At 38.4% G+C, this 576,716-nt stretch overlaps 5 protein-coding genes across 8 annotated transcripts; 1 reads left to right on the top strand and 4 right to left on the bottom strand.

Annotated features, from left to right (window-relative positions):
* Nucleotides 1-41,362: 41,362 nt before the first annotated feature.
* Nucleotides 41,363-59,866, bottom strand: RAB38 (RAB38, member RAS oncogene family). Its single transcript, XM_058018482.1, has 3 exons — nucleotides 59,647-59,866; nucleotides 51,763-52,043; nucleotides 41,363-41,515 (listed from the first exon to the last, which is right to left on the bottom strand). Exons 1-3 carry the CDS (start codon nucleotides 59,849-59,851, stop codon nucleotides 41,363-41,365), a joined length of 639 nt encoding a protein of 212 aa, XP_057874465.1. The 5' UTR covers nucleotides 59,852-59,866.
* Nucleotides 59,867-74,823: 14,957 nt separating this feature from the next.
* On the bottom strand, nucleotides 74,824-91,317 carry CTSC (cathepsin C). Its single transcript, XM_058045249.1, has 7 exons — nucleotides 91,152-91,317; nucleotides 90,038-90,183; nucleotides 81,803-81,969; nucleotides 81,243-81,398; nucleotides 79,116-79,231; nucleotides 76,533-76,664; nucleotides 74,824-75,945 (listed from the first exon to the last, which is right to left on the bottom strand). The coding sequence occupies exons 1-7, from the start codon at nucleotides 91,315-91,317 to the stop codon at nucleotides 75,443-75,445; spliced, it is 1,386 nt and encodes a 461-aa protein (XP_057901232.1). The 3' UTR covers nucleotides 74,824-75,442.
* Nucleotides 91,318-134,184: 42,867 nt separating this feature from the next.
* GRM5 (glutamate metabotropic receptor 5) lies at nucleotides 134,185-378,258 on the bottom strand. Of its 3 annotated transcripts, XM_058018391.1 has the most exons (11): nucleotides 378,124-378,258; nucleotides 376,558-376,719; nucleotides 368,126-369,002; nucleotides 269,198-269,447; nucleotides 196,535-196,770; nucleotides 184,199-184,445; nucleotides 178,340-178,508; nucleotides 175,099-175,225; nucleotides 163,759-164,698; nucleotides 150,693-150,791; nucleotides 134,185-141,552 (listed from the first exon to the last, which is right to left on the bottom strand). In XM_058018391.1, the coding sequence occupies exons 3-11, from the start codon at nucleotides 368,802-368,804 to the stop codon at nucleotides 140,730-140,732; spliced, it is 3,570 nt and encodes a 1,189-aa protein (XP_057874374.1). In that variant the 5' UTR covers nucleotides 368,805-369,002; nucleotides 376,558-376,719; nucleotides 378,124-378,258; the 3' UTR covers nucleotides 134,185-140,729. The 3 variants fall into 3 exon arrangements, with proteins under 3 accessions (XP_057874374.1, XP_057874373.1, XP_057874375.1); XM_058018390.1 differs by lacking the exon at nucleotides 378,124-378,258 and having other exon boundaries at nucleotides 376,558-377,227; XM_058018392.1 differs by lacking the exons at nucleotides 150,693-150,791; nucleotides 378,124-378,258 and having other exon boundaries at nucleotides 376,558-377,227.
* A 27,103-nt stretch (nucleotides 378,259-405,361) lies between these two features.
* On the top strand, nucleotides 405,362-446,777 carry TYR (tyrosinase). Its single transcript, XM_058018561.1, has 5 exons — nucleotides 405,362-406,204; nucleotides 415,654-415,870; nucleotides 424,976-425,123; nucleotides 442,553-442,734; nucleotides 446,554-446,777. The coding sequence occupies exons 1-5, from the start codon at nucleotides 405,362-405,364 to the stop codon at nucleotides 446,775-446,777; spliced, it is 1,614 nt and encodes a 537-aa protein (XP_057874544.1).
* An 18,882-nt stretch (nucleotides 446,778-465,659) lies between these two features.
* On the bottom strand, nucleotides 465,660-565,659 carry NOX4 (NADPH oxidase 4). 2 transcript variants are annotated; one of them, XM_058018413.1, is made up of 18 exons: nucleotides 565,603-565,659; nucleotides 564,748-564,843; nucleotides 555,584-555,694; nucleotides 554,606-554,690; nucleotides 553,853-553,950; nucleotides 551,965-551,992; nucleotides 549,676-549,748; nucleotides 545,090-545,170; nucleotides 541,007-541,235; nucleotides 538,839-539,003; nucleotides 538,646-538,708; nucleotides 523,382-523,442; nucleotides 501,447-501,528; nucleotides 476,997-477,116; nucleotides 473,485-473,593; nucleotides 472,855-472,923; nucleotides 470,678-470,778; nucleotides 465,660-465,780 (listed from the first exon to the last, which is right to left on the bottom strand). In XM_058018413.1, exons 1-18 carry the CDS (start codon nucleotides 565,657-565,659, stop codon nucleotides 465,660-465,662), a joined length of 1,749 nt encoding a protein of 582 aa, XP_057874396.1. The 2 variants fall into 2 exon arrangements, with proteins under 2 accessions (XP_057874396.1, XP_057874397.1); XM_058018414.1 differs by lacking the exon at nucleotides 476,997-477,116.
* Nucleotides 565,660-576,716: the final 11,057 nt, after the last annotated feature.

The following is a 576,716-nucleotide window of genomic DNA, read 5'->3' as shown; positions in this document are numbered from 1 at the left end:
CCTATGCAAACATAATGACTACCATCTTTGTCATTACACAGAAAGCGAACCCATGATCTGCAGGGTTAGAACATCCATTTTCAGGGTCAAGGTATTCTACTGAAAAAAATCTAACAGATCTATTTTCTTGTTTTTATTTTTCCTTCCACTGGTTTACTTCCTAAAAACATAACTTTTTATAATGCAGGATTATTTTATTTGCCTCAAGAACTTAGTAAAAATAGAGAAATATTTTTAAAGTATGCTTTATAAATGAAATAAGCAATTTCTGTTCAGGGATGGCTGGTTTTCACAAGTTCCCTTCTGGACTACTGTATTTATGAAGGGACCAACAGCCTGGTTGAGGGATTTTTATATTATTGAGGGAATAAAGAAGGAAATAGTTCCCAGTGTCTTATTTTCCATCATTCAGAAATTGATACAATATATGATATTTTAGACTGATTTTAAAAAAACCTGTCTCTGCAGTCAAAGCAGTGTGCACAGAACACTGAACCTTTTGAAACCTGTTTGCTTGAGACTTCAGTAATCTACTCTTGTGTGGGACGATGATTTTAATCGTTTTTTGTTGATTTATTCTGTACCTTTATATTTGAAAGGCTACTTAAAGAGAACTTGTTCTGAAACTGCATATCAGTAATTTTCTACCAAAGAGTTCTGCTAGAGAAATTTTTTGTGCTACAGTGAAAACAATCAGGTGATATATTTAACAAAATATGTGTACATGCCTTTGGCATTTTTCATTAGTGCTGCAAAAATTCTTGTTGCTATTTGCACATCTTGTGCTTTGAGGAAAGATGATTATATGTTTTAGATCAAAGCACTTAAAAAGGTTACAAAAGTCTGAGCAGACAACAGATCCCTGATCAGTTTAACCAAGAACAAGCTATACAGCAAGGTATTTCTATTTCTCCAGCCATTTTAACACATGGAGACCAGAAATTTTATAATAATAATATAATAATTCCCACATTTTATTAACTATTTATAAAATAAAGTGTTTATATATGGTATATGAGGCCATTGGTATATTATTACAGTATTGGGCTTTTCCTGATGTTCCTTGTAGGGCTGAAGGGCTGCAGTGTTGATAAACTTTCTGAATTTTCATCATTGTTCTGCTCTCTGAATGATTGTTTTGTAACAGGTTTATATCAGAGTTTCATGTGAAATCCTGAAATTGTGCACAAAAGGGTTTATATTCAATCCTTTATTTTTCTTTTGGACAAAGACTGCATAAAGGACTAACACACTACAGTGTTAGCACCATTTTAATTTTTTTTCTGGATACTTGTGATATTACAGCAGTGTAATTTATTATGATCTCTTTGCACCCATGGTAAGATGTCCATCCAATAATTATTTTAATTTTAAAATGTTGGAGTAAGTATTCCTCTTTCCCAAAGAGTGTCTGTATATATCCACTGGGGCCAAGGACAAAGACAGGCCATGTGTGCTTCCTCACCTATTGTGTTCATCCTAATCTTGCTTTCCTGCAAGCATTTGGATGGTGAAAACTGGCTTCTGCTTAAATCTATATGATGAATTTTTCATCGCTGTCTTCTGTCCTTTGATCTTCATTATAACAGAACAGGTATAAATACTAACCAGACGGTTTCATAGGAGAGCAAATATTAATTTTAATATAATTAGTTACAATTTTAGGATCTCTGATTAGCAAATCACTATTCCAAATAGAATCGCTGATTACCAAATTGTCTAAACATATAATTTTTTTCTCTTTGCTAAACCTAATATATATTATCAGTAAAGAATTTATCTGCTTTCTCTTTCAGAATTCTTTTCCTTTTCACCTGACACAGAATATTTATAGCAGGTGGCTGCAATTAGAGAAATATTTTTTGACTTTTCAACTGAGCATTTATTTTGCTGGGCTTACAATATACACATTTTCTCTTAGATCAAACAATTTAGAAACATTTCTGCTTGTGGTCTCCTATACACAATCTGAAAGCCACAAAGTCATATCATCTGTCTTTGGAATGGTGATTTCCAGGATTTGAGAATATATCTTGCATCTATGCACACAACCTAGCGTTTTTCCTTAACTTCTTAAATCCAGAATAATCAAAAAGCCTTCTCTGATGATGGTATTTTTCCTAAAACGTATTTTATTTTTTTCAGTGAAGTGTAATTTTCCCACCAAAAAGGGTATTTTTTTTAATAGGGAGGGAGAAAAATATGTATATGGTTTTATAGTAAAATCACTAGTCAGTGATCTGCGCTGTATCACAGCTTTATACACATGCTATAAAGTTAAATGCCTTACATGCAGGTTAGTGCTCTTTTTATGTTTTCAATATGTTCAGAGTAATCTTTCCCTTCCGTTATATCTTGAGAAATCAAAGCAAGCTGTCTCGTTGATTTGTTTCTGCTGCAGAATGCCATAAAAATACTTCCAACTTCAGCCTGTCCTGTATGTGTCATTCCAGAACAGGTGGAGCAGTTTGCTCTTGGATGAATTCCAAGAGATTATCTTGATTTGTGCTGATAGATGCTCATTTCTCACATTGTTCTTAATTCTATGGGGGAAATCTTAAAATTTTGGAAAAATCTAAACCCATGGGCTTTTTGGTTAGTTTTGTTAGGTCAAACCCTAGCTGTTATCAAACAATGTGTGGGTCTGGAACCTGATTTTGCTTTGCTGAGGTATGTCATGTGCCCAGCATTGGCCATATTCCTGCCTAGGGTTAGGATTTCCACAGTTCCATGCTTCAGACATGGCATGGAGAGGGATTCTATTGGACATTCTGCACCACTACTGCATTATTAAGCTCGTGACTTCCCCTTTGGCTAACTCTCAAGGAGCACCCCTGGGAAGAATTTATGGACATCTCTCCCGTTGCTCCAGGACCTTCCTGTGCAGTCACCTTTGGCTTGTGTGATTCTTATAATCAAGAGGTAGCTCTACTTGACTCTTGAGTGATGTGGCTAATCGGGGTTTTATACTGTCCTTATGAGTGCCTGTCCCTGGAGATAGGCTGGAGATCAGCATGCAACCATTTCAGTAAGAGGTAGCAGCCTTTTCTCTAAGCTCTTTTTCTCTGTATATTGTAATTATGCTATGTACATATTTCTTGGTGTCGATGAAATCTCTGCAGATAAGAAGCAGGTGTCAAAATAAAGATCTCAGTTTGTCTGAAAATAGTACAGCTGAACATATTTTATCCTCTCATTTGATAGTCAAGTCTTTAGCTTCATAATTAAGCTGAATATCCTACTGTCCTGACGAGTGTATTTATATAAAAAGAAATATACTTTTAAAATTTTTTCTTGGTTTTGCTTGACTTATTTTGTAGAAGATAACTGCAAAACTTATGGAAAGCAGAGCAGAATATTTTTGTCTACATGTTCTTTTTCTACATTTTTCCATCAGGTTGTTAGTATTGCTGGACTATGCTAAATGACTGGAATGTCTGTGTCCATTTTTCATCCTGTTGATTGATGTGTCATTAAACCAAATATTAGCTAATTCTTGTGATGTAAAGAAGATTCCACCTATCTCACTTGTTTGTGGGCTATTTTTCAACATTTACAATGGTTTATTAATAATGCCTTAAGAGATTTCTGATTTGTTTTGCCAAAATTTGAACCTTTGCTGTGTGTAATGCAGTCAATACAGTCAAACATCTGTATTTAGAATAATTATGACTCCATAATTCATTTTGTGCAAAGTCAGCATGCATTGGAATTAAATTCTCTAAAATGTATTTTTCTCTAAAAAGAATAATTTTTCTACATCATGAAAAAGTGATGCAGTTTCCTTGTTCATATTATACAGTTATCAAAGATTATTCTTTGTTCTTAAAAAACAGGTGCAGGAGAAAATCTCCTCCAGCCTTCTGTTGCCCATCACGTTCTTGTAGTTTCATTCAAAAAACATCTGTGAAAATAATCTCAGTCAAAGCTCCTGTGGTGGTAAGGTAGAGATCTTTACATCCAAACAATAAAGCTGAATGTCTTGTAATGCCGCTGAGTGTTTCTTTCCAATTATGTTTCTATCACTGTTTTCCATTTGCTAGAGTTTGTGGTCCTGACATATTTTCTCCTTATTTCCAAACTCTTTGCTTCAGCCAAAATAACAGCACACACCATAGTTATTCTTTTCTATGGATTGAAGTATTTCTTAACTTTTCAAAAGCAGCAGTACTAGGCCAGAAGACTAGCATTGCATTTTATTCCACAATTTTGTTTGCAGAAGCTGCTATTTGTCCAAAGTCTGTATTTCAATAAAGTACTGAATCAACAAGTTGCCTATTCCTTTTTTTGTAGTCTCTTTTGAAGACCTTGAATAAGCATATTGAATAGTCTGATACCTCTTTACATGTTCAGATGTCTGCTGTCAGGAGTAGTTCATTTAGATTTACAACTTGTCACCAATTTGGCATAAATTGGCAATGTGCTTTTCAAAATTCTGTTACCTTTAAAAGCAGCATTATGTAAATCTTCCTTGACATATAAAACGGGTTTGAAGAGAAAATAATGGTCTTAAATATTTCTCATTCCAGTGACTATCTCTGTGTGCAGTCAACACAGGTTGTGAGACGTGTCTTGTTCCAGAGTTTTTTTTAGTTCTAGCACTGCAAATACATAGAAGATCTAGAGAAGCAGAAGATTTAGAAGTCCTGCACTATGATCTTATGCTGCCTGTAGCATTGGTACCTAAGATTGTCCCCCAAAGCATAAACTGAATATCTGCTTTATGTCAAACATTGCCACTATACCCCTCGAACACCATACTGTCACTGTTATGGCTGACTGTGGGGTTTTCTTTGCTCTCTTGCTTTGTCACCCCAAAGCTGTTTCAGGAATTTGTTTCAATGTTATTATTGGTCCCAATAGAAATACACCACCTTACTTCCAAGAAATTGTAACTTTTCTTCCAGTCATACAAGAGATTTGTTTCTCCAAACACCTGACCATACTAAATCAGTTGTCTCAAAGTCAGGACAATATTCTTGGAAGATTTCACTTGGAGCTTATGACAAAAGAGGTGCCATCATGAACCAGACCAAAAGGATATATTGATCCTTGTAATGCTGAAACCACATAATGGCATTTGGGAATATGGCTTAGTGCTCAATATTGTGGTGTTGGGCTAATCATACATTAGTTGGACTCAATGATATTAGATTTTTTTCACTAATTTAATGATTTAATTATTCTGGATTGAAGACTCAACACCCTTTTCTAGTTGTTTCCAAATAATTCAGCATATGCTTAATTAGTTTTAAGCAGGAACCTAGAGGCATCCAAACTTTCCATGCCTGCTTTGATTTATGATCTGTCTGGATCACAGAACTCTGAGGGATGCAGGCTGTCACCCTCTGTATTTTCTACAGAAAGCCAAACCAGTTTCACTTGCAATTGAAATGTGTCCTCTCCACTGTGCCGCTTCTCACCAACCAAAATCAGCCAAAACTGTGCCTGGTTTTGCTGACACCTTACAACAAACTGGCTCAGCCTAAGGGTGAAGGGAATCTTCTTCCTGCCTGTGTGGTCTGACAGGCAGCATCTTCATATCCAACCACAGCCCAGCGCTTAAGTAGCACAGAGATTTCCCATGAAAATGGGGATTTAAAAAAAGACAACTAATCTCCTAACACATTCCTGTTCTTTATTTTTGGTGGCTCCTGAGGCCTAAAAGGAAGTAGAGGGTCAGGAGAGATGACTATAGCAGATATCCTAAGGTCCCCTTCTGAACACACCCTATGAAATTTCCATGTAAATATATTTTTACAAGATCAGGACCCTGTTTATAGATGATACCGTACAGTTTATTCACCTAAGATGTGACTTATTAAATTCCACAGCTGGTCAGATGACTCACATATCTATGGCCTAAAAAGGAATTCAAAGGACACATGTTTGAATGCAGACATTTACACTATAGACATCACTAGACTGCTAAATTCACTCCAAATATCTTGATACCACCATAAATATTCCAATGAAGTGGTCAGATGCTGCTTTCCTGCTTGTATGCAGAAATGCCAGTGAACATTTTGTAAGGGATGTTACAAAGGAACAGTTACTGGGAACGTTATATCAGTGAGGAAATTCCACCATCATCCCCTTTGAAGGAAAGATATTTAAAAGCATTTCATTAATATTTTACAGTTTATTTCAGACCTCAAGTTTTAAATGGAAGTGTTTTGAAATGTTAAACACTTTTTAGTTTTAATAAGTGAGTATGCCTCCAGCTGTTCTGTAAATTACCAGGAAATGAAGGCCAATTGGTTCCCATTTGCAGTCTGAAGCTGGATGAGATCTGCTTGCATGCTTCGCAGTTAGATATGAGCTTGCAACATCTTCAACACATTTCCCTCTTATTTCTGATACACATACTAGCTTTTTCAGTGGTCTCATGCTTTATGGAAAGTAGAATATAACTTTTTTTCAGGTGCGCCTCATCCTTTAGCCTTATTGTCACATTGAAATACTTTTGATGTTTGGCAATTAAATTGATTAAATTATCTTTTTTTCCCCTCTTCATTTTCTGTGAGATGCTAGTTTATAATCAGAACGACTGTATCTCATTATTCTCTGACAGATACATTTTTTCATTCCATAGATATGAGAAATTCTGATACTACATTTCTTATGTACCAGAACCTGTCTTAAATTAATTACTAATCTTCACAGAAAAGACCAGTTTCTTTTGTCATAGTACAAATAAGTCTACTATATTGTTTTCTGTGAGATATTAAGTTAACAAAAATTTCTCCATATCTTTTTTTTTTCTGTTTTGAAAAATCTGGGCAGTCACAGACTTGTATGATCTTGTCATAACATCAAAAATACTCATTGGAAATACCACCACAGTACCAGAGGACTTTTGTTTTCCAAAGCCATACGCTTTTAGTCATCTATCCAGGGATTAGGAGCTCAGTCTGCATGGCTGCTACTTCCACAATTATAAGGGAATGAAATTCTGCCTTTCAAAATGAAAAAGAAACACAAAATGGTTAGGATTCGAAGAGATGTTAAAGATCATTTGGTTCTAACCTTCCTCCCACTGTCAGGGATGCCACTCTCCAGATGCCGTCTCTCAGGGCCCCATAAAATCCCATCCAACCTTGAACACTTCCAGCTGTGAAGCATCCAAAACACCTCTGGACAATTTATTCCAGTGTTTCACCACCCTCTGGGCAAAGATTTTCTTCCTTACATCTAATGTAAACCTGCGTTCTTTCAGTTTAAAACTGCTGTCCCTTGTCCTGTCACTACTGCATGTATAAAAAGACCCTCTCCCCACTTTTCACAAGCTCCCTTTAGGTACTGAAAGGCCGCAATGAGGTCCTTCTTGAACCTTTCCTTCCCCAGGCAGAACCATCCCAGATGTCACAACCTGACATCATAGGAGAGGCGTTCCAGCCCTGTGATGTTTGTGGCCTCCCTGGACCCACTCCCACAGCTGGCTTTCCAGTGCAGAGGAGCCCAGAGCTGGATGCAGTGTTCCAGGCGGGGTCTCACCAGAGCAGAGGCCCCTCTCTGGTGCCATCCTGGTGCAGACCAGGTCATGCTTGGCTTTCTGGGCTGTGAGCACACATTGTTGGTGGCACATTTGTATTCTGATGCTTATGTTTTATCTTCAATGATGCCACAAGTGCCAAGAAAGCTACTGACAATATTATTGCTCTCTCAGAAGGAGAACAGGATTATCAAAATTTCACATGCATATAGACTGCAGCTTTTGTTCCACGTAATCCAGTTTTAGCAGATATTTGTGCTTCAAGGGAAAGGAAGATCATACCAGTCTGTGACTGCCCAGATTTTTCAAAACACACACAAAAAAATATGGATATGGAGAGGTTTTTTTGTTAATTTAATTTGAAAGGCAGAATTTCATTCCCTCATATTTGTGGAAGTAGCAGCCATGCAGACTGAATTCCTAATCCCTGGATAGATGACTAAAAGCAAATGGCTTTGGAAGCAAAAGTCCTCTGGTACAGTGGTGGTATTTCCAATGAGTATTTGTGATGTTATGACAGTGTCTCTGCAATAAAACTTTTAGCAGAATAAAGCATTCTTTAGAAAGGTTTTATTCCGTCTTCAGGAAGTTTATGGAACTCCAATGTCTCCATTAGGCATCAGGAGAAAAATGACTGATTGTCATGCTTGGGCTTTCAGCATTTGTTTGGGCCATTCCACATCAAGTGTCTGATTCATTTAGTACTACATCCCTCATTTTTCTCTGGAGTAGAAAGAAGCTATAGTTTTATTATGATGTTTAACTTGCATGAGTTTGTTCAAGTGTTTTTTCAGGCATATGAATTTCTACTGTAGACTGCTTGTTAATCTCTGCAGATTCAGAGGCACTTGTTAGAACCCAGAGGTTTGGTATCATCTCTGTTTTGTCTTAGTATTTGATATTATGGGGGTGACTCAGTGTAGCCTGGAAGAAATTTTCCACCATTATACTTTAATAGTTCAGACTCCTGCCCATTGGTAAACACGATCATCTGCCCTGGATATCTGGTTTCTCACTGCTAAAATGATCTTTCTTTTGTTTTCACACCCCACATGGAAGAAAACTATGCACTGGATTTTCTCCCTCACTTTCAATAGCTACTTACCAAGAAAAGTTGTGATGCTGTCTAATTCACAATGTATAATGTTTTGCATTGTTTGAACAAACATGAAATAATAGATCAAACATTTCTGGTGCAAGCATTCAAAAGTTCTTGAATAATGTGTGAAGTCACAGTTTGGCAATGTCTGTGTTTACAATAATTTACTGTAAGGGCTGAATGTAGATTTGAAGATATTTTGTCACAGATTCAAGACCAGTTGGACTCATTTCACAAAGCCCTTTATTCTATAGAAAGGAAAATTAGAGTAGTCAAAATCATCATAATTTAAACTATCATTAGAAGTTGAACACAGGTGTCAAAGATATCTTCAGACAGCCAAGAATTTTTGTGGAAAAAACCCCAATCAATTGGTATTGCCAAATTCCCTGACATGTTTGGTACAGTTGGTATTATGTGTGTTTTCCTCTTTACCCTGTATGTTCTCATCTCTGCTTTCTCTGAGAGTCTATAGTGACTAAACTCTCTTTTTTGTCTTCAGGCTACTTTAGAAAAACCTTCAGGCTGTATGATGAGTCATCCAGCTTTTCTTTAGGTATTTTATTTGTCTTCTGTAGGAATCAGACAGCACCATTATCCATTTCATACTGCTTTCCTAAGATTGCCTGTTCACAGGGACAAAAGCTCCAGCCCTTGAGATCATTATTTTACTCATAAAATGTCTTTAATTCACATTGAAAAATGGTAATACATTTTGTTTTGGGAAGATGCCAGTCCTTATTAATTCTCTTTTGTACCCTGAAATGAGAAAAACCTGTGTACCAAGAAATGGTGCACCAGTTTTCCAAATAACCTTTACTAAGAAAAACAGTGGAGTTCTCATTTAAACCATCCAACAAGATATTGTATAAAAATGTCCCTCCTGCCCCCTTATCAACCAAGGTGAGTCACCTCATCGTGGAAGGTTATCATGTCCCCTGCTTAATGCAAAAAGCATGCACCATATTCTGCTCTCCTTACAGCAGTTCCCTTTCACCCTGAACACTGCTGATATCTGTTGTGACTGGAAATCACTGTAGTCCTGGGCAGGGCTTCAGGTGGCCCTGCCAGAGCAGTGAGATTTGAGCAGAATGACTTCCAGAGGCCCCTTCCAGCCTCAGCTATTGTGTGATTCTGTAATTCTGTGAAAGTCAGAGTATTTTAGATCTTTCACAGTGTTGCATGCACTTCTACTCATTTCTCAAAATCTTTTTTTGCCCCTGGATTGATTATTATTGTCAGATATGTTTAGGTTATTCTTTGTTTGTTACTTTTTATTTTGCCCATGTGGAAGGAAGGAGATAAGAGCTACTATTTCCCTGCAGCTTGCCCCATTTTGGATAGTGAACCTTCCTTTTTAACTATTTGTCTTCAACTGGGTTTAGGGGTAATGAAAAGAACAAAGAAATACATAGGTAAAATGCACCTTATATAGTGCATTTGGGTGCAACCTGGAATTGCAAAGCAATGAAGAGAGAAAAGTGTAAATATATATATGTGAAAAGTGTTTTCTTTTAGACTGATATATTCAGTTTCTGAATATCTTCATGTGAATATGATATAAGGATCTGTAATATCTGATCCATGTTGGAATGAGTTAAAGATGTAGTAGGAGGCCTAGAAAGGATGAAAGGTATGTGATTTCAATTAAGAATGGGATAACAGATTCCACCAGCCTCAATTTTGTCGGCTGTTCACTTCGTAACACAATTGAATGTAAATTATTTTCTGTAATAATTTTCACTATGAAATACCTCCCACTTTGTATGAATTCCTATGAACATTTTATCCTGATATACTGCACATTCTGTGCTGTTTTCTCTGTTTATACCAAATAATTCATTTCCTTATGTGAGTTCAGTAAAGATGCATTATTATCATGAACTAATTTGAAAATGGAATGTTTATTGCTTGCATTTATTTTGGAACATCAAGATAGAAGCATTTCTGATTGATTATCTCAATTTTATACACATCCAAGTTGGGTTGCATTTTGCAGTAATTTCTTCACATTATTTGTATATATGAAATGCAGTATTTTATTGTGCTGACAAGATTGAAAGGAATTTCCTATCATTTTTTCTTCCCAAGGGAACCTGCAACCCATAGAAATTTTCCAATGCCCAATTTTCATAAAAGCACTTGTCAAAAAAGTTTTTATATGATGGTCTATAATAGTAGATCGTTTTATTGCCAGAGAAACAGAAGCAGTAAAGTTATTCAAAGCTCGTAACTGCACATTCGTTCTATCTTCCTTCAAATGAGCTGAGCACAAAACATTATTTATTGCCTTTTTAAAAAAGTGAGGAACCAGTCAATACACACAGAAAGAAATAAATTATCTTTCCTTGGGTGTATAGTGCTCTAACTCATAAATAGCTTGTACTAATTCACAGAAGATATATCAGTCCTGTGTAATTATTTTCTTTGTTGTGGTACCTGCATGATGGGAGTGCTCCATTAAACTGCTTGTGTTGGGATGTTTTTTAATGCTGTACAATATACAATCATTAACTGAGCTACAAAAACAAAACAAAACAAACCTTCAGGTCAGTTTCACAAGTAGTTGTATGTATTTGTGTGAATCTGCAAATTATATATATATATTTTATTTCCATATGTGTTCAGTAGGAATGACTATACTGTGAAATTTCAATTTCAGATAGAATTCTTTCCAGAAAACCTTTCTTTGAAAAATATTACTCTTGTTTCAGATGTAAGCTCAGACATTCCTAATGAATGTGACCAGCCTTCATTTTCCTGGGGTTGAAAAACTAACAGCCAACACTCACAGAATGGTTTGTGCTGGAAGGGACCGTCCAGATCATGGAGTTCCACCCCTGCCATTGTCAGGGACCCCTTCCACTAGACCAGGTTTCTCAAGATCCCATCCAACCTGTCCTCCCTCTGTTATCTGGAATTCTGAAGAAAGTCATCTGGGAAAGAGAGTTGAGGTCTTTTTCTTGTTTGTTTGTTTGTTTGTTTGTTTGTTTGTTTGTTTGTTTGTTTGTTTGAAAAAGCTGACAGTTAAGTGTTGTGACATAAACTTGAATATCACTTGGGTTTTAAGTTATGCTTAACAGCAGCAGAATTCCATGAGACTAAGTATGAGATTAAGACACCTACCTTTAGGCTATGTTAATCTTAGCAAGTGGTTTGTAACAGCAGGAGTGGATCAGCAGTATGAAATTAGTCATATCCATCTACAAGAAGGACCCAAAAGAGGGCCCAGGAAACTACTGACCCATCCAGCCTAACTTCAATCTGGAACTACTAGAATGAGTCATCTAAAAAGTACTATGAATCAGAAGAAGCAGATAATTGGGAAAAAACAGGAGGGATTTGCCAAGTACAAATCAAGCCAGACATCTTGTATTTATATGGGAAGTGCAGTGGATGTTGTTTATCTGGTTTCAAGCAAGGGTAGAGACAGGGTCATTTGACTCTACTCAGCATTTGTCAGGCCATACCTGGAGTATCGTCTCCATTTCTGGGCCCCACAATTCAAGAGAGACACAAACAAACTGGAGAAGGTCTAAAGGAGAGCTACAAAGATAATCAAAGGTCTGAAGAACTGCCCTCTGAGGAAAGACTGAAGATATTGGACCTCTCCTCTTTGGAGAAGGATCAGGAAGGATCTCATCACAGTTTCCAGTACTTCAAGGGGATCTAAAAAGAGAATAAAAGCTCTGTTTTCCCAAGGTGGAAGACAAGGGACAATGGGTAGAAGTTGCACCAGCAGTTTTACCTTGGTGTAAGAAAGAGATTTTTTACAGTAAGAGCAGTCACTAACTGGACCAAGGGAATGACCATCACCAGGGATGTGGTAGAGTCTCCATCACTGAAAGTTTTGAGCTGCCATTGGACAGAACCTAGATCATCTCATACAGATTCTCTTTCCCATGAAAAGTTGAACCAAAGGATCTTTCAAGGTCCCTTCCAGCCTCAGCTATTCTATCATTCTACAATATGGTGATGTTACCACTGTGCCTACAGTATTTGCCACTTGACAGGATTAGAATAGACAATTTCAGTCAAGTAGCTCAGCTGCTGGTTCAAAATTTATGGTTTATTAAAATTTTCATGCTGTCATGTCATTGACATACTTAGAAAAAAGTAAATCTGTTACACATTGGTCACATCTATAAAGAATTTATTAATTTCCTGCAGAAAGTAAAAATAATGCAGTCAAAATGTTACACATCAATTAGACTACTGTACATTTGCAAAAGTAGTTGAATGAACCAATAAAATCCATGAGCATGTGTAAACCATGAGATAGCATAATCCTTCTATATCCCCACTGTTATGTATCTCCAAGAAACAGTCACACACTATCTCTGTCTTTGGTTTGTCTACACACTAAAATCACGATTACTCAGTCTACAAGACATTGAAACTTGTGTGGTCATCTGGCACCTGCTCTGCCTTTATGAGGTCATGTCTTTAATCTATTGAAGTTAATTAGCACATCTGCGGAGAAATTCTGAGAATAAACTTTCTGTCATTGTTATTTAACTTCATTGTCTTTGGCAGCCTTGTCTATGTACATTGAAGACAGTTAACTCTAGTAAATGAGTTCAAGTATATCATTTTTTGCAATGCATGAGACCAGCTGGCAAGAGATAAAATCATCGTTGATTGTGGAAAATTTCTTGATATCCTTTCAAAACAAAGTCCCAGTTATTTTGGCACAGTACCAAATTATATTTTTCAGCTGTCAGTGATGCTGCAAATGGAGAAGGAAAGTAGTTGAGACAATCATCATCATCGAATCACTGCAGTTTTGCAACTTCACCAACAATAGTTTGTTTCATAATTTCTATTACTACAAATGAAACATTTGTGAAAGAATCTTTTCCTAGCTGACTTCCTGGCTCTTCATTATCCATTTACAAAAGGAAAGGGAAAAACATTCTGAAAGCAGATTTTGTCTATAGGAGCAAAATCTTCTTTCTGAAAGATGAAAATCAGAATGTGGAAACATCCACATCTTGTAACTTTTCCCTGAAGACCTGCATATTGCCTAAGGTAACTTGTTGACCAGTAATGAGGATTACTTGGCAAATTGGCATTGCAGTTAGAGCTTTTGCCAGATGGAGACTCCATTCTCACCTTTGAGGAATAAATATTGAGAGCGCTATCTCAAATTCTTGTCATCTTTCGCAAAGTCAGATGAATCATAAACAGATGTCCTCTGTCTTTTGAACTGCCATCTGCTGTAACTTGTTGGAAGATCTCTGGCTATTTCTGTCAAAGTATTCTAACTTTTTTTCTGAAAAGACTATTTTTTAGACAACATGTTTTGAAGAGTAACCCTGGAAAGACAGCAGCTGGTTTTTCAGAGCCTAGCAAGGCTCTGATTCTGTTAATTATTTTCTTTTTTTCCTTTCCTTTTAGAATGGAAACTGGTTGAATTCTCATTCATCCTGTAAGTTTTAAAAACTGTCCAGGCTATATAATTAGGATTTCTTCACAAGCATCTTTTGCTGAATGGTTCACTACCTGAATCATTAGAATCATAATAGATGGAATCATAACACTTCCCTGAGTCATTATTAGGCTCGTCCAATGTCATAAATGAATTTTTGTATGTGTTTGATGTGTTTTTTCCAATCCAAGGGTCATAACTGTCTAATTGAAGGAGCTCCTATTCTAGCCTATAAAATGAATTTCACAAGCATTATAGTAGGTATGCACTTTTTGTGAATGATTCACATTCTATGTGAATAAGTCTGTCCACATTATTTCAAACTTTAAAACAAGACTTTTTAAGTGTTACTAACTTTCTAACTTGCAGAGAAAACAGCATAATTTTAGCATGTACCTGGAATATCTTTTAGATCTTGGAACTTTTCGTACCTCATATCATTCTGTATGAAGCTTCTTACCAATGAGAGTGCTCTTATTCCAGCCAATGTGGGAGACATCAGGATTAAGATGCATCCCTGCTACTGGATTTCCCTCTACACAGTGAAAGTGATTTTTGTAGTCTCCACTCTTCTTTCTTCCTCTGCTCAAACACCATAAATTATATGACAAGGAAAGACAAATTACAGTGGTGCTTTAATTGTCAGTAAGATCACTTGTCATAAAAATTGCCAGTCACTTAAAAAATTAGTTAGTGTTGAAAGTGATGAAAGAAATCACACCTTAACTGCTACTTATTCTCAGCTTTCAAGTAACAGATGCTATGAATACCATAGGTCCTCTGTTGTTTTAACCATTCACAAAAGTATTGCCCTGTGGTCCAATGACTTTGCAGAGCTGCCTGTTTCATTTTCTGAGCCCAAGGAATTACAGGTTATCACTTGCAAAAAGCACAGCTTCACATCATTTCCCTACATCAAGTGGGACTGCTTAGCAAAAACGTTGATTCTTTACACCAGGAGAATACTTCAAGGAGCTTGAAACTCACTTTGTTTCTAATTCCTAGCCCAGTGCCTTATTCTGCCTCACTGTACCTACTTTTCCCCATTTTAGTTTCAAGTCTGTGTATAACAGAACGTTTATGTGACATATATTAATATGCAAAATGGAAAGGTTTTTAATATGATATGTTTATGTGTATTCTGCAGTGGTCCACATACCTATGTATCTGTTAGTCTGTCCATCCATCCACGCATCCATCTATCCATGATGGAACCAAATACAAACAACTCGGAAAGAGAAAGTTGTTTCTTTCCCATACTTACATAATATTTGGGATAACTTACATAGTATTTGAGATAACAGTAAATGTAAAAGATATAAACATGTGAATCAGAGATGTGACCCAAGAGAGGAAGATGAAGAAAAGAGAAGGCAGAGATTTAAAATGAAGTAAAAAAGGTTTTGTGAAGGAATAATTAATGATGAATGGAAAGAAAATATTTTGAAATTTTGTAGTATTCTTTCCTCCTACTCACCCTCCTGTGTTAGCAAGGTGAATCACTTACTCCAGGACCAAAATCAATTTGTTTTTCAATTGACAAAGCATGATTGCAGACTTCCAGTTTAAATGACTTTGGATAATTTGTTCAAAGGAAACAACAACAAAGAAAAAAGATAAACATCTGCAAGAGATCACAATTATGTGTTTAACTTTGTACGTCCTTCAGGAACACTCCTTCACATATGACTGAGTAATGCCTAGAAATTACTGAAAAAAAAATCCACTAAAAAGAAAACTAAAATACGAACACTGAGGTCTTTCCAGCAGCTAATGAAAAGATTTGCTTCTGACTCAATAGATTTGAGAAAAGAAAAGAACAATAAGAACATGATATATGTGATGTTGACAGAACTGAATGGTGTTTGAAAGCAAACCAAGCTAGTGCAGCTAGACAGAAAATTGAAGCAGCAACCAGAAGCAACAGAAAGTAGAAATGCTGTTTTGTATCCTTAACAACCTAACCAAACCCTTTTTCTCACTGTCCTTACTTATAGGACAGAGGAGAAGTTTCTCCAAAAGCTCAGATTCTTCCTCATTTCCTGAGACCTCAGAAAAGGTAAGACAGTGTTCTGAGTCCATGAACCACAGGAAGATGTTTCTGGGCCTAAGGTATTTTTTGCAGCACCTCATCAAAGTTAGGAGAACCTAACCCCCAACCAGCTGCTTGAATTTGGATGCTCCAATAGCCTTCAGCCAACCAAATCTAATATTACTGAAGTTATTATTAGTTAATTATACACTCACCATCAGCTCATAGCATACATAAGCAGATGTGAGATCTTTTGTTTTTGTGGGAGGAAAACATGACTGTAGGGGAATAATCAGCAGAAATAAGTTTAGAATTTAGGGCTTCACAGTGAGTATATCTATCTTTCTGCTCATTTAATGTTGCTACTAAAGAAAGAGAGAAAATAAATGTTCCACCTTCAGGTCAAACAGCTCAAGACTTTTCCCAGCCTCCTGGCACTTTCTCACCTGCCTTTAATATGGCACTGTCTCTGAGGCACAAAATGTCAAGTACAGTTGTAACTCTTCAACCAGTCGAGTCTAGAGTTCATTGGTGTTGATGATCAGCACAGGTTAACAAAAACATCCTGTTTCTCCTTCTGAAATTCTTACTGGATTTCATGAGTATCTAGAGAATTGTTTAAAACAGCAGGTTTTTTATAGTTTCAACCTTATCAGAGCATCCTGACAGAATGGAGAGAAGTGGACTGGGGACAAAGCCTCACTTTAGCATCTCCTGTTGTGTCAAAGCAGTTTCTAAAGCTTCAAGAAGATTAATGTTTTTTCATAAGGATTCATTTCTTCCACTCAAATGCTGTGTTGATAAGCCTTTTAGGGTAGCAGATAATGTAAAGGACTTCAAAGGCTCATGCAGGCATTCCCACTTGGCTTCCTGAATACAGCTGGGAGTCAAACTAATTGGCAGTCTGCAGTGAGGCAATTAGCTACAGGATGAAGTAAATTGGAAGCAGAAACCTAACATTAAATATGTGTCATTACTTGAATATGTGCTTTGTTTTGCGTGAGAGGAAGTACTATCAGAGTATTGAGATAGTTTCAATACTGAAATTAATCTGTGGGGCACAGGTCTGAACCCCCTCTTTGTATCCTGTGGGAAAACTGGTCAACCAAGTAGGGTAAAACCATTATTTAAAAATTTTGAACTGTTATTTTAAAGTACTTAAAAAGCTTGTGTTCTGACTGCAGATTTTGTACTTGGTAAACCAGTAGTAAAGAAGTGACCTGACATAGGTGTTGACCTCTACCACACAGCAAAATGCAAATTAACTATTGGCTTCAATTACATTTTTCTGGTTTACTTCAGAGATTAAAATCTAATTTGGCTCAATTATAATCACATCATACAGGAAAAGTGTTTAAATTTTTCTTGGGCAGATACTGGCAGTAATATAATGAGATTGCCACCTCCCTTTTTTGTTCCTCTGCGATCATGGGGACTGCAGCAAGTGTTCAAAGATAATAATCTTTTATAAATGAAAAAATGAAGTGGTGCCATTCACTGTGACAGATTAAATGATTTGAAAATATCATAGAATCATGTAATAGAGTGCTTTGGGTTGGAAAGGACCTTAAAGACCATCTAGTTCCTACCCCCTTACCATGGAGAAGGACATTTTCCACTTGACCACTAGGTTGCTCAGAGCCCCATCCAGCCTGATTCTGAACACCTCCAAGGATGAGGAGCCACAACTTCTCTGGGCAATCAGTTCCAGTGTATCACCACCATTGTAGCAAAGAATTTCTTCCTTAGATCTGGAAATCCAGAAAAGGAAATCTGAAAATAGCTTACACCTGGGAGCAGGAGGATTGGGAATCTGCTCAGGTGAATACACACTAGATCAGGAGCAAGAACCCCTTACTGTCTCAATTCTGAGTTACCACACCAAGTGCCTTTCTCTCTTGATGTTTCCCTTGGAACCCTTCAGTGGTTCACCTTGAACAGATGTGGCATGAGCCATATTCTACCTGCTTGGCAAACAGAAATATGCAGCTGAATCTGTGTTTCTAAGCTCTGGGCGATTGTGCAGATTAAGTTCAGCGCTGCTTCTCTTCCTTTTCCTTCCTATCCTAAACCAAAATTCAGTGCTCTGTTCAACCGCTAAGGCCTCTTGATTTCTTGGTGTATCCTTTGATTCTATCTTCACCTTTCTCTTTCAAAACCCTTTTGGATCTTAATAACATACATTTTCTACAAGTCTTTTTAATTAACTCCCTAAAAGGTGGCTGTAGTAACTAGTGCTGAATAGATACATAGGGACCTTCTTTAGGTGAGGAAGAAATAGTACCATAAACACAGTGAAATGTAGGTTTATGAGATTATTTGGCATTTCATGGTAGCAAGTGATACTATGATCTTGTCATCACCAGAAACTTAGCTAGGTTGATTAGGTGTTACTTCACATCTGCTTTGGAATTGCCCTCAAGTGGCCACTGCATTCTGAAATCAAAGTGGTGCAATCCTAAAATAGATGTTCTTGTCATTAAACAGCTTTGTGAATTTCTGAATTAATTACTTTTATTTCAAAGCAGAAAGCCTACAGGGGTTACGAAGAGGGAGCCAAGTTGGTTGCATTCCACCATGTGTCATTAATATCCTCATTGCATTTTTCCACTCACTTTTCCCTCTTGAACTGAATTTCATCTGTTTTGCAGGGTTGCTAGGGAAGTTTGGGAAATCTGGTGGAGTATTGGCACAGTCTTGCTGCCAAGGACAGGCAGTCATTTCTTCAATTTTGGCTTGTCAGATGGACTAAACTTATCTAGAACAGGACAATTCAGAGGAAACACCATGTTGGAGGATCTGATGTAGATATAGTGTAATCTTAAAAAAAGAAAATTAGTTTAAAAGTGCAGAACTCTTTATGCATAAATTGCTCCAGAAACAGAAAAAGTTCCTTGCATCATTTTATGGCTTCATATTGAATTATGTCTTCCTTGGTTGCTGTTTGTACTAGGGCATGACAGGATATTTAATAGACCTATACAGAAGCCGGAAAGGAGTCCTTCATCAGGAACTGCAGTGGTAAGGAACAGGATGAATGGGTTCAAACTGAAGTAAGGGAAATTTAAGTTAGGTATAAGGAAGAAATTGTGAAGGTGGTGAGGCACTGGAACAGGTTCCCCAGAGAAGCTGTGGATGTCACAGCCCTGGAAGTGCTCAAGGCCAGATTGGATGGGACCCCAATAATCTGGTCTAGTGGAAGGTATCCCTGCCCATGGCAGGGGGCTAGAAGAAGATGCTCTTTAAGGTACCTTCCAATGTAAACCCTTCTATGATTCTATGATCATGCAGACTGAAAGCTAAAAGGCTTTGACAAAAAATCCTATTATAAAATAACAAAAAGAGCAGAGACAACATTCTAATGAAACTAAATTGTCATCATCGCTGCAATTCTGAGGCACCTGCTTTTTAAGCCCTCCAGTTTTGTCATTAATCACACAAGAAAGACATCAGCTGTGCCACCTCACTGGCTTTTCAATAGCAGCTCAAGGGCTCTGACTCTCCAAACTCAGACAGCTGGAGACTTGTAAAGGAAATAGCTTCAAAACATATCTACTTTTGCTCAAATCTTAATTGCACCAAAGGCAATTGTTGACAGGAATTTTCAACCTGATGCAGTGTTGATGAATTTTGTTGCTGGCAAAATTTTTTATTCAACAGATAATGCCTTGCTCTCCCACACAACCATGCTTTTTGTTACAGTGAATTGGACCTTTCTAGATTTATTCTTCTCCTAAACTATCAATGCAATATGTGTAACATCAGCACACATTGTTATCTAAGTCAGTCCACTGTACCAGTTAGATCCCTTCCCATTATGTCTAATTGCATGTATTAAAAAGGCAAATATGCCATTTTCTTTGTGCCTTTGAAAATATTTATTGCCCTCTGAACACAGATATGCCATATATGGAGTTGCACACATTAAAGTTTCCAGTAGCAAATTAACTTGTTCTACATTTCCCCATTTAGCTTTTTAAATATTTGCTTGGATGTTTGTTGCTGCAGTGAACAGGATTTAAAATTATATAAAAGCAATAATGAAGCAATAAAGTGCTCCCCTGTGTAGAGTTCATATTGCATTTAATTGGCACAATGGAGCAGCTTACAGCAAGTATTCTTAGGTGTGTGATAGTTTACTGTTACTATGCTGCAGATGTTTCTAGGTAACCTTTAAAAGGAATGAGAAATACAGAATTTTCAGATTGCTGCTTGAGTTTTATGAGCATCTTTTATAGAAATCTATAGAGATGAGAATGACAAAAAATAAGTGACATTATTACACGAGAATAGACCACCATTAATATGTCTCATAGGGGTCCAATAATCCCACGGTCATGGCGCAACTTAGTGTGAAAACCAAGTTTGCCTTTTCCAGGCACAGAGATCTACAGAAAATTAGCAAAAGCTTACATGAAAAGTCTTATAGCCAAGATTGAAAGAAGGAATACCAAAGCTAATTTAGTAAGAGTATGTTACCCCAAAGTATAAACCCCAAAGTATAAACCAGCTATAAGTATTTAGGTATGTACACATACATAGTGCATACACATTCTAAATACTTTCTAAATGTTGTGCCTTTGCTGGCAATACCTGACAGATTCTTAATATCAGCTCTGGAATCAAATGAATGAAGATTTTGCAACACTCTTTTTTCTTCCTGTTGTAGTGTGCTCTGAACTGTTAGTAATACCAATTTAACCTGTCTGAAGTCCCTAGGAGTCACTAAGCCTGAAGGGATTAGCAGTGGCTAATCTGCAAGTAGAATTGTCTGGGTGTTGTACAAGAACTGTAAAACTCTTCAGGTTTTGTGGGTCTTATCTCTTCACACATTTTTCTCCTATGGTGTTACATTTCCTTGCTAGCCCTCTTTGCCCTATCATTAGTGAACCTCTTTACCAACACAGAATTCAGGAAGCTCGCTGGCCCAAGGTGCAGGAAGTTGAACTTAAACTAAAAGAACTTCACTACAAAAGACTGTAGTCTTGGAGAACAGGTATGCATATGTTCTCCTAGGAAAAAAAACATAAAAGCCAACAACAAAACACAAAGCCAAATAAATGAGATCCCAAACAAAGAAACAAGGGAGAAAAATAAAAAAAACCCCACCCCAAACTCACACGTATACACACAGACCAAGTAGAAGGCATAGGAGATATCACCCATTAAAATTCCATGTGTATGTAGTAAATTAAGCACAAATACAGGCTGAGCAGAGAACAGGTCAAGATTAGTCCTGGGTAGAAAGATTTGGGAAAGTTGGTGTACCAAAAGAATAACATGATGCAGCAATGTGCTCTTGTAGCCTGTAAAGCCAGTTGTGTCCTGGGCTGCATCAAAAGAAGGGAGACCAGCAGGTCAAAGGAGTTGATTCTTCCCCTGTCCTCTGCTCTAGGGAGACCCCACCTGGAGTGTTGTATCCAGCTCTAGGCCACACAGTATAAAAGAAATGTGAGAATTTTTTGGCTTTTACTGTCCGCAGATTATAACAAGTTTAATATATGAGAGAAATAATTGCTTTACTGTGATGAATTTGCAGAGGAAAATTACCATCTTAGTTACAGACATCCTCCACTTGAGGGAGTTTTCCTGTAGAAATGAAGTCCACAAGTTTGGGTTTGGATGCATTCCCATTTGTACTTGAGAATACTGGCAATAAAAGTACATTTAACTTTAACCAATTTAACAGTTATCATCTTATGTGATGCTGCCTAAACTGAATTTTTCATTGCATTTAACAGTGACAGCCATCCCTAATTGTTTTCACTGAATGTTTGAATCAAGATGAGATATATATTTTCTGCATGACTAGAGAGACTATTGTTTTTAAAATCCTATCTCCCTGCAATGACATCTTTGTTTTTGGTCATAGTTTGCTTCTGGAAAGTTGAGTTAAATTTGCTGCCTTAACTGGTCACAAACGTGTGTTAGCATCTCTGCAGAATAATTCAGGAAATGACTCCCGGAATGTATCCTAAATGGTATTAAGGGAGGCAGTGAAAATGGCACCAGACCCTTTTCCAAGGTGCACAATCAAAGACAAGCAGAAAGAAGTACAGCTTCCAGATTTCCAACAAGGAAAATTTTTAAGTTAGGCAGTGGAATTGTTATCCTTAAAGATTTTCAAAATTTGACCAGTAAATACTGTGAGCATCCTCCTCAGTCTGAAATCAGACCTCCTTTGAGGAGACATGTGGACTAAAAGGGATACAAAGCTCACTTTCCACCTAAATTATTCCAAGTAGGGATCCAAACCTTGACACAATGAAAACACTGTCTTTTAACAGTGCTCGGCCAATTACTTTCCTGTTGTCATTGCCTTCAGAATTCCATAGACATGCACAGTCTGAGATCTCTGTTCATACTTTGAGCAATGTCATACAACTTTCATAGAGATTATTAGCAAACAACCCTGTTCTACTAATTTTTTGAAATTATCATTAAAAGAAGTAAACTGAATAATAATATTCTATTCCTTTTCTGCAATATTTTCCAAGATGAAAGACTGTAAAAGGTTTTACACACATATATATATAAACTATACACTGGTTGCAATTACAAATTTCAATATACAGCTTGATTAGAAAAGGGATTTAATATGCTTAGGTAGTAGGAATTACATTTTCCCTCAACAATGAAGTTCAGGACTGAACCTTGTCCCTGTGTTATTTTAATTCTGCAGGACCATGCACAATCCAGCTAGATCAATTCAGTGCTCAGAGAAACATTATGGCTTCATAATCCTCCTTTTGTTTACAAAAGTTGAAGGATGTTTTATTTCAATCTCTTGAACACTTGCAGTAGCTACGTCTAGAATGAACAGTGCAGAGTTGTTACACACTGCTGGCTCACTTGATTAGTGCAGCAATTAATGCTGTGTATTCTCTGGTGCCTGTTTTGGTTTTATGTTTTGTCAGAGATGAACATATCCTCCCTTGATGAAGGTTTCCTTCCCCTAAGGTCTATAGTGCTTTCACAAATTTTTTCCCCTAAGATCACCAACATTTAAATAATTTCACATACATTTCACAGAATCACAGAATCACAGAATTTTTAAGACTGGAAGGGACCTATAAGATCATCTAGTCCAGCCGATGTTCTAACTGTTCAACTAGATCATGGCAGCAAGTGCCACATCCAGTCTTTTTTTAAATTCTTCAAGGGATGATGCCTCCACCACCTCACTGGGTAAATGATTCCAGTTTCTGACCACTCTTTCTGTGAAGTATTTTCTTCTTACTTCTAACTTACATCTACCTTGACGCAACTTGAGACTGTGTCCTCTTGTTCTATCCGTTGTCGCCCGGAGAAAGAGGCCGACCCCCAGCTCACTACAGCCACCCTTCAGGAAGTTGTAGAGAGTGATGAGGTCACCCCTTAGTCTCCTTTTCTCCAGGCTGAACAACCCCAGCTCCCTCAGTCGCTCTTCATATGGCTTGTGTTCCAAGCCCTTTATTAGTTTCGTTGCTCTCCTCTGGACACGCTCAAGTAACTCGACGTCCCTCCTGAAGTGAGGGGCCCAGAACTGGATGCAATACTCTAAGTGAGGCCTCATCAGTGCCGAGTACAGGGGAAGAATGACCTCTCTGCTCCTGCTGGCCACTCCATTTCTGATACTGGCCAGGATGGCATTGGCCCTCTTGGCTACCTGGGCACACTGCTGGCTCATATTCAATCGACTGTCAACCAGCACCCCCAGGTCCCTTTCCACCTGGGCACTATCCAGCCACTCCATCCCCAGCTTGTATCGGTACAGGGGATTATTATGGCCGAAGTGCAATACTCGGCACTTGGACTTATTGAAGCTCATCCCGTTTGATTCTGTCCATATGTCCAGCCTTTCCAAGTCTCTCTGAAGAATCCTACACCCCTCTAATTGATCTACACTCATTCCCAATTTGGTATCGTCAGCGAAACTACTAATAAAAGACTCTAAGCCCTCATCCATATCATCAATAAAAATATTGAACAAAACTGGTCCCAACACAGACCCCTGAGGGACACCACTGGTGACTGGTTGCCAGCTAGATGTGACACCATTCACCAGCACTCTCTGGGCCCGGCCATCCAGCCAGTTCTGAACCCAGCAAAGGGTATTCCTATCCAGACCACGGCCAGCTAGCTTGTGTAGGATTTGTTTCCATAGGAAAAAAAATAGATATTTTTAGATAGAAATTTGTCTAGTTCTCCCTGCCCCTTCGTAAATAGGCACATACTATATTTAGTATGTTCAGTGAATTACACTCCACGTATTCTAGTTAGCACTGTCTGGCCAAGGACCGTGACTTAGAGGTAGGATACCTGGGCTGGATTGACATTAATTAGATGTGACAGTCACCCAACACTCAGGCTCAGAGCAGATCCTGAAAGTGTCAGGAGCTCAGCACATTTCAGCAGGAGCTTCTGTCCTTGACAGCAGAGAGTTGTGAGTACGAGTCTAACCTGCTTGAAAAGGGAGCTTGCAATATTCATTGCTTAAAATAGATGGGAGAAGTACCATCTCATTAAGAGTGGGATTCTTTCACTGTTCCTTGCATTTTTAATGTGATAGGTAAGGCTCTTCCCCACAGTGCAGCAAGCACTGAGTAGGGTAATGCAGGAGTGATAAATGTCTGTCTCTGAGAGTCTGTCAGATCCAGCTATGCAGCACAGGCAATGCAGATGGATGTTAAAAATGCCCCTGCAGGAGCACAGATAGGAATGCCTCAGCAGGAACTGCAAGTGCAGAATCCCTTTAAGGCCCAGTAGGCCTGACTCAATGAAGCATTGGGGCATGTGATGGCTGGGGATGTCTCTAGATTAAGTGCCTGCTCTGGGTCTTCATAAAATCACTGAGTTTTAAAGTGTGGTTTTCAAAGTAAACACATTTGAAGGCACTGAAAGCTGGGTTTGGGGGGAATGGGAGGAGAAAATGAATGTCCAAGAGTATAAATCCCAGAATCCTGATTTAGAAAAGCACTCAAATTTAAACACAAGTCCAAAACACTTTTCTGCAGAGGATGTGTGGGATGAATCCATGCATTACAAAGTATGGCATAATGCTTAGTAGAGTGTAACATTAGTAAGAGAACATGACTACTTAGCACTTGAAACAAGTGTTTAATCTTTTAATTCCAGCATTACCAATGGTCTAAAGCTTTTTAGGTTAAAATGATTTCTTGCACTCTAGCCTCTTTTGTTTTCCTGCCTAAGATAAGGAAAGCAAAAAAGTGCTACAGGGAAAAGAGCAGCAGACCGTCTTCTGTTAACATTGGTCAAAACTGTGTTAATGACCCTGTTGGTAAGAATAAGTATACACAAAAAAACATGACCAGGTGGGCAGCACACAGGGTGGAAGTCTGCTCGTGCAGAGCTACTGAGCATTTGTTTTTCCATGAAGTAATGTATGATTAGGCAAAAAGACTTGACACATCTCTTCCTGTGGGACAGGCAGTGGAAGATTTGTTTTTCTGTGTAAAAATGAAGTTGGATATAAGGCATTAGGGACGAGGTCCCTTAGCAAGCCTTGGTTGTCTCCTCTGGTAGCAATGAGTGTATCATAAGGCTTATCTGCAGATCTATATCTATCTGCTATCCTTCTTCTCAGGAAATTTGTTTCTTTCTTGAAGGTTTATCTTGCCCAAAAAATCAAATGTAATATGCTCCCAGGAAGATTCTTGGGGCAGTGAAAGACCCCAGGTCGATCTCAAGGCAATTGTTCTGTTTCCTTCCCTTCCTCTTGCAGCTCAGAGGCAATGCAGTACAGGAGAGAAGTACATTCAGTGCATTGTGAAAAGGAAAATGTTGGACTTGTTAAAAATTGTGGTGAATGTAACTGAGTTCAACACTGCTGTGCATGCTAGAAAAATGTCTCTTGGATGCCAAAATATATCTTCTCAGGAGGGAAATTTGAGAGAGATTTCTCTGAAACTTCACCCTAAACAGCCTTGCTACTCTGTCATATGAAGAGATTTCTCTTTCTGGTTGCTCTTTGTTGACCTGAGAAGGTGTGGACTCCCTGTTGCTGGAAGTGTTCTAAGACAGGTTGGATTTGGCTCTGAATAACCTGGTCTAGAGGGAGGTTTTCTGCTTATGGTAGGGTGTTTACACATAGATGATCTTTAAGGTTCCTTCCAACCCAAATTTTTCCATGATTCTATGATTCTGGGACCTGGTGGGATCCAGACATTGCAAGCTGTGTGGGTGGATCGAGCCCCACGGGCAGACAATGAGGCAGCAGCATCCTTTACAGTTTAACCAGGGCAGAAAAGAAAACCTTAACAACTTATCAATGTGATGAATGTCATGAGAATGTCTTTCAAAAAATCCCGCAATGTTTTTTGCTTGTGAGGCACAGTGGGATTAAAGTCAGCATTTTAAGGTAGTGGGGTAGATCATTTTCAGTGTCAGCATTTCTTTTTTCTGTATGCTTTGTATAGTGATATTTTTCCATCAGCATGGCTTATTGAGAAAGCCACTGTATTTTACAGCAGTAGGTTAAATTGTTCACTTGCCCAGGTGCACAAATACATCCTGAAACACATTTCATAATCTTCTGATTCACTGTGCACAACACATATGCATACAAAATATTTCATTATCAGAAAACACCCTGATCTAAATTTTTAATGCAATTTTTGTGATTCTAGTAGGTGGACTAATAAAACTCAATAATTTCAGAGAAATCCACAGAAACCACAAAAAAATTCTGCTACGAAGTCTCAAAAATATTTTAACATACTGAATTATTCCTGTTATTTCAAATGCTCCTGTAGGAGTAGCTCCATTATGAGACCTGTAATACAGAGTGAAAAATATTAAAGCCATTTATAATTGAAATAAATCTTGCAATAAAGTAGATGTGTAAACTTACTGCTATCACACTTTTGTGGCCTCATATTTGAATGCAGTCAGTAGATATACCACAAATCTGTTGAGACAAGACCTGTAACTTTTGATTAACACCTGCTAGGGCTACCTTCATTGTACAAAGATAAATAATAATAGAGATTTTATCCCACCTAAGCAAGCTGTTGGTTCACATACTGAGTAATACTCTTGTGTTTGGGCAATAGCAACCTTTGGGTCTTTGAAGGATTAGCAGATTTGTGAGCTTTGAAACTCTATTGCGATTGAATTCTTAAAATTGCCCTAAAGAAATCAGTACTTTTGCCATTTCTTTCTAATTCACTTAACATCTGACTGGTGGAGTGAGATGGGTAGTTTTCACTAGTTACAACCCAATTCTTTCTAAATCTCTTCTTAATGAGTCTATTTCTAGGACTTCCTGTCAGGCAGAACTCTGAGCACTGGAGAAGCTACAAAGAAGGGATGGACTTCAATATTCCAAGTCAGTTTCTGCACTCAGGAAAAAGAAAGAACAGTGAAGCTTTTCAAGCTTGCAAGCTGCTGTTATGCACTTACAATTCAAATAATTTGACTGTTTCTGTGTTAATTCCACTTGCCTGTACTAAAATGACTGCTCTTTGGCATGAAGTGTTCATATATAATTTGATTATAACCTGGTGGAAAAAAGATGCTAGAAATTAAGTTGCTAGAAATTAAGAGACTGATTTCTAAAGAAAAGAAATGGATTTTGGTGGCTAGGGATTTAGCAGGACTGGTGGTTCAGAGGAGCTCAACATGTGGGTATAATTTGCTAGAGGATTTCCCAGAGGGCTAATGTGGTAAAAGTAGTCAGATGTGTTACATGATTAATACAGCTGCTTTGTCATCAAAATTCAAGTGGTCATCAATTATATCAGTGTAATGGGGTCAACGACAAACTGTCAAAACTATTCACATCACAAACGAGACAACCAGTGAGACAAAGATGGGGAAAAATAGAATGAAACAAAGACAAAACTTATATCAATTTGTTGGTTGATAGAATGTGTTATTATAGATTAACTAGCTGAAACCTCATAAATGGGTTATGAAAAGATTAACATGCTTATAATCATTTAGAAATGGCAGTACATCTTCTACCAAATGACCTGGAGGGGACCATTTGTTGCAGCATTGATATTGGCTGCAATTGGGTAAGATCTCAGTTGGAAAGGAAAACATAATCTTCATTATCTGCTACTGTCTTTGATTCAAGATAAAATAGACAAAGGTAAGATAGAGCCAAGAAAAAAAAAATCTACTCCTAATAAAAAACAACCACCATAAACTGATGTCTCATTTTGTCTTGTAAAAGGCCATCAAAGAAGATGCAAGGAAGACAAACCATTTCAAATAGCAAAGGAAACTAAGAATATATGGACAAAAAAAAGAGAAATCTAAACTCATTTGCCTCAGAAAAGCTATAGTGCCTGGTGAAAACCAAGATATTTTCAAAATATAAAATATACACATAAAATCAAAATTTCCTCACAGGAGTTACTGTTAACTTAGGATTATTAGAAGAAAGACAATTTTTACATGTTATCTAATTTTCCATATTTATGGTATGCTCTTTGCCTTTTTTCACTTAAACTTTTCTAGGTTGCAGTTTTATTTGTTGTAGGCAGACTTACTAGAACACTTGATAATACATCTCATCCAAAATTTTGCTATAGGTCAGCCTGGTATTTGTGCTGGTCATGAGTGTTTCTGCCACATCCAGTGTCAAATCATATCCAAAGATGTGTTCTGGCTTCCTAAGACAGATACCTAAGCAATGTATCCTTCTCTTGGATGTTTTTCTTGTTCTCCACAGTCCAAAGACAGAAAAGGAAACAAGCTCAGAGTAGGTCTTGGCATCTTTGGAAGAGTTGAGAGTGGCAGACATGAACATGTTATGAACTGACTGCAAACCCCATTCCCTATCCCCCTGCACTACTTGAGGGGAGAAAGCAAAAAAAATTAAAGTGAAGTTGAGCTTGAGATGAAGAGAGAAGGTGGGCAGAAAGTGTTTTAAGATTTGTTCTTACTTCTCACTATCCTACTTTATATTAACTGGCAATACATTTAACTAACTTCCCCAAGTCAAATCTGTTTTGCCTGTGACAGTAACTTCTGGGTGATGCTCCTGTCTTTATCTTGACCACTGAGCTTTTCTATCATATTCTCTCCCCACCCCATGCAGTTGAGGAGAGTGACAGAGTGGCTTGGTGAGCACCTGGCAGTCAGCCAGTCAGTCCACCACAACGTTATGCATAGGAGCATTTTACATCATGCTAAGAATTACAATATAAATACTCAGATTGTCAAATTGCTCCAAAGAGTTAGTGGAGAACAATTTTCCTAACACACACTACCTCATTATCTCTGGAGGCCGAAAAGTTGTAGCCCAATTACCCTGGATTCCTATTGGTTGAAGGCTTGTTTTACCCCCAACACCAAAAGATTTCAGCTGTCTTCAATTCACTTACTGCATAGCATAAAAAGGTCCATCAGGACTCAGACTAAAGGTCCAGTGACCTATTCTCACTATCAAAAAAGGAACAGAAGGAGAGCAAGAAAAGTGCAAGTCCTTGATATTGCCTCAGCTACTAACTATTCTTATCTCAAGAACACCTAAAGCTGCTTTGGTTCCTCAGTAGATTCTACTCCCTTTAGTTTTTCCAGTCTCTGAATGCACATGAAGTCTTCTCTGGCTCTTTTACAGCCTTGCTGCCCTGAGATTCTTGCTTTGTTAAAGCTTATTTTTGTTGTCACTGTTACAAGAAAGTAAGAAGATTTCTTATTAATGACTGAAATCTTAGACAGCCTAATGACTCAATCAATGGCAATGATTTCTGTGGCTGCCAGACCACCTCAGGTTTTAGTGAAGATTTCTTTGAGGCCAGTCATTCACTGGTGCCTGTATATCACTGCAAAAAATGGGCACAAGGAAGAGTGTGAAAAAGCAATTCAGCTATTGGTTTGAAGTATGGCCTCTGGGAAATGGATATTTAAATGCCTTACTGGGTAATTCTTACAGAATTTGTTCATGTGCTGAATGATGGGTACACTTCAGTAGCTCTGCTGCTGAATCTTTCCCCTTGGTATTTCTATCTTCCTTACCTAGGAAAGAAAGATACACTTGAGACTTAATGTAAGAGGGAGGTTTTCACTGATCTTCACCCTAGAGCTTTTGTATAACAGTCACCAAGAAATAGGAAAGAATCACTCTTTCTGTAGCATGCTAAGATTGGTATTTCCCAAGAGACTACAATGAGTTGTCCTTTCTTACATTTTATGAAGATATTTTAATCAGCAAGCTATGATGTAAAACACTACCTTCCACTGAGCCATCTGCTTTCCATTTCCTGGATCTGTCCCAGTTTTCTGACTTTATAGGTCAGTCTGAAGGGACCCTCTGTGAGAAGATGCCACAAGCTGCCCCCATGTCACACACATACACACAGTTCCAGCTGGCTCCAAGGTGGACACACCACTGGCCAAAACTGGACCCCTCAATGATGTTGGTATGTCTCTGTAATAAGATATATGAAGAAAGGGATAAAATGCTGCACAGCAGCTGGGAGAGAGGAGTGAGAATATGTGAAAGGGGCAGCTCTGCAAACACAAAGGTGAGTGCAAAAGGAGGAGCAGGAGGTGCTCCAGGAACCAGAGCACAGATTCCCCTGCAGTCCCTGGTACAGACCATGGTGAGGCATCTGTGCCCCTGCAGCCCATGGAGGTGCAGGGTGAAGCCCCTGGAGGATCCCAGAGCTATGAAGGAAGCTGCAGCCTATGGAAAGCTAGGGCCAGAGCAGGTTTTCTAGCAGGAGCTTTCTCTTAGGAGTCTTAGCATCCCTACAACCACAGTTGCATACAAGTTGACTACACTTGTACTAAGCAAGCTATATAGATAATACCACAAGTGCATACTATGTGTATACAGAGTATTATTACTATAAATTTTATATATATATGTATGTATAATACTGTATGTTGTAATAAAGCCAATATTTTCAAAAATGACAGTTGAATTTGGACAGTCACTGAAAGCCACTAATTAACACAAGTTAGTGGCAATGCTTTTGCTGGGCCTCCAGTTTCTGGAATCACATGGGTCTGTGGGAATTTTCATTGCCTTTTTTAGAAAGAAGATATTCCAGATTTTGTTTGATGAGAAAAGCTGGAATAAAAAAATTGCATGAAACCTTCAGTGTTCAGAAATCAGAAGAGGGTTTATTTTTTTAAGAATCTCACAACTCTGAAACCAACAGGCTTGTATTTGGGGACATTTTTTCCTCATGACCTTTGATTACTTGAAAAGCATTGTTGTTGATTTTGTATTTTCAGTGTCTCCCTTGTACTACAGTAACATACCCACCAACAGCTCGGGGGGCCCTGCAGGGCTCTCACAGTTCCAGAATTCAGTCTATTTTTACCTCAGTACTCAGAAACAGATACACTGTGTGTATCTATCCTGTGGACAATGAGCATATACAAATCTGAGACGTGGTTTTTGAGTCTGATTTTTGGTGCCATCTGCACAAATGCATGGCACAACAATTTCCCCTCTTATAAATGTCATCTGCCTGGGATAATTTGGTACTGCTGATGCAAGTTTGCTCAAAGAGACATAAGAGGAGCTACAATCCCTTCTTGTTGTGAATTTGAAATGTTGTATTTCTTTCCCATGTAATTTTAAAAAATTTCATCATGTCATTTCCTATATTCCATGCTTTTTCTTTAATCACCTCAATGCATGGCTCCACCATGTTCTTGCTGATAGTCCCATCCATTTGACATATGTACTTGTTCTTATTTCTAATTATTTACTTAATAAGAGTATCCTTTTATGAATCTCCATTGCAAGATTATCCCTTATACCTTTATTAATACTCAACGGATATTTTGAAATTAATTTCTCTCTGTTACTATTTTTAATTTTTTGTTTTTCCCTTTAGTTTCTTTATTAGAGGGTAGATTACATCACAAATGCTTTTATTGCTTTCAGAGCAGAGGGCCAATGTGCATCCAGATGTACTCATGGTTTTTGTATCTCTTAAATCAAACTTAGCTTTACAGAAGTGCAAATTGAAGCTATTTCATTTCTATTCAAAGTTTACTTGTGATGCATAAACACACAGAGGCAATATATAAAAATGAAAAGAGACAGCACTTATAAAACCACAGAGGATATTTTATAGACTTTAGAGACCTTTTACCTCTCAACCTTAAGCTTGATTCTTAGCTGTACTTCCACAGAAATCCCCAGATCACCAGGTCATGGGATTCTTGACCTGAGGCATATGGCTCATAAAAGCTGTGATGAAGCTTTCACCCTTCATCAAGCAGTTCAGGATTTATTAGGAAGCAGGAAACCTTTGGCCATGTGCATTTGCACCATGTTGGTTATTGCAGCAGGCCAGGAATGGGAGACATAAGACCCTGTGTTTTTTCTATTTTTTATAAAGCCACACGGATGTCTTGGTTCAGCCCCAGCCAGCAACCAAACACCACAGAGCCACTTGCTCACCTCCCCTACAGCAGGAGGGGTGGGGAGAAGACAGCAGTGAGTGGAAAAGTGAGAAAAGGACCTGCGTGGGGGAGGAAAACTGAGCATTAATCGGGTACTAAACTGCTCAGTCTTGTCAGCACAGGGGCATCCATGAGCATGCCAGGAGGCAGAGTGAGGCAGCTGGGGCACTGCTGCTGCCAGGAGCTGAGGCGCTGCAGAGCTGGACACCTCAGGGCTGGCAGCTGCTCTGCGTTTTGGAGGCCACAAGGGTGGATATTCAGCTTTGTCATCCACTAAGTGATTACATCCCATTCTAGATCTGACTTTCCTTAGAGAGTTCAATCAGTAGTGAATAAGTCTGCATTTTGAGTTGTGTGGGGCTGTGCTGTCAAAGCTCTGGTGAGGCTTCACAGGAGTTGTGAACTGCTGCTTTGTGTGGCAGGTTGGGCCCATTCCCATGTGCTGGCTTTACCAGGAGATAGGATTTATGTCCTCTTCAGCTGCATACTTGGGCTAAGGCTATGTGGCTGCAGCCCTTGTCTCCACTCGCCAGGAACCCAAAGCACTGCCCGGGTCTTGTATTTCCCTTGAACAAGCAGAGATTGTGAGATCCAGCAGAGAGGATTTGCAGCAACATTGTAAGCCCCAGCTGCCCCAAGACATGGTGTTTCCAGATATACTGCCCTGCATTCCCACACCAGACTGCAGCTTAGGGCATGAAGATGGAGGGTGACCTAGGCAAACAATGCATGTGAGCTTACTGAGATGGAAGCCCTAAAATTATTGCCATTTATATGTGTACATACAGCCAGATTAATAGACACTGAAGGAAGAGGCATATCAAATGGGTAGACGGAGAAGTAGATCTAGTGAACATGATAAATATTCATCATGTTTTATTATGCTGGTCATAGAGTTTGCAATATTTCCAAATGCTATCTATATATTTTTGAGTGTTTTGATTATAAGCCTCTTTTGGGCAGAGCATTTCACTTTTTTCCATTAGTCTAATGTCTGCACTTGGATAGAGATGGAGACAGGAGGAGGAAACATAATTCTTGGCCTTGGAGACCTTAGAACATCAAAGGCATCTACTGTAATGTCAGATTCTTAATGTTAATAACTATGAGACCTGTGAAAGGGCAGACTCTTACCCCTACTTCTGCCAATTTGCTCTATTTGTGTAGTTTTCATTAATCTCAGGCAACCCCACTCATCACTTTCCCTGAAGTCTTTCTGCTGGCTGGATTTGTTACTGTCTGAACTACCTGAAATAAAGAGCTTTTATAGTCCATTTGGGGTAACTGTTTCTAGAGACTGGCTCCCTTTCCTCTCAGATCAGCTCCTTTCTCAATTTCATCAGCAAGACTGCTGGCAGAATTCCTCTTCTTTCTGTTCCACCATGACTATATGTTGAGGTTGTCTCAATTTTGTCACCTTTCCCAGGCAGTGAATCTTTTTCTGATAGACTGAAGTCGAAAAGGCAAGCTGAAACATAATAGATCACTTTTGGGTAGTTACCCAGAACCACTGGTGCAAAATAAAAAATTTCATCAGACTCTAACATTAATTCTTAGTGCGTGTACATGAAAAAATGTAACACAACAATTTCTCCATGTGGGAGCCTATACTCAACAAACAGTCTGACATTACTATTAAGCGAATGTCGCAGACATCTTTTTGTGGAAATCATTTTCTTTAGGATTTTCCCTTCTGAGAAGCTGAGACCTCAGAAACAAAATGTAAACAATGGTTATCTGCTGCTGTGGAATGCATCAGGTGGATTTTTGATTGGGCCGTCTTGAATGTTTACAATTAATGGCCAACCACAGACCAGATAGCTTGGACTCTCTGTCCGAGCCACAGATCTTTTTTATTCATTCTTTTCTATTCTATTATTAGCTAGTTTCTGAGAGGAAACCTTTCCTTCTATTCTTTTTGGTATAGTTATAATGTAATATATAGATCATAAAATAATAAATCAAGCCTTCTGAACATGGAGTCAAAATTCTCGTCTCTCCTCTCATCCAAGAACCCCTGTGAACACTGTCACAAGCAAAGGTTAAAAACCCCACAATGTTGCATTTTTTTCTTTTATTGCCCCTTATTTTCTCTGTCTTCCTAACTCATTTGCTGCCTCCAGATCAACAATAACAACAATAATTTGTAATGAAAGAAAAAATAACAGAGTGAAATAAAAGTTAAAAAAAACAAGTGGTGGAAATGAAAACAATTTCTCACCACCAACAAGCCAACGCCGAGAAAGTCATCAAGCAGTGACCCCCCACAAACTACCACTAACCTCCTCTTTAGCTGGTTGCTGAGCTAGATGTCGCATGTTATGGAATACAGAATCACATTATTATAGAATCATAGAATGCTTTGGGTTGGAAGGGACCTTCAAGTTCATCTTGTTCTAATCCCCCTACCATGTGCGGGGACGTCTTCAAAAGGATTAGGTTGCGCAGAGCCCCATCCAACCTGGTCTTGGACACTTTTAGGGATGGGGCATTCACAGCTTCTCTGAGCAACCTTTGCCAGTGCCTCAGCATCCTCACAGTAAAGCATTTCTTCCTAATAGCTAATCTAAACCTACTCTTTTTCAGTTTGAAGTCATTCCCCCTTGCATTGTCACTACACTTCCTTGTAAAAATTCCTCTCCAGCTTTCTCATAATCCCCCTTTAGGTGCTGACACACCACAAAAAGGTCACCTTAGAGCCTTCTCCAGAATAAGCAAAACCAATTCTCTTGGTCTCTGTGATCTGGATAAACCTCTGTTCTGGTTTTGCTTGGGATAGAATTAATTTTCTTCACAGTAGCTAGTATGAAGCTATGTGTCCTTTGTCTGAACATACCTGACATTTGAATAAAGTAAAAAACTTAGAAACCTGACAAAAACTAAAAATTAACAGCCTCAGTCTTAATGACTTTGATAAAAGCTCCTTGCCAAGTGTCAAGGAGACAAGATGGCACAAAAGGCCAAAGAGAGAAAAATCCTGAAATAAACTAGACATTTTTGGCAGGGTAGCCAGTAAAGAAGAAAAATTCAAGGCACACAAGGCACAAGGTAAAACCAGCAATTTGTGCCCTAGAAAATTCATATAACTCTATGTAATAAAAACTTTATGCTGTGTCAGATTTTCATAAAACTTCTTGCTGAGGAAGTTGTCAAGCATCAATGTTTCTTTAATTGGTCCTGGATTGGTCCCAGATATTTCTGTTCACCCTCACCCTGGTTGCTTGCTATTCCTTGCTTCCCCATTCATTCTGTTCACCTCCTTTGCAGGATTTTTGGGTGTGGCTGAGGCATCAGTGTTAAAGGAACATCTTGCAGTGGCCCTTTCCTCATGTGGTTTGTGAAGACTAAACACATGGATTCATGGAAACAGAAGATACATGGATAGATTTGCATGATACAGCAAATTAAACTTTAGGTGCCACTAGTTAGGCACCACTGACTTAAATCTTTAATAAAGATGCCATTTTTGAAATCAGAACTTTCAAAACTATGTAAACTCTGTAGATGCCAGGTGGAACTGTTACCAGTTGCTGTGGAATTGAGCAGCTATAGCTTAACAGCTTATTTTCTGGAAGAAATCAGGCAGATACCAAAGTAGAAGAACTTTCTGTTGTTGACCTGCAGAGAAGCCTACAGGCAAATTTTCATTTTCTCAGCTTCCACTCCTTGGAGTAGTGTGCTGTAGTTTTTCTCAGTTTAATATCTTATCTTTTATTTTATCTATTATTGCTGAATTTGAAACATAGGACACAGAGGTTCCAATCTTAATTAGGCATCTGATGCACTGCAACTATAAAGGAGATAATTTGCAGAAAATTAATATTCCCAAACTGTGCAGTCAGATATATTTCCTTGTTGAGAGATGTAGTCAGTGTAGCTGCAACTGTGCCACCAAGTACTGGGGATTTGTTGATGGTCTTGTAGTACCCTCAGCCATGGGCTGTGAGAGTGTCAGGGTGCATCATTAAGGAAGTAAATGAATCCAGAATGCAAATATTTTTGCTTTTGTAGCAGAAAAGCTGAAAACTGTAAAATAAATACTAGACTGACACTGCATGCAATCTGCTCTCTTTTTTCTTTTTTTTTTTTTTTTTGTTTTTTAATTAATAAGACAACCTAATGAAAAGTCAAGTATGTAACACTGCTGGAGGTACCATCTTGTCCTGACAGCTGAAGAAAAATGAACTTACTATATCCTAGACATGGAGGCGCCCATTTTACATATTTAGGCCATTTTTACCCAGTCAGACTTCCAAGAACTAAGCCTGTAGTTACTAATGAGCCTCCTCCAAACTGATGATGCATCTATTTGTGAGCCAAAAATTCTGCCTGTAAAATCAAACTTTGAACTGAGGTTCTTTGAAGAGCTGGAACCATAAAAGTTGCATCTGGAATTGGATATAAAATAGGGAGAAAAGGTAGAAGGTTTCTGTCTCAGATATGTAACTCTTTAACCAAAGTCAAACATTAACCTGGATGGTTTAAAAGAGAAGTTGTACAGAAAGTAAGCAGTTTAAATTAAATTATTAAAATGGACTTTCATATATGTCATAAATTCGCTATATATGAGGAAAGCTGAATTAGTTTATGGCTACTTGTATGTGCCTACTTTGGCTAATGAATTAATTTTACAAATTACTCATATTCATTGTCTTGTCAGAAATACCATCTTTTATTACAATAGAACCTGTGGTCACATGCATAAATATTGTTGCAGTGAAAGATATTTTGATTGACTGTTTCCTGGCAATTGGCACTAAATTAATTTCTCACATCTGTTTATCAGTTTCACTTTATCCAGCTAGAAAGGTGTTTCAAGAAGTAAAACAACATTACTGTTTAAAGGTGCACAATCTCCTTCCCTCTCTCCCTCCTTCTCCATTTTATAGAGTCAGGTAGGTTAAAGCAGAAAAAAAATCTGAAGATAAAATATTGATGTACAACAATTGAAGATGAATGCATAAAGTACTGTTGGAACAGCTATTCCTGAATAGAAAAATTATTGAAAATACATTCTCTAATATAAAAAGTGTGTAAGAATAACAAAGCTTGATTTTCAGATTCCCAAATGTCTTTCTATTGAAAGCTGAACCTGGTCAAATAAATTATGATCTTTCTGGAATAACTGAAGAATTTTCTTTCACTCCATCTATTTTCCTATCAGCAATATGTCTATGCTGCCCAAAGAATTTAGGGTCATGAGGTTTTTTTTTGTATGGAGCTTCAATACAGAAAATGAAAGACATTCTGTCATTACTGGTGCTGAAAAGGATGTCTGATGGTGAAGACGTTCAACCGCTGTTTTCTTTGAGTGTTTTGGGGTGATCTCTCATGTCCAGCACTTCCGTTACTCATCAACATGTGGTTTGAGGTGCTGGGACATCCACAGGGGTGTATTTGGAGAATTAGAATGAAAATGAATTTTAATTCCACTTTGCAATACCTTTGCCACTTTGCAAGGCAATAGAGACTCATGGTTCATTACTTATTGCAAACAGAAAGGGAAAATTTTTAATTTTGAAATGGACCTGTGATTACATTGCCTGGTCCCTGGTGACCAGCAAAGAGGACATAGCACAGAGTGCATCAAAAAACCTAAGGAAATCCAAGCTGTTAGGGACTGACACAGTATAATTAAACTTTACATTTCCTGAAAGGGTATTGGCACAAAGTGAGCTCATTAATTCTAAATTAAAGCTTTTATTCTGGCCTGCCTACAACAGCAACCTCCTCTAAAAAGGCTCTGTTTGCTAGATATTCAGGTTGCATTCACACATTTATTGTGTTACAGAAAAAGACTTGACAGATTTTTATCACTTTAGTACAAATAAAAATGAACATATGTAATTATGTAACCTCCTAAGGAGGCCTGATTCTTTGTGATACTCTTCTAATTCTCATGGTGTAAATATGTATGACTTTAGAACTTACATCTTGTGTAATCCTTAGTCCAGCAATTGGCCACACTCTGTTCTCCATCTACCAGAGGTGGAAAATCTGCCCAAGAAGTGACTGCAGTGGAACCTGACATCACAGAAACATTATGGAACAGATAATGAGCCCATACTTTAAAGCTGGTTTATACAATAGAGTGCGGAACAAAAATATCTCTATATGTCATTTAAGTGTTATATATATGCAGGGTTCTTTTAATTACTGTTATACCAGATCTTTAGCCATATTCTCAAAGTCTTGAGGAATCTCCCATTATGCTTAGTGTGTATTGCTAGAAGCCACCAAATAAAGGTGATATGAAGATAAGCAAAATACATTAGGAACTGCTAGGTTTGTTGCGAGTTGGGCATAAAAGCATTTTTGGATGACATGGCAATTTCCTCAACTTCACCTGAGACCAACAGATTCATAAGTGAAGTAGGGGGCTCAACTCATGAAAAATTTGCCCTTTAGAAGCTATCTGAGATATCTAGTTCCTTGTATTAATCACAGTGTTGGCTTGGGATATGAATTGCCATCCTTAATAAGGCGCTCATATGACTTGACTTAAATGATGCTTTAAATTTGAAATACCTGATGTGACGCTAGTTCTGAATTGCAGCTTTGTTGCTGAGATTATTAAACTGGTGCCATGACATCTGTGCAGCCACAGCTTCCGTTTGCAGACCATCTGCAGCCAATCTGATCAGCCCATGCAGTCACACGTTGCTTTATAACCTTGACCAGCTTAACTGAGGTGGAATAATTGAAGTTAATTTTTGTAGCACAGGCAAGCCTTTGATAGATTTAGAACACTAAGGCTTTACAGCACCATGTATTTATGCTAGAGGGCACTCATATTTCGTTCTGAGCAGTATCAGAGCTTGGCATTTGTGTATCCCCAAAGCATGGTGCCAAGAGTAACTTTCAGGCAGTGCTGTGAGGTAGGTGTGTATATAGATCCCTGTTTTACGATTGAGGAAACTGAGGCGGGAAGCTTAAGGTATTTGACACAGATCACAGCAGGAGTTAAAGAATGTTTAACACAGGTACTAAAGGATGACACAGCATCCATGACAACTTGAAAATTACTCTCAAAAAAGCCAGCTCATTATGTAAATATATATATATGCATCCATACATCTATGTCTGTGCAGATTAATTCTGGATGTGAATTTTTATTTTTAAAACTAGAGACTTTGCTTTCTTATTCCAAAATTCTGTGAGAAGAATGGAAGGCTTTAGGAAGAGCACATAAAGAGCTATGTCTCTGTCCCTGGCTCTCCAGAGAGAGAAAAATAGCTCTTGTCTGCAGTGCCTATACAGTAACAGAGAATTTAGTGAGAGGCACAAAGTCATAGCATCATTTAGGTTGGAAAAGAACCAAACATACACCTTACATTGCCAAGCAGGATGAATTTTACAGGCGCATGAAACTCTTAGGTCACACAGTATAAGGTCAGCTTGAGGAGTTTTTTCTTTTTCCTCTTTTTTTCATTTTTCCTATGCAGCAGGTATTCACTAGACTGAGAATTTCACTCCTTCATTTTCAACTAAGTGTTCAGGGAAGTACTGAAGTGGCATCTGCAAACATAAGGCAGCATGTGATTTTGTCTCCTCCCTTCTATGCTGTTACACCTCTCTAAAAAGAGGAACTCATGTCTGAAGACAGCTCCTGCAACTGAGAGTTCACAGCTCAAGAAGGAAAAGTCTGAGTAAGAACAGAATTTGCAAGCGATTTGTCTATGGCAGGATAGAGGCAAAGTTTGTCTTGAAGGGGCTTGCATCCAGATGTCGAGACTTGTCTAGACACACTTCTCTGAATGACTCCACCAACCAGCACCTTTTGCGAGATGCTGAAAATCAACAATTTTATTTCCACAGTACGGCTCAATAAATTCTTCACGTCTTCCAGAAGTGTCTCTTAAGACTGTTTCATTTTGCTTGCTTCCTGTGAGGATTCATATACATTTTAGAAGAATGTTTTCAGAAAGCAAATACTCTTCTACTCAACACAGATGGATTCCTGAAAAGTTCTGCTGGTATCTTAGAGTGTGGATAGTGAATTTTCCCATGAGAATAAACATAATGAAGGGATGCATGTTAGGACTTACAGAATACACACAGTTTAAACACACAAGGATAGCTGTGGCATGAGGGATGAGAGGGAGGGAAAAAAATCAGTGTGAGCTTTCCAGAAGAAATGCTGGCTTTATAGAATAGATAACCCTTTCTGAAAACCCTGATCTACTTCACCCAGGAGACTGTACCCCTGATTGCCTGTTTTGTCACCCTTCACCCTTGATTCGTTGTATTTTGCTTCATCTAAGATAAGGCTATCAACGGTGAGAATGTAACTCCTCAGAAAGAGGGAGCCAATTCTTCATCAGTGTCGGCAGCTCAGATCTTCTGGAGAACTGAATGATGTGAAATGCTCCTGCATCTTCAGTCCTGTCACTACCTCCAGGAGACTGAACTTGCAATGGGAACATTTAACTGTGAGCATTCTTGGTGTCTCTTTCTGAACAGCTCAATTTTCATTTTCATCATAATCTTCCTCATATGAAAAAAGATCACTCAAGTTTGAGGGGTGACAAAGAGTGCAGTGATGACATTTGCCTGGTCAAGGTATTGAGAAAACATGGAAATCAATGGACAAGTAGGGTGCTGCTGCAGTCTCATCAAAAATATGAATTTTCAGAAACCACATGACAAAGAAATGGGTTTTGGTATCACTGGTGCCACCCAAATAGGAAGACACAGCCATCACCATGAGTCTTATTTGACCAATAGCCATAGAGAGTTTTGACTAGTTGCTAGGAATGAACACCTCATAATAAACTTTAGCTGAAAAAAAGAGAAAAATTTAAATATATTTTTGAGAAAATTACAATCTGCTTAGGGACAATGTGGGCAGGCTGGTTTCGTTGAATAAAGTATAAATTGTGAATCATAGTTGTTCAGCTCTTGTAATAGTCTGGAAGTCTCTTAGGATTTAAAGCAAGCTGAACAACTGACAATCTTGGAGGAATTCAAGTGTGGTTTTATAATATCTGGTTCAACCGACTGAACTGGATCACTCTCACTAGCAATTATGTGTTTCACCAAGCATCTGGAAGCTTCATTGATGTTTATATTTTCCTGCAAATGAAAGAGAAAGAGAGGTTGATTAGTCAATAATAATAAAAACATGTTGCATATTTCCTATGCATAATTAAATTTTTCCCTCAACAACATCAAAATTTACTTACTGTAATAAACAGTTTTCAAAAATTGACTGTGTTAAATAGTGCTTACTGGAGTTTTGAAGTTGGTTAAGTTTTATATATATTATGACTCATATATGTTTTAAAATGTATACAGAGCTGATTTTAAATTACCTCAATCTCTTGGTGACTTGATTGTTTCAACAAACTAAAAAACAAATGCCAGAGAGGTGTTGAAGATCGATGACTGAAGTAAAGCTCCAAAGACCATATTTCACTGCTTGAATAATGGCTACTCATTTCCAAATAATTAATTACATACCAGTAATCACAGCCATGCACAGCACTTATTTTTTAAAGCCTTTCCCACAATTTCAAGACGATTTCTGTATGCAATGCTCACAATGAAACCTGTGATGGACCAGTTTCATTGAATAAATGATACAATCTCAAATTACTCACTAAACAGTAAAACTGTTCTGTATGGTTTGGAGTCCTCCCTGATTTCTTGTTGGGGCTGACTGCAACGCACTGCATCTCCAATGCACTGATTCAGAAGAAATATATCACCACTGGTTTCATTTGTAGGACAGAAATCCTCACTCTAGGGGTTTAAAATGAAAGCTAAAGCACACCTTTTCTTACATGTACCTGATATCAACTGCACATTTAACTTGCACCAGTTCTTACCCTGTTTGTAGAATAAGTAACCAGGAAACAGCTCGATCAGTGAGACACAGCACAACACAGCATAGAAAATAAGCAGTAGTACTGAACAAAGTTTTTTTTTTTTTTTTGTAAATAACAGCCAACAATATGTTTGGAATGAAAATTCAGTCTCTCTAGCATAAAAGGCACTCTTCTAGTGTGCCTTTTGATTACTTATTTTACAAGGCAGGAGATAGAAACTTCACTGCAGCCTCAATCTTCTAGGAAATTGTATCACACAGCCACATACATCCACATGGAAATGCATACCAATATATAGACATACATTTGTGCATATGCACACACTACTCTTGCTCAGTAAAGATAATGTTTTACTTGCAGCCTAAGATTACCCAGGTTTCCAAGTGGAATCTCTGAGTCATAGACTAGTTTTGACTGGAAGGGACATTTAAATGCCACCTAGTCCCAATTCTCAAGCATGTCCAGGTCTCTCTGGATAGCAATCTGGAGCCTGCTGCACTGAGGCCATAAACTAGCTATAAAATAAAGAAACGTGTGTGTTTCAGTAGAGAAGACACATTTATAGGAAAATCAAAAGCTAAAGGAATAGATTCTTTGTATTTTATGCTATCTCCCACTTTCCAACTAGCCACCTCATGCTGGACCATGACTTTGTCTAATTCCCTTGAAATCAATGTCAAAACTCCACAAATTCCATTGTCCATCCCTCTGAATCACAGTAAAGGACTGAAATCTGTGGATCTAACTGAAAATGTTAAATAGTGCAAGACTTCAATGACAAACATGAACTTAAATATTTTGTATGTACAGAATATCAGTAAGTTGTAAACCCCCAATACTTTAGAAAAGTACATATTAATGTACATAGTAACTGCTAGAAAGCAATCTGGGGCTGGGAATTGTCTCTCTACTGAGATGTTAAAATTCTGCTGTATCACATGGCTCTCTCAGACCGACTAGAAAATTCCTCAAGCATGCACTGAAAACCCTTTTCAGAGCACTGTGAAATTTTATTTAAAAAAAACCCAGACAATGAAAAATGTCTCTCAGCACTGCCTAGAGAACTGAAGCCAAAATAGGATTGTTAAATGCACAAAAAACAGAAATGTAAAAACCTTTTGCATTGTGTTTGTTTTTACTGATGGACTGGTGAGCATTTAATTTGCCCATGTGCTTCTTATGTGTTGAAATAGCAGCATGTGTTTATTTAATAAGGTCTTAGGGACTATCTAAGATTCTACCCAAACTGATTAATGTTCAGATGTATTAACAGCAACCATCTTTATTAGGGGCTACCATTTCACAGCACTCGGAAAGAGGGAAGGAACCAAGCCCACAATAGCATAAAATTGATATATGTGGACATCCCTCATCCCTGCTGGTGATAGATGGAAATCCATGTGGCAGACATGACCCTAAAAATAGAGAAGAAAAAGAATTCTCTGGCCAGTACTCAAACAAGAAAAAGCAAAAAAAAAAAGAAAGAGGGAAGGAATAAAAAGTCCTGTTCTGAGCCTACTGAGTCTAGAGAGTCAGTTTCTCACCTTTAACATTTATATGAACTGTTTAAGCTGTGTGGATGACAATTTCAGCTGGGGTACAAGGGGAGGAAGACGAAGGGTGACCCTGATAGACAGCACAGCTGGTTTTGAGTTTGTGTCTAGCTCCAGCCTGTTCCTGTGGTTCAGATGACAACAGGCACACAGGATGGATGAGAAGTAATATGTTAAGTTACCTGCTGCAAGGAGCCTGTGGTCATTCCACAAAAGCAACTCCTGCTGTCCCAGATCCTTGCCTTGACCATTTCCTTTCTGATGCTACTACTGCCTTTTGTTGCAACCTTAATCCTGTGGCATCCTAGACCTGCAGATCAGATGTTGCTGTATTCTGGTCTGACTAATGAAATATTGATTTCTCTACCTCTCCTCCCATGGTGTGTTTTGCAAAAGAAAAATCTGTATTCTGCTAGGCAGTGAAAAACTACAGACAGTAGAAGGTGATCTGCTATCCAAACACAGACATCCAGAGGTCTGGTGATTTTAGGGCCCATGAAGTGTTGAGAGGCAATCAAGGGGAGGAAAGGAAAGAAGAGAAAGTTAAAATCCACTCAAACGCAAAAAAACCAACAATCAGAGTGTAAGATTGGACAGAGAAGAAAAATCACAGACAAACCACTAATGGTATTCAGACATGGAAATTGCCTCAATTATACCTGAAAATAAAACTAAATATGTCCATAATTGTCACCTCCCATATGGCTTTGTCCTACAAAAGAACATCAAAGAAACTGAAGATTGCTGAAGTTCAGACTTTTTTCTCTTCTCTTCTCTTCTCTTCTCTTCTCTTCTCTTCTCTTCTCTTCTCTTCTCTTCTCTTCTCTTCTCTTCTCTTCTCTTCTCTTCTCTTCTCTTCTCTTCTCTTCTCTTCTCTTCTCTTCTCTTCTCTTCTCTTCTCTTCTCTTCTCTTCTCTTCTCTTCTCTTCTCTTCTCTTCTCTTCTCTCCTCTTCTCTCCTCTTCTCTCCTCTTCTCTCCTCTCCTCTCCTCTCCTCTCCTCTCCTCTCCTCTCCTCTCCTCTCCTCTCCTCTCCTCTCCTCTCCTCTCCTCTCCTCTCCTCTCCTCTCCTCTCCTCTCCTCTCCTCTCCTCTCCTCTCCTCTCCTCTCCTCTCCTCTCCTCTCCTCTCCTCTCCTCTCCTCTCCTCTCCTCTCCTCTCCTCTCCTCTCCTCTCCTCTCCTCTCCTCTCCTCTCCTCTCCTCTCCTCTCCTCTCCTCTCCTCTCCTCTCCTCTCCTCTCCTCTCCTCTCCTCTCCTCTCCTCTCCTCTCCTCTCCTCTCCTCTCCTCTCCTCTCCTCTCCTCTCCTCTCCTCTCCTCTCCTCTCCTCTCCTCTCCTCTCCTCTCCTCTCCTCTCCTCTCCTCTCCTCTCCTCTCCCTCTCCCTCTCCCTCTCCCTCTCCCTCTCCCTCTCCTTCTCCTTCTCCCTCTCCCCTGTAGTGCTTGTTATCCAGCCTCCTCTGAGGCCACTTTTACCTTCACAGTTCTCCAAACGCAGGAGACACTCTGTCTCCCTGTATTGCTTTCAAGGCTGGTATTACTCAGCACTGCATCTTTGACGTGTTTATCTGGACAGCAGCTTTCTGTGATAGGGAAGTGCTGCTATGGCCATTTGTCAAAAGGAGGAAATGCAGAGCCACATGAATCCTGGTCCAGCATGCAGTGGCTACTTGGAAAGTGGGAGATAGCACAGGATGAAGTCTTCACATGATAAGTTAAGAATGCAACAATTTCCTTTCTCAAGAAAAGCTCTTTCCCAAGAGAGAGCTTTTACTGCAAGGCCAAAAAGGATCTTACCCACGTTATGGTGTCTTTATCAGTCCTGTATTCCTGATTCAGCATGCCAGCCTTTATAAAAGCCTTTCCCAAGCACCTTGCCCTGCCCTGTCCCTTGAGGTGCCTAGCCCAGTTCTGTGTGGCTCAGAAAGCCCCAGCACCTGATACACTGTCCCAGTCAGTGCAAGAGCTGAGATGTGAATCCATCCCCAAGTGATTTATCCTGCATCAACCTGCCAGAATCTGCCAGAGCAAGGACCTGAACCCTGCTTCTGTGACAATGCCTGACTACTTGTGCAAGTCTTTCTTGGGGCCTCATCAAGAAGGAATGGAAATATGAAAATCAGAACATGTTACTCTTTATTCTATTACTAAACAAAAAAAGGCAAAGAAAATAACTCTGACTAATCTCTGAAATCCAGAAAGGAACACTGGAGGACACAAATTAAATTAGTGTTTGCTTGTAGATCAATCTTATTAAAATATATCCTTTCAAAGGGCACTTTTATGGAAGGGATAGCAACTGAGGGCAGGGAAAGAGAGCTGCATTATTTAAAACCCTTGAACCGATTGCTATTGGAAATAATGTCTTGTAAGCAACAATCAACTAAAGGGAAAAGAAATACATTATTGAATGTGACTCAAAGCAGTACACAAGCTCAGCAGATGTTTTTGCATTCTGGATTATCTTCCCCCTTATCTGCCATCTCTACTGCAGATGCAGAACATTAACATTTAGGGCATTCCTTTTCAATATATGAAATAAGTTCCCACAGATTAGAGTCTCTTAGCTCTTTGTAGAAGAATAAAGGCCCTGGCAAGTTTTAAGGGCCTGTCTCACTTTCAGATGAAAGAAATTTTGTTTCTTTACCATGCACATATCTTAAATTTGACTATCGGGTTGTTTTCTGATAGAATGCTGTCCTGTGACAGTTTTTTCCTCTTACTGATTCTGACGCTTCTGAGTCTTACCTTGACAACCAGGGTGAAGAACAGTGTGTATGCAGGCACAGAGCTCTTGGGGAGCTCTAAATCACTGCTGCCTAGAGACATGACCCTAGACTAGTGCTGCACTTGAAGGAAATTGACTTCCCATAAGCAAGCATTTACAAATTGTGAAATATTCAGGTATTAGATGGGAACCTAGCGAGAAGCTCATAGCTTCCACATTTTATTTCCATACTGCAGTAAAATCCAGGCGCAAGGAAATAACTTGAAAGATGCTTTAACCTGTCCTCCCCTGGAGCTAGCATGCTCCCTTAGCAGAACTCCCTGGAAACTGCTGGGAACAGAGCCTTATTAAGATGGTGTGCTCTGCTCCTGCAGTGGTGTTTCCAGGAAAATGCAGCCATACAAGTTAAAAGCCATCTAGAAGCATGAACATGAAATTCATAGACGTGAACTGCTGTGACGGCAACTCTGTCAAAAGATCTTTCCTGTGATTTAATTCTTACATCTGGTTGAATAGCCTGCAACAAAATTATTTCACTTAATGATTTTATGATTTCAACAATTTTGTATTTCTCTGAATTTCCAGATTTGGGACAGCACTAAATAATGCATTTCATAAAAGTGTTCCAGAGAGCTACAGGACAGCTCTAATACCCGTAGGATAATCTGAATGGACTCCTTTCAATTACAGGAAAAAAAATCTGCAGAGGATTCTTCACAGAGTGATTGTACATCTGAAATGAAATATCCTGCCTTAAATCTCAGCTTTATTTCTTGCTTTATGGCAGAATCGGAAGTATTTCCTCAAACTGTATTGTGAGATTGGTTAGACTTTTTTGAGTGAATTAACAAGACAATCTAGGGAGCCACACATCCCTAACTGGGTCTGGCAGTCTCAAATGAATTGCTTGGATTTAAGTTACCAGATCAGCAGATTAGTTTAGAGTGTCAGCCTAATTCAAATACATGTCCAAACCTTGTTTTTCTTTATGGAAATCAGAAGTGCATATCCAGTTCCTCTGCAAATATACTGCATAGCTTGCTTTTTTCATGTTTCATAATAATTGTCCAGTCAAAAGAACTGAAGAATCTGTGATTTAAACAAGGGCTAGTAGAGCTTGTATTATTCATAGAATGCCCTGGTAAGATAGGAAGAATTAATGTCTTTGTGTTTTGAAAGAAAGGCTGGAACAGACGAGAGAATGACTTTCTGAAGGCAACACAGCAATGGCAAAGAGGACTTTTAATTGCTAGTCCAGCATTTGTACCCTGTAAGGGGTTGAAACTAGATTATTTTTAAAGTCTCTTCCAACACAACTCATTCTGAATCTATGTTGGCACACCATGGACTGCCTGTCAAACAAAAGCTGAATAGAGGACATCTTATTACCCACATTTCTTAGAGGCAGAACTATAACACTATCCTGGTCCAAATAGGATGTATCCAAATAGCTCAGAGACTCAGACTGCTCATCAGTCTCCAGGTCATGATGCTCAGAAGACAAGGAGCTGCGTGCTTAACCTAGTTCTGTAAGGATCTGAAAAGCACAGCTACCAGCCTTTCTGGGCAATTTGGACAAAACATGAATGTCTTTTCATCTAATTCTGTATTGCTGACGGTAGAATTACAGCAGGAAAAAGAGGAACTCAGGCATAATAACAGCACAGCCATGGCCAGTTGTAAGATATTTAAGTTTTTTCTGAATTAGGTACTTTCCGGCACATTTAGTTTTGCCTGACTTGTCTGTTTTGTTGCACAAGTTCCAGTTTTATTATAAAGTGATAATAAGCTTGAAATTGCTCCTTTTCTAATCCAAGTCAAAAGCTCACTTCTTTGAACTAGGCATGGTGGTGAAAACAGTTTAAAGGCTTGGAAATGTGAGTGGAGTTCTCAGCTGCTCTGGCCACGTGCTGGATAATTTAATGTGTGACAGGAAGAAGAAATTTCCTCCCTTTAAAAGAATGGTTCTTTCACAATAGTTGTGGTCATGAAATTTATTAAAGAATTAACTATTAAGGGTTATTTGGTGATTATCTGGGGATGTGCCTCTTATACTGCAATCACTATGGGTGAAGTAAATATGCAGATATAAAAGAGACCAGGCTCACCACCGGCTATATGGCAACAACAGCGTAACTTGTGACTACACTGTGAGGTGGTGTTGCCCAATAAGGCCCTTCTCACATGGAAAACTATCCAAACAAAATCTTCTCTCTTTGTAGGGAGAAGACTGAAAGAGGTTTATTTCCTTCAGATCAATGTAAGAATCAAAACTAATATATAAGCCTGCATTAGGTGGCTCAAATATTTTATATTGGAGTGGTTAGCTCACAAAAATAGCACCAGGGAATAATACAGAGGAGTTTTTTTGGTGTGTAATCTTCCAGTGAACAGACAAAAGCTTAAAACCATTGACAGATTGAAATATGGTAGGTACATATATAGCATGCTACTTTCTGCAAGGCAACCAGAACAAAAAGATGTTCTTTTTATAAGTAATCACCTTTGTTTTTCCAAAATGCATAAATCATATTCAGTTTGTTCTCAAGGCTTTAACATTTCCAAGCGCATCTCCAGAAAACCTCTGGAGATCTAATTATTCCAGGGTACCACAAAAAGAGAGTTATTACTTATTTGAACTGCTAAAACTGATAGCTGCAATATGAGGACTCCTTTGTCCATGCTATTCTGCTTCAAAAGAGTTCCTATTCTCTGTAGAAAACAGAGTTAGTAATTGTTTTTTTTATCAGACCCAAGTTCAATTACTTATGGTGCCCTAGGCTGAAAGAACACCAGGTATGTACAATATCCAGAATTCTAAAATAGTAGTAATATTAACTTTTGTTTAGAAAAGGAAGTGCAAGGTTTAGTTTAGGACTTAGATCAAGTGGGGAAATTATTTTGATCTAACTTAGTTTAAATGTTTTGATTCTACCATCTTTACTGGAATGACTCTCTGCATAATTTTAAAGTCAGAAGCCTCCAATTCTGGGTGGAAATCAGGTGTGTGGATTGCAGAACAACAGGTCCTAGCCTCTGGTGTATAACAGCAGAGAACAGTCTGGTAGCAGCTGTGTGCCCTCGACTCTCATCATTCCCTTCAGAGTGGCTTTTGAAAGTAAGTCTTGTCATAGCTGGATTTTTTTTCTGTTCCTACATGATTGCATTGTCAATCTGGGGACTGCTTGGCTTTTGGAGTTAAATAATGTAAGAAGAATATAGATATTTACCATATCTAAAATAAGAGAAATTCTTAATTCTGTGCAGCTTAGAGAAACTTGGGAAAAATTCCTCTGTTATGACTTTAAAAAAAAAGTTATGTTCTCTATACATCTTTTATACTTCCATAGTTCTGCCCCAGACTGGCTCCATCATCATCGTAAAACCTCTCTGTGATCTTTGAAATTGTTTGCATATTTATTTTCTGTCATGATCTGCAATGAGTCTTAGCACAATAAATGCGGTTGACCTTTTTGAGTGGTGGACATGTGCCATGTTTACCATCCTCATAGTAAAATTTAGTTTATCATAAGGAGGATCACTGGATTCTCTTGGCCTCACTCAACACAAATCAGCAGACGAACCACAGACCTAAATACAAACCAGATGCTGCACATGAAGGAATAGGAAGTACCCTGTTGTGGAGCAAGAGAGTTTACACACTTACTTAGACCCAAATTTCTCTCTGTAAATGGCATCTTATGAAACAGTGGCTGGATTTGAGACTCATTCAGTAGAGAAGCAAAGGCATTAATTACAAAGACATAGAATCATAAAATCTTAGAATGGTTTGGGTTGGAAGGGATCTCTTCAAATCATTTTGTCTAATCCTCCTGCCAGGGCAGGGACATCCTCAGCTAGATTGGGTTGCTCAGAGTCAAATCCAATCTAGCCTTTCATGTTTCCAGGGATGAAGCATCCACCACATCTGGGCGACTTGTTCCAGTGTTTCACCATCCTTTGTCAGAAAAAAAGATTTCTTATCTCTAGTATAAATCTACCTTCTTTTAGTTTAAAACCACTACCCCTTGTCCTATGACAACAGGCTCTCCTGACAGGTTTGTCCCCCATCTTTGTTATAAGCCCCCTTAAGTACTCAAAAGCTGCAATCTCAGCCCAGAGTTCATGCAGTGCTTGAGGCAGTCTGGGATATGCTGCTATTCCCCCGCTGTTACTTTTGCTGATTACTAGTGAAACATCTTTTAAATATTAATGCTTAAAGAAGGTTTCAAGACCAGAAAAGTAAAATACAAATATACAGCCTAAAAGTTCTTAAGTGCCTTACATAAACTCTTTAAAAGGAATTAAACAATCAAATGCAGCATTTTGGCTTCCAGCCTACTAGAAATCTAGGTTAAACCAGAACCAATCTGTTTACATTTCAAACATCCAAAGGTTCCCCAGAGCTGTTAATGATGACACCAGCTTTCATAATAGTATACAATCAACACAATATCCACTGAATTGTTGTGTTCAAATCAATATTTCACATGCCAGCTTCCAAATCCTGCACGAACTGAAATTATCCAAGACATCTCAAATTGATCTACAGTACCAATGTACTTTTGGCCTTTGAAATTTGAAAGTCTGAGTGCCCTTTCTGATTTTTATCTTAATATTCCATGCACTCAGGAAATCTATACCAAGGCAAAGAATTGAACCTCAGAGTAGCTCATTCAGCCTTTTGACCACTGATATTTCCTTCCTCCCCAGATATGTGATTTTTTTGAAAAGACTTTTGAGAATGAGAGCTTATAACAGTGGACACTGTACAAGCACCACAATAGACTGACTTTATTTCTGGAATCTAAGGCAATGAAGCTATTGTCTCAAATCAGCATTTCTCAAGCAAAGTGGTTATATAAATATTTAGAGATAATATTCAATGTTAAGAATGATGAAAAACATCTTCATATCATTCACAAGAGGTAGCTTTTATGCCTTGCCTAAGGTCATCCTCCTCCCCGGGCTATTGAGCAGTAACCTGTTGACCGGGTACATACTTTACTGCTGGCCTATCACAGCACAGCAGCTGCATTTCAGAATCTTTCAATAAAATACCTAAAAGAAATAAAATTGCATACTATATATTTAAAAATCTATCTTAATACTACCAAGAGAGGAGCTTTTCAAGGTGCACGTTTAGAGCAAATGATCTATTTTAAAAACTGATTTCTCTGTCCTTAGAAACATTTGAAAAGAAACAGAAACATTACCTTGGCTGATGTTTCAAACCAGCCCACGAACCCATTCTCTTTGCAGAACTGATCCATCTTGATGCCGTTGTTCATAAGAACATCTATTCCCTGGTCACATTTGTTTGCTAATAGGACTGCTGGCACAGGTTTGCCATTTGGAAGAACCAACTTAGAGTCCAAATCCTCTTTCCATTTTGTCACTGCTTCAAACGTCGCAGGTCTTGTAACATCAAAGACAATAAATGCTCCCATAGCCTCTCTGTAATACACCCTGGTCATGTTTCCAAATCTTTCCTGTCCTGTAATGAAGAAAATAGAAGGGAAAAACAACACTAGGTCAGTATTTCACATAGCAGGTTTTCTAAGATAACATTACTGCAGGCAGGACTTCATTTTAAAAGTCTCTGGGAAACTACTTTTTGCCTAAATAATTTTAAATACCATGCTAGAATAATTTGTATGAAAATGCAGGAGAGTTTTGCATGAAAAAGGAATTTTCAAGCCAACACCCTAGGAAATTTAATGAAGTTCATTATAAGTGAATAATAAGTGTGATAAGTGAATAATAAGTGTATGGTGTTATTAGACTACCAGATTTCTCAGTCTGTGGACAGTGCCAAGAGTCTTTGAGTACATTATAGGACTTTCAACAAGAGACACAAAAAAATATAGGCACCAGATTGGAAACTCCTTGGTACTATGGTATTTTGTCTAAAACATCTAACACAACTGAACTGCTCAAGGATGAAGAGGATCCTGCATATTCTCATGGAAATGATAATAACCAGCAGTACCATAATATAGCTCTGGAGCCATACCAGGTATAAGTGTAATTACAAGTTTATTTTTATTGACAAACTAAAGCACAGAGGTGAGGAAGTTGAGTTTAAAGCCTTACAAACGTGGAAAGTGCTCTAAGAAATATCATATTGCAGTAGCAATATGAAGAGCTGCATTGCTCCACTGAAAAGTTCTGTGAAGAAGGATTTCATACCAGTTCTGTCCAGAAGCTTCATGGTTTTATTTGCTGAATTCAAAGTGCTTTCTGGGAAAGGACAGAGTTTTTGGGAGCTAAAGTACATTAGTGTATTCAAACATGGGCATTTGTAAATATCTTTCATTTTATATGATTAAAACTATGAACAAATTAATACATGACATCAGGATGTGGTACGTTGATCAGCTGTGGATTTGTTAATATAACTGCTGTTTTCATAGGAACTCTGGAAAAATAAATTACACAGAGCTTTTCTTGAAAATAAAATATAGATTTTCTACTAATGTCTGCAGCATAGCTGTGATCTAAAGAAGATTTATAAGCTCCTGAAACATTTCACAACAATAGGAGTTTTTAAGCAAGACAACTCTTGTACATGCTTCCATAGCTGGGAAAAGTGCTATGGAAATAGAAGCATTGAATGCAGACCTGTTTCTACCCTTATTTTCTCAATGTGAGCAATTTTGAGTAGGTTAGGAAGACAAGAAGATTGGCAGTCTGCCACTGACCCCAGGAAGGTTATTTGTGGAGAATTTGTCTGATACAAATTTTGCTGTCAAATGTAAGGGAAGGCTGAGAAGGGAAAGGTACCAATTGTTTAGCTTCTAGACCATGCACTTTCATTTAATGGAAATAGCACTGAACCCAGTTAGGGGGTCAACACCATCAGTTTGTGATGTTTGTCTTTGGTTTTAAGCACTGTGGCAGCAAGGAGACAGTCATTCACATGATTCAGAAACCAAAGAAGAAGCCTGTCTTCTCTAAATTCATGTCAAAAATTTTTTGTCTTAAAGAAACACTGTGTCCTATTGATAAAGCAAGATAGAAATAGATTATTTCTGGGAAAGAAGAGGTCATATTCAAAATTTCTTTCGTCTATATTTTTATTCAAATGTCTTATGATTCCTATCAGTGGGCTAATCAGATGAATGGCTAAGTCATGTGTTATTCAATAATCTCCTTGTTGAGAAATTCTTTTTTCATCTGCAAGAAGGTGCCTTCCACCAAAAGCCAAGGTTTAATTAGAAACATGGCAGTGAGGTAAGCAGCAACATATACAAATAGTTTTTGATGGATATTGTATTTCACTGATACTTTATACTTCTCATTCAAAGTTCTTGAGATGCTTACACTATAGGTGATATGAGAGCGGCTCAACTCAGGCCTCACACTTTGTTATTAGGACACAGATCACTGGGATAGGTGGGACATGGTGTCACAGAACAAAAGTAAATTATTCATTTGCAGAATGAAATCATCCACCATGAAGGAAGTTACTAAAGGAATAAAAGGCTCCTAAGTGGTGATCTTCTCCTTAGTAGTGGCCCGCAAATTCCTGACAAATTGAATGACACTGATTCTTCCTCTGGCTTCCAGCTGCTTTTTCAGATGCACAGGAATTTTACTGCACAGAAAAGCCAGTGTGTTTGTAAAAGCAGCATTTTGCAGGAAGACAGGGATAACCAATTTCCATCACCAACCACTTCAAAGAAAGAGAAAGAATGGAGCTGCATGATTAACTGTCTGAACTGTTTTGAAGTGGTCTTTTTCTCCATCAGTTATAATTAATGTATCAACATACTCGACAGAAAGGCATTAGGCCAGTTTGAATGGAAAAAGTGGTGCTTTATAAATCAGAGTTTTAGTTTTATGACCTTTGCATAATGATTTTATTTAATTTAAATAGTGGAAAAAGTGATCTTGAGTATTTGCATTGAGCTTGGAGAACTAAATAATATGCCTAAGGATGCAGAAGTACTCTTTTTTCTACAGATTCTCGCTTATGTGAACAAAATCCTATATTAATAGATGAGGTTCCTAAAACCTTTTAGTTTAGCAGAATTGCTCGTAATAGTAGGCACTGCTTGATGTATTAAAGATGTCAAAATCTGGCCTTAGGTTTTCAGCAACACAATGTCTTAGGCAGGAATAAGGCTAGAAAATAGATCAACCATTAGGTATTCAGTGGTATCTCTCAGGCAGCCTTGAACATTAGAATCTGCTTTACAGCAAGACCAACTAGGGAAGGAAGATTGGTTTTACTTTTTACTGGAAGGATCAGAAGCTTGGGAAATATTTGATGTGGTCCCTAGTACTTTACTGCATCATTTACAAGACCACTGGCATTTGGCATCAAACCCTGCAATTCCAATGGCCTTTGCCCAATGAGGTGGGGCTTCATGTTAGGATTATCAGCCCTAAATTAGATTAGAAAATTAACTGGGAGTACTGAAGGTTAGGATCCCTTTGTAGTCCGAGACTGGGAAAAAATGTCTAATTGTTAATTCAGATGAATCCTACTCTACTTGGAAGCAAACCCAGTGAGACCAAGGTGATAAAGATTTCTACTAAAGGGAAGCACTCCCTGTCTGAAGGGCAGCTGCCTGCACATTTATCCTAATCTCGGTGGCACCTCTGCAGCAGGGAAAGCTATCAGTTCAAAGGTTTAAAGCAACCATCAGCTGAACTTTCATAACTTATAAAAATTTACCCCAAATAAATGTGTACAGTAATCTAAAATTTTCACTAGCCACTATCATCTCTAATAAAGGTATAAAAAGTAATGATAAATGGATGAAGATAATTTCCACAATTTTGACAACAGCATCTGAAATGTGGCACAAAATTTTAAATTAAAAATTGTTTGAATTTTTAATGCTGAGTTTAATGCCCAATGCTGAGTTTTATGATGCATTCTACCTCTTGCCACTGTTCTAAGAGACAATGCTTTTGGGAACTACCTGGCTTTACAGACAGCCTTTAGCCAAGACTGAAAAGCTGGAAACTGTGGAGAAGATTTAAACATCTTTTACCTTTCCCTTCAAAATATCTTTTAGAGTATTCACACTTGAATTCAAATAATTGTCTTTATTGATTGAAGCTTAAGCAGCTCTTGAGCTGATGTTCACCACCCCAGAAGGAGAAAAAGCAGGCTGTCAGCAGGATCTGGCCCACAGATTCCCTCACCAATCTCTACTGAAATAAAGCCCTCACAGCAAGAGACTTATTTATGTTTGCAGAACAGTAATTTCAAGGTAACTTAGCCTAGAAATCACCATGACTATCTTATTTATGCATATGTTCTGCAATGCTTAGCAGCTGCCGAAAGCCTAAAATGCTGAGGACATGCTGTGCCTGGCATTAGTGAACAGGTTTCCACTTGCTCCCTCTGCAGCATAACAATCCTAAAAACTTTACAAGTGCAGAGATACTCGTCTATATCTGTGGGTAGACTGCTGCTTCTGAAGGTGAAAGTGACCTGGAAAGGAAATGGAACTGTTCTTTCCCCAAAGCATTGGTCCAACTGTTTATGAGATGAGAATCAGACTTTTAAACACAAACCAATATCTTTTTGGTAGCAATGAATAACCCAGCCCACCCAAATGCAGAAGGAGTGATAAAGAGGAAGCTGAGATGGCTGTGGAAAAGGAGCGGGGAGCAGGCTCTGATGTGCTGCTCTCTGATGTACAAAGCTCCTCCCTGCAGTAAGTCTATGGCTAAAGCTGGTCTTCAGAGAAATCTCTGGGCTGTTCAGGCACAAAACACAGACAGTAGCACAGAGAGCAGCCTTGCAGAGAAGGGAATAGCAAATACACCCGGATCTGCGGCCTGCAACAGCTGTTTTCTTCAGAAGCACTGCGCCAGACTGCATCTGCAGGGCCAACCCCATCCACTGTAACCTTGTGCAAAATATGATTCAGAGTTTCTTTAAAGCTTTCCTTCTAAGAATTTGTTAATGAATTTAAAGGACATAAACACAAAGACAGTAGAAAAGATAAAGAAATAAAGACAGAAATTGACTGAGGGGCAAGATTTAATGTTGTATGACACAGCAGTAGAGATGATGGCATACTTTAAAAGGAACACCAAAACTAATAATTTGTGAAACAAAATGGAATTGCTGTGAAGAAATTAAAGAAAGGTGAATTTTATCATGTATATCTCCTCCCACACTCAATACTAAACATTCAGTCACCTCAAACTTAGGCATTTCACTGAATCAGACATAAGTTCATAGATCTTAATGACAGCATGTTGTTACAAACACCATAACATCACATAGCATTACGGTTAATCTTACTATTCCTGCCTAACACTCACAGTTTCAGGAATACAGTATGTGTTAAAACCACTGTCTTAAAGTAGCAACGTGTAATGCAGAGCCTACATTATCCCTGAATTAATTTTTGTAATACTTAGTTATCCTTGTTTTTTGGCATTACTCTCTCATCTAAATAAATGCAGTTTCAGCATTTAGCTGTTAGATCATATTATAGTTTTGTTTACAAAAGTAAAAAACACAGAAAAATATCTTACACAAATATTAACTACTTTTAATTAGATGGCACCAGACAAACCAAATTTACTTTTTCTTCTTGTGTCTGGTAAGGGTAAACCAGGCCAAACTACTTGGTCCTACCACAGCTGGAATGTGTCACTCCTCAAATGAAGTCACAACTTACATAAACCCTACTAATAATGTAGATAAGTTTGACACTAGTTTTAATCACAATATTTTAAAGAAAATTATTTCTAGATTTTTAAACAATTTACTACCCATGAAAAGCAAGGAGGTACATATGTTTGGTACTGTGTTCACTGCCTGTATAATGGAGAGGGGAGAGGATATAAGAGCTAAAATAATACCTGATATGTATATATATAAATGTGATATAAATATGCATTCATATATCATTCCTGATATGAAATATTATCAATTTATTTGCAGAATTTGCTTCAATTCAAGGTGTTCTACATGCTAAGCCAACATCCTTCAGCTTGGTCAGGGATTGAAAGTTTATTTCCTTAACCCAAAAGAAAAGCTTGACTTGATAATAGAGTCAATCAAAGGAGAAAGGATGTTTTTAGACCAGAGATTTTATTTTTCTCCCTCTTCTCATTGCCCATTTGTATTTTGCAAATGATTTTACATGACCAGCAACAGCCAAGAGAAACCAATTCCATTCTCTCCATATTTCCAATCAGTTTTGCTTCTCTTTCATTTTTGAACCTCTTTTTCTCTCACCAGCCAGATGCCTTATGTGTGATAACTTTTATGCCTGCACCATGATCATCTAAATTGAGCATGTTGCTTACAGAACTTGCTCTCTGTGTACAGCCAGCAGCAGCTAAAGCTCCTTAAGCAGAAGTCATTAAAGCTAAGACAGCAACTCTTTTTATTACCAACCACTGTCTTGACCTTCACAATGATGCTTTGAATTGGGCAATTCATACGAAATTTAGTACTGCGCTGTAATTCTCTCTGTCATGTGTGATAACTCAGAAAGCATGCTAGTCATTCAGTACTACAACTAGGTGTAATTGCTTTTGCAGCCTGACTGAAAGCTACATCATATGATCCGCCAGCACATGATTAGTAGTGTAATAAATCTCTGAAACAAGGCATGCAAAATACATTCTTTAAGTCTTTGATACAGTCAGAATTTACTATTAAATGCTTTTTTCTCATGCAGAAAGGTTTTTCTGGCAGTGTACGTATTTGTTGTTACAATCAGCCACTGTTAACTTTAAAATAATTGTTTGCCACATTATTCTATCTTTTAATAAAGAAAACTGAGCACATATGTATTTAAAACCATAAAACCACAGGACTGAATTAGCGTGTGAAAAAGCGGAGTTTATACGTTTTACATAAAGCAGTGTTGTTGCATAAGTTTTAGTACCTCAGTGCCAAATTCAGAGCTCAGACATGAGACAGCTCAGTGCAGCAGAAAAGCACTCCCTCCACCAATAAGAATGTCAAGAATTTTTTCATTTCACCAGTTTTACCCGGTGCTGTTCCAGACTAGATCAATGAGCCTGAGTGGGCTCACAGCTCAGGCCACAGGCTGGTACAGTTGCCTAACAGCTGATATGATGCTCACCTTTATTCCCTATTTAATGAAAGTAATTTCTTAATTAAATTGAGTTTTTAAATGCCTCCCTTTATGCTGTAATCTATTGTTTCAGTTGTATTTGATTCTTGCATTCACGAAATGAAAAATTATTACTTACAGCATGGGATATATGCCATCAAGATAAACTTATTTTTTGGACCGAAACAAAAATGATTGATTTATCAGAAAGGTGCTGGCAAAAAAAGTTGCCTGCTTTATTTGAAGCCAAATCAAAAATGTCTGAAGCGCTGACAGCAACAATGTCAAATTCTGTGCGTTTTAATGATGTAACCATGTGGGGATATCTGGACTTTACTGTTTTTCTCCTTGCAGAGGGAAAATAATCTTTTGTTTTGCTTGATGTTGGAATAAGGGTATTTAAATATGAGTAATTATATTTTTAAAAACCAGAATGATTGCCAAATAGAAATATTTCTCTTTCCAAAACACGTAAGAAGTTGCTTTCATTGGACTGAAGGAGGGCAGGTATGAGAGAGAGGAAGAAGAAAGGTATTTTGATAAACTAACTCATATACATTCTCTTTATTTTTTTAACGATAAAGGTAATTTTAATCATCTTACTGAATCCCTCATCTATTCCACCAAATTAAAAAGATTTAACAGGACATTCTTGTTATTCTTCCTCCTGTCATAGAGGTCTGTTAGTTCAAGGAAGCAAAACTGAACATTGTCAGCTTCAGGTAAAACAACTGGGGCATTTGGAGAGAGGTGCCTGAGTCCCTTAATATGTCCAAGGGCTTGGGAGAAAAATCAGCTAGCACAGGTTTCACTCTGACTCTCTGGCTTCCCTAGTTTGGGAGTCTGCTGATTTTAGGGAATCTCCAAAATATCAAACTGCCCTTAAAGTTTTCTCTCCTCAATCTGCTCTCCCTAACTGCATAGGCAGTGGTAGTTCCTAGCTTTCAGATCAGTACAAATGAGTTGGGGTCAGTATTTTTTATTGTTCTTTGATAGATTATGGGGCAAAGGGTTCTCCTCTGTACTCACCCGCAATGTCCCAGAGCTGCAGCCGTACCACAGTCTCAGCATCCCAGTTCAGCACCTTCAAAGCAAAGTCCACGCCGATGGTGGCCCGGTAGTGGGGGGAGAAGTTCTGGTGGACATAGCGCTTGATGATGCTGGTTTTGCCCACTCCCAGGTCCCCGATCACCAGCAGCTTGTAGAGGTGCTCCTTCTGGCTGTGCTTCTGCATCTTTCCTCTGGCTGCGGCTGCTCCCTGCAAACTGATTGCATGCTCTGCCCCAGGAATCCTGCCAGCCTGAGGGGAAGAGAGGGGGTGAGGGACTGGGCAGGGAAGGAAGGACAGCAAGGTAGGTGGAGGCTCTCTCCCTTCCTACGGAAGCAGGATCACCAGGTCCAGCAGGCAGCCCTGCTGGGAGATGAAGTAAGGACGAACTGGGGGAAGGAAGTCTCCCAGAAAGTTTTGTGCGTATGTGTGTAAAGGTCAGCACGAGGTGTGTCTGGGATTAGTCTGGCTGCTAAAGGCTTTGCAGGAAAATTCATGCAACAGTTCTGTACTCTGTTTGGCTCCTTGCTGAAAGGACAGTGTTTCTGTTGTGCACTAGTTTTACACACAGTAAATTTTGAATCGCTGCCTTGGTGATAATATATGCTTGTTTCCGGATGTCTTTAAGATGCCAGTCACTGCAAAAAAACCCTGAAAACTCCCTTCAGAGGTTTCATTTTTGCATTAAAGTGCAAAAATTAAATCAGTGTGACTTCAGATTTGGATGAAATTTGGTTCTAATCTGTGTAAGTTAGTGTGAATGCAGTTACATCACTAGTTACAGCAATATACAGCAGCTTTACTTGCGTCCATACTAGGAGGGCTGTACAAATTAATTTACACCAGATACATATTTTAAAATTTTGTTACCATAATTGTAATTGTCTCTCTATATCTATAATCATGCTCCCATCTGAATGCAGCATGCAGCTTGTACTTTGTTTTTCTTACATCTGGACTCTAAAATGCAAAAAATCCAGATTTATCTCATGACTCTGATAATCAGAAGTTCTGAAAGCGTAACAGCATTCGAGAATATGAATGCCAGTGTCTCAACAGTCATCTGTTTTCCAAAACAAGGGATGCCAAACTTGCAAACTGAACCCATCTGAGTAAATAATTCTCCCGACATGACTCTCCCTTTATTTTGAATGAAGAGCACAGTGAATTTTACGTAGGCAGCTTAACTGGAAACCTCTACCCATTACCTAGAGGTGTTTGATCCTTTTAGCAGCTTTGATAGCAAACCCACAGAATTTTAATATTGTGTGCAACTCATCAGTGAATAATTTTTTATATTTTTTGATGTTCTTGAAAATGAAAACATATTTTTTACTTATTGCAGTATTATTTGATAGAGTTCTTATCCAAGTGTGGACCGAAACGGCATTAGAATTTTGTCATCTATCCAAAAAGCTGGATTTTAGTAGACAAAGAATCCAGAACATTCATATTATGCAATCTTTTATAATCGGTCTTTAAACTCAAATTTTAAGTTTGTGTTTGTGTGTGTATATATACATAAACACACAAAGTGGAAATAGGTAACTTGAGAGGAAAAATGTCTTATTTTCCTTGAACCTTTTTTAATAAGAGGATTTTTGTTTTTCAATAAGATAAATTGTCTTTCCAAAAACAAGCTGTCATTTGTATCCTGTTTGGAGAGAAATCTTAAAGAGCTTCACCTTGTTAGGTATGGACAACAACTTGATAGGCAAACCAGTTTTATCAGTTAGTATATTTGCATGATTCAAGCTCATTACTGTTATTACTGGCAGTGTGTGCTATGTCAATTCTTGCCTTTACAGCACCTCTGTTCTTGAGAGGATCCAATACTTGAGTACTTCTAAGCATTCACCACTACCCTCTAAAGTTGATGATTTCCCGTTTTAGAGCTTAAACAAAGAACAGGCTGAGGGGATTTAGCAATTTGGGAAATAACGCAATTGGTGTTTTGGATAAGGTTTAAATTACATCTGATGTTTCATCCTTCTTTGATGATGGCCATTGCTCAGAGAACAGTATGTGGAAGGTCCCTGAAAGCAGGTGCATGGTAACTGGAGGTCTTAGGGTAATAGTAAGTGTAGTTAGAGGCTGGCCTATACCCAGAAGCATGAGGCTATATCTCTCTTCCAAAGTTTTTGTTGGAATTAGCTGTAATACTCTGTATAATCGTGTTACTTGTTTAAATCTCCAATTCTTCTCTGAATTCTAAATTCTTGGCCCCAGCAGCACCCTGGTACAATGAGCTCCTCATAGGCTCAATCAAGGTCACCCTGGGCTGGCAGTAGGGCCACCAGTGAGATGCTCAGTGAGGTATTCAGATGTGAGGTGAGCATGGAGGAGGGATCATTGCAGTCAGAGGGATGTCTTGCTGAACTAAAGGGAAGTATGGACTGAAGCATCTTGCTGAGTGAAAGCTGAATCCAGATCTCCTAACTTCATAGTGAGCTGGCTTTTATAGGCACCCTCTGCTAAAATGCTCCTGAAATGTCCTGCCTTGCTCCACCTATTTGGAGGTATTTCTTTGGCCTCCTTGCCATCAAAGGCACTGGGGTGGGGTAGTGTGGACCTTTCATTAATTTGCAGCCCTGCTGCAGCACTGTCATGGGAGAAGACAGCTAATTTGGGCTGTTTATGGCTTAGAGGATCATTGCAAGATTTCCTTGATGAGGTCAGCTGATCCCCTCATGCACACAAACAGGTTACTGCAGCTCAGCCATCTCCTGCAGGCAGAGCTGGCCAGGGAAGTTCACTGAGCCTGGAGATGATGCAATGAGACCACACTTAAGGACAGGTGATATGAACCACATCAGCTTGCATTTGCCACCCACAGGTAGGTGGTTAGCAGGGCTCAGCTGACACCAAGTAACTTGTTAGGCTGGGTGAACCAGATGCTGCCCCTGAGCCCTTACTCTGCTGCTGTCCAGGCAACGAGAACATGAAAGCACACCAACAATTTGGGTGATATTTCTGTGTTTGTATTTCATTTGTTTGTGTTTTCTCTGGTATATGTACATTTTAAGCTTTATAAAACCATTGTAAAAAATAATTGAAATTCCATGTGATATTATGTATATCTATGCTATTTTATTTTTGTATTTTCTACCTATCCATTATACTATTTTAATACTATACTAATATTGATTAGAGTCTATTAGAGTCTATTAAAATTCTATTTTAATTGGCAGAGTTGATGATAAATCTATACATCTCAGTTGTAAATATCATTTTTGAAAATTCCATCAAATTAAGGCATTGCAGGCTGTGTTGTGCTCTACTTAAAAGTGAACCTCATTTTAGAGAATTAATTTTCAGAAATTCCTCACTATTCCTCTGTCATTAGTAGAGACCTTTTTCTCTGAGAGAAGAGAAAAAATTGAAGATATTGAAGATGCAATTACATGGACAAGAATCAAAGAAAGCATAATGCATCCTAGATTCTACCACTCCTCTTTGTGTGGCATACACCACAGTAAAGCATTTTAACCTTGAGCACCAGATTTGTTATCAACATACCTTTTCAAAAAAAGTGTTGTCTGAGATAATGAAAGCAGTAGTTTTTGTAAAACAAAGACATTCATAGAATCATAGGAGATGCTGAGTTGAAAGGGACCCACATGGATAATCGAGTCCAGCTCCTGGCCCTGCACAGGACACCCCCAAGAGTCACACCATGTGCCAGAGAGCATTGTCCAAATGCTTCTTGAACTCTGTCAGGCTTGGGGCTGTGACCACTGCCCTGGGGAGCCTCCTCCAGTGCCCAACCACCCTCTGGGGGAAGAACCTTTTCCTGATATCCAACCTAAACCTGCCCTGACACAGCTTCAGGCCAATCCCTTGGGTCCTGCCACTGGTCACCAGAGAGAGAACAGCGCCTGCTCCTCCCCTTCCCCTCATGAGGAAGTTGCAGACTGCAATGAGCTCTCCCCAGTCTCTTCTCCAGGCTGAACAGACAAAGTCACCTCAGCTGCTCCTCATAGGGCTTCCCCTCAAGGCCTTCACCGTCTTTGTTGCCCTCCTAACAGTTTTGTATATTTTCTTAAATTCTGGTGACCAAAATTCAAATTGTTAGAAATGTATATATTCAAAAGATTTCCGTCTAAAATGACGTAGGGCTTTCACACCACAGCTATTAATGTTATATCTGGTAGCTTTGAATGTCTTGAAGGGAGTGACCTTCACCATCATATTGATCTTACTTAATATGATATATCTATAAATGTTATGCTGTATAAATTACAGCATAATTCAGAGACATGCTAATACACATCTCTCTGTGTGTATGCATATATATATACACATATACATACAAATCAATATCATAGACTATAAGATAATTTAATTTCCTACTTAAAAAAAATACAAAACATTGACATTCTGCACAGAGTTTTTTTGCCAGTTTGTATTCCAATTAATTCTAGGGTATGGAATGAATACAGAGTTGTTAGTTACACAGTTAAAAGCCCATGGTGCATGAATCATTGTGTTAAAAGAGTGAGAGTTTGTGGCTCTCTCACCATTGCAACCCTGAGTCTGATAAAGGAACCGAGTTTGACTACTTATTGCATATTCCAACATAGCTTCCATGTCTATCAGCCCTGTGTGAACATAGACAATGCTCACATGCAAATACATATTTCTACTTCAAAAAACTCAAAAATTAATAATAATTTGATACAATTCCTTCTCTCAAGGATATTTGTTTATATAGATTGATACAACCTGACAAAATCCAAGTTAAATTCTATCCTTTGGAGCTTGCAGCAAAAAATCTTAGATGAACTGCAGAGCATTTTATACCAAGTGTATTTGAACAGTCACCTGGGAATACATGAACACAGTGCAACTCAAAAAGCAATAAGGCAAGGACCAGAATGTCTGTCAAGGGTAAAATCTAATAACAGGGGGGTCAGTAATACTCTGGGAAAAGTAAAATGGCTTGTCCCTGAGGCCAGACAGTAGTGAAAGCATCACACAGCACAGATACAGTCTGAAATGTGCCAGTTCCAAAGGAAATTTGTTGTACCTCAGATTCAATAAGTGAAGTGTAAGAGCACTCACTGAGGCTGCAGATGGAAGCATCCCACTCATTGCAGGAATGCTACTTTGGAGCTGGACAAAAGCCCGGACTAAAATGACAATGCAGCAGTTTTAACCCTCTCAGGTACTGAAGAGTATTTGTGTGATGAGAGTCAGTTACAGAGCTACATGTGGGCATGTCTAAGTCAAACTAGAATAGTTCTGATAATCTGCAGTATGCCCCTCCCATGAGGGTCAATTTGAAACCCCACAGGAGGAATTTAGAGAATAGAATACCCTGTCCTCCTAAAGAGACAATCTCCTTTAAGAACAGGCCTGTATCACATTGGTGAAACTTTTATCCAATTCATGTAGATTTAAGTGTGGTTCTTGAAGACTATCACTAACATCAAGCGCAGGGAAATTTGTAAGAGTAGGTCCCAAATTAATATGCATTGGTTTACATAATTTCCCTTGTAACTTTAAATTGAAACCATGGAACAAAACAACAAAAGATGCTGCCTTTACCTGATAAAAGTTCATCAGGAGTTTCTTTTATAAATTGTATTCAGTATCATTTCAAATAGCATGGAAGCACTGAGGCAGGAAAGTACTTCTGGAGATTACTGAACCTATCATCCTGCTCAGAGCAGGGCAGGTAAAGGCAGGCAGGAAGATTTCACAGTCTCTGGGCAATGTATTTCACTGTTCGACCACACAGACAATAAAAAGCATTTTTAAAAATGTTTAAGAAAGTTTTCATTTTTTCTGTATTCTTTACAGATTCTTTAAGACCTCCATGAGCCTTCTCTACTCCAGATGAACTGTCCCAGCTCTCTTCTCTCTCCTTGATGGTCCAAACTCTTAATCACCTTTGTATTCCTTTGCTGGACTCAGTTATCCTCATTTGTTTTACTGGGGAGCCCAGAATTGGACAGGGCACTCATCATCCACTGTTCTCTCTTTATCCACACCCAGTGATTTCATCATAGGAGGCTGTTTGGTAAGGCATGATATATCCTTCATAAAACTACACTGACTATTCCAAGTCACCTTCTTATCTTTTCTGTGTTTTGAACTACTCCCAGGAGGATTGGCTCCACCTTTCCTGTGATCAAATCCTGTGATGTGCTCCATCACCTTTCCTGTGATGCTTACCAGCCTGTAGTTCCATGGATTCTCCTTTCTCTTTCTGAAGATACCAGGAGAGGAACCTGGGTGCTCCCACCTGGGCTGAATGTATATTAGTCTGTAACATAGTCTGTGTTTTGTGGGACTCTATGATTGAGAAGACAAGAAGAGGAGCAATGGGATGCTGTTGGAATCTATGGAGTGGTGACATTTTTTCACTTAATCTGTCTCTCAGTCACTCTCTTTCTCTCCCTTCTTGTCTCTTTTTATACTTCTTTCTGTCTCCGCCTCACATTTACTTACATTTAGTTAAATAAAATTCATATACTTCAGCATAGGATCTCATTTGCACCTTAATTTGGGCAGAGGCATCTCTAATAACTTTAATAATCAGACCTCACCAAGGCTCAGACAGAGTGTATATATGCATCCCCAGTCACCTATCCCTTACATCTATTTTATACTTTTTTTTTTTTTTTTTTGAGTTTAGTCAGAAACTCCTTATTCATCCTTGTAGACCTCCTGCTGCCTTTGCTTGATTTGCTACATGCAGAGACAGGCCATTCTTGAACTTGGAGGAGGTAATTCTTGAAAATCATCTCCCTGACACCTCTTCAGTCCAGGGCCTTCCAAAGGATTTTCCCAAGCAGGATCAGGCTGGAGTCTGTTCTCCTGAAATCAAGGCTTGAACCTTGCCTTTTTCCTTCTTCTCAAAATCCTGAACTCCCCTCTCTCCGGGTTGCCAGCCAAAGCTGCCCCCAGGCATCACATATCTGTACAGTATTCTTTTCTTTGTAAGAATGTGGTCCAGCAGAGCATCTTCCCTCATCAGCCAACTCATCTGTACAGGAGGGTGTCACCAACACACTCCAGAAACCTCCCAAAACACAGGTAAAACACAAAAAGGTGTTTATAAGACAGTGCTGGGCTCTGGGCTTGGGTTCCTTCCACATTTACTCATTGTTATTTAGCCTGCCATCAGAGTAGCACCTCAGGGCTCAGCAAGAAAGGCTCCTGTGTGCTGAACACTGCTCCAAGCCTGCATGGTGGCCAGGCCTGCTCCTGGAAGCCTTATCTCAGCAAGAAAGACAAACAAAAAATAGAGATAAGGAGGATAAGTAACAGTGTGTGGACCTCAGTTCATCTGGTGAAGGGTTTCCAGACTGGGATTTTTGTCAGTGTTCTCAACAAGAAGAAAATTTTAAAAAAACAAAAAACCAGTCCTTTCTGTTTGTGTATATATGCATACACAGATTATAATCTGTGTGTATATATATATATATATATATATATAAGAAATGTCAGGGCATGTTACAAAGCAGCTGAAATTTTGCATTTTTCTCAAATCTTCCCATTTTGTAGTTTTTTTATGAATACATTTCAAAATAAAAAAAAAATCCCTATGTAAATCAGACATACCAAGAAGGTTTAGTTTTCTCACTTTTTTGAACACTTTTATCCTGTTTTTAGCACTCTTTTCAAACAAAGAAAGAAAAACAGCAAACAAACAAACAAACAAACAAAACCCCCAAAATAAAAAACTTTCAAAAAACCCCCCCAAAACACAAAAACCAAGAAACCCAACAACCCTAACCATTCTGGAAGTTATCTTAGCAGCAAGACAGCTGCCTTCTCAACTGGTAACCAGACTCCCAGCTATGATTTTTTTAACCTGATACATAAGAGAACAGGGCCATCACCTGTCCTGGTAGAGCCAGAATTTCTTTGCTTTGGGGAAGTTGGATTGCAGGGAAGGGTGTAAACAAATTAGAGCGTATACATGAGCTTTGACATACATGATGGTTCATGTTTTAAGACAGCACACAAATAACATTGAGGAAGGGAACTGTACTTGGAGACCTGTGGTTGAACTCTTAAGCCAGAGATTTTGTGGTAATTAACATTGCTTCTCTCTAGCAACAGTGCAGCAAAACTCAATCCAACACCTATAGAAGGGGAAAGTAATTCTATTTTAAAACATACATCAACACACTGACACCCACCTTCTTACAAGTGCCATGCTCTGTGTTAAATTATTCTACTTCCCTATACCCACATATATCACAGTGCTTTAGCCAAGTTTTCTTGCAGCAACAGGAAGGAATCCGATGCCAGCTACTCAGCCCCCACCACCTCCTCATCCCTAGGTTAGCCTTCAGGGGCTGCTTTTGGGAGTCTTGTACTGCTCCATATCTGTTCCACTTCCATGAAGCATTAGGTTTTGCTTATTAAAGCATCTTTCTTTTTACCTGGAAGCTTCTGAAGAGGGTTTGTCCTTACTATCACCTCTTATTGGCATTTGGGGGTTCCCATGTATGAAAAACTACATAACCTGGCAATGTGTGCTCACAGTGCAGAAAGCCAACCATGTCCTGGGCTGCGTGGCCAGGAGGGCAAGGGAAAGGATTCTGTCTCTATACTCTGCCATTGAGACACTCTGCCTGGATCACTGTATCCAGTTCTGGAGTCCTCAACACAAGGATGATGGAATGAAGTGAGCCCAGAGGAGGCCACAAAAATGATTGGGGCCTGGAGCACCTCCTATGAAGACAGGCTGCAACAGCTGGGGAAGAGAAGACTTTGGGGAGACTTTACTGTACTTATAAAAAAGTACTTATAAAAAAAGTACTTCCAGCCTTCTAAAAAAGAGGAAGAGGGGCTTTTACATGGGTAGATAGTGATAGGACAAGGGTTTTAAATTAAAAAAAGAGATTTAGATTGAACATTCTTTCCTGCGAGTGTGGTGAGGCACTGGCACATCTTGTCCAGGGAAGTTGTGGATGCCCCATCCCTGGATTTGTTCAAGGCCAGGTTGGATGTGCAGCCTGGGACAGAAAGTGGCATACATGCTTAAGGCAGGAGGGGAGTGAGTTGGATCTCTAAGGTCCCTACTATGCCAGTCCACTGAATAGATTTTTTTCTTTAGGTTGTCTGCTTTTTTATGATGTCCCTTGCTTTATTTAGTTTACTCTTTGTTTCCTGTTCTGGGTTTCCCAATGTACTCCACGCAGATGTGCCAAGAACTTAATTTGCTGTCAACCCAGGTGCCATGAGCACCTGCCTTTCCCATAGCTCATCTCCTGTTGTCCCTCCTGGTTCTTCCACACTCTGATGGTCCCATTAATTTTCCATTTGGAGATGTTTTAATGCTGCTATTACAACCTCTACAATCCTAAAGGATAAGATGGAGCTCAAGTTTTACAGCCTCTTTAAATAAAAAAAGAAGAAGAAAATCATCTTTCCAATGTTACAGCTTAAAAATCAGCCCCCAAAAATCAAGAAAATGCAATCACCCTACTTCTACTTTCTATATAGAAAATATATGCCTTTTTGTGAAAAGAACATTTCATTGCTTTTATTTTATCATCCCACTGCTGAGTTTTATGTATTTGATTTGGCCTTCTAGTCTATTTGTTGTAATTGAATTTTTCCCCCTCTCACAACTGGATACAGGTTAAATATCCTGCTGAAATTTAAACTTGTCCCAAGGTTAATAGAGGGTTTCAGGAAAGCAGAGAGAAATGTAACTGAGTGACGAAACTCAGCAGCTTTACTAACGTATGAGATTTAGAAGGAAATCTTCATGAAAGCAAAATATAGCACAGACTTAGTCACCCAAATGTCAAGCTTTTGGAGTATTCCTGTTTATGCCTAAACACCTACAGGGAGAAGTGAGAGAGTCCCAAAATAGGATCAGGATTTTAAGCAGGGTCCAGATTTTCCTGAACTGTGATGCAGAGATAGATTTGGGAGCAGGAAGTGGCGCAGTCAGACCAAGAGCAAAGTACAGAGTCAAGTCAGGAGACAGTAGGTTTGGGCATCACCATTCCCAGGTGAAGTAATGGCCTCCCAGAGGTCATGGACTGTGTGCTTTCAGGAAGATTTGCCTTCTAAGATATTCAGCTTCCTTCAGTCATCAGTGCTAATGAGAAGAAAAACCCTAAGGAATTCCATTATTTGGTCCAGACCAAAAATCCCATTTATTCCAGCAGAATGCTAAACATGGAGTCACCATCCATGTGTTTAAAAAAAGACTGGCTGTGGCACTTGGTGCCATGATCTAGTTGAAGTGTTAGAACATGGTCTCTTCCAACCTAGAAATTCTGTGATTCTGTGAAAATGATAGAAGGGGCCATAAATTTATATTAGTGTTACAACTGTTAAATAAGAGAGTAATAGAAAAGCTAATTAAATGAAGACTTAAAAAAATCCACATAATGTATCCTTATGTATCCTTTGCTAAATATAATTATAAGGGTTCTGTACAGTTAGTTAATGGTTTTGGGAAGTTTTTCCCATCTAACACAAAGAATGTCAAGTTTGGAACTGCTGGACATTTAAGAATATTAAATATTTTTCAAGATTCTGAAATCCTCCTAGGGCAAAGACATCCCTTTTAATGTCTTTGGTGGTTATGACAGTACTTCCAATTTATCACCTGTCATATTGCTAAAGGGAAATCAGCCCCTCTACACAGCCCTTAGAAGTACTCTTTATTTAATGAGGTAAGCTAGAGGTCCCAAGGATCACTTCAAGCATAAACATGCACAAATATCTTAAAGTGCAAATAGCAAAATGTGCTTGAAGAGCAGTGAGCTAAACTATCAGCCTAGTGAAATGTTAAGAGAGATGAAATAAGAGAGAGTTTAATTTAGCTTGTGCATCTCATGCTAAATAGCATCTGCTGGATCAATCCAGTTGATCCAAATGAAACAATTAGGAGTAATTGGCAGGAGAACGTGTCAGTGCCTTTCCTTTTACAGACATAGAAAAATTCTACACGTGCACATAGGCTATACAGAAAGGCTTCAACCTCTCCTCCTCCAGCACCACCTGTCATTCAGAGGGAACTGATAAAAACTGATGCTCTGTTAATATCCTGCACCTGACCACCTGCTAAAGTTGCAGGTTGCTAATACCATTTTACTGCCATTAAATGCTTTGTACTTTTTACAGATACACATGTTCACACTGCTTCAGCCAGCAGCCCATCCAGAAGCCACAGCAACTAGCACAGAAATTTCAGCCTGCTTGAGTTGTAGTCTCCAATACCTTCTCCTCAGCACATAAGATACTCTGGCTCTCAGTGAAACAGAGGCATTTCACTTAAAACTCACTGTTCACAAAGGGTATTCAAATATGTTGCATTATCTTATACTGCAAAGCTTTCACTATTGTTTGTTTATGACATGCTGCCCATATTGCTCAGGATATGGAAAAGACTTGTATTTGCTTTAAATATGTTCAGGCTCACCCTCAAAATTTCAAATTCAATGTCCAAATTAAAATCAACTTCTTTTAAAGTAACTTGATATATCTACATGTGTAATGAATGGACTGCAGTAAGGAAAATGTTAGCCATGAATTGGTCTGGATACAAGAATGTTCACATCCACAGGCTTTTAGACCTCACTAACACATTTTATTTTACAATACAAGTGCTGTTTTGCTGTCATGGTGCAAATGAAAGCATTAATAAGGCTGTGTTGCCAGACACCCAGTGAGGATGGACCCCCTCTGCAGAGCCTGAATCCCCCCAGCTGTCCCTGCCCTGCTCCTGCAATGCCCTGGAGCTCCCACAGTCACTAGCAGATCTGGGCAAATTCCCCCAAAATTCCCTCGTCACCTACTGCTGCACCACATACCTGAGAGGCTCCTGGCATTACAGCACACTCTGCATTACACTGTGGAGACCACACCAACCCTAAGTGAGACAGTTCCAGTGGCATCAGGCAGCTCTATCCCTGCAGGTTGTCTAGAGCAGAGTTAAATAAGTCCCACTCATTCAGGTGAGAGTAAAATCAGTCATGGCTTTGATGTTTTAACAGGATTTTTAACATGTACTAGGAATGGCTGTTCTGAAGAAATTAATAATTTTACGGGGGGAAAAATCATGCTGATATTTGGTTTTTTCCCTAAAAGCAAAGAATGAAAAACTGAAAAAGGGTAAAACATGCTCTTTTGTAGATTGAAACCACTGAGAAAATGTGTTAGTCCACCTTCCTTGTTGTCTAAAACAAGTAACACCCCTCCCTCAGCATCTGACCCTTTTAAAATGCAAAAATTGAGGAAAAAATGCTTTTCAGAATTCTGCATTTGACATCCTTGGAAATGTCACATTAACAATACCTCCAGAATTACAGCCTTGGTTTAATCACATCTTGATCAAAGTACTTTAAAAATATATCTTAGTATTTTTAGAGGCCATAGGAAGTCGGATCTTAGCAGAAATTTGAAAAGTAGTCTAATGTTCTTAACTCTGTTTTAAAAGGTAGTTTTAAACCTCCAGCAATGGACAAGAAAATAATGTATAAAGTGTAAGCAATTAAAAAAAAAGGCAAGAAGCTATCAAGCTTTAATATTGTCCCAAGCTAGCCATTTTAATAAACTTGACTGGTGCATTGGTTTTCCTGTCTTCCCAAGACCCCTGGAACAACACAACTTTAAAATTATTCAGTCCTAAATTCAGCACTTAGAACAAATCTAGAAAAAATCCCTGCTGTTGCTTTATATGAAGTTCATTTACACTGCAAACTTAGACTGACAGCTTTGGAAGTTAAATGTCACCTTGTTTTTCAAGCTCTCAGGTCACAAAGCAAGGAGTCATGATGACCCTCCCAAGTCTCCTTCATAAACCAATTGCATGAGTCTGAGCAATTCTGGTGTTATGGACAGTCCTCAAACTGTAAAATCATCCCACTCCAGCAATAGAGACTCCACCACAGCTCTTAATAATTTTTAAGGATTTCAACTTTTAAAGAGATGTAACTTTCTTGTCCTCTGTATGCATTAATTTTCAAAACACAAAACTTTTAATATCTCTGTTTGCTGGGCTGATGATAAGCTTTATTTCCCCTGAAAGTATTTATCAGTCGTGACATTATCCATTAACCTTCCATGACAAGTCAAATGTATTAGGGCTTTACATGCTCACTACAAGACCTATCTGCCAACCCTACAATTATTCTCCTGAGTGATAGCATGTTTTCCATTTCAGCTAATGCATTGTTTGTAGGAAGAAGCCACATAAACAATCTACATCCCCATACCAGCTCCGTCAGGTTGACTGACATTCTTCTGTGCAACTCTGGAGTACAGAAAACAGGGACATTCACACACTGCAGTCAGCCAGAGGCAAACATCTGATGACAGTCACTGGGGGCAGTGACAGTGACAGACCACTTTGAGAACACTCCCATCCTCCTATTAGCACTGGTGCAGCTGCCACACACAAGCAGTGGCAGACAGATGAAGGAATTGCTAAGAAAATAACACAGAATGTTATTCAAAACACATGTAGTTAACAGGATACAATGCATGGTGAATAGCAAGTGCTTTGTATTTGTAGTGCCATGAGTGTCAGCAACAGCTTGGTGATAAGGACTCAAATTCCTAATGGCTGAAAGATAGTAAAAAGAAATATCTAGCTTTCATATTCTTATTCTCAAGCTAATCTCATGTACTACAGCTATTAAAAAAATCCAAGAACTAGCTCCTCTCCCATCCCAACTCCGTAAGCTAAAACAATCCAACACACAGTATGACCTATTACAGAAGTCCTTGTTCCACTTCTGGCAAAACACAAGTTCTAAATTTCCAAACACATCTGCACAGAACCACAGAACAGGCTGAGCTGGAACGGACCCACAAGGACCATCGAGTCCAGCTCCTGGCCATGCACAGAACATCCCCAAGAGTCACACCATGGGCCTGAGAGCATTGTCCAAACACTTCTTGAACTCTGTCAGGCTGGTGCTGTGACCACTGTCCTGGGGAGCTGTTCCAGTGCCCAAGCACCCTCTGGGTGAAGAACCTTTTCCTGATATCCAACCTAAACCTCCCCTGACACAGCTTCAGGCCATTCCCTTAGGTCCTGTCACTGGTCACCAGAGAGAAGAGATCAGTGCCTGCTCCTCCCCTTCCCCTCAAAAGGATATTGCAGACTGCAATGAGGTCTCTCCTCAGTCTCCTCCAGGCTAAACAAACCAAGTGACCCCAGCCAGTCCTCATATGGCTTCTCCTCAAGGCCCCTGCCCACCTTTGTGGCCTTCCTTTAGACACTCTCTGATAGCCTAATGTGTTTTTTTTTATTTTGGCACTCAAAACTGCCCCAGCACTCGAGGTGAGGGCACCCCAGTGCAGAGCACAGCAGGACAATCCCCTCTCCTGCCCAGCTGGCCATGCTGTGCCTGATGCACCCCAGAACCCCTCCTGGCTCCAAGGGCACTGCAGATTCATGTTCAACTTGCCATGGACCAGGCTTAATATTTTTTGGGAGTGGATTGAAAAAACCATGAAGCCTTTTCCTGCCCCTCAACTCGAGCAAACTAGAATCCAGGAATTCTCGTGAAATTCTGCTCCTGAAGTAAAAAGTGAGTTTTCTCTTCTAAGTTAAATGGGATAGTTTGATTACAGAAAACTGTTCAATTTTTCTGCATTTTATGAATTTCCCTACACCTAGAAAAACCACCCATGAGACTGCATTTCACACAGAAAAACACCAAGTAACTTCGGTCACATTTTAATAGAAGGTTACTAAAGAACTTAGCTTTTCTATGTATGAAACTGGCACTCACCTTTATGCCATTTTTGTTTCCTCAGGTGAACAGCAAAGACCAGTTTGCTCTAACAAAGTACTGTGTTGCTGCTGTGAAATGGTTAATTCCAAGTGTTTCAATCCCTCCTCTCAACCCTATGTTTCTACCTTGTATATTTGAAAGAAATAGAGCAACAGATTAACAGAAAGGATTTAAACAGGATTACTGGGGAGTTAGCAAATTTACTCAATGAATTGTTCTACATCCACAGCAAGGACTACCGCACTTCTGGACAACTTGCTTGATGCTGCTGTGATAATCTCAGCTTCACATGGAAGATTTAACTAGCTCTTCTGCCCTCTCATCCTTCTTTCACACCAGCTTCTGCTGAAGTGAAAAGTTCTTGACAGGAAGCTCAAAACTCATAGACAGGTCACCAAAAGAACTAATTTCTTCCACAAATACAAATTCCTATAGGAGTGGGGTGTTCTTTATTGAACTCTGAAATGATCAATTGTGAAGCACAGCAATAAAATCCAGAACTAGAACATTTAGTAACAGCCTGAAACACAGAATTGATTTTTATTGTCATAAGGATTTGACATGCAGTTTTCACAGGACACTTAGAGCTTTAGAATTTTATTCTCATCAGCATAATTGCTCATTTCCTACACATTTATGTTCCAAATTGCACTGACTTCCTGATTTCTGAGAAATAAGGCACTACAGTGTCCCTTCAAAGCAGTTACAGACTATCATAGCAGACACTTCCCTCAGATCTGAAGGTCAAGATTGCACATGGTAAAAAATGCAACTGGTAATTGAAGATACATCCAATGATGAGTAACTAATCACCACCATTGCCAAAACAGCCCTTCTGGGTGATTTACTGTCAGACTTGAGAGGAAGCCTCCAGTGCACAGAGCAGATTTAATAGTCTTCATCTTCTCATATATGGAAACTGCTCTGTTGTTGAAAAATTCCTTAAAGCTACCTTTTCAAGCCAGGGAACAGATTTTAATCAGGATCTTCAACCATCAGTGCGTTCTCATGGCTCAGGACAAGGCACTGGATGAAGACATTTACATTATAACTTTGGAATAGGAGTTGCAGCCACTGCAATGCTTTCAATAGCACATTCATCAGTGCCACGGCGGATTCTGAAGTAGCCATCTTCTCCCCATGAGGTGCCCCAGCTGTTCTTCACAATCCAGAATTTCTCACCACTTTTTGGGTCTTTACCATAGCCCACCAGTAAAACAGCATGATTGGTCAATTCAAAAGGATTTAAATCATCCCGCAGCCCGGTGTGATGGTAGATCCCCTCTTTGTAAAGCATGAAATCATTATAAACCTCAAAGGCAACAGCCATTGGGCCATGCATAACAAGCTCAAGTTTCATCAGGGCTTCATTGCAGCCTCCGTAGAAACCACCAACATAGTGGTACTCAGATGTGTAGTAGTGGTAACAGCTGCGCTTGAAAAGGCACGGAGAGTCTTGGCCTGTGTAAGGGAAGCAGTCCTCTTCCACCACACCAAAGTCTTGGACATACTTTCCACCAATGAGATATGGGAAGCCACCATCACAACCTTATTAAAAAAACAAATAACAAAATAAACCAAAAAAGTGCTTCTTCCCTTTGAAATTCTCTTATTTGTGGCGGGAGACTCTCCCACTTAAATCTTTCAGATACGGTATTGAACATACGTCAGTGACCCAGATCATCCTAGTACTCCAGTTAGCTACAGTCAGCTTTCTGAAACACTCAGGGCAAAATTCACATCTCTGGGAGTTATATTTGGAACACTAATACTTGGACCTTTTCTCATCCTGACAATCCCTGTCAGAAATAACAGCTAGTTACATGCAGTACAAGGACCTGTCCCAACAATGATACAGTCCTCTGGAAAGCATTAGTCATTGCTTTTGCTCATTTCCCCTCCCTCTGAATATACCACTGGAAGAATATTTAGTTCCATTCCTCCTAGGTAAGCATTGTAAACAGCTCCATTTTGAACCTTACTCCTTAGATACTTCCCATCTCACAGGGAGATGTATGAAAAAGTTTTATAAAAAAAGTAACTTGATGGGGAAGGGATGGAAGTTTTCAAACTTCCTGCTCCTTCTGCAGCATTGTCATTACTTGAAAGGTGTCCATATACACCATCATCCTTACCCTGAGAATACTGGCTGCAAGACACAACCTGCTGGGGGCTGAAGACTGGTTTCTGAGTGTTGTTTGTGAGGATACGTATCCTTGCCTCCAGCATGCCCATGGAGGAAAATGCGTAACAACTGCCACATGAGCCTGAGAAGGGGAGAAAAAGGAGCAGTCAGTAACATAAACAAGGCTAGTCATCTGCCATCAGGTACATCTATTCCTAAAGTCCTAAAGTCCACTGAAAAGAGTTAAAACCTACTAGACAGTGATTAGAACTTGAACATCAATAGAGCAAAAACTTAAATCTTCATTTAGCTTTCATGCATGCAATTCAAAACCCACTTCTAACAACTTCTCAGGGAACACTGAGCTTATTTTCAAGAATAAGAGGCAAAGTACTGCTCCAGTGTTTTTCAGCTGTAGCACTTAAGAGCTATCCAATTACCCTACTCCTTCAGAATGAACCTTCAGGGACCACATTAGCAGGGCTGAGAAGGCTCTATCTACCCTTTATGGAGCACATATGCTGTGGGGCAATGAGCTATTTGAAATGAATGCTGACAATATTGTTCTTATTTCAACCTACCAATGGATTTGGTCCCGTAATTTCCAGTTGAAAAAATATTCCACCTCTACAGCTACCTCTAAAATAACTGACTTTTAAGAAAATAGTGGTATAAATAGCATGTTTAATATAATGGATTCATCCCCTCTTCCCTTGCTTCCCAAGGGCATGTAATTGTACACTGGCTTTTCAGAAGCACCTTAATTTCCCTTCTGCTTCCTGGCAGACAGTTAAGTCTCCTTACTTTTGCATCAAAATTTAGTATTGCTTCTAGCTTTAGGCCTCTGCACTCTCTAGGACCTTCCTTTCACTCATTAAAGCCTTTGGAAATGGAATGACAAACCTCACAGGAAGAACAATTACTTGGATGAGGTCCTATTTTATCTACTGATTGTCATCAAGGTGCCTGATTTCCTTTTGTTTCCTGACGGTGGGAAGGTCAAATATTGCAGAGCTATGAAAATGTGGGAGCCTTGAGGAACAAAACAAAATACTTTCTCTTGAACTGTGTAGGTGTATAAAAGCAGAGCTATTACAACAGCAAGACTTCGTGAAATTGCACCTTCACTCAGCTAGATGCACCTCTGAAGAGAAGGGACAAAATCAGCCTGAACAGGAACACTCTTTTCCCAGCAGGGCAAAGTGAAGCAGTGAAAGATGCCTCCCACACACTGTACAGTCGCAGCATCTGAGATGGGCCACACTGTAGAACACTGCATTATGTGTGCAAAAACATGAAAAATACAATTCACTCAACCATTTCAGTCTGAACTCTGCTGGACTGGCTGCTAAATTTCTTTTCACGTCACCACAGTGGTATTTATAAAGTCCACAGAACGACCTCTTTTGTAGGTTTTGTTTGTTTTTTTTTTTAAAGCCTTAAAGCTAAAATTCTAATTTGATGGAGCAGAATGCATGTTCCACAGACATTTAACACACTCAGCATGGACCCTCAGATTACATAAAAAGTGTAGGAAGCTCCTTTATTGGAAACAGCAGACTAGTTCTCATTTAGAGAAACTTTGAAGCAACACCACAGAGAAAGGTAAGTCTGGAAGTGAGTGTTCAATTGTTTGGAAGATAAAAGAGCCCTTGGGACATTCATAGTTCACACCAAGAGAAAGTACAGGACTCACACCTACAGAAGATGATATAATATCCTGTTGCCTTCTTCCAGTGCTTCCACATAGCTAGAAATTCCATAAGCCTTCCTATGCTGCTTCTGCTACGAGGACTACAGTTGGCAGAATTTGTCAGAATAACTAAGTCATAAATGAGGGACTGGTGATTTAAGTCATCCCTTTCCCACCATGCTAATGTTATGCCTCTTTCCTCCAAAAGCTGCCACCAGATAGCGACTAGTAGATGCAAGTTTATGGTGGCACAGGGAAGGGACACATTAATGGAGCTTCCTCCTGGCCTCCTTATATAAACATATAATTTAGGCATCTCACACCACAGTGTTATAAACACTCCCTACAGAATCAACACATATCAGCATGGTATCCTTCTAAGTTCTTACCAGTATTTTGTATTTATCATTGTCTGCAATTTTCATAGTCACTAATATGTCCTCTTGCAACTACCCAGTTAAGTAACATCTGAATTTATCAGGGTGATAAGATTTGGAGGGAGTATAAACAAATTTCCTGGGTTTATTCATTAAAGCTGCATGATAATTTGCCATCAAATGAAATCAGGGAAAAAAATTAAATGTACATCAGTCAGTGTGCAGAAAACCCTGGCTAAAATTGTTTGGACAAAACCTGACAGCTGTGTTTATGCAGGGTAGTGTGGTAATAGACTTTCTCTCCAGCAAGTCAGCGCTATCTGGACAAGCCAGTGCCACCACCTATTTTAGTGCAGCATTGTTAGCCAGGACTCCGCCCAGTTTCCACAGGTTATTCACAGTAAAGGTGCAACCTGTCAGCTGCAAGACACTAGGCAAAACCTTCTGATTAGCAGCAAATTACAAACTACATCAAAGGAACTCTAGAACGTTGAATTCAGAGGTTTTATTTATTAATTTTTACCTTGATTCCGAACAGGGCTGACATAATTGACACCATTAACATTTCTCCAGTCCCAGGATTCTGGCAAGCTTGAAATTTTCTTGAGTAGCTCAGGTGTTAGAGGTGCAGGCTTTGGTCTAAAGAGGAGAAAATATTTTTGAAAAACATATCACACTGTAGGCAAGGAAACAATTACGTAACATTCAGTTTTCATCTTTGGCTTCTACTAGTTGGACTTGTTTCACAGTATGCAATTTATAATAGTCTCCCTCTAAACTGAGTGGGTGTCAGTATGAAGAGATAAACTTGAGCAGGATTCAAGACCTACTCAAACTGCTCCCTGAGGGAACTATATTATTAACTATACACTGTTGAGGAATACATTCAGCATAGATAGTTCAGTTGGCAAGCTGCAGTGTGAGCTTCAAAGAGCTCTGGGTGGCAAAATCCTTTTGTATAACAAAGGGAGCAGGGACCTGTGGCCCAGCCAGGTAACAGGACACTCAGAAAGGACCCCAGATTTTTCACACTTCAGGCTGGGGGTATAAAAGCCCAGGGGCTCCTTTGCTTGGGGTCCCTCCTCAGAGGGACCTGGTACAAACTGCTGTTTTACTATTTAGTTACTGCACCAAGATCAAATTATTTTAAAGATCTGGACATCTGAGACTCTGCTACTGGAACCCTGGCATCAAGCAGGTAAGGAACGCTGGTGTGAGTGTGGGATGTGGCTGCAAATGGGTCTCAGTTCCAGCTCAGGTGGTGTGAGTGTGACGGCCAGAGTGGCTCCTGGGTGGTCCAATGGACGAGTTTCCTTAACATCCATGAGCTGCTGAGGTCAAGTACTTTTGCACCAATCTGACATGCTGAGGTAACTCTCAGAGATTATAGCAACACAGTTCTACAGCAGTTATTTTACTGCAATTACAAAGTACGTAGAATATCTGACTGCAGAAACCATTTTGCCTTGGCAGCATGCACTGACAGCAACTACAGTTTCACTTCAGGCACAGGCATGGCTTACACTGACAATTGACTAACCGACCTGGCCCTGGAGACTTCTCTGAGGAAAGTTTTTACTGTGACTTTTGAAGAAGTATTGAATATTACCTGTCCTCATCTACCACCTGCAGTCAAGTGATGCTCCTATCAGCAAAACAAGAGCTTCCTGCATTCAACTTTCACATAACCTGATACTTGTCCTCAGTGCCATTCACAAACACCAGACTCTGGGGTCTGTTTTGAATGCCCAAGAGGGTCAACAAAATACTGTCATGGTACTGCATGGGTGGAAGAGAGCTTCCAAATAGGTTACTGTATTTAAGATCATCTGCAAGGTGACTTTATCTATACATCTGCATGATATTCCCATAAAAATCAGCATTTTTATTCTACAGTAGGACCTTCTTCAACAAACATATAATTGCCACAGTTTGGAAAAGTACCATTCCTACTCAAAGAAATACCAAGAGCTGAAAAAGGAAAACTATGAAGATGCTAAGACAGCTATAAAGAAGGGAATCTTTAAACTCTAGTTCTCAAATTTTGTAGCGCATGATGTACCCATCCCCATTACCACTCTCAGCTAAGTGATCTGCAAGATCCTGAAGGCATTCTCAGAGTTACTTTCATGCTTCTTCACTGAGACACTCTACTGCTGCTAGAGGACTCTTGTTGCATGCATGGCAAATTATCAAAGTAACCAGGGAATTCCCTCAGAAATCTTTGATATTCATGTTTAGGAGCAGAGAGCAGTTCACAGCTTTTCAACTGCAATTATGAACTAGCAGAACCAAGATGAAGCACAAGCAGAAACTGCTGACTGTGGCAAGCAGCTGATGAGCAGACAGGACAGTGAAATGATAACTGAGACTGCAACTGAGATGATAACTGCTTCCCTGCATATATGAGTTCAGCAGTGAGTTACTGAGCAAGACTAAAGGGTAGGTGACTCTAATTGTCCCAACTGCTTGAGACAGCAGTGGCTCAGAATAATCATTCAAATGAAAAATATGTTTGCATACCATGAACATGAACTGGAAGGCCTTGAAACTTGATTAAACATCTGAACTAAGCACAGCTAAGAGCCAGGACAAATACAAGCAGACTCTTGGCAGCAGTGGGGTTTGTTGCAGAACAGCGTCTTATTACCTTGAAGCTCTGGAATAGAGACCCCCAGCTCTTTTAGTTAGCTCTTCCAGGGCAAAATTCTCATATTCCTCATATCTTGTCGCTCTCCATGATTTCTGGTGAGCATTGATAGCATTTACAAAGTCGAAGTTGTGCACATAACGCCTGTGGGAGAGTCTGCAAACAAAGGAACCAACCAAGTAAAACAGTAAGAAAAGGACTGAGATTGAAACTAAAGGTGTTCTCTAAACTCAGTATGTAAATCTGGAAGTGTCTTCCAGTAGGTACTGATAAAGAAACATGGAATTACTGGATCAAGGCAAGGTTTCTGAAACTTGAGACAGACTGAATATAACCATCTTAGACATGCCAGATTTATAACAGGGCTTCATCACAGACTGAAGAGACTGTGATGCAGCAGGCAAGTCCTCTGTTTTTCTGCATTCAGGTTTATTTCCAACATTATCACTGGCATTAACTTTGTCCTCATTACTGGAATTGTTTCTTACAATTTTAGCTAAACCTCACGCACTGTTATGAAACATTTTCTTCCAGTAAAAGGTAACTTATCTGTTGCTTACCTTCCCCCAGGCTTCTGGAGAGGTAGCTCGTTGATGTGAACATCAGATGGAGATGAAGAAATCTTGTGTCCTATGAAACAAGCCCAGTTGTGGCCAAGTACATCATGCACCCATCCTGGCAGGGTCTCATTGCAATAGCTGGTTACATTCAGGCCTTCCTTTTTGTACTGTAATGTGAAGAAGTTATACTTGTGTTGAGCAGATGCATTTGTTAGCATAGCCGTAGTTCCCCACCCACTCACAGCTGCTTCTTCCTGCCTGTGTTTCACAGGAAGTGGCCAAACACACTCCAGAGGTTAAGAAGATAAAAGAAACTGCTATTTACCAAATAGCTGCAAAAGACAATTGGGTTGTGACTTGCACTTTTAGCAAAAGAGTATGCATTTGTATCAGTATCAACTAACCTGTGCTAATTATTTTGGTCCAACAGCTACTTTCTCAGCAAGATTTAAAAGACCTCTTAGTACTCAACCTTCTCCTCAAGGCCTTGAGATGTCTTATGCCAAATATGTGACCAGTCAAGCTACCTCTGGATTGCCACAGAAGTTTGAGAAACTAAGACTCAGAGGGAGAATGGCAAGCTTGTCATCCAGTAACGTCACAGGAAGACATGCACTCTTTCTGTTTTAAAATTTATGTACTATTTATGTACTGTTATTGTTTCACAAGTCAAAACCAAAGACGAAACTTCCAGTCAGTTTTTTATGTTTGAGCTGTGATGGCAAAGCATCAAGAACAATTTCACAGGAACTATCAAAATGAGACAGTGAGAAATGATGATCCCTTGGGAACAGCTCATTTTAAGACTGCAGCAGAGACTGCCACTAAAGCCTTGAGTCCCAAGTCCTGATATTTCCTTATTCAACCACACAAGTCTTTATTTTACCACTGAAGAGCAACAATGTAATATTCTCAGCAAAATGTGTCTTCATGCAATAGTTACCAGCTTTGCCCAGGTACATCAATTTTCAGGATTAGTAATTGTCTGACAACAGAATGTCTCACTGTGGGGGTGTGTGGGGCTCTTTGCTCATTACTCACCTCTTAAGTGTTTTGTGTTACACTACAAAGGCGCCTGAAAACCCCATGCAACAAAGCCTTTAACTTTTCTATTCACAAAAAAAAAAAAAAAAAATCACTTATACAGAATTCAAGTTTCCAAGAAAACTTCATTAAATCTCATCCTGTTTGAGCTGCACATGTACAATGAGGGATTCTGTAACTGTGTTTCAATAAAATGTTTGCTCAGCTTCTTTACTGAAGAAGGTGGTGGCTTACAGTGATGGAAATGCCCCAAGATGGAAAAGATTAATTAAAGAGACTGGGAGGTTTGTGTCTATGTTGAGGTTTTTTGAGAAATCTGAAGGAGAACTTACAGTAAAATAATTAAGTTTATCGATCAGCAGAATGAAGGTTAATTCTCTGACTGTTTTGGAACAATGGGAATGTGCTTTGTCCCCAGTCAGGAGGATGCAGAGGCAACATACCAACACCCAGCCAGTGTTTGCTGGCCGGAGCAGGGTGGGGGCACTAGAAGGCAGAGCTTGTTCTATTCTTCCTATCTTACTGTGCAAGATTGTGCAATGTGGGAAATAACCACACTTGGCCAAATACCAAGGGCAAGGTCCAGAGATGACTTTTGAGACACACACTCTTCACAACAGCAGAACTAGAAATCCAGACACTTCCAAAAGCAACAGGTAGTGACTTTACATCTAAGTTACTGTAAGATCACTTTTCTGCCTCTACATGACCATAGAAATTAATACCTGGTTTTTCCTATCTAAAAGCTGTCACAGATTAAAACAGTACAGCTATTCTCAACAAACACAGGCCTTAAATCTGAAAACCTGAAGATTATCAGAGGAACAGGCCTGCTTCCTGCCACAATCCTGCCTTGCAAAATGGTATTCTGAATTAAAACAAGTAACACAGATTTGGGACTTCTCTTCATGGAAAAAAAGGCAATGAGTTATCTGCGAACTAACAAATTAAAACAACAAAAACAACAACAAAAAATTTGTTTTTCTCCTAGAAATCCCTCTCCCTTTCCAGAGACAAAATTCATTGCTGTTTTAAAGACACAGAGAGAGAACCAAGATAGCATTCACACCATTTGTGCAACTTATCTTTCAGAAAAGTGAATGTAGAGAATTTCTTACACTCTTCTTTCAGTTCACATGTATCAACAAAATTTAGAAAGGAGGTGAAAAGACAGCCAGTAGCAATGCTTCAATATAAACAAGACATAAAAACCAATTTCAGACAGTCTGTGTAGAAGCCTAAAGTTACGCAATTCTAGTCCTCTGTAGCTACCTTTTTGTAGAGTGCCAGACTAAGCTACTACTGAAATGACTTTGAAAAGCGTCCAAGGATACTTTGAGACCGTAACACATGAATTACACTTGGATAGAGGCAATTTCAATTCCAAATAACAATGTATCTAGGAAATGAAAATATACCTACATAAGGTCATAATTGCTTCCCCCCCTCCCCCCGACTTTTAATCGAGAACCGCTGATACAGACAAGGGGCAGACAAGCCTTAAAAAAACCTCATCAGTGCCATAACATTGATGGCCACTGATTACCAGAAGGTATACCATAAAATCATTGTTAAAACAACCTTGCTAAGAAATGCAACATTTCTTATTTCTACTTGTGGAGGACTGACAGATGGAATCTAGGAAATTTGACTATACCAGTTTTAGAGGACTGACTATGAGTACACCTGCCCAGCTAACAGCAAGTCATATGACAGGGATATGGCACCATTGCACAAGCAACACCTGACTCAGCTGGATATCAACTACAATGTCAGACTCAGCAGAAGCTGCCAGCACAGCACCCAAAATATCCACAGAGCCCACCCCAGAACAACATAATTCATGAAGGTTAACAGCCATACAGCTGGGATCACCAGCAACTGCTGGACAACTGCTCTCACACATTTCTCAGCAGACTTTAAAGATGGTTTTCAGTTTTGAGTTAAGATGACTGCAGCTGTCACATGGTAATTTCATCAGCTGGTGAACTCTGCAGCATTAACTCCATCCAGTGACCTGACCAATTTAGGAGAACTCCTTTAGAAAGGCACCCAAACTATATTCATAGTTCCAATTCTGAGCCTTGAAAAATTGAATTCTATTTCAAATGCATATTTTTCTCAATCCTAACAAGTCATGTGGTTTTGCCTAATGCCAAAATTTAGCCAAGCCACGCCAACATTAACCTTCATGTAGCTAAACTTCAAAGACTGCTGTTAGGTAAGTGAACCCAGGTAAGCTTTCCAGTGAAGTATCCTTTTAATAACCCCTTTCCTGTGTCAGTCATCATGACAATCTAATTGTATGTTCAATTCTAGTCCTAGTAAAAATGATAATTGTTTAAAGCTTTTTTAAAATCTTTAATCTCCCTAAGAGGAAAGCAAGAAAGATGAAGACCTTATTAGTCACAGCATTTTAATGAGAATTCAGCAGTGCCACACTCAAGTTTACAAGTGTGCCTATGCATTTTACTATGGGAAGCACACATTGAATGGGAACAGAACTGCAGACTTGCAGCTGCCCTACTACACAAAAATACAGTAGACAATGTTACCAGAATGTTACTATTGCATCTTGCTACACAATATAAAATGCAAGCAAATATCAACTCCAGGTGGATTTTCTTTACTTTAGGAAACATTCTGCAATTCTGACTTTTGTACTTTCAGATTTACACTTTAGGAAAGCAGCAGTTGCACACTGCCAGTTGAGCAAGTCTAAATTAGACAGGTTAAAAGCTGACTTTCAATTGACTTGCAGGATGATTGAGTTGCATTAGCAACTCTGGCACTTCTACTTCAGCAACATAAAATAAAAAGTTTGGGGTTTTTTTCCATATCCTGAAAACTTAACTGCTGTCACTGTTCTAGTTTGTTTCCTGTTTGTTTCAGAACAGCAGTCCTTGATTTTAACCAAATCTGGGAGCACTGGGGAAGAGAGAAAAAGATATGACAAAGATGTCACCAAGTCTGGAAAAAAATAGTAACTTGAGTGGTGAAATATTCCAAAGTCTATATCTTTTTCTTTTTTTTTTTTCTGAAATAGTTGTTATGCTTCAATATGAAAAAGAAAGTCAGACTTCTGGCATTTGCTTAAGAGCATCTCAGGAGTCTGAAGCAGAACCACTTCACTTAAACAGTCAGAAACTTATGAGACTGTCTCATGTCCAAAGTGGTAGCCTTAGCAATAAATAAATACCTCAAAGACATGAAGTAATTGAAACAAGTTGGCCTCCACTTTCCCTTCAGCTTCACTCTAGCTTTTTATGTTATACTGTTCCTATTTCTTTTGCCATCCCTTGGGGGTAAAAAAAAATAAAAATCACTAAAGCTTTATATATTGCATAACCCTAAAAAATCCTTGTATCATTCAGCAGAAGCACATGATCAAACTTCTGCCAAAAGCAAGTACAGTAACTTCATATCCAAGTTCAGTACAGGGATGTTTCAGAAGCACACATTAAACAACTTAGTTTGTGCTAGAAGCAGAATGCAAGAATGCAGTAGGATGCTGCAATTTGGCAAACTTTAAATGTATATACAACAATTGTTAGAGAAAAACACTGTTAAAGCATCTTTATTTCAGACACTGAAGTAAACTGAGGGAAAACATAGGAATGATAAGCTCACCCAATCCATACCTCTGATGTATAAAGTCCTTTCCCCACAGGCCTCAAGAGAAAGAACAAATATCTTGTAAAGGCAATGAGACCCTGTTTCAGTGGGTGTCTGTTTAGTAAGCCACAGGAACAAAAAGCTATTAAAAACTCATTGACACATGCACTGCCAAACAGGCTGTGTCTGTATCTACACAGTGCAGCACCTCTGATAAAGTCACCACTTAGACAAGCCCACACCATTCCTGTCAGTAATTAACAGCTTAATTCTTGAACACTAGGAAAAAATACACTGGAGGTTCAATTAGCAGAAGTGGCACTTCTATGCCTGAAACTCACAAAGTACTGTATTGACTTAAACACTGCTGCTCATTGTACCGGATAAATCCTCCCTCTGCTCAATCTCAGACTTGCTGTATTTCTATTTCATATGTAATGCAATATTTACTGGATTAAAAGTAAGCAGATATGCACAGTTAAATATGTCACAAGGTCAAACAGTTTGTAAGGAACCACTTCCTCCCTCCAAGTGCCCACTAACAGTTGTGAAATTTGGAGTTTTGCAGATAGAGACATTGCATGTTGTTGCCCAATAACAGCAAGTAGTTGTCTGGAGCAAAAAATGCATTTAGTAAGTGCTGTGGTATTTCCTCATGATTCTCAGCAACAGACTTGCATCTTGGTAATCTGTTGGTCTTTTTGCAGCAGCAAAATTATTAGATGGTAACTGACCTGGGCTCTAATCCTCCCTATGGTGTTTAAGGAAAGAGGTCTTTAAATTAAATATGTCTTGTTGATGCTGCCCCATTACTGAGCAATGACCCAAACAAGCTTGCTATTTCTTAATACTGAAGCCAACTTCAAAACTAAGAATTAATCCATCAGCTTACAAAGGGCTGAGACACATTTAATGACCACAAAATGCAAGCTATTGTGTATGTTACTGCTCAGGTGTATATTTGACTTTGTTTTGAGAAGCAAGATGAATCAGATGACCACCAGAAGCTCCTTTCAGCTTAAACAAAAGGCAACAAGGAACAGTTTTGGTACTGTGTTTTAAGAGTACTTTTGCAAATCAATGCAACACATGAAATCAATGCAATACATGACATCAGTGCCTATGAGTCACTTGACTTAGTGCTCATCCTCTGGGGATGTATTTCACAAGGTGTGGAGAGCAGCAGCATTCAGTGACTCTCAGCTGTCTTCAAGTTGGCAACTAACAGATCCATTTATATCCCAGATCAGGCCACACTGTTTCTATGATTAAATTCCTCACACTCAGGAATTTGTTTGATAATCAGCAACTCTTTTACTGCCTAGCATATGGCTTGTAAAGCAACTCTGTATTTCAGTGTAAAATATCAGCCCAAAGTCTGCTAGTTCAAGTATATTCTCCTCAGATGAGTCCAACAATGATTGCTGAATTCTCCCTGCAAGAGATGACCCCCTCAAAACCAAGTTCATGGACAACACTACAGTCAGTATACAGTGCTCTGCTGTCCTCATGGAGGCAGCAAAAACTTTTAAGGCAGGTCCCCCCACTGCAGGTGAGCTCACAGAGGTGTCCCTGCCTGAGAAGTTTCACAGTAATTCTGCTCAGTTAGATTACCCTTCACTGTCTCTGCAGGCTTTGCTTTATCACCTGCCAAACCTATGAGGAATGTACATCACGGCAATATAATTTCACTATCTTATACAGATGTTTCAATCAGGTGTTTCTCTGTCATACTTTGCTTCTGCTCAAGTACAAGACCCTGTCTTGTTTAAAAGATTGAATTCTTATTTCAAAAATTTCCAGTTATAAGAGTGTGCTAGGTCTTGACAGTTCATTTTATTTACAGTGGCTCATATAATGCCACATATCAGAGTTTTGAAGAAAACAGTGATTTTAATGCAGGGATGTTTTAGTTTAGCTGAGCAGTGCTAAAACAGCACCAAGGCCTCATCTGCTCGTCAGACAGCTCTGACAGCAGATAGACTGGGGGTGCATACGAAACTGGGAGGAAACACAGCTGGGAAAGCTGACCCAACTGACCAAAGAGACATTTCATGCCCAAAAGTATCAAGCATAGAAATTGGGAAGGAGCTGAGGAAAGGAGAAAAGAGGAACATTCAGAATCATGCCATCTGCCTTCTTATGTAACAGTTGTGCACAATGAAGCCCTGCTTTCCTGGAAATTGCTGAACACCTGCTCATTATGGTGGCAAGCTATCCTGGTGGCAAGTAGTGAATGAATTCCTCATTTTGCTTTGCTTGCATACACACACAGCTTTTGCTTTACCTATTAAAGGACCTTGATCTCAGCCTACGAGTTTTTGCACTTCTATCCTTCCAATTCACTCCCCCAACGCACTGATGGCTGAGTGGTGCTTTGCTCATTACTGGGGTTAAGCTACAACAATGAGCATGTCAATAACTTCCCCAGTAGTTTTGCTAAAAAGTCTTTACAATCCTTTCCCTTACATGAGCCCAAATCAACACAGGCGGAACCTGCAAGGAAGTTGCAGTTAAACTGGAGCCTTCTACATAATTTCTATTCAGTAAGGATTCCAGTTCTCCTGAAAGAGTGGATCACTTGCTTTTATTAACACCTGAAAACAGTGACTTTAAAATAGTTGCTGTAAAATAAACCATCTACAGTGGCTCCCAGAAAGACAATTTAGAGCAAAAGTGATTTCTTCACCCTCCTTAGTACTAGCCAAAGTTCAGAGATTTTATGCTTGGACAAGGCCTGGATGTTTACTATTGACTCACAAGATCATGCCTCCTGAAACAACCAAAACCATATTCATTGTTCCTGCCCAGGGCTGCACCCACCAGCTGAGAAGCCCTGCTGCACAAAGCATCTGTCTTCCAGGTAGTAAAGCCAACCTGCAGAGATTACTCCAAACCACCCTTCAGATTCATCATGCCACTCATCAGGACAGCAGCACTCCTAACAGGAGTGTTTTCTCCTGTCTAATCCCTGCCTACCATCACTGTTTTCAGCTTGACCTGAAGGCATTAACAGGGACTGAAGAGAACAGTACTACTCTAAAGGAATAATTACAGGCAGTAGAAAGGCTCCTTAGAGTAGTATTCTGAAATAAAATTTATAGATCCCAGAAATCCTCCAGAGGATAGATGGCTCTAAAGTGCATTTGACAACATTTGTGAGGAAAGATAAAAGCAATGGTATTTGCTATTTGACTTGGGTCCACAGAGCGAAAAAAAAAAAATAAAAAAAAAAAAAAAAAAAAAAAAAAATCCAGGCTATCAGAAAAGTTAGTTTCATGAAGGCCTTCAATTGCTTTAAGCATGCCCAGAAGGGAAAGTAGCAGCATCTGTATTTTTTTCAGATAATGACCAGTGTGGAATACCTCTTCCCCCTCTCTGCTCCCTACCCAACTGCTGATTGCTGTTTCCTTATGTTCAAAAATGAAAAGAAATCCTTTATCTGGCAATCCAGGCAAATCTTGGAGCCAAAGATAATCAAGTGCCCCAGCTGTGGCACCCAGGGACTGAAGAGAAGCCTAACTATAGGCCATTCTGGCAACAGCCAGTGGTGTAGAACACACCAGGTTAACTCACCTTAAAAAACGCGAACCATTTGTAGTCATTTATCACAATTTCAAAGCCTTGATTGTAAATCAAAGTGAAGAAACCATAGTTGCCCAGACTATCCTGAGCCACATCTAGCTTCTGAAGATTGACAACCACCTTTTTCTCCACAGGCCCTGAAAGAAAGAAACATTAGGGCATGATTATTGTATGGAAAGAGAAAAATAGCACAAAAAATGCATAAAGGATGTTGTAACATTTATTCCTGAAGATGCCATAGTACACTCGTTGAATACAGTCTTGTGCAAAAGGGCATCGAGACATTTCAGGACCTCCACTTACCCGTCAGTAGGTCTACATACTCATTTTTTCCACTGCTACACAGTATCTGCACATTTTATTAGCAGCAGCACCAAACAGTTGTGATTGGGACACACCAGCTTATTGAAACACAACTCGCTGTAGGGCTACAAAGGTGTTGGATGCTGTGTCATTTAGGCACTGAGTCTGCACTGACAACTCTTCCCCTACAACATCTGGGATGAGGCATCACCCATCCTACACTCCTTCACACCAGTGCTCCAACCCTACCACGCACCTCACCTCCAGTGCTAGCACTGCCACTTGTCTCCTCTCATCAAAAAGCAGATGACACAGAAAAATGCAAAGCATCGACTATTTTTAAAATGACACTGACATATGATCATTAAATAGTAACTCCACACTACTATTATCCTCTCGAAGGAAGTGATATTCCCATATTTTTGGATGCTGTCAGGCTTCCCTGACAGCCCCCCAGGGGGTGCCCAGGTGTCACCAGCGGTGCCACCCTCTCCTGCTGGGAGCAGCCAGGGCCCGGGCAGGCAGAACCCCGCAGGAAGGCACCCGTGAGAGAGGGGCAGCGAGCCGGCATGAGCCATGGGGCCCGTGGAGAGGCCTAGCCAAGCCCTCATCGGAACAAACAGAAGAGAAACAGAACCAGTGAAGCGGCACTGCAGCAGCGCAGGAAGCCGCCTCCCCTCGCCCATGCCGGCTCCGGGGGCTCCGTGCACGGAGCGGCCGCTCCCCCGCCCGCTCCCGGAGCGCCGCCCGGCCGCCCTCGGCCCCGCGGGGCGGGAGCTGCCCGGGCCCGCCGCGCTCTCACCCGCCTGCGAGCAGTTGCCGTGGCGGCCGCCGGCCCGCCAGACGCGGAGCTCCCAGGCGCCCAGCAGGTCGGCGAAGGAGCAGTTTGCCGGCGTGTCGCCCAGCACGGCCGCGGGCAGTGCCGCCAGCAGCGCCAGCGCCAAGCCCCGCAGCGCCCAGCCCGCCATAGCGCCGCGCCCGCCGCCGCCGCGCCGCTCAAATGCGCCGGGCCGCCGCCGCCTCCCCGCCCCCGGGCCCGGGCCCGCCCCGGCCGGGCCTCCTCCCCGCAGCGTGTCCTTCCCGAAGGTCGTCCTCTTCTGCAGAGCGCGTACACCTCCCCAAAGAGCGTCCTCCCACGCAAAGGGCATCCTCTTCCCAAAAACCCATCTACCTCCCCAAAGGGCATCCTCCCACTCAAAGCGCATCCCATTCCCCAGCACCTATCTACCTCCCCAAAGGGCATGCTCAGCCCCCCTGCCCAGCCCCAAGCCTCGGCAAGTCCCCAGCAAGGGTTGTTCCCGTGGCTACTGCAAGCCTACGTCTTGCTGCCCTGGAGGACGTGGCCTCCTGTTCGCCAGGGGTTTAGCAGCACAGAGTGACTCAGATTTTCCACAGCAGCCGCGCATCGCAGCCAGGAAACCGTGCGGCACGAACCCTGCTCGGGGTGTAGCCCCAACACCCCGTGCCACCTGTGAGACCCTTGCACACATGAGCAGTAGACAACAAGCAGAGAAAACCCATCCTGGAAGTAGAAGCTATGGTGACCTGCAAAATCTTGCTTGTCAAAGAATTTAGAGTGTATGCAGGGGGCAGGTGCTGTTGGGAATAGAGATGTCTCCGCCGAACTGCGAGACCCGGGGTGCATGGCTGGGTGTGCAGGGAAGTGGCTCTTTTTCCTCTGTCTCTCCAAAAGCAAAATGTGCCGGCTTTCACATTCCCAAAGATATATGTGCAATCAAGAAGGCTAAAAGACTTGCTAATGAGTAAATATACCCTCATTTAAAAAAGAGTAACATGAAAAATAACTCCTTTCTGGGGAGCAATAAATGCATATAGTATGAAAATTTTGGCTATGAAAATGATGCACTAGCTTGGCTATGGATATAAATTTAAAATAAATGTTGTAAAACTAGTATAAATCTGCACGTAGATGCTCATCACAGATTTCAAAAGTGTAGCTTTAAATAACTCAGGAGCTAAACTAGGTTAAAACTGTAAGCATCCTGATCTATTTTTGTATTGATTTAAATCAGGAGATTAGGAATTGCATCAGTAAATGTAAACTGTTTTAAGTAATACATTATTTTAGCACCATCACATTCTTTTTATGCCATCTTCTCAGCCTTTTGGGGAAGGATTAATTTGACATTTTGCTGCTGATTCTTAGAGCAACCAGCTGATAGATGCTCTTACTCATACCAACAAAGAGATAAAAGCTTTTGTTTAAGACAGTGTTTTGAGGATTCTAAAGCACTGACTTAATTGGAGAAGCAGAAGTTCCTCTGTGTTCCAAACAAATGCTGTTTCTGTTCACTAAGAATCTGTTATCCAGTATTGCTATGGTACTAAAAAAAATAGTTCTAGGTTGGTTTTTTTGCAAGGATAGCTGGACATGACATACAAGCTGGACATTTTGCTGGTCATGCCATACAAGTGCATGCGCCTTACTGCTCCTGATCAAGCCTCTCTAAACAGAGAGGCTTGATCAGGAACAGTGGCTATATCATCCTGTCTGCTTTCTTTAATGATGACTTTTTTTTTTTCTTCTGGCTCCACATTTTCAGAGATCAGCCCAAAAATTCCCCATGACCTTAGGAAAAAAGCCTCTGTTACTGTTCTTCTGGTTTTATGTGCAGAAGCTGAAAAGGTCTGTGGTATCTCTATCTCATCCCCAAGACTGGAGGATCCTGCCTCTGCATTCTGCAGTGCTTTGAGTCTCAAGCTTCAGTTTCAAATTGTGGCTGCTGCAGGCTGTCATTGCACAAAACCATATGGGTTTCTCTGTAATTGCCTTAGAGTAAGAACAGATAAAAAATAAAAAATAGAGGTGTATTTTATGTAATGAGGTTGTACCATGGTCACTGTGACCAGGCAGAGATGGTTCAGTCTGACCCGTTGAATTCACTCCGGTTCTACTCTTCATCAGTAACTTTTTTCACCTGTGTAAGGTAAAGGCACTCCCTGTGCCTTCTCTCCAGTAGTAATCCTAAGCTAATTACTTCCATGGGAAAAAAAAAAGTCTTCCTTGCTCAAAAGCACTGACATATCTGGATGTGTCAGTGAAATACAGCCTTAAATTAGTATCACCCTGTGTGTAAGACACATCAGATGGGACATCTGTGTTTGGTGGCAGACTTGTTCTTTGTTTGTCATGCTGCTGCTGCTTTCTTGAAGGCAAAATTTTACCACTTATAAGACTCCCTAACACTGTGCTTTGTCAGTGTTTTACAAAGCTCCCGAGGAGAATTAGATAAGGAGTGACCAAGTCAGTATGATGGTTTATTGTCCCCAATAAACCATCATAAAATAAACCCCTCCCAAGGGGAGTGGTTGGTGTACTAACCTCCTGATAGCTGTGGTATGCACTGGTCTTATTTGTAAGATAATTGAGGTCACTGTCACAGGGTGTCAAAAATAAACTGTGAAAATCTTCCCTCCAAAAGGTGAATAGCTTTCTGCCGGGTTAAAGAGTTGAATCAGCAAAGGAAAGGATCCAGGCCTTCTTGCTCACAGCAGTCAGCAGGAATTGCATGGGGAAAAGGCAGATTTTCCTTCAGTGTCAACATGTGAGAAGATGGGCTAACCACATGTTGAATGCTTGTAAACAGAATTTTGGTGAATAATGACAAATAAATCTTTTACTTCAAGACTCAGTCCTGGCCACTTTGACTTATGACTGTCTGTACAAGCAGATGTGCTGTGTGAGTGTGGAGTGAAGTGCTGTGGGAAGCGACCTGATTGAAGAGAATCCTGGGAGCAGAAGTCCCAGGGTGGTTGTTATTCAGTCAAGTCAGTTCCCCAATCTGGGAGCTAACCAGGACCTAGGTGGTAATCAGCCATCCACTTTACAGGGGAAAACATAAAGATTATATTCATGGAGTGGTTCACAGAAAGCTGATTTTAGGGTGAACAAAATTAAAGAAAAAGGATCCTTGTGCACAAGAGCTGCCCATGTATTTCAGTGGTATCTGTCTAATGAAAAAATTATATCTCCTTACAAACCCTGCTGCACTTTCATTGTTTTGTCACCATCCCTACCTCTGATGAAGCAATTAGCACTGTATAATGGGAGTAATTTAAAAAAATTCAGAGCCTAAACTTTACTGAGGACTGCTTATTCCTTTTCTTGTTTTGGAAAGGTGTGAGAATATGAGCATTTGCATCGTCCTGTGTAGGCTCTGAAACTAACTCCTTACTGAGACAGTAGGTGCTGTTCTGCAGGTGGCTTTGCAAGAGCAATGTCCTACTTATATGCCTTTAGAAAGTGAAGAGCTGTACTCAAAGACTTATTTTTCAGAGTATTAATAATCTATGATCACTATCTCACTATAAAATTTGACTATTTTGTTTTACTGCAGAGTACTTACGCCAGTTTAGCACTCTATACTTCTTTGCGTGATTGAGCACATCCTGTTTACCTCGCAGGGAAATTGTCTCTGGCTGTTTCTGGGAGGTGGGTAGATAATATGTGTTCATCTGTTGCAACTATAAACTAACAGTGTTTTAAGGGAAGACACTCTGCTGAACAAATCCAGCAGTTTCTAGCAGCTATGTGAGCTGATTTTGTGAACAGAATGAGTGTGATGTACATGTACAGCTTGTTGTAAAGCACTTTTCTAGGGGATCTAAATTAACAACTGAAGTTTGCAGCTGTCTGGAAAATGTTTTTTTTCAGAAAGTTGGTTTTGAAGGTTTTTCTGGGAATTCATTATTTATTTTGGTGCAGGAATAAGTAATAAAACAAACAAAAAGAGTGTTGATTAATTCTATTAACATTTTCTTTTTAGAAACAACCATATATTTCCTCATATTCTTTTGGTGTTTTTTAAAATTATTTTCTTCTCTGGTTCTAGTGGGCAAAAAGTTGTGTTAGTCCACCTGGAAGACCATCCTGCTGAAGCACAGAGCTGGAATAGTTGGATGTAGGGGAAAAGAGACTGTTCACTGCAATTGCTGTGGAAGCACCCAAATTGTAGAAGGATGTCAGCAGAGTTAGGCTTTTTTCCCACGGCATACTGCAAAGTTGAAAATCATAATGGAATCCGATTCTGTAAGTCAAACATAAATATCACCTTTCAGTTAGTTTACCTGACTTTTTGTCCACTTAGGGCATTTTTTCTGCCAACTTTTTCTGAAAGATGATACACAGAATGCTTGTCTGCATAGCCTGTGTGTATATGTGTTTGTGTGCACAAATATAAGTGCTTTGTTCTTGAAAAAACATGTTATAATTTAAATAGTGGGTTTTTTTCTCCTATTTAAAGACTTAGGAAAATTATTGAAATCTTCCAGGAAGCTATTGCTTTGCTTGCTGTAATGACTGTTAAAATAACAGTGTTAATTCCATGTTGGTTAAGACACTATTGAAATATCTAGGTAATGTTCCAGTTGGGGTAGAGTAACAGGAAATGTCACTGTAATGAAAATCAACATGAAAATCCTATTATCTTCAAAAGTGCCAGGAATGTAATAGGTAAGTTTAAATATAAAGGAACTTGACCTTAAAAATTTTCTTTCCTTCAGGTATATAGAAGTGTATAATACTATGGCATCAGGGAATCAAGAAGGTGTCAGCTGGAAGATTTTGGAGTAGTCAATTGCAGAATGATGTGAGTTAACTGCTGAGAGTTCACAAACAGCATCCCATAGCACATCATGCATGTACTGGGAGACATAAGCTGGTATTGAATAGATGGTGAGCTCTTGGAGAGTCCTCCAGCCCTGTGGTTCACGGAAAGAAGATGAAGAAGATGAAAAAAATTTAAGTCACCTTCTCAGAGGTGCCTTATCTGAAAGAAATAGCATTTTTCAGAAACATCTCATCTCATAAATGAACAGCTTTTCTGTTTGAGTGCTTGGTACCTATGAGCATTTTTAATCTTCAAAGGCTAAAAGATTTTGCAAACCTAAAATAATTAAATAACTACACATCTCATAGCAAAACACTATTATTTCTACTGTTAGGAAGTGGAAAAAAAATAGAGAGAAGTTAAATTAATTTTGTGTCCTGGAAGTTGATTTTACAATGTGTATATCAGATGGGAAATTGAATGGCCACAAAAAGTAGAAATTCTGATAGCAATGTAGCTGTATCATGTTGAAATAAAATAAGAAAATCCATTATTCTGAGGATTTCCAGTTGACTTTCAAATAGGCAAACAATTAAAATGGTAACTCATTTCCCTTTCCTGGTGTGTGTTTGCAATTTGATGTTCAGCTTTAGCTGGTATAATTGCAGGCTGCCAATGCAAAAAACAGTCCTGCTCTGCCTCTTCCTTCCTCTTCCATCAGACCCAGCAGGTGCTTTTGTGGCATCAAAGCCAGAGACTGAGCAGTCACAGGCAAGCAAGGTGATCAGACAAAAAAAACTAGCATGCTCTCACAGGAAAGAAAAAAGTAAAAATAAAAAAGTATTTTTCTATTGCATCAGATCACTGAACCCATGTCTAGATCATCCCTGGGCACAATGGAAGGCAGAAGCAGGAGGGGAACAGCAGGATCTCTTTCTCTACCATAACAGTACTGGAACTGAACTACCCTCCATAATAGGACTAATTAATTAATGATCCAACCATTTCTCTCAGTCTTCTGTCAGGTTTTCTTATTCTGAGATGCAAGTCAGCAGTTTGCTAAAATCACTTATTTAGGTACATGGTTTTGCCTATTCCAGGCAAAATGGTCATCCATCCACTGTGCCCTTGAGGTGAGGTTTATGTCCCAGATCTTGAGGGGTCCATTGCAAAGCCAACTCAGTTTTGTGCCATGGAGTTTGAGTGCTGCCTCAATCGTGGCCATGCAAGGTGTGGTCACAGCGCCCAGAAGACTGATTTGGTGCTTGCTCTGCCAGCTGAGCACTGCAGAAGTCAGGGACACAGACATGCTCTTTGTAGCAAGGTGGGTGCACTCTGTGTACTTGGCAGGTAACAAGGTATTTCCAATGCACCTCAGGCTGTTACTGCCCTGTAGGAGCTGGGGAACTACAGACAGTCAAAGGTAATTTCTCTATCAATTGCTAAAGTGAGACAAAACAAGGTAAGCTCTCGCTCAAAACTTCCTTATTCTCTGTTTATTGCTATGTATTGCTGCCTATAGGCCATGAGGAAGTTTCCAGGGCTGGATCAGGTATGCTCCTATTTAAGGAAGGGTGAAAAATAAAGATGCTTGTGATCAGAAATGCTTAGCAGCCATCCTTTTTAATATTGCTATCTATAATGCAGCTGAAGTCCTTGCCTAGTTTTGAAATAGGTCTGCAGGGTGCAAACCTATTGCAACTGCCTTGTGTGACTTTGTGGTGTGACTGCCAAGTTAAATGCCAGTTAAACTATGTGTGTACCAAAGAACCCTGTGCATATGACAAGTATTTAGTATTGCTTTTCCACACTGAGTTCTGAAAACAAACACTGAATTTTTTTCTTTTTTTTTTCCTTTTATTTATTCCCCTCTTACTCCAAGATGCCTGAGGATTATACAATCAGTGCATTTTAAAGTGTGTCAAGTGCTTGTCAGTTTGTAGCACTTTTTTCTGAAATGCCGGCAGCCCAAAATATTACAATTTTTTGATCAGACCTGAAGTCTGGCAGGGATGAAATGTAATGTTATCTCCCAGAAAACTTTTTGTTGCTGTCTTCCTGTTTATCACTAATTTAGTTTTTTAATTGTTTTTCACTCATTTGTTACCAGGCCACAAAAAAAGCCCAGTCTGTCTTCCACTCTTTCTCTTTCACCTTGTTTTACATATGAAATTAAAAAGCTTCTTATCTGAGAGTGTTCCTTAGCTCTTTTGAGACACAGATGCAATCAGACTTCAATCCAAATTGCAGGTTTTGCAAGTGCACTTTGCTTGTCTCCATTTACAGGGGATAAAGGAGTCTATTATCAGCTCTGCCAGTCTCTCCTTGCATCCAGGCAATTACGAAATGCAGGATACAACATTGCTGGCTGTTACTGCACTGGAGGAGGTAACACCAGAGACAAGGACATGTGTAACCTGAAGCCAAATGACTACTGGCAGAGCAGCAGATGGGCACATGCTGGCCAGGTCAAAATTCAGTTTGGAAATCAGAAAGCAGTTCCTAACCTGAAAGCTGTTGGGTTATCCTAAAGAAAGGGGGAAAACTTGGAATGCCACGTTTTAGGAGGATTACATGGAGCTGTTTGGAGCCCAGTCTGAGCTCAGTGACCCAAAGGCACATCTCCAGGCTTTCAACCTAGCTAAAACATATGAAGAGCAAATAGCCTAATCTAGGCTCCTGTTTTGAATTATCCTTTGAAACAGCCTTTTTCTTTTCCCACTGTTTCCCAAACTGGGAACTTAAAGAATCACACTAACCTGTGCCAGTGGGTTTAAAATTGCCTATTTTCTGAATGCTGCTAACTAAGAAAATCAGAGTAGGCTGCTCATTTCTGTTATTCAATAGCTGTTTTTTTTTTTCCTTTAAAGAGACCAAATGTTCTCTTCAGGGAAAATCTTAACTGAGTTAGTGTTGGTTTTAATAGAATAAATGGAGTGTCAGAATTTGCTGCTTCTGTTTTTAATCTGTAAAGCCACTCAGTTGTCGTGAGTCTGTCTCATCTTTAAACATGAGATTTTTTTAGCTTCAAATACACTTGCAGGAAGCCATTCAGTGAATATTCATTCATCTTTCTTGCAAAAAAAGGAAATGGCCCCATATTATCTAAATGTATTTTCTAAACTATCAACAAAATGTTATGTCTGACATAGTTAAAAGAAATTTCTGCCTATGCTGAGATGTCAATCATCTTAGTAAATGCCAGTGCTCTGAATTTGTGCCACAGAAGTCTTTGGAACATCAGTGCACAAACAAGATTTTTGGCAATCACAACACACAAGATTTAGTATAATGTCCATATGAATAGGGGTGCTTTAACTTTCATAAATGCAGACTTACGCAAATGCCTTGAGTTGCAAAACTCTGAATTAGCACATCTGCATTGTATAGCTTGAGGTAACAGGAGTCAAAGGTGATTTGCTCTGAAGTTCTCATAAAAAATACAGCACATGAGCAAAGGAAGCCTGTCTATTAAAATCAACATTGTTGATTAGTCAGGGCAGGAAGAGGCAGGGATGGGGCAGAGGAGGCTCCAGGTCTCCAAATTTGAGCCTCTTTTCCAAATCATGTCAGGTGTGAGCCAGTTCAGGAGGTGGAAGTAGGTACCATGTCAAAAGTGGGGAAAGTGCTGCAGACCCTCACTTATCCCTAGTGCAGTAGAGATGTGTTAGTCACCACAAAGCAGATGTGCCACCCCCACTGAGATAGACCTCTGCCTTTTTTTGATTCACTCTTTTAGAAAAAAAAAAAAGTGAAAAAAAAGCAAAAATTAGGGATTTTTCATATAATTTTTTCCAGCAGTTGGAGTCACATGTCACAGCATCATTTTGAACCTTAAAAATTATAAAACTACCATCTCTGGGTTTTTTCCCTCTTCTGCCTTGTGCATTTTGTTTTTGTTTTTGTTTGTTTGGTTGGTTTGGTTTGTGAATTTTTCTTCATCTTGTTCTAGTTTTCTCCTTTGATTCTCCTTATATTGCTCCCTCTTGCAAGCAATTTTTGCTTTATTGGAAGCAATATCAGACCTATTACAGAGCTTCAGGGCTTGCATTAACTTTAGGATTGCTTCACACCACTTTGGGTAAGAAACTGAGGGACAGTTTCCCACTATGTCTTTGCTTGTACTCCCCATCTATTATCTCTAGTTATTGTCTTTGACAGGAAAATCCACAAACACCTGAGATTTATGTCCAAAAAGGAGGCAGAGGAGTCCTGCAACTTTATGTAACCAAAGGCAGAGTCCTCTGGGGCACACACCTGTGGGGTTTTCTCTCTCAAGGTTTCAGAGGGTGCAGCCTCCTTTTATCCCAGACTCCCTGCTGCATGTTGCCCTTTTCCTTTCCCCATTGCTGAGGTACTCAGAGGGTCCAGCCTTCCTGAACAGGCTACCACATATTCCCCCCTTGAATCTACTGTTTTACCCCGAAGGTCAGAAGTTCAGGTTTGTACAGGGCCACTTGGCTGTTTCAGGAGCCAGACTGTTGGGGCTCTGTAATGAACCTGCTGCCCAAAGCCAGTAGAGATATTAAGACCCATTTCAAAGATGTTAACACCCATCCTTTCATCCTTCAAATTATTTATAGAGACATTAACTTTCCTCTCATCTTGTCTAGCACATGAATAATCACAGGGATACAGAGCTCAAAGGTTAGGAGCTGTCACTTGATTTTGGTTTTGTACAGGACCTCCCCCAGCAGAGTCCAACTCCTAGGTACTGCTGCACTATAAGCAATGCATTTTTAATGTGTTTTTTGAATTGGATAACATGTAAGTTTGAATATTACAATACAGGAAAAGGAGGTTTCTGTAAGAGTGAAAATCCATAACTCTTCCAGCTTTTAGCTCTGCAGACCTGATTTTATAGTGATAATTTTCTTGTGTTGATCCACATTCAGTAGAGATGCCTTCAGAAGGCATCGCACACTGGAAATTCCCAGTGGCCTCTGGAGATGTGCAGTGATGATCTTGTAGAGAATTTACATTTATTTGCACTTGCCTTATTTTCTAAAACAGCAGTGAGATGGGAGAAGAGGAATGAGGCCTGAAGCATTGAGCCACACCCTGGTACATTTGTTTTGCATCTGACTTCCATTTTACATGAGTATAAAGAGATTCATGAAGCTGCAATCTAGAGCAGAGTCTGGCCCATCTGTTTAAGAGACAGTATAAATCCATCTTTTCACTCTGCCCCACAGTACATGAATACTTGCATGAGAAATTAAAAATGCAGAATACATTAACACAATGCTGAAATACTTCCCACCACAGAAGCCTTTGAAAGACAGTGGCAGGAACATCTTTCTGGCTTGCATCAAATATCACTTGATTCATAGTTACCCCAACTGATGATGATTTCGGTATGGTGATTCCAAGGCCATGACTGATTTTAGTACACGAGTACGGCGATTCCCTTTCTGAACACTGACAATGTTTAACAAAGAATAAGAATTTTTGTTCTGATGAAACCAAATCTTGCTTATGTGATGCAGACCTCATTTCTGTTTTTACAATCTGATTTCCTAGCCATCAAAACAGTAAGATATCAGACATTAACTCCAGGTAGTCCACAACTTTGCTGGAAAACTCTGCCACAGAAAATGAAAACAACTTTCTTTTGTGTGCTGAATGCCTCTTGAAAGGGCACTTTCAGATTTTAATGTTTGGAATAATTTGGAATTAATGTAACACTTCTCTGGTCAAGAGAGAAAACCTCTTGTCTCCTCGGACTTGCACAGTAGTGTTTAGCACTTCCTCAAGGCAGTATCAACACCTCTTCAAGGAGGAACCAACAAAGCAGTGCTTCCAAAATAGCACCAACACTCATTGTGCCAGAGCTCTGGGACTTGCAGCCCGAGGTGTCACCATCTTGAATTCCTGCTCAACAGCAGCCTCGAGCCAGCATGGGGGACATGCACAGAGTCCACAGGGGCTGGCCCAGGCACAGGGCTTGCAGCCACCCTGATCAGCTCTGCAGCAGCTGAAGGATGCCCTTTTGCCTCTGATCCCGTGATCTTACTGCAGTTATCTAATCTCACTTTTAAACAAGGTGTCTGCCATTTATCAGCACAGCACAAATACAGGAATGGGCCGACCTTTTCTAAACAGGTAGAAAAGTTGAATGTCCCTAGAAAATGACCAGGCTACCCAATGGTCCTAATTCAAGACAATAGCTAATTCACATCCAAATAGTGTAATTTCTCACTTAAATTAATGTAATGCCTGATAGGGTATATTTAAGAAACAGCTATCTGAAGCTTTTTTTGGGTTTTCCTCACTGAGTTTTGCACTGCTTTGATGCCATAGTTTTTGGATAAGATAATTTAAAAGAACAGTCAAGCTCTGCTCAGGAGTCACATGTATACAAGGAAGCACTTGTTTGCTAAACATATTTATTTTCACCACCTCAGAGCAATACTTGCATTCTCATTTGCATAAGGATGTATCTGTGCCTCTTGCAGTTGTGGCCCAAAGTCCTTGCTGTTTGTGGGAGGGGTGAGTTTCTATAGCAAGGAAGCAAGGAGAGAGGTTGTGTTGTCTCCTGCAAGCTTCTGCTGAAGTTACTGCTTCTAAGGCTTGTGACGACTTGGACTAAGTTGGCTTCTCTTTGTTTGCTCTTCCTTGTTGGAGAATTTTGCTCAGAAATGGCTTATAGAGTTTTGTTCAGACATGCCATAATCATATACAGCTGATGGAAAAGTAAAAGGCAGCTGTGAGGAGCAAATTCTCACAGCCTGTTTCTGTAAACAGCTAAGTTCTCAGGCAGTCTTCTCATAACAGGTTAACATTCTGTCCTTGGCTGTTTTGGGAACAGACATGGAGGTTTTGAGAACCATTCATATCAGGTTGAGAACACAAATCTTGGTTTCAATAACAAACCACAGGTATTGAAAACAAAAGGAGGGGTTAATGTGTGGTCTGTAGCCAATGATGAGCTTGGGTTTTGCAATATGTATGAGCTTAATTAACACTGTTATAAAAGGTGCATGGTTGATCAATAAATCGGAGTTCGATGCTGATCAAAGGATGGGTCCTCTCCCTTCGCTTTCAATACTTCCTTCCCAAATATATCAGACAAAATAAATCTTAGTAGAGATTTCTCTGCTTTCTGCTTGAATACTATGGTCTCCTCAATATTCTTCAGGTAGAGATGACAATCTGACAATAGGTTCCTGCAGGAGCAGGAGACCATATCCATGCACAGAGAAGCTTGTCTTTCTGAGCCACAGCATGGACAGGGAGATTGCAGACTTTGATGAACAGCATGAATAAAGTGCTGTTCTTTGTCTCTTATAAACCAGTCTTTGTTTTAACTACCATTACGTGTCTTTTATAAGATTAGATAGAATGCTTATCAATATGTGTTGTTCTATGTATGATTAGCTGAAATCTAAGCTGACATAGTTTTATGCTATGCTGTAATGCCACACCTCCTTAGCATTCCCTGTAGATCAGCGAGCTGTTAACATCCTGTCTCCATTGTTTAACAATGTCTTGAGACTGATGTGCTAAAAATAAAAAAAAGCTGATGTCCCTAGTCCGGTTTGTCCTGTGTTATCCATAACTAGACATCCTTACCACAGCCAATAGTTTCCTCAGTAAGCGTGAGCTTTTGACATAAATTGACACATTCCCCACAGACTCGGGGACTTCTCTTCCATTTCCTTGGAAAAGAAGATGTCCAAATATGTAGGATCATGGAACAAGGTTCAAGTGGGAAGGGCATTGGGCATCTCCACTTCCAGCAACCTGACCAAAGCAAAATCATCTTTGAATGAGATCAGGTTGCTCAGGGCTTTAGGCAGTTGGGTCTTAAAAACCTGCAAGAACAGGGTGTTCAGAAACTCTGGGCCCCTGTCCCACTGCCTGACTGTCCTTTTGGTGAAAAAAACTGGTCCTAATATCCAGTCTGAATATTGTCTGTCATTCTCCCACCATGTACCTCTATGGGGACCTTGTTTCATGAGGACACCACAACAAAAGCTTTGCCCAATACCTTTCTGCAATGCTGTAAGGAGCCATTCTACTTAGCCCCCTGCAAAGGCTTGGGGCATATGATTCCTGCCTGATTTAGAACTGCAGTGATCTCTTTACCCTATATCTATGGGACAATGACAGCTTGAATGCAGAAAGAGACTGTAGGAAGGCCTGTGAGTTTTAAGCAGTCCTGAAATTGCCTGAGGATGTGGAAAAACACATCTCTTCGTGCTGTGGACAGGTAAGTGCTTTCTCCATTGCTGGGAATGGAAACAGCAGACATTTGAACTTCCTCCACTGCTCTCCAGAAAAGTGTTCATCTGGTCCCTGAAGCACAGCTCTCTGGGGGTTTTCTAATGTGTCCTGTCAGGCTAGTGGGATTACCTGTGTGTGATGCCTTGCTTTTTGGGTGGTCTGAGATTTTGAGGTGGAGGGGACATTGTAAGTTCCGTACTGCAAGGATTTTTCCCTGTGACAGGTCTTACCCACGGTTTTGTGTGGATAAGAACAGAAGAGTTAAGCCTCCATGTGATACAGTTGTAAAGCCAAGAAAGAAACCCCAGCTGGGAGGTTTGTACCGAGATCAGTAGTGTTGATGCAGTGGTTTTGCAAACCCTCAGCTTGGGTGATATTTCAGCTACAAGGCTGTCCTCTCCCATTCACAGGAGAGAAAAAGTGCAGTCCCAGCTTTGGGATCTCCAAAGACTCTTTTATAGCAGAAGGCAGTGAATCTGGCTATGTACTTAATTTTTACAAAAATAAAGGATACTTCTGTCCAATGAAATGCCACATCAAGTGATCTTATCTCTTCTTTGCTTCAGTAAGGCCAAAGGAATCAGCCTTCTCTTTCAGCATGAAGTTTGTTGCTCTCATGCTCATTCTTGCTTTGCTACTTGTTTCTCTACCTCCAGAGTTTGTCTACCTCTCTCGCTTAGATCCTCTTCTCTCCCAGGCAGTCACCTTCTTGCCCATGGGAGAACTGCTGAACACAGACTGCAAAGAGCCTGTGTGCAATGAGAGCAAGTCCTACTGCAAACTGGACGTTAGCATAGGTACCAAAAATATAGTTTTTGTGTGTGTGTAATGTATTAGAGCATTTAAGTAATCAGGATTACTTTTACAATCCTATGATTGCTCCTTCCCTAGTTGGAAGTATTTGTTAATCATTGGCATTAAAAGCTAAAGTCCGTGAAACCCAGCGTGTGTCTTCATTTTAGGAAGAGCATAGGGAAATTTTTTAGCCAGTTGGACACATACTTATTAAGCAAGATCTTGTCTAGGAAAACATGCATATTGCATACCAAGAGCTTTCTCATTACTAATTTTGCAATATATTTATTTTTGTTCTCCAGGATGGCATTCACTTCAGTGCTTCCACTGCACTTATTTTGCAGTTGCTAGCTTTGGCCTGAGCTTCGTTTTTAAGGAAGAAGGAAAAAAAAAACAAAATCAGAAAATATGTACGTGTGTTATCAACACCAGATCAACTTTTTCTTTATCAGTCATCTGTACTTTTGCTGGCTACTAGCTTACAGTTGAGGCTTTGGGTGGTGGTTAGGTTGCATCCTCTGCCTAGAGTGCCCATGCAAAGAGCTCACTACATCTGTCCAGGACAGTCAGCAGAGTCCAGGTCAGACTGGTTTCATGATGCACAAAATGAGGAAAAACAGGAAATTCCATAAGTGCAGAACAAGAAAGACCAGTATTTTGTTTTTCAACATAGCCCACAAAGAAGTTTGAAGATTGATGATTAATATCTTGTCAGAATCTGGATGCTGCAGGCAAACTGATATGCCCAGATATCTCATTTCCTAAAGAGACATTTGGGACGAATAACAGGTGGAAGAAGAAACAAAAAGGGTGTAACTGAGTGCTCTGATGAATGTCACTGGTGTTGCTGTTTCAGCTGAGCTGTCGGGCAGACATGTATGATACACACACCCAGCACACACACAGCACAGGCTTGCTCCACCACAGCCTGGCATATGAGCTCAGGCTGAGGCTGGAGGAGCAGGGGTGGGTTACCCAGGACAAGTTTGACACAAGCATCAAGGAAAGTGTAGTGCTCAGATAATCCAAATGCATATTAAAACATGCAGCCCAAGCTTCAGGAATGGCTTAAAGCTTTCAGATAGATATGAACCCAAACACGTTTCCATGGATTTAATGTTCAATATAATAGCCCTTCTCAAGAAAGAAGTGCTTATGAGAGATTTGTTTCCCTCAAGCAGTCAATAAAAATGCTATGCATTTTTTTCTCCTTTAAATATTGCCTAGCACTAAAATGCTGAAGTGTTACTGAATGATACTTGATATCTGAATTTCCAGGCACATTGCTGAGCAGCCTTTGAGAAGAACACTGATATTTATGTGAGCAGAGAATTCCCCATGGCTCTGTCTGAAGACTTCCTCACCTGGGCTGAGCTCTCCTGTTGCTCCCTCCTTTGCAAGGAAAACCTGGCACAAGTAACACAAAGCCAGAGCGCAGTGCCAAGCTCTGCCCCAAAGTCTTGGACAAAGCAGAATGCATGGGGTTTAAAATACCACTCACTGATGATGGAGTGGGCTGCTGCTTAAAGCACAACAATTCATCCAGTGGCACTTGCTTCTTTTGTTTTCTTGCCTTGTCAGAAGCAGCTGTAGTTACCTAGCAGCCAGATTGGACAAAGTCTGTTAGGTCAACGTGAAGTTAACATTTGCAGCGTTTGTGGGGAAGAACAGAGGCTTGGAATCACTCCTTATCACAGAGTAAAAAAATCTCACAATGAAGAATAAGCCTGAAGCTTTTGCCTTTCTCTTTTTTGCATGAAGAAAAACCCTAAACTAATTCTGAAACCATCTTAAAAAATTCTGAACTGATTTCATACCATCTTGACAAAAGGCTTTCAGACTGAATTTTAGCAGGGTGTTTGATAGGCTCTGAATGTAGAAATGAAGCACTCAAAGAAGAATCTGGGCTATTTACATTAGAAAAGCTGAACTCTTTTTAGTAGTACATGAAAGCACATAATTAATCTCTTACCTAAATAATTATTTTTCTTTCTAGTGATTCCACTTTTTCTGTTATACAGGTTAACAGTAGATGATTCTTTGGGTAGTGTGTGTTTAATTTATTTTATAGTTAAAAATAGTGTTTGTACAGTAAAACTGCCTTGGTCTGAATGTTCCCATACTTTTTACTTTTACCAGTACACAGGAAATATGAAACATTGATCTGGTGAGTTTTTAAATTCCTATTGCAGAAGCAAAGGGCAGGCATGAGTATTGGTGGAAACAATTAAGTGTGGAGTTTCTGGTTGTGGCCCTGCTGATCAACTGCCATCACAGAGGCCTTGCTGAGAAGGTCTCAGTGACTGATTTGCTACTGGATATTTTTCTCATGGAGCTGGAACCAGGTCACAGTTATGGGCTGTGCTGACTTCTAGGGTACCAAGAACATGATCCCAGGGTACACCTGTGAAAGATTGTTTTCAATTAAACTATATTTCTAGAATACAAAATGGCCTGGATTGGAAGGGACCTTCAAGATCATCTAGCTCTAGTCCTGCTGCCATGGAAAGGGACAAGTTTCACTGAATCAGATTTCTATACAATGTAGCTTTGAACACTTCCAGGGTTGGAGTATTTATAACTTATTTGGGCAGCCTGCACCAGGACCACTCCCACAGTAATAAGTTTTTTTCCTAATATCTAATCTAAAGTTACTCTCTTTCAGTTCGAATCCGTTCCCCCTTGTTCTGTCACTGCCTGCTCTTGTAAAAAGTTCATCACCATCTCTTCTGTAGGATGTTTTCAGGCACTGGAAGGCAGCAATTTGGTCATACCTAAACCTTCTCTTTCCTAGGCTGAACTGTCCCAATTCTATCAGCCTTTCCTGCTGGGAAAGGTTCTGTATCCTTCCAACCACGTTGGTGGCCCTCCTTCCTCCAACAGGTTGATGTCTTTCCTGTGCTTTTTCATGTTCACTGGTTTTATTTCAAAAAATCAGAATGAGCTGAGGTTTTTCTAAAGAATGAGCTGCCAGCTAAGACTATAATGACAAAATGATTTAGTTTTAAGATAAAATGTGCAGTGATATAGCACAGAGAATCATTTTTGTGAAAAAATTTGGAGTTACACCTCGGGGGATCTCATCCTGCTTTGGAGTGCTCTGCCAATTCACATTCACAATAATGAGAGCTACACAAACACCTGCCATGTGTTTAGCAGAGCACAGCTTCCATGCAAACTTCATGTATAATGAAGTCATCCTAATTTGGATGTGTGGAGGAAGTGGGAGAAGGATGTCTGCCTAAGCCACAAGCTTCTCATGTGACCTTGTACAACTCATATATAATTGTGCAAGTTCCCCATTGGTGGAGCTGGACAGTGCTTTAACATTTTAATTCATCAAGGGAGAAACTAAAAATATTCTTATAGGTGGTCCTAAACTGGGAGAAATTATAGGGGAATGTGATCTCTACCTGTTACTTGAAGATGAATCTTTTAAAAGGATTTATCAAAAGCATAGTGACACTGCTGGAGCCCAAGCCATTACCTCTGCCTTGAAGAGACAATACCAAGCATTTAATGTGAGAGCTGAATGGCCAAGCTGCAGACATTCACGGCATCCCCACTGGCCAGCTCTGCTCAATACTGTTCATGGATTTTCCTGACCTGTTGCCTACTTGTTTTCCAAGCAGCATTTGGCTGTCTTCTGACAGTGATAGCATAAAAGATAATGAAATCTGTTCATTCACCAGTGCTTCAGGCAAATACACAAGTTTAGCTGCAAATAAAGTGTTTCTTGGAACCTGATGACTACCTTCATGCACACTGATGATTGTTGCTGTGTAATAATAGAAACCAGAGAAGGGAACACTTGAAATAAAAGAAAATAAAGAGCAAAGGTTTGTTAAAGTAGCTTTGAAAAATGAGGGTTTAGTAATGAACTGGGAAAATAGGAAAGGCAACTGAAACCAGAGAGCAATGTAATAAATACGTTCAGATTCCTTTTTCAGATAGTTTTGTAGCTTTTGTCCAAGGGAAAAAAAAGTGATTCATGCATCCTATAAGCTATAAATTTACGAGTAGTAGAACTAATTACATATTAGTTCTAGAAATATTGCTGCTCAATTTAAATGACTTCAAAATAGGCAAAGGCAATAAGGTAACTAGCAGCCAGGTTTCAGAGAAGATCTCAGAGCTGAGGCTTTCAAACCACAGCTTAATGCCTTGTGACTGACTTGAGGAGGATGATTAACTCTTGATTCATAGCTCTGGGGCCAGCAGCCAGCAGCCACTTCCTCTGAAACAGTGCTGATGTGCAGGGCACTGCTTCAAGCAGAAAGTGCTTATTACATGCTTTCACAGAAATGCTGCAAGTGCTTTGTAGTGCCTCTTGCACTGGTCTTGCTCATACACTCACATGGACCAGCTTCTTTCTTATGGTTATTATAAGGCACAAAACTTATGTAGCACTGCTGGCAGGTGGTTGCTTGCCTGTTCTAGGTAATTTACTGTCATTAATTTTGATGAACAAACATATGCTAAGGAGAAGATGTCATCTCTACCAACAGGATTGATGCCAGGATGCTATAGGTTTGTGTGCTTGAATAAGGAATGTAGGTTTGTTGAATAAAGAACCATGAAAAGGTTAAAAACTAACTGTAGTGCAGGACAAATAAAAGAAGGTATGAAAAATGAAGGAATAACCAACATGCAGGAACCAAGAGCTATGACCCCCCACGAAGAAAGAACAGGAAAACACTGTAAATCAAACTATAAAACTGAAGAACAACTTTCCTTGAACTTTGTGTTCATTGGCTCAGTAAAGCACCCACTGATAGACGGTCATTGCCCCTTATTCACATAAACTGCTTCCTCTTAGACCATGCACAATAAAATCAGTGTCCACTCTATCTTTGTATTTAAACAAAGACCAGAGAAAGAAAAGCCAATGTATACTTAGGTTGTTAAATATACAGGACATTACTTTTTTTAATTGTGAAAATGTATAAAAATGAGCACTTAGCATGCTGAATGTGTGCCAACTTTGTGCTTTCATCACCTACCACCCATCTCTGCACATATATTAAATAAGTTCAAATATCTCAACTCTTTGTGTGGGATGGCTTCTTATACAGTGAGAAAAATAACCCATCCTTGGGAATGCAGGTTTGTAAAGCACTATCCTATCCTTTGTCAATGGACAAGAAACGATCAGATGGGATCACAGAGGATCCTAGAATTCAGAGCTCTTTTTTGACTGTCGTCAACATGTGATCACCTTGAGTCCATAAATGAAACTGTACTGTTAAATCACTCACCTGTTACTAACCTATCTTCACACTGTTTGGATTCAGCTTTCTGTGTTGCAGATATTTCATGGGGACATCTGGTTGGAATGGCACAAAAGAAACCAAGGAGGATAGAGTTAGACTGCAGTGCATATCATACAGGTCCAGTTATTCAGCTTGCTTTTTTGTGTTCCTTGTTTATCTTCACAGATCTATTCTTAAGAGTCTCAAGATGGGTAGGATGGATGTTCATTACCCTGTGGGGCTGTCTTTCTTTTTCTAGGGTATTTCAAAATGTTCCATCAAGGAGCTTTTTGCTTATCACAGAGCTCTGCAAATGGTGCTAATAAATACATGATGTTTCTCCCCAGTCAGAGTTATTCCAAGGATTATTCCAGGGGAAATTCTAGGGCACATCTTTCTGATGTCCTTAGTACAGCAGTTATTTAAGATAAGGAAGTAGGAGGCCAAAGGCTCTTTAGCAGCCTGCATGGCTGATGCAGAGTTGAGCAAATGTGTTGCCAAACCATGAACAGCATAGAACATCTGATTTCTTGGTTATTGAACCTACTACCACTGGATGAGGCAGAAAAACATTTTATACTTCTGCTAAATCAAACTGAAGACACATTTAGAGGATTTTTAATTTTTTAAAAATAATTTTGTTTGGGAAAGACATGAAGTTTATGGTACTAGTGATCTGGTGGGAAGAAACCACTCAGAACATACTAATACAAAAATTCTCTATCAATATTTTAAGACAAAATAAAATTAGTAGGATTTCCTTACAAGCCTGGGGCTGTGCTGGTTATCTGATAATAGGAGTTTCAGGGCTGTCTTCACATGACCTGCAACCGCAATTCAGAGGGAGGAGGAACAGAGAAGTGACACACAATGAAAGAACAAGAGGAGTCCTAATCAGTGGTTTTAAGGTCAAATTTTAAGTGATCTTATTTTCACTCATGTTTCTTTTTTTACCAGTTTCCATCACGTGTTTTTGTCAGTTCTAAATCTTGCTCCTAAGAAGGACAAAGTGCAGATAAAATCAAATCTTCTGATGTCAGACAGCTTCATGACTTTGCATCAGACTCTGTCTAATTTCTAAAGATCAACACTAACTTTTTTTCAATAAAAATGACCCTGATAAGGTGGGCAGGCTAGGTCCCAGCCTGAGGCTTAGCTGAACAGACCATGAGAAACCGTGGATGTATTTGTAACAACTAGCAATCAGAGGAGATGGCAAAAACCATGGGTAACACTATGAAGGATTTAAAAAAAATTTATTAAAAATCATATTTTACAAGTTTTTAAGGGGGAATTGTGTGAGAAGCAACCAGATCCCACTCACATCTCTAGAGAAGTACTGGGGACCTCTGGGAGCTGAGGCAGCAAGGTCTAGGAAAAGCTTTCAAGAAGTGTCTCATGTGGCTGAAATGATAGATATAGCAGCATCACAGATACCAAATTTGGGTACAAAGGTAGCAGAAATGGGACTGAGATAGAAAAGTAACATGGGGTTTTGTTTATTTGGGAGAACTGGGAGCTAGAGAAAGGGAGATGAAAATGGGCTAGAAAAGAACAAGTTTGGGAAATGAGGAGAAGAGAGAACAAAAGGAGTTTGTTATGTACGAGCAAGTGGCTGGTTAACAGCTTGGGCCAAACCCTTTGCCCCATCTTACAGGTTATCCTGTCTTGTAAAAATCTGTTTCAATTTTCTGTGTGAACTCACTTTCAGTTCTGTGTGTGAGATGTTGGAACACACAAGGGGTCTAGCAGGGTTCTAAAGGAAGTGAAGAGGTGAGCCTAAATAAAAGGAGGTGAGACCTATAAACTGCTGCCAGAGGGCAGCTTCTGGTGCATGTGGACTTTATATTGCAATGAGGCAGAGGGAGCCAGGGAGCATGGATCATGCACCTTGTTTTCTGGAACTGAGTAGGCACTGGCTCCATTTAGAGTCCCTAAGAAATAATATACTATACCCCCAGTCAACTAAAGATTCAATTTTTAATTCTACCTATTCTTCAAAGTCCAACCACTTCTGACAAGATCTGTTTTTTCAGGAAGGTCTGCAGTTTCCCATGCTTCATCCAATTCTGACCCAACAAATAATTTTTACAAGTCACAGTCATCTAGGAAGTTGACTGATTTACAAAGTACATGAGCTTTCAGGACAGTAAAAAACCACTGGATGCAAACCAAAGTATTTTAAAGAATAAAGAATCTCAGTTTGAGATTAAATGCTTTTTTAGACAAATTCAATAATCTATCTCATTACACAGTGTTAATTTAATTTATTTTCCCTTTTTTCCTCTAGAATATTCAGTTTTAAATCTAGCCTTGAGAGAGCAAAAGAAAAGCACAGAGGAAAACATGAAGGATCACAGATAAACCTTATGAGAACACAGGGCTTCTATCTTAAGTCAGTTTTTTCCAGTACAGTATCTTACTCTTTCTTAAAGAAAAAAAAAAGCCTATTGCTAAAGCAAATGACATAGATAGATTTAAATATAAACTTTTTTTTTTTTTTTTTCCCTCCACAAGTTAATGTCATCAAAGGTCTTAATTGTGCCTGTTTCAAATGTGCAGAAACAAGCTATCAGTTGAAGAGACTATTATATATAGACGTTCTTGTTTATCACCCTCTTTCCTGAAAGGTGAAACCTTACTAACTTCTGGTTTAGGACTTTTAGGGTTATTCCAGCCTCGCCTTCATAGTGAGAAGTAGAACTAATTTTCCACTACACTCTGCATGCAGTGAGGTGGAACATTTCACAAGCTCCCTGTGCCCTTGCATTCTTTGGGGACTGCAAAGATCAGGACCTGTGGGTTGTTACTGGCTTGAGAAGTTAATTTCTCAGTCTTGAGGAGGTGACCCACTATGACTGAACTCTAAGCATTGACTCCAACTCATTATTTGGTCTAACTTTTGACATAAAATACATTCATTTGTGGTATATTTTATTACCAGCACAAAGGCCAGATATGCTTCACTGTAATATTGGTTTCAGAGACCTGACACAAAGCCTTGTAAAGATGCTCCTAATTCACATTGATGAGTACAGCACCAGTCTACAGAACACACGGGTGCTCAAAATGTTCCAACTGTCTTTGACAGATATTTTTGTGGAAGTTTACAGCTATTATGTCATTCAGCAAAACAAATAGCAATAATTCCATTCAACAGAATTTATAAAAGGAAGGTAATCTCACAGGTGTCAACCCCATGGACCATGTGGATACTGACATGTTCCAGTGGGAGAAAGAAATACAAGGCACTCACTTTCTGATGCTTCATGTTTCAGCTGCAGACAAATATTTTTAGATTTTCCATTCATATGCTCTATATACACTCAATTTAAAAGGAAAACACAGAATTGGAATAAATAGAATCCAGATCATCTTGAGGGGTATATATCTTGTCAAGAGATCAGGAAATGTGCATAAATATAAAAACCAATGACAATTTGTCACAATTTCATGGGGTCTATGACAGCTTAAGGAAATAAATCTCACTCTTTTTCATATATTCTTAAATTGCTTGATGACTTATGCAGTTTTGAAGAGTCATTGCACACAGCAAGAAGACTTCAGAAGCAGTAAACTACAAAGCCATATTTGATGAATATGGGTGAAATTTTAGCTTTGGAGCAGGGTTTTCTAATCTAAATGTCTTAACTTAAGCTCATCTCTTTTACATCATTATGGCAGATCTGATACTCAGTGCTTGCTTAGAATTCTCAGTACCTTCAATGTAAGAACAAAAAGATCTACTGCAAGTTAGTGATAAGTTCATGCTCATTGTGAGTTTCAATTTTAATGTGCCTCAGTTATGAGTTGTGTGGGAGGACTAGACCAGTTCTATTTAATTTGGAGTGACTGTCTTATACCACAGATACCTAAAATTACTGAATCTTGTGTATGGTGTGCAGGTCTGCTGGAACTACAGCCATTTCAATAACATCCTGAAAATTTTACAATATACTGTGAAAAACATGTGGACAGCACAGATGGGGAGAACGCAACGTGCCAATGAGATCAGTGTATTACCTGTATTTCATCCAAGTCAGACACAAAATGTTCCATATGACCTTTGGCAAAATGTTTGCCACACTTGTGGTAAGTCACTTGTGGTGACTTAAATAGAATTGATAGACTTCTAAAGTTCATGGCAAAATATTGAGTGCTCTGCCATATTTTTTAGCTTTAGTAACCAGACTTGCAGTAATCACTCAGCAAATGCATCTGCTCACCATCAACATTTTTCTATCCCATTCTGATTTCCTAATTAGTGGATTCAAGCAGTAGAGGAAGCAATATGTTTATATTGTTTTCCTTGAGGGCTATTTATAATCCCTTGATGGCCATGTCAAACTCCCATTGCTTTTGTGATAGCCATTTCCTATCCAAGGGTATAATTTAACCCAGGGAATTTATCAGCTACAAAATAGACATAAGCATCTCAGAAGAGGCATTAAAACTGTATTTTTACTTATCCCATTGTCATTAAGCTTGATGAGCTATTTTCAGGTCTGTCACTAAAGGAAATCTCATGAAAACAAAAGGCTCCAGATGTTTGGAGCTCCCCTGTAAAATGACTTCAATGAACCAGAACAGTCTAGGCATTATGGGACAAAATTCTGTGGTACCTAATTCAAGAAAATCATAAGTGAACCCAAAAACTTTTTGTGCGATTTTCCTGCATATAATTTATTTGTAAAGAATACTGACTGCTTCTTCCTTTGTCCAAGAAACATCTATAGCTCAGACCCTTGAGCAGGTAATGACAAAACACAGCTCTTCCCTCCCACTGCACCTGGCTGCAGTTGCTGCAAGCTCTGAGCAAAGACAGCTGGAAAAGCTAAAGCCAAACTTCTGATCTTGCAGGTAACAAAAAGCAGAGAGTGATTTGGATATACTGCTGAGATCTAGTAAACGCAAAGAGAAATAGGCTGTTGGAGAAGTGTCAGCATGCTACTTAGACAGTGGAAATTTATAGAAAATAAAATGTTTTCTCTATCAAATCAAACCAAGAGTGAGGATAATTGGTGTTAAAATAATTGCTTTCTGTAAGAGATCCAGTCCTGTTGGCTTCCTAGAGGCAAGAGGTCCAAAGTGCACCAGAGTCAGAACAGATCAAAACAGCTTATGTGGTTAAAAGACAGTGGGAGCAATTGTGTTACTGCTGCAGACATCCATGATAGACAGAGAAAAAAGGTACAGGTAGGAAGGTAGAGATGGTTCATAACCAAGAATCCCAAAAAACATTTTTTCATCTGACTTTTTATGACCAAGAGCAACATGTTATGGAGAAGATTTTAAAAAAAAGCTTTTTAAGGGAAAAGGAAAGAAAAACCTGCATAAATAATTCAGTTTAAAGAACATTTTACTATATATAAGATTTAAGGGTAAGCAAAGACAATAGAGCATACAAATGATGCAGTCATTTGTGAATAGTCTTGAAGAACCACACAAGCTAAATTATTCTTGCTTGGCTGCTCAGTGTGTGCAACAGTGTTTAGAAGTACAATTAAAAACAGTCAAACTAATTCCTCTTAGAAATTCTGAGTTGTGTCTTTCAAGGTTTTTACATCAAAGCATATGGTTTAAGTGAGGACAAAAGAGGGCTTTATTTTTTATTTCTACTCTACAATATTTAAATCACAGAATAGTTGAGATGGAAAGGTATGTCTAGATACTGCCCATTCCCCCTGTTCAAAGTAGGGTTAGCTAAAGCTGTTTTCCCAACATCTGCCTTGATGGGTTTTGAAAATTTTCAACAATGGACACTCCACAATCTCTGTGCAGCTTGTGCCATTATTTAAAACCCTTACTGTGAAAGAGATTTTTCTTCCATTTAAGTATTTCCTGTATTTGAGTTTGTGGCCTCTGTGTCTTGCACTATCACTCAGTGTTATTGGAAAAGGTTTGGCTCTTTCTTTTTCCTCCATCCCTGGTTCTTCTATTCATTGTCAAGATTCCCCATGAGCTTTCTCTTTTCTGGCCTGATTAGCCACAGTTGTCATAGCCTCTCTTCATATGTGTGATTTCTGAAGGTCTCAGACATCTTCATGGCTCTTTCCTGAACTCGCTCCAGTTTGTCCATATGTGTTGTAATGGGAAGCCCATAAATGAGCACAGAACTGCAGATATGTCTTACCAGTGCCAAGCAGAAGGAAGGGATCACCTCCCTCAACCTGCTGGCAACACTCTGTGCCATTCAGCCCAGAAGGCTGTTGGCCTCCTTTGCTGTGACGGTTGGTTACTGGCTTATATTCATCTGGTGTTCGTGAGGACTCCCTGGTCCTTCTCTGCACAGCTGCTGTCCAGCTGTCAGCCACACCTTGCCATGGTGCTTGGGGTTATTTCTCACCAGGAGAAAGAGTTGACATTTTCCTTTCTTGGACTTCGTGATGTTCTTCTTGTCCCAATCCTCCAACCTGTAAGGCCCCTTTGAATGTTAGCACAATCCTCTGGTGCATCAAGCCCTATTCCCACATTATGTTCCTGCAGACTTGCTGAGGGTGCATCCTGTCCCATCACCCAATCCTAAATAACGCTGTTAGGCAGTGCTGACTTGAGTACAGACTGCTGGGGTGCACCACTGCTGACTGTTCTTCAGGACTTTGTACTGATGACCACAACCCATTGGGTCCAGAAGTCAGCCAATTTTCAACCCACCTGACTCTTTAGTTATGCAGTCCTTACTTCATTAGTTTGTCTGTGAGGATATAATGGGAGACACGGTTGGAACACTTGCTGAATTAAAGGTAAAAAACATCCACTTCTCTCTCCTTTTGAAGAGTCTTCTTCACCAATGAAGCAGTCAATTCAGTCACCTGAGTTATTTCTTTTCCCTCTGGAAAATACTGAATCTTTCTAATTGGCAGTTAAATGGTTTGGGAATTGCAGTCAGATTTATATGTTATCAGTTCCATTCTCATTGGTGCTACTGTCAGATTTTCAGAAAGGCTACATTTGCCTCCCAGTGAAAACTGACAGTAAAAGTAATTCTCCACACTTGATTTTAAATGTTTAAAGAGGAGACTTTAGTTCAAGTCACATATTTTACCTGTTATGTGGAAAAATGGAGTGTGAGATATCTGTGGACAACAACTTTTCCTGTCCTGTTGTAAATTTCTAAGGTGAGGGTACCAATTTCCTCTTGGAAGTAGTTGTCTCTTTACACTGCTGATCTATAGAGTCCAAATGAAATAAGGCTTTTAGTTTTTATGAAGATAAGTGAAATTATCCTCTCCCTTACATAAAAAATGCTGTAATCATGCTTATATCTTTAATGTTTTACTGATGTAGGCACCATGCTGTACCCATAATTGTGGCAAATGGAGAAAGGCACAAAGTATCAGTCTTGGAGACTTAATCCCTGCCACTGGCATGGACTCCTGATCCTGCAGAAGAATGGTTTTCCTTTAGGACAGACAATACAAAGAATAATCCCTCCACTTATGTTTTTCCAACCCTGTGCAGTGCATGGGAACAAAGGAACAACAGCAAAAGGTCTCCCTGCGGAGCTGACTAACAGCATCTGTAGCAGGGATGCTGCCAATAAAAGTGCAAGTGGCACCCTGGTGATGCTGCTTTCTTGACAGAGATGCTGCCTATACTTTTGGGCTCTTGTCTGCCTATTTTACTGCTGTGCTGGAGTTAATTTTTTTCCATAGTGGCTGGTTTGGAGCTGTGCTTCAGGCTTGTGCTGGAAACAGTGCTAATAATACAAGGGTGTTTTAGTTACTCTTGATCAATCCTCAGAGTCAAGGCCTGTTCTGCTCCTCACCGCACCCCACCAGCAAGGAGGCTGGGGGTGCACAAAGAGGGGACACAGCCCAATTGATTGAAGGGATGTTCCATACCACATGGTGACATGCTCAGCAGATAAAAGCTGGAGGGAGAAGAAAAAGAAGAAGGTTCAGGGTGGTGACATTTGTCTTCCGAAGTCACTGTTACATGCAGTGGGTCCCTGCTCTCCTGGGGATGGCTCAACACCTGCCTGCCCATGGAAAGAGGTGAATGACTTCCTTGTTCTGCTTTGCTTGTGTGTATGGCTTTTGTTTTCCCTATTAACCTTTCTTTATCTCAATACACACATTTTTTTACTTTTATTCTTCCATCCTGATGTGGTGGCAGAGTGGGAAAGAGGCTGTGTAGGGCTGAGTGCCAGCTGGGATTAAACCATGACAATTGCTTACTGCTGCTCCTTTTCTCCTCTGTTTACAGTGGCCTCACTAAACTCAGGGCCACCTCATCATAAACATGATTTCTCCTCTGCTATTCATAGCCAAGCACAATTGCACCAATTGCATCATGATTAGCAGCAATATTCATCTCTGGCAGAGGAATGATAAGAGCCCTCATTGCAGTTAGAACAATTAATCTGTGAAGAAATGCTATGAAAATGTTCTCACTGTGCAGACTGAGAATGGAATACGTTAGCGCAGAGGAGTCTATAAGTTTTTGTCAATATAACAGTTAATGGTTCTTTATTTGGAGGAACTAAAGAAAGGTTTTCACCAATTTGAATAAATCCATTTAAATGTTACATAAATGCATGAGATTGCATCTAGTGTCTGTTATAATAGGTCAGCATTGCAGATAATTTCTCCATTGCAATAAGGCTATGACAGATCTGGAATATATTATTCTGGAACAGCCAAGACTGGAACACAATAATACATAAAGATGAAAGAAGCTATAATACCCAATGTATTTCTATATGCTGCAGAAATCTGTCTTCCATATAAAAATTAATGAAGCCTCTTTCCCGGATATTGGACTTTACTGTCCTGCAGTACATACTTTCCATGAGCATGTGGTTTGAATGGTAGAGCACACAGCCATGCCCCCACCCCATAGCAGAAGTGATTTCTGATTCTGATATTGCAATTACAAAACATATAGTATTACAGCGTCCTGAGTGGGTCGCTGGAGGTGAGAGAGAGACGGAAATCTTGTTTCTTGATCAGAAGGCTGGATTTATTGATATAAGATATATAATACATTATGACTATACTAAATAGAATAAAGAGCAAAGTTTGCAGATGCTTGCTAAGCTAAGAATAGAAAGAAAGAATCTATAACAAAGTTGTGTCCAGGGACTCGGTCCCCAGCTTGTTCCTGTGATTGGCCCTTAATTATAAACATGGAACATGAACCAATCACTGGTCAAAATAGGTGCATCCTATTGCATTTCACAGCAGCTGATAACAATTGTTTACATTCTCTTCTGAGGCCTCTGCCTTCCAGAAGATGCAGAAATCTGAAAGAAAGGATTTCTGTGAAAAAATGTCTGCGACAATATAGTCTTAATTTTATGTAATTGTAGGATGTGTAATTCCATAGCTATTTAAAGGTTTGGTTTTTTTTTTTGCAGAAGAACACTTGGCTCATACTTATTTTTGAGAGCACGTACACACTAGGTTCCTCTTTACCATGGGCCAAACATCACGTCGGCATTTCATGCATATTCAGTTCTGTTTTTCTATGGATTCTTGTAAATAATTATGGTCATTTTCCAAATTTTGACTGTCCCTTTTTGATATCAATTTCAAGACTGTTGGCACCATAATACTTTTTGTATATCGTGATATTGATGAATATTGAATGCCTGATGATCTGAGTGAATGATACACTCTCTCAGTTTCTGGTAGCTAAAATAGTTTTAAAAGGTCCAAAACAGTGAAACAGTCATCCTTGAGAGATGAGAGTGCTTTGCTCTTATCTAGACTGCAACTTCCATACCAACTTAACTTTTCTTACATGGATGTTAATCTGGGAAAAAATTGCTGTGAAATCATTGCCATCACTATTGACCAATATGTTAATTTATATTCCTAATTAAAGTCAAGAAATACATTATATAATTGTATTTATTAGCCAGGTGTTTAATTTTTTTTCCTAACTTGACTTTACTAAGCTTTTAGCTGTCTTGTCCTTCAGCTGGGAAGGAAGGAAGGAAGGAAGGAAGGAAGGAAGGAAGGAAGGAAGGAAGGAAGGAAGGAAGGAAGGAAGGAAGGAAGGAAGGAAGGAAAAGAAAGAAATCCTGCTTTCTTACAAGCAGGAAAGCATTTCTTACCGGCTTGCCAGATCCCAAGGTTTTCTGGGCACTGAAGAAGAAGGATGCTGCTTTTTATGACTTGTTTTTATATCAAATAGCAATTTGTTTGCTGATAGATGGTGCAGTTAGCCATAATATTAATCCACAAAAATGATAAAAGGTGATTTTAGATTGGAGAAAATATAGCCAAGTAAAGGGCATGCAAAATACAAGCAGCCTGAAGCTGTTAGTAGAAGAAAAAAAGGGAAAGAGCAATAAACGTTAAAACTGCCTTGGAGTTCATAAGGGATTAAATGAAAGAGTACCATCAAGTGCAAAATGCATCTTCAATAAAGCTCATTACTCAGTAACTTTCAGGTTAGTTACTAATTTAGTAGTGTAACTAAAATCTTGGTGTGAGAGAAGAGGGGGAAAAGTAATGGTAAGTTTGGACAAAATTTTAATAGAATGTGTGCTTCAAAGGGGAAATTCAGAGGTCAAACAAAAGTTAAAACTCCACAAACTGTCCCTAGGCTCACTCATGAGAAAGTTCCTTCAGATTGGAGGGAAGCTTTAAGGTTTACAAAGAGGTCACAATGTGCCTGTAGAATTTAACACTGAACATGATAGGAGTGTAAAATTGCACAGGTGTGTCACTCTGTTGGGAAGACAGTTAACATACAATATGAAAGAAAGCAGGGCTTATCGTGAGTGACTAAAGAAATTCCACTAAATTCACCCAGGATAAAAGTCACGCAGTAGATTGAATGACAAACCTTCCTATTCCTCTGGTAATCTTTGAACAAGACCATCTGGATGAAAAACTCTGTGATCTCATCTTGATTGTGGAGGTGGTCAATGTAAATAGAGGAACACCCTCACCTAGAGAAAGTTCAGATTTCTGGGATTTTTACTGGTAGCATTTTTACCATGAGAAAGAAATCTGTTGCTGTGGGTTGTAGCTGGCATCAAGAAGCTGAAGGCATGCACAACAAGGACAGCATATCCCATCCATCCTAATGAAACACTGAGTCATAGAACCTGCCACTAAATTTAAACAGCTTGACACCACACAGTAACATGAGCACAAAATGTCCTGTTTTGTGTACTCACAAAACAACATGAAGATGGCACAGATAGTAAAGTGACTGATGGAATGGCAACACAGACAGGAGTGAAGAGGCAGTGTTGACTCATCTGTTGGATCAGAAAACACAGACAAGTTCTGTGGTTGTCTGTTTCACATGATGGACAGCCTAGTGCTGCCAAGGAGAGTTGTGCACTGCGAATGACATCAAATAAAAACACAAAGCAGAACCAAATCCAAATACTGTGCAATACACAGCAGATGAAGTAGAAACAAATCAGGCGACAGTAGAGGCTGTGATTTCTATCTGAAGATAGATTTTAAACTTTCTCAAACAGAATATTAACCAAGAAGTAGAAGAAGACCAGGATTTCAGCAAGATTAAAAGGAGATGATGAGGACACTGCAACAGATTTGTGGACTCCCCATGCCTGGAAGTGTTCAAGGCTAGATTGCACAGAACTCTAAGAAACCTGGTGCAGTGAAAGGTGTCCCTGTCTACAGCAGGGGGGTGGAACTAGATGTTCTTGAGGGTCCCTTCCAACCCAAACCATTTTATGCTTCTGTGATTCCATGACTTTTTGTAGCACATACTGAAAACAAATCTCATTTCTGACTAAACAAGGCACCTAGTAAAACAATCTTGAGAACAAGGTCAGTGTCTCTTGCACACCTTTGACATTTTTTGAAATATTTGGTAGTGCTATCAAACTTTTATTACTTCACCTTTAATCAGTCAGTCTCAAGATATGGGATTTAATTGGAAAATTCAGTCAACTTTGTCAGTTCAAAAGCCAAACAATCTCTCTACCAAGCTGTCTAGGTTCTTTCTAAGAGAAATAAATAGACCCTCCTATCTCCATGCAGAGTTGTGTAATGAGGCATAGAGGACTGAAGGGATGATCAGAATTATCCAGCAACAACCATGGATCATTTCTACTAACTGAAAGGTCCAGGGAAACATCAGGCAGAGGTATTCTCAGCTCCACAATGAGTTAGCAACTATACAGCAACTATATATAAACCATACAGGCATTGTTTAAATTTCCAACTCAAATAAATAAAGATCAATTAAACCAGACTATCACCTGATTGTAATGTATTCTAAGACTCATTCTTGCTGTGGAATATGATAAATCCCAAAATTATGATATATTTTCACTTTCCTAGTAGTGGACTAGAATACAGTCTCAGCTGCAGAATGAGAAAGGATTTTATTCCCTATAATAAATATTTTTTTTAGGCCTATACATTAATTCAGAGTCTGTGAAAGTAATTACTTCACCGGAGCTGAAGTTCTGATAATTGGATGAGTTGTTTTAACAGTGACAATACTTTTTCTTCAAATAAGTTCCCAGTCCCAATATAAGAAAATCTGAGAAAAAATGTGTTGCCTGTAGCACTCAGGTTAGAATTTATGGTCAGATAATCTTAAGTGGTCTTAAAATGTTGGATGCTACATCAGGTTGCCTGTAGCAAGAATAGAATGGTAAAATAATAGTCATTACACTGTTATATTCTCAAGCATGTTTGGTGCTTATATAGGTGTTTTTATAATTCAGAATGTTTTCCAAATTAATGTCTTGTAGGAAGGTAAATACATGGTCATCCCATATTTGGAAATGAAGGCAAGAGGATTTGAAGTTTCCTGAAGCTGGTGCTTTTGTGCAGAGAATTGATCGTGTCACTTACTGTCGATTTTGTCACAGAATTAATTTTATGAGGTTAGCAATCTCTGTGATGGACTGCTGCTTGCATATCTGGTCCTGCCAAACTCAAGTGGTTTTGCATAATTTTCAGCAACTAAAACTATCTGAAAATCCATGTTGATGAAAATCTACCTTCTAAAGTGTCAAGCTGGAGGGCTTTTCAAACTGCTTCTTTTACATTAATCTTCTATGGCTCTTGAGAACCTGTCACTAGTGTTTCTTGCTATTGATTATGTTTGATTTACAGTCACAGTGAAGCATATTTAACCCAGGAGAACATGCTCCTCATCTCTATTCCTTTAATTTAAACCATCAAGCAGTAACTTTGCTGATTCTCCTAACACCTATGAATTATTTTATGACAGCATATGCGGTGCAATGGAGGATCACAAACTTTCAGAGTTTTCTTCAATTACTTTTTCTCTCTTCACTTGCAAGCAAAGCATTAAATAAGCAATAGCCATCTGACATCTCTCCTCACTAGATTTCCTCCTCTCTGAATAATTTTGATGACTGTTGTGAAAATTTTTAGTTGCCTAGTAGCTGAAATGAAGAATTGCATTGTGTTTTAATAGTAGGAAAAAAAAAATCAGTACCAGAAATGTGATATAAGTGTCTTCTTTTATAATGGTCAAGTCTCTCTGCTCTACAACAGTATTAATGTCATGGCATAAGGAAACATTTCTTAGATGGAAGACATTAATTTCAAGGAAAAAAAAATAAAAGAAAAGAAAAGTGAGAACTGAGCCTCCAAGATGGCTTGAACCTCAACTACCATACCTTTTTATCAAAACAAGATGATTTTCATACAACACCCCCATGATAGTTGCAGAGTTACTTAGCGTTAGGTACATAGTTACATAGTACTGTAAGTTAAGTTTTTATCACAATCAATAGATACAATATTTGAACACTCCCATACAATTTCCTGACAGTCTCTGTGGGACACCATCAGTAAAATACATATGTGAGTCAGCATGTTCTGCTTGTTTCATGCATCACAGGATGTTCTCCAAATCTAAGAAAACAGTATCTGATGTGTCAGAGTTGTGATAGGGTCCTTAACTTGCTTGATGCTTTGTATACTATCTTCTGGAAATTCCAAAAAAGCCAAAGGCAGTTAAATGGGGCTCTTTCAATTTCTCTCTTAGTTTTATTATTATTATTAGAGGTCTGGGGCTTACTTATGTTATTTTTCAAAACACTTCTTTTCTTTCAGGCTTTGAAGATGGAAGTGATAGTACACATGCAAAACAGCAGGTGGAGGCAGTAAGATCTGAGATACCATATTATCATGGATGAACCTATGCATTTCTGATCCAGGCAAAAGCCATCACATGAATAAATCTTCCACTGAAAATGTTTTGATTGTTCATATTGTGCAGATTTTTTGTATTATTTTGAAACTGAAAATGCAGTAGGTTAGAGGAAGGTGTGCTTCTTGGTAAAGTATTGTTGCTGTGATAAGGATAGGAGTTCAATACTGAGGTTCAGGCATCTTGTTTTGTTAAATGAGGGAGAATCTCTTTCAGATGAACCCATGTGGATGCAGAAAAGGCAGAAAATTTCCCACATGCTCAAAAATCAGTTTTCAAAGCTACTTGGGCATCAGTGCTTGTTGCTGGCAATGGGAGATAGAACCCCATCTTATTTTAAGCAACTGATCTTCTGAGTTGTGTCTGTGGTTCTTGGCAGCATCACCAGCGTACCTGCAGTGAGGCACAGATACATCTGTCCTAGATAGAAAACACCAAGGGCTTGTTCAATATCAGATGAGCTGTGTGATGAAAAACATGGCATGAGCTGATGTTTAACTGTTTGCTAAGGTCACAGATGGATCCAGTGGTACCTGTGACGAATTACTGCCAGTCCCTAGGCTGGTGTTTTAGCTTTCTCAGATACAGAAACACCTCAGTGCTGTGAGCAGCAGGAGACTAAGTGCTAAATGCAGCTCTGCTTCACAACAGAGGCTAAACCACTTCCCCAGAGTGAGCTTTCTATTTCTCCTCCTGACTTTCCTATTTATGTATTACAGTCTTTTTGGCCAAGCTGTCTTGAAGGAAATGAAAGCCAAGCTGCCTTTCACTAGAGTTGTTAACAAAATTGAGCTCACTTCCTCTATTACCCAGCTGGTGTAAATCAATAGAGTTCTGGTGAATTAAGTGGAGCTTTCTGCCATTTCCTCTAGTTACAAACTCAATTCAGGATCCCCCTGATAAGTGCCATGGATGAGAGCAAAGAATGTCAACAGAACAGCATTATATCTTGCATTTCTTCAGTGGGGTTTTTTTTCTTCTCAGCAGTCCTTTTCAGTTTTATTTCCTTTTAAATTTTGTTTGATTTCTTTGCCCCATTCTGCTGCATTAGCAGCTATGTGGTGAACTGTGAAGTAATCTTTTTGTTGCCCTGGCCTTCCTGAAGTTTTTCTGATGTACCAGAGAGGTAGGCTAAACAGGTTCCAGTGGCACTTTCTTCTTGATCACTGCAGAGGCTTAAGCAACAGTTTTACACAAGAAGGAAAGAAAACGCTCCCTGAATGCTAAATAGCTCTGTGTGGTTTGCCACCCACCCACTCTGCTGAAACATGGTCCATTAACTCAGTGGGGCTGATGCAATTTGAAAAGGGGCAGCAGTTCATACAGCAGTCTACATTTGCCAGTAATTACTTTGTAGATGCAGGGGAAAAAAAGGGGGGCACAAAGCAGAAGTATTTTAATTCACTCTGAAAAACATATAATAACTAGCAATGTCTTCTGAGAGGAATAATCTTGAGCATGATAGACATGAGGGACAACGTACAAAGTTTTTTTAAGTTTTATTTTTATGATTTGAATGTCTGGACCAGTTATATGAGACATAATAAGAGTAGATGTTGATGAATAATGGTAGGTGTTCTCTACAAATACCGGAAAGGATGTTGTAGTGAGGTAGGGGTCAGCCACTTATCACAAGTAACAAGTGATAGGTCAAGAGGAGTTGCGCCAGGAGAAAAATAAGATATTATATAAGATTTCTGGTTCTGATTTTTTTTCCTACCGTTAAAACAGAATGCAATGGGTGTTAGGGAAAATTTCTTCAATGAAAGGGTGAGCCAGGGTTTGGAATAGGGTGGCCAGGGCAATGGTAGAATCACCATGCCTGGAAGTATATGTATGGGGCACTTAAACACGTGGTTTAATGGTGGGGTTAGCAGCGCTGCGTTAGTGTTAGAACTTGATAATCTTAGATTTATTTTCCAACCTAAAACTTTCTATGATTCTATGGATAAACAATACATCTACCAGGATTCAACTGCCCATATATATGTTTGCATTGAGACTGGAGTCTCAATTGTGAAATGGTAATGGCAGTATTTCTAGTACACAAAACCAATCACAGTAGCTAAAATGAGATGAAAGGGAGACATAATAACTGCTGATCAGGATATAGTCTTTTTTGACAGGATTTTGCTGTATTGCTTTGCAAAGTTTAAATTGGCAGCTCTAGAAGTGTGTAATGGGAAAAATCTGCTCCTTTAGTAGGGCGTTCAGTGATAATTTTTAGCTGGCTCCAAGCAACCAAAAAGAGCCAAAGTGTTATTGATTTATTTGGGTTAGAGAAGGGATGTTAAGTGTGCTGCCTAAAATTTGGGATGAATTAAATTCTTTATTCTGCATTGGCTTTGTAAAGGATTTGGGGGAAATAACTTACTCTCTTGTATCTCATTAGAGGTTTGATGGAAACACAGAGGAGGTGCTGAAGCTAATGATCATCCAATAAGTAATAAGGCATAAAAAAGACTTGAGCAGGTTAGAAGGAAATGTATCACCTGAAAATTTGCTGATATTTGCAAGTTTCTCCACTCCATAATATGTTGTGTGTTTTATTTCAGTTTTATATCTCTTGATTTATAGCTTTTCATTTTCTCAATCCTTATGAAGCAAGTTCAAGGAAGAAATAATAGGATTATCTCTGATGTGACAAGACAGTAAAATCCACAGAGCTGATAGCCAGCACCATTCTTGTTCCACCAAAGGGATTTTTGACATTTGGAAGTAGGATTGTGCTAGATGGAATAAAAATAGTACTTAAATAACCCTATTCGGAAAAAAATAGCTCAGGAAGAGCTTTGCAAAGATGTTTTTCTTTAGAGGCCTTTTTTTTTTTTTTTATTCCAAATCCTTCACCAGGTGGCAGTTGAGAAAGGAAGTGTAGAAATGACAAAGCTAAGGTTTTAGCTGTAAGATTTATTGCACTGGGTCATAAACTTCACCAGTAGAGCTGAAACTGAATGGAGCTGTGCTGAGGAAGTAGGATGGATGAGATGGCTTCAGACCTTTTAGGCTGACCATTAAATCCTCACCCATTATTGAACAAGACTGTCTTTTTACAAGTCATAGAAATAATTAGCTAAATCCCAGCGAGTGAGAGGTATGAGGGGTGGCTCACAGCATGTGCTCGGGGTCAGCCTTCAATTATCCACCCTGGGCTGACCTCAGTTTGCTGCACCGCATAAAGCACTATCACTGCCTTGTATTCACTCAGATTTTGCAGTGCTGACTATATCAGTGCAGATCAAAATGTTATAACCATTTTTAGAAGTGGAAACACAGCTAATGGAATTAGAAAGGCAGAAGTTACATATCACATTTTAGTCATACTTTTTCCCCATGTTTTGGTCCCTTTTACAGTGGAACAGAAGCCTCTTCTTTTTAACAGACAATAATTTGGAACTTGTTTCCTCCTTTTCAGCTTAATATTTTGCCTTCACAATGTTGAATATTTAAAGAGAGAATGATTTTTTTCTTGTTAAAAGGAATTCTAGAAATAAATAAATTTCGTTGTTCTGCTTTTTGGTGGGGGGGATTGTCATGCACCAGTCAGCTTGCTGAATTACTGTATTTTGGGTGATGCATAGCAGATCATGTATCTGATTTAAAGTCGTAGTATAACTTTAAGTTCAGGAAGAATGTTTGAAAGAGTACATTTTACAACTTGGGAACTCTGTGTATTGATGTTAGTGATGAAGTAATCTTGCAGAGAAATGAGCTAAACCCCATTATCTTTTCCATCTTTATGACTGAGGGAACTTTTTGAAGACAAAAGTATTAAAATACTACCAAAACCAAGTAAACAGTCCTTTTAAAAACTCTACCTCTTAAGGAATCCCCTTTTTGTATCTATCTTCTCATGCAAATATATTTATTACAAAGAATGATTCAGAGAATACAATCAGCCACTGAAAATACCAAACTCTGTTGTCATAGACAATATCACAGTGTCTTTGAATACCAGAAATTTTATTATTTGTCAAGTCTGAATTGACAACTAACAAACTGAAATGTTTTAAGAATGAAACCTTGTCACAAAAACCGTAATTGCATTTGACCTATTCTGTGCCTTTTGGTTTGATGTGTGGGTGGAGGAAAAAACCCAGGGTTCTGAGTGCAGGTCACATCCTTTGCTTGTCAGGTGCTGTGCAGCGTGAGATGCAGAATACAGAATACTGGCTGCAGAAATACAGCATCAGAGGTACCAGCCTGCTCTGGTAGGAAGCTGTCAAGGCAGACAGGAAAACAAAAGGCACCGAACAAATAGAATCTTTTCAGTGCTGTCTATTGTAAAAAAAAAAATAAAATCATAAATTAAAAAAAGTCAATTCTAGTGTTTGCATAAATGGCAGCTTTAGAAAACATGAAGTGCTATATGGAAGCCCAGCCCTGGTTATTTGCAGAATAAAATGCAGTCTTAACCACTTGTGCACCAAAACCGCCAGTGAAAAAAGCATATAAAATATAGGGAAGTATGTGTTTATGAGTGAGCCAGGGATTTTAGGAATTACTAACATGTTTTTAATCCTCCCACAACCTGAAAGCTGCAATGAAAACACAATCATCACTGATGAGAATGGAATTTAACTGTTGTACTGGTGACTGCAGATTTATGTCCCAGCAGCTGCAGCAAAAAATCCTTGGGGCTGAGTTTGAATACTGCATTGGAGCTCTTCTCCTCTTCCCACAGGACAGAAGAAATGAGGCATGAAATTTGTTTAATTCAGAAAGATTTTGACAAGACAGTGATCATTCATCTTTGATCCAGTTGTGTGGAACACTTAGTGTTCTATCCTGATTCTTTTCATGTTTCAAATGTAAGTCAGTCCTGAAACAGAGAGCATGGCTTTGTATCTATTCTATTCTATTCTATTCTATTCTATTCTATTCTATTCTATTCTATTCTATTCTATTCTAATTAATGGGAACATTTCCTGACACTGAGATTGACTGGCATGATGAATCTTTGACTATCCTAGTGAACTTATTCTCCCAGAAAACAGTATTAAAGGTAATTCGTGCAGAATAAAACAGTGTATTAGTCAGGAGGAAGTCCAGCTCTAGTCAAGAGATGTATTTTTGTGAGCATGCAATCTGCAGAAAATTACCCCCTTCAGCAGTTGTTGGCCAGGAACAGTGCCCCTGCTGATGCACATGGGCTGTTACCAGCTCCAGCACAGAGAGGGCTTAACAATGAACTCCAGGCTTACTCACTGGTTAAGTAGTTCTATGGCTGAATTCCCATTTGCTTAATTAGAACTGGGAATTGTTTTTCTGTGGTTTTGCTTAAGTAAAAAATAACCAGTATTGGCAATACTAATAGAAAATTACCAAGGATTGATTAAAATAATGCAAGTATAAGGTTTAATGGGATTTTCAGTGAAATTCAGGTACCCTGATTTTTGTAGATAGTTTTATGAGAAAATTCAAAGCCGAGAAAATAGTAAAAATAATCAAATGTAGAAGCTGGAAAAAAGAATTCTAGTAAACAAGAGATGCACATTCTTTGGAAAAATTGTGCTATGGAAATATACTAAGAAAAAGCAAGTTTGTGAAGTAGGACACTCCTAGCCATCCTGAAGACAGCCTCAGACCCTGATCTGCTGCACACTCATAAGTCTCATTCACATTCATCACCACTGTTTTCAGTGAAATTATTCAGGATTGATATTGCTGTCATCTGAGTCTCTTTTTTACCTTGTTTTCCTTTTCCTTCCTTCATATGGCTTTGTGCTCCCTCTGAGCCAGTGTTGATGCATTGCTTGTATCTCCCAATCTATTTGGAAGACAGCTGCTATTGATGCAGTGTGAGATGATTGAACAATCCCTGTCAGTTACTGTGTTGTGTATTTGTTGTATGATTGGGGTACTAAAAGGATGATGAAGAAATTAAAAACCCACTATTCCATGGTCTGTCATCAGATAACTGAGGTATAATAGAGGCAAAGGTAATTCCTATATTTTCATGTAAGTCCAGCACTGCTGGACTTTTCTATGCAATTTTGTATTTTCTTCCTTTCCTTTGGCATTCAGACTGTTCTAACAAATCTACAGGCAGAGTTTTGCTGCATGGTGCAAGAAATTTACACCTTTTGGTCTGAATTCAAGCTGTCATTGCTCAGTGAACTCCCCTTTATTTCTGTGGGTATTTGCATCAGATGTGAGTTCTCTGTAGCTGTGCTCAGCTGTGGGTTTTCATTTGTGGTTGGGAGCTTTAATTCACAGGAGACAGAAATGTTGTGTTATAACTGAACTATGGTTGTGCTTTTCCCTGGCCTGAGCAGATGCAGTTGGCTTTGGAGCAGCAGTGCAATCAAGAAGCCTGATATTCTGTGGCCTAATGGACCAAGCTTCCCAGAACTGTTTGTGAGGCAGCAGGGATAAACTGTACGTGGCACAAGCCAAGGCACCCTGTTATATTGCTTGAAGATGAAACTTGGTAAAGCCTGTTTGGATGAACACTCTCTGATATTTGGTAGTCACATATGGGCAGTGCTGGCCAGCCTTGTCTTACCAAAGAGCATGGCAAGTCTTTGGTTTTTTTCCAATTCTGCTGCACTAACTTGGTGCCAGATTTTCCTTTACCAAATGTCTAACTGTTCAGCATCTTGCTGGTCATCAAATAACAATGACTTAGAAGAGGAAATGGGACAAAATAATTTATCAGGAAATAATGTCATTTCACACAGTTTATAACCGTGATAGGATTTTGGTATGACGCCAGCATGAAAATCCTGACCTCAATAAAATCTTTACATTATTTCTTTCCTGCTCTTTACTGCTCTTCCATCCATAAAGTCTGCTTTATGCCAGTGTGATACTTAGCACTTTTGATTGGTCTACTTCCAGATGGAGCTTCAGAGTTGTGCTGGCCTTTTAATTGTTTCCTAAATTTACAGTTTCATGATTATTCCCCCAGTAAAATCTCACTTCTAATACAGTCCTGTATTTTTAATTTTGGTGTACTTTTCCTTATTTTTCTTCCTTAATTTACCTCAATATTCTTTATGCTGCTTTTATTCTTTCTACATAGACTACAGGCCATCTCCTTTTCATATTTTACCTCACTGGAATTTCTTTTGTAAGCTTGACATTGACACCTAAAATTCGGGGTCCCCATTTGTGTTCATATTCTACTTGGAAGTAAATCTTATCCTCCCAGTCTTAGACTGAGATTTTTAGGATTCCATACCCTCTGGGCATTTTCCTTTCTGGGCTCATCAGTGATGTGTCTACAGGGCTAGTTAAATATCAGTCTAAAGTAATTTTTAAGCTGAGATTAATTGACATCCTTGGCGCTTACACACATGTTTAAGAGTATTTATAATGGAAGCTCTGGAGCACCTCAGGAGTGGCTTAGGCAGAAGGTGATCAGTAAAAGAGAGCAATGTTCTGGGAATTACTCTCGTGAGGACCAAGGGCCAGCCCACAGTGTGTGTGTAGCACACCACACCAATCTTGTGACAAGCACTTGAGCCCACTCTACACCTCACTGAACAAGCATAAATCTGATGTCTCACTCCTCATACTGATGGGGGATGTATTTCAAGCATTGAAACAGGCTGCTCAGGATGTGATGGAGTCATCATCCCTAGAAATGTTATAAATATAACATGTATATAAATATAACATGTATAAAATACACATGGATGGGAGGCAAGGGGACATGATTTACTGATGGATTTGACAATGCTGGCTTAACATGTGGACTTGGTGATCCTAGAGGTCTTTTTCAAAACAAAAACTTATGTGATTCTATGACACATATATTCACAACATATGTAAGAAAGCCCAGGGAACCCTTAACAGTGAAGGTTTTCATTTGCTAATCTTTGGAAAGAAGTTACATAAGTTAGATAAGTTATGTGGAGGTAAGTTTTGAATCCCTGTTAAACAGAATTATAGTGAGCATGCTGACTGCTTTCCTTTAGTCTAAAAAATTGGCTTAATTGTAACACTTGGTTTACAAGCAAACACATAAAAGCAGATGGTGATTTGAAACTACTGCCCTGAAAAAAATGTTAATACAGCACAAATGTCTCTGTACATGTAAAAGAAAGCTCATCCATTTCCTTTGTAGTAAGAAACACCTCATGCTCTCCACTGTGATTTGGTCTTAAACTCCTACAATAGGAAACCAAATTTAATAAATAGACCCTGAATGGACACAAAGGGTGATTGCAGTTCTTAAAATTCCAGCCTTTTTCCCAATGTTCTGTGAGCAGACAGAAAAGGTACTCCTGTAAGAAGAAGAGGAGCATCCAGTCCAGGTATTAGTTTAGCTGAGGAGGACAGTACTGGCACTAAGGCTTCTCTGGTATCAAATAACAATTATGGACCAAATGTGAATAAAAGATAAAGCTCCAGACAGACAGAGAAATTAGACTCCAAACTTTTTAAGAAATTGAACTTTTTCTTTTCTCATTACTAATTGCCCTGATATTTCTGAAGGTGTATTATAGAATAGTGCCCCTCTCTTTTTAATCAATGTAAACATTGATTTGTGATTTAATTTGGAATAGGATTTATTAGTTTATTAGTTTCTAAATGTCATCATTCTGCAGTGATAACAGAAACTCAGAAGAAACATGGCTGAGAGGTGATCACAGAGCATGGCATAAATTAACTGTTCTTGCAAACAAAGCAAATTTGATCTAGTGTTCCAGGCACTGCTTTAAAAATATTTTGCAATGGAACAAGATGTTGCATATGATTTTCAAAGTCTTTCTCTTCAAATTGAAATAGTTGCAATGTTTCTTTTGGTACAAAACTGTAGATTTTGCTGAATTAATTGCTGTGGGTTTCTACACTGAAGGAATTAACTCTGGGATGTAGAGTTTTAGGTGGTTCAAAGACATGATATGAATTCACATTGGTTTTTAGCTGGAGTTGGGCATTTTACCTACCATTGTGTTATGAATTAGTCACCTTAATTTGTCAACAGCAAATAAACTGATTCAGCAGTATCTCTAGAGATGTGTTTAGAAAATAACGTGTATGATTGGCTTTTATCTGAGAGCTGCAGTTCATACTCTGCATTTCACTGCATGCAGTACAATTATTCCAAATTCATGCCATTCTATGTAAGAATATAAAGACTATTACAAACCCTAGATTTTGGAATGGAAAGGAGAGGATTTCCAAACTAGAAAGTTGGTTTTGTTCTGTGGGGTTTATTTGTTGTTTTTCTGTTTGGTTGTTTTTTTGGTTTGGTTATATTTGGTTTTGGGGAGGGTTTCCAAGTTGCTTTTCTGTATGGGTCGGGATTTATTGAGTAGTGGCTTTGTTGTGGTTTTTTGTTTGTTTATTTTTGGGGGGTTGTTTTTTTTTTAGCATGTAGCGAGGAAGATAGCAAAATCTATTGGCTGGAAACAGAATGAAGCCAGATGTGAGATAAGACATTTATTCCTAGTGGTCAAAAAGGCAGAACTCTAGAAACCAAATGTTAAAGGACATAGAAAATTTCCTCTGATATTTTTCTGCAGTTCAAGATTAGATGTGAATCTACAATTGCAGGAGTAAAGTAGTTTCTTAGGACATCTATAAAAATAAAGTTTTGGTATATGATTCCAAGTGGAAGAGCTTTGTTTTCTGTCACTCAAGTCTAGATTATTTTACTCTTTTCTCTCAAATCTATATATGTCTCATCAATGAGATTGTGTGTGCATCAAAAGACAAACTATACTAGAATGTTATGTAACTATGATACCATTAATGTTAACTTAACCCTTTAAAGCAAGAGAGGGAGGAGTAAAAGAGAGAGATTGTAATTCAAGGGTTTGTGTATAGGCATACCTGGTTTGTAGAAAAATGCACTGAAAACATAGCTGTAAGTGTTCTGAAGAAAAAAAAAATCCAGTTTTCAGTCATATCACAGATTCTTTTTAATACTGTTCAAAAAGTACCTGACTCTACATAAACACCAACTATAACATGATGTAGACAATTGAGAAACAAGCAAGTGTATTCTTCAATGCTAAAATAAATTACATTTGTACAGGTAGAAAGCAAACCAAAGCTGATAAAAATGTTAAATTTTATGAAAAATCTTTTTCAGTTCACATCAAAATAATAACTTTACATTCTCTATGTTTTAATAGTATAAGCAGCAACAACATAAAAAAGAACAAACGGTCACAGAATGTTTGAAACCAGTTCTTCATAAGTTATTAGCAAATTAAAAAAAAATAATTACAAGCACTTGTAGCCCACATAAATCTTTTGGAATTGGCACCATCTCTCTAAAACATCTATATTCTATATAGATTTCTAATTACAAATACCACCAGCAGCTGCCATATAATCCTATTAGTACATGTAATATACATAGTATATTTGTTCCCATTTGGCAGATTGGAGTGACTTAGTATTTATTGTTTGTTAATACTGTCATTGCTCAGGTTAGACAAAACCAGCCATATACACCAGTTCATCACCCAGATGAATTTTTTACTTACCTTTATGCTTCACTGGCCTGTATCTCTTTTCCTTTTCACAGTAAAAAATTGTTGTTGGCAATTGGAGATATTTGAACTAAGGATAAAATAATAAACCATCATAGAAAAAAAAGAATTCAGGTAATTCAACATAAGTCTTTACTAGATTAAGTGAAATGGGTAGTAGATTAATGATTTTCTTGTTCATGGAGAGTATTGACTTCATTTTTGGAGTTTCATTAAACTGCCAGAAAATTGTGACCTCCTGGGTTTTTTTGGACATGGTCACTCACATCCCTTAACATGTTTAGTTAGAGGATGACTTTCCCACTGGGATACCAGATAGAGTATGTATGGTTGGAAGGACTTATTCACCAAGCCTAGCTTCAGGAATGAATCTAGTAAAATCCATCTGCTGTTTGATTCAAAAGAGAGTGGGAAGAATATCCTGTCATTATAATTCTCTGCAGAACAAATAGTCAAATGTGGACTTCAGCGGCCACTATACAACTTTGATTATCTTTATATGGATATTAATCTGGAATGATTCCATTAACCCAAATAGATTAAGGACTTCAGGACTTAAAATTATTCTGTGTAATACATAGCTTTTTGCTCTAGTGTGGAGATCAGGACCTTTTGTTAAATATCTAGCCTTCCTGTGGAGTTTGTGAGAAGAGTTAGTGCTCAAGAAAGCAGCAAAACAAGGAAAAAGATGTCTAGGAATACTCTATTTGAGCCAGTATGCAAATGCAATGTGCAGAAAATGCTAATTTTCCTCTGGGATCAATTTATAGAGACATCTATACATTTTGTTTCAAAGATGGGCCAGGTTACCTTTGTAAAAGGTGACTGCAGGAAAATGAAATAAGTCCCTTTTTCTTCAGGCTCAGAGAATAAGCAATTCGAGTTTAATTCCTTTGCCTATCCAATAAGATTCAATCTCTCCTTTCTATGTTGGGGTCTGAGATCTCCAGATGGAAGACAACATTTCTGCAGATAAGAAGTTATCTAAGGGCACATCCTTCCCTCCTGTCACAAAAACATTTTTCAAGGAAGCATTTAACTTTTTCTTTAGCCAGTATGTAGCACAGACAAAAAGTTGCCTCTACTTCTTCAGAGTTAAAATACCTTATCTCTGCTCCAGAAATTTTAAAAGTATTTTATATTAAATGGTCATATATGATATCTAATTTTATTCAGTGTATGTCTTATCAGGTTGCACCGTTCCTTTTCCACTGCAATACTCTTGAATTTGTTCCTGCCCTGTGAAAATACCTTGGGGAAATGAATAAAAACTCAGCAATGAGTCATTGGAGCACTTTCCAGCCAGGAGACTGTACGGTGCATTCTGTGTACTCTCATGTATTTTTCTGCATCCTTGGTGGGTTTTAACATGAGGCAGGTACAAAGATCCTTAGATGTGTGGTGATCAGGTTAGTTCTGAGCATACACAGACATACTATGCTAGATGCTGGAGGAAGCTGGCATTTGAATATATGTTTTAAAATTGAGTTTAAAATGTAGGTATTAAATTCTACTGAAATCCTAACTTTAGGCTCCAAAGTCTCTTTTTTGGGGTCAGCCAAACCAGACCTGACACTGGTCTCCAATACAATACAAAATTTGTGGTCACATTGTTAGTCCTGAGCATAGCGCTCTGATTTCCCTAAGGAACCAACTCTTTTTTATGCTGTCTGTTGCTGTCATCTTTTATCCTCTCACCTCATAAATGATGTATTAAGAAGAACAACAATGTTGCACACTTTCCTTTACAGAAATTACACCCACAGCTATGCAGTCTTTCAGTTTGGTCTTGCACACTAAAGAAAACATTTGAGGGGAAACTCCACAATCATCCAGAGTGAGAGTCATGGATTGGGCTTCCCATTTACTCTCTTTTGATAGCTTATTCTCTCAGGTTTTAACACAAGTTTTCCTTTTACAGACACAGCAACTGAATAAACATCCAAGAAAACTAACATAATTTTTTTTTTTTGCTTTTGTAGCTTATAATGGTTTTTGAATTGGCATTTAGTTTCTATCTCACTTTTGTAGCTGGAAATCAAAGGAAGAAGCCAGCACCTTGACCAGGTTTCATGAAATATCAACAAGTGATTTGTGGACTGTGGTCTAAAAATCTCTGGTCTAAGGTATCTGCATGAGTCTAGGCACCAAATGTTCAGATAGAAGTACAAGGAAGCACATCTTCAAAGTCATGCAATCATTCTTCAGAGACAATTTAAAAACACAGTTCTTCAGTATTGCAAAGGCTTCTTTCCAAATGGCCTGAGAATGGCTCACTTTATTCAAAAGCATAGATCCAAAGGTGATTACACCATCACTCTTTAGGGTTGGCCTCAAGCACAAAAGAAAGAAGAGATTTTTTTTGAGGTCCATGTGGTCAAGAATGACAGTAGTTTCAAATCCTTTAATTTCCTTTGTGTCAGCAGCACTATATTGGAAGGCAAATTTCAAGCCATTCAGTTGGTACTTGCACATTCTTTAGTTAGATTGAAAAGTGTTCATTATTGTAACTTTTGCATTTATGTCTGAAAACCCTTGCTACTCTAGCTTAATGTCCTAAATTAAGACTAGCATAATGAAGTCATGATGTCTGTCTACATAATTTTTTTTCTCTTATGTCAAACCCACTGGCTTCTCCCAAAGAACTTTCCAGTCTTGCAAATCTCCCACTGGGCTCATTTGGATTATTACTACAGACATTACACCGTTTTTCCTTCTTCTCCACAAAACCTTTCCTCCCTTTGTTGGAATTCAAACATGTGATAAAAAATTACATTGATGTGCTCCAGTCTGCACAATTAAAGCAGATTCTGCCGTCCTTAAATGCCTCTAAGGTTGTCCATCTTTTAATAAAACTAGACTGACTCCTAGAAGATACTACCTCAGCAGGGTCCATCCATAGTTCCTTGTGTCACTAAAATGTCTGCTGTGGCTGATAGATACACAAAGATACATGACTCCTCCAAAAGTGAGAGTGAACAAAAGTGTTTAAAATTTTGGTTGCACAGCGTTAGGTTTTAGGCTCTTAAAACATGCATTCAGGGCACATGGGGCATCTCCACCCAAACTGTCATGACAGTACACATGACCATTTTCAGGAAGTTCTGAGCAATAGCTGTGGTGCAGTTTGAGAGCAGAAGAGGTATATTTATGCTGAGCTTGACAGTTTCAATTTTTCACTCCTTTTTACTAGTTTTTTATTTAAGGAAATATTTTATATTTGTCATATAATCCTTATTTCCACTGTTGATTATTTCACAGTGCAGTGAAACCCAGAGATTTTAGCAGTAATGCAATTCTATTAATTGTCCACCACCATAAGAAAAGACTAAAGGGGATCTAAAATTCTAGGGAAGGTTCAAGGTGGAGGATGTTCTTGTAAGAATATCGGTCAATAGTTTGAAGTATAAGAGAACAGGTAGTAATAGAATCCTTTCGAAATTCACATTGGTTACCTCAGTACACTCTATATTAGAACAATATTGCACTGATGGGAGACAAATATTATCATATAAGTCTTCCATGAACAACATTTAAGTGGTCTAAACTCCCCTAACAAGAATGTATCACAGACTGATTGGACATGCTTTTCTCTTAAATGTGGGTTGTAACCTGTGACAGAAGATGCTTTCTCCTGATGACAGCTAAGGAATGATGAGACATGCTAGTACTGTGAACCAAGAGGGCAAAACTGAGCTCTAGTCTGGGAACCGTGCAGCTGCACAGAGCTGAGTCTGTGCTGATCAGTCATGCGAGGATGCAAGAACTGCATATGGGCAACAAGGACCTTCAGTCATGCCTTAGTGTAGGGATCTGCCTTCTGGAGTAGAGCTGTTTTGTGACCTGCCTGTTCATGCTATAGGCAAAGCTGATAAATGACTGTACCTGACAAGACAAGCATGCCCAGACTGCAATTGGATAACATTGCCTGACTCTAGAGTCACCAGAGTACCTCTGTGAGGTGCTGGTCTGGATTCAGCCATCTATTACTTTTAATTTTTAAATGTTGTTGAGCAGCAAAGTGGGGCGCAATGCATAATAATGAAACAAGAATCCCAAAGGAATAGAATGCTCTTTGCTAAAATATGTGAATGTGCTTTCATCTTTTACTTGTTTGATCAAATAGCTATTTTGAACATGGGGGAGAAAAAGGAGGTATGAATTTTGATTACAAAATATTTGTTATTTTCGAAGAAACAAGATCTAAAGGTTTTGAAAATAAAATATAGCAGCCTTATTTCAAGGCTCCCTTCCTTGAGGCTGTCTTCTATGTAAGGCTACATCAACTCAACTTTGAATTGAAGTACATTACTCATCACTTCATGCTATCCTTCAATAAAATAAAACAAACCCATAAAAGTTTGGCACCTGAGGACAGCTATGTCATGAAGAAGAGAGCAAATACAGTGTGCGTTTAGGGTCTGACTTACAAGTTCTATGTAACTACACCTATCAAAAATTATTTAGCTACTATTCAAACTTTAAAACTCTTCCCTGCCTGTATTAAAAAAGTGCCGTGACAGTATGAAGTGCACTAAACTGTACTACTTTGATATAGGAAAAAAAAATTGAGGAATCCCCTTGTTTCTTCTGTGAGTTGCTAAGAAGCAAAGATTCTGTTGGTTCATATCTCATTAGGTCTTCTTTGTTTTAACCATTACTCTGTATTGCTTTGAATGTATTTTTTTGTCACTGTTCATAACTGCAAGGGATCAGCAGCAAAACAAATTTTAAAATTGTTGCTTATTAAAGAGTAGCTTAATCACCTCTAAGCAGACTTTGACACAGGGTTTTTTCCATATATATGTGTATATTAATTAAGATTATGACAACCTTTCCCACTGATAGTTAGCATTTGTGATAATCCAAATTGGTATCCTAGAATTCTGTCATTCAAAGGATGGAGAAAATCCTTAGGGTGTTTACCTGTTTGTTACAAGCAAAGATGGGAGTCTGAATAAGTATTTTAACTGGTAACATTATCATGAGGATGTCCATAAAAATGTGCTAATTTTTCTAGGGAGTGCAGCTATAATGTAGCTTGGTAGTGCTGCTAGAAAGAAAATATTCATCTCAACAATTGCCCTGGTAGGGGAATTACAAAACAGTACTCCAGAAAATATTTTTTGCTACTTCAATATTAGTTGGCAACATGGTGAAATAGTCAGGAGATCTTCCTTGGGTTTTGTTGTTGTGAAGGTGAATCCAATGATAACAAATTGAAATTAGATACTGATAGAAGAGAATTTAATAAACAGATGCGTAGGTTGAGAAGTCACTTGTAAAGCCCTCCATATTGCAGTCACTCACTGCAAAGCCTCAGCTTAGTGTTATCCACGTGTAACGTATCACAGACACAATATTCTTCAGCAAAAGGTTTCGTAGTAACATACATTACTGCTTTTTGTGATCTTCATAGAAAAAAAAAGAGAGAAAGCTTGACATGTTGGTCCCAGATTTGAGTCTGTTAGAAAATGTACATTCAATGTTTGGTCTTCTATTCTTGATAAAAGATCAAGGTTCACTTCTGGGCAAGGGATCAGAGTAAACAAACAAACCATTGTACAGTTGTTTACAATCTAGTTCCCCCCTGTCCCCTATATTGTACACACAGTTCATTGTAATACTAAAGCAAAGCACTTGGTATGTAACTGGATTAACAGACTCCTTATAAGCCCTCAAAAATAGATTCAGTGTTTCTGAAAAGCCCATGTTTTTTTAAGGCCACGATAATCTGCCAAGAGTCATTTTGTCTTTAAATCAGCATAATTAATCTGATGTTTCCGCCTCTCAGGTGATTCCTCTTCTTCCCTTCCATTCCTCACAAGATGACCCAATGCCTCTCACTCTGTCTGCGTAAACACTGGAGATCTTGAAGACTTGGCTGTCCCCTGACTACTTGCTTGTAGTTGTTGAGCTCCAACATCTTCTTGAACTACATTCACAGCGAAGAAGAACTTTGAGTATAATCTCTGATGAGGAGTGTGTCATATTTGGGGGAGGACGGGATGCAGAGAGCTGATTCAGAAGCTGGAGAGCTGGGAGATGCACTTCCAGAATCAATGGAGTCTCTAAAAGGAGAAGGAGGAGTTAAAGCCACCAACTCCTCCAGGTCTTGCTTGGCCGTTGGGGTCTCTGAAGTGCCTTCTTTGATGCTGTCATTTGAAGGTTTCCTAGCAGCCTGTGAAGAGCCATTGACTTCAATGGCAGGAAGTGGTTGGATCTCTGCAAGTGTGGTCATTGTTGTAGGGAGCTGGATTTCCCTTGGAATCAGGTAGGAAGAGCAGAGAGGAGCAGCCCCCGCTGTCCCTGGAGTAGATGTTGAAAGCATCATAGAGTTCAGCTCACTGATATTGGCTGTGAAGCGAGTAACAACACTGCTGATCTGCTCCATGATGGAGCCTTGAGAGGAGCTGCTTCGCTGAGGAGGTTCTGACTGGAAGGTGGGGGCTTCGTCTTCTGTTCGGCTGACAGAGGCAGTTCTGTGGCTCAAAGTGCTGATTGGTGAGGGAGTCTGTGGTCGGTACTGAGCTGGGTATTGCTCTTCGGCTTCCGAAACGTCGTAAAGCGTTTTGGCACTAGCCTCGGGAAATGTAGCGCTGCTACTGTGCCGGCTACTATCTGTGCTTTTAGAAAAAGGCTTGATCACTGCAGTTTGGTTGGGGTTCTCTTTTTTGTTGATGTGGACTGACAACCGCTGCCAAAGGTGTGCTCCTCGGCTGCTTTTCTCGTTCTGGGCCCAGGAAACTGATTTCCCATTAGAGCTGTAAACACAAATGAGATAAGATGGTAACTTGCTACAAAGTTAAAAATTTAATTGCTATACCCATATCAAGGGTATGTGGTATTTTAGAGTTTATATTCACTATAAAGCTGACTGTAACTTCATCTATATCTATTTATTGCAATATATCTATCATTTATACCTGTATGTTTGAGGAAAACAAGCAGCATGTCAGCTCATTTCACAGGCCGTTTGTGCCCCCAGCCACCACCTGTCCTGTGCTAGTGCATGGCCACTGCTGACCCCTCTGTTGAGGCCCTCGGGACATAGGCAGTGTCCATGCTGGGGGAGAGAGCAACTTGATGGCTTCCCTTCTGTTGGTCTGGTGTCAGGAAGAGGGCCTGTGGGACTGAGGGATGCATAGAGGAGTAAGGAAGAATTAAACACTTAAGGAAGAGAGTGAGAGACTCAGACTGGCTAGAGTGCAGGGGCAGGTGTGTGGGCTGGCCTGGGAGCTTTCAGTGGTAAGGAGCTTGGTATAGTGTTCTAAACATGGATTCATGGTATGGGGCAGGGATTGTAGACTGGGAGATGAAGAAGTTAAACTGGGGAAAAAAATCTGGTTTTGTCCCGCTATTTGAAAGCATAGGAGCAACACACAGAAAGGGACTATACTGGTTGTAGGTAATGGACAACAACTTCTTCATCAAGGTACTTGGCAAGCTACCTGCCACCAAATTAAATAAATTATTTTTTTCAAATTGCAGGCCAGCTCAGAGAATTAAACTATGTTCCTAGTAGGAAAGAAATACCAGACAAGCTATACAAGCTCCTCGTGGTAACATGAGTTTGGAGACAGCAATAAACTTTTTCTCCACTTTTCTGCAAAATGAGTCCTCTTAGGGTAAATTCTCTTCAGATCCCATCCTACTCTTTTTCAAAATTGCTTATTTGTCTCCTCTTGATACCTAAGAAAAGCCAGCTGTGACCCTTATAAACACACAGTATTTCCTTCTACATATTCCTCAGTCTGATGAACTGGTGTTTGCACATACATTAACATATAGTTCTTGGAAATAAGGAAGATATTAGAAATATTTCTTAGCTGAAACAGACAATGACTCTGAAATGATGTCAACAGGAAAAACAGTCCACACATACAAATAAACATGATTTATATATAAAATGCATCAAAACTTTAGACAATTCACTTTGGTTTCCAAAACATTTAGGATTTATGAAAAGACAACACTGGCAGACTACTGCAAATTTGGTTTTTGTTTGCTTTTTTAAGTCTGCAAAAGATATCCTCACATGTTAGCCTGCGGCATAATAGTTTGCAAAGCACATACTTTACTAAATACAGATGACTGTACTGGCCTTCATGTGGAGGCTTCCCTCAAACTATCCGTTTAATAGCTCTTCTGGCCATCTAAAAAAAAGTTGCATGCTGAGTATAAAACAAAACCTCCTGGTGGGTTCACATTTGTGATTACATTGAATTACATTTGTGATACATGGAATTACGATGGATCATGTAACACAACATATATCAACAGATTTCCCCTTCAAAAGAAGCATGACAGAATCCAGAAGACAATCACAATGTAAAACAATGGGTACTTTAGGAGAGGGAGGACTGGGAAAGGAGCTGTATAAGTACATATGGGTTCCCCCCTTTGCTGCAATGGTCACCAGGATGATATTTGTGTCTTGGAAGCTGTCTGTTAGGGCCTACCCCCAAAATGCCAGGCAAAACAGCTGGTGGTTTGTAACTTTCTGTTCAGACAATCCCTTCCTTCTGCTGTACTCCAGTCAGAGCAAGTAGGAAAAGCAAACTCTGTTCTGTAGCACTGCTCACTTTGACTCTTTGAATCTCTGGGAGTCCAGTTCTGGACTGAGCAGGAGATGGCACCAATGTCTTGCAGAATGAAATTGTTCCTTCTGAGGACCATGCACTTGTTTCCTCACAAAATATACTCTGTGGGTGTTGAGAACTCTTTGAGAGCCCTGGCCCACTGGTCATGCTGAGTCTTGAGCTCAGTGGGATATCTGTGACAGCAGCAGGAGCAGAATTTGGATTGTTTTGCAGATGAGATCTTGCCTCTAGTTCCACTATGTGACCATGAAACCTTGTCCCATCTGCTGCTGTCTTTGACCTGGACCAGGAGGGAGAATGATCTGGCACTTGTAACTTTGATCAGGAAGAAAGAGAGGATGCAGATCCAGTCCTGGATGTCCTCCTGGTGAGGTCTTAGAAGGACCTGTGACAGGCCTGCCTGCCACAGGGGTGAAATAAATGCCATTAACATGAAGGATTAGTCAATGCAAATAGAAATGCTTGCCCAAAGAAAGTGGTGTATTCTAGCGCCCCTCCTGACTTCAAGCACTGACTTAGTACAGGACGTTCAAACCCTTTTAAAAGTGTACTAAATGCATATAAATATTTTCATGGCCTGAAGACCAGATTGTAAGGATTTAGGAAAGCAACATGCTACTTCCTCCCTCCTCACAGTTAAAGAGGCAATAATTAAGGAGGGACATGAGGCTGAAGAACCTGGAGAAAGGGAAAGAGTGAAATCTGAGATTGCACTGAACCATTGGGAAAGATAGGGAACAGTTAAATCTTCCATGGTGCAAGTCACCAGCCTCTCTGAATCTCAGTTTGGGTTTGGGTCAGTCTTGGCTGATACACTCACACTTTTTTACTCTGCCCTAGAGTTATCTCTGCATGCGGCTCTCATGTTGATCCTAGGGCTGTGAAGGAGACCCGATGGCTGTTTAACGCAAATTTTGTGCAAAAGTCTGAAACACTTGACCATTATTCACTGCAAATCCCTTGATATTACAAAATGAATAGGACACAAATGCCATCCACTGAACAGGTGGTGGGGCATTGGAATGGGCTGCGCAAGGAAGTGACAGAATCAGCATCTGTGGAACTGTTCAAAACATGTTTGCATTTGGGAAAATGGTTTGGTGGTGAACACAGTGATGTTGGGTTTACAGTTGCACTTGATGATCTTGGAGGTCTTTTCCAACCTTTTTGATTCTATAATTTTTCAGTAAGGAGTGTACCCTATTGCTAAAGAATTTTTGTGTTAGAAATGTATCCTATGTTTTATCATGCTGCACCTTCTTACTAGGAAGTCAACACTGGACTGAATTGTGCATCATTTTTTGCCTCTGTTTTCTTATATTGCCATGAAAGTGGGTTGAGGATAAATTGCTGTGATAATACTTTAAGATCCTGCTCTAACTGCATATTGATTGATACTCTGTCAAGTTAACTGGAAACCACGCAATGCTCACAACTTAAAAATAGAGAAATAAAGATAGATCACAGACATAGAATAGGATATCTAGGAATGGAATTGTTTTCATTTACTATGCCCAGCTCTGCCTTGACTCTTCAATGATGGGAAGCTTTAGGATAGTGAAATTTTAGATTTTCCTTTTAAACAGATATTGGCTCCATCAGTTGAAAACAGAAGAATTAAACTTTTGAACTCCCAAAGGAATTTCACTACAAAGTTTGGCTGAATACAAATTTTTCTCTCCCATTCTTCTGCTCTGCCAGTTCTTCTGCTGGCACATTGCACTGAATAGAGCAGAGGAGAATGGAGCAAGCTTCAACCAGTGATACCAAAATGTTCAGATTTTTTATTTAACAATGCCTTTTGCAGAACTTTTATTTTTGCTTTTAATTTCTTTTGCTATAGGTTAATTAGGTTCAGATTTATGCACAAGAGAGATTTCCTGAGAACTAGACAGTAATTTTTTCTCCATTGTCTTTACTAAAAGCTGCTTTGATTTTGATAGACTGGCTTTTTCTCTGCCTTCTAGAATTACACAATATGTACAAGAAACTAAATTAGAATAAATGAGAAAATTTGAAGTAGCTGATTTTTCAAATATTTCTTCTACCGTTGTCCACTTGATGACAGAATAGCAATTAGTTTTGTTTCTAATTTTTTTCTCCTACTGAATCTCTTTAGAGACACTTGAGTTTTGTCTTTAAGGATTTTTTCTGTTCATGAGAGTTATTAACTGCTTTTTATACACTTAGATAAAAAAAAAAATTCCCCTCCCTTTACTAATATTTTTTAAACTGTCTAGAATGGGTCACTTGGTCTTTTGCTTTTGTTGAGGTAGTAGAACTTTTGTTGCAGTATTTTCTTCCTCTGTTGTATGATTACTTATGAGATGGTGCATAGGTCTGCCACAAGTGTTTCTTTAGCCAGGTGCTAGTGAAGCAAATTTGTTTTGTAAGGTACTTCAAAATGCAGAAGAAATTAAAAACAGGAAGAGGAATTTTCAGACACAGCAGCTGAAAACTCTCATATTTTAACAGGGGTGCCATTCTCGTTAATTAACCAGAGCTGCTAAAATTAATTCTGGTGCTGAATGCTTAGGGACCAGTGCTGGGGACAGTTACTGAAAACTATGCAATTTGAAAATAAGTGACTTCTTCTCTCAATATCTTTCACTGAACTAGGAAAATCAGTTTAAAGCGGTGGAATTAATTATTTTTTAAGAAAGCCCAGAATGCATGGCTGCATAGTGGAGACCAAAATATAAGTGGAACCATAAAAATGTAAGGGAATTTTTAGTCTCTGTGTCATACTTATATGGGTATCTAACTCCAAATTTGAAATGGTACAACTGCAAACACACACTGGACAATAACTTGATGAAGACATGTATGATATGTTTGCAACCCATCCTCATGTGACTACAGTAAGGAAAGATTCCAAATTCTTAAGTTTTTAAGTCCATGAATGGAATTTCATATTTTAGAACACTGGTCTAAATTTTATGGAGCTAAAATTGGTAGCAAATTTGTGCCCCGATGTTTCAATGGATGAAGTGTTGCAATTAAGGTGTAGTTCTGACACTGTGCAGATTTCTTGCATCTTTAAGGGTGAACTATTCCCGTGTTATCCCCAGAAGCAACTGGCAGTGATAAGCAGGATAAACTTCTGTACTTGGCTCAGCCCATATAACTTTCTGCCATAGAGAACCCTTATTATTCAAAGTAAATAGTTAGAACCTGTTCTCCTTTTAGACTCCTCTGCTGAAACCTTATTAAGGACTCAATGATATAATCATTCTGCCTGAAAAGGATTTGTGTGCTATCAGCAGACTTAATTAAAACTTTATTCTTCATAAGGGATGGTATGCTTATGTGTGTTTGCCCATGATTAATTCAAGTAGGGGCAAATATGCATTTTCTTTCATCTTGTCTCCTGCAATCTCAGATCATTATTTCTTTTGCTTGTAGTGACCCAAGTTCTTCATCCCTGGGAGAATGCAAGTGCCTTGCAACATGCTAAAAACACTGAAATGAAGTGGTGAACGTCAGTATACAACTCTGAAGAAGCAAGTCATAATTTCTCCCAGAAATATAGAACAACCTGGATAACTTGATGCAGGACCAAAGATGTCTAAATTAGGTAAATTCTACCACTGTAATGTTTTATTTTGTTGCTATTCTTCTAATTTTAAAAAGCTTTTAAGAAAACTTCCACAAGCCTATGTAATTGTTTCCCTGGGTAAAAGACAATTCTGCCACAAACAAATAACCTGCTAGTGATATATCACTCAAGTTATTTAGTTTAAATTAATCTCATACTGCTTTTTCTGTGGAAATAAATGACAACAAAACAGAAAAGAGGAACAATACAGGGAAAAAAACAGTTTTGTCATGTCCTGAGCTCTAGAAATAAACAACGATTTGCAATTATTTTTCAGAGTAGTTTTTTGTTTTGAACAGCAAGAACAATTATTTATATTACTCTAAAAATCATAATATATTGATACCTCCTTTCCTCATGAAAATCTGACATTTCTATGAGTGACTTAATATGTACTTAAATGTACTTAATATGTACTTAAATGTACTTAATATGTACATACTTACTTAATATGAAAGTATGAAAGAAACTACAAAGTGAGAGAGAGTTGATGTACAAAACTTTTGCCAGTGACCTCCCAGTGCAGCCACCAGTGATGCTGATTCTGGTAACTGCTTCAGCAGCCTGCCTGGTTAGATTGAGAAATGGAGGGTCTGGTATCTGAATGAAACATTTCTAGTATATCAGTGATCATTACCAAAAATGCAAAAATGATCCTGGTATGAGATGTATCTTCTTTTCTCTACTACCATGACCTCATCGCTATTGTTAATTAAAGTAATGAGATGTGTTATGCTTTTTGTCTGAAAAATGCCTTTTCAAGCATCTCTGAGTACTTTTGCTACACTGGAGCATTCTATTCACAGGATGGAGAGAGGACAATGACACCTCTTGAACTCTGAGCTCCTCTTCCTCAGTTCCACCTAAAGCAGAACATGCTCTAAGGTGTTTTCCGCATCTATTGGTCAATCTGATTTTTCATTGTTTTCATTGTTAAAGGTATGAAGTGGGAATTGGGAAAAATAGAAACCATCACATTACCTGACCCTGAAATCAAGTGTAAAAGCAGTGCACAAAAACAAAAAAGAAGCACAAGACCCACACGCAACACAAACAAAAAACCAACCAACAAACCAACCAATAGACCAATGAAAAAAAACAAAACTCTCCCAGTTGTATCTCCAAAGTCAAGAGTTGATTTGACTTCTATCTTCTGCAAAGAGCATGCAATTGGAGGAATTTTACATGTTTGGCATGTCTAAAAAATAATTACAGAAGTATTTTTGTGCATGGGACTTATCAGCAGGAAAGTTACTCCTGTGAGTTATTAAACAGTTTCTTATTCATTGCATTCAATCAAATAAAAAATGTATATATTATGCAGGAAATGCAAAAGAACTGATGTGATGGCTGCTTTGTGAAAGCTTCATAAAAGAACTCATTCCTATAGTTGATTTTATCATATATGTGTGAATGATTCTCACAGATGATGCAGGAGGTTGTAAATTCCCTAATTAGAAATAGCCTTTCAAGGCAACATATAAAGTACCCACTACTTCTATTTGTGTGTCATTTTTCATCTTGTAACATCCAAAGCCACTTGTAATACTAATATGAAGGGATATTTAGGCCCAGATGTGGAAAATGTCCACACTAGGGCTGGAATACAAATATAACATTGCACGAGGTGTTTGAGGACGTGAGCTGAACAACACTGCCCAGTATGAATTGCATGACATTATTTAGACTGGAAGACTGTAAGTGATCAGTATCGTGAGACCTCTTTGTCCTATGAGATGATGAGTTTTTTTCATCATTCACAAATTGTCAGGCCCCTCTATGTCTTTTTCCATCTGCTCTTCATCTCAGTGGCTTCTAGCACTGGTCTGATACCTATTGGGATGTGAGAATGTACCTACTTTCTGAAATGTCTGAGTTCTGTCTGGGAGATTCCCAGGCTGTTCAAGGGCAACTCTGCTGAGCTCACAAAACTGGACAAGGACCATTGGCCAGGACATTGTGGCTGGAGACACAGCCATCAAATGCGATTGCACCCTCTATTAAGCAGCAGGTGTTCTTAAACTGTTTGAGTAGGTCTTGCAGCTGACAGTCTTGCTGTGGAACTATTAGACTGACAGTTTCTAGTCTTTTTGACTGCTAGGGCATCCTCTTTAACAGGAACATTTTTCTCCTCTCTACTTGACTCAGATCGATTACAGTCTGGAATGCAAACAGATTCTTCACTGTGAAGATATAAAAAAGAAGTTTTTCAAATGTGTATATATGGCCAGGTAAAACAGAGCTGAATACTGTACAACAATATACTGACAAGTTGTCTGACAATTGCATGTACTTTTCCACTCTTCAAGGTTCCATCATATAGTGATTTCAGATAGCTTTTAAATGAAGAATAAATATTTCTAAAGGCAATGCAATGTAAGAAAAAAAAATTCCAGGTGACACATAGACAAGAAACCACTCCAGTTGACAAAAAATATACTTTGTGTGCAACACTCAGCAATCAAGGTTTCTGATGGTATTTTAACTGCAGAAGCCCTCAGGTGTGTGCTGTGTGGTGTGGGTATTGATGGCCCTATGTATGTGTGTGAATGCTGTACCCACGGGAGACATAACACTGTGCAAGTGTCTCCCTGATGCAATGATAAAATTTCCCAAGGGATGTAACACTTGGGAAAAGTGACGGTATAATCTGGTCACCCTGTGTTCTACCGTTACATTTGTAAATATCCTACAGGGCTTGACAAGGAATGAGCAGGTCTTTTAATAAATGGTAAAATGGTTCTTATGCTTAGTAGGATGTAACACAATGACACAATGCTTCTTAAAAACATTGTTTCATGAAAGATGTGTAACCATCTTTGGCATGTATGTACTTATATATTTATGAAAGGACATATATGGAAAAATGAAAATTCCGTCCCATGGGAGACCTCAACTTTTGGAAATCTGACTGGACTCAAAATGAGAAGAATTGCTGAAATCTCAAAGTATTGCACAGAATTATGTAGTTTGAAGTAATTCAAGAGGAAAAACATCAAAATGGCCATACTAAAGCAGTTAATCCTAGTAACATTGAGGAAAATCCAGTATTTGATATTCATTAAATTGTAGCATTGCTTAATGTCATGCAAAATATATTGACAACAAAGCAAAAATAAGTATATGAATTAAATTGAGAGAGTTATTAAAAAGATGCTTTTGACTGTACTTAAAATTACTTTGAAACTTTTCCTTAAAATAACTGTAAAACTCAGCACTTTTCCATAAGATATTTTGATTGAGAAGAACCAACATTTTCATATTGAATATGTTTTTTATCAATCAGTTTGTCTCTGCCCTTTTAAAAAGTTCTTTTGGTTAGACTTAACGTAACCCCTAAAATGAAGTGGACCTACCCTTACTCCATGTTTAAATTCTGCTTCTTTTCATCTGCCCAAGTGGCTTAATGAGTGAGGTATAAGATTTCTCCTCCCCAAAGCACTATATTTCAACAACATCACACAGGACATGTGGTTCAGATCACTGGAATGAACACAGTGCAGGGTTTTTTTGTAGTCAGATGGAACACATAAATCAGCAGTGGCAACATGTTTTCTTTTTTTTTCTTTTTTTTCTTTTCTAAACATACTTTATGGGATACACAGGAATTACAGACAGAAGATCTAGCCTGGAATTATCCAAGGCTGCTTCTTCTGCTCACAGACATATCACACTGACCTAAGGCCACTTGCTCTTTGCTTACCTGGTCATTGTAGCTCGCCCACCATTCCCCATACTCCCTTTTGGGGTGAAACACTCTATTTCCGACTTGTGTGGAGGGGCCAGTCTCCTGCCTTTGTACCTAATAAATCACGACAACAACAGGAGCAAACAGAGAGAAGTGATTGTGTGCCCAGCTTTCTTTGTCAGCTGCTGTGCAAAGGGCCATGCACATGGATGTTACTGTGGCAGTGGTAGAGAAGAGTGCAAAGCAGCTGGGGGAGTGGCAGAATAACTGCATAAAATCCCAGACCAGTGTTAAAACTAACAGGGTTATGCAGGATGGGTGCTCACCGTTTTCTTTATATATCTCTCTCTATATATATCTATATCTCTATATAGGAGGAGACAAATAGTTTTACAGAATAAATAGCATGCTAACACTTTAATATTTTTGGAGTTAGACCAAAACAGAGAAAATAGACCAAAAAGAGAAAAAATCTCCTTAGAGAGAAACAGTTTAAAGGAAGCAAATTTAGCAATCAGTGGAAAATCAGCTGGTGTCCATGTTCTCAACTATAACTTATTTCCCTGCTCCTACATCTCTGTAATACGTGACGTGTTTCACTTTTCAAAGCAAACACCAGTGTAGTGGGCTGGTTTGGTAAAATTGGTGTGGGCTCACAGTTCATGTTGTGAATGGGACTACCTCTCTCCACTGGCAACAAATTGGTGTTAGATGACACTGAGATCTAGATAGAAAGTCAAGTGAGATCAATCCCAAACCTAGAGCCCAGTGCAGTATTATGTGTATTTTATGTACAAGACCTTATACTTTGATGAAAAAAATCACTTGGATAAACAGTTTAATACTTGATCATCTAATTAATTTATGGATGAGATACAAGATAAGACCTGGTCATTGTTTACTCTCTGAACACTCAGTTGGGGTATGAGTAATGTAGAGGTTTCATATGGTCTTTTCTCCCAGCAGTGAACTTCACCCTAATTGTACAAATTCTTGTGCTAGGTGTTGAAATACCTATTTAGGTCCTTTAAGAAAAATGTGGGCAAAGTACCTCCATATATTCCCACAAAGAGATAGTGATATCCCACTCCCAAATCCTATGAGCTGCACTGTTGGGTTTTAACATACATCTGTGGGGAAGCATGTGCATTTAACAGTGTTAAAATCACAGAATAATGAACTTTTCTGTTGCTCATTCATTAATCTGATCTAGATAACAAAAGTACCTTGAAAAGAATTACCCTGTAAAGGATAAATAACCTGAGTACAGAGAAAGTGAACTAAATATTGGATGCAGATGTAGTAGACCCTCAAATGCAGATTATATTGAATAAATCACTAATGAAGAGGCTTAGTGAATCTGAGAGTGAACCGAAGACAGCAAAATGAGGTGTATAGGTGTAAAGTCCTTTGGTTTACGAATTATAACCTTACTGAAAGGAGAACAACAGCAATTTTGCAGACTGGCTACCAAGATTTTAAGACCATCTGGAGTGTGGTATATGTAGTGCTCCCAGTTAGGCACGAAGCTCGCACAGGACACACGTGCTAAATGGAAACTGATTCCTAGAGCGGAGAAAAATTGGATGGGTTTAGAGAGTAGATAAATTTACTGAAAAATACAAATGAAATCAAACTGGATTATACAAAATTAATTGGGATAGCCAGAGAAAAGAGAAGAAAGAAAAGAATGCGCAGAAACTTCACAGGGAAAAAAAAGGAAAAAAACTTGAAGTGAAGGTGTTAGACATCAAAGAAAGTAGAATTTAAGAAGAGCAGGATGGAAATGCAGTTATGTTTAGAGTAAATAACCAAAAAAGATATTTTGTATAGCATAGCATCGGGAAAAAATTGAAACTAGGAAAAACTGGGAGATTATATACTCACGAGAAGCAGGATTCTAGAAACTATCCAACAAAAAGGAACAAGAGGTAAATAAATGTCCTTGATAATCCCATTCTGAAGAGCCCCAGTTTAGGATGGATGTGAATCATATAAATAAACCTCCACAACTGTCCATTTCACATTAGCATAAATTTCACTACCATGAAAATCAGCCGAGACACTGTTATGAATCTCTCGAGTTTATCCATCCACTCAAAAGCAAATTCCACCACCAGAAATAACATGTTGCCTCATAAAACCTCAGAGCCTTGAGCCGTAGTAACTGCTACGCTGCCATTCAGTCAGTGCTAAATGTCCATGGAATTATGAAAACAGTGACCAGACTCTCATCAGTCCTGCGGGTGTGGAAAGTGCTTCTAACTTGAAATGAAGTTCCAAAATTCTTTGAGTGACAATTCTGAAAAGGTACACCAAAGATTCTGCATTAAATGTTTTCAGCTCTCAGAGCAGACACAGGAAATTACTTTGGCTCAGAACATCTTGCATTAGAAAAATGTCCCCTTCCAGGTTGTTAAAACTAAGGATTGCTTTAAAAGAGCAAATCTGTTGAGAGGGAAAACCCTCAGGCATTTCTTTGCAGTTGACATAAGAACTACTAATGTGAAAAGTAATTGGGTATTTTGGAAGAGTCATAAAACAGTACAGTGTGAGCAGTATTCACAAGAACCAATTTACTTTTTCATTTTCTCAAATTCCAGGACTATATATTGGCTAGAAAAAAGATAGAAGACTTTGATTCTCTGCAGAAAGGCAGCAACTAAATTCTGTTATAGGATTTAAAATGTTTTGGATCATCTTTAAGTGTTTTTCTCACATCTTTTGGTGGAAATGGTGATCTGTGTCTTTTTTTTTTTGGTGCAGGAGCAAGTTTTCTTAAGGAAAATATTTAATGATAAATAATAATATGTTTTATAAGTGTTGATCAGTGACAGGAAATTTGAGAAGCAATTCTCAATAACTCAGTCACTGCAGAACTTATCCATTTGCCAAATGCTTGGTCACATCACTCTATCTTACACAACAGTGCTCTGCTCTCTCCAGAGAGCCTCACTAGAGAGAAGGAAACTCCTGGGCTGAGAAACCATGACTACTCTGCCTTGGTTTTTAGGGAAGTCAATGTACATTTGATACATGGTAGGAAGCACCAATGAGACTGCTCAGGTTTGAAGGCGTTTCTCTGGCCTTCTTCACCTTCCAATAAAACTCCTCTTGTGGACCAATATTAAGGGATACTATGGGAAACAAAAGGGGAATGTGGGTATCATCATCCTGAATCCTGAATGAAACCAATAGTGATTCACTAAAATCTGTATAGATCAACTTTTATGTATGTGTAGAGTCCTATAATTTTTCTTTTTAGTTTTTCTTTTTTTCCTGTGCTGACAGGAAAAGTTGATAAGTGCTGACAAATTTCTAGATATAGGCTTTTTTTAGATTATGCCTGCACAGTAGATCCAGGTGCTGGTATCCTGGTGGTCTTGACTTCATGTTAGGGTGAGACCCATCTTTGTTCATTGTCCCTCGTACTTCTGCTCTTTCCCAGTTTCCATGCAGAAGGTGTTGGATACCTTGATCAGCAGCACATTTCACAATCCTGCACATCCTCTGTCTGCAGGATGCTGGCACGGGAGACCTAGAAGTCGTGCCATAGCCTACACTTGTCAGTAGCTTGGTCAAAGACATAATTTAAAAATAACCTATGGATAGAATGTGGATTGTAATGCACAGGTTCTGTTAAAATGTCCACACTACACAGTGAGAGATTTATCAAAAGACAAGAGTTTGTAATACCAAAAATTGGTTTTTTCTAGCAATCTGTTCTCTGAAAGAAGAATATGACCAATTATAAACTGGTTCTTGCTCTTTGACATAAGGGTATTTTTTTCCTCTTTTTCAGTAAAAAGTTTAACTAACTGAAGATATCTCAGGATATCTTTAGGTTTTTAAAATGCAAATCAAATGTAATTTATTGTGTTGGAGATGGAGATGAGTCATAAATCCCTATTTCAAATGCAATCTCATACTGCCATGCAGAAGTGCCATTGGTTATTGAGCATCCAATAAGTGCTTGACACTGTTAACTTATATACAAGCAATATATTTCACCTGCAATATTCCTTGGTCTTGAAATTAAGAAATGATAAAGTACTTAAGTTTCATAACAGCAGAGTTAAAGCCAGTCTTTAGATTAGATAATATGTTTAAAGATTTCTGCATAAATGCTAAAGAATGGAATTTAAAAAATATTCAATGTTTTTACTTTAGGGGTTGCTTTGATCTACAAACATACTGTGTTCTAGAGAATTGATTCTGTGAGATTGGTCATGCTATCTTGAAATTGCAGCATATTGCACTGGATATTTTGAAAGAGTCTCTGTTTAATGTGTGAAATTTCTCCATTTATGTAATGGCTAAAATAAAATGCATATTAAGCATGACACTTTTTTCATTTAAAAAAAACCCCAACATATAAACATTACTTGCTTATTAGCAAAATCAGCAAGTAAAAGTGCTTTAGATCCAAACTTACAATTTTTTTTTCAAGTGCAGCATAATATTTTTTTAAAATCTTATTCTGATTAAGCAATCATATGTAATTGCAGCTGGGGAATTAAAATGACATTTTTGTTGGAATGAAATACAAAGCACTACACTGGCTCAAGGGAAGATTAGACTGATAGCAAAATATTACCAGTCTGCTAAACTCCCTTGTTCCAGAAAGTTTTTTTCTGAAGTGTTGGACAAACCATTGTACAGGATTTTCATACAGTAGAGTCTTACCTATATAAATGTTCAATATATAATGCTATAGTCAAAACTACAGCAGATTAAAATTGCTATATATTGTAAACATATGTAATGATTGTATATTTTAGCAGACATCTGCCTTAAATTTCAGTCACGGTCATGAAAAGTTGTTTGTCACCAAATACAGCCCTCAGCCCGATGAAACGCCATCCCTTCCATTAGTCCACATCAACATTCAGGATGCAAGTAGAAATACCATTCATTGTAATTCACACAGGTGCTCCCACAGAGGCAGACTGCTTCGTGACTTGGGGGACCTTAGAAGGAGGAGGGTGCATGTCCCAGCCTTTTGTTTATCAGATTAATTACAGTGCATCAAATCAATTGCAATGCCAGTTTTTATCAAAGTTTGCTGTAGAAAGAAGCAGAAGTTCCTTGGGTAGGCAAACCTGGTAGACAGGACCTACATTGTGCATGCTAATGGACATGAGACCACCTGCATGGCTTCTCTGGGTGCTCTGCAGCATGTGTGACAAGGACAGTGGTGATATAGCCTATGGTGGCCTTTATTTGTCACCAGAATTTTGGGAGGCAGGCTTGAAGATTAAAAAAAAAATGTAAAAAGGATAAACACTCCTATTAAAAAATAGAAATTCTTCCTGTCCCCAGATAAATATGAACTTTTGGGTCCTGCCTTCACTGTTCCTTCCTTTTCTTTTTTGTAGTGCGGTAGTAAGATTTCATTTTGCAACCTAAAGCCTATGTGGGTAACAGTAGGCAAGGAACTGTTCACATTAAATGTCATTTAATTTGCAGACTTCAGCTATGATATTTGCTTCAAAATGATGGTAACAGTGTCTTAATAATATAAATAATGCCAAATATTAGGCTTGAAGACATATGCTCAATTAATGCAGCTAAAAAAATGACATCAATCAATCAATCAATCAATCAATCAATCAATATTTTAATTAAATTTGAGGGGAAAATTCAAAACAACAGCACTAGCACTGTACACAAAAATCATTGTAATCAGGTCATTCAAGAGTATAAATTTATTACACAGATGTAATGTTTTAGAAGCAATTTATCAAAAGCTTTCAGTAATACCTTTCACTGAGTTTTATAAAATATTCTTCAGCCATTTCAGAGTATTTGAAGTTTAATTAATCACAGTATCAAGCTTGTCCTAAAAGATACTAAGACTAAATTATTTAGGGAAAAGTGAAGGACTCAAATCATTGAGTAATCTCTCAATCTGAATTTTTGTAGCATATTAGATTAAAATAGCTCCAAATGATCCATTTGGGAACTGATTCATTAATAAATGCAGACTAATCCATCAAAAGGATAATGACTTTATCTGAAGAGTCAATTTTTTTTACCCTGCATGCATCAAAAATAAATTTTAGCAAGGCTATGAAGCAAACAAATAGTATCTTGTATCACTATGCCTGGATTTCCTTTTTTTTTAGATAAGAACAATACCTGTTGGGCCAAACCTTCACCTCATGTAAATTGTTATCTGCTCTAATTACACTAAGTCATGTAAGAAGCTTAGCCCTCACTTTTTGACCATAAACTCATAATACAGAGACATCTGACCACTTTTGGGCAATTTGTAGTCAAGGATCCCATTAAAGAGCATCTGGAGAAATTAACTTGTTTTTTGGTGCACAATGATTTTTCTGTGACATATTTTGCCCTACAGTAATATGAGGTCCTGTTTTGAACAGCTTTTCTACTTCTCAGTTTCCAAAAGGATTTATTACATTGAGGTGGGCAATGGCTAAAAGGTGGTCACTGTTACCACTGTTAGTAGTTGAAATAGGTTGCCAATCATTTCTAGAATGTAACTTAAGCATTAGTTCTCCCAGTTCACATTCTTGGATAATCTCCCAATTAATTCTCTGTATACACAAAAGCTGTTTAGCAACACTAAAAATCACCTCTAAATTACTTCTTTAGTCTATAAAACTTCAGGATTTCAAATAATGTCCCCCACATCATTTTTTTCCATGGTGAAATAAAACTGGAATTAGAAAGCTCTTTTACTGTAAAACTATTATAACAGTCTGATGTTATAACAGCTTTTACTGTAAAATTATTATAACAGTCGGATGTTATAACAGCTTTTACTGTAAAGCTATTTTAACAGTCTGATGATTATAAGACAGGTGGGCTGGGATCTCTCCTTTGACACTGACTGACATTAAAAATAATTTTACTTTTTACCAGGGTAGAAAGTAACTCTTTTTCTTCCCAATGCTTTTTTCTTTTTTCTTTTCCAAACAGGGTTTATTTTATACAAGACAGAATGGCTCCACCAAGTTCCAGTAGGAAAGCAACACATGATGTCTTATATTACAAGCTGCTGATATTACTCCATACAGCAGTTATGCACTAGCTATGCACTAGTTTTGAGGTCAATCTTGTGGGTTTACAACTTTTTCTATATTTAGTTTCATGTTTTCCCTGTTTCAGTCAGTTCAACTGCCCACAGAAACTGCAGAACTTTTATGAAAAATGTGACTGTTAAGCTAGAGTTTAGGAAAGTTGTGATTTGCCAGGCAATGGACCTAATGGAATGTTAGTCTTAATGTACTGTATGACCAATCAGATCACCAGGACCTTTGATTATGAAAATTTTGAGTATGAACCTATAGGCTGGGACCTGGAGAAGTCTGGCAAATAACAAGTTTTTAAAAATTAGTTTGGAAGTGAGGTGTGGTGTTCTTTTATCATGGTTCAAAATGTGTCAGAAAAATTGTTCATGCTCATGTATGTGAAGAAAAAATTGGCACTTGCACTATAAAAATGTGTCTCAATAGAATGTGCTGTGGCAGAAACTCAGGATCAGTGTCTTTCTCAATGGGTCTGCACATGAGGAATAAGAACCAGCTTCAGCTCACCACAAAAATCTCACCGTTTTTCTTGTACTCCATGTTCTTTACACGATTAAAAGCTCTGTGTCAAACAGCAGGCATGTTTCACATCTCAGGCAAGTTGTTGAGGCATAGGAAATTTGAATCTTTCCCATTTACGTTTGAAATCCTCATGCTGATAATACACACACACACTCTAAAAAGATTTGATCATGCCTCGATGGCCATGACTTCAAATCTATCTGCTTATTCATATATGTGGCTTTCAGCCAGGGAAAAATTGATATCTGGATAGTGGGAATTGCATGGGTTGCATCTTGGGGACCTTAGCATGATGTGTGCAACAGTGGCAGAATTTTATTATGATGGGATTTCCCATTTGTCTGGAAAATCAGTGTCTTCCCAGGACTTTCTTCATAATGCGCCATAGCAGTAGTGAAACCTTGAAGTTTTGACATTTTTAATTCTCTTGGTCTTTTTCAGTACTTCATATGGATTTCATTCATATTCAACATTAGAAGTATTGCTTTAAGAAATTCTTATGGAAAAAAAGAGTGGACTTTTTGAGAAACTTAAATTCAGACTTCTGAAAAAGCTCACCCCAAGATTCTGGTGCTGAAATATGGCATGCAGATGCATTATATAATACTTAGACTGGAATATTTCTAACTATGAATGGCAGCTTCTAGACTAATACAAGCATATTTTCTTATTTTTTGGTCCAAAATAGCTCCTATTAGAATTGTAACAAAATATATATAGTCAATCATAAGCAGGAAAATAGGATAGGGAAGGGAGAAAACCAGCAGTTTCCTTTCAGAAACAGAGCATGCAGTGTGCTGGTAGACACCTGTTTCCAAAATAATTCATTATGGCACAGTTTGGGACTGCCTGATGTTTAATTATACACTAACTATAGACACTGGTGGTCCAGGACTGAATCCAATTCTGTAGGAAAAAATCTACTTTGTTTATCATGTTTTCTTCATAGGAGAAATGGAATGGCAATAACAGCATGTGAGCTCAGGCACCTGATGGCTTTTTCTGATGTGGCATTGTAGTGCTTGAGGGGAAGAAACTTGATTCCAGGGTGGATGTGTGAGCATTTTTGTTTAAGTGTAGTAAGATAAAACACAGTGATGTCATCATAAGAAGAAAAGAATTTGTATAAGAAAAAAATTGTGGTTCCCCTAATGAAGCACAGGTGAGTTTGGCTCACTAGGACAAGGGATCCCCAGTCCTGATGAAAGCTGTCAGTACTATCACTTCTGCAGATGCACACAGAGCAATGCTCATTTCTGAAATCATACAGTGCAGGACAAACTTCTTAAGTGGACAAGACAATACATTAAAAAACAGGTGAGTTTTCTGTTTAGTTTCACAGCCATAGCTTATTTTTAAATATTTGGGAAATACTCCATTACATAGTTAATCCGAGTAGAATAAAGTATCACTGCCACACTGAGTTATTAAGCTTTAGTCTAAAAAAGATTTGTGAGAGAAGTGTCTATGATAAGGTGCAGAAATTTATGTGCAGTTACTCTGTTGTCTAGCATTGTGCTGTTCACAGCTGTGTGGAGTAATTAGGCACAAAGCACAGTCAATGTATCTTGAGTATACCTAACATTATCTGGCTGAGCTGGTGATGGTTCTTTCCTTTAGAGTGATCATAGCTACCTGCCTAGGTTGTAGCTTAAAAGTGCTGTTCAACCTTCTGGCTTAGTTACAGACTAAAAAGATGTTAATCAGTCTTGTTTTGTTTCAGGAGGGTACTCTTGGCTTGTACTGGACATCAATAGGCTTCTCTCTTTTGAGAAAAATACTGGTAGGATTTTAAAGAGTTAAATAGCACATATATTTGTGAAAGACAGTATTTAGGGAGGTTTTCAATACTTGGCTGGTTACTCAGAACAGTTTATTACTTGCTTTAAAGTCAAGAAATATTGCTGTTCTTCAGGTAGTTGTGGGGAGACGAGTGTGAAGCTTGGAAAATGGAGCATGTGTGCCATTTAAAGACACCTTCCAAAGACATAAACAACTAGTGGTTAATTTTTTGTGTGAAATCCAGGGTAATAATAATAAAAAGCCAAAAGGAGCTTTTGAACATCTGTACTATTCTCCAGGTCAGGGTAACATGACTGAGACCCTTTGATGTGCAGTCCTGACTAGAAATATCATAATAGCAGCTCTTGAAGCAGAAATATACAGCCTTTATCTTGCATGGAATAGTGAGTTATCTGAGAGTGAGGAGAGGCTCAATTAGCCCTGTATTTTCGGCCCTTGCAAAAAGGCTGTGTAGCATATGTGGCAATAATTCCTGGTACCTCAAGGCAAGATTTACTCAATGTATTTTTGGCCTTCCTAGTCACTAGAAACCAAGATGGCAAGATGACTGGAATTAGAAATTCCAGATGCCTCTCTACACCAGTTACATGGCTTTGACTCCAGCTCTGTAGTACTCTCCACTTCTGATAATGTCAGGTTTGTTAACCTCACTTTAAATGAGGGCAGAATATCTTTAGGTGAGTACTGCTGAATCACAATAGCCTACATGAAATGGTTTTCATTCCACTGGGTAATGAATAGTTTTACTCTCTCCTTCTACATATTTCAGTATGTGAAGATTCATTCCAACACACAACCACAGCTTGCCTGGGTTTTCTTAATTGAAGAACACCCCATGCAAAAAGTCATTTAGGACTGTAACAGATGCATTGCTTTGTTTAGGCAAAAGCAGTCTTGTTATCTGTCATTTTGTGGCTGATGTGAAGGCTCTGAATGGAGCGTTGGCATTATCTGTTTGACAATGATTTGATGCAATGCTACACTGTGCTATAAATTAGTGTCAAGAAGCAAAATGCTAATGATAGAGGCCCTCTGTGCACTGGTGACTTAAATAGCATGTTTCTTTTAAATTCAACAGTGACTCACTCTCTTTTAAATAAAACCCCTCTGAGCTATTTAAATGATGCCATGAAGTTCTAGTGCATATTTCCTTTGATTCTGAATACTTTGGTGTTTACTTGAATAACTTTCAAAATAATCTTTTGAGCATTGTACTGAGTAATACCTTGAAACCTATTGCTTTGTGTAACCAGATCTTATTCAAAAAAATATTTGATTATCAAGTAAAATGGTGGAACTCTGTTTGCTCATTTTCTGCACTAAATGGAATTGAAGCTGACAGTGGTTTTCTGTACTTTCTTGGAGATTATACCAGACCTAGGTGAAATCCTGAGCACCATTTTAAATGTGCTTATCACCTTTTAGGACTCTCTCTCATGTAATCGAATTGGTATTGACTAGAGAGAATTTGCCAGGACAGATGGAATCATTTTGCTCTTGTAAAATAGAAGGGCACACACTGACTGAGCTCTACTAAACTCAGTGGCACCATCACAGCTTAATTGGCTGGGGATTCAGACACATGAATCAGGAGGATCTTCTTTGCTCCAGTTTTGTGCATTGATGAACACTGCTGAGGACATATAAGTTTTTCTCCAAGTTTTAAATGCAAAGTACAAGTTCTTTGTATCCAGAGAAATATGTCAATGTATCAGCTTTCTGCTGCCATTCTCATCCCTACACACACATACTGGGCACTCTCAAAGCTCTTTTGGATTGAAGTAATTCCCAAGACAGTGCTATTGAAAAAGAAGTCTTTGTTGGTGATGATCTATTATATTCTGCTAATATCTCCCTACTGCAGATATTATCTACGCACTGAGGGATGTAAAGAAATGAAAAGAGAATCCTCAAAAAGAAGAAAATACATCTTGTCATTTAGGACATTTAATAATTGGGTATGCTCTTTGCTTTTCAGAACAAAACAAAAATTTTAAAGGAACATCTTTCCAAACCAGACCTGAACAGATGACAAAAAATTCCTTCCCAAACACAAGATCTTTCTATCACCTATAACTTCATCTTGTTGTGTAAAAAGGTTGCAAGGTGGCAAATGAGTTCTGCAGCAAAAGGGAGGGAAAATAATGATGATCTCAATGAAGAATGCCTTCTAGTCAAGACATATTTTGAAGAATGACTCTTTTAACAGTCCAAAAAGTTGCTACAGGACTTCTAATTCAAATACCTCATGTCATTTATACATCGACACAAAAGTTGCAGAAAAGGATATTTAAGGTGGCCATCACTTAATCTAAAAAATGATTTATCATTTGAAAATATCATCCTACTCTGCACCTGGAAAGGAACTGGAAAAAAACCCCATCATTAGCTGATAATAAGTATAAAATATTTTGTAATAGACTGGTCATTTTTGTATCACTTCAAAGTCTCTGAAAGAGAATCATTAGTAATATTCTGACAGAAAAAATAATCACTTTAGTATAATATATCCTGCAGGTATTTCTAATAAAGTCCTTCCTCAGGTTTAAATTATGATTCACATATAAATGGAAGGACAAATTGTCCTTGTTCCATGCCAACTGCAATTATGAATAATGATATGTCTGGAAATATTCATATTATCCTGAAATCCATGTGTGTTTCAGTGAGGAGAAAAATCTAGCTACATGTCACTTCCAGGCTAGACATACATAGCTGAGAAATGACAAAATTGCTTCTTTGCAGTCAACAGATTTTTTTGTTAATGCCAGCAGTTAAATAACCTAAATCATTCTCATAGCATCCATACTAAAAGTGAAAGGATCAAAGGATGAAAACCAACTACAGGGCAAGGTGCACTGTACAGGTTCTGTTTATGGAGCAGGGCAGTTTCCACTTCAGAGCTCTCCTTTCTTTATAGTGTTCACTTAATGTTTATATATTGAACATAAAGTTGTCTTCATGATAGCTGAATTCAAATAATATATTAGGAAGAAACAAAGAAATATAAGGGAGTATCTGTTCAATGGCAGGGAAGGTAGACAGAGCGGGGCCTGTGAGCAGCTGAATTCGTCAGCATCAGGAAGATATTTACAGAGAAAGGTAAGGAAGAGAAGATAGGTGAGGACATATAGAAATAAATTAGGAAGAGATAGTATAAGAAAGGAAAATTAAGGGAAAAGGAGATAAAAGGTGTAACAGAAGAGCCATACAGAACAAATCCTCAGATCCCTTAGAGTGGCTGCTCATGATGACTCTGGTGTTTAACACTCCACCTCGATTATGGAGCTCTAGCAGCAGCCCTGTTGTCTTACTGCTGTCACTAGAGGCAAAATACAGACACTATGATGTCCATTTAAGGGAAAGAGATAATAAATGGGTCCATTCAGGACAAGGCAATGAGTTGTATTTCTTCTCTTGGGTTTTTTTACTGCCACAATCTTTTTTTTCTCCCTAGATTCATACACAATTGTCACACCCAGCATTTCCAACTTTGTTTTCCGATTGCTTTGTCAACAGTTTTTGCACAGCATTTTAACTAAGTCAAACCCAAAACTTGCAGATGTGGGACAGAGGACTCACTCCGCTCCCAGTGCAGAGGCAAAGGAAATTAGCACACCTCCCTTTGTCCTTCCACTATTAGCAACTCTCAGAAGACGACAATTGCTTCCCCACACTCCCACATTGGAAAACTTTACCTAAGCGTTTCCCCAGATGATCCCCTTCTTTTCCACAGGTTCACCAGGCTGCTGGAGCGGCTGGCAGCTGAAGAGGACTTTCCATCCCCTACGTGCATGCGGACCACCGTCGACGTGGTGAACGCGCTGCGCACGTTCCTCTCGGGCTTGGCGAGGATGATGTACACCTTGGGCACAAACATGCAGCCAAGGGCCACCGTGGCACTCAGACTCACTGAGAAACACATGGTGATTATCTTGTAGTTGCTTCCAAAATATATTGGCACAAAAGCCAGCCAAATGATGCAGGTGGTATACATGGTGAAGGCAATATATTTTGCTTCGTTGAAATTAGCTGGGACGTTTCTTGTCTTAAATGCATAAAAGGTGCAGCTCAAAATTAATAACCCATTATATCCAAGGGGAGTCACAACACCCAAGTTGGTGGTGTTACAAATCAGGTAGACCTCTCGGATGCTTGGGTAATCATGCATTATGTCTGGTGGCTCCATTATAAAGAGGGCAACTATGATGCCTAACTGTATACATATCAAGATGAATGCAATAACCAGCTGGGCGCAGGCACTCATGAACCTAGGTTTCTTTGTACAGATTTTCTTCTTGCTTCCAGCCAGGATTCTTGCGATGCGGTTGGTTTTAGTTACTAGAGCAGAATAGCTCATAGCCGGCGAGAGGCCGATGCCAATTCGCTGAAGATAACAGTAAATCTGCTGAGGTTTTGCAATTAGACAGAAAGTGCACAAGTAACCCAGGCAGATGCCGGCCAGAATGATGTAGCAAAGTTCTCGGCTGGATGATTTGACCACTGGAGTATCACGGTACATTATGAACACAATTGTAACAAACAGCGTGGCCAACAGACCCAGGCATGCAAAAACAACAGCTGCAATTGGTTCAGGATCGCCCCATCTGAGATACTGGACTGGGATGAGGTCACAACCTGCAGAAAAAGAAAAAGAGAAAGGTAAACTGAAGTATGTAGATGTGTGATTCTTTAATGATAGTTAGAGGTTTTCCTGGTATTTCTCTTCTTTTTTGTTTTTCAGGAAGCTGCCATTGTGTGGAGTGTAGGCTCAGACTGTGTTAAAATAATGTCAATATAATGGCACAAGAAGTACATTTCAATGACAGCTTTTTTCAGTAGTACACTTTATCTGGAATAGAACATGACCAGGCTGATTAAGATAAGTCACCTCTTACAGTGCAAATTTGCCCTTTAAATTCTATGAAATATAGGAATTTGTGAACAAATTTCTGCAGCAAGTTGCACTACCTCAGTATAAAGTGCTTCAGAGTTTTCTGCATGCTATTTGCACATAAAGGACTAGATGTCAATCCTACTAATGGTACTGTACACCATGAAGGATATTGGCATTTGCTTAATGATTGTGGAGAGAATCTTGCAAATTCTGACTGTCAAAAAAAAGAGAAAGTTTCTCAGATTTGCTACCTTTTTTCTAACAAAAATTTTCTAGAATTGGACTCTTAAATAATAGGTAATTTGGAATGGCACACTGTACTCACTTCTTTTTCTGACAATTATCCTTCTGAAATTTCTGAAAAATTAAAACCTAATCTAACTTGTGAAATAAAATTGAAGTTAATAAATTAGCAGCAAAGCTGAATTAGCAGTGCAACCCATTTAAGGACACTTATTTTTCAATTTTGCATTGGTTTTAGTAAATCATTCTATGCATCTTGGTCACAGCAAGTCATAAAGGCTTTTAATTCTACAGTGAACAGATCAATAGACAGGAGTAAAAAACTGACAGAAAACTTGTTGCTGGCATCCCTTCTTCTTCCCTCTTTTGTGTATGCACTGTCAAGGCTGGATAGATATTTTTGCATTCTGGCCAGTCTACGATGTCTTCCAGGATTTCTGGACAGACATAGTTGTTTTGTTGCTGACTACAGCCATAAGCATCCATCCTTGCATTTTATTTCCAAAAAACTGAATCTCCTGTTCAGGTCCTTTGACCTTGCTTGTTTTCATGACTTTCATGCAAGATGCAGATGGGTTCTGTGTCCTGTGGCACCAGAGTATATTATACCAGCGACTATCAGCAAAAGATTTTTCTTTACTTCACATCAGCAGGTGATATACAGGCAATTCCTGCGAAACAGGGCTTCAGGAAATGTAGCAGTTTCTCCAGAACAAAAATGTCATAATGAAAAATGCACACACCCACACCTTTCTCTAAGGTTTTATTGCTGAGCAGACATCGTACGGTATGGGATATCCTTTTGGTCAGTTTGGGTCAGCTGTTCTGGCTGTGCCCCCTCACAAGACCTTGCTCATACCCAGCATACTGGTGAGGGAGGAATGTTGGAGAGACAGCCTGGAAAAATGACTGCTGTGTTATCAACATGTCTCTAGCTACCACTGCAAAGCACAGAACTGTGAGGGTTTCTGTGGGGAAAATGAGCTCCCTCTCAGCTGGACCCAATAATAACAAAGGGGAGGATCTTGATGTACTGGAGTGTAACTTCCTGAAAACAGTGGCATTGCCAGCCAGGGCAGGACAGCAGGGAGGGGATGATGGAATGGAGAAAATGCAACTAAAAGCTCTTATTTCTCCTATACATGTGTTAAGCTTGGTTGCAAAATCTAAATTAATTCAAAATATTGTGGTTTTTGTAATCATGTTGCTGTCTTCTGGTTAGGTCATGTAGGGAAGTGTCATTCTGACTTGTGACTTGTGACAAGGCACTTCACCCTGTGAAGATGGAGTGCCAGGTGCTCACATTTGTATTTTCTGCAGTGAGAGTAGTCAGTGTCTGCTGGATATTTGGATGCCAAGAAATTTCAATTAATTAGGCAACCTGGCATCTCAATGAGTTGATGAGCAGGAGTAAATGTAGATATCATGACTATAATTTGGGAATTTCTACATGGGAAATCTATTGTATGCCTTTTCCCGTGTTTTATGTTGGGTCTAGAGTTTTCCAAATCTGCGACTAACATTCTTGGTGGCAAAAGTCATGAAACAGTATGGTTAGATATTAGGCCTAACTCCTTTCTTCTCCAAGTATCTTCGCATTCTGTATGTCTACAGAAATAATATTTTTGAAGATATAATACCTTCAATCAGGTGGCAAAAGTACAAGGCAGATACTTCTGTGTTCTTGAAGAGGGTGGAAAACTCAGAAGGAGTGGGGTCAATGAGTCTTGACTTTAGTGCATTAAAGTATACAAATTTGCAGTCACTTTAGTGTAAGACAGTTGGGCTCCTTACTGAATACAGATTGATTTCCTACCCATACTTGCCTGCTTTGATGTGAAAAGCTTTCTCTTGCATTAATAAAATTATTACCACATCTAAACATTTGAAAGACATTAAATTTTCATGAAACAATTTCACTGCACTGGTTGATAATACCTTTTTAACTCTTGCTGGTTTTAAAGAGTTTTCTTATTTAGTATTCAGTGTGAGGGAGACGTATTACTTTCTGACTTTTTCAAGTTTAAAGTAGCACAGTAATCACATCATAAAATCAGCATTTTACACAAGTGAGAGTAGGGGAATAGGGTGAAAACAAGAAGGAATCCTCTCTTGTGTGCAGATATCCCACTGTGGGTTTTTCCCCAGGAAGTTTTATAAATCAGTGACCTCTAAATCTATTTTTGATTTTAGCAAGATTTAACTAATATTTTGTGGAAACAAATAGTTTCCAGCTTCTAACACTGCTACATATTCTTGACAGGAGATTTGAAGAGAAAAGGTCTTTATCTGGCAGCTGGCCTTTGCATGCAGACAATGATATAGGGGCTAAATTTTTGCCTGATTTCTAACTTTGTTGCAGAGGTGAATCATAACCAAATGTTTCTCATTAGTTTCAGACTATTTCATGCCTTCCTTGTTTTATTACTCCTTTTTACATTCTCTTGATGAAATACCTGAGAAAAGAGTTGAAAACTTGTCATATTTTTCCCATCACTGAGTATACTTTACAAGGAGATTGCTAAACTTGGCAATGATTTATTCCTCAATTAAGATTTAAAGACTGGATCATCTTCATGAAACAATGATTGGTGAAGTTTTCATATAATAATCTTGCAGGTAATGGTTTCTGACAATGGCACTTTTCAGAGAAGGACAACTAGATCAAGTAAAAGAAAGATGGGAAAACAGCACTGTGAGTGTTCGTGTTAGATTGATGACCTGGACTATACCAAGACAAAAGCTGAAAAATGGTACCACAAAAAGAACTCATTCTTGTCAATGGCCATGACAATGCCCCACCGCCCATCTCTTACACTTTGTTAACATCTCCAAGCACCTGGAAATTTTTCTCTCTTAGCTGGCTCAGAAACAAGTAGAACAAAGCCAGTAGTCTTGTCCTATGGTGCCCTGTCTTGTCCTGTGTACCTTAGCATGTTGAGGCACTAAGGTGGTCTGTGGCTTGTGGAAAGGCTGTTTGGATCCAGTCCACTTTGGAGCAGGTGTCGAGTGGTTCTGTGCTCAAGGGTGCCTGGAGGTTCAGTAAAATTGGCATAAAACTGTAATTGTGCTCTACTGGACAGAAAGATAGGCAGTGTGGAGCAAGACACCAGATACACATGTGAACAACAAGATGAGCAGATAGAAAAAAATCAGAATTCCATTTACCATGCTAGGGAAAGGTTTTCTTGAAGGACCCCCAAAAATCACCAAGAAAATATCTATAAGGATGTCTAAGGATCTTCTGAGACAAAAATAGTTTCTGATATTTTGGAAAAGCCACTAGCTACTTCATGCATAGACCAAATTTTGCCACGAACAAGGAGAGGAAATGCTCTTGAAGGCCTGACTGCTGCCGTAGGTTGATTGGTAGGTCTATTAGTATACTGTCCTCTTTCTGTAGAGGCAAATTTGTCCCTTATTTCTGATCTTTCATATTACATTAAAATTAGTTCATCTGGGAGAAGAGTTTACAGATATAAAGCATTATATTATAGACGATATTTTCTGTGGATTTTATTCTTAGCATGGTTTTAATTTGTTATTACAACCTTGACACCTAGAAGATGCCTTCAGCATCTATAAAACTGTATTAGCTTAGCACTGAGAAATCCCCTCCTTGGTAACCAATATAAAATACAGAACTAAACTATTTTCAAAGGTAAAGTTGACAGGATAGGGATTGTGAATAGGATTGAGACTGAAAAGTGAAGTTAATTCAATAACTTCTCTTGAGTTAACATGATGAGCTAAAGCTCACTGAACCTGCGCATGGAGAATAAAACTGGCAGAAAATTGCTGCTAGTTTAGTAAGTTCTAAATATTTTTAGTTGGATTTGGCATCCTGGTCAGCAAGTGTGACCTGTTAAAATAGATTTAGTTTCCTCGGTGATTTTTCAAACATCCTTCCAAGATTATCAGAAGTCCAAATTTCAAGACTGAAATGCAAACAACAATGTAACCATATTTTAATAATGAATGTGTCTTCATATGGTATTTAGCACTTATTATTCAAAGTCTATTTATGTTATGAAATTAAATATTTTATATCAATTCTTCTAAATTTTTCTCTTGTTATAATCCCAAAAGATGGGAGAGGGATCTCTTGATTAGTTATTTAGGCTTCCACATATATGGTAAGCTGAGATGCAAAAACGTCAGCATCAGAATAAAAATTTGCATAAAGCTGATGGGGTAGCTTTTATAATTTGTTTTTTTTTTTTTTCAACCCCAACATTATCCAAACAGAGGATTACACTCTCCAGAGTCCTGGGGGTCATATAAGGTCCCTGACCTTCACATGGAATCGGGACCATCTGAATGGAGAGAGGACATTAACATGTCAGAACTTTGCTCTGGTGCTATGGTAAATTACTGTAGTCACCAATCATTTGCCCTACTCTGGTGGGACCTTTTGAACTTGTTACAAAAGCAGCTGCAGCACCCAGACTGGCACCCATTACTGAAACTATCAGCAAAGGTGGCTTTGCATGGGGAACAGAGGCAGCTGCTGACTGGGCATGTGTGTATCCTGCCACCTCTGCAGGACAGGATTTGGGGCTGGTCACATCTTAAACCATGAAAGCTGGAGCACCTGCAGCTCAGGGGCTTGAGTCCCCAGTAACTGGAATATGTGGATTTAGCTGTGCATTGCAGTAAGAGGTAAAGCCATGAATCTTAGAATAGTACATTAAAGTTACTTTGCAACCATATGGGAAATTATTCCTTAATTACACAAGTATGCAGAATGGTGGGAACAACTGATGAATTACCACAATCAGGTCTGTCCTTATGCTAGCTCTACTGGTTTGATTTAAGCTTCACTAGAAAGTGCTGGCTCTGTGTGTTTTAAATGTTTTGTTCCAAATGCAAACTTTCCATAACATAAGGCACAATTACAAGTGGATCCTTCTGGCTTTGTTGGCGAGTTCCTCTTCATCCAGCCAGGGAGACTCCAAGTGCTGCTTGTTGAGCTCAGCAATATTGCATGAGCTCGCTTGAGCCAGAAGTGCTGTGTGGCTCATGCTGGACTGGAAGCTGAAGTTCACACTCTATCTGGAACAAGCAATTGGGGAAAGCAAAGTGTGCAAACCCAGAACCAGGGGAGCAGAAAATGAGATCCTGGTCGTAATATTGCCACCTGAACCCTTAACTCATCCACATACACCTTTTCCAAGAGGAATAGAGTGAAAGTGACTTATGGCAACGGTTACATTTCCTTTGGAGTAAGAAATAAAAAGGAAAGAGAAATAAAGGGTGCAGAAAACAGGACATCTCTGCTGATGTGCATTTATAACACTAGAAATAACCACATGAAAATTGTGTTCTCCTACCCTCAGCCGCAATTATAGCCTTAACAATTATGATCAAAAAGCAAGGTCCTAGTAATGTTTCAGCAGAAAAATCAATGTCAGCACAGACTAGATTGTGTTCTAACCTGCGTCAGACAATTGCTGAAATCACCCATGGCTGCAACATTTTTGCAAGACGGAATATAAGAAAGCAGCCTGATGGGAGCAAGCAGTTACCTTTTGAAAATATTTCAGGCAAGAGATGAATCACCTTCTGCTTGAGTGAGGGGCAGAATCCAGTCTTATGAGACAACTGAGGCTCAGACCCTACCACACACATTTTTCAGTCCTTTTCATCCGAGGGTTTTTTGGATAATCCGTCTCTTATCTGTCACTTCCAGATGGGCAGTAAAATCACCCCGTTATCCTGGCTTTACTGTACTTTATTTGGTGAAAGCATTTTTGTAGCTATCGAAAAAAATAAATATTTCTGATATATACTCTCACCCTTGAATAGCAAAGAAAACATTTCAAGAGGTGTAAATAGTTAAGCTTCTATTTTCTTGGGAATCCAATTAAGAAAATCAAATAGTCAGCATATTTGGAATACACAGAGACTGAGAAAAATGTCAATACAACCTGAAAATAATCCAATTGTCACTGAAATTGATATAATTTGATTTTCTTGCCATTCCTGAAGTCACTAGACAAAACTTTCGTTTTTGTGTTGTTGTATGCTGTCCTTGAATGTCAGAAAGACAGAATAATTACTTCTTTCTCACCTCAAAAGGTCCTTAAGTGTTACTGGTAACTGAACCAAGATGCTCCTACATACACTGGAAAAGCTCTGGGACATTGAACAAAATGTATTTGATCTTCTTAGAGCATCATTTTTGAATGCAGAAGGTCACATCCTCAGATTCTCCTAAAGCTTTTGAAAAATCAGCATTACTGTTGGTCATCAGCACTAAGAAAATTCCTCCACCTGTATCTAAACTTGGGTGGCATCTATTTCTCTTACACCTGCTGTGAATAGAATGCAAAGAAGAGTTTTGAGGAAGAGAGGAGTGACTGGCATATACTTCTGGACTTAAACCACTGAATTCCTCCTTCTGTAGCTGAGTCTGTGGCTCAGCCATGCTGGCCACATTAGTGTGTAAATTGGTGCTGTATTGGATGGACACTGCCAACACAAAACATGGGGACTTAGAGGGGCTATAGCTCACTGGGAAGCATGACTTGATAATAGGCCAGGAGGAAGAAGATTACTTCTGGTACATGTTGGGATAGTACATATAAATCTTAAGAAAAAGAAGCAACTTACTAGGTTTCTGTCCAAGAAGGAGAGTGATCCCTGGGGAATTTTGCATGCAAAAGCTATCAAAAATTTGTGACAAAATAAAACATGAGCAGTTAACATTCTCTTTCTTGCCTCACCTTCACTTCTAGGTGGAGATATTTTCCAGTAACTGGTTTAATCAGGAGAAGCTCTTGTTCCCACTTACCTTTTCCACTACCTTTGGATTTTCCGTGCCTTTCTGTACTTCAGCTCTTCAATCTCCGTGCCTTTCTGTACTTCAGCTCTTCAATGTCATTTTCTGTTCTGAGAATAAATTTGTTTTCCTACAGATATTGCAATCCTTCTGTCTTTTCCCTGCTGTATCTGAATTCTGATATTCCATAGGTGGCTGAAAAAGTGCATTAATCTGTCTTCCTTTCTGTCAGTAACATCCCTGCCACTATGTGTTTTATTTATTAAACTTAGTGGCACAAAACTGATGCTGATCATTGAGCATAAGAAAGATGTAAGCAGTGTTTTGTTATGTGAGCCAAGAAAGGATTCCAAATAAGTTTTTATCCCAGGTCAGATCTCTGGCAAACAGTGAGGTGCAGCTCCATGTTGAAAGCCATTTCAGGTATGTGGCTGATAAATTTACAGGACTCTCATCTGAAGGTGATCACGCAGGGAAGACTTAGTCTAATGAGGTTTTGTATGTGTAGCCTTGTGGAGCTGACATTTCCTAGGAAATGGCTTTATCAACCAGCAAAGAGACTTAGTATGCTGCAGTATCAGATATAGGGACACTTCAAGGAGATTGCTGTATACGTTAATAAACACAAAGGAAATTTCCTTGCTAGAATAAAAAATACACCAACTTCTCCTTACTTTTGATGCACATTTATTACTAAATCCTATGTTTTAAACAAGATTGAGAGGTAGGTTTTTTATAAGCTCAAAAGTTGGCGCTAGGAATGTGATCATTAAAAATAGAACTCATTGTTTTGTATAGATGGGCTGGCAATAGATTTCTTAAAATCCCTTTGTGATATAAAGTGAAATAAGGCAAGATACAACCATCATGCTGATAAGGAGCTGGGTGGGGACTAGGCAGCTCTGGAGTTGTGAGATGGGTGTCTTATTACCAGGAGGGCACATTCCACCATCTGTGCTCATGGAGGCCAAAGAGGGTTTGGTTTCCAAATAGAATCTGCCAAATTTGTGCCTGGCTGAGGAACAAGTGTTAGATCTCCTGAGGAATATTGCTTGGCACTGATGTCAAGGGTTCCTTTGTGTACAGATTGGTTTTGGTCCCCATAAAGGCATAAAATGCATGTCTGAAGCCAGACAAATGGTTTACAAAATGTAGTTTTGCAAATAACAAAATGTTTGCTTATGTAATACAAAAATCTATCAGCTTGAATAAAAATACAACTGATTTCCTTAAAAACAGTCATTTATAGGTAGAAAACTCAACCTATGAAGTTTTTGAGAGGCCAATCCATCTTACTTTTCCATTGTGAGGGCCAAGTGAGACTTTCAGAGGGTGAATCCTCCCAGGAGACCATAACACCATGTCATTAAACATGGAACAATGTTCAGTGACATGGTGAACCATGCTTGAATAATGGAAATTTGTATGTCCTGGGGAGCCAGCTCAAAGCACAGAGCCTGAGGGTCAGCCTGAGGCCTGGTCAGTCCACTTTGCCTTACATATGGTACTTAGTGTCTAATTACACAAACTTCACCAAGTCAGTAGACATTTCCTTCCCACCACTGGTTCTCTGGCTTCTCTGTTGGCACTTGGAACAAATGCCCTCCTAACTGACTTGCAGCAGTTCCTTTTTTAGCTGATCTATGCTGGGTAAAACCTCAGGTGCTCAACTGAACAAGGGCCTGGGCTGGGATATACAATATCTCAGACAAAATCCCTGGAGGCTTAAGAGCTGACCAATTGCATTAGTTGACCTTCATGAACTGACCAGCCTGGTGCAGTAATATCTGGGGCCTGCAACATGGCCTTTGGAAGCTTCTGAGAAGTGTACCCCACAATGTAACTGCACCCTCAATTCTCTATTTTTGGGGAAACACGCAGCCTATTCTCCTTTTCTCCCCTCCTCCATTCTCCTGACACAAGAAATCTTTTCCTAAGAGAAGAAGGCTTTGCTGGCTGGTTGTTGGTTGCCCAGGGAGGCAGAACTGGGGGAACAGGGCTACGGGAGCATAGATGCAGCAGAACTGGAAAGTCCATTTTGCTGCTAGTCCAGTTTTCTCGGTTGAAAGATAATTTTTCTTAGGGAAAATGTTTCACATTTTCTGAAAAGTACCACATCAGTTCAATGGTTAAATAATATTCGTGCAATAATTTGGTAGCCAAGCTCATTTATCACAGCAATGCAACAGTCCTTAAACAGGAAAGGATTAACTTTCTAAATAAAAATCTAAATAAAAAGCCTTGCCTTACACTCTTCCACTTACATAAATTCATGCAGCAAACTGCATTTTCCTTTGTCTTCCCTCATATCTCAAAGTGCTTCCCCTCGTCTGTAGAAGCTATATGCAAATCAGGTCTGTGACTTCTAGTCACAGACCTGTCTTTTCTCCCCTTGTCTATATAAAGCCTGGCACAGTGAGAACATGATCCTCGAACAGTGGTTTGAAGTGGTTTGTGCTCCGAGCGTTTGAATACTTGAATTCTGTTTCTTAGTCATAAAGAAGGCTGTGGGATACAATGTTGGAGTAATTTATCTCCAGAGAAGCCTAACTGGTGTTCTGCAAGAGCACAGAGGTCTAAGCCAAGGATGAACACTGTATTCCAGAAGACTCTGATGAACAAAGGACTAATGCAAACCAAAGTCTGTTTGGAGAACTCGAGCTTTTAGCAGCAGTAAATACAGAAGCTAAATCAGAACTTGGTCAGATTAAAAAAGAAGGTAGTGCACTATTCCTCTGCTTAGAGGGATAATAAAACTTCTAAATTCAATATTTCTTAATAATTTCTTTGATAAGATAATCATTTATTTTCTGTAGAGGAAGGCTAAGATATTACCAGCTAGAGGTTAGGACAGGACTGAATACAAAACCAGGACCTGTTTTTTTGTTTCAGGATCTAGTAGTTCAGGTCTTTAGAAAGGAGTTGAGCTATGTGAATAACTCCTGGATTAGGTTCAGGAGATAAATATCAGCTTCAGTTCAAACCCTAGCTTTATCCCCATGTTCCCTCTGACCAAAATCATCCTCATACTCACCTGTGTCTGCCAGTTGTTTCTTCAGCTCATTTAGATGAGCATTTTCATTGACAACACAAGCACAACCTTAACTCATTTACCTGTGAGTTCCTCATTGGGCCAGGAGCCAAGCTGGCAGGCTTTGCACGTGTATTCATCAGAGACATATTCATTTTCTTTACAAGGAGTGCAGGTCCAACAGCAACTCACTTCTCCTTTACGGATCACCTGAGACAAAAATTGACATTTATTTTAGCAGCATAAACACACATCTGTGCTCACCCAGTTGCTAATTTAATTTTTTATGTATTTTTTTTTCGAATAAAAGAGTTTTTAAAATTTAATTATTCCTTTTCATTATATGTTTTCAAATATAAAATGTGACAAAAGTTCTTAGTTCTCCCATTGTGTAGGTACCAAAAGAAAGAATCCACCAACCCCAGAGAAGTATAAGTGAAGGTACAGGGTGACAAAAAAGATGAGGTTTTCTCCCTCTTAGAATTTACAAAGCTCCATAGATGTTAATGTGCCTACAGAAGTCAGTGCATGATAGTGAAGACACATAATTCACTCCAAGGTGGTCCATACAGAGAAACATGTCAGCAGTACTATTTCCCTAAGTGCTGGTTACTCAAAGACTTTTGAGTTCTTATTTTTCATCCAATAGTGAGTGATTTATTAAAAAGTTATTTTTTCAGACAGCAAACTGAACATGCTTTTTCCAGAATTATTTAATTACTGCATTTCTAATTACCATTTAAAGGTGAGAATCTTATCTTTCTCCATTCTAACATCTGACCTGATTACTCATTTCATAATTTACTACCAAATGTTATTGCATGCTTATGATTGAAATGCAGATTTTTAAAGACCCTTATTTATCATCTCTGGGAACATCTGTGCTTCTTGTCAATATGTTTTTCTTTTGAAATAAAGTATTCCCAGTTTCTCTCCTCTTCCCAGACAGATTACAAACAAATACTCCCAATTATAGCATAAGAAATAGGTTGACTTTTTTTAATCTTTTGCAATGATAAATTCAGAAAGTGTATTTTAAAAAGGCAAATTACTTCATTGCAATTTCAATTAAAAAACCAAACATGTAAAGGAGCATAATAAAAAAGAATAGGATTGTACTTCAATGCAATGCTGCATTGAAAAATATATTCTATTAACTAATTTTTGTCGTCAATATGGGGACTTGAAAAACTTCAAATTTTTTGTGGTTTGGTTGGTTTTGTTTTGCTTTGTTTTTAATTGCAGAGTGTGAAAAGAAAAACAGCAAAACTCCAGTTAAATGATGGAAAGGCTAGAAGACCTTAAGTGATTTATTCTGCAAGAATTGAGACTAGAATTACTTGCAAAACAGAATATCTTTCCTCCAGAATAAATCAAATGTTGGGATTTCTTTAATTTTTTAAATAGAATGAATAGTTGAAAAATGATTTTTTTTTTTAATTTGGGAAAATCAATTTTTAGAAAGCTTGTACTAATTTTAAGGCACATATTTTGATTACCTTGGCATATTATAAAATCCATCATTTTGTTTTTATAAAATAGTCAAGAAAATAAAATGGTAAAATAAAAACCTGATGTTATTATTAAACACCTAAAATTTGATAAGAACAATTAATTTACCCTTTTCTGTGTAACTTTCTGGTCAATGAGGATCTTCGGTAAAATACCTGGAATTTGACAAATCTATCAGTACACTGGTACACTGATAATTTCTTACCTAGAACTGCCAGAGAAGGATTATGTATCCTCCTCTAGAAATCAAGATAATTGTTCCTCAAGACTCAGAATAAAGTCAGACTTTTTTGAGTTAAATTTCTTAGCCAGCAATTTATTCATCCTTTTATCTTTAATTTCCTGCATAATTCTTTGTTGTATCATTTAAGTTATTTTTTCTGTTCCTTTTAAGAGAAATAATAATCTTTAAAACAAATATTATTTTCCTTTCCCCTTGTCATCTGTACAGTCCTTTGAACCTGTATTTATTTAAATAATCATATGTCCACACTCTTTCAAATATACAGAGTTGGGTTGTATTTGGGTTTTATCAGATCCTGTGGATGGATTCCCCAACTCCAGCTGAATGTCGAATAGCATTATACTCAATGTTTTAAATCCCTGCATACTAGCTCAGTCACAGAGAAGTTTGCAGGAAAACCACAACAGAGCTTGGTAGGGTCAAGGTCCCACCATCATCTGGGAAGACCATGACGACAAAGACTGTCAGGTAAACTCTGAGATTTATGATCAATAACGAAATGAGGAGTAAACAGAACATTTCCAACACCAGATTTCAAGCGTATATCTAAGTGTGTGATGACTTGGCTTTGTAGCGAAGGATCATCTTGAGAGAATCCCTGGGAGCACGGGCAGAAGGTGGAAGGTGACTGTTAATGAAGATCACAAGATACTTCCCTTCAGCTGTGTTGTGACAACAGATCATAAAGGAACTCAGAGACACAGAGTTCTGAAGATGTTAGCTGTTTGTCCATCTCTGTCCTCCCCGTGTGTGACTGCCTGGAGCAGGCTAACAAACCTGAGTTCAGCGACCGTGGGAGTAACTCACACCTGCATTTATGTGTCTGCAGAAGGTGTGTTTTCATCAGAACCAACTGTCCTGTCTGGCTGTCTTTTACTGTCAATGAAGAGATAGAAGTTGTTCTACACCAAGCTTGATCTTAATTGTTTTCATGACTCCTTATCGGGAATAGCATATTATTCATAACTCTGACATAATTCCTTATGTTTACACTGGAGACAAATACAATCAGTCTGATGAAACCCACTTAAATTAATCTGCCAAAGACTAATTAGTGACTTAAACAGAGTGACCGTGCCCTAAAATTCTGTAAAACTCAGGCTAAAGAGATTAATTTTGTATTGCAGAGACTGGTCATGCTCCCACCAGCCCTTCTCTGCAGCTGCTTCCCAATTTTCAGTCATGCTGTTTTAACACATGAGAAAATTGAGCCTCCAGTGAGACTTGTCAGAAATCACACCTGATATTTTTTATGGTTGAACATGCCCATCTCCTCATTCCACTGGCTCTAATATAAATGACTTCAAGGTAAGCTACGGACTTGCAGTATTTTGACTATTCTGCAGGAAGCATCATGGGCAACAGTCCACAGACAGTGGAGTCAAGAAAATGGCAGCTTAATAAAATAGCTATATGATTATGATAAGAATAAGAATTAAATACATAAGTCTGTACATTTTAATTTAAGTGTGGGATACTATCTCCAAGTAGAAGTCAAGAAAAAACTTGCTTTCAAATTTCAAGGCTGTGCATACTGCAACACTGAAGCAAATGAAGAAAATATTTACCTTTATCTGGCCTTTTTCACAGGGTTCACTGCACACAGATCTGATGATATTACTTTTCTCTGACCATATTTCATCATCGTCCATTTTCAGCTCACCATTGTCCCAGCTGCCAACATTGATATAATCAAAGTAGTCCTTCCCCATTTGTTTAAAATTCATGATTTCATATCTTTGGAAACAGAAAGGAGAGACATAGCTGAGTTGAGGAGAACATCATGAAATATTTCAAGTTAAAGGAATACCATACAGTCAAAAATCAAGCATGTTGAAATGACGAAGAAAAAATTTAAAGAATTATGAGTACAATACCCTTGAATATCTCAAAATAGTTTCTGTGATATCATAATCTTGCTTTTCCTTTGTGTGTTAAGTTGTGGGGCTGGAATGTTTTCTTTGTTTGCTTTTTATTAAGTTTTGTTTTGGGTTTATTTCTGGGAGTTTTTGGGTATTTTTTCCATCACAATAAAATGTTCCCTGAACACTCTGGGGTTGACTGTGTTTCTGAGAATGACTATTTATTTGAAGAAAACAATGAAATGAGTCAAAGAGAATTAAATCTGCTAATCTAAAAGTTACTTTTCAGCCCTGGAAGCCAATAGCATATGGAGCCCCAGTTCCCTCTATAGCAGATGTTGAGTAATCTAAACCTATAAAGCTAATTCTTAACACTATGTCCTTCTCACTGTCTGCATGTGCTTCTTCCTCTCCTGAGGGAGGAAGATGATAGATAAACTCTCCAAGTGAGGTAGAAGAAACCTCTGGGTGATCAAAGGAAAGTTCCCATGCTCTAAGACTGCAAGATGAAATTTGGTGTGGCACCCAGAAAGGAATCAGGCATCACTCTCGAGGCGCAGAGTCCAGGAACTCTTCTTTTTTTTTTTCTTTCCCCTTTCTCTTCTCCCACATTGCATCATTAAATGCTGGTCTTTCCAATCTATATAATCATTTTTATGTAATTGCTTGGTGATTGAAAGACATTCCATTCCTTGTAAAGTATGGTGCGGAAGAGAAAAAGTACTCATGACTCAGTCCTAGGCTGCTTTTGGGTCAAAGATAGAGCTCACCAGAGTTTTCAGTTTCATGTTCCTCTTCCTCCTACTTCCCCTTAAGTTCCCACACTCCTGCAGAAAGTCTGTGGAGCCACGTAGGACTCACTTTCTCCTGCAGCTGAACACCAGCCCACCTTTCTGCCATACAGGCCTCCTGTTCTTTTAGCACTATTTTATAAGGCATGTTTGAAAAGTTGGGCAGCTCCTGAAGAAACTGTTCCATGCTTTTCCATGCCTCTTCTTTAATGGAGTTAGAATTAATATGTCTAAGCAATATGAAATTTACTGAAGGCAAACAAGAAAACAATGTAGACCAAGAGGGTTATGACACTCTTGACTTTAAAAAGCTGTCTCATAAACAAGGAGACATCTTTTTCCTGTCAGTCAGCACCAAATTAGTGCTGAAGGCAAAGTATATAGACAGGGTTGTATTAAGAGTGGTATTGTAAGAGTATAATTTATGAAGTTCAGTGTACAAACGAGGAAAATAACCTTCTCATTAAATCAAACTATCTCTCTAGTAAGATACCCTGCTGGGTTTAGATGGAGTAATTTTCTTCTTAACAGTGTCTGGTATAGGTTTGTGTTTTGGATTTATGCTGAAAACATTTTATAATATAGAAATGTTTTTGTTATTGCTGAGCAGGATTTATACAGAGCCAAGGCCTTTTTGCACTGTCAAGTTGGCAAGGAGGTTGGGAATTAATGGGAAGTTGAGAGGAGAGTCAGTTGACCCCAAGTGACTCAAGGAGTATTCAGTATATCAATATATAAAGTAGGGGGAAGAAGGAGGAAGGAGGGGATGTTTGAAGCTATGGCATTTGTCTTCCCAAGTTACCATTATGCATTATTGGGCCTGTTCTCTTAGAGATGGATAAACACCTGCCTACCTAGGAAGAAATGAAAGAATTTCTTGGTTTGGTTTGCTTTGCTTGTGTTGATGGCTTTTGATTTTCTTGTTAAACTGTCTTTATCTCAACCTATGAGTTTTCTAGCTCTTGCTCTTTCAGTTCTCTCCCTGATTCTATTGATGCAGGACTGAGGAAGCCTCTACAAGGTACTTGGTTTCTGGCTGGGATTAAACCATGACAGATACATTGATATCTCTCTTTTGAGGAAATTTTGAGGAAACACTTTTAAGATGGACAAGCAGTAGCCATATTATATCTAACATCAGTATTTTTCCTGTCCTGATATAAAAAAAAAAAAAAAAAAACAAACCAAAAAAAACCCCAGGAAAACCGTTTTATAATATTGTCCATCTATTGATCTCAAGATGCTTTGCATCATAAAAAATTCTGTCACAGTGGGGAAACTATGGTACAGCAGGGATTCAGTGCCAAAATCACATGCAGGGCAGGATCAGGACTGTAAGGAGCCTCTAAAAGGAAATGAAAGTGGAGTCTGACTGAATGGACAATGTGATATTACACACATTATATAGTTCTTGAATCTTTACAAAGAAGAAGAAATAAGCACATGTAGAATGAAAAATTTGTTATACTTCTACATTTTGAAATATTTCACTTTCCATATTGTATAAGGAAGGAAATGTCCACAGCTTCAACAATGATCTCAAAGTTGGAGATATGAATGCCAGACTGACACACAATAATTGAATCCAGATAACACAAGCACAAACCCAAAGAAACAGACTTGTGCGCATGGTTATAAACTAAATCTTGTCAGAGGTTCATAGCCATAGTAACGGTTTGTCAAGGATTAAACAGACTAATCAAAAAGTTAGCACAGAAGCCGCAGTAGAGCCATTATTCAACAATGTCAGACACTCAACACTCCCATGAGTGTAACTTTGTTAAAGCTGTCGGTTTAGGGTTTCATGGGCATGCTAAGAAAAGTGCTGCCAGTGTTTGACAGGCCACAGAAACGAAGCCAATGATCCTCTCCAGTAGTAGTTCCATGCATACATCACAAGGGGAATACTGGAAAGGAACCTAACAAATTTAATATAGTATTGCCTTAATAAGTCTCGTCTCTCTTCTCTGTGGAGAGCAGTATTGATGGATGGGTAGAAATAGCCAGATTCAGTAAGCCCATTGCTACAGTGAAGGCTCATGAGTCACTGGTTCCCTGGAGGTTCCTTGAGATAATACAGGGACAGTTTGTCACTTTAGGATAGGAGAGACCAGATGGTACAATAGCACATTTCCAGCAGTGCTCTAATCACTGTGCAAAATACTTGTTTCAAAACAGAAGTGCCATGATGTTGCTAGGAACACACCTTCTGCTGGTAGCACAGTCAAAACAGCAGCATCTTGTTTTTTTCATGCCTGTTCTTTCCTCCTCAATTTCTTCTTTAGAGTTTTGATAGTATTTAAAGATAATTGTTATCTTCCCGAGGAATCATGGCTTCCATAATCTTTGTTTTTATTTCCATGTCTCCTGACTCACATAAAACAGGCCCTACACTAGACTGCTTAAAACTCAACATACACATAAAGGACTTTGAAATAGGGTCAGGATTCAAAGCATCTTGTAGGATTAATCATCTGTTATATAATATCAAAACCTTTTTTTCTATACATTAAAATCCTGAGTTATTTAGGTCAGAAAGGCTTTTTATGTTCTGATTTCCTGCTTAACACCACCACCACAGTACAGCTGTGAGGATTTAAATTCCTGTTTTACAAAGTGAAGACGGAGTTATCAGTGCAAGGGAACAGGGCAGATGAGTTGTTCCAGTATGGCTGCACCATCTCCAAGCTCTTGCAAATAGTGTTTGACAATGCCTAAAAGACTATATACTACTCAAAACCTGGAAATTAGAAATGGAGCTTCCTATAAAATCTTCTTAATCATGAAAGAGTACATTTTGACTCAATGTTGTCTGACTTAAGCACATAGACTGGATTTAATGATGTGACTATTTTTGACAAATAACTATGATTCAAAAGAAAACAAATTCTGGTACCACTTTGTAACCACTCACACTTCATTAGTTTGGGTAGCCACAAATATCACACAAATCCAGGGAAGCTGGACCTTCTTAAAGTTGGGCTATTCTGAGGTACACATTCCACAGGGTGTCCCCATGCTCTTCAGGGAAATACTTATGTCGAATTGTGACTGAGCAAATGACTTCACGTGATATAATTTCCTCATCATCTTTCTTAGAATTTAAAAATATCCAACATATTCAATTAAATTCATTGCAACAAATGGTGCTAAATTATTCTTATTAAGACTGACAATGAGGAAAAGGAAAAGATCTCTTTGCAATATTTAGATATTGTTATTGATGTTGTCAAGTCACATATTTATTTTTGGCAGGTCACACATCACTCACTAATCACAGTCATTTTTATACAAGAACCTGATTGGAATGGGGTAGCATAAAGTCCACTGCATCTGACCACCTTTAAATGAAAAAGAAATCCTTTTAAAGAAGTCTGAGATGTCTTTTAAAAATAATTTGGCCAGAAAAATTCAGACTTAACACCTTTCTTCAAAATTCAGCTATTTGTAAAAATAGAAACATTTAGCAGAAGACAGCCTTGCTCATGCTAAAAATGCTCTGAAAATAAATTTCCATCTGAAATTTTCCTAGGTTTCTGCCAGTTTGTGCCTGAGTTCTACTAGCTCATGGTGCCCTTCCTTAAAGTCTGATTTGGAAGAATTTGAAAATTTGTGTCTCCAGAAACAGACACGGACTGCTGTGTAGGTGGCCGTCCTGCCTGCTTTTGGAGAGAATGCTGAATTTACAGGTTTGCAAATAGAATGAAGAAAAAATCAGGTTTGAAATTGCAAAAATTTTTGGAAATGTCAAAATATTTTGACCAATGAGTTTAAATTTTCCAACCCATTTCTACTAGGAAGTTATTGATTTCCTTTTTGTTCACATTAGTGGGAGGAGACAAAATTTAAATCAGTGTATAGTATAAAAATTTTCCCTCTAATAATATGTTTATATGGAACCATAACAATGATGTTTAAAACCTTCCAATAATGTGGACATAATGGGTTATCTCAAACAATACCAGAGCAAAAGTAGTGAACAAGACAGAAAATACATCAAAATATAGGAAATACATATACTTTGGATAATATCATAATTGCTGTTCTTCCTTTGAAAATTCAGTGGGCAGAAATACAGAAAAATCCCCACTTCAAGACTGTTTCCAATGTGCATTTCTATGGATGCCTGTGTCGTAGAGAAATTTGTCTTATATTTCATAGATATATGTATACATATTTATGCATGCTGCCAACAAAATAAGCTTTGTTTAAATTCAATTTGTCTTAGAGCAGCACAGTATGGATTGATAGCTTAGTGTGTTATGCAAGTGGAAAGATTTCATTTGGAATATATGTAAGCAGGTTTTTTAACAATTCTGATTTAAAAAAAAAATCCCAGATGTATCAGTATAATATTACTGACATTGTTTTAGCTTTCTTAATGGAAGAACTAAGTCTGCTATGATTGTTTATAGGTCAACCAAACACATACACTTAAAGTCCCACATAAAGAGAGAAACAGGGTGTGGTGGACATCACAGTCTACAAACATAAAGGTCTGATAATTTGTTTTCAGTAATAATACTTTTAAATGGTACAGACAAAAATGCAAATTAATGCAGGAATCTTTTGCACCTGAAAGTCCACATCTCTAACTTGAAATGCCATAAAAAATGCACATTAAAAAAAAACTCTCTATTTTTGCAAAATAAGCACAGGAATCAGGAAATGTAAAACTAGGAGTATGAGACTTTAGCTCTGTTGCAAATTCTGCACATACCTACTATATGCTGTTATCATCTCTGCTATTAAACAGTTTTGCAAATGCCGTTACCTTCCTGGTGAGTCGCCATTCTCATCAAACAAGATCATGTCCCCAGAGACCCCGGTAAAGTTAGTCTTCATGAGGGATTCCAGGAGTTTCCGACCATCTATGGGCTTCATGGCATCGCAGAGGCCCACGTAGCCTGGGCACAAGGACAGCTGCATGTTGTGGAGCCCATAGGCCATGGAGTATATTGCATTGATTACAAAGCCCATCTTGGAGTCCTGAACATGCTGGGTCCTCAGAGTCATCTGGCCTGTCAGGGAGCAAGCAGAGGGTTTAGTGATGGGATACAGCCAGATCTTCAGACATCTGCTGGTGGCTTAATTGTTAACAGTGAGAAAGGTATTTTAAATGTCCTAAATAGCTCATAAAAGATGTTTTTATTGGTACACATGCTGACCATGTTAGAATAAAAATGAAGAAAGGAAAGTAGAGGTTTTCTTTAAATATTGTATTATTCAGATATATTTCTCTCTACAGCTCATCAGCTCACCCTGATAGTGGAACCCTGGAAAAAGTTAAAGATAGAATCTAAAATGTTAGGCTTTGTGCTTTCCCAGATCAACTGCACCTGCGTAAGCAGTATGATAAATTATATAATTGTTAGATGTGATGATTGTTTAGTAATTAAATGTAATTATTATATAACCATAAGAAGGATAGCGACAAACTATGTTGGAAATTCAGAGAGGGGCTAAATTTATGTATACAATAGAACAATATAAGTTTAATTATTAACATGAAAGTTATGTAACAATAGATTATAAAACATGATCATTTCGGATGTATGGTCGGAGTCAGATTTGGGTTGAATATACCCCGATTCCCAGAGCTCTCAATAAAAAGCACCGCATATAATTGCTCCGTGATTATGTGTTTCTGAACGCTAACAACCTCACCTGTGTTGATTTTAAAGTGCTGCTCTTTCATGTGTATTTTTAAAGCATGCACCTTGGACACTATAACATAATATATTAGGGAACCCAGGAACTTCTCTCCACCTGCAGAAATTTCTTCAAACCTTCAGAAATATGAGTTGAAGTGTAAATGCTAATAAGAGGTTTATTCCCTAGAAACCTTATAAAAAAGTTCCACTTGTGGAAAATCAGGGAACTCTGTTGCCCAGAGAAGTTGCCAATGTCCCATCTGTGGCAGAGATCAAGGCCAGGTTGGGTGGGGGCTCTCTGCAGCCTGGTTTGGTGGAAGGTGTTCTTGCTCATGGCAGAGGAATTGGAACTATATTATCTTTAAGGTCTCTTCCAAGCCATTCTATAATTCCATGAAAACACTTTTGTTTCAGAGACATGGAGCTAATCCTGTGCAAACAGAATGACCTAGGCACCATCCCTTTTCTGTACCAAAAGTTCCCTCCAATATTTCTTCTACATCTCTTGCTCTTCTCTCTTTACCCAGTGAGGATAACAATGCAATACAGATGAACACATTAAAATATCTGTGAAGGGTTTGACAGTGTGAGTTAGGCAATGACTCTGTTTAGCCAGAATTGGTGAAAATTACTTTTTTTTGGCTTTCAAAACATGACGTTTGCATTTCTATTCTCTATTTATGCTTCTGTAAAATGCACAGAGAAAAGAAATTCAGCAGCACCTTGAATATCTTTATTTTTTATATCACACTGTTATTACTAACACAGATTTCCTCTGTTGACAGCACCAGGCAAACTAAGGAAGGGTGGGTTGGAGATTTTCTTTCCAGCTGCACTTTGACCACAAGATCTTTAATACTGGGGAAGTGAGAAGAGTCAGAGATAAAACAACTGCATCAATGGTGCTGGATGTTTATCTGACACCTAGAAACATTTGTCTCTGGAGACAGAACAAACAAAAAGCTCTATTAGAACATTTGCTCTGCTTTTATCAACCAAGTGGTGACCCTAGGAGCTAGGGGGTCCCTTGTGAGGGCAGCCCAGAGTAAAGGGAGTGTAAATAACCTGTCCACTCCATGAGAGTCTGCCTGCCACAGAGGCATTAGTGAGGGGCAGGGATGGTGCTCACACCTGCCCATCTGAGCTGCAGAGGCAGCACAGTCTGAGACGTATTTTATGCCATGAAAAGACTGAGGCACAGACAATATTTTTCTTCAAAGAAATGAAGGCTAATCTATGACTCCCAGGGTGGCACTCATCTAGTTTAACAACATCCATCCAGAAGACAAGAACCCATTCTGATGGGTAGGCACCTTTATTGGAGAAGAGTAAGAATTTCCAGCTGGTGATCAATTCTGCCATAAAGCAGCTGTGACTGCATACAAGCACACCTTTTTAGTGGTGAACAATGACATCATCCCATAGTTCTAATCACTAAAATCTATTGCAGCACTGGAAACACCAGGAAGGGTAATAAAACACATAGTTAGAACTGAAAAACATTGTGTAGAGGTCAGAAAGTAAATGAGAGAACTGAAAGATTCCTTTTCCCCCTCTGTTTTATGTGGAACCTGGCACCACCATTTCCAGTCAACCTCAGGAACAGTGATTATTAACATTTTGGAAGGCTAAACAATACCAATCTGAAGTATGTTAATGAAAAAAACTAAACTTGGAAAAACACAGTGCTGCTCATTTGTTCTGTTCTACCAAGGTATTTCTTTTCCCTAATTAAAAATAAAAGGCATAAAAACTGCAACAGTGGAGTACATGTAAAACCCATATTAATTGAAATTAAGTGGAAAATTGGACAAGCATATTACACTGCAATACATAAAACTTGTTTTAACCAATTATTCATCCACAAAATTAGCACCTTACACACCATGCAGTTAATTACAGTAGCCATTAGAATGAATCAGATTTGCATTGGCAATATTATTTATCATAAAACAATATTTCAGCTGCTTTATTGCATATGATTGCTTAAAAATCTAATAACTTGCTTCTTAATTCTTGCTCTCCACTGGGCTTTGTGCTTCAATTTTATGAAATTATTATTCTGATTTTCTTTAAACACTGAACCTCATTCCGTTCACCTGATGATTTATAATGAGGCTGCTTAGCTCTTCCTAGAAGCTGCTGGCAATTGTCAATGGAGTTGTGAGGGGTTTAGCTGCTGTGAGAATTTTAATATACTTCCTGCAGCTGCAGAACACATTCACCTGAGTTCATTGCCTCACTTGGCCATATAGGGACAAATTCAACCTGCCAAGGTCAGTTTATAGTACCACAAGATTCTGTATTTAAGGGAATATCACAAAAACTAAGACAAAAGAATTTTTTTTCTCTTTTTTAGTATATTATAATAAAGCCTTTAAAAATGCCAGCATTAAAAAAACTCAATCAAAACCAAATCTAAAAGTTACTTTCCATCCATTTTACAAAGTATTTTGGCATGCCAGACTTGAAGCATATAAGTAACCCTTACCCCAGTAACCCTAGCAGTGATTTTAAGGGAAGGTCAAACACACAAGCTAAAAGGTAGCCTCTTAACAACAAAAACAAAAAAAGTAAAAATATTTTAAATCTGTCTCTGCAACAATTATACTTTAGGTAGCCTTAAACACATTGTTCACTCAAGAGTTCTTGCATATTGCTACTGCTGGAGCTCTAGCACATGTTCTTGCCCTTATCACTCATCCATGAGTGCTGTCTTCAGTCAAGAACCTTTCCTGACACAAGGTCATGACAAGGAAAGGTGGCACGGATGAATTTAATGGGAATGACAGTGTTTGGAATATATCAACCTATTTAGGAATCTATGCTGAAGTTTTTAAAAGGGCACATAGTTGATAAGACAAAGGGGAATGGCTTTAAATGGAAAGAGGTCAGGTTTAGAGGAAGAAATTGAAGGTCATGGGAGCAAGTTGCCCAGTTTAGCTGTGAATGCCCCATCCTTGGAAGTGTTCAAGCCAGGCTGGATAGGGCTTTGGTCTAGTGGAAAATGTCCCTGCCCATGGCAGGGGAACTAAAACTACTTGATCTTTATGGTCTTTCCTTTCCAGTCCAAGCCATTATATTCCATGATTCTATTGTATGATTAACTATATGGAGAGGGCCCAGCATTAAACTCCTCATCCAAATTTGTTCTTTTCTGTTGTCAAGTCTCCAAAGCACACAAATATGTAGATGGTGAAAAAGAAACATGTTCTTTCACTGAGAAAGTGATTCCAACTAGCAACGGTTCATTTCTTGGATCTATTTAGAAACAATTAGTGTACTTATGGGCAATGATCCAAGAAAGCACTTATGGATGCTGTTAGTCCCTGTGCATGGTGAGCCAGCTCTGGACTGCTTTCCACGCTCCAGAGCTACTCCAGCAGCTCCCAGAACTGGTGGTCCTGGCTACCAGAGACTAACAAGATAGTTCTTCTAGGAATGATCCCCTTCTTTCAAATATCGAAAAACAAAACAAACCAAACCTACATCTTTGCAGCAAATTCTGAAATGTGGCTACTGCTTCTAGTACTGAGCATGAAATAAGCATTCTTTAATAGATTTCATTATTTTACATATTTTTGATGTAAAACTTCATTCCTCTTTTTTTTTTCCAGTTTTTTACTCTCAAGAAAGATTAAATACTATTTTTTTTGCTTGCCAGCTTGTTATACTACAAAGCCTCATCAAGCAAGGATGTTGAAGAGTGCAAAATTACTGTGGTTAATATGTTATTTCTGCTTTTTAACTTTTCCAAAGATGACAATACTTTGCATTTTAAAGAATTAATAAGGGGTAAAAGGAAGAGTGAAAATAGTTTACATTCCAGGCAATCCCTCAACCCCTTATTTCATTCCCTGAGGAGAAAGAGGAGAACAAGATATAAGACACAATAGGGGAGAATATTTTTTTTCAAAGTGCAGAGCAATTTGCTTGCTTTGCCATGAGTTTGGCACTGAAATGAAGGGACATTGTTAGTTATTATTACTATTATTATTATTATTAATAATAATAATTTAAAAATCATCAGTGATCAAAATGTTGTTTATTACAAAGTCATAAGAGGCATTACGGTGAAAAACACAGGCATATCTTACAGCCTCCAAATATTTCATAACATTTCTCCATGATTATATCACAATTTAGTTTCTACACAATTTCCATAAATATGCCATTAAAATATTCAGTGATTCTTTGTGATAAGTTTTGTTTTGAGGGACAAGAGGCTGACAGAGATGAGTTTTAGTTTTGCTGGCAAATGTGTCCCAATTTCACATTCTGCTCACTGTACTTGAAGTCCATCAACCAATGTGTTTTCCTTTATTTTCTTTCCTTTGCTTTAGTGAATTCCTTAAGAAAAATCAGGACAACAGTAATCTTTCAAAAAAAACCATGGTAGTGTCTGTCTTCTGCAGGATCTAGTGTGTGGCTTCTTATCTCTGTCAGCAGTCCATGTCATCCCTGTTGTGCTCCTTGGGAACACGCGTAACTTTCCCTGGATCTGTATGCTCTGGATGACATGCCACCAAGTCAGTCATCCCAGAAACATGCGCTGAAGAAATGTGTTGTGTCTTGTAAAACAGATGAAAGGTTGTACACAAGAACCATATTGTTCATATCTAGTTAAATTGTCCTTGTTGAAAGATATAGGAAAATACCTGATTTTGGAATCTTTTCCAGAATCTATTATCAGAGCTTTCTAGCAAAGCGATGTGAAATGATAAAGTAACTTTCAGTTCTGTATAATTTGTAAGGTTCTGGGTGTATTTTTCTACTAAAAAATCAATTGCAGTAGTTTATTTTTTTTCCTATTTTGATTTATTACAGGCTCTTGGAGTGAAGAAAAGATGCATTTTTTTGCTCTGTGGGAAATTTCATGCAGTTCAAATATCCTTTTTCACTGGGAAATGTAATTTTGATGCTGAGGCAAAACACATAGCATAAAAGTGAAACAATGTGAAGGTAAATGAAAAGCTTGAATCAAAGCTTTTCAGTGTTACTGAGATAAGAAAACAAAGAAATGACCCATTTTAATGCTGCTAGGGAACATTTTTGAAATTTGACAAGGAAGTACTTTCCAGTGTAATTCCCTCACCCAATGATTTCGACCAATTCTAACTCACTCTTCCTAAATGAAAGCCAGTATCAGCGCAGTTACATTTTACATGCTGAGTAGCACCAAAATGTTGAGAATGACCGAGAGACCAAAGTCAACGTATTGAAATCCAGAGGTGACTTTGAAAAGCTTTTTTCAGAGTACTTATCTCACTTTGGTGTTTTACATCTATTTAAACCTGCACAGCAGCTGCTATCTCAGAGCACTCACAAATCTGCTGAGAGCTGGACCTTCAGCCCTGGGTGCCCACAAGACAGTGGCAGTCTGGCTTCTCTTGTCAAGTTCAGTATGATCAGCAAAAAAGAGTATCAGCCACAGGTAGTCCTAGGAGAGGGTAAGTAGATACCTATTTCTCCATATAATTTTCTTAACAGTACTATTATTTCTCTACACAATTCAGTTTCTTTGGTCACAAATTGCAACAAAGCTCAACTGCTACAGGTGCAAAAGTACATTAAATGGGGGCATAAAACTCTCTGTACTTGCAAACATGCCTATATGAATTATTTTAATCTATATAGAAAGTGGAGCTGCTGAGAGAAAAGAATGGCAAATTGAAACATCCAATATAAAATGTATATAATCTGAATAAATTTAGTTATAAATTAATTTTTAAGGCTAGAGAGACATGATCCAGATAGTTACCAAGGCTCAGAAAGGCAGCTGGAAAAGGAATTGCAATATAAGGAGGTCATATCAAGAGTATCATCACATATATCTAATATATTGAAGGAAGAAATCAGGGAACATAAAGGGAAGGAAAAACAAATGTAGTTTTGTAGTCAGACTTTGGAGGAGCTTGATGAATTCTTTAACAACAATGAGAAGATTCAAGATATTAAAGTGTTCGAGTTATTGTTGTGTTAAATTCAGGATTAATTAGTATCAAAAAGGCTTTAAAAATATAAACCAGAGCATATAGCAGTTTTTAGTGTCACACTGCTTCTTTCTCTGAATCAAAAAAAAAATAGCAACACGTCTGTGTGGGCTCCTGGCTCAGATTATATCAGGCTGCTAGAAAATTCAGATCTGGACTTATGCCTTACAGTTGATTTGCCTTTGGAAATTTCTGGATCTGACCCAGCATCACTGTAAAAGTAGTATTAACCGTGTTTGAGTTCCAGGTCTGAAATGTGGGGCATAAAAATGAGGGCTGGAACATAATTTGTCTTGCCAGTGCCCAAGCATGAATATCAAACTCAATGACACGCAGGATTTATTCAGGAGAATTAAAATGCTTTCCAATTCACTGTTTAAAAAACAGAAATTAATTTTAACTTTGCTCTGCTTTTATTTGTTGTCTAAAAATAAAAGCATAGGAATGCTGAGTCTCAGGAATATGATGTTTAAATGTGACACATTCCTTAAAATATGGAAAATACCTTTCCATTCTGACAGCACTTATGTTTTGTTGGCTGAGTTTTGATTAAACCAATTTTGGCATTAGAGCCTACATTTAATCAATAGATTTGCATGTTGCAGTGCAAAAGACTAGACAGTCATGTTTTATTCCTTCATTCTATCTGGAAACCCAAAAGGGACATTTGTTAAACCAAATTTCTGTTCATCTGAAACCATGGACTTTCTGTGTGTTCCTATGTACTCATTAAAAATGGCTGGAAGTGAATGAGATTCAGCAAACAGGTAGATATTTTTTGCACTTTCATTTTATGAGCACATTTGTACCTGTAGCAGAAAAACTTTTCTCATATTTATCCCAAATTTCCCTAATCTCCCTTTCTGCAAATAAACTCATTTCTTCTTAATCCTCTTCTAAATTGCTTGGAGATACATTGGTCATCCTTCTCTTATAAGAAATTTTACACCCTCAGAAAAAGCACTTTTATCTCAGAGAAGACACATGGTTAATTCATAAATGGATTTTGGGATTTTTACACCTTTCTATGATGCACTCAGAAAGCTCTGCAAATCACTGCCAATCTCCTTTTCCTGGGAGCTGTAACCAGGACACCTGTACATCACTGTGTGTTCCTCTTCCCTATAAACCCTGTCTCTGGGTCCTTGCTCCCAGCAATGGCAGACATAAGCTGCTTTCCTCACTTTCAGTGCCCTCTATGTCTTGTTTGTGGCTGACCTTTGTCTGTGATGACCCACCCTCCATAGTTTCCCTTTGTTTTTAACTTCACTGCTTTGAACTGAAGTATTTAATGTCAGGATCCTGCTGTAAGTACCTGCACGAGTGACCTATCACCTTCCTCCAGATTCTTTTCTCACTGTTCATTTACATGAAACTGCTATTTTTTTCTTAATCTGTAGTCTGCCAATCAAAGTAAGATACTGCAGATAATCAAAGTAAGACAATTCAACAGCATCAGCCTCTATTTATTTACTCTTTATCGTCTATGACTTAGATCACAGATACTTGTGATGTGTATTCTGGTATTGCTCTGTGTTTGAGTATCACCATAAATAATGCTGTTCCATCCATGCCTCCAGCTTTTGCACAGCATGGGAAAAATAATATCACTTAACAGTGCAGGCAAAATAAATAATTTAAAAGATTGGTAAATGTAATAAATATGCTTCTGCTCCTGGTGTCTTTGAGGACTTGCCTTTTTCCAGTACTGTCTGTTGAGCCAGAGTTTCACCACATAATTATGTTGGGTTTTGCTTCTGCTTGGTGTTAAGATGCATTTTTAAAACACCCTCACCAGGATGAAAAGGTACTAGGAATTCTGTCTAAAAGAAAGCAATCGCATAAACGTCTCATCTTCAAAGGTCTAAAGGCAATCAATAGCAAGGGATTAGATTAGCCTTTTGAGACCTGAACCTGGCCACTGAGTGGAGTGAGTTACTCATCTGGATCACAACTATTTATTAACTTCTTTGAATTATGGTCTTAGATATTAAAAAAATCTCTGACTGGTGCCAGAGGTGAAACCAACCCCAAATCTTGTAAAATCCCTAGTGTTTGGAGGCCATTAAATGTCTCCTTTTACACATGCACTTTAAATTCTTTGTTCTGCCTCTTGTTCTTCAGAGTGGCTTGTAGCAACTTTGCTGTGTAATGGAACTGATTACACTGAAAATCAAGTCAGATAAGTCTGTGAACTTCTCACTTTCTGTAGCGCTCCAGTTGGGCAGAAAATCAATGTTCTTAGCAGCAACAGCAGTGACACACATTTGGATTAGGCAAGTATGTTTTAATCTGCAAATGAAAAATGAGCTGGATGCTGAAATTTTCATCTCGGTATGAACTAAGTCTACATGTAGGAATGGAAACTTTTTAGTCCTTAATAGAAATGAATGGAAAAAACCCCTTTATTGTTTTTTGGATTCTCTTTGTTTGGATGATTTCATAATTTGATTATGCATATCATACTGAATCATGTATTAATTAATAACAATACCTTCCTTGAAAATGTCTATGAATAGTTTATGCTAAAAAGTGAGAAAAATACTCACAAGTAACTGGAGATGGTTACAATTGTTCATGGCTTCATGTATTTTCTGTCACAGGGTTAAATGTAGCCTAATATTCTACTAGGCAGGATTCATCAAAGCAAATGAAGAGATTTTAACAGCTAAATTCATATCTGGTACATAGGTGAAGTGAGTTATTACTTAGATTTCAGCCATATCTTCCAATGTTTATTTTCTTATTGAATAAACTTGACTATACTGTTAAACATTCTTTATGTTTTTGGGACAACACAACTGGATTACAGAAAGCAATTAGCTTTGTTTCCCACTAATATAATGGCTACTACCTTTGTATATAAACATATTAATTTAATAATGACTTTGTCTATTAATATCAGCTCTAAGCTTATATTTTTTATCTTTATTCCAAGAAGTAAAGAATTGCTTGAATTTTGAGGTTGAAAATAGGTTTTAATTTCTCTCCAGCATTTCTCAATGAACTTAATCTCATTATTTGTAATAGTAAGAAACACCTGTAGCTTAATTTTTTAGTGTGTTTGGTTTTTTCAATATTTTTTTAAATGCAGCTTCTGGAGAATACCATATATTTAGTTAAATAAAATAAAGGACATAGTCCTGTTTTCTTACCTGGTGAAGTCAGAACCAAAACTAATTCCTCATCATGTAGAAACTCTTAGGACAGTCTGTGAAACATTTATGACCACTGAGGGCAAGTATCATCTTTATAATTATGAAGTCTGGTCTGAGGGAATTTAGGACTCACAACTTTGACTGTTCAAAATAAATAAATAGTAATATAGGAATTGAAAAGACATAATTTTCAAATTCGTATGGGTGATAGGAAATGAAGTAGAAACAACAACTACCATGCCAATTTCAAATATTCACGGTAATTTTGACCTTAAAGTCGCAGCATCAAATGTGTCACTCTTGCAATTCTCAGTGAATACATTTATGTCTTTCTTTCTGGTTAATCCACAGGAAATTCTGCAACTACAATTAACATTTTTGCCCTACAGCAACAAGAGAGAATTAAAGCTTTTATAATCTGGTTTTAATTATTTTACTGTATGCATCATGGTCCAGCCCATGCCATGTTTTATTAAAATAAAACTGAAGAAAAGGAAATTAGAGCTATCTATTTGGAAAAAAAACCTTCTTTTCTATTAATGATTTGCAAATCAGAAGATTTTGATTTTTGCATCTTTTTTTTGTGTCTATGACATTCCTAGGTTTTAGAAGCCTATTTGAGCTGTGGTTCCTTGTGGGAAAGCTTCCAGCCATGAGTGCTATTCACACCAAACAATTCATGGTTAATGATTGTCTTTTATCCATGACTGGTGAATTCATGTATAAAATAATATCTCCCTGCACCCCCATGATAATTTTTATGTGGTGGTGAATTTTATTTTAGGTGCTATAAAAGACTCTTTAGGCACTTACATTTCATAGTTCCCACTTTTTCACATAAAACATAAATTAGATTCTCACATTGTTGGTAAAAGGTTAAAAAAGTGAAAAAGGAAGCCAAAAAAAGTCAAATTGAAATGTTTTTTTACATGGCACACTGATGGAAACCAGGTATTTATTACCCTGCATCCAGCTGTGCCCACTGCATTGACATCTCAGGAAACAGGTCTATCTTATCATGGGGAAATCAATGAAGTTTGCTGCTCAATATGCAGTAGCTGTCAATAGTGCAAATAAAAACTGCCTCAACCTGTGTTGGAAGGGTAACAGAACAAAAATAATGAGGAAAGGTGAGTAGAGTGCATAAGGTGTACACTGAGATTTTGGGATTCCTACATTCAATTTACATCTCTCTCACAAATTTCCTCTGAGACCTTGTCCAAATCAAAAGAAAGACTTTAAGATCATTAAGTGGGATTTGGGTAGGAGTTTGTGTTGTGTAAATTCAAGACTCTGATCCTTTAAGATTATTCTTTGTCTCGTGGGTGTGTGGAAGATATTCACATTTTTACAAGGGAAGAACCCTTGGGGTTTAGAGCAGTGGTTGGACTAATGCCCAGCACAGCACCACATTATCCCCAACACTGCCACAATACCAGAATACTAACACAATGGTATTAGTGACTTCTCAAGTGTCAGAAATAGTTAAAAAAATTGTCTAGAAAGTTACAGAGAAGTAGAAGGGGCTTGTGAAACAGTCCTCCTGGTCTCAAAGGAAGGACTCTAAGCCCAAACAAAGGATCATTTCCAGGTAGTCTGGAGTCTTCTTGCTGAGGCACTGAGTTGTTGGTTCCTGCCGTGTCTCTTGCCATTTGACTGGTGCCATAGGTCCCCATACTCCCCATGCTCTTTGGAATGCAAGACATGAGTGCCAGTTCACAGCCCAGACAACATTTATGAGGGAGTTTTTGCTAAAATTAGTAAATTGAATGAAAATAATCAGTTCAAAATGGCATATCCTGAAATGACCCATGGCTGAAAGAAAACCTAATGACACTTTTAAAATCACCTATTTTCTGAAGTTCATAAATAGTCATCACTGCCATAAGGGCTTCAGATAACTTTTAGTATGTTAGCTCTCTCATTGCTTTTGTGAGCCAAAGCAATATGATCAGTTTCTTTTTCTGAAAAGTACATTTTGTACCTTTTGCACCTCTGTACATTTGCACCTCTGAAAAGGTGCTGCTTTGTGTTGCAGCATTTTTGAAAGTGTATAAGTGCCTATGGAGGTGGAGTATCATCAAGTTTTTCAAATAAAGAGACCAGTTAGGTACTGAAGCTCTATCTGTTTCTTTAGAAACCAGAATATTTAAAATTGTGCTTTGTATAACATTGAAAACCACAAGCATTGCAATTACAGCTTCTTTTCCTTCCAATCCAACTCACTGTTTCACCAGACCATGCTGCATCAGACCAGACATTCACTCACATTGTTTCACTCAGCAGAATTAGTAAATTCACTTACTTGTGCAGGTCTTGTTGTATTTAGGGTTCTCTTGGGGAAACCCTTCCAACCGGCACTGGAACCTGTGCTGCCAAAACTCCTGAAACCACGGGTTCCGATGGTTGGTTTCTGGCCGGAGCTGTAGGTAGTAATCATCAAACCATTTCACGTCTGGGGACTGCAGCTTGATCGTTATCCCACCGACAGCTTCGTTCTGGTACCCTTCTGTCACGTCGTACCTGTCTGCCCAGCCGTCACTGCAGGGGTGAAGGAGAGGGACACCACATTGGCCATCCAAAGGAATAAGGAAAGAGCTTCCTTAGCATTGAAAATCAGAGCCTAAGAGCACACACACTAGCAGTTGTGGTTCTGAATGGAGTCTTGTAAAGCACCTGTAATTCTTCCAGAGTAGGAATTCAGTGTTTTACTTACATTTGTTTGACATCAGCACCTTCTACATAAATTATCTATTCCAAATCCTCCAGGTAGGGTAATTGAAACAATCTTAAAAGTCACAGATCCTGGAATCTGCTGTGTACAAATGTATCTCTGCATCAATTAAACTCACTGAGGGGAGAAAACCTTGGGTTCAGCATTTCCCTGACATTGGGTTGATACTACTCTTACCTGGGAGGACGTGACTTTGAGGACATGACCTCTCACTGTGCAAAGGGCAGGACTGTACTGCAGACCATGCTCCTACTTCTTGATGGAGCACAGCACAAGGAGCCAGAAGCAAGCCTTGAATGGGCTGGCACTGCTCCAGCAGAAACACCAGCACAGAGACAACATGCATTGCATCTGAAACAATTAATTCTCTCTGCAGACATGGCTAATGAAGCTGGGCAGAGCATTATGCAGATCCAGGTGTTGCTCCTATTTCTGTGTTGCTTTATGGAGTTGTGTGATACTGTACTGCACACAGAATTTTAATCCCCTTCTGTTAACCTTTGATCTTGCAACACGCAAACCATAAGGAGACAGAAGCAACTGAAAACCCCACTCAAACAAAATGTCACAAACATTCAGGGTAATTGCCGTCTCCCCATTTCACAATGGATTCTTCTGGAAGTACTGCCATTTATGAAGTTTCACTCAACCCTAAAAATGTACATTTCTCATTAGAACAATTTCGGATTTCTTCTCTTTTATCATGAACATGATATTTCAGTTTTTCAAAGCTCAGAGACTTGGAGAAGAATCTAAGATTAGCATTTGTCCCTCCTCTAAGAAGTCACTGATGTTCACTATAGAGAGTACCTTTAAATCCTAAAAGTTGTGTAATTGAAGGATGAAAAATAAGCTCAACTTGTCTTATTTTAAATCTTCATGATTTGTTTAAAGCTAGCCCTTCTGTAAGTTAGTCATACTTTAAGTGATGTAGGTGACCTTTATGTGTGTGGATCTGTTCTCTTTTGATCATTCGCTGCCTGTCTTAAACTTTTCTTCTGTACTGCAGAGCAGGCAGGAATCCTGCTGCAGACACCTGGTCCCCAGTGCATTCCTTAAGCTGTGAATTCAGCTGTCCACACAGAGCAAACACACCCTCAGACAGTGACTCCTGCACAAGACACTCTTTCAGCAGAGCCTGGACTCTTGACTAGGTCTTCCTAGCACAGCTGCAATGTCAGCAAGTAGCAGCTTCACCAGGGGGAAAAAATACCCAGTGTCTGGAATCAAAATGAAAGAACCATTAAACATGCTTCGGATTTCAAATGCACTGATTTACTCAGCACAGAAGAGTAAAATATACATTCGCAAAAGGAGAAAGATGAGCATTGCTGTTTAGCTTGAGTATTACACTTGGAAAATTTACCTTCCAGCTTAGGGATTAACACAGGTGTTAATGTTCCCAACTGCACTCCAGAGGCTCAGTAAGACAAAAAGCCCCCACTTCCACCAGGAATGTTTACTGGACAGAGTTAAAACCCACTAGGGGTTGTGTTGTGATAAAAGCCACAGAAGGTGTTTTAAATTTATGACTGATTTAACCTTTCCTTTAAAAGATTCATCTTGTTCTTTGGCAAGTTTTTAAAGCAGTTTTATCCACCCTCATGAAACCTGATAAGTTTTTAATGCAGGAGGTAATAGGCTTTGTAGTAGGGATTTTTTTCTTAAACTGGGTAGAATTTGAAAGAATTAAAGCCATGCTGGCAGTATTGCAGCCTTATGAGTTGTCTCATACAAACAAAACAAAACCCCAAAAAACCCAGAAAAAAGTCTGTTTTCTTTATCATTAATTATCTTTATCATTAATTTCTTTATCATTTTCAAAGGAGTAGGTTTGTAGATCTAATCCAGGAGGGTGCTATAAAATTTACAGAATTACTTTATGATTAGCTATCCCTCTAAGAAGATTTGCAATAGAGATACCATTTTATACCTTTAAATTATTAAAAAAGATGGAAATGGCAACTTTTTAATGACAATTACATAACCTTCCTTCTCAACTTTTCTGCAGGAGAGCTTCTTAATTCAACAGAGCTGCTTCTCATTCAAATAAGTATTTCAGCTTAGTTTCTTGAACAAAAGGTGTTTAGGAATATTCTATAAAACCTACTCGAAGTACATATTGTACAGACAACAATGTAAAGATAACAAAGCCTCAGATGGACAATGTGGAAAAGCAAATGTTAAACTACTATTCCAAAATTGGTGAAAGTGGAGTATTCTACAGGGTAGAATGACTATTTAAAAATCTAGTTGTTTGTTTCAGAGGTGAAGGGTTAACCAAAAAGCGAGATGATCTAGAAAACAGACTTGATTGAATTAGCTGAAGACTTATAGCCTAAAGAACCAAACACAATACTAGGGAAGACATGTGCTATTTGTCTTCAGGTACATCAAAAGCATCAGCTAAAAGATCACAAGTTGTTTATCACATTGAGATAAGCATCCAGGACTTAAACTGAAAAGAGAATGACTCAGACACCAGGAAATTTTCCTCACAACAAAGAGAATGAGGAACTAGAATAGCTTGAAGTGAAGACTCTTAGGGGTGTCAGAGAGCAAGACAGGCAAGCATCCATCTGACATAAATGTCCCTGCCTTGGTGAAGGGATGGCAGTAGGCTATCTGACTTCTTGACATCCACTATGCATTAGGAGTTGTTGATATTTGACATATGTCTGGGAATGATGATTCTGTAAAACCCATCAGGTTAGACCAAAAATTCAGAGAAATTTAAAACAATAGCTCTCCATCACAGCTCCCCCAGATTCTTGTAGTGTTTTGCCTTAGTTATTTTTTTCATTATTGTATTTTTTCTCTCTCTGTAGTTGCTACGGGAAGCAAGAAGGAAGAGAAATTTATTTCGGCTGAGTGATGTGTTAAGCTATACACGCAGCTAATTCCAATGATGCAGTCAGGGGAGGAAGGAGTGTACACTGGGTTAAAATAACTCTTAATGAAAATGAAACTGTTTTATCTCTCTTTTGTTGAGTGAAAGGAAGGTTTTACATCTAATCCCCAAATAACACTGTCTCAGTATAATTAAGATAATCCTTTGAGGTTTAAAAACAGAAAAGAAATTCTACATTCCCTAATTTAGACATTTTGTTTTACATTCTGAAGTAAACACAGGTCTGGCAGTTTAAGGCCACTTTCTCAGTTTTGAATATCCATAGCACCAATTCTGTAATATTGGCCCTATATGTAAGACTTGTGACTTCCATAGCCCAAATGACCTTTGTCATGGGAAATGAAACTCCAAAACCAATGAGTCAATGATATTTAAAAAACTACAAAATTATTTGCCCAAACTGACATGCCTACCCACTAAATGGACACAGATTCAATTTTTACATATTACAAGTCTTTTATACTTGTTTAAGCCATTTCTTAAATGACAGTTATAGGGTTTATAATAATGATTTCAGTGAAAGTTTTCATATTCTTGAGAAGCCTTTCAAGGAAGTGGGGAAATTCTGCCACTTTTTAGGGACAGCTGGACTAAAAAAGTTTCAAACTGGAATATCCAATGCTGATAAAGAGATTAAATAAATATTAAAATTGACTATTTTTCCATTCAGTACCACAATATTCTTCAAGGACAACTTCAGATTTAAGTACTCCTGAGCAATGCCAATGCCTGTTGTGGTTTTGTTTCATTCCATGCAGCACCTTGGCAGAGTTGGAACTTTGCTGTTCTGGGAATAGAATTATGGAAAACAATATACAACCTTTGATTTGAAGACCATTAACTGTAGTCTGCTTCAAAATTTAGCAAGAGTATATGCTGGATAATACAAGAGGGGCAGAAAACAAAGAGGTACACTGTGCAAATTGACAGTCCATTAAACTACTGCAATCCTTTTCAGGCACTATTTTGTGACTATTTGACAATCAACTCCTTTTAGTTTCATTGTACTAATAAATTAAGCAACAATGAGTTGCAAATATGATTTTTTTGACTATTGGAGATATTTTTATTTCTTTTCTTTAAAGCCGCTCACTTTAAAAAAAAAAGGTTGTCATTGAGAAGCTATGAAGGTATCAGGTATATACTATCAAGATCTATCAGGTATTATTAGGAATATATTATCAAGATATAAAGACTTTTTGGGAACTAACTAACTAACTAGGATGGTGCAGTTGTCTGCTCTAGGCTGCTGCCAGTCCAGGGTGGGAGAAGGCAGCAGGGAGAGATCTAATGCTAAGCCAGCTACATCTGCAATCTGGTGGACATCCAGGACACCAGCTGGAGGTGATGTTCCAGCAGAAGCTCCTCGCCATGATACCTTGTGCCTTGTCTTTTCACTGCAGTTCTTTAGAGCATATAAAGCTGCAGATGTGTCTCATGGTTTGGTCCATTAAGTGATTCACTAGACTGAAAGAAAGTTTTTGGCTCTTGGCTCTGGACAAATTGTGATCAGTAAAATGTTGTGTTAGTACCAGTGAGCTGACAAGCATAGCTTTAGGATTCCTGTGAAAATCACCTGGAAAATTCAGCACACATTCTAAACCTCTATTTCTAAGACTAGAAAAAATACTAAGAGACACAGGTGTACAACAAAAATAGATTCCCTTTTGCGAACTCTTCCACTTATTTTTCTATGTTGAAAATGCAGCAGGGTCTTGGAATCAGTTGAGCTGATTTCTTTTTCTCTGAAGTCCCTTTCAAGCTATAGCTAACATTATTACAGTTAATGAGTGCATTCATTAGGCTGTAGACTGGTGTCTTTTTTGTTATGCAAAAATCTGTTTATGGGCAGGCCACATGATAATGATGGAAACTGCTGTTCTGCCCACATCTATAATCACTCTCCTGCCAAAAATCTGACCAATAGCACTTGAAAATATATTTCTCCACCTGTGTAGGAGTTTTTGTCTGAGTGGCTTTAAAATTAATTTCACTGTATTTCTTTGTTCTTCCAAGGTTTTTTTCCATATATTTCAAAAGCTCTAAAAGTATTAAAGAGTCCTGACACTCTTCTCAAAGCACTATGTGTCTTGCAAAGGTAAATTTGTTTGGTTAATACTGAGAGAAGGGTGGCATTGCTTTTGCTGAGCAGCTGTAAACTGATGCATTTAGATGAGCTCATTTTATAATAACTGTGCATGCAATGAATTCTTGTTTTGCTGCCTGGCTTTTTTTAGATTGCAGTTACTCTTTTTTTTCCTTCCTTTTCATGCATATTATAAAAATAAATAAATTTAAGGGTAATTAAAAGGAAAGAAATTACTTGATTATTTTTAGGTAGTTTGGCCCACAGTTTTCTACAATGTGATAGCTAGAAGTAGCTATGCAGTGAATTTGGCTGATATCTTACACAGGGGATTACTGGTACTAATTACTTGCTGAGTATCCAAACTTCCCCAAGCTGAGAAAGGTTGTGATGGCAACTTGAGGGATGGTAGCCTATAGCAACATCTAATTTGCATGAAAACGGAGAGTTTTGCAGCTGTGTTCATCTCTAGTTCAGAGCTGCAAAGTAATTCAGCCTGACTGTATTCGGGTGCACAAAAAAATACACTTTCCAATGTGTGATTCCTATTTCTTTACACTTGCCAGGAGTCAAAGCTGACCATTTTAACTGAAGTTATATCTGTACATATAAGTCACATGAGATGTCCCGTAAATTGAGGGGAAATTTGCCTGGAATTCCTGAAAACACCAAGAACACTCAAACTGTGCAGTATGTTCTCTTTATTCTCAAATAATTCTTTCATGAGGAGAAGGAAAATATTTGATACATTTCTGAGAAGAAAGGCATTTTGGATGGCTAGAAAATTTGCTTTTCTTGGGATCAAATGCAAAGTTGTGCTACAATGGAAGTCCCTTACTTTTTTTGCTACGTTCACACTAAGTCAATTATTTGTAAAGGCTTTGATGTTTGTCTAGACTGATTAGACCCAGTTTAATCCAACTTTCCTCTGACAAGCTGATTTCTAAATTTGCTGTCACTCAGGGTGTCATTCTTCCTGAAGTGCCCAGCTGGTCCTTGTCTCTACAGACTCAGTGCTACCTTGGGATGCTCTGATAATCCTGACAGTGTCATGGACGTGACTTGGGTGCTGCTGTCAATGAGAATCAAAATGAGAGCTCTGTGGGCTAAAGACCAGAGGGCAGGGAAGGTGTGTCTTCTTGTGATCTGAATCGACATAGGGATGTCCTATTCCAAGCTAATGCTTGTTCACATTCCAAGCAGGCAGCTCCCACGCTGTGTCCAGTCTCCTGGCTATAGTTACCCAGGAGAAACTGATAAGACTTTAATAAGGGGCAGGGAGGGAGGAGAAACCAAACTTTTCATGACATGTCGTAAAAAATGTAGTGGGAAGCACTTTTCTTCAGATTTTGCATTAGATAAGGATGGTTAAAAGAGAGTAAAAGCTAACGAAGGGATGTCCCTGTAGGAAAACCTAAACTTTCTTTGGGAACTGGCCATCAGACATCAGGACTGCTTCTTCACTGTTGTTTTATAGGGTAAAAAGATTACATCATACCCTTGAAGTGTTTTTTTCCAAATATTGCAGCAGCTTTTCTTTTCAACAATGTTAATGCTGTTGAGTTATATCTAAAATTCACTCTAAGCTCCTCAAACCATAAACCTCTCCTAGTGACAGCCTAAAAGCCACCACTTACATAATGTCAGCAACAGCAGAAAAAAAGGAAAGGAAAAAGAATGGTTCATGTCTAAAGCACTTCAATTTCACATGTATATTTACTGTGAAAATACTGATTTTTATCTCCTCCAGAATCTCAAACTTCAGAATAACTTCAGGGCACTGGAAAGTAGTCTCTGTTGCTGTATTACATAATATAAAAAAGGTATATATACAATTACCAAAAAAAGTCATGAATAGAAATCAGGGCTTGGCAGAAATGATAAGCAAATACCTACTGTCTTCAAATGCTGTCACAAAGCTATTTTCTACACATCCCATGCCCCTGGAATGGAAACATCTCTGGGATGACCCTAAATGCTGCAAGATCCTCAGTTTGTTCTGCTGCAGACAACCAGTGTTGCATTTCTACTCATGATTGGTCCCATTGATTCAGAGGATTTTTCATAACATCAAGTCTACCTGGACTATTCTATAGTCCTATAAAGCCTATTCTGAATCAGAGTTATCTTATGATAGTAATTTACTGAGGCTGCCAGTGATGGAATGATTCCCCATTAGACATCCAACCACTACTTTTAGGGACATGCAACAACAATCTTTAAGATAAATTCAAACATAGGCATATGAATGAACAGATAACTGTGATAGCCTTACTACTTTAAAAATATACCAGGAATGGGAAAAAATGGTTTAAGGGAAGCCATTTACTTATTTGACAGAAAATGTAATACACATAATCATATGTATATATGATTATATATATAATCATATGTATATATATAATATATATGCTAACATATTTTTTTTTTCTATGAGTATATATTTACAGGATTTTCACCCTGAAAAGATGCACACAATAATCAGCATGCAATAATCTCTCATGTCTGTGTGCCAGCTATTAAGCTTTTTTTTTAGCATTTAACAGTTCATTTAACAGTTACTAAAATATGCTATGAAATATAATTCAAAACAACACTTGAGATGTTGCCTCTTGTTGTTGCAGAATAACACCTTTAGTAATAAATAATATACTTAATGTATAAACAAGGTACAGTATGATTAAACCAATATATCTAGGTATTTTATAGAGAAGTAAACATTAAACAAAAATGAGCTTAAAAGTTAGCCAACACAAAATAAAATTTAAAGAAGCATAAATATATTTCATATTTCAGTAGCTACTCTTAATAGCAATGCATATGTGAACACTATACATTACTATTTTGGAGAGAATTTGTTTATGAATCATCAGAAACTTTAGGATGAAATTTTGAACATGGAATAGAAAGGTAAGGATGGTATGTTAACAATATTATTTAGGACCTTTTTTAAAACCATGCCTACCTAGAAAGGTTGCACTGGTCTAATAGTACAGAGGTAAGCAGAATATTGCATTCTAAAAAGTCTTAAATCTCCAGACTTTTGTGTATACTCTAGTAGATCTATAGGGGCTAATATAAGATTTCTAGCTGAACAATGCATAGCAAATTCTGCATGTGCAAAGATTTTAAAATGACAAATATTATGTAGGCTTTTTCAGAGAAAGAGTAGATCATTTCAAGCCCATAAATGCACTAATTAGCACACAGTTAATCAAAAATACAAATCAAATAATATCCACAGTCTCCCAGGGAGTTAGTAATTTCAATAATTTTTTAACATCCTGTCCAGCAAATGGAGGCAAATACAGCAAAGGAAACCAAGCTAGTGAAAATATACTGAAATTCTCCTCCTGCTTAAATCAGCTGAAGTTTTACCACTGACATCATCCAGGACTGCCTCTTGCTCAGATCAAGACATATCCCTCTAATTCAGTGCCTGCCCTCAGACAATATAATGCATGGTGACTGGCTCATCCCATCCAATCATACTGGTATTATCCATGGATATAGAGAGAATTGAATATAGAGCAGCTTTATAAGCCCTTCATCTTCTAAAGCTCAATTCAGAATAATTCAGGCGTCACAGGCTACAAACATGACGTTCTCCTAGTCAACTATTTGAGGAGGAATCATGACTGTCAGGAAAATTACATCACTAGACAAAATTGCCTTCAGAGGAAGAAAATGTGTCAAAGACCTTGCAGTCTGACTGCCTCTGCTCTACAGCACCCAAAGCCACCTTCTTCTTAAAAAGAGTGGTTCATATTGAATGTGCTGACACCTCAGAGCTACGATGCAATATATACATCACAAGGTTTGAGATGTCTGTTCAAGGGATTCGTCACTGCAGCAAATCACAAATCTTTTACAAGAATCAGAGCTCAGGAATATATTTACATCTTAGTGGCACAAATTAATCTGAAACCAGAGTGACGTCCATTGTTTTATTTCTTTAAGTAATTGGGTCTCCTTGAAAAACCTGATCTAGTGGAAGGTGGTTCTTCAAACCCAAGCCATTCTATGATTTTATGATTTCTTTTGTTGAAGCATTTTTTATTTCTCATTTCTACAGGTTTAGAACAATCATTTTCAAAAGTAACTGCACATCTATGCACTCAACTAATTTTATACCAATTACTTGAGGTGCCCAGAGCTTGGAGTTTGAAATTTTAAATAAGTGACCATAACTCCCACAATGAGAGATTGATTTCTGTGTTGCCATCCACACAGACAAGATAGAACTTGCTTTACTGTGCTCAAACCAAAGCTCATGAAACCCAACAATCTCCCCCTAATGGAGTTCAGTAAAAAATTTTATATGTAGTCAAGGCCCAGAAGAAGAATTTGAATAAGTTTAGCAGACAGCAGCTCACATGTTCTACCATTTTAATGGGTGAGGATTTATGTCAGCAACATGAAACAAAGTAAGTCTGATTTGAAGTAGTCTTTAGGATCATTTCAGTTTGGGTGAAGGTAACTCATAACACCTGTTTATGATACTACTTTCCAAACAAGTACCTTAAAAATTCACAGCCAGTGGCTTCTTTACCACATCTTCGTGTTTTAATGTGTCATTAAAAAAAGTAATTTCTCTCAGCATAAATATTGCTGACATTTCTTTACACTGTGCTAACCCATGTGGAGGAGGAATATTTTTAAAATAAGGTGAGAGAACTCACAGATATGAAGCCCATTAGATCAGGACCATTAAATTTTGCCTAGTTTCTCTGTTCAAGTAGGCCTGATTTTCATTGAACAACACATTTATGGCTCCTTTGTTGTATTGAGTTGACAGAGATTTGCCTTAACAAAAACAGAATGAGACCCATGGGTGATCTGTACCCTGTGAAATTGCCTTCTGCGTTAGAAATTTGCTTAAAAATCCAAGTAGTCAAAGTGTAAAGTTGAAAACAAATGCCATCCAGAATATATTGAGGGAAAAAGGGCAAAAATGTGATGAGATGATCATACTTCAAGTAAAAATGTATCACTTAACACATTATCTGTATTTAACTGTAAGTCTACCAAGAAAGTATTAGTATGTACTTTTAACCTATTTTTGTTGAAATTACTGAAAGCAATGCTTATACTCATGCAAAGCCCTTAAGACATCACGATGAGGCTTTAGGTTTCAGACATGTGGCTGTGGTTACCACCAGTGAATCCTGCAGGTGAAGTTTGGCAACATCTCCATGTCTCTCTCTGACAGTACAGTCTATCACTAGAACTGCTCACTCATCTGCAAATATTTAGATCTGGTCTGAGGGGTTTTGGCTTAAAATCTATTGAAACAAAGCTTTGAAAATAAAGGACTGTTAATGGCCTACAGAAAAAAAAAATAGTATTTGGGGTTATCTAAAAAGCTTAAATATTTGTTCTGCAGTACAGTAACACAACAGGTTGTTATTTGACAAGTTCTTTCAAAAACTGTATTGAAAATACATTCCAGAATTAACTTATATACAGATCACATGGGTGACATAAATTCAGGAAATAGTGATAAAAAATCAATACCTGATTCTTTTTTGTAAAATAAATTTTAACTTCATGAACTGCATGTCTGTCTGTCTTGCAATTATATGTCACAGATTTAAAAAAAATCTTAAAATTAGAAAAAATTCATTGTTTGAAAATTGACATTTGAGATGTACCTTGTTAATATTTCCAAGTGACATGAAAGACATAGGACAAGGTGCAATGATTTCATCAGCAATTTTTTATTACTTTCCTTAGTGTATCTATGTCCTAAACCAGTGATAAATTATGATAATAGGAACTCATCTATCATGATTTATCAGTTCATACATAGCAAGACCTTTCCTTGTGACAGGACTGTAAGTGAAAACCTCCAAATAAAATAGCAAAGTATGTCTCCAACTAAAATGGCTCACATATGATAATACATTTTGTACCTATTCCTCTGTAAATGGTACATTAATTGTAGGGCTATATCCCTAGTTTAAAATCTAATTTACACATTCACATTTAAAACACTTTCATTCAGGGTTCTTACTCAAGGGCAAGTCTCTTGATGTTTGCAACTGTTTACCACTAGCTTCATGGGCAACACAAGCATTATTTATTGTTGGGAGTAGCTTAATGAGTTTTCATGTTAGACTGTATTTAAGCCAAATCCTAACATGAATATTCAACTGGAAAATTGATTCCAAATTTTATATATTGAGAGAACATTTTGCAGAGATTTTGTTGGCATTGGTCAGCATGAAGAGAGAAAAACAAAGCCTCTAGATCAGAGCTTTGTTTTACATATCTTGAAATTTTGGGTTCCGTAATTTATTTCAGTGCCTACAATACTCTAGATATTCAATAAAATTTTATGGGAACATCTTCATAACATTACAAATACTGAAGAAACAGATCTCTTTATCAATCTTTCAAAGGTAGAAAAAATGCAAAGTGCTGAATCCATATCCATGTTGCCAAGCAACACTTTTCAACTAAAAAAATATAAAAATATAGAAGGAAATATTAGAGTCAACGTGGGATCTATGCCAAAGCAGATCACTAAGCCATGTTAAATGTTTGAATGCACTTTCTTGAATCAAAGTGTCAGTAGATAATCTTCTGTTTCCCTGGCTGAAAAGAAATATTGATTGAGAGTATAAACTTGCTCTCCTAACTAGGAGAAGCATGATAAAAAGTAAAGTGAGAAGTGACTCTGAAAAGAGTTAATATTAGTAGGGTTATAGTGCCTAATTGAGCTTGAAGTACAAAATCATATAAGTGCCAGGAGAGATTTTGGTTGTAACAGCGAGTCTCAATAGCAGCTTTTCTCAACAGAGTGATGTTATTTAAAGTTTGTGATAATAGACTGGTAGAAGCTCTGTTTTAAATTGAATTGTGCCAAGAAGAAAAAAAGAGAATCTTTTAAAAGGATTTATTTTATTTATTTTGCTTATAAATCTTTTGCACCATAAACTATTGTTAAATCACAAAAAGACTTCAGAAGTACCTAGCAATAGTAAATCAATGGACATACCTGACCTTTTCAAAGAAAGCTTACAAGAACTCTTTGAAAATGCACCATATAGCCCAATATTAGCAGTCTCAGAGGCTTTAAAAGGAGCAAAGGAAAGGAAGCAATATGAAAAAAAAATAGAAAAAATTCTTCTCAATTCTCCACATTGAGGGACATTTAAAAGTTTAGGAGAAAGAACCTGCCTGCCAATTTCAATTAATTTTCATTTCAAAATCTATTTAAATACTTTTTCTAGTCTATTGAATACCAACAAATTTGGAACGAAACTCTTGGGATTTTTTTTAACCAGATAACCCTTTCAGCAAAACTGGCTGGCAGTATGAAACATAGATATTTAAAATTGTTTTATTTGGCTGTAAATCTATGACAATTAAATAAAAATTGCCTATTTACACTGAGTATTTTATTTCATAATTTTTAAATCTATGTTGCTTAAAATATGTATAGTTTCAGTACTTTTACTTATTTCCTTTTTTTAAAATACGGCATTAAAGACTGTCCTTTTTATTCTTAATAGTTTAATAAATATATCTTAAAAATATATTTACTTATTTTCATTTGTCAGTATCAGCCAGAACTCTGAGTACCTCACCAAATAATGCCAAGGTTTTATTGGATGATGATTCTTAGTTCCTGTTGTATTCAACATCCTGGCATGAATATTTGTTTATGATACTTAATAAAATGAACCAAATATTTGTCATCAGACCTCGTTTTTTTCATTCCTTTTCCTGTAGGTATCAAGCTGATATTATTCTTTTATAAAATCCTGTCTACATCAATTTATTAATTGAAAGTGTGAATGAACATGACTAAACAATTTGGTGGTTAGACCCTTAAGCTTGGAAATAGAATCCTTAGGCTGGAAAAAACCTCTAAGGTCATTGAGTCCAACCATTAACCCAGCCAAGTCCACCACTAAAACACATCCCCAAGTGCCACGAGAACATTTTGATGACTTCTCTGTAGTAGAACAGAAATACTGATGAGACTGAAAGAGAAATTGCTCAGAATAACTTCTAAGGAACTTTCTGATAGATCAATTTCTGTCCTGACTGGAGGGAGAGGGGAACTGAACACTCTTCCCAGGAAGGTGAACATGATGGAAGTTTGTGCAACCGCACTCTCACGACTGCTGCTTTGTCACAGGTGAAATAACTGCAGATTCTACCACAAATTATTGTTTAGCATGTTTCTCCTGAGATATGAGTAAGTCTCTCACCATCATGACATCCAGTACATTTGTGCCTACTCCCTCTGCAATATCCTGGGAAACTTATGAATAGCCTACATGAAGCAAATAAAACAGGCCTGTGGTGCTCTCAAAGACATGAACAAACACTGTGAAAACCAGCTATTGGAGAGACCAAAGCAGTAATTCCTTCTGAACATGCTATGCAAAGAAACACCACTGACACTGAGGTGCTCCTGTGGTCTGTGAGTGGGCAGTGACACAAAGATTACAACAGCATTTTCTGGCAGCCAAGAATTCATATTCATAGGAATAACAGCTTCTCCAGCAGAGTGGGACAAAAATTCATTGTGTTTGTTGTGTTGCCATAGTTTTGGTTTCCTTGAGGCTGTTGTAGGGACAGAAAGGGCAAGAAGGAAATACTGTTGGGTAAATATATAGAAGAAAAGCTCATAGTGAAAAAAACCTGTGTTTGAAATTATATCAGTATCTAGTAGGGGTAGAATGGCAGTTCATGCCCTGCAGATGGCTGGTATAGCCCTTGGTGTGTGGACTGCATGGTACCCAGACTTGAGGGGTCACTGCTTTTTGGAAACATATCTACGTCATAATCTGAGACAGAAATATCAGAGGCAGACTAAAATGTAATTTAGTCCCTCTAGTCATGGCACAGGAGGCAAAATTAGGTCTACATAGCAAAGGTGGAGAAAAAGACAAATCATGTGTCTCTGCACATGGCAGGGGGTTGGAGCTATATGATCTTTAAAGTCCCTTCCAACTCCAATCATCCAATGATTTTATGATTCTATGAACCTTGGTGTAAGAAAACAGCAATAATTTTGGGCCTGAGCATACCAACAAAACAGCATTTTCCTTAAATAAATAAGTCACATACTGCATTACTTCTATTTTTTTATTTTTTTTATTTCTTAACCTTGCACTAGAAATGGAATTGTAATACATAATATGGCATGGGAAAATGTAAAATAAAGGTGCAATCAATACAGTGACAAACAAAAACCAAGTCATTGCCAATGTAGAATTTTTCAGGAAAGAACCTAGCAATATACAAAAACCAGTTTAATTCCTTCTTATTGTTTGCAGAGATTAAGTTGACTGGGAAAGATACTTTAATTTGGGAGGAAATATCTAAATGCAAAATGCTGTTGATGATAAAGTGCCATCATAACTGAGGTCTGAAGAGGCATCGAGCAGATGGCTCCACCTAATGTTCAGGCCAGTGATGTCATGAAGAAACCACTCTCCTCTGACAGCTTTCACAATTATTTGGATATTTTTTCTCTCTTTCTGACAGCAAATCAGGAATTCCACTAATTCCATGAGGCTGGAATAGTGTAGGGTGTTACCACTGAGTGTCTATCACAATACACAAGTATTGTGTATCTATACACAATACACAAGTATTAGTGTGATAAGACGTGTGGACTATATTTTTAATGAAATAAAGTAACTTGTGCTGATAAAATCATGGTTCTGAAAAGTTTAGAAACATCTAAATACTCTTATGCTTGATTCCAAACCAAGATTATGTCATTTATTGTATTTTGTCATAATTGTATTTTGTGACATTTGAGGGTTTTATTTTTCTGAGGGTTTTATTTTTAACTTAAGTTCTCTGCAGTGCTGTGAACTATCCAATTCTATACAGTTTGGAAGAATGAGACGCAAATTAGTTTCAGTGGGATGATGCATTTGATTTCTTAATTGAGAAAGTTAAATAGTGATAGCAATGATCAGAGTACATTTGGAATTTGGGGATTTGTTTCTGAACTCTTTGGGGGTTAAGAATCCAAGAGTCATGTTTCTCTGTATTTGTCACACACCTATTTATATCCATCTATATTTTTATAATTGTTTTAACCACTTGAATTGCTCATAAAGGAGACAGATGAAAAAGAGCTGTGGGGACATTAAGAGATGAAACTGCCTTAACCAAAACCTTCAGGAAAAAAAAAAAAAAAAAAAAAAAGATAAATCAGAAGTACTTTTCTTGTAAGAACTTGTTTCAAAATAGACTCAGCAGCCAGGTCTGATACAGGTAAAGAGTTCTCATATTTTGATCTTTTATCAGACTGCCTTCTAAAGGTCTGCCAAAAGTATTATAAAGGAAATGTAAGTATTTTGTGAGGATTTTTCATCCCAGAGAGGCTGCTAAAATAAAAGCATGACCTTATCTGAGGTACCTATATTAGTCACAGAAAGTTTAGAATAATAAAAGAGTTTTTGAAACTGCTTGGTGTTCTGAAATCAAAGTGCTTATGTGATGAGAAAGAATTAGGCAATAAGAATTGAAGGAAAAAAATTATGAGACAAATAAACATAGTTTCTAAAAAGAAACACATAACTTTCATTCACAGAAAAAATCCCAGACTAATCCCCTAAAATTCTTCAGGAAAAAAAAAGAATTTAGGATTTCCATACATAATTTCCATGCAATTAAAAGTCCCAGAGGTTTTTTATTGATTTTCAATGACAAAAATGAAGCTACTGCTAATAAGTACTGTTGTTAAAAAGAGGAATGGAAAGGAAGACATGAAAACACCTGAATAGGAGTTATTTTCCTAATCTGAGGCAGGGGTTCCCAAACCATGAAGTATGAGCCAAGTATATGGACACAGGAGAAGCTAATAAGTTCTTCTGATGCTCAGTCTCTCAATGGGATCTGCTCTGGCTGGTGTGAAATTTGGCTTATAAAAACTGGGAATAAGTGATCCAGAACATTGCCTGCACAACATCCCCATGTTACCCAGGAAGCTATACTTAGTTTGGCTGTAGCATCAGTGTTCTTTGGCTAAAATAATTAGAAGTCAAGCTACCAAGAGGCTTGTGATAGCAAAGGAAAATACGAGACTTTGATTACAGCTTGTGTGACAGGGCAAAGACCGAGGGCATGGGGAACATAATAGAGGTGTTTTATTTTGTTTCTCTGTTGTTCGTGGCTTTCTTGGTGTTTTCCAGCAGATTGCTGTCAAATGTCTTGGGACATTTTCATGGGACTGTGTTTGGCAGAAAATACTTGGATCGTTTCCTGAAAAAATTAATCTTTTATAGTTTTTACTCGTCCAATCAAATCAATAAAACCAACAACATTTTATGCTCCTATGTATCTGCTCAGCCCATAGAGCAACGCTTCCAATAGGAGGATAGCAGAGAATTCTGGGTTTATTTTACTTTAGCGTTCCCTGATCTTGAAATTTTTCTGCATTGAAGGAGGTCTTGACGGTAAAACACATACGCAAAAGTAAATTTAATAATAGAACAAAAGTGCAGCCACATTGCCAAACTGAAAAAAAAAGTAACTCAGGAATTATTCAGTCTGGAATTTCATGGTAACATAAATTTAAAAAGGAAGAAATCCATAACTAAAGACTGCAACCACAAAACAAGGGAAAAAAGGTAAAGGTTATTTACAGTGAAAGTATAAGAAAATTACTGCAGTTTGTTAGTTCTATGTGGGAAGGATAAATTTTCCTTTACTTTATTTTCTAGGATGATTGTAACTGCCAAAGGACAACAGTAAAACCTTCCAGAAAAGAGATAGGGGTGCCAACTCCAAATCTAAAAGGGAACATTACAGAAGTGCTATTTATATGAGAAAATATGGGGTGGTGAAATGCAGGAGAGTAAAGAAATAGAGGTTTGGTTAGCTAACCATGGTCATTAAGCAGCCTTCAAGTGACTTTCTTTAGTTTCATCTTCCTATAACATGACTTTTAATAATATTTATTTATTTTGCAATAGCCATCAATCATTCCATGACAAACCATGGTGCCAGAAGGCCATCTCTTTGATATGGTGCTGTCTCTTTGATCTGGTGTCCTTTTCCAGCAGAACATGCTGGGCTTTGTCTGGTGCACTCTGTTTAAACTGCTCCTTGAGATCTTCTTGACCTAGCAGCATGTTAAGAAACCCAAGTTATTGAAACAAAGCTTTCATTCATCAGATGGGCATTCATCAGATTTGAGAACTCCTTCAACCTGAGAATTTACAGTGGAGCATCTGTTCTTTCTGTTTTTATTTTCAAATATTCATTCTTGAAAGACAAAGATTTCTACTGATGTGCTGTGTAAGATGCTGATTCATTAGCACCAGCTATAAAAGTGCCATGGATTTGATTTAGATGTCTTCTGGAAAGCAATTGTAATTCCAATTGTCATCTGCTCTAAATTGAAGTGTAATTAGAATTGCCTACTGTATTATAACTTAATTCAGAGTATGCAAACTAAATTTCTTTTTCTAGGAATTTATAAAGAATAGGATGTTAATTTTGTCTTATTCCCTGAAACTTCTGCTCTAACTGCTTAGAGTGATGGACAGTGCAAATTCTTAGGTGAAACTGAATAATATCTCTTCTTTGTGAGAACTTACATGAAAAATTTAACAGAAGTACATTTATTTCTTCCTTTTAATAAAGAAAAAAAGGAAAAAGGTATCTGGGTTGAAGTATATAAACCTCACTTCCATTGAAATAGATGTAAGGCAGTAAATCTCTGTCTCATTTTATCAAAAGGTTTGAGATTCTGTGAACTTTGTGACAGACATGATTTTCTCTCCCATCTCTTAAAAGATAGACAGTCCTAATGGTTTCTGTTTTGTGGTAGGGTGCATTGAAGTGTCAGTTCATGACTGTGTCCTCTAAGGCATGAAATAATTAATGGCTGCCTACAGTACTGAACAGTGGGACTCCAACCTTCCATAATACAAATCCAGAAATATCTTTAATTTCTGCATTTCTTTCTAAGTTGGTTTTTCTCCTTTCTTATTTTATATGACCAAAATTATATCCAGAAAAGAAACTTTATGATATAAAGTTAAGATGGCTTACTTTCATCTTCTGCATAATGACTATTTCATACAAACTGCAACTTCAGTCCTGAGTAGAACCAAAAATAAGGCCAACATCTCTTTGCATGCCATTCAGACAGCCTTGCCACATTCACTCTCCATCCCAGTGTAGCCTACTTCACAGGATGTACACCAGCCTGGATGAATAAGGAGTTATGAAACCTTCTTAATATTTTTTTTTTCAAATCTATCTTGGGTTTAGGGTGTTTGCTTGAGACACATAAGCTCAGTCTCCCTTAGACCATGGAGGATCCAGAAGACAAGCTTCCTATCTCCTGGCCAAGTGCTGTAAATGTTAAGCTGTTACATGCAAGGTATGTATTATCTCTAACAACCTGTCTCCACAAAAGTAATGGTAATGGTAACTCTTCATGGGGGAATCCATTCAGTAGATGTTAAGCTTTCTGTTGCACATTCCCTAATCAAATCTGTAGGAGCATTAGGATACATGAATATCATAATGTATACATGTTATTGCAATCATGCTTGCAATCATCTCAATCTAACTTGCAAACCTCCTTTTGGTCATGGGACATGACGGCATATCATGACTTTGTTCAGGTCTGTGGAAGCAGAACCACACATCCCAGTGACATGGACTTGGGGCCTCTCCCATGTCTCAGAGCAGTGGTCGGGCAGAAAAGTGAGACAGCAAGGTGAGCAATACCCTCTGAGGCCTCAAGGACTTTGCTCAGATGGAAGGGATGAGACCCATAGTGCAGTAGGATAAGACCAGAAGGCAGCTGATGAAGAGAGCACTGCTTGTTGTCTGTATATAGCTAATAATAATTACATCTTAGGACTCTAATTCACTCTTATTCTGGGCTTCTTCATGCTGCTCTGCTGGTATCTAGGGGCCTTTCATGCACAGACTTAAACCTGGTAGGATTCAACCCTTGAAAAGCAGTCTCTAATTAACATAAAACCACTATACTAACCTTGTTCTGGCCATATGAAGGGACATACTGAGTAATAAAAGAGAAAGAAAAAGGTCAACTACTTTTACATCATTAAGCAGGCAGTTATGCCTTGGAGCAAGAATAGAGCTAAAGCTACTGCTCAAATTTGACCTGTGCTCCAGCCTGGGAATTCAAGCAGCCAGTATGATCTGAAGTCCTTGTAGTCAGCTCAGCCTCATCTCATGAGGCATTTCTTAAAATTTCAGTATGAAGCATATTCATCATTATTATGATTTAACTCAGATAATTCTCAAACACAGGGACACATGGGTTTACATCCTGTGCAATATCACATTGATTTTACTGTTGAAGATTCACTTCAGATGTGAATGAGCCTTAGGCATTCACCACACCTGTAAAATACAGTAGCAGTTACCTGCTGTAAGCCAAACAAAATAGCTTACATAAAATTCATGATTTCTGCTCAGATTTTCTTCTCTGTACCTTGACGTGATGCAGCAATTTAGGATCCCACCTTGATTCAATTCTTGGACATGCAGTCTCAGCCTGGAAGCAAGGTCTTAGGGGCTGTAACCTGAAAAGAGGTTTTAAGGGATGTCCTATTCCCTCAGCACAGACTACAATGTCTGGACATACACTTAAAAGTCAGTGGTGAATGCATATGTTGCTGGAAGCACTAGAGTAATAATGGTATCACAAGTTGATTGTTTCAAAAAAAGCATCAGGATGAGAAAAGAGCTCTGATTCCAATCACTGTCACACACTCTCAGAATAGCCAAATTCCAAAATAGCACTACTTAAGCTCCTGCAAATGAAGCAATTGGAGCTAAAAATGTAGAGCAAAACCTGCAAGTTGTACATAAAACATCCTTCTCAATGAAAACTCATCATGTAGTGAGTATGACATGGAATACATCGGGACGGAGACATGCTAGTCATGCTTCGGACAAAATGCAAGGAAGATAAAGAGGATTACTACTCAGTATTTGGAAAAAGAAAAGGAAATATCCCAGCTTAAACAAAATAATGGAAACATTTCATTGTCTTGCTTAGCAGGTTGGCAAGCAGCACCTCCAAAGGCACACAACAGTGACTGGGTTAAACAAGTAAATCTGTGAATGATTTGAAGAGACATTGCAACCAGAGGTCAGTTCCCAAATTCCTGCAGCTAGCTTGGTGGCAGCACACAAGGATCTCAGCAGCAAGCAGGGGCTCTGACATACTAAGTACTATACAACCAGCAAATAAAACTGCAGTTCTTGTCTCAAACTAACTATGACAGAAGAGAAGATTTTTGAAAAGATGAGACAACAGCTAGAGAGATGCTTTGGAATGCTGGGTTGGAATGGGTAGTGATGCAGGATTACCTCTGCATATGAAATCACGTTCTCAGATATAGGTGTTTCAGGCACCCAGCTTAGTGGCACTTTTAAACAGTCAGCCAAGTGGCCTCAAGAACAGAAAGTCTGTGCAAAGAAATAGAAATTATGAAGATGGATGAATGCAGCTGAGTTTGGAAAATGTTCCTTCTGTAGCTTAACTACATGCCAGGGGCCATTCTGGTGCATTGCAGATCATTAAAAAACCCAAGAGCAGGCCCCACTATTTTTGCAGAATCACCTACTTGGGAGCTGTAATTTTCATTTTAGGTTCGCTGCATCAGTAAGCTAGGCTCTTTTTTTCTGATTCAGGCATCAAACCTGATTTATTTAAGATATATATCCATTTAGACCATATTGAATTACCTAGGAGAATAAAGAAGCAAGTAGTACTTCAGGTAGTTGTAAATTAAATAAATAAATTAGAAGGTATTACATAGCTTAACATTCTATGTTTCAACATCAGAAAAACTAAGGACAGATTAGGGAGACCAACAAAAGAGACTAAATTTGGGTTCCTGTCAGTATTCTGAGGCAATGTATCAACTTACACTAAAAAATGTTGAAACCAAACACTTTGAAAATAAAATCCTGATAAACCATTTTTCAAGTCATAGCCTTATAAAAGATATCTCCATTTAAAGCCTTTGCAGGACAGTTTGATGAAGTACCAAGTAAGTTAGGCTCTGAATTTCATCTGCATTCTATTGAACTGGATTCCTCTTATAGTTACCTGTTCTTTGATGAAATGGTTTAAAATTACTCTAATCTATGCGAAAAAATATTTTGAACATTTTGAACCCAAACTGCAAAATAAAGAACACTGCAGTCTTTGCAAATGATGTCATCTTAATGAACTTAGTTTTTACCTCCCAGAATTAAACTGCAGCAACTGAAAGTTTTGTTCTGTAAAAGGGGAAAAAAAAACATACCCACAAACATAAACAAAAGCAAAAAAATAATTGAACAAAACAAACCTCCAATCTAAGACTAATTGCATAAAGATATTTATCTGTTCATAAAAGTTAGAACCATACTTGTAAAACAGTTAATTGAGATTACACGGCCAGAAAATCTTTGGTCCATTACTATGTGCATTGGATAGTTTGTGTAAATTTAGTGGCTAACAAGAATTTTCCTGAATGAGAGATTTACAAATTTATTTAAATGCAGCGTGGAAAAGGGCCAAAATGCTTCTAACTTTAGATAACCTGCAGCTAGGAGTGAGAGGATGAAGAAAGTAGCACTTGACCTCTAGTCTTTCTGGCAAGAGCCTTAGGAGAAATAAAATGACTGGTTTGTGGATTTTTTAAGTAAATAAGGGAAAAAAACCCTCACTTTCACAAATAATCCTAAACATATCGCTGTGCAGATCAGTTTAGTACCATAAACTGGTCACTGCTACTGGTAGGTTTGAAATCTCGCTGCAATAGCACCATAGCAGTTGGCTGTACCCAGCCTCCAAAAGCATTCTCTGCTCTTAAATCTCCACTTTAGGCACAATGACTAGTTAAGTTGAATGGAAAAAAATAACTTAAAAAAATAACCCAGCCTCCAAAAGCATTCTCTGCTCTTAAATCTCCACTTTAGGCACAATGACTAGTTAAGTTGAATGGAAAAAAATAACTGAAAGTATATATTTTTACTTCTAAAACATTCTGGGGCCATTCCCTGGCACTGTTGAGAAATGGCACTGTTAAATTTGCCCATGACTAAATGTTTTCTTTCTCTCACTTCCCTTGGCAATATGGTCTCATACTGCCTGCTGAGAGCAATTTATGGCATGTGTTATTTCCCAAACCACTCCCCTGTCCAGGAAAGTGCTGCTGGGTTCAGGTTAAAATCGTGCCTGGGAGTGTGCTTATCATATAGCAGTCAAAATAATGATGGATTAATGTTGCACTCCGTGTCCTTAACCAGCTTCTTAAGTAGTGTAAACATACAAAATAGCACAATGCAAGTTACAGTACTCATAGGCGACAGATTCCTGTAAAGTTGGACAGAGACTCCATCCTTAAGTTATCTTGTTTTTTTTTTCTTATTCTTTGGAAGGCTGCTCAGGAACATTAGTGTTTATTTCCCACTATTATGGAAAAAAAGTGACATTTCTAGTTCTTCCTTACTCATAGATAATTGATGTGATTTGCTTTTCTATTTTTTTGTTTTGTTTTGTTATTTGTTGTGTGTTTTTTAATAAATTGCTGCTTCCTTTCCTTATGATTTTCCTTCCTCTTTCCCACACAACCCTGAGGCTCCCTCTTACAGAGGGAACAGTTCAAACCTCTCCATTAACTCAGCAAAATCATTTTGTCTAACTTGTCTATAATATAGGATTCACTGCTTACTTAGCAAATGTCTCTCATTCCCATTTGAAGAGAACTCCATGGGGCTAAGAGCAGAGCAGAGCAGAGTATGAACTACTTCTACCAGAGTTTTTTCCATCAGCATTTATCTGACTGGAGAAAAACAATGTGTTTTAGGTGATCTGCCGCTTCTCTTAACCTTATTTGAGTCCAGTTAAAGTCAATTGAAAGACTGTAATTGGATTCGAAGTTAACAACTGTCTAGTCTTCTGTGAAAAAGTGGCCTTTTCAGTGTGGCTGCTTTAAAGCTGGTGACAATCTTAAGTCCTTTATTTCACATTTCATCACTAAATAAATTGCTTTAAAATTCCATTGTGGGACAATGAATTCCTGTGTAATGGTTCATTTTGTTTATGACAATTTGTGTGAGGGCTCCTTGTGGCAGTAAACCAACACATCCTGGTCAGTGTAAGCAAGCTTGGGCTGTACCCAGCTGTGTTGGAGCTACATTCACAACCTCTCTTCACAAGAACACTTTGATAAGCTCACCACCATTCATATTTTCTGCATGGCATTTCAATGGATGGATTTAAAGGGTGTGAGATTTATTTGCAGTCAAAGAATGCTGCCGCAAACTTCTCTGGTTGGAAGACAAGGAGGCTTGTTCACACACTCCTTCTCACCATATGGTCCCATCAGTTTGAGTCATTCCCTGTGTCAACACGCTTTCACAGATTTGGAGCTGACACTACTTTTATTATGTTGCATAATGCCACTTCTTGTAATTGAGTTTCTTCTAGATTGGATGAAAGGATTCAGCAGTTCATTTTGAATGTATTCCAAGTAGGAATTGCTCTCTGATGGCTTCCTGCTCTCCCCAGATTAGAGTCAGTTTACTTGCACACCTAGGTTTCATATATCACTTTCTTCCCCTATTAAGCCAGCAAGATCAATGTAAATTAAACATGATCTATGTCCTTAAAATAGCAAGTTTATGTTTGCTGCTCTATGGCATTTATTGGAAACAGAACTTAAAGATTTGACTAGAACTCTCCTTGCACTGTAAACTCAACTTTGTGGGAAAAAAAATGTTTCATTTATTAGTCAAATTAATTCTTCTAAAAATTAGATTTCTTTTTTTTAAAGTATCCCATAATTATCTTAATTCCTTGAAAAATTAAATTTGCCAGGAGTTGAATACAGAATCAATACCAAAGCTCTATTTTCTCAGTGGGAACTGAGTTTAAGAATCACTAATTCTCCCTTTCTAATCAGCAGATTACCCCTGATATTTTTCTTCCTTCCTGACATCTGAAGGCTCAAACATACTTTCCTAGCAAAGGGGCAAATTCTGGGCCTCTAGATTGTTTTGTCACTCTGACTAAACCAGATTTGTCTGTAGCTGTTAGTGCTTGAAAATTTACTCATCAGGAAAGTAAGATATAGAAAAATGATAAAAAATTATGCAGTTATTTTTTGATTGGGATTTGTTTGTTAAAAATATTAATTTCATACCATGATGGTTGTTGATGTTCATGTTAAATATGTTAAATGTTATCTTTCTATTGCCCAATTCTGGGCAACCCAGTACAAGAGAGACATAGACATACTGGGGAAAATCCAACAAGGGGCCACAGAGATGAATGAGACACTGGAGTATCTCTTCTCTGAGAAAGGCTCTGAGAGCTGGGACTGCTTATCCTTCGGAAGACGAGGCTCAGAGTGGATCTTATTGATGTATATAAACACCGGAAAGGACCATGCAAAGAAGCTGGAAACAGGCTCTCTTCAGTAGTGCTGTGCCACAAGCAGAGGCCATGGGCACAAACAGAAACACGGCAGCTTCCTTTTGAATATCAGGAAACAATTTCATTTCTTTAATGCTACAGTGGCCAAGCATTGAAAAAGGTTTTCCAGGGATGTTGTGGAGTTTCCATCCTTTCTGATAGATATTTAAAAGCTATCTGATACATGATCCTGGGCTACTGGCTCTAGGTGGTCCTGCTTGAGTAGGGGGTCTGGACAAGATGCTCTCCAGATGTTCTTTCCAACCTCAACCATTTTGTGATGGTGTGATTCTGTTGTTAATGTAGACAGGCCTATTAAAAAGTATGTTATTCTTCTGATATTACTCAGGAGTAAAGCCAGAGTCTGAAGCAAGGATGAAAAGTTCAGGAGCCTTCAGAGCACAACAAATTGGCTTGCAAGCCAATTGACTCTCATCTTAACCTCTTGACTTTTAGTGCTGAAAATAGAGTTAGAAGCAGATTAGAAACTTTAGGCTGCTCATGTGAAGCTGAAGCTATATCACATGTGCTGTGGAAGTCTGAGGGTTTTTGAATGATTTTGAGTCTTAGCTGTATGCAGTGTAATATGAATTTAAATAATTTGGTATAGAGGTAAAAAAAGCTCATTAAAATTAGGGCTAAGTTGAATGCAAATAGGCACAAGAGCATTGGCCAGACTGTAGTATATAAAAAGCCAATACATTCACTTATATTATTTATTAGTGTGGAAGCTGTCAGCCTGACACTCAAGCTGTGAATGCTGATGAAAAGAGCCTCAGCAAAGAACTGAAATGTAAGTCAGCTGTGCCCTTCAGTAATTACCCTTAAGCCTCTTGAGCTGCTTCTGTCTTCTCAGCTTTGGACTTTTCTGGCTGACTGCTGCCCTCATACTAACCCTGTCACAATACTGGGAAGGCCTCCCAGACAATATCTCCCTATCGGTTAAGACAGCAATAAAAAACTGGAAGATGTGAACCAGCTAAAGACACTTCAACCTTCTTCCATCATTTTCCTTACGAATCTTAAAAATACCGAACAACCTAGGCAATACATATCAGTTTGACAAGATGTGATAGAAACCTAGGGGCTGCAGAGCATCTCCCAGGATCTCTGGAGAAGATTTCAGGTGATCCTAAAATATGCCCTGAGCATTAACACCATTCATTCTCATCGTGGACAGTATTCCAGCATCTGTGTGTGTGGGAATGTGTGTTGATCTAATGCCCACAACAGGACACTAACCTGAGCCACACATGTCCATCCAACACAGCCACAAAGGCTGTCTTATCTCCTACAATTTTGCCTTGGTACACAGTAACAAACAAGTCCAAGGACACAGAAATGCACCCTGTGCTTCGTGTTTATTCCAAGCATATAGGTGCTGGAACAGCAACAAAATTGCTCAACTTGAATTGGAAAGCATTATGGCTGTTGGCAAGCAATGACAGAGAAAATATCTTACTCTGGCAATAAAGTTCCCATTTCAGAGTGCCTGTCCACATACCAATTGGTAGAGAGCTGTTTCAACTCCCAAGAAAACTCAAGCTATGTTTTAAAAAGAAAAGAACATAAATATCTAAAATCATAAGTGCTAACACAGTGGGTCAGACCAAAGTGACATAGAGATCAGTACTCTGTCTCCAGTATTTGCCAGAATTGGCTATCAGTACACATTTATCTTTCCACTGCTGATTTATGCTCATTTCTTGCTACTTCTCACTTGGCAGCTCCCTGAACGAGACACTGTATTTGGACCTATGGTATTCAATATTCACCAAATTTACCTTTCCTGAATTTGTCTCATGCTTTTTTATTGTGCATTTTGGGCTCAAATATCAAAGTTTAAAGCCTCAGGTTCAAAGGAAAAAGGCCAAAACAAAAGACATTTCATATTCTTTCCCATAATGAAAAGAGTTTCTAATGATCGTATTTGTCTCCAGCTGTTTCTAAATATATAAGATACATTAAAAAACACTGACATTATAATTAAGTTTAGATTAATCAAAGACAATTTTTAGTATATATTTTTAAAGCATGTTATGAGTTATGTGATTTTACTCAAGAATAAGAAAAAACTTGAACCGATCTCCACATTTATTTTGTTTTCTATATACTGCCCAGGAACTGAGAAATCATTTGAATTATTTGAATTAAATGAGGAGAACTTGTCCTACTTTCTATTTTACTTTTGGTTATAAAGTAGAAGAACACTCATATCATTACTTCTTTGTTCCATGGTGCTGGTTATAATAAATCCATCTCTGGTTCCCCAAGATGGACCTCCAAGAACATAAATTTGATACACTGTTGTGGGTAGTAGAGACAAAGTAAATACAGAAGGATAGTCCCCTGAAGAGCTTTGCACCAAAGAGAATAATATGCTCATCATTAGTCCCTGCAGAAAGCCAATCATCAGGAATCTGGAGTGTTTGGGTAGAATATTTTTGTAAACCTAATATGACTGGTACAATGAAACAAAATTTGAGACATGAACTATAAGATTCATATAAAGCTGGTTAAAGGCAGAAAGAAAACTATGGCATATAATTTTCTATAATTTAGCTAGGAAATGCAGTACACTGTAAATGGACAAAAATAACTATCACTTTAGGTAGCCTTCTTTTCAAAAAGCAATTACAACTTGTTACCCTTTGAATTTTGCTTCTTCTTAACAGCATTAAAAAGAGCATGTTTTTTAGCTTCAGAGGTCTAAAATGTTTTATAGAAGCTTTGTTATAAGGTTGTTTCATGTGCCAAATATCCACTTCCCAATTAAAAAAAAATAAATTAAACTCAGTGGCGCATTTTTGATCTTTCATTTCCAACAGAGACATTCTTCAAATCTTTTCTATTTTTCTATATTGCATAAACTAATGTGGTGTATAATCATTTCTCAATTTTTCTCTGCAATCTGTTATCAGAGACCTTAATACTGACACAGACCTCCAGACTTAAATGAAGCTCTGCATGGGACTGCTGCACCGCAGAAACAGATGCTAAATTGGAAGGAATAAAAATAACTTTTCTGTACAACATGTGGGGGTTAAGGAGACTTTGCAGTGCACAATTATGCATGATATTTAACTATAAAGGAACTTTTTTATGTCCAGAGGTGTAAAAGAATCAATCTTGTGTTTCATTCCTTAAACAGATATAAAATAACGATACCAGAGATTGAGTTGTAATTAAATGGAATAACAGATTTTTTCAAAATAATGGGGGGGAGAATGCAGTAAACTAACCAAAAAACGAACAGATTTCCTGGGATCACCCTTGAAGGTTGGACCACTCTCAACAGCATGATCACCCCTTAACCCCTGTGGTGTAGATCTGAGAGACACATGCAATCTGAAAATCATCTTCCCTGCTCTTCTAAGGGCTCTGGGAGGGGTTTACCTCAATTTTGCAGCTGTTAATTTAAACCCCTTACTGTGACTGCAACTCTGACTGGAAGTAAACTCCCTTTACTCTTTGGAGTTCTTCAGTCCTTTGTCCAAGAAGCAGTGTTAAGGAACTAAAATGGATTTTTCCTCAAGCGCTTTCTGAAGAAAATTTCCTTATTAATGCTCATTCTGTTTCTCCTTATAGCACAGTAGCCTGCACCCCTTTTCTGTACAGTCTAAAACATAGTTTGTCACTAACTGCTTTTCCCTCTGACTAGCTGCAGCTCTCAGCCCTCAGTTGCAGAGAGGTGGCCTTCAGCTTGGTGTGGTTGTCAGACTTGTTTTAGGAGGTTCTAATTCTCAGCAAGCCAGACTAGTTTATCTGGGGAAACAGGCTATTAGCACAGACCTTTCCATCCTGGATTTTATACCCACTACAGTGTCACACCAGAATGCTGCTCTAAAATGAAGTAGAAACAATTATAGGAAGCCCCGTGTGCTTGGACACAGAGGCAGACCTGGCATTTCTACCTTTGCATGGGTGACCTACCTGGCCAAAGCTGCTGACTATGCTGGTGGCCTCAGATGGGCACCAGCTTCCTACCTGTACTATCATTTTTTTACCCCAAATCAGAGTTTAACCTCAGATTGAATCAACATGTAACAACTGTGGAGAACATTCTGATATCACAAAATGAAGAGGAGAAAAAATGAGCTTATCTTTAAGTCAAATCATAACCGAAGATTTACTGTGCCCGTGTATGCTAAATGGGAGACCTGTGGGCCATGACAGCAAGCTCTGTTAATGCTATGAAAAGCTGTAGAAGTTTTTCTAATCAGTTGAAACAAAAGACAATAAAAGACCTTTGAGAATAGATACTGTTGCTTATTCTGCATGAAAAGAAGTTATCTTTATCACAGGACACCTATTTCTCTAACACTCATTTCTTATCTTCTCACAATAATAGAAAGCAGAGGTCAATCAAGAGGTAGGAAATCAGAAGTGCACTATTTCATTTTTATTGGAATAATGTTCCTTCTTGCTGTGAGCAGTTCACAAAATCTCCTAAAAGTGAGTGCAATCCACTGCTTCCCATTTGTTCCCTTGTTCCACTATTATCAAATTGGACTCAAAGAACAGGCTGGAAAATGAATAGGCAAAAGGAAGATCAGGAAGATCAGGGCCTGACACACACAAAGCTGTGGGACAGTGAAATACAATCTGCTTTTATATTGACACACTTCATTACTTTCTCATTCCTTTTGAGAAAAACACATTGGGGTTGTACTGTATATCTTGCCAACAATTGATGCCTAGTTATCACAGACAGAACTTACTGGCTAAAGAGAGTGGCTGGTCGATGGGTGTTTCCAAAAATAGAAGTAGTCTGAAGAAAATGGAAATGAAATACCTGTAATGTGATGGAAGTATAAATGTCTGTAAGTACGCTCAGTTGCCCTTCTGAATGGAAACGAGGGAAAGAACAATATCTGCAAAGTGCTGGAATCCTTTTATTGCTTACCTAACCACAATTATATTCCTGTCCCCTATAATGAAAATGTATTACTGACCTAAATGGGTAAAAAGCTGAATGCCTGAGAGACATCATCTACTGAACTGCTCAGATTAAATCTGAGCTGCCAGGAATATCATGCTCATTTTAGTACAAGCCCTAACAGTCAGGAAAAAAACAAGAAAAAGAAATATCCAACAGGTCTGTAAATCTGTTTAACTTGACAGATGAAGCTAACACGCACACATCCACACCCACATATCCACACACACACACACACCCCCCCACCCACACACACACACACACATAGTTAAGGGAATTAAAAGCATATTTATATTTGGTGAAGTATATTTTAAAACTCTTTTTTTTAAATTATTTTTTCAGAGGTTAATTTTTTAGTAAAAACAAGTGTTCTGCCACACAGAGGTTGTTTTGCGAGTTAAAATTATATCTCTTACAGGTATTTATCACCTGCAAAAGTAAATTACCAGCCAATCAGAGAAGAGGGCTTAATATTTCTATTTGATTTTTTATTGTAAAAAGTTCTTTTTCTTTTTCATGTGTGTTTTCATACAGATATAATGTGTACAAAAAATACACAGAGAGAGAATGAGTTTAAAGTAGAACAAAGTTACATAAAATATGCAAGGGTCACAGTTTATCTGGAGCTAAACTGTGAAAATACCACTGGAAATAAAGATACCTATTGTCTTAAGTTCTCCAAGTACACAATGTTGCCAAGGCAGCTGAAGAGAGTTATTCCTTTGCAGTAATGGCTGGAATCAAATACATCTATTTGAGACCTCCATTTCTCATAATAAATTATATTTTTTAGTTAACCAAGTATAAATTCACTCCCTATTACAGTAACCTCCAGGAGTTACAACTTTGACCCTCCTGAGCTAGGAAGTGTTCATTGTGTCAGAACTGATGTACCGGTGCCATGGGGTGTGAGAGAGAACCCAGATCAGAGGATACAGGGATACAGGGATACAGCACAGAGTACAGGGCTGCCTGCTACTATGTGAGCTACTGACACTCCTCATCCCTCCACTAAGGAGGGAGAGACTGCTGGAGTGCCAAGAAAGTCAAAGAGCTTGCATCTGGCATTCCACCTGTGCTTCCATAATTCCAGCTGTCATAATATGAGAAGGGTTTTCATTCATGGGGGAAATATTCTACCTACCACTTCTACCTACCAGTTTCAATTTGGTACTTTGAGCAAAGGCTGCTGGAAATAGCCTTCGTGAATTTATTGGGATGTGTGAGACTCTTGTTCATACCATGGATGTTACTTTGGTAACATCTCTTCCTTTTTCTCTCCATCCCCACACACAATACATCTCTTTTCCCACACAAAGGTTAGAAACCACACAGGAGCTGCTTGGTGCTAGATCATCAAAACATCATAGCACTGTAAATACTTAAATTTCAAATACTGGGAGTCCTGCAGTTACTGCTTAACCAACAAGATTTGTATTTCAAATAGAAAGATAATCTAGAAACCACAGAAGCTGCATCATTTTGCTGCAGATGCTGATAATCCTCATTTGTTTTATGACTGTACTGATTTGAGTGGATTATAAGGACAGCTCACTCAGAGAGAAAGCTTAGCCCAGCTGGATGTCATATCAAAACAGAGCAGGCACAGAGATACACAGTTTTTATGCTTTGAGCTGTAATGTTCAAAGGAGACTATCAATTTTAAATTATATTTCTGTCTCAGATTGTTTTACTGGCTGCTATTATGAAAACACTTCTGCTTATCAGAACTGCAAACAATTATTTCTCAGGAATTTGTGTATTTGCATTAGTTTGTGCTTTTGATGTCACTTTGTGTCTAGTCTGTGCTATTTCTCTTGTAAAATCAGGCTGCCACTGAGAGCAAATTATTTTACTTGTGCATTTCCTTTGGTCTTACATCTGAGATCTACAAACGTAATAAAATGTGCTATCACCATTCCTGTCAATTTGCCAGTATTGTTCTGACATGCTGCTTCCAAAGCAAAAAGAAAGCAAATAACAGTTATGTAAGATATGAAAATAAGACTGTGAAATAATTATCTTGGGGTAACTGGTCACAAGTGTTCACCTAAAGGAGATTTCTACATGCAACATTTGTCTAGATTTTACACACTTTTTTCTTTTCTGATTTCACGTCTTTTTCTAGCTATGTACTATCTGCTTTCAATAACAGCTGTTTTCAGTAACAGATGTTTGATAATTTAAGATTGCTGATGGAAAAGGTTTTGCATGGTAGTAGGGGAGAGGTAAATGCATAAGAATAAAGATAAAGCAGTTTTATGACTGTGTGTTGATCAGTGAACAGCTGTTATATGACTAGAATATAAAGCTGTGACAGTGCATTGATTTCACTATGAAAGAACCTTAAAAATGCGAACAGGCAAAGTGTTGGCTGGTCTGGTGACATACTTCTCTGAAAAACGCAAACACACTTTGCAGGTAAGACTTCCTAGTGACAATCTGACTAGTCTGAATATTTAAGGTTTCAGAATCTCTTTTTTCACTGCTGTTAGACTCTTGTGGCTGGTTATGTCTATCATAGCTCCTAGAGGGAGAAGAAAACACCAGTACAGGAAACAAGGTTAATTTCTAGGTTAATCATCTCATTTGATACAAAAGGATAAAGTGCTTGGTCTTTCTCCAGAAAAAATACGTAGTTGATTGAATGGAATCAGGCATTTCAGGAAGTATTTTTCTGTTTCATTTTCAATATGAAGTGTTGATCAGCTTCCAGTGCTTATGTCAGACAGAATTTTTTCTTTCGGCTTAAAGTAACCAATGTTGAGGGCATCCTCTCCAGCTAAAGGATACTGTGGTTCAAGTCTTATTCTTGACTTAAACTAGGAACTCAAGCTGCTTTTTTTGCTGATCAGATCTGAATGCTCTGGCATCTGCATTGCAGTCTGCCTAAAAGTCTCTACTCCTGGGATGGTTTCATAGGAAAACCTGCACATAGTCGTTGCATGAGAAAGGCAAATTGAGGTTTATTTTATAGTACAACTGATATTTAATACTTTAAATAGCTAATGCCACAGAAACCTCTTTCCTGGTAGTCTGAAGAGTTAGGATGCAGACACTTGTCTGGGGTGTTGGTGTAGTACAAGTTGCTTCAAGGAAAATGTGCTTCTCCTTTATGTCTTAGAAAACAAATGGAAAGATCTGTGCAATCTCAACACCTTTCACAATGCAATTATTTTATCTCTGACAAGTGTTATGCAAGGCTTGAGAATTTTAGTGTCTTGTCTAAGGCTTGCAGGACTTATTTGCAAGAAAAGGGTAATAATGGAGACATTTTCTGTAACTGTCTAGAGCCATTTCAAATGCTGTACACTTGCACAGGACTGAAGAATACAATACAGGAGTGGGGGAAACTTTAACCAGTGAAGAATGACTGCTGAGGGCCAGGCAGGAGAAAAAGAGACATCTGAAGCAGAAGTAGACAACTCGCATCTAGGTCATCTTTTAGTGACTGGAAAGGGTAGAGGATTATACTGATTGTCTAGGAGGGATAAGGAGTAAAGCAGCACTGCAAAACTCTTAAAATTTCGTATTTTTCAGAATAAACACACAGAGGGGAAGTTTAATTTGCCTAATTATAAGTATTTAGTTCTATTTGAGATGCCCAAGGGTATCCCACCCAAATTCCAACTACTAGTTTAGTAGGAATCACTAAATCCTGTGTCACATATTGCAGGTCTGGGAAGATGTCCTGATTATATACAATAAACACATATATACTTGCACACAAAACTTATGTATGGATGACCTGTTGCTGAAGTCACAAGCCACCCATGAATTGCAAAACTCTTAATGACTGATGCAATCAAAGGTATTATGTGACAGATATTTGTGAGCTTGCATTACATAATATGCATTTTGGCTCTAATTTTATCTTCTAGTAGGCAAATATGTATGCTGTAAAATTATTGACATAATTTGAAATCTATTTTAGTAGTTTCAAGGGAGAGATAAACATTTTTTTATTAATCTTTTTCATGATTTGTTTAATACTTGCTGCATTACCCAAAGTATTGTTACTGCAATTTGGAGCTGTTATATTGTCCCATCAGTGTCATCAAAATGGTGCTGATTTATACCTTTGGAGAATATTGTGTTTAGAGTCTAATTCTGTTTGACTCTGTTAGGTCTTGTTCATGTGAGTAGTGATCCCAAGGACATCACTTATAGCAACATCAAAAATAAGGTGACGGGATTAACACGACATGTAAACGTCTACAAAGTAGATGTCAATATCTGGTTAATGACTCCCGTACTAGTAATTTGAAAAGAGGGAAAAACATTAGCCATAACAACCTTAAAAAACCTGCTGAGAACAATTACAGTAAAATACAAAATGATACCAAATATCTGGCCCAAGGGGACTAGTTGAAACCATCTCATTTCTAAGGTAGATGAGTCTGTCCGTGTCATCCACTTGCAGAATTTTAAGACCTTGATTCATCTTGGAAATTCTGTCAATCACAGTAATAATCTTTCAAAATGATGAAAATATCTTGGTTAAAAGTGCTACCATTGCATTAGCTATGAGGACAGTCAATCACATAGATCATATAAGAAATATTCCATCTTAACAGCCCTCACCATGCACTCATGGCAAACTCATGACTTTGCCAAATGCGTATCTTTCCCACTCCCCATTTTTGTCTCTCCCTGTGCCTCAGTTGCTTGGAGAAGATGTGTGCCAATGGTGAACAGAAGAAGGATGGTGGATGCCATGTGACATCCCCTTACTCCTTTGCTCACAAGCATTTCCTTGGTGAGACTGGTCAAAGGCCATCATCACTAGTGCAGGAATGAGGGCAACAGAGATATGTGCAGTGTTTCATTATTTGTGCTGCAGTGCTTGCATGAGGTAAACTTTTGTGCAACTGCAAGATTTAATGTATCCTACAATTACCATGTACCCTGCACCCTAACAGCCGAAAATAAGAGACGAGAGTTTTCTCCATACTAAACTATGCACAAATGTGTGTCCATATAAGCAGAGTTTGAATGCATTCCCTCAAATAAATACTACTTTTAAGAGAGAAAATTATTTGCCTACTCATTCCTGGAAACCTGTCCAGTCCTTTCTGCCCCAAGTTCACAGATGTAAAAAACCAGAAGCCTTTTTCTGTTACAAACAATCCATAGTGCAAATTTTTTTAATGATGTGTCATCTAGCCTTTGATTTAACACTTCACTTTAACTTATCCAAAAATCATTTTCACAACTACAAATTGCTGTACAGCAGTGATTTTGATGTTTTCTGAAGGTCTACAGATTACTGTATTCAAAAATATTTCAAAAACAGTTTCTTATTCATTTTTTCTCCTAAAGTGTCACTCAGTTCCAGATGCTCTTGTCCAAAATAAATGAAAAGCAAAGAACCTTGTACCAAACTCTCATTTTTCAAATAGAAGGTTCTGATTTGATGTCATTGTATTCTAAGTTTAAGAAATTGCTCATTTAGAGAATTGCTTATATAAACTACAACCATATTCTGTTCTTCCAGAGCTCCAAATCTGAGCTAATTTCTTTGGCCATCATCTTGTGAAAGAAGTAAAGGTAGAAAAATGGTAAAAATGACTGATAATGTTTTTGGTTTGTTTTATGCAAAGAGAAAGCAAAGCTGCTACTGTGTTTCAGAAGCACATGAGATGCTTCTGTTTTATTCTGCTAACACTCTGTAGATTTACACATATAAAGTAAGGTATTTGTAAAGGTTGGTAGATATAACAAAGAAATACTTAATAAGGCTATATTAATGAATTTGCTGCATGATACTAATTTTCTGCGTGATAAAACAGTTTATTTGTTTCTGTCTTCTTCATTCTTAAAGGACTCCTGCCCAAGCCCCAGATGTGTCACAGCAGCACAAGGGCATCCTGAAATAAATCTAGTGTCTAAATCTAGAAAACCATGCATCAACATAGTCACTGCAGGTTTTACTAAAAAAGTTTACTTACATCCTTTTAAAGTTCTGATCCCTTTAAGTTCTGAAAGGCTGCAATAAGATCTCCCCAGAGTCTTTTTTTAATATGAGAAGTGTTCCATCCTCTGACAATTTTTGTTGTTCTCCCCTGGGCTCACTCTAACAGGTCCATGTCATTCTTGTACTGAGGACCCCAGAGCTGGATGCAGCACTCCAGGTGGGGTCTTATGAGGACAGAGTAGAGGGACAGAATCCCCTTCCTTGCCCTGCTGCCCACAATGCTTTGGATGCAGCCCAGGACATGGTTGGCTTTCTGGGCTGTGAGCGCACATTGCTGAGTCATGTCCAGTTTTAATCCACTGGTATTCCCACGTTCTTCTTGGCTGAACTGCTCTTAATCCCTTCATCCTCTAGACGGTATCAATATCTGGGGTTGCCCCAGCTCAAGGGCAGAACCTTGCACTTTTCTTTGTTGAACATTATAGGTTTTGCATGGGTTTACTTCTGTAGCCTGTCAAGCCTGTTGAGCTGATTACTGCTAAGAAGGGGCCACACCAAAAAACCAGCAGGGAGTGTGACAGTCAAGAAGTAATGAGTAGCCTCCATGTGAGGTTTTGCTGACCAGATCCATGTCCAGCACTGGCCTTCTGAGGGAATGACCTTGGAGGACAGATCACCTCTCAATCTCTCCTTATCTAAGGACAGATATGTAATAACTACTTTCCTTTCTAAAAGTTGTTTGAGAAGAGAGAGATGGCAAGTGTAAGGATGATCCCTATATAAGGAAGAAGAGCAAAGATAACCAAAAAGAAAGGAAGAACATAAGAGACATAGAAAGAGACATAGGCTATGCCAAACAAAGGGATGGGACTGATGGGAATAAAGGAGCATGCAGCAGCATTTGGATGTGGAACAACATACTTAGAGGGACAGCAAAGGGAAATGTACCAGCAGGATCAACACAGTGAATGGGATCCAAGTATGAGACTGACATGCTGGCAGAGGGACAGTTTGAGTTTTTACACATTAACAGTGTAAAACAAGCAGAACCAGATCCACTAAAGCATGATACATCATGAGTATAAAGCCTCCAAAGAAACAATTAAAAGTTACTTCTGGTTCCTGCCCAACAACAGACACTTGAAAAATGCCAAACCACATGAATAAATCTTTCTCACCAAGTTCTACAGATCAGAAAGACATTTCTGCTTCTATTTTTTCCCAAATGTAATTTTGAAATTATTCCTTTGTTTCTATCTCTGGACTGCATTCCTGGAAAGTTTGGATTGCAAGTATAGGGTCTGTGCATTAAAATTTTCTATGAGGTTGCCCAGGGAAACTGTGCTTTGTATGTCACTGTTCAACAGCATGCCAATAAAAGTCTTCAGAAAAGCAGAGCAATCACCTCTAATCTTTCCTCAGCTCTCATGCAGTGCAGCCTAAATGAGAAAATGTGCTAGTTTTCTTTGAAAATGGGAAAAAAAAATTAGATCTATAAAAGGAAAGTCGACCTGAACCATAACTATTCAAGGCACATGAAAATCACAACGATTTTTCTTTGAGTTGGAGAAAGAATTGTTATTGTTAGCCACTGAAGTAATAAATGATAATGGGTCAGTTTAGCATATTTTGTTGAAAAAATATTTATCAATTACTTTGACTTTAAAATATTGATTCAAGTTCATATATTCAAGTACATATACTTATATGTAACCTTACCATTTAGCTTTATGTAAATGAAAATGACATTATTTTAAATTGATAGACTACAATACCCCGATCTTAGCCATTTATACTAAAATCAGACTGTTATAGAATATTCTGAGTTGGAAGGGACCAATAAGGACCATTGAGTCGAACTCCTGGCAGCAAAACAGCCTAAAAGTTAAACCATATATCTAAGAGTGTTGTTCAAACCCTTTTTGAATATCACAGGGCTTGAGGCTGACTTAAAAATAAGAGGCTTATTAAAGAATGGTTCTTCAGTCTGGTTTACACGGTGTTAAGACTTTCTTTATCTTTGCTTTCCTCTCTTTGTATTTTATATCTTACTAGGATTTCTACAATTATATGAATTCCAAGTGTTTGGAGACATACATAACAAATCTAAAATATCTAGGAAATACATCCAAGCTACAGAGCTGTAACTCAAGATGTGAAACATAGTACCTTGAAAGACAAAGTGTTGAGGTATCCCCTGCAGCTGTTTCATTACTGCAGAATAAGACAGGTAAGATCACTCCATTTTTCTGCTTAAATATTAATATGAGTGTAGGCTGGTATGTGTTCAGACCATGTCAACCAGCACTGTTATGGAAAGTCAATCCACAAGTATGGTCTGTAACAGCCCATTCTGGAAAGCAATGTGGTTGTTGTCACCCTGTTTTGGGAGAGGGATAATTGGTCTGTGTTTACACAAATTGTGCCAGTCTTGTAAGTCTCAAAGCCAAGGGATGGTCCCTAAGCTCTTTTATTCATTAGCCTAGATGTTACTTGCATGTCTCATCTGTTTGCCACTGGCTGTACAGATGGTGGCTCTGTGTCTAAAGTAGGGCCCCAGGTAAGAGTACGGTGATGGATGGAGTCAGTATGGGCCAAAGGGAAAAGCACAGCGGCAATAATGATGTGTTGCTCATTCACCTTAGGAACAGATGCCAAGAAATTGAATTTATAAGAGTACCTCTCACCCAGCTGTGCTTTGCTTAGAAACCTCAGATAAATGTGATATCTGTCACATCTCCTGGTATCACTAAACATGGTTTATTCGCCTTAGTTTGAAACATGGCTGTTTGTTCTAAAGGTTGCTGCTGTCCCATGGAACTTCTGTAGAAGTGCAAGTCTACAGTTTTTGCATATGGCTCATAAGTCATCATCATTGCAAACATTATACATAAATCACTGTGCATACATGGACTAAATGTGATTCTTCTGTGATGGAGACTTATATGGCCATTTATTATTTTGCTCATCTCTGTAAAATGCAATTGTTTTGTCTCTCCAGCATGCATTCAAGCATGTGATATGCCTTTTTTATCACGAATTCTTTAGCAACCAAAATAACAGACTTATGTCCCTGTCTTCTCTTCATCCTGAATTTCTTCTAGCTTTTAGCATTCTCTATTATGGCCTCTCAACTTCTTGCCTTTTACTACTATTCTGCATGTCTTCTTCCTCTAAGGAGAACCAAGCTTGGACCTCCTTGCTGTTTCATTGATGACAACAAACATAATAATCATGGTCACCTTAGAGAAATATTCTTGGTTTAACAGTATGTAGCAGATGACAATAATATGGAAGATATTAGCTATCATTTCCCAAGGCTGATATTGTTTGAAGATAATTTTGCTGCACATGGACTGCCATGCTTTGGTTTTTACATAAAGATACAAAGACCAAAGCCTGTAGATTTAACTTTTATAATTCATGACATTATTTCATGTGTGTATCTATGGACGTAGAAAAACAAAGTGTCTAATAGTGATTACAGCAAGTGCTTCATTCAAATTCCATAGAGAAACATCAGAACAAAAAATCTAGTCTCTCACAAGACCCACAGCATTCATGCATCAGGCAGTGCACTCCAGAAGCTTGTTTTTCTAATATATACACCCAATAAACAAAGGAATTAAAGAGGAATCTAGTATTTGATTTTTTATTTACCTAAAGATACTTAAGTACCACTCTGTCAGTAGCAACACGGATTGAAGCCCACAGATTACTTCTATTTCCTCACACCTGAGCAGTTCTTACAAGCCTCATTCTTGTTCCTTGCAGAAATATCTTGCCTAAAAGTCCTTTTCAAATGGGTGACAAACTTAAAATATGTCCTTCATTTAAATATATATTTTAAACACAAAATTTTTGTTCATGCTTCTCTACATTCAAGGAGGTTCTACCATCTGCCTTGGCAATTCAGAGCAGAGGCCTGAAATGTCTCCTGCTGCCAGTAATAGACTTTCTCTGTGTTACATAGCAGAACTACTTCTAGAGCAGTTTACTGCTTGGTGTGAGTAAAAGCATCAGAATCTGTCCTGGATTGCTATCTACATTTACAAATTATCTGTCTTCCAGAAAAAGATCTTCAAAAAACTAAGAAGTCGAGCACTATTGTTAGCAGAGAGAAGGTAATTAAAATAATTGGTAGCTCCTTGGTACTTGAAGTGCCAGTGAAAGCACTGAAATAGGACAAAATATTCGCCCTCTGTTAATGTATTCCTGCCCTGTGGTTTCATGGACTATGGCAAGAATTAATGCAGACTGTGTCCTGTAGGGCTGCCCATGCTGACTACCTCTGCATTTTCTGGAGCTGGCGCTGGAATCCTTAACAATTTCATAACTCAGCTGAAGAAAATATCTCTTTCTATGCAACCAATATAAAACATAGAGAGACATTCTAGTTACTGAGCAATTCCAAATATATCTATCATACATGCTTTATAAATTTAACTTTACAGCACTGATGTTAAGCAAAACTAGAAAAGATTGCAATTTTGCTCTGCTAAAAAAAAAAATATTGCTGGCGCTAGTTTTCATTTAAAAGTGCAATAATCTGCAAATTTCACTGGTGATTCATTTGAACCTTAACCTGAGTTCAGCTTTATTGCCTGTCTTTCAGTTCACTCCTGTAGCACAGTCTGAAAATGTTATTGTTCAGTTTGGCCTGATATAATTTTTAATGCTAGTCCAGACACATATGAAGGCAGCTCTATGTGAGCAGGTGGTAGATCACAGAAATGCAGGAGAAGAAACAAATACAAGAGATGTTTGGCATCATACTGGTTTATTCCATATTATGTTTTATTCACCTCTGTAGCGGATACTCTTTTTTCATCCTGCCTTTTCAGTGTGCTTGGAGTTTGCAGTGAGACTTAGGTGTGGCCAGCTAGAGATTTTGCAGCGATGACATGGGTAGCTTCTCCAACAGCGCAGCAGAGAAGCTAGAGGGTTGCAAGGCTCTCTAGCACCTTGGCATCACTGCATGTTACACAGCTATATCTATAATGGCAAATAAAACAACATTAGACACTTGCCTGGCTTTGAAGGCTAGAGTGTAAACCAGTTGTCCTAGGGTGACTTTATGATGTTTGTATCCCAAGTTGTTAGCTCTGTTTGTGCTGGATATTAAGCTCTGAACCTTTAAGACTGGTTCCAAGAGTGAGGAGGAAGAGAAGAAGCATGTGGTTTGTTTTCAGAAGCTGCACTTGCTCCCCCGCATCCTCTCCTGGACTGCGCTGTCTGCGGCACTGACAGACAGTGGGAGAGAGCTCTCCTTTGCTCTTGGTTTGTTCTTTAGCTAGCTGAGGCAGAGAAGGTCCCCAGAGTGAATATTTTCTTTTTCTTGGAACTGATCAACCCTGCTTTGGACTGAAAACCCAGAAAAGCACCAGGAGCTCACCCCTGTGGCCCACCAGGGCCTGGGACATGGCATTTTCCAGCACAGGAGGAAATGAGACTGAGTGAGCCAAGCTACACCCCATGAAAAGGGCTTTCTGAATTTGCCTCCTCTTCAGAATAATGAGAGGTTCCATTGTTCAATATTATTCATTTTTTCATGTTTGTGATTACTTTATTTGTTAAATAAACAGTTTTTTCCACTTTTACCAAAGGAGGTTTATCTCCTAAACAGGCTGCGGGACAGGCTTCTTGAATTCACTTTCTACAGGAGAATACGTCGGAGATTCCTTTCTAAATTTGTCCCAGACCAGGACACTGATCATATTCAGGATAGACAGCCCTTGTTCATGGGTTCTCTCTGAGGTCCATGCAAGGATTCTAATATATAATTATTATTATTTTTGCCATCAAGAAGAATTCTTTATCCAAGATATGTAAATAATAACAGTTCCAACTTAGGCACATCATTTAATGCTCCATTTAAGAAATATAAATCCAGGTCACAGATATCTACTTTCTGAGAGAAAATGAAGATGTTGTTTTGCTTCAGGTGCAGATCAATAACAACTACATGACTACTATTAAATGACAGAAAGCAAGTCAATAAAACCATGTTCTCACAAGCCAGTTAGAGACAAGCAAAAATGTGCAGACAAGTCATGGCACTGTATGACATTTCGAGCCTTAATATTTAGCCTTATTTCTTGCTTTATTATTCTAGTCTTATTTCTAGCCTTAAAAATTACTTATTTGAAAGGGTGACAGTTAACTCTGTAGGGTTTTCTTGCGTCTCATTATTGGGATTTCTAATGGTTTCTCCTTTCCTGATTTTTACCCTATTTATTATTAAAGCTAAACTAAAGCTATAACATTCTACTATATTTTCTTATCTGAAATTTGAGTTTCACGTTTCTATTTGTTGATTTCAAGTAATGCAGAACCAAATTGGTGTGATAGCATGAAGAATCGTAAATTCAAGTGAATTGAAATTTGAAACTTTTGTTTCCTGGTTTCTATCCTAATTTTAGAAAGGTCTCAATCATTAAGGAAAAAAAATTATTTTGGCAAGATTTTTATGGTGGTGTGGTGCATAAAGCAATATTCAGTGATTATATAGTGATGTTTAAAGTGTTATCCTAAGATATAGAGGAACCAAGTCTTCCAGTTGCAGAAATATGTAGACTAGAAAATGTGTGCTTTTAATCAGCATTTGAGAACACTGCTCTTCCAGAATTGGAGGTTTTCACACAGTAGAGAATCTAGTTCTGGAAATGCTCAGCTAGACACACACTACATTTTCACAGGAAGATGTGTTTGGCTTGAGGATTATCATAGGGTGAAATTTTAAAAATAAACTGAAACCAGAAAAATTCTTATAAGAAGAACCTTTTGTTCAGCTTCTTTCTCTGACAGCAAAATGAATACAGGGAAAAAAATTTAAAATGTAGTGATATTTGAAATTTGTTTATATTTATTTGATTTTTTTTTCTATCTACCCAAAAAGCAATTGCAAGAGTTACTGCATGGGCTGGCAAAATCCAGACTGAGAGAACAGATATGGAAATTTTCTCAGTGGTGGAGAAGGCAAAATGACATTGTACTCTACAAAAGGTCAGTCAGTGAAGACTTAAAGTTCTTGGTGCTTGAATAGGATGGGATGTTCTGACATTATGCTGATTCAATAACCTTTTAGCAGGTGGTTGGCTCAAATAATGCTTATGTTGTTAGCATATTGCTGTGTTTTACTTATCTTTGCTCTTGGTTTGCCTGTAACTTTTGGTCTTTAGAGAAGGCTGTATTGTTACTTTTGTGATGTAAATCATCAAGGAAGGAGCTGTTGCAAGTAACAAATGTTAGCCTTCTGCTATAAATTTTCATAGATAAAACACTTTTCTTGAGGTACTATCTCTAAGATTTTTCAAATTATTCCTTTAAGCCCTGGGGAAAAAAAAACATGTTTTCCATGTTGTATGTCCATGTTACTTTTGCATCCCATTCCAAATAGGGCTTCATATTAACCTTCTTCATTCTTTGTGAAAAATAAAGATAAAATTGCTCTTTGTGGCACTAGTGCAAGTCTGGAATGGAAGCATCTGTGCCTTTATTAAGCAATATAACCAAAAGCATAATTTGGCCTATGATTTGCCATGTGTTTTGGAATAAGAGCGATTATACAAATGGAAATAGTTGTTATTGTTATTGTCACTGGCAGTACTCGTACGGCAACAAGAAGAAACAATTAAGTAGTCTGTGTATCCAACCCGTTTTCTGCTGGCATACAGCTCTTTCTGTTCCAACTTGTGGTCAATTCTCTTGCATCTACAGCTTTGCATGGTTTTTTAATGAAGTATCAAAGGAGAAGTCTTACATGCACGCCCATTCTCATACTAATTGTTTTAATTTGATGATCTGGAACCAAGGCTACAATTATGTCAAGCAAAAAACCAGAAGAAAAGGTGCTATATTTTTTTTATTCAAAACCAAATACAGTTGCTACTGTAGGGCAGTGGTTTATGGTGTTTCAAAAGGTTAAGTACCCTTCCCTTCCCTTCCCTTCCCTTCCCTTCCCTTCCCTTCCCTTCCCTTCCCTTCCCTTCCCTTCCCTTCCCTTCCCTTCCCTTCCCTTCCCTTCCCTTCCCTTCCCTTCCCTTCCCTTCCCTTCCCTTCCCTTCCCTTCCCTTCCCTTCCCTTCCCTTCCCTTCCCTTCCCTTCCCTTCCCTTCCCTTCCCTTCCCTTCCCTTCCTTTCCTTTCCTCTCAGTAAAAGACTTATGGAAGGACAAAACTGAGCAGGAGAAACCTGAAATATGTTTCACTCTGCTTCAGTGATCCTTAGTGACATATTATTGTATCTGTTAACAGTCAGCTCACAGCTTTTCAATATTAAAGCAACTGATGAGTAACCCACAAGGTACTACAAAAAAGCCCAAGATGGCATCACTATATATAAAAAGAGGTTTTAAAGAGGTTTTATTATATATAAAAAGAGATGATGATTTTACCTGGCTAGAAGCTAAAAATCAGTGAAAGTTTTAAAAAACACTAAAGATCTTGAAAAGCTACTTTTAAAAAATATAAATATAATTCTGCCTAAAGGTTTGCCAGGAGGATTTTGGTCAAACCCAAACTCTGACATCCATTTCATGCTCTGAAATCCAGCCCTGATGGAGAACTTTTGTGCTAGGAAAGACATGGCTTGTTCCTGACTCAACAGACTATGAGTTAGGCTGAGTGTAGAGAAACTCCTTATTAAACCGTCAGCATGTAAGTCACAGACTATCCTCTCTTTAATATACTCTTTTGACCAGCAGTGATCTTTCCTGCACTGAAGGAGTGCAATTAATTTTGAATGGAATTAAATCAGTTTCTTCCACAAGCTCTTGCAGAACATTAAGACATGAGTATGAAAGTGTCTGTACCTCCTTTCCAGTGAGTTTTCTTCTGTTTACTACAAAGATGCATAATTCCTGGTTTATCCCTCTAGGGGAGGAGAGTGAGAAAATCCATCTTTTTTCATATTTTAGTGAGATAAATCAGATATCCCTGTGTGCATCTGCTGCTCTTCCTCACTTCAGAAGTCAAGTGATAACAAATACAGAACCCACCTTTGCTTGGGGGAGAGATTCTTTATGGAGACTTTCTATCACTCGTGCCTAAGGCAGAAATTAATTCTGGAGCAGGGTCTTATACCCTATAAGGAGATACTGCTCTATTACACACTCATGAATGAAAGGGAGGAAGGGAATAGCTGCAGATTGAGAAAGCATCATGAGAAAAAGATATCAAAGACCCTGCATCGCTGGGCTGAATGTCCATAAAGGTTTTATCTGCAGTTCATCCTGATAGAAGAATGAATGAAAAGTAGAGAATCAAAGGTACACTAAAGAAGTACAACTTGATGTCAGGAAAGACACTTATTTCCCTCCAAGGCCTTCAAATAGAAGAAAAACAGCACTGAAAGGATGAGAAGTTTCAGATTGCTCAAATTCAACTGAATTTAATTCAACCCTCAGTAATTACCTAGTATTTACTGCTTGGAAAATATGATATGGATACATGAGATTCATCTACAATGAAAAAGAAACCAAACCTGTATTACTGTTGGAAGTAGGGAAGTAGTTTAGAAAACCTCCCTCCTCGCTCCCCCTTTTCCAAAAAGGATTGTAAAATGTCTTTTTTGGCTTCCTCTTTGCTGTTTGATTTGACCTGGTGACTCAATGTCTTTGTTACATAGTGTTTTGCTTATCTAGAAAACTGCAGCAACCAATGAAAAGGAAGGCTCTGTGTACACTGGATAACAGGCAATACATCTGAAAACTTTTCTATGAAAAATAGACTGGATTGTGAAGACTTTTAAGACTAGAAAAGTGCGACTTCAGTGCAGATAGCCATCTAGTGAAGATCTAATGAGATACTTCACTAAAAACCTGCCAGGAAATAGCTAGCCTCGATTCTGAACATTGTTGAATACTTTCTCTAGATATTTGAATCCCTTGAAAATGTGACTATTAAGTAAATGTTTGTAATAACACATCTTCTAAAAGTTTCTAATCATTTAGGGTGAAATTGTCTTACTTAATTTCAAGGGCTTAAAAGGTAAATGAAATACTATTGGAGAGGTAATTTAACTACCTAAACAGACCTAACAGAGAGACTAAATAACTGTATTATATAAAACATTCAGTAAGCAGATAAAGGGGGGCAAATATAACCCTGAGTCTCTAATCTAATCTCCAGAAATCACACAGAGATGCCACTTAGATTAAAGAACAGGGACATGAAGAGTAGACAAGTTCTTTATAGTCTGACTTTTTCAAACTAAAAATTTTGAGTAAAAGAGACATTCATAACTGATAGATTTTGTTCCTGGGATACTCATTTTATCTGTTTTAGTATATTCTAATACTGACTATTCTGATAATGAAATCCATCTATACAAAAATATATGAATGAAGCACAACAAAGAGTCAAGACAGTGTAGACAGTATAGTACACAAGAGAGGACAATGGAAGAAAGAAATTCATTATTTCAAAGCAAAACAGCAGACAGGACAAGATTTATGAAAACCAGAATTTTTTTTCATAAAGCAATTGAAATAAGTATAAAAAAGTTACAGTTAAGTTTGCAGTTATATTTTTGAACATTATAAGAGAAAGTTTCAGGGTGAAAGAGAAGACAAGAATGAACCTCATTAATTTTTAATCTTCGCAAAATTTGTCAGTGAAAGGGATTATGGATTCATTCTAATTATAATTTGTTAAATGTAAAACAAATCCATTTATTTAGACTTCTTTTTTAACTCCCTTATGGATAATTTAACAATTTGGATGATTTGATTTAGCTTAATGATTCCAAGTGAAGCTCTTGGCCTTGAAGAAATTTGAAAAATACAAGACGTAAATTTGACCTTATGTCTTTCCTATCTCTAGTTACTGTTTGAATGATCAACACTTAATATTTGCTTTAAATTTGTAGTCTTATATATTGTATAGATTGATGTCTAAAAATAGTTAAACAACTATCTTTAATGGATTCAATATAATGCTTTGTTTCATGCCTTCATTATACCGAATTATTTTTTTGTTTGCTGATGTGAAATTGTAGAGACAATTTTCATAGAAGAAAACAATACCAATGATTAATTTCCAAACAATTACACAGATACCTACCTGGTTAAGCTTTACTTTCGAAGTTTCTAGATGACTGAATTAGTAGTTCCTTGCATTCTTTCAAAATTTAAAAGCCAATATGTTCTATTTAGTTATTTTCAAATCTTTTTCATCCATTCACATTGGTCTATTATCCCTCAGTTCAGCAAAGCAATTAAATACCTAAAAAGCTTAATGACAGTGAAAAGTGTCACTAAATATCTCCTACAAAACTTATTATAGCATTAAACTTGTTTTGTATTTTTGCTGATGTATTCAGAGATCATCTAATTCGTTCTTTAGCCATAACTTGGTTTTCCCTGTTTTTATTTTTCTCCTGTTTCATTTAACTAATTGTAATCCTCATAAATGCTAAGACATTGCACTTGTCTTACTCTATACTAGGATAATATCTGAGGCTGCAGAGACTGTTCACATGGTCATAGATGAACAAAATGTCAATGCAGGAAAAATGGACAAATGAATTTAATATGATGCATCAATTTTAAGATAAACTTGAGTGTAGTGGTTCTGGGTACATGACAAAATATCTTTTAATGGGAAAGGTAATCACATCCAGCATCGATGCTATTCTCATACACTGTGAAACCTGACCACTTCTGCCTGGGGTCCTCTGCTCTAAGATTATTTCCCCTTCAAATATTTTAAAGTCTTTATTAGAAGTCTTGAGCAGTCTAAATAGCTGTTCTTGTCCTGGTATTGCCTGATAGAAGACACAGGTGCACATAGCTGCTTCTTGTGGAATACCTAAGATGAACCTAAATCTATGACCATCTTTCAGTTCTGATGAAATCAAAGCCTTTTAAACTGTGCTGGAAATGCACTTGAGTTTGCTTTTACTGTGGTTTGCTCCCGCTGAGTTGCAAAAAAGAATTTAGAAGACCTAGAAATACAAGTGATCATGGCAAGTCTGTGACTCATTCACTGCTTAGCAGTCTTGCTAAAAATCTGAGAGAAACATATGATTGGGAAAGAGTTCCTGGATTACTAAAACTAGTTTCTTGATGGCATATATAAATGTGATGTAATTCCTTTCTTAAACTGCTCAGCTTTTCTCTAAATCTAAATGGATTTTGGAAGCTTGGTTTTCATTGCTACTATTAAAGAGTTCAACTGATGTGTAAGAAAGTTTTCAGACAGAAGAGTCCTTCAGTGGACACAGCAGAGCAGTTATCACAGTCAGCAGTTCTGAGCAGGAGAGAATGATCTCTTCTCAACATGCCAGCAGTGCTTTTCCTAATGCCATCCAGGAAGCTGGTCATCACCTTTGCCCCAGGACTTGTTGCTGGGGGTTATTTTTAAGATACATTTCTCCCTCTTCAACTTTTACATTGGATTTAAGCTGATCTACTGCATTTACTGAAAGGAAGCATGACATCTTTCTTCCTCCACTGTGCCACACCAAACAACCTTTCTATCTTACAGCTCCTCAAGTGGACTTTAATTTTTCAAACCATACCACAGTGTTTTTTCATGCCTGTTCCAGTAATACTGTACTTTTACAAACATGAAAGATGCTATGGAGTCTTCCAGATGAGACTGTAAGAAAGATCAAACCAAAAGTTTTGATTTACTGTTTATCTTGTCTCAGCTGTAGCTTAGACAGTGGTTCTATAAGAATAGCATTATTACCCGATTCCTGTTAGATATATTATCAGCTCATTTTGAGACAAGAAGAGCATAGTCATAGAACATAAACATTAGCAAATTACTATGTGAATGTGTTTGCTTTGTGATATTTCTATTTAACTGCATGCTTACAGTGGAAGACTCTTCACAGATGGCCAATACTGGAAGATGTCACCTCAGCCAAACCATCTAAAAGTGAATTGGTGTGGTGATGCACAATTTTGAACATTGTAATATTATATTTTCCCTTTTGAATTACTAAAACTGCTTTTGTCTCCTTCAATTCCATGATTCTTTGTTTTGGCAACATGTCTCAATTTTGATGTATCAAAATCAATTTTTATTCATTCACACTCTTTTATTTTTTTGTGCCATCTGCCTTTGTGAAAAAAATAAACATGAACCTAAGACCCTTTCTCTACTTGCAATATTTTCTCTCTCAACCAAACTAATATTCATGAAGTCTTTTTGTGATTACTTCATTTCATTTCATTTCACAGAACTACAGAATGTATCAGGTTGTAAGGGAACACGGTAGGTCATCTGGTCCAACCCCTGTGGTGTAGCAGGGGGTCACCCTGAAGCACTAATCCTACAACAGCTTTTTTTTTTTTTTTTTTTCAGTGCCACCATATCATCTGCCTTGCAGAAACTCAAATGATAGATGGAATACATTCACTTTTTCCGTAGGATTATTTGTCTTAGAGAAAGTTAGCAGGTAATTCCTGTACAATCTACCTTTTGTATCTTGGCTTTTATTAAATTTTATTCCGTTTTCTGCTTATCTCTGTACAGCTTGGAATGATACTTGCAAGATATTAATGTCTCCAATACAATTTTTAAATATAGCAATTTTTTTTATCAAGAAGCCTTCCAATGACCCTCACAAATTCATTTACCAATTTCAGTCACATTCTTGAATGAAAAACTGCTCTTTTGAATCATTGGGTGCATCAGCTGCATCTCATCCAATCTGAATGAGCGCCTTTTCCAGAAGTGTTGTAAACACTGAACTCCCTACCCTCTACCTTTTGTTGGTTTATACAACTGCTTTGGGTAAACATAAAGAGGCCTTTTCTGTCACGTCCAGCTGTTTGTTGATTCATTTGACGTATTCAGATATGCTTTCATGTGCTCTGAAAATTACTTTCTGACTCCTTATGAACTTCCACATTAACAATCAGTTTAGTCTTAACAGCAGGTTCGAGTCCTGACATAGTGCTAAAGACAACATTTAGCAGAGGGTTAAGGTATGCCCTCAGTTTTACTCCCAACTCAAATAGTTGAATTTCAGTTCCATATCCAATAAACCAATTAATAGCCCCATTTTCTCATATTTGGAAAAACTATTCTGATGGAAAGTGAGAGGAAAGTATTTGTCTCCTAAATCTGCTAGGTGGAATGGTGTGGTACTGCTACTGACTTAAGCTCTATCTCTTTCAAGCAGGACTGGTTGGCTGTGACTAATGGAAAAATTGATGTTGATTTCATGCCAGGATCAGTTGTAGAAGATTTGGGGTGACATTCAGTGCTTTTAATGTACCTAAATGTCAGCTGTTTTCATTTGCAATAGTATATAGCTATAAAGTTATATATACAAAAAATGGCTTGCTGTTCTAAGCAAAAATTAAAGACCCTCAGGTTAAAGATTTTACATATGAAGTTTACCAAAACTGTAGAAAAACTAGATCTTGACCTTCTGAAAACTTCTACTAAATAAATCCACCATTTACTTCCTGAGAAGATATTTAAACCAAAATACTTCCAATGAAGACTGAATCCTCCCTGATTGTGACATGAATGTCTTTCTTTTCAGCTGTGAGGGAATATTTTCCTGTGTGTTTTAAACATCTAATTGCTGCTTCTACCATTTAATTCCTTTAGGTAAATTTATGACTTATTGTATTTCATCTGGTGTAGGCAGAGGGTAATAACTATTTAAACTTAAATGATATAAGGGCAACATCTGTTACTTAGTAACACAAATATATTCTGAGGTAGGTAGCTGTTTTTCTAAGCTTTTTTGAGCAAATTACATAGCTCATTACACTTACAGTCACCCACATCCTACACAGAATCTGTGGCAGTGCAAATTACGCTCACAAATGGCCTTGGGGGCATTTTTGCCCTAAACTGGTTCTGCTGGGGCTGATGTGCCTGGGAGAGAGCTGGTACCGCTTGAACTGTTGAGGCACAACACATTCCATCTGGATTCAGGAGGTGTCTGTGCCTTGAAGCCTGCAAGGCTGCAATCCTTGCCAGTCATTCAGGACTGCCTGAAAGGTTTAGCTTTGTAAGCAGAGAGTTAGAGGGACAAATAGGTAGGTAACAAGGAGATGGTGAAACAAAAGTAATCCATATGACATTCAAGGCATGTAGAAATTAACAGATAGAGAAATGGAGTCATCTGAAATAAAGGGACTAGGTAATCTAGAGGGGACCCTGAAGTAATGTAATGCTAGGAATTTGAGCAAAGGTGGAATAAAAAAGAAACACTGTTAAATGAATAAGATATTAAGTCAGGTTCCAAGTTTCTTTAATAAAGCATTCCTTTGCTAGGCCTGAAGATGAGGATGGATAACATCTCTAAAGGTTTTGAAACACATCAGGTAAAGTCATACATAACTTATTTCTTCTCTGTTGCAGCTGATGAGAATGATGATACTGGGTACACGAGGCTCAGGTGAGTGATGCACAAAGTCCATCACACACCCAAACCCATTGCATAGATGACTTTTGTGCTGTGCTACAAAATGGTGCATGAAAAGGAGACAAGACCTGAAATGACATGTGAATGAGGAAATTTGTATCACTGCAGATAAAAGAGCTGGATATTGCGTCCTGAGGGAAGGTATAAGCAGGAAGAGAATTAGCATTCTTTGTCCTGATGTATAGGTTTTGATACATTTTTTTTTATCCTCTTCCCTTTGTGCATGTGCCACCCACAGACTGTGGCATCTGACTCTTGCAGCAACACCTGAATGCAGAGATGCCAATGAATGCTGAGGAGTTCTGGAGCATTTGCTCAGCATGGGCCACTCTTACACCACCACTCCTACCATACTTCCCGTTTTTGATCTGCTAGTGACATTTCTTCAGATATTTCCCTAAGTGTTTTTACTTCACAGCCTAGATTTAGAAATTAATATACAATACTGACATGGATAAGCATAAACGATTACTGAGGGACTGATGCAAGTTAAAAGGGTCTCAGTTATACTTCTTATAGTCAATTCTATATTTTTTGTACTCTTTTCTATCAGAAAATGCTGCTGGGTCAAAACTGTTTTTCCATAGTGTAAGAAGTAGTAGAATTTAAGAAAATCCTTTTTGATGAGGCACTTTCTAAAAACAACCCGACTCTTAATAATCCAATCTTTTAGAAACCAATACAAAATAACCTTTCCACTTATGAAAAAAATCTCAGAAGAAGTAACACTTCAGGCTAATTTGCATGCTACTTTCAGTTGATTAGAATCCATTATAATCAGGATGAACTGAGAGTGAAATGATATGCTGAAAGTTTTGATCCTTTGCAAAATTATTCATAGCATGTATAAATATTTAGGGATTAGACACATTTTATTATTTAGCACATCAAGGCCCCAATCTTCACATTATACTTACAGTGAATTTTGAATATTAAAATCAAAAACTGAAACAAATATGTTCAACAGAACTACAGTTGTGATACAACTGAAAATCATTGAGGTGCCGGGGTTACAGAAACTGCACATGGAAATTAATTCTGAGCCATAACCTAATACAGGAGCTCTCCACCACTCTCAAAAGATTATTTACTCCAAGGCAAGGTAGGGGCAAGCCAAGCCACGAATACAAGCTGGGTGAAGAGTAGTTTGTCACAAGCTAAAGAGTTCTGTATTGATTACCGAAAAATATTCTAACTGCATGGAGGAATCTAATGCCAAATAAAAGTAGGCATATGCATAAAATTTTTCAAGGTCTGTATTTGAATTTCAGAAAGGAGATGAGTGTCAAAAATTTGGTTGAAATCATGTAAATGTTTAGAAATAAGTAACTGAATATATTCAAAATATTACATGTGGCTTCCCAAGCCCACACATACACATAAACTGTAGCAAAAATGAATTGTCACATATATGAAACACTTTCAAAATATCTTCTCAAACTATGAGGAATAAAAACCCAAAGTAAATGTCAAATGCAAATAGCCACATATATCAAGGGTTTTTGGGAAATAAATTCTAGAGCTGGGCACAGATGATTTCAACTAAAAATGAGCAAGTATATGTTCATTTTCATTGTTTTTTTCATGGAAAACAAAACTTACTTTTTGGATTAAAACTACTGATAATTATGCAACCATGTGAAAATGTATTTATTCAGTATATTTTGTTTTTATGTGCTTGCTTACTCTCTTTCTGAGACAAAGGCAAATTTCTAGGCAAATAAATACACATGTTCTTCATACTCACACATATATAATCAAATAACTAACCTGGGATTCCGTCCCAAGATACATGGTAAAAAGATCCGCCATAGAAAATTATGGAAATGTATTAAAAAACCCCTTTTTACTAGGATGGGTGATAATTCTGTTACATGAATCTCCTCCTCCTGTATTTTTCTACTTTAGACTATGCTTTGAGCTTTCCTACGTGCTTGGGTTCATGAAGTTTTTATTTTAATATATGCTTACATAACCTTCAGGAGAAAGAAATCTCTGAATTTCTGCTCTTGACCATGATGTTGACACTATGCTTCTACCAAATAATGCTATACTGAACTAAATTTACTTTGCTGATTATTGTAAATTGATAGGTCTTTCTGGGGAAGAAAAGAAATATTTTCAAGACCAGAAGAGTAAGATAAAATTTTAAAATTTAAATAAATGGTATATCTTTTATCTACCTAAATCTCATCAACTGGAATTTGATGCAGTTGCATTTATGCAAATATCTACTTCAGCATATAGCAGATGAGACATCTGAAAAAGGCTAGAAGATGCAATCAGGACTTAAGGATATCCACTCTTCCAGTGGCTGCTAGAGGCTTGACAGAGTAAGATGTACCCTGGTTTTGGCTTAAATCACAACAGATGCAACTGCTAAAACTGACTTCTTGGATTCCTTCTGGAAGTGATGAAATGACAAAGGAGTCTATTTTAGGGAAGGATGTATTGTCCCCCAGAAATATTTATCTCTTTCTATTTATCATAGAGCAAAACTGATTTACCAGATTGGGTCACGTATTCAAATTTTATCTGGCTGAAATTAAGTAAAATGGGTTGTGTTTCAAACATTCCCAGTGCTACACACTTTTTCTAAGGATCAGAAATGTTTTGATGGAAGTCAAAAAGTTCTAGTCTACAGACCATACACATAGTATCATGGTAATGTGTTGACTAGACCTTTCCTCCTAGCCTGTAAGTTTGTTTGTCTCGATTTATACTGCAGATTTAGTCAAAGAACTGAACCAGCCAGTGTGTATGGATAAGTTTCTTGGAAATCCTGTCCCAAACTGCAGATTGTCAGCACCTACAGAGATAAAGGTTGGTAATGCCAGATTTTAAACCTGAGCACGTGTTAAATGACCACAAAATATCTCCATAGTTGATGTATGGTAACCTCTGAAGCTTTTGAAAAACTTGAAATCATTCAACTTGAAGGACATAAGCATGCATATATAGCCAAATTCCTTTCTGTAAAATTCCCACCAAGTCCAGCAAGCAATTTTTTGCTTGTGTGCCACTAGCTGATAATGAAATACTGTGGAAGTGATCTTGGTAAGTCATCTCCAGCTCCTTCTGCTTCCTGTGGAAATATCATAAATAAAAAACAGCAGTTTGAGAACCAACTGGTGTTGCAGCTCTTCTATATTGGTTCTTAAATAATCACAGGTTCAGCTACAGCACTCCATTGTCATCAAAAGGCATGTGTTTTTGGCTTACCATGAATACAAATGTTATATCTTAAAAGTAATAGCTTTGCCTGGACATGTTTCAAGTCCTGAGGATGGTTTTAAACTCACATTTCTACAAAATTCGTGTGATGAGAGTCTCTGGGAATTGCTAGTTTCAGCAGTACCTAATTCACACCCTCAAGCATGCGCAAGTGGGAAATGTATTTCAGGACACAACTCTTTTTCTCTTTGAGTTAAAATGTGTGTCTTGGCATAGGGATTACTGCCCACCACCGTTAAGATTTTTGGGAGCATTCATAATTATTTATTTTCTAGAAGTTACTGAAGAAAAATGACTGAAGAAAATGGAAGAGATGTTTGAAAATATGGGTTTTTTTAGATGACCTTTAATGGTGTTTTTCAAAATTTGGTAGTGTTGAGATGAATCAGCACATATTGAGATTGTAAATGGAATGAGATCGTCAGATTTATTTTTAAGTAAAACAATGCATTTCCAGCCACTAGTACAATTTGGCTGTTTAGAGTTGACATATAGATGGACAAAAAGACCTCCCCTATTTGTCAATCTTCAGTGTATTTCTTTGATGGAACTGTGATGGTGGAAATGGCCAAGAGGCATTAGGGAAGATTCTAATTCCTCCTAAATAATTTTTTTTTTTTCAGAGTATGTAAACAGCTGATGATCAGATTCATTATCACAGCAGTTTTCTTGCTCATCAACATCTCTGCTTTATTTTTTATTTTCATTCATTTTAGGATTTACATTGTTCTCAGTATATAAGTTATTTCTTCTGTCTTCCAATATATTATTATAGAAAGTCTTCCTCCATTTTTAGATAATATTTATTCTAGCCCTTACCCATTAATTTAATTTTTTATATTATTGCATTTATCCTTAAACGTCAGGAGCCATTATACCTAAATATTCAGAGAATAAGTACTAGCAACCTAATCTTCCTTAATTTACCTGTATACTGACACATAGCATCTCATCTTCTCATTATTTATTTTTCAATTTTTCTCTAAGGACTTTAGGAACAGAAATGAAAATTGAACCACTATTTAATGACATTTATACATGTCTTTTTAGTTTTATTTGCACCAGCTGAATTCACATTTTAAAGTTTGCAGTTCATCTGTATAAGTAATAGAAATAATGTTTTCTTACTAGCTATTATGGGCAATGCTTTTAAAGTGGCTATAAATCCATTGTCATAATTAATTATGGAATGAAGGACAAACCCCCAACCTGACATTTCTTTCAAATCAAAAGAAGGCCAGACTGGTTTGAATGGACATTTTCAAGGGGGAAGGAAAAGAAAATGCCTTTGAGTTCTTTTGCAGAAAGAGAAAATGTCATGTACATAACCAATCTTAAGTGTTATTTATTATTAATTTTAAACATTTCAGAGTCTTCTGATTAATCCATAGGCATGAACAACAGCTCTTATAAAATTTGGACACTGAAAAGATATTTAATATTAATTAAAATTGAGAGGTTTCTTTTTTGGTTATGCAAAGTCAAGTCTTGATTTGGAGGGCTACCACAGGGTTTCTCCATGAACATGAACAAGTGACTTTGGTGATAGTTATGCAGATGGATGTGGGCTCCTGTTTCTGCATTTGAAGGTGTTTAAACACACTCCAGGTTCAGACCATTGGAATGTCACTGAACTTGTGTAAATGCACTCTTCCCAAGAGACCACCTTCATGCAAATTGGGACTGAAGAATTTACTTATTCTGCACATACAGCCCACAAATTCATTTACAAGAGTGCAATTGCTTATTAGGAAATATGATTTTCAGCTATTAAGGAAAGTAAAGTCAAACAATTCATTTGAGTTAATGCATGAAATACATTTTTCCTCATCAAAATGATGAGAAACCTCATTATTAGGTTGTTCAAAACATCTAGTCTCAGAGTCTAACATTAGCTGATTACATTGATTGGATTTCCCTCCATACAGAACAGACGGCATGATTTATAGCAGGAACAGCAGATTTTCAACTGAAATATTAAAGAAACATCATGAATGCTATGTACTGTATCTTCCAAACTTACTGGCTCATAGTGATCTTAAAAGATCTGTTTAGGGCTCATCACCTTCTTTATTTTTCCAAAAAGAGTCCTATGAATACAACTGGACAGAAATTGCCTATTAATCATGGGGAAGAGCATACCCATACAGTAGTGATTTCAAAGTGACTGAACCCATGTGTCCAACCCAGAGGATGAAAGACTCTGCCCCACCTGAAACCCAAAACTCCTGTCTCTCAGATGTTCCAGGACCCAACACATCAGACATTGTCTCCCACATGAAAAGGTAACATCTGAATAATGATTGAAGGTTCAAGGACTGAAAGACCATGGCACAAAAAACCCCTCTGGTGTACATAAAATCGAGGAACTTTTCCCTTCCTGTTAACATCTCAATGACGCTGACAATCACCAGCCAGCCAAGAGTTTTGGTTCAGAACAAACACACTTCATCTCCCTTACAATGATATTTCATGCCTGCATAAAGCACTTGGGTATTTTTAGCCTAGTGACTCTCCTTTATTGGGCTTGTCAGCCTACTTGAAGCTCCTCTGTGTTGTGAGCTCTCTGGCATGCCAGTAGTTCAGCTGCCATAACAAAATGCACAATTTTAACCAGCTTGTTTTTAAATTAGTGTCATCATGAGATATTCATTTGTAAAGTGCTTATTAAACATCTCACATAGATTTCCATGATAATTTCTAATTGCTTTACTTATTTTTCCTACAGGAGGGTGAAGTAATAAGAGAGATGATGCAGATAAACACAAAATCAAAGGGAAAAACATCAAAAGTGAGGAAAAGCATAGAATACATATCTCTACTGTCCAAGAATAGCACTGTTACCAGGATTACAGAATAGAAAAAGAAAATCACTTTTATAATAGAGCAAATAATCTGATTGTTCCAATAAAATCTGTGTCTTAGGATCTGCAGTCCACAATCCTTTTAAATGTGGAAATTCTTGTCTCATTAAGACTTGAAAATGTCCCTATTATCCAAGCAGAATCATAGAAATATTTGGGTTGGAAAAGAATTCAACCATCAACACAGCACTGCCAACTCCATCACTAAAATGTGTCCACTCTACCACTACATTTACATATCCTTTAAATCCTTCCAGCATTTCCCAGGGCAGGCTGTTCCAGTCCTTGACAACCCTTTCTGTGAAGAAATATTTCCTAATATCTAATCTAAAACTTCCCTGGTATGACTTGGTTGATAGAAGCATGCATGCTAAATGTGAGCTTACTGAATGTAATGATCTTCTTGAAGTAGATCATGAATGTGATGGTTTATAAAGCTGTCCTAATTTTATCTGGATACAGTCAATTTCCTTCTCAGTAGCTGGGACAGAGTTGTGGTTCAGATTTTATATGAGAATAATGTTGAAACATCCTGATGTTTTCGTTTTTGCTGAGTAGCAATATTTTAAATGTTTCAGGTTAAATTTTCTCAATATACAGATAGAGAATTATTTTTTTATGCACATCCTTTTACAGTGGATAATTAATAATCTCTGGATTAGTGTTGCTGAACATAAAGCTGGAAGGAGGAATAACAGTAAAAAATCACACACCAGCTGTTAGCAAAAAGCCCAGTAAATAACAGTGTCAATTAAATTAGTTTGTTCAAAATAGTAACTTAAGTAATGTTCAGGACTGACAGAGTTATCTACTCTCAACACATTTTTTGATCATTGAATTTGAACTGGAAATTAATTAATGACAAATTCCTCTAACACACTCAGTATTAATCTGGTGTGGGACTTGAAAACACAGTAATTAGTTAGTCTTCCTAACCAAACCCCTCAAGAGAACATAATATGACAAAGACAAGCTGAAGGGATGGTGAAAAATCTGGGAATATCTCATAAACAAGTTTTTCATTTCTTAAATACATGTTTGGGTAAAGAGCAAGGCAAATACAGCAAAATCAGGTTTATATGTGTGCAAATCATTTGGTTCAAGGTAAAGATAATTCAAGGCTCTAGAGAATTTTCCTTAATCAGCATTAATTCAAGAACAGAACTTGCTTCAAATGCAGAAGAGAAGCATTTATTGAGATACTTGTTTCCATTCAACTGATTTTTCCAATAATCACATCCACTGGAATACAAAATTCAATTTAGAAAACAATTTAGTGTATCTTAATTAAATATCACAGACCTTGAAACATTTTTTTTCTAAGATCTAATAACAAGATAGCCAATTAAGATGCTAATTCTGAAATAAAAGGCAAATTGTACCCTGTGATTTACACAATGTCTCTGAGTTTAGGAGTTGTTTATATAAATAAATGAGAACAATCTCTGATTTAAATGACTGATTTACCTTTTTTCTCCTGAATGCTCAAACTCTTCCTGTTTTTTTTAAGCATGTGAGAGAGGATTTGCCTGTAAAAGGCTCAGACAGGGAGAAAATGGACTAAAATATTTTAAGGCCTGAAACCAATAGCTGGAAAGCTACCTAACTAGGAGCAGTGAGTAGAATCTATCATCAATATTATTTTAGAATCGAAGATTCATAGACAGTCCAGGAGTCTGGGGTGTTAAGACCTCTGCAGGACTAGGCTACATAAAATACTTAGAAATAAAATCAGATAGAAGAGTAAAAACCATACAAAAATACATAAGGACAGGAGAATAAAACCAGCAGTATCATGAGGTAATATGATTTTGACTTTCTGCTCACTATTGCCATGTTTTTAGAAGGAACATAGAAGACAATATCTAAACTGAGATTTTAAAGGAGGATGAGACATTAGTGAATCTTGAGAGGAAGCATGTCCCAGCTAAAAAAGGCTGCCAGGGCAAAGAGTGCTTTGCAGAAATCATCACTTCCTGAAATACTTATGGTCAGAAACATAGTTCATAGTTCACATTACTTTTTGACTGCTCCTTATGGCTTGATACAGAATAAGGTTAGCATTTCATTTCAAAATCAATATTTTTCTGGGATGAAAAATATCCAAAAAAAAAAAAAAAAAAAAAAAAAAAAAAAAAAAAACCAAAAAAACCACCTCCAAAACAAAGAAAACAAGTAGTTTTTTGTATTCCTTACAGCTACTGTGTCTGATTGAAAGTCCCTTAAAATGCCCAAGTTAAGTTAGTTTTCTTAAAATACTTGTGAAAACCACATTCTCAGTGTAATACAACTATAATGAATTGAATGACAGTGAGGGGAATGACTACCAAAAAAAAAATTTAAATTAATATAAAGGGAAAATTTTCTAGTTGCAAAATTTTGTAATTTGGGATTGAAAACCATGTAATTTGTAGTACTCTAGAAAGATTTTTTTAGTTCTTGAGGTGTTTTTTCATCCCAGAAATTTGAAAGAACATGCATTATTACAGCTGAGGATTTTTCAATTCCTAATCTAGCAAGAAAAAGTTGATTTTTCTAAAGTGAATATTTTAAAGAAAAATAATTTGTGATAAAGTTTCAATACAGTTTATGCAGCAATGTCATTAATGAATATTGATCAGTAATTTTTTAAAAATAATAATTGATTTCTTTTGAATCAGATGAAGTTTCTGGTTCTTGACTACTGATACAGATTATAATAACAAAGCAAACATGTACAACCTTAGTAATTTTTTAGAAAATTAATTTTCAAAAGACAGCAATTCAAAAACACCCTTGCAGATAATCTGCAGTAGTATAAAATTCATCTTAGAAGTCATTTACCTTCTTCTGATAGTAAATTCTCAGTTGTTACAAGAACATAAGATTTTAGTACCACTCCATGAGGCTCTGGATTCTGTTTTAAGAGCCCTGAGGGAGAAGGTCACCATTAAAGCTGCTACATATATGAAAGAGAAAGCAACATTAGAAATGATTTTGTAATTCATCTGTGCATCTGGATCCACCTTGGTCTGTCTCTGATAGCTCCCAGACACTAAATCACTAGAAATGTCAGGATGCAGCATCCTCAGACAGAATCGGTGGAGCTGAAATCAAGACCAGGAAACAAATTTCTTCCTTGAAATTTCTCATTAATAACTGCTTTGAACTTTTGAAATTGCAGCCTCCAGGGAGTTGTGGCTGGGAATTCCTAAACCTGGAAGAATTTCCAGGCACTTGCTTCCTCAGAGTCAGGGGGAAGCACTCAGTCTGTTTGGCAGGCTCAGCAGCTCCTTGGCACATCCAACTGATAGCTCCTTTTATAGGTAAAAGGCAGAAGAAGATGTCAGAACCTGCCTCTGAGCACAGAGAGAAGGTGCAAAGGTATGCAGGAATTACTATGCCATTTATGGGAAAAAAGGATTCAAGGTGAAGAATTTTCTTTCCTGAACATGTGTAAGTTCATACCCTTGAGTAGACTCTCACCATAGACATACCCCTCTTTTAAAGAACAGATGTCTGATAAACCTGTCCCTGACTTCACATCTGTCCACCCTTCTGAAGGCAAATGGCATCTCTGTTTTCCCACAAAGGCAATATTCCCATCTGAGAGAGGGATACATTAGTGAAAATTTTATCTTCCCTGATTCTCAGCACACAATGGATGTTTGGAGGTATTCTCCCCAAATCCCCAGCAGAGGACAATTTTCCTTATCCTTGTGTGAATCACTGTGTACAATGCCTACACCTTGCTTACTGGTTATTGGAGTAAGCTCAGGCCAATTTAACACTGCCCTTATTTAAGATGAGTTTTGTGCTATATAATGGTCATGTAGACAATCTAAATTAGGAATGAAATTATGATATAAAACCACTAGAGCTTATTTTGAAGAGCAGTCATCCCCTTTTCTCTAATATGTATGACTTGAGGCTCAGACAACACTCATGTCAGAGATTCAAAGAGGATATAACCTGAGTTCAGGATTAGCATCGCCCTTAGAGAAATGAAACAGTCACCACCTGCTACAGGAAAGCCTCAGATGAAACCCAAGAACTGTTTCCTTACCTGGGATGTATGCTCTAACCCTGAGCACTTCAGAAGGAAGGTATTAATTTTCAACTGGTGTGTTGGAATTACCTTGCTGCTTTCCTGTGGTTAGGAATTTCTGCACCTCCCAACCAAATTATTGCAGCTGAACAAAATGCAGGCTCTGTGGTCCCTGCACTATTTCTTTGTTGTAGTTCTCAGGGTGCTCCTTTGGCCCTGTTGTTTTCAGCTGGGAGAGAGGAGTTAATGCTTTGTTGGAGTACAAATCACTTTCTCTTCTGGTTACAAGAGCACAGCTAGAATGAAATAACATGCCATGGAGCTCCTGGCTGACAGCAGGTGAAACTGGCATATTAAGTTCAATGTAGTGCAAAATAAGGGGGGACATGATTAGAAAATACTAATTACTAATTACCTTTACCCAATCCTTGTACTGGGAGGTTCCATGTGACAAGGACTTATGGAGCAGCAAGAGGTAATTAGATTTCTGACAGAGAAATTGCTGCACAAGTAATTAAGCTGTCTATTTTCTTATTGCTAGATAATATCAGTTATATATCTTATAATAAAAAAAACAAATCCATATCAAGTTTCTCAAAAACACAGCTAAGAAATGACAACTTCAGAAGCCGTTCTTTGATTTTTCTTTTTAAAGACCAAAACCAATTGTGCACCAATTGTGCATTCATTAATGCCTTTCTCTGAAGGCAATTTCAAGTAATGAGCTATGAACAAACAACCTGCACTTGTCGTTTCGGTTTCTTGACATTCCCTTCTATGCAAGAGTTTCTAGCTCTTTGCATAAATACTGGTGTCAGGTCAAGCAGTTAAATAACACATTTTTGTATAATATTTTTGCTTAAAGCCCCATAAAATCTCTATTAAGTGTAAAAGTACAATCAACCCATTTATTTTGTGACAGTCTTCCTCCTCAACATATTGCTGATTTGACATTACATTATAGTATAATTTTCCTCATGTCTGAAATGCTCAGATAAAATCAGATCTTGAGTGGCTAACATTATTTTTTTTTACTCAGCATCCACATGATACACATTTGGCTATGATAAGCAAAATAATTTAGCTAAGGCTTGAAACCTTTGAACACATGAGTTTCAGAAATATATTTAGTTTACTTTAGGAAATGAGTAATAATGTTCCTTTTAGTATGCATTGGCATAATTATATTAAAAATCATATCAGCCAATCATATTTCAAAATAGTCAGCATCCAAGATTAACATTGATTTGTGCATATCAGCATTTCAAGACATGAAATTCTTAAAAACATACCAGTTAAAATGTATTAAATCACTATGTTTTATAGCTATGCAATTTCCCAGGACAGAGATGATTTACTCATTATAATTCAGTCTGTCTTTACCTCCTTCAGCATCACTAACCAACATGAATAAAGGTTGGACAGTATGACTCCTTAGCAAATATAAGTTTTATTAACTTCAGCTCCCTAATTAAAATACTGTTCATTTAATCAATTCTGCTATTACACATTTCTAATATAAAAATTATCAACAAAGTTCAGCTTGGGTCTTATTCCTTGAAAAAGTACATGGCTTTTTTATCTGGTCTTCTTGAAAGTAGTGAATTCTTGCCACAATTTATAATGTCTTTTCAAGGAAGGAGTGGACGTAATTCCACCAGAATGGGGTTTAGTGGGTTCTGGTGCTTGGTTCACCTTGTCAGTTGCCTTCAGACTTAACCTCTGGAGAGACAATGGCTTCAGTAAAAACTATCAATTCAGCCATAGGGAGGGGGAAATGTGCTGCTGTGTGTGCTTTGTCACTTTAATGGAGTGATAGAAAAATGAATTACCCCCCAAGTTTGCAAATCAGAAGTTTTCATTACTCCGAGTAATACTCTTCCATAATTACTCATCACTGCTAGTGAGATGGGTCCACCTGTGTAAATCTCTGCTGTGTAGGTAATGTTTTTATGTTCAGATCTTCCAGTTGTTCAAGGTGCAACTAAATCAACTGAAATGTGAAGATGGAGAAAAAATCTGTGTGTCTGCAGTGAGTCACTAGTCCTGGGTGTAGACTCTGGGATGATGCAGATAAGTCAGAAAAATAAAGAGTTAAAAAGAAGTAATGGAAAATATCATACCCACTTTCTGCAGAGAAAGACAACAGAAAGAAAACAGATCTTAAGTGCTAATCCGTACCTTACTGCAAAACTCTATTTGTCAAAGCGTTCATTTTAGAGAAGAAGAAACAGAATCACTTTTTTAAATAAAGAAAATTTTAGGCTCTCTTAACTTTATTAATCAAAATTCTGTAGCTTTTCTAAAGGTCAGAAAATTTCAAGCATAATGCTAATTTTCATTCTATTCCAAGTGCCTTTAAATTTTTCTAGCAATATATACTGGAACACATTTTTCATTTTTAATGTTTTAAAAGTACAGCTTTAATGTTTTAAAAGTAATATTTTAGCATGTAGACTGCAGCAAATTGAAATAACAATGCTGGGGTTTAAGATCCACATTTATTTTTACCTCTTGAATTTATGCTTTTGAGAAGAAAGCATCCAATCTCTTCTCAAGCTTGAATAAAAAATATTTTCATTGTTCCAAGGGAATTTTTGATTCCTTTTCTTAGAATTGGAAGAGCCTCTCATTCTCAAAATAGTCTTACGTCAGAAAATTCTCTGATTGCTGCCTGTCACTCTCAGAAGACATATTTGTAGAGAACAGTCTTAAGTCAGCCACCCATAGATGTCTTCCATTCTGAATTTTAATAAGCTGTGAGATAAAACAGAACTTCTTAGTCAAATATAAAATCAGAAGCATACATCTCTTGGGTGAGAACAGAGAGGCACCCACAGATACACACAATTTCTCAGCATTGCCTCTGACTTTTCATGCAGAACTGCAAGCACAGGTCTGTTGGCAATATGGAGTTATTTTTGAGGTTGCCTCACTGTCTATTTTTCAACCGTGTAGGTCATCTCATGAATTTGTCATTTTGCAATGAAAATAAACCTTATATAATTCTTCAGGATTGTTTGACATCTCTTTTTCTGTACTTTGCCTCATATCTCATTTCCGCTGGGATAATAGAGATCTCGTGCTGTTCCAAAGTGTAAAACCTGATTTCTGTTCATACTGAAAGTTGTCAAAGCAGAACAAGGGTAAGCATAAGTCTTCAAATATAGAACTTGCAGTCTTAGAAACTGCTTCCTTCCTTTGTTCCCCTGGGTAGGAAAAGGAGTAATGGGCTTAAAAGAATTGTAGGTTTGATGTTAGGAAGAATATAAGGAGTAGTTACCCTTGGGAAGAAGCAGACTGAGAGGGCTGTAAATTTTTGTCTTTGAAATACTTTAAGCAGATCTATCTGAGATGGAGCAAGCATGAATTGGTTGAGATGAATCAGTGCAGAAGTAAAAGACTTGAAGGAGCCACTGTCTTTTTCTACAGTGCTGAGGCACAATTCTATTCAAACATACTGACTAACAAAGCTACCTTCCTTTGGCTGTTAATGCTAGTTGTAGGTGAAAAAGAGTAGACCTTTACTTACAGGAAGTAAATAATTCAATTGGACACACATGATTTGTCATGACAAGGTTAGAGGGAAGGGATGCCATCCAGAGGGAATCTGACAGATTTGAGAGCTAGACCCATGCGGACCTCATGAAGGTAAACAAGGCCAAGTGCAAGGGGCAATACCAAACGCAAGTACGGGCTGTGCAAAGAATGGATTGAGAGCAGCCCTGAGGAGAAGGACTTCGGGTTGTTGCTGGATGAGCAGCTCAACATGATCCAGCAATGTGGACTCCCAGCCCAGAAAGTCAAACTCATCATGGGCTGCAGCAAAAGTATGCATGAAGAAACATGTTGAGGTCAGTGATTCTCCCCCTCTGCTCTCATGAGAGCCTGGACTGTTGCTTCCAGCTCTGGGGTCCTAACATAGGAAGGCTGTGGACCTGCTAGAGGGAATCCTGAGGAGGGCCAGAAAGATAACCACAAGGGCTTCCCTGACAAAGATGCCAAGAATTCTCCAGGAGAACTTTGCTCCATCCTAGACTTGTGTTACTTTTTGCCATTCATTTGCTTCTGACCACTCCCAGAAATAACAAATTGGTTTAATGGACTTTTGATCTGACCTGGTAGAGTATTTTCTAATGCTACATTTTCAGATGTGTAGAAGGTGTGCTTACTTGCCAACGTGCACATTTGGTAATTCTTTATTGTTTGCTTGATGTCATGGTAGACATCCACCCCAATACCACCAACACCACCCACCCTAAGGAATACATATAATTCCTGAAACACCAAAATGAAGACATTCTTCCAAATAGGTGTAGAGCTTACTCCCATGCCCACTACCTGATCTACATTACATAGCAAAATGGAACAGCAAGGTGCAATATTTATTAGAATCAGGTCAGATAGGTGCAGAGAAAAAAAAAATAAAAGCATACAAGAAGATTTTAAAAGTCAGGTGGATTGATTTGCTTTCAGGTTGTGGAGTCTGAACCACAGAAAGGAAATTATGCTTTTTTGCATCATTGCACAAACAGCTTTGACCAACCACTTCACTGCTTCCATCTGTAGCAGGACCCTGCTGCTATTGCTTACCCTGAGGGTCTCTGAGCCATGAGGCTGCCTCAAATGGAGACCACAAAGCTCAAAACCAAGTTATTCTTTGCCCTCTAGTCTGCTTTATTTCTAAAGGCTCTGTTTGCATACAGGAGGGAAGACAACTTTTCACTTCCCTAATTTCTTTTTCATCTCTAGAAAGCAAAGCTTGTTTTTGCTGTTAAGTTCCTGGGTTTTTTGGGTAGCAATGAAGATTCTGACTTAATGTTGTTATTTACAGTACATTTGATTACTAGATATACAAAGATACCTTGGGCTACACGTTCATGCCTGAACAAAAGAACAGAGATAAATAATGAGTGGGCAGCAGATAGCTGTTTTGTCTTAGAGAAAACATCTTTCAGGTGAAGCTGCACTGGACTCCTGCCTACTCTGGATTACAGAAAAAGGATCAGACTGTTCATACAGGCTGGGGTTGCACAATTTTTACTCTAAAAGTACCTTTTCACCTGCTTATTTTGGAGGAAATATCTGCACATTTACATTGTATTTATCTTCCACAATTTTGTCACAGGTTAGGCAGCAAGAAGTATTCTAGATAGAAGTATTTTGTCTGATCAATACTTCCCTGAAGTAGCAGAAACAACCAAAAATTAATCTAGAGCACATTTCAGGTCTACAAAATTTCATATCCTAATTTATTTTACAAGAACTTCTTCACCAGTTGGACTTGTAAAAAGATAGAAAAAGGCATGTTAACCCACATCACATAGCATACTTTCTGGAAGGAAATCACTGCATCCTTTACAGTGAGATCTTTCTTCATCCAACAAACACTTATTTTAAAATCTCACAAAAGATTTCTTTTAAACTGTTAAAAAGAACTCATTTCCCTCAGATCATCTATCTTGCTTTAATTTTCCTTCAGCTATAGTTGCCCTTTTTAGGTGCTAATCAGCTTTTTTCATATATATTTCTGAGTTTCCTATCAGCTGAATTACTCTGGGGACTTCCTGGAACTAATGTTTCTCCACATTTTATTCTTCCTTCTTAACCTCATTTTGACTACTTACCTTCTGCTTAGCTCATTTGCTGCAATATCTCTTAAAATCAATAACAATTTCCTCCATCTCCTCAGGAACTAAGCAGATATCTTATTAGGAGAGGTGAATTGTGATAGAGAATTCCTTTGTTGTTCTGAGAAGAATGGGCACTGCTTCAGTGTCCTTCTGCCCTCTTGCAGAGCCTCCCTTGAATTGCTTTGATCATCACACTGCTAGAAGTGGTGTCCTGCCCTCGCCCAACTTCATCTGGACATGCTCTGCAGCCATGGCATGCTTCAGAGGCACGGCCCAAGGCATCCCAAGGCACAGACCTCACTTATCACAGAACAGGGTGAATCCTGAAAATGCAGGACCTGGTTCTTCATCTTTCCAAGGACATTACAGTGCATAGAAATCAAGTCCTGAGTACTTCAAAGAAGATGGAAACTCTGAGGGATGCCCTGCAGCTCTAGATTTCCCGTGCCTTTGCTGTAGATATTGCAGCCAAGTCACAGTTTTATGTTATTTCTGTAAATCCTGGCTAAGTTAGGTATCTAAGAGTCATGTAGAGATTAAATCAGACTGATAAATTTTGGCCATGTTTCTTCAGCTGGACAGCTGAAAATCAGAATCAGTCCAAGAGCCTAAGGACATATTTCTGTCTCTGCTAAATGTTTTTATTCATTTTGTGTAATTTTGTCTTTTAATACCACAGAAAAACTGGATAATTTTAATTAACTTTTTTTTAATCAAATATGATAGTAAATACAGTAGTAAATCTGCATCTCCATATGCATACATGAACATGTGAAGCAAATGGAAGCCCCAGTAATTTCTGGAAGATGAGTACGGCTTTTGGAATGTCATTTGGAAGCTGGAGACATTGAGCAAGTCATTTTTATCTTTATATACATCTACCTTCCATTTAGAATCATAGAATTATTAAGGTTGAAAAAGACCTTAAGGATTATCAAGTCCAACTATTCACCACTAAACCACGTCCCCAAGTGCCACATGCACTTTGCACACTTTCAAGGATCGTAATTTCACCGCTTCCTTGGGTAGGGAATTGTTTCAATGCCTGACCATTCCAATACCCTTGTCCTTTCCCTTCTCTTCTCCTTTAGGGAGGAATAGTCTGACTGTCTTGCACTTGGAATCACAAATTCTTTGCAAAATTTATGTCTTTTGATTTTTGGGTTTTTACAATAACTATTTTCTAATAATAAACAAATCAACCAGGGAAAGTTCTCTTTTCTAGAGGTAAAAGACACATAGTGACTGCATTTGTGAATCTTGATGTTCTTTTACCCCAAAACAGAGTATCTATGTCCCAGCTGCTTCTTGGTAATAATCCCTTGGTAAATGCTGCCACCAACACCATGGGGAGTCCCATCTGGAAAGTGTTAATTGATATAGGATAAAATAATTCCAGCTAGCAAAAAAAAAAAGAATATAATTATTTAGTGCTCTGGTAGTGTTTTCTGAATCCATTTCATTTAGGACAGTAATTGTCAATATTTATAATTTCTGTTACAACTAATGATTTCTAATTTATTATGAAAAATCATGTGACTTAGCACTAAGGTAATTAGTCATTCTGAGACAAGTTTTGGAATTCCTGCAGATGAAAGGCATCAAATAAAATGATTATTGTAGAGAAATATCACAGATACTTTGTCCAAAGATCAGAAACTAGATGTTAAGAGGAGCAGGATGAAGGTGGGTGTACAACACAAAAGACAATTTCACCTGTTGGGTCTCAATATTAAATAAAATGAGGAAAAACTGGAAATCATGTACAACCAAAGTGGGTTCATCTACACAATTAATATTCCATGGTTCCTTCTGAAATCTGTTTCAAAGTTATTCTGCTATGTGAATGTATTATTTATTCTCAAATCAATTTATCTGTAAGGATATCTCCTGGCGTATGACCTCTGGATGACAGAAGCAGTAAAGAAAAACAGGTGAAGCCCTGGTGTCCACATCTCAATTAAGATGAGTAACGGGTAATTTAAAATAACATTTTTTTTTCACATTTGAAAGTCAGCACACTCGCCTTTGCATTTGAGGTTAAGTCTCATTCTTCAAGATGCATAAGGTAAATATTTGCCAAGCACTTAAAATGTTTTCCATGAATCAAAAAGCTCTGGAATGTTACAGTCACTAATGACATGCCACCTTGCATATCTGTCACAAGCAGGCAATGCAATTTCAGAAACTGCATAGTAGGTCAAGAGTGGAGAGTTTATAGAAAGGTATCTTTTTCCTCTCCTTGGGGCTGTAAAGGGAATTTATGTGATATGCATTCCTCTTGGCCAATCCATTTTCTCTTTATCTGAGCATGAAACAGATGCTGTGAGAAATCCATAGCTTCAAAAAAATCCCAATATTTTCGCAAGGCTTTGGATTTAAAATATTAGGGATGAATCCAAATTAAAAATGGAACATAAAGGAAAGCGAAGAGGAAGTGGAAATATTGATTAATTTATGATTTCCCATAAATCTAGTGTGTGGCTTTGCGACTTTAGTTCTTTATGTACATTGGGAAAAGAAACAAAATAATTCTCCACTTAACAAAACAATAGGGAAGAATATTTGGGGCAGAAAAAGAGTATTCATTAGTAGAGGTAGTTTTTCTTGTAAGCCCATGGCATTCCAGTGAACGGCACTCTCACTACACTTGGAATGCCCTTTTATAACCTTCTCAGTGGAATGGGTAGCCCAGAGCAACTCCAGGATCAGACAAGGAGTGAAAGTATAAATCTTATCCTAGTCCATTTTTCCTGCATAGAATTGCAAGAAAAGTTAATTTCATGACCCTTCTTTAATTTCAGATGTAGCACTTTCTCCTTAGACCACTCAGAACCATCTGTTCTTCTCAAAATCTTGCCTCCTGTCTTTTCCCCTGACAAATGATGCACAAAAAGGTCCCCAATACAATCTGCTTGTATGATCTGGGTTTATACTGGTGTCACATCCATCCCAGGTCAGCGCCTTAGGTCATTCTCTACAGAACCAACCAACGACCCTAGCTTCTGACCAACAGGTAAATATTCACAGACCACAGAGCCCAAGAGTCAAAAACCAAGAGAGCACATAGGAAAGTCATGGAAAACAGATCTTTAAATCCCTAAAGGAACTCAGATTATCACTGTAAATTATATAATTGTTTTATGCCCCATCTATGTCAAGAAGTGCTTTAAAGTTCTCTGTTTTTTCTGTTACTTTTTTCTTTTGCCTCTGCCTCAAAACCTAGAGATTAGCCCATAGTGGAAGGAGAACATTTTCGTAAGAATGAACATTTTTGTGAAACATTGTTACTCCACAACTTCCTACACCCTACGCATGATTCTTGCTGCATGGCAGAAACACAAAACTGCTCTACAGACTCAGGGTGACTCAAAGCCTAACAAAAGTCCTCAGGTGGCAAAATTAGTTAGTTTTTATTTGTTTATGCTTTTGGTTTATTTTTCCCTGGCTTATAGCTGATTTTGATATCAAATTGGACATCAAGCTGTTGAAAAATACCACATGCTCCAAAATCCTTGGGAACTCTGAAGTGCAGAGCCAAAGTAGAGAGACTATATCTCTCCAGCCATCCTCGTCTGATGCAGCAATTACTGGCTGGGGCATATTAACCTATGCCTGAGTAGACACTTCTCAGCCATTACCTTGGAATCTCTGGTAATAAATAAAAGGATAGAAAAAATCCCTACACTTTCCTTTTTCTTTCTTTGTAAACACTTCCAGCTCTTGCTGCATTTTTCACAATTAAATTGTGTAGTAGTGCCACAGGCATGGATACACCCTAAATGGTCAGTTACAATGAAGGATTTTTGTTTCAATTGGAAAGACTTTGCAGTTTAGGTTTCTAAGAGAAGCTATCACTTTCAATTTACTCAATGGAAGTCATATACCGAATAACAGCTGTCTTATAATTACTCATGACAATTTCCACTGCAGCTAGAAACAGGTATTTTTCACAAAGAAACTAAACAAAACAGACAAAACAAACAAAAACTTGAAGCAAAGCCTTAAAACCTGTTCTCTTTAGGCCTTGCTTTTTTTTGAAGAGATAATCTGAATTGCTCTGCTCTTATTCATTGTCAGCAATTTCTGAAGTCCTTATTCATAAAAACATCTCAGGGGGCTAAACTTAGCACTGTTGTACATAAATCCCATAAAAAATTATGTACAGTTTGGAGTCTGGTGTAGTTAAGGGCCAACATATTTTTTTTAAAACAATGCTTATGCGCTTCTAAATTCGGGTACTGCTGCAGATAGTTGACAATTTCTTGTATTTAGGGCAGAAGATAGCAAATATCCTATGGCACCAGATTCAGCTAGAGATAGTGGAGGTGGCATTTGCTCCAATCTACTCTAAACAACTGACAAGTAGCCTTTTCCAGCAAAGATAGTTATCAAGAAAATCTTTGTACAAGCCCTTTGCCAGAATATGATTTCTCTGAGCTACTTGAAATATTCACATTACAAACAAGGGACCTAAGAAGGTCCTATTTTGCCCAATTAACTGTAGAGCAAATACTGATGGCTACATGGAAGTGTCTAAATGATAGACATCTATAAATGTTCATGTGAATTTCACCTTGAGGATTGTGGTCCCTTTGGGTGTCTGTCCAGAAAAGGACCAAGACAGTCCATGGAATCCCCTACAGATAAAATGTATTAGAAAAGAAGGATGGAGACAGTTGCCATGTATTGGAGAAAGAATTAAGACAGTCCCATCTGAAAATGCCAATATGTAGGCTGAAGTCAAAGACTAGGGGCAGAGACAAGAGCCACAGTTGTTTGCTTTCCCCTTTGCCCGAGGGGGAAGGGCAGCTGTGTGCAACGGGGCAGACTGGGAACAGAGGCTGGTGTCCTACCAGTTGGACAGACTCAGTTTCCCAGCTGCCAAGACAGTCTTTGAAAGTTTCCCTGGAGGTCTTACCATGACTTCTGGTTTCACTAACACCATTTTGCTTGCATTCCCATAGGGTTCATGCTTGGGACAGCAACAGGTCATCCTTCTAATAATGCACTGAAGAGGCACCGAGTACATTAGTTGACTAGTTGACTGCCAGTATACTCCCTTTTGTTTTCAATACATCATTTTTCCTGTCTTGTTTAGAATCCACTTGCTGAATAAGGGGAAAATGTAAAGATCCCTTTAGGTTCACATCAATAACTTCTTTGCTTATGAGTCCAGGATTTTTTCCTTCTAGATGAACAGACAGTAAGAGACTTTTCTTCCTGTGACAGTTAGGAAAGGAAACACTGATATCATAGAAATAAGAGAAAGGATTACCTATATATTGCACTTAGGACGGTATGCACATCAACACACTGAATCAGGAAGAAAAGGTGACAGTTAACAAACTCTGTTTTGGGAAATCCTGTTTCAGGTACACCCAGAAGCCATATCAGCAATCTTTAACACAGAGTTACTGGAGTGAGACACAGCTTCAGGCTGTGTAAGTACACAATGCATTTTAAACTTCAGTGAACAAAACGGTGATATAGATCAAAGATTTTTGAGCCAGCTTTCCTTTACTCATCGCTGCTTGGTGTGGCCAAGCAGACTTGTGTTTGCCTGGCATGTCATGAGAATGATGCATGTCTTTGTAGAGTTTGTACTGCTATGACAGAGCTGACATTAATCCCTATCTGTTAGACGTGCACAGGTATAGGAGAGGCCATGAGTCTGTGCTGCATGTGCATCATATCCAGAAAATGTGATAGCTTTCCTTTTTTTGCCCTGCTGACTAGAACAGCAGGCTATAACTGCATGTTATTACTCACCTGCCCAGCAGCAAGAACTCCCCAGCGAGTCCCAGGCGCCTCATGGCCATCAGGAGGCCTCTGACAGTCATGCCCTCGCAGAAGCAGGCCACCACTCTCGCCTTGGGCAGGTGGCTCCGGAGCTTCCGCAGCAGCTTGTCAAAGCTCTGCTCGCCAGCATTGCTGTAGATCTTGTAGGAGTGTGCAATGCAGATCCCTTCCTTGGCTGCCATGTCTTTGAAAGCTTCCATTCCACTTTCACCATAGTTTCCTAAATGCAAACAGAAACACAAATGCATATATTAAAATCTGTGGCAGCTTTACTTCCTTGGGAAACATCAGATATTTTAAATGTGTTACATATCTGCAGAGAGATCGCTGTACCAATCTTAACAACATCACTTTAATCTTTTAATTAGTCAATTTTTCTTCAAGACAAGGTCAATAAATTTTCCTGGAAAATTCACTGCTCTTCAAGAGACTGCATCTCTGCTTAAACCAAAGGCTGTTGAGTACTTCACTACCTGTGAGGATCTGGTCCATAATGTGTACAATAGTGTATATACAAATGGCCATCTCTTCTGATTCTCTTAAACTGACTGATGTGGCCAAATTCTCTGTGATTTACTTCAGTAAATTAAAAAAAAATACATTGAGAATTAATTTTTAGGTGTAATATTTTAAATATATGCAAAAAAAAAAAAAGCTCACAATATCGCCTAATTCATAATGCAATCTGAAAAGCAATATTTTTTTTTTGGGTAGAGTGAAAAGTAAAATTTGTTTTGTTGAAGCAAAAACTTCTACTGGAGAATTAATAATAAAATTGAGGATTAGCATTACAGGGATCACTAGAGCACAGATGAACTCAATGTGCTTTAATCTTTTCTGGGTTTTCTTCCTGTTTGTTTGTTCTGAATTAAATTTCAACCAGTGGGAAATACTTCATATTTTCTTTCCATGTCCTTCTTCCTCTATGGAGATAAACTGGTAATAGATATTAAGAGACAGATACTTTTTTTCCTTTATTCTGTTTTAGCACAGACACTTTCTTCACTGCCAGGCCTACACAAAAGTCACAGTGCTTAAACAGTGGATGTACTGATACCACTGGTCACCCCGACCAGGATTGTGTGTCTGCTTCCCTGTGCTCCTCCATCTGGCTTTTGAAATCTGTTTCATGTCTCATTTAAACAAGGAGGTCTGTGAGGCAGGAAATCTGTCTCAAAAGTAATGTCTTTGAGGCAAGGAAATATTTCTCAAAAGTAATGTCTTAAACCCTCAGTAATATTCCACAGAAATACAATCGGTTAATTAATTAATAAAACTGCGAGTGTCAAGTGATCAAGTTGCAAGAAACCACTGATCCTTCACAAATTTGTTAGCTTGCAAATGGAAGAATCTGTAAGAAAAATACTCTCTTACCAGCAGAATTACAAGTACACAGGAGCACTGACAGTGAAAATGCATGTGAAGCAGTGAGGATCAGAAATGGATTTAGACTGTCGTCTGTTTGTTTGTTTTTTTTTACTTTGGACTTTGAAGCTAGCAAGAATTCATCTTGCCCACCTGAGGAGTCATCCCTATCACTCTGGGGCTACAGCTCAGGGGTTTTGTTACTCTCAGAGCTGAATATGAATTTAAAAACAGTGCTCAGTTTCAGGATCTTATCATCCAAATAGTCAAAAGAGGAAAATAACAAGAAGACGGGTAGTAACATTATTTTTCTTTCACACCAGCAATGAATCCCTGAGACTCTGAGATCACTAAATTTCCAAATTGCACCCAACCAAAATGGCAACCTGAATGCAGGTCTTTCTACCTAAAGGTAGACCCCTACCTGAAAGGTCTTTCATTTTCTTCCTTGCTGTGATTAGGTCTAATGGAAACCACATTATCATGCAAATTTTTCCTGGACAAAATGTCATTTAAACCCAGTTGTTACAGTGCTTCTTGAGAGTAGTAAATCAGGAGTCCAGTGCTTAACCCTGTGTCATGCCCTTAGGGCAAACTGTGTTTCCTGTGGTACATGAGCATCAAGTGATTCCCATGGGACACTGAAATAGTTCATCTAGAGGTCAAAACCATGGTGTCTCATGAAATATGTATTATAGCTGCCAAAGCCAGCCTGAAGGAAAAATTAGGGTCAGTCAGATTTAACTCCCAGCGGACCCATAGGTCTTCAAAAATAAAATTAAGCCATCCGACAAGAAATAAACTACTTTGTCTAAAATTATTTTCATTTAGGTCATTCTGGATCAACATTAAATATTCTATTTCACTTTTTCTAACAGAAGATGAAAAGAACAAGGAAACATTTTCAATCTTTGCCATAGAAGATGTAAGTTTGAGGAAAAACAATATCCTGGTTTTGGCTGTGATAGAGTTAATTTTCTTCACAGTAGTTAGTATAGTGCTATGTTTTGGATTTGTGCTGAACACAGGGTTGATAATATAGAAATGTTTTGTTGCTGGGCAGGGATTACACAGAGACAAGACCTTTTCTACTTTTCATGCTCTCATGCTGGTGAGGAAGTTGGGGCTACATGGGAGGCTGGGAGGAGACACAGCTGGGACAGGTGACCCCAGCTGATCAAAGGGATATTCCAGACCATGGCATCATGCTCAGTACATAAAGTTCAGGGAAAAAGGAGAAAGGGAAGATGTTTGGAATGATGGTGTTTGTCTTCTCAAATCACCATTACACGTGATGTGGCCCAGATTTCCTGGAGACAGCTGAACGTCTCATGGGAATTAGTGATTTAATTCCCTATTTACTTTGCTTGTGTGCACAGCTTTTCTTAACCTATTTAACTGTCTTTATCTTAAACCACGTGTCCCTTAGCTTTTACTTTTCTGATTCTCGCCCTTATTCTGCTGGTAGGGGAGTGAGTGAGAGGCTGCCTAGTGCTTCATTGCTGGCTGGGGTTAAATTATGACACCAAAGACACTGAAATTATGAAGATCTCATTTTCTGTCAAAAAACTGAGTGGAAAATTCCCAGCCAGGTCCAGTTTACTTACAGAACTGCATATCTTTTATGTTGTAAATACTGCAGTATTTGCTTGAAAGTGTTATAAGCATTCAAACTTTTCTGTTTGAATTCTGTTATCCTCAGGCTTGGTATAAAGTTGACAATAGGTTTAATTACAGTACTGAAAAATAGCAGGTCTTTTAGACAGCACAAAGTGCATTAACTCCTTTCCAATCCAATAAAATCTGCTCGAGCACAAACACCCTGGTTTCATCAAGCATCAAGACAGGGAGATTTTAAGAAACCATACAAAAAGTTATGTGTCATCCAAAATCATATGAAACATGTTAAACTACCAGTAGTACTTAGGAAAATGTTATGTTCTTAACGTTTGGAAGAAAATACATCCTGGCAGTCCAAATCTGAGAGTCACTGAGGTCTCCAACTGGGAAAACTACAGCTCTATGACATGGGTTCAAGAGAGATCTGATAAAAACAGAAAGCAGCTTTGCTTCAAGACACTCATACAAATACACCAGTGGTGCTCTTGCCTTGCTGATTAAACTCTATGCAATTAATTATTCATAGTGAATTCTCCTGTTGTGCAAGTGTTTTGATGAGGTATGTATATCTTGTGTGAGCTATACTGTGGGGATAAGGAACACTCCATGATGGAAAAAGAAAATCTTTTCTGTTAAATTTTTTTGCACCATATATTGGCAAAAATTTCATCTGGGTTCTCTTTCTGAATAAAACATATATGTGCATAAACATATACATTTAGCATTGAAGAAATGAGAGTGGGAAAGAAGGTAAGATATATTCTGTCGTTTCCTTGAGGATGTAAGGTTCTTAGTGGAAGAGAATCTCCATGCTTTCTGTATGGAACTGGCCTCCTCAAGGACAGGATTCTTCAGTATAACTATAGCAGTACTACCAAAACTGCCTCAGCTAGAGCAAGTTTCCACCAATGGGGCAGTTCCCACTGTTCAGCCAAGTCTACGACACAAGAAAAAGGATATAGAGGCTTCAGGATTTACACAAATGGATGGACAATGGTGATGTCTTATGCAGCTTGTAGTTTCACTTCCAAGTGCAAATTAATTCAGAACTCCTTAGCTGGAAACAAACTAACATTTTTTTTTGGTGAGTCCCATATGATGAAAGTTGCCTATATCCTGGGAATTTATCCATGTATCTATTTTGTTTCCTCTTCTAAATTTAAAGAAAATTCTGAAGGAAATGTTCAGCAGAAGAGGGGATTGATTTACTCTTGCTTGCTTAATTCCGGTTCATCAGAAAAGACTCCCCAAACAACACAAGCTGGAGCTCAAGTACAGTCAATTTAAATTCAGCTCCTCTTGCCCCACCAAACTCCATCTCCATTTCAGTAGTTGGAAACTGGCACCTTTATGCTGCTGCTGGAGGGCGTATCACAGTTTTTCAGTTGATGTTCCTGTCCTCTTGAAATTTTTTTTGCAGTGCTGTAATCAGAACTATTAGCAGTAGATGGCTTTTGTAAATGTGTGCTCTTGGCAACAAGTGGTAGCTGGGTTCTTTTAGAATACTGGCCTGGATCCTGCATGTTGCCTACCTGAACACCTGGCCCAAAGCCCAGTCAAAAGCTACTCCCATATGTCACTTCATGTTTTTTTAAAAAAGCAATTACATCATCGTGCGAAAGACTTGTCCCTGCTGCAGAGTTGGAATTTTGTTCAAAACTCAAGCATATGTGTCCCCACCTACAGTCTAACTATAACAATCTGTTGGTTCCACTTCCCATGAATCAGTACTAGAAACTATTAAGAAGCTTAAAAAGAACAGATTGTGCTTTTTTTCCAGATGATGCTTAATATAGTACACCACATAATAATATTTCAATCTGATAGAAAAGGGTCAGGCAAACTGCAGGCAGCTCTTGCTTCCCCTCCTGCTCCCAGCTGAGCCAATTAAACTACCTAACCACAACCCATTAAGATCTTATGTGCATTACAAAGCAAAACAACAATGTTTTAATTCTTAAAATATTTAGCAAAATGTATTGACATCTGCCCTATCAGATTAAAGGTTATCAATAAGAGGTGAAAAGTCTCTACTGCCAAATGGAAGAACAAACTGTGTTTTCTCCTGCCCAGGAATTTTTGGGATGTCATGCATGCCTTTTTGCATAAAAGAGCTTTTTTTATTCATAGCTGTACCCGTAAATTGCTATCAGCCAGTTCTTTTGTTTAAGATATTTTCATTGACCATAGATGAGCATCAACCTTTAGGAGAGTTTTAAGATGTAGGATTGTTTCTGGCAGGTCACAGTGAAAATTCACAAAGCAAAAGAAGAGGAGCCTTGAGTGGAACAGAAGAAATGCATAATGTCATTCATTAGGCTGGTAATAATCCTACCTGTCACAAAGCATATTTATTTAAGCAGAAATACTCATTATTTTTCTAGACAAGGAAGAACAAACCAGAATAATATTCTATGTTGTGTCTGAGCCACAGAAAAGAAGTCAAGACAGGTTAAAATCTGCAGTATGTGTTTTGAAAGAAATAAAGGGAATACAGATCTTCATTTTCCTCTAGTTCCCATTTGCACCAAAAGGATGAACTTTGCAAGAAATATAAAAAAAAGAAGGTATAGCTTTGGTATAATTTTGAAAATGCATGTGGGAGTAATACCATATATTTATGAAAGGCAACATGTTGGTTGATTAGCATGACGCTCTTCCCAAAAGTTGAAAATACGGGCGTGTTTCCCAAATGGAAATGTTAGACGTGTGCTTGACTGTTACAATTCAAATTAAGAATGGAAAAACACCAATAGTACCTGCTACTACCTGCTAGATATTTTCTACATTTTGCTCTTTTGACTATGGGTCTTTTAAAATACCTCACTATCAAGAATAGGGGCATAAACCAAGTCTTTTGAGCAGCTGGAGCAACCACATGACACTGATACAACATGATCAAAATCACAGCCTTCTGTGTAGTTATGTCTGCAAATAGAACATGACAATAGAGTGTTACTTTATTCTAAAGAGTACAAACCAAATGAAATCAAAACACATATGCCTGAAAGTCTGGAGTTTTCTCTATGTGTTTAAAAAAAAAAATAACAAATTCTTTTCATCTGATCCAAATACTTAAATGATTTTTGGATGGTATTTAGGTTTCTATATTAAATATATATGTGTAAAACAGTAAAAAATAAAATTAAAAGTTCATTTTGAAAGCAAGCCATTAAAAACAACTTAAATGAGAATAGTTCCTCCAAATATATTCCACTTAAATATTTATAATATTTTCTTTTTCCTTAATAATCACTTGAAGACTGGGCTGTTCCACTTCAATCACCTAGGTGTTAGATAGCAACTTCAAGAACTTAGGGCTCTTTCCTCATGATACATTAAACATAACAATCTGAATTTAATGGAAAAAAAGGGATAAATATGTACACACTTTTGTATGGATAGGTTTCTCCCAAGAAATGACTCTCAATTGAAGCAGACAGGGAATGTTGGCTGGGCTGGGAGAAATCTTCTTTCTGCCCTGCTCAGCAAAGGAATGTCACAGGGCAAAAATTTCCATAAGGGATTAAATTAGGAGCGCTACTTACTCCATCCTTGAAATTGCTATACTTGCCTCCTGTAAGCACAGACAGTCTCAAAGTGATTCAAAGGACAAAATCTAACATCTGAGGCCTCATAGGGGCCATCACAGCTGATGGCTGCAGTTGGGACTCTGTCCTTGGCTGTCTGTATGATAGTGGAGAATCATTTACATATTTTCTTGGGTGTTAATGTTATCTGTTCAAACTAAAAGCTCTTCAAACAACATTTACCAAGTACTTATAAAACTCAGACCCAAAAGGGTTGCCTATGTCCCTGTATGTTGACTACTAGAATTCAAGATGTGTCAATACAAAGGAACATTAGCTACCACAATATCATGCTTGCTATAAGCCTAATTTCCATTTCTATGAAGAGTTTTGAGGTTTTTAGCTTTCTACATTTGAAGACATTAAATGTTTTCATAATCACAAAAATGTTAGCTAAACAAAGCCCTCCCCCCCATTTCTAATCTTCTTAAAATTCAGTCCAGTGAAATAATGTGTGGAAATTATAATATTTAATTTAGATATTGACCAATTTATCATGTAATGTAAGACTTATATTTCTTTCTGTAATGTAAAATAAAATCAAACATGTATTTTGAATCAAGAAACTATTTTTATTTCTAAAGTAATTAGCTAAAATATCCAAGCATTTAAAAACAAATTTATTGTGTTTAATTGGGAAAATAATTACCTATTTTCCATGAGGTTAAGTTTCAGCTAGGTATTTTCTGACTAGAAATTCTCATCCAGACTCTTTTGGACCAGCTCCATTCATAAGGTATTTGTTTAACTAACCAAATTTTAAATTATTTTAGAAAAGTAACATATAATACACTGCAAACATAACTGTACTTAATTAATTTAAGCAATCTGTTTATTATCTCATCTGAGATCTCATAAATATCAGTTTGATATCAAAGTCTCTTCTCTCTCATCTTCTCTGAGCTATTTTGAAATAATAAATTAATTTCTCAGGATAATGATGACCTAGTTTCACAGTTAAATGCACCCCACTTTTATGTATTTTTAAATTATCACCTCATGACTTTAAAAGAGAAACTCATTTAAACATTGCTGTTATGTGAGCAAAGGGAACAGTGTGGAAGCAGCCTTTTCTGTATGCTTCCTTTGATCCCTCCAGCTGACTGGGATGTCTGCAGCTTTGTGGCTCTTGTCCACTGAGCAACCTTTGAAGTCCTACATGATGCTAATGTCTGCTAGAGGATTTAAAGTCTGACAGCTCCTGCAGAAACACGCTGACGTCTCTGACTGCTCTCCTTGTTTTCAGACTGGAGTGATTAAGATTCTTCTGTACTTTGTGTTTGGGAAATAGCTCTTTCTATATACCTGGTTCTAAGCCATTTCCATTAATAAAAAACAGTTTGAGAATACCTGAGACAGACAGTATTGGACTGGAGGCTGTTTCTTCCAGGATACAAAAGCTAAGACAGAAAGGAGAGGTCTTTGCAGTGGGAACTCTTCGGTCTATGATTCTGTATCCTTCATTGCGGGTGTAGTGATTTCCCAAGGAATTCAGCTGTTTGGGGTTTATTAGCTGGCATTTGGACCTAGTCCCCATTCTAATTAGGCTATCAATTATGATATTTCTCAAAAGACTTGGTCCATTCTACAAATCTACAACATTACACTTCTGTAAATTCACAAACTGGAACATAACATCATGTAATATTAATTCTTTACTCTACTATGTCTTGCATCTGGTCTTTTTTTGAAATACATGATGTCTTGTTTTGCTGATGCAGTAGGTGAGCAGTACCAGAAGTCATCCAGCAAAAGGAAGCATATTTCAGAGATTATTAGATTCTGAACGCCTTCAATTAATCTTGAGTTTTCTGCTAAGTGCCTTTCTCTCTGCCCTCTGTCCTCATATGTGAAATGAAGGTAAAAATGTTTTCCTGATGGTCACGGCGCAAGAATAAGCATATTATGAAAAACCCAGACAACTGTAGCAAAAGAGCACTATCTACATTGGTTAGACTGAATGAAACATGACAGTTTTTCCTCACAAAAAACCACTTTTGCTTTGTTGCAATAACAAGCACATCACACTTATTGTAGTAACAATCACTGTTTGTCTAACATTCATTTAAAAAATAAAAGCCTAAAATATCCCAACAGTAGCTGAAGGTGATGGCAAGGCTACTGTTAAGAGTGCGCCTTATTTTCACTCTAAAGGATTATGCACATTCATATTCAGAACCTTCATTTGGGAGAAGAGTGAGTTTTTTGACTTTCTCAGTATAAACTTGGAGAAGAGGGAGGAATCCATGAAAGTTTAGTACGGTAACTGGAAGGCAGTTTTATTGACTGCATTTCCTGGGAGTGCTTGTCAAAAGGGTTTGAAGGGGGCAATATGAAGTTTCTTGGGGAATATTTCTAATTCTCAGAGTAAACTGTGAAGAACAACGAGAAGACCAAAACTGTAGGACCAGTTACTTGCTTGCAGATGTTCTCATTTCAGGAACATGTTGCATAATCGTTGCTCCTTGATCCATAACAAAGATTGAATTCTTAGAAGAATATTTGAAAAATGTATTTGAGAATGTTAGGGTAAAGGTGGTTTTTGAAATGTACCTTCACGTGATCTCACTAGGACACTGTGATCCTCAGCTTTGGGATGCAGAAACTGAAGATTGGAGAAAATAGAACAGGGTTGAAGGCAAGAATATGATCTTCTTCACTGTGTGGGTGACTGTGCACTGGAACAGATTGCCCAGAGAGGATGTGGAGTCTCCCTCATTGCAGATATTCAAGAACCATCTGGACACAGTCCTGTGCAGTGTCCTCTGGGATGGCCCTGCTTGAGCAGGGAGGTTGGAGCAGATGACCCACTGTGGTCCCTTCCAACCTTACCCATCCTGTGATTTGCTGACTTTCAGACTAAGCTGCCCTATAACAAAAGGATAATTAGTTACTAAAAATTGCATAATTACGAGCTCTCAGCATGTCTGCCTTGAAGAATCTGTCCAATGCCAAATTAGTCTTTGTCTTCCCTGGTTTTTAATCTGATTTTTTGTATTCTCTTTGAATTTGACCCTATTAAATATTTTCTATCAAATATTGGAATAGCTTCTCAAATTGATATTTTCAGAAGCCCTCAACAGTTTTTAGAATAGCCACCATGTATCAACTTAATTTTTTAAAGATTAAACAAATCCAGTATTCTGGTTTTCTTGTGGCTGATTTCCAATTAGTTTTTGTTGTCCAGACAGGATAGCATGCCATTTTTTTCAAGATATGGTACTTTCCTATCTTATACTTTGCCATGACAGAGTAGAATTGAAAGACGATTTCATGCCTCAAAAACTCATTACCTCTTTGTGTACTTTGGGTAGGACATTTAGCTTATTTTAAAATGGAATGACACTGTTGACTCAAGTATAACTTGTGATCCATTTTAATTATCTAGGTCTTGTTTTCTGCAGAATTGCTTTTAGTCAGTCATTCTTAATCCAGTATTTAAGCAGTAGCATATTTCGTTCTAGGAGCAGTGTCATCCAACATGGTACTCTTTACAGGTTTAATAACCATGCTCTGTTTATCCTAATTCAAATCACTGGAAATGTACTTAAAAATTGAATCAAAGCAGATTTCTGAGAAGGCTATTGAGCATATGTCTCTTGTGAGAAAGTGAGAAGTACAGTTTGAACATTGATTTATGTTCTGTTTTGCGCCTAACACAGGTAGGTTAGCATATGGTTTTAAGATAAAGTCACTCATTCCACACAAAGGATCTGAACTGGATACTAGGTTGACTTGATATGATTTATTTTTAAGAATACATTGTCCCTTTTTTTATGACACCAGAAGAGAAGTACTCATTACAAAAAAAATTGTTTATTTTTGCATAAGTGAAATACAATTGGCTGAGCTCTTTCCTCAGTTTCTCTTTCAAGAAGCAGTAGTGTTATCTCATTTCAGTTTTTCAGAAGGTTATGCACCTCAGATAGGTTTTATCTAAGAGAGCATTAAAAACATATGCAGTTATTCCAGAGTGCTGAGGTCCCCTAGAAGGAAACAGAGTAAAAATCCTTTTGGCCAAAGTGATCAGAGAACTTGAAGCTCTTTTTGACTGCAACATGCTCAAGTTTCAGTAAGATGGCCTCATATGATGTGTTAAACACTGTCATCCATCATATTAGCTTGTTCCTTAATGATCTGAAAAGGTAGTAAACAATGTTAATTAAATCTGCAGATGGCTTTTAACTGGACAGTGTTGAGGATGCCAGACAGGACACAGAAACATTGTAAAGTTTTCTGAAGATATTGTTGACTTGACTAGAAATCGCGCAAAAGGAAAAGGTTCTTTGTCATAGTTAAACCAAAAGTTCTGGGAAAAACAGCCAAAAGATTCAAAATTATTGTGTAAAATAAAACATTCCTTTCTGCAATGCTAAAGCTAAATATTTAAAATATTTGAATTATTTGAGTTGTTTCTGGTCTTTTTCTGTAGAGAATTTCCATTTGCTAAGAATAAAAAAATAATTAGTTTTCCTTCAGAACTGCCATTTGAAAAAAAAAAAAAAAATCAGGACATTAGAAACTGCATTCCCAACAATCTCTGAAGCTAATTTTTATCTCATTCCAGAAGAGACATATACTTTTAAAAGATGTAGAAAGATAATTAATATTACCTTCCTTTCAGATGTATACCCACAAGGTACAACTAGGTCTGAAAGGCTAAGGCAGGAGACCTTCCATATGTGATTTTGTTAATTAATTCTAAATCTAAACCTGCGAGGACTTAGTTTAATTAAAACTAAAGAGCACACAGAAAGAAGAAGCAGGAAATAGACTGAGATGTAAAATGGGCTTTTTTTTCCTGTCCATATTTATAGCTTCCTCAGAACTTCATTTTTATTTTTATGTTTTCAAAAACACCAACTTGCAAGGCTCTAACAAACTCCATGAACCTGTTAAAGACCTGATATTACACTAAGTGGCAGTTTTCACCAACAGTGAAGCACTTCATTATAAAATGTGTTTTAACAAAAAACACCAGGAGAAGGGAGAGAAAAAAATTAAAATTATGAAAGAACAAAAAAAACCCAACCTTAAACTCTCCATTTAATTTTTAATTTTTTTTTAAGCACTATGTACAAAAAGGTGACAACATTCTTCATGATTTTAGCCTCAGGTTAAAATTCATCTGAGTTCCCTATCAACTTCAAAGATCAAGGCTGACTGGGGAAGTAAAAGTCCTTTTCATTGTGCACACTCTTGGCACATTGTATTGCCTTCAGGTATCAATGGAGATCATAAAAATCAACCCACACCACAGGAGCAGCTGATTTTCAGAAATGTCTGACCACAGCATACTGTAAAAGGCAGTGTCCACACAATTGGTAACTAAAGAAAGTTTCCCTTGCAAAGGTGGCACAGACACATAACCATATGTACCAGTCAGAAGGACAGGTGACAAAAAGGAGATGAGGGCAATATTTTTTATATATTACTTTCTTGATAAAGCAAAGTATTGAGTAGACAGATAGATAAACTGGTATGTATTTATATCTTTAAATGGTTTATTAATAATTATTATGATTATAAGATCAACTAGTTCTAAATATTGTTTGCAGGCCCCTGCTAAGATCTTGGCTTCACTAAGTTAATCATGACAAGTCAGGGTAAGAGAACAGCTTTTCTAAAACACATAATTATATTTATACAAGAAAAGCAAAGAATAAGAATAGAGATAAAGTCACATTAAGATAAAGAAAAAAAAGTACTTGCAAAATGTCAGGCCTCTGATTATTTTTAAAGGAAGGCTAAATAAATTCTCCACTCTGACACTTGCTAATTTTGATCTTAACTCTGTCAGTTGGCATCTTGAGCCATCCTTCTGGGCACTGAATTGTTCCATTTATAGCAAATAGAGTGGAACCAGCAACTGCAGGAAATGATACACCCACCTATCTTAAACATCTTTCCTCTTTTTTTTTTTTTTTTTTTTGATAGATGAGGTGACTAGAATTGCAGAGTGCATAATTTGATTTGCTTATTTGCCTTATTTTCAGATATCCAAAGAATCTGCCCAAAACATGCTAAACCATATAATCATAAATCATGGAATTGTTTGAGTTGGAAGGGACCTTCAAAGCTCATCTAGTCCTACCTTCTTGACATGGACAGGGATACCTTCCACTTGGTGTATTGCTCAAAGCTCCTTCCAATCTGGCATTGACTCTGGCCATTCTCATTCACTAACCTAATTCCAAGAAAATATTTCCTCCCTCTCCTCACAGGAAAAACCTTCCTGATTTGCAGGGTATTTTTTTTTACTAAATGTTCAATGCAATTTTGGACCTGAATAAGAATGTTTCTCATCCTTAAAAATAAATTGCCAGCTCTACTAAGAATGTCATAATGGAAATCATTTAGTCCATCACATAATGGTGGGAAACTGAGCTGGAGAAGGAACCAAATACCCAATTTAGGAAATATTATACTATTAGGTTCCAGTGAGAGAACTGGCTTTTTTAGAAAATATTTGCATATATTGGAAAACCTCTCATTCCATGTTTTTGTGAGCTTTTTTGGTTCCACTGGCTGCTTTTACATCAGGGGAAATGAAATAAAAATATGAAGTCCTCCCAAATAATATTTTGTAAACTGTAGGTGATAGAGAACTTTATCTTCTATTAGATGGCTCAGCACCAGCTGTGAAAATTTAAAAGGTTTATTATATAGTGGCTGGTATGCCTTTCATTTTTGGCATTAGAGTCAAAACTGTTAACTACTGACTAGCTGGACCATTGGAATAGTATGTAATCCTCCATTATTTGAACCTGATGACTCTATAGAACTAGCTACTTTTCATTTTAGGCAGCTAGGGCAAAAAGTTGCCTCTTACTTCAGTATGGTTTAGATACCTGTTGACTTCCTAGTCCTTTACATCAATGTGTTGAGACCTAAACTTCAGTTAACCATTCCTCCATTCAAGTGACTCCATTATAACAAGCCCAGTTCTAGACTATGTTAGAGAGTGCAAACAAACATTTACCACAAAGTCAGAATCTCCATACCTGAAACACATAGCTGAATTTCACCTTGGATCCTCCCCAAAAGTCAGTTACATCTAAAACTCATTTTCCCTTCTTTTTAGAGGACATGATGAACTCACCACCTTCCTTTGCAGTTTGCCCTCACTGTTATTCATCCTCAGTCTTAAACAGATATGTCTCCAATAACTTTTACATTGTCTTCATAGCATAGTCATGAGCAATATATATAAACTATAGTTTTCTTGTCAAATTCAATGACATACCAGTCAAAAAGCAGATCCGTTCTTGAGGCAAACTTCTCTGATTTTTCAGACCTGTTTGCATTTCCATTACCTCATCATCTGTAACGGTGTGTTTGCTTAAAAAAGGCCACAGCAACATGGAATGCCAATGTTATGAAACGTAGCAGCACTTCAGAGTGAGCAGAGGATCCACTGAGTACACCACAGCTGAGGGCTCAAATGGCACAAAGAGTAATGGGCCAAAATGAGCAGGTATCACAGTATGTTAATCTCGGTGTAAAATAGATTTGACTCTAAGTAATGATGTTCCTGCTTGGACCAGATTCCAAAATTAGTGCAGAAAGCAGCAAGATCTCTGATCTGCTGCCAGGTCATCAGGCACTGGCTTGAACAGATGCTCCTTATGGAATTTATTGTATGAAAGAAGGAACACCAGTTAATCTGATTTACAAGGTTATGCATAATATTTCTGCATCACAGATTTCCAATTTTTTATTAGCAAACAGCTTTAATTCTCCAATAAATACATTTGAGAAGATTTGCACTGGGCTTTGTTGGTATGTACACGAAAAACTGGTTTGCAAAGATCCATATCCCCACAGCATGTGTAAGATTTGTAATTCTGGAAGGCACATGAATAATGGAGGCAATTTTAACCAGTGTCTGCAATAAGCTGTAAAATTTACTCAAAAATAACATTAACAAGGTTGGCAGGTGGAAATGTGCAATGATACCTGCTGGTCTCCAAATGATCACATTCCTCCCTATATGTGTCCCTGTGTTAGTGGATTCCTGAATGTTTTTCAGCTTTTCATTATTACATATTACAACATTAAAGACAGGTTCTTGCTTCTGTGTGTTGCTCCTGCGTAAAAGTTAATGATGTTATGTTGATTTTCTCTCAGTATAGCAGTGTAAGGCAGAAAATTCTGATTGAAGTTCTGCAAACTTCTATTTTTTTAGTATTATTTTTTACATTCTATTTTTCATATTTTCCTCTAAAATACTGTGTGCTTTATATGATTTATTTATGTATATGCCAATATCTTCATTATCCTCATTTTACTTGTAATATATAATTATGTGACAATACCCTGCTTAACAACAAAGTCTGTTTAATTTAAATATCTGTCTCCTATCAGAAAAATTAGATATTGAAAATTTCCTATGAAATTTCCAAGATGATTTTCAGCATGTGAAGGTTTCAAACAGAGAAGGACCTGCTGTGAACATCTCAGTGTTATCTTTCACAACAAAAGAAACACATCTTTTATGTTTTCATGAAATTAGTTATTTGCTTTTGGTTACAGCAAATTTTTCAGAGCTCTCTTCAAGACAACAAAAATGCAAACAGTATTTTTTTTTTTTTGTCTAAGGTTTAATAAAAGCAATTTACTGGTAAGGTCTAAAGTTAAAATCATGCCTTTAACCTGATGTTCAGGTAATGACCAGGAGGGTTTCTGCAATGATGTCTTGTCCTTGCAAAGCTACAATGTGCTGTCACTTGAACAAGGCAGCATGTGTTCTCATCTTTCTCTAAAGCACAGAACCCGGACCTGTGATATAAGGGAGATAGCAAAGTACCTCCAGCATTCTGAGATATGGCAGAAAACAGTCATGTAGCACTCAGCAGCTAAGTACCAAGGGAATATCAAGAGGAGAAATGAGGATTTGAGTGCCTAGAAGATTTTAGTTTGTGTCTGGGGAAAGTGTGGTCAGTGTAATCTGTTGCAACTGCATCTTCATTAGTGTCCAGAGAATCCAGGGACACCATTCCCCCATTGCTGCCATTTACAACTGCTTTGCCATTATCTGCTTCACTCTAGTGAACAGAAGCCAGGATCAAAGGAGATCAGTCAATTGTACTAATTGCTGTAAATAAAAATCAAAGATATTTTCAGTCTCAAAATGTTCAAAATATGATAGAAGAGAAAGATACAATGGTTTAAAAACATGAAAAGGAATGGGAGATGAGAGAAACAAAATACATTTTGCATAGAAGTCAGAATTTCTACCAGACATATTCTCCCTGAAAACAGATCAGGCCACAGTGTACTACTTTTATTTTACTTCACCTTAGCTTTGGTTAGCAATTTTCCATCTAAATAATGCAGCTTCCAGAGTCTAGTGCACACAGAGGAATAGAGATGACACACACCAAATTATCAATTCTGTGGGCTATAAAAAAATGTTAATTTTAATTTTGAGTAGGTCAAAAACCCATCAATCCCATGAGGACATGAATGTTTATTTCGGTTGAAAAGCTAATGGGGTTTTGGTCCAACTTCATTTATTTACTATTCCTCAGGAACCTTTGGCCCTTCATGATGCTCTTGTAAGCATCAATAGTTCTCTAAGAGAAAATGTGACAAAGCTGAGTAAAATTATCAGAATAAAATTAGAATATTCTTGAAATGAAACAAGACTTACTCAAACTAGAGACAAAATAGATTAAAAAAAAACCACCAAGGAACATGCAAGATAAATTAAACCATGAAGAAAACAATATTAAGCCTATTTCCTCAAACTGATAAAAATTAGTAGTAATAACTTTCCTTTTTATTGATTAAGTCATCCATGGATCTCTAAGTGCTAGTTAAAAAATGAATGTTTATATTTTCTCATGCTCTCTGCTATGGTACCTGAGACAGAGTATGATCTAGTAAATGCTCCAAATTTCTTCTTTTTGCAACTGACAACCTACAAAAAACTGTTGCAATCCATCTCTTCCCAGATTATAAATCTAATCAGTCTCTCAGTGCTATACTTAAAAGCAGAGAAATCTTTGAGAATGATCCTGCTTACAAGACACATGCATGTTGCATCAAGGCCAATGCAGCATTGTATTTTGTATTTTTATCTGGTATGAAGTGCTGTGTGAAGTTCTGATTTGAGCAGTACACATTTTCCTATCTGAATTTATGCCCTATGTCTTTGTACGAATTGAATGTCCAGTCACTAATATTCATCTGAGAAGATGGAATTAGGCAAACAGGGAGAGCCATGTGATTATTCAAACCACTTGTCACCATGGAAAGCCAAGGGCAGCATTAGGGTTTCAAGAAAATGAATATCATCATTGCTTAATTTCTGCTCATAATTAAGGTGGGACATTGCTGGCCTGCAAGGGCCATTCCAAAATATCAATTACAACAATCAATAATTAATCAATTGATCAGCCCTATAACATGTATGAAGCTAAACTGTTTAGCAATAAAACAGAGGAGAAAAAGAAATGCCTCAGGAGCCCAAGGACTAATCTAACAAAATTGCTGAAAATCGACACTCCATTATGCACCCTCTAGCTCTCTACTTGCTTTACTAGTCAACCATTGTCTGGGCAGAGAGAGTATAATAATTTGAGAGAGAGTATAATATTTGAAAATAGCCCTGTAGGCAGAGCTCTTCACATAGAACTTTTTTTTACCCTTAGATTTGGTCTCATTTACACACAAAGCTAATCCAAGTGAAATACCCTCTTTCCCGCTTTAAATAGTGAAGAAAGTAAAAGGTGGTTTTGAAATAGTTGAGCTTCTGTTGTATCATGTTCATTGTGAAAATCTTAATTAAAATGTTTGGGAGATTGAATCATAGGTGTGCAGAAACAGGGCTACACTCCTTAGACTCTTTAATAATATGCTCTCTGAGCAATTCCTACATTTAAAACCAAATTAATATACCTGGAAATCAAATTAATTTTATTATTTTCAAATTTATTGATTTTATTATTTTAAAAGCAGGAAAACTTTTCTAGATCTCTAATATTAAAAAAAAATTTCAGTTCATGGGGCTGCAGAGGGTTTCTGGACCCTTCAGATGATTTTATCATTAAGGAGTATTCCACCATTAGCTATTTCAGACTAAATTCTCAACAATATGAGGTCTTTTCTTTCCATAAAGTCTCTCTTTTTTTTTTTTTTTCAAACTTTATGTCTTGCATGCTGTGATCAAACTTGTACCATGTTTCTCTTTAGAGCAGAATACTGAGTCCAGATATTGTGCATAACCAAGAGAAAATGATTAATTGCTTTCAAGCATCAACATTGTGTTTAATATGAAAATACAAGGCAAAATTTAGAATGTCTGAACACTGCTTTGGTAAAGATTATTCTAGAATTATAAAGAAATAAGTACCCAAATGTATCGAAAAGTAGATAACTATAATTCTGGGTTTATCATGTTTACATTTATCTCATATTGGAAATCTTTTGAAACTACACTGGTACACTGTTATATGGGGACTACTGGTAATTTTTTAAACCACAGCACATTATTGTTGACTAGCTCATGGATTGTGCTGTCAGGCCTCTTCTGTACCGTGATAGAGGTATGTCCTTTCCCAAGGATGTGACAATGTCATGCCAATCTCCACTGTTTTATGATTGTTCTTCATATAAGTAAACAGAGAGTAGGAATCACAAAATGTGTTACATCCACAAGTTAATTCAATCTAAACTTAGGTGATTATTTTTTGAAAATCATTGCATATGCATATGAGAACAGATATGACTCTGGCATTTAAAACTGTGAAAGTTTTTTAACTATTATCTATGCCTTTAAAACCCTGAAAAGTAGATAAGGTTGAAAACTTTTTCAAACATCCTATATAAATTTGTTCAAGGTCATATTAAACTGCTTTGTGAAAGAGACAGTCACTTCTGGAATATGAAAGTCTAGGTTACCTGGTCCCTATGAACTTCAGTAATTGCTGACCATTTTACTAGCAAAGGCTCTAGAAAAATAGACCACCTAGTAAATTCAGAACAGATTTTCAGCCTTCAAACTGAATGAGATGTCTTGCATTAGTGGGTCTCTCCAATCTCTGTGCTATTTCAGCTCAGATTCTGTGGTTGCATATCCTTTCATTCAGCTATTTTTTAATACGTATTGGCAGGCATCATCATCTCAGATTTTTGTGAGTTTCACTTCAGAACAGCTGCCAAGATAATACATCCCAGTCTGATGGCATTTCATTGATGTGGACATAGCATCCTCAAGGGAGTCTTCTCAGCAAAGATGCTGCTTATTAATGCAGACATCCATCTATCGTATCTAAATGTATCTCTTTCTCTCTTGCATCATAAAGATTTAGAAAAACTGACACGTTCCAGTGGGAGTGTTTTTCTGCTTATCACATGCAGAGGGATTCTGGAAGGACAGCTTGCCTTTTAGAAGTGCAAAAAAATACATTCTGCAGCAGAATATATAAATTTATATTCCCAACACTAACAGATTATCTGTAATTCTAACAAATTTAAAAGGAACTGTTATGATCTGGGTTGCTTAGGGTTTTTTACATCTTTCTATTGTCTCTCTGCCAAAGTACTTATTTTCACTTCTAGTTGTTTTCCCTCCCAAGGCAGCTTCTCCTCCCTCACTCTATCACCACTCACTGTCCTGAAATGTCAATTTGATTTTTCATCGGGTTGCAATGTCAGCCTCTTCCATCTGCTGGCTACATTTTGAAATAGGTATTTTTGGGCTCTGTCACACCTGAGGGAAATGCTTCATAGAAATCTTCAATCTTACCCTATTGCGCTCTGTAAACCTCTTCAATTCCATAATGTGCCCAAAGCTCAATAATTATTTCATTGCTGGAGCCCTGAGAATATGGTGCTTCCTGTCATGTTGTCAAGTTCTAGTTTCCTTGAGTGTGCACATTATGTACTTCAATGGAATATAGATATAATTTATTCAGGGAAGAAAACCTCCCTTCCCCTCGCCTGGAAAGCTCCCTGCTTTGAAAGAAGTCCACTCTGCTCTTTATGGTATCTTTTGACTCTCACCTACCTGACACCTGAAAATAAGAAAAAGGTCCTTATGAAACTGTTGACTAGCTGAGTGTCAAGGACATGTTTGGTGAAATTTAAATAGATCCTGGAATTGCCAGTAGGATGCTAAGCAAAAAAAGCCAAATGTATGAGGGTGTATACTATGGGCTATGTTGCCTTGTACTTTTGGTGGAACAGGGAACTCCAGCATTACCTCCAGAGATATCCACTTTCCCTACTCAGTCAATAGCAAAAAATAGGATCAGTGAAACATATGGAATAGATAGCTTACTTCTGTACTTCATAGGATCCTGCCTCTTTTCTTGTGGGTATAGAAGCATAGTGTGTAGAATGGGTTGTTCTTTCTTTCAATTAAGGACATATCAAGCCAAAAAAAAAAAAAAAATTAGGGCTATTGTGCCATTGCATAAGTGATGCAGACCAGACTTTACAATCAAATTTTGCAGTCTTTAGAGCAAAAAATTCTTTTAGCAGCCTGGTGTGCTGAAGGATGTAATGTAAATGAGACATAAATACAGTAAGCAAACAAAATATCATCTTTACCTTTCACTATACAACAAAAAAATATATTCTTTAGTCAGAGTGTGAGTCTGATTGTGAATAATTCAGTGAAACTTCCTGTTTTATTGGAAAAAGGATTAGAGCATGTAAATACAAAGTTACTGAACATCTATAGGAGCCACCAAATTTAGTTGAAAAAGTAGCCCACTTTCCAGTCTTATGTCTCTTGTGAACATAAACTAAATTTAGAAAACACGAGTTTGAAATTTTCTAAAGAATTAGTGAAAGTAACATCAACTTTCGAGATCCTTAACCATTTTTCTGCTTATGATATCAACACAAATCCCATCAGCTTATGTCCTCACCGAACCACACAATTAAAATAGAAATAGTACAAAAATATTATTCCTAAACATTTTTACATGGGGATAAGAAGAACTTTGTGATATCATTGGTGAAACCTCTCAGGTTTTGTGACAATTTGCATTAATTGAGAGATATCTAGATACATTTAAGCAAAGACTGATATGATTCCATAAATAACTGACCTGAATTGATCAAGAATTTACAAAAGTATTTTAAAAGCATATTTCTATGAGTTCTGTAGGAATACCTTTTAATATTCTCTACAGCAACATAACCATTTTTCAAACAGACAAGTAGGTTATTCAGAGTTCAGAATCTAAGATGGATTTCTACCATGTTTGGAAAAGAGCACAACTAAATATAGTTTCATTCTATTAGAAGTCATAGTAAATTTTTTAAATGATACACCTATCAAGCTAATTAAATCTCCTGATTGCTCTCAAAGTGAACTCTCAGATGCATATTCAATCACAGAAAAGCCTGAAGTACTTTGCATACCTTTCCAATTTTATAAATTTTCCTTGTTATATTCCAATATTTGCTTCAAAACCAGTTTACCGAGAAGCTCAGAGTTCTTCAAACCTCCATGTAAGGAAATTATTTGCCATACAAGAAATGCTCAGATCTCCTTTGGGTGTTCTCCTATCTGTAAGCACAAATAAAGTCACATGTCTAGGTTTCTGTGCAATTTATAGACTCATCAGAATGATGAAGGCAGAAACTAAACCATGTGGCAGTGGTCAGAAGGAGATACAGATGGACTTGAGATTGACTGGAAATATGAACCCCTATAACAGGATAAAATTTACTGAGCTGAGCAAGTATATGTGAGATGGGCTGGATGATATCTAAGGGGACTCAAGAAATTTTCAGAAGACTGGAACCTAAAGGAATTAAGCAAAACCTAAATAGAAGAGCATAGATACGAATATAAATCAGCATACCAACATCAAAAAGCCAAAAAGATAACATTAAATTGAAGAAACAGCTTAATGTCAGGACTACCAACAACATCTGACTTGAGAGCAACAAATTTTTTCCTGCTCCTACATGTAGGACTTTGAATGCAGGCTGGCATTGCATCTACATGGCAAGACTATGGAGCATTTCTGCTCTCCCCTGTGGGCTGGAAAAAGCTGAGGAATACGTCCAGCATGAAATTGCCTCCATGGTCATCCCAAAAGCATGATTTTGTCCCTGCAGCTCCCAAAACAAATTAGTGACATATTGTAATACATGATGGCCTCGCATACGTAATGTCAACTGACCTCAATATGATCACTTTCTTCCCAAAAATGGACCATTGTTTTTGCTTGTACTGATTTTAAACTTCTTCCAATTTCATTAATTTTATTCTGAAGGTAAAGAATCAAATGAAATCTACAGTGATTTGTGTAGGAAGGTTTGTACAGTCGCCAAAGTCAAACACTGGGGAGAACTCATCACATCTCAATTATTCTTATACCTGTGTCACAGACTGAACAAAAAAAGAGGTCATCTGATTTAATTTATGACATTTCAGACAATTAGACAATTTTAAAACAATGAAAAAACCAAAAAAGCTGATTTTTCTTTCTCTGACCTTAATTTTCTTTTCTTTTTTAGGAATCAACAAACTGCCTAAGTCAAAAGACTTTCTTATCTCTCAGGCTGTAACACAGATCCAGTCTTGATAAGGACAAAATATGGATTTCAAAGTATAATTGTCTCTCAGAGAGACGCTCTGGGAGAAATATTCCACTAATAAAAAAATTCATTTTTTCTCATATATTCTATCATTGTTTAGCAGGGTGTACCAAAGTAAATGGTTTGGGCATGATTCTGCTATGATGGTGAATGGAAAGGCAAAATTTATGTGTGTTAATAATTTTTTAAAATTATGTTTTGTGAAAAAGATATCTTGAAAGGTTTTTTCCTTCCCCTCCCCATTTTTCTTCTAGAGATTATTTTGCAGGATTTTTTGCTTAGTACTTTGTTTCATATTAACTCCAAATTTTATTATGGGACTGAAAATCAGGTCCTCTAATTGCTTTAGGTTGAACATGGTCTCTAGTCTTGAATATTTTCTGAGTAAAGAAAATCTGGCATAGCTGATCATCATGTAGAGAGAATAAATGAGTTGAAAAAGTTGTTTGTTGAAATTACGTTTGAAATGACTAATTTTTAGCTTTCCAACACAATAAAAAGCAAGTTCTAGAAATTATTACTAACTTGTTATTACTCAAAATATATTTGAAAGAATGTCTAAGCTCTAAAAATTTCCCAGCTTATTCAGGTAAAATTTAGCTGTAGCAAGCTCTGTTCCCCAGGCACAGGACAGCTGGTATCCTGCTTTCTCTCGAGGTATCTTTTATTTAATGCAAAACTTAAAGATCAAAGAATGCTGCAGTGACAGCCACTAGCAGGAAAAACAATTGTCAGTCTCCTTAACCTCAACCATGGGTTACTAATGGTGGCTGACTTTGCCTCTTCATGTAAAAATACTAATTAGTGAGTTTGATGAGCAATGCCAATCTGCAGAAATGCTGCTCCCAACATTATCAGTCAAACTCTCTCTCACCCCTCCTAGTCACACCTTCTCACCACCCTTTCCCAGCACTGCAGTGCTCATGACATTGCAACAAGAAAAATCTAATTTTTTTTTTTTCCTCTCCCCAGCTCTTTATGGAGCCAGTGCAAGGCAGCAATGAGACCACACAGGAGGGGAAAAAGGAGAGTGAAACAAATTCTTTAGCAGTATAGGCTGAACATGAAGATTATCTAATTATTACACCAATGAGATATGTGTCTATGTGTGCAAGTGTGTGAGTGTAACTTAAATCTCTATTTCTGGCCAAGCACTTCAGTCAGTATCCTATCTTTTTCTTCTGTAATCTTGACTTCTAAGGAGTTGGAGATGACCTCTTCTGTAATTGTCTGCCAAAAAATACCCTTAAAGGAAAGATTGTAGATGCCAGACAGGTTGAAACACAGACAGAAAGATGAATAGAGAGATCCATGGAGCACCACAGGTTTATTTAGATGCAGTGACAGAAAGGTTCATGTTGGGCTTGTTCCTAAACAAAAAGTTTTTATTTTTCTCACCAAAATGAACCAGCCTGTTTCCACTTTTATTTTCCCTTTTATTTGTGAGCTTCAACTTGAGTTCTCAAATAACTTTGTTTTCCTTTATACCATACCCTTCAGTTTTTTATTATGCAGTTTTAGAAAACAAAATCAGCATAATTTCCAATTATGCTGAGGAGACAACACCGTTCAGGTGAAACTTTAAAACAAATGAGACCAAAGGATGTCACAGCGATCCTTTGACCCTTTACTTTCTACTTCACTCAATGCACTAAATGGCCCATAATTTAGTTCCCAAAATTTAGTTATCTGCCACAGGCATAACTCCAGAGCTTAGCAAAGTGGAGAAGTCTGAGCGCTGATACTCCCTGAAATTGAAACGTTGGAGCATCCCTCCTACACTGAGTGCTGATGCTGCATTCTAGTGATATTTCCTCTCTCGTGCTGTAGATCTGAAACCCCCACTGCATCTATCACCTTCTCCACAGCTGACATAGGGACCTTGCATTTCTTCCCAACTCTATGTTCCATAAAAATTGTGACCAGGTGTCAATTGGACCCTCACAGCATCTGCTAAAACCACCTTAATGTCATCCCAGAAAACAGTCTATTTTAAAATTTATGTTAACTTTACTGACTAAAAATGCTTTGCAACCAACCTTCACATAATACATTTTATGTCCTCCATAGAAAATTTAATTCTTGGCAAGAAGTCATGGCATGAACTGAGACTCAACAGGCTTGGACAGGGATTGCAATATTCAATATCTATCAACGACTATATTTCTGAACTGCTCTCATTCTTTTGTTATTATTGAAACTCAATTATTGTAATAATATGTAAAATTACACATATGAAGCTGACTTCTTACATCTGCTACAAAACAATTTCTCATAATACTCTTTTCTTAGAGATTTTCTATCTTGTTTTTCTCATGGGCAACTATGTGTAATAAAGTCAATGAGGGATTTTGACACAAAAATACTTTGAAGACATTACTTATTGTTCAAATTTCCCCATTAAGGAATGTAAAGTAGATCAATCAAACACATCATGATATAAAAGTGGAATGAATAAATATTAACTTTATTTGTATCACAGATTGATTTAATCTCAGAACCTACTCACTCCAAAATGTTTAATATCCTTCTCTAAATGGAAATAAAATTCTTCTACAGTTTAGTATTAGCTGTTCTTTGCATTCGGTTAACATCAGTTCTGGGTTTGACAGAGTTTATTGGACATGCTTTTTACCATTACACTTCCTAAGAAGATCAGTTGCAAAGCTAAGAAAAGAAGAAGTTTTTTAAAGCATGAAAATACAGTAAACATCTTCCTATTGTAGAAAATGGAGAAAGAGAAATGTGGAAGTATCTGAATATCACTTGTACTAATGAAGTACATCTGGTTTTTACTATGAGCAGAAATGTGGGAGACAGCAGAACTTCAGTAAAGACTGTTGTAGAGTCCAAAAGTGTCCATTTAGTTTATGTACCAAGGTTGTGATAACAGAAAATCCACAGCAGTGCTTTCTGTGAGAAGCATTTTCCCAAGTGGTTGCACTGAATCATTTCCAGCTGTCTCCAAGGCAGACTCTCCACTGGCTGAAGATGAGCCCATCAGTGGCATTGGTAGTGCTTTTGTAATAACATATTTAAGAAGGAAAAAGAATCCTACACAATTACAGAAAGAGACAAGTGAGAATATGTGAGAAGAACTTCCCTTTAGACTCCAAGATCAGTGTAGAAGGCGAGGAAGAGGGTGAGACTCTCCTGAAGCTTGTGAATACACTGGTCAGCCAGGATGCCCCTCTGCATAACGATGCACAGAGAAGCAGAGATCCACCTCTAGCCCGCAGAGCGCCTCATTCCATGGCAGAGGGATGCTGAAGGAGTTTGCTAAACTGTGAGAAGCTTGAGCTGGAGCAGGATCCTGGCAGGACCTTTGGCTCTACGGAGAGAGGAGCCCACACTGGAGCAGATTTGCTGACAGGACTTGTGGCCTCACAGAGGACCCATCCTGGAGCAGTCTGTGTTCCCTTGGTAGGCAACTGGTGGCTAATGAAGGTTGACCCAAGATATGATCTCATTCAATTGTGGAAATACAAATTACACATTCTAATGGAAGAAAAGGACTGGACAATGACAAAGGTGTAGGTGTAACAGGAGGACCAGGAGGTCCTGAGCTGAACTTTGACAAAAGATGAGAAAATAAGTAAAAAAAAGTTTTTGTTGTCATGGAAGAGTATCTCATATATTTCTGTGAAGAGGTGACCACACAGAGTGACAGTACCAGTCAAACCAGGTATTCTTCTGGTCTATTTAAGTATACTTTTATACTCTGATTAAGGTATTGATGCTATTTATGGCCAGAACTGTGCAAGCCCATCTGGTTTTATTTAACCCACTACTACCCATGGCAGTAATGTTAATCACACGAGAAAGAAGCTGCAGAATCAAGATCTTTGTGAGTGGTTCTGCTGGCTCCATTAGGGATTTTTAGACAAGTTAAACGTGCTTGTCTGTTGATCCATATCCTGAAGGTGAAGACATTGGCTATGACTTCCTTGTCTGGAATTGAATTTCCAAAACTCTCACACATTCACAATGCCTGACACATAGTTGTTATTATTAGACTTGACAGAAAATATCACTTTAGAAAATTATAATCTTTTAAATCACATTTTAAAAAATTTCTGACATTTTTAAAGGGGAATTTCAAGTCCAGTTTGAAATCCAAAGTTGTAAAAAAGTACATAGAATGTCCTCGGTATGAAGAATTTTGACTAACTCAAAATAAATGATTTTTCAGATTGCATCATTTAAAACAAAATAAAAGCCAAAACTTCATTCTCTTAGACAAAAAATAAATGCCAAAATTGACAAAAAAATTCCTTCACTATGAAAATTCAAGTTCAGTTCTTCATGTGAATTACTGTTTTCATCAATGTGACTGAACTAACCAGTTGGAGTTCTTCTGTTACAATAACTTCAAAATCAGTAAATTCTACAAAATCAGTGAATCAGCCAACTATTGACAATTTATTAAAAAAGAAAGATCTCTGTGACCCCTGAAATAGCCTTCTATCTATATAATGTTACAGTTCCATATTCTTCTTTTAAAGTTTGATAGATATTTGTTCTGAACTAGCTCAGAGTACATTTCTTCATGTGGTAACAGAGCACATCAAACCCAGATCTCTATGCCAGAGCTGAGTAGCACTGTGTTATAGCCAGTAAATTGTAATCATCAGGTAAGCTTGGTTACAAGAAACAAATAATCAAGGTTGTCCCATGTCACAAACACCCATCTCCAAAGTATCAGTTGAATCATATCGTTATTCAGCCATCCACTAAATATATTTGTAGTTAGTCTTTTCCAAGACATGAAAATATCAGTAGCTGCCATCCAAAATACACAATTTACAAGAAAAGTTCATCTGATGAAACTGAACTGTTGGAAATAATTAGATACATTTATTTTCCTGAATGAAAACATTGAGTCAGTATATTATTGATTCAACAGACTGATCGTGGTTTATATCCAACAGTAAGGGGAACACCGACATGCAGTTTGTGAATTGGACCTGATATTCTTGTAATATAGCTACTTTCAAAGAGTATATCAGAGGCAACATACCAGAGGCAAAAAATACACTTTTTATCATAATTGTTAGGAAAATAAATTAAATTAACACCTGATGTTCACGAATTCTTACTCAAAACAAAGATGAATAATGATGAACAGAACGAAGGTGTGGAATAGTTTATAGGAAAGTTTGGTTTTCTAAAGTTTTCCTCATAAATACACCACTCCTATCCTCATTATTCCAACATTTGGCATGACAACACCAGTAATGATTGTACTGCCAAGTCTGAAAAATTAGTGATGCAAGACAACTGCTAATGAGCCCTGGAGGAATGGAAGTGTCAACTATCTGCTGATTACATTACACCTATATTAGGCTGTTCACGAAGTACTCAGCCTTATTGATGTTGTTTTGTTTGTGATAAAATGACTTCTTCTACTCAGATTACATTTTGTTTATAAGTAGTGCACCTTTTGGACTGTTACCTTAGTGAAGAAGCAGCTTCTCAAAACACAGACCTGTTAATGAATCAATTCCTGACCAAAGTCCCTCCAAACATAAATTAGTGATGGGTGACCTTTGTGTTGTGAGCCTTAAGTTTTCAACCTCTTTGATGAGCTTTCAGGAGGAACAGAACAGAAAGGTCACCACTACATATTTAGCAGTTTCAGTTTCATCACTATGTACAGCGTTTTTATGTCACAGTGGATGTGACAGCCCAGAAGACAACACCTACCCTTAAATATCATATTGGAGAAGAGCAAAGCAAAACACTCAGTGATAATTAAGTTTAGCTTGATGTATTACAGCAGTAAAGACAAAATGTTGCCCTCTATAGCTGGACTTGAATGTGAGACATCCCTCAAGATGAAAGATTTCAAGTCCAACCTTTATATTCAGATTTCAATGTGAAATATGTTATTGAAATGGAACTCTTTACAGAATGCACACTTCCCAATTAGGACAAAATCATTCCATAGATTTTTTGCATCAAATGAGGACAATTTAGATTCTCAGTGATCTTATGATATCAAATGCAAGTTTCTTTTCCATTATTCTTGCCAAAAGTCTTGATCTTTGGCAGTACATTCAAGTCAGTTGAGAGGAAGAAGAAAGAAGAAGAATAGTGTGTGTCTACAAGAAAGTAAATGTCTTAAAATTAAAAAGGAATAAATTTAATATTTAAAATTATAAATTATTTTAATAAAGCAAAATCTGATGCATATTCATTCAGCTCTGGGTTTCAAACTGCATAACAATTATGATTCCTACAGTATTGTAAGGTACTTATCATGAGATCATTTCAGTAAAATATTTTGGTACCTAACATATCTCTACATTAATCCATCACATATGCTGATGGCACATCAGAAAGAGGATAGAATAGAAAGCATAGAATGCTCTCTAATAGTGAAGCCACCTGCACTCAGGATGATCTACATGCAGCTTATGTGGTTCATCATTGAAATATCCTTTAATATCTGTGTAGGTTGGCTGAATTCTTGCTTGGTCCCCACTCATACTCTACTGTTGACAGTCTCAGGATAAATTTTTAAATCCCTGGGATTATTAACGTTATACTAGTGTCCTGAAATGAAGTTCTTGCCAATGAAAAATCTAAAGGAAGAGGTAATTATGCTCTCAAAGGCGTACAATGTAACTGAAATTAAGTTATGAAAAGAGATCGCAATTGAAAAGTAGGGAAAGTAAAAATGAGGTAAATGACAATAGGAGCATACTATATATTTGGCATTGATGTAAATAGATATATGACTTCACAAGAAGACTAGGAAGCTTAATTTGTGTTTGATCTTCAGAAAGGAGGTCACCATTAATTGGTAAGTGTTATAGCCATTGTCTATTATTATCACTAATGTTAGCTCTAAGCATCAGTGAAGGACAGCATGATAAACCCAGGAGGTATCTTAATATTTTAACATATGAACTACCTCTTAAAAAAAAATAACTTTTGAGCTGTGAAGTTACTTAAACAGAATGTTCACACACTTACTTTGCACCTACCTTCAAAATCTGTTGCTGAAGTGCCTATGCCTATGTTTTGGTGCCATGCTTTTTGCTATGTCAGTCACCTTTAGACTTAGAAATATGGTGCTGAAAATGAAATTCCACATTACACATGATGGAACTCAGCTGATCCAATACAGACTGTCATCTGGACTATTCAATGTGGAATTATAAAGGCACTCTAAAGGTAAAATCTGTTTTTATTGAAAGGACATATTTAACACACATTTTTGAAGAAAATGTGACATAAAGGGCTCTGTAGTATTTGAATGAATTTTACTTTGGTTACAAATATATAGTCTGTGTTCCAAGAACATATCAAGTAGGAAAGATATGAGATATGAGATGAGATGTAGACAACAATTATTAGTGGCTCTGCCCAACTTGCAAACATGAAAAAGATAAACTGCACATGAAGTTAGATTACTTAAAAAGTTGGATTAGCTTAAAATACACAATGTATGTATATGCGCATTGATTTTGAAAATTACTGTTTCTATATGAAATACAAATTGGAGTGCTCAAGGACAGTGAGGAAAAGTTTATTCCGTGTTGTTGGGCAGCAATGTTCACTCTTTCTGTATTTGTGCCTCACCTAAGCCACTTGTTTCAGAAGTGGGTGACAGATTTGATTCCCCCTCCAACAGAAGGACATGAACCTGCAGCTACTGCTGTTGGAGAGAGATTACAGAAGTTTTCCAGGTCAGACATTATGGAGGGATGTTGGAAACATCCCTCTTGGTGAGACATGTCAGTGGGCATGCAAATAAATAAATGTTATTCTAAATTTGTCTTCCTTTCTCTAGAGGTGCAGTTTTAGGAGATACAGGAAACAGTAACGTGACTATCCTTGGACCAACCTGTCGCCTTCCTTTCTCCTTTATTTTCCATTTAGCAATTTTTTACCACAAAGAATGCAAAAAGGCAGATGCCTTCTCCACAGCATATTCCGACAACCCTGGACTTAATATTTCATATAGCCAGACTCAGGTATTTTCTTTATAAGTGTGCAGTATCTCTGAATAACTCTGAAAAACCTTAAGAACTACCATTACCTGTCTATCTAAAAGGCATACCATCTTTACTCAGTCTTAGTCTAAGACCTTGGAATAATTCCACAAGATTAGATACCTGCAAGATTAGACTTCATAATGTCTAATTTATTACTCAAAGTAAATGATCTGACCACCTCTCCATTATCCCATTAGTGTTTGAAAAGTTTTCCAAGCTTCTCAAAGCCATTTAAACATTTTGTTGTACCTGTTTTGGAATTTTTTACTACTGAGAAAGATCTGATTTGCCTTTTTAAATATTTTTCAGTACAAGAAGGTAGAGGAAGTGGCTTATACTGTCTTCAAAAGAAAAATAATCCTGTATGTAAATTTAAGAAATTCAACTACTATTTTTAGCCACAAAACTGGTAAGAAAGCTAATATTTTTTTTCCTCTTTTGCAATCCTTGATACTGTCTATGGTAAGAATGGAAACAAAAACACTGAATTATTTAGAACCTCTTGTTTGCATGCCACAGGAATCTGCTCCTGGATAATAGTTGCAAAGGTGTTCGTCTGAGTATCTCCCAAATATAGCTTCTTTTCTATTATTCTGCTTATTAACCACTTCAGTTGATGCTTTCTTATCTCTTTCATGCCCTCCAAATTTCCATGATGTTCTTTTATTCTTAGACTGCCTATGCAAATCAAAGTACTCATAGTGAGCCCAGGCACCACCACCTGCTTCTTGCCTTTAACCTTTGTAGTTTCTTGTACACCTTCTTTTTGAAGCATACTGTAGTTCTAAAAAATAGAATAAAGTACATTTCCCTCCTCTACAACACCCACACTTACAGCATGAGGAAATATTTTTTCACTTGTAAGAGTATTTCTACATAGGCCCTCATGTTAGCAGAGTAAGAGACAAAGAATGAAGACATCGGGAAATTTGTTGTAAGATGTCCAGTGTGATCTCATTTGCAACTCCATTTTGAGGGTATAAATCTCCCCAGACTGATAATATAATTTAGAATAGAGAAAAGAGTGATTAAAATGCTTTTTACAGTTGGCTTCCATTTTATGTGCAGATTTATTAACAGTTAATGACTAAACCACAGGCAAATAGTGATGTCGTGTGCCTTCAATGCTTATGCGCAACTTTCAAACGTCTATAAGAACTGCAAAATTCCAGTCCAAGTATTCAGTTTTGGGAAAGGACATTTATTGCTGTGGTCACATTTCCATGAGCAGATGTAATTGTATGGATGCACACCACAGTAAGCAGGGCAACTGGAAATGATCCCTCTGTCCAAGCAGCAGCATTGGTCTCTGAGTCCTCTGTCCAGCCTGGAGCAATGAAACTTCTGTCACTTCTTGGTGATTATTCCTTTTCTGGCCCTCTGTTTCCTTACTTGTTTTCCCTTTTCTTCCCTTCCTTGGAATTCTTACCTATCTCATTAAACACTTAATTCCTACTGCTTGCAAACAGATTATGTAATTCTACTTTTCCCAAAGTGATCAAAATACCTCACACCATGTTTAATACAAATTAATTCGTATACAGATTTTGATCATATTAGCCTGACTGAATCAGGTTGAGTTTCCTGCAGCTTCTTCATACAGCTTAAGTTTTTTTTTTCATGCCTTTAGCCTACTCAGTATATTTAGTTTCTGACTCATTTCTTTAGAGCTCTGAACTATTTTCTGACTCACTGGGAATCATTTATTCTGTTTTGGTTTCACCAGGGCAGGTTTTCAGATTTCAGCTCTCAAATGTCATCATTAATGTCTCAAAGTTTGTTTACAAATTACTTTTTGTCTCACATAGAGGAACACTGATGGTGCCTTGCCAATAAAACCTTTTCCAATGCTTCCATGTCCTAAGATATTTTCTCTCTCTGCAACCTTTCCATAACTTGTTAATTAATGAATTTTTCCCAGAGTGCACTGGTGGTTGGCTCTTTTCCCTAAGGAAGGAGGTTGCCCCCAAGCTTTCTTTGAATAAATGTAATATCATCAACTATTAGTATACAAAAATAGCAGGAATGCTGTGTGTACTGTCTGCTAAAATTAAAACAAGAATGAAATTGATAAAAAATGATATGATGTATCATAAGTGATTTTGGGGCTCTACTCATTTGCCTTATGGTGCTCAGAATCTGGGATGTACTTGGCTGACATTTCCAGCTTGTTCCCTGAAAACATAAGGGCAGAATTTTCATTTTACTAGTGAAATATTATTTTTTTCCTCAATTTATGCAATGGAAGGACTTGGAATATTTAAAAGAAAACATGCCAATATTATAATTATCATTATGAACTAGATTATAAGAAATATATCTGCATCATTAAAAACAACCACTACCAAATTGATTACTGGCTCCCAGTGCCATTTATATGCCCTAATGTATCCAAACCATCTGCACAGAGTTGGCATGAAGGACAGGTTTACAGAAAACCCATCTCCTTCTCGAGCTGCAGTTGAAAGAAAGGTGAGGTATCTATCAACACATAAATTAACACTGAATATTTAGAATTAGGCAGCTGAATCCCAGTCTGTGTGGCAACAGCGCACTGCAGTGTTTTCCCTAAGCTTCACATGCCCACGTCCCAGTTGTGTTATTGCAGCATGACACTGAGGGTGTTTATCTGTAGCATGATGAAGCATAATTCAGTGCTGTGCAACACGTGGTCCATTGGGAAAGTGCTGGAGGAAGACTGCATAGGATGGAGGGAATGCATCCCATTCCCTGGAGCCAACTGTCTCCAGCACCACAGCTGGCTTGGGGAGGAGCGCACATGACATGGCACACACTGCACTGCACGTGGTTTGAGGCTGGGCTTCAGGGGCAGACCCTGGATCAGCTGGATCAGAGTTACGTGACAGTGGAAATACAGCCTGGATGACAGCAAGGGAGAGGGCCAGCTCAGGGGCACTCAGTAAGGCACCCCAGTTTGGGTATCTACGTTGTGTCACAACAATGAGTGCTTGGGTGTTCCAGCACATAGGGCCTCAGTTCTGGAGGTGCCTGGTGGGATCTAAGGTACCAATGTTGCTCAGACTTAAAAACAGGGTTATACAAATGTGATTCAGGACATACAGGATATATTTATCTTTTGGGACTGGCAGCTGGATAACAATCTGTAGAAAAAATGTAGGAAACTTGGTGCCTATTTCCTGATGTGATGCACAGTCTCTAGGCTCCACAGAACATATCTCTCGTGAATATCATGGGTATTTAGATCACAGTTCACATGCACATAGGTACATTTTAGCATCTTAATCTGAAGTTAAACTCCTCTAGAGGACTTTATTTTTTAAATTAATATCCACCAGCAAATTGTGCTTTAACAAACTTTTTAAAAGTTTCATTAAATGGGAAATTAATTACTTAGAGAATTATTAATAACTTGCGAATGTGTATAAATTGAAAAAGGCAATGAAGTTGCATCCCTAGGAGCAAAAAGAAACAGCTAAGCAAAAGTAAGAATTTCTGTCATAGCCAGGATTATTTCGCTCATTATTTCCTCTTATCCTGAGCAGGAGTTGAGCACCGAGACATTGAACAAAAAAAAAAAACTTTGTCCAAAAATTTAGCAAAAACTCAAATTAGAAAGTATAAAAATAATATCAATTATCAATGAATAACAGTTTGGTCTTTTTCTGATTCTTATTTCGTTTAGTTTTTGACATGTATGTATTTGTTTTTGAAATGTGAATAATTTGTATTTCTTTGAGCTTAGAACCACGATGATGGAATTCATCCCTTACTTAGATACAAAATGGGCATTGTGATCATCTTTTCTGGGGTATCCAGGTGTCCAGAATAGAATTATTTGGATTGCTGGAATTTCCCCAGATGGAAGTAGAAGATTTAGAGCTGCAAGAAGTACACAGTGATTCACTGAATTTGGATGGGATGTCTCTGTTCTGTGAGTCAGTCACTTACAGAAAATAAGCAATTAGGATATGTATTTAAAGTAGGCCACCTTTTGATAAATATTACATCCATGACATGCAAAATAGTAAAAAGTAGGGCGATTTAAGTTAGCATGAAATAATCCTTTTTAATACCAAATAATGAGAAAGAATTTCAAAAGCCAAGATCTTAATGTCCTTCAAAAGGATGCAGCTTGTTTTGAAACTAGGCTGCCAAGTGACACATAAAATATACTTTAATAAATTTAATGTGTCTTGGTCCCAAAATAAGCACAAGTACACAATGGATGGATCAAGTAATGTGAAAAGCTTACAAACTTCAGTTAAAAGTTCTTATTTAAATCCCTCTTTCAAACTCTATTTATTACATATAACAGTTACAACTGCTCCTGGGATTTATAACAATAGCAGTAAAAAATCATTTCTTGACAATAACTTTCTGTTCAGTAACACATCCCGGTTTTTTAAGAAATGGAAGGGACATTTCATTCTACCTATTGCAGCTGAACAACATTTCTTCAGGCTTTCAATGTTTTCTCCTTTCAGTTTCCTGTACAGTCTGAATTCAAACCAGTAGCATTTGGCTGAGTCAAAGCTAAAATGGCAGAATAGGCATAACTGTTTGATACAAATCCTAAACAAAGGAAATATGAAGTTTAACCAACTAAACAGAAGTTGACCACAATCATTAATGCTTTACTAAAAAATTGCTGAGAACAAAGCAACATAACTTTAAGAAATAAATTAGAATTTTTAAAATAAAATTAATAATCAATAATATTAATTTCACCCTAGTAATTCTCAATATTTTAATTCATGGACCTTAAAAGCAAGTGTCTAACACAGTCTAATCATCACATTAAGAATTGACCTATAGTTTGCTAATGTAAAAGGGGAATTAATTAATATACTGTAGCCAGATCCTGCCGGGAGCAATCCTGGACCTTCTGGGATCTAACATTTCTATTACAGGCCTGGAGAAAAATTAAGAAGTGTTAATCAATTCCAAAACATATGAAGGCAGATGAACTGAAAAATATAAACAAAAATAGACCAAAGTATTGGAACATCCTGGGTGATTCAGCAAGTTGGACATAAACTATAGAAGCATTTGAATATAGCCAAATATGAAATTATAAGTTTAGAAACAGAAGAGGATGTCTGTATCTAAAGAGTGGAAATGGCTATTCAGACAATCAATGGCTCCTGAAAAGGACTTACAATAATTCATTATCTGAACATAAGTTTCTGGGCAATGAGGCTCTACAGAAAATGAGGCAGATTGAAGCTCCGTGAACAGTCACCTTATCTGTGTGTTTGGCTTTGGTACAGCTGCTGCTGTTCGCTTAGTTCTGTATAAAATAACAGTAAAATGATAAATTGTTGATCATTCATACAAAAACCATCACGAGTGTGAGAGATCAATGTGTTCAACTCATCCAAAAGAAGAGCAACTTGTGTGACTCATTCACTTTCTGATTACTTAACAGAGAGTAAGAGATACAAATGGATGCACAAAGGGAGATTATTACATTTAACTTAACATGTCTACCACATAGATAACTTTATCTGATGTTGCTGTAAAGGGATCTCTGTAGCTTAAAAATGATTGAACATAGGGAATCTCTGCAACCTGCATTAGAAGATTAAGATTTTCACAGCAGTCCCTGTCTAGAACCAGCTAGGTGAGCATCTGTAGTATCTTCTGCTTGACAGGTTAGCAAAGGGGCAAACTCTCCTGCTAACTGTGAATTTATGCACAGAATTAAACCCATCTTGCATAGAATTTATTTGTTTCAATTATAGGAAACTGAACCATAAATTTGATGTCAAAAGATTTTTTAGCTTTTTATATATATATTTGTATTTTTGTAGCCTTATAGATTTTAATATATATTTGTGTAGCTTCTATTATTTTTCCTGTCTCCTCTCACAGTTTAACAAATCCTTACTAATACATTCTTGAAATTCTGTTTAGTAATATTCATCAGAAGAGAATTCCTGACAAAGACATCTTATTTTCTATCAAAGTTTAATAGATATAAAAAGTAAATAGGGCAAAGAAGCCCCTGGACCCTCCTCAAGAGGGTGAAAAAGGTTTGGGTTACTGAGGTAACTGATTTCCTATTGTATATACACGCTAGGTATACTAATTCATTAACCTTATAAAAGTTATAGAAATCTTCTATCACCTTTGTGCAAGGCTGTATTTTGTGCACCTGAAAGGTCCATTAAAGATTTGATTTTTTATCTTACCTCTTTAACTCTGTTGCATGGTTTTTTCCTTTTGTTATTTGGCAACAAAATAATGACAATGTTAATCATCACAGGGGTTTACAGGAAATCAGAACTTTAACATTGTACATTTATGTGCATGCACAACACTTGTACATTCATAGATGTTTCTTTCCATTGAAAAGTTGTTGGCACTGTATTGGTGCTATGCTGACACATGTAAGACTAGAATATGGCCCAAAAAAAGGAGAAAAACTTTTTTTTTCTTGTTTTCTCAGTCCTTGTTCTCACTGGAGTGATTGTCATCAATAATTATTCAAACCCAATGATCCCCAAATTAAATTAATCACTCAACAGCTATTCTTAGACAATATTGTACCTACATAAAGATCTATTGACATTGTAAAAGGTATGTCTGGAGAAGGTACTCAATTTCAGGCAATAAAATTACCATAAGATTGAATTTCTATCCTCTAAGCTATTGTACAGGATTTGCATTGGGCTTCTTTGGGTTTTTTTATATTCTAATCCTGTTGAAGGTATGGGAAATCAAAGTCTTTTATTTCTCCTGGACATACAGGAATCAGTTTTAGGTGTAGCAACTCACAGACAATATTATCTTGTAAGTTTGTTGGGCTGACTTATAAAAGAGAAAGTTTTGTTGAGCGTAAGTCATTCTCAGTGGGGAGATGTCCCCACTACATGTGGCCTGCCACTTGGATACATATATGCTGGTAGCTTCAAGAAAATACTGAAAAATCAAATAGCCATCATGTTTGATGTTGTCCACACTGAAAGATGACATATTTTGACGCAAATGATCATACTGGCTTTCATTTATTGCATCTATCCTGTTCTTATTTAGCATTTTTTTTGTTCAGAATTTTCGATCAATCACTATTCAATAAGAACATGTTTTCTATAAAAAAAAAATCAAAACTTGGACTTAAACAGGTTGACAGTGTGCAAACAATTAGTTTAATAAAACTGAGAAACCTTCATGTTTGCCTTGCAGAGAAAATAAATTTTTGCAGCAGATCACTTTATGAAAGTCAGCAGCAGGTTTTACCTGACTTCACTTGTTCTAGTTGAGGACCAATTTTCTCCTATGTGAGATAGATGGAAGAAGGTTCCCAGAGAACACTGACTAGTAGGTTTCAAATTAGGCTTATGTCAGAGAGACATTCAGCCAGGCATGGCTTTTGATAGGAATGTGTTCTGGTTCAAGAGAGAAAGGAATCTGAATCTTAGAAGAGGCTGAATGACTCTCTAGCTATCAAATGAACAACATTTTTCAACATGGTCTTGCTCTGTTTAAAGTAGTTTTTGTGCCCTCCTCATCTACTGTGACACTGTGTACTTGTGGCAGATAATGAGGGATTTTAACTGAAATAAATGTCCATACTGTGGCCTGACTCATGCAGAGCGAATCAAGGAAATCAGGATTTATGGCCAACATACAGTCCTTACCTGATCTCATTATACATTAATACTCCAAATTAGCTGGATAGTCATCATAAAAATAATTATGTGGACATTACATGAGTGATATAAAGATGGAGCTTAAGTTTTAATTTGGAAATTTCTTTACTTGGTAGGTTTAAAGGTGACTTGCAGTGGACTTGACAGAGAACCTCGTTAGCTAGAGATATAAAGAACAATGTCATCTAGTGCTCAGGGTTATTTGAAAGTTTTGGGATATGACTGCTATGATTCTGATGGTTATCAGTCAGGTCCAATGAACTACTTGAATTTTTAGCCTAATCCTCACAAGAATTCACGGTTTAATCCACGGGAATGAGGATCCACAGCTACCATAATCACCAAAAGGTGTATTTTATTGGGTCAATAAAAATCACAAGATGCAGGTTGATAGAGATTAGGTGCAAAGTGAAACTTTATAGGTGGTATTATGGGAGAAACTGGACAAGGTTAGATTAATCTAGTGTGTGATCACCATCAGGAAGAAAATTTTCCACTAAGATAAAACTGCCTTGTTATAGCCACACCAATGTCACAATATCTTCACTAGGAGAGACAAACAATTCAGCCCTACATGGTGAATACCCCGGTGCTCTTGTTTTTGACAAATGAGTAGGTAAAAAACAAAAAGCATTTGCAAAATCTTGAGAAAATTCTTTGTGTTCCAGAATAATGAAGCTTAACCTCTTTAGTTTGTGAGAAATAAGGTGACTTGATTATGATGCATGAGACTTGCTGATGTTAGTATGGTGTTGGTATGTTAGGAAGATGATCACAGAAGTAAAAACTTTATCTGTAGTGTAGGTTAGTGTACCAGTAGAACACAAGGGAGTGGATTTCTGTCTCAATCTGGCCTATGTGCTGGCAGATGGGCCATGTTGAAGGAGGGAAACCATCAGGTCTTAAGTGTACTTATTCTGGAAACTTGGAACTGGAAGTAAGAGTTTATGATTTACTGAATAACCTACAGAACAAGAGAATAGCTGTATCAATGAACTACAGATATTTTCAACACAGAAAATCAGGTACAATCTAAGGGTTCTATGAGATAATTCAGTGAAATTTGTAAGCTGTATTAAAAAGAAAAAGTTAGATGAGCTCTTCTGAAGACTTTGTCCTAAACTGCACAGTGTTGGTACTTGGAACAAAAGTCACTGATGGGTAAAGAGGAATTAGTAAAGTAAGGGTTTTGGTGAAGTGATTTGGAAACACATTGGCTGTATCATTGAAATTCTGTAAAATAGGTACAAATGGCAACATGACAAAAAAGTATTATGTATCTTGTGTGTATTGTATTTTACTTTTTTCAAAAGATTTTTTCCATGGAAAGAAACAATGACCCACAATTTTCAAGGGTCATTTCATTTAACTCAGTATGATAGCATTCATTTTCTCCACTCTTTCAGACTGCCCCGGTGCTCTGAAGAAGGATATGCAGGTCCATCAAAAAAAAACCCAATCAAGACAAAAAAAAAAAAAAAAAGACAGCCTTCTGTCTGGAAATTAATTATGTTTCAGCCAATAATTAAGTGGAAAGGCCACAAAATCTAAATGTTATACTAACTCTGTGAAACCCTTTTTATCTAACTTGAGTGAATTGCACCTATGATGGCATTACATTACCTAACTACAACAAAATCTTGCTGATCAATCCAGCAGTAGCCTATTTCTACTACTGCTCTTTCTAGGAATATGTTTTTCTGCCACACTAAGAAAGGGAACTCTCCTATATCCTTCAAGCTGTTCTTCTGGGAAGAAATGCAATGATTTTGTGTCTCTGTGCCCCGATTACAAACTGTACTAGCTCCTCTCAGAACAGTTCTTGTGGGACACACAGACAGCCTGAATGAGGGCAGGAGTAAGACCTGGCAGGAGTGCACCCCTGGTAGCTTTGTGTGCTTTGGGAGCAGACACCACAGCTCTGGATGAGGGATTGGAGAGCAGCAAAGCCTTTGCTCATCCTCCCCAGTAAACCCCAACTAACTGATCCCTCAGTGATTTTCAGTGGAGAGCACTCACAGCAAATGGTTTGCAATAAATATGCACAGTGAAACAAATAGAAGAATCATGGCAAAAATATTGAGTGAAAAGGAATATCAAAACTCCTTGAAGAAATTAATTCTATAATGCCCAATAAGAACAAGAAAAGTGAATTATCCTGTTTGCATTGTTCTCTCAGATCCTGTCTGCTGGTGTGAACCAGTTCAGTAATACTGTAAGATAAAACCATGTTTTTAATGCTTATTTCCAAGTACTTTGTTGTTGACAGTCCCAGAAATAGTTTGGATAATTAGAATAGATGAAGGACATCAAAGTTATTGAAATCACATTTGCATTAAGAATAGTTTTATGCGGTGACGTTTACAGCTCTGACTGAGACGTTCCTCATAGGAATGTGATATGCCCACTATAAACCATGATAATCTCTGTGTAAGACACTAATATTTCGTTTACCCACTCAGAATGGAATAGTTTAAAGTTCTATGTCTTTTCCTCAGTTTGTATAGAAATTTATATGGAAATATTCTAGCAGTCTAACAATAGAAATTAATATAACAGTTAATTTAAATGAAAATGTTTTTTGTTTCTTGGTTATATTTGAATCAAATTAACAATCAAATAAAAAAGGTACTATTTATATATAAACAAAAGAACTAGAGTAGTGAAAGCCAAGTTATTTAGGAGTTCAGTAAAGCTTTCATTTTCCTTCACATCTGACAAATTGTTTATCTCATAAAACATATTACAAAAGACTCGATGAAAATAAAGTCTCTGCTTATAAAAGGTAATCTGGTTTGTGGGACATTCACTTGGAGTACATCTAATTATCTTGTTTTCCAAACCCAACTAATTTGATTCATTGTATTTTAACTACCAATTTTAAGATTCTTACTTGGGAAATTATAACGTGGGTAATAAAGAATGGTATTGTACACACTAACATTGTCACTCATTCTGGGTTTCAGGACATCAGAAAGTGCAACAGGCAGCTTTTAAATAAAACAAATAAATTTTGGACAACTTCGTGTCAGACAGTTGCCAGTTAAGGGATCATTTCTGTAATTAAATGCAGTACAAATACAAAAATAACAGATGGTTTCTGCTGACAATTTTTTTAAACTTTGTTCAGAGGACCACACATTTTTCCAGTTTAAACAGTAGTGTGGTGATGCTTAAAACATCAGGAACCCCTGTGAAGAAGCTGTATTTTTACAATTAGCATGGAACTTAGAAAGGTTTGATGTAAAATAAACCTGAAACAGGTATTATTCCACTCAGAACGTGTATGGGGGGGGGTCTGTGTTTGTGAGCATAATGTTGCTTTGTGCAAGAATCTTCATTTATGTGACCTAAAACCACAACATCTGATGGGACAGTCAGGGACATTGGGATCATGTGCTAGGGGAAGCAGAAAGGAATCACTGCATAGATGGGTTCTTGGAAATACACCAAGTTTATTGTGCAGTTGGATGTGCAGAATGTAAGTATTCCTGAGCTCAGACTCTGCTCTTGAAAACCTTTCTGACAGTAAAGATAGCACTGAAAAAATAAAATTATTCAAACATTAAAAATATCGAAACAGATTTAACTTGTTCATCTAGAGGACACGGAGGATAAGTGAGAGACAGAAATGGAACCAGAGACGTGAGCCATGGGCTCTCCCTGATGACATTCTGTGAAAGCTCTCAGACCAGCTGTTTACACACAGAGGGTCTCTTGCCGCCTGGGTCCCAGGAAGAGTTGATACACACTGGCAGGAACGTTTGTGTCAGGAAAATAGCCCTGGTTTTATCCTTATCAATACATTTCTCACATGGCTCCCAAGACACTGATTTTACTATAATAAATCTAAAAATATTAGCATTATCTGCTAGCTAAATATGCAACTAATCTGTTTAAAATGCTTGGATAAAAAGCATGAAGCTATCAAATATAGCAGATGTGCTACCAGTCACAAAACTCACAATACTCTATTTCACCAGCATGGAGTTTTTTTCCTTGGAGTATCCATGCTGCTGACAGTGGGATAGGGCTTGGAGCCTGATGTGAAATAACCTTCATGATTTCCCCACAATCATCTGCTGTTCTCAGCTGCAAGGTGACAGCCACTATCCACCATCAACAGTGGGTTCTAGGCCCTGCAAACCAGCCGCTGCAAAGGCAGTTAATTCAATAAAAAGGATAGCTGTACAGCTGAAAACCATGTAAACATCAGTACTTTTGCCTTACACTTTCTAATATACACTATTGCAAAATAAAGGGTAATTTTAACAAGCTAGTTAAGCAAATGCCAAATCCAAGAATATAAATTGAGAGAAAGACAGATACTGAAAAAGTTTGGTCAGAACTTTCCTATGTGTCCTTTTCAGATAGGACAGCTAAAATAGGAGATAATTAATGTAAGAGCCTGGACAGCTTTCTTATCTGTTTCTTTAAAGACATTTGAATGAAACAAATATTTCAGAGTAAAGGTGTTGAAGTAAGCTTGTTAACTTTTGTTTTAGTTAACACTTCTCTTGTTCTGCCTTTCAGATAAATGTCAGCTTAACACAGTTCTAAAGTCATTCATTTGTGAGCTTTCCAATATAAAGAATAAATACAAGTGTGTGGGGATGACATGAAGTATTTGAAAAAATTTAAACATCAATGTGTGTAATGTCTATAATATCTGAGAAAAATATACTGTAATACAGGTCTCACGGGAAAGAAAGTAGCAAATGTAAAGAAAATGTTCATGCGATGTATTGGCAAAAAAGGACATAAGTATTTAAAAATTATTTAAGATTGAGGAATCATCTCTCACAGGTCCTGGAAGGCAAGAGTATAAGGAAATAGTATTAAGTAGATGTTATTGTCTTCTCAATGTCTACAACCAATCCTTTTATCCTTTGGCTGGAGAAGGGACTTGATGGTCTTTCATAAGAGTCAACAATGTCAAAATGGGGCAGTTGCAATACCAAGTGATAGACCTGGAAAATGAAAGGGTTTGATTTGATGTCCTCTTATGCTCAAAGTGTCCACTAGTCTTTACCCTAGGGATGAAGTTTTTGAGATCAACTTTTTGAGACAAAATCTGATGGAAGAATGACATGACTGACTGTAGGTTCTTAGAAATAACACATTTGGAGAATTGCTATGTGAATTACTAAAACCTCAAAGACTATTCAGAGTTGTCCATTCACCATACAGACAATTCAAAACTTCCCAACTATAAGCAATCTCCTTTGCAGTTTAAATATTCGGTGAAAATAAATCTAGAGCACAGTGGCATGGGATTTTAAATGCCAAGATTAAAAAATCAGTTGACTTCTGTTTATGGTAATCATGTCCCTAGCCTGAAGCATGTGTTAATTCATCTGTCTATAAATGCATTAGTAACAACTGAAAAAGGCCAAGAGCTTGAAGGTTCAAGTCAACACTGAATTGTTCCTTATTTTGGAAACAGAAGCTAGCTATGGTGGTTTGAGTAAAGGGGATGCACCAGTATTTCAATTAACAGCAAAAACCTGGTCTTTGATAGCCGTTTGAAGACAGCAATTTAAAAACTATTTATTCTTGTAAATAATTTTATTTTTAGTGTTGATTATGCAACAACATATTGGCCCTTTTTAGGGTCACTCAAAATGTTTTTTTAATGAATGTTTGGTGGGCACAAGGGATTTTGTTAGAATTTTGTAAATAAGTCAACTGTATGATTTTTAGAAAAACAAGCAAATTCCACATAAATGTGTCCTTTCAGTGTAAGTATTATTTCTTTCTCTTTTCATCTAACTACATGTTTATCCTGGTGCACAGTTTCCTAGATCAAGTCTCATGATATTTATTCCTAAAGATTTCATTTATAAAACCTGAAGAAATCTTTTCCTCTTTACAAATAAGTGTCAATAAAGTGCTCACAAAAATGTTCTACGTATCAACAAAGCAACTTTGTGAATAAACACTCTTACAAACACTCCCTCTCTTTCATGTTTCATAAATGATAACATCAGAGAACACCCTGTCCCTAAGATCATGGGCGCCATTCATGATCCCTTCTCAGCTTCTGGGCTGAATGAAGGCCTTGAGACCTCAAAGGACAAACCCTCACATCCCTGGAAAAGACCAAAATGGTCAATAATGGGTGGAAAAATATTGTGGATAGGAAGCTCATTGTTTCCAGTGTTTTTGCCTTCTGAATACCCTACAACACATGTTTACTCTTTTCTTGCTAAGGATGTGTGGAACATTAATGGATTCTGACAGACCTTAACAGTGAGGAGATCTTTTGGGGATTCTTGGGAGGGAAGTGTTCCAGCCCATGCCACAAGAGTTGGACCATTGGATATCATTTACAAATCTCACTCGTTTATAAAAGGTTCACTATATAGTGCACATAAGAAACCGAAATGTGATAAATGTCCCCCACAGCTTGAAGCTGATGGGGGGAACCTTGTTCCTGATTAAATAATGTTACCTTGCAGCCAGTAATGCAGTGTCCTTAAACTGGATGGAGAAAAGGCAAGAAATTCTTTCTGTTGGTTAAAGTACAGCTCTTAGAACATTCTTCTTCCAAATCCAAAACACATCACTGTAAGAGCTACTGAGATAATTAACTGTGCCCTAGCTGAAACCAAGACAGCATCCCCTTTTCTGGGAGCTGCAAACCCCATTTGGAAAACCTGCTGTTTCTCTGAACCTTGTACAAAGAAATGTAGCAACCTAGAATGGGAGACATCATCACTGAAACTGAGACTGTTAGAAGTAAGCAAGCCAGTATCCAACAGAGTCACATGAACACACATTTCTAGACCTCCCCAGAAACATATTCTGCTTCCAAGGCAATTTTATGTTCTGCATCAGCTTTTTAAGTTATGGTGTTATTAGCTTACTGAAAAGTTCACTTAAAATAATTAAAAATAATTCAATTAGAGCACAAATTTATCTGTGAAAGCAATAATTGAACCATGTTTGGCAACTTGTTTTTACAGGGGCTTTCTACTTACCTTTAACCTTTAAGACCTGTGATCCAGATTTCCCTGTAACAGTCACACAGAAGCATCTGAACAAATAATAGATGACCTCCATCTCAAAGAGCAGAGGAGGCTGTGACAGCTTTTGAAGGAAACTCCATTATGTGAACTGAGAATTTAATGAAATATGAGTTTCTTCAGAATATTTTTGTAATAATGAGGAGAATACATGCTGATTTTCGTCATCTACCTGTTTATTTCCATTACATTAAACAGCAAGTTCTGCCAATAAAGATTAAGTAACAGAGCAATTATTTTTAAATCCCTTGTTCAAACTGCTATCTGCCTTTCCACACATGCCCATAATAATCAGCAGAAAACGTGACAGAATGTAAACGAATGCAAAGACAGAGATTGTGTTATGAATTATATATATTATTGTACTGACAGCTACAAATCCTCCCTTGTCTTTCCTTTTTCCCTTTTCCTTTTCCCTTTCCATTTTCTTGCCATTGCTTTCTTTTTCTCCTTTTCTTTCTTTTCCTCCTCTCTCTTTTCTCTTTCCTTTCATTTTACTAAACGTACTTCAAGTCTGAGAAGCAGCAATGGAAATAATTTGAGGGAAGGCTACAACTATTTGAAAAACGTGTCACATTCTCTACTTTGTTCAGTCTGAAAAATTAATGTTCTCTCCATCTGTACTGCAGATCAATTGAGACAGAATTGTTTAGTACAGGATTCTAGTGAGGGCAGTCATTCTTGCTTGTTTCAGCCAAAAAAAAATTTATTATTAGCTATTATTCATTCTGTCAGATTGCAGAGTAACAGGTTCCTCAGGGATGTACAGGCAGCTGTTCATTTATCTGAAAATCCATGGGCATGGTGATTGCCAAAACCCTCTGGTCTTTCCAGGACTGCTCAAAAACTCTAAATAAACTTGCACTTTGTTTATCCTTAGATGTGAACAAACACCTTGCATAGCAGGCAATGTATTGTTCTTTCTGCCTCTCATGGTGCACCTTTGAGGGCAAGGTATGGCTTAATAACTTGGCAATGTAGGAAGAACAGTTGGTAATGAAGGGGACACTGTGGCTGTCCAGACTTCATTCACAGTTGAAATAGACTGATACCAGTCACACTGGCAAGAATGCTGTTATGGTTTGGGCCTGGCAAAGCCAGAGCCCCCATGAGTACACCTTCTCCCCGGTGTCTGCTGTGAGATGTGACCAGGAATAAGCAAAGCAGGCTCCAAACTTAAACATAAAGAAAATTTTATTAACTAAGCTACACACAAACAATTACTAAACTACACACAAAAGAAGAAAGAAAAAAAAAAAACACGAGGAAAATGAAAACCTCACAAAAAAAACACTCTCCCCCTCCTCCCCCCTAAATTCCCAATACAATACATCCTCCAAAATCACCAATTCTAGGTCCAACACCACCCTTTAGATTGCTCAAACTTTCAGCTCCTCAAGAGGAGAGGGAGTCCTTCCATGTGTCGTGGTGGCCTTTTCCATCCCTGTTCCAGTGCTCTCACCACCGAACAGGGATCAGGACTGCTTCCAGGGTTGTCTTTTTAAGGATGCTTTGTCCAGTTCCAGAAAAGCACAGTATCTCACCTTCTCACCTCTGGGACATCTGTCCCCCCCATGTTTTATATACCCCCTGGGGCCGAGGGGTCCCCACACTGAATCTTCTTTGGCACTGGGACATTTCTCCCCCTGGACTCAGTCTCTGTATCACACGGAAACATGGCTCTGTCCATGGCTACACAAAAGAGTCCAGCATAAAATGCCACTCCATCTTCTCCATTCTTTCAACATCTCTCACTCTCTCTCTCTGGTCCAGACCTCCATCACTCGTTCATTTCCTTCATCCTCCTCCACTCTTATCACTCGTCTAGGAAGGGTTAATGTTCTGTAAGGCTTTCATTGTCCAAAAAAAAGGGTATAAAAACTCCTCCAGGCGGCTGGACTCCTGGCTGCACCCCCCCCCCCCCCATCTCCTCAGCTGGGCTGCCTGCTGCCAGCACATATTTACTGAGTTTCAAGGTAACACAGGCTGCACTCTCTGTCTCCAAAGGGGGGGGGGGGGGGGGGGAATGGCTGTCCGATGTCTCTTGTTGCTCTCCACCCTTCCATCCTCAAGGGCCTCCTCACTCCCATCTCTGTCCAGGCCCAGGCCTACCGCATGGCTGCCCCTCCCCCGCCCAGCAGCAGCGGCTGGACAGGGGAGAGCTCCAACCTGCGTCCCTCGAAGTCCCAAGAGAGCCTCCCAGCGCCGAAGCTCTGCTTTTAACCCCTGGGTGTTCTCGGAGGTGTGTCCTAAAACCCACTGGCTACCCCAGGTGCCAATATCAAAATCCAAGCTCCCATTGGTTTGACCACAACATCCCAGAATTCCCACTTCTTCCTGGTCAAACCACCACAAATGCTGTGGCATAAAATCACAGATGCACTGAGGGTGGAAAGACACTGCTGGAGATCATCTCATCCAACACTGCTACTCAAGCAGGCCCACAAAGAACCAGTTGGCCACGACCAACTGGACTTTTTGTTGTTTGAACATCTCCAAGGATGGAGACCCCATACACTGAATTTCACATTGCTCATTAAAAGAAAGTCTAAAAGACAAGCATCATTAAATCTCTCACAATTCCTCACAATTATTGACTGTATTGAATTAGTATAAAAAGGTAGAAAATTTCTGGTTTTATTTTCCCAGTCCTTTTTGCTATTCTTCATGGAATAGTAAACTGTGAATGTTATCAGTATGTGGACATACTAAGAACTTTTCTCTGTCTAGAAGTGGACTGCTTACTGTCCCATAAAAGGGGATAGCAAAGCTTTAAAAGGACCAAACGGGACAAAAAGATCTGTTTAAAAGTGAACTTTAGTTAATCTGATTTTTACTGTTCTGTTTTATTGTTTTCTTACAGAAAGGGTAAAGGTTGTGCAGACACTGCAAATCATAGTTGATAATCTGATGAGTCTTTATTCTAATGCTTCATTTTTAACGTCCATACACACATTGATTGGAAATCATTACTAATTCAGGTTATCTCCTTTGGGACACAGTTTGGATCTGGTTCACTAGTGAAAAAAATGTTATAACACAAGAATATAAACTGAATTTTAGTTGTTTCTGGACAATCAATACCTGGGGGAAAAAATGGAAAAAAACCCCAGAATGATAGTCTTTTGTTCTAAGAGCAAAAAATAACTGTAAATTATCAGGCACTTTAACCCCCACTGAGTTAGTGCTGTATTCTGCAGCAGATCAATTAGGTGCTAGAGTACAGCATTCCCTATCAACATCCCAACATTTGTAAGGATTTAGTAGAGTTGTTTCAAGCTATTCTGAACTAACCAAAATGTTTTACAAATATAGCCAGCTCGTGAACACCTTCCTAAGTCTTTGCATCCCCTATTGGCACCTGTTTTGATAGGTTCTGTTTTTAATCAGCATTTCTAAGCCCAGCTGAATAAATCATTGTCCTCTTTTGCTATTCTTCACACAAATGGTAATGATAATTTATCGGTCTTCAATCAGTGATTACTTAAAAAATACAAGTCTCCATTCCAAGATGCCACCATTTATATAGCTTTTGAGAGATTACAACTAGATTTCTTGAATATCTAAGAATCTTCTTTCTCTTACCCTTTCTCCCTTGTTAATGGTGCACAGTGTTAAAAATTAGTATTGTGATTAACAAGGAACAATTTATTCTATTCTATTCTATTCTATTCTATTCTATTCTATTCTATTCTATTCTATTCTATTCTATTCTATTCTGTGGCTAAGCATGTGTCTCTCTTTATTTTTCTGCCCTTACCCTTTGAAGCATTTATTCAATTGTAAAATGCCACAGAAAAAAAGAGGCATTAACTAAAAGCTTGTATCAGAAAAAAAAGCAAACACAAAATCCCACAAAAACTCCACAACACTAGAGGAAAAGAAAACACAACAAAAAACATCCCAAGATACCATGAAAGAAAAAAAACCAAAACCCTCACAAAGAAACAACAAAACCAAATCAAACAAGTACTCAAAACTTTTGAAGTGGATTGGGATTTAAAATAGTTTTATCCATCAAATGCAGAATTTTTTCTTGCCTAGCAGTGCTTGCAAATTCATCTCTTTGCAGGTAGATTATTACACCCATCAGTTTTGTGGAAGCAACAAAACTATTTTCCCCACTTTCTTCTCTGATTTTGCCTGACACTAGACATTTCTCCTTGTTGTCTTCTGGAAAGTTTTTTTTTTTTTTTTTTTTTTGCAGTTAGTCAGATTTACCATATATAGGCTGGCATGTCCTCATTCCTGTTAGCTGCCAAAAGCTCACTAAAAGGTGACTTTCTTCTTGCTCAGAGTGCTGGATTGGTCTGAGTAGCTTGATTGAGTCAGTATTTTGTGCAGTACCTTCACTACCTCTTCCAGAGAAAACCCAATAGCCTCCTAAATCCTTTCCCATGTTCTGTGGCGATTCATTTTTTATGGAATATTTTGTGTCTTTTACTGCACATAGCTTGTCCATATTATTGTTGAAGAACCTCGCCAGATGGGACCTTTCAACCTGATGCAGATCCAAGAAGAGATAGTTTTTCTTTTGTAGAAAGGTACAACTCTAAGTCTAATTTATGATTCTCCACATATGAGAGAAATCTCTGAAGTCTATGTCTGGCTACCTACCTCTCTAAATTCTTTATGAATAAATCTATATCCTTTACCATTCCCCACATTTGTGTACTTAGAAAGGAACTGCAGCAGCCAATAAATCACACACATTCTCCAGGTTTATTCCAGAATAAGGGGAAACAAAAAGACAAAATTTTTTCAAGGAATGGGAGTGGCTGGAGAAAAATAAAGCCTACCTTTGTGTATGCTTAGGATGAAGTGTCCTTGACAGCTGTTCCCACACTACAAAGGCATGAGAAACTTTCTGAAATTAGGATATCCTTATTCCATTAGAACATTCCTGCATTTCCTGAGGACTGGGACTGTGTAATGGTAGACAGACCACTGCATCACTGCCTTTATATGGACTTGAAGTTGCGAAGAGATCAACAGGCCAGACACAAGCTGGAAACAGAATTTTGCTTTTTATATGAACAGTTTTGATCATCTGTGATTGTTAGGGCATAGATGCAGAGGTTCACCTGTGATCAGATGCTGCGTTAATAAGATATTTCATGATGTTGCAGAAAGTAATATTATGTATGCAAGTTGTCAACTTTGACAGGTATGATTACATTAGGGAGATAGCAACATGGACAGTGGTAGAAATGAGAGATATTATGGGTGGGAAATGAGGTACTAGCTTAATGGAATTGCTGACCAAGCTAGAAATGACCAAGGCAGATGTGCTATGATGATAAAATAAAGGTATCAAGCCGACAAAATCAGGGCAAGTGTGGAAAGAGTAAATGGGGATGAACTGTTGATTACAGAAGGAAGGAGAATAGTGAATAGGAAGAAATTTGGAGGGGAAAAAAGCAAAGGTAAGACACAGTGACTCACTTGGCAAAGGCCTTTCACAATCAGGCAGCCTAGATCTTGATAAGCATAGCTTGGAGCATAATAGCAAACATGCTGCTTCTCTGACAGTATGAGTGTCCAGCTGATTCATGTGGTCAGGATATACTTGTGGTGCTATCCCTTCCACTGGCAACTATGATCCCTAATGCTGCTACTAAAAATACTGTTTGAATCACTGTTGTTACTGTTGTTGTTAATATTATCAGCTACAGAAACTATTTGAAGCTTTGAATATTTTGAGGATTTCTCTAATTTGAAGATAACAAAATTATTCTTCAAATTCTCCAAATTCACTGTAGTTTTACCTGTGAATTGTTTCTTTTTTCTTGTTCTGCTCATGAGGAAACATGGAATTCTTTCAAAACAATGAATATAGCACAGTAAAGAGCTAACAGAATATCTCTCTCTCTACCTGTCACACTTTCCATGTGGTTTCTTGTAGCATATTTTACATCTGTATTTTTTCTTCCAAGAATTAAAGCATCTGTTATTAAAGAAGTGTTCCTGGAGAGTAAATGAGTACTCCAGTCATGTTTTACCTGCAAATCATGAGGAAGAGATGTTAAAAAGCAAAATCTGCTGTGGTCCGGTGTCATTGCTTAAGCCCAGTTGGAACCAGGACACCCAATCATGCAAAGGACTCCTTCAATGCAGTTATTGATTGATCATTAAATAATTTTTTCTACATTTATTATGGGCAGAATCAAGAACAGATTCAAATAGTGTCTCTTGCTATTAAGTTTCCTGCAGCAACATATGTGTCTACAGAACTCAAGATTGTAGGAATGAGTATAAATAACTCTACCACACCTTATTCATAAAAGAGTGAAAATTAAAGGTGAAATTTTTTTTTTATTCACTGCTTTATGGTGATAGAGATCCCTCATTCTTCTCTACATTTGCACGGTTTTCCTGAAAAATTTCATGTCCCTAAGTTCTTTTTTTTAATATATTTTAATTTCAAAAGAATGTTCATTAATCTAATTGAATAAAAAAATCCTCTAACAGGCAGACAAAAGATTTATGTGGATTATCACAGGGCTCCTATAACATTGCAACATCTGAATTTCACTCAAATAAAATTTTCTTTAGCTGCATTCTGGGTTACTGAGCAGAGAAGCAATATTGTAACACTTCCACTGGGGTATCTGTGCACACACTAAAATTCAGTTTCTCTCTGTTGGATGGTTTCAGAAACCTGATAGCTGCACACTGATAACTTGCCAGTACTATTCAGTCTCCTGTTCACAAAAACTTTGGTAGTTCAACAAATAAGTTTTTACCAAATTCTAAATTAACAGAGAAGGAAATATTCTGGTGACTCTAAATCTCTCATGCAACCTTTGCAGCAGATAATGTGCGAAAGAGAAGGCTAAGTGAGCATCTTCCCCAGCATCCCTTGAGCCTCTCAGGCACAGAGCAAGGAGAACTCTGAGGTCTCTGAGGACAGAAATTACAATTGTCCTCTGATGTCACTGTCAGCACAACATAAGCCACTGAATATGATCCTCACAGATCCCCGAGGGTCTGTCTGACCTATGTGCACAGTCTGAGTTCAACAGCGCAGAGCAGTGGAGATCACTGCACACAAAATTACTCTGCTTATGTACCACCAATAACAAGGGGCATAATTTAACATCTTGGAAGAGTAAAGAATAGAATCTGGCAATCTAAAAAAGAGAAACTCAGGCTGAAATCTCAAATGGTGTAAATGCAATGGAAACAAAGTCAGTTGTTACAAAGACAGGCAACAGACAATGTGTGGGGGGATATTATATTCCCAAATCATCAAGCCAGCATAAATAGGGCTTAGAGATTTCAGACATAGCTATCTGCTATCCTTATCAAAGTATGCCATCCTATATGAATCACAGCAGAAATAAGCATGCATGATTCAAGAGGGCACAAGTCTATAAATCCCAAAAATCCCCACATATCTGAAAATTGCAGTCAGCTGCTAGGGATGCTGAGTGGGATATGATTAATGTCTTAAAATATTCAGCCTTGTGGAGAAAAATCAGACCTACTCTGCAAATCATCTGATAGGCAATTATGTTTAAATAATTCAGTGCTATTACTTAAAGGTGAAATCAGCTTCTTCTTACATCTGAGTTTCTAGGTTGTTTTCAGCAGGTTTCTATTAGTAGGTAATGTAGCCGAGAAGTCCTTGTTCATTGAACTGATCTTATTAAAGAAGAACATATTATTTTTATATGTCCTTTTTCTTTACATGGTGACTTTAATAGTTACTTTTAGTTCCAGTACTGTTCAGGATCCAGATTTCCACTGACAATTGAGACAAAGACATAAGGTATTTTTACCTTAATATTCATTCTGTGGGGGATCAATAGCTTCAGTATGGAATATATTATGTATTTTTCATCATAACCTTCTGCTCTACATAACGAGGAACATTGGAAGGAAGAGTCTTAGAATCCAAAATAAAAAAAAAAGCGATAGAAGTAGTCCAGCCTGTTAGCTCCTGCTTTCAGTTCTAAAATGCAATAAACCTGTTTATCACAACACCTTCTGAGGGGAATTTGAGTTACAGGTGTGCATACCGGTTACACACAATGCATTCCACATGTCATGGCACATTTAAGCTGGGAAGATCCAAGGTCTGCCAGCAATCAGCATTCTCCTCGTGTCTCTATTTAGGTCAGACAGCAGGATGCTAATAATACAGATCATAGTCTGCATGGTAAATTTTCTTCTTTAATCCTAAAATATTTATCAAGGTCTCAGATCTTTAGATCCAGCAGACATAACTTCATTTGAAAGAAAAGACATTTTCTAACTGAAAGTGTTCTCTGATGATATTTTCAGCTCTTTTCTTTTTAGCAGGAAAGACAGAAAAAAATGAGTTTGTTTTTTTTTTTTTTTTCTAAAAGCTTGCTTAAAAAAACCACAAACAGGCCTTCATTTAAAAACTTGGCTGAATCAGCTGAGTCACTATTTTATATAATAAAACAATTATGTTATTAAATCCCAATTCATCGAAACAGTTTTAATTACTGCGCCCTTCTCTTTATCTGTAATGGACCCGAGAAGTCCACTTTCCTGAATCAAGGTCACAGAGACATTCATTAATATCCATTTTATGTCACCATGACACAAGCTTATTTAAACCCTCAGTAATAGAGACACCAGACTTCACTCTCAGTTAGTCTTCAAGAGCTCCAGAAGAGTGGTAAATTGTCCTTTCATGCTCTTTGAAATAAAATTATGAGTGCTCTTTTTCCAGCTCCCTTACCACAGTTTCTAATATTCATTGCTTTTAATTTACCAGAATATAACTGGTAGTGTTATTAAGTTATATTAAAAAAAGTTCATACACTTAGTAAAAACATACTGTTTTAAATTATCATTAATCTCCTTCCTTTTTGAGGATCATGAACTGTGATTATTAACTCAAATTATTTTGATTAAAACTTCATTAGATTCTAAAATTAACATATCAAATGAGATGTGGCATTTGGTGTAAGAAGTAAACACAGAATTTCAAAAGCAGCTCTGTACACGCCCCACAGTGTATAAATTCAGTGAAGGAAATGTCACTAAGGGACTCAACATTGTGTAAGTACAGCAGAAGCAGAAACATTGGAGGGTAGATCAGAGCAGATACATTAGCAGAATGCAGAGAGCCCAGGCAGTTGATTAAGATGAGAAAATTCACATCCTGCAGAGTCACAAAAGCCACCTTCATGGTGTGACTCAGCTTTTCAAAGAGGAACTCTGCACATGCATATTTCCACATTGATTTACTGCTGCCACTGCACAAACTGCCTTGTTTTACGAATTATTAGGTAAGGCCAAGCTCTTTGCTTCATTTACCACAAGGCTGTCAAGGTCTTCTCCCTCCGTGCTGTACCTGTGATCTTGTGGAGGCAGGAGTTGGAGTATATCTATCTACAAGTGTCTCAACCCATGCCTTTAGATCTTTGTAGCCAGTAAAAGAGCAGAAAAAGGTAAAACTCAGTTTTGTTCTATCAGTAATAACAGTCCTTGTTTTCTAGAAATGGAGAATCGTTGAGGCTGGAAGGTAAAACTTGTGGATGAATGCCCCTCTCAGACATGGATTGACCTTGTTTGGTCAACTTTGAAACACCATCAGGGAAAAAAGTTCCACAAAATTTCTGTGCAGCTTGTTCTGGCTTTTGTTCATCATTATTGTGAAATCAGAATTTTTTATTTCCTTTTTTTTTGTTTGTGCTGCATGTGGCTTCATGTCTGGAAGTCTCTGGAGTGAGTACACTTTTTATTTTTTGAATTCTCCATTTTAACTCATTTCTAGAAATTTAACTCCTGCATCTTAGCAATGTTTTTTCTCCCTCAGCATCTTTCATATATTTTATATATGAAATAGGGTTAAGCCATGCACTCAGACACAGGCCTGCTGCTGAGTACAGCATTTAACTGTAACCCCTTTCCCTCGATGGCTTTGCTCAGGTTAGGCAGCAGCATTTCAATCAGACATGATTCACAAGATAGCATGGGCTAGGGAGTGCTGCATCATAGCAAGGTCTTACAAGATGAACATGGACTTTTTGTGATAAATCTGACATGATGGAGTCTCCCTCTGCTTAGAACTTCTAGATACAATACAGGATTTACTTTTATTAGTATACATAGCCTGAGATTCAAAGAATATTGCACCAAGCTTCTATAGATAACATATGTTGTTGTTGCACAGTATGTTGTTTATTGCACAGAACATTGCATGTTCCTCAAAGACAAATATCACAAAGAAATTGCTGAAAGTTTCAACATCTTCCTTGTGTATGGAATGACAGGGCAGACATATGAGTTACACAGACAGGGATGGCAAAAGAGCTTAAAGGCTATTTAAAACCTAAGAAGGTATCTGGATCTGATCTTTCGCCAAACAGGGTAGGATTTTGGAATCAGGTTGAGAACTTACTTTTCTTCTCAAAAGCATAGCTAAGATCCCAGTCCAAAAAAAGCAAGAAGTCCACAGCTTGAAAAATAAATTACAAAAAAAAAAGAGCAACCCCAACAAATCCCAAAATATCTGACTATTTCAGTTACACTTCAACAGAAATCTCCTTAAGACTGTGATATTCCATCAATAAATTATGTGAGAAGCTCTTGCAAAACTGCAACTGATTTCCATAGCAATAGAATCTGCTGGCAGTGACCAATTTTAGGAGTTCTTATCTCTAGAAGATCTTGAATATCCTGAACACAATTTTACATCCTTTTATCTGAGGTTTTGAATCTTCCAGATAACTTTATTTTTTACAACTACAGAGATTAAAAAAAAGTTAATTAGTACGTGCTGCCTACAAAGAAAAGGCATACTCAGTTTTAATAAATTACTGCTGCAAATTTTGATAATAAAATTAACCTAATCAAAAACATTTAATCATATTCACTCTTTCTTAATACATTAAAACATAAGAAGACAAAAATGCACAAACAATATTTGGATGCTAAATTTTATTTAGAGGCCTTTGTCTTCCTATACTAAGAGAGAAACTCTCTCTATATTTTAGTCAAATGCTTCTTTACAGGGGAAAAAAAGGTGATTGCCACTCATTAATTTTTCCTCTTCAATTTGTGTTTGGAAGTTGTTTTTCTATTTTAAACATATTTTTATTTACTTCCCAGGAAAGCTGACAGCTCAGTAATAAATTCTGTGCCTGTTTGTAAGACACTTACTGGGGTAACACTTCTAAATAGGTGTAAATAGATTTCATGGCATAAATAATGTTTTTTCACACTACCACTCTCCTGTTGCCAGCTGATACTAATCACACTTCTAATAAGCTATGTCTTGACAGAATGTCTTGCATAAACCTATTCCTTTCTGCAGCCTTGAGGCTCATATCAGCAGTATGCTTTCTTTCAGTCTAATTCCAACAGCACATTAGCATATGTACCCCTGCTTACCACTGTCACGGACCTGGAGATTACAATGTACAAATAATAATCTGTCTGGATCACAGTACTAGCAACTCTAATAGTTTAGTGCAAATCACAACTGTTTTGTTTTTTAAGTACCATGTCCTAAATTCATGTGGTTTATAGGGAGAAATAAATGTCTTTTGGAACATAAAAGTCAATGCAGATGAAAATCAGAAATCACAGCCAAAGAAAGAAGCCTGAAAGAATCATAAACCAACAAACAAATAAATGAATATTGATTAAATCAGCGACAAATCATTTGGCAGAACCTTGCAGGTTTGGAATTGCCTGGCTGAAAGCTTTGGATTGTCTGTGGGGAAGGAAAAGGGCACACAAACTATTAGCATGTAGCTCCTTTGTGGAGAGGTCCCTTGCCCTATTACAATTCCAAGCCGTGCAGTAGGACTGCACCTAGGGCTGCTAAGGGCACTCATTTGTTTTAACTATCGTGGATCCTGGTAGGCTCTGAACTTATCCATGATTAATGGAAGGCAGCAAAATGTCTTTCAGAGATCAAGAGAATTAGATGTGACAATTTTTTGGCTGTCAGAACATGAACTTTTGAAGACTGATGGAGCAGTACAATGAGTAGACGAGAACTGAAGGATGTCCAGTGATAAAATAACCTAATTTGCACAATGATGGAAAAGTCTAAGGAAAGAAATTTTACCCTAAACTATCTTCTGCTTTCAGGGTGATTATGCAAAACTCCAGAAGATTAAAAATAAGAATTTTAGGTATTCATACTTATTCATCTTACTAGTTTCAAAGCATTTGTGATCTATTTGCTCTGAAAAGGGTAGGGAATAACGGAATTGTGGAGGTTCAGCATTTCACTTCTCCTGAGACATTTACCTCTGTGTTTTGTCGTCCTGAAGAAAAAGTAAATTGTATTCTGTTTTAAGAACACTGCTGCTTCTCTCCTTTCAGAATAGCAGCATTTTAAGATCTTCAGATTCAAATGATGCATTTTTTCCTAAAGTACAAAATTATTATTAATATTTAAACAAATAACTGTTAAGGTTCTTGTATCCTAAATCAAAGCATTATTCCAATGCCTGTTGCCGTAGAAACAAATCCTCCATGAAATGCCAATTCCTTCCAAAATAGACAGTGGACTTTTCATTCTGTTCATTCTTTATTCAAATCATTTAACTAAGCATTATACTAGTCCTTGAATATGTCAATGGCAGTATTACTGAAGATAGTTCTGCTTTGCTCAGCAGTCTTTCAACTCAAGAAGGAAAATGCTGGCAGTTTGAAAATGGGATGCTCTACCTCTGTAGTGCAAGAACATTAGAAAAGCTGTTCATTATCTAAATGACTCCTGTTGGCTTTAAGTTAGGTCCTTTCAAAACACAGATATGCAACAGAGGTTTTGATTGCACAATTGCTAAATCAAAATTTATTAAGTATAAATATAAGTTAAATTATATAGAAATATATAATATAAGATAAGGGGGAAAATTAATTAGATTACATGAAGAACTTGGTGATATTTCCACCAATCTTAATGGTATTTCCAGAGAAGATGTTGAGAGACACACTATGCTTTTATTTCAGCCTTTAACTAGAGCTTTCTTTTCTGACACAGCTTCTAAGACACCTCTTCACCCATCTGTTTCTCCTTATCCAAAAACTCATGGAGTTCAGACACTTCTTCTGGCTAGTCTGTAACTTCAGCAAAAACATTTATTACTTTTTTTCAGCCATCATGGGTTCACATCTGTGGGATCTCAGCACCTCAGGACTGATGTGCCGAGTCACCGAGACCACCCTTGGGGGGTTCGGAGGTCCTGGAATGTTGCCAGAAGTGTCTGGTGGCAGGACTTTGATCCTACACAGGAGATGACACCTGTATAAGGACTGGGAGGATTTCACTGGGATAAATGGTGAAGGGATAAGTTAATTAGAGTGTGAGACACAGGGTTTAGGATTTCTGTACAGGGGGGTCTAGAGAAGTAAGATGGAGGAATTGGGGCGTGTCCTGTCCTTCTTCTTCTTCTTCTTAGCCTCCATCTTCTGTGGTGGTGGTGGCACTTTGGGATTGGTCCTTACTAAAAGTGCACTGGTCAATAAGGGTGAAAGGTATTGGGGAAAATAGGTAAATATCGTATACGTAGTTTTGGGTATAAAGATAAGTGACCGCCCCAAGGGCTCGCAGTGTGCTCATGGCTGGCGTGCTGTGCAGACCTCTGTCGGGCTGAGAGAAAATCTTGTAGATAAAAACTAATAAACACTGAAGACCGAGAAAAACCCTGAAGACTCTTTTCGTCCTTTGGAGCGCGGGCTGTCCAAGGCCATCCCGAGCCTTTCCAGGTCATTAAAACAGCCGAGACAGCTACATACATCCACAAAATTTCCTTTCTGAATCTTGTCGACAAAGAGAATGTAGAGCAACAGAAGCTGTTTCTTCTGAAGAAAAGCAAGTTCATAATGCTGAAAGGAATACAAGATTCAGAGGGAAAACTGAGAGTTATGTTTTATCAATTTGTTGCCCTCCAAGCTTTTTTTCTTCTCAGCCATCATCAACAGTGTTACGATCAGTCACCTCCATGGTAATTTGTTTAAAATTGTGCTCTATATTCCTGCTGTTGTTTTACTATTTTGCCTGATTTTGACAAGTTCTTTTTATCTATCTGTGTGGATGCAAGTGTGGTGATATCATACTAACAGACTAAGGTGTATGTAAGATTCGTAAAGAAAACACACTTACCCAAACATTTCTGTTTGCATATTGTTGCCTTCCTTATTATAGCCTGCTCTACAAATAGATGCAGAATTGCCTGTCACAAAATAAGGCACATTCTCATCCTTTCTCTGATCATGCACTTGGGCTAATTTCCTGGATGGAAAAGGATGCAGGTGCCTTAATGCAGATTCATAGTGTTACTTTGGTAGCTGTGAAAATGTAGCCACATGCATATAAATTTGCCATTATTGATTAAAGGCCTCAGATTTTTTCAATGCCCGAACATTGTAGGGTCTACCTTGGCTTGAGCCAATTCTATCTTGCCTTAGCTGAGACAGCAGTAGTGTAGCACTCAGATGATAATTGGCTGTATTTGTTTCAGTTTTAGCTTGGCTTTGAACGACTCAATGCATAAGGAACTGTCTGGATTGTCCTGCTCCAAGAGGTGTGGTCAGCAGTTCAGTGTCTAAGTGGCAAGTGGCACTCCACAAGAGTCAATATTTGGACTAGCACTGTTTGACATCTTTGTTAGTGACATGGACAGCGGGATTTAGGGCACTCTTAGAAAGTTTGCTGATGGCACTGCTGCTGGAGGAAGGGATGGCATCCAGATGGAACTTGATAGCCTTGAGGGCTTGGTCCATGTGAACTTCATGAAGTGCAACAAGGCCAAGTGCAATATAGGTTTTGATTAGAGATTAGGAAGAAATTGTTCATCATGAGGGTGATGAGACACTATAATTTTCAGGGAAACTTTTGGATGTCCCATCCCTGCAAGTGTTCAAGGCCAGGTCGGATGGAGCTCTGAGCAACTTGGTCTGCTTGGAAGTTGTCACTGCCCCTGTCAGGGGGTTAGAACAGCATGATCATCAGGATCTTCCAACTCAAATCATTTCATGATTCTGTGATTTGTAAAATTGTGTGATGTAGCTGATAATGTCAATTAATATAGTAGAAACTGGTACCTTTTCTATGTAGAAGAAACTATCTATGATCAAAAACACCAACACAGTGGACAATTACAGGCCCTTGAGTGAATACAGGCTTGTAGGTCTGGTAATAACAGAACAAAAAAAACCAAGTGTTATATGGAATTGCAATTCAGTAAGAAAAGAGATGTTAGGCAGATTGTGTAAAAAAAACATATAAAACAACTTTAAGCAGATATAGCTGGGAAAAAAGTGAGGGAAGAAACCAGCCATTCCCATCATACTCCTTCTCCTGAGGAAAAGGTGCTAAGATACTCTACAGTAGAACACCCCATCTACCCACACACACACACACACAAAAACACACACACATATATTCTCACTTCTCAGTGAAGACTAGATAATAATTTAGCCCAAATTTTGAACTCAAGGCTCTGCTTCTCTTCTTGCCCAGAACACAATATTAAACTGAAGACAGTATCCAGCTTGATCATGAGTGCATCAGAGTGATGTGAGTTTCCTGTAGTCTTTCAATACATCTGTGTGTCTCATCGATGTGCATTTTATATACTAGAGTGTCTCAGTAGCAACCAAAACTCTATTTATGCAGATGAATCCCATAGTCAATATCTGGGAGATTTAATCCTCCCTTCCAAACTACCCTTTCAGTCATAGAGGAAAATCACCATGGATGTGCCTTCCAGTCACACGAGCTCTGTCTGCGCAGGACTGATGCCAGCTACTTCTGGCAATCACCCTAACACTGGTGACAGAGAGTACACAAAATCTCACTACAAAATGTTGTGCCTTAGTTCTCCTCCTCTTTTACTGTGGACCCAGATGGAACCAATGAGCAGGCTAAAAATGAAGGACAGTAGGTGAATTTTCAAGCAGGAAGTCAGACAGGTGGAAGTTAGCTAGTTGGTGGGTACTTCTAGGTATGGAAAATATCAAGTAGGGAGAAATTCTGGGCAGTAGGTAGTGAAGGGTAATGGTTATCATAGCAGACTCAGATTAGCAACTCCAGTGATTCAAAAGCAGGCATCCAAGAAAACAATTTCAACCTTTCAGCTATGTAATGATACTGTAGTACAAATGAGTTTAATCAATGCTAATGAAAGAGACATTATGTTTTGAACTCAAAACATCTCCTTTGTTCTTTTGTTCCCTGTTGCTCCTCAGGTTTCCTGCTTTTCATATGACATGGCTCATATACAGTGCTTGGGGCGTTCATTGCATCACCAGCATCAAAAGCAGGCTTGCCAATAATTTCAACCAAAATCAGGAAGAAGACTTCAAAGCATATCACAGGACTTATTGCCTGTGAATAGTTCATTTGTGATGTCCCCCAAAAAATGTTTTTGGCACAGCAATCGTTCAGCTCATTCTCCTCATATGATTAGGGGTGGGGCAAATGGGAATGCGCAGATACATCAAGAGGAGCATGATTTCTATGGTGTTTTTATCCTTGTACACTAGTGAACCCTCAGGGGATAAAACAGAATTTGCTACAGTGATTGATTTCTTTTTTATTTTGTAAGCACATCTTTGTCAGAGAGACAGCGTGCAACTGCACTTCTCAGCTGTCACTTAGCAAAGTTGCCACTGAGTTCACTGGGACTTTGGCTGAAGAATTTTCCTATATTGCCAAAGTATGAGAGGGCTATTCCTTCCACTAATAGAATCCTTTATGGAGAAACACAATGACAGCTTCTTCTTCCTGTTCCACATGAAGATTTCTGCATAAATTTAATCAGTACATCGCGGACCACCCACAGGCTGTCACACAAAGCACTTTCAATATAAGAGACAAGTTCACTGTACAGCTTCTCAGTTATGGACCAAAACCCCCTCATCTAAATTCAGTTCATTCTTTAGCCAAGCACTTCTTGCAATCAGTGCCTAGCAATTTAGTTCATAAAGTCTGTTTTTCCTTGAAGTTTGCTTGGAGAAATAAAATACTGATAAAATGTAATATTCAGCTTCCCAACCCTTTGTCCTTTCTTCCAAGTGGATGGACAGACAGTAACAATTTAACTTATAATTCAATTCTGCGTATTTACTGATCTAAATATCTAATAGGTATACGTTCAAATTTCAGGATGGTGTGCACTGACTATCCAATCTGAAATATTTTTGAACATTTGGATATATATAGTCATCAAGATATACTGGATAAGATCAAGCAACCATCTATCCATCCTCTAGCTTTGCACCTTTAGGAGACAAAAGATGGTGCAGAGAAAGAACACACTTTAAAAGTGGCAAAGATATCATGATGGTAAAGATCCTCCCTTAGCTTTTAGCTGAGCACAAATCATTGTTCTACCTATTAAAAAAAAATTCACCGATGTACAATCATTCATTTTTAGCAGAGGTAAACTGTGGTCCAGGAAATTCATTTTTCCCTAATAATAACCAGTGAATTCCTCAACTTGTCTCCTTGGATAGAAGGAGATGGGCAGTGCATCTACACCCTCATTCTCTTCCTGGGGAAAACGAGGGGAGACAGTGAGCTCTGGAACCTCGTAGACTAATGACATCACTCTTAGCTGAAATCTTCCTTAGCTTAGTGAAATCATTCTCTGACTAGTGTAAAACCTATCTAGTGCTTTCTGTTTCTCATCTCTACATTAAAAGCAGTATCATTTCTATCTGTCCTACAGGCATGCAGTCAGGCCTAATTTCTGAACCACTTGGAGACTGTCAGATGAAATAGCTGCATAAATGCCTATCAGTTAGAAGAGTAGATACAAGAAAGCTGGGGGCAATTTTTAAGTGTGCTAAGAATAGTATGAGATCTGCAGTGAAGTAGTTGAGGTTTAAATAGGGATGCATGGAATGGTTTTTTCTAGTACTGCAGCGCCCTAATCCCAGTGGGATTTGTACAACTTTGTCTTGTCAGTAGTCATTACAAAATATAGGTGATGCGCAAGTTTCAGGGAAGGGTTGGTAATTGCGCAGGCATTGAAATGTATCCTAGTTATAACAGCTTGTCAATGAAATAAACTTCCAAGGGAGGTAGCAGAAGCCCTATTCCCAGAGAAACTGAGGAACAGGTGAGAAAAATCAATGGTGAGAAACCAACAACAGAGCCAAGGAAAACATAATAGACTAGACTTAATCATGTGGATTTTTCTCATCCTGTTTTGTGATATACTACGTATTTTTCAGCATTTGTTTATTGAACACATTAAAGTTACCAAGAATTGATGCTTTCTAACAATCAGGCTGAGGATACTGAGTACCTTCCACTCATGAGTAAAATGTAAGTGGCTCAGATATCCACAATATGAGCTCATACAGACCATGAGAATGGTAGATTCTTAACAAACTATCAAGTTTTAACATAATCATTGTTTATGATAACTTTCCTGAGTTATACTCTAGAAACAAGCATCACTATCTGTGTAGAAAACAGAGATGTGACACTGGAGATAGGAGGAAACCTGAAAGCCCAAAATGCACGTGCCAGTAGCAGATGATTTGTAACTCTTCGAGCACAACCAGATTCTCAGATGAATATATTATAATATTTTTCTCCTTTACCAAGATAATTTTCTTGCTTTTAAAGACTACATGGAAATTATAGTCTGTGTGACTATTTTCACAATTTATCTTAATTAACAGCCTGAGTCTTCTTGCACATTCCAGATATTTTAATATTATGTAACCAATTAGCACTGTCTTTATTCCCTTAACTCATCAATGGAAATTTCCTTGCATATAAAGATAATTCCCCGCTTCATCTCATTTGATGATAGGACTAATAAGGTCTGGAAACCAAAAAGGTTTTGTAAATGTAGGTGTTTTTAGGAATTTTGATTGAAACATCAAACTCTATAGATATGCTAGGGAAAAATTTGTACTGGGGTGCAGTAACCAGCAGAAAGAGGTGGCTTCAGAAGTTCAAAATTATGTACCAAGGTGAAACTATGTTGTCAAAAGTCATGTCCATTTAGCTATGCCTTGCCTGGCAACTTCCAGTGTCTCTCAGTACTATTTCCAAAATTTAAATTGGAAAGAAGATGTATGCTTTTAATAATGAAGGTTCTTAGCAACTTAAACAAGCATCCAATGGAAACATTATATCCATTGTAACTTGAAACCTTTCATTAAGTTTTTTCTCATATTGGCTACAAATCAGGATAACAGCAGTTTGTTTTATTCTGGAAGAAAATAATTACCAAAGCAAATTAGTGCTAGTCAAGGTGCTATACTATACAGGCTGGACAGAATATGACTTTTCCTTTATAAATATCTGACTCTATAGGAAAAATACTGCCAGACCTTTTAGATCAGAGCTGATATTTCAACATCAAAGTAAAGCAAACACACCAGTGTCCATCAGCTTTCAAGACCCTGAACTTGTTTACATCAAACAGAAACCTAGTTTACAATGAGCTGCCCATACAATACATTTTAACATTAAAGGCTTTTGACATTAAAGCCTTTTTTGACTGGATACAAATAAGTTGCCTCTTTTTCTTGCAGCTAAGTTTTACCCCTAGGTAACACATTATTTGCATTTTACATAGCTGTTTTTTTACTTGATGCCACAATTTTGATTAAATGCTACTATGAACATAAGGACAATGTGAAAATTATGGATTAAATTGATTGTGTACCATACAAAGCTTCAAAGAAAATGATTAAACAGTGTTAATGATGTGTAACATCTTAACATTTTTATCCTTTCCTGCAAGTACACTTCTCTTGTTATTGAAAAGATCAGACTGACACAACATCCTTACAATGACAAGCATCCAAGCCAAGCCAGAGAATCAAAATTGTTGCACAATTCCTGCTGCAGGAGACAGCCAAGCTGATAGATGAGGCTGGGAGTGGCAAGTCTGAGAGGAGATAGTATTTAAAGATCATTTCCTACAAATTATTAGTGTGATCCCCACTGCACAAATATATCTCAATGTCATCATTCCATATGTTGCAAGTCTAACTGCTACACCAGAGCAGAGAATACCAGAGAATGTCTTTCAGATTAGGGGAAAAAAATTTTACTCATGATAAATTAGGAACTGATGAGTAAAATGCCAATGAAACTACAGGAAAAGTAGGCAGAATTGCATGAAATGTGGTTGTAAAATTCTAAATTTAGTGTCTTGGGTACAAATTCTTCATGTAAAACACATGGAATCAAAAGTATAACCTGAAAAATATACACAGACAAAAAACATATACACAGACATAAAACACTGATATTCTGATTTTGCTACAATTCATTAAAATAAATTTTTTATAATTTTAGACAAATTTTGGTAACAGACTGCTATCTTGGTAAGTTTCACAGAGAAGGTTCTGCAAACTATCATCAAAATTGCATGGTAGTGCTTATACCACACATTTTGCTTGAATTTGCCTAGCTGAAAAAATAATTTTAAAGGAAACAAAAGACTTGCAAATCCTTGTGGAACTGAAGGGAGTTTCTTATACTTATTACCAATGAGGTTGATGTCAGCACTTGTAAAGAACCTCAACTTGTTCTGTAAAGAGGCTCAAAGGTAAAGCAGCCAGTAAATGCCAGGGATCAGCTATCACAAGGAGGTGAGAATATGATGAGAGTAAAGTGAGGAAATCAAGGCCAGTGCAAGACTCCCAGGGCTGGAAGGTAACCCAGGCGAATGTTAAAATAGGAATAGCTATGCCTTGGGTCATTATTTCTCACTGGGCAAACTGTCATGGAGCAACCTTCGTCCCTCTGTTTTATCTTCTAAAGCAGGGTGACTGCAATCTGGCTGCTTATCCCAGCTACTCAACTCTGGCCTGGACTTTCTGCAAAAATGGACTAGGGAGTTTTCTAATGGCTTAACAGGATGGGTAATCAGGAATCATATATTCAATTCAAGCTGAGGCCTGACTGCCTAGGTGACAGTTCTGCAGGATAAGAGTTAAGGGTCCAGGGGAAAGAATTAAACACCAAGTGTGCTATTGCAGTGATGGAAACTAGCCATCCTGGGAGGATGAACAAAAGCATACCCATCAAACCAAGTGATTTTTCCCTTCTGCTTGTCACACATGAAGCTTCATTTTGGAGCCAAGCAAGGCAATTAAGATTAATAAGCAAGGAAAGTTGAATTTGTACCTCAGAATGAATTCCAGACTTGAAGAAATCTTTTCAATGAGGAGAAAAAGGCAACTTTTCTGCTGTTGCTCACCTTTTCTCTCAAGAAGTCAACCATGTTATTTTCATACATATAAACAGCAACCTGATGTTCTCTAAGTAGGATATAACAACAAACATGATTGTTACCTATGGGTTTCTTTAAGGTCAGTGGGGGGAAATAGATGCTTCTATGTAAGATTCATTGATGTCATTGACGTATCAGCCTTAGGATGAAATAAATCTCATTCTGAATGCAACTATATTTCTCTTTTGGCAGTAGAGATCCAGTTGAGACTTGCTCAGAGGAAGACAGTAATGCCACTGACATATAACTTTCTGGTAAATCCCTCCTGTTTTACAGGTTTCAGTCTGAGGAGTGTTTCAAGACATAGGACTCCGAAGTGGGTATTCTCTAATGGAGTTTTCCAGGAAAAAAACCCTAAGCTGCTATGGCTGCTGGTCAATATTTTTAAAATTTTAGTACCAGGGAACCTGCAAAAAGGTTTTTTATAATTTTGGGTAAAGAATGTACTCGTTTTTTCCCATTCTTTCCTCCCAGCTTGTTCCTGTCCTACTCATCTCTCTCCGCCATCCTAGAATCACTCATGACTTCTGATAAACTTGGCTCAATTAATTTCCTAACTTAATTAAAATAATGATTCAATTGATCATTAAGAGAAATGTTCATACTAATTTATTTATTTCTCTAATAGCTTTCCTTTGTTACTTTGGAAACTTTAATGTGACAGATTAAGTTCAGGAGAAAACCAGTTTTTCAGCAGTGAAATTACTTTCTTTACCCTATCATATTATTATCTAACTTTTTATTTTTCCCTTCATATAATAGAGCATGCAAAGGCATGATAGTGTTGGGCACCTTTAGGAAGAAGCAACTTAAGATATTTGACATGTAAGGAGGACAGAAACAGCTTACAAGAACCATATTTGAATGCACAATTTCATGTGCTTGTTCTATGGGTTTCAACTGGCTTCAATAAACTCTCTTTACATTAATGAGGATTTGCACAACAGGGACCTAATTAAGCAGGGACTTAATTTGAAAAAAAAAATGGAAAGGACTAAAGATAAGATCTGTGGCCAAAAGATGGGATTCCCTTCATTGATTGAATGTCCTGTAGAAAAACTACCGAAATAAAACTTTGAACAATTTTTTCCATTCACTTTGACATGCCAGATGTCCAGCAAATATTCTGCCTAATGAGGACAAACTACACTGAAGTATTCAATGAATATCAACCAGCTTTATATTTGGACAGGACAGTAAAAGGATGCTTATATGAGGGTAATAAAGAATGGCTGAGGAGGCTGTATCCTACTTGTTCTTTCCTTCTGGTCCAGCACATGAGTTTTTATGCAATATAAAATGGTAACAGTCAAGCAGATACTCATTGTTAGACACGGTCTCTGTGGGGTTTTGTGATCCTAACATTCTTTATGTGACTTTAAAAAGTGATCAGAAGCATGGAACCCCACTCCTATGAGGAAAGGGTGAGTTGGGATTGCTTAGCATGCAAAAGAGAAGGCTCTGGAGAGACCTTATTGTGGCCTTACAATACCTGGGGCAGGGGGAGTTTATAAGATATATAGGAGACAGAATTTTAATAGTGCCTGAAATGCTAGGTCAAAGGGGTAATAGTCTTCAACTAAAGGAGGGTAGACTTAGACTAGGTGGAAATTTTTCATGATGAAGGTGGCAAAACACTCCACCAGGTTGCCCAGAGAGGTGGTAGATACTCATCCATGGAAACATTTAAGCATTTCATTGCAAGAGGGTTTTATTAATATAATACCTATCTATTAAAACTGAAAGCAGTTGGAATACACAACACAACTTAAAGCTGACTTTGTAGTCTACCACGTAAATTTAATGCATCTTTTGATAAGTATATCACAGCAAACTCAAATTGAACTGATCAGTATAACTACTGCTAGCCGAATTCTCCTACACACCTGCATCTGTCCTATTGTGCTAAACATCTGCTGAGCCTTAGAGAAAAAGAAAAAGGCCAATTCAGAAGGAGATCAATCCAGGGATAAGGCCAAGAAATTCACTGATATTTATTCTTTACTGCTCTTCCTTGCCTACAACTTGTCAAGCTGGTGTACTAAAGTCATCTGAATAGATATTGCTGGACAGATTGGCTCCACATCTTACAAAAGAAATCCAGGGCTCTCATTTTCTACTGCCTGAATAAAAGCTCTAATGAGTACAAAAGGATTTTTTTTCCTTCTCTAGCAGATATTTCTCAACAAATAATGGATGCATCTAAATTTAGTTCAAACTTTGCTTCTGAAGTAATTGTCACATTTTTCACCTTTTATTGTGCTCTGGTAGATTCCTAATGAATTGAATAAACTTGAAATATGTGCTCCAAAAAGCACACCTTTGGTACATCAGCACAAACAAGCACTAACACTTGATGACCAGAGGAGAGCTACAAGCAAGGTAAAAGGAAAAAGAAAGCAAATAACAAATAAAATTTTATGGTGGTGACTTGCAGTCCTTAGTACCAGCAGTCTTCCTCTACAAATACAGATGTTGTAACCCTACTTCGTCAATGCAACCACTGGAGCAATGCTACCAGGAATTCTGACAAATAGCACCAGCTGGACAGTTTGACTCAGCAGCAACTGTTTGCCCTGACAAGAAATTGAGCTGCAGCTCATTGTGCTTTCAGCATCTTTTCAGCTGTGCTATAGGGAGGTACGGATTTACCACTGAATAATACATGAGTTTTCTGCACAAACATCAGAGTTTTATGTTCAAGAGCTACCTTAAAAAAAGAATTTTGGTGCATAACATCAGTCAGTAACAATTCTCCCTTGCTAACCTTATTTTTCCAATGCTGTATATGATTTTATCTGGCTTATTTCACTTGCCAAATTCATTCATGATGGAAAAGAGCAAAGTCCTCAGACAATAGTTTGGTTTTGCTTATCAAAAACCAGCTTACATTTTTAGTTGACTTTTCTCTGTCTTAAAAAATTATTAACAGCCCTATATATTACTGAACCTATTCACTTTTTACCCAAACAATAGATAGATATAAATGACAAGTGATGATATTACTGAAGACTTGTGAGTCATAGTAAGATTTGTCATTAACTCAGACCAATTAAACAAGTGTTTACAAGTTTGTTACATGGAATCATTTTTGTAACATTTACAAGTGTGGTGGACATGTTACTGTGAATGGAAGGATGAAAACCATAGAGAAAACTGGCCAGGAGCTCAGGATTTTGAGTAGCTTTGCTTTTATAGTCAGAGGACAGAACAGAAAATCCATATATTGAAAAAGAAATGCAAATGTTTGAATGGAAGATGTGGATTCAGACAAAGAAAGTACAAAGAACAAGGTCATTTAGCCTTCTTGCTCCCTAGAAAGCCCACTGTGGAAATTTAAATTGCTGTAACATATGCCTGTGCATTTTGTGCTTCTTACGGGGTTTTTTGTTAGTTTGTTTTGAATAACTACTTTAGAAATTTACTATCTACAAGTGGGTTGGTTTTTTGAGGGAAAATTCAAGAAGAATCTGAATTTCTGGAAATATTTTTGGTTTTTTTTTCACTGGATGATGGTAAAAAAAACAACACTTGGCACACCTTTGTGAAGTGTAGAATGGAGAATGTGCCTGCCATTGCATGATTAAAGTTTAGGAAAAAATTGTACCAGATTAGTGTTAAACCAATGTGAATTGAATTGTTAGGACGCTAAAAACCATATGAATTTAAGAATTAAAGAGCGGCAATTCAATTAACTGAGAAATGTATTTTGATTTTTTATTCCCCAAGCCTCCTAAACAATATAAATTGGGATGAAATAAACTGACAGCTTTTTTATAAGATTTCCCTTTTGCATTAGTAGCCTTAGTCTACTTATATGAGGACAAATGAGGGCTAGAGAAGTCTGACAGATGATTTAGTTGGTTCATTTGTATGTAAAAAAGAAACACTGCGGCATTACTTTGACAATAGGTAACACAGCATTTCCCAAATTGAGAGCTCTGCCCTTGTTGGAAAAGGCAGGGATTACCTGAGGGTAAGTGTTCCAGGAAGCTTTACAGTCATTTGACATAGTCCTGGGTTTTTAAAAGTTTTTTAATTTTTAAAAGATTATTTCCAGCTTTTTAAGGCTCAAACAGTATTTTCAAAATGTACTCCTGAATCTTCACAAAGCCTAAGGAATCACCTTTTGAAGTCTCAAACTGAGATATTCCTTCCAGGAACTGCTAAATTCATATGCCAGTATTTTATGTATCATCACAGTAATTATTTTATTGTGATCAGAATTTATGACAAAGGACAGAAAGTGTCTCTTGAAGAACATCAGCATTAAAATATGTGGTGAAAATTACGTCAGAACTTATGCAATGAGTTGGCTGCAATAATATGATAGATTTGTATCTGCTGTTTGGTCTTACTTTGTTTGCTTTCCTTTTTCTCTGAAATTGATGTTCAGTTTGTAAAAGATAGACTGAGAGCATGGGTTTAATGTTACTTTCAGAGAGGCAAAAATACAAGGAGCTCGTGACTTTAGCAGCAGAGGCAGTAGCTGTGAATTGTAGCTGGACATACTCCAACTGCAGTGTAAACAGGCATTTCTAAGAATGAGGGTAACTCAAACCACCAAGAGCTTCTCAATCTGTTCATTTTTCACTTCAGCCTCTAACACCTTTCTAGAAGCTCATCCTTAGTTAATAACAAGCTCTGAGGCCCAGTGTAAAACAAAAAAACCTTAACATACTTCAATAGGTAGGCTTCCAGACTAGATGATCTAATGATTTTCCTATTCTTAAACACTCTAGGAGTCCAAACCTGTGAAGAAGGATTTGAGAAATGAACCTTGTTACCCATTGCACTGCGACCAGACTACCCTTAGCTTCCTCCTGTTTCCTGGCTGCCTTTTTGCTGTTTGTTTTGCTCTCTCAGCATATATGGACTCCAATTAGATTATTTACCTTTTGAGAGAGAGATTGGAGCATCCAGCATGAGGGGAAGTTTAGATGGATCTGCAGGCTTGCTGTGCTCCACAAAGTAAAAGAAATCAGTGGAGAACCAGATCTTGCCAAGGGTATTCAGGAGATGGCAGTGTTGCTCTCACCATCCGTCCCTGCTGCTGGAGATTTCATCTCAATCGGCCCTGTGTCTGTGGAAGTTTTCCAGGCTTTTCAGATCTCTTTTCTTTCCCCTCTCCAGTCTTTCAGCTTCTGTTTTGCTATTTTAAATTCTAATTATGCAACGGAACTGTACCCATTAAAAAGGATGTGTAATATGCATGGATAGCAACCTCAGGGTAAGGGACATGTTGAAGGCTCTCCAAAGCTCCCTGAATTCAGTACCATTTTCCCTAACAACTCCAGAATGAAATAAAGCTGTTTTCCTCTATCTGGAAATACCCAGCAGTGCCCAGGACTGCATCAGTGCTCAGTGCCAGGCATTTGAGTGACTGCTGAATGTCAGAGCAGTACTCCAGTGAAAAAAGTGTGAGTATCCATGAGCAGAAGCAGAGTTAAACAAAACTCTAGAGGATAAAGGAAACAAGGGCTGACTGATACAGCAACCAGTCGCTGCTGATGTTACACAGGCAGATGCCAGCAAGCTGGAGCAAAGCAGAATTATGTTAACATCATTGTGATGATACTTGGCATCAATTACTCACAGCAGCAAGTAATGGGAATGTCTTATTGACTTCCTTAGCTTGCAGCACTGTGAATTCATACCGGCAATGCTACCCTGTAGGCAAACACTCAGGCAATTTTTTCACCATGTGCAGTGAAAATCAGGTGCCAGTTCTTCCATTATCCAGCTGGGAGCCAGAGGAGTTCCTGGAGTGGGAGCTAAAGCTAGGCTGGGATATGTAAGGACATGGTTGATAAGGCCGCTAACAAGGGTGCCCCAAATAGTCCACATCATATAATTTGGGACAGTATGAGCAGTTTTTTAAATTGAAAATCTGTCTAAGCCTCAGCTAAACTCTAACACTGCTTAAATGTAAATGGATATGTCATCTTCAAGTGTGGGCTTCAGAGGGATGTTTAATTCATCGATACTTAATTCATATATGCAGAACCTTGATTTATGTGTTGTTCCACTACACCACTTGGCAGCTATCAGGAAGAACAGCTGAGCTAAACGGCTGGGACTGGCATCTGTGCTGACAAGTGTCTTGTATTCACATATCAAGAACTGGCAGAGGGCACCTTTTTTGGTTGTGACCTTATTAAAGGAAAACGTCTGGTGTGAAATATCACAGTGCAGTCAGAATCAAATGACCATGCTGATTTCTATACACAGAGTCTTTTCTAATAGAATCATGAAGAAATGCAGCTTTTGGTCCTTGAGAACTGGATGGATGCATATAGTCCATTTTTAAAAATAAGAACAGCAGTTTTAAATGTGTCTGAAATTTTTTCAAAGCTCTACCTCACGCAAATTTCTGAATTCACAGAAAAAATGTAGTTTTCTTTTTTACATTATATTTTTCTGGACATGTCAGTTTTATCTACATGACAGGAGCCAGTAGGTGTGTGAAAAAGTGATGGGAAAACTCTGCCTTGTCAAAGTCCTGATGAGCGCTGAGCACTTGCTGTACAGAAGAGAGATTTGCATTCTTCATTCCCAGGGCCTTCACAGGAGGTTGGCAGCTCTCAGTCCCTTTCAGCACCAACCTGTGGGTGCACATCTTGCTCACAAAGTCTTTCAAAAGTGTCATCTTTGGGATTCTCTATTTGCCATCATCCAAACATCATCAAATATCGCTCCATGGATTCAGTAAATAGGGAGTAAACATATCAAAACCAGTGAGTCCAGAGGACAGCAAGAGAAATGCACATTTAACAGCACACAGCCAGATCACGCAACTACCTAAATCAAGCAAAAATATTCATCTGTTTTTCACATCTGTGTCACTACAGTATTTAAGTGGGGAAAGAAGCAACAAGCAATCCATCTATTCTGCTTCTGCAAAGACGAGTACATTGCAATTGTTAAACAAAATCAAAAGACGTGTAAGTATGATTCCTAAATACAGAAAAGTAAGCTACAGGAAATTGCTTGGAAAAACTCATTGAAGCCAATATTACCATGGGAAATGGCAAGAATAGCTGGGGAGAAACACTGGTTCTTCTATCACCAAACAGTGAAATAATTCAATAAGGTTTGAGAATTTAAAATAGAAAACATATGGCTGGCCACAACTGAAATGTAATATGGCAGGTAGGCTGCTTTTTTCTTAACTTTTCTTTGACTTAATTTCTATTGCCTTCTGCCATTTTCAATAACAATATTTATAAACAGGATTATGGAACAGACAGACAAGTCAAGAAAATAATTTTTACAAGCCTAAAATGGGCAAAATTTTCAAAAAATCCTTATATGTTCTACCCCAGAAGTGTGGAAAATACTTCAGCTCTCACTAAATACAATCAAAAAAAGATCAGACCATTATTATACCATTTCCTGTGCAAATAATGCACTTGATCTCTGAAAAAATTTAAAAAATACCTCAGATGTATAATTATTAACTTTAATAATAATAAAAAAGTGATAAATACAAGTTCAATAGGCCTTGAAATGAGTTGCATGGAAAATGTCTCTGTTTTTATTAAGTAAAATGAAAGTGGTTCTAAAGGCAAAGTAGATATAAGGTAAAATTTCAGATTTGTGAGTATTTTCTAGTCCTCATAGAGTACAATATAAAATAAAAGTTAAAATAGACTGCAAAATATTTAAGTAGAGAAAGATAGGAATGGAGGAAAGGGAGAAAGGAAAGAAAAGTGGATCAATCTTGCCCCTCCCAAGGTTCAAACACAAGTGACATTTTCATGACCAAAACATCCCATGCTTTGATGGATGACATCAGAGATTGGAGATAACTTATTGGCCATACACAGTGTTGGTTTCCTGCAGCTCAAGAAAAAGGGAGAAATCAGAACACACCCAATGGAGAGCCAAGGCAATTGGAAGTTGAAGAACTTGATATATTAAGAAAGGTTGAAAGAATTGGGTTTATTTAGTCTAGAGAAGACAAATCTGGGAGGGATCAAATCACTGTCTTCCAGCACCTAAAACATCTTTACATAGTAAAAGACAGTGCATTGGGCACAGCAACCCATGGGATGGAACAAAGGATAACAGGAACTTTCTGCTTCAGAGAAAATTGCTTCTCCATACACATAGAAAAAACAAAATGAGAAAACTTCACTATGAGATGAAGTAAAGATTGGAATAGATAAACCCAGAGAGGTGGTAGAATGTCCCTCACTGCAAGACTTAGCCAGGTCCTTTTTATTTGCAATAAAAAAACCATCATTAACCTTTTTTAATGTTGTTTTTTAAAGAGGAAATTTTTTGTGTCTTGTAATTTTTAAGTACTAAAATGAATTACAATTATGTATTGATTATTTACCCGATAATGTCTTTTTCCAGATCTAAGTAAGAAGCAAAATAGTATTTTGGCATTATTCTTTTTTTTTTTTTGGAGACACAGAAATTTTTCAAGATATAAAAAGTCACATAATTGTTTATTATCTTACTTCTGTGACCATGCTTAATCTGATAACAAATTATATGACTCATGCAGAGACTATGAACATAAAGACTTGTCCTATGGGTAGCCAAGGCTGATAAAAAGTTACCAAGAAAATCAAATACAATTAAGACTTAAAGGCCACACTATAATTAAATGAAATGAAATAGTGAAAGAATTTTAATTTTCCCATCTTAAGCATATATATTTGAAATTCAATTTTTGGAGGATTTTTGGAAACAATAAACACGTTTGCTCTTTATTGTGTTCCCACAAAGACTTGCTAATACTTGTAGCTTGATTTCTTCAGAACACAGTATTTGTTAATCCCATTCTTATTACCTCTTGAATAATTTCAGTCACCTTAGGCAAAATACAAACTGGAAGTCAGAAAGAGACTACGTTGCAATAAATTTCACAAAACAAAAATTGGTGTCACTCTCCTGAGTGAAAGGGAGGCAGAGCTCAACCTTCTTCTGCTGTGTTCAGCAGCACCTGCTGGTAACACTCTGTGTGCAGCCTCCTGCCTGTATAGGGGAACCAGATTACGCTACTTTGGGTTCCAAAACAGATCTAGAAAGATGGAGGAGTTAAGGGAAAGTTGATACTTTCCTGAAGCCTTACACAACACCAGGGAAAACTTGAAAAACCCTCCAAAATTTATTATTTGGTACACTGGCACCAAGAATTTTTCAAGTTTAAGATAAAGGTTGAATGCCTGTACAAGAGCTAATGGTCATAATGACAGAAATGTGAACATATTAAATAAAATATAGATTTATCTGATGAACTGACAGCCAGAAAGGACTTTAGGATCATCCCAGTTCTTTCAGGGCATGCTTCAGCACCACTTTTTGTACCTCTCCACCCTTATCTTTGCATGCAGGCTGCGGCTGGATACGCCTTGGCATCAGGTTATTTCTATACCTTAGAAGCTATAGGAAGACCAATAAAGGTATAAATTATCCAGTAACAGGATCCCTTTGGAACATGAGGTGTGAGACACTACCACACATGAAAATCTGGGGCAAATAGAATTTTATGGACAAGTTGTGAGGCTGTTTCGGTTTCTGTAGACATCTTATTAGAACCAGATTTTTTAACTGCTGTGCTAAAGCTGACCAGTTTGCAGACTGAGTGATTGCCAAGGTGTAATGTCTTAGTCAATGCTTTTGAAATTATTAGTGAATTTAGATGCCATGTATGCATAGTCAGTGGAAATCAGCCTAGACTCTCCACTCTTTCCAATTCACAAATTCCCTGGAGGTTGCCTGTGTGAGGTAGTTTTAAAGCCCTCATCTCCATGGAGAGAAAGCACAGAATCTGAAAAGCATAATAATTTAAAATAACTTCACACCCTTTCTAGGATCCGACAACCAGTATGCTGCTGGTTTTAAGACCCTCTCATGTGGACAGTGCATGACATTTGGGTAAGAGTAAATCCAAAGTACAGTAGTTCTGAGCATCTCTGTCACTAGCCAATTCTCTCTAGTGTATGCCATGTCAATAAAATAACATTTTTAAATCACTCACTATATTTATTCTGGTATTTGAAACAGGCTTTATCAAGAAGAAAAATATGTGTAGCCAAATATGATTGTTTCAGTCAAGCTTAGTCATAGGCAAGGATAAGTCAAAGCTCCCAAATGCTGGATTACATAACAGAACTGGTTTGAGCCTGAACAGAATGTGAATGTGTGTTTAGGAGATGCTGACAACAGAAGAGAAGGCAGAAATATATCAAGGACTACCTTGAGTAGTCTTTGGCTCAGAAACCCAGATTTCAAAACCTGAAGTAATTTACACAAAGAAATCAGAAAATTAATTATTAAAATAAATTGCTAATTTCATCAAGTACCTCAAGCCATAAGTAATGACCAACAACTAATTGATCAGTGACACCACAACGTGATAAAATCAGGCTGGTATCAGTAAAAGACAAGCCTCTTCCTGAGAGAGATTAATTTCTTTTTCAATATGTCTTTATGAAGGTGAAATCTGTGATATTGGCAAAAACACCTCACCTCCCCGAGGCTGAGAGCCAAGTTGAATGGAAATCAAAACTGGAAACTTTGATTAAGTTTGTTCAGGAGAAGACAAATTGAGGCACATTTTACAAATAATGATTTCTTCTAGCTATTAAGAGCAGCATGTGAACTGTGAGAGGCAGACTTTGGTATGCCTCATACTCATGCAAATCTAAAGCACATTTTTTGCCTTGATTAAAGGAGATCTGATTTACACCAAGCTATCAGGATGCATCCATCAGCTGGGATGATTATAGCCTAGGATTAAGACAAACAATTTACCAAAAAAGGCAACAAATTGAAACCTCTATGAAGAGAGAGGTCATGGCACCCTATTCTTCCCACAGAAGAATGTCTCCATGGAGACAGACACATTCAGATTGGAAACAAGACAACTTTTAACAGCAAGAGTAATTAACCATTGTAACATAATTAAAGGATGTATCTGATTAATCATCTCCTGGAGCCCTTACACTTAGAACAAATGTCTTTCCAGTAGATATACATAGGTTTAGTCACAAGCTCATGGGCTTGATAACACTCAAATTAAAGGAGGGGATGATTTCTTCCACAGCTTGATTTACTGGGTAAAATCTCATGACCTGTGTTATGAATAAGGTCTGAGTGTCTGAGCAGATGGGCTTCTGGCATTTAAATCTATGGAGCTATGTGAAAACTCACAACACACAAGCCTGTCTTAGGGTTGGTAAATAAAGGAACCATATTATCAGCAATACACAGAAATCAGCCATTAATATATTCTCTACATAATTAATTTGGTTCTGCTCTTGTATGGGTAGAAATTTGACATGCTTCCTGTCTGACAGGCAGTGGGTAAACTAGGAAAGAGGAAACTCTGTCCTTACATTTGGAAAAGTGGGCAGTAAGTGCAGATGAGGGACAGGAAAAACAAACAGAACACCGATCATTACTCCCTCTGCACTTCTTTTTCCTTGCGTACATTTACCTTCTTTTGCATATTTGCATTTGGCTATAATAGTCCCAATCAGTTCCTTTGAGCTTTGGAATAAACCCTAATCATTTCATGTAAGAGATATGTGTATATTTATTTATAAACCCATAGATATGTGGAACCCATGGAAAAGATCTGCCCCACTCAGTATTCATAAAAGTCAATTAGCTTGCAACTACTGGATTGTTTAAATCATTCATCATAGATAAATCCAAAAATGTTTTTCTGTGAATGTCAGTTATTCAAGGTAGAATCCACTTAGGATTTTTTGACACACTGAGATATTGCTTGCTGTCTGACTGCATTTGTCAGGGAAAAATATCACCAGCATTGAATCACTGCAGCATTAACAAGGGCAGCAGAAAACTTGAGTACAGCCCCCAGTGCAAGCACTGATAATTGTGTCACCTAGGAATATGGACCCTGAGTGACCACACAGTCAATCCACACAGTTATAAGGATCAATTACATGTAAATGTGACTGCTTACACACAGATTTCCAAATGGATATAAAGCAGTCCAGATAAGGAAACTCTTTAGTCCTACTGCAGTGTCCATATAAACTCTAGGTTGTTCTCCTGAGAGGGTCAAGATGGAACACTCCCACTCTGCTCCAGTTTAATTACAGTGCTTGTAAACACACAACCTAAGGTTCTCACAACACAAATTGATTTAAAAATTAAAAGTAAAAAGTATTTTACTTAGACTTTAATTCCCAGTATTACAGAAGATAATAAAAGGTTAATTTAAAAATAACACTTAGCAACAGATTGGCATCACACACCAACCCAGCATCACATACCAACCCACAACCAATATGCCTACCTCCCATCTTGAAGTTCTTTTCAGCTTTCTAAAACTATTGTTTGATACCTAGGAGAGATACCATAGGCCTACAAATCTCAGCACTGTTTAAATTCACATGCTCAGATCTAAAGGAACATGCTGTATTTCTTGACAAGAAATATGAAACATAGATTTCATTTTCCTCCACCTACCTTCTTCAATATGCCCACTGTGAGAAGAGTTCTCTCTATCTGCTGCAGAAAGTTCATATCTGACCAAATTAATTCAGACACAGTTCAGTGGGAAGTATGGGACACACAGCCCCACCCCAATTTGGCCCAGATCAGTAAAAGCTGTCCATGCCAATCCCACAGTTTTCAGTGCGATCAGTAAAGTAAACCTGCCTCTGGTTTCTGTTAGTTATATCCCATTCATGAAACAAAGGCTGACTCAGCCTACATTCAGGGTTCAGAAGTCTTGCTTCAAAAGAAAGGTTTAGAAATACTTTGTGACCACTTTCATCCTGTATCCCTCCCTCCCACAAAACAAAGACTTGTAAGACTTTTGAGAGAGAATTATGATCCCTAAAATACTAGATTAGGAGAAAATAAGTATAAGATTAAGATAAATCAAAATCCAATATAGTATGTATCTCCTTGCTTTTTCCGCACAAAACATTTAAACCAGAGAATAAATGAAGTTGGAAGAAGCATCTGGAGGTCCTCTGGTCTAAGCCCTTGTTCCAGGAAGGAGCAATTTAAATCAGGTTGCACAGGACCTTTTCCAGTCAAGATCTGAACATTTCCAAGGATGGAGATTTTACAACCCAACTGGGAAAGCTGTTGCAAGAGACTTATGTTATAATCCGCAAACATAACAATACTTCCTCTTGTTAACACTTGTGATCCCATCTGAATAAGAGAACAGCCAGCTATGAGATTACCCCAGACCAGAACTAGCATCCAAACATTCTGCTGTGTGTGCAAAAAAATCCAGTCTCTCTCCTAACCTTAGGAATATATTGAGATATAATTTAGGTTTGTGGGTCTCCTTCCTTCCTTCCTTCCTTCCTTCCTTCCTTCCTTCCTTCCTTCCTTCCTTCCTTCCTTCCTTCCACCCTTCCACCCTTCCACCCTTCCACCCTTCCACCCTTCCACCCTTCCTTCCTTCTGCCACTTCCTTCCGCCACTTCCTTCCTTCCTTTTCCTATACTGAGAAAATTTTATTGATCTTTTACTTTTTTTCCCCTTTGAGCTGTAAATTAGCATACTAGGCTATTAACTATTAATCTATTAAATTATTCCTTTAGAATTTTTAGGTTCCTCCTATGCACAAAACTACGTTCCATTCAATCTTGCTTTCTTTTGTTATTGCACACTGGAGTATAGAAAGAAAAGGGGACAGGAGAATGAAGAACAAGACACAGAAATTTGGTTGTTGACATAGAAATTCTGTTTAAGAGGAATTATCTCTTTATTGAATAGTAGGCCATTTTTTCTTGCCTTCTTATCTAACTAGAACATGGCATAGCTATTGGTTTATTTGAATGATGATACAGTTTTGACATCAGGCTCTATAACCTCAGTTTCATTTATCAGGGTTTTTATCCAGCTTACAAATATCTGCTCTTCTCCCACTCACAGCCATGTAACTCAGGCCGTTTCAATCATCATTAATGCCAGTGTTTTTTCTCAGGGAATTAAAGATAATATAATCTGAAAATTCATTGTATTACTGCCTTCATCAAGAATAACTATGCCAATATTTTTATATGCATTTTCTTCTCCTAACTGTTGCTTTCAAATATTCTGGGTGTATCATTTCAGATACACGTCCATGCAGTTTTTTCTTTCAAACTACATACAGACATACTGTTGAAGATCAGGCATGCACTGTAACTCAAAACCAGCTGCAGACTGAATAAAAAGCTTATCCATTGTGGGGTCATTCTAGGCCACATTCACCCAGGATTTGGAAATCCTTGTTATACTCAGCCTGGATTTATTTAGCATTTTCCTTTTAGACAGAGTAGCCATCCAATGTACTGAATTTAAAAATATTAATTGTATCATTAAAGCTTCATTTTCATGCACTAAATAAAGGCAAATCTTTAAGGCTCTGGTTTCACGACAGGCTCTTCAGATTGCACTAATAACTCTTTTCCACAGCTGTCCCCACTTTGATTCTCTCTTCCCCAGATATTAATGACTTCCAGACTTCAACAATCAGATGATAATTTACTGAATTGTGTATATCAGGACAAATAATCCATTTTTCTGAAAATAACACTCCGAGATTCCATTTGCCTTTTTCATATCTCTATCACACTGGCTTCTCTTTTCTCCTGCACTCTCTCTCCCTAAGTGCTGAGGTCCTGGGAAACAACAGAAATGAACATTAATCAGTAAGGAAAAAGGAGTATTTGTGGAAGGCAAGACCATCACACCAGGCTTCTCACTTAGTCAATAGAGATCATGACACACCTCAGAACTCATCTGGAAACTGCTTGAACCTCCCCTGGCAAGTTTCAGAATTTCTTACTGATACACAGACAGATCTTAGAATTACTATGATCTTGGTTAGACTATTAAGGTTACATGCCTAAAGACAGAAAAAAAATTAATTTCCTGGTACAATTTCTTTTAGCCAAGTCTCCAAAATCACCCAGTTCTTCTGTACAATTGCTCTTCTTTTCCTTTCTGCTGGCTAATATTTTTTACATCATTAGAAAATCCCACGGAGTAAACTTATCATGCTTACATCAGTTACAATAGCATTACATGAAACTAGGCCCAGTGCTGATCACTGAAGACTGCTGACAATAACCTTATGCAATTTTGCACCTTTTTTTTCCCATTTCACCCACTTTCCTGTCCATCTAAGTTTCACTGTAGTTTCCAGACACTATGAAACCCAAACCTCTAACCCTAATTTCCTCTGTAGCACTATATCACCACTTAAAAAGCCTTAAGAGACAACATCTAAACTATATTTTCTCCATTTACAGAGAAAACTATTAAAATTAATAATTCCTTGTAAAAATGGTGACACATATCTTACATTTACTTCCATACTCTTATCTTCCAATTTTTTGTTGAAAGCAAACATACTACAGAGACATGATCTGTGGAAAATGAAGTCATTTCACACTCACAAACATGTATTATATTGTATCTATTGTCCATGTTTTTCTCCAGCATTACAGTGCTACTCCTGAAACAATGCTTTCTTTAAAAACACCCAAAAGATGATCTAAAAGTCTCTGTTGATAAAATCCTGCTGCTATATTAATGATATTTCAAATAACAAGTCTTAATCCTTTGGGACCACAATTATCTGATTCTGTCATTATCTGTCATATCAAGGAGTTTTTCTTCCAGTTCGGTTGCAGTCATTTCCATATTATTTCTTCTGCCAATTGACTTGCCTTTACCTTCATATTCTAAATTCTTCATCTTTATTAAGTCTGTTATTCAGCACACATAATTTTAAATATTTATCTAAAGTACCTGAGTTAGGAAGGCAGTAATCACTAATGAAGAGTTAAATTAAATAGAAGGTTGAATCACCCCTCAGAAGTGACTGTGAATTGTGTGAACAGGGTCTTTGGGACAATTTAGTTAGAAGCTTGAAAAAAAATGAAATAGAGTCATCTTTTCTACCACTTTTATGCCAAGAAATGTTTGTTCTGGCCTAGGACCAAGATTGAATTACTTTTAATGTTGACTCAATCTGTTCTTGTTCTTCTTCATAACTTTGCAGACAGCAACATTAGAATTTAGCTATCTGTTTTTATTTACTTTTTGAGACTTAATTCATCTTGACTTTTACATTTTTTACTTCATTATTATTTTGGATATCCATGATACATTACCTAAATAAAATTCCTTAAGGTTTTCATAGCTCTTCCCTCCATTCCCAGAGGGAAAACCCATTAAAAGGAGATCCCATTCCAACAGATATCTTTAACTGGCATAAGAAAGCCAGAACCATAGAATAATCACCATTTTTGCTGGTGCCTCTTCTTTGTATTCAACTGTTTGATCCTGAGTGTTCTAATTTATATAATTCATTATCTTTTTTAATTTCTCAAACAACTTTTTCTCTGAAATGAGTCCTCTTTCAATAAAAGATAATGTTTATACAAAATATAGTCATTTAATTAAAACTGAGTAAGCTCACAGCATTTTTTAGTGTCTCATTATTCACTCTAATAAAACAAAGCACATTTAATAATAATACATTCGCAGCTACTAAATATCTCAAGAAGCTGTAGAGAGCTGAAAAGAAATTAAGATCCTTGAAAAACAAAGAGGAGTATGCAAAGATTCAAATGTGATTAAAAAAACCAGTGTTTGCACTTCTACTGGTAACTGCTTTGTTTAAAATATACCTACAGGTTAGGAAAGGTATTTATCAAGAAAAAAAGTTAACATTTATACTGGTATATTCATCATCAGAGAACATTCACTAGCAGTGAAACATTATGCTCTACAATATTAAATTGCTATAGTAGTCCCTGGAATCATTTTTGCCTGAACTGTCCCAAATAATTTCCAGGCACAGTTGGAGACAGCATGAATCACAAAGTATTCAAAATATGCAGGTCTGGTATGATCAGATTTAACCAGCTTTTCAAGAAAAAGTAAATTGAGATTCTTCACATACAGCAACTGAAAAATCATAATTCCATGACATTTACTCCTGTAAAGCTCCCAAGAAGAATGATGCCTTTTTATGTTTACACAGGGGCTTCTTCACAATGGGAGAATGGACAGAACAAGGACAAGTAACATAAATTATTCTGCATGCTCTGCTTAGCTCCAGCCTTCATTGCAGCAGTTTTTCTTTGTATAGGGGTCATTGCAATAGTCCATAACTGAAGCAGGGGATGAGTTAACAGTTAGGAAGTTAGAAGTGCAGTGCCTAAGCATGGCCATTGATCTTTTTTATTCTCTGATAGGCACATGCTCAAGGAGATTAAATTTCCTGTTCCAAACAACTGCAGGTTAATCTATTTCAAAAAGTTTACAATTACTCTCAGAAATATGAGAAACATAAGGTGTCAGCGTCAGAACTGGAATAGTTAGCCCTAAGTTCCATGAGGGCATAATTTACAGATACAGTTTTAAGCCACTAAGCATATTACAACTACCATTTTTTATCAATACACAAATATGCAGAGCAAGCATTTCAGTAACCACCAGTATTCCCCAACAACAATTTTATTCCAAGGCGCTAGTTTTGCAGAATTTACAATAATATACCTGTTTCTGCTTCAATCAAGACCAAAGAGTCAAGTGGTTTTGCTCAGAGAAAAGTATTGTGGGGAGGAAAATGAATAAACTGATTGCCACACAAAACGAGAGTCCTTGTTGAAACATGTAATTAAGACAAGCAGGCAATTCCTTCATCAGCCGGAGCAGTTCTTGCTCTTGTTCCAACAGACAATATTATAAATTTGTCATACATTGAATCAGAAGCCTATTGTCTATCAGAAAAGAATCCTTTCTGATTCGCTGCTCCTTAGACAGCTCACTTGTTCAGAGTAAAAATAGCAAAAGGGTTCAGAGCACTTTCTGAACCAGAGACCTGCAGAGTACGTGATGGATTGAAACTGCCACCACTTTTAGTCCAATTCTATTGCACTCTCTGGACTACAGAAATAAAAATGTTGATAAAAGGAAAGGACTTGGGCTCTATCAGTAAAGGGAGTCATGACTGCAAGTGCTACTATTTGGGAATGGTAATTCTTTTAGCAAAATACTTATAGTGATGTACATGAGCACCAGCTAAGGGGATCGTACCTGGATGGTAGATGTTATTCAAATGCATAAAAAGAGAGAGGAAAAACTTTCAGTGCAAATAAGTAGACAGCAGAATCACTGCAAAGGCAGAGTTGTAGGAAAAAAACCCAAAACAATTCTTGCCTGTGAAAGAAATCTTCATGTTCCTGTTGAGCAAACTGGCAATGTGTGTGTTCACAAATCGGCAAGACAGGACACCATACAGGCACAGCACTGAGGTGAGGTAATGTGGCTCGGACTGAAAATTAGTCTGAAGACTCAAGGCATGCTTTTTCCACTGCTCTTTTATTCACAGATAGGTCTGGTAACACTCCTTGGTACTTTTTCGACCGCAGGACTGTTTTGCTACTACTGAATTTCTACTAGAAATGTTAGATATCTAGCTAATACACAGTTCACAAGTAATTGGTAAACAATTCTTGATTATTTGTAAACTGCTCATAACTTTAGGCAGTATGTGATTACAAAGAGTGCAGCAGTAAATATCCTTTCTTACTACAAGATCTTTCCCATCAGAAAGTGTCGCTTGGTAACTCTTTGTAGACTTTTCAGTTGGAAAGATTATACTGGGTCAATAACTTCTTTGTGGACCTTAGAATAATGCATTTTATGCATAGCACATTTCAAGCAAAGTCCTTAAATAGATCATCTTCACAATCTGACCAACTCCCTGTGCCTCTGAGATATGTAATTACTTGGTATGGTGCTCCAAATACTTTTTAAATTATATTTAAACCCAAAGCAATCAGTCTAATTATTTATGCAGCAAATTTTGCATGCATGGCAAAGTTCTGATCTTTGAAGTCAGAGCATCTTCTCACATATTGATGAAGATTAACAAAATAGTTTCACTTCAAATTCACTGTTACCATTTTTGGAGGACAGTAAAAATATCCATTGGGCATATTATGTCTCGCCTATGGATGCCCACAACTGGGGGCAGTAGGTGGTAAGACAATGGCAAATTCCACCAAAAGAAAATGAAAATGGACAAACACCCATTCTTGCTGCTTTGAAAAATAGGTTTTTTTAAATTTTCCATTTAAAAAAACTGTCTCCTTTCTCTATAAAATATTTATCTGTTTTCCACAGAAAAAATATGATGAAAACATTATGAAGATATGTTTTCACACTAATGTAGAGAACAAATATACACAAAAATCTCTCAAATATTTTCATAGTTTAAATATGATTTTTTTTTTACAAACACCTCTGCAAAACTGTGAAGTAATTACTAATTTCTTGCTTGCAATGAAACAAGTAGCACCTCTACCATGTTCATAGCAAAATTACACATCTTGCCAGAGAGAAGCCATCAGCTTATGAGAAGGTATTAACATGATTGATTTGAAGAGTCATTTTATAAAGTAAAATTCAGTCATTTCTTCTTGACATATTTAGGACAAATCAACTGCTTATAAATGCAAACACTGCTCTGAGTTACTGCTGCATTCCATAGTTTGCTTTAGCTTGAAATGTAACTGTATCTTCAATAATACCGAGAGCCCCTCACTGCACTTTCACTTCAGGTCTAAAGAACAACTTCAGGACTCGTGTTACACATACAACAGTTGAAGGAGCCAATGTGGCATCTCATGTATAGTAACAGGTCATGACCATCAACCATGAAAGACAAGACCAGTTCAATGAAGAATAGAGGTCTGAGAAAAAAGATAGGTGCCATGGTTGTCCTCCAGTACAGCATGCCAGCTTTCAGGCCTTTGGTTTCCTAGTAATAAAATTATATTAAATTCATGAAGCCTTTCAGGGCCTGTAGATGGCATTTTCTGAATAGGATCTAGGGTATATTAAGTACTCATGTCTAGAAATTCTATCAGTGAAGCAATTAAGCACCCTTGCTATTTCTGCAATTTGTTTCTCTTAATCCTAAACTCTTGTTTCTCCTTCACCTAGACCTTTGGTATTCTGCTTCCTCTTGCTAAGAGCCCTCTTAGCACTCATATCCTCTCTGCACAGAGTTCACTCCTGCCCTTCCACAGCCCTCCTGATAAGATAATCTGTAATGAAATAGCTGCAAGTGGCATTACGTTGTGCTCATGTTTTTGAGCCAACGTCTCAGCAGGACAGACAGGACAGAGAGAGCACTGCCAAATCTGGGCCATTTTGTTCCAGGTTGTCTGACAGAGGATGTCAACGCTCGCTGTTTTAAGGAATCTGTCCACCTTTGGCCAGTTTTCTTTATGGACATGACTGCAAAATGCTGAAATACTACTTCCTGGGAAGACTCTGACAATTTTTAAATTTTTTAGTATGCACACAGACGCCGCCCCTTCTCCTCCAAACCCTTCAATCATGTGGGTAAAATATTACCTTTTACTTCAGCTAGATATTAAAACTTGGGCTCTATAGAGCTTGATGAAGCCATCCATATTGCAAATGTCAAATGAACTCTCTGATTTGTGTAGGAAAACACTTTAAAATTCTACAGGGCCCATACAGCAAACAGGTCCTTTAGGACTTGCACCTATATTTTAACTGGCAGTATAATTAGGTCCCATATGGTTAATGAAATGTAACATGTCAGTACTTTGTAGGCTGAGATTTGTCACACGGAGGTGTTGAATGTAACACCCACTCTACCAACTGTTCAAGAGGAGAAAAAAACCAGAATCAGATAAAAGCTTTTGTGAAGAGAAGAGAAATAGGAACCAGCCTTACAGGTTTCATTTTCCCATGGTTCTAGTGTTCTCTTCCTCTTTTCCAGGGGAGCTATGTCAATCAAGACACTTTTTCTCAATGTTTCAGAGCACCATCTCTAAGGGCACAATCTCCTGTGTGTTTGGTAACAGAACCATGTATTCAAACTGCATGTCCGTGAGTTTCTATGCCCCACATTGCAAGCAGCGTCTGTGTCCCTTCTCTCCGAAGTATTGCTCCTCACAGCACTTCCATCACACACTTGAAATGTGGGTGTTTGGAATAAATGCTTCAAAGACACCCATGTGTGCCAATGCTCAGCCTACAAAATGCCAAACCATTATAAAATCATTAAGCATGCCCCTTGCAGATGGCTGGAGGCATGTCCCCACCAGGCTACAGATGGGACTGCAGGCACACCCAGTGCAGCTCTGATCCAACATCGTGTGTTGAGATGCTCAGCTCCAGAGTGCTGTGCCCCATGCCACACTTCCCAATGGACTAATGAGTCTGAGCACAATACTGCAACAGTGCAGCCCAAATGTGTACTTGAACCAGTCTCTCCATCATAAGACATTGGCATGATATATACAGTTTCCTCAGAGCCAAAGAGATAGTCCAGAAGAGGAGGCAACTGGATGTCACTTCCGCATAAACCATCCCAGACTCCCTTCTCCAGTAGCCACTCCACTGTCTTGCTCTCCATGGTCTGTATTCTCAGGCTGACTTTTCTGGTTTGGGGGATTCGATTCGACTGCCACTCTCCAAGCAGGCTATAAGGGAGAGTACTGCGTTTCCATCCAAAGACACACAAGTTAATCTGGCAGCAAAGGCAGGTCCACAGAGTAGAGGACACAACAACCTTCCCTCTCCAATGTGGCTGAGTGTGATGAACATGCCATCACATGAAATTGCAGAGGCTTCACCATAGCCTGACATGGGCATAATTGACCACAAATGACTGAGGCTCTTCTCAGCACTTTGTCTCCTATGCCAGACCTATTTGCATGTCACTCCTCCACATGCTGGAGAAAATGGACAATTAGTAAATCTACAGGTCAAGCAACTCTCACTTCTCAAAAAAACTCCATGGCAGGATGTTGTTAAAACTATGAAGCTTACACAGCTCAGTTGAATGTAAGGCAGCTTACCAGAAGATAGTACGTGCCTAGTCCATCCCAGTCATTGCAGCAGTCTGTATGCAAAGCCCATAAGGCTGAGATCTCTGAATGCATGCTGCACCAGATGTTTTGTTCTGAACAACTTAAGTGTGATGACAGACATGCTTTACATAAATACCTTTAGACTGAAAAAAAAAAAGGACCTCCATAGAAATTCTGTCTGAGTGAACAAAATGTTCAGCCACATACCCAGCAAGACCCAGAGCGTCTACATATCACTTTCTTTTCAGGAGGCATGAACATGCCAAAATCAGAAGCTGAGCATTGAAATACCTTGTACAGTGGCCTTTCTAGGCAGATATTTAATCCAGGGAGAGAGAGCATCTGATCCAACTTTAACTTTTTTTAGATCCCTTAAATTTGAGGTTTTCTCATACTTTCCCTTTAGGACAAGAAATGGGTCAGACAAATTGCTTGTCTTTTTGCATATGCATGAAAATGAGCAAGGTAATTTCACATCCCACAATGCTGCTAGAATGAAAAAAACCAAAGTAACCATTTTTATATATATAACCACCATTGAAGATGTATGAAAAGCTTATATTCAAAAGATAATATGTACTCTCTCACAGTTCTCTTTCGGGAACATATCCTAATCTTTTTGAAAGCTTCCATTAATGTGAAAAGTATTTGAGTCCTGTACTTTTTTGTGGATGGAAGAAGATGGAAGAAAAAGGAAAAACTATTTACAAATGCAACCTGAAGTTCTGTTCTACTCATAAAACCAAATGAGCAGTGCATACATTACTTATTTTTCTCCCTGGACTTCTTTGAAAACCTGTGATAAAATTTGTCTCTGACATGCAAAGCTATCATGGAAATGGGAAAGGAGCTGACACTCCCTGCTTTTTCTCCATCAGCAAAGATAAAAGATCCCGTTCCAAACTTCCAAAGTTTGAAATGGGAAAGGGGTTTTGCTCTTTTTTCATGCTTAAATATAGCTTCACTGGTTTGCTGTCAGGATGCATGTCTGTTGCCTCTTCAGCAGTGCTCTCAGACCATGGACACCGACAATTTTTTCTGCAAGTTAATGAACACTCCCAAGAGCATGTCCACATCCTCCCTGACTGCTCACTCCTCTTGCTTACAAAAACCATATTTGAAGCAACCTGATGGTGTTGAATTCTTCAAGTGCAACACATAATGTGTTCAAGAATCCAATCCTAACGTAATTGAGACTGAAGCTGGGTATGAAGCCTGTTGAAGGTAAAATAGAGGAAGATTTTCAGTTTATCTTTTGCCTTCAATGCCTTGCTTGCATGTGAAAAAATGTCCTGGTTTTCACTAAATGCCAAATCTGCAAATTTAACCACTGTAATACATTAAGCTTTAAGAATGTAGACTTGTTGAAAAATATATCTACTTAGAATCATATATTTTAAAAAGAGAATATGGAGTTTAAACCTGGACTTTAGAATTCATTTGGACTAAGTCTGGATTCTCTAGGTGAAATAACTTTAAAAATAATGTGTAATTTTGATGGCCTTTATTTTATCCAGGGGTCAGTATGCATTGATTGATAGTCAGGGTCACATGAACTAAAAGTTTCACAAAATTTCCAAATCAGTGCATCCTATCATATTTATGAAACTATGTACCTAAAGTTGATCAGTAATCTGATTTTGACCAGGGAAGGATAAGAGCAAAAAAATCAAATCTAACCAGGGGTAACAGTAAAGAATTCATGCAATCAGAAAAGGAAAAGTGGGTTTAAAAAAACCCACTGAACCTTGAGAATGGTGAGATAGTAAGTCAGATAAGCAGAAGCTATGACAAGAGGGAGGAAGATGACTGTAAAGAGAAAAATCAACAATATATAGTATATATTTACAGGTCATCACTGTATTGGTTTGCTAATAAGGTAAGAAATATCACTCTGTATGCTGAAGTCAGGCCTGGCTTCAAGGTGAAGGAAATAGAATACCAATTTCCCTGAGAGAAAGGGTATATGTTCTTAAAAATGAATTTGACAAAATTGGAAAGATTTATACAAGGACTGTAAGAAAAACTCAGCATCTGGAAAAGCCAATTTACAGAAGTGACAGGAGAGCTAGAGCTCTTTGGTTTCACCAAAATAAAGATTAGAATAATGCCTGGGAAGACAAGCTTTTCCTGAGAAGAACTTATCATAATGAAGGGCTATAGGTTGAGAAAACAGCTGGTTATTTCACTTGAAGGGTGAGTAATTCACAGTCTGAACAGACTACCTGATAGTGAAATCAACTCTGTCTCTACATGAGGTCCTGAGGTGAAGATGCTCTGTGTGTAGTTTCACAAACAATATGTTTTAGCCTAAGTGATAACTACTAATAACTAGCTGTCATTTCATTACCTACCCTACACAGCAGAAATAAGATATGGAGAACAGATTTCTAGAAATTCAAACCAGGGAGGGGTGAACATGTTCTGTGATTCAGCCATGTGTGATCAACCATAGTTTATATATGTTCGCCTTATGCACTCCAGAATCTCAGTCTTGGACAACTGAATTGTCTGCTGTAGCTATCTTCACTGAAATTTCCTAGATCCTTATCAAAGTCCCCTCACTACTATTTTGCAGCTTTCTTTTGGCAGTACTTCCTTTATTCTTCCTCCTGCCCCCCGTAATATCAACTAGAAAGTAAGAAGAAATCTGTCTCAAGAAGAAAAGATACAAAAACCCCATGTAATCCTAGCTAAAGACGAATAGGAGGCATCTGACTAGATCACAACAGACTGAGGAACAGTCTGGGGAGGAATTTTCCTCATACTTCCACTGTTCTCAGCAGTTAGGTTGGATTTTGGCCATGGGACTCATTCAGTGTGATGGTTTACCATCCTCCCCAGATATTATCTTTGCAATTCTTCAATTTTATGTTACACTTTGAGAAAAACCATTCCCCATACATTGTTTGCTTGCCCTTTGACAATGTAATTGATTTTATATGGAGGCTTTCACATATATTACCTGGACCATGTATCTGGCCAGCCAGAAATGTTGTCAGACTTCCAGAAAGAAAAATCAAACCCCTCAGCTAAAGGAAATCTTATATACATTCTTTCCCAGTCAGTATATTCAGAATTATGAGTTACATTATGTTCATTTAAAAACAAGGCAGTGATTTATGAAGAATATTGTCTGCAAATTCGGTTGCCAAGGTAGATGGCAACTGTTCTGTTAATAACCTTCCCAATCACTCCTTTAATGTATACACATACAATATAATGATATAAACACCATGCATTACAGCATGGGCTGCCTCTGTATCATGAGCCTGCAATCAGATTTTAGTAAGATGGATGCAACATTATTCTCTCTCCAGTGGCTTTCAAACTAAATTAAAGTAAATCTATAATTTTTGGCTCCCCTCCAAGATCACTGTCTCCTGCATGATTCAAGGATCGGCTAGTCAGAACTGCCTTAGGAAAGGCGGAAAAGTTTAAAAGATCCAGCACAAGCCCTTTGCCCTTTATTAGCTTTTGAAGAAATCACAAATTATCTTTTATAGGCACAGGAAATGTTCTTCATGTATGGACAATGTAAATATCTATTCTGCTTGTTAAATGCACAGAAATTTTCACATTTTGAAGCTTCGCTGGTTTAATTCCTGCAATATTAAGCTCCCTAGAATATGGTTTTGATGCATAAAGATACTGACAAGTGCAGAACATCCTCTTTTTTCCTTGTTTCTGTAGGAAATTAAATCCTAGATTCTTGCGAAGTCTTTTCCTACCTGTGGTCTAAAACTAGCGCTCTGAAAAGTGTGTTCTAATCCTAGTCCTTCTAATGGTGTTGGATGACTTCTTTTCTCTTTTCTCCCCTTGTTCCTGGCTACCATCTCAAGAGTGTTCTGATCACCCCTGAATTCTCAAGAATCTATTTCTGATCACCCCTGAGTGTTCTGATCACCCCTCAATTCTTAATAATTTAATCTCTGTTCTCAAGAATCTATTTCAACGAATATGAAACAATACTTTGGGAGTTTTGGGGTTTGGTGGTTTGGGGTTTATTTATATATCAAAATTTAGTTTTGACCTTAAAATCTATGAAAAATTACTTAACAATTTAATGATTTAAATTTCCTGCCACTAGGTAACATACATGAAAAAAGAAAAATATACAGTTGAAAAGAATAAGGAATACAGATTCTGAAGTACCACAAATGTTTTCAAATAGTGAATAATGGGACCTTTTTTATCATCTTCTCCTTAACTATTGGATTAATTTTGGATGCATTTCAACATATCCAAAAATATTTAAGTTGTGTACCAGATTGGTAATACAAGACATGTTAAATAAAATGGGATATAAGTCAAACTTCCAGCTCTTTCTTGAATAAAACACTTTTTGCCAAAACTGTTAAGGAACACTAATATCTGTGAAAAGCAATTAAAAGTGAACACAGTTTAGAACAAAGATCTCATTTGATTTATCAAGTTATCTTTTACAACTCTTAATATAAACCCATCAAACAGTTATTTTAGCCAAATTCTAATTTTTTCAGAGCTTTTATTCACCAAAAACATGTTGCTATTTTAGCTTTGAATTACGACTTGGGACAAAAATTATTTCAGGAAATATATTTTTTTTAATTGCATGGAATATCTGCTTTCCAAACAGGTCTATAGCATGTACTTTTTATCTCAAAGACAAAATATCAATGAGGGATGCAGAAAAGGAATCACTGCCACTACCTTTAGGCATCTGATAATACAGATTAGAAGAACCATCTTTGATAAAACTGCTCTGACCCAGTAAGCACTGTGTGGTGAAACTTTGTTTTCTGACAGATCTCCAAATCTCAGCAATTTTATAGATCCTTCTCTGATTGAGGAGGTGCAGCCTGGGCATGGGGACAGTAACTGGGCAATTTCCAGGCCTTGAGCAGTGCAAAAAGGGAAGATGAAGTTGGAGGTTGATGGACTCCCATTGTTTTCCTCTCAGTGAAGGCAAGTTTCATGACACTGAAACTTTCACTGAGTTGTTATAGAGTCTAAGTGGCTGGAAAAGTGACATTCAAACAGTTAGTTCCTAAACAAAAGAAGCAAAGTGATGTTTTGACAACCTGAATGACCTGCTCTTAGCTAAGTCCACCTTCTGCCATTCATTTAAAAACTAATTTTCTTTTTAAGATTTAGAATAGCACACCTCCTTGCTCATATTCCTTTTGCAGTCTCATGGTATTTTCCCTAATAATTTTTCATCCCCATTACACTCACAGAATGCTGAGTATACCCCTCACTTTATATTTTTCTGTAAGCCAAGATCCTTCACAGCAGGTGTGTCTGGCCTGAGCAGTGTTAAAATGTTGTCTGGGCAGTCACTCACTGCAGAGCAAGACAAACATTAACTCAATGTTGCTTCACATTTCTGTCTCAGTATTCCCAGCTGGCAGAGAGCATTTGCTCACTTTTCACAATTGGGATACTGTGATCAATATTTGAAATTAGGCAAGGAAACAGCTACCTCTTACAGATGTCAATATTCAATAAGAATGGGCAAGCAACAGGATAGGACTGGAACTTGAACTGAGTATTTTTCCCCATATTTTCTTTCAGATGAGAGATATTTTTCAGTTTTGATAGAAGATTAATATGATTAGGAGAATATCAAATTGTGATAATTCTGATCTTAAAAATTTATGTTTGAAACAGTTTAAAAATAATTTCAGAAAACTTCAAACACATAATTATTTTTATCCAATAGCAAAAATTAAATGTTGCTGGAATAGAATACTCTCCAGTCTTTAGACAGGAAATTCTTCAATTTTCAGAAATGGATTTTTAGAAATAGATTTTGTCTGCAAATAAAAATATTTTCATGGACTAGCATAGACATTCTTGGTATATTATTTCAACATGGGGTTTTTTCTGCATATAAAGCATGAAAAAAATTCACCTCTGCTTCAACTAAAATTAACCCAAATTTCAATTGTATTACTTTGTGAAAAGCAAATAATATTTTTGACCATGATACAATTGTTGTCTCTAAAGGATACAAATCTAGAGTCTAAAGTAAAGACTTCATGCAAATACAGTTTGTTCCAGGCAACTGGTTTAACATCAACTTGTTGCAGTTCTTTCATTCATTTCTTCTCCCTAGTCTCACAGACTATGACTAATTTTGATTTAGCTTTTCATTTGGGAGCAAAGGATGGGGGCAAAAAAAGTCTTTTAACCAGATACATTTGAACAAAAATGAAAGGAACTGTGTGAAATAACCTTTATGTGCAGGGAAAAAGCAGTCTGCTTTCGTTACGCTTGCCAGATTACATCCCAAGAAAATGAATGTGAACCACCTCTTTATATGCACTTATGATTAATTAAAATGGAGGAAAGTGAAGTTCAACACAGAGTACTTTGAGGATGAGTTTCATTCAATGTTTACCGGCAGAGCTGCCTGAAGAAAATGTCAACAAACTGTCTTATTTCTTAAGACTGCCTTCAAAAGCAAATTACACCTTTTACATAAGCAGAATAAATGCCTCCCTTTCCACCCCCAATATATTTGGCTTATTGTGTTTCAATTGTACCCCTGTACAGTTCTATTTTTCCAGCATACATCACCTCTTCACCCCATTCAGTGCAGCAAAATAAATGGTTTCCAATGGCAATGAAAATTGCCTTTCTAGTTATTAATTCGTTTCACTCCAGGCAAATTTTAAGCAGAGATTCTCGGGGATTGATCTTGTCTCTGACTAGGAAGGCCTGATCCAAATGTCAGTCTGCTTAACAGGAGGGTACTGAGTTCAAACTGGCTTTCAGAATGAGGCTTTCAAACTTCAGTGACTGGAGAAGAGAAAATTGCACATATTTTTCTTTGATCTTTCAAAAATACCAGGGAATGCTTTCATATGGGAAATGAGGTAAACAGGCAACTCTGTCTCTTCTGGAAGCCAGCCAGCCTCTTCCAGATTTCTCCCACCATTTTCGATTAACTGTGGTGTCAAGTGGTTAAGCAAGAAAAGGCTGAGAAAAATCCCCATGGTCCATGAGCTGCACAGCCCGCCTGCCAACCATCACCACCCAAAACCACACATGCAAATTTCCCTCTCTACACTTTCCTGTGAGCATTACTTTCCACAGAGGTGGGCAACAAAAAAGGATCTCAAACATTCTTGCAAGATTGCAAGACTAAATTAGGGGTCTTCTCTCTGCTGTACTACTTTTCCTCACACAGAAGCACAGACACAGTTCTTGGTTGCATTATTGACTTGCTGTCTGTCTGTGAAGTGGGTTTAAGAAGTGAATGTTGGTTTAATTTTAAGGAAAATTTGTTTGACCTATGCTCCTACCACAGAAGTGGAAAAAAAGATCTGTAACATCAGCTGAAAGAGTTGGATCAGTAGGCACTCCAGCACACCCTTGCATGCCTGTTGTAGTAACCCATAAATTTTGAGACAATTGCTTCAGGCTTTGAGTGATAGGTCCTTAGTAGAAGGAGTTTCATATCCCAGTTTCCCTCATTCCTGATTATTCCTAGTTCCCTGCCATGCACAGCTAACTTGTCTGCTCGTGGGGCCACAGCGTGGATTGAACCTCAGAACTGATATGGCTTTTTGGAAAACAGCCCTCATTGTGCATGAAAAATTTTATTTTAAAGCCAGGTTGGTTCAGAGGTGCCACAAGTGATAATGTAAGGAAGAGTTGGAGAGAGGGGAAAGGTGATGATAATGATTCCTGACAGAGCCGAGAAAGACAGAGTTACAACCCAAGACTAAGACTTGCAAAGATTTCTGATTGGCCTTTGTAAAATACACTACAGAAATATGACTTTTTTCTAATGAGAAATGTCATTCATTTGTTGCTCACATTTTCTGTTGAAGGGATTGAAGAACCTTCCTTCTCAAAATTACAGGAGCTACGCTGACAGCTGTCCTTCCTGCCTTCCCATTTTTAGGAAAAAAATTTACTTTTAGGTTGCTTGTAAACTTGGAGACATCACCTAGTTTAAATTTTAATGCTAAATGTAAAAAGAGTTAAGTTTACAAGAATTAACTTTTTTTGTGTGTTTTAAATCTGTAAGTCTTAAGTGAGGATTTAACAACACAATTTCAGATCAACCTTCCAAAACATTAATCCATTGCAGACAAAGATAATTAGTAAATTCATAAGGAAAGATTCAAACAAAAAGCTTTTTATTATGTAATTGTTGATGTATGCCAGGCTTTTCTTACAATAGACCCAAAAGAGACCTATAAATTTATTTGCTGATGAGACTACCAAAGGAATTAAACTAATAGGTTTTTCATGTCTCTTTCTTGTTCTCCATCCAGCTTTGGAGGAGAGGATCCACCCTCTGCATGGAAATCATTCACAGAAGCCAAAGATCATACTGATCAGAATGATCATAAAGATCAGAAGAATCTGGTTAATAAGCAAATTAATGAATGAAAATTAGTTAAAGATAATGAATGTAGCTGGTCAGAACTACCTTCTATGTGTGAAAAGCAGGACTACCTTCTATGGAATCTTCTGGGATCCTATATCAGTAAAAATCTTAAGGAGAAGGATTCAAAATTTTTTTTCTGTTTGAAATAATACCTGTGAATGTAGGACACTGAGTTGAGTGGCATATTTAGAATATTATAAGTTACAAGATGCCACAGTAAAATGAAAAATAATTACAACATAAATAAATAAATAATCTCTCTTTTGCTTATTTACTCAGTTCCTTTTCTTTATCATTAATGTGTAGGGGTTTTTAAAGGTAGTTTAAAAATAATACAAGGGATAACATGTGCCACAGTCCTTAGAAAGTGCCCTGAAGATCATACATTGCCACATTTCAAAGAAGTATCTTGATCAGCTAGTATTTTTTTTTATTCTATCATAAATACCATCGGTTTTATTGTAATAAAACTTTTGATGTTTTACCTGGAGAGTCTGTTCATCTCCATTTACCTTGAGAGTCTATTCATCATCCTTATCAGATTGTGCAACTAGATGATAGGATCATAAGATTCACCCAAGTTTCATGTTCTTTCACTGAAGTCCAAAATTATATTGCTGTATATATGCTATGAATGAGGTGTCAGGTTTTAACAATGCTCCACCTAGCATATCCACTTTAATAATGGCAGAAGCAGGCATATGTTGTGCTACATATATAATTTTGTTTTTCTCCTTCTTCACATTCAGGTCTTCTGTCTTCTCATCTTGCCCACAGCATCTATGTCCCACTCCAGCCCTGGTGTCCCTATTCTCTTCTTTCCAGGGTGGAGTACAAAGTTCCTCTGCTGTAACATTAACGTGCCATATGCTACCATCTGCTCCAAAGAGTGTCCTCAGAAAGTGGAAAAAGGACATATTTTCACTGTGAAGAATCAGATTTGGATATAAGCATGACTATTCCCACACTGAATATAAAACCATCCCATCTCAATAAGGAGAGGTGTCAAAGTTGTTCATTATAAAAACTAGATGAGTCATCAAAAGTATTCGGAATATAACATCTTATGCTATTGTTAGTAGCATTATTTTTGACCATGATGTTATTCATACATGTTTGTGAAGGATAGGCTGCACACCTAACCATGCCAAAGGCATCAGCTGGTACAGAATACCCTCACTACACGATGTCATGTAGAGTGACTTATACACTGTTTTGAACACTGAAGTTTTGGATTAAACTGTTACTGTATTCATGCATCCCCATACAAAAAAAGGTTCAGCTATTTTCCAGCTCTCACTGTCATGATGAAAACGGTTGCAACAATCCACATGCAAATTTGAACTTTTTTTTTTTTTTAAACTGCAGAATAAGTTCTCTGCATATCTGTAGGAGGAAAGACATCTCGACATTATACCATTGGACCAGCATCTCCTCAGAAGGGGCTCTGAATAGTATAAAGCCTGCCAGAGAAACATACTCAGTGTGTGGGAAGGGCAATCTGTGCTCTATTGGTTATAATAAAGCCAGCAGCATCTGCCACTGTTCAGCAACGTCACCACCACTACTCAATCTCTTAACATTTTTCATTCTCAGTTTATATTCTGAGCCTGCCATTCAGCATCTGTCTATTTGAACAGAGGCAATGTGGTGAACTCCTAAAATTCATCACAGAACTTAATTCCATAAAACTCCTTAAATGGTGGTGTCATTAGGCAAGGCCAGACAAAACTTGCTCTTAAGACAGTATCAAATTCTAGTCACTTCTAGCAAGATGAACTCAATTCTATCAGTACAAGGAATAATGAAATCAAGTGCACTTTTCCATTGCATTTCCCTTTAATCACATACTCTTCTGAATGCTGGGTAAAAGGCTTAAGCTCTATTTCACATAAGTAAAAGGAGGAAAGCAATTTAACAGACAATTCTGATTTTCTGGACACCTGATGGCTCATAAATGTGTGAGGGAGTTCAAGGAAACTTCCCTTGCTCTGTCCCAAAACCAATGCCCATAGACAGAGGAAGAAGTGGTGCAATACTCCATGGAGTACTGTAAAAAGGATAAAAAAATATATGTATATATTGAGGAGCTGGAACAACTTGCATGCAAATATTAGTCAGAATTGCATGTTTTTAAGTACCTGTGCCACTCTGGCTCAAACATTAAGCAGGAACACATTCTGATTCAGCTACAGTTTCAAATGATGATTTAGCTCTGATCTGCACTAAGAAGACCAGTTGCTTGCTCTCTATCCATTGATTCTAAAATAGTCATAATTAGTATTCTACATACTAGCAGATAAAGAAAAATAAATAAATGTGATCTAAATTAAATTAAATTTGGAGAGTTCAGATCAAGCGCTTTTACCAATGAGTGGCCCTAGAGCACACACCATCCCGTGTGTTTCACCCGTTAACAACATGATGCTATTTCAGACCCAGAGAAAGTATAAAGTTATTATTAAGTAAAGTAAAAGTCTATACTGTTGAGAGCTGACTGGCAAAAATCCAACAACATCAAACTATCATCACCCATCAATTAGACCACATCAGAGTATTTCAAAGGCATTTTTATGTGGTAAAAAGCTACCTCTTACCTTCGGTGTGTACAGCAGAAACGTAGGTCCAGTTATAGCGTTTGACAATGTCCACCATGGCCTTTGCTTGCTGTGCATCAGAGGGCACCACTCTCATAAAATACTTGAACAGAGTTTTGTCACTTAGGTCCATGCTTGTGGCAGAATAAGCAATCTGAGGTATATTGAAAAGCTGCAGCAAGTTCTGGACCTGGATAGCAACGGAGCTGGAGCCAGGCCCAATGACACCAACAATGGGTTTCTTGGAGCGGAAAGACGATGATGATCCATCCACACATCGCACCATCCCTTCCTCTTCTTCCGAAGAAATGAGAGAGTCCCTTATAAACTCAATGCTCTGCTCCAGAGCCACAGCAGAATGCCAGCAGGAGTCCCTTATTTCACATCCTAGTGTTATATTTGGCAACAGTGTGGGGTCCAAATTAATTCTGTCAAGGGTATGTAGCATTGCTTCCACTCTCTGAATACCATACTGCTCTCTTACCTCTCCACATTTCCTCTCATGAACTTTGTCAACAGTTGGTTGGTGATGGACAGAGAATAGAGCTCCAATGATAATATCACCAGGCATGTGTGCAACCACTCTTCTCTCATTTGCCTGTGCTGAAACCAAAAGCCCAAAGTTCCCGCAGACATCTTCCTTCAATAGCAGGATTGCAAGGAGCAGCAAAAGGACCATTTTAGGAAATTTTAGGCTGGTAGAGACAACATGATGGAAAAAAGTTGGACAGCTGGTGAAAAGCAGTTATCAAATCTTCTGGAGAGGAGCACTATACTGATTGTTAACCAGGAGTTGGCATCTGTTCTCTAAGGAGTCACCATCATCTCCAAGTGGACAGCTATGCAGAGCTGCACATGAGGTCATAATCCTCATACCCTTCAAAAATTAATAAACAAAGAAATATCTTTAAAATTATTTATAAAATCAGCAAAATATATCATATATATTAAGATAGAAAATCTTACAATCTTTTCTAAAATTGCACCTATTTCTACAGTGATCAATGCCTGTTATACATTGTCTACTGCATATGATTCCTTTCATCGTTTTCAAGCTGGAAAACTTTATCTCACTTGAGTGTTTTACAATCTTAGGCTTGTACTTCTGCCGGTTTAAATAAACTGCTTTCTTTTTGACAATTTAAAAATTCTTTGGGGAAATGTTTTCAAATGCACAAAAGACTGGCAAGTATTTAGTTCTACAGAAGAAAGTCGTGTTGCCATTTCTAATACACGTCTTAGAAAACAACTCCCTTTAACTTCAGACATTTTCTATATCTCTAATATACATATGTCACACTAATGTACCCTGGACTGCACTCTATTATCCATTCCAGCACTAGGAAATTGCTATTGACAAACAAAGCTGTTATTCTAAGGAATGCAGAATGTATAAATCTGTTTTTAGTTTTCAAAATACAACGCGAAATAAGTTGGCTTTTAAGCAAGATTAAGAAAACTGTTTTTATTATTAACATTTATATTTGTTTTAGGCAAAGAAACAATAATTCTAAACCAGCAAAGCAATAAAATTATTTTCACCTTTTTACATCCTTACTTCAAAAATCATCAAAAAGCAATTTGAAAAATCCTTATACTGTACATAACCCTATAGACTCCACTGGTATCAAGAAGTCAACATAAACACCGTACAGATGCACTAATCCTAAAACATTTGACCAGCTACATTTACCTGTAGACTGAAATGCAATCTGCACTCATCTTCACTGTTGCTGAAGGATAAATAAATAAATAAATCAGCAAACACTTCATATCTTGGGCTGTGGTTAACCTGTGGAACCAGAAAATATATTTGAGAATGCTCTGCACCTGGCAGTGGATTTACAGCAGAAGGTTTCCAGTTTTAAATATAGTGCTTAAACAGTTGTTTGCCAGGTCTTGATCCCTGAGCACATAAATACCATCTTGCCTCCCAGTGAATACATTGGTAGTACAGAAAGGTAAGTGCTCTTTTATATCTAAGAAGCTGAGCTACATAGGGAACCAATATGCCCAATTTAATTTTTAACAAAACAACTGCAAAATTCTGGAGAAGACCCCAGTCTCAGTTTTATTGACATAAATATTCAGATGCAATAAAAAAAATTTCAAATTTCATACATTTCAGACACCACCAATCACTTCTAATCCATTAACGACTCTAACAGGTCCTACATATTGTAAAGTAAGAGAAACAATCACAATTGAAAATCTACCTCTGTTTCTTTGAGTTGAAAATCTCACAGGATTTTAATCTTGAATTTACTCCTCACAGCTAGCTCATTCAGTATAGTGACACAGTGAAACTCTTCCTGATTCTGAAGATGAGACACACAACTATAAAAATATTCTTCTGCTTGATTCTAGGCTTTCTCTATTATTTTACCAAGATGTATAAATTATAGATTATTTTCACAGAGGAGTGAGTGAGTTTTAGTGAGTATTCCCAAATAAAACACAAATTCTTAGAAAGAGGAAACATTTAATACAATATTTAAATGCTAATTGGAATATTAATAAGTTCATGTAATATTAATTTTAGAATTATAAAGTGACAATAATAAAATAAGTTTCAGACAACTGTAAAACACTTCAAGAAGGTTTGGGTTTTTTTGTTCTGTGAAGAGTTGGCTTATCAATACTGCAACCCTTTGCCACTAAGGAATAACAGCAATTCCGTTCAGGTTAATTAGTCCCTAATTACAGACTTTCACTATTGCTTATGTCTTGCAATTATTTATTCCATCACTCTGAAGTTGGTACCATATAATTTGAAACAGTCAAAAGGATGAACTACAGGGGATATCCTTGTACAAGATCAGAGCTCTTAAACTCCTATACCTTTAATTAACTGAATGTGTTATTTTTCTGAACTTCTCAAATTAAGGCTACGTATCCAGAACACAAGTACATATAGACAAATGCCAGCTCTGCTGCAGACTGTAACTGGATATACAATTAGATGTCTTTTTATAACCCATCTGCCTTTGAATCTGCAGATGTGCAAACAGAGAGATTTCAGGGGCTTGGGGTGAGCTTGTGGTACAAAAAAATCTAATGTACCATTTTAATGCTGCTACTCATATTCACCAAATTTTTTTGGTCTTGTGTTTATGGATTAAAAATTTCCATACAGGATATATGAGAAAGAGAGGGAAGGAAGGCCATTTTTATCTTCTTCCCTCCAAAGAACAGCTGTTTGCTCTTCTCTACTTATAGTTCTCTGCTTTGTCTATCAGTACAAAATTACAGCGTAAAGAGTGAGACAAAGCTGAAGGGCTCCTTCATATTTCTGGCTCCACAATATTAGAATATGTCATAGCTGGGGGATTACTATTTCTGAGAACAATAAAACCTTTCCCCTCCATGGCATCCAAGGGGAAAGAAATGGCCAGATGCTGGCTGTGGCTGCTCCACAATTAATGAACTGTCTTCACTAGATTAAAGCTAAGGTCAATTTACTTGGGACTTAAAACTTCCCTAATTACACTGAGAACACTCCTTCTGTTTTATATATTGGGCTTAGCATTCACATCCAAAGCACCTGAAGTCAATATTTTCACAATGTAATGAAACAACTTGAAATTTATATTGACAAATATTTCAATGTATTTGTGTTGCATAATAGAGATCTTATTCTCTGGTCTTGCACTCATAAACTTAAGAACAGAATGGTTGAGTGGAAAGCCTCAACCAGTTCAGGAAGTTATGTGGTCCATTCCCTCTGCTTACTGTAAGTTCAATTAAAACACATTTCTTAGCTTCATGTCCATATCTCTGAGGGTATGGAGAGACAGAAACAATTTTGGGCAACCTGTTTGACCACAGTCACAGTAAAAAAAGATTATTTTTATATATATTTAAACAGAATTTCTAGTGTTTCAATTTGTATTTATTGCCTGTCATGCTTCTGATGGGCACAGCTGGCCATGCATGAGAAGATATCCTGAGAATAATCAGGTAACAAATCCTATTTCAGGCAAAATGGTTGAGCAGAGAGCTGGTAGACTAAGCACACTAATAATATTTCCTGGAGAAAGTCTTCCTGAAGAGAAGATGGCCAAGGGAACTATTCAAATATACAATTTCACTGTGCTTCTCTCCCAAAAGAATCACATACAAGTCCCTTCATGTTTTGATTACAATTCTCTCTTACTACAGGCAGCTTATTATTACAACCAGGATGAGTACTAAAACAAAATTAAGTAAAATTTCATAAGCTTAAATATAACTCTTGTTTAATTTGTTAGAGATAATCCTAAAGGGAATTTGACATGCCATAGCCCTCAGGTTGAGAACAGACATATCAGCAGTTTCAAAGACAGTGAACTCCTGAGTGCATGCACAAAGTAATGGGAATTGTTTCCCATTTAACAATTTATCTGTTTTGTTTTCATTGATGGGCAACATTCACAGCACTTATGATCACATTTATTTTTCACACTGTTCAATTTCTTCATCATCAATGTACTTATCCCAAATTGACAGAACCATAAGTGAAATGGAATCAGGTACTTAATTACTGGCGTGTCAATGTTTCTTGCTTATTTCTGCTATGGATTTAACTATAAACTTATCCTGAAGTCACATGCTTTAACAATAGAGGACACTTTGGTCTCAGTCTTTTGCTCCACTAACCTGAGGCTTGGAGCAATTGCAGAAGAAGTAGGACAGAAAAATAACACTGCCTATCAGTCCTTTGTTCAGTCTCGCCTCAGACAAAAGTTTACATACTACCCAGATGACTGAAGACACAGATCTGATGAAGCACTCAACATGTTCCTGTGACCTCTGTTCTCCCTGGCAATCCAAACTTCATGCCAGACTCTGTCAGAAGAAATTCTCAGCTGTTCCCTTAGGGCAGAGTTCCAGCTACTTCATGTTGAGGTTTAACCGAGTAGAAAATGAGCATCTGTAATATTCCATGAAACATCACACTAATCTTTTGTTATTAAAAATATATAAATCTTTCAAAATTATACCAATCTCAAATGCATGTCCATCAGTACTTGCAGTCTGTAGAGACCAAAAGAAACAAAATGCACTCTAATATCTAAGGGCATTATTAAACAACTTGATAAAAAAACCAGACTGTGAGCAGTGGTTCACAAAGAGATGATTTTCCACTATATTTGTGGCTGAGACTTTATACAAGGGATGCATCTGGCTGTTGTTAAGGGCTTCTCCTCCGGCAGGTGTGAGTGTGCTCAAAGCTGCAGGGTGACCCCCTTTCCTCCGGGGCTTACATTATTATAGCAGCGCCCACTAGCGAGCCCGCAGCGAGGCACCTGCGCTCGGCAATCTTGGCACCACGGCCCCGCACGGGCAAAACATCCACCCGGCCCAGGGAAATTGTTTTATTTACTCTCATCTGTGTCATGGGGGGGGGGGGGGGGGGGGGGGAAATTTTAAAGGGAGAAGTAACAACGCTTCTCTTTGGGTTTCTTGTTTGTTACACTTTCGTAAGTTTACAGCAGGCTTGTTCATTGTTTCTGAATCTTCAGGCAGATTTAAATAATAAAAATAAAGCATCAGATTACTGAATTAAAAAAACAATGTTGTAATAGAACTCATGGCCCAGTCCAGGAAAGCACTTAGGAATATGTTCTGTGCTTCTCAGAAGAAGAATATTATTGGTCAAATGTCTGTAAAGACTTATCTAAAGTTTAAGGTTCTCCTTAAAGGATTTTTAGGATCAGAAAAATCACAAAAACTAACGTCCTTAAAATCCATTCACTTGTAGTGACAAAATTTACTTATATGTTATGTTTGTATAACTTTAAGCCATTGTACCTGCTGATCAAATATTTTCCAGGCGTTCATTTACTATACCTACCACAATTAATTTAAATCCATCACAAATTAGATCATACATGTTGATATGGATCAAATCAGTATATCCCAAGGAATCAACCAATGTTTTGTCATCAGAGAAGACAAAACCATAGCAAGCAGCAACTGAATTTCTTGTTCAGAGTCAGTCATGTCACTTCTCTCACAGTAAAGATCTTACAGTAGAAAAATATGGAATAGCCTTAGAAACAGTTACATAAAGAGAGCAACCTCTCAGCTCATCTTGATTTGGACCAATATTAGGAGAAAGTACACCGAGGACTCAAAGCTTTGCTGAGTTTTGCTATGGCATTTCAAACTCCAAGCATTGCATTCAAACTAGTCTGGGAATCTATCTCCCAATGTTCTGGAGAGGCTCATTTTGCAGAAGGAGGTCCTCCCTACCCATTCCTCAGAGGTAATGCACTTTGGTCACACAAAACCTGACGCACTCAAATTTATTTGAAAATATTAAAATATGAGCACCCTGTTCTGAGATTCCTACTGTGGTTTCTTTTTTTCTGTGCACAAACAAAAAAAAAGCAAACAAAAAACCCAACACCAAGCCAACATTTTTCATTATATTATCAGTTCTGCAAATTCCAGTGGACATTAGATCAAGATCTTTGGGGAAAAAAAAACAAACAAAAAAACAAACAAACAAAAAAAAAAAACCAAAAAAAACAACCAAACAAAAAAAACTGACTTTATACAAAAGGAGAGACTACAAAGCAGTTTTCCATAATTCCACTTAGAAATATGAAAATTCTAAGCAACAAAGGAGAATTTTCACCATTTGGTCAGAACGTCCACTGGAAATGACAGACTGAAGTGTTGATCTCATTTCTTCATAGCTAATAACCAGAGAATGCTTTAATTATCAACAAGATCCTTAGGAATGCCTGTAAATTCTTCCCCATGTTGCATTTACACACACTTTCAGGTTGCTGAAACAATTTTGGCTTTAATATGTAGGTTCTTATTTTCCCATGGAAACTTGCAGTGATCTCTGTAATTTTGCCAAATGTACTACGTATTGCTGCTGTTACCAAAACCCACTTATACCATGTGGTGCAGGAACTAATAGACCAGGTGTGTTTTCATCTATAATCCTTGACATTTTAACAATCAATAAAACTGCATGGGATGGAGGTGGTGATCAAGAGAAGGCAATAGCAGTTTCAGAAAACATTTTCCAGCAAGTTGCAACAAGAGTGGTTATGGTGGGATGCCACTATGCCAGCAATGTCATAACTATGCAGGAAGATAAAATGACACAAAAGCCATATAGGGACCCCAAAATACTCTGTGAACATTTTAAAGAATGATTAATGCTGTGATTGTGTTACATAAATATTAAAACGTAGTCAAAGTATTTGAGAATTCGCAAAAGATTAGCATGCGATAGAAATGTTTAGGAATATGGTAATCAAAAAAAACGAGTCATAGGGAATTTAAAGAGCCTGGCAGTAAACTCCTCTATACATCTTTCCCTTTCGGGATTTAGAGTTGTGCATTTTTAAGATGATTCTCTGCCACTTTTGAGATGATCCCCTAGTTTGTCGTCAAGACTAGGAGAAAGAAACGTCTTGGCTCTCCCTGCACCCAGTCACCTCCTCCCCATCAGCGGGAATAGCTTCTCAGGGCAGAGATGGGATGTGAGTGGGGCTGTGGGGGTGGCGGGGCCCCAGGGTGCGGGACGGGGCTGCCGGCGGGCAGCGGGCAGCGAGGAGCGGGCGCTGTCCCTGGTGCTGAGCACCGCCCGCCGCCCGCGTTGGTCACCAGGCAGGTCTGGGGATGGGGGAGACAAAAATAAAACAACCTAGAAATCAACCGGTGGTAGAAAATGGCACGGTGGTCACATTTGGCACGCAGGGTCGCATTTTTTACTAATAAATGCATAGATCTGGGTCTTAGAGAAAACTGCTGAAGGAGAATAACTCCCAACATAGCTACCTGCGCTGCCACAACTAAGCGGCTCTGCACACAGACAGACATGCATGTGTGCATCCACATTGGTGCTTAAGTCTCTGTCTGCATGCTCGGCTAGTGCTATCACTGTCCCCTTCAACCCAAAATGAATCATTTTTGCACGTGGGGGGATTAGCTTTGATTATTAAATAAGTAACAGACGGGACTCGCTGAGCAGAGCCAAGTGATTTGTCCCAAGGTCACACAGAAAAGTCTATGGCTGAGCTAAGCCTGGCTGTCTCTGGAAAACAAATACATCCCCGTTTCCATTACACCTTCCTAGCAAGACAAATCCCTACTTGTGAGCAGAGGGACTGTATCACACATCACCGAGCCCAGGTATGACAGTAGCCCCAGTCCCTGCAGCCCCACACAAATCATGCTCCTCGGGAGGGATCAGTGCCAGCTGCCCTCCAGCTCCCTGACCCCGTGATGCCCCTGCAGCCCCTAGAGAGGTACCCCACCAGCTGGCTTGTTGGTGCCCCAGGAGTTGTGCTAGTCCTCCATCAACCAGGGCACCAAGCAAAAGCAAGAAGGGAAGCAGGGGGGGAAGAGTCCCTCCTTCATCCACAAGGTTTCTGTCCACAATCCAGGGCACATAAATACCCTCTCCCAACCCACAGCATTACCTTGTCAGTGGCAGCAAACGCTTCTTCCCACAGTGGTGGCAAAATAGTCCTTTTGGTGGCAATAATTAAGACAGGTAGGGGTAGGCACCTCCTATTTTCAGCCACGGCAGAGATAGCACTCCTCACACAGACCTTCTGGAGCTGAATAATCCTCAAATGCCTCTGCAAAGATCACCAGCAGGTGAGCCCCACTCGGCTAGCATTGTCACTCCTCCAGCTACGGGCACATCCTATTTTCTTCTGATCACAGGCAGTTGCTGAGGACCGAGTACCCTACCCCCGCGAATGCATGCACACACACGCCATGCAACACGCTGTTCTCTCAGCATCGCCCAAATCTCATTTGCAAGAGGCGTGAACGGTGCCTGGATTTAAGGGAGGGGGAAGGCATGAGGAGGAGGAATAAACAAACAAACGATGAAACAACAGATGGGTCTTTGCTCTCTACCACCACAGCCTTGGTCTTCCTAAATACTTGCTGCAGCCTGACCCACCTGCTTAAACACCTCCGCCCTTCCTCACATTCGCAATCTCTCTATGTTTATAGTGAGCTAGCCCTGCGTTCTGCCCTGTGAGGAAATCTCCCCAGATGCTCTGAAGGTTGTAAGGTCCCCCTACAAAGCGACACCTCTCTCCGGCACTAGGCTCTGGCAAGTAAGAAAGCAGTAATCGGTTCAGAGCAGCATCATCCACAGGCAGGGGAAAAAAAAAAAAAAAAAAAAAAAAAAAAAAAAAAAAAAAAAAAAAAAGGCGGTTTAAAACGGAGTGGCAGGGTGGCAGGGAGGAGTTTACCCCTTACCCCTGCGGTACCGGCGACCTTTTGCGAGCTGCCCCCCCGAAGTTTGCTGTCTGTCCAGGTCGCGGTGCCGGGGTCCCGGGCACTCCGCTGCCGCACCGGGCTGGGGGGCGAGGGGGCTTTTTGTATGGGCGAGCACCGAGCTTCAGCGCAACTTTTTAGTGCCACCAAGTGGCACAGATCCCTCCAGGAAACCAAGCAGCATGCCAGCCTGGGCTCTGCCTGCTGCTCTCTGGCAAAGGGAGAGAAAAGGATGCAAGAGCAGCCACCAGCCCTCTACACAAAAATGCACACGCAGAGAAGGGAATATCAAGCCAAAAGGAGGGAAGGAAGGACAGGTTGCCCTCTCCAGCCCTCGCCCCTTCCCTCGCCTGCAGGGTGACAACGCTGGGCACGGCGAGATGAGGAGAGGTGCCCCCGCCAAGGGCAAAGCGAGCTGCCAGCCCCTCGGGCGGGATGTGTCCCCTGCTCCTGTCCCCGCTCCTCCCCACGGCAGGTGTTACCTGCAGCCACCCCTTCCTGCCCGGCTCTCTGCCCTCGGGCATCCTGGGCTCTCTGGACACAGAGGCTCTGCGGCTCCCTGCCAGCCCTCTGCTTCCTCAGCCAGCATCCCTGGACCGTATCTGCAAATCTACGGACAGGCTTTTCATTTGCCTACATTCTGCCCACAAGCTCGGTGCCCTCCGAGCCCTTCCGCTTCCCCGCCCTCCCGCAAATCCCACAGCAGCACTCTCCCTGCTGACTACCTGCTGCCCGCAGAGCGCGTTTACCTTTCCTCGGTTAACCCTTCCCTTCGGAAGCCAGCCGAAGCTTCACCTTCTCCTGCGGTGTCCCTGCATTTCCCCAAATCCTCTCCTCTCCCTCTCTCCCCCGTTCCACGGCTCAGCCCCGCACACCCGGCTCCTGCTTCCATTCACCCCCAGCCATCCCGCACGGCACCGCTCCGCTCCGTTCCTCCGCCGGGGTCGGCACGACGGCTCCGGGCGCGGGGAGTGGGGTTGTGGCCGGGCGTGGGTGGGTGCGAAAGGTCCGAGGTAGCCTGAGCCCTGACAAACTCAACACATCCCTGCAGCCCTACTGCAACAACAAGGAACACCAAGGAAACATCACAACACAGTGCCAGGCAGAGATCATGTCTTTGTTTAAAGCTGTTCTTAGCAAATAAACAAATAAATAAAGTAAAATGGATTAATAAATAAATAATAAAGCAAAATGCCATTTAAGTAAGAGCTGATCTGGCGTTTAAAAGGCTGCTGACCATTTACCAGGCTGTAGTTGCAGGGAAGGATTAGCTCGCGCATCCATTTTCAAGAATTAACAGCCTTTCTCTGCCACTGCTCCACAGCTTGACACTCCCTGCTGCTTCTCCCCTCTTTGAGTTGCTGCTTAAAATGTTATCTCTTTTTATTTTTTTAAAGCAGCTGCTGAATGACCCAAATCCCAGCCACTACATGATGTGGCTCCCCCAGTGCTACTGCATTGCCATGTCCAACCTGCACTATGTCCTCCTCACACCCCTGCCCCCCTGAGTTAACTTTGATAAAGTGGCTAGAGCACAGAGGAAAAGTCTTACTATGACTCCATCTGTGCCCCTAATTCCCTGTGTTCCCTTTATTGCTGTCTCTCTCCCACCAGATTACCAGTTTGACTGCTTCTTTCATCTCAGATTTTGAAGGATAGATATCCCACATGTCCTTACCAGGTGTGGAATATGGCCTCTCCTTCACATTATCCTTCAGTCCCAGCCAGGGCCTGGCTGGCAGCCTATCACCTGGCACCTTCAGTCACGGAAGCCCTGGAAAAGGCCAGGTCTTAAGCAGAGGGCACTGTGAATGTGTGTGACTCTAACTCTTTTTTTTCCTCTATACAGTTCCAAGAGCTTCTGTGCAGGTGCATAAAGGAATCAAGGTGGGTTATTACATGACAGGGTACACCCCAGTAGCTGCCATTTCTGTCACTGCCCTGGTGAGCAAGGAGCATCTTTCCTCTTCCTCCCTAGACCCATACTTCTCTTAGACACTCATCTTTCTGATTCTTCACACTTCTCTCAGACTCTCTTCTTTCTCATTAACCATGTGCTGTGAAATGGCTAGAAGGTCAGGAGCCTGGAGACAGAGAAGAAGAAGGGACATATCTTGGTGGAAAAGCACAAACAGACAGTAAGAGGGGAGGCTTGTGTCTGTAGAAAGTAACGGTGAGACCAAAAGCAAAGTGGTATTGCTGTGCACAGGGGTCTGGAAGGAATTAATGTGGGATGAATTGAGGCAGAGGGGAGGTGCCATTGCTTTGCTGGGCTGTCACAGCAGTTGTCTGCCTTCCCCTGGGACTGTGTGTGTGATGAGGGAGTTGGAAAGCAGGCACATCTCGCTGGCAGCAGAGACAGCCAGCTGGCTGCCAGGGAGCAGGGTGACCCTGGCAGGAGATGGAGAGCATCCCCACACAAGCAGGACACACAGATCTGGGCAGAAGCAGCCATAGGGGATGCAAAGCAGCTCCTACACACACATCCCCAAGGACTCCCCGTGAATCACAGCCCAGAGTCAGAGTTCATTGTGCCAGATGTTTGGAGCATCTGGATCAAAGATTAAAGGAGGCAAGCATGGATGGGGGTGGCCATGGCATTTGCATTCCTAATGCCTCTCGTTGACCCTTTAAATGGGGTCCCAATAAATACAGACATATAAAAGGTCCTTCTCCTTTGCTCTCTTTCTCCCCTTTCTCCCGTCCTCCCTTTCTATCATTCTCAACTATTTCACAGAACCCATAAAATTAGCTGCTGTCTTCTCTACTGATGGTAGATTCAGTTTCCCCTACTACCAAATTTTCTCTCCTATTTTGATACTACTTTTAAAGTTAACAAAAAGAAAGCTTCCCCTTCCTGTTTGCAACATCACCAACAAAAGATAAATAAACTGGTACCTGAATAAGGAGACATAATGACTACAATTTACAAGCCCAGTATTGGTAATACTCATTACTTTTGTGGCAGTAGCACCTATAAATACTAACACATTGGCAAGGCTGTACATTTGCTGTATCTCTGCACTCTGAGGAACTTGTACATACAGAAAATTGCAGGGGGAAAAAGAGTATGAGTAAGCCTGGTATAATCAGTGTCTGAGCATCCTAACCACAGTAACATTTTAAGACAGAAAATAAGGAGGCTAAGGGAATAATAATTTGGATTCTTCTCAGTTCCAGAATTAATAAACCTTGTGGGACACAGGCAGCACAATCAAAGTGTGGACAAGAAGGTGCTGTTGTATTGACCAAATAAGCCAAGTGTCTGCTTTCTTGCAAAGTAATCTCTAAAACAAAGAAAAAAAAGGAAAAAATGGATAATATATATTTGTATTGTATGTATATTGTACGTATATTATATGTTTATATATATATATATATACATGGCAGTGTTTGCTCCATTTTGGATAATATGGAATAATCCAACATGCTTATAGCTCATGACATACTTAAAATCAAGAAAATTACTCTTGCCTCCCTAGCAATTATACTAATGGTAAGTCTGTTATGTAGGAAACAAGAAAAGGTGCAAAGTATGATGTGCAACACATATTAAAAGAAAATCTAGACTGCTAGGGTATAATAATACTTTTAATATCCTTATCCTTACTTGGTGTTGTTCTTCCAGCCTTGAGGAAGAGCCTAGGGCCTGATTTTATATGCTTCTTTTGTAGAGATTTATGTATAAATTTCAAATTCACCTGAGAGTTCTCCTAGTTTCAGCTACCATAGGGTTAAGTTCTTCTCAGTGGCAGTTGCATTGCTGTGTTTTGGATTCAGAATGAGATATTTTGAGGTTTTGCTAAGTCATGTTTATCCTAAGTCAAGGATAGTTTTTTCTTGTCTCTTGTTCTTCCACTGCATAAAAGAAATTGGGAGAGAACATAGTTGGGACAGGTGACATGAACTGACCAAAGGGATGTTCCAAACCATACAACTGTCATGCCCAGTAGGTAAACTGGGGGAGTTACCCAGAAGGGGAACAAATCTGGGGTCAGGAAGAGGGGTTTGACATTGGTCAGCAGATGGTGAGCAACAGAATTGTGCATCGCTTGAGTTTTCCCAAATTGTTATCATTATTATAATAATTTACAACAATTACCATATTTTACTTGACTTTTGATTATTAAACTGTTCTTGTCTCCATCTACAAATATTATTTTGACTCCCCTCCCCATTCCACCAGACTGGGGGTAGGGAAGAGGGAGGTTGAGTGACCAGTTGTGTGGTGCTTAATTTCCAGCTGGGCTTAAACCACTACAGAGTGAATACAGGAATATTTTCTTTTTCAGGGTGCAGTTCATGCGATCTACCTTAAACATTTTGTTTAGGATGACAAAGAAGGAGACATTAAGATGCATCCACTTCTCATCAGAGATTCCAAAGTGAATCTATTCCTCAGAGGCATATCCATAGCTTGAAAGCACCAGTGTTCTTTCAAGGAATCTGACTATTTTTTCACTCTTGGTTGTGCATAGGTGTAAAAGAGACAGTGAAATACCAAATACTTTAAAGACTGTTCTAGTTCTATGCAAGGAAGCAACCCAGGTCTTAAAAGCTGGGAAAAGTCAGAAACTCCAAACTGAAACTAGGTCTGAAATTCCTTCACTGTCATTCAGGCCCCGAGTAAGGATTCTAGATTCAGATTTAGAATCTAAAATAAGAAATGCCTATAAGATCTTGTTTGGCCTGACTCTTATGCTCATCATTGGAAAACAGGACATGAGACAGGAAGGCAGAATACAGACCTCTGAGAAGGATGCTGCAAGAAGAGTGTAAAAGGGGAACAAGAATTTATCTATGGAGATTTATGTGAGTAACAGAGTGCATCAGGTGTTGCTAAGAGATTGTAGCACACAGATGTCCTCAGATTTACCCACAAAAATTATTTTAAGAGAGCAAAACCAGTTTTCAGGGCATCTGAGTGAAAAATGAAAACCAAATGATTGAATTTATCCTAGAAAATTGTTCTATGTGCCCTCCCTGTAGCTCCTTCTTGGCACTTTCTAGGGAATTAATTTCATGTCTAAAGTAGCTGTACTACTTTAACCAAAAGGGGTAAGTGGAACTTTTGCAGAATTACTACTCTGGTTCACATTAGTAGGAGTATTCAGGGGCAGTAACTTCAACTGCAAATATTTGGTTTATATTCATCTTTATTACTAAAGATATTATCCCTATTATTCAAGTTAGGTTTCCTGTTGGTTCAAATGTTATAAGCATTTTTAACTTTATAAAATCAATAAAAATGTGTTAGATTTACCTAATTTCTTCTCGCTTGCTTTGTTATTTTCACTTTCTTGTAGTATCTGTCCATTTTATGTCTACCTAGTGTATCCTATGCTATTCCAATCACTATATTCCACCAAAGAATTGTAGCTCAGTCATCAAGAGACTAAAAACTGGTGTGTGAGGATCTTAATTAAATGCAATCAGTATGCATACATTAAAAGGAGAGCTTAGGGTATAGTCAGGCCTCCCTATTAATATTGAGTGAAATACATTACTCCAAAACAAAAATAAAAAAGTAAAATTCTGTAACACTAAGGTTCTCAGGAAACTCCACACCCTACAAAGATGTTTTTGTCTGTGCTGAAAAAAAGCCGATTAGTGTTCTCACATCATTCAAAATCTGATGCTGCTGCTCCTATTTCTACTCAGCAAGTTCCAATCTGAGTGGGGGAATGCTTCTAATGAAGGCTGGCAGAATGAAACCTCCAATTATGCTGCAGTATGATACACTATCTTCTCTCTGCAGTGAGAGTAGAATATTGAATGAGTGAAACTCAACCAGTTTTGAACTCATGTTTTGAACTCATACCTGATAACCCCAGTTGGGCATCTTCAGCTGAACACTGGGGAGGCAATGGCAATGGGGCCATTGTGTTGTGAAGTCCCCAAACCCGCACAAAACGGGATCCAACTTGTGTCAGTGCTATTGATTCGTGTGAATACAAGGCAGAGAAGTTCCTGGCTCTGAAATGGATTCTAATCTGAGCACTCTACTCATTCCAGGATCCAGACCTTGCACCCATGAGAAAGAATGATATCAGAGGTAAATACTCTTACAAGTTCTTTTTATTCATAGAATCATATGTGTGGTGCAGGTATTGGGAGGGATCTTAAAAATAAAAATCATCTCACTCCATCCTCCCTGCCATGGGCACAGACACCTTCCATGAGACCAGGCTGCACTAAGGCCCATCTAGCCTGGTCTAGAACACCTCCAGGGACGGAGCATTCTCAGCTTCCCTGGGCATCCTGTGCATGTGTCTCACCACTCTCACAGCCAAGAATTTCTTTCACATATCTAAATCTTCCCTCTGTCAGTTTAAAAGCATTCCCTCTTGTCCTGTCACTGCATACCCCTCTAAAAACCCCCTCTCCTGCTCCTTACTTGCCACTTCTCTTTAGTCACTGAAAGTTGCTAGGAGGTCTCTCTGGTACCTTCTCTTCTCCAGGCTAAACAACCTCGATTCTTTCAAACTGTCTTCACAGGAGATTTGTTTCAACCCTCTGATCCATTCATGGCCCTCCTCCGGACACACTCCAGCACACCCATGTTTATCTTGGAGACCTCAGAGCTGGATGCAGAGGTGTTAAACAGCTCTGGCCCCAACAAGCATTTATCAAGCATTTGCCCTTAGTGAAGCCATGCTGGCTGTCATCAATCGCCTCCTTATTTTCCATGTACCTTAGCATGGTTTCCAGGAGGATCTGCTCTATGATTTTACTGGGCACAGAGGTGAGACTGACTGACTGACCGGTGGTCCCCATGGTCTTTATTTTTTCCTTTTTTAAAAATGGCGTTAAGTTTTCCTTTTCCACTCACTGGATTGCCATATGTTCTCACATATGAATGTGTGCCTGCTTCTCCCTGTCTACAGAAGACCTCATCTGTTCAGTGTTCCTGGCTGGAAACAGACACCTACTAGAAAATGACCTATCCATGTTCTGCCTTTCAGCCTCTCCCATGAGCTCTTTCATTCTCAGGTGGAATTTCATGCACCCCAGCTCATCACTGACCATTATGGAGAGCTGCCCTTTGATTGGAGAGCCACCCTCAGGACTACCCTGCATGAAAATAAACCAAACTGAGTAAAAAGATGGTGAATTTCACCTGAAAAAAAACTCTGTCCTCCAGAAGAAAGTGGCAAAATGTCACCGCAATGCTTCACACTAATCATCTTACTTGGTGTATTTTAGCTGAAACACTTATATTTCCAGCTATTCTTGGCCAGCTGATTCCTCCTGCTGACACAGTGATACGCATCCCGTTTCCCCTATGAACAAAGGAGGTTGGCAGAAGACTGGGAAATACGTAGCACAGAACAACCTTGCCCTAGCAGTGACACAGGCTTGGATCAGCACATGCCTGCTTGGCAGTTCACCTGCCACAGAAGGGGACTTGGAGCCAGCTCTGTCTCCTTGCTTGTAGCTATTTCTGTGCAAAATGTCAGCTCAGAAGTAGAACTGGTAACAGTGGCAGGGGACATAGATACAAAATTATTTCAGTCCCTCACCTTCCTGCAGGGCCAAAAAGAGGGGGGAAAAGGATAAGGCAAGCAGTAATCTGAGGTGTTTTTTGGTATATGTCTTTAAATTATAAATCCCCAATATTGCTTTCCAAGGTAAACAATTACTGTAGTTACCATAGTAACACCAAGTTGACAAAAAAGTCCTTGTATTTTGAAGATGACTACTTTGTTGAGACCCAGCAATGTGGCTGCTGTTCACAAATTGACAGTTTCTGTCAAACTAATTAATTCTCTATGGCCCATTGAAGAAGCAGGTGCACCTCAATTTTTTATTGACACTGAGCAAGCTCTTGAATTTGTGAAATGGTTTTGTTTTTGTTTCGGGGTTTTTTTTTGCATTCCAGCAAAGGAAGAGGCTGATGAAGAAAATTAGTATATAAATTATTTCGACCTATAATTAAATACCAAATGCCTTTCCCTTCTCTTACATATTGCTCTGTTTTTCCCTTAGTTAAATCTATCTACAAAACAGCCCCAATTTTTTTCTCTGTCAAACTTTCTCCCTTTGACTATCAGTGCACACTAAAAGAAAACACAACTAAGAGAAATGCAGCTTTGTTTTCAAATGGTATGTGACTCTAGACATATAAACGTGCTTTATTGAGACAAACCCACAGTTGACTGGTCATATTCTATTTATACTTAGGGCTTCTCCTAATATCTTTTCTGGATTTTTCTTTCAAGATCAAGAGTTGTGTCATGGTAGACTACTGGATCAATATTATGATTGCTGATGGAGCCGAATCATTTACAGTAATGTGTGAGCATGAGCAGCTTGGATATTCAAAGTGGATACATAACAAAACTTTCCTTATCAGACATGCTGTGATGTGAATTCTGCCTCTGGTCATCTATACTTCCTTCATGATCAGTGGATAGGAACTGGTGCCTGGCTGATACAATTAGTGTCATAGTGTCATCCCTAAGAAGTCCTCAGTGAAAGTTCCTCAAGATTGGCTAATTTATGAAAACTAGAGTAACTGAGAAGCAGATACCTGCTTTATGAACTCTTAGACTTAAGCCAGATGAACGTGACATGGTTTTCATAAAAAAGGAAAACAAGCATTTAAAAAATTGTTTAGTTAGGAAATTGTCAAGGCTCAGGTATAAACTTCTTTTTGGAGAGTGACTGAAACAACCACCTCTTTTTTCCTCAGCATGGGCCACTAGCTGAATATGAAGTTTAAATGATCACTTCTCCACTTTTCCTGTGTTTAAACACCAGTCTGTGCATTAAAGCAGCTCAGACACATGGTGTGCTAAAGAACACTCTGAGCTTATTCATTCGTCAAACCTACCTTATTGTGCATATTTCTAATGCAGCTACACCCACAGCATTGAGCTGACAGAAATGCTTATCACAGTGCGGCCCCACTGAGACTCCCAATATGAATTCTCATCTTAAGAAGCCACGTGAAAAATCCCACTGTGGCCCCAAGAAGTTCTGAGACATCATTTCAGGTTTAAATAGGATGGAAAATAAAATAAATGAAAAAAATTGTTAGAATTGTATCTCTGAATTGTACGAGCACTTGGATGATCACTGAATGCAGAAGTAAAAAAGAATAAAGAATAAGTAAGGCAACAATGAAAACCTCCTTGTGATTTGGTAGGAAAAAATCAGTGTCTCTTCTTTTTTTTTTTCCCCTCACAGGTACAGCTCTGCTGCACTTTATTAGAAAACTACAGTAACTGTTCCATGTTTCTAGTACAGCTCTAGGGTAGGCCAAATGTTTGCCTTACCTGCATCTCCCACTCCTCTTTGAAGGTGATCATGTCTTGCTAAAACAAAATATTTTTAAAATTTGGAAGGGAAGTAAACAAAAATCTGCCATTCCCTGTTTACTTGATATGAAACTGAGGTGTGAAGATTGGTCTCATAAAGCCATGTAATATGCAAAGCCTGCACAAAGAGAGAAAAATACTTATTCTTATAGAGGTGAATAGGCTTTTGACTGGTTCCAAACCAGTACCCACTGACTAAACAGCATGAATGAAAACAACCTGAAATAATAGGTCAGATCTAAGAAAGAGAAATATCTGAACCTCTCAAGTGTCTCAAGGACTTGACCTAGAAGATGGATGGTAGTTGTGTGTAATGCCAAAACTGCAGTGATATCTATGCATGTGTTACTGGAAGGAAGGCAAAGAGGTATTGTTTTAAGCAGAGATAAAATGTTGTGCTGTATAGAAAAAAGAAACAACCCACAACTCTCACACACAGAGTCAAATTTCACATGTAAAATGGCCCCAAAACACTGCTTTGTGCACAGGTCTATTAACTCTAATGAAAAAGAGAAACAAAGCTTTCACGATATGGTCAAGTTTGTTAGGATCATGCTTGACTAGACAATTCCCTTCTGAGTTGAATCTAATACTTCTGCAGCAAAGAACTTTTTTATGTTAAGCTTTTTATAAATACTGATAATACTTCTGTTCTTTTGATGCTGTTGTTTAGAAATAAAACAACATGATTTTGCTTACGTGGAGTTTAAGTCTTTGAAACCAAGGATGCAAAAGCTTTGCTGATGCAATGAGGGAACCAACTTCACAAGACATATCAGCCTAGATTTCTTTTTTTTCTTCAGTTTTGCACACAAAGAATTTGCAGCCTCTTTGATATTGACAATACTGACCTATTTTGCAGCAAGAGGATACTTGTTAATTCTTCAGAAATACCCTTAATAATTTCAGTAAGGAAAGGAAATAATACAAAGAAAAGGAGCTAAGTGTGGAGGAAGACTGTGAAACAACTGAAGAAAGTACAAACAATTTGGTAATGATTTGCTACATTAAAGAAGATACTGAGAGTGCCTTATTTTCTTTGTGGCCATATTCAAGAAATTCTTTCCAAATATAGCAAGTTTGTTGCTTGTGTTGACTGAAAATAAATTACTCCTGTAGCCAGAAATGAGTTATTCAAAGATGGCTTCTGGAACAAGAAAATATTTTTAAAATACTGTTGGAAAGATGGCAAGAATCACCTACCCATTTTCAAGGCTTGATGTTAAAATTCAGCACCTAGGCCAGCTATCAGATCCACTGACATGACAGCAGTGTTCATCACACCTCCCTCTGGGTTTTTGTGATATACATTCATTACTTTTTCTATAACTTTGCTCATATCAAGATGTAATATCAAAATGCAATTTAAAAAACCACATTGTCTTCAAAAATCATGCCCTCTGAAACACAGAACTTTGCTCTGTTGCAGTCCTGTGAACTGCAATCCTCCAGGGTTTTAATATCGCAACTGTCCATGTAAATTAAGTTTTATGGGTTTACTATGATTTGAAAGCTCTGCAGATTATCATCTTTCTCTGTGACCTTTTCCTGAACCTGATAAAATAATCAGGATTTCGATTTAAGTAGAAAAACAAGATGAGAAGTATTTAGCTACAAATATTTTAAAGCTTGCCTGCTCATCAATTCTATGTCATCCTCTGGTTTTTGTAGGGGAGAAGTTGAGAAGTCAATCTTCCCCTTTTTGTAGGGCTTTTTGTCTGTTTTTTTGGTTTGGTTTGCCTTGGTTTGGTTTGTTTTGGGGGAGGGCTGTGCATATGCATGTTATTTGGGAGGCCTGAGGAGGGGGAGCACTTTGTGTTAAAAGCAATTTACAGAGAAAGAAACTCCTCCCCATATGCTCACACCCCTGGATGTAGCAGGTGCAGATAACAATACCCATGGACACCAAGAGAAAGAAGCACATCTTCAGTTTGTGGAAATGGGAATTCCACCTCACTACAACAGTCAGCGATAGAGACAGAGATTGTTCCAACTTTCAGCCTAGGACGGCTGGATGAAGGAGTGTGAAATTTCATAATTAGACTCTTGCTTACAATCAGAATGAATATGTCTGTAAATTAAATCAGCAACTTCAGCTTCCCAAAGTAGGGCTATAACAATTTTTATGTAGTGAAATCACATCAGTTTGCTCATGATGATTAATGCTACTCAGAAGATAAAAAAAAAGAATATTATTTATTTTATTTAAATGATTACTTTGACTGGAGTAGAATGCATAACAAGAGTCATCACTGATTGGCCCTTCAGTGGATAGCATGCCAAAGAAGTAAAGGATTTCTGAAAACAAAGAAATTTTAGTAGACCTTTCAATAAAATACTACATTAAAAAAAATCCCCTATAAGTGTCGGATTCCAGGGACGCCAGATGTCGGAGTTTCATTTTTCTCTTTTTCTTCTGTTTTATGGTTGATTTATGTTTGCCGGTTTTCTGTTTCTCTTCCCGGCTGTTTTAAAGACCTGGAAAGGCCCAGAGTGGCCTTGGACAGCCCGCGCTTCAAAGGACGAGGAGAGACTTCTGATCTTGTTTCGGTCTTGGTGTTTATTAATTGTTTATCTAGAAGATTTTCTTTCAGCCCAACAGAGGTCTGCACAGCAGTCAGCCATGGGCACACTCCCCAGCCTCTGGGGCGGTCACTTATCTTTATACCTAAAGTTACGTGTACAATATTTACAATTTCTCTCCAATACTTTCTACTCTTATTAGCCTGTGCACTTCTAGTAAAGACCAATCCCAAAGTGCCACCATCACCACAGAAGATGGAGGCCAAGAAGAAGAAGAAGAAGGACAGGACACGCCCCAATTCCTCCATCTTACTTCTCTAGACCCCCCTGTACAGAAATCCTAAACCCTGTGTTCTACACCTTAATTAACTTATCCCTTCACCATTCACCCCAGTGAAATCCTCCCAGTCCTCATACAGGTGTCATCTCCTGTGTAGGATCAAAGTCCTGTCACCAGACACTTCTGGCAACATTCCAGGACTCCCGAGCCCCCCAAGGGTGGTCTCGGTCCCTGCACCTCAGTTCCTGAGGTGCTGAGATCCCACAATAAGTAGTTATTGTAAATGAAAATGAAATTGAAGTTGATAAGTGTAGTGCAGTATTTAATGAACTCAGAAATTCTTTGCATATTTTCAAAACTTGCAGACATTTGAAATATTGAAAAAAAATGAACTAAAAAAATCTAGTAGGATACAAAAAAGTACTTTTATACTTTTTATGCTACCCTTTACTGTTTCCTTCAAAGGACAGTAGCATAATGGAAATATTTTTATGTCTTTCTGGCATTCAGATGCTCTATAGATAGAAGACACACTTGGATGTTATTCTGCTTTGACAAGCTTTCAAAATCTGCATGAGAAAACAAGGTTGGAACCAGAACTTTCACAGCTTCATGCAGATACAGATTAAGAAAGAACATCTAAAACGTCTTCTACTCTTTAGAAACCTCAGGACTGACTTTTCTTGCTCCCTCTTCCCTTCACTTAGCACAGAGAAAGCAAACAAATAGAATAAAATTACTTTTGCCAAGAATGAGTACTGAATTGCAAACCTCAATACATTTTTCTCCCTTCTGTACATAATCAAGAAGCCATTTGTTCTGCAGTAAAAGCTGCTTGATACATTGCCTCAAAAGCGCTGCAAGGAAGGCTGATAACACACTTCACCATTTTAGAGGCAGCAGGGACTGCACATGCTCGGTGCCGCCATCACCTAGGAAACAAATGATTGCATCTTATTTTTGGCATAAGGCTGTAGGTGTAGGAAAGATCTGAAATTCGCTCCCACACAGAGCTGAACTCATTCCTCATGATGCCAAGGGGAGCGCTGAGCGGAGCCGCTGGAAGCACCTCCTAGTGGCAGCCAGGGAACCACCCACGGGCACTAGACATGGCATCAGGGCTCCTCGCCGCGCGAATTCCCCAGGAACACGCTGTTCTGCCCGGCAGAAGGCACAAGTCAGGCCAGGCAAACATAAGAGGCTCTTTGGAGCTGAAGATCTCCAAATGAAATCTGTGAGGGACCCAGAAGCGGCGCACGTCAAGATGTAGAAGCATTCAAATGGGCTTTAATGAAACAATTAATTTAAGTGCTCTTCAGAAGCTGATGTAAATTGCCTCTGCATCAGGGCATTACAGCAGGAGGCTTAATATATTGATAGATTTTAAGGCCAGAAGGAACCATTAGGATCATTTAACCTGACTGCTTGCATAGTACAGGTCAGACACTCTCACCCGAAATTCTGTAAGTAAAGCCCATAACTTTGGATTAAGTGAGAGCATCTCTTCCTAAAAGCCTTCCAAACCTGATTTAAAGAATTTTAATAATAGAGAATCCATTGCAGCCCCAGATAAATTGTTTAATGGGATATTATCATAACTCTTAAGGTTTTGCCTCTTATTTTTAATCTTCAGTTTCCAGATTATTACCCACCATTATTTTTCAAGCAAGCAGTTTGCAATATAATTGCGACCTACTTGGAAAGAGCTTGATTGTGAGATCTTGAGCAGCCCTGATGAACACAAAATATGTACATGCAATTTCCTTTCTATCCTTTCTGCCTTTTCTCTGAAGAGTCACCTTTATAATGTCCCTAGGATAGATAAACATATCCTCACCTTTGTTGGGTGGATCAGCATCATTCTTTCCAGCTTTTACATGTAAATATTTGCCATGAAAAACATAGCTGTCAGGAAATAAACCCTTGGTTTAATTCTACTGTCATTATACAGGATTTTCCCAAAAAGGGAACATCTGTAAAACACTATAGGCAAAAATTCATATGGAAATTGGTATTTTACAGTGCCTTCCTGCATGGACATGTTTACTGAATAGTTTACTGCACCCAGCTTTAAGAAAAAATGAGCTCCTGCAAGATTATTAATGCACTAATGTTCACTTTATCCCATATTACACAGCTACCTCCCTCTCTAGACATATCCGGAGTGCAAAATGATGTTTCATTGTAACCTTAACACACATATGTGCAACCTCACCGACAGCAGGAAAGAACACTAGTGATTTATACCCTGAAAGGAAATGAGAATGACCTCTTCTAGAGGGATGCACAATAAAGGGAATGATTTGAGAATGGTGATTTCATTAAATCTGACAGGGTAATACCAATATGTGCCATTTAACAATCCAGTCTGCCACCATAATGGCTTGCAGCACTCATGCTATCTGTACTGTGATGGTTTATCTGCTAGCACTAGGATTAAGTTTTTCTTGTGTCTGTGCAGTGCCTGGCACAACGAGGCCCATGGTTAGGGACTCATGCATGTTATTATAGCAGAAATAAGAAATGCTAACCATAGTTCACTTCAGTGGGACTCAGTGTGCCCATATGGTCTGTCCATATGGAGCTGATTTCAGAATGGGTTTCTTTATGTGCAGAACCTTACTGGTTCACAGACAAAAAGATGAAACTTTCAATAAGGAAAATAAGTATAGAATAAAAAGTAAACCTGATGGACAGAGGTCATAATATTATTTTTCCTTTCAAATTTCACAAATTAAAAAAAAAAGACAAAAATAGCAACCGAGAAATTTAAATCATAACTGCCTAGATTTGAGATGTTCATTAATTATGTATACCACTTTGCATCACATAATGCTAACACTGTAACCAGGATGTATGCTGGGAGAATTAATATCTAAAAGTAATGATTGTGTGGGGGGAAGCTGCTTCTTTTTTGAGCAAAAGAATGGGTATCTCTATGCCAGCCTGATAATGCTTCACAGGTTATAGACTACTGCTTGGTAAGCTGAGGTTAATATGATCACGTAAAAATTCCATGTCCCAAGACATCCGTGAAATTATTTCATCCTCACATTGGGCAATGCACACAAATCAATGTTAATTGCAACATTCATATTTTTGATGTAGTCAAATGCCTTTAAAGCTTGATGATAACAAACTGAAATCAGCAAAGCGAATGTAGCAAGATGCAGCCGAAACAAGGATCATGTGATAAGAAAGGAGAACATTTGTAGCATCAAAGTCACTCCTTTGGAAGACTTTGTCCATGGAGAGCAGCTTGACCTCTCTCCAACACACCTACTATTGCAAACAACTTTTTACAGAGGCTGTATAACATGCTTGCCAGCAACCCTGCTGCTTCAGTGCTAGGTCTGTGATGAAGAACACCACAAAATGAAGATAAAATATGGCATTTTTTCTTGAACAACAATGGCTTCTCATGATTTAAGGCTGCAGAACAAATAACTCTGTAGGTAAATTTGAAGAGGAATGGGTGTATGGATCACAGACTGTCTCTGCAGCCTTTCTTAACATTACTGTGAATTTTTGTACATACCTAACAGAATAGCAGACCCCAGTAGCTCCATGCTAGGACTGTATTTACTCCTATAATCATTAAGTTTTGCTCATTTTCATTTTGACATCCTGAAGCCACTGTTTACAGCAAACTGTTCTATTCTTTCTGCTTTTTCTTAATTGTAATTATGTTGAGAGTGTGTAAGACTGAAAACAAGTCACACAGTTTTTTTTTTTCCTCACTCAGATTTTCTTCCTACTCCCTTGCCTACAAGTTGCTTAGTGAAATTATTCTGGAGGTTTTGTCCTTTGCATGCAGTTTTCATAAAATATCACTTTTTGTGTACAATTGCTCCAGAACTGGCCAACTCTTTCCTGCTCCCAGGCTGTTCAGCCCATACCTGCAGTCCACTAGAAGCTTACTGGGCTACTGGGAAGGAGTATGTGGAAAACTACGTATTTTCCATGTATATACATTGCAATAAATTCAGGACTGAGACAATATTTTTATTGAGTTTTGTAGTTATATTACTTAATTCTCTGCCTTTGTAAAGGAGATGGATTGTAAAACGACTCCTCTATAGTAGTCAGACTCATAATGTGTATAAAGTGAAATGATTTATTACACAGGACACAATACTTTAAGACTGGAAGTGCCACTTTGTAATTAAAGTGTCGGAACAGCTGGGATGATTTATAAGGGTGATACAATGAAATTATTATTCTGAGGTTTGTCTGTTTCTTGTAAATTTTGTCGACTCCTGGCATGTGCATTAGTCGTGTGGTATTAATAGCATGAGCTTTCCAAGCATAATTTCAGGGATTAATGTACAAAAAATTAATGTATAAATCTTCGAAAATCAGATTAGCAGGCTAAAATAATGAGGCCATTGTCAAAATAAGAATAACAGCCAGACTTCTCAGTGTACTAATTCTCTTTTTTAGGGCTCTGAAGATATAGCACAGGTCCGAATGTGCTATGCTTTACACATAGCACTAACTGTGCAGATTCATCTCACCCAAGGGATTCCTCTCTGCAGCAAAGGCTAAAAGCATTGAGGACATGGCCAAGCAGAGGCAAATTTGAGTCCTCAAAGTGTGATACTTATTGCTCAGATTTTGCTTCAAAGCCATACAGGTAAATTCATTCAGCCTGTGTAATTTCCTCAAAGGTTTTCGAGCTCTACTTTGAACCAGTTTCCTGCAGCTGAACTCCAATTCCAGGTGGATGTAAATGTAACATTCAATCTATGTTTGTTACCACAATATGCCTTCTGAACACCAAGATTATTTTTTATTAATTGTTAGCATGGTTTTGTGACTAATAACACAAAAGTTGCCATGACATAACTTAGTAAGATTTTTACAAATTTTTACAAAAATTCCTGTTTTTACAGCAGGACTCCCTTGAGATGCCTCAGTCTATTTCATCAGCTTTCTCTCTGCCTTGTCCAGAAGGTACCAGTCTGCCTCCTGGTCTCTCTCCTGGTCCACTCCATCTGAAATGGCTCAAAAGTCCATCTCCAGAGACCTGAACTAAGTCCCTGTCTCACTTGTCACACATCCATAGAGGCACCTGCTTGCAGGTAAATAAATGTATGCATCTTACTCCCAAAAGAAACTGTATCTGCCAGATACAATTTGATTTTTAATTAGTTTCACCCTTTTCTTTGACAAGGCTACACAAAACCTTTACATTACAAAAACAGACTTTGCAAGGAAATGTCAAAATAAAGCTGTTTTCATTTGAAATTTAGCAATTTATGAAATATTTTGATCTTATGAGTTTTCCTCTTGCATGTGTGTCTTCTGAAGCCAGATTGTGCTTCTTCAGATGTTTGAATAGATATTTAAGAGAAAAAAAGGACAGTTTTTCACTAATAAATAAAGATTTGATCAGTCTAAAACAAAAGCAAATTGAGCTTGAAATTGGCTAAATGCATAAGAGGAAATTAGGACAAATGGAGATTTAGTTTGAGATATTTTAATAAAATACGCAAACTTTTCATTTAAAAATGGAACTTCAGGATATCTTTCAAAAAACTTATTAAAATCTTTAGAGAAATAATTTATAAACCAAAAATTTAATGGTTCAATTTCTTTTTTTTTTTTTTTGTGAGAAACTGATTCACAATTTCTTTTTCTCTTGATGTACAGTGGTTTGGTTTTTTTTTTAGGAAAAGTGGAAGAAGAAAACTAAACTGAAGAAATTTATATAATTACTATTATTCAACTCGAACTCAAACTCCAACTCCAAATTTAACACCTATTTAAGTAAGATCAGAAATGAGGATCCTCAGTGTTCTCTATATTGCTATATTTTCAGATGAAAGTCTTTCTGCTTCCCACATTTTAATTGTTCTGTACCCTTATAAAATATGTGCTGCAATATTAAGGAAACTCTGAAAATTTAGTGGGTTTAAAGTTTAAAAAACTGGCAATACAGCTATTATTTTATCTCCTCCATTCCAAAGAAGTATATGGCAGCTGCAAAATCTTGCTTAAACGTCCTGATTATTCTTCAGTTTTTTGCAAAAAAATACAATTTTTAAAAAATTTGACTAGGCACATTTTTTCACACACTGTTAAATGAAATATTAATTATTTTCATTTATTATTTTTAATGACAAGCAGCATTCTATATCTTGCAAGCTTTAATTTTTTCTCCCAACACTGTCCTTCACAATTATTTCTATTGTATTAAAATTTGAAATTTCTGTAATATTTTATTTCTGCTGAAAGCATTTTTTTGTTAGTTAAGGGCTTGAAACACAAAAGTAATTGATTACTAATAAAACAAACCCTCTGAATTGTTAGATTTTCACCATTTATCAAAATACAAATTCGTTTCCAAGTCTCCAAGGATTTTTACCTTCATATTTCGATATTCTTTTAAAATTGGGTGTTTGTGTCTAGGAAAATAACCTGGTAAACACAGATTATTCTGTTTATGTAGCTACAATATTTGGTGTAACATACCATAACATCTTTATGTTTAGCAATACACACACACACACACACACATATATATATATAGTGTGTTGCAGATTCCCTTTACAATAAATAGGTGTTTATAGAATGCATTTCAGATCTTTGTGATGTAGATATCTGAAAAGGCCATACTGATTGCAATTAAAAATCATCCATTTCTCCACTTTGATCATAAAAACCTGGACTGACATACTCAGGTGCATAGCTTTGCAGTGTTATTTTTACATGGTAATATTTGAAAGTGAAAAATGTTTAACAAGTAGTTACCCTAAACTCTGGGGCATTCAAAGTTATTAGCCTTTAAGAATAAAAAAAAAAAAGTGTTATTCATGCCTTGTAATCAAAAAGGAGCAGGGAGAAGTCAAGGAATGAAAATAGCATGCTAGAAGACTTTTATAATAGAATTCAGCATGAAAACCTTCAGCGTTAATTCTCAGCAAGAAAAGACTTGAAATCAGCCCAGGCATGAATATGAGTTTGGCACTCTCTGTGATATCCTCTTTGTTTGTTGTTTCCATAGAAATTGCATTTCAAAGTCAACATATGTACAGACTCCTTTAAATAGTTCTGCTTTACATCTTCAATGCTATTTTTCTAGAAAGGGAGAAATACTCCATGACATGTATTTGCTCATATATCTGGTAATGGTGAACTTTCCTTTTATTTGTAGGAAATATACTGTTCACTGCTAGAAAAGCTACTTATCTCCTAATGTTATTTCTATTTCAGAAGGTTGTCTAGAAATATAAAAAAAGTTACAAAACAACTGATATTGCAGGAATTTCTGTTCTTTGACTTATCTGTATTTTGAAGTGTATAGGTGGCACAGCTCTCATTTAAAAATTAGAAAAATTATCCAGCCTATTTCTTTGTAGGGATGGTTTTGTAGAATTAATATAAACTTATCAGTACAGCTCAGAAATGGATAGGCAAGTTCATTTTTCTGATAGATGACTTTGGCAACTCTATCAGCAACTCACTCAGGGATGTTTTTATTTCTGTTTTCAAGAGGTAGGAAAATGTTTCAGTGAAGATGAATTCAAGCCAGTGCCATACTGGGGGTATGTTCGCACATTCCTCCTCTGCTGGGCTCAAGGACTGCTCTGGTTTGCCCTGGGGACACAATGCATGGTTAAATGTAAGGTTAAATCACCTTTCTTGTGTCTCAGCCTGCTTCAGATGTCTGCATCTGGGTTGGTTATCTTGTCTTTTCCTTCTAGTGATGGAGAGATATTGTCCCCTTCTGAAAGGGATTAAACTGAATTATCACGGTTGTCTGCTTCAGGGTGAAATGACTGGACATGGAGGACACAAGTGGAAGGGCACTGCAATCAGCTCTGTTCTGTGTTATGTTCATGAAAACTAAATTTATTTATCATTTTAAGTTTTGATACATTTCTCAAACACATTAAAAAGAGTTTTTTGTGTGGCAGCACAGGGCTGCTTTGTTTCTCTCCACTTCATTTTCTTTATCTGAGAATTAGGGCAAAATACATATTTATATACCATGTGAATACATTAACCATTTGCAGTTCTCTAGATGACATAAAGTATTTAAAGCCCAAGATGTTACACAGATAAACTTACTGATCACACTGAAATCAAATGCATGCAAGGATAGTTTAAAAAACAAAAACAATTGCAGTCACCTTTGAAAGTAACTGTCGTAAAAACCACCTGTCACCCGAATTGTAAGGCCCAACAAATAGTAAGAAGTCCAGCATTTTTCAGGCACTGAAATAGAAAAGAGGATATTTGCTCTCATGAAATGAAGGAAGTCCCAAAAGTAGAGCAGAACTGATGCTTACTTCCAGTTCTGGGAGATCCCAAAATATCAGACCTAGAAAACTTGAGACATGACTTCATATAGAAAAGCTAAAGGCAAATGTTTTTAGGAATTCCTCAGCTTTGCATCTTTTGATGGTGGAATCTGATGTGGCATTTGTGCCAGGTTTGCTCTTAATAATCACTTGCAAAATACTAATAAAATACTGAAAAACCCCAAACTCCTCAAGAAAACATTTGTACAAAAGTCATTGATGTCCCTTCTCTTCACTGGTATCTTATTTTGGGTGTAAGGGGCAATTAAGAGTAACCATATGTATGTTGGCGGTAATTTTCACACTCTGACTCACTTTCAGTCCTTCTTTCAATCTGCATTTATCACTCCTTAGTGGTGAAGAGATCTTTGGTTATGCTTTGCTATCAGGCATGTGCTATCAGGATGCACAACATTGCCCTGCAGCTCCTGTATGCTTAAATGAATTTTACCCGACTTAAGACTAAATGAGGCTTTGTTATTTGTAAGTGGAAGATCAAGTTCAAAATAAATTTGGCAGTACTTAATGCTAGATCATCCCAAAATTCACTAGTGCACACAAAGCTTCCAGCAAAACATTTTCTGTGCCTGACAATGAACTTATTGGAGAAGTGTAGCAATTTATTGTTAGTGTGTCAGTCCACGCCTGTGGTGTGCAAAAGCCCAACTTTACATCAGTGCAAGTGAGCATACAGACACAAAATAGAATCCTTTAATTTATAATGTAGCTAAATATTCCTTGTAGGGGGATAAAGATCTTATGTCCAGTATATCTGAAGATGAGCACACGGGTGACAAAAGATCCTGGCATAAGCATAAGGGCTTTTAAGTATTTTTATATCCTCACTACTAAATCACAGTGATCAGAACCCAATCAGTCATTTACAGTTTCTGAAATTAACCTTGCTACCCAAGGCTTTCAACATTTTTATGTTATTTGGGGTTTTTTGTCAAAACCATACTCTAACAAAAAGGTTGGAATGGTAAAATTGCTTAGGCCATGTCCTTCTCCGATGACCAGGGACAATTTAAGATTAATTTAGCCATTTAAGTCACAAGAATCTCTTACACTTATGTCAGAAGTATTAAACATATTACTTCTTAAAGTTTTTGATTTCTATTATCTAATACCTTAGTACCCTGCACAACTGATGCATCACTTGCTTTCTAAGCTATTTATTTCTGGAATATTCTACATCTTTGTTCTCTGGCCTGGGGAGAAAAAAGGAATTCCAGCAACACACCTGATCACTCATTTCTTTTAAATGTTTTTCTAGGTACATTAAACCTCCCAGAATGTATAACTGGTGCACAAATAATGTTTACAGTATTCATGTGAATAGCCTCAACAATATATCTTTGTTACCCACAAAATTGTTAGGCTTTGTTTTGTTCCAATTCTTTGCTTTTTCTTCTGAAAAATTGAAAGCAGGCCTACATTTATAAATTTATAAAATAAACTCCAAATCTTTGTATCTTTTGCTTTCTAACTGCTTTAAGGATCTTGCTGTCAAATATCAAGGAGGTATATGTTGTATTATATGCAGTGCTGTGCAATACAGACGAGATGCCTGGTGACATTTGTGCTGAAGATACCACTGCAGTCGGGCAATATTTACTTCACTTTTTTCATAGGAATCATCAAAATAAAGAACCTTGTTGTCCACTATCCTGCTCCTTCAATGGCCCTTGGCAGATACACTGTGGATCTGGGAACAGAACAAGCCTATGCAGTCATTTCCATGGAGTGATCTCAAGGAATTTAGGCTTCTGAGACTTGAGGAGCCAGAGATGGATGGTGCATTGATGTTCTATGATTCTGTGGCTTATTCTTTCCTGAATTTGTCTGGTTAGTTTCTGAACTCATCAAAATTTTCAGCTACAATGAGCATAGCAGCTTAACTATGACTTGTAGGAAGGAAAAAAAAATCTCCTTTTGCTTGTTTCAAACACACTGCATCTAAATGGCAAAAAAATTAAGGTGGACGATCAGAAAAATCTCTCGTAATTCCTCTTCTCTTTGTTGCTCAAAACTGGCAGCTATTATCAGAATAATTTTACACTGGAAGGAGTTTTTCATTTTCCCAGATGCCTAATGTCTTACCAAGACATTTTGTTCTTTATTCAGAGAGTTTGCAGTCTGAGTAATAGAGTTTCCTATCCACTGTTTGCATTGAAGTGAAATTGAATGTCAAGGTCTTATTTATATATTTATTTAGCCATGGAATAATTAGTGAAGTTCTACAGAGAATGTAAAATTCAGCATCATTTGATTCTTCATTACAGTCATTATTTGGCAGGAAAGGGGGGTGAAATTAGAGACTACATATAGAGTCTTTGATGCAGCTGGGTCTTTGAGTACTATCAGACAGTTATGGAAGGTTAATAAGACTTTTTGAATTCTAAACAATGTATGTCTTTTCCCCTTATCTTTCATATGCCGTAGAGAGGTTTAAATTAATAGAAACATGAGTTGAGCTATTATAGTTATCTTCTTTGTTATCTGCATTTTCTCCCTGCACTGATCTGGGTCTGTAGGACCATGTGATCTCCCCTCTGCAGAGCAGGGGAAGCAGAAGGAGGACACACACCATTCTCCTGTGGACCCACTGGGCTTGCAGGTCATCTCCTTGCCCATTCCAGCACATTCCTCTGTGTGCAAATCTTACAATAACAAGCAGGTATGCAGGTAGCAATCTGGCATTTAGGGAACATTTGTTTCCCACAGCTTTCCTTCTCTCATTGCATCTCATAGAAGATGTCTGCATGTTTTATTTTGTAGTCTGTCAGCACAGTTTTAACTGATTGCTCCTTCTACCAGAGTTACAAAGATAAGGGGGTTTCAAGGGAAGAAAAAACTGCAGACTTTAAGAACCCACTAGCAATAACAATCACAAAGTTTTACGGGTTTTCTGAATTTTCTGTAAGTCTAGTAAGCTAAACCTCTTTTCAAACTGAAATGAGGTAAAGCTTACTCAGGTAAGGATAATACTCAAAGGAAAACCTGAAAGCAGCATATGATATTAATTTCTTCTGCACATATTTTCTTTCCACTAGAACTGGACACATTTAATCACATTTTTTGTGATTTTTTTTTTTTTTACTTTTAAAGGATATTTTGTTGGTGTGTAAAATTCAGGCTCTTTTTCCATTCACAAAGTTTTTATTTACCTCAGCAAATCTCTCAGATACACTTCAGAAAAACTATAGTATTTTTCTCACCACTTTTGAGTATTTAAAGATCAATTTAAGTATAAAATTGGTTGAATTTAAGTATAAAATGGTTGAATTTCAGAGAAAAAATATGCATTTGAACTGCTTATTTGATGTACTTCTACTTATAAGCAAAAGCTAAGTTTAATGGAAGCCTAGTTGCTCTGGGTCCAGAAGAGCTTATATGAGATGACCTCAGCCTCTGAGGGTCCCAGCTGACTTATGTACCTGTACCTGTCCTAACTGATTCTCTCATTCCTTTTCCAAATTTAGCTTTTTGACACTGCACAGCTATGTTTGTCTTACCTCCAGGAGCTGCTGTGACCTGTGCTAAATGTCACTCTCATGGTTCTTAGTGCACTGTTTGATTACCTGTTTTCCAAAGCGTGTGCACAGAGAAAACCAACACACAGATACTAGTAGTTTTTATTCTTTTTCTATTTCTCTGCAGAGCTGGATAAATGGAGCAAGACAAGTCTGTGAGAAGCACCCAGAGGCATTTGTGAGATGCAGCTGGTTCTGAAGACAAGGCCAGCACCATGGGCAGCCCAGGAGGAAGCTTCCTCTGGTCAACTTGCAGAGGAGTCACTGGAATCAGAGGACACTGGAAAGGAGGAGGAAGAGCACAGGCTTTTAACTGCAAGAGTTAACCTGTGTCTCATCTGGTTGAGATACAACTGTGGGGAACCTGACACGATGGCAGAGGATGCAGCTTTGCAAGATGGGGGAATCAGTCCAGGAGAGCTCCAACAGAGCCTCTCCCTTAGTTGTTTCCACCATTAGTTTTGCACAGGGTGGATTGCTTGTCTGACCCCTCAGCAGGCAGGTTTCCCCTGGAAAATTAGCAGAACATTAACAAAGAAAAAACATGAATAATTTCCCTGTAGGTCACCAAAAAACTTTCTGTGCTTTCAACCTCATTGAGCTCTTAGACGACACAGTAATTTCCTGAAACAGCAAAATATCATCCACCTAGTTAAATCTGGGCCCTGGCCTGCTATCATGGCCGCAGGTATGAGCCACATAGTACTCAGAAATTGTTTGACACTTTTCCTCTGAAAGCTGATAGGAAAGCATTCAGAGCCACATACCAAAATTTCTACTTTGCCCAGCATGTTTCCAAAAGCCAGAAGTCAGGCTGCCTTTCAGCAAAGACCTGAAAGCAGAGGTGAAGTGTAAGTGGAGTGTAACAAAACTGTAGGAAATATTGCTTTAGCATCCTCCTTAGATGCTGTCCTGTCATCATGACTAACAGGTATAAGGTAAGTTTTGTGCAGACTGGAGATTAATAGAATGGTATCTATCTATCTATCTATCTATCTATCTATCTATCTATCTATCTATTAGTAAGTAGATTGCCATCTACTTTTCTGCTATATGCTGACTGCAGTCTATAACAGTCTAACTGCCTTTTGCTTTTTGCTAATGTTTCTATACTTTCATTGCTCTGATTGCATCAGCACCTCTTCTCCCTTGCTTTGGACTACAGATCAATCACATTTTTCTTGCTCCTAGAAGTTGCTTCTAATAATTAGCCTGTGTTTTCATACCACTCTGAATGTCTGTTTTCTGATGCATTAAGCCTGTATCTAGGTATCCCAGTATCAGATCAAAAATAATGTGGCCATATAATAAAAGCATTGAATTGGTAACATTCACTGGTTCACACAATCTGAGTCTGGTTTATCAGACTGAATTTCCTGGATGGTTAATAGACTGTCTTTCCATTCGTTCTCTAATTGTCAAGTGGTCCTTGTGCTTATCAATCTCAAATAACCATTTTTTTCTCTTTTTCTCTAGACAATTTGTATCTCCACTGGTAACTGAGCAGTACCAACTTTGTCTATCCAGCCCTTGTTTCTGCAGTTTTATGCTTGACTTTTAAAGTAACCACAATTAAAAATATTCTCCATTTTCCCATCCCAAGTTTTTTTTTTCCCCACTCAACATAGCCAACTAGACCTAAACCCCCCATGAATTCCTAACAAGGAATTTACAAGCAACACTGAAGGATACTTCCTTCATGGTGCCATCCAGCTATCAGAATTTTTTAAAACCCACTTATATTACTTGATTGCTTCAGTATTATCAGCCCAGAATGGAAACTTCTGTGGCATTTTACAAAAGGAAGACATGATATTTTGAAGATCAGCCCACTCAGCTCTGAGGAAACAAGGAATTAATTCTGTGAGGTAATTGAACCCCCATTCAATGTCGTTGTTTTTACTTGGGATGTTCCTTGTCTTTTTCCATAACCACATCAGAAATCCATAGGCCAACCTCTGTGAAGCTTGGTTTAGCATTGCAGCACAGTGTTGAAAATCTGATCCTAAAGATGAAAGCATGCCAGCAGGTGAGCTTCTGGAAGATTTCTCACTTCTCTGGGAGTTTTCCTTCTAGTAACTATTGACATCTCTGTAAAGCAAGAGGAGTCTGTGCTGCTCCTGAGCCACATTCCTGATTCAAGGCTTCTCATTTTAACCATTGAACGGGGAATTCTGTGGTTAATCAGCTGCTTTGAAAACTCATCATATGACTACTCTCAAGGCTCAGATCCCTCTTTTGTGACACATAAAATCTCATTTGAATATTAAAATACGGTATTGAATGTATTTGTTTGTATCACTGTCTCCATAAATATATATTTGAGGGCTTTTCTGGTTTCCTCTGAGACTCTACCTCAAATTTCTCCCAATCCCTGTGGCTTTTCAGTGGAAATTAAAAAATACATATTGCCATCCTCAGAGATGGGTCTCTCCTCATGTATAGTATTTTTTTAGTAGCATCCACGGGAAGAAGATTTAACAAAATGGCAAGGTTTCCCAAAGAGCCAGGTACAAACAAAATCAACTAAATCAAAGTAGTAGCCTTTCTATGATAGAATATATTTTACAAGCCTAACATGGAAACCAGGGGAATCAGCTAAAAAATAGTAAACATCAGACTATGGTTAGAAATATTTTTAGAAAAAACAAATACTTTCCCTTTGTCCTTTTGCTCCACGCTCCCCCATCACAGGCTCCCTGGAAGTGGGACTCAGGGATAATCCCCTGGAATACCTGAGGCGTAGAAGCCAACAGGATTAAAGCACCTCGTGCTCCTCATCATGGTCATGTGATGACCTCCTGATCCCAGCAAAGGCTTCATTTCCCAGCAAAGTTCTCACTTCATTTGCCTATATGTTGTTCCTGCCCCACTTAAGCACAAGGAAATAATTCACACGGCTTTTAGTAAGAAAAAAAAAAAAACAAGAAAACCACTCTTATTAAAGCAGTAGTAGATGAAGAAAATAATGGATAACTCGTGCACTTTGCCCAGCAGTAAAACAACAGTTGTCCTCTCACAAGGGGCAGCTTCAAAGAATTTCTAACTTTTAAATCTGCTCATGCAGCTTTGTCAGCTCTCCTCAGGCTAATGTACAAGAAGAAAGAGGTGGGTGGTCTGGAGGCTGCCCAGTAACATATTGAGTAAGGAACACAGATATGGTGTTTGCAAACTGCTTGATGGGAGAAAAACAGGAGTCAATGGTTTTTTTCTTGATCCAGAGACAGATGCTCAAAGTGCTTTCTGAAAATCTATTGGCAGAAATTGGCAGAAAACTGTGGAGAGCACTGTCATGCAGACTTCTGTGTGTCATCAACTGTGAAAACGCTATCAATTCTAGAAGAACAAAAATTATTTTCTTATTAAAATATATTACTTCCTTCATCTCTTTTTGCCATGCACTAATCCGAGAAAGGCAGTTTACACTGAAATGTAAAAATTCTAAGTCAAATAATTTGTTCTGGTTCTGCCCTATGTTCATACTTAATCTGACCACATTTTATTTTTGCTTCCCGTTAAAAAAAAATAGTTTGCTCACAAATTCTTTATTTTTTCATTTTATGTCCACTGTTCTTCCTATTTAACCAACCAGATTCTGCCACGTCTTTATTTAACTAACCATTTACTCTAAAGCGTATAATCAAACCAAGAATTCTAAGAACTTACAATTGATTCAGTGTCCAAACTTTAATTTTACTTCCTCTCCAATTGCCAGGAGAGAGTAATCATGTGCTAGACAGAAGATGAAAGTTTATAATAAATGCCTGTATTTTGAAACTTGTAGAGGGTGGGGGGAAAGTCACTTGGCTTTCACTTAAAACATGTGACAATGAGATTAACCCTGAAGTGCATTTTGTGTGTAAATGCACCGTGTGCAGGAATGGGGAAGGACATTGAAGGGTGCGCTGCAGCAGAGTGAGCAGTGAAGCATTCCTGGTGGAGGGGAGGAATTCCTTTCATACACAGGCCTTTGGAGGGGTCAGAGAGAGCACTCCACGCACTGAAGCATAACGCTGATGCTCTCCTGCTGCTCTGTCAGTATGCTGCTATTTGCCCTGGGCTTTCTGCTCGTCATCCTTCAGCCGTCCGCTGGGCAGTTCCCCAGAGTCTGTGCCAACGTGCAGAGTTTGCTGAGCAAGGAGTGCTGTCCCCCCTGGGACGGAGATGGGTCCCCCTGTGGGGAGCTTTCCAGCAGAGGGTCCTGCCAGAACATCCTTCTCTCCCAGGCTCCACTGGGACCACAGTTCCCTTTTTCAGGAGTGGATGACAGAGAGGACTGGCCCTCTGTATTTTACAACCGGACATGTAGATGTGAAGGCAACTTCATGGGATTCAACTGTGGGGAGTGCAAATTTGGCTTCTCTGGGCTCAACTGCACTGAAAGGCAAGTGAAAACAAGAAGAAACATCTTCCAGCTCACTGCCAGTGAGAAGAACAAGTTTCTTGCCTATCTTAACTTGGCAAAGAACATCCCTAGCCAGGACTACGTTATTGCTACGGGCACGTATGCTCAGATGAACAATGGCTCCAACCCCATGTTCAGAGACATCAATGTGTACGATCTCTTTGTGTGGATGCATTATTATGCCTCTCGAGACACACTCCTAGGTGGGTCCAATGTGTGGCGGGACATTGATTTTGCCCACGAAGCCCCCGGTTTCCTGCCTTGGCATCGGGTCTTTCTGCTGATGTGGGAACGTCAGATCCAGAGGATAACGGGTGATGAGAACTTCACCATCCCCTACTGGGACTGGCGAGATGCAGAGGACTGTGAGGTCTGCAATGACGAGTACATGGGTGGCAGACATCCCACCAACCCTAATTTACTCAGCCCAGCATCAATTTTCTCCTCGTGGCAGGTAAGAACCGGCCAAGGAAAGGGGAAGGGAATGATCCCATCTGATTTTAAGCACTTAGGTGAGGTGCACAAGATGGGGGCTTAGTTATACTGCCTTCCCTTAGACACTCCTGGAGAGAAAGGAGGCAATGCCAGAAAGCAAATCGGATATTATGTGGACCTAATGTTCATTTAGAACAGCTCAAAGTTTGTAACTTTGTCTCATTTCTTTCTGACTGTAGGATTTAAGTTGTTTAATTAAGAACATAAAAGTAAAGTGGAAGGGGGAAAGTTATGCCTTTGTGTCCAAACATGGCCTTTAGCAGGTTAAACATGCTTGACTCTGGTGTGCCAGTTAAGTCAGAGAAGGCAAGATTTATGCACATAAATTTCTAGTGCCATTGCAAAACAGTGGGTGACTGAATGATGGAAAGAGAAGCAGAGGCTTTTCAGGCACTCTACCCCTCTCCCACTGTATTCCTCCCCTCCACGAGTTAAAAACTATCCAATTCAACTAACCTGCTTTCAATGTTAAACAAACAGACAAACAAGAAAACCAAACCTTAAGAGCAGAAAAGAATCAGCTGCGTAATTCACATCAGTAGTCCAAAGTAATAGAGAAGAAATATCTGTTGCTCAAAGGAACTGAGAGGCAAATGCAAAAGTGATTCTTGGCAATTTAAAGCAGTTCAAATGAGGCCATAAAACACAGTGACATTACATGTATATGTAAGTGATAAGGTCTCATATAGCTGAATTATAGTGTCCTACTCTAACACTGAGGGCTTTTTTTTGTCTCTTGCTCATCACTGCCACATTGCCTAAAATACAGCTACAAAGGTTTATCAGCTTCAATAGACACACTCCATCATGACAATAGCAACAGTTGCTTCTGGTGTTGAAGTCTGTGATTATGTTCATCTAAATCTGTCTTCCAGTTATTTCTGTAGCAGCAGCCCAAATGAAGGTTGGGCAGTTTTAGTGATTTAACAGAGAGAGAAATTCAAGCAGCTCTGGGATATTCTGGCATATTACAAATCAGCACCCAACTGGGCTTATTGGGCTGGTTGTGCTGTATTTAGTCTTGATTTGTGCCCTCTGAATAATAGAGGGCATGTAGACCTCTAAATTCAAGCATTTGGAGGTAGAGTAATAGAACTATTTAGGCTATTCTGTGGCATACCTTTTTCTCCCTCAGACAGGAACCATTTCAGGGACAATTCCCAGGAGAATGTTTGCATAGAAATACCTTGTAAAATTATTTTATTGACATAAACATGGATTATTTGATGTCATTTGGCCCCAGTGCCTGAGAAATTTCCTGAACACATTTAACTTAGTGTGGACATAGCCATAAAACAGATATGGATATAATTATGCATTTTCATCTCCTTTTCTAAAATTCTTCTTATTTCTATCAGCTTGAATCTGGATCAACTCTACTACCCTAATTAGATTGTATTGTCAGAAAGAAGTGGATTTTATGCTGCTCTGCACTGAGCTGAATAAATGGTTGTGTGAAAAATGTACTAGTGGGGAAGTGGATAAAATGAAACCAGAATTACACTGGTTATATGTGTCAAGTGGAGCTATCAATACAGTATATTGGATGAGATAACCAGGGCTGGAGGAGACAGGTAATACAAAGGAATCAGCAAATTACTGATTTTTTACAGCAGGATTTTCTAAAAGACATGTGGTGCTCAGGTAGCTGCATTTAGTTGTTTTTTGGGTTTTTTTCAAAGGCTTTATTGTGTCCAGATTCTTAAGTAATTTTTATCTTGGCAATAAATACCCAGAACATTTATTAGTAGTAATTGATATATTTAAGAAACAGTCAAGTTTATATTTTCTCATTTAAAGTTAGTCCCCACTAATACAGTCTTAAAATAAAGATTTTTTTATGGAACAAGTTGTTCAAAGAGATATTTTTGTATAACTTTAAGAGGTGTGGGAATAAAAGGTATGCTATGTTTAAAACACATTCAGTGTCAGTGTACATAGGTAAGAGCACCTAAGTAATTTGCTGACATTTTCCAGATATTTTCTGGAAATGTTTTTCATTTATATTTTTCAGTGACTTTTGGAAATGTTACAATTTTTTCAAAATTTCCAAAATATGCGATGACTTTACCTTCAAATACTCACATTTCCCTCTAATATCTTCCATTTATTTATGGCTCTCCCATCTTATCCTGAGAAAGAATGAAAGAGATTGAACAGATCTGCATTTTCAGTCATGAGTTGGAGTAAAGATATTTCTTTATTAGCATTGAATCCAAATTTAAACAATCGCTTGAAACGGAATAACAGTCAATATAGTAACTTCAAGTAGCACAAAGTAAGAGATCAAAATATCACTCCAGAAAATCAAAAGGGAACAAAAATAGCCTTAGCTTGAACCTGAAAACAGCCACAGATCTGCTGCAGCATGCTCTGATTATCTAAGCTCTGTAGCTAAACAGCATGAGGGGGAAAAAAAAAGAAAAATAAAAGGGGAGGATCCAGAAATGTGAAGGAATTTGAAGGCATTTAACAAGAATGCTTTTAGCAAGCATTCAAAATAAAAAGAGGGCAAGAGTAACCTTGGAATAGCACATCAATAATATGGTGTCCTTTTTAGAATTTTAAGTGTCTTTACAATGCCTGCTATGTTAGGAAATGCTTTCGTTATATTTTAAAAAAGGTAAAGTGCCTATTTGCAGAAAAGCATCCCTCTTTCTTTTTTTTAATCCCAAAGAAAGGAGAAAATACTTTATTCCATTGAAGGGTTGCCATAGCAACGTGGATACCCATGGATACATACTGAAATTCTTGCTTTCACCTTACTTTTTCTTCAACATGCTGCTGTTACCACTTGGCTGAGTGAATTATCCATCCACATTTTTCCTCATATTTGTCATCTAAGTGACACTTCTGATTCCTGCCTCCTTTTTACCAGCAGGACTATCAGGAATCTTTACTGGTTTTGTTTTTTGCTTAGCTCATGTTTTAGGGTGGGTGGGAAGGGTTTTCTCATGTTTTCAGTTACTTGTTTGTGATGATTCAAGTGTTACACTCAGCATTAGGACTGCAGAAAACATACTAATCCTTTAGCAATTTTCGCAATTCCATGTCAACTTATCAGAAAAATATGTGGGAATTGGAGATATTCCATGACATTTTTAGAGGGTTTTTTTTGTTTTAGTGCTCTTTTCTACAATTATTCAAAATAATCAATTTACAAAAAAAAAAATCTAGTTGAAAATGTTCCTGCCCATGGCAGGGCATTTGGACTAGCTGACGTTTGAAGGTCCCTTCCAACCAAAACTGTTATGCGATTCTAAATAGTAGGAGGTAAATTTTTCTCTCTTCTACACCAGAACTAATTTCAAGAAATAACTGAAGTCAATGGAGTTTCAGATGCATCAAAGCATACCGCAAATTAAAAGCAGAATCTTTCTTCCAGCAGTTAATGTTAGAGTCTGGGAATCCCCACAGTGTGCTAGACATGGGATGAAGAAAATAGAGTTGCAGAATCTAAGTGCTATTTCAGTTTGCTGTTGTGGTAAGCAGGATACACCACCAACTTCAGCTCCCTCTACTCTGTCTCCTAAGACTTGAGAGAAGCAATTGCATAACATGGAGAGCTGGCTGCTCTCAGATGTGCTGGGGTAAGCCTGCTGCCAATTCTTTGTTGCAGGCATGGAAAATTTCCCTTAGTACTTAATTCCATATCACCCTGAAGAACCACTTACACAAAAGGAAAGCTACTACAAAAGAGAAACAAGTTACACAAATAGAAAATTGATAAAATGCTTCTGAACTAATAATGACAGTACTTTAGATCCATTACCTGAAAACATGACTTCATAAGAAATATGAATTCAGCTATTCAGACACAGTTATTTAATTCTAAGCACATTTTATCAGGGAGCTGTACTGCTAGCTGAATTGTCTGACAGCATTATTTGAAAGATTATTTTACATCTACCTTTAAAAACTGCAGGAAGTTTTCAGAAATACAAACACCAGAAGCCAGCACTTCTTGATTCTTAAATCCGTAAAAGTCTTACATCCACCTGCTTATGGACAACCAAGGAACTCACAACCTTTATTTTTTATTGCAACTTAATAGATTGTGGTGCCAGCTACAGGCTGTTATGTTAAAAAACAAGAGCCCAAATGGAGCAACTATAAAGAAAGAATTTATGAAGTGTGTTCTCAATGATATGCTTACATGGATTATACATTTGAAACATTTCCTGTTACGAAGAGGTTCTTCTTCACATGCCACCGCAGGACTGCAGCAGGAGGGTTTCACAATCTGTGCACAGCAGAAGCAGCCACTTGGGCACCCTCAATCCCTGGGACTGGCTGTCCATGGGATCAGGTGTGGGTGACAGTGGAGCTGGGTCCCTGGATGCTTGGCCGTCCACCAGTGTATAGCCACGCTTGCTCAGGAGTCATGTAAGGTAAAAGATAAAGAATATACACCTCTAGAGGTGTATAAATCAATAGCTAGGTTGATTTCATAAAAAATGGGGTTTGTTAATAATTCACCAGCAGAAGAAGTCTACCATCTCTCTCCAGAGAGATGCATCTGAGTGATTTCACAGTAGACATGGAGACAGCAGCAGTGACGGTACAGCTTGGAGACAGCTGCAGAGCTGTCAGACCAGGAGGTGCCAGTGAATACTTCATCAGTAATTGGTAACAGACTTTCCTACTCCAGCCCAGCACCATTTTGAGGTGCTTAATCAGGTCTAGGTTGCCCTTCAGTTCTGGGCTGCCTTCAAGCAAAAAGGTTAAACTCAGCCAGCTTTTACTGAAGGCTGAGAAAATACCTTGAAGTCCCTAGGTTTGCTTTAATGCTGTCAGTTCTTGTTTGTCTTACCTCCTTTTAGCTTGAGTTTCACAGCTCCCCCAGTTTGTGTATGTGCCATAAGAGGAAGAAAGACAATCAAGGAACTCACCCTTTTAAATGTTTCTTCGAATTTCTTCAAGGCTTTGCTTTGTATATTTTCTCCTTTTCTTTCAATTCTGTGCACGTTTAACTTTTACATTCCTGCCAATATTCAGCAGTATATGAAGAACCAAATATAAATATACACAATCTCTTAAAACTTTTTTGATCTGCTACAGATACAGCACCTTTCAAAGTTTCACTTGTAAAAACAAGGTCCCAAGACACAGCATGTATCTGGGGATTCCCTTGCATTTCCCCAGTTTAGTGAGTAAATGGCTTCTGGATGCCACTTAATTAGGATTAAATTATGCCAGACCCTAATGCAGCCAAAAAAGAGAAAAAATTAAACCTCCTTATAGCTGCCAAATGTTTTAAATCCAAGTGTGAGAGCTGTGCTTTAATGAGATTCTCAAGCAAGGCTGTGAGAATAAGTGGAGAAAGATAAAGAAAGATAATGAATCAGTGCAAAATATCTTTTGGTTCCATAACAGGTCTCCATTCTGGACTCTAGCTCAGGAGTCCAGACTTCATGTAGGACAAACAGGTCAGGAGAGGTGTGAAAAAAGGTGGTGAAATGCCTACATCACATCTCTGTGGCTGACACACATCAGCAAGTCAAGTGGTTGCTCTGACTGTAGTCTGAAGTGGTTCTTTCAGGCAACCTGATCTGCAGCACAGCACTATGAAAATGTGCTGCTACAGCTTCTGGAGGGGGGCTCCGTGGCCTCAGAGGAGAAGCAGTGTAAGGGATCAGTTCTAAAGGGCACAGAGCTGTGGATTAGCTTTGAATGGCTCTACTGCGCCAAAGGACTGAGGAACTTCAGATCACTTTGTGAGTGAGCACCTATTTTGATACCATAGAGAATTCTCTTTTCCCAAGTGTTTAGGTATATATTACCAGTGTTAATGCCTTTGTGAGCACAGATCTAATAAGCAAAAGTAACCCCAAGAAATCTGTCACAAAATTCCCCAAAGCTTTGAATTTAAAGACAGTAGGCAAAAGACTGAACATCACTGAAATCTTCTGTAACACAGTTCCCTTTATTTTGGCGCAGAGGCTGGTCTGTGCAAGCAGTTGCAAACCAAAAGACAAAAGGTTTTCCCATTTCCCAAAGGTATGAGACAGTAGCTTCTACAGTCTGTTTTCTAAGAAGCACTCCACAGAGCTCTGTTCAAGATCTCAGCTGCAGTGCACAGAGGGATGTGTTTTGCTGGGTGCTACAAGGTCCAGAAGAGATGCTGCATATTCTGGACTGCCATCTACTGGTATTTGCTCTGCTCACTTACATAAGCTTTTCCTCCGAGTATCTTCCTAACAATTCCCTGGAAGTGGCAAATTCACACAAGCAGGTGCAGCCGGGATTTGAAGATGTGTCCAGGGTGAACTGGGAAATTTGATCAGGACTGTTCTAAAAGGGAATAAAATATCATGTTTTAAACCAACATGTTTACACTAGAAAGTATTCCTGCTGAAGGAAAATAAGGCAATGGTGTGACCCATTTTATGTATGCTTTATGCAGATTACATCCAGAAAAAACTATTTGACTGATCTATGTTCTAGTATCACTTACACATTGCATGACTGTTAAAACAGCAAATTATAGTTTCAGGATAGACCCATAATTAGTATCACCTAAGTTAAACATTTCTGGAGAAGCATTCTGGTTAATTTTATGACCAGGCCTTAATTTTTAGTTCATAAAAAGAAATAGCAAAAGGTTACAGACAAGCATTTTCATTCCTGGGACTTATGCTGCGGCATTTCTTGACCACGACTTTCCAAAGGCCTTGTGGCATCTGGTTTCTGTTTAGGATGAATTTGGTTAGTTAGACAGTTAATGAGGGCTACACTAAAACATAAATGGAAAAAAACATTAGCAGTCTTAAAATTTATAAGTCTCGTGACATTAACAATTACATTAAATCCCACTAAAATGGATAAACAGAACAAAGGGGAAAAGCTTCTTTGTTCAGCGATATATTTAAGCTCATCCTTGAAGATTCCCTGTCTGAATATCTGAAAACTGGGTCTTGAATACAGCATGTGATTCCTCTTTAAGACACAATAGGGATATATCCCTCGGGCAGAGGGAAAATATTGAAAGATAGGAGATGGCAGGATGGAGAACCCAGGAGATAAGAACCTAGATAAAGCCCATGGGAGAGATAAATACAAAATCCACACATAGGAAGTTTCTGAGCCAAGCAACAATGGAGAAACAGGTTGAGCTTCACCAGCCAAGATGCATTTGCCTTCATCACTAATGCACTTCTAAGGACACAGAATGGTACATTTTTTTAAACAAATTACTAGAGCTTCTCCTGAACCATTCACCTATTTTCCTGCTAGTGGGAATCAACTCACTCAGTAACACAAACTAATCATAAAACCAGCATAAGATATGGTTTGTGTTTATAACTGTGAGCCTTTCCCTGCCACTACCTCTCCTTTCTTGGTGTGGATTCTTACAAGAGACTCTTTAGAGACACACTCCTGACCCAAGTCCCTCTTAGAGGTGCAATCCTGACTTATTTGGTGAGCTCCTGGGGGAAATGTGCTCATGCAACTCTCTGCTGGAAAACTACCTACAGCCTCCAAAGGCTCCTCAGTAGTTTTAACAGACATGGATAAATTGCAGCTAACAGAGCAGTGTCTAAGGATAAATTGCTCTGATAAGCTTTCTTATGTACTCTCAAAAAATATGAGAATAGTTTTTTCATCATATTCATATTCATATTCATATTCATAGAAAATTTATCATTTAAGAACTCCAGGTTCTTAGGGACTCTGTGTTATATCACCAGCTTCATCAAACATTATCTATGAATTTGTCATCAAATCACTTACAAAAAGATTCATCTGATCTCCTTCCACTTGTTCAAAAGTTTGTTCAGCAGCATATCAACTTGCCTTTGGCTCTGTCTTTAGTTAGTTCAGAAGCGCATCTGAGCCTCCAGGGTGTGATTCATCCCACCCTAATGCAGAAATTGAGCATTAAGTTGAACACTTAATTTTGCTTCCCTTGCTAACTGCAGTTCAGAGACAGTTTCTCAGAGACAGTTTCAGCATTGATTTTTTTTACTCATTTTATTTCATTGACTTAGTCAATGGAGAGAGCTACATCTCACCTACCAGATATCTGGTTTGGGAGAGCTGTATCACACTCAGGAGATGGCTCCCTCTCCACTGACTGCAGAGGTCATCCTGAAGTGTTGCTTGAATCTCACAGTTTCTACATGGCTTTAATAGATGAAATGAATCTCCCACCCACTTCCTTCAACAGAGAATTTCATGTTCTTCCATCTATCTCATTCAAAGCAGAGATGATTGCCTTTGCTCATCTTCTTGTTCATTGTTTTGGTCCATGAAATAGAAATATACTTTCAGGATAAAAGAAGTTGAGGTTTCACTGCTATGTGTTTTCTCCCCTATGATGTTTCACTCACTAATGAGAACTATTCTTTCCCTACCCCAATTTCTCATTAACCACATTGATTACTTGCTAAGTGCAGAGTCCTGTGTTTTAAAAGGGTCTCTGGTGGTTTGGAGTTTTACTTGTTTTGGTGTTTTTTCCTGAAGAAAAGCAAAACAATAGACAGTTCAGTTTGATTCAGAGCCTCAACGCTACCTGCTGTATACAAAATAACTTCTGGGAATTCTGAGATGCTGTTGTTCATTCTCATAGACCCCCATTGAACTACCTTTTTCTTCCAAGAGTCTCAAACTGGACTGGCAGCTTCTGGAGATCATCTGTCAAAAAATTACTTTTTATGCCATTGTAACTGGATTTTGTCTGTGAACCCAGAACATTTACATAAATGATGCTGGATTCTGGCAGTATTTTACATCTTTATCCATTTCTCTCTTAAAGATCCTTTCTCAATATCCATCACTATGGTATTTCAGTTGGTGATATAAGTTCATCTCTCTCTGCCACATTTCTAGGAAGAACAGCAGCAAATTTTTCCATTTAATACATGTAGTATCTTCATAGAGAAAGTAAGCATCCATTTACCCTGAAAAAGCACACACAGATATTTTCATAATTTTTTTTTCATATTTCAAGGCAACATTTCCCACTCTTACTGTACTGGGTAAAAAAAAAAACAACTGTGATTATGGCTTTGTTCAGTAGCCTGTTGAAGCCAAAAATCCTCCATTTAGCAAATTCAGCAGTAGATTTACCTCTGTGTTCAGCTGCATTGGTGGGTAACACTGTATTTAGTCTCAGTGAGCTTTCAAGAGCATGAATGATTTGATGCCTTAGTCCACTTGGGCAATTTCAGTATATTACTTCAAAATGTGCACTGTATTAGATGGCTATTTTCTATGAAATAACCATCCTATAATAAAATCTTACACATAAAACATATCAATTCAATTCATGTTTATTCATAAAACAATATGTATTCTTGAAACAAACTTATTGTATTGTACTTCAAGTACCTCTTTTTTTTCTTTTTTTTTTTTTTTTTTTTTTTTTGTAATTGCAACTCCTCTAATAGAAAGTGTTTTATCCAGGTAATCTGCACTCGGTCTGAAGAGTACAACAGCCAACAAGCTTTATGCAGTGCCACAGGCGAGGGGCCTATAAGGAGAAATCCTGGGAACAATGATAAATCAAGGACCCCAAGGCTCCCATCCTCAGCTGATGTCGAATTTTGCCTCTCTCTGACTCAGTATGAATCTGGACCCATGGATAAAATGGCCAATTACAGTTTTCGAAATACTTTGGAAGGTAACGTGCTTTATTCTGTTACTCCATTTCCAGCTGTAAATTGATTCTCTCTGGGGTTAGAGTCTTCAAACTCTGGGCAGTTTGAATTAATTTCATGAAGAATAACTGCAAATAAAAGAAAAAGTTATGTTTTCACCTGGAAAAGCAGAAGACAGAAAGAACCCCATTAAAGGTGTTTGATAACAAACTAGAAACTCTAGACTGTATCAGACCCTAAGCCTGTAAGGAGATACTGTCTCCTGCTACAGTCAGCACCATGCACTGCAAAAAAATACAGCACAGCAGAAAAGGAGAACATCCAATAATCTGCTTGTGCACAGCCATGAGTAACCCTGTAACCATGGAGGGTGCATGTTTGCCCTCGAATTCACTGTCTTCCAGGGACCAGGCTGGATAGCAAGAATGAAAGAGGATGTTGCCAGCTGGCATGTTATGTCTACATCATTCCACTGTGAACTCCACAGCAGACTTTTTCCAAAACTCTAAGAAATATGGATTAAGTTATCCATCAAAAATGACACTTAGTATAATTTCCAAAAGAATTTAGCAGTTTAGTTATCTAGCTATTTAACCTGATTTGAATTTTCCTAATTGGCTAGTAAGCAAAAGTTTTTTACTAAAAGAAATTATTAATAATCTCTCTACTAAACTCTTTTGAATCTTTTAAAATTCCAAGTAAGCAAGGATAACACATTTTACATTTAACAATAAATATATTTCTACAGTATCATATATCAGCTGAATTAAATGTGATCTGCTTTTGATCTCTCAGAGCTTTTGGTTTTCAAGGAACCGCATAAGGGCATAACAATACAAAATAGGAGTAGGAGTGAGGATAAGAAAAGAATCATAAGGATGATAAGAGGGATGAAGCAACTCTTTTATGAAGACAGGTGAGAGAGCTGAGGTTCATCTTGCAGAAGAGAAGGCTCCAGGGGAAAATTACTGGGGTCTCCTCATACATTAAAGGGGCTTAAAAGAGAAGGGAGAGCGATTTTTCATATGGGCAGATGGTGAGAGGACAAGGGGCAATGGTTTTAAACTGAAAGAGTGAAGGTTTAGATCAGATATTAGGAAGAAATTCTTCACTCAGAGGATGGTGAGGCACAGGCACATGTTGCCTGGAGAAGCTGTCCCATCCCTAAAGTGCTCGAGGCCAGGTTGGTTTGGGCCCTGAGCAACTTGGTCTAGTGAGTGGCATCCCTGCCCACAGCAGAGGGGTTGGAGAAAAATGATCTTTAAGGTCCCTTCCAACCTTAACCATTCTACTATTCTAAGATGGCAAAAGTTTTAATATGTTCCATTTTAATCTTAATGCAGTGTGCAATGCCAAAAACCTTTTTGGGAAAAGTGGACCATTCTCTTTCTTAAAAATAATCAGAAATTCAGACTTTGTCTGTTTCAGCCTAGAAAGAATCCAGACAGTAATTGTCTGTATGTCCAAACAATACTGCACATTCTGTCCCTGAAAACAAAAACGACATGAAGTATTGGAAAGAAAAAGGTGACAACACTGAGTAGAGGTTTGCCTACATTTTACTCCATGAAGTGTGTGAATAGATGTAAAGGAGTAGAGAAAAAGGAAACAAGTAATGAATTACTGAGGACCTACCATCATGTTACTGGTATTGCAAACAAAAGCAAAAGCACAGCCTGTAAGTTTTTCTATTTTGTTTTTTTAACCTGAATTATTTCAAAATAACTTTATACCACAGGACCGCAAACATTTCTGCAACCAACTTATTTAGGTAACAAGACGCTCAACTGCAATATGAAGTCAAGAATTAATGGCTAATGTTGAAAAAGATGGAAACATTTTAAAGAAATTTTACTGAAAAAAAAATCCTTTATAATTGCATTAACTCCTTTCTTAAAAATGGCTAGCTTAGTTTTTTGTTGTGTAAAAATGCCAAGCTTAGATAGGCAACTTGCATTTACTGTCTCTGTGTCTACTTCTCTTAATTGTGTTCTTACAAACGTGTTAGGACCTTTGTAGGTCCTAACATTTTGTTCTTTTTCAAAGCAAAACTTTTTTCAACCCTGCTTTACATATTTGCCCAATCTTGTGCCAATACACCTAAGGTCAAATTCTAATTCCTTTTAGACTCCAAGGAAATTCAAAGGAAGTGCATTGACCTTATTGGAGTTACTTTAGGTTTATGAAAGGTGAGCAGAACTAGGCCTGTAATTGACCTGTTCCTGATTTACAACAATGTGAGGTTTACAGCTCAGTTTCAGTTCTGTAATGAAAAATACTTGTGATCACATAGAACATCCCCTTCTGGGCAAACCTTTATGCTTTTTCATTCTTCAGTGCATTGGAACAAAGGCTAAAACTTTCAAACTTCAAAGGGGCAAATATCAGCATCATTATGAGCAGATGACAACAAGGCAGGCTGAAGTTTCTGTTTGACTAATATAAAGTGCTGCTGCAGAGACAGAAATTATGTCACTGAAGAATTTATATCACAACGTTCATAAACAGAAAAGGTCAATATGGTTCAATAAAACACTCCCATGAGGCTGTGCCCATGAATTGCCCTCTCCGTGATAGACCAGATTCTGCTACGAATGAAAAACAACAGGTTAAGAGCAGATTACACTTTGCCCCTGGAAGCAATTATTTTAAATAGGATTTGTTGATTCGTGGTCCTAACTGGGGAACACTCCTGACTTCATTGGAAACTTCATGGACACAAGAGAACAGAAAATCAGCCTAGTTGAAAAGCATCCAGAAAGATTAGAAATGGATTAGCTGACTGCTAATTAGCTGATTGCTAATTTGGCTTCTTTGTTCACTTCAGTTTTGGAGTGTGACACCTTGAATGCTACTTCCTAAGAATAAGAGATGGCTGAAAAATTTAGACTTTCTTTTTTTAAGGAGCAGATTTCATAGTTGAAATTAGTTTATTCACAGCAACTTCAAATGAAAATCCAGGCCTTCAAAGTTTTGCACAAAGTCACAGAAGAACATTTAAAAATTCTAAAATCCTGTATCACTCATTATTCATGAATTAACTCATGACAAATGGTATCAAGCCAAACCATCTGATAGCATTCCATTGTCTGTCACAATGTATTGTTACTGCTATTTTGTCATGAAATAATGGAATAAAACATCAAACATTTCAAAATGTAATTTCATTTCAAAAGGACATTTTCCTTTTTTTTTCTGAAATGAGAAATTTTCATCTGGAAATCTTTTCTCAGTATGTTCACAGCAATCCTTAAAGCTACAGAAAAAATGGTTTCTAAAAATGAAGTTAGCCAACAGAAAACTTCTAATTGAAAAAGTTTCAAGCTACAGCCAACATTCCTCATCCAACTTGAACCTCCACCCCTAGGTAAATTTATGCTGTGCACTGAGAAAATGTTGTGAAGATGTAAAAAGCCATTGCTAGAGAACTAGAAAGACTACTCAGTACAGATCACTTTGAAACTCTTCCAGAGAAATTTTAAGAAAAAATAAGGAAATTGTGAAATGGTCTAAATTAGATAATCGCAAACTTTGATTTACTCCAGTGACATAGGCCAAATTCCATGGGTCTTGCAGCTAGCACACTCTAGAGGGATTACAGTAATAACACCACCTGAGAAAGTATGTAAGATTTAACCCTGAAAAATTTCCTGTGAATTTGCCAATGGCGTAAATACTGCAGAAATAGAATGCAGAAGAACATCACTAACTTCAAAGAGCTTCAATAACATGGTCTTAAAATTCTTATATTCCTCCTGTTTTAAAGCAGATGCATCTATCTGGCCTGAACTTCTCTAAAATGTGAAAACTTTATTAAAGAAAAAAAATATACTCAGAGAGAATGGGAAAAAGTTGAACTCAGATAGAAAACCATAGAATCATTTAGACTGGAAAGATGTTTAGGATCATTGAGTACAACCATAAATCCAACACTGTCATGTCTATCACTAAACCATAGAATCACAGAATCATTAAGATTTGAAAAAGTGTCTAAGATCTCCAAATCCTGCCATTTTCACTATTAAAACATATTTCCAGGTGCCGTATACAGATGTTTTGCAAACACTTCCAGGCATGGTGCTTCTACCACTTATCTGGATAGCCTGTTCCAATGCCCAGCCACCCTCTTCAAGAAGAAATTTTTGCTAAAATCTCCTCCAAACTTCCCCTGTGGCAACTGGAGGTAACTTCCTCTTGTGTTGCTTGCTGCCTATGAGAGGAGGCTGACGCCCATCTTGCTGCAGCCTCCTTTCAGGCAGCTGTACAGCCATCAGGTCCCTCCTGAGCCTCCCTTTCTCCAGACTAAGCACCCCCAGCTCTCTCAGTTCCTCCCCAGTTTTGTGCTCCAGACCCTTCCCCAGCTCCATTTCCCTTCTCTGGACACTCTCCAGCCCCTCAATGTCCTTCCTGCAGTGAGGGGCCCAGAACTGGACACAGGATTGGAGCTGTGGCCTCACCAGTGCCCAGTACAGGGGACAGTCACTGCTCTGCTCCTGATGGCCATGGAATTGCTGATCCAGGCCAGGATGCCACTGGCCTGCTTGGCCACCTGGGCACACTCCGGATCATGTTCAGCTGCTGTCAGCCAACAAGTCTTTTTCCAATGGGTGGCTTTCCAGCCACTCTTCCCCAAACCTGTAGCATCCATCTTGTGAACTACCAGTTCCCCTGGTTGAATCTCATACAATTTTCCTCAGCACATCTATCCAGCCTGTCTAGATCTCTCTGCAGAGCCTTCTTCCAGCTCAGAGGAGGGCAACAGGGGTAGTGAAGGGTCTAGAGCACATGTCTGATGAGGAGCTTCTGAGGGAGATGGGGTTGTTTAGCCTGAGGAAAAGGAGGCTCATGGGGGACCTTATCACTCTCTGAAAGTAAGTTGTAGCCAGGTGAGGTTGGTTTCTTCTGCCCAGCAACTAGTAGCAGGAGAAGAGGACATAGCGCCAAGCTGTTCCAGGAGAGATTTAGGTTGGGCATTAGGAGGAATTTCTTTACAAAAAGTATGCTTAGACACTGGACTGGGTTCCCAGGGAGGTGGTGGAGTCACCATCCCTGGAAGTGTTTAATGAAAGATGGGACATGGCACTTAATGTCATGGTCAAATTGACATGGGATATTTGGTTGGACTGGATGATCTCAAAGGTCTTTTGCAACCTCATTGATTCTGTGATTCCTGGCCTCCAGCAGATCATCCATCCAGCTTAGTGTTTTCTGCAAACTGACTGGGAGTGCAATCCATCCCCTCCACATGCAAAAAACAAAGCAGAATTTGACCTTTAAAGTATCAGCTGTCCTTTTCACTGGCCTAGAAAGTGACACAAAACAAAGATTTATTTTGTAAGAAATACTGTTTTGCAGTTCAGAAAACCACTTGCAAAACTGTTATGGATATCTAAATGATGCTAGGGATGCCAGAGATGCTAAGCAGTTCCCCAAGGCAATTAAAGGAGATAGGATTGTTGGAATGGATCCTCCATTTCTGTAGCACTCTGCAGTGCTAATGCTCTCCAAGCTCTGCATACCTGCTGTTAAGTGTAGTTACAGCACTTCAGTCAGTGGCAAATGAGCAACTGAGGAAAACACTACCTGCTTTCTACATGAAGTTCTGCACTTGACTGATGGTGCATGGACATCTATGGTCTCTGTTGGCAGATTGAAAAATCCACAGTTAATGTAATTAAGTACTCTATTAAAAGATATACACTTGAGCTAATTGCATGCTGAATGAGAACCATCTATATACCATCCTAAAAATGATCAGGCAGCCTTAATTTTTGAGTGACATCATTATTTTCTATGATAATAAACTTTTGTCTAAATTCCCACCTGATTTATTCAGCCTGGCTCAGTAAAGCTACTTCAAATCCACTGAATCACTGTTGCTGATCAACAGTGTTAGAAGCGGGAGCAGAGCAACGTTTATGAATCCCTAAACTGTGATTTTTCTCTTATCCAAATCACTGGAGAAACTTCACTTCAGTGATGTATGTCCTGATAGCTATTTCTGATGCACCATAATCAACTAAAGGTTTATAAGAACATCTCAAAGTTACAGCTTCCTATACTGGCCAAGATGATTTAATAGCTCACTGCAGACTCCTCCATCCATTTGTCAGTCGCTCTCCCTCCCTTTTTGGTACCATCACTTGTCCTCATCACATCCTTATCTGAGAGTCTACATTTTAGGGCCCTGTCAAAAAAACCTGACATCCTACACTCCAGGGTAGTTTACTGCCAGAATAGTCTGTGAAATCAGTTCACAAAAGGACTGACAAGTTAAAGTTAGTGCAGAGGAGAGGAAGGCACAGCATGGGGCAAGGCAGCTGGAGGAAGAAGAGTTCCCCTTTACAGAGACGAGGAACTCTTATTTCAGCTCACTGCTTGTATCTGTAGTCTCACATCTGCTTTAGAGGTGATTTTACTGCAGCTACCTCAGCAAAGTTTCCTGTACTCTGAGAAAACTTTGAAGTTTTCACATGTTCTTTTTGGGTGACTCGACTCTAGTATGTTATCCTGCATAACTGATTGTACTGAAGTGCTTTTAAAAGTCTGAAAGAATAAGACCCAAGCTAATAAGATGCAGTGACATCACATCATGGCTTTATTCCTGCTAACTTATAAATTTATATGCAGTTTTTATGACAAGTGATCAGACATTAGAACAGAATAACGTGTGGGGTCAAACATGACATCAACTTTGACACTGAGTGGATGCACCCCAATTATCTGGAGCTGGAGGGTGGGGTTGCTAAAGCTGTTCCAGTGCAGAGATTTTGATGACTAAGACAAATTACTAATGTGCAGATGTTCCATGAAAAGCTGTCCAGAGCCAAAATGAGTATTCTGTGTATTTTTATGAATTATTAGATCAAGTGTTTAAAATGCATTAAGAAATGTAAGAAGCATCCAAAGTCTGATATCAAACATCTAGCTCTCTACACAGACCCTGCAATAAGTTTTATTTTTCCCTTAAACATACTTTGATACTTAATGCAGTAGAACATAAGTGGAAGAATTGCTTCAGAATGATGCACAGATATATGCTATCCAGTTAATGTTCACAGAAATGTCCTAGTATTGCCAAATTGATTGATTCCAACAACCATGTACTGTGGGCAGCAGCAAGAAGCCAAAATTGTTGCCACTTCTTCCTGTGAGTTCTGGACAGACTGTTAATGTACATATGTTCTTTATAAGTAATATTTTGCTCTGCTTTTCCCCCTTATTTGATAGCTAGGAAACATAGCATTCAGCATCCTGCAGATTTCTATGGGCCCAATTTTCACTATGAGAACTTCTGTCCTTTGTCATTTATGTGACCAAGCAGACTCTGGAATCCTGGTCCATATCTGATGTACTTAAAATCTGCAGGTGTTAATGTGTTCTTTTTGTTTCCTGAATCCAGATTTTCTTTACCCTAAAGTTTACCATATTGAAAGCAAGCCAACTCTACCTTCTCCAAATGTCCAAATTATATTTTCAACTCTGATTTCCCCTAAATTTTTCAAAAGCTTTGTCATACTATAGACTCAGAAAGATGGATGGTTATTACTGTTTTTTTGGTACTTAGGTGCTATAGTTATGATTTTATTCTTCTTATAAATACCAGTGGGTTTACATCACATGCTCTGCCTTTGTTTGAAGAGGTTGACTGACAACAAAAGGCCCCGTGAGGGAATTTAGAGTGGCAAAGCAATGCAATCATTTCACACAGATCAGAGTCCCAGTTGGGTGTAAAACTCAGGTTTCCAAGTTCATATGGCAACTCTAGCCACGTCTCAATTAATACCTTGTCTGAGAGGAGCAAATACAGGGCAAGACAGCTGAAACTGTGCACCCAAATTCCATGTTACAAGTTAGGATTTTCACAGGGAAGGGTTTTTTTCATACTGGCTGTAGTTCAGTCCCCTGAACTAAACATCCACTGATAGTTGGCGCATTTTAGATTTTCTATCTAAAGAGAATCCAGGGCAATTGCCCTGTGGTGTGAGTAACAGTGTCAAATAGCAAGACTGGGACATTCACGACATTCACTTCAACAGTATATTACTGATTCTCATTCAAATGCTAGTTCTTCATTCAAATAAGTAAATAAAGCTGGTGTTCAAAATCCATTAGGAATTCCCCATAGATAAAAGATAATATCTTTATTTTCTCCACCTTCCAGATATGATGAACTAAAACCATATTTGGGAAATGCTGAGGATCAACATAATGATCATATTGTTCACAGCTCTCTTTGTGGCATGGATTAAATATCAGAACTAGTATCAGGTTCAGAAATAGACTGGGGGGACAACCTTGCTTTCTCTTTCTATTCTCTGGGAAAATCCCAGAGAAGGATCAGATGTTTGAGTTGCCTTTTACTAGGAGTCCTTGCAAGTAAGTTGGAAGCATGGCTGATGGGATGATAAGTAGGGCTATAACATCAATCTTAAATATAGACAGGCTACCAAGATAAAAACTAATGCACAATCTCATCTTCCAGTATTTCCTGCTTGGGAGTTGGTCTGTGCAAGGTCTTCCTAAAGTAATCTTTTAAGTGTCCCCCAAAATAACGGCAGTCCACAGACTTCCATCCTGCAAGTCTGACTGTAAAAAATTATTGAATACTCACCAAATCCTTCTGTAGAAGTTATAGATCGCATTGTGTTGGCTCCTATCGATAAAAGAACATGTTCTATAGAGGTTAACATTAATAGATGACTGAGTATATGATGAGATAAAATAGCCTGGTTTATCTTAGGAGCCTGTAAGTATAGAGATTAAAAACTGAAATAAAGTGAAAAAGTTTTCTCAACATAAATAAATGTCCACATAAATGTCTATAGGGATTATATTGCTTTTTGTCAGGCAGACAAAATAGACCAAGAAATTTAAAAATATAAAGCAATTAAGCAGTACATTTGCTGACATGTTGCATTAGCTACACTGCAGGAGTTTTAATTTAGCTTATTTTAATTTCATCTTTGCCCTGCCTTTGAAATATATTAGCGCTCCTTTACAAGTTTTCCTAAGCTCTTGTCTAAAAAGCTGAATATAAATGAATGGAAAGTAAGTACTTTGATCTTCACTGTTACTGGAAAAGGAATTATACACATTGTCATATCAGCATATGATTTTCTCTGCAGGCTTTGCTGATCCACAGACTGCGATATCAAACCCGGCGCAAAGCGGTTTGCACAACGCGCTTCACATCTACATGAACGGCTCCATGTCCCAAGTACAAGGCTCTGCAAATGATCCCATCTTTGTATTACACCATGCATTCGTGGACAGGTAAGTTTCATTTTCCTTAGCAAAACTAATTCATTATGTGGGTTTTTGGTTTTTTTTTCCGGTGGGCTTTTCATCTGCATTTCAAAGAGTGCAAACATTTCACTTTTTTTTACACACACAACATTTTCAGACATGTAGAAAGGAGCTGTGCTGTTATTTGAAAGCATGCGTCTTTCCTAACCAATCTGTATGTTCACTGGATTAGATATAACTTGATGAGTTGACAAATGCACTCAGCTTTTATTAAAAAGGTAAAAATAGTCCTTCAATGATGTCACAATGATTAATAAATATGAATGTGCATGTCAGGAAGTTGGGATCAAAAGTGAGTGACTCATTTTAACATGACTATAATTATTTGGAGCAATTCCTTTACATTTTAAATGTCAGGGCTGTTTCAATTTCTATTCCATAAGGAAAATCTATGCCTGCTATTCATAAATAAAGTGGAAAAATTAGTATTTAAGTGTGACAAACAAAATTCTGACTGTTTCTTGATGAAAGAGAAGAGTACAGCTGTGCATAATGAAAGGAGAGCAAACTGAAGGATATCATGTTTATTAATAAGAAAGGGTAGGAGAACACAGTTTTGCAAGAAACTGGTGAAATTGCTACATTGAGGGCAACATTCCAAGATTTCATTTCTGTGTCACTACTGAACATTTCTGTACACTTCTGTGTCACATGTGAATGGCAACAAACACTTTACTCTCTGGACTGCATTTACACCAAATTGTGATGACTAAAGAGCTATTTAAAAAACCCAAAAAACCAAAAAAAAAAAAAAGCTAATCAAAGAACTGTAAAAGCTGCACAAACAACACTTGTTCTGGATCAGTTTATATTTGCTTATCTATCTTATAATTTTTCTCCACTCAATGTTACTTGACTACTGCATTGCTTAGGGCAAAAAATAAACAATATACAAACTTCCATAAATCTGCATGCTCAGAAACCTACTATCTGAGACTCAGCTTGCATGCAGTAAGGTGTCTATTGAGATGAAGACCAAATTGGTTTCTTCCTTTGGGCCACTGAGGCATGCAGCATAGGAGGGATGCAGATTACAGCTTGCAAGGATCATCTTGCAGTCTCAGGCAGTCTCAGGCAGATCAAAACTCTTATATAAAACTTTATCCTCTTTAACTAAAAAGCTAGTAGGTATAAAAAGGAAAAATTGAAGTTGGCCTTTTGCTTCTTATATATATTTAAAATATAAGAGGACTGAAAAAAATAATATCATTTGCATCCAATAAAATATTATACATATATATATATATCTATAAAATAGATTATATATTTAATGAGCTTAATAGTTATATTGCCCATCCAGAAATAAGGCATCTTAGCAGGCCACCCAGGCATCAGTGGAATTGTTCCTTCAATGGCTGACTTACATGATTTCTGCTCCTCATATTGTAGGGTATAATTAGCCTTCTGGAGGTGTCAGTTTTGAAAATCTTCTATGTGAAAAGTTTTCTTGAGGACATTTTAAACCTTACACAGTGTAGCTTAGCTATGATTTAGCATATCCATACATTGACTGCTTCACAGGATGGGTGGATGAGGTTTTCAAGTGTGATTACTAATCTCAAGTTGGTGCCTGGAAATTAACTTTCCAGCATCTAGGCTATTAAAAAAAAAGGATCAATTGAATATTCAGAGAAAAGGAACACAGAAGAGAAAAAAAAATATTGTGCCTTATCGAAAGAATTGTTTTCTTTAGACATTGACACTTGCAGGAGACCTGTGCACCTCTTAGCTCCTACTTGTTGCAGGCTTAAATATCACCTTGGTCTTCATGCCGAATCTTTCCTCTGAGGAATTTCAGTCATGGTCATTATGAGTCCCTGGAAGTGATTCTCATAACTGTAGTTGTTATCAATTTTAAAAGGAAAAATTATTTGCAAAAGATTACCTCATTAAACTGTACAAGTTTATTTTTTTTATTTTATAATTATTTTATAATTGAGAAAATAAACCACTGCACAGCCTCTGCAGGGGCAATAGAGATATGCATGGTGCAACCTCATCCCATCTGGCAGAAAGGCATCCCCAGTGCTCTGCAGCTGCTGTGAATATAGCCCTTAGTACACACAGATGTAAAATCTGAGAATAATGCTATCTTTTGTGTAGGTGACAGGATTGCATTAGCCTGAGTTGGGTTACTTAGCATCTCTATCTGTGACAGATTAATCATGCTTTCAGTTATAATTAAGAAGTAGGTGACTGATAGGTACATACAGTGCATTTTAGAAAATCCTGTTCCTCTCCTACATAGACTTGAAGGGCAGCAAAGAAATTCTTTTCTGAGAGGCAAGCAAGAATGTAAAGAATAGAGGAAGTGGGAGACAGTCTCCTGAGCAGCAGAAGCACATTTTTTGGTCCTTATCAACTTTTCTCATTAGGGCAGAATACTTTTGAGCTGACTGCTAAGATTATATTGGGCCAATGGGCTTTTAAAAAACTTTTCAACTGTGTCTTCTGATGACAACAGCAACCCCAGTTCTGCTGGGTTTGCAGAAGCAAGGAGCAGCTCTGTGACAGGAAATCAAGAATGGTCACACACTTTGAGCATCCAAGTAGGATCCCAGAGAAGAATTTCCTCACTCCACTGCAAATTTCCTTGGGTGAAACCCAACATGCAAACTCTCCCAAACTTTCATCCCCTGGAGATGTGTTTCCTTCCCATCGATTTCAATGAAGGTTTTGAGGAGCTGTGGATCTGAGCTTGAGCTAACCCATCTGTACAGTGGGAGATATTAGATGCCTACACAGCAGGGATGCTGTCAGGCTAAATGTATTAATGACTGTGAAATGCTCAGTTACATCCATAATAGGAGTGATAGCAATAAGGCAATAGATCATTGGAACTGATTTTGCATGGAAACATATGGTATGGAGGAGGATAAACAAGTGTATACGGAGCCTGCTGACAGGTGTGAGCCAAATGTTAGGAGCTGCTTTCTAAACTGAGCAACAGGCAGCCTACCATCTGCTGTGCCTCACCTGCCCTGCTCAGGCCTGATGCACAAAAGCAGGGAAGCATAGATGAAGCAGAGGTGCAGCTGAGATCATGCAGGTGAAAGGAAAAAGCATTGGCTTGTAAACACTTCCCTTTTTTTTAGGTCGTTCTCTCTCAGTAGTGCAGAGGTATGAAGGTACTCAGGCAACAGCTTTATTAGCAATGATTAATCAGGCTCCTTCCCTTCTTATTTGCCAGAAGATGTAGGGATCAAATCTCAGTGTTTGGTAAAAGAAGGTGACCACCCTAAAAATTATTAATTGTTAATTTAATGGCTTAAAAAATAAAAAGAAAAGAAGATGCAACAAAATATACATTCAGCAAAAACAAGAGCTTTTTTAGCTCTCTGAAGCATTTCTCTTAATTGCAAATCTCTTTACTATTCAGATATGCTCTACAGTCAGCACAAGGGAATAACAAGGGAGGAGTCAACCCACACAAGCTGTAAGGAGCAGCTGCACAGGCCATGAAAGCACGAGCCCACATTCCCACTTGAGATCTCTGGGGTGTTTTCTGTGCTCAGAGAAGGAACTCCTTCCTCTCTGCTGGATCTTTTAGACATTTCATCTCTAAAGGCATGTAGTATCTTCATCTGTTAGCCCGGCACTTCTATACTTTGAATATATCAGCTTTCTTCTCATTTATTTCATACCTCAATAACTCTGGATTTCCACTCCACAACCCAACAATTTCCCTAAGAAAAGCTAAAAAGCAACAGGGAATAGAAGTGGTCATTAAATATCTCCTTACAGCTTTATGCCCATGCAGCAGCTAATGCAATTGGGCCTCAGTCCTCCTCTTGTTCCTAAGTTCTGCAGCAATGGTCAGGGTTTATTACAATAATGGGGATGGCTTCCAAAGGCTCTGGTTTTAGAACAAGCAATTTGGAGATAATTTGCTGAAGACACACAGCAGATGTGTAGGATATCAGTCTCTCACCTCTCTAAAGCCAAGTATTTGTTAGACTATATGCATATTAGTCTAGAGCTAGGTCCAAATTGCCAGTTCTAGTGATGCCATTGTTACAAGACCTGTTTTCTCCAGCTAACATAAGTAACTGCACAGCTCAGAATGCTGCTGCAACCACCATCACATTAACTCAATGCTCTTCTTCACTCCAAGAGCTCTTCTCTGTTCATAGCCTTCTGCTGCTTCCTTGCTCTCTTCACATCAGATCAGCTGGTTTCTGTTGAGAAGGCCCTTAACTGCTCAACCCCAAATCACTTTGTGGACATTTTCAGTCCCTGTTTTCAATCCCCTGGATCCAATATATACACCATAATGCCAGCAACTTCTTCCACTTAAAACAAAATAATAATAAGCATCACTATGGCAAAAATGGAAAAAATGGAAAAAAGTGATTTTGTCACAAAAAATGCTTTAACAAGAGAAAATTTGATTTTCACTCCCAGGAGATGTCAAAATAAAAGTTACTTATTTTTACTCTGTTTTCAAAGCAGAGTAAAACAGAGAATATTTTCGTTTTCTCTTGAATGTCATCTCAGGGTTTTTAAACCAAAAAATGGCGCAAGAAAAAACCAAGTTGTTCTCTTGTTTTGAAATGTTGACAGGAAACAAAAACTTATTTTAGAAATTGAAAAACTATTTGCTTCAAGGATTTGGAACATTTGGAGAAAATGCATTCAAAAAGAATCATCAAAATTCTTGTAAGACAATGTTATGTTTCCAGATTTGTTTAATACATGAAATAAGAGTGATTCTTTACTCTGAAATGTCTCCAGTGGAAGACAGCACAGATAAACCATGGGGCTGAGGAATTATTTTCTCCCTTTGGCATTCAAAAACTTACAAACACCAGAAATTTTGACTGAGGTGCAGCTGATACGGGAATTGTAGTACAATAATATATCAGCTAACAATACAGCAGTCTAAAAATAGAAAAATCACATTATAAACACAAATTATATCATTAATTTTATTCCTTGATATGGGCACAGCAAGGCTGTTAGTGCTTTTTGAGGTTACATTTGCAAATGACACAGCCTAGAAGTCACATTTTTGTGGAGCTGGATGAGCTTCGGCTTGGAGCCACTTGAAATCTATTAGACAAAGGCAGGTCGAGAGGCTGCCATTAGCAATATCCTGGGAAGAGAGCTCTGATCAGCGTGCACAGCTAGATCCCACCAGCAGGTTCTGCGGCACAGCAGCAAGGTAGCCCAGCTCTCATCCTTCCCTGGTATTTAAAAATTCACCTTGTTACAGCAGCCCCTGCACACAGAAAGCAGATCTGTTCTATCAAAAGGGGCCTTGAGGAAGAAAACTGTTCTCCAGCAGAATCTCTGGGATGAGGGTGGGCCAGGAATGACTCTGGGTCACAAGCTTTATTGGCACACACAAACTCCTACAACAAGTATGAGATACAGAGCAGGTAAGTACAGAAGGTGGGGGTAAACTCGAGCATGGAAGATTTTAGAAAGAAAATTTCTACATTTTTGATTTTGTTTCCCCTTGGGGATATCTGCAAATGTGCAGGAGGACACACGCTCCCTCTTTTACCACAAGCCCTCTTCTGGACCGAGCAGAGCTGCTAACCTTTCCCTCCTAACCTCTCAGGCTTTGTAGCATGTTATCCAGAGCTACTCAGCTTGTTTAATGGAGCTGACTCACTCAAAGTGGGCTCAGTGTGTGGGCAGAGTGAGTTCACATCTCCTGTGAAATACCACATAAAACTATCCATGGAAAGCAGAGTGTAAGTGGGAAGGATGGGGTGTTGCTGAGAAACAGCTCCCCAGTATCTCTGCTTTGATATCGCTGTGTCTGGGGCTGAAAGGCAAATCATACACCAAGATACTGAGCTGGGCATCTACTTGAGCAAGCCTGAGCAGTCGCAATTGCAAAGCACCCAAAGGGATGCAGGAACAGCCTTGGAGGGTCACATCACCTGCCATCTAACACAGACCATGGCTAGATTCTGAAGTGAAGGAGCAGAGGTTTAGAGCATCCCTGCTCCAGTGGACAAAGGGGGACTGAGTATGTGTAGTACATTTGAGGGTGCACCTGCATTTAAAGTAACATCAAGTAAGTCCTCTGGATATCCAAAGATATGCCATACAGAGGCAGACACAGAGAGAAATAATGACGAGGATCAGGCTCTGGAGATAAATATTCTTTTTATTGATTAAGCATATATTGATTAAGCATACATATAACCTACAGTGCTGCTGCTCCACCTTTCTTTAGGGGAATGACCAGAGAAAGCTTAAACAGACATTTTCTGCATCATATGTGAAATACAGCAGTTGGCAATCTCACCTGCCATGCCATTATTCAGGCTAGATGTTTGTAATGATCCATTCTGTTCATAAAAGTCTATTATATAGCAGGTTCAGTTCAAAGAGTCCCATTTAAAGTGCAGGTTTCATATCAATCTTACTGCAAGATTTTAGTTCACCCAACACAATTACTGAATGGATCACCCCATACACCACATATTTTGCAAACAATTACTGGTTTTTAAAAGGAAAGGTTACTCCACCCTGAAACTTCACTAGAGCTGCAGGGTTAGTCTTCACCTATTCTCTTAATGCAGGAGGAGGAGGAAGCTCCCTGCGGCACAGCAATCAAAATGAACTCTGATGCAGACAGCTAGCATTTCCTTCCTGCAGCACTTCTGCAATAACAGCTGATGTAATTGTTCAAATTGTAAAAAATCACAAGAAAACATGGTACTTTTCTCACCCACATGTAGCTACCTCCTATTCATCAAAAGAAATTATCACTTCACTTCCATAGATGTGATTTATGTATTATATGCCCTTGTGAACCTCAATAATGATAATATTTAAGTCTCAAAAGAACTGAATTGCAGAGAACAAAAGTGGGTTCCATGGTGTCAGTCCAGCTACCTCCACAGCTATCCATTTTAATCTGCTTGTTATCTTTGTCTTCAGGGAAAAGTAGTTATTAAACTTTGGAGCAGCTGGCTTTTTTACTCTCTCTGACTTCAAGTGATGTTTTTGTGTTAGCATCAAATCATGGCAAAAATGAATCTGAGAAATTTAATACAGGATATACATTCAATCAAATGCTAACTTCTGTTTCCAATACAGCACATGGTGGGTTGCATTTCTATTTCCTTATTTACAAAGCACACAGGACACCCCATAATGTCTCATCTATAACCTGGGGTTTGCAGCGTTGGACAGTATTGGAGACCTAAATCTGAATGGAAAACAAATTTCTCTAGCCAAACATTACTCTGGTTTGTCAGTAAGGGGTGAAACAACACACATGATGACAGCCATTTAAGGAAAATAATTTATTTCCTGTACCTCAGAAAAGTTATTTCCAACATTGTGCTAAACAAAGGCTGACTAAGAAAAGCCAAGAGAGTTTAAGAAAAGCAACAGAGTTTAGATCAGATATCTGACGGAATCTCAGTGTAGCTAATCCTCATTTAATCTCATTTCTTTCCCGCAGAGGTACAGAACAAGCTCTCAGAGGAATTAGATTATTTTGCCAATAACTGGGTTAGGCTAAGGCACTACCTAGTCCTATGCTAGAGTATATGGACATTCCTCTGCACAGATTCCTACACACTTTTACCACTCAGCTCACTCAGATACTCAGCTCTTGTCTTTAGTGTGAAGCTTAGCTTATCCATTATCTTCCTCTTTAATTAAAATAAAGCTCTTTACATGGTAATACAGCAGCAAAGTTGGGCTCAGCACTTGTTTCATTCTACCCAGTTTTCTGAGAAGGCAAAACCAGTAATATTTCAGAAAGGTTTCTTTACTGAGAAAGTAGGCTACAGGACTGCTCAGCTTGTTAGGGTCTGTGGCAGGGGAGCCCAGACTTATATGCAGTGGAATTGAAGCCTCAGGTAGCTACATGACTTTCTTGGGAAGGTTAAGCAGTTTCCAATGTAACCAAAGGATATTGTGATAGCAAATGGGGAATAGAACTGCAGGACTTCAGCAGCCCTCTCTGGGAGAGGAACAGAGAGCAGTCATCTCTGCCCAGGATCATTCTATCTGAATTGTCTGCAGGACTCTGGTGCTTGAGCAGCTTCTTTTCACAAGAGAGGCTTAAGGAGTTGGTGACATTTTTTATTCTAGGAGAGAAACATTTGGAGCACTGCATGATTATTGGAGCAATGAGGGGAAGCTATATTGCCCTCTGCAGCCAAATAAGCATGCAAAGCAGCAATGGGAGATCCAATTGAATTTTCTCCAAATAGCTGTGGAAGCTCAAGTCGTTTGACATAAGGAGGAAAAGTGTCAGATGGAAAGTATGAAGACCCTTCTCTTCACTTACTCTTACAAACATGTTGAGAGTGTTTGATAGATTAGGGAAAAAAATTCTAAAACACATTGGTAGGGCAAATATTAAAAAATATAAATGGCATGGAACTGTGTCAGGCAAGATCTAGGTTCAAAAAGGAGAAGCTCAGGAAATGGGTCCCTAGTTTAGGGAAATGTTCTTCACCCAGAGGGTGATTGGGCATTGAGCAGGCTCCCCAGGGCAGTGGTCACAGCACCAGTCTGACAGAGTTCAAGAAGCCTTTGGACAATGCTCTCAGACACATGGTAGGGATGTCCTGTGCAGGGCCAGGACTTGGACTCAGTGATTCTTGTGGGTCCCTTCCAACTCAGGTTATTATACGATTCTATGAATGCAGCAGTGGCAGTAACCTCGAGGTTTTCAGGAAACTGGGACATAGGCAAAATAGGATTGGTTTTCTTTTAGGTGGGATTGGTTGTATGAGACTACCCCTTCTCAATTCCCTCCCTCTTGTTTCCTTTATCTGTTTGCGCTATCTAAATATCTAAATATCCAGTTTGTGCAGTGAGAACAAAGAAGATGAAATGGTTGTGGTGAGATCTGCGAAGCAGAGCAGTGCCAAGATCCTCAGGTGTCACATGGCTGCCCAGCTCTGGTGGTACTTTGTAGTGGATGGGAAGGTGTCAGCATACTGTTTGTTATTATATCTCACTCAGAGAATATTACTTGATTACTTGAGATAGCCTGCAACCTTGCTGAATAAGGAAGGCGCTTTATGTCAGCTGCACATTGTGCCTCCATGTTTCAGGTGATCTATTCCACTCAAGTCTGCAAAAAAATCTCCATTTTTTGTTCAGAAGATGGGGAAAAGAGAAAAAAATGAAGTAGGCTAGACCTTTCCTGAAAATTAATATTCATTCATGTTCTTAGATGCAGCCAGTACTGAGGTTGAGCATGTATTCCCAACCTCACACACACAACACTCACACAAAATTCCAATGGCACCAACAGTCTCATCCTCTTCACCTGTTTGGCTGACCATGATGAAGGCCTGTTATGGGAAAATATCCATACATATAGAGATACATACATGCCCAGGTGTCTCTGGTGGCTGGCCCAGGGACTGGCACAGGAGTAGCTTCACAGAGGTGCTGCGAGGGTTTGGGGAAGAGGCAAAGATGTCCAAAGTTCCTTGCTGCATGCTGCAGCTTGGAATTGATGATGGAAGCCCCTGGATGTTCTCCAGGAGCTGGGACTAGACAGAATAAGCACTGTAACCCAGGGCAATCCTCAGCAGTGATTCACCAATGGGAGACACAGCCTCAAATGCTTTGGATGGGTTTTCACAATAATTGAGGGCAGCATCTTAATTTTTAATCAGACAGTGTAACTTGTTTAAAACCTTCCTGAGAGTCCCTGTAGTGTCTTTAGCCAACTTAAAACAAAAAGAACAAAAAAGAATACTGCAATATAACTGCACACATTGGCAAAGAGTGCTGTGCCTTGACTTTACAGCCTCAGCATCAGCACCTCTTCCAGGACTGAAGCACTGATCTTTCTCCCAAATGCTTGGGATGGGAATTACCTGAGGTGACTTTGCAATCCTAGCTGACTAGTGCCAACTTTTAAAGTGATGACTACTGTGTAATCACAGTCCTTGGGCTGGCATTTCAGCTTTCTTTAATTTATTTCCTTTTTCTTTTCTTTCCAAATGCAAATACATGTCGCTTGCCAGATTTCTTCTACATCATGTCAGATCGCATGATACTGAAATAAATTGTATAAATGAGCTCTAAGCAACAATGTTCTGTATTCCTTCTGACATAGTCAGTCTGACCTTGCCTCAGTCTCACAACTGGAGATGAGGAATGAAAGTCTCTGTGTCAAACCTGGCACAACCAAGTACATCGCTTTGGATTTGAACCTGACAAATTTATAAGTGGATTACAAAGCAGATGTCTAGCAGTTGAGAAATTAATACAGAGTGCAGGCTCAGTTGAGGCAAAGTTTTATCAGGCTATTGAGAAACAGAGAATTTCAATGTTGCTCTAAGTCAGTTTGACCTAGCACATATAGGTTAGGAAGGAGAAAAGTCCTACTCGGCAGTTAGTGCTGCCCAGAGATGCTCACCTCAGTTTATCCCTTGTGCTGGTACTGGCCATCACACGAAAGAATAATGAATCAGATCCACAGCTTTATCTCAGCTAAACTATCCCAGAACAAATGAAAATAAAGGGGAAGTTTGGTTTTAAAGCAAACCAGTTCCTTAATCCTGCTTATGGCATCGTTGTGCAAATGCTTACAAGGAAAGTGAGGGCAAGGAGGGAGGAGGAAATATGTACTGTGTGCCCTGCAGTGCAAAGGACTCAGAGGGATCATGAGGTGACTGCAGTTCTCCACTGGGCATACCTGCAATGCCACTCTTGCTCCTTGCAGTGTGACAGAAATTCATACAGAGAAACTGCACCCTCTTCCTCCCCCTTCATCTGTCTCCAGCTGACCTTCATTGCGAGGTAAAACACACAGGATTAAATTTTTCTGTTATATTTTCCTGAAGGGAAAGTTAGTTTACACTTTGAGTCAGTGCCTCAATGTTAGAAATGGATATTTAAAGTCTGGTTTCCCCTCTTACACTCAGTCACTCAAGAGTACCTCTGCCCATGACTGTTGTAGCACACTTAGGAATGTGTGGCCCTTATAAGAACAGTTTGCAAAATGATAAAGAAAAATGCCAACTCTTATTTTTTACTTGCTTTTTCTAGATTTTAAGATTTCCTTCCTGTGAGCAGCATCTATTTCAGAGTGCACAACACTATCTGGAACAGTAGGAAGGAACCCAGCCTACACACAGCAATGCTTTTATACTCTGCCTGGAATTTCCCACTGGCAGCATAAACCCAGTTATTTCTTGGCTCATCCTTTCATTAGTTATAATCCCATTGCATATATTATTCATAAAATAATATGAATTCATACTTTCAGTAAGAAAATATATATTGGTGGCCTTTCTTTAATCATCCTCAAATCAATCCTATTTTCCCACCACTCATTAAACCAAAGTGGGTTTGTTTGTTTGGGTTTTTTAATTAATTTTCTGCTATGGCTCATTTAATTTCATTTTGTATAACCTGGTATGTGTGGAGCAGAACAAAGAAAACACTTGAGTCTATTTATACACAATTAAATAGAAGTGATATATCCATGTCTTTTATAGATGGCTTTAATTTTCACCATATCACACTAAAATTTTTTGCAAAAGCAAAGTATATTTTCCCTGAATGAAAAATTTAAACTGACAAAGCATCTACATACCAGGTGGGCGTTATTATTACCTTTTCCCACATACCAATACTTGGAACCTCTTAAAGCTGGTGCACACAAGCATTAAGCTTATCAGCAGTTACAGTGACCCATATACAGATATACAGAAAAAATTTAAGTAAAATTGAGACTCCATGCTTTGCAGTGGTGTAACCTAACTCTCAGGGGTGCCACAGTTTGATACAAACTGGCCGCAGAGCTGAGGTCCCATTCCCCTACAGTGTGGCTGGTGTGAATTTAGGGAAGTTATTTTTACTCTGTGCCTGTTTTGTGTAGAGTAAAATGAGTCCTGTAAGAGTCTCTAAGAATTTTCCAATATGCAGAAAAAATATTCTTTGCCTTTATGGCTTTTTGGGAATCCTTCTGACCTGATTACTTTCCTTAGCTGTTTCGGCATCAAACATGGCCTATGACTGAATCAGAGCTTAAGTGGCAGTGAATTTATCATGTCCCATGATCAATTTTTCCAAGGTTTAAATACAAACCTGAGCCTTTTCTTCAGGTGTCTAAAACCAACCCATTCTGCAATATTAAAATTCTGTTTCCTACCACAAAAATAATCTTTGCACAGAGTGCTGATCATCATAATCTAGTAATTACTTTGATATTACACCCACTAGAAAATTATTTCTACTTTGTAAATGCACTTTAGAGAGACTGAGCCTCTCTGAGCCCTAAATGTGTGACAGGGCATCTTCCAAAATTCAAATTGGTCTTCAATCTCTTTCAGTTTTTGGGCCTCTTATTTAGGACATTCAGTTTGGGCATTTCGATTTCTTCAAGAGAATGAAGTCTTCCAAATGCAAACAAATTTTTCTCTAATCTACACAGATTTTTTTTTTTTTATTTGCCCAATGCCTTTAAATAAAAACTACCCTTTGCAAGTCAATTTTGCTTGCTGTTGAGGAAATACAAAGAATATTAGGGGCTATCAGGAGACTAACCTCTATTTAATTTAGTTATTTTCCACGTTTTAAATTTCTCTTTCTTAAGCTCTGATTGCCTGGGACCCTTCTAGGTAGACCTATCATCCTCAAGGATTTATGGTTTACTGCTGCTTATCCCAGGCTGAATTCTCTCCATTTCCATTCTCTGAATAAAATTCCCAAAAACTTTTGGTTAGCTCTTCTCTACTTCCCTATATCCCTCCTTGTCTTCCCACCATGCTCACATCCCATCTGCTCCCATAGCGCTGCCAACATCTCCCAAGTGATGCTAGTCTAGCTGGAATTTCAATGCTAAAAAAGCCTCTGGAGAATATCACTTCCAGCTATACAAATAGCTACTGATCTGTTTGCTCCCTTTGTCTAGATGCTGAGGAAGAAAAAGCAACCAACCAGACTTCTGCAGGAGCCAGAGATTTCTCTCCTTTCCACTAAACTTAAGCCCAGTACTCTTTTGGGGTTTTTTTCTTTTTTTTTTTTTTTTTTTTTTTTTTTTTTTTTTTTTTTGGTACAGAATTAGTATGGACATTGGATAAGGCAGAGCTTGATCTGAACTTCAGATGTCCTTTTTGTTACCTTTAGTTAAATTATGGCAAGAAAGGGAGGCAATACGGAATAAAATGGCCCTGAAGTTGCCCTTACCTCATGGTCCTGCTTTGTTAGGCTCTCAGGTCCAGGGAAGGATGCAGAGGTTCATACGAAGAGAACATAAAAGCAGTGGTTTGCCAAGATAATGAACAATTTGAGGGAGTTATGGTCTGCTGCTTTGCCACAAACATGGGTATTCTACCAGGAGCTTTGTCACTCCATGAAGGGACCAGCTAATTACCTCAGCACTTTGTCTCTCTGCATGTAGCATTAATTCTGCAGACCTAGGCTCCTCCAAGGCTGCAGCTCCTGAGAAAAGAACAGGAAATAACCACACATTTTCAAGATGCTAAAGGGAAATAACTTACATGGCTGCATTGGGGAAGAAAAGAAAAACCTCTGTCTACTGTAAGCAGATCAACATCTGATGATGGGAACACTGATTTCTTTCTGTCGTGGAAACCACATGCCTGTTATTGGATTAAACAACTCTCTGTAGATCAAGGCACATGGAAGAATTGCAGTGATCCATCACAGCTGTTCAGATGTGTTCTTTGCCTTCAGGAAGGGACAGCCCTGCATGACAGAGAAAACCTTTGATGCTAACTGCCTTAAATGTAGCCAGGGCTGGAGAAAGCACATTATTTGAAGAAAAAGGCTATTCTACAATGTTTGATTCACTGGTCACAGTACTCTGAAACAAAAGAGAGTGTGATTACTTTCTCCAAATACACTTTTTTTTTTTCCCCAAATCTTTTCAATTAAGTCCCCAAGGACAGGTGCACTGTGCCAGTGTCACTACCTGGCAAAAGCCATAGGCTACTTCAGGATTTCAGTTTTCCTTAAAAATGGATTAATGGACTTAATGGACTTGGCTGGGGAGTCATAAAATGTAACTCTCTGATATGAAATGGCTTATGGTGCCCAAGGAGAACCATTTGTGCTTTACCAATAGAAATACAGCTGAAGGTGTACCCTGTCCATGGATTTTTCTCCCCAACTGGATGCCATTGGGAGTTTTCTTTTTCCATTAAGCTGGGAAACTGTTAGTGAAAAGCAAGAATAAGGTTCTTCTTCCCTAACTCACAAAATATGAGGGAAGGGAAATGGCAATGCCCTTGGAAGTGCCCCCTTAAAAGGAGGAATACAAACAGATGAAGTACATGTAAAAAATATTACTGATATATTACATCTGTCAATTTTCTCATGCAAAATTAAAAAACCCCATGAACAGTCTTGAAAACACATATCACCATGAATTATCTGGCCAGGAAAAAAATAGTTGTTTGAGTCCATCTTACTGAACAAGCTGGGAAGGAGCCTCTAAATTAAATAATAAATGCAAGTTCACCCAATCATTTTATTAGCAAGCAGAATATGATACTAATCTTTCAAAGTGTGATATAAAACCCAAAGCAAAAAACCAAAGTCTACTACGAGATGAATGCACATGACTAGCTGTTCTGAAGGGAGTAGAAGAAAATGTGACTCTTAAAACTTTAAGGAATGTTTCTGAGATTCCTGTGGTGACATACAGATATGTTCAATGAAAGAGATTTCAGCCAGGGTGATAAGATCTTGTGCTAGCAGATGGAGAGAACTGTTCCCAAACAACCCAATGAATTGTGCAACACATCATGTGCATCAGCAAAACTCATCACATCAGGATTTAGAGGCATATGATCACATCTGAATTTAAAGATCAGCTGCAAGGGCAGGCAATTCAATGCTCCTGCTACTGCTAAGCAAAGTTTGGTACCTCATGTGGGAACCACACTGCAAAGGAACCCAAAAGAAGGAATCCAAAAGTACGTATGTTCATTTCCATGGAAATGCTTTGCATTTGCATTCTGCTTGAAAGATTACTGGCTTAAGGATTCTTATTAAAAGCTCTTATGCAACAGCAACACTTAACACATGCAGCAATAATGATGCATTTCAGGGCATTTATTGCAAAGCTATTTCAGGCAAATTATGAGTTTTAGCTCTGAAAGTTGTGCACATCAGCCCTCTGAATTTTCAGATTGTGACTGCTCAGCATTTTCTAAAAATCAGGCCCCAGGAAGTACCTCAGATTGAGCATTCCAAAGTTAGGGTACGGATCATCACCAGACATTAAAAACTTCATCCAAGACCCACCTCTGCCTTAAAATATTACCATGTTCCCACAACCAGAGTATCTCTGCACCCCTAACAACCTTGTACTGCAGAGAAGAGCTATCTCAGCTCCCATCCAAACTGCTAGGGAAATAAAACTTTGATAGTCAGGGTACTTTATCCAAGGCATAAGTAAAAGCCAGGCGGGGAAAAGACTGGAGTGAAGCACTTTTCCACATCCCACCCCTCCTCAAGCTTAATTATTCCTTTATATTCTATATCTTTTTTATTGATTAGTGATTTTCTTCATGCTGTTCTCCAAAGATTACAGAGTTTCTGTTCAAACTTTCTTGAGATAGCACCAGCTTAAGTCTTCATATTGCTTAAACTTATCCATCTGAAAACAACTAAACATTATTATTCAGGTAAGAGTTTTTCCAGACAGGATTGATGAAATTAACTGAAGAAGAGAGACACAAATGAAGATTTTATTCAAAATTAATACCTGCATTGCAAAGGGTAGACAAGATATATGATCACAGTCATGTTTTCATTTATTAGAGTTTTTGATCCTAAAAAGAGAACAAAGATTTTGGCCCTACCTCTATTTTGATGAGTATGAGAGGGCTTTAATTTGGTAGACTATGCAGAGTGTGCATATCGATATTTCTGCCCAAAAATAAGAGGTAGAAATCTGCTGGAAGAATTCCTTGATAACTTGCAGAGATCCTCATACCCCTGAGCACTTGCATTTAGGAACTGTATTTCTGAGATAACCTGAGTCCTTCAACAGCTAGGGGTGGAACAGGGGAGGGAAGTCCATGTCCTTTGGTCAGTGGCCAGTGTTGGGGAGGAGCAACTGCTGAGCTAAGATCTCCATTAAAGCACAATTTACAGGTCTCTTTAGACCATTTCTATCCCTTATAATAAATTAATCCAGAAATGCCTCCCTGAGCCTAATGTTGATAATTACCTCTCACTGGTATCTTTGGATTTAGTATGGAGTCCTCTTTCCTCATGCAGAAGACACCTGCATCTGCTTGCCCTGTAGCATTTTCCCACCTTCTCTATTCCAACCTGGAACATTCAGGTGAATAAACACCAAGGGATCAGAGAAATGGTTTGAGGACTGAAAGTGAAGAGTTGACCAAAAACAAAAGCTCAAAGGGAGGAGAACTGAGAATGTTTTGGAAGGTTCTTAGTTTTGCTTTCCAAACACATTCAGTAGTTAAGTTGAAAATGCCACTATACGCTTCCCCTACTGAAGCCTTTAAGCTTTCTGCATCCAAGTTGAAGAGCAGACACACAGCCCTGTTGTGACAGACAACTAATGGAAGAAATTTTGGAACAGAATTATGGAATGGAGCAGCTGAGGCTGGAGGCATGGGGAACAGCTTCTATTGGGTTTACATGGCAAGGTTCTGGCAATTAGGGGGCTACAGGGTTGGCTTCTGCCCGCAGGTGACAGAAACTGTCCCCATGCCAGAGGGAGCTTGTTCCAGCTGGCTGCAAGATAGACCTGATACTGGCCAGAGCTTGAGAGTGGCAGTGCCTCTGGATAACATATTTAAGAGGAGGTAAAATAAAGCTGCACAGCAGCTGGGAGAGAGGAATGTGGTAAACAATGGACACTGAGGTCAGTGAAGAAGCTCTGGCTGGAGAAGACACTTTGCTGACAGCTGACCTGCTTTGTCAGCTTATCACTTCTTCCTCAGATGTTTCCACTCCTCTGGTGATATCCATAGGATCATGATGTAACTCATACTTCATTGAAAACCCTTGCTAAGAAATTAGAGGAACAGGAACAGGACAGAGCAGCTAGAAAAAGACTATTCAAAACTAGCTACAAATGTTTCAGAGAGTGAGGAAGAAGGACTGAGGTCTTTAATCAATTTCTCTCTATTACTCAAAACCACATGAATTGCTGAGCACAGAAAGAGAGTGATTTACATTTATGGGATTTCAAAGCACATTCAGACTCTTTGCAGCAGCACAGGCATTTGCTTTCTGTAGGTTTGCATAGGAGCTCAGCACACTGAAGTGGATAACCCCAAATTCGGAAATTTGGAAAGCATTACACACACAAACAGAAGACATTGCCTGCAACTCTGTCTCCAGCATTTTTTAAAAAGCCATCAGTTTCTTTTGATCTTCAAGAAGAAAAATTCTGATAATTCCTATCATTAATTAACATACTTTCTCTTCCACAGCATTTTTGAACGATGGTTAAGAAGACACAGGCCCATGCTAGAAGTGTACCCAGCAGCTAATGCACCAATTGGGCACAATCGAGAAAATTACATGGTCCCCTTCATCCCTCTTTACAGAAATGGAGAATTTTTTAAACCCTCAAGAGAGCTGGGGTATGACTATGAATATCTGCAAGAGCCAGGTAATGTCATAATTTTGGGTAAAAGGGGAAATGTAAAATTTGTTGCCTATAACATGGAATATGTCTGTTTTATGAGAAGATAAAAAATCCTTCTAATTCCAGATTTTTTCAGAAACATTAAAAGACTGGGCAATCACTAATTGTATAAGGTTCAAGAAAGGGGAAGTGTAAGATTCTGCACCTGAGATGGGGCAATCCTGGATGTATGGACAGATTGGGGAATAAGATGCAGAAAATACTTAGTCCAGGTGCTGGAATATAAGCTCATGAAACAGCCAGATCAAGACCAGAAATACATATACATATTTCTCATATTTCTTAATCAGACATTAGTTTCTTAAACTCCTCTTATTGCTAGAATTGTACAACTCAGACAAAGTAGCAAATACCATGACTTTCAGGAATTCTGAATCCTGAAATTTTACTGCAAGAGGAAGGAAATGGTAAAATACTTACCATCCAATACTTAATTTTTGCTGTCTCTTGAACTCTTGCCTTTTCCCAGGGGAGCACATAGTCCTCAGAAAAAGGAAATCCTATTAAATTCTGCCTATGTTTTTAACAGGGGTAAGGAAAGTAGTTCCTTAATTATTCTGAAACATCAACACAATGAATGAAATTCAACCTTGTTCAGAAAGCCCAGATAATCCTCAGATGTCGTTCAACCCCTTGGTAATCTCACTGAGAAGAAGCAAGCTTAAACTCTTTCTTATCTGAAGGGAAGAACTGGTTACAAATGGAAAATGGCTGGACTCTCAAATTACAGACACAGATTTTCTCACTCCAGTGTATGAATACAGACTTTTCTTTAGGAGAAGAGAAAGTCTGTGATTGGCAAACAGGAAGTACTGGACAAGTAGGAAACATTTATGAAAGAAAAAATAAAAGTCAGTAGAAAATATCTCGGTCATCAAGAAAAGGCAGCATTTCTGCAGATCTTCCAGATGAGGAAGAAGTGTTAAGGCAGAGGAAGAGAACAAGACAGAATGAGGAAGGGGCACACAAGATCTGGCCCAACCCTATTCTCAAAACCTGTCTTGTTTGCTCTTAAAGAAAGTGGGTGCTTGGGGGCGATTTTGGTGGTTCTGGGTTGACAGGTGGACTAGATGGCCATGGGTGTCTCTTCCAATGTTGGTGATTCTGTGACTCTGAGAAGAGCAGCAGTTCTGAGTTACAGTACCAGCAACTGAGAAGAGAGGAAGTAGAACTAAACTGAGCATGGTGAGGCTGGTTAAAAAAGAAGATGAGAAATAAAACTTGGAAAGAATCCAATGACAAAATGGCTTTTTAATGCTAAATTATATTGCTGTTGTGTCCCTGAGGAAAAACTGATGCCTGTAGCTCTGCTTTCCACTGCAAAGCAAATCAGTGTGTAAGAGTACATAGTTTTAATTGCAGCTGCATTTATTTTTATATGTATGACAGTGCTGAAGCAGAAGTGGTGTCAGTGTGTATGGAAATCCATCCCTCAGGACTCCAGGGCACATGTCACAGTGTAGGGGAGCTGCTCTGAGCAAAACAAAGAAGAGCTAGCATCAATAACAGAGATTTGGAAGATTAATGGCACCACCTAACAATAGCTGTCCAAAGAAGTCTGTTAAGAGCTGTTTCAAGAGTTATATTTCAGCACCTGGATTAAGATTTTTCTGTATTTTTTTCCTTCTTTCAGAAATGAAAACAGATAAATTTACAGATGCAGTCTTGTCTTTTGCCCAGAAAATCTCTCTCTCACACTGGGAAGAGTTATATAGAATCACAGAATCATTAAGATTGGAAAAGACTTTTATGAACATGAAGTCCAAGCATAAAATCAGTACTGCCAAGCCCACCAAACCATACCCTAGCAGCACATCCAAATGATTTTTGAACACTTCCAGGGATGATGATTCTACTAATTCCCTCAGCCGCCTATTCCAGTGCTTGGCAATCTTTCCATTAAAAAAGATTTTCCACGCTGTAATAGTGAGGAAACGGATAAAATCTGTAGGAGCTGGGAACTTTTCAACACTGCAAAGAAAACTAACCATGCCTTAAAGCTGAGGGACTCCATAACTGGAATCTCTCCTAGCTCATCCTTTTAGTTTTGATTTTGGAAGTCTCACGGGTACTTTTTGTGAACATCTAGAAGTATACAGTGAACAACAAACACACAAGAAATGGCAGAAACCAATTATCCCACTCCCCCTTCATGCCTAAAGACTTCTCTGTCAACCCTGCTAATTCCTGGGCCATGATCCTTTTTTCCCTCTGACTCAGGTATACCCCATCCAACATGAGCAGGCCTGGTGCTGTGTAAGCCACCCTGTGGACAGAAACCCCAAAATTCCACCTACGTCACCAGTCTCTTGGCTATGTATTGATCTGTTGAGTTTTCCTACTCCTTTCAGTATTTTCCCCTAGCACTGAAGGAATCAATCAGGAGAATACTACCTGAACACCTAGTCCTTTAACCGCTCTGAAGTCCCTTTAGATTACCCTGGGACTTCCTCCTTCAGTCTCACCCCTATCCACCTGGAACACTAATAGAGGGCAGTCAGAGGGCCACACAAGTCAGGCATCTTCCTGGCTACACCCCTTACCCAGGCCCTGGGGGGCAGCATCTTTTCAGAGCACAATGCATGTAACAGCATGCTTTTAGAAGTACCATGACCCAAGAGGATATGTGGATTGTTTTTCTGGGCACCAGTGAAAATGCAAGATAACAGGAAGACATTTACAGCCTTTGTGGGGGTACAGTATTCTAAATATGGTTGAGTACATCTAAATCAGTCCAGATGCATAAAGAACATTCAGAAATAAACCACCATAGGAGTTCCCAGAGAAGGTGCCCATAGAGGTGCTCTTTTTTTTCCCTACTAGCTAGTAATTACTGCTAATAATGGTCTCAGAGCTAATAACTGGGAAATGTGGATTCCAAATCTTCCTTGGCCCAAGCGGACAAGTATCATTATTTTTCAAATTCAAGCCAGCACGTTGTTGGATGCATTTTGAACAGGTTTCTTCCCAGCATCTGCTGTGAAGTGAGAGCCCTGTATGGCAGGGTTTTCATAGCTCATTAAACCATAGCAGAAAAAACACACACACACAGTTCATATCACAAAGCCAGAAGGCAGCTGGACATCTAACAGTGAGAAGCTTCCCTGGATTCACCAAAGAAGGAGGATTTGTTGTGCAGAATGACCACAGAATAGTTGTCTACTGCCTCTCCCCACACAGGAACTGTCAAAGCAAGTGGAATGCAGGTTCACAATCAGTAAAAGGAAGATTTTTCCCCACCCAATATGTAGTTAATGAATGTAGTTAAGGCAGGGATGCTTTTGCTGCTAAAAGTTGTGATAAAAGTTCAAAGAGCAGCTTGAAAAGATGATGGAAGGAGAAAAAAAATCCTCCAGTGACTATTACACACAACAACACAACATCTGGTTCAGGAAATTCCTGACCTGCAAATTTTGGAGGCTGGGTAAGTATTTTGTAGGCATTGTAACAACCTGACCTTTCCTTAAACTCCCCCCAGTGTTCTGCCTCAGTTATTGCTGCCAGAGGATGCTGAGCTAGCAGGACCTTTGGTCACACAGTATCAAACTATTGGGTTACAGTCTGAAGTTTTGACAAAACCGTGAGGAGCAGTTTGGACATGAAGATTGAGACTATCAGAGCTGAAGAGATTTGTTTAAAACTATTTGTGGCTCTCAGATAATTTCTACCACTCTTGTCTCTTTATATTCAGCCTTCCAGTACTATCTATCACAGAACTTCCGTAAACTGACAGTGCACTGCATCAAGTAAAATGATCTTTCTTTTTCTGTTTGATTTTTCAAGCCCTTCAGTCTTTCCAAGACTTTCTGACACCCTATCTTCAGGAAGCCCGTCAGATCTGGGCCTGGCTGGTCGGAGCAGCTGTGTTTGGAGGCATTGTTACTGCCGTGCTCACAGGGCTTGTCAGGGCCTGCCGGAAGAAAAAAGGAGGAACTTCTTCGGAGATACAACCCTTGCTCGTAGAAAGTGAAGATTACAACAATATAAGTTATCAGTCCAATTTCTAGAGGCCTCAGGTAACTCAGTCATGTTACTAAGGTGCTAATCAAGCTTGCAGTGCTTGATTGATGTTTACAAATACCTTGTTGAGGTGTGCTGCAGAAGCAGGATGGGCCATCTCAAGTCTCTTTTAATCTCCAATGTTGTAGCAACTTATCAGATCCACTCCTAAAAAAATCTCCCAGATTCAACATAAGCTATGATGCCACCCAAAGAACACTGTGTATTTCCTATGCTTGATTAAATAATGCTCCTATGAAACCAGACTGGCTTGTGTGGTGAATTTAATGTATAATTCTATTTTATTTGCTTTTTAACAACTGTAAATTGGTTCTAATTCGGCTGTCCAATTCATGTGTTTGGCACATGGATACAGTCACAGGTGCCTGACTGCATAATTGGTGCTACATCCACTCCGTGTTTGAATGTAAGAGCAAAAAGAACCCTTTAGTTCAGTTAGCAAAATATACAGTGATTGAGCAGACTGACTGTCCCATAGGCAAATTTTCTTCTGGTATAGGAGTTTTCCCTCCAGCTCCTATAATGTCCCATAATGTTTGTCCTTGACTGAATGCCATTAGCAGAAGAAAGGAAGCTCAGAAACCACTTCTCGCTTTAAATACTTATTAGTTGCTGTCTTCTACAATGCCTTGCATTTTTCTGGAGAGCTGAGTGATTTTTAGGAGAGGACACCTGGTCTCACCATGCCCAGCTCTGTTCCACTTGACCTAATGATTGCTTACGTTATGGCTGACTATTGGTTGCTCAGTATGCACCGATTCCACAATGTGACCCACTTGTAACAAAACAAACTGTGGTGGGTTGATCCTGGCTGGACAGCAGGTGCCCACCAAAGCTGCTCTATCACTGCCCTCCTCATTCTGCATGGCACAGATAATACATGGAGAAGTTCACATGACAAGATAAGGACAGGGAGAAATCATTCACCAAATACTGTTATGAGTAAAACAGACTTCATTTGGGAAAATTAGTTTAATTTTAATTTCCTGCCAACTAAAAGTCAGAATAGGATAATGAGAAATAATAATAATAGTAAAAAAATACACCTTCCCCAGCCCCTCCCTTCTTCCCAGGCTCAAATCCAGATTTTTCTACATTCTCCATGCCAGCAACACAGGGGGATGGGGAATTGGGGGCTGTTATATCTAAGATCTAAAGACCCATTCAGGTCTTCAAAGAGAGGGAGAATGAAAATCCTGTAAATTATCAGGGGCTTCCCAGGGAGAGTCTCCTATTGCAGTCTGGAGCTTGTATGCTTCTCAGATCCCCAGTCCTGGAGTTAGAACATGACCAGAATATGTCGGAATTGTGTACCTTAAAAGTCCCAAATGTCCAGCTTTGAGACAGTCTGAATGGCTGTGGCAGTCTGGGACTGACTGGCAGAGCTGTGACCCCTGCTTGGGTGCTTGCCCTGACAGAAATGCCATTCCTGTGTTTCATTAGATGCTTGGTGAAAAAAGTGCCATTTTGCAAAGTATTTCAGTGTCAGTAAAGCAATGTCATCCTTTGAAAAGTTGTTCTGATAGAAAAATCCAAACTTGTATTAAGCAAGTTTGTTTCAGTCTTTTCAGTATTCCATGGTGATAGTATTTCACTTTCACACTGATCAAGTTAATTTTTACCAGATGTCACCCACTTGCAAAAGACATGGTCAACAAGTCATTTCTGATTCAACTCTTCATGTCTTCTCCACAGATCTTGAGTGTTCCCTGGGCCTCCCCCCCTCTGGCCATGGCAAATCACCATGTGTGAAAGGATCAAAGTGAAGCTTTGGCTCATCAGGTTTTCTAAATCCTACTTTTTGGCAGCTCTTCTTCCTCAAAGCCATGGAATGTATAATTTGTACTCATGACCAAACTCATGACCTATTAGTGAAAGTCTGCTTATGCTCTGCCCAGATTTTTTACCAATTCCCAGGCAGGCTTCCTCCTTTCTCTTGTCTTCAGTGAAGGATCTAACAGTCTGTTTTCTTCCCATGGAAGTTTCATCACAGAGAATTCAAACTAGCTCTAACTGCTGAAAGAGAATTTTTATCCCTTTCATATTTGCAGGCATACCCCCAAGCAATTTTCCCACTCACCATATGACCTGGAGACCACATCTGCTTTGAGAGGGAACAAAGAACACAGGCCTGCTTCCAACAGTCAACGTGGTCTGTGGCCAGGAATAGACAGCACAGTGTATATTCATCTTAGTAACTAGGACAGAATTTACACAAGCAACACCTGCGGGTTCTCTCCATCATTGTGGTGTTTCTGCTCAGACCAGTGGCCTGATGCCAGCTGGGAGCCAAACCCCTTCAGAGTCAGGCTCTGACTCTGAGCACATGGAACCCCAGCTGCTTCCCTTCTCTGAGCAAAGCTGTTTAGGTTCCTTTGGCATGGGAAGCAAACACTGCTGTGCCAGCTGTGGACGGACAGCACCGACCTTAAAGCAACTGTTCTGGGACAGGAGAAATTGTCCTGTGGACATGCCCTCCCTTTGGCTTTTTGGGGAGCCTGCATCTTAGCTTGGACCAGCCACCTACGTTTTTGAATGGGTCAGAAAGGAGAGGCCTCATTCATCACCATGGCACTAAATGTTTTCTTGGCCACCAGCAGTGCCAGGAGACACTGTACTTTCTTGTCTGCAAGCTACAAATGCAATGACAAATTCTTTTTCTTCTCAGGGTCATGCTTAGGGCTGTGTTTACTTCTGTGCTAAGATACATGTTGAATTAAATGTTAAAGGACCTCTTTTCTTCATAAATGCTTCCCTGAGAAGTTGGAACTGAATTTTATTTTTAAATTGGGAATGAGGTAATGCCACAAGGCTGCACTTGCAATGTGATCTCAATGAATCAGAATGATCAAAGTTTAAACAAAACCCTGCCTTTACCTTTTCCTCTGTCTGGCCAAGGCATCTTGGAACAAGATACTTCCCATTGCCATTAGGCAGCTGGATCAGGCTTGGGGAGTTTATCCTGGCAGGATCAATGCCAAAACCCAGGCATTACAGTACTTGGTGCTTGAAAATCTAGATCCAGTGTATGTACACCAGGCAACCACATAAACCTTCACCCAGTGGGCACTGAGGTCAGGCTTGTACAAAAGTACTTGTCAAATGAGGAGTCCACCAGTTTAAATGTCCAGGGAAGTATTTGCAGCACCATCAACATGTTTCATGCTAAAAAAATTAAGAAACCTAGAGCATACCTGACAGCTTCGTTATAAGGCACTCAGCTTTGCATGTCTCTGCCCTTTGCAAGAGACTGTTACCTCTGTCAAGTTTTTAATTTCCTAGCCTGGTCTCTTACTTCCTCAGACTGTTAAAGTTTACATTTAGTCAAGGCAAGACAATAAACAGCTGTCAGTTTTTTTCATTCAGTTCTCCCTTCCACATTTTACCCAAATTTGTATTTTTAGCACCTGGCCTCTCCATTGAGTTAAATCTGTAATTCACCATCTGTGTACCCGCATGTGTATGGATGTAAATTTTGAATCAGTCTCCATAGTGAGCTGAAAATTGGCAGCAATGAGACCTTGCCATTAAAAATGGCCTCTAACTGTAATTTTTGTAATAAGCTTTGAATTAGATATGAAATAACTCTTATAACTACAAAATCAACTTATTTCTGCATATTCATCTTCCACCCATTAGGGCTTTCTGATATCCCATTTCATAAATGGACATTTCCCAGAGTTCTGTCCATTATCTTCCTCTCTTGAGAGCATCAGTTATGCCGTATTCACATGATGCCAAAAAGTTCTAGAAATCTGATAGATTAATAAAATTTGTAGAAAAACAAGCACTTCCCCCATATACAGGATAAAGTATCCTCTTTGAAACAAGAATTTGGCAGCAAACAGTAATTCTGGACCCTCGCTGTGGCTGAGCACTTCCAATAACGTCCCTTCATGAAACTTGATTCCCTCTCCTTTCCTCCCAGACTGCCCTGTCTTATCTGACCAGAAAAGGGATCCCTGGGGGCTCAGTGGCGGGACTGTCCCACAGTTTTGAGGTTGGTGTAGTATTGGTGATGATACAGACATGGTGGTGTATGTACAGTAATGTATACACGGATTTTAAAGGAACTTGGGTATACAAAAGCAACCCCCTGCTTTTCTTCGCTGTTTTCTAGGAAAATAAACATTTTCAGGCAATAATAAGGAAAAAAGGAATTTTCAGGTCAATTACATATTGTCAACAAATTTTCACACATTTTCCACATATTCAAAACAATGTTAAAATGTTTCTGGCTTGAATTTGCTTCTGGTTTCTTGAAAAACTTAAGCACAAACCTTTCAATGTGCTACATTTTCAAACTGGTGTACATCTTCCCAAGCACTTTTGGCAGCAATGCCACAAATATAAAGAGTCTGCAGAGCCTCTTAGGGCAGGGCCATGAACAAGGCTTTTCTTTGCCTTGCATGCAAGTACAACTTTCCTTGTAATCAGGCTCTGTTTTTCCCCACCAGTGACTAATCATAGGAAATTATCTACAACATTAATGTCTTCACTCACCTTCGTTCCTTTGTGCAACCTATTAAAAATAAATATTCTATACACACCACAAAAAAAAAAAAAAATCCATTTTTTGGAAGAAGTGCTAAAGCTTAAGTTCTTTGCATATGACCCTTTCATGCAAAGGCAATAACATTAAAAAAAAAAAAAAAAAAAATCCAAAAGAAACCCCTGTCTATTTTGTAACAGAGATGAATGTATCAGGAAGGTGTATTAAAAGCTTGAAGGCCTGGACGATTTTCTCATAAATTTATGGCAGATTGGCAAGGTGATGCTCTGCTAAATTTACATAGACTGACTACATTGTCAGATGATCTGTATGAAATAAACACATGGTTAAACAGCTTGAAAAATACCAAATTATCAAAATGACAGTATTTGTACACAGAAATACTTAATGGTGCAATTATGAGAAAATGTGATTTTTTAAAAAACTGAAGCACTGCACACATCCCAGAGTAACAGAGCTACCACATTCATTAGCAGATAGCAAAATACATATACTCACAGCAAAAATACAAATACTGAAATAACTGTACACTTACTAGAATCGTAAGAGTAGTGCAACATGTTTGTGGACAGGCACTTTAAAGACTTTTTCCAGCTCCCCTTTCATCTGAATGATGTTACAGTCATTTATAACAAAAGCAAGGGAATGTAAGATTTCTCAAGTCAAAACAGAGGCATTTTGCTTTAAATTTCATCTTGCCAGTTAATACCAGTGACCACTGAAGATACAGATCACTAGAGAATTTAGGTTCCATGTCCTCTTTCACACCATCATGGACTTGAGATGCTACTTTAATTTTAGTCTTTTAATTCTATAGTCTGTGGTCTCAATTATTTAACCCAGAGGGCTGACTTTCAAAGCATCAACCTCTTATTAATATTCAGGAAGAATCAGACTCAACAACTCTCATTTGAGAGCAAAAATGAAAACCAGGCTTTTCTGTCTTCCTCACAGCTACTTCAGAAAATCAGTTCACTTCTAATCAGAAAGACTCTTCCCTTTTAGTGAAACAAATACGTTTAAATCTAAAAGTCTAGACACTGGGTCTTAAAAGTGGTGGCCTTTTGTCTCATCCTAGGAGCCATGGCACTCTAAAGCACCAAGCAGGGATGTCTGCAGGGAGGCTGTCACTTCAGAAATTGCGTTTAGCAGTCTGGGCACAGACAGATTGTGAAAACTCTGCAGTCATCCTAATTAAGGTGACATTCTCCTACAAAAAGACATACTATTGTAAAAAGTTACAGGAAAGCTTGTTTGCAAAACTAATCTGTAGAGAGATCAGAAACTGTGGTCTAACAAAATTAAGTTTCAGGTAAATCAGAAAACAGTTTTGGGGAGGAAGACAAGCTGCTGATTACTCAGACCATCAGTCACCAATTCACAATGCACAATTTCAGATTAGAAAGCACAGTTTTATTAAGGTCAGTCTCATGCTTATGCATATCCTAACTAGAAACCAGAAAGGAAAATGATAAATTATGGAGCCATTAAATTAATAGGAATTAAATTTGGGAGGAGTCAGAAGATGGATAAGAAATGCAGATTATTTGAAGTCATCTTACTTACAAAAAATGCTGTTTGGTTTTCGGGAGAAACAATCCAAGTTGTTGCATTGATTATAAATTATTCCTGCGTGCTGCTCTTCAGCCCTCCTGTAACATCCACATGCCTGCAATGCACTTTTGGGCACATTTAAGGCAAAGCACCAGGTTCCCTACAGTGAACAAGGCTGTGGCTGGATTGCAGAGCTGCTCCTCAGCTTTCAGAGGCTGGTGGGACCAGTAAGGGGGTATTATTCTTTTTATTAGATTTTATTATTAGAATCAGGAACGGGCGAGGAATCAGCTGTGTGTACTCCTCAGATGGTTGCAATTTTTCAAATGTTCAAATAGTATTTTCAAATGGCTCTTCAGCTGAGATAATTTAGGACAGGGGTGCCAGTTCATATCTAACCAGCACCCCTGCTGTATTCTCCAAATAAATTAATATGTTCCCTGTAACATCAATGGAGAGGACAAAAAATCACTTTTGAAATGACTTTGTAACCTGAAAGGCAAAAAACCTAAGTCAGGTGTATCAGATCAACCTGGAAGGTCTTCAAAGGTTTTCATATCTGCCCCCTGACAATGTGAGAAGGTGTTCATTTACCTGAGGAGATTTGGTCCATTAAATTACTTAGATTTATGTGATTTGGTGCTCAGGTCAGGCAGAGAGAAGCTGCTGAGCCCACAGCTGCTTGTTTTCTCTCTAGAAAAGCTCACAGGTTACGGGGAGCAGTCTTTTTCTACTCTTCTGCTTGCCTTCTCATGGTCCATGATGCCCATATAGTGTTGAAGTGGGGAGAAGGAAGAAGTTTTTCTCTTCCATCCAGAAAACAGCAGGCTGCAATACTTACTTAGTTGTCCGCTGTAAGGAGAGTTTATTATTCGCATCAGCATTTTCAGCCAGGTTTTGCTGAAAAAATAAACTGTGTTCCCTTTTCCATAATCTTCTTGCATGAACATTGAGATTTCTCTTTTGACCAAATGCATTTGTGAAATATATAGTTTCCCATAAAAACTCTCCAAATATCAGACAGAAGATCAAAGCTCAAGAGCCAAAACACATTTTGCCAAACCTCATTACTTGGCATAGGGAAGGTGACTGGGAAAGGACATTTCTCTTAATGAAAAACACCATCATAATTTTTGAAAATATAAATTTTTTCCTCTGATAACTCTGCCTTGCCTGCCACTGACCCTGCATTTAGTATAAGTAAACACCTTTTGTAGTTGCACAGATCAGGAACTTCTCTAAATTGCAGCTGTCAGCTTTCCCTGTAAATTTTTAATTTAATGACTAAAATTAAATGAGAAGGAATATACAGGGATTCGTTGGGATTTTTTTTTTAATATTGCTGCTGTTAAACTCCTTATTCTAGAGGGATGGTACATTTTTCCATCATTGTATCACCACCACTCTGTAATGAGAAAGTAAAAAATACAACTCTGAGATCAATACATGCAGTTTAACTGCATATCCCTACTACTAAAAAATAAATTACCCAGAACTTTTAAGAATTCTGAAAAATCTCAGAGAACTCTGCATACTTGTACTAATCTTTGTTTGATGTGCAGATTTCCTATAAAAACCCACAACCCTGCCAAATGCAGGCATGATTAGGCAGACAGCTCCCAGAACATTCAACATCTTGCAGGAAGTGGGTGCTTTAGCCTGCAGTGCACCCAACAGACCCCTAAACACATCACTGGGAAGTGATTTATGAGTTTTAAACCAGTAGTTGCAGATTTGCTGTAGCATCTGCAGTGTCTTGGAGATCATAATAAAATTGCAGCTCTCAGATTAATATCTATCAAAAGCAGCATGGTCTGAGAACACTGTGAAATACTTTACCAGAGCAAGCAGAATAAAGAAAATGCCCAGAGCATGTTTCAATGTCAGGCACTCAAGTGTTTGGCACAGATGGAGAGGATTTCTACATGCTTCTGATATGGGAAGGAACTTTTCTCATCACTGATTTTGATGGGTCCGAATCAGGCAGATGCTTCTTTCTCCTTCCACTGTGCTCTAAACAAAGACAGGGTGTAGTGGAGTGACATTCTGCTGAATTCCAGTGTGTGTGATGATGAGGATGAGATAATGTATTCTGCTTCTAAGGTGGTCTCACAGCCACAGATATACATGGAATAAGCACGTGCCTCATGTTCCAAGGCAGAAAATTACTCTGGGTGACAAAACAAGGGTGCCTAGTACAATTCTGGTACTTTGGGTATCCTACCCAACTTCCATCATGCCAGAGGATCCTGGGTCTCCTGCAGCATATCTGTGAACCCTGTGTGGATGTTTCAGCAAATTTAGGGCACCACAAAGAGTATCAGAGCCTCTGCTAAGGAGTGAAATCCCAGCCTTCCCTACCAGCAGTAATACACACGCACACATGCACATACACAATGCTTCCATGATTAAGGCAGTATGTCATTAATTGAAATCAGGTCACAAACAGTAACTCAACCATGTTTTGCTCAGTCTTGGAATGGTTGTTTATTCCAAAGTCATGAAGCTTCCTGTAAAGTAAATACTTTTAGAGTACAGTGCCATAATTACATGATGTATAAACATATGGTGCTTTGTCAAATACAATAAAAGACATAAAATCACATTAAGATGATCTGCTAATATAACAGAATGTAAAAGTAACATCTGAACAGCAAAAGAACTCAGCAGCCAAATAGTTTAGTTGTCAGGTCTGCCATTAAGATAAAATGGCTAATTCAGATGAGTATTTTGGGCAAGAAGCCTGCTTTTCATACTGCAACCAGGATTTTGTATTTTAACAAAACAAATTTTAAATAAAGGACTATTTGCCAGGCAAATCAAAACTCTTTTCCGGTGTGGCTGTCCCCATTTTACTGGTAGGCAAAAAGAAGACAGGATTTTAGAAAGAAACCTAATGCAGTTGGGTATAAAAATCTCAGTGAATTTGAATTCTTGTTGTTACTCTGGAAATCCTGCACAGAGTGACTGGTTTGTAGGGGAACTCTGTAACAACATGGGATAAAGATCAGGAGCCCTGTCTGAGTCCTTCTTTTAGCCAATGGATTTCATCTACCCTCACAACACTGTGTAACTAAGGAAGGCACACTGAGGAAAAGAGTTCTGATCCTGACTCATAAAAAAGAGAAGAATAAATAAACCCCAAAAAATAGGAAAATAAAAACCCAAGGCTTTTTTAATGATCAGTTTTCTAGTTCTGCCTCATTATATAGACAACTGGTAAAAACTTTCCTTTGTCTTAGTGGAACTAACAGACTCAGAAGGCTTATTGCTTACTCCTTGAAGGTTTATGAGGCATGCAGGTACAACAGTGACGTATTTAAGTCTTTCCAGTCAGTGAAACACAGTTCCTCCGCTGTGTTGGAGAGCAGCAAGCTCAAGTTACAAAATGGGTTGTTTCACACAGCAAGAGTATGACTTGTTATAGACATGAACCCAGTATTCTTTTCCTTAAAGCCAAGCTTGGTTGAAAAACTTACACAAATGAAAGCTCAGGGCCAAATTTTGCTTTCTGTTCTACTTGGAAACTAAGCAGACATTTCTCTTCAAAGAACTGTACCACAACCTGATCTATAAAAACATAAGAACAGATTGAAATTACATTAATATAAACAGGCACCACAGAAAAGAACATTGAGTACTCAAAATTGTGGACATTTATGTGAATACTTTCTACAATAGTTATCTTGCACATTGTTAAAGAGATATAAAAAGTAAATGTCGCTTTCCTTTTTAATAAATTATTTTTATTTCACCTCTAGTGGCAAAGATATTTAATTACAGAACTGGGAATTCAGAAAGAATTTTCTGGTCTCTTCCTTTTGGGACAGGAAAGAATAAGAGAAGAATGTGGTCAAAAATGAGAAAGTTAAGACCTGCAGCTACAGAAAAGACAAGACATTAATTTTTCAGTCTCATTATACATGTTAACTCTAAATAACTACTTTCATGGCTCATTTCTTAAAAGAAAAATTGGAAAGCCAACCTTAGGTTAATGTTTTTTCCAAATTTTAGGGATGGCAAGAATTTCCTTTGTGGCCCACATCTTCCTTCCTGAGACTGTATTTTAATTAATTTGACCAGTGGGATAAAAGCCTAAGGTCTTTTCAGCATACTCACACTTGTAGCAGGGACTCCAGTTCCTGCCTGTTTACCACATCAAACTCTCACATGGCCTTTGAGTCCCAAATACACACCCAAAATAAGACAAAATTGATCATGTCTTCTTGCTCAAGAAACCCAAGTCTAGACCTGCTAAAGACATTGCCCGGAAGGTTCAGATGACAATGTAGACATGATCCTAGAGAGATGCCTTGCTTCAAAAGGAAGACACTGAATTGCTGAAGTTCAGACTGTGGTACTATTGCTTAGTTTGAACTTCTTCACTAATGAAGGTTGGAAAGGAAAAAAAAATCAAAACCAAAGAATGCTTTGCTATTAGAAAAGAAGGGTTTTTACAAGCTGGTTTCCACTCTTCTTCTAAGCATCTTGGAAGAATTCTTTTAAAATAGATATGTTTTGGACATATGAGCATTTTCAATGTAAAAAAGATGCTTTGGATTTTTTTGTTTTGTTGGTTCTGAAAATGAAATTAGATTTAGATAAAAAATGTAAAATTACAGATCTTTAAAGAAACTGCCCATATACACATTATGGAACTAATATAGCTGGACCCTTCAAAATACATTTTTGGACATGAGTTTGAGGGGAGATACCACAATTATGAATGTTCTTCTCAACTACCACAGACCAAGAGAACCATTTCTTGCCCAAACATGTTTCACCAAATTTGCTCCTGCAAATAATCAGAAGGAACACAGAGAGAGGAAAACTCAGTGTGAGCAAGGGTCTCACAACCTGGCACATTTGGACTAAGGGTAACTGTTTCAGAAAAAGCTAATTAATAAGCTCTGAGCTTCATCCATATATGAAGCCTAGAAGAGGGTCCTGGTCACACCTGAATCTCAGTGAAAGCTCTGCCCTTCTGCACTCTCAGCAGCATCAGGGCCTCCCTGTCAAAGATGCAGAGCTGAACATATGTGTTGGGAGTTGTCTGTTTAACAGCACAATACTTCTTCTTTCCCTTTATAAACAATGAGCTCTCAAGCTCCCAGAAGCAAAGAAACCAGGCGAGGAAATATTTAATCAGTGAAAGAATGAAATTATATGCAGCTGATAAAGTAGGGGCTGTGTGGAAATACCAAATGTAATTGAAAGAAGAAACCCTTTCCATCACTGCCCAGTGTCCTGAAATGCCTGCATGTGAAAGCAGAAGCATGACTTAATTTCAATGGCAGCCACAAGTGAGTGATCTGACTTTTTCAAAACCAAATCCCCAGTTCTCGTTCAGAAGATGATGTGATCTTTGCTTTTATGAGTTTTCCCATTTTTACACGTCTGTCCTTGTAGCACTGCCCCTCCTCTGATTGCCAGAAGCATCTCCAGCACTGGGATGCTGCACCTCTCATTTTCCTGAAGCTAATCAAAGAGACTACAAGAGCCCCATTGGATTGTGCACAGCAGGAGCATTACACAGGTTGGTGCATGTTGCAAATAAAATGGAGGCCCTCTGCATTTCCCAGAATAGCATTTTCCTGAGTCATGGGAAACAAAGAGTGGAAAAAGCCTCCTAATACAACTTGTGCTATGGAGGGAGGAAGAGCACAAAAGAAGGACTATGTGACGGGACTATGTGAAGGACATGGGTGATGATGTATCTAAAGGTTCAAACACACCTCTAGATGAAGGCTGAGGTTATATGCAGAGAGGAAGACAAGGATCTGAAAGCCCAGCTCCCTCCAGTTTTTCATGGTGATGGAGCAGACCAAGATGAATGAAGCACAAATGCATCCAGCTCCAAAAGACAATGATATTTCACTGTCAGGTGACAGTGACTTCCCCTTGCCAAGTTCCATCTAAGCTGTATTTTAAAGCTTTGGGGCATTGTGTTTTGTTCAAAAAGTGTGTATCAAACTGTTACTAGGGCTTAAACAGTCAGAAAGAATATTGTCATAAGTGAATCTTCATATCCATAGCAAATATTTTTAATAGTTAATTATGTTGCTCTGATACAATATAAGAAAAATGCAGCACTTGTGTCTTCTCTGCAGAGATTTTGCCATTTATTCCTCAAGAACACTACTGGAAAATGGGCAGGATGTATTCAGTTGTGGGTGGAAGCTGACATTCACTATCCTCATCTGTTCTAAACAGTACATGCTTTCAAGCATCTAACACCTAATGAGGTACAATAACATAACATGCTTCCCTGGCCCTGAACAACATGCCTCTACAAAGCTAGAGAAATACACAGGGTACGTTCATACCTTTGGCTAACCATGGAAATGTGACTGCACCCAAAGGTCAGAAAACCTCATTGCCTACACAATTCACCCTCAGGTATGACAGCTCTGAGCTCCAGGCTTGAAAATGCACACAGGAGGCTCATCCAGCTCTGTCTAAAACACTGTTCATTTCACTCTGCAGACAGTCCAAGAGCCCCTGACGCCACCTTTGCCAAAGCACACCTAGGACTAGCTCAGGCTCATCATAGCTCAGAGAAGTGACAGGCAGCATGGTGACCTGGCCTGCTTCTGAGCACAGATTAGGTATCACTGACATGTTCTCCTTAAACCATTTACACAGAATCACAGAATAATGTGAGCTGGAAAAGACCCACAAGGATCATCATTTAAGTGAATGGTCTGCCAGGGGACCAAACCCACAACCTCAGCCTTGCCTCTTCCCAGCAGCTTGCAGAGCTGCTGTGCAGCATTCCTAACCAGGCTGTGCTGAGTGCAGCTTGGGACACAGTCCACTCTATGTGCTCTCTGGTATTTTGCATTTCTCTCAGACTATTCAAGGGAGAAGCAAAAGCTCGAGGCTTTATTTATTCAATTCGGAAGGAACCCGTTATCACTTTGTTACACTTCTAACATGCAAACACCACGACACAGGAGGGAACCCGTTAGCCCTGAAAAAGAAATGGCATGCTCTTTTGAAATCAAAACAAGTGCCCTGCTGTCGATGAATGTATTCTTGGTTACAGCACAAGGAGGAAGTTTTCGCTTTTCCTCCCCCATCTCTCATCCAAATTTCTTCCCCAGGGTTGCAGAGTATGAGATGAGCAACGTGACCTTGCAATGACAGAATTTTAATGAGTGGCTGGTGCACCAAAAGCGATGCAGCAGCGTCTCCCCGCTCAGCGTTGCTATGTACACTAGACATTTATGTAACACTGCTTCTGATCCTCAAGGCTGTCCTTTCCTAGGGTCAGCAGCAACAAACACAAAATTTATTTATCAAACTGTCAAACCTACTTACAGCTGACACAGAGAACTCTACACTCCAGTATTTTGGTGAAAAGGAGTTAACAGGTAAAGCTTTTTCCCAATTTCACAGCTGCAGAATAGATGTTTTTCAGAAGTAAGTTAACTTGAAAGTGTAAAGGTTTTATTTCAAAGGAATTTTTTATTTCCAGGGTGTTTGCTATAATATACTAGCTTTCTTCTGGGCTTTAGCACTGAGTTGTGCACAGAAACGCAATGCATTTGCATACATTAACTCTCAAACCCCAGGGAGACTCTGTATGCACATCTAGAAAACGGGGTTTGGTTTTAATTTCTAACATTGTGAAGCTGAGAAGAATGTCTCCTCCCTCCTCGTGGCTCCCAGGTACCAAATATTTCACCCTGTTTATTGCTGGCATTCATCATCCTCTCCTGCCCTCCTTGGGTTGCTCCTCAGTTGACAGACAGCAGTTTACCTGGAGCTCCAGGAACAGCCTCTCATCCAAGGGCTCTGTTAGGAAGCAATCTGCAACTGGGACCTGTGGCTTTTTCCAGCTTTCTCTCTGTGCCTATGTAATAATGGGAGAGATCCACTGCTCTTAGTACAGATCCAGCACCTGTCTCTTAGAAATAGGATCCCTCTAGAGAATGTAACACTTCAGGCATGGTAAACCGTGAGGATACACTGCAAGTTTAGAGATATTCATAACATCAGAGGAAGTACCCAGCATTCCTTGGTACCAAAATGGATCTCATGCCTCTTACAACATGGGTGATACAATTATCAGGATACTGAACCTTCAGATAATAACCTTCAGATAATAACCTTTAGATATCCTCATCCAGCCCTATAAGGAGAAGCAATTGTTGCTCAAAACCTTTGTGTCAGAGCATTCATTATGCATGGCAGACCAGCAGAGGACTCAGGTTTTTTAACCTTAAAAGATGTTAACTAATCTCCTGTGCCTACAAAGGAAATTTCAGTTTCTAGGATTTACTATGCTTAGTACAGGCACTAAAATACCAGGCTCTTTATGGGAATGAAGAGTCTCATTTCAGCTCCATACATTTTGCCAGTGCATCACCATAGTGGCCTTAATGAAACACACCAGCAGCAGAAACAATGCAAATCCCAAATCACTGTTCACAGTTGAGTCATCAGCTATATTACATACATATATATATCCCTGAAAAATGTATATTCATAGCAGAAAATCTCAGCTCAGCACAGGCATTTGATTAAACCTTCTTGTTAAATTCACTTGGCTAAAACAATAAAAACTGGTTGAGATTGTGAGGTATGGAAAATAGGCAGAAAAATTTGTTGCATAATCCAAAGGAGATCCACCTTGCATTAGATCAACTTGGTGAGTTTATGAAATGATTGCCAGGTTGAAGTGAAAATTAATCTCCCTAGAAGTACTTTTATTTTTCAAAAGAGTAAACATTGCATTTTAATAACTTTGCCTCTACTCTGACTTAGGGCCTTGAACTGCTATAGGCAGGGACTCTTTAGCCTCATGTCTGCTTTCCCTAAGCCATGTCTTGTGGTTTGAAACTATAACCTGGTGTATTAAACGTTGAGTAGATGTTTTCCTCTTAGGGCTGCTGTTCTCTAAGTCCTACTAAATCATTACTTCTGTGCTCTGTTGGGCTGTTACAGTTGAATTACTGCTCCCAACACAGCTGTTCTGCCACTTAATGCATTATCTGCCCTCTCTCAGCCAGCTTCAAATCTCTTTGCCACCTATGTGCTAGAGGCTAGAAGAGGAGAAAAAGACAAGGAAGAACTCACATGCCAGCAGTAGTACCACATACTGAAACAGGGACGTGTTGCTCCAAACAATGGGCTGGAATAATCACTGTGGAGGGACAGACTGTTCTGCAGACTTTGGTGGTGAAGGTCAGTCCCCACTAGGCCTTCCCACACACATCAGGGCTCACCTCTGCTGTTCTTTGCTGTGGCAGTGGACATTTACTCACACAAGCAACCTCAGTGATATGGGAATAGGTCTTGGGTACATCTGATTTATCCTGCTGTTAGCTGTGTAAAGCCCTGAGTCCCACGCTGCTGCACAAGGGCTGGATTCTTGTTGCAGGGAAAGGGCTTGATTTTCATCACAGTATGGAAACATTCCTGGTCTAAAAAAAGAGTCCTGAAAAAATTCTGATTAATAAAACACACAGACCCTGCTGAACAAACACTGAGAAGTCTGCAGCTCTGTGAAAGACTGAGTGAAAACTGGGAGAATACAGGGCAGGATCCTTTCCCTGCCAGCAGGACACTTATGACAGACTCACAGGACACAGTTTAAAGTGCAAAGTGATGCTCAATTACGTAAATCCAGTTGATCTGCAAATGTGGAATTGAGTGCTGTCAGCCTTCACTTACTTGTCTGGCACTGAGTTATATTTTTACATACATTTGGCTTACAGATTTAAAAGCAATGGAGTTTAAAAGAGGGCTTGACTCTGTTTTGCAAGCTGGAGACACATTCAGAGCAATGACAACATAGCCTGTAGAAAGATTGTGTTTATCATAATATCTGCCAGTCCCGAAGCCAAGTCACAGTCACTCAACAACCCTTAAGCTTTCTGCCTCTCTTACAGAAGAATAGCAAAAGGAAAAGGAAAAAAACAACTGAAGCTTTTAGACTTTCCCAAACTCTTCCTCACCTGGCCTAGCAATTACTCAAATCAGCAACAGAATGGTTTTCCCAAAATAAAACATAAGCACATTTGCATAGCAATTAGATAGCTGTTTCTACTGTTTGTGCACCAAAGTGATCCCAAAACATTAATTAAGGCTCAAAACACTCCAGAAAGGCAGACAGTCCAGAGCTTGTTTTACAAGTGGGTCAGCTGAGTCAGATACAGCATGAAGACAGAAAAGAGGACAGCCTGGATCTGCTTTGATCTTGCTGTGACAGCACTGCTTAATGTAACAACATGTGTTTAACATGCCTACAAACAGCATCAACTCCTGCAACAATGCAGAATAACAGCACAGTACTAGTATAACTATTTTAATTATAAAGTGTTACCTATGCAGAAGCTGAGCCAGAAAATATAGTCTGCTTTAGCACAGTGCTAACTGCTAAACTAGCTGCTCATTATATGGTAATGGAGCCAATATCTGTCAGAGGAGATGTAAAACCACAAACAACATAGTGATCAGATTACTCTAAACTGTATTTTAAAAGCATGTGATACTAGATCCCAAAACTAGAGGAAAAGTTCACTTTCTAGTTGTGGGTAACAGATGCAGGCATGATTTCAATCATGCTTTAAACTGACATCCAGAAAACAAAAAAGTATGCAGGACCTACAATATCCAGTATCTATGCATCTTGCCAACAGTTTTATGTTTATTATAAAATCTATGCAGGCAGTATTAGAAATAAATCTTACTGATTAAAAAGAATCTAATCCTTTGCTGCACACCTCCAGTTTTACAGTGATGGATGAATGAGATCCAGTAGGAAAATAATGGTCCTTTCTGCCTCAAAGAGAAAAAAATTAAAAGCAGTAGCTGCAATGTAGGCTCTCATCTCACACTGCATTTCTATTTTGGCTTCTCTCATCGGGGCTGCTTTGAGAACTTTCATCAGTAGGAATTCGTCTATCTCTGGTTCTTTGCTTCCTGCCTGGATTTCAAATTGGGCAGAGCCAGAGGTAAAGACTTCAGTGCCAACTCTAGACACTGAGGAACACATTCCCACGTGCTTTCACTGATGCACCTCCTCCCTGTTGCTCACTGAGTGCAACTCCTGAGCAGAAGCTGCCAAGGCAAAGAGCAAACTTATTCTCACCAGTTACACATGCAGGACGCCCATACACCACCTACTAGAAAAATGCTTCCCCCTGAACACTCACACTGATACTTGCAGACTCTGGTACAGAGTCTGTGTCCCAAGCAGAAATTTAGTGCCTTTCCCACTAACGTACAAAAGGTATCCATTGGATAGATGTAAATGAAAGCAAATGCACTGCCCTAAATACAGGTGAACCACAGGCATGAGTTCTCAAGCAAGCCTCTGCCTGTGTATGCTGCAAACACTACACTGTACTACTCCCAAGCTTCTGCTGGAGATAAAGGGGAAGGTTTTCACCATGTTAAAGTCATGCTGATCTGTTAAGAGACACTAGAGTGGTGCCTATTTATGCCAGCTAAGTGTCTGATCCCTGTTTAAATGCCCACATCTCAGCAAAGTAAGGAAAAAGGAGAAAATAAGAAATAAGGGGAATTGGATTGGCTATTTGGATGGACAAAAAAAAGGCGCTCCTCAGAACCAAAAATTTATGAAGTACCAGTTTCAACCTTTAGCTCTCCCAGGGCAATTATGGGCAGAAGATAGCTGAGGGGAGGAGCAGGGAAGGAGAGCTTAAAATTGGGATGTTTTGAGATCCTCCTCTATGGCACAAACTGAAAGCATACTGCAGCTCCTGCAAGGTTTTTATCTGCACACATCAGCCAAGGAGCCACAGAGCTGAAGGGTTCATTCTCACTCTGCTGTGGATCTGGTCTCATCCCGCTTTCAGCAGCACCAGGGCAAACAAAGGGGGCTCCAGGGAAGACACTTAGAGGATCAGAGTCAACCAAACATACTGGAACCCCTAAAACTGGATTTCAACCTGCTGTGCTGTAAAATAATCAGTCAGAGCATCTGAAAGCTTGAAGTGTTTAACATTCAGGGCATGTGAGTGCAGAATGAGTGCAACTTCCATGTTGAGTGTGTGGTACAATAAAACTTCAGGTCCTGTCTGCTCCTGTTCATTGCTTTTCTTGCTCCATCTTTATGACTGCATAAATCATAATTATTTTGCAAACTCACTGAATACTGAACTGATGCAAGATACAGAGTTCTCCACGTACAGATGCATGCTTGCCAAAAGGCTGTGACTAACATCACAGCAGAGGCTGCCCACTGGCGCTACACAATTGTGCTCACTTTTTCTTAGGTTAACTTCATTACAGAAGTAGACTAGCAAGAGTAACACTCTATATTTTAAATACAGAATCCCAGTTCTGCAATGTATAATAAAATCTTTAACATGGAGTATTTTCACCCCAAAGCCTTAAGACTTGTATACCAACAAAAGCAAGAGTCTTTGTAATAGACTATGTTTTGCTATTTGGATTAACCTGGGGTATCTTTTACTGATCCAGCTTCAGAGGACTGAAGTGGAAGAAGTTCAAACGCTCCACAGATTCTTCTTCCATCAGCTTATAAAGCAATTGTGTCTTTCCCCAGCTTCTGTACTTTTTAATTAACAGAAACAAATCCAAAGAATCCCTCCCACCACAAATATTGTGTGAGCCTATTTGAGTAAAAGCACTGATTATTTGTTGGTATACTGCTGCATCCATCAGTCTTAAATAATCATAAATAAAAACATTTGTGCTATTCTTTGGTACATTTCTGTCTGTTTAAACCACAGCTGAACGTTTATGTTGTACAAACAATAAAATTGCACTTTTATCTTCTAGAGAGTCTTGCTCCAAGAGATTTTCAGCTGAAGGATTCTTTATTGTATTCAAACCTTGTCCCATAGGAATTGCTGCTGTTGCTCAGTTTATGAAGTATCTTAGAGATTTTGTTTGGTCCACAGCAGAAAACTCCAATGGTCTTCCTGTTAAAAAAAAAAAAAAAAAAAAAAAAAAGAGGGGAGGGGAGGGGAAGTTATGACATTGCGAATAAACAGTAATTTCCAATAAGAGACAGAAGTGGATCCTGGCCTCATGGTGTTACACATAAGGCACCTACATACAGATTTTAAGGTGAGAACAGTTCACTAGATGATGCAGTTAATTTCACTGAAGCCACCACATCTCACCTAAGTATCTCTACAACAAACCCTATTATTTATCTGACTAAGACAACTCTAAGGAAGAAGTCCTTCATCTTAGTCTCAAGACACCAAATGATAAAATATTACTATTTTTCACTCTATTTTTTTCCCCATGATTAAACACTTTTTTTGTTAAAAATATGTCTCACTGTAAAGACTTCCTTAGTGTAACTCATGAATTACACAAGCATATCTAATCACTAACAGTGATTTGTTACACTAATGAAAACAGAGAACTACTAACCCATGATTATTTCTGGCAGCAACAGAATAATTTTACTGCTTTACTTTCACATTAGCATGTAGTTTTTCCTTCAGCATCTATATTGGAAATCTTACAAGAAGTCAAACACAGAGTATGGTCCTTGCTCATCACTCATCATAGATCTTGGGCCTTTAGTCAACCTGACTTTTTCACACTGTTCTAATGACAACAGCTCTTTGCTCTCTGGTCACCTTAAAATCAGGCTGCAAGTCAGACTTACAGTCATACAACATTTCAGGGCTCAGAACTTTAGCCAAATTCAGAACAAAACACAGCAGGACTGAGCCATTCACAATATTCACTATCGCCCTTTTTTTAAAAGATGAGGAGAGGGAAAGAAAGCAGGGAAATACAATGCAGTGCTGCATTTTCTGTATCATGAAAAAAAAAATCATCTTCTTCCTGCTGAAATTGTGCCACTACAGAAAAAGATCTAAAAAATTTACCAGGATGAAGAAAAAGCATACAAGAGGGAACATGGCGCTCACTATTGTGATCTACAGCACTCAACAAATGGATGGAGATTTGAATCCTGGGTTTTGCCTCCAGGACTGTTTCGATATTTTATGCAATAACTATTCAATATACAGTATTTTAGCATATGCTAAATAATCAAATTCAGTTTAAAGCTCCCTGTGCATGTGTTTGATGAGAGGAGGGAACTGATTTAAGAATAAATCTTTGGTGCATACTGCTATGTGTACATGTCAGGTGTCAGACAGCTGCTGGAGTAGCATGGCAGTGCACGCTGCACCAGTGCACAGCAACACTGGCATGGTACAACTGAGCACTCAAAAATCAAAAATCACCCAAAAGTTATGCAGGTAACTGCAGTGGTGTCCTTGTGCAGGCACCTTACAACACAGATTGCAACTGCCTTCAATGACTTCATCTCTCATATCAATCAGGCAAAGTCATAATTCATACTTTTCTCACCCTTATGTTTATCTATTAAGCTTTCATGTTCTGGCAACACTCCTTTTATTGGCAATGGGTGCTGTGCTGGTGGCTGAATTTACTGCAATAATGAGAGAGCTGCTGCTTGTTGCTCTCAAATAAGAATCCTCAGCACTTGCAGACTCTGAAATCCCTCTAATCTGTGCACACTGGAGAAAAAGGATTCATGAGCTGCCAGCAAGACTCTGTCTTCTACTGCGTATTTAATTGAAAGAATGAATGTTGTTGTTGGGTTTGGGGTTTTTTGTTTGTTTGTTTTTCTTATTCTTTAGTTGAATTCATACAGTGAACTGATAAAATGAACCCCAAAGAGTTCAGCTGCCCCTCTCTCTTTCATTATGTATAAACAGCCAACAAAGTGAATACATAGTGCCAATGTATTCTCATCCCAGTATCCCAGAACATTCTTCCAAGGTATACAGATTTTTTCGCTAGTGATTAGAATCACAGGAAGGTTAAATGATTTGCCTGAAGTCACACAAGAGACCCATGGCTAATGTCCCCTGAAAATCAACTGAGTCACTGCTCTGTGCAGTGAGCCACAGGCTCTCAGATTGCCTTCCTGGGTTACCCACCACCAGCATCCAGTCTGGACACCCCTTCATGCACTATCTACCTTCCTCCCCTGTGTCCATCCCTGCCTGCAGATGCCTCTGCCCCTCCTCCCCCAGATCCTGCCTGGCTGCTGGAACACAAACAGAAAGGTGGCTGAGGAAAGCTACTACATGGAACAGCATATTACTACCCTGACTGTTTATCTATCATTTGTCTGGGACAAAGGCTCCCTTTGTGTATTAGATGAAAACAGGCAGCTGTACAGTCCTATGTCTGAAAATCTTCATTAATGCCATTAACATGCTTTCAGTTAAGGAAACTATGATATAGGCCATTCTTTGTAATAACTATAAACTTCAATATAGAATTTACTCCTTCAGAGCACTAAGCAAGTAATTCCTCAGGGATCCTATGGGATGAGTAGGTCAGCACATACTCTTACATCCATTTTATGAACAGCAGGAGTTGAGAGAGAGATTAAATATTTTGCTACATTGAGAGGACAGAGTCAGGACTTGAAATGTTCCTCTTTTAAGTCCCACATTTGTTCCTAGAGAGAGGTTTCTCCTTTAGAACACACGAGAAATGTATCATGGTGTTCCATGCTTTTTCCTCCTACAGGTATTCATGTCTTTTTCTAGGTCATTCTCTACCTGGAAAAAAGCACATGCCTTTTTGACCTAAGCAAACTGAGCATGGTGCAAGCTTTTCATCCAGGACACAACTGAACAGGAACAAGGCTGTTGCTCCATTCCCCCACAAAAAGCATGAAAAAACAAGACCAGCAATTTATTATGTAACTGTTCCAGTTCAGATTGCAGGGCCTGCAAGTGTCATATGAAATACGAACAGTAGATGGCATACATCTGCTCCTCTTTTCCCGAAAACCCAAAAGGAGCAGGAACCTGAGGCTGGGCTGTCCCATGTCACGCTCTGAAGGTCTGGCAAAGCTCAGACACTTACAAATGCACTTTGCTTATTTGGGACCCATACAGCAGCAACAGCAACAATTCACAAAGCACACAGCAATCAGACGGCTACACAGAGAGACAGAGAGCTTTGCCAGCTGCCTGTTTATTTATATGCAGCTTTTCCTAAAATCACAAGATAAAAACTGGAAAATATCTTGGCTGCCCATAAACAAGCCCAAGGGGATGATTGCAAATGTGAAAGTCTGAACACTGGCACCAGATGTTGCAAACAACTTGATTGACCTGTTTTGCTTTAGTTTGCTTTTTTTGGTATCTGTATAGCAGCAGGGACATTTAGGTGGAAAGTTACAGAGAAATAAGAATTGAAATAAAGGTAGTAGCAGACCTGGAAAGTGGACTAGAGGGAAAAACTCAAGTTCCCATCTAATTCAAGGAAATATAGAGAATAATTAGCTACAAAAGGTAAATTTCTGCAGGACAGCTGAGGTTGTCAAAGGCTTCGCTACTGGGCACCATTACCAGTAACTACATCTATAGGTACAGACCTATATAAACCTTGATAAAGAGATGACAAAGAGGGACAAAGCCTACATCTTAGCAAGGTAATCAAAAGGTAACATTATATTCTTGTATTAAAGATACCTTGCTTGAAAATGGCAGCCCAATTTAAAGACCTGATGTGAAAATGCAGAGGAAATGGTACTTGAAGTCAAATTAGGAGTAATGCAATGGAAAGCAAAAAAGAAAAATCAAGTATGATTACTACTACTAATGGCTTCATCTATATTATGTGCTCTTACATCCTCAGAGGGAAGTGGCAGGAACCTCATAATTTTCATCTTTTAAAACTGCAGTCAGTTAAACAAAGACACTAGAATGGAGCATAAAAGGTCAACAGCCCACTACGCAGAGATCTTTGGGCCCAGTCAGCTTGGCCCTCTGAACTCTCTATTTCCTTTTCTTTCCCAAGGTTCTTTGCTCTAAACCCCTTCTCTAAGTATGAAAATTTTACTAGAGATGTGGCAGCCTATGGGGTGCCCTGCTCACAGCATCCTCTATGACCTGAATCCAAGACAAGTACTGTCAGCAGCTCACACTGCCCACAGTGATACATTTGGCACTCATTATTTCTCAAGAGCCAGGGCTCTGTGTCCCCTGGTCATACCTAGCCTTAGAAGAGACGAGTCAACAAGCCAAGGGTAGATTTCACTTTGCAAGTGCAAGAGAGGACAAAAATTTCTTGAGGGAAAGTTCTGCAGAACACCTCTCAAACCCAATGCGCCTAGATTACTGTCAATAGCCGCTCAGGGGGGTTTGCTCCCACACCACTGACTTTGCCAGAAGTGGATTAGGGAAGATCCACACAGTCCCTTCTTCCAGATGAGCTTTTGAGGCAATGAACTGCCAGCAGCAGGAAAAATATTCAACCAACAAAGTTGGATCTGGACAAAGACATTCTATATGCATGTCTTCTCTTGTCCTTCAGATCATAATATGCTTTCCCAGCACAGTAAAAAGGCATTGCCAGGTTTTAACAGAGAATAAAACATTGCCAGAAATACCCAAAAGACAATAAATCTTCTGAATAAAAACAATACAGGTAATTCAAATTCTTCCTTGTGAATTCTGTGAATACTAGCATTACAAATCATGAATCAACAATTTTAAGAAATGTAACTTTATATAAAGAACCAGAATATGTTGAAAGCAAGACATTGCCACGGACAAGAACACATGTAATCTCTGTGCAGTGAGATGGAAATCTGCTACTTTTATTTTCTGAGCCACTGAACATCTCAACTGCATGAGAAGCTGAACTGCTCTGAACATAAACAAACCACCGTGTTTCAGTTTGTATAGGCTATCTCTCAGCAAGATAAATCCTAGAAATATTTTCATACAAACATAGCTAGGAACAGATATGCCCAGCCATCCAACTGTGGCACCCTTCACGTGGATGAGCACTTACCTCCTATTGCACTTTGCTATGTCATCAAACAGGAGCTTCCACCGGGGTCGTCCAATCAAAAGCCTGGAGTTTAAAGCTTGATATTTTTCACCAATTATTTTCTGCAAGAAACAAAAAAATCCATTCTGCCTGATTTGCAAATTGCCTCATATCACCCAGGGCTCCCATTTCTGCTATTGGCTGACTTGCCAGAGTGCTGAGGTGTAAAACCTGAGCACAAGTACCAAACAGCTGTGATGGGAGCTGCAGCCATGTTATGCACCAATACCTCTGCTCAGTATCTTTTCAATGGCTCTCCTTGGTGTTAGTTATATACATTGTCCCCTCATGCAGCTGCTCATTAATTCCTACATTACTTTTAAATCAATTTATTTAATCCATAAAACAATAACCGTGCTCCTGTTACTCATTCCCACACTGGCTTTTAATGCTAAGCTGGAAGAAATGCTGATGATGCAAAAATCATATTTTTGTCTGAAGTCTTTTTTTAAAACTTTGTACAAGTAACTATTAAGATGACTAGGTCTGAAAAAGCAACAAGGGAAATCTTACTTTTCTCCCTGAGAGTAGTTTGCCAGCTGTTTTGAGCTGCTGCAACAGCAGAAAGTAGCCAAAACTGCTCCCCAGATGGAACCCACTCCATTCCAGAATGCTAACTCACCAGCATTTTGATAAGGTGAAATGCCCTCCCACTGCAGGGCACAACCCTGGGTTTGCTGTCCTAACACAGCAGCAAGAGGCAGAGAGCTACACATTATCAAGGCTCCCACATTCCCTCCCTTGCTGAACAACCCAAAACACTGCTCACACCAATGCAAACACAGTCCTGGCCAACTCAGCCTCCTTTGGGCTTTCGTAGACAAGAGGCACTTGCTGCAGGGTGAGCTCTTACCACACAGGCACAAGGGCTTCTCACAAAGGGAGCAAGAAATGTAACTGCCCAAATTTTGGCAGCACTCAGCACTTTGGACTAACATCAGTGAACACACCACCTGTATGGCCATGGAGACTTAACTCCTCCTTGAGCAATGATGAGCAGCACTATGCTTCGTGGCAGTTTTGTTCAACAGCCACAAAAAAAGTGACTCTAAAGTAGGACTTCAATCAAAAAGCTGACTTGATTAAATTCAGCAGCTGCTTAATTAGCATCACTATGCAGTATTTGTATACTATATAGTATCAGAAAACTTCCTTTGAATTGGCTATTATTTCACTTTCCCTATCATATTGCATTGCAGTCCAGCATCAGGTTTTAATTTTAACCTAAAAATTACATAGCAGGTTCATCAATTAGCCATTTTCAAGCACTCCATTTCCATCAACATATGCTGCCCAGGCATTGCATTTGTCATAGTCATTACTGTAGCTACTACATCATTTTAACTACAGGATTGTGTTCCTACCAGAGCAGTGAATGTTATGCTATCTCCACCTGATAGCAGGCAGATCAAAATCCTGCAGTGAAATGGTTTTTCACTGCATTTCATGTTTTCCCAGTAATTGTTAGGCTTGGCTTTGGGCCCCCTGTAGTCAATGGAAAGCTTCCTGACATGGCATAGTAAAGACTTGTACCTAGGCTTATATGCTACATCATGTAAAATGAAGATTGCAAGCATAAATAGTTACAGGAGATGCCAAGAGTTGGGGAATTAGCCCGGCGTTAGCGTTGGCAATACATGTCAACTGACAGTTCCGTATAATTTCCAGTCTTACACATCAAGAAATTTCTACCTTTCATCTATATATGAGATAATGAAATAAAAAGTTTTTTAAAATAGCTAGATTCTTTGAGAACAGATATGGAAAAGAAGATTTGAGCTTGCAGGTTCCTAGAACTATTCTGGTTTGGTTCTTAGCCCAGAAACGATGCAGATTTCCCATCGAACACGGCCAACTGTCTGGTCTGTGGCCTGGCCTGGAAGGACCTTGTTCCTAGAAAAGGGAGATATGGATTTCTGCCTACACCTAATCAAGTTAAGGGTATGGCACTAGACTCTCTTAATGCCGTGGGGATGAACTGGCTGTTTTGCTCTATTAATGAATCAGTCACCCGAGTTTATGGCCTCATCTCCTGTTTTTACCATCTGCAGTAATCCCCTTCTGCCTTTGACTGACAGTTTGCATTGCCTATTACTCCAAGGTCTAGTTTAGTTTACAAACAACATTTGGCCACATACCTGTATTCCATCTGTTTGACTGAGGTACAGCTGGATATTTATATAGTCTGGCCGATTCTCCTGCCAAAGCTGGGAGGATGATAAAAACAGCTAGTGAAATAATATTCTTTTTCTTAATGCAAGCATGAAGTCACTTGTGCCTACTATGCTGAGGTACATGGGTTTCAGCATCAATGAAGTAAGCTTTTCATTGAAGAGGATGTGCTTGTATAGCACACTGTGCTGTGTAAAAAATATTATTTTAGGAAGCTATATGGCTCTTAAAATATACTTGAAATTATAAATCCCACTCCCTTTTCAATCTGCCTACTAGCCAAATGACTAAACGACTAAAGGCCACTCAAAGCTTCCCAGACTGCATGTGCTTCTTCTTCCTTCTCATAAAGTAGTCTGGACACAGGCAAGTGTCCAGGCTACTGGAACATGGCAACACTGCAATGAAACATTGGTGATGGATACTCAAACTGGTTTTGAACCAAGAACAAATGAAGCCTGGATCAGAAAGCCCAAGCTACTGCTGGAGCTCACTCATTTTGAGCAAGGCTGCCATCCTGTACAGAATGCCAGGTGTGTGGTGTGGGCATACCTTGCATTTAAGTTGTCAGGATCCCTCCAAGCAACACCCATTACCTTGTGATGCAACATACAGAGCAGATCTGCAAACCAGCGGAAAGACTCAATGTCCCTGCACACCCAGATGAAGTAGAGTCTTCTGAGCTTGTAGCATTTCCAACCATCACTTGAAAATAAAATGTGTGGGTAGTTAAAAATTGTAATTTTAAATGGAAACATTAATTAGGATGCTGTATATTTATTAATGGAAACATGAATTTCCTTTAGAAGCTAACTGCTAAGTTGTTCTTCAAGCTATGACACATCAGACGCTGAATTGACCAAAGCAGCCTATTCAGATGATCCTGAGAATATTAAATATCTAGCACAGAGCTAGCAGCCATCACAGACAGTGCTTCCACACTTGGAAATTGTCAGCTATACAGATTATTTGGGCAGCAAATATGGACTCATATATCATCATCGAACTTTTATTTCAAAGCAAAGGGGACATTCTAAGTTCAAGTGTATTATGTCAATGCTTTATTAGGTTTATAAAGAAGCCTGTAAGTGGAAAATATTGACAAATATAATCATGTCAGGACTTAATTTTGCCTTTCTGTATGAAAGGCTTTGGTTGATTATAATTAATACTGTAGCAAAATCACAAAGACCAAATGAAATCAGAGCTCCATTGTGTTAGGGAACTGTGTGATACATTACAGACCTCAGAAAATGTTGGTGCAGAAAGTGCAACCATGGGCAAATTCTGGCATTGCACTTAGAAAAACAGGACTCTCGTGTCAGATTTCTAATTCAATTAAAACACAAATAAGTACAAAGGAAGGACTTGAATTAACTAGTAAAGAAAATAGAAATAAAAATATCCTGATGAATAATGAGTTCAAATAAAGCAAAAGTATTCAGGAAGCATTTTCTCAGTTAGCCAACTACGTGGTTTTTGTTGTTCTAATGACCGAAATGGTCAGTGCACAGTTTCCTCCTTTTCCTCCTAGAATGATTTTCAGATAGAGAAGGCCATAGCCTGTTCACTTAAAATTAAAATTAAAATTCCAATCCCTAGGAGCCAGGCCTGGTCGAAAAGTTTCATGATACATCTCTCCATAGTCACTGTACTTTATTCCAAACTGTAGAGTTGCTGGCATATCCAGCCAGGATATAGGGTTAATAGATCTATATAAGTGATGGCTCCAACCAGTGTCCTGCCTCCCCACACCTCTGCCCTGAGGAGCAAGGATGGAAACATCAGCAGCACCTCAGCAGCACATAGAAGCTAGAACTCACCTTTTGTGTAAACTCCCCAGAGAGAGTTTAAAAAGTGCTTTCAGACTGGGGAGTACAGTGTCTTTCAAGTCCTGATTTCCAATTTTCTATTTGTTAACTGCAGATTTTCCAATCATGATTTCCTCCATCTCTTTCTGACTGCCTGACTAAGACAAGCACTTAGAAAGAGTCACAATCTGATCAGATATGACAAGAGAACTGTAAGCAGTAGCAAGGAAAATAAGTGCTTTTTATTAAAAAAGGAATAAAAGATAAAAATGCAAGGCATTTTGTATTGAAATGCCCCAGTTCAGTAACAAACACCACTCTGTGTGATGAAACACTGCATCAGGACAAAGAGGCTGGACTGCCAGACTTCATCCAACAAGTCCAGCATAGATTTAAAATAGCACCCCAGACACATATGCCTGGGTCCACCTCCAGCAGGATATATTGTGCAGGAGAGGTGCAATCCCCCATTACATCCCCCGTTTCTTGTGTGTTTCTGTGTTACACTGCCCATAACAGCCCTTAATTACAGACTCTTGTGCATAAAAAGCCTCTAGCTTTCCATAAAGTACATCATAATTTCTTAAAACAGGGCACAGGGTTCAACAGCTAAGTGGAGGGAAGGGCAGGGGCATGAATCAAATTATGCACATACAACAGAAAAACAACGGAGCAGGAAACAAGATTTCAAGGACAGACTTTGGATCTCTCCTAGACCTGAGTGTCCTTGACACAACAGGACTGGCCTGGCTGCTCTGCAGAGCTGGCACCATCAGGCAGTTTGCATCTTCATACCTGCCAATATCTGCTTCCAAGCCAGGGCAAAGACACACACAGATCAGCCACTAAACCAGTGTCTTGTTGATGTTTAAATACTGAGGAGGGAAGCAGACTGTTACTTTTCTCCAGAATGATTCCCTTGTATATTGTACAGTGCACAAGGGAAGAGCAGCTAAAAAGCCAGGCTATGGAATTAGCTCCTTGGAAGTCAATTTATGGCTTTATGCAGATAAATGGACATTGCAAAATCCTTTGGAAGCTACCATTTTCTTGAAATGTCTGTGAGAATTCCTACAGCCTCGGCTAACACACATTAAACATCTAATTACCTGCTGCTGGCCCATCTTTGTGTTCCATGACATTTTTGCTAAACACTATCAGGGATAATCCATCACAAGGAAAACAGTCATTTTATCCACCTGAGCCCCAGGCTTTCAGCAAAAATGCACCCTGGTTTTGAGAAGGTGATCGGTATGCTCTCACAGAAAGAAAATGAGGGAGCTCAAAATGATCTTTGGGGGCTGCAGGACCATGAGACACACAAGGCTAATAACTTTCAGCAGCACTTGGCACTGTCAGGTCCAGCCCAGGCTAAGACAGAAGAATGTGTACAGCACCTAAATTCCACACTTCACTTTAGAGTTAGAGCTGACCATGGCATGCTCATCTTGCAAGAAATGCTTTAACTGTGCATTGTAAAGCCCTCCCAAAGCCAGATGGCATCTCAGGGAAGGTTTGCTGCTTTGGCTGGCTGTTTATACTGGGCATTTGATACACTCACTTAACCTGTGACTGGAGCCCTTAATCAATAACTCTAGCAAATATAAATAAAATCAATAGCAATCATAAAAGGAAGTTTATTTCACATAGCATAAGATTTAGTGAGGACCATGCTGTCAATGTGACAAAAAAACAAGAGGTGGAAGGTTTAATCTGCATAGAATATCAAAGGCTTTACATTAAAATGAAATTTTAAAATAGAAAGAGGAACAAGAAAGGAAAAATAGAAAAATGCATACCTAAAATTTAAACTTTTCAAATGAAGTTAAACATCTGCATACTATCTGAATTCAGACTGATCCCCTTATATTAAAACCTCAAGCTTAGACATTTAAAAAGTCTAACCAGGAGAGTTGGTCCTGCATTTCCAGCAGAAGGATTATCACAATTGTCTGACTCCCAAAAACTGTTGCAGTATGCAGTCTCATCTAAGCTGGGACTGGGGGAACAAGTCCTGCTGAAGGGCTGTGACTAGATTAATCACAGGCTTGATTGGTGGCAGGATACAGAGGCTGGTGACACTGTCCCAGTTCAGGTGCATCCCTGCCACAACACTTTGGGTTACAGAGAGGTATGAGAGGATTTATACCCTTCAGGGACATCTCAGTCCTCTACCTCTTTTCAAGGAATCATTCACTTATGCCCGTGGAAGTTTTTTAAGACACTCAAAGCCTTTCTGACATTCATTGTTGCTGTAAACTGGGGCAAAATGGCTTTAAAGGCTTAAGCTCACTTACAGCAATGTGTTGAGCACAGATGCAAATGGTGTAACCCCAATTCCTCCAGCCACGCAGAGGCTGACCTCGTAGTTCAGGGATTCCTCAAAGGGACTTCCAAAAGGTCCATCCACATACAGTCTGCATAAAGAGCAAAAATCACACTTTTAGAGGAAGCTGTTAAGATCAGACAAAGGTAAAGAAAACCAAGCTGGAATTAAAACCCTACAAGGAATTTGTTTTAAAATTTGTATTAGTTTTCAGATGCAGAACGTAAAAATCCTTTTCCTGGAAAACTTTATGTGGGCAGAAATGAATGTACAGGTGGTAAGAAAAACTGTTACCTAAAATCTTTTGGCATGTTCCATGATTAGACAAGCTGTTTTTTAATTCAACAAGTTGAGGTGACTAAATTATGGCTTCCTATTTTGTCTGGTGTTAGAGGACAAAGAAATGGCACTAGAAACCATGACTTGGAGGGTCATACTAAGAAATGAAGTAGTTTGGCTAGGCTTGCCTAGGAGGTTCATCTTATACACATTTTCTGAAGAGGGAGAAAAACTGCTGATTTTTTCCCCTTTGACTCATACCTATCATTATTGTAACTATTCTGTCCACTTGATCTTAAAGATTATTTAGGAGATTGTGTCCCATTCCCAACCCATTTTTAACACTTCAGGTAGTACTGGATAGTACATTGACTATAATTTAAAAGCCAGCTTTAGGTATTTTCAAAAGTTTGGCCTCCTACAAGATCTTTCCTACAGTGCTGACAATCTGAGGAAGGTCACCCATAGACAGCTCAAAATTTATGGGCTGTAAGATTTCATACACTCTACCACTCTATTCATTTTCTATGGAAAACCAACTGCATATCTTACCTCAGTAACAGATTCATCTTTAGAAACTGCTACAAAGAGAACTTGAACAGGACATTTACTCAAGGCCTGTTCTGTGTATGACTGACTCACTGGATTGGTTTTATGGAGGTAACTGCTGAACACAGCCAAGTATGGTGGGACCAGCACTGTGTGCAGCAGCTCAGGGAACAGTACTTGCCCACAGGTCTGCTGACCAAGAGCAAGCTTTGGCCTGAGTCCACTACGGAGCTCCAACACACATCAGTTTCACACACACACACTGGTACTTATTGCACAACCAAACTGCACATACTGCATGTCTAATGAAAGGGCCTAAGAGTGTCCTTTATAACAACAGCCAGAGAATTAAAGGCAGAGAAGACATCTTTCCCAGACAAAGCCATCCAAACCTCATCTGATTAATTCCTTTGGAGGGCTGGACTTTAGCCATAACTTAAGTTCTCAGTCTGATCTCATTTCTTTTTGTTTTGTAGTCTGACCCTTGGCATCATCTTACCAGTCAAGACAATGTCTTGTCTGGGTGACTTCGGCCAATATGGTCCTTTTTAGGAAATTTTTTCCAGCCCTTTCCTATTGTTGCTTGATATGCCTCATATGTTAGGCTTCTTCTTCTGGATGCCTTAATTGAATACAGATAACTACAAACTTTCTGATGGATCTGAAGGCTGATTTTTAACTAAGTCCTGTCTTACCAACTCCATACTTGATGTCCTATCTGGAAAGAAAGGGAGAAGACACTCGCCCAGCCAAAGACATCATCAGAAGGCATTAGAAATGTTTTTAAGCAACCACATTTTATAACTAAACCATCTTCAACCTAAATATGCTTACTCTTATTTCTGCATTTATACTGTCTATAGTATTCTACGTTCTCTTGGAGAATCTCAAAGCTTTGCAATGTCATATATGTTAGTTCCACTATGATGGGAATATTAGAAAAACAAATTCACTCCTTACTTAGGACAGACATATTGTTTTACACAATACAGCCAAGAAAAACTTCACTGGTCATGTGCATACAATGTAAACAGAACTTTAAGTATCTGCTCATTAAATGTTTCCTCTTACATAACACTTTAACCAGGCTTTATTTTCCACTAATGACATGATACCACTGCTGGTGCAGAGTGCAGCAGCCGCTGCTTTAAGAGATCTAAAAGTTGCACTGTTTGACAGAGGAGGTAAAGGAGCAGCTCTTATTTAAATAAGCAACACGGGAAATGCTGAGAAGCAGGTTGTAACACTGAAATAACCTGGTCCAAGGGATATTCTGAAAGAAGTCCACAAATGTTATGGATCTCAGATGTATATGTAACAGATGTAACAGAGATTTAATTTGGGGATTTCAGAGTATGTCAAAATCAAATGAACAAACAAACAAAAAAACCCCCCAAAATAACTGGATAACAAAGACCAGCAACCCTGTCATTCCTAGCCAGCTTCATATACATGTTACCCTAATCAGCCCCACCTAGCTGGTGAAATCCAGAGAATTGCTCCTAAAGGTATGAAGAGCAAAAGCACAGGCCTGAGGGAAATTCCTTACATTCTGGACAAGCAGCATTAACTTTCCTTTGGAAACACAAACCTAAAGCCAACATTTTGAATGAAAAACACAACCTAATGAAACAAAAACAATCAGAGCACGTTTTTCCAGAAATTACCCCAGTGGATGTGACAACATTTATTTATTGTAGGACCACTTAACATAACTGCACTACTTGAGGACTACCTGGATGTATGTATGTATGTCTGATCTCAGAGGGATTTAGAAATTCCTGGAAAGTCTGAGTGCTTCTGAATAATACTGACATGATCAGGAGTGGAAAAATGCAAAACTAGATCTGGTCACCAGAAACCAGTCAAGCACAGTGCCTGCCAGAAATTCAAGAAACAACCTGCAATTAAATATGCATTTTGGTCGGAATGATCCAGTTTGTGGTCCATTAGCCCCATCTGGCCTGCAAAATATTTCTATTTGCCCACTGTGTCTTCCTCTGAGGGAGTGAGGAGCAGTTGCTTGGACAGCAGATGCAGTCAGAGAAGCCAAGGGCCTCCTGCTGTGTCTGCATGTGGTCCAGCACATAGCAGCCAGAAGTCACTGTTTCCAAGTGTGAAAAAGAGAAATGGGGGAAAACCTGGAGAAACATTGCTACTGTGTTAACCCACTCCACCACTCAGAGTGCCTGAAAAGACTGATTCCAAGCATAACATGATCTCCCTAGAAGATTTTGTTGGAGGTTATAAACATGCACTATTTAATCCCATTTTACTATGGGGGGGGTAATTTATAACTGAGACAAATGTGGCCCTGATGCCTGAATGGCAGTGGTCATTTATCCTTTTCTTATTCAGGCCAGTGGAAGCAAGAAACCTTCTGATGCCATATCAAATGGCACAGGGTTGAACAGAGCAGTGATTCAGTCATAGACTTCTGCAGAGATTATGCAATTTTTGTTTCCTGTCAACATGTTCCTGCTTTCATTTGGTAGGACAGAAAACTTTTGCATAAATGCAGTTCTTTATTGAAAATGAAATATCACAGCGCTCAATAAAAAGACAAGGGGGGTAAGATGACTTTTTACTTCTTGAGCTGTGGCCCAGATATATCACACTACCATGCTATGCTCTCATATTCTCCCAGCTTTTATTTAATTAACATGAAGGAAGGGAATGGAATTTTACTAGAAGTTTAGAAATTGCCCCTTCAGGCAAACTTATTCAAATAACAAGTTGTTCTTTTCACATATATTTACTTCCAGTCTTAGGAGTGCTCTTAGTTATTATTGTGGCACAATTTTTCAGCTTAGATAGAGAAAAAAAAGCTCTTCAAAATAGAATACATCAGAAAAAATAGCAGAGCACATTATTAAAAAGCATCTTACAGACATTTTCTATTTAAAGCACACTTCCATTCTACAGTGCAGTGGTACCAAAATAGCCCAACAAGCACTAAACCAGCTTGTTCCAATGCTGGGCAATGCTACTGCAATAACACGGGGCTGCCCTTAAACTGTCTCAAGAACACAGGCAGCTGTACTACTTTTGAGATCCAATTCATTATTTTCCATAAGGAATGGCATAGTGATGTGTGGAGACATCTGCTCACACCTCTTGGACCTGGCTCTCAGTGCCATGCTTTACTTCAGGTTGTAGGAGCCCTTAGAAAAGATAATGCTTTGATTGCATTTCACAACCCAACAGTAAATGATGTTACCAGTTTTTTTTACTAGGCTCTCTGGGAGCTACTGTAAGATATTATCTGGGATATTAGTACAATAACAGATGGATAGGGGAGTTAAATCAAGAGCTCGTAGGAAATTTTAATTAAAGAATCATCATCAGCAAGCTGAACAAAATGCTTGGATACAAAGTACTGCATAGAGCACAAAAAATGAAATCCTAGTCTGAGGTTTCAGGCAAAGCTCTTACCAATGTCAGCTGAAGAAGGATTTAAACCAGCAGCATGAGATGTTATGTCCTTGATATTCAGTTCTTACTAGGATCCACATTTAGGTATCTTTGTGTGAGCACACTAAGTTCTGGATACAGTCATAAGACACAGTCAATAAAGCTAATGGAGCTGAATTCCTGATTCCTTAGGAAAACATGACTGACATTCTCCAAAATCATAATGAGATCAACTAAACAACTCTTCTCACATGCTTGTTCTTCTCTTTTACTTGTCCTACCAAAACCACATCTCAGTACTGATGAACTCCAAGGAACTGACTGTCTGATGGCTGAAGCAGTTTCCTTATGTTCTTCTGCTGCTCCAACTCTGCTGCACCAGAGATGCAATAATCTCTCTCTGATAACCCACACTATCAGCTTCCACCCCCACATGACAAATATTCAAACAAGCGCCTCCATGTTCCTCCCACACTTTCCTTCATGCCTAGGAGGGAATCACAGTAAACATCTGCAGAGCTATCTCATTATCTCCCTTCAAATTCCTTCTTAAGACTCCTCTTTCCTCTGATATCTAAGAAAACAGGCTCCTGCTGTGCTCCCTGTATCTCAGTCATATTCTGGATCAGTCCTGTCCCACTGTTTCCCTGAATTTTGCTGATTGTATCCATCGGTTATCTGCTGTTTCTCCAGTTTAAGTTGGTTTGTCTCTCTGCAGTGTGGCTCTGTCTATCACAACAGCTTCCTGATGCATGACTCCTTCTTCAGGGCACCAGCAGAACAGAGATCAGAGAAGGATTGCTGGAAGCCATCCAAATCTGAAACTTGTATCAGAGACCATCTTTCATAGTCTGCAGAAAGCAAAATGGACTACTGCACTGTTCTAGAACATTTTGGAGTCCAAGGCTCAATTCACATTTTTTCAGTAAAAGCCTAGCTACAACAAATGATGTGATTTTTCAAAGAAGCTGCATTTACTACTATCAAAGATTTTAAAATATTTTCTGCAGCAAAAATCACGATAGTCACTTCGTTTTATGAGGTCAACATACAATACTTCACAACATTATTTAAGCCTTAATTTATATGTATACACTTGGACACCATTTTACCAGAGGAGTTGATTATTGACAGCATTTCAGTACCAATAGCCTTTTATAAAAGAACCACTAGTGAACAAAGCATGCTATCCTTTGCTTTTATGGATTTCCAAAACTACAACAACTTTTCAAGGTTTAAAAGTGTCACAAAATGTGACATCTGGCATGTGTGATCAGAGATTCCCATGTGTTCTCCTGACACTGTGAAGGATGATGTTTCCATTAAAGCAATGATCAGCCCCTTAGACAAGTAAGTTTGCAAAACCCAGTGGGTCCAATTAATTTTATATACTGTTTTGTGCAGGACTGCAAAGGGTTATGATTCTAATTCAGGTTTCATTAGCCATTCTCTCCTGGTTTTTTTAAACTGATCAAGTTTAATTTCTGGTTGTTTATTCACATTTTTTTCCTTCCAGCTTCAAACATGTTCTTACAGTATATACTAGAGCTTGCAGAAGTTTCCTTCTCTTTTTTACAGAAGCTGAGTCCTTGATCCGCTAGTGTAACATGGATGACTCAAAAAACTATAGAATTAATTAGCACCAAATTTTCTTCAAATAGAAACCTGCTAAATCATTATTATTTTTAGAATCCTATAAGAACCATTAGTTTTAGTATATCTCAGTTCCATTTAATTCTCTCTGACTGGGCAAGAGAAAACGAAATCACCTTTTTTCAGCTTTTTATACTCTCAAGGGCCCAGAGGTGACTAAAGAAGCATTTCCAGGTCTACAACATCCTTAACAAGAGGAAGTATGTTGAAGGCATGATGATAGGGGTAAGAAAGTGGGACAGCTGAGCAGGCACCCATATGGATAATGTTCTTCCTGTAAATCACAAACCGAGATTTGTGCATTTCTATGACACACAGTGCAGGTTCAGGAAGATTCCACTGGAGTGGGCGGGAACACTAAAGTAGCAAAAGTTGTACAATTACCTTTTGGGAGCTGGACTTGTAACAGAGGACTGAGGAAGAGGAGAGAAAAGAACCTAACTATGAATGAGAAGCTCAAAAATACATGGAGATTGAAGTACCACTGGTGGCAACAAAGAACAGACTTGCACCTCTGATGGACACCCTTATAAACATGGTTCTTCCTTGTTCATGACTCCCACAGCAATCTGAAAGCAACCTCTCAGACCAAGTTAGATTCCCTCCAAACTGAATAAAATTATCTAAATATTGCCTGAAGTATTTATGGAGAACCCATATTTCTGACTACTTATTGCTGACTATTACAGGAGAGAAGCAACAGCTTACACCATTCACTTACTCCATTAAAAAGGTCTATAAAATCACTATGAGAGCTACATTCAACTATAATTACAAACTGAGGCAACTTTGTTCTCTGAAAGTACATGTACTTTCTGTACCAAATTTTTAGGTCAATATTCTTAATTAATGTTGCATTAATTCTTCTCCATGACAACCTTTTAAAGGTCATTTTTACAAAATGTTCTCAAAATGTATTCCTTTGATTAAAGAACACACAATTCATTTTATTATAACAAGAAATCCCGTTGTACACCTTTTTCCTTACCAATTTCAATTTCTATTTTGTAAAGTGCCTTTCCTCTCTATAAACTCATGTCCTACCAATTTTTACTGAAGTAGTCAAAAAGTAATCAAAAAAAAATTAAAGTAGAGCATTTGTAATGACTGTACCACCTATTGCATCCTGCTTTTTGAAATTTTATTTGTTACATCATTAAGTGATAAAATGCTGCAGAACAGCAACCCCGATGAGGTTGAGTGTGCTGGCCATATTTCTCCACAACGCATTCACTGACAGAGTAGTTATCTGCTTATCTCACTGCAAACTGTATTTCTGCTTTAGAGTAACACACTTCAATACTTATCTTTGGTCTGTTTCAATATTTATAGGAAGCTTTCTGTTGCTTATACTGCTGCCTTTGGTGGTCATCTCAGAGAGGTGACAGATGGCATGGAAGCAGTGCCAATATTGGTCCTCTTCCTCGCTTGGTAAATGCTACTCACTGAGACAGGATATCCCTTGTCTCCACACTAGTGTAAATACCTGCAGCATCAGTTTCTGTAGAAGCCTGGAAGGGAAGGTGGCTAATATTCATGGTGTAAACAGCAACAGCTGGATGGACAGCTGTGGAGCCAAACAAGGATTGTTGGTAGCAACAGCCAAGTATTGTTTGCATTAACACACTGTGAGAAAGAGCAGGATGTGGCTGGAGAAGGGGCCATACAGATGTAGGGCAGCACTCTCCTGGGACAAATATCCTCATTCTGCCTCTTGGAGAAGAGCACAACACAGTACAGCACAAGTGCAGGAGTGAGGTCAAAAAGCAGGAATGGAATGTACGGGGGTATCAAGATCACCAAAGACCTCTGACTCTTTTCCATTCTGATGCATATTGATGCAACCACATTGCAGATTTCAGATGCTGTTTCAAGTTTTTTGCATCTCTAATTATTACATATTAACCAGCACTGCAGTTTCCTCAAGCCAGGATTTGGGTATTTTCCATTGAAGTAAGAATGGGAGAACTGCATGGGATCAGGACTCAGGAAAGCCAGACAGCACATACGTGAGTTTCACACCCCTGGCAGCTCCTTTCTATTTACAAATATGCTCAGGGGACATATTATACCAAAGGGCAAAATACTTATTTGGATAGAGTGGCCTGGGGAAAAAAGACCACTCTAGTTTAACATCCACACTGCCATAGGCTTTCCCAGTCAAGCTCCCATACACCTTAGGGATGGGGAAAGAAAAGCTGGCAAATCACAAGGATGACAAAGCACAGGATTTAAAATCCTAGCTAGGTATCTGCAGAAACAAAAGGGGAAGAGAGCAGCAGCTGACTGAAGTGCTGGCAGATACAGCTGCCAGCAGATCAATCTGAAGACGAGGACGGGTATATCACAGTTCTCTCCAAAGTCAGCCCACTCAGGCTCTCTGGACTGGATTAAGTAGAGACAAAGAATTCAAAATTAAGACAATATAAGAAAAAAAAACACAGAAAGGCAAATCTCACAACAAATTCTGCAGTTGGAATGAAGCAGTTACTCCTGTAATAAAATGGAATCCTCAATACATATTAAACCTAAACACAAATATTCTATCTAAAATGTAATACAATCCCTAGAAAAATCTACCATGTCTCCTGCAAACTCTTTCCTGTCTTAGGGCTTTACATTGGGTAAACAAAGTGCCTTTGTCCAGTCACAAGCCAATCTTTTATCTGGAAAACTCTCTTTTTAAAACAATGCCTCTCTTGGCTATACTTCCTTTAAGGAAAGATGTTGATGTTCTCCATGAGCTTCACATCCTCTACAGACCAGTGATTGTGCCTATAGAACTAGGTTTTCTTCGGGGCAGCTTCATGAAGCAAGTCATTATTGGCTTGGGGTCTGTAAAGTATCTTTGCTTGAATTTAGCTGCCAGAAAGCCTAGAAAGAAATTCTCTAAATATGCCTCTGACAGTTGGAGAGGTCTGCAAGATAGTGATAATGCAACTTCAGATGGCTTCCAGATGTTCATTGATGGTCAGACATGCTCATTTCCTTAGGCAGAGAGTCTCTTATCTGGAAGGGGATACAGACAACTGGCAAGGCCAAAATGTAAAGAAAGAACACCTGCCCAGCAGTAGATTGAACCATATACAGTTGGAATAAAATGGCAGAGTAAGGATGAGATCACCCAACTTAGAGCAGGAATTTCTGAAGTCAACAGAAGCGTACAGATGAGTCTGTACATAGATTCATTGGCAGAAGCTTATCATCTACCAGAAAATACACTGCATTACATCATAGATGAGCTCAATGCAGTCCTGACTATCTTGACCTCCTCTTTGTTTTTCTCTGACTATGCCGCAGCTTCTTATTTCTAGTTCTGTTTTTCAGAGTGAATGGCCTATTATTGTCTGCAGTGTTCCAGTTTCAGTCCTGCCAAGGCCCTGTATAATGACATTATTATTCACAGGTAGCAGTGACACTGCTATTACCTTTCTAGACATACAAAGATACCTCTGTGCAGCTGCCGTAGGTTATTCAAAATAAAGAAATTTTTATCCCTTGAATTTTTAAATTCCTTCAAGCTCTTACCTTTTTATGTGCTCATATTAACAGAGCCTTACCTTTTAGCATTTCTCTTTGAGTTACATTTAAGAAGCTTACAGAGAACAGGTGATCCCAAACAAAAGAGGTGAGTGATTTGATAAGAGACAGAGAGATACGGGACTAGTGTTTAATTACTGCAAATACATCATGCTTTTCCTAACCCTTCCCACCCTCACCTTTCATAAATACCCTGAGATCTACAACGCACTGGGTGTGAGACACTGCTGCAAGACAAGGTGACTGAACACAACAGAGGCTGGCCATCACAGCAGAATTAACACCTCTGGCACAGAGTCAGGGTCTAAGCCAAAGGGGCCTCTCCTGCAGGTTCAATATCAGCTCCTATTGACCAGGACCCCTGAAGCTGCTGTGCATATATAGAGAAATATAAGACTGTGTGACTAGTCTTGTCATTATACACAACAACTAATGACACGTGAGACTTCTTGCACAAAATCAGTGTCTTGCACCTCCACACTAATCCCCACCATATTTGTCATCATTGTGAGATGCAGATCCCAAGACTGTGTCTCAGGTTAAATCTCAAATGACAGTGTTGACCAGCCACAGAGGAGGAGAAGTTCACACTTTTAATCCCATCTCTCTCATGCTTATCCACTGTAATTTCCAGAATGTCACTTACCTTTTCAGTTAATGCTCTTTGTTTTGGTGAAACCAGAAAGTAACACATTCTCAGAACTCTCCTCCATGAGATAGGGTTTAGTTTAAATTTAATTAGCTTAATGCTTAACTTTACTTGAGGCTGCACCTCAAATCCTGTGTTCAGTTTTGTTTTTCCCTCATTGCAAGAAAGACATTGAGCTGCTGGAATGAGTCCAGACTGACAAGGGCAATGAAGCTGATGAAGGGTCTGGAGTAAGTCCTATGAGGAGTGACTGAGGGAGCTGGGGGTGTTTAGCCTGGAAAAAAGGAAGCACAGGAGGGACCATATCACTCTCTACAACTGCCTGAAAGGAGGCTGTAGCCAGAGTCTGCTCCCAGGCAACCAGTGACAGAACAAAAGGACATGGACTCAAGCTCTGCCAGGGGAAGTTCAGGTTGGACATAAGGAAGAATTTTTTCACTGAAAGGGCGGTTAAACTTTGGTGACATCCAGTCACCATGGCTGGAAGTGTTCAAAAAATGAATGTACAAGGCGCTACATTAGTGGAATAGTTTAGTTGACTTAGTGATGTTTGGTCACAGGTTGGACTCTAAAATCTTGGAGGTTTTGTTACAACCTTAATGATTATATGATTCTAATATTTCACTTTAATACACACAGACAAAAGGCTGTTATAAAGTATGAGCCTAACAGTTTCCCCTTTTCAGTCTTTCTTATTCAACAATTTCTCTTTTGATGAACTGTCTGACATTCTATTGGAACTCATCTTCCTTTTCTTCCATCCATCTCCTAAAATTTGCCAGATGATTCAGAAATTTCATTCCATCTGCTCTGATATACACTATCCTCCCTGGTCCAATATCATCCGAGGATTTAATTAACTTGGTGTTTACATCTCCCTCCTTATCATTCATTATTTTATATATTGAAAGAACACATCCCAAGATGAATTGCTCCCTATTTGATACGTTACTCATTTTAAAGCTCTCTGCTTAAGAACTATTTGCTGCTTCCCACCTGTCAACATTGACTTTTTCTTCATTTAATACACTGTGCTATATTCTTATCTAGATAATAGTTTGCTCAATTCTCTATAGAAAAAAAATCTGATTCCAGTACAAAACAAATGGCAAAAATGCCACTGAACTACGTGATATCAGAATTTAGTTCTGCAGGAGTAAAAGGTGTATTATCAGACAGAAATACACTATAAAAGTAAATTAGCTTTAGTGGAAGAGCTTTTTTGCCATAGGACATGGGTAGTACAGACTGGATGAAATTCCAGCCCTCTAGGTTCTGTTTATCTACTAAACCTCATCTTTGTAAGACCTCTCTTTATCCATCAGCTGTGATCAGTGATTTGGTGTTCCACCATATCACTTAGTTTGCTTCTGTTTAGGGATTCCCTTAACACCTGTATTTTAAACAAATTGTAAAGGTAAAATTGGACAGACAAGTGAATACTTTCTGGTTGTCCAGAATATACTGTCTGGTTTTCTGGTTCTGAATCCTCACTGAGATTCTGAAAAGTGCAGTACTGTTTTTCCTGATGGCTGCATATATCAACCATTCACCAACCCACCAGTGAATGTTTTTGACATCACTTCAACTACTGTGAAAATGCCTAAAGATCCCTAATCGACTTCCCCTTTGGTGTAGGAAATTTACAAAGAGCAAAAAGAGACAGGAGGAATGCAGCAGCATAGGTGCTGTGCTGGGGTTGACCCAGTCTCTGTCATACCTTTCTTAGGAGAACCTGGGCAAGTCAGCTTGACACTGTGACAGTATCTACCTGTTAGACAGAAATAGTTGTATTTCTCAGACAGAGACAAGCATTGCAAAAATGACTTCATTAAAAGTTTGTGAGGTCCATAAATATCCTGTAATGGTGGTCATAAATTTCATCAATAAATGGATCACAATCTTTAATGAGCAAGTAAAAGGAAAGGAGTATAACATTACACAAAGGAATGTTTCTAGATATTTGTTTTATGGTTTCCATCTGCCCAACTGATGGCGTTTATCTTCAGATGTGACCTGACAGTTTAAAAAAGGATAAGCAATAGCTTCATGTCTCACTGGAGAAGCCTTGCCAAGGCAAACAAATTAAAGAAAGGGCAAAGATGACTGTGGATAAAGCCATCATCCTTGTTATCTCCTTGTTAATCCTGTTTCATCAGTTTAGCTAACCTTAGATGACAGTGTTCAAATACCTGAGTGCCCAGGGGGGTTTTTAACACAAGTGGCCCAATGACAATAAAACCATATATGACTTAGAATTACTTTTAATATACATTTTTCTGTGAAGCAGTTTTAATGATAATTTCCCTTGAAGTTTCATTCTTCAAGGAACCTTCAGTATAGAGATAAACAAACCCCAGACTCTGCAAAATTGAGATATTTTTGGTTTATTAATAGATGCTAAATATCTCAGCCATGAGTCTTCTTGCTGGATATCACAAGAAGGATAGAACAAGGGAACAAGCTAAACCTAATTGGATCATAATTGCCAAAACATTTCTACATGGTGCACATGCTATTCACTGGTGCCAGACTCTGAGTGCAGGGCCAAATAACTAAAAACAAAGTTAAATTGGTGGGGGGGTGCCTATGACCACAAACAGCTGAAATAGCCATTGCAGACATAAATGGATTTCTTAAATGCAAGTGATGCTCTTAAGAGCTGCCTGCAGCCAACCTGCTCTATTATGCTATAAAATTACTGAGAGAGATAGATCAGATTTTGATAGCTCCTGTTTGCATGGCTTCTTTAAAGTGGATTCCTTCGCAGTTGTGCAAATATGCACGTATAAAAAAAGTTAACCATCAACCATTACATATCCAGGTACTGCCATCTAACAACAGAAAGACAAAATGTATACAGATGCACACTAACTATGCTGTCAGACAGCGAGGCACGGCTACAGATGGAGCAGTGAAAGCTAGGAAAGTTCCCCATCTCAGCTTCTGCTGACTCTGAAAAGAGGGAAGCAGGGGCTGAGCTCCAGGGACAACCACTCTGCTGCACTTAGATCTTGGAATTAAGATGTTCAAATGCTAATGGAACCATGTGTAAAAGAAGACTTGTTGAACTCAGCCTGTTTTCTCATCAGGACACAGCAATTCGCAAATAAATGAACAAGACATTCCCCCTCAACTCTCCTTCCTAGTACAAAATAGAGGGAGATGAGGTTGTCCATCAATACCAACATGGCCTGCCAGTCAGAAGAGCAGTGCCCAGAGACTCTCATTAGAGCCTGTGTCACTGAACAAGCTCATTACATTTTGCTCTGCTGATCCCACAGGGTAAACCTGCTCTTTTGAACTAAGGAATCTTTCTCCATGTAATGTATGGACTGTGCACAAAACAGAAAGTTACATCTGACCTTCCCTTCCCTTCCCTTCCCCTCCCTTCCCTTCCCTTCCCTTCCCTTCCCTTCCCTTCCCTTCCCTTCCCTTCCCTTCCCTTCCCTTCCCTTCCCTTCCCTTCCCTTCCCTTCCCTTCCCTTCCCTTCCCTTCCCTTCCCTTCCCTTCCCTTCCCTTCCCTTCCCTTCCCTTCCCTTCCCTTCCCTTCCCTTCCCTTCCCTTCCCTTCCCTTCCCATAATTCAGAAAATGAATTATAGTAGAGTTTTTTTCCTTTTGCTTCAGTTCAGCAGCCATGTCTGACACATGTGAGTTGATGCAGAATTTCATGTTGTCTCCTTGGAACAAAACTGGGGTGACAAAGGGGCTGGCATGTAGCAATTGCCCTTCACAGAAAGTCTGCTCTTTCTGGATAGAAAGCAGCACAGCATTTCACTCTGGCATAACTTAAATATGTAACCAATGACTATTACACTGGTTACAGACCAGCAGTGATCCTTCAGGACAGCAGCACTCAGAAACACTGGCACTAAACTGCTGACACTGAATTGCTCACTACATCACCCTAATAAATAGATTTTGGTACTTTCTAATCTTTCTTTCAGCTTATACTAAAAAAATTATGGAAAGCCCAGGTTCAGTTCACAACTCCAGAGTTTACCTTATACCAGCTTGAATGAAGCGCCAGTTTCCTAGATTTGAGGAAAGTGAGTGGGATCTCTCCAATGCACTTCGAACTCTTACTCATGGAGTGACGTGCTAAAATCCTAGAGATGGTTTCCTTGAAAACTGCAGTGGCAGGAGATACTCTTGGTGCATTATTAAGATCACAGAGTTTCATCTTCATGATGCCCAAACAGCCAGAACATCAGGTTTGTGACTCCTTCACAAGATAACATTACACCTACATGATTTACCTTGTCCAAGTTGAAGCACAAGAAAATGGATGGCTCAGTTCTGCCACTATTTCTTTGCTAGTTGTGGTAAAAGAGTACCACATGATGGAAAATTGCTAACAGCCACTTCCATTGCTGTATTTTCCCTAACAACATTAGGAAATAAGGCACAAGGAAAAAAAAATAAAAATAGCTTTCAAAAGTCTTTTGAGAAGGGATGCAAATACCTTCATTTTGAAGAAACCACTGTGAATGCATGTCTGCATTTCAAATATTATTTAGGAAACTTCAGCTATCCATACAAGTAAAAGAAAAAATTAATATATTGTAAGAGTTTCAGAACTGGTTCAATATAATAAAAATATTCAATCTGTTCAGGTGATTTGTCTAAAAGAGGAACTAATTAAACCTGAAGAGTATTACAAATCACCAACACTAATGTACCTACAAAACCTATTTTAATCTTGAAGACACAGTATACAGTGAGTGGAAATACAAAGCTATAATATCCTTATGTAACATCATGATGCACCATGCAGAGGGAAAACAAGACCTTGGAAACTCTCAGGCATTTTGCTTTCATAAGCCACTATTGAGTATTTTTTGAAACTAGAGAGAATACAGAGAACATTTGTAATATAGGTTATCATTTTCATACTGGTGAAGCAGACCTGAGGTAAGAGGACTGACCCTGGTGCTGTGGGGGTTTTTGGAGTAGGCAGCAATTTTGCTTTATAGAAGCTCCTGGGGGAATGAGAAAGTTTTAAGTGTTTGATTTTAAATGAGAGTTTGATTCTACATGACTTTCAACCCCACACAAATTTAATTTAAACCTTGTTTTATAAAGATACCTTGACAGCAATGGATAATTAAGACATAAAGCAAAGTATTATATTAAAGTTATTAGGCTCTAAAGCAAATGATTTTCACATCTTTTCTTTCTGGTTGGTGTCTATAATACACCTTCTCTCATTGCTTTAAGGGAAGAAAGAATGTCACCACATTGTTGTTACAACAGAAATGCATCATTAATCACCTCACTTGACACACCTGATGCCTCATGTTAGGTGCAGATGCTTAGAGTAATAATTTTCTGCAAATGTGTAACCCACAAGATTCTTCTATTAAAAGAAAAAAACAGAAACTCTGAATATCACCAAATTTATCTTCAACATCCAACAAACCGTACATATTTTTTACTCAAACAGCTTTTGTGTTTGGACTTATCTGCTTTAGTCTCCAACTCTGTTTGTGAGCAGCCTCAGCCAGCTGATTAGGCAACAATCAGAAAGGATTTGGCAGCTAATATCACGACTGTTGCAGTCCTGCAGCTGCTAGCAATGTTTTCCAGCTGCTAGCTGTCTGGCCGTTCAAAAGCACTTATGATTCTTTCAAACCACTTGACAAGGTCACAGAAGAAGTTTCCTTGGGGCTAGGCTTGGCCCACTGGGCACTATCAACCAGCAGCCAACTCCTATCCTCATGACTGAGGATAATTAACATCTATAATAACATACTATAGGACGAGACAGCTTATCTACCACTGCCAATTTTTACAACTTCATAGTTGAGACAGCTCCCTCCATGAAATAGGGCTGACGTGTATATTTGGGGATGCTCAATTCAGGGTGGTCCTCTTGGCATCCCACAGCCCAGGTCTCCTATATATTTCTCTGAAGAAACAGGGAATGGCTGTTGGATCAACATGGGCCTGCTGCTGCCTCTGATTATCACCAAGAGTTTACAGGCCAACAACTTTCATGAAAAAGAAATGTGAAGTGTCTCCCTCACGTATACATTAAAGAGCCTGGCACTCAGAATTAAACCACTTCACCAGTGCCTTCCACCAAAATGCTGCTAAAACTTAAAACCAGGCTCATGTCCTGAAAAGAACAAACCATCTTTGCCCATTTTATGCAAAACTAGAATACTAACAGTGTCCTTTGTCTTGAATGTTTGTGCTTTCCTCTCCTCTGCAGTATTAAAGCATAAAGAGACACTTGTGATACACATGAAATGCTTATCTCACACTTTACCTGCCCCTTCAAACCTATTTGGCAAATGGCCAGAACTGCAAAGAGTGTTGATAAATCGCTACCATTGTTAAAGACCAGGAAGTACATTTATGTCTTACGTCTAACATGAAACAAAAAGGACAACATGGCAGGTAGCTTTTTCTTTTTCCTCCAAATGCTTAGTGGCGTAACATAGTCTATTTTGGCCCTTATTACAGCTGGAATCTTTCTTTTCTCCCTTTTCCACCAAGACTTACTAACTGCCTCCTTTAACAGTTTATATGAAAGAAAACAGCCTTGGGGTCCCTCACTGTGCCAAAAATAAAAATGCTAATGTGCAGGTAGGCGTATAGGAGTGAATGAATGATGCTGTCCCCTTTTACCCGCAGTCACATGGAACCACAGAACCACAGAGTGACGGAGTTGGAATGTACCTCTGGAGGTGATCAAGTTCAACCCCTGCCTGGAGTAGGTTGCACAGGACTGATGCATCCAGGAGGAAATTACTACTGTCAACAACCAAAACTTCTTAGCACTTATTTCTCTTCTTTTCCAGAGCCTAGTGCTTGGATTTCTGTAACTATGGTAATTGTGAAACTACTTTTTTTAAACTAATATAAGCCATTATTTTTAAAACTATGATAAAATTGGATATAAGGGCGGAAGGGATCATTTTAACTCTCTTACATAATGAATCAAAGAACCTCAATAATACTTTCAGCGTCAAACTACTATAACTTGTGTTTGAGTTGTTTTAAAAAAACATCCCTTGAGATATCCGGTGGCAGATAACTCCTCACAATCTCATGATGTTGTTGAGTAGTAGATATGTATGTATCAATTAATCAGCAAGCTTTATCAAAAACCATGCTCATACTCCCAGATAGCCAAATGAAAACCAGCTCTAATGATTTGTCTTACCCCATTCACTTTGAACAAAGCAATGATTTCATCTCCCAAAAGTTGTGAAAGGTTTAATCATCTTTTATTCTCAGTCAGGCATTTCCCATTTTCAACTAGGATTACCACAATGTTTTTCATGGAACAGTTCATGCCTATTAATGAGCCACAACTAACTAACTAACTAACTAACTAACTAACTGGTAAGTTCAAGTAGCATCTAGAATGCTTGCTACTTAAAAGAGAATATATTTGCACACGGAGCTTCCCTTTTGCATGCGTGTTGCTGCACAAATCTCTTTTTTTTCCCCTCACATCTTTCTACCTAGAAAGATTTGTACTTGCGCCTTAGATTTCATATCTGAGCCCTGTTGAAGTTGGGAGCAAAATTCCCCTTGACATTAAGGGGACTGGTTCACTCTATGTTGCTCTTACATGAACTCAAGGCTACTGGAAACAGAACAAAAGTCTCTTTGTTTTGCAAGTTACTACAGTAGTGTACTGGTAATCTGAAAAAATATAGACTATGTCTCGAGGAATTTATGAGCCATATCTTAGTTTAATGTGTAGTCCTAATATTTCAAGATACTGATTTGGTTCCATTTGATATTATCTGGATGGGTCCACACGAATTCTTTGTAGAATATGAGCTCAAATATGTAATGCACACTATGAATTACCATCCTCTTTCTTTCTGTTTTCATTTCACTTCCAAAAAAATTTAGATCCAATAGTTGCATTTTTACTCCTGTAACATGACTGCTCTTTCTAATGAACAGCTACCAGCTACCCCATTGATACTGTTCCTTCCATTTTGTAAAAACCTCTAATGACAGGAAAATGGACTTTAATTAGAATGAAGGTTTTATTATCATGGAGCTCAGGCTTGCACTGGTTTGTATACTCTACAGAAAAAGGTGTTATCTCTGCAAAAAGCCACACTAAAAAAAAATTTAAAAAAAAAGAAAAAAGACACAAAATCCTAATCTCATAAAAATATTCTTCTCAAACATCTTGAATTTCTTTTAAAGGTCATTCCTCCTTAAGCAGGTCTCTTTTTTAATCAAGTCATCAAAGTGTCTTTTTTAATCAAGTCATCAAAATTCTCTGAAGCTCAGGTTTCTGAGGCCACAGATTGATGAGGAGATAGTTTGCTTCTAGCCTGCATTTTGAAATAAATCTTGGAGCATTTCAAAACCAGTAATTTTCATGCTTCATGTACAATGCCACACAAAGCATTTAAAGTGCTTGTGTGGGCACTTCTGAAAGGCTCCTTCATTTGGCACCTTTCCATCTGATTTCAGCAATATGGGCAGGCCACGTGTTTTTGCAGCGGAAAAGAGGATAGATGTTGTTTCAGATGAGAGAGCCAACTGCACACAACTGAGAGGACTGTGGAAGACCTGATTTCTATTTCTGGTCTCATCCCAAGGAGAATTGTTCCTGGATGATGCTGGTATCTCACATCAGAGTGCCATGCCTCAGTTTTTCCTCTATAACAAGAGGACATCTTTTGTAAAGCACTTCACAGGAAGCCTTTAATAGAAAACCACTCCCTAAAAGTTCTCCACCTCTTTTTAAAATTAAAAATCTCTTTGCCTTTGCAATAAAGACTCAGTGATGAACACATAGGTCACGATTTTTCCCCTTGAAGAACACCAGGGAAGATGTTGCCTTTGTTTCTAACACAAACTGAACTAGGTTTCTAGGCCATGCTCTGCTAGCTGCTCTCATGCTCGTTTCAATCTGTGATTCAAGGGAATCTCAGTGGATCCACTGCCTGAGAAGCATCACTTCCAGCAGCCATATCTCACTACTGTCTTGTGTTAGACACAAATTATTTTCCTCTAAAAAGAAAAGTGTTCTCAAGACAGCTGCAAATAAGACATAAGCTTTATTCCTGGGGTATTATTTATGAAATTTTATCTCTTTCTTGGCTCAGATCTCAAGCTGTAGGAAATTGTCACAGATCCATTATCATTAAAATAAATAATTGTGAACCAGAAGACACAATGGTTTAGGGAGGGCACTAACTTTCTGCCGTCTATTTGTCTAGACTTCTCCATGATGAGAATTGAATAACACCATTTAGCTTTGTTTGAGCTGAAATTTCACCACAGCTTTTCAAAGATGACCTTCAGAAATATGTATTTGAAGATACATACATATAAATATATATCAAGAAACTGTATTTTCTGGGATTTTTCATGATGTGAAAATTACCAGCATTTTTGTGCATACACAAGAAGACTACCTTAATTTACTGTGAACATATGCAAAAGAATGGTTTGTAACTTTATGACTGATGAAAAGTAAATGCATTTGGAATATTATTTCATCATATATGATAGGGTTTAAGTTCATTTGTTTCTCCAAAATTCAAGACTATGTCATTCTATTTAAATAATAAAGATTTATTTCTTATACAGCCAAACTTATGAGTTTAGATTGTCTCCCTATTCTATAAAGAAGTGCTATTATTGCTCTTGATGCACATTATGGAAACAGTCACCAAAATGTTGTTTTTCTTCATTCCTGCCTTTTTTCCTTTTGCGCTTTTTGCTTTTGTTTATTTCACTTCATTTTAAAAGTAAGTGGGAGAAATTTTGAAAGGTTTTAAGATTTTGGGAGAGAGACCTCTTTAGCAAGCCTTACCCTGCAAGAAATTATTATTTATTTTGTTCAAGATAAGGGCAAGTTTTAAACTGATCTCCACCCTTTCGTATGGAGGTGACATTTCAGATGGTACAGGACTTTCTTCTTCAGAAGAAAATGGTACAGTGAGATGGCAGAAACTGGAAACTGAAGTTAAAAAATTTATCACAGGTGAAGAAACTGACAAGTGAAACAAGCTGATCTAAAAGCTTGTGAGTTTTCCAGATTTTAACATCTCAATTTGATTCTAAATTCCTGCTCTGGCTGAGTGAAAAACTTGCTGCAGGGATTATCAGTAATTCTCTATGGTTTATGTTAAGAAGGGACTCAAATTAGCTGGAACATAACCACTCCTTCTGTTCTTAAAATCTGTGAATCACCCAAAAACTTTTTTGTCAAACCCACAGAAGATAAGAGTGAAGACTGCAAATATTTCTGAAGGGGGAAAAAAAGAAGCAAATAATCCCTCTAAAAAACCTCACATATTTATATGAGGATTTCAGCACTAACTTGAAAATATAAAGTATGGCTGAACTGTCAAGTTACTTCTAGACAGAAAAAAAACTGTTAAAAATCTGTAATGCCAGTAGCATTTCTGGCACATCTCTCTTTAAGTGCTGCTTTGTGCCATGTCAGCCTCTCTCCTGCCTTATTCACCCATCAACCTAATTTCTCACTCCTGCACTTCTTTTACCACTTTTCTTATCATTCTGTTCTTTAGGGTTTGCTTTTTTCTTTTGACACTATCAGGCCCAACTAAAAGTGGCACTTCTCCCTGGCACTTCAAGGCAATTGCATATCCTTCCTCTGTGCACAGAGCACAGGCAGTCAAGAGCAGAGTGGAGTCAGCAGGGATGGAGCAACCTAAGCCCCTGCTACCACCAATCACCCTATCACATGCTGGAACCTGCAGCCAAATTAATGAGCATAGTGCCTTCTTCAGGAGCAATCCTGTGTAGTCTTTGCTGCACTCTAGCAGTTCTTGTATTTTATGAGTGAAACTGTGGACAAAACATGTAGGAATGACATCAGCAGAGTGGACAAGAAAGGAAAGCATGAAGTGGATACCAAAATGAAAGAAGCTCCTGCAGAAATGTGCTAAATGTGAAACCCTTAAAGATTTTTTATGATATACAGGGGCTGTAATGCTCATTTGAAAAGTAAGGAGTCGGGATAAGATTTGTTGGAAAAAGTTTGGATTGCTGACAGACCTGATTGTGTTGGCCTAACTCCCCTCAGTGAGTTCAGCAGGCTTGTGGAGTGAGGGAGAGCAGGACGGAGCTGCAGTATGTCTGTCATCTGTTTTGCATGCAGAGGGTTTTCCCAGGCAGCTCTGCACTCCAATCCATTTGGCTGCCCACAGCTGCAGGTTTATTCTTAGTTTCAGGAATGTGAATCCTTGTGGACATGGTAATGGCTTCGTGTCAGCAAGGAGACAGGTTTTCCCCTCAAAATAGTTCTCTTTGTGGGCAGGTCAGTTTCCAGATTAAGTGGATAAGGGTATTTGGTCACATCTGATTCCTGAACCACATTATTCACTTGAGGTATCAAAATGACTTGCCTGGATTAGATTGCTCTTGCTAGTTCTGTAACATGTAACTACATGCAGCACAGTGTGTTTTCATTAAAAACTCTTAAAAACTCTAGGCATGGGACTGAAGAATAAGATACAGCCAAGTTCCTTCTGCTCTGCAACCCCGTGCTGTCCCACCAGCTGGCAGAGTGCTGTGTCCCAGCCCACAGGCCACAGTGAGAACTGGTGCTCATGATGCCGTGTGGGCACACAGTGGTACATCAAGAAGTCAAGCTGATAGGCTGTGTGACTTTATAAGACTTGATATTTGTAAGATCCACTGCTTGCCAGAGCAGGTATTGGCTCCTTGGCTAAGCCAAAGCTGTCCAAATAAACTCAGGCAAACACAAGGACAATAAAAATACCACACATTTTTCCATCAATTAGGAGGGCAAAGCAAGTTTCTTTGACACATCTACCCCAGAAAATCCAGCATATTCTAGAAAACTTAATGTCCATGCATATTCTAGAAAACTTCTTCCAGACATTCCAGTGCATGGACATCTCTGAGAACAAGATGCACCCAAAATTATCCGGCTGTTACCTGGGAAAGAGTTCAGGTCCTAATGTAATAAAGGAACAAGAACATAATTCAGGCAAGAACACCAAGGTTTCTACTTCTTCCAAACGTTGATGGATTATAGTTTGCGCATTTAGCCTTTAATATTTATTGCAATGATTCTGAATATCCTGAGTGGTGCTGAACATCCTCCTATCCAATCTCCTTTCTTTGGACATTTGTCTCTTAAATATGTGAAAACTTTTATCCTTTCTACCTACTAAGCCCTGCTTAGTCAAGTTATTCGGCTAAGTCACTACTAAAAATTCTCTTCTATTTTTAAAAATTCTCTTCTATTTTTAACCTTCAATATTCTTCGGATTTCTTTAATCAGTACAAGCTCCAGTTTGTTCCCTGTGACAACATCTCATTAAAATGGCTTTTCTACTCAGATCCTAATGTAGTACAACCAGCCACTGCTCAGCTGAAGTCATGAAGGGACACTGATTTAGGAGATTTGTCTCTTCACTACCTTAATTTCTGTTAACTGACACTTTGGAGAAAATGAGAATAGGAAAGGTGAAAAAATGATATGGGAATAAGACAAAATATATTATTAAGATAAACAGGTTTTCTACTTTGCTGAACTCAAGTACCTTGCTCAAAAGTCAACCCCTGGGGAAATTTGGATAAGTCAATAGCATTCAACCAGTTTCTAAACGGGCTGTAATATATGATAAATTTCTGTAAGAAGTGAGCAAATTTGCACCAATTAATGATGCTATAAACAAGAATCTATTGCTTTGAAGAACATATGCAAACTTCTTTTTGCTTAGGTGCCAAAATTTGGCCAACTTTTGTATGTTAGAGGAAGCAGTCAATCTTCCCAAGTAACATGGCTGAAAACATGCACCCTTTTTGAGAATGCAAGGCCACTATAACTTCAAAGAGCAGCAGAGCTCCATACAAGATATTTGCTCTGTGATCTTTGAAGAGTTGAACACATCTTCTATCAGGAGACAACAGACAACTCATTCGCCCATGAATCTGACATTGTGTAATATTGTTAGTAGACTTTTTGCCAAGAATGCTAGCAATAAATTGAATGTAATGAAATGGAAAGTCAAACATCTTAGGAATGATTTATATAAAGATAAGTCTGTTCTTTGAGGAAGGACAACAAACTGGTTTCTCAGACCAGTCTGACAGTGTCCATATCAAAAATGAAATAATCTAAGCCAAGTAAAGCATAATACTGCCAGGGTTCCAAAGGATGGAGAAAAGTAATAATTCATGGAAGTCCTAATGAAACAAACAGATCAATCCATACACATAAGGCGCCTTCCACTATTTCATATATTGTACCTCCACAGTATTCCAGTAATATAGTGACAATGGACAATGCAAACAAGAAATTTAGGGTGATAAAACTGTGTCTCCCTTGAAGTCAAAGCAAAATTTTGTCATTTTCAGAATCAGGATTTTATCCTTGAGTGGTTTTATTTTCAAGTATTCACAGCAAGGAGGTGACTGGCTTTCAGCACTCAGCCTCTCTAACTGTCTGTTCTTTAAAAAAAATTGTATTATCAGATTTAAAGAGATTTGAAACCTAGCTTCATTGACTTCTAATCTATTTCAGAAACCTCCTAACAATAATAACTAAAATAAATAACTGTGCTTGTTTTCACCATCATTGAAGGACTGTCTACATATATTCTTTCTTCCATCTCCCCCCTCTGTCCACCCTGCACTAGCATTCTTTCATTGCTCATTCTGGTCAGGGTTAATGTGAGGACTATTTCTTCTTCTTTCCTCTTCACTGCCTCAGTTCAAGCTGAAAGTGACTGTTTCTTCCAGCAGATAAAACAGCAAAGAGCTTTTATTGCTTCACTCAGGTATGTCACTTGGAAAAAGAAGAGCTATTGTCCAGGATACACAATACATTCAAGACCTCCTTAACACTCAACACTACTCTTTAAATCCCTTTAGGGATATAGGCAAACATATACTCCTAAAAAAGGCAGAAAAAAAAATGTTTCCTAGTGCTTGCAGGCTTTCAGAGGAAAGCCTGTTAAAATTCAAGGGAATCTGTCACCATCAATGATGGAATCTCAGAAGACAAGAATGGGGATTAGCCTGATAAAACATCTACCTGCGTCAATAGAGAAACAAAGCTCCATCAGACACTGATCCAGGCAACTCAACATCTGTGCTCCACCACCACCATCACCACCACCACCACCTCCCCCAGTGACAGCTGAGCGTGCTTGCAATGCGTGTCTGCTTCTCCTCAACACCAGTCAAAAGACTGCAGAGATCACTGCTAGTGTGGCTCCCTGACAGCTCTGTCTAAGGATTCTGCACCAAAAGCATGTATAGTGCTATAAATGCTTTACTCTCCCTCGCTGCAAATAGATAAAGATTTTATTTCTCCCAAGAAGACAATCTTACTTACTTGGGATAGCGTCTCTGCTGAAAGATGGGCAGAATCTCTGTATCTTGATTTGAATGCAGAAGCAGTAAATCCCGAAATCTTTCTGTCAGGACAAAGAAAAAAAAAAAGAAGGAAAAAAAAAAAAAAAAAAAAACCCAGACTGTGACTCTGCATTATATGTTCAGGCCACGAGCAAGCAAGCAGTAATATCAGTGAATTCTCTTCTCCAGAAATATTTAGCAGAGGACAAAACTAAGCATGGAGGGACTAAAAATCACTGTTTCCTGTAAAACGTAATATTTTAAAATGCCTTTTTTTTTTTCATTCAATACTAAATTCTAGCAGTGCCTATAAGTTTCTAAGGTCTGCACAGAGGTCTTCTGACTATCATGCACAGCCAGCCGTAAAAAGTCTCTGCCTTGAAGAGCCTAGTCTAAACAGAAAGGAGGAGCCCCTAAGAATTCACATTAAGGAACACAGTAGTCAAAACAAACATAGATTAATTAATTCATATAAATTAAACTGCAGTACAAAAGTTGGTAATGGGCTCAGTGTTTTAAAGGATGGTTGGAAGACTGGATTTCTTTTTGTCATAATTATCTATTTCAAAAACTGCATTATTGGGTTTTCTGCGGGAGCTAAAGCTTTTGTAACTTAATTTCACTGACCACCAAATGAAAGGGTGGTTGTAATTAGCATAGCTGCCTTTCTCTTATGCTTTTCTCTAGAGGTGGTTAGACACAGTAAGTCAAGTGGGATCTGTAGGACGTTCTATCAGTCCAGATTTCTCAGTCAAGAAAGACAGAAACCTCCTTAAAATTCACATTATATTAAGATTCAGGGATAGAATGGGATTTCCCACCCAGATCAAATTCTTTCAGTAGCTCTCCATAGAATGGGATGTGCTCTGTTTCCTTCTTTCCTTCCGTCATCTGCAAGTTTAATCTGTCCTACAGTGGCACAGAACTGATGCCCTTTCCACCTCCTACCCTTCATTCAATACTTTATAACTGTGGCTGAAAGTCTTCAGCTACAGTATTATCCTTCCTTTGCTAAACCATAGTTTGTAGCCTTTGGTATGTGTGGCAGCTGTACCATGGATTTCTCCAAACTAGCTCTCTTCCATGAAAGTTTTCATTCTGGAAACTGAACCTGAGGGTCAGTGTAGTCCTCCTCCTCCCAGATTCCTATGTATCTTAAAATATTCTCTAACACCAAGTTTATGAATAAGAAAATTACAAGACAAAAAACCATTTAGATTTATGCAATATTCTGTATCAAAACTAAGCTCCATTAATTTGGATACAATTCTGCTATGTAGCCTCTAAAGTGGAAAGAAACCCATCTGAATCATACTTCATAAAGTTGTAATACCTTGAAAAAAGCACAGTTAATTCAGAAGGAAAACTCTCTTGTTAAGGCCTCAGTTTTAAAGGTCAGCTATCTCACACCTGAGTCTTTTCTCAGCTGGCTAAGACATATTGCAAACATCTTGGATAAGATACCGGGATCTGCCAGTGAAGAAAGAAGGGCTTATCTTTGTTCCTTTATTTGTACACCTCTTCATATTCAATTCTGAAAGAAACAAGCACTCCTACCTCCAAAATTCTTCTCAAATCTTCAAAATGTAAATCAGTCTTCCTGTGCCTAACTAGGACAAAGAGCAGATGTGGCCAACAAAACAAATTCAATAAATGCAATACTGTAAAGATGAAAGTTAACTCCAATGAGTACTTTCAGGAAACAGACTGCTCACTGTATTGAGGAAAAGCTTGCCACTACACTACTTCTTGACCTCTGCTTGAAATTTTAGGAAGATGGAGAAATTTGCTTTTCTTTCAGTCTTCTGGTACATGGCAATAGGCTGTACACACACATGCCCTATCATCCTTAAAGATGACACATTAACCATCTTCAAAAGCCAATGGACAAGAACTGAAAGGCTACAGAAAGTTTTCACCAATGCAAAATATCCCCTCATGTTTCAGAGCCAGCACATTAACTTCCACCCCTGCTTCAGTAATCTCCCCACACAACCCAAGCTACTGATGCATTTCCAGGTGTCCTTTACAAAAGTCTCCATTCAAACAACAGCCTTTGTGCGTGCCTGGTGGAGGAATGGAGGAAGTTTACCATGGCAAACACTGAGTGACAGCACTTCTTTCCATGACTTGAGGATTTTGATCTCTAGAACACGGTATGAGACACCACGATTAAGGATCTCTCTTTGTGGTGGCACCACTGATTTACTTCTGAGGGCCTGTAACCAGGTGTGACAGCAATGTCAAGCACAGAGAGACATGCTCCTACTCAGTTCAATGCTGCACAACACCACATTACAGGTAGGTGAGTGAAGCTGATTTGTCAGATCTTGGTAAGGATCTGTGACGCTCTGGGAGAGACAAAACACATCTCAGTGAGTGTGCAGATATGTCGCACCCATTGTTCTGTCTGAGATGGATATCACCCAGGCAGAGTGCCATATTCCATCTCTATCTTGTACTCTGTGACCTATTCTTGTGCTGCTGCCCTTTCACATTGATCAAGGCCACCTGGCTGCACTCCAGGACTCAATTCAGCAAGCAGTGATCTTGAAAATATTTTGAATAGTAATGTGACAGGGCTGGCCAGTACGGGAGCAAAAGCAGCCAAGTTATGGCATCTGAAATTGGCCTGAACAGTTTTCCTACTAGATCTTGTTTTAGCTAAAGTCAACTTTTTTATTCCCCCCACGCTATGGCAAATTTCCCAGGCAGATGTATTTTCTTTTCACCATATGACTTTACTCATTTTTCCATGTGGCGTGGTTTAACCTCAGACAGCAACCAAGCCCCACACAGCTGCTTGCTCACTTCCCCCATGGTGGGATGGGGGAGAGAATTAGAGGAGTAAAAGGAAGAAAACTCATAGGTTGAGACAAAGACAGTTTATTAGGACAGACAAGGGAAGAAATTATAATCATGGTGATAATAAGAAAAATAATTAGAATATACAAAACAAGTGACGTACAATGCAATTGGCTCACACTTGCCAGCCAATGTGCAGCTAGTTCCTGAGCAGTGGCTCCTGGCCAGCTTTCCTCACAGTTTATGCACTGAACACGATGCCATGTTTTACAGAATATCCCCATGATCAGTTGGGGTCAGCTGATCTGGCTGTGTCACTCCCAACTCCTTATGCCTTCCAACCTTCTCACTGGCAGGGCATGCAAAGAGGTAAAGTCCCCGTCTTAGCATAAAGACTACTTGGCAACAACTAAAACACCAATGTGTGATCAACATTATTCTCATCCTAAGTCCAAAACACAGCACTGTACCAACTATTAGTATGAAAATTTACTCTGTTCAAGCTGAAACCAGAACACCACAGAAACACTTACACTACATGGTAGTGTTGCCCCTCATCTCAAATCTATTCTACAGCTTCTCCCAGCACATTAACCTCCATGTCCTGCTCATGCAGGAGTCTTTAGGACTGAATTGTCCCATGGGACCATTGTGCACACATGTCACTTTTCAGCTCTATGACATGCTCCTATTACACCAATATGTGCCTAGTACCAAAGTCACTCTGGACAAATGACACTATTGCCTTTAAGACCATCCAACAAGGTGATGAGGAGGTGACAAGAGCCTGGGTAGCCACTTACAGCACAGGTACTTTTGGTGCTCTTACAAAAGGAAATATCAGAAGACTGATGCTTTACAAGAGAAGCTTTTAAATTCACAAGAAAAAAAGTCACAACAATATCTTCCCAAAGGGGGAAGAATTTTTTAAGAAACCTAAGACATTGTTCTAATTCATGCTACAACAACAAATGAAAGACTTGAGAACTAATGAAACCAATAATTAGAACATTTTTACATTATTTTGGTTTGCAATCAGTAGTTGACCAATAGAACTAAAACAGGTCACAGTCTTTTTATTACTTGGATAAATTTAGAGAGGTATCTTCCAAAATTGAGTCCTTTTTCCTGTGATGCTTTTGTCTAGGTGTTGGCCTGATTCACTAAATTAAAAAAGAATAACATTTACTTACCCAAGGTTGCTTAGTTCTGAAAACTGGCAATTACCTCCTCTGTTCCTCATTTCATTCATACAATTTGCATGAGTTAAAGTCTGTACTAGCGACAGCATTGTTCACATTGTTCTGAGATCAGCTATACCACTGACTGGTTTGTTGCTCTGCTGTGTGTGACACTGCAGCCTGTCTCACTGATGCTCCATAAGTCTGCCTACAGGACAAAGTTCTCAGAGACATCAAGAAGGGTTGCACAGTCACATCTTCTGCTCAAATTTATGTTATGTTTTCAATATGATGAGTGCCTCAACTTCCTTCTGGCTTTCATTTTGAGTGTACAGTTCTTTCCAAATTCTTTATCAGTGAGAAGTCCTCAGTTAAATTTAGGCAGTCTCATTGAGACTATACATGTTTAGCTAAATATGTAGCATAATTAGTTACCTGTGATGACTGCAGACTGGTTGCAATAACACAGTCTTATGCCCTGTCCTCCTAAATCAGGAAGACTGCAGACTCTAAAGAAAAGAAAGTTTGCCATTGGAATCTTTATGGATTTAACCTATCCTATATATTTATTTCTTCCCTGTCTTTTATCTAAGTTTTCTTCTCTCTGTTCTACCTTTTGCTCCTCCTCTCCCTCCCAGCATAACATATTCACAAGTCAGCTACGGGAACCTCAGTTATAAATACCCTTACCATCTTTATGGTAATACATGTTAATGCCAAGCCAGTTAATCTACAAGGACAGAAGGATGCATTTCAAGAGAATTTTTCCCTTTAAAATATTTAGATTAATGCCATATTTGTTCTCAAACAGAATGGAGTTGTGCTCAGTATGGTGAGTTGACAGTAATGTCAGAAAAATGAGAGCAAGAATGGGCATATGGTCTGAAGGTCACTCAAACTGGTTATACAGTCAAGTTTCCTTCTGCCAGGATATATATTACAGAAGTGGAAAGAGACACAAAGGAAATTTCTGCAGTATTTTAATATCTGGGGCTTCTCACAGTGGAGAAAAATAATTTCTATAGACGGTCCCTGTGAGTTAAAACACATTATTATTCACATTCTGTAGACAGAAACACGCTGTGGCACAATGAGCACTGGCTTTCCTTTTCAAAGCTGTCACATCCCTGAAGGTCTTACTGCTTTAGCACTTCAAAAATTATACCAAAAGTCACACACTGCAGTTGTGTAAGGTTTGACTTTAAAAGTCAGGTCTTGCAATAGTCTTTTGTCACTCCTTCTTGTTACAAAATATCTTAGGGAAAATAACAGCAAAATCACTTTCACTGTAATTTCACTCTGCTGAATTCCAAAGGTCTTGGAAAATCAAATCCCTGCTCCTTCAGAGTTTGATGGGTATGAAGCTATGAGGTCACTGCACTATATACCTGAAGTCTGAGCCATTACTGGTTTGTTTATCCCAACTACCTTTACCCAACACCTCTGGACCATTTTCTGAACCACTAATAAAGAAAGGTCAGTTCAGAACACTGTAACACCAATGGCAATTGGCTTAACAGGATAAGGATTTCATTAATACTAGTTTTATGGATTTTTTTTTAAATTAAGTTAATAAGCATAAAAAGAAAGGTGATGAGAAAGCAACCAGAGAGTGGGAGAACAGAACAGCTTCATCAGACCACCAAATGATCTATCCATAGTGACACTCTTCTACATTTGGATATTTTGTAGTCATGTTTCCATAATTACCTCTTCTGCATTCTGAGAAACAAATATCAGTTCCACCTTTCACCACAAGGACACTTGTAGGTCCTGCAATTTCAAACTAAAAAAACTACCCAGTTTTATGCAAAATTCACAGTGGCTTGTACACCTTCCATGTCACGAATACCAGCTTGCAGTAATTAAAACAAAATAAATTTAAAAATAAGTCAGCTTTCTTAAAACTGTTGATGATAATTTAATAGGATTTGAAATCCACTAATATGACTTGTTTTCAAGCTCCGTAAATTTGGAAAAGCTGTCATAAGTAGTTCTGCAGTGCGTTGTAAAAATAAAAGGCAATTAGGAAGAAGTCTTTGCCAGTTAAGGGCTATAAAACAATGATGAGCAACAAGATGGCATAAAAATGAAATGTCTGATATTTCAGTTTGACCTGTGGCTTATTAATGGCCGAAGTTCCTGAAATTAAGGAGTTATCACTTCTCTCCTCTTGAAGAGTCAGTGCTACAAATATCCTCCATCAGATTAAAAGGGGAGGAAAAAAAAGATGATGAGTTAATGCTGATGATCAAAAGGTTCCAAAATTATTACATCATCAGCCTCAGAATTTCCCTGAAACATACATATTTTGCTGATAGAGACAGGCTTTTTGACCAGACTGAACTTCCATGATTCTCAGTCCATTAAGCCTCACAGAGTTTAATTCTCCTATTTTTCATCACCATTTCCTTCCCTCCTGATCAGTTGTCTGAAAGACTAATTAGTGTCATTATTTACAGAGTTACTGAAAAACCCTGAAAACTAGTGAAAACTCAAGAAGTTGAAAACTATATATAAACCCTTTGCTCTTTATATTCATTTAAGGGAAATAGAGAAGCCTTTACAGAAAGGCAAGTGGATCCAAGGTAGATGAATAAAATGATCATCCTTCCTTTCAACATTTTCTTTTACAGGACTTTAGTTTATAAGCAGAGTGTGAGGGGGGGGAATAGGAATTTGACTAATTATAACACAGATATGCAGTGAACTCCCAGTCACTCTAGACATGTGGAATAGTCCTCCTTTCTTTAAAGAAAGACTCTGTATGCCCTGCTTTCTCTCCTAACCTGCCTTTGCACCCTAAAAAGCTCCTTCTCTTTTCTCTAGCTGTGTGCCTACCAGTTCAAAAGCATTCTCCCTCTCTGATTTCAGAATTGGCAAATCCTTTCCCTGATGGAATTCTAGGTGCTTTCTTGTGTCCTTAAATTTGTCACAACTGCTACATCAAAATTAGCTTGGATGGATTTATTTCTAACTAGATCTCCCTCATTTACACTATAATCACACATCTTGCATAATTTAGGTATATATGGCCCTGTATCAGCCAATGAAGAAAAAGAGAAAAAGGCAGTTCTTGTCCCAGGAACCTTGAAAGGTAAGAAGATAAATGATGGGAAGGAAAAAGCATCCCTTGTTTTGTTTCAAAACAGGGAGGAGAGATGTGGAGGACCTTATTTAGGCTGCATTTTCTACGACTGACCTGACAAGACATCACTGAGTGACCCAGAATGCCTGCTAGCTACACTGCCAGACCTGGGTTTCCCAGAAAGCCAGGGAAGAGAATAGAACACAACACCAAAGTCAAGCAGTCTTGATGCCCACTACTAAGTTAGAAAATGCTTCTGAGTTAGAAATCCTTCTAAAGGTTACACAGCAATTCCCTAGTGGAGCTGGTAATTAGCTGACTGCTGGAGTTCAAAATAATCAAGGAACTTTAGTCAAGGAAGAATTTTTGCCTTAGAGATAGATACTTACTATATTTGAAGACTATTTCTGTCATGACAGTAAAGCTCTTTCCACAGCTCAGCTCTTACAAAGTACCACAGTAAAACACAGTTTCTAAACAACACAGAACCTCTACTTTAAAAAATACTTTATAAATATATGCTCTGAAGGAAAACTTATTTATGCAGATTTTTTTATAGCACTGCATTCTACAGTTGCTGCCTGTAGCCATGAAGGGCTATACTTTGCTTTTTGAATTCCCCATGAGCAAATGTAGGGAGGATCAACTACTATTTCCTTCACTAGTGCTGTAGTTTCCTCTTTCACAAGAAGACAGAAGAAATGATTAGGCACCAGTATAGCCTTTTGGGCTTTAAGATAATGTAGTGACACTTGTTCTAGAAAGTCTTTATTTCATAGAAAAAGGAAAAAAAATACACTCAAACTACGCAAAGCAGGAGGATTTAACTGGTTCTCTCTTTGTAACTTGTAATCTGCTACAGAAACTGGAGAAAGCCAGACCTTCCAAAAGCTACATGGAACTTTTTAACACTGAAATGGAGCTACTATCCAGATGTGCAATTATTGCAATACTATCCAGCTCTGCACATCTCCAAAGGGTTTGCCTCTAAAAGGCTGAGCAAAGGTGCAATTAATCAGGCTGTACTGATTCACACCAAGGCCCCCCTACTCTAATATCTGGATTCATTTCTGGATACATCTATGGAAGAATGATCACAGGGTAAGACCCCTCTGCTTTTGAGCTTTTCTATGCCAGTGCTTCTCCTGAGTCTAACGTGGTTTGTCTAATAAGAAATTCTTACATTCCTTTTTAATGTATACTTGCCCAGTCCCCATGTAAACCTAATCCATTCCGCACTCTTTGACAAGGAGTTCCATGTGTTTCTCACCTATTACATGAAGATTCATCACCTTAAGTTTGCTCTGAAATCTTACTGACTGTATATGATGGCCAAAAACTCTGATACTGGCAGAAACTGTGAACAGTGAGGCTCCATCCACCCACTCTTTCAGCATTATGCATGATTTTGCAGACTATGGCTATATTCCCCTGAATTAGATCTTTTTCAGGCTAAAGAGTCAGTTATCCCACGTTTGGAAGCCTCTCCACGCTTTTGATCATCTTTGCCATTCCTTCCTGAGCCCTGGCCAGTGTCATGTCTGAGTGATGAAGACCAGATCTGCACACAGGACTGAAGTCCTGGTAGCACCACAGAAACACCCACCACCTGCACAGTCATCTCCTTGGCTTTATTCTCTACTCGGCTCCTAATAATTTTTCTCTTTAGTGCTGCTGAGCACTAAGCTGATGTCTTCATGGAAATAGTTATTGTGACTCCAAAGTGTTATTCTTGGGCCGCCATGGTCTCATCACTGCCAGCCATGTGTATTAGCTTGTCACCAAATATATTAAACACCAGCACATACCCACATGCATACATCCACCGGTATTTTTAGCCAAGTCTAAAAATATGTTTGCAAGTGTCACATATTTTACACATTTGAACAAGTGACAAGAACTTTTCAATAGACAGATTAATATGGCAGTCAAAAAATAATGGAATTAATTTCTATCCAAGACTGAAATTTTGTACCATAACAAAACCACTACCAGTAACTGTGAACACATTCTTGGGCTTTTGCCTATTCCTATTTGGTGACAATTTAAACTTAAGCATGGGACCATTTAAGCCTCTGACTTATACAGACATAACTTCATCATTACTGTCAAATATGAAAATAAATTACTATGTAATAACTGTAGAGGACCACAGAATTGTTGAGGGCAGAAGAAATCTCAGGAGATAATCTAATCCTGCTCTAAGCATGGTTAGAAAGAACAGGCTGCTCATAGCCATGTTCAGTTGGGTTTTATGCATCTCCAAGGCTGGAACTGGATGATCTTTAAGGTCCCTTCCAGCCCAAACCATTCCATGACTCTAGGACACAATCAGGAGGTCTGCTTGTGAAAAAAATATAAATAGCAATATTTTGTGCTGTTCCCATTCATTGCCACCTTTGGACAAAACTGCAAACCCATGTCAGTTTGACAAGAGGGCCACAGCTGGTTAGGAGCCAACTGCCTGCACAGCTGATAGACATGAGGGGCAAGACACTGCCCTGCAATAAGCTTCAGACAGACTGGACAGGTTAAATACTGCCTTCTCTTACCTGGGGCAGGGATGGGAGGAGAATGAGAATGCCAAAGAAAAAAGGAGTTTGTGAAAGAGAATGGCAGTTTCCTTGCTAATTCACCTTCACTCACAGCCTTGGAATATGAAGTAGAGATGGCCCAACCCTCATCCCTCCAACAGCAGCCTTGAGCCCTGTGATGCTGCTAATCACCAAGGCTTAGCTGACCTTAGAGGGGGATCATCAGGCCTGACTTGGCCCTGCTCACAGCCAGGCTGTGTGAATACCCGCATGGAAGGTGCTAAGTTGTTCCCAGAGGGGAAGCTGCACTGTGCTGGATACAGCCCTGGGAGTGAGCAGCGCTGACAGGCACCCCGGGTGGGAAATGCCTGTCCAGCCAAACACTCAGCTGAACTCGACAGCTAGAAATAACAGTGGGGCTGCAAGTAAGAAACAAAAGCAAAAACAGGGTGCTAAGGGACTCCATCGATATCTAAAAATCATTTCCCCTGTGTTGTCAGCTGCCTGTCTCTTTCAGAGAACACACACAACTTCTTCCCTGAAAGGACCAGCTACACTGAAGCATTACGTAGGATAACGTGAGCAGAGCTCAGCTGGATTCTATTTCCTGTATAAATTTTGCTAGTCAGCTGGGGATGATCCACTGGGAAAAAATGTACATTTTTTCCGAAGATCTAATCACATCTGAGGCTCCATTTCTTATAACATCTCTCAAAGGGCCATATCAAAACCTTAGCAGGAAATAATTTGAATGACTGACAAATGAAATGAGCCATTAAATACTGTTTATCTCCTTTTTTTTTTTTTATGGGTGATAAAATGTAATGCACACAAGTGTATCAGAAAATGGATCCAAAGCATGGTTTCATTTCACCCTGATGTGAGCAATTCTGTTATTTCTTCTTACATTTGAATTAGACAAGTCATTCTTGAGAACTTATGCCAGACAACTGCCTGAATATAAATTATTACATATAACCTAGTCTGGGTAGTTTTCATTTATTCTTAATTCATAATTACTTACAAATACTTGTATTTATTGACTTAGCATTAGCCCTTGTGTTGACTTTTGTTAAAATATGTTGTGGGATTTCCTACGAGGTTGTCACCTCCATCTTTCAACTAATAATGTTATGAATGTAATGATATATTAAATAGAAATGTTTTTACATGACAGAAAGTCTGTTATTACTCAAGTCAACAGAAAAAGTACACCCAGCCTTGAACAGGAGCGTAAAGCTGAAAAATTTTACAATGCAATACTAAAACTGATAACTATTCCCTAGAACAGAGAATAACCACTAAACAAGTGGTTTAGCATGATTTGGATCAAACAGTTCATCACATCACTGTAAGGAAATGACTTGGCACATCCTGATTTGAAAAAGTGATTTTGCCAATTCCTGTAAGTATAAACTATCACTAGATATCAGTTACCAGTCATGACCCGGCATATAACAGCACATCAATTTACCATTACAAACTCAGCAATACATAACAGCACAGAAATTATAAAATCCTCTTCAAGCAGACATGGCACATGCTGGTGCATATATGCTGGGAAGTATGGGACACTTCTAAAGAAATACTCTTCCTTAACAAGTTTTTGGATTAAGGAATTACTGCTTTTTTTGGAAATTGCGCTGAGAAAGTTTCATTTGCCATGCTCGTTAATAACAGGGCACAATTAGCATAATCTCCTCAACCCATTAAAAAAAGGAAAACATCAAATAAGAGAAATTATAAAAATGTCTTTAATTAAATATTTTGCTTTTTTCAAACCAGTCACAGCTAAGCTGAGGAGACACTCAGCTGACATAGTGTAAGTGAAATCCTTGAGGGAAAGCCCTGTGCTGTCAGGCTGGCACCAGTCACTTGGTAAAGCACAGCCAAGCACCACAGCTTTGACTCTGAAATGTGCGTGGGTGTCTGTGGCATTTTCCTTCAGGAAATGGCACTTACAGTGCATTTAATGAACAAGGCAATATGTTAAATTTATGACAGGAGATAGTCCTTAAAGCTGCTTGTTGCAGTCAAGAGCACAAACTGCCCACTGATTTATTTTAATTTCATATAACATGAGGAGGCTTTTTGGAGGCTGTAGGTGTACTTGTTAACACTGACAGTACAGTAAAATCCTCACAGCAGACACTTGAGCAATACCCAAAATATCGAATAAGCTCTGAAACTCCTCCTCTCCCCCAAATCCTCCTTCAACGCTGAAAGAAGTTGTTGTCATCTCCACTGAGTGCCTATTTCTCCAATACATATAAAACCACTAATATTTTTATTTGGATCCACAGACTTTCCAGGCTCTCTTCCCAGCAGAGAGGCATTCTCTCTTATTCATGATCATGGTGTTCCCTACAGAATTTTAGGTTTTATTAATAGTTTTTCTTAAAAAATTTCTGATTCCAGGTAAGTCACAATATTAAGCAGTCATCCACTCATTATCAGCTTCTATATGCAGAACAGAAGAATTTACCCTCAAATTACTAAGAACACAGTGATGTAAACCATTGTCCAAATTTTACTCTTTGTAGATGGTCAAACATTTCCAATCAAACTGTGGTTTATCAAGGATATTGAGATTATAAGAGAAAAAAAATTAAAATTTAAAAACCACACCCAAATGCTGAAAGTTTAGGGATATGTGTGGGCATGTATATATAAATCAAATGCAGTACTTCAGGCAAGTCATAGTTGTTTTCTCACATACCCATCTCTTTTCCTAGTTTCCCTGCCAGAAACTGCACTCTGCTAAGATGTGATTGTGCGTCTCCACAGGACAGAGTGAGACCATGGCATGTTACAGCAAATACACCCTAAGCTGGGAACACAGCCAAGAGTAGATAAAGAAAGCTGGAGACATACAAATCCTAAGAAGAGGTTGGGAGAGCATTTACAAGTGATATTTTTGGCTTTCGGACAGTATTCTTGACCATATGAATCCTTTTAAAATCAATTAGAATTTTTCTATTAAAAAGTTATTTTTATTTTAAAAAATAGGTGTTACATTTTATATTTTATTCATTTACTAAGCAATTTTATTGTTCACATTTCTGAAGGGAAAGCTTGATTTAAAAAGTAGCCAGGAATGTTATTTCTTCTCTTTGCTTTGACTTCCCTGCTTCTTTGTCAAACCTGCTGAAGGCACTGCACACCTGGAAGACAACCTGTTTTTTTCCAGCTGTTTCAGCTGATCTAATGAAAGATATTACTCCTTCCTAGAATACCTCCCTCTCATGAAAGATTATGTCATTGTAACGTACTTTGGTTTTATCTGCTACAAATGTTACAAACTATATTAATAAGAGTCACGGTATCCTTCTTGAAAGAAGCTCTGACACTTTGTCCCCACTTTGAGGAAAAAAAGTTTTAAAGAAAGAGAAAGAGGAAGAACAGGAACATGCCAGAGCTGCAGAAATGTGGGTTATAATATCAGTGAAACAAAATACACAGTGCGCCCTGCCCATCAGCTGCTGCACTACATGCCAAAGGGCTATTTATTGCTGTCACAGCACAGTCTACTCCCTGTACCACTATGCAATCTCCTTTGCATTTTGGAAAGTGAGTTCCAGGCTACAAATTACCCCCTACAGTTTCTCCTCACAGCACTTTAGTTAATACTGAGATAATTGAGTCCTTTGTCTCAAAGAAATGCCACATTCAGCATGTAGCAGCCACCATTTCAAGTCTCCCTCAAAACTGGGATGCACTAGCAATTAATTTACTTTGCCGTATCTTAAACTTTATCGTATATTATATTTAAAGCATTTCTGCCTCACTGCCTTTTGCAATTTAAGGACCTGATGAAAGAAAAAAAAAAAGAGTTTTAATTACAAAAATCATTTAGTGGACTGACACTCATAAAGGGATGCCTTTATATTAAAACGTGGACTGGACTGGCAGTCTGACCCCATTCCCACGAGGAACTTGCCTCCACCTCTGTGTTCTGCACTGGAGTACCCAACTTTGAGACATAAGACCACGTGGTTCAAAGTTGAGTTTAGAGGTGGAATTAGCATGTATTTTTGTGTGTGGTTTATATAAAATGAGTAGCCATAAATATTTTAAACCAAGCTCTTCTGTTCACAGCACATACAAAAATATCTGTTTGGAGAAGCTGTGGAAACTTGCTGCTGGCCAGTTCTCATGACATGATGCTTTCAGTGCAAGTTCTGAGGTTTGGGTTGACTGCTTTCTTTTAAGAAGGTCAACTTTTTTGAGGCTACCACATACACCTATTTTTGCACTAGATACAAGTGGTTGGTGGCATATTTTTATTATTAATATTTATGATTTAAAGGGATCCTTCTCCAGGGGAGGACTTGGACAAATGAGAGCTGTGGTTTCAAGATGCCCTTAAAAATTCTTGGATCACAAACTATTTCCTTATGGTGAAACACAAATTTTTCAGCTTGTATTTGATGCATCTGAGAAATTATGCATGTACAAAAGGACAGGACTGAGCAACAGGATGGGGTGGCACATGAAAAGCTGAGTTGCAAGGGACTGTAGGGAACCGTCGATAAAATTTGGGGTGTAGGATTTGCCTCCCACATATAAGAGCAACATTGATTTTAATGCATTTTGGAATGGAAAGGCATTTTGGAACAGCTAACTGCTGTTTCAAGGATGACTGAAACTCAGGGTAAGGACATGCAGCTGGCAAAAAATGGAGTAAATATACTTAAAGAAAAAATACTGCGATAAAGGAGATGGGATATCCTAACTAGAACTTCAAAGCTAATATTATGCCAATAAGCAGTTATATAATGTTTGTTGTGAAAATAGGAAACCTCATTTGACCACGTTATTTGATCACAATGACATTTGCAAGGTTGTGGGAGCTTTAATCAACTCCCACAGAATGAAGTGCTAACACAGCACAAACTCTGAGCAAGCGATGGCCCGTCTCTCCCCTCCAATCCAAGCACCAGTAGGAATAAATAGACAGGTAGAAGAGATCAAGGAATAAAGTGCAATACAGTGACAGCTCAACTACTACCATTACTGGTGGTCTTCATGCAAAAGAGAGCTACACTTTCAATCACACCAGAGCCCAAACCAACAAGAGTGCCATTGAAAAGCAATCCCTCTTCTGTATCTTGAGGGAATGCCAGAAGTGGAGGGGGTGCAGGAAGCAAAGAACCAGACAAATACAAGGTATCAAAACTCAGATTTAATACAACAGGTAGCCAAACAGAAGGTTCAAAGGTGCCATGTTCATTTTCTGTACATATTTGCACACAAATGGGCAACAACTAAATTGAACACACATTTCCTAGTAACGGTTATTGGGCTGAAATGAGGAAAACAGCAAAAAGAGAAAAGGAAAAAATGGAAAATTTGGGACAAAACCCACTAACTTATGTAATCATCACAAAGTTGAGCTTCATTTTCACAGAGTACAAAAAGAGCCCATGAAAGGTTGAAGCTGAAAACTCTGCAGAATATTAAAACCCCAAGGTTGTAATATAACTTCTGTATAGAAATTATTCAGAGGAACTATCAAGCATCATGCAGGAGTTGGGAGCATGTAAAGATGAATGTTCCTTCTGATCATAAAATTTATAAATATCTACAGTTCCTACACAAGTTTTTCCATTTTTTTAATGTTCTAAAGCTGAAATAGATTTTCCTTCATTAACTATGGCAATTTTTACAATCTGTTAGAAAAGGATCCCAAAAAGACCCATTTCAAATCTACTTTTAAGATATTTTAACCAACAATTTTTAGTTAAATTGTGGTAACTCAAAATTCCAAATCTGAAATGTGTCTATTTTTTTCTTCTGTCCCCAAGGGAGAAGTAACAATAAACTGGGAACAAAGCTAGACATTTGGCAGCGGTTCTTCAGCAGAATTTGGATGGCATCTAAGAGAATCTATTGCCCCAGGGAAGTGCAGATATGCATGAAGAGCTGGTATTTTGATGTGAACTCTTGTATTTCTCTAGAAACCATGCTCACACAAAGGACCCTTAAAATCCAGCCAAACTTTGTATATTCAGTGCTTGAAGCAGCTGTGTACCTCTGCACAGAAACTATATAAGAATGAGTCTTCCCTAAGCAGACATTAATAGAAAAATGGTGAAGCAAAGGCAACTTCAGAACAGCAACTTTGCCTCCTTAAGTAGGCAAACACAGCACACAGTGATTACAAAACCAGAAATATGCCTGGCAGTCCACTCAAATACATATCCTAGAGCTTTTCACTCTAATAATTCCATTTTCAAAGTAGAGAGTTTTTGCTTTTTTTCCCCTACATTCATTCTGATTCTATCAGCTGGTACATGCAAATGTACTCCACAGGCTTCACTCCTGTAGCTCCTAACAGTGCTGAAAATGTCTGAGGCATGACAAGAAATCCTACATCCACACATCCAGTGCATAATGTATCCAAGGATAAAAAGAAATTTACATCGAGTCATGTCATTTTCTATAATCATTACATGATTAAAAAGTGCCTGGGATATGCAAAAAGGTGGAAGTTTACAAATAACAGGATGCACCAAGAAAGGACTTCTGTGTAGCAGAAAATTTCCATCAATGTAACTTTCTTAACCAAATATCTTTTTCCCCCTCTAGACAGAAAACTCATTTTGAGTTTCAAATTGGATTGAACAGTTACACTGTTTTTGGTACTAAGTCAGCTGGAGTTCAACTAATGTAAAACAATCCAGGTCTGGAGCCAAAAATTCAGATGTGTTCACCTTCAGCATTAGTTGTTTAATCAGAGGAAAAGGGCTTTCAACCCCTTTTAGTCAGTAAACTAAATCTGTTATCCTTTTTCTTCAGTCTCTTAATCCTGCCTTTTATTGAGTTTTTTAAAGGAATAAATAAAATAAATAATGAACATCATTGGCAATGAACAATAAAATTAGTATTCCTTACGGTACACTACGGCTAATCATATTGTTAAGGCATATTAACTTCCCAATAATGCAGCTGAATTATTTTATTACTAATGTCAAATTATATTACAAGGAAACACAATTAAACCTTTTTATCACTCAATTCTGCTATCCTCCTCAGAAGTGTAAGTAAGATTCCCTGACAATACAAAAATTGTTAGTCATAAAAATCTATCAGTGGAAAATAACACCTATCTCATCTCTGTCCTGTTCTTCCAAAACCACACACAGATTTTGCTGGAACAGCTGACAGCACCACGTCATTAACACCTTTACACCCTGCCAGGAATCTGATGGAATAACTAAACACAAAAAAATGTTACTATGGGGTGGAAAAGGCCCAAATCAAACAGAGCTTGAGGTAATAGCAAGAGTTGACCAAATGTTCATCCCCAGTGAGTAGATATTTTTAAAGAAACTCAGTAGCAGTTACAGTGAACCTGGGACAACCTTGTCATTTCCTGTGGACAGACTTTATAGTCTGATTATTCCTTCTTGTCATCTTCTGTTCCACACATGACTTCAGTCAGAATCAAGGTCCACTAACAATACAGGAGATGTTGACTGAGTGAGCCATTCTATACATCTCAAACTGTTCTCAGGGTTACTGAACCTAAAATATTGCCTCTTTGCTAGATCCTACATTTGATGAGATGTTCCAGGTAAGCACAGGAATGCATAGCCTTGGGATGCTTCAGACATCCCATAAATCAGGAGCTGCAAGAGCCTAACATGGTCATGCAGATACTCCTGACAAACTCCCCCAGACCAGAATGTTCAGATCATTCTTCCTTCAGAGGCACTTAAAAGGTGTGTCAGTTTCTTCTTCTGGTCAATGTGAGAAAAATCCTTAATCAGGCGCCAAAATCCCAAAGAACTGCCCTACTTTTTTGTTTGTTTTTCTGCTTAAAAACAAGTAATTTGGGGTGTGTACTGTTTGCTGTCTCAGGTCTTACTCCATAGGGAATTAAACAAGATTCTTTTTTTAATTCACAGGGAATTAAACAAGATGCTTTCATACATTTGCCATGCTCTGAAAAATTGTTGTTTTCAACTGAAAAATGGTTTGTTTGGTCTTCCCTTATTAAACTTCCTGCTTCAAAGCTGGACCTTCCAGAAAAAGGACTGTGACAATATGTGACAAAAATTCCCATTATGCCATGTCCCCTGTAAAATAAGGTCACCTATACCTGAATGAGCCAGTTACCAGGCATAACCTCATCTGTAACAAAAAAAATGAAGCAAAGATAAATATTTTCAGACGAGATCTGGAGTTTATTAGGGTGAAGCACATCAGTACTCCATAATCTGCCTGTTCTGGCTCTACCTGGACAGTTCCTGTACACATCACCACCTCCTGGTGCCACAACATGTCTATGTGACAGAACTCTCAGATTTAATGGGTGGTACTCAAGTGCTCTTACGGCATACCCACAATAAATATCACGGTGCTCAGAACAAGCCTTGAAAATGTCTCCAGGAACATACACAACTGCACAGCAGGATGGTGTCACTACTAGGTAAAAATTATACAAATTACTGTGGAGCATAGAACAGCATCAGTGCTCTAAACATGGTGCCACATCAATTTGTTCCAACAACACACTGCAACATAACAGCAATATTTCACTGCCTTAAGGCATGCACCTCACCTTAATACCTCTGAGTGCTGTGTATTTGTTTTCCACAAAAACATGCTGCATGGCTTCTGAAGCCTGTTATTCCTGCATCATCAATATCACTTTCTGTCTCACACCCTCAAGTTTGTCTAGTGAATGAGACACATTTTCTTGATACACTGCCATGTCTTTTTCCACTGCTGTCAAGTTGTTGGATGCGAGGCATGGCCCATGGCCTCTCTTTTTCCCTCCAGAGGTGCCAGATGAAATGTCAACTTTAAAACTAAACAAGCAGTAGTACTTGAGGCAGCAGCAAGGACAGAAGAGACATAAGGCTGATAGATGACAATGCTGAGGACAAACTAAACAGTAAGTGGGACAAGAAAAAAACCTTGAAAAAAATTGTGTTGTAAATACTAAGCCAACAATTACTTCAAAGCTAAAGAAAAAATAGATGGCCACAGGTATCAAGAGAAGCAGAACAAAATGGGTATCTAGAGGGGATAGCCAGTAACAAGATCAGGTTTTTAGCTCATCCATTCATCTCACAGCTCTGACCCATGCATGAGACTCTGCAGGACCCTCAATGTTACTGCAGGGTATAAACACCCAACCAGCTCAGCTTGAGGAAGCCACAGAGGAATACAGGCTGATTCAGCTCTGCACCACAGGGCTAAACCAACCTGCATGTGTGCAATCACCACACATGATCAGCCACTGTAAACACATCCTAACTTGGGCAGCCAAGTCCTGACTGTCCAACTGTGTTCCACGGCCACAGTTTGCAAAGTGCCACGGAATGTTCTGTTAATACATCAGGTGGTGACTTAAGCAGCTCACAAGTCAGCACAAGGACAGCAATTGCATAATCACAAACCCATTTTTAGGAAGGTTTATGATAGCTGTTCCCCTGTTCACAATAGCCATGGCAAAATATGGAATGAAAAATCAAATTAGAAATGTTTACATCGGAAAAATCGCAACTAATGAACTAAATGCCAATGAACTAAACTACCTACCTCTGAGGCAGTGAGATAGATGTAGATATAGAGATATATAGACATACTCTTTACAATGAAAGAAGAGAAAAAGGCATGCTTGGAGCCTGGCTTGTCTTATCCTAAACCAGACATATAAACAGGTCAGAGGTCTACAAAGGGAGCTAAGGGAATCATGTCAGATGAAAATATGTGCTCCAAAGGCATCTGAGGGCACATTACAGCAATACCAGTGATTGTGCGTCTGTTTTCTGTGAATGAACATGAAAGTTAAGCACTATACAGTTATTAATACCACCACAACATGGGTGAGAAATAGGAGATCTCAGATTTGTACTGGAAAAGGATATGGGTGCTTACATAATGGAAAGGAAATTTATGGTTTTATCCAAATCAGCTTCTGGGCGGGGGCAGATTCTCAGCTGTTCTAAGCTCAGACAGCACCACTGTGTTTGAATGGAGCATGAAACAGGGGGTCTAGACTGGGAGTTGGTTTGCAGAGGTCTCAGAGCTACTGGTTTTGTAGCTTTTTCCTCTCTTACCTACTTTTTCTGTCCTACACTTTCCATTATTTAAATAATTGGTTTTAAAAAGCAAATAACAGTACTGCCTGAAAATCTACTAAGTATTGGTTCTTATGCAAAGCATTGTTTCTGGAATGACTGGCTTTTTCTAAAGCTGCTTCTTTCAGCTTATTTTATTTGAAATCTAAAATTATACACACTGGGATATGGGCAATAAATGACTTACTATCAACAGCAACTTCTCATCCGGAGTTGAAAATACTATTGCCCCTTTCCTCTTGACATTGAGTTGCCTTCCCAACCTACAGCACAAGGTATTCTATTACATTTTCAAGATATCAGTCAGGGACACTGTTAAGAGACTTGACCCGAAACAACTTGCAGAATTGGTTTGCCAGTATTCTGCACTCCCTCTCCTGTCCTTACAGCTAGTGGCAGGAAATGTTCCCTCACCACATCTCCCAGGTGCAGGCAGCTAAAGAAGCTAAAGTTATCCAGAGGAGAAATACCTCAACTAATCAGATCTTCTCTGCATTTCATGGAATATCTGCACCTCTCTTGCATTCTTTTAATTTAGGCTTGTAATTGAGTTCTCTGAAATAAATTGTAAAGTCTCTTTGGTGTCAGGTATAAACTGTCAGGAATGGGAGATGGTGATACAAAAGAGAATTTTAATAAATAGGATAAAGTCTGAGAGAATAGGTCATGAAAAGAGCTCAAATGACAGTATGTCTCATAAAAACTCCTCCAGTCTAATATCCTGTCTGCAGAAGCAGCCTTTAGAGCACGCTTAAGAAAGATAATAAGGAACGTGGCAAATATAATAATCCTTCCTCAAACATTCAGCAGATTAGAGACTATTAATTGTCACAGGGCTTAAGGGAATGAGTGAGAACAGGGCTCCATGGTATTGATGCAGCACCAAGGGCTGGGTAAACTGTCTGCTTCTTGACAGCACATCTGACAGTGGGAGAGATATCTCTGTTTAGCAAAACTGCTACAAGAAATGGTCTCTGTAATGTGACAGTTCCTGAATATCACACAGCTCAACCAAGACAGATCCTCCTTTCAGTGGAGACTATAGATGCTGACTTGGGAGAATGATACATAAATGCCTAAAGAGAGCAATTCACACCACAGAGGTGTGAATCAGAAAACTGTAAAGGTAATCAGAAAACTGTAAAGATGCCACTTCTTTTGGAAAAATCATTTAGCTAGTACTTCTCCATCCCACTTTCCCAAATAGCCTACTGTCACCTCCCATGTAAGAATGATACTTACCAACAAAAGAGCCATCATTCTGAGGCAGACCAGAGGCTAATCTGCCCCTATCTGGCCAACATTTCAAGCAAGGAGAGAAAATCAGGGGGACTATGGAACACATGTGCATATGGCATTGCTCTCCCAGCCTTTGCCTATTGAAGTCTTGCAGAGGCAAGTATGTAGCCAGACTAGAAAGTTCAACAAATATGCACAGACTTATTATCTCTGCATTGGTCTAATCCCTTTTAGGGTGACAAGCTCATTTGACTCAATTCCACAAACACACAAGCTGATACAAATTAACATGGAGAACATTTCTTCATAAGAAATGAACCAGACCCTGCAGTGTATCTGTCTTCCTTACAAGGAAATGCTATGCTGAGCAAGAACAAAGTCAGACACTATGGAATAAGGACAACTATCACTAGAGTATACAACTGTCACAGAGAGCACCAAATTGCCCTACTCCTCTGCAGGGAATCCTGGCTTACACCCCTGGTCTGGAGGACATTCAAAGAGCAATGGAAGAGCATGGAAGAACATGAAAGCAAACCTGTAATCTCAGTGGACCACGGGCGTTAATTAACCTGGCTGCCATCCAAATTGCTGGAACCAAAATCCGCTTATCTGGGAGTTGCGCATTTCTGCAGACACTACTATGTACAGAGGCACTGCACTGCACAGGGGTAGCAGGCTACCCAAAAACAAGAGAAAGAGGCAGAAATGGAGGAAAATGCTGAAAATTATTACAGTGCAAGCAGAAGATCAGTTAGTAGCAGAAAAAACATGTTACTTGAAGAAACAGTACATCTGAATAAAGCAGGGATTGCATCAAGAATGCAATAAAAACAACTTAGGGAAAACAAGTATGAACAATCTCTGGTGAGAATGCACCACAGTCAAGGAACAATTGTGCAGAAGCCAGAAAGGGAGAACAGTTCAAGTAAAGGCATTTGTCTCTGAAAAGGAATTGGTTTTCTACATACCTGTCCAGTCTCCTACTACTTTTAGGTGGACCCCAAACGTTGCTTTGGTATCTGTAGGGCACTAAAAATATTAAATATATTAAGCACCACTTCTGAGAAACAGAAAAAAAAATGCATTCAAAGTACAGTTGTTAAGACAGAACCTGGTGTTAATAGGTTGTTCCTAAGCAGCCACACCAGCAGCTGTACCCTCAAAGAAGCAAGTCTATTATCAACAAAGCTGGAGAAGCCAAGAATGCCAAGTATCCCTTCAGACTTAACCCTTTCTTCTGGTCACAGAGGAGTCTGGATGCTTGCTTGCCGATGTGATTTGAAACAGACACCTCACTAAGCAGTACTCAGCAAGGATACCAACAATACAATGGAAGTATTCCTCTACTATTGACACACTATTCCAAATTAAGAACTGCCCCATCATTCTTAAGGCATTTAAGAGACTTTTGATTCTTGAATGTCAAGGCCCACGTTTTCAAGCTGACCATTCTCATACAACTGATGCTTTCTTCTAAATGGAAACTGTAAGCAATCCACAAGACCTTTCAGTTTGCAAAGGAAAAGCACCAGATTCCATAGCATGTCATAAAAATCACATTGCAGCCACCATTCTCTCACTCCACACATGTACCCCCACTTCAAGGCTATTGATTGTGACTATCAACACAGGAATGTTATCACTTAAAATCTTATCTACACCATGTTATTTGAAAACCTCCAGTCAAGGGCTAAGGACCTCCCCCCCAACTTTCATTCCTTGCTAGAGGGACATTTCAAATGCACTGTTTGGACAGCTTTTGCAGGTAATTCAAATGATGCACACATAAACAGGAAAAGCAGCATCAAGAAAACTTCGCTTTCCTTCTATAAACCAAAACCATTGATTTCTTTTTGATAAGAGATATTATTCCTGAGTTTTGATGACTTTCTTAGAACCTGTTAATGATCAATCCAAGCTCTATCATGAAACCAACACCCAACAGATGATGTTCTGTCCCCTTTTTTTTTTTTCTACTACTAAAGACAAACAGCAGTTTTGAGGGGAGGGCTTAAATGCAAAGAACACATCCATATTATAAATAAGAAGGGGCAGGAAGAGAATCCATACACCAAATACTCATGCACCATGCTTATGAAGATATTTCCTGGCTCTGTTCTGGACCTTTGCCATCAGTGCTCCCGAGATAATATTTTCTGTGTACTGTGAAGCCACTGACCCCAGAGCTGAGAATCAGCTCCTGTCAGTTCTGTATTTAGCAGCAGACACAGGCAAAAGGTTAGTATTATCTACATCTTGGAAAAACTAAATAGGGAATACAAAGTCCCAGCTCATCACTCTGTTTTCCTGAGGGGGAAGAGCACTCCTTTTACAACGACTGATTACTAGATACACTTTTATGTAACTCCTTATTATATTCCAAGTTTTCCTACAAAAATGAGGTACAGAAACCCAGAGTCCCAATTATTTTAGCAAGTCTTAGTCTCCAAAGAAAAACAGCATCAAGAGAGGGATGCAGACAAACACACAATGAGGCCAGTGTTTGCTATGTCTCATTGCAGCATCTTTCAACAAAAATTTCAAGACTAGTTCTCCATATAAAAGCAAGCAAGCAGTCTCTTAGGTGGGAAGGTGTATACTGGCAGCAAAAAAGTCTGTTCTGGAGGCTTCTGTAGGGTTTTGGACTGTGGGCTGCCCCAGGGCTCTCTGTATTTCACAGGAGGTGGACTGATTTTCTTAGTCCAACTATCCACAGTCCCAGTTCAGCACATCTTCTACAAAATTGTTATTCCCTGCTTCCACAAAGTTAATGGCAGAATACCCCTTGTCTCCTGCCAGAATAGCTTCAAATCTGTTATACTCAGTCATCTCTCTTATGACTAACTCTTTTCTGCACTACCCTGAAAAATTATCCAATAAAAGTGAGATTTATTTCTCTTTAGACTTTAGGAAACCTATTTTGATACTTATAACTAGCTATGAGACATCCTCATAGAGTTCTGGAAAAATCTCCTTGTGCTGCTAAATGTTACCAGAAGAAACATGCCTATCTGGGCTACATGGAGTGAATTTCCTCCAGTTTAAAAGAGAGAAAGAATGCAGGTGATCCAGCAAAGGACACCAAAGCAGTGAGAGGACTGGATAACTTGACATTCAAAGAGGGGTCAGTAAGGGAATGTGCCCAGGTAACACATAGAAGAAAAGCCTTGGGGAGATGTCTGTCTACCAATAACTAAAAAACAGCTAAAGAGAAGATGAAGGTGCTCATTCTCTTCAGAACTATGCATGGCAACAAGACACCAGACCCAGGAGTACAAGTTGTTGCAGGGGAAATTTCATCTGGATATAAGAAAAGTGTTTTGCATCATGGCAGCCAGGGAAATGGTATAATTTCTCCTGCTAATTCACCTTCACACAATACTAAATAACCTCATCCACAGCCCTGGCACCAGAAGGTCAAACCACATGATCTCCACAGGCCTCTTCTGAGTTTCAGACTTTGCCTATAATTTTAACTCTGAAATTTGTATTTACATATTTTTACTGCACAGAACACTTATTTTACCTCTTTTATCTCTGTAAACACAATTAAGACTCTAAACAGTGGCTTTTTCCCGACTGTTGGAGAATACATTCTAGCAGCTTAAAACTATTCAGACAGTTTTTCAGAAGTTTAATCATGAAAGTGGGTAGATTTTCCCATGTTATTCATTAACAGACTACTGGCAATAAGTACTGAAGTGCAATTAAAATATTCTCTTATATATTTAACCTTCACGAAATCACAGAATTGTATGATAGCTGAGACTGGAATGCACCTGTGCAGATTGGCTACTTTGATCCCCTTGCCAGAGCAGGGTCTGCAAGAGCAGGTGGCCCAGGAGAGCATCCCGTTGTGCTTTGAAGGTCTCCAAGGATGGAGACTCCACAGTCCAGGCAATCTGTGCCACTCTCAGAGAAAAAGAGGGGTTTCTTTTAGGTTCAGATGAAACCTCCTGTATACCAGTTGGTGTTGTCCTGTCACCGGGTGCCTCTGAGAGGACTAATTCTATTTTCTTCTCTTGTCACTCAGTACAGCTTTCTCAGTCTCTCCTCATATCCAGAGAACCTCCAGACCCTTACTCATCCTCATAAGTCTTTGTGATTAAATACATCCATGTCTCTCTTGTGCTGGGAAGTCTGGAATTGGGCACAGAGCTCCAGATACATCGCTGATGGGAGAAGGGTCACCTCTGTCCATCTGCCTAATACAGCTCAGGAAGCTGTTGGCTTTCTCTGCTGCAAGGGCACATTGTGGGTTCATGGTCAACTTGGTGTTTACCACGACCCCATAGCCACTCTGTGCTGAGTCCTTTCCAGCCAGACAATTCCCATCATGTACTAGTACCTGGGGTTATTGCCTTGGCTAAATGAAGGTGTGCCAAAGCAGCCTCAGAAATGCATCATGCCCTCTCTGAAGCTGTGAACAAAACCCATTAAAATTATTTTGAAACTGTGTTTTGGCAAATAATATTTCGATTTCCCCCTGCTGCTTTTAACCTAGGAACTCTAAGAAACAATCCACTGTACTATGCTGAAGCTCCCTACTCTTCCTTTATCACCCAGTACACTGTCCAGTGGAAAATTATAAAGATTAGTCAATCTTAAAAAACAACAAACAAACAAACTTTATCTTAGGTCTTTTTCCTTAAATCAACCTTGTTTTTCAAAAAGGGAAATCACTAACTTGAATAGCCTGTAATGAGAAGGGAGAGTAGACAATATTAAACTAAAGGTCAGAAATGCTTTTCAGTAATTCTTTTCACATTTTGAACTTGCTTGCTGCACTCATCTGATTAAAATGCTATGATAGACAAATTAACTCTTGCAGATACTGTAATAACATGAAGTAATGTTCATCTTATTCTAACCTTAGGTGATCTATACCTTTAAAAAGTGAAAAAAGGTATAAATGTCTACATTCGTCAGGCTATCTTCCAGCATTTGGCCCTTCCTGAAAAACAACTGGAAGACAAAGAAATTCTGTTACATTTAATACACCTCTACAATTTTACACCCTCAGAGAAACCAAACTCTTAGCATTAAGATGGAATACTTTCCTCAGTTTAAATGCCTATTTTTGTATATATTTTCACTTTCAATAAAACTACAGGATTTTATATATAGACAAAATTTAGAGAATACAGATTGTTCTACATCTCGATAAAAAAAAAAAAAAAAAACAAAAACTTTCCATATTTTCTTTTTTTTTTTTTCTTCAAGCTAACTTGGAATACAAATGCAAGTTATCGCACAGAGATTGTACAACAATCCCTGGAGAACTTTATTCTTATAAACCACTAAATTAATTACATTCACCAGTAACCTAAGCTCTACTATGTATCTCTATGCCAAGTGAATAATTTACCTAATTTATAATACACTACTAGATTAACACATATTTGAAATAAATTTTATTTAACAATTTTATATTGTGCTCACAGTTCTCTGTTGTCCTCTACCTTGCTTTTATATGAATGTGAGCAAACTAATTACTGTTAGATCATAGCACTTTCACTTTACACTCACTGTATAACAGCTCCAGGTTGTCCTGGAGAGATTTAGATGGGGTATTAGGAAAAATTTCTTTCCCAAAACCGTGGTTGAGCATGGGAACAGGCTGTCTGAGGAAGTGGTGGAGTCACCATCCCTGGAAATGCTCAAAGGACATGCAGATGTGGTGCTTAGGGACATGGGTTAGGGGTGGACATGGCAGGGCTGGGTTAAGGATCTTTTCCAACCTGTGTGACTCTGTGATTCTACACCAGTACAAAAACCTGCTCATGGCAATGAGCAGTGGAGAAATCCGTGCATGAGAGCCCAGCACAAAGCAACTGAAAGCTGTGCTATGAACATTGTGCTTCTAGCTTAGACTACCCTGAATAGTTAACACCACTGCTTATCTACTGTCCAGAACAAGAAATGAGACAAACCTTACTGTAGGTATTTTAATGTTATTAAATGCTATTCAGTATTTTAAAATAATCTTTTTAGGTGTTAGGGTGCAGGGAATGGGGTGGGACAACAGCAAACTAGCAAGAAAATAGAAAGTTAATTCCTGGATGTTTACAGTTCTTCTCTGCACCTCCACCATAAGAACTGTGAAGTCTCTTTGGAGAGGTGTTAAGTTCTAATTACTTACTATCACAGAAATGCTAATGCATGCACCAGGATAACACCAAGGAATATCTGTTATCAGAAGAAAGGAGATGAAAAGGATGCCCAAGTTACAAACCCCCAGTGGCTCTGCAAATAAAGTTCCTTACAAGTTCCAGTGGAGATACTGCTCTCAAGTAAACTGCACCACAGTAAACATCATCTCTGTGTTTGGCACTGCAGTAGGTGGCCTGAACCATGACCAAAATTACAAAGATCTGTGCTACAGCTGGAAGAACAAAGTGTCTGATTGGGGGAATTAAAAAGCTTGTTGTGGGATTTCTTTACATAAAAGGAAACTCCTTCAAAGAAATCTTTCATTTTGAGTAAAAACCCATGATATAATCCTAATATGGATTTGCAGATATCCTGGCAGGGACTGCAAACAGTGCAGAGACCCTGTTCCCATGCTCCTGCCTGCCAGGGTGAGCCAGCTGCACTGCAAGCCCTGATTCATCAGTCCATCCTTGCTGCAGACTCCATGAACCCTTACCCAGACCAAGACAAACACATTAGAGACTTGACAGGTTTTGAAAAGAGGCAGAAGTGAGGAGAAAAAAAGAACTAAACACAACCAATGTATTTTTCCTTCTGTAAAAGGGAAAAAATAAAAAAGAGAAAAAAAAATAAAAAGTTTTCAACTTTGCCAACTGACAAGAAAATATGAACCTTGGAAGCTCAGTAAGCTGCAGCTTGTCTGGTTTCATACAGAACTGATACAAACATTCCTAAAATGATTCATTCTGACATTAGAAAATGGAGAAAAGTGATGACAAACACAGGCATGCTATATAAAGGTAGCCAAGAAATAGTAGCTAGACTTCAGTCTGACTCATAAGAGGTGAACTCTGTAACACTGGGCTATCCCTGCTTTAACTAATTAATCCTGTAAGAAGCAAATTTCAGAGGAAAAAAAAGTTACTATGTGGAGGTATTCTTTTAAACACATCTCTTCCTCAAACACTTGGAGATTTTTTAAAATGTCTCTGTTTCTGCATCATGTTATTTCACAGATTGGATTTTGGTTAAAAGCTTTTCCTTTTTAAGACGGCCTTACACCTATCCTAACTGAACTGGCAGACATCATAACATTTTGAATGTGAGGAAATCCTGACCAGGGAGCATGATTTAAGTATCAGCAGGGCCAGGATGACCAAGGCAAGACCACCATGCCTCAAATACCCATGGCAGAACCAACTCCCAGCAAGCAGCCCAGCAAGCAGCTGCAGCGACATATCCCAAATATTTTTCACTTTCCATTGCCATATACTCCTTGCTGTACAACCTCAGACACCTGCAGTCAAGCTAGTGGAAAAAACACACCATAACAAACTGCAGGATGCATCACTGGGCAGCTGCAGCTCCAAGAAGGATCATTCTGGTCATCTGGGGTCTAAATTCCTTTGTAACACAAACCACAAACCCACACCCACTAATTCCCGTGAGTCTGTAGCTCAGCATTTGCTAATTCACTCCCTGCAATCTCAGTTGTTAAATTACTCTCAGTGTTAGAAATTATCTTTGTTTTCTTTAGGTCTCAGTCTATGAGATTCCTATCTATAAAATCTACCTGTTCCTGGATTTTACTCTTGCACTACAAGAAAATGCAAATTTTTAATGTAGTGTAGTCTCAGGATTGCAAATAGACCAATACTTGTAAAATACTCACAATATGGCATAAAATAAAATTTTGAATATATAATATGAAATGTCTTCATTTGTTTTCTAGCAGGTCTGTAACAGTGCAACTGCTACTCTATTGCTGCTACAGATGCACTCACTACAAAGGTACACTTTTAGACACTAATCAGCATTTCTTTTCCTCTGCAGCTCAACCAAGGCAAAAAACTTGCTGACTACCCTTTCACCCCAGCAGACACGCTACACATCACAGACTCATAGAATGCTCAAGCTGGAAGGAACCCATAGGGATCATCAAGTCCAATTCTATATAAGAGAGAAAATAAAAGTGTTTCAATCCTAGCAGTATTCAGCCTGTATAATTTATGCCTCTCAAGTTGCTGGCTTGGGGGAAAAGAAACCAAATCCCAACATTTCAAGATGCTCAGGATGCAAGGCTTTGTCCCTGAAGGAACAAAAAGCAGAAGAACAATGCTTCTGCCCGTGGCTGCTTCTCCAAGTCTTCCAAGGGTACATGGACACATTGCCAAGTAACAATGCACAGAGCTAACAAACATAGCACAAGGAAACTCAACAGCACAAGAAGATCCAATCATCCCCAAGCAAAACAATGGGCCACCTCCAGGCACATGATAACTCGCTTTCAGGGGTGTGAGACACTCATGGAAAGAACAACCAAAGGATCAACAGGTTTTCCAGTCAGATCACCACCACCTTGAGGAACTGCTGTGTCCCTCTGAACTCCCCTACCAGCACACACTGTATTTTGCCAGGCTAAAGCAGAGAGCCCCACCAGCCAGATGGTCTTAATTTTAGGACAGCAAGAGGCAAGGCACTTAATTTCCTCTAATATTTTGTCCACATGTTAACTGTATTCATGCTTCAAGCTTGCGCTCAGGTTTTGTTTTTGTTGTTTGTGTGTTTGGGGGGAAAGGTCATTGGTCTTTTTTGTTTGTTTTATTTTGATATTCTCCTGCACTTCCTAGACCTGGCTCTCACCTGACTTAGCAGTCAAACTAAAAGCACTATCTCTGATGGGAGAAAACACATTTCTCTGCTGAAGTCAGTACATGCTTATTATGTATTGTAAGTTCACTTTCACTGAATCAAAAAAACCCCAAACCCTGCTGATTAGAGGGATCTGCCACTGTCTCTTTAAAGTATCTGCTGAAGGAGAACTTGGGCTTTAGTGAACTTGAGTGTAACAATTTCTGTGTTCCCTTCTCACTGAAAGTGTCAGATTTGAAAGTTAAAATAAAAGTCAGGGTTTACGAAGGGTTTTTATACAGACCTCACAACTATTAATCCCCAAACCAAACAACCAAGTCTAAGGAAGCACTAAAGACATCTGCAATATTAATCTATTCTATTTTTGTTTTACTTAAATTCTTCATCAAACAGCTGCTAGATATTCTACTTCTATGAAGAGTAGACAAGCTCTAGGGATTTCTTTAGCTTGCCAGCAAGATACTTCACAATTTCCCTAAACACTCTGCAAATCATCTCATAAAGACAAGTTTCATAACTATTTGCACAAGATATTTAACAAATCTTATTAGAATGTCATCATGTCAGATTTTGTTTTTATTGTATTTATCTGACAGTATGAACTTAGCTCTTGATGTCCTTACGTACTTTTTACTCAGGCAACCTTCCAACAATTTTTCCATTTTTTTTTATGAAGTATTTCAGAATTTGGCCCCTAGGCTTTTCCTGTTGTGGATAGTTTATTTCTTAAGTTTACAGTGCAGGGCACATGTTTCTCCATCATCTCCTTATGCAGTACACAATTTCTGGCTTAAAGAAGCTTAGAGCTAAAACTTCACTGCTAGACTTTTAAGATCTTCACTAATTTTAAATGAACCCTGGATTATCCAAGGATAAAGACAACTCTGGGTTTAGAAAACACTGGTTTTATTTTACAAAAGCAAATGTGCTACTTTTGATGCTGTTTATAATGAATGTAATACTTGCTAAGATTTTTCTGACAAGGAATCAGGTCCAAAAACATAAAATGTACAGATCAGGGCCACCACCTTGTAATCCCATCACATCTAAATCCAGATACCGAATGGACTTTAACGGAGATGCAGAGGTAACAAGGAAAACTCAATCTACCAAAAAAAATTTAAAAAATCAAACCTAAACAAAACCCTTAAAGGTGGAGAATCTATGATTAAGTAATAGCTCTGAGATTTTAGGTACAGTATATAACTTGTCATGTACATTCAGAAACCTCCCAGGTAATTCTTCTGTTTACCCTGAGATGGCTAATGGATTTAATAGTTTCTCTGTCTGTGATAATATTACTCTACTATTTGGATATTAAGTGAGTATTCTTCTTTAATAATATACATTTGGATCTAAGTGGATCTGAGTATCTGCATATGCAAACTTATCCTCTCCTAAAAACTCATTTTGTTAAAAAATGCACACATACCATCCTCCCTCTGGAGTTGTCTTACTCAAACAGACCTGTATGTATGTGGAAGGAAAGGAAGGAAGATGTTGCACTACAAATCCTCCTGATGTGATCTGTTTCAAATTAACCATCTGCTCAAAAGTATGGAGAACCAGAAAAAGGGCAGAACTTCTTGGAGCTTTTTATTACCAGACTCTTCCAGTTTTCAGTTACTTCAATGGGATCTAAAAGCAGATTAAATGCAGCACGAAAGTAGGGGAGGTCAGACATGGAACAAAATTTCTAGTTTCAAATAATGTTTCAAACCTCTTGTTGCCAGTAGTTGATCACTGCTTAGCTGTTACCAGAACTAGGATCTAGACATTGAAGGAAGAGCCAAAACTCTTTAGAGGGTTTGAAGAAGCAATCTCCTACCTTATTATTAAGGCACATATTTCATAAAGCCCTGGAGTCTCAAGGCTGGGATCTTTGGTTTGGCTTGTTTTGATTTTTTGCTTTTTATGTGCCATTTCTGAGCCACCAGTCTCTTTTAACTCTATCTCATAAAGCTACTAATCAGTGGATATGCAGAGAATGTCTTATACAGACACAGGGAAAGCTCAGCAAGTGTTTATGCAAGCTACCTATACTTAAATATCAACAGCAGTACCTTCAGATACATGTATATGTCAACTGAAGAAAAGAAAAGGCAACAAAGGAAGCTTCAGGATATTCAGACTTTAGCTCCAAGGAAGAAGCAGGGGGATGACAGCTGCCAGTGACAGCCAAAAATATCAAAACTTTGGAATAACAGACTATTTGATGCTGCAATTATGAATGTTTGTTGCAAAACAGAATTTTCCCAAACGAAACCTCAGATCTGAGCCATCTCCCAATTTAGAAGTATTCATGTCTTATTCTTGTCCTTATTTCAAGGTCTGTTACAGTCTAAATTCTAAATGAAGTGATGTAGTTGTTTCCTACCTTCCTCTGGCACAAGAAAATCAACACTACTGAAATAACAAGGTCACCAAGCTTTATGAGCTGCTGGGAGTAGACACCGGTCTTTTGATAGCCAAGTGGTCTAAACTGGAGCTTATGAGAGTTTGTGCTTTGACTCTGTAGTGCTGTAGTGGATTCAGCAGAGACCTCATGACAGAACTCAGGACATCTTCTGAAGCACTTAAAATCTGCAAAACACAAGGCTGTTTCCATGAAACTTACTGCTTGCTAGTGCAAGAAATTCCAGAAACACAGTAGAAAAAGCGACTTAGGACACTAACTTATATAGTCTAAATAGGAATCTGCTTCCAAAGCCACTCATTAGTAAAAAAAAAATAATGATAAAGGAAGTATGCAGTCATGGATTCATGGTGCCGCAAATTGAGGGAACTCAGCAGAAAGGGGGAAATGTTTGATAGAGATGGAAAAAAATCCAAGGTAAACTACAAGCCTTAGTCTCTTTCTTCCTACAGGGTAAAACAAAGAGCAACCAGAATGCTATTGAAGGAAAGGAACACTCTCCAAAACGTAAAGAAAAGACCAAAAAAAAAAGACTTCAAGGTCTCTAAAGACTGATTTAGACAATTACATTGAAATTGCATTCCACAGCAGACAAGTTCCACACTTTGCTCCAAAAAGGGTAAAGAAATTGCAGTCTCAGGAAGCAGAGCATGATTTCTCTGGATGGTCTGATCTCCATACCATATCTTGCACTTGATCTGAAAGACAAATCTCTTTAAAAGAATTCATCCAGGGGAAAACACACAAAAATAATTTGTGCATTTTACAAACACTCAACTAAAGTAATTATATACAGAACGTAATTCTAGTCACTACAGATGAACATATCTTGGAACTGACTGTGTTCTGCTCAAATTCAATTCTAAGATGCAATAATAACTTACCTAAAAATAATTAAATTGGACATGAGGGTGTATAGGACTGAGGATGTGACTCACACTGTCTTACACATCACAGTAACAGATATGTATAATTGTGTAAAAAATCAATTAAAAAAGCATCATAAAACATGATAAAAAGAAAGCTTTTTTGTGGAAATTAAATCAGAAAAATGGAGCAATGAAGACACTATGAAGTGAATGGCCTACTAAGCACTACCTAGAACTGTCCAGCAAGTCACTTGCAGGAATCCCAAATGTTGGGCCAGCTCTTCATTACCTTTCCCATATTTCCCAAAGACAAGGAATTGCACTAGAGAGTAGAAAGTCACTAGTGAACAAGAAGCAGTAGAAATACACATCAGAAATGGAAATCACGCTGCTCATGAGAGAAAACTGGTGTTTTTAAGTGTCTGAATTTCAGAATGTACAAGTGACTCTACCAGAGGGTTGAGGTAGGTGATCCTCCTTTATTCAGCCACACTTCGAGACCTGTGTCCAGTGCTGGGTTCTTCACTACAAGAAAGACAAGAATATACTGCAGAGAGTCCAGACAAAGGCCATGAAGATAATGATGGGACTAGAACATATCTCCCACAAAGAAAGTTTGAGAGAGCTGTGACATTTCAGCTCTCACTTCTGGAGAAGAGAAGGCTCAAGGGGACCTTATCAAAGCAAAGCACCCAAAGGCAGGGTGCAAGAAGAATAAAGCCTCTTTATGCTCATTTGGTTGCAGTTCAGAGCTCCCTCTGGCTCTGTGCAAAACACATGGGAGATTTGCCAGAGTGGAATGGGAGTTCAGTGCCTTTACACAGCCTCCCTGTGTGTTCCCCCACCCTGCTGTTATGTAAGAAACTGAGCTAAACTTTAAATATTACACAACCTCAAAATGGGAAGGGACTAGTAAAATATGTCCACAACTCCTTCACGCTGACTCACCTCTTCCTTTCCACTTAAGGTTATTACCCACATGTAGGAGTACAATGCCTGCAATGGTCATTTCTTGTCTTTTAAGCATGTTCTAGACACAGTGAGATATTTCACCACTGTGAACAGAATATTACACAGGGTCTGGAGACAAAATTTTTTGTCTCCAAAAACTTTTTTTATGACCTGCAGCAATAGGGTTGTGGTTTTAAACTGAAAGAGAGTAGATTTAGTCTAGAGATAAGGAAGAAATGTTTTACAATGAGGATGGTGACACACTGGAACAGGTTGCCCAGAGAGCTGGCAGATGCCCTATTCTGGAAAACATTCCCTGATTTGGATGGGGTTCTGAGCAATGTGATCTAGTTGAAAATGTCTCTGCTTAGTGCAGAGGGAGGTTGAGCTAGGTGGCCTTTAGAGGTCCCTTCCAACCAAAGTATTCCATGACTCTAAACAGTGTCATGACTCCATGACACTGTTCCTGACAACAGTGCCAGGAAGAAGACTGCAGTCTTCCCCCACAGCTCTGCTGCAGTCATTGCTGAAGTCATTGCAGCAGTGCACTTCCAGTACCTGAAGCCACACTGACCTCTCATGAATTTCTTACTGCGGATCTAAGCCACTCACCCCATCACCAACCTAGAAAAATAACCCAGAATGATTATGATCATTCCACAAAAGAAGCAGCAGTAGTGTTCCAGCTTGCTTGGGAACTACAAGTAGGTTAGATGGGAGTGGAAAAGTGACGGAGTTAAACAATTACATTTAGAGTAATTGCCTAAAACGACTGAGTTAAGCTTTTGCATACACATTCTACAAGCATTGTCCTATGGCTAGCATCATATTAAACAACAAAAAAGCATTCTAGGCAGGACATCAGCCCACACCATATTCTCTGAGCTAGAAGGACACGTGGAAATGTACCCCTGGCTTAAGCTGGGTAAAAAGATTGTCATAGATCTAGACACTTAGAATCCTCATTATGCTGTAAAAGTCATTTACCCAATGACAGCCTTTCTCCAGCAGAGTTAATGTTGTAGCAAAGTACACTTGTGCATCAACTCAGTGATAACTTCATATCTTGTAATAGAATATATATGTGATCTTGAAGGATATGCTGTTATGCTGAAGGATATCACCACACTTAAAAGTAGAAAACATTGAGCATGAACAGAAATTGCCTGGTCTAGTATTACTTACCTAAAATACAATGCATTGTGCATGAGTGGAAATTGCTAATTTTAATGTTAGATATTTAATATGTGGTTGTAAAACTTGCACAGACTGTAATTTATCAACTACAGAAATATATCGAAAATATACTGCACATTGTCATTTATTTATGTTCACTAAGAAAACTCAAATTCACAACAAGAGATTTTCCATAGTTCCTGGCTCTAGAAGTTCATCTGCAAAAATAATTTTACATAAAATGTATTGTCATACTATGCCATTTTAAATAGTGGATGAAATTCTCAATTCATGCAAGAAATCTGACATCCAATTCAGCTTCATCTTATGACCTCACCCAGTAGGTCTGTGTCAGCAGTCTCTTCTCTGACAAAAACTCTCATCTGAACCAGGTCAAATATTTTTGATGACATTATTTCTAAAAATTAAAACCACAAAATCCATTGTTTTAGTGGTGTCCTAATACAAGAAAAATACATCTTTACAATAAGAGTTCTAGTTTCCAAACTGTGCATTTACTAATAATGATCAAATTATTACCATCATATTAATTTTGACTGAGATGGACAGTGAAAAATTAGGAACGTGATGCTTTAAGATTAATGTTTAAATAAGATATGCCCACTGGTACAGACCAGCTCTATAGCTATACTAGGGCAAAAGGAGTGGAATGAGCTACCCAAGACTTAAAATAGTTCTTGAAATGTATGGTCCGATTACTAATGTCATAAGAAAACGTAAATAAATTCTGACTAAACCATTCTGTATAAATTCATATATGCATGTAATTTTTCAGCATTCCATATCAAGTTATCTTTGTGCACTATACAGAGGACAGTCTTAAAAGTACTACTTCCATTAACACATTATATATAAATAATGTGTTATAAATAACACATAACACATTTCTCTGGTTTGTACTGGTGAAGTGAGTACCCATGAAAACTTTGCAAAAGTGCAATGAATGCTTCACCAAGCTATACAGAGGCAGCTTCCTTTAAGTGAGATTCATTCCTAGATTTACAGCACAAAATTGATTTTGGAAGTAATTTAGTGTTGGTTTCCCTGTGAATCCTAGCTCAGCATAGATAAAGTAAATTAAAAAACCAAAATAAAACACCCCACAAACCTAAAGAACTGGACCTGACTGTGCCCTCAGAATGTCAGCTGGTATAAAAACATCTCAATTGCTCCACAGCACTCACTATAATTCAGAAGGAATAAAGTATCAGTTATCAGTCCAAAGAAAGCAATCACACATGAACATTTATCTCCACATCTTGAAGAAGAATGTCCAATTCAGGCAATCCAAAAGCATTTATTCCCATTGGAAGAAAAAGGCTGCCACTAATATTCAACCTAATACTCTGCTTTTGTAACAATACAGCCAGCCAGTACAGTGATTTTTTAGCTGAATCTGCACTACGTACTCCCAGAGAACCCAACTGTATGTTATTCCAGTCTGTCTCTACAGGTTTCAGTTCCCATTCTAGACCAACTTAAGTAGCAATCCTAAAATTGTATCACCTCACTGGTATATCACGTCAAATCATCAATATTTTTTTTTACTTGATTTTTTCTAACTTTGAAAAAGGCAGTCACAGAAACGTGTTCTCATTGAAAAAGAGAGGTGGCAAAAGTTCATTATAATTTGTGCCCCTTCTGTATTAAGGTCTAGAAATCCGGCTGAAACTTCTTTTATAAAAGAATTTCCAAAAATCACATGGATTTTATTGATTTATTTATGAATTTTTAATGGATTTATTTATTATTTGTTTTCACTTATAGAAGACTTTGAAAAAAGTTCCCATTATCTTTTTCTCAACAGTGGAGAAAATTAAATATGTATTGAATACTGTCACACATAATAATCATGCCATTTCCTATTCACTGGTACCCTCATAAATGAAACATGAGCTATGCTGGAGAGAATTGTCACCTGGAGAGAAAAAAAGACCATTTGCTTACCAAATATAAATAAAAGAGAAAGTACAGAAAAGAACACTATTTCTTACCATTGTAAGAGTGAATGGATGGCTTTCCAGGGCAGACACTCTCGGACAGTGGAGAATAACATACTGAAATAAAATGGTAGAAAGGATACATTCAAAACAGTCAGCAATGGGCTAGCACTTATAAAGTGATGGTCATCCCCACAGATAATGTTACATGAAAGCAAAGTGCTTCTTTAGGGCCACATTAGCTCACCTGACCAGGCCTTGCTTCAAAGTCATCTTTCACCATCCTGACTTCAAGGACATTGGAGGGGTGGCTTATCACTGAGGTGATTGTGACTGGCTTGTTGCTGCGGATGTAGCGGTACAGCCGCTCCACACAGTACAGGCACAGCGGTCCGGAAATCCAGAACCAGGTCTAAGGCAGAACAAAAATATCTTATCTCATAGACTTTTAACTTTCTGTCTTCAATTTTCACAACAACATGAGCTCTTTCAAGATCTCACTTCACATCTAACATCCATTCTCTCTCTACATGCAGAAACCCAAGAATGTTCCAAAACCTTAATCAGTCTAACCAGCAGCATCACCCACAAGCACCAGCAATTTCAATCATAAAACTCATCAGGAAAAAAATGCTAATGACCTCATTTGCTACCATGTTATTCTGGTTTGATGTAGTTAGATTGCAGCTGGTTTCAGCAAAGAAAGAAACTGTACCTACACAGACTAGAGTACTATACAATTGGTTAACATTTCTGGAAAAACACTGCCTGACTTCCAATATTATTTAACTATTACCTTCTTATAGCCATCTCAGATTCAAGTAAAAACCTAAGAAAACTTCATTCTTGTGCTATAGAAATTATGTTGATATTAAACTAGTGCAAAATCATAGACAACAGAGAATGGGCACTTCTGAATCACAATCCATTGCCTCCCAAGGAAGATGTGTATGCTAGACAGAAAATGCCCTGGAAATACCCGTTTCTCTGCACTGATTATATGGGGAGTCCTGAGTGAATGCTCCAGATAGAGACATTTGCAGCTGCTCAGCTAAACCCCATCCTAAGAGTCAATTACCAATAGCTTATGGCAGACTTATCTACTAATTCCACATCTGCTCAGTCATTCAAGCTGTGGCACTGAAGTGCCCCTCAACCCTCATCCATCTTCCCTCCCTTCCCAATTTCTGACATTACACATCAACATCTCTTGCAACTAGCAGAGCATTTATTTTCAACAAAAAAAAAAGCCTTACAAGTTTCAGTAGCTCAGTTCTGTTTTTTTTTTCAACTTGATATCACAGTAATTCTAAATCCAAAAAAGTCCTAAATAGTGTTTCAAAGCTGTCAGGAGAACACTGAGTGGCCATTTCTTTTCATGACTCCTTTCCCATTAATGGCTCTAAAGCAAGCATCTTAAGCCCCTAAGAAGACTCCTTGCTGCCCTGTGGGTCATGTGGAGCCAGATACACACCGAGGGTTATACTTCAGGAATATTACCACAACAAAATACCAATCCAAAGAGCTTTGTTGGAGGAATTCAAGGTAGAATTAACTGCTTCTCATTAGGATTACATACTCCATGGAAAAATGAGTTCCCAGTGCAGCTAGTAAGGGGGACACATGTTCAACAGAAAACAACAATGATAATAACAAAGAGAAACTCTTGTGGGGTCTGTTATGGGACCATTTTGAATGGTGGGCCTTGGACTCATGAACTCCATATTTGCAAGCTTCCTCAGGCTACTTGCCAATACAACTCAGCTCATCTTTTCTCAAAAGAAAAGAAAAAAATTCTCTAAAGAAAAAGCTGCTGCCACAAAACATAAAGAAACAAAAGGAAAATGGAAAACTGAAAAAAGAATAGGCTTTTCTGTCCCCACTGTCATCATACTTATTTGTCCATGCCACATATAAAACAAGCCTGTCTGCAAATAACAGACTATAAAAGCCAAACCACAACCAACTGCAACCCAGAAATGCGTATTAGGACTTGCATCCGCATGGTAAAAAAGAGAACAAATGGAGCTTGATTATTTCAATTAACTACTGCCACACAATGCTTACAAAAGGACCTTACAAAATGTTATATAAATGTTTGCTCTGAAATGCTATGCTGTAAAATCACATTTTTAGCAGGATCAATACATCCCTTATGGTGTTGTTCCAAAAAGAACATTACAGCCAATCTCTTGACATTTTTCCACCCTCCCTGTTCCATGCACCACATTGTAATGTACTTCAGGGTTAAATACAGATTGTTTTTTCCCCACCAAATCTTTGAATGCCTCAAAAGGCTTTAATAATGTTTTCCAGTATTAAAACATCTGGTCTGGAAAAGCAATAATTAGTGGTTATGGCTGACTGAAAGGCTTGGCATGGCTTTTAATACCTGAAATGTCGGATCATACAGACCTCTGGGAAGTGCGACTGGAACTTGGGTTCCTCGGAACAAACTCTCGTAAAGCTATTTTGTACAAAGGGTTCTGGTACTGGTGGGTCCTCTGGGAAAGGCTCAGTAGTATAGTCTGGAAACAGCTCTCCAAAAGCCTTTGGCACAGTCAGATTCTGTCGGAGCGTTTTGTTAGGATTAAAGCAACCAGGAGGGTGTTCCTCTAAGTTGGTCTGGTACTTGAGCACTCCCCTACAGGAAAATAAAAAAAATAAAGACTCTGAAGTAACAGAAAATAACAAACAACTTATCTTCATTCAGAGAGGACTTCAGAAAGCAGTCACAGCCTCATCTTCTGTTAGAAATTTTATTCTGTTTGCCTTCAGGACTTTCTATGAGATTGAAACTTTGCAACAATAGAGCCTTCTGTCACTTGAGTCAAGGTTTAACATTTTCAGCTCACTTGGCACTCCCCCACTGAACAGCCTCAAGTTTAATACTGCTTGAAATGGAGAAAATATTGTGGGGGCCTTGAAAAAAAAATTTAATAACGCATTTCCAATTCAATCACACACAGGCTGTTTTCACTCATCCTCCCTACAGTCAGCAAGCCCTGTTTTTAAGGCAGTCTTGTAGCAGAAGTAGCCTAAGTTGCCAAATCATAAACTGCAGGAATGTTCCCACTACTTGGTGTTTATCACGTTTACATACAAATAGAAGGAAAAAAGAAAGTCCTGCATGGTAGCCAAGGAACCTTCCTTGGAAATTATTTTATGAGGTCCATCCTTATTTTAGTTTTTCTCAAGCAAAGTTAAATTTACAGTAAAATGAAGTGAGAACTTTGAAGCTGCAGTTAAAAACCTTGAAGAAAGAACTGGGAACCTCAGACACTCTGCCAGTACATGAACAAGAATTGGGAACCTCAGACACTCTGCCAGTACATGAACAAATCACTGAAAACAGGGAAGAACAGATAATACTAATAAAATTCCTCAGAAGTACTACTTGTGTCCAAATCTAGATTTGGTTACAGTAAAACCACAAGGAAGAATATATTGAAAAAAATAAAAGCTAAATGACACCTGTAGAGGATGGTGCTGGGTGGGAAATGAGGCATACTGAGACAATGCTCTCTGAGTGCTAAGCCTTGTTATGAAGGCTCAGCTCAAGCATACAATCAAACATAAGGACAGGTGCTCCCCCCTCCTCTCCTCAGTATACACACAGCAGCAGCAGAGTTTAACTCAGAAGAAAGAGAACCAGGACATCTGCAATATTCCCAACCTAAATGGGCTCTGACAGGCTACTGGCAATCTTCCCTGCAAAAATGCAGTCCTGACAGCTAGTAACAAGCTTCCTACATGGTCTAGTGAATCATGTCAGCTTGGAAGTTAAGCCTGCTCACTCTTAAATTCTATCTGACCCTGGGAGAATCATTTGGGAAGTGTCCTTGCACCTACACCCATGCTTCTGCTTGCATTTATTGCTCAATCATGCCTATCACTTGCATCTGGTATCACTGCTGGTCACCGCATATTGGCAAAGTGACAGATACCCCCAGCACTATGCTAGTTCCCTGCTCCATAAATATTATGGTGCTTCATGGATTTAGCTAGAAGTCAAAGCCCGTGCAGTATTTTTCCAGTGAACCTTGTGTGCATGCCTGCCAGCAACTCCCACAGCTTCTCTCTTGTCAGCACACCCCCAAAGAGGATTACCTTGAGAGTAGCTGCAAATATGAGTATCCCCTCCAGTGATCTCTAGTTTATTTAACCTATTATAAACATGCTAACTGAGAGACAGACAGGGATCACAAAGCTGCCTGTTAACAGCAGCTCAATAACTCCCAATTCTGAAGTTGCCAAGGAAAAGTAAGTCTTACATACCCAAGATCAGTGCCCAGAAAGGTTGAGCTCTGCACTGAACAAACATATGACAGATGAATCACATCACTTTATATATTGCTGAGAAGTGGTTGGCTGCCTGAAAGATACTGTAAGAACATACCTGCAACAGTTTGAAACAAAGCAAGAACCCAGCAATACTTTACTCCTAAGAGGTAAAACCTCAACCAACCTGCCTATGCAGTTCAGCCATGGGAAATGCCTTGCACTGTACAGTAATGGCTATGCATTTGCAAATCTCAAAGACATCCCACACAGGAGTAATCTGGGAATCTAAGCATGGATATCTAAGCTTCCTTTATTCTCAAAAGAGATTACAGAATTGTTTAGGTTGGAAAAGACCTGTAAGATCATGAAGTCCAACCATTAACCCACTACCATGTTCACCACTAAACTACGTCCCTAAGCACCACATCTACACATCTCTTCAATACTCCCAGGGATGGTGACCTCATTGCTTCCCTGGACAGCTTGTTCCAGTGCCTGGCAACCCTTTGGTGAAGAAATTTTTCCTAATGTAAAATCTAAATCACCCCTCATACAACTTTTGGCCACATCCTATTGATCTTGTTAATATCACTAATGGAGCCAGGAATCAGTCCAGCTCACCTGAATGTAGATCTCTGAAACAGCAAATTACATGAAGCATCCTTCAGGCTCCATTGGCTGTATTTATCAGAACTCATTAGACCATAATGGGAAAGACACTGAGAAAACATGTGGAGACCTACATTTAGGCGTTTTAAAGTTGAACTGACTCCCACTCTCCATGACTCATTCCTCTCCCACTTCTGACACTCAGTTCTTTCAGATTTGCACTGAATACCTTTGTAATTTAATACTAAGGAGTTTGTGTGCCAGAAATATGCCTGTTCAATACTTGCTGTACTACTGCAGCCTTGGTTTGCAAACTTGGTAAATGGAACATGGTTAGGAAAACAATGGGCAAAGGATAACACCGTGAAGGAGATTAATTAAACTGGACATGAAAAATACCCCTAAGGCAATCACTGGAACAGACTCCCTAGGCAGCCTACAGGATCTCAGTCACCAGATGTTTTAAAGAATTTGACAAACATCTGTCAAGAATAATTTCAAAAAAATTCATCTTGGCCTCGGATGGGGAGAACAGGTTAGATCCATTTTCCCTAGCCATAAACAAGCTCTATGCCATTGAACAAAAAAAAACCAAACCAACAAAAAAGCAACAAAACCAAAAAACTCAAACAAGTCCCCAAAACAAACAATAACTTAAAAAAACCAACAAACTCAGAGAACTGGAATTGTGTCTAGAAGTTTCAATTGCTTTGAACTCATGATTTCTTTAACAGCACATTTTATTCAACAACTTATTCCTACAACGATCATGCTAGGCCAATTGCCTCTCCAAGTTTACTTTAAGCAGAAGGGCGTACTGTCACACACTCAAGCACCCTGTGTTTCAGTAGACATTTGATGACATGAAGAAATAAACCTCATTCATTTGATGACATTCAAAGAAATAAACCTTCCCTTTTCTACACTCTGCATCTACATCTACAAATAAAACTTCAGAGATGTTAATGGAACAGATTTTCACAGAATGATAGAATAGCTTGAGTTGGAAGGAACTTTTAAAGGTCACTTAGTCCAACCCCCAACCCACGCAGACATATGTCGTAACTTCTGGAAGATGCTTTACCTTGCAACAGAGCTCAGTTTGTTAGTGCCTGATACAGACCTCACCATCAGCTTCATGGCACATAAACACTGGTCTGATGTTTGTGAAAAGAAGAAAAACTAGGAAATTTTGTAAGCAAAGAGAAAGAGGTAATTAGGGAGACGCCATTCCTTCCCTCTCCTTTGGAGTCAAAAAGGAAGGCAGAAAGGAAAATGCAAGGGATGAGCAACTTTCCTTCATATTCTTGTCTCAGCAAACAGGTAAGAGAGGGCAGAAAAAAACCTATGTTTTCTTGATTTCTCACTAGACACTGAATGGAAAAGGAATAATCTTGAAGGTGAAAAACTTTGTTCAAGTTGGCTATAGCACACACAAATCTCCAAGCTAGAGCCTGGTCTTTATTTAAACACATACCAGAGGACAATGTCTTGTCCCAGAGTTGGCCCACTGTGCTCAAGCAAGCTTAGGAAAGGCAGTAATCAATGAAACTGCTCTTTCTGGTTGTGCTTCAGGAAAAGGAAGGGTATTTTCCATTTACTTACCCAGAAACATGCAGCATCAGCAGCATATAGAAGACAAAGAAAAGGTTGTGTGTATACCAGAAGATGTCATAGTTTGAAACCCTGAAAAGAATAAACCATGGTTCAATGCTGTTTCAACTCAGATGGAATCACTGCTAATTAAAAGCAGACCTGTGCACACAGGACATCATTATACACTGCACAGTTATGCAAAATAGTCAAAGCCCAGAATGTTTTCCCACAGGCACACTGTACTTGCACACAATTAAGTGTTGAGAAGAACAAGTGACGGGCACAGAAGTAACAAGCTGAGAAGGAGAGGTAAGGGTGTAGAAATACAGAGCCAGATGGAGAACTCTTCTGAAACTGGGAGACTTGACTGCTTTCACAGGTCCTAGTTAGTCCCCACGAGATCTTTATAGCTGCAGTCTCAAAACTCAACCTCCTTACTGTGAGTGTCACCTTACATTCTCCCAGCACAATACAGTTTAACGTGTCACTGAGGCTGCAGCACACAAACAGGTAGCATGGACAGCAGCAGAAGGGCCAGTGGGAAGGGTAAAAACCTTGTGAGGGTATGGAGTGGTAGGAAGAAGGTACAGGAAGAATAGGACCTAGAGCAAGGAAACAACAAGAGCACAGTAAAAGAATTTTCAGGGCAGGAAGCCACATACATTACTGCTCCAGGACTGATGGTCTTGGGAGGAACAAGAAGAACATTGTGAGATCAGGAGAGGTGAAGGTGACTTCCTTTTATCAGTAATTTGTTAGACAATATAAAAAGAACCCAGACCAAAGCAAATACCCATCCAGAACTGTTTTCTGTTAAGCTTGTTCAGGTGGTTTTTTGAGTAAAATAGTTACCAATAAACAACAATCAAATGGCTAAGAAAATACACTACTTCACAGCACACAAACACACCTCTCATACTACACAGCATGGTAGGAGAGTTCCTTCTAAAACCAAAGAACCTACCCCCATTCATAAACTGAAACAATTATTAAATAAAATATATTTTTTGCTCTGAGAACATGGTTTAAGAAGCTATTCCTCTGACACAGCTAACTTATTTTTTTTCCAGAGCTTTTTCCCTCCTATGGTCTTCTACTCAACCAGCTAACTGCTCTTCCTTCAATACAACTGAAACATATACTGCATTTGGTTCTGTTGTAACAGGACTTATTTGTTTTCTTTCTCAAGAGAGGAAAAATAACCTTGACAGTCCAAGAGCTACCAAAATAAAATCCAAGCCAGCAAAATAACAAGGAAGGAAGCAAAGGAGGAAAAAAAGGAGGCAAAGGAAGGAATACAGCAACAGCAAGGGGCTCTGAAATCCCCCCTCCACCCTGCCATTCTTCCCCTAGTCAGCTCAATGTTAACACTTTTTTCCTCCTTGAAGCTGCTCAAGCCTTTTCTAACTCCCCACACCCTGGGAGGCATTTTCATGCAGTCACTCATCAATATCTATGAGGAGTTGTGGGAGTAATCATCAGTAAGAGGAAAAAAAGAAGAATGGTGTGCAGAGTGGAAGCACAATTGGAAAGCACAAAGAGGGTAAAACAGACTTTCTATCTCAAAACAGGTCACAGAATCCTAGAACGGGACCTTAAAGATGGTCTAGGTTACACCCCCATACCATAAGAAGGGACAAGGACAGGTCTTGGAGCTTTGGTTTCATTTGGTTCCGTGCTATAATACCAAAAGCTGCACACTGAATGTTTTATTGGCTCTTTAGAATCTTTTTCAGAATGTATCAATTTTTCAAAATTTCAGTGATGAAAAGTCAATCCCTGGACTGCTTCTGACATGCTGCTTTCAACAGCTAATTATTGCTATTGATAAAAAGTACTGTACACTACTTTCCTGAATATGTCTAAATGTCAGCTTCCAGCTCGCTGAGCATTTTATTTTTCTTTCAGCACTCCTACAGACATCTCTAGTATAAAATCATGCTTCCTCACATGTATCAAGTTGCCCTAAATGTGAGCAGGCCCTCTGAACTTCACCTCCTTATCTCTTACAAGTATGTAAATCCTTTGAACCTCTTACCATGAAGCGTATTTTCCAACACAGTAATAACTATGTATTTCTTACTTGTATCCTTAAACTACAGATACATACATTAGTATTCTAATATAGTCAATAATCTTCCTATATATACACATGAATTTTCACAGCTCTTTAGAATATTTACTTTTTTTACCTTCCTAGGGCTTAAAATAGACATTATTCACAGAATGGATGCATTTCTTAGGAATGCAAAGTCCTGAAAATTTGAGGTAAATTGAATATTTAATTTTGGTTAACCTACTTTAGAATTTTGCAGATGAAGAGCAGAAAGAGTTAGTTTACTGAGAAATGTACTAGGAATTTACCATGCTTTAAAGGGACACACTAAAAGCAGCACGGTTCTAGAAAAATATTTTTAATCCTGTTAGAGACAGTTTTGAAAAGAAAGATATATGCAGTAGTTTTGAAGATGAAATTGAAGACTAGAATATTTGGTTACAAAAACAGATGGCACTGCAGCACCTTATTTTTTAATGTTATTTTAAATACCTAACTTCCAAATAGTAAATATCATTAATTTTAAAGTTGTCAGGAATGTCAACATTTATTGAGAGGATTTATTATGTTTTCTGATAACTTCATAACCCTACTGAAAACAACTACTGAACAAAAAATGTTGGTCTAATTCTCAGGTAAAACGTTGCAAAAAAATTAGAAAATTTTTCAACTAATAATCACTTTATCCTCTTAAAATATTAGCAGCTAATTCAGTCCTTCTAATACTTATTTTCACAGTTTACTGAAAAGGCAGGAAAATAGAGGCATAGTCATACACAGAACAATTTCAGGAAGAACATACAAAGGAAGAAATCACTAAGCAGGCTAGTGTGCAAGAGCAGATTAGGGCTGAAATCCAAGACTATAACAGCCTCTGAAATACTTTTTAAAAAGCTCAGTTTCTGATAGACAGTGAACATTTACAATTAGCTTTCCTAAAACTGTACTTGTATGCTCAGCCATCATAAGGCACATGAGAATCCACAGGAAAAGAGATTGAAAAGAGACGTAGAAATGCATGCAGCAACTTGTTTCCTTAGGAGAAAACACCATAATAAAGACAAGCTCAAGCTCTATGCCTGAGGGAGAAGCCAGGATAAAATTTCCAAGTAAGAATTATTGCTAGGGCAACAGGAGATACAGATTATCTCTTTTGGGGCTTTGATTCTGCTAGCTAGTTGGCAGAAAGCTGGGAAAATATTTGCACTTACAGTAACTGTGGAAGGAACTAAAAAGCATGTAACTTCAAAAGATGCTGCATGACCCCCAAAATTATTTCCAAAAATATTTACAACTACATTTATTTTTCTAAGTTTCCCAATCACTAATACATGATGTTTTTCAAATTTAATTTGGGCTTGCAGAAGACAGCCAGGACTTTGATTCTGGCTCAATGTTGCAGAATAAAGTAATAATTTTATTTTTCCATGTTCAAAAAACTGTCTTTCTTTTGCAGGAGAGCCATCTGTGTGGACCATGTAATGTGCAGCAGTCTAATCCTGCACTTCAGTAGCCTGCAGTGCCTCACAAAAGTCTCAGCCCTGGAAGAAGCCTTGTCTACTGAAAATGCACAAGTATTTGCTGAACTACTTCCTCAAATCACAGGATAACAGTGCCAGGTAACACAGCTACTCGGGAAAGACAGATTAGTTCAACAAAGTTCATAACCACATATCTAACATCAGTGGAGCACCATTAACGTTTGAAGATACATAATTAATACATCCTTCCATGTTTGCTGAACTGAGGTGATGCACTTACATAGGGAATTCAACCTCTGTAAAAATGAAGGGGTTATTTTTACATGTTCAATTGCAGAATCCAAGTCTCAAATTGACTACAACATTGGGCTAGGCCCCCCAGGTATCAGTCACTCACAGGTACTATCATATGTGCTCATTTACATTGGTACAGAATGCCAACCCACCAGAGGACCAGATCACTAGAAAACCCAGCAGCTGCTCCGAGCCAATACTGCATTGCTGCTTGGTATATTAGAATTCACATTAAAAAGAATGTACCTGACAACCAGAAGCAGAGCTCTTAAAAGCAATGCTCAACTTCAGTAGCATAGTTTTATGTCAGTTTATTTCATTGCTGATAGTTTGGGATTTTAGGGTTTTATTTTGGTTTGGCTTTTTTTGGGTTTTTTTTGTTACAATTTTTGTTACAATTAATTGGTGAAAATAATGAGGATAAGAATAACATCTTATTTCTCTTCCACTGGACTTAATTTATGCACTGCACAGAACTTCCCATTTGCTGAGTTCACTGCCTCCCCTACAACCAGGAATAAAAGAACTATTTAAATTTTTAAAGGTCCACATTTTTAACTCTGCACACTCATTAAATAGTACTTTTTCAGAAGGCAATTCAATCAGGTCTTGTAATTGTTTTCACACAAAATTCATTGTGCTAATTTTACTGCAAGCTAGGGGGAAAATGGACAAGAAAACTGGTATTCTTAACACTCTAGTCAGTAGGAGAATATGATTACAGAAATGGCATTTTTTAGCATAACAATCATATTACATCTTACCTGATGGCATATGTGGACGCTGTACACATTAGGAATAATACTAACACCATAATGACTCCAGTCAGACCTGGAACTAAAAGGGACATAACTTATATTTGAACTGTGAAGAGGTATACTTGTCTACTATGACCTTTTAAGAAAGTGGAATTAGACATACAAATCATGATTCATTTAAACTCTTGAATAAACTTATCTCTTGAGCACAACTCGTGTCAAACCAGACCGGAAAGAAGAGTTCTTGTCTAATTTCCCACCTTCCCAAAGAAAAATACCCCTTTTCCTTGCCTTTCACCATGCATCAAAATTTCCTATTTGTCTTTGCTCCTGTCATCTTTTGCTTGTGACATCTGTGTCTAAGCAGGTAACTAAGAACAAACACTGTTTACGTGCAAGACTGACTGTACAAGCTTCTGTCTCTTTTTTATTCCAAACACTACACTCTGTTGATCATGACAATTAAAAACCTGTTCAGGGACAGAATTTGAAGCAAATCAATTTCTATGCAAGCTGTCACTACAATTTTTTGCCAGGCCATTTCATTCTGGAATGGGGAAGAGCCTGAAATTACTCTCCATGGCATTGTATCACGCTTGAAATTGTTGCCCATAGAGCAAGGCCTGTGAGAGTGATCAGCAGCCAGCACTTGGGAAAGAAAGGTTAAAAATATTAATGATTTGACTCATCTGCTCAAGTGAAGACTTCTATCAGAACTAGTTTATCCTCAGGTCTTTTTTAAGTCAAAGGAGAGAATCTCAAATCTTACCTTTTTATAAACTTCTCAATACTCATTCATTGAAAAGTCTGATACCCAAAATCTGACACACCACAACTCACTCCTCAGTTTTTACAGACCTACATTCAATGGAAGCTTTGTCATGGACTGCATAAAAAAGACTTGATTCCCCTCCTTCATGGAAAGACTGCAGTTAAAAGCAGCTGCAATAAAAAATATGCATTCTATCCACTGCCTCCTTCCTAATTTCTTTTTTCTCAATCTGATTTGATGTGTAGCATGCAATAAATCTCAACTCTGAACTTATACCTCCAATGCAATTGCAGTACAGCACCTGATTTAGCTTCCTACACTGTCACACAAGCCAGAGGTCACCTTTTATGTCCAGTTTTTCAATTATCTTCTCCATCAGACTGAAATCACTCAGTCTTGCCCCAGTTTATCAGTTCATTTTTAGTGTTTCATTTCTGCCCTGTCCCTGACTCTCCTTTCCTCTACTAAGTATAATCTTTAATACTTGTTCCTCCCACAGTCTGCCTCACACCCTTATACAAGGAGGTTCTTTCCTGGGCTAATCTGAAAAGCCATCATCACTCTATAAATCCTTCTGATTCCTTATTCCTTCTGTTTGCGGTTCTGAACTGTCTGGGAAGAAACCAAGGTTTTTTTGCTTATTTGCACAGCTCCCAGTGCAGCAAATTCTTGAGCACTCCTCCAGCACAAATAGTACATGTTAATTACCAGTCATTAGGACAGGGTGCGAACAGAGTAATTTTAAATTTAGGATAACTCTGATCTCAGTTTCTGTCAGTTCATATTCTCCCTTCCTCTTCTCTCAACTGATCTAAACCTTTCCTAGGATTTTTGGGAAACACTGGCACACCAGCTACTAATTCCAGCACACCTATTGGGATTGACAAACCTAGAAAAACTGCTGTCTGTTCATAGATTTGATTTGGCTGTGCCCTAAATGCTACCAAGTCAGGATTTTGTGTTTGATGCAAATAAGGGAGGAAGTGCAATGGCATCAGGAAGGAACTTTATCTGCTTATGAAGCGCTACAGCTCAGCCTGCCCCTCCACACCCAAACATTGCTCACTTCTAAATTCCTGCACCAAAAATGTCTTCATCTATTTATTCTGTATGAGTGCTGAAGCCTGATTCCCATGTAACAGTTTAGATTGCTCAGAAACCCAACCAGGCCTTAAATAAACCAGCTGAAGCATAAAAGACTGGTTTTCTATTATGTTTCTTTATCTAGAAATTGGATCATTCAGGAATTTGGTTTCAATATTAGGGAGAATCTCTGTTTGAAACTAATGGATTTCTGCTGACTCATCTGTACAACAACAGATTTGAAAATGCTGCTCATCCTACTACTGGGCTTATGTAACTCCTGCCTCCTGACTAGTGGAGAAGCAAATCCAGGTTATACTACACAAATCACACAACCCCATACAGCTGAGATACAACAAATGGAGTATGCCAATACAGTATCAAAAGAAGTTTTGTCTGCAGAGCAACAAAGTTTTCTCACTCAGTTTTGCAGGACTTACTAGTTGTAAAAAGTAGTTTCCTCGGGTCCTGAAAGACAGACAAGTAAAACCAAATAATATCAACATATGGTATTTTATATCTATAATACAAATAATTTTACAATAATAAGTAGCCCATGAAGCTCACACATTTTAAGACATATGCAGTCCCTAAATCTGGAAGCAGGAATGGATTTGGTAACAGTTTAAATTGACTGCAATTCAACAAAAACTAAACCTTTAGTCTTTGCATTCCCCCAGCAAAGATAATTCAGATCTATAATCTGGATTCAGATAATTTTACAGACAATTGTTTTTAGAACTTTGGGAGAACAGAGTGAAGCAGAAGAGGCAATTGTTTTGAATTTAAATGTAAGACAAGAGGCATGCATTTTATTGCCAGCTACATCACCAAGACATTTGCAGTGGACCCTAGTGAAGCAAGACTGAACACAAAGGATCTGACAGATGTTCCTGTGTCCTTCACCACATGTGAAAGGAAGAGGGAATATTTCAACATCAGGGAAACTGCCTCACTTCCCCTGATAAAAGCAGTGAAGACAAAACCTCTACTTCAAGAGGTTTTGTCTTCGCTGCTTGGAAGACTTTTATTTAAACTTGCAGATAGATGTAGTGAGGGGAGATGAGAAGTTTTCATACAGCACAGGAAAAATGAAGTGACCCTTTTTCTGACCTGGTCTGCATCCAGATGTGTATACCAAGGTAGAGAGGACAAGAGCAGCATCTAGACTGTCCACCACGGTTTAAAAAGGGATATAAGTGGGGTTCAAATACAAAGGTGCAAGAGATACTAAAGTACCTAGAATTCAGGAGTTTTGATCCTAGAGTTCCTAAAAAACTTGCTGTCATCTCCATTTCCTATTGCAAAATTCCTAGGGCTGCTTAGTAGAGGCTTAGAACCCTGGCATCTTCTTGCCTGAGGTAAGCTCCTGCTGATGTTTCTGATGAAGGGAAGGCTATCAGACCACTCCTAACACAAGCAGACACACAGTCAACCCAGAAGCTCAGCACAATAGTTGGTGTTGGCATGTCTATCTGCCATTGAATAGCCGGGTGATTAGATCATTCACCCAGGGAATGGAAGACCTTGGTTGCTGGTCCTTAGGAGCCTGGACTGAGTCAAGCTCTGTTTTTCCAGGAAATGATGCAGCTGGGATAGGGTCATTCTAAGTATTTCCTAATGAAACTGGATAAAAAGAAATGCAGACCAGGGACTAGAATGAACACAAACAAGAGAGAACTTGACTGTAGCCCAAGAAGAAAGGGTGCTGGACTCTGGTCTTGCTTCTAAAATCAGCAAATATCTCTCCATTGCCAAATACACAAGTATATACAATACACCTGACCAAGGGACTACAAATCTGATATTCCTGCAAGACATCTGCACCTCAGTCAGACAAGGCACACAAAATCAAGTATTTCGCAAGCAGAAATCAGTTCATGTAGATAACTAACTCCATGCTTAGCATATATACTCATACATGCATTCACTGCAGCTGAAAAATGCAAAATCAATTTTGAATCTCACTGTATTCTAAACAATGGAAATATAGAACAAATTAGCCCAAAAAGCAGCAGAAATGTCTTAACCAGGCCCACCCAAGGAACAGAGAGAAGCAAAAGAGCAGCAAGAGAACAAGGTGCAAGGTGAAAAGTTTAGATGATTGCATTCTCCATCTAATAATCAAACAGGACAGAACCTTGCTGGCTTTAATACATGCTTTGTCCAGACAAAGAAATAAAATCCACAGGAATCTACACAAGGGTTGAGTTTTCAGTGCATGAAACAGGAGCACTGTACAGATCACACAATGGCATTATATATGCAAATATTCATATATTTAAATGATATTCTTAAAACCAAAATATGAAAGGAGAGCTGGCTCACCTCACCACGATAGTTTGCCGCATTTAGGGTCACAAATTCTTCATTGTAATTCTCAGAGAAGTTAAGAGCATTCACCAGATGAGCAGCAACATGTAAGACTAAAAAAACAAAAAAACTGAGTAAATCTGTAAACAAGTGCTGGATGTTCCCTGTGGCCACCCAGATGCCAAGACATAATCACATCACCTGCATGAGATATACCAGGGACTCAGAAATTCTTAATTAATCTTCAAGAGTAAATCAGCTTATAAATATTAATGACAGAAGGCAGTACGTATTTTAGGATTTTTTTTTTAATACTACAGTGATGATTTTGTACTGCAATGCTTCAGCTGAGAGACAACATTCAAAGGTGTCCAGCCAAGAATATTTCCTCTTCACCAAAGAGAAAACAGGGTAGCTGCCTCTACTGCTCCCTCCTCTGCAGGTAAGTCTGTAGTACCCTGATTTTTTCACTCAAATTCCATAGGTACAATGAGGGTTCACTTGCAAGGGCAGATTTTGACCTGGTCTCACATACCTACCTTCTAAGAAACCGGCAGTTTAAGGAAAGGCTTGACATTAGAATGTACGCCTATGTGTTTAAAGCAAAGAATGAACCAAAACCCACACACATTCGAGACAGCATTTACAATTTAAGACGAGCAAGCACAGAGCAAGACTACCCCCAAATGTACTGCAGCAGAAAAACCACAAAGTGCTGCACCAACATGCTTCCAAAAGATGCTGATCCTCAGCACAGTGAGATCTCACCTGAAAAGATGCATATCGTAACACCACATGTCACATGGAAAGTTTTGCTTTTATCTAGCAGCCTTCTGGTTTTCTTGCTGGCAACCTAGAAAGAGAAGAATTCAAGTACTCTCTTCCAAAAGAAAGAAAAGAAAAAAATACTAACAGCAACTGTGGTGACATAATAGCAACTTCATTAGTTTTAACACCTTTGCAAGCTTAGTACCTAAATTTAAAAACTACTGGATTATGGCAAAGAGACAGTTTTGAGGACTTAATGAAGAAATCATACAGATATCAAGAGTACATAATGTACCTCCTGGCCTTAATATTTAGGAATTCTAGCATTACTTGTGAAAGCATCACTGACTCTTTTATAAGCAAGATCAAAAGGAATGGTCTATTTGCATACATATGTGCATCTACAGGCATCAAATCTTATAGATATTGTCACATGATTAACAGAAGTCACAGGTTTAATTTGCAACCATCTAGCAAACACAAATGTTCCTCAAAAGCATTATTTGTACTTCTGTAAAAGCAACTGGTGAATCACAAAGAAGTTAAACATTGTCTCTCCCATGATAACAAATGTTTCAGGTTGGGTATTTTTATAGAACATTCTATCACCTCCAGTAGGACACTTGTGGTCATGCAGAGACAAAGTTGGGTTTACTCCATTGAATTCTATCAGGAAGCACTTGAGAGGACACATATATCTCTAATATAAGAGTTTGGAAAGACAGAGGAGAATTTATCTGGCTACAGCTCCACAGTAACTCCCCATCCTTCAAAAATGCACTGAAGAAACCACCCTCTAGACAGGTCAAATCAAACCAGACAAAGCCTGTCTTCAAAGGAGTCATGATGTCTGGTCCTTGCACCAAGCAAGCACATAGCGTAGAACAAACAGGAATGTAATAGATTCTTTTTCTCTTGTTTTTATACCAGAGACCAGGGCCCTCTTCTCAAGCACTGCATTCCAAGGACAGCACTCACCTTCTGGGATCCCCGCAGGAAGGCCAAGAGAACGCGGCACATGGGGAGCAGGACCAGGCAGCAGTTGAGATTGAGGACAGACGCCGAAGCTCTGCTAATACACAATCCTAGCTGAACAAACATTGTAAGAGTTAGATGATGGGCAGAAAGGAATGGTATGTGCATCAGTCTTGTCTCTCTTTTACTCTGCTGTGAAACCAAATGGTTCCCATGCTCCCTGACTCATCAAAATAGTGAGGTTTCATGATGTGCTGGAGAAACCACGGCACACACAGCATGCTATCCTGTCCTCACAGGGAAGGAAACAGCTCTCATCTTTGCATCAAGAAGTTATTAAAAATTAACTTTGTCAACAATAAATTACAATTTTCTACTGGAAGATCCAATATTCTCATCAATGCTCAAAGTCACATGGAACAAAACATTTGAGACAACAGTAAGTGTCCACGGAGAAATGACCTGAAAGCTTCAACAGACATAACTAAACAAAAAGAGTGATAAATACCATGATGACACTAGACAGTCACTTGAGTGCAATGATTTTTCTGTTAAGCCACAAAAAGATGTAAAAAAATATTGATTCAGTCAAACTGAAATGGTCATAATGCTTCAAGGACTGCTGTAGAATTGCCACAAAACTCCTCATGCATTCACATTATGCAATGCCATATTTGCACATTAAGAAAGTAGGTTTTCTTCAGTTTAACTGCTCAATAGCTGGGAACTGTAATGAAATCTAATTGCACTAATGCTTTCACTGATATATTTGGAACTTACATAATTAGAACAAAAACACTTGTCAAATAAATGAACAAAGCACACATTCATGTCATAAACCTGTATTTTTAATCTTATTATATTATCTCATTCATTTATGATTTTAAAAAGCTAGCAAAATGCCATTGTTCTCCTAGTTACTAGGTTAAATTACCATTTTACTAGCTTATATAAAAGATGCTTTTAGACTGTCAACAGATTTCTGGAAGGATATTTCTTATACTGTTCTCAAAACCCCAAGTATTTCAACTCCTGAATAAATTAGTAAAAAATATTATAATATTAAAGATAACTCAAATGCTGCAGGAGCATGTGAATGAGGTGAACAGGTTAAAATTATCTAACAAAAATTACTTAAGGTTTACTACCTTTTTCAAAATTAAACTACGTAAAAAAATAAGCATGTTTTACTTTCTCCGACAAAAAAAGAATAATCTGTGTAACATCTATTATATTCTTATCTTTGTTATCAAGAAGAAACAAAATTTACAGACTTATGTTTGTGTCACAGAAATGGATGAATATATAAGCTAGCAAAAAAAACCAGAATAACTGCATTTCAGAATATCTTGCAAGATCTGAAGCACAACAGCATGAAAGGGTTTCTAAACACCAGTACCATAAAGCATTACAACTTCCTGCTCTCCCAGTTAGCAACATCCATGTACCTCACCTGCTCTGCAGCACACCTGGGCACAGCACCAGGAAGCAAACAGAAGGTAAAGATGTTCAATCTACCTGAAGAACAAAGCTCTGCACCTAAATCCTTTTTCTCTTCCAGCTACTTTACATTATTAGACCTGAGTGCTAGGGACCTCCTCACCAGACCCTACCAGCTCCCAGAGAACAGAGCAGTCACAAGGGGACCCTCTCTCAAAAGCTGCCCATGAGAAGTAGGAGCAATTACCCCACAAAATGTGCTCTACCTTGTTCTCTACCACGTAAATGTGGGATTTCCAGAAAAAAAAATCCCAGGAACAGATCATCTCCAACCTACTGAATGATAAGAAATAAGACTAAAATGAACCATGTCACTTAGTTCTTTCCCACTCTCCAGATGTCCTCCACTATTTCTTCCAATGTACTGTTAGTCCTCTTTTTACTTACGTAAAACCTTCAATTTTATCTGTTGCTTCACTCTCTGATCACTTGCACAATGAGATTTTTTTTCCTGCTACTCCTTCCTCATAAGCCATGTTCTTCAGACCTTAGGCCATCCTCTCCTCCCCACTCTAGACTCTCCCAGCTGGAAATAACCCTTGAACAGACTGGACTTAATGAAAAGAAAAATGTCTCCATAACGCACTGTTTGCATATACAACACTGTCTCTATTTTATTTAAATCCTCTAAAGTGAAGCTAAAAATGAGCTATACACCTCATTGAAGCAATAACTTCAGAAACATGGTCATTAAAACATATAGGAATTTTTATTGGGGCTTACTGATGTGCTACAGTAGTGCAGTGATTAAATGGGCATGACTTGAAAAACTCAAGAATTATGTTAGAAATAATGTAATGCAAACTTCAGAAGCAAACTGAATCATTTTTGTAGCTGTTGATTAATACACAAAATCTGAAAAAGTTGCAATACCATTAATGAGCAGTTTGAAAATTTTAATAACTTCTGTTGTATGGCCTACATGATACATCACTACTTTCCCAAGAATTTATGTTGTCTTTGAGTTTAAATATAAACCAGGCATGACATCAATTATCCAAGACTTTCTTTACCAAGCACAACAATTTTTCTAACAAAGCTTTAACAAAATAATAGTTTGGTCTAGAAGAGAATCAATCCTACACTGAATAGTGTTAAATAAATGAAATAACTCCTGTCAGAGTTCAAGAAGCATTTGGACAACACTCTCAGGCACATGGTGTGATTCTTGGGATGTCCTGCTCAGGGCCAGGAGTTGGACTAATGGGTCCCTTCCAGCTCAGCATAGTCTGGGATTATAAGTAAAATGCCAAACAATTTAACAAGTATCAATCACAAATGATGTGCAGAAAAGGCTATCCTACTAACCCTCCTTTGTTTTTCTCCAGTATTTAATAAAGAGCAAATATTCATTCATAATGCATTCACTATGGAAGAATGTCCTTACATTCATTATAATTCAATGCTATCAACACCTGTACATACAAGAAAAAGAAAAAGAAAATAAAATAAGAAAAGAGAGACCAGCAAGCAACTACTTACAGCATTTTCAAAGAAGTATGATTCAAATATTAAAATATTGTTACCAATGGTTCATGTAAGGTTTTATTCTGAAGAAAAAAAGTTCAGCAATATTTCCTGCAACAAGCCCATGACTGATTTGCAAACAATGGGAAATACATTCAGAAATTCTTAAAATCAAAATTCAGGCAAGAAGAAAAAGAGTTTAAGTTCGCTCTTGATATCTAGCCAAAAACTAAAAATATTACCATGAAACTAATTCTTTCCAAATGGTTTCCAAGAGATCTCTTTCTTAACTTCCTTTGCATTGCCTGGGAGGCATAGTAACAAATTAACACAGTACATTGTTGGATTTTTAAACAATAGTAGAATAAAGGATGATTTTTGCTCCAAGGCAACTCACTGGGTCTAGAAGGGAATATATACCCTTATTAAGTAGTTAAGAAATGAGAAAAATATAATCCTATTTTCTTCCTGAAGTTTTAACTGTCTAAAAAAAATGTTATTGCATGTTACTAGCACGTGAAATTTCTGCAGGACCAAAAAGAAAAAAAAAACAAACACACACACAAAATCTCTGGTATACTGATATCTGATTTCATGGAGGGGCAAACAATCATAAAGAAACTAAAGGATTACTCCAATTTACAGACTAAATCTGTGGCAAAAATAGTAGGGAACTGGACCATCCACAAACTCAAATCCAAAAAACTGGGTTAGATTTTTCCTCCAGACAAGCATAAAGGAATTGCCACCTTCTCCAAAGCAGCATAAAAGAGCTCCAGAATGTAAATTCTCTAGTTATCCCTGTCTGATGTACAGTCCACAGAAATCCAGATGGACTCCTGGCTGTGCTTATACAACACACAAAGTAGGACAGAAAAGTGAAGAGTCAGTTCTCATTGTATCTTGCTGCCAGCAAGATTGAAAATGAGAAAATTAGCTTCCTCTTCTAGGAAAAGGAGCTTTCTCTGTTAGGCAAATGATTTCAGTATTAGATTGAGGGCTGAAGTACCTTACTGTGTACCCCAGAATCCCCCAAAGTTCATAATTTATACATACAGAGATTTATGTTACCTGCAACTGCCATGAACAGAAATCTGATATTTTATACACAGTTGTAAAATTAAGATTTCAACAATATTGTCCTATCTCACCTTTTAAGACAATCTTTTACCAAAAAAATGTTAGAATAATGCAAACTCTTCCACAGCTGAGAGTGATGTGATTCTGTTTCTCAAGACTTCACCACCTACAAGCAAGCATCCTGAACAGGTCATGGTGCAATAGAGACACCACACTTGATGCTGTCTCTTAGAGCCTTTCTTTGAAATTGTTCAATCTTCTTTGGTTCAGGGCGCCCTGAAAGGTTCTGGCAAGACTCAAAAGCCACATGCTGCTCTGTAGACACAGGTGACAGACCACCTCCCCAGATCAGTACTAGCGCAGATAAAGTTGGTAATTTTCCTAGGTGGAACAAACTGTGCTGCACAACATGACTCCTTTCGACCCAGCTTCCTTTTCTTCACAGAGTACTCCTTCTCTTGAGTAACAGAGCACTGATAACCTAAGATGAAGGACAGAACTGAACTGTATGTACAGCAATTATTCCCCTTAGGCCTGTCAAATCTGGCTGGAGATCTAGCAATAAAAACATGAAGCAGCAGAAAAGAAGGAAAATGTGAGTGTAGGGCAAACCTACTAGAACGTGGGAAAACGTCTATGAAAGTTTGACTTAGTTTTGCTCCTGAAGAACATTTCAAAGAAGGACTCTGTAAATCCCAATCTCATGTACTGCAACTCTTTAAAAATTATTTTAAGTGGTGGAATATTTTTTAATATGTATGGGGTACCTTCCCTGCACTGCTGTGAATCAGTATTCTCCCTGTTCACTTGTAACTCATCACACAGGCATTCTTTGAAGGTTTTCCATCTCTTCTTGTCTACAAGTTTAGGTCATGTTTTTATAAGCAGTGCCTTTGTGTAGGATGTACTCCTTCTTCTGCTTAAATCAGTCATTCAAACTGAAGAAAATAAGTAACTTAATCTTGAGTGCAGTAAGAGCTTCCAACTTCTCTGATAATCTCCAAGCAAAGGATCAAGATACACAACTCTCCCCAATGCTAAAATGTGGGGGGTAAGCAGATTCCAGTGTGGTTGCACAACGACCAATGAAAGTGGAATTTGGTCTCAATTAGTGAAATCTCTGTCATTATGATAAACTAGCAAGGAGAGACATAAAAGTTACAGGAACATATTCCAAGCAGTGAATAAAGGTGACAAATGTTATGCACAATACTGCACAATAAAAAGGCAGCAATTGTACAGATAAAAAAACGAGGCAGCACTTTTCAGCCCCATTTTCAGTTATTCAGTCCTTTCCCAAAGAGATCCTTCTGACAATGCATTTTCTTCACTTTGGTCTGAAACCCAGAAGCTTATCTCTTGCATTAACATTTGACTGCATTACAGCTAATTGAGCTGGGACAAGAGAGGGAATGGGGAAAGAGAGACCCTTCATGCCATGACAAAACGAGCTCAAAGCTCTTTCTGCTCACAGGGAACTCAAGCAACAGGAAACAAGCATTTCATTCAATACTGTTAAAGCAAGACTTAAGTTCTATAAGGCCAGTACCAAATTTATGGCTGTTTTTTTTTTTACCAGGCACAATCAAACTTGTTAGACAAAAATACAGCCAAGCTAGACTGAAGAGAGAAATCCTGAAGTTTGTGAAGAAGTCGGTCTGGACAAGTTCACTGACTGAGTGGACCAAAATCTCCAAGAACAAAGATTTTGGAGTCAAGTAATTTAAGACTCTCTCCCTTCTGTAACTCATGCCTACTACACATTATAGCACCTATCATGAACACAAAGACAGAATATTCCCTTCCTCTCTGCCAAACTCTTTTATAAGAAATTCATGTCTGCGGGGGATTTGTACACGGGCTTCTCTTCCTTAAGCAATGTAAGACCACAAGTCAACACCTATGAAATCATTAAAAAATTAGGTTCTTTATCTGAAATTTATCTGAAAATCAGTGTTTTCAAACCAGTGTGAATGAATGCATTCATACAGTAAGACTATGACCTGCAGGGTTACAAGCAATTCAGTATTCAAAGGGATGGTTTATCAAAGCAAAAGTACTAGAAAGGGATTTACATCCACTAGGCTCTGGTGAACTTTCACTGCAAGTATTATGTAACCACAGAATTATTCTGGTTGGAAGGGACCTCAGGATGTCTCTGCTCAAACCCCCTGTTCTAAGCATGTTCAACACCAAACTCAGATTTAGTTTCCTCAGGGTTTTTTGCCCAATTAGGTTTTGAAAACTCCCAGGGATAGAGACTGCACAGTGAAGAGCTCATGATTTCATCAACAGAAGTCAAACTGAGCAAAGCAGAGATGCTTGACACAAAATAACACTAAGTTTCCTGGTACATAAAGATTGATCAACTTCCTCCTACCATGTACTACCTTCTACTTATCTGTTCTCCTGGCACTTGCAGGACACCACCATGCTCTTGGTGCCTTTTCACAGGTGTAGAATTAAGGATCAGGAAGATTGTTATTGAAAGACTGAGTGAGAGTAAAGTACCTAAAAAATTTGAAATCCTGTCCTAAAGTATCTTGCTCAACATCACAGAAAAGGCAATTGGAAAAGAATAAACCTGAGCCTTATTCTTCAGTAGACAGCTGAAGGGAAGTAAATCACTTCAGGGACCACTGAACAAAAGACCAACACCATTCTTTCTCTTTCTTCACCTCAGAGATGGCATTAAAACATGGCACAGTTGAATATACTCAGAATATTCAGTCCAAGATCTCATTTCATATCACACTCTGATTTCCTCCAGTAACTCTTCTTGTTCTCCATTACTTGGTAAACAACAAAATTACCTGCAGTAAATTTTTCCATGCTGCAAGTGCAGAAGTTCTTAAGGCGATTATAGCCTATTGTAGCATACTAAGAAAGAAAGAAAGCCAACTCCTTAGGAAACCTCACTGAAAAAAACAGAAACTTTTTTAATTCAAAAAGTGCCACTCCTTTTGGGCAACTTTGTTAGCTCTCTGGAAAAAGAAACCAGTTGTCATGGAAGTATCCATTAAAGAGTTCAATCTGTTCACACAAAAAATATCAACTGTTGAATTAAAAACGAAGAATTTAATTTAAATCTCAAAATCTTCAGACACCAAGAAATGGCACAGAGGCTCTGCAAACCACTTACACAGGCATAGAACAGAGAGGATACTGGTTATACAGATGGGCCATGGGTCAGTGACTATATAAACCAATAGAGAAAAAGAAGAGGGGTAAAAATCCCTGTGCAGCTGTAGTATTGCTTATGCCATCTCCTGAAGAAACCAAATTGGGTTCAGTTTTCCCAACCCTTGCAAAACAATCTCTATGATTAATACACGTACACAGATATAATGAAGAGAAGGGAAAAAGCTTAATTAACAGAATGACCCGGTTGGAAGAGACCTTAAAGATCATCGAGTCCAACACAAATTTTAGAGCCCAAACCCTAACTTTGAAGATATTTAGATGAGCTGTAAAAAGTGAATTGCAAGTACATTTTACAGTCTTTAGTATTTTCAGAATGTTAAAATTAGTTTTATAACTTTGATCAAAAGTATCTTTTAGGCTTAGCTCTTCATTTTTAACCTTAATTTAGAAGTCCCTAAATTCTGTACTACTTTTTCCCACAGTGGCAGACACAATTATACAAACTTAAAAGGGTGACCTCCTAGTCCTCATCTCCTGACCAATCTGTTGCCTGAGTCACCTCACAGGTTCTGAACACACATGAGGTTATTTTGCAAGTGTCTTCCACTTTAAAGTATAAGAAAACCAAAAAAAATCCCAACCAGATGATGAGCTGGTATGAGGCATATGAATAATCTGAATTGAGAGAAACTTGCTGATTGATACCAGCTGAAAACACAGTCCAACACGTTACCCAAAAACATTTGCTTTACAAACAACCCATTTGCTCCACCAGGAATAAACACAGTTTTCAAATGGATACACTGGGATGCAAAGCCACCAGAAATCAAGGTAAAATTAAACACATTTTCATGCTTTTTCTGTCAAGAAGGTCACTACCACGAAGGATTTAATTATTGTCATTCACTTCTTTTTTGCACTATCTTTGCTAAGATTCACTCTTGAACACATCTGAATCAACCATAAGAAAGAAAAAAAAAAGGAGAAAAACATATAAACTCAACTTATTTCCAAGCAAGATCACAAAACTTTATGGTACTGACTAGTTATGACAATATCAGCCACGTGAAACTATATACCCTGGATTTACCGAAAATAAACCCCAGAGGCTCTACAGCAGATTAGGATGAGTATCATCTATGTTTAATCCCATGTCAACTTTGTGTTGAAATGCATTCCTCAGTATGACATAGTGTTAGAAAGCATCATGTTATTCAGACACTTTTTCCCGGATTGTCAAATTCTGAGCAACCCATGGGCATTTTCCAGAAAGATGTTAACCCTTACTTTATGCCTTTTTAGACATAAGGTTTTTTTGAAATTACTACAATGGGTAATTTCCCAAGGCAGGCTGGTCTGCAAAGTATCTTTTTGTGTTCATCTGCTTTTTTCTGTTCATCTGCCCTTGCTAAACCAAAACATCTGAATCTTCATTAAACCACCCAGAATCAAAGAACTTACTATTAGAAAACAAAAGTGAAGTTACATGCATTACAGTGAATTCACACAGAACAGAGGATCCATGAGAATGACAAAGGCTGAAAAGAACTAAGACTTATTAAAAGAAGTCCCTCAGCAAGCATGTATATTACAATAACTGGATTGGAAAGAATTTGCCAACAAGAGTCCATAGCTTGCTAAATGCGCTGATGACGAAAAGTGGAGCTCCAGTCATTTGTTGAGCATGTCTGTGTTCCTGTGAGCTTGTCTGCTGCTGGGAACACCGGGAGGGTAGAGAAGAGGGAAAAGAATAGCAGTCCCACACTTGACTGGCTCTTTTTCTTCTTAACAGCGTTCGCTTTCTACTCCTAAACGACTGTCAGAAGTATCCCAGTAAACTCTTACCTGATCTTTCCCCACTTTGAAAAGTTAACAGGTAGTTTGTGTCATTTTTGATTAGCAAATTCATTCTGCCCCTTATCCCATCCTCGAACATCCCAATTTCCAGGGCAAAAAGTAATGTCCAGGTCACTCACCCCTAACATCTGATGCAAATAATAATACTGTAGCCCTTGATTATAAAGCAGGAAGGTTTTCCCGAAGAGCCATACATTGAGGGAGAGCCAGAAAAACTGAAATGAAACAGAAACAAGAGATTGTAAGTGGAAGTTACGAGTGCAAACTTCTCAGTGTTCATTTCATTTCATTCATAAAACTCATAGGTAGGTCTGTATAAACATACATAAATGGAATGGAAAAGCAAACTTCATGCACATATTATGCTTTAAAGCATTAAAAGGAAGTGCCCCTATGTGGGAAAATTTCACTTTCATTAAACTTCACAAAACTTTTTTCTGTCTCACGACAACCGAGAGCTGGCAAAGCACTTCCATACAAGACGCTATCCCAAATCTTTAGCTGGACGTTGCATTTAAGAGACTCAAAGAATAAAAAAAACAACAACAAAGAGACAAAGGAAGGTAAAGAACATGACCTCCAAGAAGCTGCACCTTCTCCCCCAGACTTTCCCAAACAGAGCCTAACAAAGAGCAAGCACACGCACAGCGTGTGCCAGCCGGGCAGGGCACGGAGGCGGGCACTGTCCCGGGCCATGCACCCTCCTGCATCCATCCCGGCCAGCCGCGCACCGGGACGCGCTCGGAGCACATCCCGCCCACCCGTCCGAGCCGGGGCACCCGCACGGCGTCCTGTCCCGCACGCCGGGAGCCCTGTCCCGCACGCCGGGACGCGGTGCCCCTCACGGCAGGACGCGGTGCCCCGGCTTCCCGACTCTCGGGGCAGCCCCCGCCGCCTGCCAGCACCCACCGGCCCCTCCTGAGCCTCCCCCGCGGGTCAGCCCCTCTGAGGGGAGCCGCCGGGGCCGCCCCTACCAGGAAGAGGTGCTTGCTCCCCTCGTTGGCCAGCCAGCTCCTCCAGGACAGCGCCATGGTGCGGGACGCCCGCGGGGCAGGACGGAGGGTGGGGGGCGCCGGGCGAGCCCTCCTTTTCAGCCGGGCCGAGCCGCCCTCCCCTCTCCCCACCCCTCACCCCCCGCCCTGGCTTCCGGCCGCCGGGGCGTAGCGCTCCGGCCCCGCCGCGCCGCCGGCCGGGCCCCGGCTCCGTGCCGCCGGCGCTGCCCCTTTGTCCGCGGCCCAGCGCCCCGGGAGCCGCAGCGCAGCCGCCCGGCACGGAGCGGGGTCTCCGGAGAGCAGCCTGCCCTGCCCTGCCTTGCCCTGCCCTGCTCCGCCGCGCTTGCGGTGCCGTGCGGCCCCTTCCTCGCGTCCCCCACCTTGGGAAGAGCGTTTCCCCGCAGAGAATCCCGTCCGTGGGGATCCCACTTGCCCGACCCCCCATCCCCGGCCGGGATGAAATGTGATCCAGAAAGCAGGAGGGAGCGAGGGAGCAGCCGTGCATGCAACTGCTCTGCAGTTCGCGTGAAACAAAGAGGCTGTCCAAGAAACTACTGTTCGGGCAGCACGTGAGGCCCTGGAAAGCCGGGAAGGGACAGGATGTGTTATTGATTTGAAGTCTGATCCCGCTCCATCAGGTGTCCCTGGAGGACACTGGAAGAGGCTGCCTCCTGTGTGCCGGCACAGCGGTGTGCAGTCAAACAGCAGCCAAGAAAGAGGGGCTGTGGGCAATTCCACATCCAGTGTCCAGAGTCTGGGTTGCTGTGCTTTGCCGGCAGTCTGCTTTTACTGGTGGCCTTCGTGTTTAGTTTGGGTTTGGGGAGGGTGGGGTTTGAAGGAAAGTTGCATTGGATACTGTTTTTTATATTAAGAAAAATCTTTTGAAAACAATGCTTGTTGCTAGCAGCTTTCCAACAGGACAGCCTTGTGAGACAGCGGAACAGTTCCACCAGGCGTTGTGGTGCACAGGTTGCTCCTTGAGATAGCAGTGGCAGCTGACAGCAGAGTAAGGATGGTGTTCTGGGAGACGCCAAGTCCGAGGAGCGGTGCTGAATAGTCTTGTCCAGTCCAGTTTGACTGGCTGGCTGTCTTGTTATCTGGCAAGTTGCCATTTTTTGAGTTCCTTATGTGCCACACACCGAGGATCCAGAAGAATGGAAGAGGGCAAAGTGCCATCTTTCTGCAGTTTGTATCAAGGTGGAGGGCATGTCTGACCCCTGTGTGGTCCTGGGAATAAAGAATACAAGTCAGGCGCCTTTGAAACTCAGCTGAGAGTGTTTTTGCTGCAGCAGGAGCTCTGTCTCAACAAGTGGCAAGATTTCTGTGGCTGTATGAAGCTTTAGGTGAAGTTCTGAAGTAGCAGGATTACATCCATTTTATATCATCTAATGACAGTAAAAGGAGAACTAGTGAGAAAAAATACCTATTTTGAATTTAAGACTCAACAGAACCATAGTTTGATGCCAAAGCAGCCCTAACAGCAGAAGAAATAGTACAGTTTATTTATCTTTTTTGCTATTTCCATTCACTTTTTGCTTCTGTTGTAATGCTAAGGAAAATGGAAACTGCTTACAGAGAAGCAGATGATGACTCTTCTCTGGACAAGCATGTCAAAGATGGGATGGCACAAAATAAAACTTGAAGGATATGTCAGGCCTAACAACACGGGGCTTTGGCTGAAACAGAAGCCGAGGAGACAAAAACAAAACCAAAATAATTTGTCCGTGCTATATTTGCACATTAGAAATGGCTCTGAAAAATCAGCTTATGCAGGATCTGACTGCCCACTCACTTGAAGCTGATGACTCATGAGGCAGCACTTCACTGCCTACTTACAAAGTGCCATAAGGCATGTGGAGCACATGACTCATGCTCGTCCACATTGGATCCTGCATCATATCTAGGTACAGGACAAGGAATGTGTTTTTGTAGAAAACACCCCTATTTTCCTTCTCCCTGGAAACAGCCAAGGGCTTTGAATCATTAGCCCAAAAAGAGTCTGGCAAAGACCAGTGCCACACTAATACATGTACGTTCTTCCTCCACAGAAAAGGCTGAGTTAATTTTCAATTTTAAGCCATTCCAGATGTATATGAGTGTGTATTTTAAACTTAAGAGCACTCAGAAATGACCACAGACACTAGTTATAATCCAAACAATTAGAAAAGTTATACTATGACTCTCAAACCATTTGAGCTCATCTCTGTTTTGTGGGCATTCATCCTCTGATTATAATGGTCTCTGTGCTTTGTCCAACTAACTGGACAGAGCAGTGCCAAGGTAGACAGCCCTCTGTACTGGGTTTGTGTGGTCAGGTGTTGCTAGGGAGTAGGCCTACAGGGGTGTCTTCTGTGAGAAGCTGCTGGAAGCTTCCTTTATGTTCCAAGAGGCTACAAGACAGATGTACCACCGGCCAAGGATAGGCCAGTCAGAAATGGATGTAATGAGTCTGTGATAACATATTGAGAAAGAAGAAAAAAAATGTTATTGTGCAGATGTAACTGGGGCCAGAGAAGAGCAGGGTGAGAATATGTGAGCAGAGCAGCCCAGCAGCCCCCGAGATCAGTGCAGAAGGAGGGCAGGAGGTGCTCCAGGTGCCAGAGCTGGGATTCCCCTGCAGGCCATGGTGCAGGTCATGGTGAGGCATCTGTACCCCTGCAGCCCATGGAGGTCCAAAGGGATGCAGAGATCCACCTGCAGTCCATGGAGGAGACCCATGCTGGAGCAGGTAAATGCCAGAGAGGAGGCTGTGAACCCATGGAAGACCTGTGATGGAGCAGGCTCCTGGCAGGGAGAGAGGCATACCCATGGAAAGAGGTGCCCATTCTGGAGCAGGTTTCCTGGTAGGGCTGGTGACTTCATGGGGGACCCGTACTGGAGCAGCCTGTCCTTTGAAGGAGTGCACGGCAAGAAAGAGTGACCCACATTGTAGCAGTTTGTGGAGTACTGCTCATGGAATGGTTGCTTCTCATTGGAAAAGTTCATGGAGAACTGTCTGCCATGGGAGGGACCCCATGCTGGAGCAGGTGAAGGACTCCTCTCCCTGAGCAGAGACATAATGACCTTAACCTCCTTTCCCCATCTCCCTGCACCGCTGGAGATAAAACTGGGAAGGAGGGAGGGATGAGGGGAAAATATTTTTTAAATCTTGTTTTGCTTTTCATTATCCTACTCCGATTTTGTTAGTAATAAATTCATTTAATCACCCCTATTCCAGCCTGTTTTGCCTATGGCAGTATTTGGTGAGTGATCTCTCCCAGTTGTTATCTCTACCCATGAACCTTTGTTTTATTTTCTCTGCCCTGTCCAGCTACAGAGAGGAATGATAGAGAGGCTTTGGTGGGTGCCTGGGATCCAGCCAAGGACAACCCACTGCACCATCCCAGAGACTGAACATACAGGGTCTCTGATAATATTTCTTCTACTGCATCAGCAAAGTCATCTTCCAGGCCTACTTCCCATCAACACCCTCTACACTCAAATCTACACTCCTAAAGTGTATTTGGGTACTTTATAACAAACACTTCGCTGAATGTTGTAGTCAGTGTTACAGACATAGCTTGTAAGTTTTCTTGTGCTGTAATTCTGCTTGTGTAACTGAGAGTCAAATCACCTAAGCTCCTAGGTGTCTCCATCTGTCAGCATGTCATGACCATCCTGCAAGTGCCTGCAGTGATGGCATGTGTTGTTATGAGCACAACACTCTCTCCTTCCAGTCTGGGGAGCGATCCAGGCACCTCATCTTCTGCTCTGTTGCAGTCTGGATTTAGGCAGACAGGCCCTTAAATTCTACATGCATCCCTAAGGGCATTTGTCCCCTACACCTTCTCAGAATATTTACCCTTAGCGCTGAGAACATGGGAGGAGAAGAAAATGTTGGCACTGACTTTATTACAGAGAACAGGAAAAATGCAGCTTCTGCATAACAGCTGAGTGATTACAGTGTTTGCCCAGTAGTGGGAGAGCTGGATCTTTCTCAAAGAGCTGAAGCCATTGCATTCACATCCTAGGAAAGTTTTCCGACCACTGCTTTTCACTGGGGTCAGAGAAGGAAACAATCCCCAAGTGAGCCACTGTGCTGCCAGGAAGGCAAGAGAAGGAGGTCAGAGAGAAAATCAGAAAGCGATGCTGGCCAAGTGGCAACAGCACACTAAGGAAGAAGATCATCTAGGAAGAGGAGACTTGGGATGCCAGTTCATTTATTTTTTCCATTGGAAAAAAAAATGCAGAACCAGTTTCAAAATTCAACATGTTTATGAGAAAACTGAAATCAGAAGAAAATCCAGAAATAGAAAGCTTTTCCCACAAATGAACTTGTGTTTCTTGGAAACTTTCTCTTTTAACTTAAGCCGCATGCTGTTTACCTTTATAATTTTTCCTTTAATTCTAGCATTCAGTCACAACATAAGGGTAAAATAGCAATCAAAGTACATGTCACTGTGAGGATCTCTGCCATGTGAGTAATATCCTGTGCAATGGCATATGGCTTTTATGGCATTACATGTTGTATCATTTCTTTCCCTTTTTGAAACTGGATCTTTACATTTGCTGCATGCCACAAGATCAGCTTGCTTTCTAGTATGCTCTGTGATGGATTTGGAGGCCTCCCTAAGGTGAAATTCTTCTCCAGGTTTGGGTAGTAGCCAAGTTTATTAATTTCCATGAAGCTGAAGTGATTCATGGTAATGCATTATTTACTGCTGCTGTAGGGTATAGGAGTATTAGGCATGGCCCAGACCCACAATTTGCCTTATCAGAAAGGTAACATTTATGTCCAAAGGCTTCCAGTGAAAAATCAAACAACAACAGTTCTGATCCTCAGTTCTTGTAGACATGGTAAAATGGGCAGCAAGGTGTGAGTCCTCTGTAGCATTTGCAGACTGTGTTCTGCTTCCAGTGAACTCTCCTAAACAAAGCCATTCAGCCACTGTTCAGCTCCATTCTACAAATTCAACAATATTAGAGGAGGTCCTTCAGTATTTTGTTCTCAAATAACCTCCTCCACATTCCTGATTCAAAGAAAGATAGCACGAAGACTCCAACACACGGCAACATCATTCATCACAAAAGAATGCAAGCACATGGCACATGGGGAAAATGTGTATAATAAATACAGCTGGAGTGCATTCCATGACAATTTGAGAGAAATGTCACTTATGTTTATTTTTCCAACTATTTGCAAAATTTTCTTGAGCACTTATTTCAAAATTGAACCACTAATCTACAGATCATTAACACACTGCACCTTGTTCCTTTTAAAAGCTTTTAGGTCCTGTCTACCTTCTACTAAATTTATGGGCCTTTTCCTTATTTTTTTTGGTGGGAACGAGGTCTGAGAATACTACAGGGATTAAAATGTATATTGCTTTTATTTTAGAGGCCATTAGAGTCCCTCAAGATGGTATTCCAGAGGTTTTCAGCCAATTATTCCTGTATTTGGCCAATTAACTCTATTTGGAATTTCTTTGAAAAAAATTCACCAAGCTGTTAACTGCAGCTCTTGGAGTGTGACCATCCATCCAATTCCTTATCCACCAAGTGGTCCATCCATCCAATCCGTGTCTCCCCAGTTTAGAAACAAGGATGTTATGTGAGGGAGTGTCAAATGCTTTGTGCAAGTCCAGGCAGATGACATGGGTTGCTCTTCCCTTATGCACCAACACTGTTACACTGTCATAGAAGGCAAACAGATTTGTCAGACAAAATGTGCCCTTAGTCAAGGGCTGTCAGCAATCACCTCCTTGTTTTCCATGTACCTTAGCATAGTTTGCAGGGGGATCTGCTCCATGATCTTGATGGGAACAGAGATGCTGCTGACTGGCCTATAATTCCCTGTGCCTTCCTTTTTTCCCTTTATAAAAATGGGGGTTATGTGTCCACTCTTCCAGCCAGTGGGAACTTCACTGGCCTGCCACAACTTCTCAAATAGAATGGAAAGGGGCTTAGCCACTTCATTCACCAGTTGTCTCAGGATCTGTGGATGCATCTCACCCTGCCCTATGGACTTGTGCATCTGTATGTTCCTCAGGTGGTCTTGAACTTGATCTTTTCCTACAGTTAGGTGTGTCTGCATCCTCCCAGTCCCTGCCTTTGTCTTCCTTGATTTGGATGGTGTGTCTGGAGCACCTGTTGGTGAAGACTATGGCAAAGTTACTGCGTTAGCCATTTTAACTACAGCACTGGACTGAATATTATTAATGCTTCCAGACCATGAAGAAAAGTTATTGGACAGAGCTGGTGTGGAAAAAAAAAGTCACTGAGCAATTGCAATTAACACACTAACACTGAATATCAGTCCCTTTTCAGTATTTAATAAAAAGGTGATAATCCCACAGAGACCACAGTTTTTGTGGAATCGTTAATAGTCTTTGAACAATCCATAAACTAAGAAAAAAACTGGTCAAGAAAGGCTTCATATCAGCACAGTCATGACTCAGGTGGAAAGGGAGAACTGGTTAAAAGTGTGCAGCAGTAATTTCAGACAAGAAATAAAACAGTTCTCATAGCTCACATCCCAAGGTGACGTAGTGCATGCTAACATTATGTCAGGGGGATCATTCAGTGCCAGGATACTAAATTCAATGCCAAATAATCTGCAGTATCCAAGTTTCCCAGGGCACTCATCAAGAAAACATCAGTCTCAGTTGACAGGAAAAAAATTTAAACAATTATAGTACAAACTACAACTCTCATAGTTTACAGAGCATAGTTTACAGAAACTCTTAAAGTCTACAACACAATATCCAAAAACTTGCTTATGCAAACCTCATAAGTATCAACATTGTGTAAACACTCATACTTCCTCAACTCTTAGAAAAAACATTTTTCCTTGGAAGAGTCTAAATTTAAAAGCGTCAAGACTGCAGATCTGAGAGGCTAGCACGTTATTCTGCATTAGCTCTGCCAAACTGGTATTTGCACTTTTACTACAAAGTTAGTGGAGCAGGAAAAAAGAAATCAGAAAGGCAAGGCAAAGGAGGGCATGAAGCTAACAAAGGATGTCTGAGAAATAAAGTTGACTTCTATCTACGATTACAATAAAAAGTAAAATCAGAAAAGCAGTTTTGACATAACAAGATAAAGAGTGACCAAATTTTAGTCAGATATTCCAGATATTACAAATTCCTACCTGAGGGAGAGTTCATTCTTTGTCTATTCACATTGGCACACATCTCAATTCTCTATAATTAGGTTCCATGCACAACTTTATTACTCTTATTTACTTCGGGATTACATTTGTCTTTGTAAAACCTGCTTGAATGAGTCCTATACATTAATTCTGTGGAAGTTCACTGCTGTCTGCACATTTGAGAGAGAAGTTCACATGGAGATGCAAGGAATAGTTGCTCAGATGTATCTCTCCTAATTACTCTGCCTTTCAAATTTGCATTTTGAAAGAGGCCTTTTGCTTTCCTTCAAGATGTGTCTTGCTGCCAGTACTGATAGGCAATCTGAAGTGTAATACTTGCCATGGCCAGAGATACAAAATGCTCTAAATGTCCACATAAAGGTGAAGGCCTGAAACAGCACCAGAAAAACAAAAAAAAACCAAAAAAACCCCAAAACAAACAACAAAACAACACAAAACCAAGCAAACAAAACAAGGAAAAAAAGAAAACAAAACCAAAAGCAAACGACCCAACCAAAAAACCAACCCAAAAGCACATAAGCAAAGACTGGAACCTTCATTATATTAGTGCAGACTTCAGGCATAAAAGTTGACTATGCCATACACCTGCACTTGCTGGGCAGGTGGGGACTAATGTAGTTGCAGTGAAAGAGCAAGAGCGGCTTGGCTTGGAGAGAAATACGGGATTCCATCAGACAAAGCAGCTGTGCTTGGAGGTAAAAGTGTAAACACTAATGAGGCAAAGCTCTCTACCAGCCTTTAAATAAAGGGGAACACCAGTATGTGAATAAATATTTATACTTTGGTCATGGTTAAATTTAGTCCAGAAATTATACAAGGTGCAGCAGTGTGCTGGAACAGCTTTCCAGTGAGAGTAGTGAAGAAAGAAAAAAGAACTTGTTAGGTGTTAGAGCTCTATTGTTTTATGAAAATGACTGTATATATCCCTCAGAGTAAGTGGAAGACTAATAAATGATCCAGTTTCAGAAAAGGCCTTCCACTCCAAACACATCTTCCAGAAGTCACCACAATAATCACAATGATTCACTATTCCTTCCAGTTTCAGTAGCAGGTTTTTGGGTTGGAATTGCTAATTTAATTCTGATGTTTTACTTTTGATTTAATATTGAAAACAACATTTCTCTTCTTTCTTTATATTAAAATTCTCATTAAATTTCTTGAGAATGTGCTTCTTATTTTCTGAACTAATAGCCTTACACCAGAATTCAACTATCTTTGTAACAGCAATACTTAATTTTCCTGCTTGGTAATTAATTGCACTGCAAATTCAACTCATATTTCTTGCTTAGTATGACCGACAAAGGCAATCTCATAATGTCAGAGGATCTCCACCCCTTGCTCAGTTTTATGAAGCCCAGTGCCATATGGAAATTTCAGGGGATCATGTTGCATTTAGTGCTAAGACAAGGTAAACAGTATCAGGAAAGATAGTTTAGAGAAGAAAGATTGTGAATATTATGGAGAAGATTATAGGGGATAGACTCAAATATGCTGTTTTATTCAATTAGGCTCTCATCCAATACAGGTCTTAGGCACACATTTAACTTTAAAAAAAAAAAAGCAAACCAGAAAAAACCCCAAAACAAGCACAGTTAGATCCAGTCTAATTTTGCCTACAGTTAAGTAAAGGGATTTCTTTGCTCAGTGAGAGCTTTCAGCACATATGTAACCTCTTTGTTGAACCAAAGTCTTGCACAGGAGTTAATGGGAAGCAACATTGCTGAGGTGCATGGAATTATGTCAGTTAGGCTGGGAAGATAATGTGGCTTGTATTTCTCCTTGTTCTCAGTATTCTGAGTAATAAAGCCAGTTCTATTAGAGAAAGCCATTATGAAAAACCTTGACACAAAATGCTGCTGGCTTGAGAACCTTTATGAGTGTCCTGGAGTGACTCCCAAATTTGCCTTAAACTGGGACAATGTTAAATGCATTTCGAGTTTAATAACACATTTAAGAGTTATTGAATATCTAGAGGCTTATGATTTGCTCTTGATACTTTTTTTTTTTTTGTCAGAATGTGCCTTTTGTTTGAAAAGTATCTAGGTAGGAAACTGGGACAAGTTTTAACTTACCTTTTCTGTGCTTTTGTACTAGACAGTCTTCTGGGAGAAGCTGAAAGTCTCCTCACTGTATAACAGGTCTTTCTTATATTAATGTTCCTTATTCCTCTGGAGTCACAAGCACCATGCAAACCCTTGCAAATTAATGGAACATTGTTTCTGGTGAGGCTCCCTGAACTGCACCTACCCACAAGCTAATGAAAGGTGGGTCTGGAGTTTGTGTGAGACCAATTCCGCAACTGAGAAATTAAAATTCTTGTATGGTAGTTGCACCCTCAGCTATGCAGAGAGTAGCCTATTTCCATAACCATTTAGTATCACCCCAACCCTTTATATGACAGCACTGTTGTCTTTTCCCTTATTTATGTGGTGCCCCTGAAATCTTTGCTGCAGTCACCTTGCTGTATTGAAGGTCAAAAATGTTGACCAAAGGCTTCCCCCTGGGAACAGTGGCACTGTGGATTATGTTGAGCCTCACTGAAACTAAGGGCTGTAACCAGCTTCCCTTCCCTCCACTGAAAGAAGTATAGGAAGTCACTGAGGTCCAGCAATGAAAAAGTTGTTGAAAATAAATATCCCCAGATATGAGGCACATTACTGCTGTAAAAGACAAGTCTGAAAAAGCTGAATTTATTGCAGGGCAGAGTTTGCTGCATATTAAGCAGAGGAAAATTTACATTTGCATGAGAATGTGTTCCAGGGTAAAAAAAAAAAAAAAAAAAAAAAAAAAAAAAAAAAAAAAGGAAGAAATAGAAAAGGTGTGACACCTTCAACAAGAGTGTCAAGATGTCAAGATTTGTAGCTGATGAAAACAACATGGAATGCATTAGAAGATAATATTGTTTGTTACTGGATGTCTTGACAGGAAAATATATATTCTTTATGAAGAAACACTTTTTGCAAATACTCTAGGAGCAAGCACTTAGTTTCTTCATGCATGTTTTCTTCTAACATTTTTGCTTTCTGCAAGTCTAGCTCCACTGATTAATAAACTAAAAGAATAGTATAGATATTAATGAAATGTTTTCTTCAATTCATTTACATACAGAATTGATTGTTTAGTAATTCCAATTTCCATCTTAAGGAAAATATATAACTTGAAAGAAATGCTCTCATTCCACCAAAAAAGAATTTTTCTTATCATTATTCATTTATTTTTTGCATGAAGTGTTATGAACACTTTATAAACTAGAATAGATGAATAACATTTGCTTTCAGCTACGCTGGGCTTTTGGAATTACATCAGCAACTCCTCCTTACTTGGTCATTTATTGCCTGAAAGCAGATTCAGTCTTTAAGTGTTATTAAAAAGCAAAAGTTTTTTCTCTTACAAATTCAATTTGAAGTACATTAAATCATTTAAATAGTGAATTATATGCTTGAGTATTCTTGAGCAGATTTTTTGAATGTTCTTTTATTGCCCTGTACCCTCAGTGGAATTTTATCTGTTATTGCCTGCTTTGGAAGGCTAAAATGTGAATTATGGTATCAAATAAACAGTTAATATTAATTATGTTTCAAGAATTTAGAGTGGAAATATTTACAGAGATGTTTAAAATCCAAAGGTCAATAAACAGCATAATTTTTCAATATTTTAATGCCAAGCTAATTTTGCTATTTGATTAAGAAACACAAGGGGAAGGTGAAATACACTTGCCAGGAATGAAATGCATTTACATTTTCCTTCCAGTTATGGTAATGGACTGACATCAGAAGCAAAAAGAAATAAACAAACAAGATATAGTCAATTTTCTGTGAAAATGAAAAACATTTTTCTGTAATTAAATTGCTTCCCAGAGGAAATAAATTTTTCAGTTCAATGCCACAGTCTTCCATCAGCTAACATTCCCCAGCATCTACAAAGAGAGTGCTGAAACACTTAAGAT

Source organism: Melospiza georgiana, chromosome 2 (genome assembly GCF_028018845.1).
Source record: "Melospiza georgiana isolate bMelGeo1 chromosome 2, bMelGeo1.pri, whole genome shotgun sequence".
NCBI lineage: Eukaryota > Metazoa > Chordata > Aves > Passeriformes > Passerellidae > Melospiza > Melospiza georgiana.
The sequence above is the reverse complement of the archived record's forward strand: the minus strand, read 5'-3'. Positions and strand labels throughout refer to the sequence as shown.

Excerpts from the sequence above, each read along its gene's own strand:
- RAB38 (XM_058018482.1), bottom strand. The coding sequence starts at position 59,851 with ATGCAGAAGCACAGCCAGAAGGAGCACCTCTACAAGCTGCTGGTGATC. Across the intron at positions 52,044-59,646 it reads GCAGCTCTGGGACATTGCGG|GACAGGAAAGATTTGGAAAC; the intron begins GTGAGTACAGAG and ends TCTTCATTACAG. Across the intron at positions 41,516-51,762 it reads GGTTTGAAACATCAGCCAAG|GAAAATATAAACATCAATGA; the intron begins GTAATGTTTCTG and ends TTTCATTTGCAG.
- CTSC (XM_058045249.1), bottom strand. The coding sequence starts at position 91,317 with ATGGCGGGCTGGGCGCTGCGGGGCTTGGCGCTGGCGCTGCTGGCGGCA. Across the intron at positions 76,665-79,115 it reads CAGCCCTGTTCGGAATCAAG|GCTCATGTGGCAGTTGTTAC; the intron begins GTAAAAATTAAT and ends TCCCCTTCTCAG. Across the intron at positions 75,946-76,532 it reads TTGCAGCCAGTATTCTCAGG|GTTGTGATGGTGGCTTCCCA; the intron begins GTAAGGATGATG and ends TTTTTTAATAAG.
- GRM5 (XM_058018391.1), bottom strand. The coding sequence starts at position 368,804 with ATGGTCCTTTTGCTGCTCCTTGCAATCCTGCTATTGAAGGAAGATGTC. Across the intron at positions 178,509-184,198 it reads AATGGCGACTCACCAGGAAG|ATATGAAATCATGAATTTTA; the intron begins GTAACGGCATTT and ends CTGTTTCCAAAG. Across the intron at positions 150,792-163,758 it reads TCATCTGGGGAAACGCTTAG|GTACAAAGGCAGGAGACTGG; the intron begins GTAAAGTTTTCC and ends GTGATTTATTAG.
- TYR (XM_058018561.1), top strand. The coding sequence starts at position 405,362 with ATGCTCTCCTGCTGCTCTGTCAGTATGCTGCTATTTGCCCTGGGCTTT. Across the intron at positions 415,871-424,975 it reads TTTTCGAAATACTTTGGAAG|GCTTTGCTGATCCACAGACT; the intron begins GTAACGTGCTTT and ends TTTTCTCTGCAG. Across the intron at positions 425,124-442,552 it reads CACCATGCATTCGTGGACAG|CATTTTTGAACGATGGTTAA; the intron begins GTAAGTTTCATT and ends TCTCTTCCACAG.
- NOX4 (XM_058018413.1), bottom strand. The coding sequence starts at position 565,659 with ATGGCGCTGTCCTGGAGGAGCTGGCTGGCCAACGAGGGGAGCAAGCAC. Across the intron at positions 553,951-554,605 it reads TACGATATGCATCTTTTCAG|TCTTACATGTTGCTGCTCAT; the intron begins GTGAGATCTCAC and ends TTGTTTTTTTAG. Across the intron at positions 470,779-472,854 it reads GTCAAACAGATGGAATACAG|AAAATAATTGGTGAAAAATA; the intron begins GTATGTGGCCAA and ends TGTTTCTTGCAG.